This window comes from Scyliorhinus canicula, chromosome 11, assembly GCF_902713615.1.
Source record: "Scyliorhinus canicula chromosome 11, sScyCan1.1, whole genome shotgun sequence".
Classification (NCBI taxonomy): Eukaryota; Metazoa; Chordata; class Chondrichthyes; order Carcharhiniformes; family Scyliorhinidae; genus Scyliorhinus; species Scyliorhinus canicula.
This window is the reverse complement of record NC_052156.1, coordinates 108,090,554-108,667,269: the sequence shown is the minus strand read 5'-3', so window position 1 is coordinate 108,667,269 and position 576,716 is coordinate 108,090,554. Positions and strand designations below refer to the sequence as shown.

Genomic DNA, 576,716 nt, shown 5'->3' with positions numbered 1-576,716 from the left:
AAGGGGTGTCAGAATAATTGGCTCACTCTTTCAAAGAGGGCAAAATTGTCCAAAATAATCACCTCCTCTGCTGAGTCATTCTATGGTTCTATGTCAGTAATTTATATAAACAGCCGAATGTTTACTCATATAATAAAAATTAAGAGATTTTCTTGTTGACAGATGAAACATGAGTATTGTCTTAATACTCATAGCATCAAAGCATTAATAACTGATCTCCACTTTCAGTCTTCAAAATACAATGTGTCAAATCACATGAAATGTTTCCCATATTTTTACTTTTGTGCCTCATTGCATGTCTCATGCAAAATAAAATGATTAAAAAAGATAATCTCCTTCTCAGTAGGAGATAACTGAAGCATATGTTGCAGAATTCATGGAGGTGAGGGACAAAGATCTTCCCGCTGGTGGTAAAGACTGCATTCATGAGATGTGTTCTAAGTACCTTTAAAGATCTAGTCGTCTGTTAGCTCGTACATCTTTAGTGGGTGAAGAAATGTGACTGCATTCAAAATTAATGCTATCTAAAATGTTAACTGATTAGTATGACAAGCTGGGTTAAACCTGAAGCATTAATGTGTGCTTTCTGTAGCTGAGGTGGGTGCTCAGATGTTTTAGACTGGATTCCCGAGCAACGCATTGACTTTTTCCACAACTCTTTTTTTTGCCAGGGGTTCTACTTTTACCAGGGGCTGCATTTTAAAAACACGTTTGATGCACAAACCTAATTCAGTAGATTCAGGTGGATTATGTGCTTGTCAACATGTGACGTTAACAGTCTTGGGGAACCACTGAAGAATTGTACAGCACAGGATCCAGTGCCAACTCCTCGATCAGAGCAATTGGAAACAAAGCTCTGCTCTGCCCTCATCTACTTCATTTCGAGGATTTGCTCTGCCTGAGAGATTCTTGACCCACAGCCGGATTTCCACCCCCGACCTTGCCTGCAAACCCCCCCATTTAGCACAGGGCTAAATCGCTGGCTTTGAAAGCAGACCAAGCAGGCCAGCAGCACAGTTCGATTCCCGTAACAGCCTTCCCGAACAGGCGCCGGAATGTGGCGACTAGGGGCTTTTCACAGTAACTTAATTGAAGCCTACTCGTGACAATAAGTGATTTTCATTTAATTTCTTTTTTTTCTCATTTGCAGTCAGAATGCAATTTTAGGGATGAAGCTTGGAGTTTTCGGGAGGGACTCCAAGCTGAGCAATTGCCCTAATTTGCCATTTTCACTCCTGGAATGTGACTGGAGCAAGGAGCAGGAAGGCCAGCCATCTCTGTGTGCTTTATCTCATCGACGCTGCCAACATACAGTCCTGCTTAATGCTGAGTCACGGGCAGTCTTCTGCTGCGTGGACTTACATTCACTGGGAATTAGGCCGAGACTGTCCAATTCCATTTACTCTGGACTCTTTTAACAGCTGTCACAGAGAGGAGACTTTCTCTCCATCTGTCCAGGGCTGGACCCAGCCCCAGGTACCTGTGGTGAGTGGATCGCATTGTTCTCATTTGAAATTTAAATGGCTGCACATCAAACAGCAAAGTTTCGTGTTGTAAGTGTTTGGAGGACAGATGAAAAACGAAATCAACACAAATGCCGCGAAAGTGATAGAATCCCCATAGGTGTTCCCTATTATTCTATTTTACAAGGGAAATTAGGTTAAAAATGAGGGAACCACCATCTGAAATCATCCATCCAGATAAGTGTTATGTGTGCCTGCAGGGCTTGGGTTGGCAGTGCCAGGAGTGTCGCAAATTTGAAGCGAGTCAGGCTGAGACCGTTGGCTTCGTGTACCATCAGGCTTCCTTTGGAGACAGCTGCTGGCAAATGCGCACTTTCCATTTTGTAGGGGATGAACGTCTCGAAGAATGATTACAGGCTTCGGCTGAAATTTCCCCAGCCCTTCCTGCCGCTTGGGATCGTCCAGTTCTGCCAATGGCGGCAGATTAGACCCCGCCCATTAAGTCCACACTGCCTTCCCAAAACATGGTTTCGGCACTGAGACAGGAACCAGTAAAGGAGGAAAAAGCAGAATTTGCATCTCTGTGGCGCCTTTCACCGCCTCAGGGTGGTCCCAAAACACTTTGCCGCCAAATAAGAACTCTTGAAGTGCAGTCACTTGCCGCAATGGAGGGAAACGCAGCCGCCAATGTGTGCACAGGAAGATCCCGGAAACAGCAGTTAAATAAAAATGGGCAGATATCGATTGACCAGGCCAGGGAGTAACATTACACTTGCTCTTTTTGGAATATTGCTGTTGGATTTAATGTGTCGTTCGTAAGGCTGCATCTTCGATAGTGCAGCAACACTCTATGTCAGCATAGATAATGTGCTCAAGTTTTTGGAATGTGACTTCGGAATCTCAGAACTTTACGGTTTTGGCCAATTCAACATCCACAGCTCAGATTTCTTTCACACGTTCAACTTTCCGTCAAGGATTTTGGGATGCGCTGAGACTGAAGGTTTCTATACTAGCGCATGTTCGAGCTCTCTGGTTTCTTCGTGTTGAAGTTTTGGTACCGCTTAAAGTAAGCCTGTACTTCTCGGATTTGCATTTTGGCTGCAGCAGCTACTGGACGACTTACAGAGCTCACTCTGAACTGGGAGACATTGAACAATGGTGCAACATGGGGGAATGTGAGCTCCAAGCTTTTCCGACACTGCACAGCAGGGCTGGGTGGAGAAGGTCAGAGAGATGCCCTGTAACCAAATGGGCTTAATCTGTCCTCCGGACACACACTCAGATGGCAGTAGGAAAAGACAGTTGGAGATGCTGGCTCCCATAGTGAATACCAGAGGATCTGGATCTCCAGGACCATAGGAACATCTAAGTCGGCTATTCGGTCCCTCAAGCCTCCTCAGTCATTCAAATAGATCATAATTGATCATCTACCTCAACACCATTTTCCCGTGCTATCCCCATATTCCTTGATGTGATTAGTATTCTAGAAATCTTTTGATCTCTGTCTTGAACTTGCTCAATGATTGAGCTTCCACTGCCCTCTGGGGTAAGGAGTCCCAAGGATTCACCACCCTTTAAAGGAAGAAATTTCTCCTAATCTCAGTCCTAAATGGCCTACCCCTTATTCTGAACCCATGTCCCTTTCTAGCAAGGGGAAACATCCTATCTGCATCTACTGTGTCACACCCTGTAAGACTTCAATAAGTTTAAATGAGATCACCTCTCGTTCTTTTAAATTCCAGAGAATACAGGCCCAGTCTTCTCAATCTCTCCTCATTGAACAGTCCTGCGATCCCAGGAATCAGTCTGGCGCACTTCCGTTGCGCTCCCTCTATGGCAAGTATATCTTTCTTCAGGTAAGGAGACCACAAAAGTACACAATACTCTAGTTGCAGTCCAACCAGTGTTCTATACCTCACCAGCATTCTATACAATTGAAGCAAGCCATCTTTACTCCTGTATTCAAATACCCTTGTGATCAATGGCAATGTACTATTTGCTTCCTAATTGCTGCTGCAGCTGCATGTTGCCGTTAAGTCCAGGTCCCTCCCCAATTGCTCACCATTTAAGGAATACTGTGTACCTCAGTCCCTCCTATCAAAGGGGATAACCTCATATTTATCCACATTATATTCCATCTGCCATGTTTTTGTCAGCCCAAATCTCCTTGAAGACTCGTTGCATCATCCTCACAATTCATATTCCAGAATAGTTTTGTGTCATCCACAAAATTGGAAATATTACATTCAAGTCAGAGATTATGACAGATAAATTATAGATTGTGAGCAGCTGGGGCCCAAGTACCAATCCTTGCGATATGCTACCAGTCAGAAGCTGCCAAAATCAGACTAACCCTTTTCTTCCTACTTTCTGCTTCATGTCTGTAACCAATCTTCAATCCATGCCAGAATATTACTCCCTGTGCCATGTGCTCTAATTTTGTGAACTAACCTCCTTTACTACTAGTATTAGTGAGGAGGTGAGTTACTCACCGCAGAATTCCTAGCATCTGACCAGTTCTTGTAGCCACAGTATGTATATGGCTAATCCAATTCAGTTTCCGGTAGAATGGGGGAGGCCGGCAGGATTGCTTTGGGATTGTCAAGTCCAGAGGAATTCAGCAGCTGATCAGCTGAGAAGGGTTGAAGTCAGACGATGTTAAGGAGTTAGATATGGGCGGTCTTAGTGATGGCACGAATATGAAGTCGGAAGCTCAACTCGGGATCAAATGTGACACAATTGGTGCGAACAGACTGGCTTAATCTCAGACTGTTGCCAGGGAGAGGGATGGAGCCGGTAGCTAGGGAACACAATGTATTAATGCTTGCATAAGTTGCCCTTTTGTGGAGATTTGAACCACTTTCATTTTTGTCCTAAAAATCCGTGTCTCTGTACTTTGATGCACAATGCAAGGAAACTTAAAATTACAACGTCAACGTGGAACCCCATCAGTGGGTAAAACCAGAAGTATGCAAAACAACTGGAAGTCCATTCTCGGCTCTAACACACTCCCACCCTTTCATTCACTATGTGGTAACTGAGACAGGCCAAATAAGATAAGCTCAAGGCATGTTGTTTTGGTGCTATGCATTGATTCAGTATGTGTAGGCGGTGCTGATTGACTGTGCATTGTTAAGTACATGCAGATGGCAAGTACATAAAAAGTGAGGGAACAAAGAATAGATTGTGGAACGGAGCTGTCAGTAGCGATAGCAATCCCTGGTCAGAATGTGGCATATTAGAGTAACGCAAAAGTACAACTCTGTAACCTTATTATCAAATTAAACGGTGTCGCTTCTAAATAGTTGCAGTAATCTCTCAGTGACAAGTCATGTGCAAAGATGAAATACACAGTATCAATGAATAATCAGCACAAATATGACAGCTTGATGTACTGAAGGGATAATGATTGCTTCAGTCGCGATTTTTGTCTGAGAGGAATTGTCCAATAAGATAAAGTAAATGTATTTAATTATTTAACTGTGACTGAGTTGATTTGCGTCATCACGGCAGAACAGTAGTTGACAAAATATATGTAAACTTGGCTTTGGAAAATTTTGGTGAACGCAATTATGAAGGCATTGTAATGGGATTGGTGGAGTTTGTTAGCAGCGACAACAGTATAACACAAAGCTTCTGATCTCTGAATGCAGCCAGACAGGGGTCAAACCCATTCGCAGGAACCGAATGAAACAGTTAAAAAGTAGAAGGAAATGGAAGTTGTTAGTAGTCGCTGTTTACGTGTGAAAGGAATGTCAAAATCAATAAAGTATAAAGAGCTATAAAATAAATGCACTCGGTACTTTACAAGCAGATAAAAGATTTAAGCAAATTATCTTTTGGAGTCGTTTTGTGTTACCAACTCTAATGTATCATCTGTTCTGTTGCTTTTATGTATAATGGATTTCTACACTGTAATATTTCAAACCACTACATCCAATCAAATATAAGATCAAATTATTTTAATGATAGACCAACGTCTGTTGGCATACCAGGACAGACTGAGTTATTGTAACAAGCACATGACACCACTAATCCCTTGCTTATAGCCCACACTTGGGGTACTGTGTGTAATTCCGGTCTCCAAATGAAATAATCGAGGTGCCAGAGAAGATGCTAAAAATATTTACAAGTATGGTACCTGAACTGAGAGGTTATACCTGCCCATAAAGATTTCTCTAGAAAAGAAAAGATAAAGGGCTGACCTAATAGAGGTCATTAAGATTGTGAAAGGGTTACATTGGGAAGAGGTTCAAATGTTGGGATCAAAACGAGGGGTCATAAATATAAGATAATCAAGGAGTTGTTGAGGCAAAAAGTGAAGAAGGATTTAAGGGAAATCTAGATAAACATATAAGGGAGCAAAGGAATAGAAGCTTAGCTTGAGAGGATGAGACTTGAAGGGATACGAGGAGGCTTATGTAGAGCATAAACACCACATAGGCCAATTAAGACGAATGGCCTTCTTTGTGCTGTGCACTTTGTGTAATTCTATGTAATAAAACTGTCAGGTCCTGCCAAACTAGGCCCATAGGTGCAGGACTTGCACTGCTATAGGATATTTCTTGCCCAGAATACATCAAGGTAACAAAGGAAGAATTAAATTGATGTAGCGAGTTTCATGACCTCAATAATGTTGCAATACATTCCACCGCCAATGAAGACTTTCTTTGAACTAGTCTTGTTTTTGTAGATTGGGGAAATGTGGCAACCACATTTTAGCACAACAAGGTTCCATTGACTGCAACGAGATGAACAAGTCGACAATCTGCTAACTAGCAATCAGCCAGAGTGCTAAGATGTAAATCAAATAGGTTGTGTGATGATTTGCTCAGATTCCTAGTTGTTAGCCACCCCATGGAGGCAATGTCTCTTCAATTTAACAGAAAGTTGTGAACTGTGCTACCTGACCTAATATGGACAGGAGGCAAGGTGTTGTTCGGAAACCATTACCTGGTGCAAGAGCCCGTTTGAGGCAAATGGAATATTGATCAATACCTACAGGTGATCACACATCTTAAAACCTATCACTTTGACCAAGTAGGGCATCTGCCCTAATATTCCCTTATTCCTTGATAGAGTGCCACATCAAAGATTAGTTTGGAAAGTAAGAGTTCATGTATAGGGGGTAATATGGATAGATGATCAGCTGGCTAACAGGATGTAGAGAGTTGGCATAAATGAATTTTTCAGGTTGGCAAGATGTAGTGAGCGGTGTGTCATAGGGAATCAGTGCTGGGACCTCAACTTTTTACAATTTATGTAAATTACTTTTGCGGCATGGTCACCTGTAGTTAGCACTGCTGTCTATGGTGCTGAGGATCCAGGTTCGATCCTGGCCCCTGGGTCACTGTCCATGTGGAGTTTGCATATTCTCCCCGTGTCTGCGTGGGTTTCACCCCACACCCCAAAGATGTGCGGGTTTGACCACGCTAAATTGCCCTTTATTTGGAAAAAAATAATTTGGTACTCTAAATTTATAACAAAAGAAATGACTTGGATGACGGGGTTAGAACCAGAGAACCAGAGAATTTACAGTGCAGAAGGAGGCCATTCAGCCCATTGAGTCTGCACCGGCCCTTGGAAAGAGCACCCTATCCAACCCACCCAGAGGAAACCCACGTAGATATGGGGAGAAAGTGGAAACTCCACACAGACAATCAGCCGAAGTCGGATTTGAACCTGGGACCCTGGAGCTGTGAGGCAGCAGTGCTAACCACTGTGCCACTGTTAGATTATAAGCTGGAATTCTCCGGTCATCGGGATTCACTTTTCCCGCTTCCAGCGAACCCCCACCAGCGTGTTTCCCAGAGCATGGGTGGTTTCATTGGGATCCTCCACACTGCCCATGGCCTTGCAGCTTCCATCAGATCCAGGTACATTTTAAAAGAGTTCAGGGTCTCTATCTCTTCCACCAACTCTGGCAGTAAATTCCACACACTCCCCACCCTCTGCATAAAAAGGCTTTTCCTCATGTCCACTCTAATCCTTCTTCTACTTAGCCTGAATCTACGACCCTTGGTTTTTGAGCTCTCTACCAAGGGAAATAGGTTCCTCATGTCTAATCTATCTCTACCCCTCACAATCTGGAGTACCGTGTACAATATTGGTCAAATTATTTAAGGAAGGATGTAAACCTGTTGGAAGAGAAGGTTTACTAGACTAACACCAGGAATGGGTGGGTTGTCTTATGAGGAAAGATGGGACAAGTTAGTTTTATATCTACTGGAATGTAGAAGATTAAGAGACAACTTGATTGAAACATATAAGATCCTGAGGGATCTTGACAGGGTGAATGAGGAGAGGATGGGCTGGATTCTCCATCTGCTCATGGCAACAGGATCCTCCAGTCCCACTGTAATGAATGGGAGATTTGGCTGAGCACCAAATTCTCCGTCCTCGCACCAAATTCTCCGTCCTCGCTCGCAATAGTCGTGGGGGGGGGGGGGGAGAACGTGCAATGGTGGCGCAGTGGTTAGCACTGGGACTACAGCGCTGAGGATTCAAGTTCGAATCCCGACTCTCGGTCACTGTCACATGGAGTTTACACATTTTCCCCGTGTTTGCGTGGGTTTCACCCTCGCAACCCAAATATGTGCTGGTTAGGTGGATTGGCGACGCTAAATTGCCCCTTATTTGGAAAAAAAATAATTGGGTACTCAAAATGTATTAAAAATAAATAAATAACCGGTTGCCTATTTAAAATGAAGATTCGGCAAAAAACTTTCTCAGAGGGTCGTGTGTCTTTGGAGTTCTCTTCCTGAAAAGATGGTGGAAGCAGAATCTTTGAATATTTTAGGACAAAGGTGGATAGACTCTTGGTAAGCACGCGGGTGGGGTGGGTGGTGGGGGGGTGGTTATCAGAGTTAGGTGGGATGCGGGTTTGACATTCTTATAGATCAGCCATGATCTTATTGAATGGTGGGGCAGTCTCGAGGGGCTGAATGGCCTACTCTTGCCTTCTGTTTGTATGCAGTTCAGGGTTATATTTTGTTTTATTTTTTAAAATTATTTTTATTCTCCTTTTTCACATTTTCTCCCAAACTTACACCCACCAACAATAAACAATAATCAGCAACAAATATGTCAATTCCCATAACAATAACAACGGTCCCATCCTCCCATCAACCCCAAACATTAGCCCGCATGTTTACATAAACAAATGACAAAAAGGAATCAGGGATTACCCATAGTCACCCTTAATACACACAGCCCCCATCCCCACCCAACCCTCCAACCCCCCCCCCCAAACTAATGTTCGATGTTATCCAGTTCTTGAAAGTGCATAATGAATAATGCCCATGACTTGCAGAACCCCTCCGTCCTTCCCCGCAGCTCAAACTTAACCTTCTCAAGGGTCAAGTATTCCAACAAGTCCCCTCGCCATGCCAGGGCACAGGGTGGAGAGGCTGCTCTCCATCCCAACAGGATCCACTTTCGGGCGATCAACGAGGCGATGGCAACAACATCTGCCTCCGCACCCGTTTCCAACCCTGGCTGGTCCGACACCCCGAATATGGCCTCCCGGAGACCCGGGTCCAGTTTCACTTGCACCACCTTGGAAATTACCCTAAACACCTTCTTCCAGTAGTCCTCTAGCTTTGGACAGGACCAAACATATGAACGTGGTTAGCCCCCCCCCCCCCCCCCCCCCCCCCGCAACGTTCACACACATCTTCTACCCCTTCAAAGAATCGTCTCATCCTCGCCCTCATGAGGTGTGCTTTGTATACGATCTGCAGCTGTATCAGCCCCAACCTCGCGCACGAGGTGGAGGCATTTACTCTCACACCACCTCACACCAGACCCCCTCCTCAATAACCTCTCCCAACTCTTCCTCCCATTTTGCTTTCATATTTTGTTTTATAATGCCTCTGTGAAGTGCTTTGAGACATTTTATTACACTGAAGGTGTTGCATAAATGCAAGTTGTCGAGCAGAAGGGAGGAGTGTCGACCAGAAAAAAGGCGTAAATGTGAGTGGAAAATGCACAAGTATTAAAAGATGTTCGGTTGTGGCAATGAAATATAAGTATGTTCAAATTTACTGCCAAAATGGTTAAACGCAGCCATTGAGAATCTGCATTGTTTAGATTATTTCAGATAGATTTCTGGAGCGAAATGAAAGTAATTGTCCTTCGCTTACTTGTGTGGTCCAGACCCTCAACAGAGCAGCTGGTTAACAGCTTCATTATATAGACAGGAGGGGGAACACAGTCTTCCTGTTTCTCTTGCTTAATTTATTTGATGCTACTGACACAGTCTCATTGAGCAACCCCTTTTTAAACCAGTTTCGGGCCATTAAAAATAACAGTGTACAGGTTTTAATAAGAACCGCTTGGGTTACTGCCAGACATGTCCACATATCTTCTCAGCGATCAGAAGCTATTTTGATTCCACTGTGTACTTTATATATTAGGTAAGGCATTTCAGCTTTGAGGCTAAACAGCAAGAACAGGCTGGGTTTGCCAAATATGGTGCTGGTATCATTCGAATGATATGATTTGGTCCCACGAGTAAACAAAATAAAAGATTGGATGCATATTTCGCTACTAGTGCAGTTTGGTTGAAATTTGTTACTGAGTTTTATGTTTCTGTATGATGTGCTTTTGATATGTAGGTGTCTTGTCATTATACCTCTCTGAACTGTCATGTAGTCTCCATAAATTCTGCCTTGATTATTGTACACACACTGTTCCACTAAGTAAATAAAGTACTTCTTTCTGTATACACAGTGCCAACAAAAAGCAGATTTCTGCAGATGAACACCCTCATTGAAGTCTTTTAAGTATCTAATTTTAGACATCCGTACTTGAATAAATTTAAACCTGTGGTTTAATGAAATTTAAGTTCTAGTTTTCCGTATCTGGGTCCCAGGTTTTCGCTTAGAAGCCATAGTTTGTCCACAGGGAGGTCACTGGGGTCAGCTACACACTGGAGAGAACGATAGAGGAGAACCTCATCCCAATTGCTGACCACAGCAGCTGGTGGAATTTAAATTCAATTAATAAAATCCGGAATGTAAAGCTAGGCTCAGTGATGGTGACCACGAAACTATCGCTGATTGTTGTAAAAACTCATCAGGTTCACTAATGTTCCTCGAGGGAAGGAAATCTGCTGTCCTTACCCGGTCTGGCCTACATGTGGCTCCAGATCCACAGCAATGTGGGTGACTCTTAACTGCCCTCTGACCTAGTCTCGCCAGCTGCTCAAATGCACTCAAGAGCAGCAAATGCTGCCCTTGCCAGTGACGTCCACATCTCATGAAATAATTTTTTAAAAGTCAGCATTAGCTGGCACGTTCGCCCCCAACATTTACACTGGTCACTACACTCTGAGTGTAGTCGGATATACTAAGGTTACTAGAGTCACAGGGAAGTGGGGCACAATGGTATTTTCACTAGACTAGTAATGTAGAGACCCAGGATAATGCTGTGGGGACGCAGGTTCAAACCCTACCACGGCAGATGGTGAAATTTGAATTCAATAAAAATTTAGTTCACTAATGTCCTGAATAATAATAATCTTTATTATTGTCACAATTAGGGCAGCACGGTGGCGCAGAGGGTTAGCACTGCGGCCTCATGGCGCCGAGGTCCCAGGTTCGAACCCGGCTCTGGGACCTCCGGGACCTGTCCGTGTGGAGTTTACACATTCTCCCCGTGTTTGCGTGGGTTTCGCCCCCACAACCCAAAAAAATGTGCAAGCTAGGCTAAATTGCCCCTTCATTGGAAAAAAAATGAATTGGGTCCTCCAAAATAAAAAAAAAATTATTGCCACAATTAGGCTTACATTAACACTGCACTGAAGTTACTGTGAAAATCCCCTAGTCGCCACACTCCGGCGCCTGTTCGGGCACGTGGAGGGAGAATTCAGAATGTTCAATTCATCCAACAAGCACATCTTTCGGGACATGTGAGAGGAAACTCACGCAGACATAGGGAGAAAATGCAGACTCCGCACAGACAGTGACCCAAGCGGGAAGAAGGCCTGGGACCCTAGCGCTGTGAAGCAACAGTGCTAACTACTGTGCTACCGTGCCGCCCTAAGGGAAGGAAGTCTGGCCCTCACATGATTTCAGACCCACAGCAATATGGTTGACTCTTGAATGGTCTAGCATGCCACTCAGTTCAGGGGCAATCAGGGATGGGCAATAAATTCATGCCAGAGACACACACATCCTACGAATAAATAATACAAAAGTTCATAATTACTGTATAATTTCTCCAAGGTGTGAGTGCTACCTAAAGACTTGTCCCATTGAACCCAATTATTCTTTAACCAGCGTTGGCCTTATTCTTAAAACTGCTCTTTAACCTTTGGCTATCAGTCAGTTATTTCCTTGGTCATCGCAATACATTATCTGCAGCCAAACCATCTTTGGACTTGGTGCTTTTTCCTTTCCATTATTGAAAGTTTACACAATTCCAGTTTATACAATCACAGTTGATACTATAGCATTGTTGAACAAAAATGTTTCAGATTTTGGGTAGCTGAAAAGATTGCTCATAAACCAACAATTTGTTGGTGACGGTTTGGTGGATGTTTGAGGAAATCCTCGAGCGGGATTCTCCCGTACCCGGCGGGGGGTCCCGACGGGACGGAGTGGCGTGAACCACTCCGGCGTTGGGCCGCCCCAAAGGTGCGGAATCCTCTGCATCATCAGGGGCTAGACTGGCGCCGGAGTGGTTTGTGTCCCGCCAGCCGGCGTGGAAGGCCATTGGCACCACGCCAGCTGGGGCCGAAGGGACTCCGCCGGCCGGTACAGGTCCGCGCATGCGCAGGAGCGTCAGCGGGTACAGATGTCATCCCCACGCATGCGCGGGGGTGGGGGGGGGGGGGGAAGTGTTCACCTTCGTGCCGGCCATCTAGGAGGACCACACGGCCAGCGCGTAGGAAACGAGTGCCCCCACGGGGGGGGGGGGGGGGGGGGGGGGGAGTGTTCACCTTCGTGCCGGCCATCTGGGAGGACCACACGGCCAGCGCGTAGGAAACGAGTGCCCCCACGGCACAGGCCGGCCTGCCGATCGGTGGGCCCCGATCGCGGGCCAGGCCACCGTGGGGACACCCCCCGGGGCCAGATCGCCCCGCGCCCCCCCAGGACTCCGGAGCCCGCCCGTGCCGCCAGGTCCCGCCGGTACGGGACCTAGTCCAATTTATACCTCACTGCGCCCAGTGTGAATGTTGGGGGAGAACCTGCCAGCTCGTGCTGCTGTAATCTTTCAGATGATGGCCCTTTAATTAGCATGAGGCAGGACTTCTGTCTATCTCTAGTCGGATATCCCGCCTCATTGAACTACCGACCAATCAGAACATGGTGGCTCTGCACACGGGCAGTGCCAAGCAGGACCAGTTGTCACCGCCGGTACTGCAGCAAGACCAAGGAAATGGCATTCAGCAATAGACCAGGCATTCAAGTAAGGTTAGGATCTTGCTGTAGCCTGATAGCCTAGCTCCAGCGAAGGGGAGTTGGGGTGGTGGATGGGGGCCTTGCTGGATAGGTTAGTAGGAAGAGAGGATGTGGGAGGCAAAACAATAGAAAGGGGGCAGCACCGAGGGACAGTGGTTAGCACTGCTGCCTCACAGCGCCAGGGAGCCGGGTTGAATTCTGGCCTTGGGTGACTGTATGGAGTTTGCAGATTCTCCCTCTGTCTGCGTGGGTCTTGTCCGCATACTCCAGTTTCCTCCCACAAATGCACAGGTCAGGTGGATTGGCAATGCTAAATTGCCCCTTAGTGTCCAGGGGTTTGCAGGCTAGGTTACCGGGTTGGGAGGATAGGGCAAGGTGGGCGGGGCAATTGATCTGGGTAGGGTGCTCTTTCGGAGGATTGGTACAGATACAATGGGCCGAATAGCCTCCTCCTGCACTGTAGGGAATCTATGATTGGCACCTGGGGCCTATCAAGAGGAATTCCCCCCTTTAACTGACCAGCGGTCTGCCGGGGTAAACCTACCGGGCTACGTGTGCCTCTCCTGCTGCCCATTATATCAGAACGGTGGTGAAATGAGGTGCCTAATTGGCAGTAATTGCCCACGTAAGGGCTTCAATTAGACCGTGGGCGGGCGGTCCTCCCAACACCACCACGGGCTGCTCATAAGATTGTAGTTGGAGTATGTTTGGGCAGGCAGGCAGTGGGCATGCTGCCAATGATATGGTACACTAGTTTACAGCCTGGGAGTGCTGCCATTTGCAGGAGATGGTAAACTGTGTCATCTGGATGTAAAGAATTCCACTGGAATAAGTACAGAAGAACGAGTTCTCCCTAGAATTGGCCAAGACTAATCTTCCAACCATCAGCTAAAACAGGAGAGATTTGTGGGAGCTTGCTGTGCACATGTTGAGGGCTGCTTTTCCTACATTATAACCAATCTTTCCTTTTAGCTGTGCGGCCACAGTGCTGCGCTGCAATGTGAAAGTCCCCGCTCAGACTGAGCGCAAAAAAAGCTTTACAGGGAACCGGTATCTAAAGAAATCACCACGCATTTGAAAAATAAATTACGGGGTACATTGATTGTAACAGTAACTACACTCCAAAAAAGTAATTCATTGTTTGCGAAAGCCGTTTGACCTTCTGATGTTGTAAAAGGTGCTACAGAATTGCATGCTTGTCAAGTCTTTTGAAATTGCCCTCGAGTAGAGAGGGAAGAGGAGGAAATGAATTCCTTGTTGGGAATTTTGGATTTGTGAAGATGGGAGCTGGTTCACGGGATGTGGCTGTCACTGGCGAGGCCGACATCTATTGCCCGTCCCTAATTACCCCTCAGAAGGTGCTGGTGAGCTGCCTTCTTGAACCGCTGCAGTCCCTGTGGTGCAGGCACACCCACAGTGCTCTTATGATTAGGTCCATCCTTATAAAGATTGGACATTGTTTGAGATGCTGAGGTTGGGGGGGGGGGGGGGGAGGGGCGGCGGGATGGGTGGTGCAGGGGAAGATCATGTTTGGGCCCTAGAATGAGGCAGTTTCAGGGGAGAGGAAGAGAAAAACAAAACTGAGAAAAAAAGACTGGAATAACTCTTAACACATCGAGAAATAAAAGGAAACCCGCAGTGAAGGAATGGAAATAACTGAGAAAACAGATTGTGGGGAGTGATTACTCTGCAGGAGAGATCAATGACAGACATCAGACAAGCAAGCATCTATTGGGAAGGACAAGACAATTTATTCCATCTCCTTATCTATGATCGGGCATTAACACGTATGATAAATGAGAATTCATCCTTTTTATGGAGTCAACTAAGGGTCAGGGCTTGCACATGATACATTCAAATCTTTTTAATATACTTCACCAGCACAATGTTCATTTGACAGAAGTAAACTGAAAAGGGGAGTTGCTGGTTTCTGTAAAATTCATGTTCCACGTATGTTGTTTCATTCTGTGTATGTGTACACTCACTCGCGGAGTGAGTGGTGTCAGAATGGACAAAAAGCCTCTTCCATGCTGTGATCTTACTTCATCACTAGACGTAATGTTTACCGTGGCAAAGTTTTACAACTGTCCGAGTTTAAAAGCAGGCCTTCGCAAATACTTCTCTGGTATTTTAAATCGGTTGGCAGATTGAGCGCTGGGCAATTCCCACTTGAAAATACTGCGAGTACTTTTCGCCCTATCTGTCCTTTTGCCCATTATCCTCTGAAAAAGCACCCTGCCCAGGTGCACTAGCACCCAACCTCAACCCCTTTTTGATCTAGAGAACAAGCGACCTACAGGATACAGAGCCAAGCTATGACCATACGGCTCCTGCAGTTCAGCTCAAGCTTTTTGACTCATTCTTAGGTTTCCTTGGCCGGCCCATCCCTAGTGTGCCTTTTTCAGGGGGGCAGCTGAGAGTGAACCAGGCCGGTGTGAGATTGAAGCCCCATGTAGGTCAGATGCTCGCAGCTTTCCTTTCTCAAAAACATCCCAATTGTGTTTTCACACCCATTTTTTTTATAAATGTTTTTTTATTGAGTTTTCATATTTTATATATGACAAATTACAAGTTATTAGAGAGAGAGAAAAAAAAAGGAAAACACAAAAATTTTTTACATGAATATTTACAGGTAAGCATCTTCATAACAATAATTGTGGCCGCCCCCTTTAGCCAGCATACATATTTTACATTCCCCAATATGGCCGAGGCACATGTTTATAGGCATTTATTTATAGTTTGGTTTTGGGCCTTGGCTTGCCATCAAACCCCCATACCGAGCCCGTAGCCCCCCCCCCCTCCCCCCCTCCCCCCGGCTACCTTCCCCCGATTCCCGCCCATTTTCCCCTGGTTCTTGGCCACCCGACTATTCTTCCTCATGTACGTTGGCCACAAACAGGTCCCGGAACAGTTGCATGAATGGCTCCCACGTTCTGTGGAAGCCGTCGTCCGACCCTCGGATGGCGAATTTGATTTTCTCCATTTGGAGAGATTCCGAGAGGTCGGACAGCCAGTCTGCAGCTCTGGGTGGTGCTGCTGACCGCCAGCCAAACAGGATTCTACGGCGGGCAATCAGGGAGGCAAAGGCAAGGGCGTCCGCCCTCCTCCCCAGGAATAGATCTGGCTGGTCTGAAACCCCGAAGACCGCCACTATCGGGCATGGCTCCACCCTCACCCCCACCACTTTGGACATAGCCTCGAAGAAGGCTGTCCAGTACTCCACAAGTCTGGGGCAAGACCAGAACATGTGGGCGTGGTTGGCCGGGCCTCTCTGGCACCGCTCACATTTGTCCTCCACCTCCGGGAAGAACCTACTCATACGGTTTCTCGTTAAGTGGGCTCTATGTACCACTTTTAGTTGCGTCAGGCTGAGCCTTGCGCACGTGGAGGTGGAGTTGACCCTATGCAGTGCTTCGCTCCAGAGTCCCCACCCTATCTCCATCCCCAGGTCGTCCTCCCATTTCCTTCTTGTTGCGTCCAGTACGGTGTCGTCCCTGTCTACCAGTCGGTCATACATGTCACTACAGTTCCCTTTCTCTAGGATACTTGCGTCCAGTAGGTCTTCCAATAGTGTCTGTCGTGGCGGTTGTGGGTACGTCCTTGTCTCCTTTCGTAGGAAGTTTTTGAGCTGCAGGTACCGGAGCTCGTTCCCCCCAGCTAGCTGAAATTTCTCTGTCAGTTCGTCCAGTGTTGCGATCCTGTCGTCCGTGTATAGGTCCCTGACTGTCAGTGTCCCCCCGTCCTGCCTCCACCTTTTGAAGGTGGCGTCGGTCAGTGCTGGTTTGAACCTATGGTTGTTGCAGATGGGAGCCTTGTCCGACATTTTGTACAGGCCAAATTGCTGCCGCAGTTGGTTCCAGGGTTGGAGGGTGGCTGTCACCACTGGGCTGGTGGAGTGTTTTTTGGGTGGGGATGGGAGTGCTGCCGTGGCGAGGGCCCGGAGGGAGGTTCCCATGCAGGAGGCCTCCTCCGCACGCACCCACTCGGCTTCTGGCTCCTGGATCCATCCCCTTACTCGCTCGGCTGTTGCCGCCCAGTGGTAGAATTGTAGATTCGGGAGGGCTAGCCCCCCCCTGGATTTTGTTTTTTGTATGACCTTCTTTGGGATCCTAGCATTTTTACCCCCCCATACGAACGCCATGATATGTTTGTCCAGCGCTTTGAAATAGGCCTTGGGGATGTAGATCGGAATGGATCTAAACAGGAAAAGGAACCTGGGCAGTACGTTCATTTTGATCGTCTGGACTCTCCCCGCGAGGGAGAGCGGGAGTGTGTTCCATCTTTGCAGGTCCTTTTTAACTTCCTCCGTCAGGCTGGTGAGGTTCCATTTGTGGACCCCTTTCCAGTCATGGGCTATTTGGATCCCCAGGTAGCGGAATTTATTTCGGGCTTGTTTGAACGGCAGGCCCTTTAGCGCTGCCCCCCCCCCCTTGCGGGTGTACTGGGAAGATCTCACTTTTGCTCATGTTGAGTTTGTAGCCCGAGAAGGCTCCAAACTCTTTCAGGAGCGCTATGATTCCGTCCATGCTGCTTTGTGGGTCCGAGATATAGAGGAGCAGATCATCCGCATAGAGTGAGACTCTGTGCTCTCTACCTCCCCTTCGGATCCCCCTCCAATTTTTTGCTGCCCTGAGCGCGATTGCTAGCGGTTCGATTGCTAGTGCGAACAGCAGCGGGGACAGTGGGCATCCTTGTCTGGTGCCCCTGTGCAGCTGGAAGTATTGGGAGTTGGTATTGTTGGTCCGTACACTCGCCATGGGAGCGTTGTATAGGAGCTTTACCCAAGCGGTGAACCCTGTTCCAAGCCCGAACCGCTCCAGTACCTCTATGAGGTATTTCCATTCGACTCTGTCGAAGGCCTTTTCTGCGTCCAGGGAGACGATCACCTCTTGTGTTCTCTCCCCGGAGGGGGTCATTATCACTTTCAGCAGGCGCCTGATGTTCGCGGTAAGCTGTCTACCTTTGACGAAGCCCGTCTGGTCCTCTGTGACCACCTCAGGTACACAGTCTTCTAGCCTTTTGGCTAGGATTTTGGCCAGTATTTTGGCGTCTGCGTTCAGCAGGGATATGGGTCTGTATGACCCACATTCCGTTGGGTCTTTGTCTTTCTTAGGTATCAGCGAGATTGAGGCCTGTGCTAACGTGGGTGGCAGTGTGCCCCTAGCTAGCGAGTCTGTGAACATCTCCCGCAGGTGCGGGGCCAGCGCTGTCGCGAATTTTTTGTAGAAGTCCGCCGGGAATCCGTCCGGTCCCGGCGCCTTCCCCGTCTGCATGGAGCTAATGCTCTCCATGATCTCTCCCAGTGCTAGTGGTGCTTCCAGATCCCGTTTTCTGCCCTCTCCCACGACTGGTATGTCCAGTCCATCAAGAAACCGGTTCATCCCAGCCTTCCCCGTTGGGGGCTCCGAGGTGTATAGCTCTTGGTAGAAGGCCTTGAAGGTTTCGTTAATCCTCTCTGGTTCTGTTTTTTTCACACCCATTTGACAGTTGCATTTTTACTTTTACTGACACCGGCTCCTCATATGTATTTTTTAAAAACTGAATTAAAATTCTGCAGGGATTTTGAACTCGCAGCCTCTGGTTAATAACTCTACCCACTACCATGCCCTCTGACTGTCTGTCTCACTGTAGTTTACGCTCCATGTTGAGAGTCAGCATTAATTTGTTCCTTGTCAGTCACCTTTCTCTATTCTAGAACTTGCGCGCCATAATCTGCTGGGCCATTGTCCTTGATCTGGCACTGGGGAGTCTTGTTGCATCGAGAAAGCTTGGGTTGGTAGGCAGGTTGGCCTGCAGGATGAGGCCCATATCTCCACGAACAACACTTCCACTGACTGCCAATTGCCTCACATGTGGTCAGATCAGGTGGGCACAACTGTGGTGGATTCTCTGGGGAGAAATTTGTGTGGGTTTATAAGCATTAAATTAGGGGGGAAATGGAAGCAAAGGTTAGCTGAAGCTTGTAATCACTAACAAACAAATAGATAAGCCCTGGTTGCAGTGAGGGGATTATTTCCTTGTCCCATTTAACTTCTGCTATTGGGGAATTAGAGAAATCTGCTGTAAGATCAAATTTCCACTTGCTCCATCTTTTAATATCGGACACCACCTCTCCACATTCCACTAAATAAAGTGCTGAAGAAACCAGGTCAGATTTCTTTGGGTGGTACTTCTCTCTATTTTTGTGTGTTCTGGCAAGGATCAACCTTGTCAACTGGACATGCCCAGTTGTTATATGGATTATCCCATTTGAGACTCCTGTGTGAATAAAGTCTTGAGAGTGATAAATTACAACAGTGCTGAACACCGACACTTGATGTTAATTATGACACTCTCCCCGCACACGATGCAACTTGACTTAAATTTGAATAAACAAAATCTTCGGAAACTGGCCTGCTGATTGTTTGGCCTTTTGATTAATTGAATGACATCTCTTCAAAGTGTTCGAATTGCAGCTCAAGCTGTAAATTCTACATTTGTAAGGTTACATTTGCATTGCCAGACAAAACACATTAAAAAAAGATAAAGGGCAGTTCTATATTCTCACTTTGTGCCGTTTAGCCATTTATTGCTTCGCGAAGAAAAGAGATTATCTCCAGGAATGCTCACAGATGAGTGAGGATTAGACTCTCCGGGTCCAGCTGTTTAGCAATGTACATAAAATATTATCCATTATGGAGAGCCACATATCATCCAGTACAAACTTAAAGTGCATAAATGCTTTCAGTCGTGTCTTTATGTTTAATTGCATCAACTAATAGATGAGAAATGAGTCCGAAGATTAACGTGAAGAGGAGACAATTATTTGATGGTTTGAGACACAACCTATAAAAATGTATATTTCGGTTATTGGCTTCAACAATCAAACACAGTTCATTTACTCTTTTTCTGAGTCCCGTAGTCTGAATATAATATTTTTTATGGAGGCAATCAGATTGTTTCAACGTAATATTCCTGTCAGATTGTCTTAGCAAAATTACACCAGTTTGTACAAACAAGACTTCTGATATTTATTCCTTTTAATGTCTGGAATGCTGGTTCCCTACTTTTCTGGCATTAAATGCCAGGAATAGTTAGTTGATAGCGAAAAGTTTTTACCAAACAGTACTGTAATACTAAATTAATTTGTGATATTGTCAGGAATTTGTCTTGTTGACTAACTCCATTTCTTACTCCCAATTAATAGTTTAAAGTTGTTATTGGTTGATTGTAACGCTTCAGGGCTTATTACAGCCACATTGCAGGCAAATGGTCTTGATACCAGAGCCAAAGGGGTTAAGTTATGCGGACAGGTTGCAGAGATTCCTTCGAGTATAGAAGCTTAAGGAAGTGGCCTGAACAGAGTGTTTAAAATGATTAGGGATGTGTTAGAGATAGAGAAGCTATATTTTCTCTGATGGGGAGCTCATGAATGAAAGGGACAAATGAGACAGAGATCCTGGAACTCATCCCCCAAAAGACTATTGAGGCCAGTTGAAAAGTTCAAAAGGAGATTGATTTTGTCAAGTGAGGATATCTAAGGGTTATGGCACCAAGATAGGTGAATATGTTGAGGTGCATTTGAAATTGTTTGAGAAACTGAATGATCTCCTTCTGTCCCCTTATATGTTCCTTATATGGTGAGACTTGGCAACAGCCACCGTTAGTTCCACACTGGATGGCGATTATCACGATAGTCGAGAATGCCCACAAATTATTGCCTAATCTGCGACATCAGGTCGTTAAATATTTGACAAAATAACAAACGGAAGGGCGGACTTGCCAACATAAACTAATTTATCAGGCAGAAAAGATCGGACATGGCTGGAAGTTAGGCATGAGTGCACACTCCCCGAAGAGTGTGGCAGGTCGCCAAAACAATGCAATACTGCATCGCTGGAGCTGACCCGGGTGGTGCAAGGCGTCGCATGTGTGCATAACAACAGAACTTCAAATGCAGATGAAGGTGAAAAGGCTATATTTGTACCATGATTTATGAAAGAGGCTAAAGAAGGAAACTCCAGTTATCTTCACGTGACAAGGTGAATTTCTTTCCTTCTGCATCAACCTTTATGAGCCGGATAAAACACATGGATGGGCACACTATTAATAGCACAGCATTAATATTGTCCTAGTTATGTTTTCTTTTAAATAATTACCTGGATTAAAAATAGAATACTCAGTAAATTACCTCCCTTTTCTCAGCAAACAAGTATCGTTTCCTGAATGTTTGCCTGTAATCTTTAGTCTGATAAGAGTTGCAGTTAATTTTGACAATATTCTGTTTGATCTCCAGCCATAACTACGAAAGTGAAACCAGGAATTGACTTATTTTATCAATTGAGCCACGTAACTAGCAGACAACCCAGCACAACACAAGATGGAGTCACGCAAGCCATTGACCCCAGTCTCTTATTCAATCCAATTCAATTTAATGTTACTCTGTTTTTTCAGCATTGTTCCCTGCTCACTTTCTGTCTTATGCAACAGCTCTTCTGTGACATCGCTTCGATGCGTCTCTCCTGCTGCCTGGTGCTCTTGTAGTCTTGTGGGTTTTATGATGTCATCGAGAGTCCACACTGAGTTGTAAACTCAAATAAACTTGGGTTTATTTACAAGGCTATAATACACAGCTCCCGGTAGTTCCCATGCGGGTCCTGACAGGTTGGTGCTGAACTGGCCGACCTTATATACCCGAGGAAAGACCTTGGGCGGGAGTCTCCGACCCTGAGCCGGGTTGGAGAATCGCCGGGGGGCGGCGTGAATCCCGCCCCCGCTGGCTGTTGAATTCTTTGGCATTTTGGTGGGGGCGGGAATCGCACCGCGCCAGTCAGCGGCCTCTGGTAGTGGCCCCCCAGCCCGCGATGGGCCGAGTGGCTGCCCGTTTTCGGCCCGTCCCACCGGCGTATGCTACGACAGGTACTTACCGGTGGGTGGGACCTGGCTCCGCGGGTGGCCGCCGGGGTCCTGGGGGGGGGGGGGGGGGGGGGGGGGGCGCGGGCGTGGGGGGATCTGGCCATGGTGACCTGGCCCACGATCGGAGCCCACCAATCCGCAGGCGGACCTGTGCCGTGGGCGCACTCTATTCCTCTGCGCTGACTGGTGTAATGATCCGCGAAGGCTGGTGCGGATATGAACCCCCCTCCTGAGGATACGCTGGGATGATGCCAGCACACGCTGGCACGCCCGCGCATGCGCCAACTCGTGCCGGCCGGTGGAGGCCCTTCAGCGGCAGTTGGCGTGGCGCCAAGCCCCTTCCGCGCCGGCCGGCATGGCGCAAACCACTCCGGTGCCGGCTTAGCCCCTGAAGGTGCGGAGGTTTCCGCACCTTCGTGGCGGCCCGACGCCTGGTATTGTAGGACTTCTTACTGTGCTCACCCCAGTCCAATGCCGACATCTCCACACCATGACCTTATATACGACAGAGATTGAGTTTCCCCTGCTCCCTTTATCGAGGGAGCTGATACTCCGTAAGGGACACGGGGAAGACAATCATTCCCACCCCATAAATCCCACGTGGGTTATGAGAGTGAGGGTCTCAAAACCCATTCCCAAATTACTGGAGGCTATAAAGAAAGGAAGGAAAAAAAAGACATTATTAAAAAGCTATTTCTCTGCCAATAACACCCAGTTGATCTGGTTAGTACAATGTGAATATTCGACTGAGGTGCCTAGAAAGAAATGTAACTTAAAATAATATCATTCTGCTGTCTTAATATTCCGAAAAACAAGCTAGAAAGCAGAGCGAGTGAAACTTAATGAGTCAAAAGGGTCTGTCCAATTTAAACTGACACGGAAAGCTACTTAACAAGCCTTCCCACAGCCCGCATTACACCCACAAAGACTTGCAAACCCTATATTCAACCACATTTCAAAACACTGAGCGATCTAATCGACTGTAAAAACATCTCCCTCTCTTACTGCTTTCCTCCAGGCATTGGGCATGTCTCCTATACCGTCTCTGGCTCCTCAGAAAGACAGCTTCCTGCTTCAGGTTAACCTTAATGATGATTTCTCTGCTGTAGGCTTCTGTGATTTATGATCTAGATTCTCCAGGTAGACAGATCATGATTCACCAGTAATCCATGTCTTCATGATGAACGCCCCAGGTGGACTCTTCCTGCTCCTCTATGCTTGATGCTGCATTCCCTCCCAGTGGATATCACACGTTCTGTAGGACCGCAGTCTCAAGTAAATTTGGGATTTGCTAAAGTAATGTTTTGGCCGGCATCTTCACCACTGCTCCCTTCCCATTTATATGTGGGAACCTGCAATTAATTTACAAGTCTAAGTCATATTATGTCCCTTCCCCCATCTGTCTGGTTCATAGGATTTGTGTCACATTGTTAAGAGTAGGGTGACGTAAAGAGATATTGGGCTGGATGCCCTTCATGATCTTGCCTGAAATGTTAGAGCATGATGGAGGAGAGTAATGATGTGGACTGAGGAAAATGCCAATGATTGGAGGATAGCAAATGTTGTCCCCTTGTTCAAGAAGGGGAGTAGAGACAACCCTGGTAATTATAGACCTGTGAGCCTTACTCCGGTTGTGGGTAAAATGTTGGAAAAGGTTATAAGAGATAGGGTTTATAATCATCTTGAAAAGAACAAGTTGATTAGCGATAGTCAACACGGTTTTGTGAAGGGTAGGTCATGCCTCACAAACCTTATTGAGTTTTTTGAGAAGGTGACCAAACAGGTGGATCAGGGTAAAGCTGTTGATGTGGTGTATATGGATTTCAGTAAGGCGTTTGATAAGGTTCCCCACGGTAGGCTATTGCAGAAAATAAGGAAGTATGGAATTGAAGGTGATTTAGCGGTTTGGATCAGTAATTGGCTAGCTGAAAGAAGACAGAGGGTGGTGGTTGATGGCAAATGTTCATCCTGGAGTTCAGTTACTAGTGGTGTACCGCAAGGATCTGTTTTGGGGCCACTGCTGTTTGTCATTTTTATAAATGACCTGGAAGAGGGTGTAGAAGGATGGGTTAGTAAATTTGCAGATGACACGAAGGTCGGTGGAGTTGTGGATAGTGCTGAAGGATGTTATAGGATACAGAGGGACATAGATAAGCTGCAGAGCTGGGCTGAGAGGTGGCAGATGGAGTTTAATGCGGAAAAGTGTGAGGTGGTTCACTTTGGAAGGAGTAACAGGAATGCAGAATACTGGGCTAATGGCAAGATTCTTGGTAGTGTAGATGAACAGAGAGATCTCGGCATCCAGGTACATAAATCCCTGAAAGTTGCCACCCAGGTTAATAGGGCTGTTAAGAAAGCATATGGTGTGCTTGCCTTTATAAGCAGGGGGATTGAGTTTCGGAACCACAAGGTCATGCTGCAGCTGTACATAACTCTGGTGCGGCCGCACCTGGAGTACTGCGTGCAGTTCTGGTCACCACATTATAGGAAGGATGTGGAAGCTTTGGAAAGGGTTCAGAGGAGATTTAATAGGATGTTGCCTGGTATGGAGGGAAGGTCTTACGAGGAAAGGCTCAGGGAATTGAGGTTGTTTTCGTTAGAGAGGAGAAGGCTGAGAGGTGACTTAATAGAGACATATAAGATAGTCAGAGGGTTAGATAGGGTGGACAGTGAGAGTCTTTTTCCTCGGATGGTGATGACCAACACAAGGGGACATAGCTTTAAATTGAGGGGTGATAGATATAGGACAGATATCAGAGTCAGTTTCTTTACTCGGAGAGTAGTAGGGGTGTGGAACGCCCTGCCTGCAACAGTAGTGGACTCGCCAACTTTAAGGGCATTTAAGTGGTCACTGGATAGACATATGGATGAAAATGGAATAGTGTAGGTCAGATAGGCTTCAGATGGTTTCACAGGTCGGCGCAACATCGAGGGGCGAAGGGCCCGTACTGCGATTTTTTATGATTTTTTATTTTATTTAAAAAAATTTTTTTAGTGTACCCAATTAATTTTTCCAATTAAGGGGCAATTTAGTGTGGCCAATCCACCTAGCCTACACATCATTGGGTTGTGGGGGCGAAACCCACGCAAACATGGGGAGAATGTGTAAACTCCACACAGACAGTGACCCAGAGCCAGGATCGAACCTGGGACCTTGGCGCCATGAGGCTGAAGGTCTAACCCACTGCGCCACCATGCTGCCCCTGAAAATGCCAATGATGAGGCCTACTGCTGCATCGCCGCTACAGTTGCCAACTCTCCAGGATTGGCCTGGAGTCTCCAGGAATTGAAAATTCATCTCCAGAACAATCCTGTGGAAAGAGATCATAGGAATATGAAAAAAGATTGTTTTCCTTTATCATTTTCTTTGAACATTTATTTTTACCAGCTATAAAAAATATTGAACATGATTTGCTGACCATCAAATATCATCCAATTGGACAATGAATCTTTCTGCTTTCCAATTGGTGTGGGAAGTCAGTGCGTCACAAGGATGGATGTGTTGGCCAACTAATGGCTGGAGTGTGGGGGCAGGTTATGTGCTGAAACCTCCAGGAATCCATTCAATCACATGGAAAAGCTGCTGAACTGGGAACCCATGCATGTAAACCTAATGACCTTTGATTTGGAGAAATGAGTGGTGTCCGAGGGCTGGTCTGAAGTCCGGGTCATTGGGAACTTAGCACTGAAGAGGAGAATCCAACACTTTGGTTCAGTGTTTAAGACATGGTCATCATTTTATTGGAGTTTTGGAGGAGCCACATCATCATCTTCTCTGTGTGTTACATCTAGTAGTGATGTTCTCCTGATGGACAACCGTGAGTTATTGTCATTCAAGAAAATAATTTTTTTCAAGCACCTGAAGACATTACTCTTATTTAATTTGTGCTTTTCCTTCCTTACAATTGTCTTGATCGATTGAAGAAACATGTTCACTGCTCTGAGAGAGAAACAAGACTTGTATTTTTATAGAACCATTCATGCCCAAAGTACTTTGCAGCTAATTAAGTACTTTTGAAATGGAGTCACAATTCCAGTTCGGAACCAACCATGCTCTGGTACCTTATTTGATCTCCAATGGTTCAAAGAATAAACAGGATCAATCTGAAGTGACTCCACTCTGCCTGGTCAGCAGACAGGAAGTGAAGAGTAGGAATAAATGGGTCTTTCCCGAATGGCAGGCAGTGACTAGTGGGGTACTGCAGAGATTGGTGCTGGGACCCCAGCTATTAGCAATATGTATTAATGATTTAGATGAGGGAACTAAATGTAATATCTCCAATTTGTAGATGACACAAATCTGGGTGGGAGGGTGAGCTGTGAGGAGGATGTAGAGATGCTTCGGTTGCACAAGTTGAGCGAGTGGGCAAATGCATGGCAGATGCAGTACAATGTGGATAAATGTGAGGCACTTTGATAGCAAAAACAGGCAGGCAGATTATTATCTGAATGGCTATAAATTGAGAGAGGGGAATGTGTAATGAGACCTGGGTGTCTTTGTACACCAGTCGCTGAAGGCAAGTATGCAGGTACAGCAAGCGGTAAATAAGGTAAATAACATGTTGGCCTTTAGTGAGAGGATTTAAGCACAAGAGCAGGGATGTCTTGCTGCAATTATACAGGCCGTTGGTGAGACCACACATGGAATATTGTATAGAGTTTTGGTCCTTATCTGAGGAAGGGTGTTTTTGCTATAGATGGAGTGACTGAAGGCTGATTCCTGGGATAGCAGGGCTGACATATGAGGAGAGATTGAGTCGTTTAGGGTTAGATTCGCTGGAGTTCAGAAGAATAAGGGGGAATCTTATAGAAACCAATAAAATTCTTTCAGGGCTGGACAGTGCAGATGCAGTAAGGATATCCACGATGATGCAGGAGTCCAGAACCTGGGGCCACAGTCTGAGGATACAAGGTAAACCTTTTAGGACTGAGTTGAGGAGAAATTTCTTCATCCAGAGAGTGGTGAGGCTGTGGAATTCATTACCACAGAATGTAGTTGAGTCCAAACTTTGGACCTTGTATCCTGAGACTGTGGCCCCAGGTTCTTGTTTGGACTAGAAGAGAAGTAGCCAGCTATATCTAACTACTTCTAACGACAAGCAGTAGTTAGATATAGCTGTTGGGCAAAAGGGATCTACAAAGTCGCCGGAGCGAGGCGACTCTCTGTGAGCTCTCCCCAACAGACCACTTTTTACTTAACTTATACTCGTTCTAATCTTTTAAAATTTAATTCTAAGACTATTCTGCATTTTCTTTTATTTCTTTTCTTCCCATGTACTTAATGATCTGTTGAGCTGCTCGCAGAAAAATACCTTTCACTGCACCTCGGTATACATGACAATAAACAAATCCAATCCAATCCAAAATACCATAATTACGTAAACTAAAACTAGTGTTATGTGTGCATGTGACATTACCTGTCTGTCCTCAGGTTGATCAGGTCTGGTGTAAGGTGCTCTTTCGCCAACTCTTAACTTGGGGCTGTCTTATGGAGAGTAGGTTTCGCTCTCTCTCTCTTTGTGGGTTTTCCTGTCTTGAACGGTCATAAGTCTTCTTTTATACTCCTTTTTTCTCAGCTACGAGAATTTGATGTATCAGTCATTTATATTGTTAATCGATTCATTTTCTGGGCCCATCCTGCTGAATGGCCCGCAGTTAGTACCTTTACTCTCTTGTCCTATTCTACACAATAAGGCATGATGGATCCACCACCTCCTACTGAGGACATATTTGCCTCCAAATGTAATAAGTTCTGTTGTGGTGTTGGTACAGCACAACACTTCAGAAAATAATACCAGCGGGATTCTCCGTAGGCAGGATCCTCTGCTTCGCTGGCAGCGCACCCATGCCCCCCGGGTTTCCCGAATGGGAAACCCCTTTGGCCGGCTGCGGGAACGGAGAATCCAGCTGCTGGTGGGGGCCTGCTGCACCAGAAAATCCCGCCCTACATAGAATCATAGAATTTACAGTGCAGAAGGAGGCCATTTGGCCCATTGGGTCTGCACGGGCTCTTGGAAAGAGCACCCTACCCAAGCCCACACCTCCACCCTACCCCCATAAACCAGTAAGCCCACCTAACTTGAGGGCAATTTAACATGGCCAATCCGCCTAACCTGCACATCTTTGGACTGTGTGAGGAAACCGGAGCACCTAGTGGAAACCCACGCAGACACAGGGAGAACGTGCAGACTCTGCACAGAGTGTGACCCAAGCCAGGACTCAAACCTGGGACCCTGGCGCTGTGAAGCAACTGTGCTAACCACTGTGCTACCGTGCCTCCCTTGCAATTTGTTTCCAGTAAGCTCATTGCCCTTCAGGAATGTGATCAGCAGTGATGGGGTTAGTTCATTACCAGGTATCACACTCCCACTTTCACACAACTAGGATTCTGTGACGAAAGAGAAAATGCTGGAAAATCTCAGCTTTTCTGGCAGCATCTGTAGGGAGAGAAAAGAGCTAACGTTTCGAGTCCGATGACTCTGTCTCTGTGCTCAGCGCTCTCCCTTTTCCCGGACTCTCGTTTTCAAAAACTGCACTATCTCAATGTCTTGCATGCACATATTCTCAGCATTTAACGTGCACCCAGAATACAAGAGACAAACAGTGAAATTCATTGCAAGATATTAGAGAAAAAATTGTGAGTTTGTTCTCCATCCACAAAGGTTTCATGTCAGGAATTGGATTTTGTGTCATCTTATACAGGTAGGTTACCCATAATACGTGATGCTGGAGGATGAAAGCCTTGGGTGTGGTGGGATTGAGATGAATGAATTTCAACTGGGATCAGAATTTAGGTGGGTGGGAGGCAGGGAGAGCATCATATAACCACCACCCGTGCCACCATCAATTTGAGACTGTGCCAATTTTAATTCTTTGCCTCATTTACACCCTGCCAGTCAACTGTGCATCCTCAATGGGTGGAAAGATGCAGCCCAAAAGTCACACAGTTGCACTCATTTTGGACCACAGTGTTGACAAGGTCTGGTGGTTGTGTGAGATTGCCACTGATAACTTTGAGGGAAAATTGGGCTTAATAGAGCAGAAGGTTTTTAACACATACATCATACAAAGAATTGAGTTCAAAAGGGCGTGATGGAGAATGGCAATAATTGTGTCACAGGCTTTTCTGCTCTTTCTCTGTGACATCTTAATACTCTCAGCCTGTGAATTCCTAAGTGCTGAGAGATTAATAATGAATTTTACAGCATTGTAACTGAACATTTGGTCTGTGTTATTCAAATGCTTTCAGATAATTTGTGATTGTTAGGTTTGCAAAGGCATCTTCCTATACACATATAAATATGAAATACAATTTGAATGTTTATGGACAATTCTAATGGGTGACTTTTGTTCGGTAAGGTTCTAAGCACTGGGGAAAGTGGCCAGAGACATTTACCATTTTAACTCCACATGCCCCAATCAATGATTCTCCAATTATGCCTCAGATTTCAAATATTTAAACATATGAATTAAGAGCAGGAGTTTAACATTTAGCAATTCACAAAGCATCATTTGCAATATTGTACCTAAATTACTGTGACACACCCAAAGAGTGATTACAGGATAATATGTGCTAAAGTGATGCAAAAATAAACTGTGACTGCACAGGATCTAAAGGGGTCGTCGTTGATTTAGTCTTGCAAAGGTGCAAAAACTATATTAGCATTAGGTTTCTTTGCTCCCTGTTGAGAGTAGACTGCAGAATTAAGCGTATTTTTGAGCAATCACAAAGTGGCCCAGCCAGGCAGCAGAATACCACACAGCAGTGCTACACTATGGAGAACGGGGAGGGTGGTTCAGACCCAAGGTTCTCTCAGTGGGTGAGATCCCCAATTCAGCGCAGTCACCTCGGGAGATGCTGGATCGAGGCGTGGCACTTTATCTTGGCAACAAAGCAAACTGCAGGACGAGCCACTTGGCAACTGTTCAATTGACATCCAGTGGCTGGTGCTCCCACCTCATTTCCATGAGTGTATCACGAGGCTCAATGGGCCCCGCGCTGTCGTCCTCACTCTGGGCTGCTACGGGCTGCCTCTGCACTCAGCAGGGGACCAAGCAGCGTTGTGTCGGGAGTACGCGATGCAGCCAGCCTGTTCTTCTGAAGGGCAGTCTGTCCCTCTTAATGCACTGAATATTGCTGCAATTGCTGAAAAAGGGAACATGCTGTTGAACCTTTTCTTCCTGCACTCATCAGGACAGATCTGCAAGAATACCAAATTTCAAAGGGAGCAACAATTTATACTGCATGAGAAATGGGTGCTAATTGATTGGATGGCAAGTGGACTCTGATTGGTTGAAGTGCTGCTATGGAGACTGCACCGGGAAACAGTTATTTAATAGGACGGCCAGAGTCAATGAGCCTGCTTTGGATTTAAACAAATGCTTGGGTGATAACTGTGGTTCTAGCATATTCTGTAGTCCATTCCCCTTAAAACCTTAATCGGTCATGTCTGAGAACCCCCTCCCATAATTCCCCAATTATTCAACTGATTGGCGTTAAGATATTCTCATTATTGCTTGATGAGTTCATGTCTGGGGACCCCCTCTCAGCTTGGGTCCTATTGTCCAAGTGATTAAGCTTAATGGCTCATCTCCACCATTTGAATAGCTCAGGTAATTGCCTTTACTCTGTGCTAATGGTGACAAGATATCTGGTTCACTCATGTTCCCCAAGTCATTGTCCTTGATGGACCTTTGCAGACATGTTTCCATCCTGATGAATTGGAATATGGAATTCACAGTGATGCAGATTGGGATAGTAGCAATCTTTTGCTGCGAACTCGAGACACATTTAGGTTCTGTGTTTAAAAAGTCTCAATTTTTAAAAGTTCAATTCAGGTTCCCAGCTGATGGATTAAAAATCATTATCTGACCTAAAGCATGTTTTCATGACATGGTGCATATTTGTTTATGGAATCCTCAAGTAGACAAAATACAAAATGAAATTTTCAATGGTCGACATCCCTCTCTTCTTAGTAAATGAGAGACAAAGTGGGCTGGATTCTCTGTTTGAGGAACTACATGCTGACGTTGGGATTGAATCGCGGGACTTCCACTGTAATGAACTCCAATTGGCTTTATTGGTTGGCCAATTGGAGTATGAGCTCCCTCAATGATAGCTCATTGAGGGGGCCCATGTAATCACCTGTGTAGGCTTTGTGAGCCAGTCTTAAGTTGACTGGACTGCTAGCAGTACTGTTTGTAGCTGCTCCTGTAATATCGTTATTGTAAATAAATATTGGTGTGGTGACGGAACTCCTGCCTCCCGTGGATTACTACAGTGGCGACGATGTAAACTATGAATTTTGCGGAGACCAGCTGCCGCACTCGGAGGGTAAGCCTTGCCATTTTAAAAATGCCGTTTTTTGGGAGGTTAGAGGCATTCGACCCGGCTATTGAGGACTGGTCCCAGTATGTGGAGAGAATGTGTTACTTCTTCCGGGCAAATTATATACTGACGGACGAAAGGAGACGGCTTATCCTGCTGTCGGCGTGCGGACCCTCCGCTTTCGCCATTATACGTAGTCTGACTTATGCGCCGGACACAAAAACCTTCCAAGAAGTAATGGAATTGGTGAAAGAGCACTACGACCCAAAACCACCCCTCATTTGGCATAGGTACAGATTCTACACAGCGAAGCGGGAAGACAGGGAGTCAGTCACGAATTTCTTGACCCGCCTGAGAAGGCTGGCGGAAAAATGTGAGTTTGGCCCGACGCTAAATGAACTGCTTTGGGACCGGTTAGTGTGTGGTATAAACGACCTCACAATGCAGAAACGCCTGTTGGCGGAAATGGAGCTAGACTGCAGGCAGGAGTTACAGCTCGCACTGTCCCTAGAAAAGGCAGCAAGTGGGGCGCAGGAACTACAGGGCACGCCAATGGAGGTAGATACCTGTGAGAGGGACTACCACAACGGGTCCTGCTACCAGATAGCTGCTCTCAGGAAAAACCTGAGGAATAGAGGGAAAAAGGAAAACCCCCGTGCTGCCCATCTTAACTGAGGTACATCACGGACACCCAGGGGTGTCTAAAATGAAGATGCTAGCTCGAAGCTACGTTTGGTGGCCAGGTTTGGACAGAGACATAGCAGCCTTGGTATGTCGGTGCCAGGAGTGCCAACAGGGGCAAAGAGTGCCACCAGCGGCGCCATTGCACCCGTGGGAATGGCCAGGCAGACCGTGGACCCGCTTGCATATTGACTACGCCGGCCTTTTCATGGGCTCAATGTTTTTGGTGATAGTGGACGCCCACTCCAAATGGTTGGATGTCCACCGGGTAAACACGGCAAGCACAGCATCGACAATTGAAAAGCTCAGGGCCTCGTTTGCAACACATGGACTGCCGGAGGTATTGGTGTCGGACAACGGAACGGCATTCACAAGTGGGGAATTTGGAAAATTCCTGAAGGAAAACGGAGTCCGTTACATCAAAACGGCCCTTACCATCCAGCAACCAACGGCCTGGCAGAGAGAGCGATCCAGACACTTAAAGCGGGACTCAAGAAGCAGCCGGCAGCGTCAATAGACACAAAGCTCTCCCGCTGGCTGTTTGATTACAGGACTACACCGCATTCCACAACGGGCATACCACCAGCTGAACTCTTAATAGGAAGGCGGCTGCGAACGAGGCTGAGTCTCCTTTTCCCAAATTTAACGGGGAAAGTGGAGAAACATCAAGAGGCCCAACGCAGGGGACATGATAATAGTCGGCAGCAGAGACATTTCCAGGTGGGGGCACCGGTTTGGGTCAAGAATTATGGGAATGGACCAACGTGGGTCAAAGGCACGGTAGAGTTCATACGGCCTCCTGTGCCTGGCTTGGTCCCATGTCTAGCCCATCCTGACCATCCTCCACACCCTCATTGGATGAGGGATGCAATTCTACCACCTCCTCCTTCAGCATGTCGCCCCTCTGCAGTGCAATTTTGCAGCCAGCCACCACGATGCGGGTGATCCCTCCCAGAGCTGTATTGGAGGGACCCATTAGAGAGGTCCAGGCACCTGAAACGCATCTTGTGGACGCCGTTGCACCGCTCGATGACACCCCTGGTTACTGCATGGGCGTCATTGAAGCGGCCATCTGCATCTGCCTGAGCTCTCCGGATAGGCATCATCAGCTGCGACCGCAACGGTTTGCCCTGTTGCCCAAGAGCCAACCCCACACCTATGGCTTCGCCTCGATGCTTTCAGGAACTATCGTGTTCACCAAGACAAAAGCGTCGTGCATGCTGCCCGGGTGTTGTTACACACCAACTGCACATGAGGGAGTGGCAACCTTTCTAATTGATGAAGGGCACCCCCCCTTGCAACGCAATTTAGTCCCCCCACAATGCAATTCAGCCCCCCTCGGGAATTTCTGGGTCCCCCTCTACCCCTCCCAGTATGGGGGTGACCCTATCTGCCTCCCCCACACCAGAGATCGTCTACATAAAGGGACTCCATACAGACACCCCTAAATTAAGAGACCCCGCACGGACCCTTGAAATAAAGAGACCCCCCCCCCCCCCCACAGACCCGCTAAATAAAGAGACACCCCACAGAGATCCCTAAATAAAGATACCCCCACAGAGACCCTAGGACAGAAAATCCTGTCAGGAAACTCCCAGAAGAGAGACTCCTATCAGCAAGCACCCCAGAAGAGAGATCCTGTCTGGAAGCTTGAGAGCAGTCCAGGCAGAGGCAGTGAAAAATAATCATTACTTTAACACTCACCTGGGCATTACACCTTCTGGCTCAGACACAGGAAGCAGCACCTGTCAATTTCCATTCATCTCCCTTCATGGTTGAGTAACTTTGAAGTAGTCAGCTGTGAAACTAATCGCAATGTTTATGAACATTAAGCTTTGATTGACCGCTCCTGGACCATATTTAGATGAATACTTGAAATGCCATTGCATACAAGGCTACAGGCCAAATGTTGGAAAATGGGATTAGAGTAGTTAGGTGCTTGATGGTCAGTGCGGATGTGATGGGCCAAAGGGCCTCTTTCCGAGATGTAAAACTTTATGACAGTACCGTGTCTTTCTCATGATATGGCTTTGTTTGGTGATCACACATCGACGCAGATCCGAAACTGATTCTCACACCTGGGTTTTTTCATGAATTGTATGGGTGAGATCCAAGGGCTGGGCTCAGCCCAATTTCCTCGATAATGTTGAGGTTAAGTAGGCCTGAAGGTTTCTTTTCTCTCTGTTTTCCAGATTGAGATGGTATTTGTTACTGTTGATGTAATTAGCATGCAGCACCTTTCGGTTTGCCAAGCCACTGAAGTTTTTAAACACACAGTTCAGGAATGGTGCTAAGTGTAGGAATCATAGGTATTCTTGTAGTCACGTGCGTATCTGTTGCTGCGTGGAAACTGATATGCATGTCACATTCCAATTTATGACCTAAAATCGTTCTATTCTCTTTGAGTATGATTGACATTTCGTAAGTCCTGAGAACTTTCAGTGGACTGCCACTGTTGTGAGAAAACATTTTGTACTCCCTGGTTTGCGGAGAATGGAGTGATCCTGAAGTTGGTGAAACATTTTTGCCTCCCATGACGTTGACTGATGCTCTCATATTGTGGCATTCAACGTCCAAGCAACCAGTGGTCACTGGCACACTGGTCGCTTATCAAAAGAGAGCACAAAATTATATTCTTCCTTCCACTATGTTGGCTATACTCTCTCATGCTTTTGCTGTGGTATGCATCTGCGGCAACCTTCTGTTGGTATTGGTCTCAGTAGCTGTTTTTGGGACTGAGTGACCAACACGAGCAAAGCAGTTGAGTTTTCCATAAGACGCAGGAGCAGAAGTAGGCCATTCGGCCCATCAATTCTGCTCCGCCATTCAATGAGATCGTGGCTGATCTGATATAATCCTCAGGTCCACTTTCCCGCCGTAGCCCCATAACCCTTGATTCCCTTACTGATCTGTCTATCTCAGCCTTAAGTTTTACACTTTTGTTTGCCAGCAGCAGGACACCCTGTCCAGTGTGGTTTAGCACCACCACATTGTTAAGGCAAGTCACAGCGCAGACACACAAACGCCTGTTCTTGCTTTGCAGATGGCTTACTGGTACATGAGTGATGAATAGTGTTCACAGGAGTTGAACTTGGATTGTGATAGCTACTATTGACTGCCTCAACTTTAGTCAGTCTGGACCCTGAACGCAATAGTGAATTTGCTAACTCAAACAGCAGAGACAGCTTTCTGTCTTTTCCGAGTCCTTTTTGCCTTAGTTTGCTCGAGAGACAACTTCAATTATTTGTGTTTTGATTTCCCATTTGACATCACCAAAGTCACATTTGATTGCTAATTACCCTAATTGGAGTATTGATGAATTGTCTTGTTTGCTTCTTGCGAGTATGTCAGGAGATAATTGTTTCATACATCGTGTGAAATCGGACGCTGGCGCATGTGTAGACAATTCATAGTCATTTTTCTCAGGCATAAGCGTTTGAAGTATGTTTCCCAATTCTTCACCTCCATCGTAGAGAAGTAAGCCCCTTTTCCTATTGCCATCCGTGATTGCAAAAACCTGTCATTGCACCTGCGAAATATCACAGCCACTTTTGCCAATGTTGGAACATGGAGCCATGGGGGTATTAATGCTGTTAGCATAATCGTATCCCGAAGGAGGAATAGAAATATTGGATAGCGTGAAAATAGCAATAATGTACTAAATTGGTCATTATCACTCACCGTTAATGATTGCTCCGAATGCATATCATAAAGTGGTAGATTGGGCATGGACAATGTCATATTAATAAGCCATGCAGTGAAAGTGCATGAGGAAGGATCTGGGATTGCGTTCTTTTCAAAGACGTACTTCTCTGTAATGATCCGATCCAGCAGAGTACCTAACCCCTCAGAAGGCAGCAGAGTAGAATTAGCGGAGGACAAGCATGCCTTCATCTGCTGAACTCAGTGGAGGTGAAGGCTCTCAGCAATGTGGCTCATGTTGTAACGGAGCCCATGGCATTCAGGATTGGTGAGCACATTGAGGATGACAGCATGCTCTTTCTCAACTTAAAGTTCATCCTCAGTCTTCTGGAATCCTTGGTTCACAACCCCAACCCCTTGCCTCACTCCAGTCTTCTCCTTTGACGTGCTACTTTCCGGTAGATAAGAACCATTGCCTGCCCATGCACAGCCCAAAGGGGAAGAGTGAGCTCACAGCACAGCATTCATGAAAATACCCTGTTATTTGATCTGAAACTTTGCAGCCACCAGTTCAGATATTCCCATTTCCAATTCTCTCTCTGCTGGGTGCACTAAGCTATACTTTTGTCTGCTTCGTAACTAGTAATTCCAGGAGCAGGTCACTATCTGCCCCCAGGGGCTTACAGCTTGAGGGGCGCCACTCCACGTCAAGCATGACTGACCAGGAATCTCTCCTGCTCTGACCGCCAGCCATTGACATGTTTGGAAGGATTTGCAGGTTGACTCTCTCAACCTGTTTGACCATGGTATGAACGCATCTTCCTTGGCCATCAAGTCCTGGGGTGGGACTCGAGCCCAGAACATGTGGCTCAGAGGCAGGAATGTTACCCACTGCTCCACAAGACCACCGTAGCTCAGGTATTAAGTCGATGTAACTTGGAGGCTAGCAAAGGATTGAGATCAGCACGTGGTGAGTCACCGGGCGCAGGTGTGGCATCGTTAGTCCGGGAGAAAGGCTGCTTTGTTTACCAACTCACCGGAGGGCATGGTGAAGATGAGCAGAGGACCCAGATGAGGGGCTTACAGCAGAGCCGGTTTAGCTCAGTGGGCTAGACAGCCAGTTTGTGATGCAGAACAAGGTTAGCAGCGCGGGGTCAATTCCTGTACAGGCAGAGGTTATTCATGAAGGCCCCACCTTCTCAACCTTGCCCCTGGCCTGAGGTGTGTTGATCCTCAGGTTAAACCACCATCAGCCAGTTCTCCCCCTCAAAGGGGAAAGGAGTCTAAGGTCATATGGGACCATGGTGACTTTACCTTACCTTACAGAAGACCATTGATTGCCATGTACACTGAGATGGTGTGTGCATTGGTTGGTCATCCAGAGAGACTCCAGTTACTATCAAGGAACATAGAGGAGCCTGGCTCCAAGTTGGCAGAAGGCATGACCCAAAGCCTGCCCTCTTCACAGCCTCTTTGTCATCTCCTTGTTATGCTGCAGACCCAGAGGAACATGCCATTGCTGCCCCCAGGGCCAGGGAGAGAAATCATGGGCCATGGTGCTCCTCCTCTTTCCAGGCCCCTAATCTGTTGCCCCCAGCCGCCACCAACCTAACCCACTCCTCAATCATGCGTGATATGTTTTCCCCTTTAAAGATTCACTAATCAATTCAACAATCACAGAAAGGTCCTGACAAAATAATAATGCTCATTGTTTGCATCTGATTATAAATATCATCCGATATATACAGCATGGGCCACTAATACGAAGACTAGCAATGATATAATGCAGTGTTAGTTTGTGAGTGTCCTATAGGTGATCCCACCGTGACTATTAAACAAACCAGAGCGTACAAATTTAAATTTAATGCCATTGCACAATATTGTTAATTTAACAGGACAATATTGCTTTAGTTATTTTTAATACTGTACAAATAATAACCCTGATTTCGGTGACTGCATCATTAGCATGTTTCGCACATTGCATCATGTGAACATAGCAATAGTAAATTCATATTTGCGGGAAATATTCAAAACTTGCAACCCAGATAAACTGTGCATGCTCTTTTTCATTGTGTAGAAGCAAAAGAAGGATTTCTTCTGGCAGGGTGCATGATATTATTCATTATAATTATTTCATACAAGTGGTGTAATTGGATTCTATTTTATTTGGAATCTTACACGTAAAAAGATAAAATGGCTCCTGAGCAACAAAGTGAAATGATTGAACAACATAGGTCTTCACTGTCAGTGAGAAGCATCGTAGCCCTCAGGTGTCTCTGTGCAACACAACTTTTTAAAGACTGAGTGGTTCACAACTGCATGTGTTTTCCTATTTGGCAGATCTGAAGACTCTGCTAATTGCTGTTTCTCACCACAATATATTTTCCATATCTACTATGCAACACAAGTTTATCACAATATTTAATTCCTCAAAAAACCTCATAAAAGCACCAAGGTAAAGTGGGATAATAGGAAAGTAGACAAAAGGACAAAATTGAAGTCAATGGAAAAGTCTTGTGAGAATCATGTCCCATGTGTTACTGATTCATGATGAACTCATTACACACCCCTGTCCTGGCAATTTCACTCCACAAAGTCTGAAAACTTCCCTCAGCAACAAAATACACAGAACTCCAGCCATGATTCTGCCCAAATGCACACAAGAAAATCATGGAAGGCAAAGGCGATCTAACCCAGCTCATGCCATCCATCCAGAATGAAATACAAACATATATATTTGGAGCAGGAGTAAGCCATTTAGCCCCTTGAGCTTGCTCCGTGATATGATAACATTTCTTGCATGATACCAGTGACTACAACTCAATGGTATTTAATTGGTTGTGAAGCATTTTGAGACCTTGTGAAAGGTGCTGTATAATTGGAGTTTTGTCTTTCTTTCATTGCACCTGCATGCAGTAGACAGAGTGACTACAGCAATGTGAAACTGGAGGTCAAAAGCTGATTCACTAAGGATAATTAATCGCAGAGCAACCGCATGATGTTAAAAAGTGTCTATAAAGCCACTACATCTACAAAACAATTAACTCTGTAGCTAATACAACCTTATCATTCTGATTTATCTAGTGCCAGCCAACAATATACCATAAATGGCATCTCCCCTTTTATGCTAATTGCACTATCCCCAGGCTTTGTCAATCTGACATCTCGGGGAAAATGTAGATTGAATTGTTGATCGGAAATTTTCAGAGGAGAATGATACATGGTACAAACACTCAGTGGGCGCGATTCTCCGCTCCCGCGCGGCATCGGGAAGGCCGTCGTGAACTCGGCCGAGTTTCACGACGGCGTTGGAGGCCGCTCCTCGCACCCTATTCACCCCCCCCCCCCCAGGGGGCTAGGAGCGGCGTTGTGAGAAACTCGGCCGCCGGGCCTTGACGCTTGCGTCAAAGCAGCGCGCCGAGAATGACGCGACGGCGGCGCCTAAGTGACGTCAGCCGCGCACGCGCAGGTTGGCCGGCTCCAACCTACGCATGCGCGGTTGCCGTCTTGCCCTCCGATGCCCTGCAAGACGTGGCGGCTTGATCTTGCGGGGCGGCGGAGGGGAAAGAGTGCGTCTCTTGGAGACGCCGGCCCGACGATCGGTGGGCCCCGATCGCGGGCCACTCCCCTCCCATTGAGTACGGCCGTGGTCCTCAATCCCCTCTCCGCCCCCCACAGGCCCCAAACTTACCTTTCACGCTATGTTCACGTCGGCAGCGACCAGGTGTGGTTGCCGTCGGCGTGAACAGGTCAGGAACGTCAGGTCGCCCGGCCCATCCGGGGCGGAGAATCGCCGGTCGGTGTGAAAAACGGCGAGCGGCGATTCTCCGAGCGGGTGGTGGGAGAATCGCAGGGGGTGCCAGGGCGCCGTATCGTGATTCACCCGGCCCTCCTGCGATTCTCCCACCCGGCGTAGGGAGCGGAGAATCGCGCCCAGTGCGTCCTTAACTCAAGATCTGGATTGTACCTCCTTGCCCCAGAAGTTGTCATATGAATTGTGTTGAACATTGTGAATTTATAGTCTAAAATGGAAACATGTAATTGATAAATAAGAAGCTCAAACAGCAAAAACATTAGTTTATGGTAATATCCTGAGAGAAATCATTTCTAGAATCACTTAAGACATTGGATTGAGTTTCTATAAAGACTCTTTATGGTAAAATCCTTTACACTGTTTATCTGGGATTTCAATGGATTTTTTTTGCCAGAGTTACAATGGATGACTGTGAATCTACCACCAGAGAAACATTAGTCCCACTGTGTGACTACCTTCTCCAAGATTTTAACAGGATGGTGGAGGCAGAGTGAACCTCAGATGGAGTAGAAATTTGTAAAAACTTTCTTTAAGCAATCATCTAGTGACAAATAGGGATTTAATTCCCAGACTTTGCAACAGTAATAAAATGGCAATAGTGAATCAAATTCCTGTTTTGCATCACTCCAAGGTTTAGTTTCTTACATTTGTTTTGATGAGGCCCAAGATTCTCATGCCTCTGGTACATCGACATAGCATGTCATCATAATTGTGTCTAATATTAGGCATTAAGAAAATTTAGAGAACTATTTATATGCTGGTTTAAATTCAATAGAGAATATTGAGAAGTGCACAGTATTTTATTTTGTGGTAATAACTCTTAAAGGTGAAATCCCCATCCCACACCAACCTTCTCCCCCACCTTATGCCAACCCCTGACCTCCCACATCCAGACCCCCTAACCTCCCATCCCTTCCTCAACCACATCGCCAACCCCAACCTTCCTCAAACCTACCCCAACCACTCCACACTCCAAACCCTTCCTAACCTCTCACCCACTGCCCAACATCCTCACCCCTGCTCTCCTGCACCCCCTCCCTACCCTAGCATCTAGCATCAACCTGGCTCTGAAATAATTAGACATTTCACTGACCACTTTTTTAAAAATATAAATTTAGTGTACCCAATTCATTTTTTCCAATTAAGGGGTAAGTTAGCGTGGCCAATCCACCTAACCTGCACATCTTTGGGTTGTGGGGGCGAAACCCACGCAAGCACGGGGGGAATGTGCAAACTCCACACGGACAATGACCCAGAGCCAGGATCGAACCTGGGACCTCAGCGCCATGAGGCAGCAGTGCTAACCACTGTACCACCGTGTTGCGCCTACTTACCACTTTTTAACTGAAAATATTTGTAGTTGTTGCACTGTTGGTGCTGACCTTTGGGCAGAATTGTGATTTTCTCATGAACTTCTAAAAATAACAGAGTTCTGAAACTGCCCAATGGTTGGAAACACCAACGCAGCAACTCAGTTAAACTGATTTGACAAACCGGCTTTTAAAAAATGGAACTGTCACTTCCAGTGGTGGCTATGAAGGAGTAAGTCGGACATTTGGTGGCTTCCACTCGGGTCGGACTTTTGGACCTTTTCCCCCGATTTTTTTACCGGACTTGATTTGAAAAATCGATGACAGAGGCAATTGGGTACTGGATTCCCACATCGGTGCATAGAGAGGAGGACTAGAAGTGCTCGCAAATGCAGAAACAGACGGACAGAGAAGGCGTGGGCTGAAGCTGTAGGGGGAGAAAGCATGATGGATGACCGGACCTCTGGCTTGTCGACCCAGCGGTCAACGGAGCAACTGATCCAATTCATCCAGGAGGGCTTCGCCAAGCAGAAGCAGGACTGCTTGGACCCGATTAAAGAGTCAATTGCGTGGCTGGAGCTTAGATTACATGCCCAAGATCGGGCGATCCAGAAAGTAAAGAAGGCGCTGGCTGTCCAGGAGGAACATCAAACTGCGGTGGAGTTGGAGGTGGGGATTCTGAGAGACCAGCAGAAAAGGCTCCTGGAGAAGGTGGAGGACCTAGAGTATAGGTCCCGCCGGCAGAACTTGAGAATCGTTGGGCTCCCGGAGGGATGCTGGGGCATACATAGCGGACATGTTAGAGAAGCTGCTGGGGGATGGGGCATTCTCCCGACCCTTGGAGGTGGACAGGGCTCACAGCGCTTGCGAGGAAGCCGCGAATGGGAGACCCCCCAAGGGCAATGGTGGTGAGATTCCACAGGTATTTGGATAAGGAGTGTATTTTACAGTGGGCCAAGCAGACACGGAGCTGTAAATGGGAGAACAGTATCCTGCGGATCTATCAGGACCTGAGTGCGGAGGAGACCAGGAGAAGAGTGGGGTTTAACCAGATCAGGTCAACCCTTTTTAAGAAAAAGGTGAAGTTCGGGCTGTTGTATCCGGCCCGTCTCTGGGTCACGTACAAGGAGCAACATTTTTATTTTGAGTCACTTGAGGAAGTGCTGGACTTCGCGAAAAGGAAAGGACTGGTGGCAGATTGAGAACTTTTGAACTTTGCTGCAACATTCATGTTTAAAAAAGTTTCTCGTTTTTCGTTTTATGGACGCTATTTGTAATGCCTTCTGTATTCGTTTGGGGCCAGTTGCAGAGCTGAGTGAGTTAAAGTTTACATTTGCACTGTTGGGGGATGGAGGTGTGTTTGTTCAGATGCTGGATCTCTTGCTTGATCTTTTCCTTGTTTAGCGGATTTTTTTTCTGTCGGGCAATTGTGTTGGGATTGTTTGTCATTTGAATATGTGTGTATGAGTGGGGGAAAGGTGGGGAAGGAACTATAGATGGGAGAATGTCTGGTGCCAGGGGTGGGTGCCATCAAGCTAGCTGGGCGGGCTAGCTCTCGGAAGCGTATGGGGGGGGGGGGGGTGAGCACATATTAGGCTTATCAAAGGGGTTGATTTACATTGTGCTGTTACGGGGGGGAGGGGGAAAATGTTCTGCTGACGAGGGAGGGACTGTTGCTGAGGGACAGAGAGGAGGTCGGGGGCAGAGGCTGCCTGGGGGCGGGCCGGTGGAGGCGCGGGGCGCGGGCTGGAGACTGGACCAAGAAAGATGATGGCTGATCGGCAAAGGGGGGGAGCGATGAGCCCCCAACTAGGCTGATCACCTGGAATGTACGAGGACTAAATGGGCCGGTCAAGAGGGCATGCGTGTTCGCACATTTGAAAGGACTGAAGGCGGATGTGGTAATGCTGCAGGAGATGCACCTTAGAGTAGCTGACCAGATTAGATTAAGGAAAGCTTGGGTCAGACAGGTTTTTCACTCGGGACTGGACTCGAAGACTGGAGGGGTCGTGATCCTGATCAACAAGCGGGCGGTGTTTCAGGCGGGAAGAATAGTTTTGGATGTGGGAGGGTGGTACATTATGGTCAGTGGGAAATTGGAGGGGATGCAGGTGGTATTAGTAATTGTATATGTGCCAAACTGGGACGATGTGGAGTTTATAAAGAGGATGCTGGGGAAGATACCGGATCTGGATTCGCATAAGTTGGTCATGGGAGGGGACTTCAACACAGTTATTGACCCTGGTTTAGACCGGTCAAGCTCAAAAACGGGCAGGGTGCCAGCAATGGCAAATGAAATAAAAGGGTTCATGGAGTAGATGGGGGTGTGGACCCATGGAGATTTGGGCTGCCGAGGGTGAAGGAGTTCTCCTTCTACTCACACGTGCACAAAGTGTACTCCCGGATCGATTTCTTCGTTTTGAGCAGGGCCTTACTGGCAGGGGTGGTGGACACGGAGTACTCGGCGATCACAATCTCAGACCATGACCCGCACTGGATTTACCTACAGGTTAGTAAAGACAGTAACCAGCACCCGCACTGGAGGTTAGACGTGGGTCTTTTAGCTGACTAAGAGGTGTGCGGGCGGTTGAGGAAATGTATTCAGAACTACCTGGAAGTCAACGATACGGGGGACGTTTCAGCAGCGATGGACTAGGAAGCATTGAAGGCGGTGGTTAGAGGGGAGCTGATCTCGATACGGGCCCACAGAGAGAAGGTAGACAGGACAGAGACGGACCGACTGGTAAAGGAGATACTACAGGTCGACAGGAGGTATGCGGAGGTCCCAGAGGCAGGGCTTTTAAAGGAACTGCGGAGGCTACAGGCAGAGTCTGGCTTGTTAACCACAGGGAAGGCGGTGGAGCAGCTGAGAAAGGCGAGGGAGGCGATTTATGAGCATGGAGAGAAGGCCAGCAGAATGCTTACACAGAGGGAGGCAGCCAGGGAGATAGGGAAAGTAAAGGATGGAGACGGGAACCTGATTGGAGATACAGCAGGGGTGAAGTTGGAGGTGGGGATTCTGAGAGACCAGCAGAAAAGGCTCTTGGAGAAGGTGGAGGACCTAGAGTATAGGTCCCGCCGGCAGAATTTGAGAATCGTTGGTCTCCCGGAGGGATGCTGGGGCATACATAGCGGACATGTTAGAGAATTGTATATGTGCCAAACTGGTTTTACAGTAGGCTGTACGGGTCGGAACCCCCAACGGGGCCGGACGGGATGAGGCACTTCCTCGGGGGGGCTGAATTTCTCAAAGGTGGACGGGGATCTGGTAGAAGGGCTGGGGGCCCCGATCGGGATGGAAGAGATAGCGGAGGGTCTGAAGGCCATGCAGTCGGGTAAAGCCCCAGGGCCGGACGGGTACCCAGTGGAGTTCTATAAAATGTTCTCTGGGATATTGGGGCCGTTGTTAATGAGGACATTCAATGAGGCAAGGGAGAGAGGGGTGCTACCCAGACGATGTCACAGGCCACGATTACGTTGATCCTGAAGCGGGACAAGAACCCGGAGCTGTGTGGGTCCTACAGGCTGATATCCCTGTCGAATGTGGACGCCAAACTGCTGGCCAAACGTTTGTCCTCTAGGATTGAAGATTGTGTAGCAGACGTTATTGGGGAGGACTAGACGGGGTCTGTTAAGGGTAGACAGTTGGTGGCCAGTATAAGAAGGCTATTAAACATAATGATGATGCTCCCGGAAGGTAGGGAGGTAGAGGTAGTTGTCGCAATGGACGCAGAGAAGACCTTTGATCGGGTAGAATGGGACTATCTGTGGGAGGTACTGGGCCGGTTCGGATTTGGGCGGGGCTTTATTGACTGGGTCAGGTTGCTGTGGTGAGCATACAAACGAATAGTACAACATCGGACTACTTTAGGCTGCATCGGTGGACGAGACAGGGTACCCCCTCTCCCCACTGTTGTTTGCATTAGCTATAGAGCCGCTGGCAATTGCACTGAGAGCCTCAAGGGGCTGGAGGGGGCTGGTCTTGGGGGGGGGGGGAGGTGGAGCACAGAGTCTCGCTTTACGCAGACGACCTGCTCCTGTACGTATCGGACCCAGCAGAGGGATCGGAGAAATCATGAGGATTCTAGGGGAATTTGACCGGTTTTCGGGGTACAAACTAAATATGGGGAAAAGTGAGATGTTTGCGGTCCAGGCGAGGGGACAGGAGAAGCAACTGGGGGAACTGCCATTTAGAGTGGGAGGGGGAGTATGTCTCCCCATCTTTATTCCGCAGTCCTTTTTTAAACGGGTCAACAAAGTAATCCCTGGCTTTGTATGGGCGGGCAAGACCCCGCAAGTAAAGAGGTGGATGCTTGAGCGGAGTCGGGGCGAGGGCGGGCTGGCTCTGCCAAACTTCAGTAACTACTATTGGGCGGCGAATACCGCGATGATCAGGAAGTGGGTGGTGGGGGGAGGGTCGGCATGGGAGCGAATGGAGGCGGCTTCATGTAAGGGCACCAGCTTAGGGGCATTGATAATGGCACCTCTGCCATTCCCGCCAGCATAGAACTCCACCAGCTCCATGGTGGTGGCGGCCCTGAGAGTCTGGGAGCAATGGAGGAGGCATGTGGGAGCAGAGGGAGCATCGGTTTGGTCTCCAATTTGTAGTAATCACTGGTTTGTCCCAGGAAGGATGGGCGGGGGGGGGGGGTTTCGGGGATGGCAGAGAGCAGGGATTGAGAGGACGGGGGATATGTTTAGAGGGGAGCTTTCCTAGCTTGAGGGAGCTGGAGGAGAAATTTGGATTGGCGAGGGAAAACAAATTCAGGTACCTGCAGGTGCGGGACTTCCTACGCAGGCATGTTTCAACCTTCCCACTCCTACCACCAAGGGGGATACAGGACAGGATCATTTCCAGAGGGTGGGAGGGAGAAGGGACGGTCTCTGACATTTACAAGGAACTTATGGGGTCAGAGGAGACGCAGACTGGGGAGCTGAAGCGCAAGTGGGAAGAGGAGTTGGGAGGAGAGATAGAGGATGGTCTATGGGCGGACGCGTTGAGTAGAGTCAACGCGTCCACAACATGTGCCAGGCTCAGCCTGATACAATTCAAGGTCGTTCATCAGACTCACATAACAGTGGCTCGGATCAGCAGATTCTTTGGGGTGGAAGACAGGTGTGCAAAGTGTGCGGGAGGACCAGCGAACCATGTCCACATGTTCTGGGCATGTCCGAAGCTTAGGGGAGTCTGGCAGGGGTTTGTAGATGTCATGTCCATGGTGTTAAAAACAAGGGTGGCACCGAGTCCAGAGGTGGCGATTTTCGGGCTGTCGGAAGATCTGGGAATCCAGGAGGAGAAAGAGGCAGACGTTCTGGCCTTTGCTTCCCTGGTAGCCCGGAGACGGATATTATTAGCTTGGAGGGTCTCAAAGCCCCCAAAGTCGGAGACCCGGCTATCGGAAATAGCTAGCTTTCTCTGTTTGGAGAAAATCAAGTTCGCCTTGAGAGGGTCACTGTTAGGGTTCACCCGGAGGTGGCAACTGTTCGTCGACTTCTTTGCGGAAAATTAATCATCAGCAGAAAGGTGGGTGGGTGTTAGTTTAGCTTAGAGTAGGGGGTTAATAAAGGTGGGACCTGTAAGGGAGGAAGATGGCTTTTGCACTATGTTTATAGATTTATGTACATTGCTTATTTTGTTGTCGCTGTAAAACCAAAAAATACCTCAATAAAATGTTTATTAAAAGAAAATGGAACTGTCAGGTTGGCAGATTTTCCTTCTAAAGCTAGTCTTTCAGGTCTGAAGCTTATCAGAAAGACACGAGAAACTCCATTGAAAACACAGAGCCTGCCTGCCCATCCCCCCTCCCCTCCACCCCCAGCCCCACTATCCCTTGGGCTCGAGCTGCCCCAACACTTGTTGCAGTCTATGCAGGGACAGATATCACATACCCCTCCACCCTCCACCCTCACTATGAGGATGCAGAAACACTCATTGCCTAGTCCAGGAACTAACCACAACTCGTCCAGTGTATTTGCACGGACTTTGCGATCGCAAAATCTCTCTAAAGGTTTACTAACTGGGACGGCACGATTAGGATTAGCACTGCTGCCTCACCGGGGTCTGCGTGGATCTCACCCCCACAATCCAATGATGTGCAGGGTAGGTGGATTGGCCACGCTCATTTTTTAAATATATATATTTAGAGTATCAATTAACTTTTTTCCAATTAAGGGGCAGTTTAGCCAAACCACCTAGCTTGCACATCTTTTGGGTTGTCGGGCTGAAACCCACGCAAACACGGGGAGAGTGTGCGAACTCCACACGGACAGTGACCCAGATCCGGGATTGAAAATGGGACCTCAGTGCCCTGAGGCAGCAGGGCTAACCCACTGTGCCACCGTGCTTCCCTGGCCACGTTAAATTATTCCTTAATTTTAAAACAGGAAAAAAATATGTTTTCTAACTGCAATTTGGTTACCTGTCCTCTTAAGGAATATAAGTCGATCTTGCAACTTAGCACTTGGGATTTTCCGAGGTATGAGGAAATTTGTTGGCTGGACCTGCATGTCTATCCTGAGGCTGCATCAACCTGTCGGGCTGTGCAATGTCAGGTTATCACGCCTTCCTGGCGCATGTTGGGGTCGCCAGAGCAGTTACCCTTCTCAAGAGGGTGTACTACATCGGCAGCTTCATCAGCACCACTGTGAAGATATCATAGAATTTACAGTGCAGAAGGAGGCCATTCGGCCCATTGAGTCTGCACCGGATCTTGGAAAGAGCACCCTACCCAAGGTCAACACCTCCACCCTATCACCATAACCCAGTAACCCCACCCAACACTAAGGGCAATTTTGGACACTAAGGACAATTTATCATGGCCAATCCACCTAACCTGCACATCTTTGGACTGTGGGAGGAAACCGGAGCACCCGAGGAAACCCACGCACACACGGGGAGGATGTGCAGATTCCGCACAGACAGTGACCCAAGCCAGAATCGAACCTGGGACCCTGGAGCTGTGAAGCGATTGTGCTAACCACCATGCTACCGTGCTGCTGACATTGACTCCCCTATTTTCTTAGTCTGGTTTTGATGAAGGACTGTATGGATGGCACTCGCCATTCATCAGACTAGCATCTGCTTTCAGACCTTTTTGGGGCAGGCTTTTGAACAACAAGTTCCAGTTCTTGGTAATAATTTCCAGTAACTTACCCTCGACGGGGGAATCTATGGTGTGGGTGAGCAGACAAAACAACTGTATCACCCTTCAGCCATTCAGGCTGAAGAATCCACAGTCAAATATGCAGTATCTAAACCAGAAAGAATAAATTAGAATCCATTCATGGCAAAATCTTGTACAGAAGCTGGGTTGAGGAAATGGAAAAAAGAAGTAAATGAAAAATTATAAATAATTTAAATCTCCTGCAACACTAACATTCTATTGGAATTATTTCCACACTACTAAAATAAAATTTTGATAGCCAAGGTTTTTGTTTGGCAGTAATTATTTCTCATCCCACTGTTAAAAAAACACTTAGACCTTTTCACTTGTGCTCAGTGAGTGACTACCGGGGAAGTACTGCAACCTCATGCCTTTACAAGGATTTCAATGCCAAATCTCTCAGCAGGGATATGTCACAGCACATCCTGTGAATGAGTAGGGTAACTTGGACAGCAATCTTGGGGTTTTTGCATTTAACGGAACGTGTACGGACTCCAGTTTATTATCCAGTTTACTCTATGACAATGGTGAGGGCTGAATAACCTGGCCATCGTGCTTAATGCAAAACCTGGGCCTTCAATGTGATTGTCAGTTTTCCTGCTGTTGTCTATGCATTCAACTGGTGTTAGCAATTCAATGAATAAATTGTAAATTCACAAGTGTATCGTTCCAATACAACTTTCATGTGTTAGCTGTGGCTCAGGGGGTAGCACTCCTACTTCTAAAGTCAGAAGGCTGTGGCTCAAGTTTATCTCACAGAGGCTTAAGCACAATACTTTCTTAGTGCCATAGCGAAGGGAGAACCTTTTAGGTGAGATACTAAACTGAGGCCTTGCCGACCCTCTGGTGGTGTCCATATAAAGCCCCATAATGCTATTTCGATGAAGAGCAGGGGAATTCTTCCTGGTGCCCTGTCTAATCAACCACCAAACATCACGAAAACTGATTATTTGGTCTTTATCACGTTGCTGTTTATGGGACATATCTCTGTGGCAACTGGCTGTTGTATTTCCTACAGAGCTACCATTCATTAGCAGCAAAACACTTTGTGATTTTGCAAAAGGTGCTATGTAAATGCAGGTTCTTTTTTTTCCCTTCTTATAGTTGCTTCTCTGGTCAGTTTTATCCCGGCCCAATGGCACATGAACTTTGACATACACAATAAGAGTTCACTTGTTTTAGATGGGATTGGGAGAAAGAGCAGTGGATTTTTTTGTTACATGTTTGAAAGGTTATGCACACATTTCAAGTATCACTTTGGAACTCCCAAAATCGCCACAATGTTCAACAGGAGTGTTACCAGTGGGCAATGGGGGGGGGGGGGGGGGGGGGGGGGGGGGGGGGGGACGCGTAGGAGCAGCTGGAGGCGGCATTATGTAAAGGTACTAGTCTGGGAGCTTTGATAATGGCTCCTTTGCCGTTCTCGCCGACCCGTTACTCCACATGTCCGGTGGTGGTGGCGACACTGCGGATCTGGGGACAGTGGAGGAGGTACAAGAAGGCGGCGGGAGCGTCGGTCTGGACCCCGATATGCAACAATCACAGGTTTGTCCCGGGTAGGATGGATAGTGGGTTCCAGAGCTGGCAGAGGGCAGGCATCAGAAGGATGGGAGATCTGTTCATAGACGGAAGCTTTCCCAGTTTGAAGGCGCTAGAGGACAAATTTAATCTGCCGCCAGGAAACGCCTTTAAATATCTGCAAGTACGAGCCTTCCTGAAAAAACAGGAAGTGACCTTTCCGATGCTGTCGCCACTGAGGATACAGGACAGGGTGGTCTCCGGCACCTGGGTGGGGAGGGGAGGGTGTCGGATATCTACCAGGAACTACAGGAGACAGAGGAAACCCCATTGGAGGAGCTCAAGGGCAAGTGGGAGGAGTTCGAAGCAGGTCTGTGGGCAGATGTCCTGGGCAGGGTTAATTCCTCCTCATCATGTGCCAGGCTCAGTCTAATTCAATTTAAGGTGATCCACCGGGCACACATGACGGCAGCGAGAATGAGCAAGTTTTTTGGGGTAGAAGATAGTTGTATGAGGTGCAAGGGCAGCCCTGCAAACTATGTCCACATGTTTTGTGCATGCCCGGAGCTTAGAGAGTTCTGGCAAGGGTTCGCGAGGGCAATGTCCAAGGTGCTTAACACACGGGTGGTGCCGAGTCCAGAGATAGCGATCTTTGGAGTATCAGAAGACCCGGGAGTTCAGGGGGCGAAAGAGGCCGATGTCTTGGCCTTTGCCTCCCTAGTAGCCCAGAGACGGATTTTATTAATGTGGAGGGACTCGAAGCCCCCGAGTGTTCGAGATTTGAATTACCGCCATGGCTGGGTTTCTCAGCCTCGAAAAAATAAAGTTTGCCTTTAGAGGGTCTATGCTCGGGTTCTCTCGGGGGTGGCAGCCATTCGTCGACTTTCTCGGGGAAAATTAAAATTTTCAGTAGCAGCAGCAATCCATAGGGGGGGATTGGGGGGGATGAGTGCTTCATTGGGATGGCGTGGGAAGACTGGGTCCCGTGGGGTAATGTCTATTTAATTGTTATTGTATATTCTCTTTTTGCACTAAGTTAACGTTCACTTGAGTTTGTTTTGTTATTATGGTTACTACTGTTTTATTATGAAAAATTCTGCAAAACCTTAATAAAAATACTTTAATAAAAAACAGGAATGTTACCAACAGCTTTTTTTGAGAGAATGGCTGATCTCCATGTTGTAAAGAGGAAACAGAACCATCGAGTGGTTAGAGGATAGAGAGAGGCTGCTCTGCCTGTCAAGTCAGTGCTGGCTCTGCAGAAGAAATTTAGTCAATTGCAACCCCACACCCTTGGCACAGTAGCACAGTGGCCAGCCTGTGGCTTCACAACGCCAGGGTCCCAGGTTTGATTCCCAGCTTGGGTCACTGTTTGTGCAGAGTCTGCACATTCTCCCCGTATCTGCGTGGTTTTCCTCCTGGTATTCCGGTTTCTTCCCACAAGTCCTAAATGACATGCTGTTAGATAATTTGAACTTTGTGCATTCTCCCTCAATGTACCCGAACAGGCGCTGAGTGTGGCGACTAGGGGATTTTCGCATTAACTTCATTTTTTTTTTTAATAAACAATTTTATTGAGGTAGTTTTTGGCTTTATAAACAGTTACAGACATCATCAGAAAGGAAGCAAAAAAGGCAAAAATGTGCAAACATCCACGTTCTTTCAATACTTCCACCGTAACATATTGCACAAGCCCGCTCCCCTCCCACCGGTACTACCCGCCATATTTTCCCTCCTACTCTACTCTAACCCCCCCCCCCCCCCCCCCCCCCCCCCCCCTGCTGACGCTCACTCTCCCGCAAAGAAGTCAATAAATGGTTGCCACCTCCGGGTGAACCCCTGCACAGAACACCTCAAGGCGAACTTGATTTTTTCCATCCCCAGGAAACTCGACATGTCCGCTAGCCACCACTCCGTCTTCGGGGGCTTTGAGTCCCTCCACGCCAATAGTATTCGTCGCCGGGCTATCAGGGAAGCAAAGGCCAGCACATCGGCCTCTTTCTCCCCCTGGACGCCCGGATCTTCCGAAACCCCAAAAATTGCCACCCCTGGGCTCATCACCACCCTTGTTTTTAGCACCTGGGACATGACCCCCGCAAATCCCTCCCAGTACCCCCTCAGCTCAGGGCATGCCCAAAACATGTGAACATGGTTCGCTGGTCCTCCCGCACACCTAGCGCATTTGTCCTCTATCCCGAAAAATTTGCTCATCCGAGCCACCGTCATATGGGCCCGGTGAACGACCTTAAATTGGATCAGCCCGAGCCTAGCACATGTCGCGGTCGAGTTTACCCTACTCAGGGCCTCTGCCCACAGCCCATCCTCCATTTCCCCGCCTAGCTCCTCCTCCCATTTAAGTTTCAGTTCCTCTGTCTGGGACCCTTCCTCCCTCATGAGCACCTTATAAATACCCGAGACTCTACCCTCCCCTTCATCCCTCCCAGAGACTATTCTGTCTTGGATCCCCATTGGCGGGAGGCGCGGGAAAGATGGGACCTGTCTACGAACAAAGTCCCGCAACTGTAGGTATCTAAAATCATTTCCCCTTACCACCCCAAATTTCTCCTCCAAGCTCCTCAAACTCGCGAAGCTCCCTTCCAGGAACATATCACCCACCCTTCCCGCCCCTGCTCGCCGCCATACTCGGAACCCCCCATCCATACTGCCGGGGGCAAACCGATGGTTGTCGCAGATTGGCGCCCAGACAGACGCCCCCATCTCCCCCACATGCCTCCTCCACTGGCCCCATATCCGCAGGGTCGCCACCACTACCGGGCTGGTGGTGTACTTGGCCGGCGGCAGCGGTAGAGGAGCCGTGACCAGGGCTTCCAAACTGGAGCCCCTGCACGAAGCCGCCTCCACCCGCTCCCAAATAGACCCCGTACCCACCATCCACTTCCTTATCATAGCGATGTTGGCCGCCCAGTAATAATTGACCAGACTCGGCAAAGCCAGCCCTCCCTCGCTGCGGTTCCTCTCCAACATCGCCTTCTTTACCCGCGGAGACTTTCCCGCCCAGACAAAGCTCATGATCAGCCCGTTAACTCTTTTGAAGAAGGACTGTGGGATAAAGATCGGGAGGCACTGAAAAATAAACAAAAATCGAGGGAGGATTGTCATCTTTACAGTCTGCACCCTCCCTGCCAGCGACAGCGGGAGTGCATCCCATCTCCGAAACTCTCCCTTCATTTGCTCCACCACCCTGGCCAAATTTAACTTATGCAGCCTGCCCCAGTCTCGTGCCACCTGGATTCCCAAATACCGGAAATTTTCCTCAACCAGCCTAAACGGTAGCCCTCTCAATCTATTCTCCTGGCCCCTTGCCTGGACCACAAACATTTCACTCTTGACCGTATTTAATTTGTATCCTGAGAACTGGCCGAACTCCCTCAGCATTCCCAGTATAGTTCCCATCCCGGCCACTGGGTCCGACACGTACAGGAGCAGGTCGTCTGCATAAAGAGAAACCCTGTGTTCAACCCCGCCCCTCACCATCCCCTTCCAACCCTCTGCGGCTCTCAGCGCCATCGCCAGCGGCTCTATGGCCAGCGCAAACAGCAGCGGGGAGAGCGGGCAGCCCTGCCTGGTCCCTCGGTACAACCTAAAGTACTCCGACACTTCTCTGTTAGTCCTGACGCTGGCCCTCGGGGCCTGATATAATAATTTGATCCAATCCACCAATCCCTCCCCGAACCCAAACCGTCCGAGCACCTCCCATAGATAGTCCCACTCTACCCGATCAAAGGCCTTCTCGGCGTCCATTGCCACCACTACCTCCACATCTCTACCCGCCGGGGGCATCATTATCACGTTGAGCAATCTCCTCAGATTGGCCGCCAGCTGCCGACCTTTAACGAACCCAGTTTGATCCTCCCCAATCACCTCCGGTACACAGTCCTCCATTCTCCCCGCCAGTACCTTTGCCAGGAGCTTGGCGTCTACATTAATCAGGGAGATTGGCCTGTAGGACCCGCACACCTCCGGGTCTTTACCCCGCTTCAATATCAGAGATATGGTGGCTTGTGACATTGTCGGCGGCAGGGTCCCTCTGTCCCTTGCCTCATTGAAAACCCTCGCCAAGACCGGGCCCACCAGCTCAGAGAACTTCCTATAAAACTCTACTGGGTATCCATCCGGCCCCGGGGACTTCCCCGATTGCATGGCCTTTAGGCCCCCCAATACCTCCTCTACTCTAATCGGGGCGCCCAGCTCTTCCACTTGCCCCCCCCCAACTGTTGGGAATGTTAACCCGTCCAGAAACCTTTTCATCCCCTCCGGTTCTTCCGGCGGCTCCGAAGTATACAGCTTACGATAGAAGTCCCGGAATACCCTATTCAATTCTGCCGGATCCTCCACTTTGCGCCCCCCCTCGTCCCTCACTCTACCTATTTCCCTGGCCGCCTCCCTCCTCCTGAGTTGCTGCGCTAACAGCCTGCTAGCCTTTTCCCCATACTCGTACACCACTCCCCTCGCCTTCCTAAGCTGTTCCACGGCCCTGCTCGTGGATAGTGCCCCCAGTTCCGCCTGTAGCCTCCGCCTTTCCCTGAGTAAAACCTCCCCCGGGGACTCCGCGTGCTCTTCATCTATCCGGCCCATTTCCCTGACCAATCTATCCATCTCTGCCCGGTCTGCCTTGGCTTTGTGGGCCCCAATTGAAATCAGCTCCCCCCGAACTACTGCCTTTAGCGCCTCCCACACGGTCGCCGCTGAGACCTCCCCAGTGTCATTCACCTGCAGGTAATTTTTTATACATTTCCGAAGCCTCTCGCAGATCCCCTCCTCCGACAGCAGTCCCACATCTAGCCTCCATTGCGGGCGTTGATAACTCGCTCCCCCGAACTGCAGGTCCACCCAATGCGGGGCATGGTCTGAAATGGTAATTGCTGAGTATTCCGTGTTCTTTACCTCCCCCATACAGTCCCTGCTTATTACAAAGAAATCTATCCTGGAATATACTTTATGGACGTGCGAGTAAAACGAGTAGCCCCTTCCTGTTGGCTGTCCCTCTCTCCAGGGGTCCACTGCCCCCATTTGCCCCATAAACCCTTTCAGCTCCCTTGCCATTGCTGAGAGTCTACCCGTTCTGGGACCTGACCGATCCAAAGTCGGGTCAAGGACCATGTTAAAGTCCCCTCCCATTATTAGCTTGCGAGAATCCAAGTCCGGGATCTTCCCCAGCACTCTTTTAATAAAGTCCACGTCATCCCAGTTCGGGGCATATATATTCACCAGCACCACCCTTCTCCCCTCCAGTCTGCCCCGTACCATCAGGTATCTGCCCCCCCTGTCTGCAGATATGCCCTCTGCCTCAAATTGCACGCGCTTGTTGATCATGATTGCCACCCCTCTGGACTTCGAGTCCAAGTCCGAGTGGAAGACCTGGCTAATCCAGCCCTTCCTTAGCCTGGTCTGGTCTGACACTTTCAGATGTGTCTCCTGCAACATAATTACGTCCGCCCTCAGGGCCCGCAAGTGCGCGAACACCCGCGCCCTCTTAACCGGCCCATTCAGTCCCTTGACATTCCAGGTGATCAGCCTGGTCGGGGGGCACATCCCACCCCCCCCACCCCGCCGGTCAGCCATAGCCTTTCTCGGGCCGGCCCCTGGCCCGTGCGTCGCGCCATTCCTGGCCCGCCCTTCGGCTGCCTCCACCCTCGACCTCCTTTCCAGTGCCTATTTCAAGTCCCTCTCCCGTCAGCAGAACAACCCCCCCCCCCTCCCCTAACCCCATCCCCCGATACCCCCACCCCCGCCATCTACTGGCTGTTACTTCCCCCCCCATCTGACTTCCTTGACTAGCCAATCTGCTAGCCCGGTGACTCAACACTCCGGCGCCTTCCTGTCCCATTCCCCTTGTTTCCCCGCCCTCCTCCCCACCCACTGGGGCAAGCCGGTTCCAGTGTCTTCCACGAGCTGCACAAAAAGCCCAAACAGGAAAAAATAAAAATAAAAAAAAAATAAAAAAAACCCCATAAAAAGGGAAAAAAACCACAGAAAAACGAGAAAAAGCACATAAATGTCCATGAACAAAGGAAAGAGTCTCAAATGTTCCGCTTGGCCCCTTTGGCCCAGCAAACCGTTGAGCAGCGGTCCAGGCACATTCGGCGTTCCTTCCCACAGAAATCCTCGGGCCCTAACTCGCGTCCTTGGGGCCTCCTTTCGGGACCAGCCCCAGGTCCCTCACAAAATCCATCGCTTCTTCGGGCTCGGAGAAGTAGTGGTGTTGACCCTGGTGCGTGACCCATAACCGGGCTGGGAACAGCAGACCAAACTTCACGTGCTTCTTGAACAGCACCTCCTTGACATTCTTGAAGGCTGCTCGCCGCCGAGCCACCTCCTGGCTTAGATCCTGATAAATGCGGAGAACACTGTTGTTCCACGTGCTGCTCCTGACGCTCTTTGCCCACTGCAGCACCCGCTCCTTGTCCACGAACCTGTGGAACCTAATCACCATCGGGCGGGGGGGTCCGCCCGGCCGCCCCTGCCTTGCCTGCACTCTGTGTGCCCCCTCCAGCTCCAACGGTCGTGGAAAGGCTTCGGCTCCCATCAGCTGCTTCAGCAGGTCTGCTACAAACGCTGCAGCATCAGCTCCCTCCGCCCCCTCCGGGAGGCCGACCATCCTCAGATTGTTCCTGCGGATTCTATTCTCCAGCTCCTCCACTCTGTCCAGCAGTCTTCTCTGCCGCTCTTTCAGGCCGTCCACTTCTACCGCTGCAACCGTTTGCGCATCCGCCTGCTCCTCCACCGCCTCTCCCAGCTCCTTAACTTTCACATCCTGGGCGTCCATCCTCTGGTTCAGCTGATCCACCGCTTTCTGGATTGGGTCCAAGCTGTCCCGCTTCAGCGCTTCAAAACTGGACTTCATTACCTGGAGCATGTTATCCAGCGCCAACTGGATTGCTGAGTCCGGGGTCCGTGTGTCCGCCATCTTAGGTCCCAGGTAATTTTCTTCAGGTCCTTGTCTCTGTCCCTTTTTCTCCTTCTTCTTCTGCCTTCTGGAATCCCGCTGTTCCATATGCCGCAGCCCGCTCCTCAGCGCCTTCGCTGCCGCTTTCCTTTGCCCAGCACCTTAAATTTTTACCCCCTCCTGGGCATCTGAAGTGGGTCCAAGCTGTCCCTCCTCAGCAACTCCAAACTTTTTTTTCCCTTTGTCCTGGAGGAAGGAAGGTCCGTGGGTCCGCCATCTTACCCTGCAGGTCAGCTTCCTCCTTGCCTCCGTCTCTCTCTCTTTCTTCCTCACCTGCTGGCCTCCCACACTTTCATTTTCTGCAGCCCGCTCTCCTCTTCTGTTCCCGGCAGCCTTTCTGCCGCCTCCGTGGTCCCGCTATCGCGGGGAAACAGCTGTTCAGTCCCGCCGGAGTGAGAGCCCACCGAATGTGCGGCTCACTCGGACATCGCCGCCACCGGAAGTCCCCGCATTAACTTCATTGCAGCATTAATATAAGCCTACTTGTGACAATAATAAAGATTATTATTATTATTATCTTGTCAAAACCCTGCAAATCTCATGGGGTTGGAGATAGGGATTCTGGGAAAACAGAGAGGAAATGTGTCGGCATGTCTCCCTGCCACTGGGGAACTTTGCCTAGGTCCGTCTGCCAACAGGATTGATTGGCTGCTTCACGGAGGCAGGGAGCCAATTAGAATGGTTTAGTCCTCAATCAGCGGTGATTTTGTAACAACTTCAGAATTTTCCCATCGGTGGAGTGCGGCCCCCTCCCCTCAACAACCCCCCACCACCACCACCACCACCACCACACACACGCAGACTAGGTGCAGCGGGCTTCTGGAACCATTGGTAGGTGTGCCAAGGCTTCAGAGCTCCAATCTGACCTTGGTCCTCAGGAAACAGCCCCCTCTCAGTGGGAATGTGAGTGTAGAGGCAGCCACTGAAGAGGCCACCTCCTGCAGGATTATGTCGCTGGTCTGACTGTCAGTAAACGCGAGCTTGGGGGTCCCATTTGGTCCCAGCATCAGGGTCCTGAAGCCGAGATGAAAATCCAGCCTGATATTCCTGTTGAGGCAGAAACCATTGTCTTATGGAAGTTCATCATAGCTGTGTTGATTTTGTATTCTATGCCTCTTTTATAAAGTTCAGGATCCCAAATGCTTTTCTAGCCACTTTCTCAACCTGCCCTGCCATCTTCAATAACTTGTGCACATGTAACCCGTGGTCTCGTTGTTCCTGCACCCCCCGTGACAGTTGTTCCTTTGATGACATTGGCCTTTCTTGTTCTTCCTACCAAAATTCTTCCTACCACTTCACACATCTCTGCATCAAGCTTGATCTGCCACTCGCCCGCCCATTCCATCAACCTACCCCCTTCTGAAGTTATACATTATCCTTCATTACGTTCACAATTCTACCAAGCTTCGTGTTATCCACAAATTTGGAATATGTTCCCGGACACGCAGGTCTAGGCTATTAATGCGTAAGCTGGACCCTTGGGGAACCCCACTGTACATTGAATACATTCCTCCGGCTCAAAGAAAAACAACCGTCAACCATTATTCTGCTTTCTGCCATTCAAATAATTTTGTATCCATGCTGCAACTGTCTCTTTTATTTTGTGAGCTCGAACTTTGCTCACAAGTCTGTTGTACGCCACTTTATCAAATGCCTTTTGGAAGTCCATGTACACCATATCGATGGCATTACCTTCATCAACCCTCTCTGATACCTCATCAAAGAACTCAAGCAAGTTAGAGGCACTGGAGAAGAGGGTAAAAGAGTTAGAATGAGGATACCAGAACTGAGAGGTTATCCCCATCAGGAAAGATTAAACAGGCTGTGCCTCTCTTTGGAAAGAAGAAGGCTGAGTGGTGACTTAGTGGAAGCTGTTTTAAATTATGAAGCTGTTCAGTGAGGGAGATGCAAAGCTGTTCAACTTGTGGTGAAAACTAAACCTGGGGACCATAAATACATTCACCAACAAATCCAATAGGGATTTCAGGAGGAATATCATCACCCAAAGAATGGTTCGAATATAGAACCTCAGCGGCACGGTGGCACAGTGGGTAACACTGCTGCCTACGGCACTGAGGACCGGGGTTCGATCTCGGCCCCGGGTCGCTGTCTGTGTGGAGTTTGCACATTCTCCCCGTGTCTGCGTGGGTTTCAGCCTCGCAACCCAAAGATGTGCATGGTAGGTGGATTGGCCACGCTAAATTGCCCCTTAATTGGAATAATTGGGGACTCTAAATTTATTTAAAAAAGAATATGGACTCCACCAATGCATGGAGCATGTTGAATAGCAGAGATACATTTAAAATTAAGCTAGATAAAAACATGAGCAATAAAGGATTAGGAAGGATATGTTGATGGAATGGATGAAGGTGGGTTACAGGAGACCCTTGTGAGGCATAAACACACCAGCTGGGCTGAATGGCTGGTTACCGTGCTGTAAAATGAAATGTAATTCTACATAATTCAGGAAGGTGAGCGCAATTAGTGGCCTTTCTGAGAGGGGCAATTATCTGTATGATACCCGGACTCAATATGAAGGAATTCATCAGAGAAGTCTAGTATAATCTGGTTAGCATCCGCTTTATTTACGCATGTGGAGAAATATGCTGACTATACTGAGAACACAGCGAAAGAGTTAATTGGAAGCAACAGGAAGTGATATTCAGCTGCTGGACAACCACAGAGTCGAGGGTAAATTAATTTGTGAAAAATTGCGTTAAAGGAGTGCTGATGGATAAGCAGTCATGGGAAATCTGTCTGCAGGGAGGACAAATGAGAATAACTTGACTTTCATGTGACCCTTAATCTATTTATAGGAAGAAAAATCAGGAAATGAAGTACCTATCAACAGCAGTTTAAGTCAACAACTAAAATTAATTGCCTTTACTTTCAAACTCTTTTCCAGGCCACTGCAGACTTTCAATGAAGTTTCACACTCCCGCCGTTCAACCCAGCTCTTGAACTCAAACGCCTGCCTTCCCAATACCTCAGTCAATTGAATAAATAATTCCACATCAAGCATCTATGTTATACCGTCAATTCACTCTGAGACCGTGAGAACGAGTGAACATTAGGCTTTATTATCCATGAACTCGCCTGCCAGTTTCGGCTGTACAAATGAGTGCCACCCACAGGTGGCCGGTCTATATATGGCCCTGGTGAGGGCAGAGCCCACTGGGGTTCCAGTACAGTACCTGGAAGTAGACCGTATCATCGCTTCCAGGTCATAGGCCACATCATTATACAGACAGCTCATGCATTAGGTGAATACATTCACCACAATCTATTTGCTCATTGATTAACCATTTTTGGAGGCAGTAAGAGGAACCACCGATTTGGAGACAAGTTCTGAACTTCACAATGGGAACCGATGTTGTGGTATGTACTGTAAAATAACATACTGATCTTACCCGCTTGCCTGCAATTCATGCCTCATGGTTGTGAAGGAACCCAGTAAGCTGAGGAAGCATGAAGGAGATGTGGAAGGGTTTTCACCAGATATTTTACGTCAGTGGAGCTTTGTCAGCTGACAACAGATAAGAAACTGGTGACCCAGATGTCACCAAGAACTCTGCACAAAGAATGAAGAAAACAGTCCCCAAGATATTATTATGTGGGACCTGCATTGTGTCGCAATTGCAGCTTCTTGATTATGGGTTGTGGTGTACTGATTGTCTCTAAAGATACTGGATGTATGGGGCTGGACTTTCCAATTTTGCGGCTAAGTGCAGATGCGGTGTGAAAACTGTGACGTTTTACAATGCCAAAATCGGTGCCAAACCCTAACCAATTCCAGTACCGGTGAGGAGCTAGCAGCCGCGTGGGGTAAATCCCCAGCAGAAATGGTCGGAGAGTGGCCGTGCATGCGCATGGCGACGACCTGCAGTGGTTGCGCCATACAACATGGCACTGGCCGTACGCGGACCGGGCAAATATTGCCCCACAGGACAATCCCTGACCAGCCCCTGGCCAATCCCCATCAGTCCCCCAGACCTCATAGAAGCCCCCCAGCCAGCAGCACGGCTCCTGGATGACTGTGGCGGTGCTGGACACAGTTCGCGGCCGCCGCGCCAGGTTCCCGACTGTTCAGGCCGCACAATCGGGAACTCGGCCCATTGGGGGGCGGAGCATCGGGGGTGGGCCTTCCGATGAGTTGTCAACGCTGTTCCAACGGCATGTGGCGCGCAATGCGATGACGCCATTTTGGAGGGGGTGGAGACTAGAAAAACTACATCAAAGCAGCGCCGCCCCAATTTTGGTGTCGGAAGGGATTCTCCGCCCGATCGCTGATTACGATATCGGAGTCTACCAACAGAGAATCCAGCCAATTAAATCTCAGTTCTTTTGATTTCCACTTCAGTGTCAGTCCACGCAGGCCCGCATTTGTTGCCCATCCCGTGTTGTCCTTGAGACTTCTCTGTGAACTGTTCCAGGCCACTTGGTAAAGGTGATCTCACTGTGCTGTTAGTTAGGGAGTTCCAGGTATTTTACCCAGTGACAAAGAGCAGTTTTATATGTCCCAGGTCAGGATGGTGTGCGATTTGAAAGGGAAGCAGGAGTTGATGGCGTTCCCATGCATCTACTGCCCTGCTTTGTGCAGGGTGTTAGACGTTGCTGGTTTGGAGATGCTGTTGAAGAAACCTTGGTGAGCTGCTTTTGTGGATGGTACAGATTGCAGTCATATTATGGTTATTGTTACCAAACGCACTTACTGTGGCAGTAATTCTCCGCTCACTTCTCGTATTTGTCCTGATGAGTGCCAGGTGGAAAACCTCAGCAACATGTCTCTTTCTTCAGCAAGGTTTGAGGTACATAGATACATAGAACATACAGTGCAGAAGGAGGCCATTAGGCCCATCGAGTCTGCACAGACCCACTTAAGCTCTCACTTCCACCCTATCCCCATATCCCAGTACTCCCATCTAACATTTTTGGACACTAAGGGCAAATTAGCATGGCCAATCCACCTAACCTGCACGTCTTTGGACTGTGGGAGGAAACCGGAGCATCCGGAAGAAACCCACGCAGACACGGGGAGAACGTGCAGACTCCGCACAGACAGTGACCTAGCGGGGAATCAAACCTGGGACCCTGGCACTGTGAAGCCACAGTGCTAGCCACTTGTGCTTCCCAAATGTGAGGTAAATGTGAGATAGTACATATTTACTTTTTATTCATTCTTGGGTTGATGGTGGGGTTCAACATTTATTCCCAATGTCTAATTGTCCTTGAGATTGCGGTGGTGAGCTGCTTTCTTCAACTGCTGCAGTCCGTAAGGTGTTGGTGCACCCAGAGTGTTGTTAGGGAGAGTATTCCAGAATTTTGACCCAGCCACAGAGAAGGAACGGTGATATAATTACAAGTCAGGATGGTGAGTAGATTGGAGGGGAACTTGCAGATGGTGGCATTCCTAGGTATCTGCTACCCTTGTCCTTCTAGATGGAAGAGATAATGGGTTTGGAAGGTGCTGTCAAAGGAGGCTTGGCGAGTTGCTGCAGTGCTTGTGGACGGGGTGCTTTTTCCTGGATGGTGTCCAGTTTCTTGAGTGTTGCTGGAGCTGCCCTCATCCAGGCAAGCTTAGAATATTTCATTACACTCTTGACTTGGTGCCTTGTAGAACAGGTGGTAGGGAGACAGGAGCTGAGTTACGCACCGAAGAATTCCAGGACACTAACCTGCTCTTGTAGCCACACTATTAATATGGCTTTTCCAGTTCTGTTTTTGGTCTGAATCATCATAGAATCCCTACAGTGCAGAAGGAGGTCATTCGGCCCATCAAATCTGCACGACCCACTGAAAGAGCATCCTACCGAGGCCCAATCCCCCAGCCTTTCCCCTAACCCTACCTAGCGGCAATTTAGCATGGCCAATCCACCTAACCTGCACATCTTTGGACTGTGAGAGGAAACCGGAGCACCCGGAGGAAACCCACACAGACAGGGGGAAAATGTGCAAACTCCCGACTCCGTGGCTTTGTGAGGCAGCAGTGCTAACCACTGTGCCACCGTGCTGCCCCAAATAACCGTTGCCCTGACTCCGAATCGAACCAAGATTGCTTCAGCCACAATGCAGAGTGGTAACCACGATAGGATCACGGCGTCACACACAAACCGGTAAGCATTGAGTGATGATAGTGGGCTTTCAATGATGATAATGACGTTGAATGTCAAGAGGGAACGGTTAAATCATCTCTTCATGGAGGTGGCCGTTGCCTGGTATGGTGCAAATATTAGCTTCCACTTATCAGCTCAAGCCTGAATATTGTCTAGGTTCTGGCTGTATATGGACATGGACTGCTTCTGTATTGAGGAGTTGTGAATGATGTTGGACATTGTGAAATCATCAGCAAAAATCCCCACTTCTGATCTTATGATGGAGGGAAAGTTATTGATGAAGCATCTGAAGATGGATGAGTGTAGGACACTATCTTGCAGTTCTCCTGCAGTGATGTCCTGGGACTGAGATGATTGGCTTCCAACAACCACAAGCATCTTCCTTTGTGCCAGGTGTGACTACAGTGGAGGGTTTTTACCCTGGTTCCCAACTATTTAAATTTTTCTAGGGTTCCTTGATACCATAATCAATCAAATGCTGCCTTGATGTCATGAGCAGTCCCTCTCACCTCAACCTCTGGAGTCCATTCTTGAACCAAGTTTGTTATAAAGTCAGGAGTCATGTACCCTGGTGAAGTCCAAACTGACCGTCAGTGTGCAGGTTATTGCTGAGTACGTGTCGTTTGCTAGCACTGCCGACGACTCCTTCCATCACTTTGCTGATGATCGAGAACACACTTATGAGGTGATTATCAGTTGTATTGGATTTGTCCTGCTTTGTATGGTCAGGACATACCTGTACAACTTTCCACACTGTTGGATATATGCCAATGTTGTAGCTGTGCATGGAACAGCTTGTCTTGGGGCACAGCCAGTTCTGAAGCACAAGTCTTCAGTACTATTGCCAGGATGTTTTCAAGGCCCATAACCTTTGCAGACATCACGTGGAATGAATTGAATTGGCTCAAAACTGGATGGGGACCTCAGGTGGAGGCCAAAATGAATCATCTACTTGGCACTTCTGGTGGAAGATGGTTGCAAATGCTTCAGCCTCATCGTTTGCATTGATGTGCTCGGCTCCCCCATCATTGAGGATGGGGATAGTTGCGGAAGGTTCTCCTCCAGTTAGTTGTTTAATTTTCCACCACCATTCATGACTGGGTGTTACAGGCCGACAGAGCTTTGACCTCATCCATTGGTGGTGGAAATGCTTAGCTCTGCCTCTGCTGTTTGGTGTTCATGTCGTCCTGCCTTGTAACTTCATCAGGTTGATACCTCATGCCATGTGCCATGCCTGGGGCTGCTCTTGGCTTGTCGTCCTGCACTCTTCATTGAACTAGGGTTGATCCCTTGGTTTGATGGTGAAGCTAGAGTGAAGGATATACCAGGCCATGAAGTTACATATTATGGGTGAGTGCAATTCTGTTGCTGCTGATGGCACACTATGCCTCATAGATGTCCAGTCCTGAGTTGCTAGATTTGTTCTGAACCTATCCCATTTAGCAGGGTGGTAGTGTCATGCAACACTGTGGAGGATATTATTAATCTGAAGACAGGACTTCATCCCCCAAGGCCTGTACGGTGGCCACTCCTACCACTACTGTCAATGCCAGATGCATCTGTGACAGATAAATTTGTGAGGACAAGCTCTAGTAAGCTTTTTTTTCTTGTTGCTGCCCTCACCACCTGCTGCAGGCCCTGTTTGGCAGCATTGTCCTTCACGACTCAGCCAGCTTGGTCAGTCATGGTGCTACTTGATGTAATATGCCTTTAAGGGATTGCAGCATAACATCACTAGAAGGAAGTATGTCATGCGATCCAGTTTCACTTTTGCTTTTCAGCAGAACGCACACAGCTCTGCAGCTGTATTTCTGGTCACATGCCTAGAATTAGTAAATTAACCCACAAAGTTTTTACCCAATCCCTTATAAGTGATTGGTGCTTTAAAAAAAACTTTAGAGTATCCAATTCTTTTTTTCCAATTCAGGGGCAATTTAGTGTGGCCAATCCACCTACCCTGCACATCTTTGGGTTGTGGGAAGTAAGACCCATGCAGACATGGGGAGAATGAGCAAACTTCACAAGGACAGTGACCCGGGGCCAAACCTGGGTCCTCAGCAACGTGAAGCGTGCTAACCACTGCACCACCATGGCACTCGTGATTGGTACTTTATATCATTCTAAAAGTGACATGGCTCCCAAGCCATATTTGGTGATTGATCTCGAGGCCCTCCATCCAGAGTGCTTTCTGTGCCTTCGCTGGAGTACAAATACGTCAATCACTAAAAGTTGCACCACAAATTAGCAAACCATTAGAAAAAGCAAAGCAAGCACTAGGGTTAATTTTAAGGGGGTTTGCATTGAAAACTAGGGGGCAGGATTCTCCTGTCCGCCAGACGTATTTTCCAGCAAAGCGTGCCTCTGCCGGCAGTGGGATTCCCTGTTCCTGCAGCCAGCCAATGGAGTTTCCCATTGTGGCCACCCCATGCCGTCGGGAAACCCCCGGACATGGGTGCGCTGCCGGCAAAGCGGAGGATCCCGCCGACTGAGAATCCCGCAGAGGGAATTTATGTTAAACTGTATGGATCCAAAATTAGACCACACAGTGGTGTGTACAGTTTGGGCCATCATATTTTATATAGAGGCACTGGAGAGAATGCAGAAAAGATTCGGAAGGGTGATGCGTGAAATACAATGCAGGAAAGGATTGACTGGGTATGTCACCTTGTGTTTGAAATAAAGAGGCCAAGGGGGTGACCTTATTGGAGGTATTTAAAATTCTGAAAGGTTCTGACAGAGTGGATACAATGAGAATGTTTCTCTTGTGGTGGAAGAGCATAACTAGAGGTCGTCAATATAAAATAATCACCAAGAAATTGAATAGTGAATTCAGAAGGAACCTCTTCAACCAGAGAGTGGTGAGAATGTGGAACTCGCTGTCACAGGGAGTGGTTGAAGCCAATAGTGTGGACGGATTTAAAGGGAAACTCAACAAGCAAATTGGTGGGGTCAGGGGGAACAGAGGGGGTGACATAGATTTGAATGAGGAAAGATGGGAGGAGGCTGAACACCAGCATGTACTGGTTGGGCAGAATGGATTGTTTCTGTATCTCCTTTCTAATCCTATCTCTTTTCTATCACCACGTTTGAACCAATTTCAAATTGTTTTCTCCCACGTTATCCCGAATCACATCCAGAAGCTCCAATTTAACTTCCTTTTTGAAAAGACTTTTTGCATGACTGATCAAATTTTGGATAGGTGACTCATTGGGTGGAGTGGGTTCCATGAAGGTGGGCCAAGCCCATGGTTTCTAATACTGATGAACTCAAGTGTCTATGGTAAATGTTGAAGGAACTGGTTATGTTACAAGGTGAGTGGTGTTAGGGGTTGACAGCCTGTAATGAGATTTTCAGAGACTTCATTGGTGAACAAAAAGGGATTAATTTAAATGTTCTTCAAGAGCAGCAGCATGTTTGCAGCTAGTTCCAAAATACCTCTGCCTCGAAAAACTCCTTTCCCTGGGGTGATTCCCCACTCTGAGCCCCAATTCGTCACCCAGGCTAGGTGACCCTTATTCTGCTGTGTTGCCACTAATGGGACAATTATCACACTGTCCTATTGAATGTCAGATCTGCATTGACCACTCTATCATAAGTTCAAACAAGCCATGATCCATTGACCTGACTGGTGTAGCTCTGATAAACCCCAGGAAATTTTGCATGGCAATGATCCAGTCTGAAACAGCCTTGACCAAATCATGCGTTCTCTTCATGACAGCTTTTCAAAGTCTCGCTATGTCGTTAACTGTGTCATTGAAATATACCACAGCCCTGATGGACACTGGGTGATAAGGGATGTGAAGTTGCTTCACTCTAGCCAGATGTGTCATCAGTGTCAAATGAGATTTTTATCTATGGCCCATTTAGAAATCTTTATCTGGTAAAAACCGGTTCCTAATTGTGGTGGTGGCATCAAATTCCTAGCTGGAGAAGGTCCCTATCCATCTGATGAGCCTATCAACAACAAGCAAGATGGTCATATACCTGACTTAGATTGAGAACAAGCGTGCAGTATAATCAATTTGCAATGTTCCACAAAGGCCATTGTTTAAGTGGGAGGTGCCCATTGAGATCTTTTGCTTTGCAGGTGTTACATTCATGTGGGCATGGATAGGGCTTAAATTGTGACATTGCACATTTGGGCATATTACTCGCCATCAACATCAATCATGCACCATCGCCACAACACAAGAAGCAGAGACACATCCTCCAGTTTAGGTCAGAGCCATTAACTTGTGTATTGCAAAATCCCACAAACAACAGCTTGATATAACTGCATGTGTAACGTGGGCAACTTTCCTTTCATTGCTGCGACCTTTGAATCCACATTTCTATCTTCCTCTGGAAGTTGGGGCTGATCCTTACCATCAGGCCAACTGTTTCCTGGACTTTCCTCGCTACAGATATCTGTGCCAGCTTGCTCATCCTTGGTGCGTCAACATGTATAACCCCCCCCCCCCCCCCCCCCCCCCCCCCCGTGCTATCCTAACCATCCCTATCCACTTAACTCCTTTTCACAGCTCATTCATTACCATAGCTGAAGTGCCAATCATCGTACCAATGTGAACTGTCAGCCGTGCCTCATTGATAACACTTTTGCCTCTGAATCAGCAGGTTATGGGTTCAAGTCTCACCTAAGTCTATGTCCAGACCGACACGTCAGTTTGGTACTGAGGGAATTCTGCACAGAGTTGCTGTCTTTCAGATGAAATGTAAATGCCTCACGCCTGTCTTCGGAAGATTTATTTCAGAGAAGACCAAGAGTGCTTTTCCATTGTAGTGTTTCCGAAATACATTCCACAACAAACATCATCAAAAACAAAAGACCTCTGATACTCACAACTTTTCTGATAGTGGAATCTTACTGCTTCCAACAGGTCAACGGTGACTGTACACCTTGGTGTCCGGAAGATGCTATGTAAATGCAATTTCTTTCCCCTTTCTTAAAGCTGGAGCGCATGGTGATTCCTACTCTTAAGAATTGTCCTCCTCCAGGGCTTCCCATTTGGTGTGCTGTCAAGGAAGGAACCGGAGAAATGAGGAAAGAAATATAATTAGGCTGGTTTTGAAGGCTTGCCTGAGATTTATTCTTCCCATTTCTCCTTCTAGACATAACCAGATGGAAGAGCGTGCAACCCTCCTTTAAGGAGTGCGTTGCCCCTTTAAATAGGCACCTGGGGACCCAACAGAAGTTGCACTAAAAAGGTGAAAAAGCTTCCCATTGAGGAACAGACTGCAGTGGCTCTTAATTTCCTGCAGCGCAAACAAAAATAAGTGCATTTTATCTAAAACAGACAAAAATATTGTACTGTCCAAGGATATGAAGTGTGGCTTTAATTTGACTTACTATATTGGAGACAGAGTGTGACAGACAGGTCCTGGCTCTCCCTTTCTCTTCAATACTCGCAGTAAAGATTATGCTGGGGTTTTGAGGAAGAGGATTTATGGGATTTTCCATTTTCTGTGCCAATATTATCACAATTCCTGTTTATGGAAAAGCCAACCAAGCTTCTGCTGATAAAGTGTCAGGGAAAATGTTCAGACTGCTGGTAGTGTCAATGCCAGTTGCCACCAGGCGGAATATTCTATTCTGGTTATCAAAGGTACATATTAATGCGGTTCCACTCTTGCCCAACCAACACCGTCAAAAACACCAAATTACCCAGTTTTTGTGTTGACAATGGAATTTGACATAAAGGTGTTCAATGCTCGTGCAACAGAATTGCAGTCACCAATTCCTGAACTGTGCTTCACATCGGAGAGGGAGGGAGAGAAATTCAGGATTCTTAAGGCACTGTCAGAGGCCCAGAAGATTGTTAGAAGCCTGGACTATTGTCAGAGCTTTAGAGGCCTAGAGTATTGTAAGGGCCTCCATGTACTTTCAGAGGCCTGCAGCATAGCCTGAAGCCTGGTGGAGCATTGCTAAATATGGACGCCTCCTAATAGCTGAGTAATGTGAAAATATCACACCATTCCACAAATTCATCTCCAGTAAAGAATTCAGAAGAGTTGACACGACACTGGGTGATAATTAGTGAATTTCAATAGTCAGAAGTGTAAGCATTCAAATAGGAGGCTGGAATAATCCATTTAGGGTGTAAACAGGCACAGAAGGAAACCATATGACCTGTTGTGCTCTCGATAAGTTGCATGGCAGCAACTCTGCCAGGCTTCTTCAACAGCACCTCTCAAACCAATGGCCTAGAATGGCAAGCGCAACACCATCCTCAAAGATTATTTGGGAAAGATATTGGGCGGGATTCTCCACCCCGCCGCGTCACATTTCTGCCCCCACCAGCCGGTGGGATGCTCCGTTACACTGGCCGGTCAATGCGGTTTCCCATTGTGCGGCAGCCCCATGCCGTCGGGAAACCTCCAGGTGCCGGTATAATGGAGAATCACGGCAGCGGAGAATCCCGGCCATTGTTCCTTACCTGTTGCCTGATCAAAAACCTGGAGTAGCCTTCCAATTAGCACTGTGGCTGTAACATAAGTCACCACAACGAAATTATGTTACAACACCCTGGGCTAGTGCACTGTCAAATCTAGCCCCACTTGACCCTGAACAGCAAAACACAATTGAAATTAACTATTCATTTTAAGAAAATACCCAAAGTCTTTTGTCTTTCGCTGCCCAACAACTACAGTCACCAGGTTTGTAAATTTTGGTGCGCCACACTGGACAAGTGCGCGGTCAGTTCCCTCATCCGTGAATCACAACACAAGTGAATTCGCCAATAATTTTCATACAAATCCCTGGAGTTTTTGGCCCTTGGCTGCCCAATAATTACAGTCACCAGGTTTGTAAGTTTAAACATAATTCTGTTTATTTATAACGAGAACTATCATGAAACATGCAATAAATTCAAGTGGATAACAACAAGCTAATGCCTACTATTCCCTTTAACTGTCCCATCTCTCCAACACAAACGAGACAGGCAAACACAGAGGGGTGGAAAGGGTTAAAATAATAAGGATGAAGGTCAAAAGATAAGTGCCTTGGCTTCAAATGAAAGTTCTTTAGCGTACTTTCCTCACCGCACGCTTGCTGATTAAAGTCTCTGGTTTGCAGTCAGCAATGGCCTTCTTTGTATAGTCATTAATTCAGAATCCTGGTAGTTTAGGAAAATGCAGTACTCTGGAGAGATACATTATTTCACATCAAACCTTGCTTCCAGCTCATGGCTTGACTTCAGGCCTCTGCAGTTTCAAGAGAATGGCACTTGCTTGAGAGAGAGATATCCCTCATAGTGGCCTTCTGAAGAGGATTAGTTGAATTATTTTGGAGAGGGTTAGTTAGGTCCCTCCGTCCGTTTTCCAAAAGCAAAACTGAAACCAAATTGGAACACTTGTGACTCTGAAAACATTCCAGCGGGATCAGATCCAATCACCACCTGTTACCGGGCAAAGCACAGCCATTTGAGTCAATTCATTGGCTATCAGCCAAATCAATCAAACTGAGTCTCAACTAATCTCTGTCATGGGTGCCTGGCAGTCCATAGCTCTGGTTTGAACCAGGACAGACAAACACAGTGGTCTCTCCTGCTGCTGAAATCCATGCCTGAATTATAGACACAGGCCATTGCTTCTGATTTAAACAAAGATACCGACTGCCTTAAAGACACACCATAAATCATCCATGGATCAAAAATGTATCAGCAAAACTAAAAGAAAGGGGAAGAAGAGAATAAACAAGAAGGACCCTAACAATTTAAATACAATTTCTTTTATTAATAACAATGACTGTAATTAAGTAGGCAGCAAATAAAACTGATTAACTGTTATCTATTCCTACCCCATCTCTTTAACTTTCCCCACCCTCTACACTCAAGACAGACAAACACAGCAGGGAAGGAAGGGTGTACAAACAAATAATATGAAAATTAAAGGATAAAAGTCTGTTTCAGATCGACATCTTCCAGTTAGATTCCTTTAGAAATGAAAAATGAAAATCGCTTATTGTCACGAGTAGGCTTCAATTAAGTTACTGTGAAAAGCCCCTAGTCGCCACATTCCGGCGCCTGTCCGGGGAGGCTGGTACGGGAAGTCTAGGCCTTCAGTTGGGTGTTCTTGCTTTCAGCCTGTAATGGTTTTCCCTGTAGATTTAGCAGGATCACAAAATCGTCTCTACAGTCTCAGATACAGTAAGCAGGAAACATTGCAAGGACAATCAGAGGTAGGAAATCAGGCTCTTTTTTTCCAGTGCGGCCCACATCCTAAGAAACAAACAGCTCCCAAAATGTTTAAGAAACAAAAAGGGACAAACACATTGGCCCAGGTTTTGCAAAGGCAATAAAATGGTAATGTGCATCGGAGTAGTCCAGCAACATCCAGAGTGTGCATTAGTCACACAAAATCCAGAAGTTGCAATGGGCCAACCAATGCTACTCCTGGCACTTTGCAACATCTAGCACTCAGCTGTTGATTTAAATGACAGGTAGGGAACACTACAGAATTTGGGCTAATGATGAACCATACCCGCTGAAAATATTTACTTCAGGTGTTAATCAACCTTCTCATGTTTAAAAGCAAACGAGGTTGGTGAGTGGACCATATGGCCCCCGGAGCCCATGCCACCATTCAGTACCATCCCCTGCTGCAACTCCGCTTTTCTGCCCACTCTGTGACTGGAATTTTCTGCCCTCGGCTGGGCGGATGTCAGGGCGGGTGAGCGAGTTAAATCTCGCATGAAGCTTGAACACGGGATTTCTGGCAATGTAAAATGAGGATGCAATTGTGTGCGTCACTCATCCATAGTGGGCTGCATTTCCCGCCGCTGAATGTCGCGTATTCCATTAGCATACACTAACATCTCATTATGGCACCTACTGGTCGGAATCATGCCCTCACTTTGAATTTAATTCCAATGTTGGCATGTAATTCGAACGATGGGCGGGGTTCTCCGGCCTGCCAGCCACGTGTTTCTCGATGGCGTGTGCCATTCGCAGGCGGTTGGATTCTATGCTCTCGCCACTATCAATGGAATTCCCATTGAAGCCACTCCATGCTCCGGGGAAACCCACAGGTGTGAGTGCACTGCCAGTGGGAGCAGAGAATCAACAACCAGCAAAAGGCCTGAGAATTCCGGCCGATTTGTTTCACAACAGCCTCCAAGCGACGTATAGCTGGCGACCTGCATTTCGTTCAGAACTCCGAGTGAGTTCCCAAAATGTCCATCATGCAGCGCTCGCAGGATCAGGGTCAGTCTTCGCAGGCTGCCCTGCCTCAGTTTCAGGGAAGGGGGAGGGTCTCTCATGCAAGTCTGTGCAGCGACCACACCAGAGTGAAGGCAAAGGTGGTTTTAAATGTTCAGCCTGGCAATGGATCCATTCGAGAAAAGGCTGGACAAGACCGTGGAAAGGAAGGGGATGGAACTGAAGGGCAGGGGGAATGGGAGGGGAAGCTTGAACACAATTCATGACTGGAGAGGGGGTGGGAATTGAAAGGCCCAACTGAAATGTTAGTACCAAGATGAGGACACTGCCACAGCTGAGACAGGTTAGTAGCTGCTCAATTGTCTTGCAGGGAGTCAGACAAGTGAAGTAATTCTGCCCATTCAAGCAATGGTGATCTCGCAAAGTGGCAATGGATGTTCCCCTAGATTTAACCCCTCATTCACAGCCTTCAAAGTAACCAGAGTATTATGGAACTGCAGAATTATTGGGTGACTGGACAAGCTAGAGTACCCCTTTGGAAATGTGACCATGGAACACTTACAGAGGTGAAGATTCCGGACCCACGTAATCGCTGGAATGTGCACACTGAACCTTTGGCCTGGTGGTCAGAGTAAACTGCGCAGTATTGGAGTGAAGGCCCTGATGATCCTAGTGACATAGCTGAAATCAGAACATCCAGTCGCCTGGCCGAAGCTGTTGGCAGTCAGTCATGTAGGGTGAGCAGTGGGTTGGGGGAGAGGGTGGGGGGTATTGTGGTGAATGTTTAGGTACACCACACACTTGGCATATTTTCAGGGACCAGGACTCCGGCATGCACAGAGAGGCCTTGAGGCAGCAATTGCAGGCAATTCCTTGGCAAAAGTGGAGATTTGCAAACAAATGCGAACTCGCATCTCTGTTTTATACTGCAGTGAGGAGACTGTCAGGAAGGCATAGAGTATACTTGCCTTTCTTGGCTGAGTCAAAGAGTTTAGGAGCAGAAAGGCTATTCTGGAACTGTCTAAAATGTTGATTAGGCCACAGCTAGAGTATTGTGTGCAGTTCTGGAATCCACATTGTAGGTGGGATGTGTTGCACTGAAAAGCGTGCAGAGGAGATTTACCAGGATATTGCTTGGGTTGGGGAGCTTTAGCTATGAAGAGAGATTGGATAGACTTGGGTTGTTTTCCTTGGAGCAGAAGAGACTGAGGGGAGACATGATTGAGATGGATAAAATTATGAGGGGCATAGATAGAGTCGACAGGAAGAAACCTTTCCCCTTGGTGGAGGGATCAATGGCCAAGGGGCATAGATTTAAGGTAAGGGGCAGGAGATTTAGAGGAGATGTGAGGAAAAGCCTTTTCAACCAGAGGGTGGTGGGAGTCTGGTGCTGCCTGAAAGGGTAGTGGAGGCAGACACCCTCATAACATTTAAGAAGTATTTAGATGTGCACTTGTGATGCCAAGGCATATAAAGCTACGGGATAAGTGCTGGAAAATGGGATTAGAATAGCTAGGTGGTTGTTTTTCACTGGTGCAGGCGTGATGGGACTCAGGGCCCATCTGTGCTGTAAACCTCTATGACTCTACGATTCTATGGAGCCTGGCATTGTCACTGCTTGCATTATTGCTTATAGACAAGAAGGAAGGAGAATAATATGAAGGAGGCACTTCGCTCAGCGAAGTGATCGGCCAAACCCTCAAGACCAAAGGGCAGTAGGTATTACACCAGACTCAGAGGATGATCTTCAATGAATCATCCATTGTAGGTCCCTCATTAGAGCCCAGGTGTATAGATGTGCTATCTGTAGTTGAGCAAGTACCAGTGTCACTAATTCCTGTGCATGTCAAGGGATTTGGTCACTCACATTTGCCACATTTTGCTGGATTTGGCATCACAGGGATTGGGAGGACACCCATTGCCCTTGTCACTGAAAGGAACCACCCATATCTACAGCAGTGACTCCTTCCAGGGTTCCAATTGGAGATCTCTGCAGGGTCTCCCAACGGCGACCCACAAATGCATCCAGGAGGTAATTTTTACAAAGGCCCACAATTTTGTGAACTTCAACAGAGATTGAGCAACCAAGAACGCTGGGATTTGCTGAGATTTCTGGACTTTCACGGGTGCAGAGTGCCATCGACTGCACACATGTGGTTATAAAAGCTCCAGTATGTCAACCTCAAAGGCTTCCATTTACTCAATGTGAAGCTGTCCAGGGACATGCAAGTTAGGTGGGATTGGCCATGCTAAATTGCCCCTTAGTGTCCAAAGTTGTGCAGGTTAGGTGGAGTTACTGGGATAGGGTTGGGGATTGGGCCTATGTTGGAGTTCTCTTTCAGAGGATTGGTGCAGATTTGATGGGCCAAATGGCCTCCTTCGGCACTGTGTGGGGTTTTATGGTTCTATGGTTTGCAACCACAAAAAACGTTTCATGCAGGTTTTCACCAGTTATCCTGGCAGCATCATCCAATACTCATATTTTGAGACAATTGGAGCAAGACTACCTTATTCTTGACTTCCTCACTGCTTGGTGAGGGACCAGACCGGATCCAGGTTTTGTTCCTCAGGGACAAGGGACGTCCTGAGGGACTAAAGACATGGCTGACCGCACCCAATCACAATTGGTTACCTTGCTGGAAGATCTGAAGCCAGAGTGAGGGGGCAGAAGGCATCGCAACAGGCTTCGACTGTGTCCAACAGGTGCTCCAGTGAGACGCTACTGAATTTGGGAGCTGCGAGCTTCCTCCCTCTGGATGACATCTTCCATGTAGCTGTCCTAAGCTGCAGAGAGTTTGAATGATGCGCAGGGCCTTCAGTTAAATATGGTGCCCGCAGTTAAGGAGCACTGAGGTAATGGCAGGATGGGTGAATCAGAGGTTGCCTGCCAGCAATACGACATGTTCCCCGTGGATGAATATTTAATGCAGCCTGAAGCACACGATACAGCACGAACATCCACCATTGCTGCTGGCGGCTTCAATGTCTCTTTTTATGCCAATACTGCACTTCGATTTCAGGGAAAACCCACCCTGAGAGACCAGAAATCTGTCTTTCCCAGCCTCAACTATACTGAACAATGGAGCATCCACAACCTCACTGCAACCCCCATCCCACCCCGGGGTACAGAAAATTCCAAAGAGTTGCAACCCACTGGGTGAAAATAAACTCTCCTCATCTCAATCCTAAATGATGACCCCTTATTCCCAGACTGTACCCACATGTTTTAGGTTTCTCAGCTCAGGAAATCAACCAGTCTGTGTAAACCCCGTCAGGCTCTTCCACAAACTTGGATGTGTCAATGTGATCACCTCTCATTCTTCTAATTCCCAGAGTGTATAGGACCAGATTTACTCAGCCTCTAATTGTAGGACAACCCGCTCATCCCAGGAACCAAACTAATGAGCATTGCTGAACTGCCCCCACTACAAGTACATCCTTCCTTTGATATGGAGACCAGGACTGCATACAATTCTGCAGATGTGGTCTCACCAAGCGCTATACAATTGGAACAAGACTTCCTTATTCTTGTCCTCCAATAACCCTGCAATAAAGGTCAACATATTTATGTCTTCCTCACTGCTTGTTGAACCTGCATGCAAACTCTGTGCTCCTTTTATGAGTACACTGATATCTCTCTGTACATCAACATTTTGAAGCTCCAAAAGATCTAAAAAAAAATCTGCTTCTTTGTTCTTATGATCAAAGTGAATATCTTCACACTTGCCCACATTATATTCCATCTGCCACCTTGTTCCCAAATCACATAACCTCTATACCTTGTTGCAGCTTCTCTGTGTCCTCCTCACAGATTGCATTGCTACCTACCTTTGTTTTGTCAGCAAAATTGGATGCATAACTCTCAATCTCTTCATCTAAATCATTAGTGTACATTGTAAACAGCTGAGGCCCCAACATTGATCCTTGTGACACGCCACTAGTTACAGCCTGTCAACTTGAAACTATCCTATTTGTCACAACTTTCTGCTTCCTGTCTGTGAACCAATCCTCCATCCAAAGAAATATATCCCCCGAACCAATGTGCCCTTGTCTTGCATGGAAACCTTTTGTAAAATACCTTATTGAATGCCTTTTGAAAATCCAAGTATATTACATCTACTGGCTCCGCTTTATCTACCCTATAGGTTACATCCCCAGAATATTCAAATAAATTCAGCAAATGAGAATTCCCTTCGGTAAAACCATGCTATGATTTTTTAGTCCATTGTTAAAATTTCCTCAATAGTAGGTTTGCGTATTTTCCTAATGATTGACACAGGCTAACTGGTTTTTAGTTCTCGTTTTCTCTCCCCTCATTTCTTGAGTAGCGGTGGTTTAGCTGCCAACTTCCAATCACTGAGATGATTCTACTATCAGGAATTTTGGGAAATCAAAACGAGTACATTTGCGATCTCTGAATCTATTTCTTTTAGATGTAGGCCAGCAGGTCCTAGGAATTTGTCAATTTTTATTCCTTTAAATTTCTCTAATTCTTTGCCTCAGCTGATATTAATTACTTTAAGTTCCTCATTCTTATTAGCCCCATGGCTATACTTTATTCCCGTGAGTAATTTGTGTCTTCTGCTGTGAAGACAGATACAAAGTATTTGTTTAATAATTCTGCCATTTCCCCATGATAGATTCTCCTATCTCTGCCTCCAGGGATCCAAAGTTTAACTTTAGCTACTCTCCTGCTTTGATATACTTGTAATAGCTCTTACAATCTCTTTTCATATCAATGTCTAATATACTTTCAGGTTCTATTTTTCCCCTTTTTAATCAACTTTTCAGTCACCGTTGCTGATTTCTAATACTCTCTCATTCTTCCAGCTACCACTATACTTCACAACATTATAAGCCTCTTTTATGCTATTCCTATCCTTAGAAGCCACAGATAGATCTTTCTTGCTGAGTTTTTGGTTTTTAATGGAATGCGCTTTTGTTGAACATCTTGAATTGTTTCTTTTGAATATTTCCCATTTATTTATATACTGCTATACCTTTTAGTCCATTTATCCAATCAACCTTTGCCAGGTCTTCCCTTGCACTTACGTAATTAGCTCTGTTTATGATTCTTGGTTCGGGACTGGAGTATATTGCTTGCAAGCTCAATATGAAATTCAGCTGTATTATGATCACTTTTTCCCAGAGGATCTTTTGCTATGAGAATACCAATTAAACCTGCCTCATCGCACAATATTAGATCCAAAATAGTCTTCTCCTGAGTTGTTTTCACAAGCGATTGTTCCTGGAAATTGTAACTAAAGTATTCTATAACCTCAGGGATGCTCAACGAGGAGGCCTGCATGAGAAAAGATCATTTAAATGTTAAAGTGGGTTCAGTAAATCATTTTTCTTAGGACAGAAATCAATTTTAAATGTTTTAAAAATGAATCAGGTATTTTATTGTTTTCATGTAAATCACTTTTTAAAACAAGATTTTTCAGACTTTTCCATTGTTTAAAACAAATCATATAAATCTTGTTAAAAGGTCAACAGGAAACCTTTTAAAAGTCTGATAAATCTTGTTAAATTTGTGTAAACCAAGCTGTTCCAGTGAAAAGCACTGGAGCAGAGGATTAGATCAGATTATTTAATGAAATCTATGAATTTTTAGCATGATTTATCTGACTTTTTTTAATGCTTTGATATGCATCATATTTTGAGATGATTTATCCGATTTTCTCAAAGTATGATTACGATCAAAATTATTGCACCTTTTGAAAATGTGTTAAGAAGTTTAATTTTGTAAAATGATTCATATCGGGGAAAAATTTGATCTAATCGTTTGTTCCAAAGTCTGGAACAGCCTGGTTGGCACAGATTTTGCATTGCAGTGGCTGGAAGCCATGCCCACGACTGTCTGCTGTTTTCATCAGTGCTTCACTCCACTGCTGGGCCTCGCTGTGGTCCACACCAGAAGGATATCACCCCCCTTCCTTTAAGTTCAATTCATGAAATTTGGCTACCCGCTTTTCAACAGGTTTAAATCTGAGAATGTTGAGCTCTTTTACCACCCTCCCATTCCGTTTTCTCAACCCTTCTGAGTCTCGCCCCGACATTATGCTGCAAAACAAATTAACCTCATGCACATTATCTGAATCTCCTGTGGCCTCTATCGGAATGCAGCTGGAGCTACTGGAACTTATTGTCTTCCTGCCGTTGAGCTGTGAACTGTTCTATCAGACTCACACACAGCGTGAAGTCCAGATGCCACCAATCTACACCTGTCAATTTTAAACTAGGGAGAATTTTCCTCTTTTTTTCTTCAGTGGGAGACAGAATCACACAATCTTACTGCACAGGAAGAAGCCATTCAGCCCAAAATGTGGCTTCGTAAGCTTCTGTGATACAGGTTCTGTTTTGGTTCTAAAATGACATCCCTGTGGATTCCACTTTATGGAGTTCAGTAATACTAGCACTTGGAGTTTGTGCAAGAAGCATTGAAGAGCAGGCAACATGTGATGATGCTTTAACACCAGCGGGTACCATTTTGGCTTTGCCATTCTTAACCTCGCACAGCAGAACATGCATCAAGCAACAAAAAGGGTACGCTCCCCGCCAGTCTCATTTAACAAGACTATCACCCACTCTCGGGTTAGTTACTGATTCATTTCTACTGGTTCTGTTTGAGTTTGTGGAGGTGGCTTGGTGGTTTCCGGAGCTGGTTAACATTGATGATGCTGACAGGGGGCATGTGCAGAAGACCCTGGTTCTCTCTTGACTTCCTTGGCTTGCAGCATGATGCGGAGATTATGGAGCGAGGAGGATAGGGAGAAGGGGTCTCAGCAAGAGGCCATATCCACCCCTGGTTAATACCAGCTGAGTAGGATTGGGTGTGCATGCCATGCTGAGATGTGCTGTGACTAAAAAGAGTTCCACACCTTAAATTTGGAATTGGTGTGTAACTATGCTTGGCATATCATGCAGGTCAATACCCGCCAGCCACTCCGTTATTCTATGCCAACTTGCTCGGCCCTCAGTATTTGTGCCATTCCATCACAGCTGAGGGAGGCTACTGGATGCCAAGTGCTAAACATTTAATAACTGGATAATGACTCATCCACATGTGGCCAACATACATATAATGAGAACCATGCTTCTTCATGCAGCATCATGTACTAGACCATTGGCATGCTCAAACAATGTTCCCACTGCCCATACCACTCTGGAGGAGCCTGTAGTGGAGTGGGGATCCCTATTCCAATGGTCCTGTGTGCCTTGCAGGATCTCGCAATTGTGAGGATCCTTGTTCTCAAGTATACAGTGAGCAGATGAGAAAGAGAGAGATGAGGAAGAGGAGAAGGTGAAGGAACACGGGGAGGAGAAAGAGCAAGAGGATGAGCAGGAGAAAGGGGGAAGAGGAGAACGAGCAAGAGGATGAGTAGGGGAAGGGGAAGACCCAATCAATGCATCCCCTTTCTGGCTGGGCTCTGAGTCTCCATTCTACAACAGTCACATATCTTACCTTCCCTGTGTCAGTGACCATCACAGAGTCCTCTTGGACACAATGCAGAATACAATGCTGCCACAAAACAACCATTCCAAACCAACTTTAATAAACCGTCCAGTATTCCTTACATTTGCATTTTGCGTTAGTGCCTGTTAGTGATTTTACACAATGCTACCCTAATGGTTGCAGCATGGCTGGTGGACGATTGCTGATTAGGGGGGGACATGCGCATGGCCTTGAACGACACCCTAAAGGGACTGTCAAGGGTCCAGCTTTGGACTGCACCACCTTGCTCTGGGCAGCAGACTAGTCTGGCTGACAGGCAAGAGAGTGGCAGAGGCTGGAGGGTGTCTGCTGTCATCCTGTGTTATGACCAGGTAACAGTATCTTCATGTAAGTCTGCTTGTCACGCTAATAAAGATTATTATTATTATGCCAGGACTCGCTGCATAATATCCACTCATGTATATAATGAGATGCTGACAGGCAGTGATTGACACATAGGATGACCAATGAACACACAACACAGAACTACCAATCACCAGACAAGACACCACCACTATAAAGCCCACAGGGCATTAAGACTCCCGCTCTTTTTGGGACCCAGATACTGTGACAGTCAGAGTGCACAAGTCAGTGGACATTATTGCCATGTGGTAGCTAGTAGGTCTGGTCGAGCCAGTAAGAGGTCGTCAGTAGGATTAGTAGAGTGTCAACCCACAGCTGAACATGTAGAGCAGTTCATAGTTTAAATAAAACAGTGTTGGATCATCTCCGGTGTTAGACGTTTGTTTCGAGCTTCACTGCATCCAGTTGCAGTCAACGTCGAATCAACCTGCCTAACACATCACCCACCTTTCATTGATTTAAAAAATCATTTAAAAAATTTATCCGGGTGAAGGTATCAATTCCGTGTCTGTACTTAACCATTTACATGCTACTTGCCCGGGGCAGTGCCTCAGCCGTCCAAGTATACCCGCTGGAGCACAGATCACTGGGGTGTTGTGACTATTCATGCCTCTTTGCGCATTGGTATCTGCAGCTATGTTGGCAGCAGAGTTGACAACAAGCTGAGATTTCATGACTTCCGTCTGAGCTTCTACTGCAGCACTTAGGCATTGGGTAGCTTCTGCTTGTGTTGTGCTGGAGCTGAGACAGATACTGCATATGGTTGGGTTCCCAAGAGTCCTCAAGGAGTGTAGAGCACTGAGTGATATGAGTGCTTCATAAACAGAGTCCGACTTTTGGGAATTTGCTGCTTTTCATTCTATTTGTTTTACTTCTAATAGCTGGTGAATGTTTTTTCATTTGTTTCTATGCTAGTGAACTGTAACTTGCTGTTACTTTACTAATTAACTAATTAAATCGATAAATAAGGGTAAATAGACATGACCAGGCAGGTGGTGTGCCTTAACTGCAACATACGGAAAGCAGCATGACATCCACGGTATGTGTCCACAACGTAAGGAACTTCAGCCCAGAGTTATTGAGTTGGAGTCAAAGCTGCAGGCTTTGTGGGGTATCAGGGATCGAGTACCAGCTTCCGGGAAGTATTTACATTGCTTTTACATTTGTATTTACATAAATTGTATTTACATTTACATTGCTAAATAGAACATTCGAGTTGGCTAATAGTCAGGGACAGGAGGGTGGGACTGTGAGTCAGGGACAGGAGGGTGGGACTGCAAGCCAGGCAGCCGAGGGGAGGATTAAAATCAGAAATTGCTGGAAAAACTCAGCAGGTCTGGCAGCATCTGTGGAGAGAGAAACAGAGTCAACGTTTCGAGTCCAATATTTCTCTTGTTCAGAGGTAAAGAGAGGGAAAAATGTGATGGATTAAATAATGTACAAGAGGGGGTGGAGCAAAATTGAAGGTCAATGATTGGTGGGAGCTAGGAGATTGCAACAAAGGTGTGCAGGGCACAAAGCAGAGGAAGTGTTAATGGCAGTGTGAAGGACTATGGAAGGCACTGATAGTGGTATAAAGGTAAAATAGCAGAATGTGTTCATAGTAAACACATTCTGCCTTTATTATAGGTATGGGGAGGAACCTCAGCTGATGCCTTGATCAACAGGAAACTAGTCAAGCGGCAGGAGTGAAAAAGAATAAAGGAATATGGTAGTGAGGGGACAGGATAGTAAGGGGGATAAATACTGCTCTCTCTAGCTTGTATTGTCTGTCCAATGCCAGGGTCAAAGATATCCTTCTAGCTGGAGATGATCTTGAGATTGGGGGAAGCCAGTTGCATCAACATTACAACAATAACTACACTTCAAGAAGTACTTCATTGGCGGTAAAGCACTTTAAAATGCCTGGTGGCTGTAAATATTTATTTTTGAGGTCCATAAAGGAACTGAAAACTAAGAATTCTGGGAGAGCTTGAGGGGATTGGATCTGCATTAAAATGTAGAACTTAAAAGTTAATAATCTCTGGATTGTTACCTGAACCAAGTTCCAATTGGCCCCAGCTTTGACAAAGAGTGATCCAGACTCGAAACGTTAGCTCCCTCCTCTCTCTACAGATGCTGAGATTGTCCAGCATTTTCTGTTTCTGTTTCAGATTCCAGCATCTGCAGTATTTTGGATTGGATTGGATTTGTTTATTGTCACGTGCACCGAGGTACAGTGAAAAGTATTGTTCTGCGAGCAGCTCAACAAATCATTTGTAACCCAATCATTTGCTTTTACCAATTGGCATAGGGTCCAGTAGATTTGAGAATTGGCGTTGCTTAAAGAGTGATGTGGGAAGAATGGGTTTTGATCCATGTGGGTTAATGAGATTGTGAGTACAAGTGGGAATATGGAGGAGCGGATGGGTACGAGGGATGGATTTTTTGGGGAAGGCAGTTACCTCGAATGGGGACCACCATGTTAACGGATAGGCAAATTAACTGGTGTGAAGAGGGGGATAGATCTGTTGTGGGGGGTGGGGCAGGTGGCTTTTTTTCTCTTTTTCTTTGTTAGGGATGAGCACAATAAGAAGTCTTACAACACCAGATTAAAGTCCAGCAGGTTTGTCTCGAATCACTAGCTTTCGGAACACTGCTCCTTCCTCAGGTGAATGAAGAGGTGGGTTTCACAAACACATATATAGACAAAGTCAATGATGCAAGATGATACTTTGAATGGGAGTCTTTGCAGGTAATTAAGTCTTTACAGGTCCAGATGGAGCAACTGGAGAGAGGGATAATCACAGGTTAAAGAGGTGTGAATTGTCTCAAGCCAGGACAGTTGCTAGAATTTTGCAAGCCCAGGCCAAATGTGGAGGGTGAATGTAATGCAACATGAATCCAAGGTTCCGGTTGAGGCTGCACTCACGTGTGCGGAACTTGGCTATAAGTTTATGTTCGGCGATTCTGCGTTGTCGCGTGCCCTGAAGGCTGCCTTGGAGAACGCTTACCCGAAGATTAGAGGCTGAATATCCTTGACTGCTGAAGTACTCCCCGACTTGAAGGGAACCTTCCTGCCTGCCGATTATTGCGCGATATCCGTTCATCCGTTGTCGCAGCGTCTGCATGTTCTCACTAATGTACCACGCTTCAGGACACCCTTCCCTGCAGCATATGAGTTAGACAACGTTGGCCGAGTTGCACGAGTATCTACCATGTACCTGATGGGATCATCGACATGGGTACCACCATTATACATGAGAACACCACCCACCAGGTACGTGGTACATATTGTGCTACTCCGCCAACATTGTCTACCTCATACGCTGCAGAAAAGGATGCCCCGAAGCGTGGTACATTGGCAAAGGGGGGCTGGGAGAGCCTTGGAAGGCCTGGGAGGGCTGTCCCCCACTTCCCAATCTGTCTGATTTCATGGAATGTTCGGGGATTAAATGGCCCGGTTAAGATTGTCACGCATTTGAAGAGTTTGAAGGCCGACATTGTATTTTTGCAAGAGACCCATTTGAAGCGGTGGTTCAGATAAGGCTGAGGAAGGGATGGGTGGGACAGGTTTTTCATTCAGGGCTGGATATGAAGGCGCAGGAGGCGACAGTGTTGGTTAATAAGAGGGTGTCCATTGCGGTGGGGAGCATAGTGGCGGACCCTCTGGATATATTTGTGATGGTTAGCGGGAGGTTGGAGTCCGTGGTGCTGGTGAACATTTATGCCCCAAATTGGGACGCTATGGAGTTTATGAGGTGAGACTGGCAAAGCTCTAGGGTCTGGACAAGCACTGGATGATTATGGCGTGAGGGGGAATGGAGGAGTTTAATATGGTGCTGGATCTTAGGCTGAACCGGTTGTGCCCTATATCTACGAAAGGTGTCACCAATGGCAAAGGAGTCATTGGGATTTATAGAGTGAATGGGGGTAGTGGACACATGGTAATTTGAGAGGCCACGGGTGAAGTAATTATTATTCTTTTCGCCTGTCCACAGGGGTACTCCCGGATTGCTTTTTTTTTGTCCTGGACAAAGCACTGTTGGCAGGGGTGGTTGGGATACAAGTTTTCGGCGATTGTGCTGTCTGACTGCGTGCCACACTGGGTGGATTTGCAGGTCAAGGGGCAAGCTCCCAAAGGTAGCAATGGTGGTTGCATGTGGGGTTATTGGCGGACAGGGTGGCTAACCTGAACTGTGTGGAGCATAATAAGATGGGGGAGGTCTCTGCGGCTGCATTGTGGGAGGCATTGAAGGCAATGGTTAGAGGGGAGTTTATTTTTATTAATTTTTTAATTCATTCAAGGGATGTGGGCATCGCTGCCGGCATTTGTTGCCCATCCCAATGGCCCTCGAGGGGGCAGTTAAGAGTCAACCACATTGCTGTGGGGCTGGGGTCATGTGTAGGCCAGACTAGGTAAGGATGGCAGATTTCCTTCCCTCAAGGACATTAGCGAACTACATGGGGTTTTACGACAATGCTTTCATCTTATTCATTAGATTTTTACTTCCAGATTTTTTATAGAATTCAAATTTCACCATCTGCAATGGTGGGATTTGAAACTGGGTCCCCAGAGAATTACCCTGTGACTAGTCCAGTGACAATACCACTATGCCATCGTCTCCCCATAATGTGAGGGCGGAATGGGCAGAGAGGCTAAGGCTGGTGGAGGCCATTCTGGTAGTGGACCGGAGATTCTCGGTGGTGCCTGAGGAGGTGCTGCGGAAGCAAAGGCAAAAGCTCCAAAAGGAGTTTGAGCTAGTGTCAGTGGGGGAGGTGATGGGACAGCTGCACAGGGCCAGAGGGGCAGCATACAAGTATGGGAAGAAGGCGAGCAGGATGTTCACGCATCAACTGAGGAGGCAGGCGGTGGCGAGGGAGATTGGGCAGATGAGGGACAGGCGGAGCAAGCTGGTAATAGAACCGCGGGATGTAAATGGGGTGTTGCAGGCTTTTTATCGGAAACTGTACAGTTCGGAGCATCCGTCGGGGGTTGAGGGCATGAGACTGTTTCTGGATTGGCTGGTGTTCCGCGGGTGGATGAGGCAAGGGTACAGGGGCTGGGGGGTTGATTGGATGGGGGGGACGTGCTGAATTGTGTGGCTGTGATGTAGTCGGGGAAGGCCCCGGGTCCGGACGGGTTCCCAGTGGAGTTTTAAACGAGGTTTGGATTTGAGCTGGTTGAACAGGATCATCGGGATTTTAGGGGAGTTCAGTCGCTTTTCGGGCTATAAGCTCAACATGGGAAAAAGTGAGGTATTCCCCCCGATCAACGGCTGGGGACACGGAGGGAGTTTAATGGTGTTGCCATTTTGGTTGTGGTTTGCTTTTGTTATCTTGGGATACATGTGGCGCAGAGCTGGGCTCAGCTGCACAAGTTGAATCTGGGAAATCTGATGGAGGGAATGAAGAAGGACTTTAGGAGGTTGGATATGTTGCCTTTGTCATTGGCTGGAAGGATCCAGACAGTAAAGCTGACAGTGCTCTCGAAGTTTTTGTCCGTGTTTCAGAATCTCCTGATTTTCATGCCCAAGTCTGGATGAGTAGGATGAATAAGATGATACTGTGGTTTGTGTGGGCGGATAATGTTCCCAGGGTGTTTTTGGAAAGGGATAGACGGTGGTGGAGGCGGGGGGTGTGGGGGGGGCAGTGGGGTTGTCTGACGCTGACTAATCTGCAGAATTATTATTGGGCGGCGACCATAGTAATGCCTTGGTAATGGGTGCTGGAGGAGAGGTTGGTGTGGGGACAGGTGGAGGAGGCTTTGTGTAAAGGGACCAATCTGAGGGCACTATTGTTGGCGCCTCTTCCGTTCTCGCCGGCCAGGTACTCCACAGGCCCAGTGATGGTATCAGCATTGAGGGTGTGGAATCGATGATGGTAGCACTGTAGGATGGAAGACAGGTCCCTGTGGGCACCGATTTGTGTCCACTACAGGTTTGTTCTGTTGGGGCTGGATGTGAGGTTTCTCACATGAGTATTTTTGGGACCTGTTTGGGGGGGGGGGGGGGGGGGGGGGTGGGGGGGGTTGGAGTTTGCGGAGTGGGAGGAGGTGTACTTGTTGCTGAAGGGGAATGGGTTCATGTACCTGCAGGTGAGAGACTTCTTGAGGAAAGAGCTGGGTTCGTTCCCGCAGCTGCTACCTTCAGCGCTGCAGGTCAAGCTGCTCTCCGAGGATGAGATCGGCGAGGGCAAGGTGTCAGACATAAAAGGAGCTGATGGAGAGGGAGGGCACCCCAGTGGAGGAGATCCGGCAAGTGGGAGGAGTTGAGAAGGTCGATGCAAGCTGGGGTGTGGAGTGAGACTCTGTGGAGGATAAACCCGTCCTCGCTGTGTGCAAGACTGAGTCTCACACAGTTTAAGGTTGTACATAGGGCTCATATGACGGGGTCTAAGATGAGCCGGTTTTTCCCAGGGCAGGGAGATAGGTGTGGGCAGTGTGCAGGGAGCCCGGCAAACCATGTCCATATGTTTTCGTTGTGTCCGAGGTTGGAGGAGTTCTGGAAAGAGTTTGCGAATGTAATGGCGAAGACTTTAGTAGAGGTGGCGCCGAGCCTGTGGGTGGCGATATTTGGGGTGTTGGAGGATCCGGGAGTGCAGGTGGGGAGAGAGTCTGACATGATAGTCTTTGCCTCCCTGATAACCCGGAGGCGGATCGTGTTGTGTTGGCTGGGGTTGAAGCCGCCGAAAGTGGGGCCATGGGTGAGCAACTTGGCAGAGTTCCTCCACCTAGAAATTATCTAGTTTGCCATAAGAGGGGCGGAGGAGGCTGTTCATTGACTTCTTTAAGAGGCATTAACACGTTGTGGGGTGGGATGGTGTTTAGTGTTTTGTTTGGGTTTTAGGTGTGGGGGTTGAGTGTAAAAATAGGGTGTGGAGGTGGCATACTGTTAATTGCCTATGGTTTACTGTTACTGGTGTTGTTTTCTTGTTTCTGTTCTGCATATATTTGATAATACCTCCAATAAAATCTCTTTTTAAAAAAACAGCATCACAGCGCTGAGGATCCCGGTCGATTCCGGCCCTGGGTCACTGAGCGTGTGGAGGTTGCACCTTCTCACTGTGTTTGTGTGGGTTTGCCCCCACAACCCAAAGATGTGCAGGGGTAGGTGGATAGGCCACGCTAATTTGCCCATTAATTGTAAAAAAATAATTGGATACTTTAAATTTAAAGAAAAAAAAAGTCAGGATGCATAGTTAGGTCACCGGTGGGGCTGGTGGAGCTGGGGTGCTGTGGGGGGGGGTCTTTGAATATTTTAAGCCAGAAGAAGGTAGATTCTTGATGAGCGGGGGGCGGGTGAAAAGTTATTGGGATAGGCAGGAATGTGCAGTTGAGGTTAAAATTAAATCAGCCATGATCTTATTGAATGACAGAACAGATTTGAAGGAGTGAATAGCCTATTCCTGCTCCTAATTCATATGTTTGTATGTTCTGTACTCGTCCATCAGTTTTTTTCTGAACCTTGTCTTTGTCCCATCAAAGCCGTCATCTGAGTCCTCATCAGCAGATCTCAGGGAAGCTGTTACCAGTGTTGTCCTTTCCCCTTGCCTTGGCTGTTTACACACTCATCGCACCCAGTCATCTAGCATGTGCTGATTCCATCTCTGTGCTTCCCTCTAAAGTTCATGTAGTGTCAGTATCCGAGTTGGGTTAGCACGCTGCCGTTGTTTCAAATTGAAGGCTGCAGTCCGTTTACACCAGCTTCACAGCAACTGTGCATGGGTTAATCACACATTCTGATCCTACCTTCTACTTTCAGGCCTTATTCACTTTTCCTCCTGCACTTCCTCCATGGTATTGCACATCTACCTTCAACCATGTGTCAATTTTGCTCATATGCATGTGATCATGGAATCAGCTTGCACAATCCTTTCCATTAATGTATTCCAGGTCATAACAACTCAATGAGTAAAAGGTTTCACCTCGTTACCCCGCACCCAATCATCCCCCATTCTTTCGCCCATTATCATGCTTTGCTATCTCTCTGCTAGTGCAAACAGTTCATCCTCTTTGCGCGATTTACATTGGGCGGTTGGTAAGACACATGAACACGACAAATAAGCACTGGGGGAGGAATGTTGTGGAGGTGACCAGGGTCTCAGTAACAAGCTGGAGAGTCAGCAAGACCACCACATCGTTTTGTTTTGAGAAGGCCTGTTATAACTCATCCATTCAAGTACTTAACAGGCAGGGCAGCACGGTGGCGCACTGCTGCCTCAAACCCGAGGTCCCAGGTTCGATCCCGGCCCTGGGTCACTGTCCATGTGGAGTTTGAACATTCTCCTCGTGTCTGCATGGGTTTCGCCCCCACAACCCAAAGATGTGCAGGGTAGGTGGATTGGCCATGCTAAATTGCCCCTTAATTGGAAAAAATGAATTGGATACTCTAAATTTATTTTTTAAAAGTTCTTGACAGGCCGGTGGCAGTCCTGCCCCAGGATCAAAGACCCCAGGGGAAAAAGTCCCATCCACTGAGATTTGCCAGCCAATTAGATGCAAGCAGCTCTTCTGTACTCAGCAGCCATATTGAGGAGGTGGCTGCTGGCAATATGATGCCCACTTGAAGCCGAGGATCGAGGAGGATTGATGGCTGAAAGGGTGTTGCAGGGGAGCGGGAGGGGGTCAGCAGTGAGGACAGGGGATGTCTCCCAGAAGATACCCCCCTCCTCGCTATTTCCCCAGGTCCCTCAAGTATGCTGATTGCTTTGAAGGAGGGACCTCCTGTGAGCCCACAAGCAATCACACCAGGGTTTGTTGTCCTCCATGCATGGTGAGCCCTCCCATTTACCTCATGCATGGGCCTCCCAGCCACAAACTTAATCAGGGTGGAGGCAAGAAGCTGGTAGGATCCCCAACTTTCATGCCCCATTTCACCAAACCTACCACAGGAGAGGGCATGAGATTCCGCCCGTGAAGATTATCCGATTGAAAATTCCAACCAGCTTCTGGAACAAATATCAATACAAAGGTGCATCTGAATGAAAAGATAAAGATGAAAGATAAAGCCCTCTTTCAGGGCTTTGTGTTTGTCATGTCTCGGATGATACCGTCTGAAAGCACAACACCGTTATTTCTCATTAACCTCTAGCGAAACCCAGATCTGTCTCACCGTTAACTCGACTCCTCGGACATAATTCTCCCATGTCCCCACTGGCGGGTTCAATGGCGGGGAGTGGGGGGTGGGGGCAGAATTCAGCGGGAGTCCAAAAATCAGTTTTATGCCGGCATGAAATTGCGACGGGATCATCCGCTGGTACCTGCCACTGCAGATGGGAAACCTATTGGAGGCTGGCATATAACTGACTTGAACCCCCTGATGGTATGCAGGTGAAGGCCCAACCGGAATCTTCTCTCCACGCCAGATTCTCTGTGACACCAGCCAAGGGAAAATAGGCCTTCCCAGAACACGTATGGAACAACACGCTGTGCAGAAGTCGGGATGTTCCTGAAGAATGCCTGTGGCTGCCTCTGGAGATCAGGATATAGGCCACCAGTGACCCTCGACCCTAGAACATCACAGTGGTGGGTGGGATGAGCATCTATCAGTTGGATCTTCCAGCGCAGTGTCATCAAGGAAGTCGTCTTCCAGCCTCAGAGTGTTCCTGGTGATCCAACTTTCTCAGAAGGTCTGTTTTCCAGCCTCAGAGTGTTCCTAAAGATCCATCTTCTTTCTTCAACAGTGGCTCAGTGATGTTGGGTGCCTTTTCAATTTGGCATCCAGACATAAGGGTGGGACATGTGCAATCAAGTCCACTCCACCATGGATCGCAGCGCTAACTCCCCGGATGCATAATTAATAGGATGGGGGGAGGAAGATATGGCATGATGTCCCGTCAGCCTTCGAAGTGGGAAACGCCCCCATCCCCGCTCCCACCATGAGATCTAGTCCCAGATGGGAGGATTCCACCCCTCCATAATTGTCCGACTGCTAGTCTGATGTTAAGTACTGGATGAACACAGTTCCTCTAATAACATATAGTGAAGAAAGGAGCCAATGGATGTGATTCTCCGTTGCTCGACACCGATATCGTAATTGGCGATCGGGCGTAGAATCCCTTCTGACACTCAAATCGGGGGCGGCGCCGGTTTGACGCCTGTTTTCATGTCTTCGGCACCTCCAAAATAGCGTCATTGCATCGCCCGCCCTACGCTGCTGCAGCTGGTGTGTTATTGGCAGGCTCTCCCGCAATGCTCCACCCCTGATGGCCCGAGTTCCCAACTGCGCGGTTGACGTGTGGTCTGAACGGTTGGTAACCCGACGTGGCGGCTGCAGACTGTGTCCAGCGCCGCCACACTTGGCTGGGATTCCGCAAGGGCTAGGGGGACTGGTGGGGGGTGGCCAGGGGTGGCCTGTGGGGTCGCACTTGCCGGGTCGGGGCCGCACACGGCTGGCGCCATGTTGTACGGTGTGACTGCTGCAGGTCATCGCTGTGCACATGCTTGGCCACGGACCCGGCCATTCTCCAGTCGTTTTCCTATTGAATCCATCCCACATAGCCGGAAAACCCGTGAGCAGGGGTGCACTGCCAGCGGGAACAGGGAATCCTAACGGCTGGAGAATTCTGCTGTTAATATCTCCGATGTGACTTGCTCTCAAACTTTGCTTTATAATGCTCCTGCAAAACACTTTGGAATATTTTTGTAATTTCCCACACGAGACCTATGGGGTGGAAATGCTCGTCTTCCCCGTGCTTTTTGTGGGGGACGAGCTCTCCCGCTAGGGCGGGGGAACTCTCTATTACTCAGTGTATATAAGGTTGGCCATAAGGCACCGACCAAGAGGAATCCCGTAGGGGTCTGCAGCAAGTGTATATATATCTTTTGTAAATAAAACTTTGTTCTTATTTTTACTTGGTCTGGACTCCCCGTGTCCTTATTACAGTGTTTTTTTATTCATGGGACGTGGGTGTCGCTGGCTGGGACAGCATTTATTGCCCATATCTGAGCGGCATTTAAGAGTCAACCACATTGCTGTGAATCTGGAGTCACATGTAGGCCAGACCAGGTAAGGATGGCAGATTTTCTTCCCTAAAGCAGTGCTCTTCAAACTTTTTTTCCAGGGACCCATTTTTACCAACCGGCCAATCTTCGGGACCCAACCCGGCCAACCATCGGGATCCAACCCGGCCGATCTTCGCAACCCACGCCGGCCGACCTTCACGACCCACGCCGGCCGACCTGAGCGACCTACGCCGGCCGACATTCGGGACCCAACCTGGCCGACCTTTGGGATCCAACCCGGCCGACCTGAGCGACCCACGCCGGCCGACCTGAGCGACCTACGCCGGCCGACATTCGGGACCCAACCTGGCCGACCTTCGGGATCCAATCCGGCCAACCTTCCCGACCCACGCCGGCCGACCTTCCCGACCCACGCCGGCTGACCTGAGCGACCCACCATTTTCTCTTACCTTGTTTGCTGCTGATAAAAATGGAGCAAATGGTTTTGGGTCCAATGGAACCTGTTGGATGAAGGTGAAGCCTTCTGATGTCAGAAAGTATGGAGTCTCCATCTGTCCAAAGTTCTGCACTTTTTTCCTGTAAAGTTTTTTCAAATAAACCCCCCCCCCCCCCCCCCCCCCCCCGAACGTTAACAAAAAAAAATAAAAAAATAAAAATGAAAAAAAAATTAAATGAATAAAATAAATGAATAAAACCCACCCGAACTTGTACAATAAAAAGCTGTAACGTTTTTAAAAAATAGCAGCAGAACTGCGCCTGTGGGCCCGATCATCAGCGCGCATGCGCAATGCGGCCGAATGTTTCTTACATGTTCGCAGCCATTTTAAAGGCCGCTTGCAGCCGGCTTTATTAAACGTTGGCTGCTGCGTGGGGATTTGCGCGATCGGGAGCGCCGTGAAGGACGGCTCCCCGCCCCTCCCGACACACAGCCTTGACCCACCCGCGAGTCGAGCGCCCGAGTTTGAAGAACACTGCCCTAAAGGACATTAGTGAACCAGATGGGTTTTTACGAAAATCGCCAATGGTTTCATGGTTATCATTAGACTTTTTAAAATTCCAGATTTGATTTTATTGAATTCAAATTCCACCAACTGCCCTGGTGGGATTCGAACCTGGGTCCCCAGAGCATTATCCTGGATCTTATGGATTATTAATCCAGTGACAGTACCACTACGCCACTGCCTCCCCATGAAAGGTGTTGCAGAAATGAAAATTGTTGTATAATTGGAAAAGTTTCCACCATTGATTTTGTGGGAATTTAAATGACCTGATCTCAGGACACCGGGATTGATAATGCAGCTGCAATCTTAATTCAAACAGTTAAATAGCACTGGCATGACCATTATAATGAGGAGCTACTTTCATATTCTGATGAACATTTGTCCATTTTTGTTATCCTTTGATACGTTTACTGGGATTGAATAAACCCATTTAGCTGCATATAGGCCATGGGATCGCCTCGGATATTTATCACTGTTTTGGGGATTGCATTCCGCAATTATCCCCATTTGTTCTGTGAAAACGGTAAATCAGTGGCCTGATTTCTAAACTGTTATCATCCCAGTATTTATCTTTACCTTTTGTTAAAAGGCTCTAGATAGATGTGGCATTAACAGCTTTTGCCGAGAGCCTGCAGAAGCTGGCCATTATAATTTTACGATAAAATGCTGTTCTGATCCGTCATCTAACTCTCCCCATCAACATTAAACAGCTTCTATACATCAACATTATCCTCTCTCCTCAGCATCTTGTCCACGTTTAATACTTATTCCAATCAAAATGGATTTGGTATAGTTGACTGTTGTTTCATACAACTTTAATTCTCAGAATCAGCGTGCTGCTATTTTATTTTCTCAGTTGTTCACTTGTGAATACCCTTTCATGCCCAGACTAGAGGATCTTCCGAATATGACTTCCAACGTGAACTACTCAAAGTTGCAATTTTCTTGATGATCAGCTTCAGGGACCCACTAAGATTGTGAGGAGAAGATATTGCGACTCGGCACCACACCTCTGCAGAAGAATAGGAGACAAAGCAAGATGGTGACAGGGAAGATGGGAGAAAAGAGGAGGTTGGATTCCTTTTTTCCCCTTAAATTTAGAGTACCACATCTTTTTTTTCCATTTAAGGGGCCATGTAACACGGTCAACCTACCTGCATATCTTTGGGTTGTGGAGATGAGACCCACCCAGATACGGGGAGAATGTGCAAACTCCACTCAGACAGTGACCCAGGATCGGGATAGAGCCGAGGTTTTCAATGCCGTACAGTGACCCAGGATCGGGATAGAGCCCAGGTTCTCAACGCCATAGGCAGCAATGCTAACCACTGCGCCATGAGGTTGGACTTTAAAAAAAAAATTAGATTACCCAATTATTTTTTCCAATTAAGGGGCAATTTAGTGTGGTCAATCCACCTACTTTCCACATCTTTGGGTTGTGGGGGCGAAACCCACGCAGACACGGGGAGAATGTGCAAACTCCACACGGACAGTGACTCAGAGCCGGGATCGAACCTGGGACCTCAGCGCTGTGAGGCAGCTGTGCTAACCACTGCGCCACCGTGCTGCCCTTTGAGGTTGGATTCTGATGGAGTAGGAGGAAAGTAGGAGTATACAATGTAGTAGAAAGCCATGCAGCCCCTCAAACCTGCCCTGCTATTCAGGAAAATCCCTGGGGGGAGGCATGAATTCTCCACTGCCGGTTTTTGGGCGGGGGCAGGGATCACACCACACCGGTCGGGGGCCGTTGGCAGCGGCCACCCCCGGCAATTCTCCGTGCCCCGATGGGCTGAGCGGCCATCGGTTTCTGGCCGGTCCTACCGGCGTGGATTGGACATGGTCCCACATGGCGGGACCTGGCAGGTACGTTGGCTGGTGCGGTCCTTGGGGGAATGTGGGGGAATCTAACCCCGGCGGGGGTGGGAGCCCACGGTGGCCTGGCCCACGATCAGTGCCCACCGATCTGCGGGCGGGCCTGTGTCGCGGGGCCACTTCTTCCTTCCGCGCCGGCCCATGTAGGGGGTCTCCGCCATGGCTGGCATGGAGAAGACACCCCTGCGCATACGCCAGAATACGCCGGCCGTCCTGCGCATGCGCTGAACCACGGCGTGGTACTGCGCATGCGCTAACACGCACAGTCCCTTCGCGCCGGCTGGCATGGCGCCAATCTCTCCGCCGCCAGTCTAGATGTGCGGAGAATTCCGGAATTTCCGGTCGGCCCGACACCGGAGTGGTTTCCGCCGTTTTTTAAGCCGGTGTCGGGCCATCGCACCGGAATGGGAGAATCCCGCCTCATATGTTTAATCTTCATCATAATTTCACCCATCCACCGTGATTTCATATTTCTTTCTACTTTCTGATCCAAAAATCTATCATTGTCAGATTTTACATTAATTGAGTTAGCGTCTCTTGCTTTTTAATGGGAGAGAGTTCCACATGTCTCCAGCCAGGTGTGAAGAGCTATTTCCTAACTTCACTTCTGAACGGTTGGTAGTTGTACAGAGAGGATAGGGATAGAATGAAGCAAGTATAGACAGCAAGGCAGGGGGAATGATGGAACTGATGTAGGTGAAGGTTAGATACAATGTAGGGAGAATAGTTAAGTGTATGACGGAGCAGATATAGCTTCCTCTTAATTTCTCTCCAAACATCCCTCATGCCCTATCTGACCTCATCTTGTTCATGAAAGCTATCTCTAGCTCTCTCATCCCTATTCTCACCAAACTGCTAGCTACTCTGCTTCTGTTACTAGTTCCCTTGTTAGCTGATATTGTTAATGTTCCCCTCTCCTCAGGCAGTCTCCTCCCCTTCTGATCTGTCATTATTGGCCCTCTTTTTAAAAAATCCACACTGTACCCCTCTGTCCTTGCAAATTACCACCCTATTGTCAACATTCCCTTTCTCTCCCAGGTTCTTGGATTGGTTGCCACCCCATCAAATCCAAGCACACCTTTCCCACAATTTCACATTTGAAATCCTCCAATCAGGTTCCCACATGCCACTGTATTGAAACAGCTCTTATCAAAGCATAAATGACATGCAACGTGACAAAAGTACATTTTCCCTCCTTAACTTTCTCAAACAGCCTTCAGCCTTTGACCACACTACCCTCTGCCAATGACACTCCTCTGTTGTCCGGCTGGATGGGGAAGCATTTATCATGCTTCCATTCTTATCTATTCAGTCGGAGCCAGAGAATCACCAACAAAGGCTTCTCTTGCTGCTGCAGTATCGTTATCTCTGGTGTCTCCTAAGGATCTATCCTTGGCCCTTTCTATTTCTCATCTGCATGCTCCTTTCCGCAACAGCATGAGAAAACACAATGTCATGTTCTACAGCGACACTGATGACACCCAATTCTCCCTCAGCACCATCAAGGGCCTTGAGGCAGGAGTAGGCCACTCTGTCTATCGAAGCTGCTCTGCCTTTCAAACAGATCATAGTTAATCATCTAACTCTATGCCATTTTTCCCCACTTTCCCTGTCCCCCGTGATGTCATTAGCCTCCAGAAATCCTTCAATCTCTATCTTGAGCATGCTCAGTGATTGAGTTTCCACAGCCCTCTGGGATAGAGAAGTCCATGGATTCACCACTCTCTGAGTGAAGAAATTCCTTCTCATCTCAGTCCTAAATAGCCTGTTCCTTATCGTGAGACTGGGTCCTGCAGTTCTGGACTCATCCACCAGGGAAACCGTCCTGGCTATATTTACCCTGTGAGAATTTCAGAAGTTTATCTATCTCAATCCCTCCACTCTCTCTAACTTGTCACACTGCTTGCCTGGCACCCAGCCCGAGATGAGCAGAAACGTCCTTCAAATAAACATTGGGAAACCATTGACCACAGTCACTGTCAGATAATATTTTCCTTAGCCATTGACATCATCCCTCACCTTGGTCACTGGCTGAGGCTGAACTACATACTTTGCAAACTTGGTCTTATATTTGACCAAATACCTGCACCTTAGCCCTGCGTGCCTATTTCCATCTCTGTGTGATCGCTTGTCTCTGCTCCTGCCACAAAGTATCTGCTGCTGAAGCCCTAACCCGATACCTTTGACTAATTTAATACAATCCTGGCTGTCCTCTCTCCTCCCACCCTCCATAATCGTGAACCTGTCCAAAACTCTGCCACCCAAAACTTAACTCATGGCAGGTACTGTCCAGCCACCACCTATGTGCTCACTGACCTACTTCACCTTCTGGTAAACTCTCACCCTTGATTTCAAATCCCACCATGGCCTCTCCACAGCCTGGGTGGGATTCTCCGAACCTCCGCTGGGAGAATGGGCATCAGACCCGAAATCCGGCACGGCACCACTCCCACGATTTTCCGGTGCCCGGAGAATCGCCGTAAATCGCACGCACGATCTATGCGGCGCGGGTTGGGGGCCATTGACAGAGGCCCCCGCGGCGCTTCTCCAAGTTGGTCGAGTTCCCGATGGCGTGGGACTCTCGTGGCCCCATCTGTCGGGAACTCGGCGTGAGTCCACAACCGCCTTGGGGGGGGGGGGGGGGGGGGGGGATCCTTCACCAGGGAGGTGGGGCTGCACATGCGCAGACCCCCGATCGGAAGTGCAGGGTCCCGTATCTGCAGCTGGAGCTGCGAGGACTACTCCCGGGCCCTGCTAGCTCCCTTTTCTTCAGGAAAGTCCAGAATGATTCGCCTGCGATTTGACGTTAGACATAGCCCCATAACTGGAGAATCCAGTCCCCTGTCTCTATTACATCCTTGAGTTCCAATATCCTTGTGCTCCCTCCCATTCTGACCTCTTGCATATTCCTGAATTTCATCGCTTTGATGGTCATGCCTTCAGCTTCCTGACCTTTACTCCTTGAAATACCCTTCCTTAAACCATTCCACTTCTCTACCACTCTCTCCTGCTTTAAGACACTAGTTAAAACCTATCTCTTTGATCATGGTTGTGGGCATCTCTCTCCTTATGTGGCTGGTAATGCTCCTGTGGAGCACCTTGGGAATGTTTAAATATGCTGGAAGTGTAACATAAATGCACATTGTTGTTGTAAGGAGAGTAGGTATTGTTATGCTGAAGTAAATATTAGGGTTATGGTAGGCAGTGATATGATGGCAGGGATGCAGAGGATCCAGGTTGGAAGGTTTGGAGCGGTGAATGGGCAATATTGTGTGGGACAAGATGGAAGTAAAAGATCAAAGAGGGCTGTGATGAGGCAGCCATAGTAATTTTGAAACAAACGTAGCAGATGCCAACACAGAGGAGTAAAATAGCTCAGCTAATGTTGCGATGGAGCAAATTGGATACAGGCAAGAAACTGGAGAGAATCAGGATGGAACAATGGAAATTAAGATTAGATAGCACTGCACTCGAGTCGGTTGGGGTGAGCCCACATATGGCAATTAATTGAGGGGAAATTATTCAGAGTTCTGATAATTGAGTAGAAAAGGGGGAGAATGGGCAGAGAATGGGAGGTGGGGAGGGGTGGCAAGTATAAATACAGGGACACTGGAAATTATGCTTATTTGGGGCAACATTTCTTCAGGAAAGCAGCAACTTACTATTAATCATAATTGAATCGAAAACAGCATGGAACAAAGATGTGTAATGAGTAATGCTGTGGTAAACTGTGCATGTTATTCTGTTGTTGAATTAGCCTGGCCATGCACACAAACTCACTTTGTCCTAGATTTTGTATTCGGGCTAGTGAACTTACATTGAAGGTGGATGTCAGTTCCTAATTGATTTTGATTCTGCCTTAATCTCTATATTTGTTGTTCAAATGTGGAGGAAGGTACAACACAGGCTTCATCTTTCCTCTTAAAAAGGATCCCAAGACAGTATTTTATAAAGACCAGAGGAATTCTCCCTGGCCAATATAAGTGTATCGGCCAGTCAACATCATTGCAACAGAAGCTCTGGTCATTTATCTCATTTTGCTTGTGGGAACTTGCTGTGCGGAAATGAGCCACTGCCTCTCACTTCAAATTTACCTCATTGGCTGGGAAGCACTCGGCAGCATCCTGGACAGGTCATCGGAAGGGACTGAATAAACCTGTGGCCTTTTGCGCATTTTTCTTTTAAAAATGTTGCTGGCCCCGCTTGCGAAACATAAAATGGAATCTGTCTCAATTCAACTTTTTCAAAGAAGAAAATTTGCAAATGCTTGACAGAACGGAGGGATAAAGCAGGAACGGTAATCCCTCCAGACTGCGGGCGTGTGCGGCCATGAAGTTAACACGCAGGCCACTCGCAAGCTTGAAGGTGCCACGCACAAAAACGATTTAAGGATTCTGTGCACTGAAATATATGCAGGCCACGCAGAACAAAGAAAATTTGGAGGGCTCATTGAACACGAGGTTCTTTTTATTAGTGGCTGTAACTGCTAAAGGCTATAGGGGGTAAGAGAGAAGCAGCTGCTGTTAACACATGTCTGATTTTTTTTCAGAGTACAAGTACTCTTGCTTTTATTGTGGCATGAATGATAACATAAACAAAAACATGAAAATATACAACTTATATTACACTATGTGTTATGAACAAAATATAAATCTATAATTCTATGTTATATTTACATATCTTTCTTTAAATTTCAAGTGAGATGGTAGATTCAGTTTACTTTGTTTTAAGCTCCACTCGATTTGATTGTCTTCCTGAACACAATCTGTGTCTAATAATTTTTAGAGCCAATGATGGCCAATAAATACATTTATTTTTTTTTAAAAAACAGTACAGCATCAGTAGAACTGAGTAGTCTGAGATCGGGAATTATAGAATGCAAAATGCCAGCGAAAACGAGAGTTTCGAACGAAAAAAAACAGGATAAAAATTAAAAATAGCAACAAAAAAAAAAACAAACTCCGACACAGTTTCCATTGTTGGCATATAGATCACAAACGGCTCACTGCCATGAAATCATGGTGAAACCTTTCTGGAGCTAAAACAAAGTACTCTTGTAGTCTAGAGTCACATAAATAAACAGCGCGCCAAAAAAAGAAATGGTGGAAAAGGCCCAGCCAATGTGAGACTAAAGCCTCACACCAGTCAGAAATCTGTTCACACTGTTGAGAGAAAGAAAAAAAAAACTGGTTTCACATTTTACATAAAGTGATATAAAACACTGGGTTCTTTTTTTTATAAATTCGGCAATTTTTTTGTCTTTTTCATTACAGAATGCTTTAGCGAATCAATTCTAAATGACCATGACAATTAAATAGAAATGAGATTAAGAGAATGGTCTCATTTCAGTCCCAACAAACAGTCCAATTATTTTCACGCCTGCTGATTAAACATCATAACATGACATCACTAGGACTTAAAGAACAAAAAAAAAGAAAGAACTTTTATATCTAAATTACCAGGCTTAAATATCTACAGCTACAGAATGCTGCATTGCCAACCAATTAGATAGAACTGAGGAAATAAATTATACATAACTTACTAACCGGGGAATAGCTGACCATCATTGTACACTATTAAGAAGAGGCAGTTAAAATTGAAAAATACAGTCAAAAAATACAAATTAAACACTGACATGCAGTATATGATCAGCTAGCCCGCCTTTAACAACAAAAACATTTTCATTTTTATCCAAAATCATATCATTTGGGGTGAGGAGGAAGAAAATTTCGAACTCCCAAAATCATTGGAGGTATGGTATCCGTTTCACAAACCGCACAAACGCCAGATCTGCGCCATTTTTGGCAAGGGGCAAACTCTGGCAGGATTGAGCCTCGCGTCCGGGTTTGTATGTTCCTTTGTATGTTTCCCCCTTTCTTTTTAAGTGCTTCGAACGCAGACAACAAAAGACTTTGAGAATCAAAGAACGCGACCGCCTCAGCGAGGCCGCTGGGAAACGACGACGGGCAGTGGGGGGGGGGGGGGGGGGGGGGGGGGGAGAGAGAAATGGTGGCTTGGCGGCGGAGGGAGTCAGAGTGGACTTTGAGGACCTGGAATTTCACTCCCCCATGCTGCTTTGCTATCACTGTCTCTGACACCTTATAAAGTACCATAACACCCGCGCACACACGCACACACACACACACACATATATATATAGAATCCAAGTGATAAAAAGATTCACACGTCTTCAGTTATTCCCCCTTTCACCTGAGATCTGCACCTACAGTTTCCTACAGCTGCTGGTGTGGAACGGTGTCTGGGATTGTCTGAGACCCAACAATATCCCTAGCTTTAGTCTGTAGGAAAGAGCATGAACTAATTCCAACACTTACACATTTGGCACTTGCTAAGAGTTGCATTTTGAAATGGTGTGCAACAACGAACAAACAAAAAAGTACTCTATGAGGGTGCAACAGCGTGTTGATATTCAAGAAAATAGATTCCTTTGAAACAAAGGTAACTTGAGAGCAAAAAAAAACACTTTTTTTCCTTAATCCATCCAAAAACACGAACGAAAAGAAAAAAAAAACACCTTTTATTGTGGCACAAAAAATAAACAACAAAACACATTCACAAGCCACTTGTTGGCACTTTGTACCTGAGTGAGAATTTATAGAACCTTGTAGAATGACAGTCTAGACAAAGCTCAGGAGGGTAAGACTTCAGTGCTTGGGGATAGCAGCTGATTTTACTGGCATTGTTTTACCCATAGCTTATCATTTTTTTTCCCATGCCTGTACCATAGGCCGAGGTCTAGTAGCCAGTAGAGTTCTGACTATATCCTGTTTGTTAAGACTAAATAGTTTTAAGTAACAGTCAGTGTATCAGATAGTCAAAATGTGCTTGGCCCCTGGTAGGATGCACCAGTCAGGACTGATTTGAAGTCGCTAGAGGAGGCTCCTGGCCCCTCCCCCGTCAGTCAGCTTGTACTGCCACCTGACTTTCGTCATCGCTGCCATAGTCCGCATCCGGGTCCTCCTCATCCTCATCCTCATACTCATCGTACATCCCTCCATTCATGTCGTTGATCCTCAGCTCGTCTTTCACCTGGGTCTCCCCTGATTTGAGGCTGTAAGTGCTCTGGATGACAGGCATGCTGGGCTCCGGGCTGCTGGACATGCTCGAGTGCTCAGAGGGAATCCGAGGTGACGGCATCCCTGCCATTGCAATGGCACCAGGATACACCACTCCAGCCGTAGTAATGGGGATCTGACCTTGCTGCCTGTTGATGCAAAGACAAATGTGCATTAGTAATGGCGTGGGACCTTGTTGGTGAGGTTAGTTGTGCTTGCATTTTCTTCCTGTTCTATCAAAACTTCACTTTCTGCTGCCATACTTTTAATTTTTGTTAAATTTAGAGTACCTAATTCATTTTTTTTCCAATTTAGGGGCAATTAAGCATGGCCAATTTGCCTATGCTGCACATCTTTCAGTTTGTGGGGGTGAGACCCACGTGGACACAGGGAGAATGTGCAAACTTCACATTGACAGTGACCCGGAGCCGGGATCGAATCCGGCTCCTCGGTGCAGTGAGGCAGCAGTGCTAACCACTGTGCCACCCTGCCGCCCCACCCATACTTTAAAGTTGACGGTTGTCATCATGCATCCCTATTTTTTAAACATTATTTTACGGGATGTGGGTGTTGCTGGCAAGACCAGCATTTGCTGACCATTAATTTCTCTTGAACTGAGTGGTTTGTGAAGCCATATCAGTGGCAGGATTAGGTGGAGCTACACGAGGGTCAGACCAGGTAAGGATGGCAGATTTCCTTCCCTAAAGGACTTGGTGAACCAGGTGGGCTTTTCCCACAATGGTTACAGATTGTTCGACAATCGACAATGGTTTTGTGGTCACCATTAGGGATTCTAACTTTTAATTCCAGATTTATTAATTGAATTTAAATTCAAATTCCACCAGCTTTCTACCGCCACACCACCAGTCACCCTCCATATAGAATGTAAACTTCCTCTGCATATTCTTCGCACTGTAATTCCATCCTTCTATCTTTAGAGGTGCAGCCGAGCCCCTGTTTCCAGAGGCCATTCAACCTATCTTATTGGTGCCAGAGCTGTCCTTTTAGCCCAGACTACACCCATAGCCCTTTCAAGTACTGAATTCTCTTTTGAAAGTTAATTGCCTACTTGCTTCCACTGCCCTTTAAGGTTGTAGATTCAAGAGCATAATAACACATTATGATTCATAATCAAGGCAGGAAATTGGAGAACCTCAATATGGTGGTGAGAAAATCTGTTGGTATCCACTGGAGAACTTGGTGCTGTCACCAGATAAATAACATATTGGCCCAAACCATCCCTTCCCCCCACTAGGAGATCCTGACAGAAGTCAACTATTTATAAAGAAAACTAATATTCCCTCTCTCTCAGTGTTCGCATCCCAGCAGTGAGGAAGTATGTTGAAGTATGCATCTCCATTATACAAATTATATAAGGTCAGTGTTTCGCTGATGTATAACATTGTCAAATAAACAGCCTGAAAGGCAGATGGGCCTCAGTTAATTGTGGTATATTGGCAGCATTGCAGCTCCTTCAGCCAGAAGTGTCCTTGCGATGAGTCAGTGCAAGAACTGTCACAGCCCCTGTCTTTCATGGTGCAAATCTACTTCTAACAGGAATAGCTTTTCAACCACCAAGAAGGTCAAGGGCATCAAAAGCATGGAAACGCAATCACCTCCAAGTTCTCCTCCAAGTCATGTCAACTTGGGCATGTCTCGCTGTTGTTCCTTCAGGGTCAGTGGGTCAAAATCCTGGAGCTCCTGACTTAAAAACATGATGGGACAGCCTTCACTACACATGGTGCAGCAGCTCCAACATGGAGCTCCACTGTCACCTACACACAGTTCTGCAGCTCCAGGAGGGGCCCAACTGTCATTTGCACACAGTGCAGCAGCTCCAGGATGGAGCTCCACTGTCACCTACACACAGTGCAGCAGCTCCAGGATGGAGCTCCACTGTCACCTACACACAGGGCAACTAGGGGTGGGCAATTAAACGCTGGTCCTTCTCTCAAATGTCACTGTTTTTTTAAGAAGTAGAGAGAATAAGAATGGGTCAGGCAGCCCTCACTGCCCACTCATAACAAAATCACAAATCTGGGACATTTGAGTCTGTTCTACAGACAGCCAATGGAGGGAATCACCCCCCCCCCCCCCCCCCCCCCCCCCCCCCCCCCCCGGGCCATCACGTAGCTGAAAGCTGTGCAGATTATAATATTTAACTTTCCTTTTTTGCTTCTAAAATTTAATAAGAAAGGAAAGAAATCTGCCCAATGAGTAATGAAAGCCACTGCCCAATAATAAGGAAAGATTCCAAATTCAAACCCAGGCCTGTGGTCCTTGGCATTATCCCAGGATGATTCAGGGGGATAGTTTTTGCAGAGGTTCTCTCGATCTGCCAGATTCACCACAGTAGTAATAGGGTTTAAGGGGTTAAATCGGTGATGGGAAACCTAGGCTGGTGAGTGGGCCGCATGAGTGTCCCTCCTTCATCTCAGTGAGCCACAATATCGAAAGTGGGCATGTTTACTAACCATGAATAAGATTAAATACATTTAATACACACCAAATATTTCATAACAAGTTATGGAACATACTTAATCATTTATATAATTAATAGAACTATCATCAACTTCACATGATAAAAACAAAATAAATATTTACACTTTGGGCGCGGAGGGAGCGTCTGGCTCTCACAATCAGTATTGTGAACAATCAGCACGCACTTCACTTGCTCTTGCTTTACGTGCAAATCACTTCAGCCATACCGGTAGGAAAAAAACTATGCAGACGGAAGTCAGTGGACTGTGACAATCGTGCAGATGGGCAACGGTCAACAAAATGTCTCATGGGCCGCACTCAGAACCCAGATGGGTCGCAGGATGCCCAACATCAGGTTAAATTATGAGTTTATTTTCCTTTCATTTATTACATTGAGGGGTGTTCTAATTGAGATGTTTAAATAAAAAAGATTTTCGAGAGGGTAGATTTAGAGAACCTATTCCTCTGGAGGGGGAGAACAAGAAAAAGTGGATATAATCTTCAAATTCATTCGAAGTTCAATTTGGACTGAAATAATTTCACACCAAACCCGATCTCACTCCCCTAAAAGGCTGTGGGCGCTGGGGAATCCAGTGGGGAATCCTGAGGCCGGCACTCGGGTTCGATCTCAGCCCTGGGTCACTGTCCGTGTGGAGTTTGCACATTCTCCCCGTGTCTGCGTGGGTCTCACCCCCACAACACAAAAAGATGTGCAGAGTAGGTGGATTGGCTACCTAAATCGCCCTTTAATTGGAAAAAAAAATGGAGTCCTCTAAAGTTATTAAAAAAAAGTGGAGACTGCTGGTTGGACCCATACACTATACCTGGTTAACTAGCATTTGCTGCCTCAACGTTTCCATACACAACTTGAAAAACTGCTTGGGGAAAGCTTTGTGGACTGGTATAAAATCAATGAATGATAATTGCAGTATAATGTTTCTTACCCAACAGTAAAAAACTGTCGCATTTCTTGACGTCTGTTGCGCATCAATGCTTTGTACTCCCCGATCCTCAGCTTCTTGCCATCCACCACACAAGTACGCTTTGGTCGCGGTTTGTACTTGTAATCTGGATATCTCTCTAGGTGCTGCTTGCTGAGTCTGGCTTGTTCCTCATAGTACGGCTGTTTCTCTAGGTTCGTCATAGCCTTCCAACGCGAGCCTGTGGTAGCACAAGAGATTGGAAGGGGTCAGTCTCGGCAAAGACTCATAGCATCATGTGGTTGGGAAGACAGGCACAAGGAAAGCCTGGCTTCCTTAAACCATGAGTGTCGACCAATGTGAGTTATATGCACCCCCCAGGTGTCACCATTTTCTGACAATGTTCAGCTACTGATTGAACAGGACTATGTTGTTCAGAGGGTGTAGTAACTACACAAATATAATGGTATCAAACATTTTGCAGTACACTGAGCCACTTACTATGAATCAGGAGGTGGTGGGACTTGGGTCTATAATTTCAGATATTCTTGCAGCACAGCACTGAAGACAGTTTGCATTCCCCCAGGTGCTTTCTTCGGAAGAGGGCCAAGGTGGGTCCATGATCCCGAGGCACGCAGTCAGCATCTCCCGGGCCAACATTCATCCCTTACTCAACAGCACTCAAAATCTTTATCTTGTTGCTGTTTATTGTACCAAACCTGCTGCCATACAAACAGTAAGAAGACTTACAACACCAGGTTAAAGTCCAACAGGTTTCAAACACTAGCTTTCGGAGCACTGCTCCTTCCTCAGGTGAATACGAAAAGCTAGTGCTCCAAAAGCTAATGTTTGAAACAAACCTGTTGGACTTTAACCTGGTGTTGTAAGACTTCTTACTGTGCTCACCTCAGTCCAACGCCGGCATCTTCACATCATACAAACAACAGAAGAAGGATATCCCATCGTGACCCACCTTCATGCCAGAAATAGTTTGCTGAGGTCCCTGCCACCCACACTCATGCTTCCAGGTGGGTAGGGGGCAACACTCCAGAGTGTGGGTGAGGCCCAAGCCTCTTTTTAATGCTTACCCACCTCCCTCACAGCCTTTCATATGCTATATTCTCACCCAGAATTAAAATTGAGACCTATTTTACCAAACAGCTTGCATTTAAGCACTCACAAGACGAGTCAAAACTTTACACTGGAATATTAGGAGCGCGCACGAGGGTTTGATTTACTCATGCCTCTTTGTCCTCTTCCTATGTTCCACTATTTTATCAAGCCGGATTCCCAGCATGGAATGTTATCCACTGGGAGCCCACTAAATCAGGGATTTGTGCTCCCAACCCTCCACGATTTTAGCAGGCAGAAAACGAAACACTGAAAAATCCCAGGAGTGCTAGTTCCAAAAATGGTCTCTTTGATGTATTTCTAGTTGAAAAGAGGGCAATTCGTCATCACAACCCCTTCTATGTCAGCCCCTAAGAGTCAGGACTGAATTCCAAACATGCACTTTGGACTGTGGCCCACTTCTGTCTCTCTTTTGATATTAATATGAAAACATTGGGTTTTTTTTTGTACCATGGTTATTGAGCCTGACCCTGTGAAGGAGCTGAATTAATATTACTGGAGAATGGGGCTGGAGGATTGTCCAGTCGGCAGCTGTTGGATAATTTGAATAGTAAACATACATGTTAATTATACAGAGTTGCTACCCAACAATTACAAAGCCATTTATTGGTCACATTAACACTCCTATTGACAGTAAGTTATGCCATCCAATGCTGTAATAATGCAAATTAGCAGTTTAGAGACAAAATGAACTACATGACCTTTGTTAACTAATGTTACTAAACTGACAGGAAGTGAAGCAAAATGGCCCATTGAATCCCAAGAAAGACTCGCAATTCTGCAGAAATGTGTAGAGCCAAGCTGGATGTGGGCCTTAAAGGGAGATGGGGTTACAATTTTGGGGAGGGGATGGGGATAGGGGGGGATGGATCCATCCTGCAATGGGAACCAAGAGGATGATTTTTGTGGGGTTAGGATACACATCATCCTAGTCCCACACACGAAAAAATAAAATGAGTAGTAAAGTGGAGTTGAAACACCTGTGGAGAGGCGTGTGGAGGTGCCTTTAAGGGTTGTTGATCCAGCAGTTCCAATACCTATAGCACGCATTCCCACCCAATGGAAGACCAAACTTGTATTGCGGTCCCTAACAGAGAGAGATAGCCCAATTTAAATATTGTATTGAATATATCGCCCTCTTAAGGCAAAAGAGGCACTGAAAGCACGGGGTAGATTGACATAAAATGGTAACCTGTTGGTCCGTTGCAAAACCCAGGCCGTGATTTCCATTTTAAATAAAGACAGAACATGCTGGAAAAACTCAGCAGATCTGGCAGCACCTGTGGAGAGAGAAACAGTTAATGTTTCGGGTCCAATATCACTTCTTCAGAGCTCCATTTTCAATGTGATGAAACTTGCGTGAGTTCTGTGAAGGCCACACATGGGGGATTCTGATCTCGCATTGTGCCAGTCACTCTGGTCCCTAAATTGATGTCCACCTAAATCTTCAGGTCGACACGTTATCTTCACAGGAACATTTGCACGACACCAAGTCACATTAGGAGATCAGGTCAGATGCCTTAAAGCTTGGTCAAAGAAGTAGGTTTCAAGAAGTATCTTATCAAAGAATTTACAGTGCAGAAGGAGGCCATTCGGCCCATCGAGTCTGCACCAGCTCTTGGAAAGAGCACCCTACCCAACACCTCCACCTTATCCCCATAACCCAGTAACCCCACCCAACACTAAGGGCAATTTTGGACACTAAGGGCAATTTATCATGGCCAATCCACTTAACCTGCACATCTTTGCACACCTAACCTGCACATCTTGAAGGAGGAACGTGAGGTCAACAGGCAAAGAGAGAGAACTCGGAGTTGTCAGGGTACAAGTGAAACATGAGAGGAGAAATAATTGACTATATAAGATTCTAAAGGGGATTGACGGGTCAGACATAGAGCAGATGTTTCCCCATGTTGGACATTCTTTAACGAGAGGCCATAGTGTTAGGCTAAGGGGTGGCAGATTTAAAACAAAAATGAGCACTGAGGACCCGGGTTCGAATCCCGACCTTGGGTCACTGTCCGTGTGGAGTTTACACATTCTCCCCCTGTCTGCATGGGTTTCACCCCCACAAAACCCAAAGATGTGCAGGTTAGGTAGATTGGCCACACTAAACTGCCCTTAATGGGAAAAAAAATAATTGGGTTCTTGAAATTTATTTTTTAAAAATGAGGAGGAATTACTTCACTCAAAGGGTTGTGAATCTGTGGAATTCTTTACCGCAGAGCGCAACGGACGGAACATGAAACAAATGTAATGAGGAGATAGATAGGTTTATAATTAGTAGCGGAATGAAAGGTTATGGAGAATGGGCAGGAAAGTAGAGTTGATGCCGAGAGGGGATCAGCTGTGATCGTACTGAATGGCGGAGCGGGCTCAAGGGGCTGAATTGCCTACTCCTGCTCCTAGTTCTTATGTTATAGCTCTGGATGATATCCCCAAGGGACAGTATGTGGAGGAGAAATAGGTGGGGGCCAAAGATCCTTGGATGACGTGAGAGGAAGAGGAGCAAGGGAGCAGGAAGAGAAGTCTTTGCAAATCATTCTGATTCATTATAAATTACATTACTTCATACACTGTCGAAAATAGTCAAAGACAAACATTGGGGGCTAACATGACCTGGATGTATAGGGATGTGAAGCCAGGTGTGTGGCTCTTGTTGTCCCGTGTTACCTTGATTTTATTCAAGAATTTTTTGCAATCAGCTGCAATCTCAAAATCAGCTTCTGTAAAAGTTGTGGTGATGAAGACAGAAGGGATGACGAAGAGGAGAACTGTCAGATCCAACATTTGCCTGGCATGATCCAAGAGGAAGGGAAGTTTTGAAGAAGCCATCTTGATTTTTGCAAGCCCCAGGGCAGGGTTATTCGCAAAAGGAGTAAAAGTTATTTTTTAGTTGCCCTGGTACAAGGACAATACCAGAACCACTAAATTTAGGAGTTGCCCAGCAATCTCTTTGCTCATTTAAAAGTGCCTAACTACTTTATGTAGCTACTGGAGATGCCTTAAAATCTCTCCGACCAACCTGACGTTGGATGTGTGTCTAATACTGCAAGAGGTTGCCCATCTAAATAGGAGACCTGCACCCAAATTTCCACTCAGAAAACGAGTGTAATGAGGCCCTCCCCCCCACAACCTATCCAGCCCCCCAAGGTTATCTGTTAATTTCACCGAGTGAAGAGGAGGTGCATAAACCACTTAAGGATCTGGAATTTTCCCTCAGTCCACCCCCTGTCATATTTTAGTTGGCAGCAATGAGCAGGCAGTGTCCTAAGTGCGCAGGGCAGCAGAACTGTTTTTGAACACTGTGCTGGATCAGCTTTTAGCAGCTGCGCGGTGACATTCTTGCATCACACTATGCAACTTGGCTGCGCACCGTTAACAGAGCAGCCTGCCACATTAAACTGTTGATTGCACTCGTGCACCACCTGCTCCCACCTCCACAGTGCATCTCAGGGGTGTCACCAGGCAGACTTCCTTCGAGTTCTCTCTTGGCTACCCCAGTGGAATTCTCGAGGCAGCTTCAAGTGGCTGACCTTCTGACGATCTGTGCACCGATGCAGCCTTTCCCCACCCCGTCCTTACTTTAGCTTAAATGGCTTTTATTTTTAATCAGATAGCCAGCGTTAACCATTACCTTTTCACTATGATATTAGTTAGCATTTGCTTTTTGAACGAAGGCGTATGAAATATAAAGTCATTTCTCACCGCTGCCTAATAGCCACAGTTGTAAGGAATGGGTCCAGCCTTTGCTCCTTTACAAGGGTGGCATTCACTGCAGTAACCTCAGGATGTTCCCAAGAGATGGACAGCCAGATATGTCCTCCCGAAGTGTAGTCAATGTTATGTAGAAAACGCGACAGCAAATTTGCAGACAGCCAGAACACAATCAGCAATGTGATAATGACCAGATAATGGGCGCATCACAACCACCGGGGGTCAATGCCGGGAGAGCCCCAAATCGGTCTCCATGCCGGGCACCGGCCGATTGTGAGTCACCTGACTTGTTACAGCCTAGCGCGATCTGGATCTCACCTTCGCTGGACTCATCAGACTCACTTAAATAACTGGAAAAACGGGCAGCACGGTGGCACAGTGGTTAGCATTGCTGCCTACGGCGCTGAGGACCCGGGTTCGAATCCCGGCTCTGGGTCACTGTCCGTGTGGAGTTTGCACATTCTCCCCGTGTCTGCGTGGGTTTCACCCCCACAACCTAAAGATGTGCAGGATAGGTGGATTGGCCATGCTAAATTGCCCCTTAATTGGAAAAAATAATTGGGTACTCTAAATTTATAAAAAAAAAAAAAAAAAAAAATAACTGGAAAAACTTCACCTGGCATCCGGGAGTCAAAGGCCACGTCAGCGAGACCTCGACCAAACACCATTGAGCACTGATTTCCATAAATTTGGACCAGTGTGATAACACCTCAGGGCATGCCAAGGTGCCCAGCCCATTAGAGGGAGGTTTCAGGACCATAAGAAGGTTGGGAGGGGGGTGGAAGGGGATCCAGAAAGCATGGGGGGGGGGGGGGGGGGGTTCTGAAAGGGGGCATAGAGAATGGGGTTACAGGTCAGAATGGCACCCTGATCAATGAGGAGCCAGCTTTACTGGTGAGCCCAGCTTGCCAGTGCAGGAAATACAGTAAAGCATGGCCTCGGCTGGGAGAAACTTCCTGAGGCCCAAAAAACTGGCAAAGTGCTGGTGAGTAGCGGGGTGAATCTCGGCGCTGCAGCTGTCGAGAAACACTCTGCCAAATGTGCGTGAATGCGGACTTACATGTCTGCTGAATCGCTCTCAATATGTCATTGTGATGTTGGGTGAGGGAAAAATTGGGCGACTGTGACGACAATTTAGCAACAGCACCCTGCCCTTCTTCAAAATAAAGATTGCAGAATAACAGAACTGTGACAGTGTAGGAGGAGGCCATTTGGCCCATCATGTCTGCATCAGTTCTCTGATTGAGCAACTCATCTAGTTCCATTCCTCCCGCCTTTTCTCCATAACCCTGCACATTCTTCCTTTTCAGATAACAATAGTATGATGTAATCTTTTCCAACCTGCTTAGAGAGCACTTAGGGTAACAGGTTAGCATATAAACAGGAAGAGTGTAGCACCTCTGACATTGCAGCTCTCTCTCAGTCCTGCACCCAGGTCTCGGTCTAGATTGGTGTGGAACATGAATGTTCTGACTCAGAGGTGAGACTGCACGTCTGGGACACCACAAAATGTTTTGTACTTTGGGGAGGCAGTGTCAACACTGGACATTCCCAGATCATATGCGTCTGAGAAAAAAACTCTGACTGAAATACTTGTCACTCTACTCCAATAAGAAACATCACGTCTAATCTCAAAATCATGGGAAATCTGACACATTGGAGTCCTCCTTCAACAACCATTGCTCCTAAAAACAGCTTGCAAGATCTTCCTCTGCCCAAAGAGAGGCAACTGTCCCTAATACCCCCCACACTTCGTGTAGTGCTTTGCATGTTTCATAGAATTTACAGTGCAGAAGGAGGCCACTCGGCCCATCGAGTCTGCACTGGCTTTTGGAAAGAGCACCCTACCCGAGGTCAACACCTCCACCCTATCCCCATAACCCAGTAACCCCACCCAACACTAAGGGAAATTTTGAACACTACGGGCAATTTATCATGGCCAATCCACCTAACCTGCACATCTTTGGACTGTGGGAGGAAACCGGAGCACCCGGAGGAAACCCACGCACACACGGGGAGGATGTGCAGACTCCACACAGACATTGACTCAAGCCGGAATCGAACCTGGGACCCTGGAGCTGTGAAGTGATTGTGCTATCCACAATGCTACCGTGCTGCCAGTGTCTGCGTGGGTTTCCTCTAGGTGTTCCAGTGCCGGAGGACAGCACGGTAGCACAAGTGAATAGCACTGTGGCTTCACAATGCCAGGGTCCCAGGCTCGATTCTCCACTGGGTCACTGTCTGTGTAGAGTCTGCATGTTCTTTCTGTGTCTGCGTGGGTTTCCTCCAGGTGCTCCGGTTTCCTCCCACAGTCCAAAGACGTGTAGGTTAGAGGTTAGGTGGATTGGCCATGCTAAATTGCCCTTAGGTGGTGGTCTTAGGTGGTGTAGCTCTGTTATTTAAGGATGACATCCGGGCAATAGTAAGGGATGACATCGGTGCTATGGAGGATAAGGTTGAATCCATTTGGGTGGAAATCAGGAATAGTAAGGCAAAAAAGTCACTGATAGAGGAGTAGTCTATCGGCCACCAGATAGTAACGTTATGGTGGGGCAGGCAATAAACAAAGAAATAACTGATGCATGTAGAAATGGTACAGCAATTATCATGGGGCTGGTTTAGCTCACTGAGCTAAATCGCTGGCTTTTAAAGCAGACCAAGCAGGCCAGCAGCACGGTTCGATTCCCGTACCAACCTCCCCGGACAGGCGCCGGAATGTGGCGACTAGGGGCTTTTCACAGTAACTTCATTGAAGCCTACTCGTGACAATAAGCGATTTTCATTTCATTTCATTTCATTTCATGGGGGATTTTAATCTACATGTCGATTGGTTTAACCAGGTCGGTCAAGGCAACCTTGAGGAGGAGTTTATAGAATGTATCCGCGATAGTTTCCTAGAACAGTATGTAATGGAACCTACGAGGGAACAAGCGGTCCTAGATCTTGTCCTGTGTAATGAGACAGGATTGATTCATGATCTCATAGTTGGGGATCCTCTCGGAAGGAGAGATCACAATATGGTGGAATTTAAAATACAGATGGAGGGTGAGAAGGTAAAATCAAATACTAGTGTTTTGTGTTTAAACAAAGGAGATTACAATGGGATGAGAGAAGAATTAGCTACGGTAGACTGGGAACAAAGACTTTATGGTGGAACAGTTGAGGAACAGTGGAGAACCTTCCAAGCGATTTTTCACAGTGCTCAGCAAATGTTTATACCAACAAAAAGGAAGGACGGTAGAAAGAGGGAAAATCGACCGTGGATATCTAAGGAAATAAGGGAGAGTATCAAATTGAAGGAAAAAGCATACAAAGTGGCAAAGATTGGTGGGAGACTAGAGGCCTGGGAAATCTTTAGGGGGCAACAGAAAGCTACTAAAAAAGCTATAAAGAAGAGTAAGATAGAGTATGAGAGTAAACTTGCTCAGAATATAAAAACAGACAGTAAAAGTTTTTACAAATATATAAAACAAAAAAAGAGTGGCTAAGGTAAATATTGTTCCTTTAGAGGTTGAGAGTTTTAATAATGGGAGATGAGGAAATGGCTGAGGAACTGAACAGGTTTTTTGGGTCAGTCTTTACAGTGGAAGACACAAATAACATGCCAGTGACTGATAGAAATGAGGCTATGACAGGTGAGGACCTTGAGAGGATTGTTACCACTAAGGAGGTAGTGATGGGCAAGCTAATGGGGCTAAAGATAGACAAGTCTCCTGGCCCTGATGGAATGCGTCCAAGAGTGCTAAAAGAGATGGCTAGGGAAATTGCAGATGCACTAGTGATAATTTACCAAAATTCACTCGACTCTGGGGTGGTCCCGGTGGATTGGAAATTAGCAAACGTGACACCACTGTTTAAAAAAGGAGGTAGGCAGAGAGCAGGAAATTATAGGCCAGTGAGCTTAACTTCGGTAGCAGGGAAGATGCTGGAATCTATCATCAAGGAAGAAATAGCGAGGCATCTGGATAGAAATTGTCCCATTGGGCAGACGCAGCATGGGTTCATAAAGGGCAGGTCGTGCCTAACTAATTTAGTGGAATTTTTTGAGGACATTACCAGTGCAGTAGATAACGGGCAGCCAATGGATGCGGTATATATGGATTACCAGAAAGCCTTTGACAAGGTGTCACACAAAAGGTTGCTGCATAAGATAAAGATGCATGGCATTAAGGGTAAAGTAGTAGCATGGATAGAGGATTGGTTAATTAATAGAAAGCAAAGAGTGGGGATTAATGGGTGTTTCTCTGGTTGGCAATAAGTAGCTAGTGGTGTCCCTCAGGGATCCGTGTTGGGCCCACAATTGTTCACAATTTACATAGATGATTTGTAGTTGGGGACCAAGGGCAATGTGTCCAAGTTTGCAGATGACACTAAGATGAGTGGTAAAGCGAAAAGTGCAGAGGATACTGGAAGTCTGCAGAGGGATTTGGATAGGTTAAGTGAATGGGCTAGGGTCTGGCAGATGGAATACAATGTTGACAAATGTGAGGTTATCCATTTTGGTAGGAATAACAGCAAACGGGATTATTATTTAAACAATAAAATATTAAAGCATGCTGCTGTGCAGAGAGACCTGGGTGTGCTAGTGCATGAGTCGCAGAAAGTTGGTTTACAGGTGCAACAGGTGATTAAGAAGGCAAATGGAATGTTGTCCTTCATTGCTAGAGGGATGGAGTTTAAGACTAGGGAGGTTATGCTATAATTGTATAAGGTGTTAGTGAGGCCACACCTGGAGTATTGTGTTCAGTTTTGGTCTCCTTACTTGAGAAAGGACGTATTGGCACTGGAGGGTGTGCAGAGGAGATTCACTAGGTTAATCCCAGAGCTGAAAGGGTTGGATTACGAGGAGAGGTTGAGTAGACTGGGACTGTACTCGTTTGAATTTAGAAGGATGAGGGGGGATCTTATAGAAACATTTAAAATTATGAAGGGACTAGATAGGATAGATGCGGGCAGGTTGTTTCCACTGGCGGGTGAAAGCAGAACTAGGGGGCATAACCTCAAAATAAGGGGAAGTAAATTTAGGACTGAGTTTAGGAGGAACTTCTTCACCCAAAGGGTTGTGAATCTATGGAATTCCTTGCCCAGTGAAGCAGTTGAGGCACCTTCATTACATGTTTTTAAGGTAAAGATAGATAGTTTTTTGAAGAATAAAGGGATTAAGGGTTATGGTGTTCAGGCCGGAACACCGGAGCTGAGTCCACAAAAGATCAGCCATGATCGCGTTGAATGGCGGAGCAGGCTCGAGGGGCCAGATGGCCTACTCCTGCTCCTGCTCCTAGTTCTTATGTTCTTAGTGTCCAAAAAGGATAGGAGGGGTTATTGGGTTACAGGGATATGGTGGATGTGAGGGCTTAAGTGGGTTGGTGCAGACTCGATGGGCCGAATGGCCTCCTTCTGCACTGTATGTTCTATGTTCCCCCAGTCCAAAGATGTGTAGTTTAGGTGGATTTGGCCATGCTCAAAATTGCTTCTTAAGTGTCCAAAGATGTGCAGGTTATATGGGGTTACGGGGTATGGGCAGAGGAGTGGGCCTCGGGAGGGGTGCTCTTTCAGAGGGTTGGTGCAGACTCGATGGGCCGAATGGCTTCCTTTGCACTGTCTGGCTTTTATGAGTTTCATCTCCTTCACACAGTCAGTTCAGTGACTCCCTCAAATCTTGACCAGAATTTGACACTTGCATTGATATATTTATTATGGAGAATTATTAGTCACTTTTCTTCTGGCCAACATCCTCCTGATCTCTCTCATTCTGTGCTCCAATAATGAATACTTTCCTGGGGAAATCATCTGAGGATTAGAATCATGATGAGGGAAGTCTGGAATAATCGTGTCACATTCCTTCGGCACAGGAGACATTACACATGGACCACACGAGACGTGCTGGTTGTCAAGTGTCCAACGCAACCGTAAGAATGGAGTGAGAGCCGCACAGAAAATGCTCTTCAACCACTCGACAATACCTAACAGACGCATAATGGGTGTGAGGCAGCACTCGCCTCCCAGGTTTTGTATGATGCCTGTGAGCAGTATTCGAGCCCCTCAATGAGATCACTGCCTCACAGGGCCTGGTTCAATGAAGCCTACCTCTGTGAGCACACAGCTGCCCTCCTGCTGCCATCCAAATTGTCAGAGCTACAACAGTGACCCCTTTGTTCAACTCTGCTCGTTTCCTATTACACACTCACAAAGGAAAAGGAAATGAACAAGTGGACCAACGCTGAATTTTTTTTTATTTTTTAAAAAAGGACAACTCAACAACCTAAAATATCACGATTCACATTCACGCGGTTAAATTCAGAAGGCATTCCCCTTTTTGCACTGAGTGAATTTAACCTCTTTCGTTGTTTTCTTTTGGAATTGTTCCTTCAGTTTTGCCACAAGGTGGCTTCTATGAATCTCCAATGAATAAGGGTACATTTTATAATATTCTTTTCTGAACTACTGTTAACTCAGATCATTGATTCATCAATTTTTGTTCATCTCTCTTTTTGTTAATTATCTTTCCTCCCCGTTTTGGGGATAAACCTCATATAGTTGCCACATGACTATTACGTGGTATCAGTAACAACATACATTTATATAAAGCCTTTAACATAAGAAAAGTTGCTCGCCAAGAACGTAATCAGACAAACTTTTGACACTCAAGGGAGGTAATGCCAGAGTCTAGGTTCTAGACAGCTGAGGTCACGGCGGCCAATACTGGAGCGAGGGAAGAAGTCCAGGTTGGAGGAGCACAGAATTCTCAGAGGGTTGTAGGGCAGGAGGAGGTTGCAGAGATAGGGGGAGATGGAAAGAATGCAGCAAGCACACCAAACAGCAAAAGACAATGGAGAAAGAATAAAATGATAAAACACACAAATTGGTATTACTGTTCGCTGACTTGAAAAGGCCAATCTATAGATTGACATCAGCTCTCAAAGCACCTGTCACTCCATGAGCAAAAGCTTATCTACCCAGTATCGAATTTCCACTCCTATGTAGTCGCGGAAACCTTTGTAATTTTTGCATGCTAAAAGAAGCAGCAGAACATCAAATGTGTTCCTTTGGTCAGGAACCATCACAGAGTAACATATTTAAGACGGGATTTTGTTTGTATATTAAGAACTCCTTCGAAGATTTTTAAAATGTCAGCTGAAACCTCAAGAGTCTGTGCAAAATGTCAGTCTAACACATGCACTGCTTTGCACAATAAACCAGATTGCCACTCATTGTTCTATCCCTTTCTTGCCGACACTAGTTGCAGTTTGCCGCACTATAGTATTGCTTTCAGAATACGCTCAGTTGCCTCCTTGGACCCACATAATTCAGAACTATCTGATCTCACTGCTAACCTTCTGAAAACAGAGGCGATTCCTCTTGACTATTGCTGATCCTCTACACAGTGGTCTGCAGGGTATTCTATGAGTTCTCCCAAATTGAAATTATGCTTTTGGAAATCTACACAAAGGCTAAATGTATCGAGTCTAACAGATCCTGACTTTGCATGTTTGGGGCACCTATAAATGTTTTCCAACTGGAGGAATTTGACCGCAGAGTTGCAAAGCCTCACACCGGTCCATTACTGTGATTGACTGACTCGCTGAATGGATGGGCAGCATTTCCTGCCAGCTGCCCAGTGGGTGAAATCAGTGGTCAGTTAAACAGTGTTCCACGTCACAAAAATGCGCAAAGCTTGTGGAAGATTGGTGTCAAGGTTTCCTGAGGCACTGTGAGGTGCAGCTGGCTGTGTGAAGGTCTGAGCTGTCACATGTCTGAGAAAGAGGCTACTCGCTCTGTTCCTGGCAGAGCCATGGATACCTGGAAGCAGACTTTCCGGATTAAGGATGGGCAATTTTGGAACACTTTGGCCGCCTTCAGTGTAGGTGCGTGAGGTGGGTGTCCTGATCTTGGGGGCAGTGCCCCCACCCCCGCTTCCCCCAAGCAGGCCCAGAAAATTATTTGTAAGACCCTGCACCTCCCGGCCCTACAAAAACAACTCCAAAGGCTAGTGGTGGAGCTTGCCTGTTCGTCTGACCACCGATTCTGTTCAGTTCAGACTAAAAATAGCAATCGGGGTCTTCGGCATAACAAATGTAGCCTACTGCCTGAAACGGTGAGCTCTTTGGATGCTTGGTGGTAGGCCCCTTTTGAAACAGAACCAACCCCCCCCCCCCCCCCCCCCCCCATTTTGACTACTACCACTGCCGTCGCCAGCAGGAGAAATCGATCGCAGTGGCTTTCACTGCATGTAATGTGACTCGGGCTGGGATTTTCCAGACCATTGTGGTGGGGCGGCCAAGCCAAAGGTCCATCGACTTTTGGGTGGGACCGAATGATCCCTGTGGCGGAAAGGGGCTGGAAAATTCCGCCCTTGAGCTGGAACCTGCGACATTGGTCTACCAGACATTAGTGGAAAGCCCGCAAAATTGCTCACACACAAAAAGAACATGTGGGAGATATAGGGATAACACCAAGATTTACTCCTTTTAAACAAATATCATACAGGTCGAAAGAAAGGCTTCCTGTTTTTCACACAACACCAGCTCTGTAGCTAAATATATCTTCGAATATGAGAAAACAGTCTCCATGAGATCAAACAACACTTTGCTATTTGCTCAGAAGGAATAATACATCATCAGAAAGCCGCTACATTATTCAGTAATAATTCAACACTGATTTCTCACAACCTGTAATGTGATAATACACTCCGTTTCTTTCTTTCTTTTTCCTGTCTTGCTTACTTTTAACTGAATATCAATGTAAGAGAAACTAAACTGTGGGATAATTTTATACTGACTCAAAATTGGACAATGAAATATTGCTGCTTGGAGATAAGTGTCCAATAGGTAAGGTTCAATTCTGGGCATGAGATTGTCAGATGTCCTCATCAGGCTTAAGGCATTGCTGTGTTCCTCAGTCAACAGCCAACCAAATTCTTCCAGAGAATGAGGATTTACAGTTGTTTGTAAACATCCATTTCTCCCCCAACTCTCTCCTGAAGCTGGCACAGCACACCTCAGTCACGGGAACCAGAAGTTCCCGGTTCAAGTCCCACGCCAGGACTTGATGGCAGAGGAAGTTGCGTCCGTAACACGGCCAAGCAGGCCGAGTATCAACCTGAAAAATCCTTCCAACACGCCAATGACAGGCGGTAAGAGCGGAAGAGATTGCTAGTCAGCCATGTGATGGAAAGATAAGTTCGGAGCCTCTAACATCACTGTCCATAGCCCCAGACTACAACATGCATATAAGAGTGCGCATTGCCATGCAATCTGGACTCTCTGAATTAGAACACGCATTCACCACACCTTCATTAGGGTGAGGACCACAAGTGAGACTGACCCAGCCCTCAGCTGACACCCACACAACTCGCTGGTTCCCCTTCCTCCTCTGGAAGTGCTGAGGCCAATTCCCTCCCCTCTCACTTGGGTTGAGATGAGCACAAACTGGTAATGGATCAGCCACCCTCAGCACATCGAACCATCAAGGAAGCCATATCATCAATAACGTAGCATTGTGCATGAAGAAGAACCCCTGTCTTAAAAAATATATTCTCAATCAGTGGAGGACTATTGAAATTAGAAGCAGCCGGGTAGCAAAGGAGAGAAAGAGAGAGAGATAGGCGGTATGCCTGAGCTTGTAATCCACCATATGCTGTGCTCCTGCAGCCTCAGCTGTCCCAGTGTGCTGGGCTAAGGCCAATCACTTTCCACACAGTGAGGGTGGGAAAATCAGGAGGGAGAGTCAACCCGGCATCCTTCCTAGTAACCGCGTACATAATGGCAATGGCACAAGCCTGGGAGGAGATCAGCTGCCTGAGCCTTTGGATGTCGGGAAGTGCTACCCGCGCACACCCACAGAGAGACAGTAAGATTCCTTAAGAAGAGGGAGTGCAGCGCACAATAATGCCAGTTTTTGTTGAAAATCTTCATATATTGGATGATTTTCGATTATTTTAAACTGTGCGCAGAGATGATCACTCCACCCGTACACTCCCTTCCCCAACCCCAACTCCCCCCCGCGCCCCCACCCCAAATTGTTGGTAGGTTCAGACCTTCATTTCCCCTTTACATATAGCAATGAGCCAAAAAAAAAAATCCCAATTAAAACAAGCCTTTAAAAAAGCGAAGGAAAATAATTAAAACGAACATTACCTACAGATCTTCAGCGGCTGGGCAAGTTATCTCTATTTTGACATTAAGGAGGCTGTTTCTTACTGACAAAATGTAATTTAATTTAGCGAAGTCAAAGAATAAGTGACTCACAAAAAGAATTACATGGTTGTTATCTGTCAGACTGTCAGGAAGAATTACATGGACATTATCATCTTAACGATTCAGGCTGCCTTTTGTCTTCTCAGGGATGTTGTTTTTCTTCACACTTATTAATTAATCACATCTACACATAGCTAATATTCTTCTACCTGACAACGAAACTTCAGTCTCAGTGTTGCTAAGTACTGTATTTAATTACAAACTATTAAGCAAAAATGGTCATGATCTTTGGCATATTTCTGTCGTCCCAGTTTGATCAATTGTTTCTATGAGAAGAAATAATAAGACAATTACCCAAGACATGGAATCAGTCGAATTTTCTTTTATTCTTTCATGGAATGTGGGCACCACTGGCTGGGCCAGCCTAAAGGCCCTTGAACTAAATGGTTTGCTTGGCCAGGTCAGAGGGCATTTGAGAGCCAACCACATTGCTGTGGGTCTGGAGTCACGTGTAGGCCAGACCAGGTAAGGACGACAGATTTCCTTCCCTAAAGGGTATCAGTGGACCAAATGGGTTTTTATGACAATTGCTCTGTGGTCACCATTATGGAGACCAGCTTTCAATTAAACAATGTATTAATTGTATTCAATTCCTGCTATGGTGAGATTTGAACTCATGTCCCCAGAGCATTAGTCTGACCCAGTGACATTACCACTATCCCAATCGCCCCCATCGTCAGTGCTGGCTAAGCAAGGGTGCCACTTACCCAGAATCTTGCTGATGTTGGAGTTGTGCATGTCGGGGAAGGCTTGAAGAATCTTTCGCCGCTCGTCCTTGGCCCAGACCATGAATGCGTTCATTGGCCGCTTGATATGGGGCTCGTTACTGCTCCGACCTCGAGCTTCCCTGTAGATCCTAGGCTCGGACACACCTGCATTTCCTACCAGTAACAGTGGAAAAGGAATGGTTAACATTTTGCACTTGAGAGTTGTACCATGTATACCTTTCTCAGGCACTTCACAGGATATTCATCAAACAAAATTTGACAATAGACAACAGAAGGAGGTTTTAGAACTGGTTGGTAATGGGAGTTGGTTTTAAGGAATATCTCAAAGGAAGAGAGAGGGAGAGATTTCAGAATTTAGAGTCTGTACACCTGAATGCATTGACCATCAATGGTGGGGTCCAAAAAGTGGGGACGCACATGAGTTGGATGATCACAGAGTTCTCAGAGAATTGTGGGGCTGGAAGAGCTTACAGAGAAGGAAGGGAGAGGCTATGGTCAGATCTGAACCCCACAATTCGTTTTCTGTATGTACTAATATGACACAAACTAGACACCAATCACCTCTGTCCCATTAGGACTCACATATGAGAGCTGGATAGGTGGCACAGTGATTAGCACTGCTGCCTCACGGCGCCAAAGTCCCAGGTTCGATCCCGGCTCTGGGTCACTGTCCGTGTGGAGTTTGCACATTCTCCCCGTGTTTGCGTGGGTTTCGCCCCCACAAACCAAAGATGTGCAGGGTAGGTGGATTTGCCACGCTAAATTGCCCCTTAATTAGAAAAAATTAATTGGGTACTCGAAATTTTTAAAAAAAGAAAAACAGAAATAAAATAAATAAATGAGAGCTGGATCAATACTATGGAATTCATTGTTCAATATTTGTGGGAGCACATTCACCGCAAGGACTGCAGAGATCCAAGAGGAAGACACCACCAGCCTCTTTGGAAAACTAAGAATGGACACCGGCCTGGCCAGTGTTACCCATATTCCCAGAACAAAAATGATCCCATCAGTGCAAACTCCCCGAAGCTAATGCATGGAACTGCACTTCCTGGCACCCATCCAAGTTGTTGTGGGCTAATTGAGTTTAAGCCGTTAATTTGATGCAGTGTGTATACAGCCATATGAATCAGACAGATACTTCAGTTTTGCTGAAAATGCACATGCAAGTAGAGCGGAAATTTAGAAGAATTTCAATGTAACACTGACAGGGACTCTCCAATATGCTAACTTTACTTTGCTCTTTTCAAATGCGAATGATTCTGCTAACTCCTATGTCCTCAGTGGAAGAAATGGCAGCAAGAAGTCATTGAGCTACTTCTTGAATTGGCCACTAACACCCACAGCCTGCCAGTAATGGTGCTGCAGTACGGAACAAGTAAATGGCTAATCCCAAACACAATGTCACAGTTCAATCTCCTGCCATGAAGAGATATAAGGGTCAATCGACTCAGCTCTGATGGTAGTTAACCAGTGAAGATGTTGTTGACCGTTTCCCCCTTCTTCAGTCATGTACAGTACCCATCACATTAATGATTTCCAATTCTTCCCCTAATTCTACGTCTCACATAGAATTACTTAGAATGTAGAGGCCAGAAGCAGGCCATTTGACCCAACCGGTTTATGCTGCACTTGAGCCTCCCCCATTCTTCCTCATCTAACTCTATTTGCAGAACCCTCATTTCTCTTCACCTTTAGCCAACTCACTATTAAATTAATCTGTACTATTCAGCTCAACCATTCTCTATGGGAGTACATTCCACACTCTCACCACTTTCTGGGTGAAGATGTTTTTTCTGAATTCCTTATTGGATTTCTTGCAAGATGTCTTACATTGATGGCCTCCAGTTATGCTCCTCTCCACAAGAGAAGCTTTCTCCCCATGTCTGCGTGGGTTTCCTCTGGGTGCTCCAGTTCCTCCCACCGTCCAAAGATGTGGAAGTTGGGTGGATTGACCATGATAAATTGCCCTAGGTGGGGTTATAGGGATTGGGCCTAGCTGGAGTGCTCTTTTGAAGGGTTGTTGCAGACTCGATGGGCTGAATGGCTTCCTTCTACACTGGTCGGGATTCTATGATGTTCTATAAGAGGAAACTCTCCCCCGTGTCCAGCCTATCAAAGCATTTCAGAATTTTAAACATCTCTATTAGGTCTGCATTCTGTTTTGAAGAAGGGATGGCACGGTAGCACAGTGGTTAGCACTACTGCCTCACAAAGCCAGGGACCCAGGTTAAATTACACGCTTGGGCAACAGTCTGTGTGGAGTTTACTCATTCTCCCCGTGTCTGTATGGGTTTCATCTGGGTGCTCAAGTTCCTCCCACAGTCCAAAGATGTGCAGGTTAGGTGGATTGGACATGATCAATCTGTGGGGTTACAGGAATGGGGGCGGGAGTAGGTAGGGTGCTCTTTCGGAGGGTCGGTGCAGACTCAATGGGCCAAATGGCCTCCTTCTGCACTGTAGGGATTCTATGAAGAGAAAAGTGACGTAGCCTGTTCACCCTCTCCTGGTAGCTGTAACTCCTTTCCTGAGGGGGTCTTAGTTTCACTTATCTGTGTTCTCAGATGTACTTCTTCTATGTTGTCCACGTTTGATTTCACAGCCTGTGCAAAACTATTCAATTTCCTACAATATCCATTTAGAGCTGAGTCCCTGATGAATTCTGGTCATGTTCTGTAGTTGTCTTATGATCGGGGGGGTATTACATCTAAAGGGCAAAGGTACTTTTCACCTCCTGTTGAAATCTATCTCAAGTCACAGAGTCCACATTCTGGTCATCGCTATGCTGCTAATTGGTTTCTGCAAATCTCAATAACTGCTGAGCAATTATCATTTGTTTCCAGTTCAATAAATAAAAGATGCAGAATGCTTTTTTTTTCATTTCCACTTTACCTACGTCAAGCTGTTAGTCTGTAAATCTGTACTGCAGCAAGAAGCTGTACTTATGTTTTTATAAACTGTCCAGATCTCATTTCTTCTCCTTGGTACTGATATATGCGGATGTGTAATGAAGGTTTAAAACATCCCCTTTAAACAGCAATTTTGCCATCATACCTGATGGGAGGAATCTCACTATGAATTTCTAGAAAACCATATTTTCCATGGTGACGGAAAGCCCGCAGCATAAGATCAGCATCTTTCAGGCAAGAGCTTTGTAAACCGAAGCGATAGTGTCCTTAGATTGAATCAAACCATATTAAGAAAAGGGTACATACCATCTGATTCTCCACCCATGCTAAAATCCATCATTGCAGGTCCGAACTTCCCGTCATCTGGTCGCTTCTCAGTCAGATGCTGGGCGAGACTTTCCAATGAAGTTTTCTCGTGTACCTGTAAAATGAGATGTGCCCACTTATAAACAAAATAGGTGGTGTCTGAATCAAAGATGCAACAGTTTTCTCGCACATACTTAGAATGGAAATAATTTATTCTCCCTCCTTTTAGCTGCACTTTAACGAAGTGACGGCTTGAAGAATAAAACAGTTTGCGCCTTCATATATATTTTTTAACTTGTTTAATATTTCTTGGGATTTGGGCAGCAATTTCAAGGCTGCATTGTTGCCCTGATGACTGAGTGCCTTGCTGGGGCCTAAGCGGGAACTAAGGGTCAACCATCATCTCTGAGATCACAGCCATGGTTAAACTAAACCAGGTTAGGACAGCAGCTTGTCTTCACTGAAGGCCATTAGCAAACCAGCTTGATTTCTAAACAGTCCAGGAACCTTCATGGTCCTACTTAATTTTATTTTGAAGCTAAGGCACAAATGGTGTGTAGAAAAGACAAACAATTATACAAAAACATTGTTGTACAATCGTTTAGAAATTGTAACCAGTTTCTCCTAATATACAATGTTTTAATTTTTTGCATTACATTTTTTTCCATCGCTTAGGTCGCAAGAAACCAATTCTGCAAACAGGTCTGTGTTTGTTCAATGTCATATAACTTATTGTTGATAGTTTCAGGGTCTTATTACAACATATCATTTCAGCACAAAATTCAAAGGAACCCCACAGAAATGACAAGCACGTGCTGAATCGCAGTCCTCAGAGGCTCTTTGCTAAGATGTTAAGTTAAGTAATGCTGCATTAAACATTATGAACAATTTTGAAATGCTAACTGGAGACTCTAATGTTTGTCCAAAACTGCTCAGGGAGTTCGGCCAAGGCTTCCCTCTCAACACAGTCGATATAACTGTAGTCTTCAATAAAATATTTCTCTCTCTCACACCCTGACTGTTCCCCCCGGTACAGCCCTGATCTCCGCTTTCTTAAGTCCCAGTGAAACAGACTTGAGCAAAAATGCCAGATTTCGGTTCAGCCACTCACTGCCAGATCTGCTTACACTACATAATAAACGATTAGATTCTGCTCCTGTTTACCAGAACTGCAGGATCATCCCGGAATTCAAAGGGAAGCCACGGTTTCGGTTCTTCTAATACAAACTGCCTGCTCGGCCACGTGGCAGCATTCTATCATCCCACAATGGGATTTCCCATTGAAATCACCCAACGCTGCCAGGAAACCTGCTGGTGGCAGCAGGAAAATGAATCCCGACGATCGGGAATTCCGGCCCATGTTTGAATCCCTCCAACCAGCTTTCACCGCCACGATTCCAAAACAGCTCTCATCAAGATCACAATAAAATTCTCTGTGATGAAGTAAGCGTTCCCTCATCATCCTTCTCAAACAGTCTGCAGCCTTTGATGGTCTACCACGCCATCCTCCTCAAACGCCTCTCCACTGTCATCCAGTTGGGTAAGTGTGCACTCGTCTGGTTCCATTCTTAACCATCTTTCTAATGCCAGTCGTGGCCGTGTTGGTCTCTAGATCAAGTCCCACTCTAAGGCTTGAGCACATAAATCAGGGCGGGCACTCGAGTGTGGTGCCGCACACTGTTGGAGGTGCCGTTTTTCAGATAAGACATGGAAAGGAGAGCCCAACTGCCTGCTTGGGTGGCTGTAAAATATCCCATGACACTACTTCGAAGAGTAGGAAGACAGGTTGCCTGGTCGTCTGCACATTGCTTCCAGTGGGAGTTCGCAAATTGATTGTTGCATTTCCTACATTACAACAGTAATGACACTTCAAAAGTACCTAATTGGCTGCAAAATGTTTTGATACATCGACGATCATCAAAAGCACTTTGTAAATGTATGTCTTTTTTTTTTCTTTCTTTTAGTTGTTGGCAGGGCGTCACTTGCAATGTCTTCTCTTCCCATTCCCACACTATTATCTCTGGTGTCTCCCAAGGATCTGTCCTTGGCCTCTTCTTATTTCTCATCCACAAGCTGCCCCTCGTGATCAGCCAAACATGCAGTGTTAGTTTTCACATGTACACTGACGACCGAAACACCATCACTCTCAACTCTTGCACTCAATTATCACACTGCTGATCTGACATCCAGTAGTGGATGAGCAAAAATCTCCTTCAATTGAATGTGCGGAAGACTATTGCTTTCTAGTCCCTTTTGTCACCACTCCCTAGCTACGAACTCTAATCACTGTCTTAGCATTTGTCCAAGGCTGAAGCCGATCGTATATACCCCGGTGTTATATTTAACCCCAAGACGTTTTCCAAACACAAGGGAACACCTGGCGGCGGGGGGTCCCGGCGAGACAGAGTGGCGTGAACCACTCCGGCGTCGGCCGGCCCCAAAGGTGCGGAATCCTCCGCACCTTCAGGGGCTAGGCTGGTGCCGGAGTGGTTTGCACCCCGCCGGCTGGCGTGGAAGGCCTTTGGTGCCACGCCATCCGGGGCTGAAGGGACTCCGCCGGCCGGCGAGAGTCCGCGCATGCGCGGGAGCGTCAGTGGCTGCTGACGTCATCCCTGCGCATGCGCGGGGGGGGGGGGGGGGGGGGGGGTTTCACCTACGCGTCGGCCATCGTGGAGGCTGACACGGCCGACGTGTAGGAAAAGAGTGCCCCCACGGCACAGGCCCACCCACGGATCAATGGGCCCCGATCGCGGGCCAGACCACTGTGGGGGCACCCCCGGGGGCCAGATCGCCCCGCGCCCCCCGCCCCCCCCCCCAGGACCCTGCCCACACCACCAGGTCCCGCTAGTAAGGGACCTAGTCTGATCCACGCCGGCGGGACCGGCAAAAAACCAGCTGGACTTCGGCCCATCGTGGACCGGATAATTCGGGCAGCCCCGTGGCCCATTGAGTCGCGGCGGTCCCCGCTATTCTCCGAGGTGGGCGGCGTGATTCACGCCTCGCCGACTTTTAGAGGGCTGGAGAATTCGGAGGATCCCGCCCGTGTTTCCTGCTATCACTAAGACTGCCTATGTTCACCACCATAACATGGCCCAGTTCCCCCACCAATAATAATAATAATAATCTTTATTGTCACAAGTAGGCTTACAGTAACATTGCAACAAAGTTACTGTGAAAAGCCCTTAGTCGCGCTGCTCGGGTACACAGAGAATTCAGAATGTCCAATTCACCTAACAAGCACGTCTTTCGGGACTTGTGGGAGGAAACCATAGCACCTGGAGGAAACCCATGCAGACATGGGGAGAACGTGCAGACTCTGCACAGACAGTGACTCTAGCCGGGAATCGAACCTGGGACCCTGGCACTGGGAAGCAAAGGTGCTAAACACTGTGCTACCATGGGGGGGTGGTGGTGGGGGTGCTACCAATAGCATCCCCTTCCCCCAACACCGCCACCCCCCAACCCCCAAACAACACCCCCTGCTCATTCATACCTTTGTTGCTTCCTGGCCTCTCACGTTCTACCCTCCATAACCTTGAGGCGATCCAAAGTTCTGCTGCCTGTGTCCTTACTTACATTGATTGATTGATTGATATTTATTGTCACATGTACTGAAGTACAGTGAAAAGTATTTTTCTGCAGCCAAGGGAACATACACAGTATGTACATAGTAGACAAAAGAATAATCGACAGAGTACATTGACAAATCGTACATCAACAAATAGTGATTGGTTTGTGCGGGACAAGGGCCAAACAAGTAATACATGAGCAAGGATAGCATAGTCCATCGTGAATAGTGTTCCTACAGGGAACAGATCAGTCCAAGGGAGAGTTGTTGAGGAGCCTCGTAGCTATGGGGAAGAAGCTGTTCCTATGTCTGGATGTGTGGACCTTCAGACTTCTGTACCTTCTGCCTGATGGAAGAGTCTGGAAGAGGGCAAAACCTGGGTGTGAGGGGTCTCTGACAATGCTGTCTGCCCTTCCTAAGGCAACGGGAGGTGTAGACAGAATCAATGGTAGGGTGGCAAGCTTGTGTCCCATTCACCCATCACCCCAGCATTGTCTGGCCTACATTAGCTCCTGTTCAAACAACATTTTAAGTTTGAAATTCTCGTCCTTATTTTCAAACCCCTCCAGGGCCTCATTCCTCCCTATCCCTATAATCTCCTCCAGACCACAGCCCTCTGAGATACCTGCATTCATCTAATTCTGGTCCCTTGAGCGTCCATATTTGAATCATTCCACCACCCACCTCAGCACTGCCGTCAGCTGCTAGTCCTCAAGCTCTGGGATCCCCTCCCCACCTCTCGACCATACTTTCTTCCTTTAAGATGCTCCTGAATGCCTACCTCTTTGGTCAAGTTATTGACCATTTGCCCATAATGTCCCTTCATACTGCTCGGTGTTTTGTAACACTACTGTGAAGCTCATTACGTCAAAGATGGCACAGAACTACCCCTTTTTATTTTGTCGTCACACTATTCAGGATTTCTGCTCGTGCCAGGCAAGACACTGAACCAAAAGCCTTACCTCGAAAAGCAACCCTGGGATATTTCTCCAGGTCGATCAAACAAAAAACTCAAGCAACGGTAACTTGCATTATATAGCGCCTATATCAAAGTAAAACATACTAAGCACTTCCCAGGACCTTTATCAGACATGATTTGACACTGAGCCATCTAAGGAGATCTTAGGGCAGGTGGAATCGGTTTGAAGAACCATCGTAAAAGAGGAGAGAGGTTTAGAGAGCAATGGATTGTCTTGCTTTTACAAAAGAGTCTTTCACAGCCATAGAACTGTCCCAAAGCACTTGGCAGTTCATGAAGTCCTTTTGAAGTGTAGTCATTTTGATAATGTAGGAAATATGACAGTGAATTTGCAAGCTCCCTCAAACAACAATGGGATAGTGACCGAATAATCTGATTTGTGATGTTGATTTGAGTGATATTCCAGAGAACTATGGTGGGAAATTCCAGCCCTTTCTGCCGGCGGGACCTTCCGGCACTGTCAAAGTTGACCCCCCCGCCCCCCCTACGAGTTGACAGCCGGAGGGTTGGGGAAAGTCATGTAAGAGCCCGTAGATTTCAGCAGGGCTAGAAGATCCCGCCAGTGACTGATGGCTCACCACATCCGCCGTGGGATAACCCACCACAGTGGGGGGGGGGGGGCTGGAAAATCCTTGCTGCCTATGTTGGTGCGATGAAAATGGAGGGATGTGTGAAGACTCAGACTGAGCAGCCCCTTCCTTTGGGAGAATTTTTAATCAAAGTTACTTGTTGGGAAACAGATAGAATGGGGTGGATTGCTGGTCAATTTTAACCCCACTGAAGTGATCAAGCAGACTGAAAAATTCAACCTCTCGCCTGATCCTGCGGGCTGTCCGCCTGTCAGCTTCAATTAAAATTTACCCCGTGCACGATGTATTGTACGTACATCATGTCCTGGTCAGAATGACTGCATGTAGCAGAGGCTGCTGGTGAGAGTAAATACAAGAGGGAAAGATATCAAATAAGCATCAAGTGCCACTTTCAATTAAATCCTGTTACTGTTCTCCTTCACTGTTAGGTATTTAAGGAAACAATTACAGGCACAGGCTGTGCAACTGAAATTCAGATTCCGACAGTTGTATTCCTCTAATTGTTTGTAGGTTCAGAGGATGAAGGGAAATTAGCATTAATACCTGGGGAAAGAAAAATCCTGTTGCTGGATTGGAACTTACACATGCTTTTAGATAACACGCTTTCGACATGCTTTTAATGATCCCACCCTGGCAGATGGCAGGCAAATAAATGGAAAGACAAGAGCGATAAAAATAAATGTTTTCTTTTTTAATGGACAATACAAAATGATCTGTGCACACTGTAAGGGGAAGTGACAAGTGCTGTCAGAGCGTGGAAGATGATAAACATTTCATTAATATGCAGTTCATCGTGTTTTATTTATAAAGTCAGGTTATTTTTTTTTAAAACATAGATCGTTATCCGCATTATGCTGTGAAACTCAGAGTCCTAACGGCTAATGTTCAATCCTAACAGCATTCTCTTTAAGGTGTCTCACCCGTCATTTGCTAACTGGGATCGAGGTGGCCAGTCCATTCCAGTTAAAAATAATGACTTTTTCTGAAATCCTTTGCAAAGAAGGATTAAAGAAAATGACAGTAGTTTATGGTTGCATCAATAATTCAATTGCGTCTTAATTATTTAACACCTGAGATACAGGTTGCTTTTAAATATTTATAAGGCCAATAGTTTTTTAAAAATAAGTCATAGAAAATGTACCCCAAAATTGTCAAAAGCATGTAGGTTTTTCCACACAATATTGGTGCCATAAACACAAGGGCATGTAATAATGTAGAGGTGGGGAACAGTTCAATATCTCATTTGATATACGATTACTTTTGACACAAATAACAAAAGAATTTACAAATTTAATTAGCATCTGATCACAACATTGGGACTGCCCTGCGTACTTTACAACCAATCAGTTACTTTTGAAACGCAAGTGTGGCAGTCATTTTGCATTCAGCGTACTGGCACTTTAGTTGATAAATATTGGTCTGGATACTAGGCAGCTCTCCCTCGTCCTTCTTCAGAATAGGAACAGGAGATTATTTTTTTCCATTCTCTTTAGAGGACAGACAGGCCCTCATTTTGACGTCACATCCAAAAGACAGTACATCCGACAATACAGCATTCCCTCAGTTTACATTCTCTAATCTGTGGTACATAGAATCCCAGAATCATAGAATCAATACAGTGCAGCAGAAGAGGCCCACCCCCCGCCCTACCCCTCGTAACCCACCTAACCTGTACATCCTTGGATGCAAAGGAGCAATTTTTTCATGGCCAAGCTGGAGCACCCGGAGGAAACCCACAGACACAGGGAGAAAGTGCAAACTCCTCACAGCCAGTAACCCAAGGCCAGAATTGAACCCAGTCCATGGATCTGTGAGGCAACAGTGCTAACCACTGTGCCACCCTGCTGCCCCTACACAAAGACATATTTTGACAGTTTCTGATCTCGCACATCAGTAGCAAAATGCTTTACGCTTAGCGAATACTGTAGTAAATACTTGAGCATCAGCTAATTTTTAAATGCAATTTTTATTGTGCCTTTAATCAGAGATTTTCCAGAAATCATGGAAAGTCCACAGGGACTAAGTGCGATTTTTAAATTAATTTCCGGGATGTGAGCGTCGCTGGTTAGGTCAGCATTTATTGCCCATGCCTTGTTGCCCTTCAGAAGGTGGTGTTGAGTTGCCTTCTTGAACTGCTGCAGTCCTTCAGGTGTAGGTATACCCACTGTGCTGTTGTGGACGACGTTCCCGGATTTTGATCCATTACAGTGAAGGAACGGCGATATATGTCCAAGTCAGGGTGGTGAGTGACTTGGAGGGGGACCTCCAGGTGGTGGGGTTCCCAGATATCTGCTGCTCTTGCCTTCTCGAGGATATTGGTCATGGGTTTGGAAGGTGCTGTCTAAGGAACTGTGTTGAGTTACTGCAGTGCAACTTGTAGATGGTACACACGGCTGCCACTGTTCTTCGCTGGTGGAGTGTTTGAATGTTTGTGGAAGGGGGAGCAATCAAGCGGGCTGCTTTGTCCTGGATGGTGTGAAGCTTCTTGGGTGTTGTTGGAGCTGCACTCATCCAGGCAAGTGGAGAGTATTCCATTGCATCCTGACTTGTGCCTTGTAGATGGCGGACAGGCTTTGTGGGGGGGGGGGGGGGGGGGGGGGGGTTAGGGAGGTCAGGAGGGGAGTTACCTGCCATAGGATTCCTAGCCTTTGACCTGTCCTGGTAGTCACAGTATTAATATGGCTAGTCCAGTTCAGTTTCTGATCAATGGTAACCCCCAGGATGTTGATTTTGGGGGATTCAGCAATGGTAATGCCATTGAATGTCAAGGAGCGGTCATTAGATCCTCTCTTTCGGAGGTGGTCAATGCCTGGCACTTGTGTGGCGCAAATGTAACTTGCCACTTGTCAGCCCAAGCTTGCATGTTGTCCAGGTCTTGCTGCATGTGGACATCAACTGCTTCATTATCTGAGGAGTCGTGGATGGTTCTGAACATTGTGCAATCATCCGCAAACATCCCCACTTCTGATGGAAGGGAAGTAATTGATGAAGCAGCTGAAATGATGCCCGGGAGCTGAGATGATTGGCTTTCAACCACCACAACCATCTTCCTTTGTGCCAGGTATGACTCCAACCAGCAGAGAGTTTTCCCCCTGATTCCCATTGACTCCAGTTTTGCTAGGGATCCTTGATGCCATACTCGGTCAAATGCTGCCTTGATGTCAAGGGCAGTCACTCTCACTCAACCTCTGGCATTCAGTTCTTTTGTCCATGTTTAAACCAAGGCTGTAATGAGGTCAAGAGCTGAGTGATCCTGGCGGAACTGAAACTGGGAGCCTCCGTAAGCAGGTTATTGCTGAGTAAATGCCACCTTGATAGCATATTGATGACTCCTTCTATCTCTTTGTTGATGATAGGGAGTACACTGATAGGGCAGTAATTGATCATCCACTTGGCACTTCTGGCTGAAGATTGTTGCGAATGCCTCAGCCTTGTCTTTTGCACAAATGTGCTGGTTGCTCCATCATTGAGGATGGGGATATTTGTGGAGCCTCCTCCTCCAGTGAGTTGTTTAATTCACGGCGGGATATGGCAGGACTGCAGAGTTAAATCTGATGCATTTGTTTAAAAATCGCATAGCTCTGTCTATTACTTACTGCTTTTGCTGTTTGGCCCACAAGTAGTCCTGTGTTGCAGCTCCACCACGTTGACACCTCATTTTTCGGTATGCCTAGTGTTGCTCCTGGCATGCTCTCCTGCAATCTTCATTGAACCAGGGCTGATCCCCTGGCTTGGTGGTAATGGTAGAGTGGGGGATATGTCGGGCCATGAAGTTACAGGTTGCGGCTGAGTACAATTCTGCTGCTGCTGATGGCCCACAGAGCCTCATGGATGTCCAGTCTTGAGTTGCTACATCTGTTCGAAGTCTATTCCATTTAGCACGGTGGTAGTGCCATACAACATGATGGAGGGTATCCTCAATGTGAAGACTTGACTTTGTCTCCAGAAGGACGGTGCAGTGGTCATTTTTACTGATACTGTCATGGACAGATGCATCTGCAGCAGGCAGATTGGTCAGGATGAGGTCAAGTATGTTTTTCCCTCTTGTTGGTTCCCTCACCAACTGCTGCCATCCTAGTCTAGCAGCTATGTCCATTGGGACCTGGCCAGCTAGGTCTGTGGTGGTACTACTGAGCCACTTTTGGTGATGGGCATTGAAGTCCCCCCACCCAGAGCACATTCTGCACCCTTGCCACCTTCTGTGCTTCCGCCAAGTGTTCAACATGGAGGAGTACTGGTTCATCAGTTGATGGTGGACAGTACGTGGTAATCAGCAGGAGGTTTCCTTGCCCATGTTTAACCTAAAACCATGAGATTTCATAGAGTCCAGAGCCGATGTTGAGGACTCCCAGCGCAACTCCCTCCCGACTGTATACCACTGTGCCGCCACCTCTGCTGGGTCTGTCCTGCCAGTGAGACAGGACATTCCCAGGAATGGCGATAGTGGTATCTGAGACATGTCTGTAAGTATGATTCTGTAAGTATGACTACATGAGGCTGTTGCTTAACTAGTCTGTGAGTCTCTCCCAAATTTGGCACAAGACCTCAGATGTTAGTAAGGAGAACTTTGCATGGTCAACAGGGCTGAGTTTGCCGTTGTCGTTTCCGGTGCCTGGGTAGATGCCAGGTGGTCTGTCCGGTATCGTTCCCTTTTTGTGTCGGCCTGTTTTTTTGGGTAATATCCTTTTGGTCAATGCACAAAACCAGGAATCCTAACAAACATTGTAACGTGGTGCTCAGGCCACATCCTAATAGTTAGGATGAGCTGCCACATTTCCAGAGGCGCCTCCAGAAACATTTTAGAGCTGGAATGGTGCACCCCTTTCCTCCCCAGCTCCACGTCAAAGCCAAGTATGATGAAGACTTACTTTAGTTTGCTGGTAATGTCTTTAAGGACTGTTAGGCCACTTGTAGACCAGTCAACACTCAGAGGAGTCACGGCCAGGCACACCAGGTAGGCAGATTCCATGGCTGGGTCTTGCTCATTTCCATAGTAAATTGAGGCCTGCAGTCTTCAGAGGCATCTAAAAACTAAGGCCCCGTGATTTCAGTGTGATTTGGGCTCCTGTATTGTCGCTCAGCTAAAGCAGTCATCATTACCCCCATTTAATGCCAGTGAAAAGGCCAGGAGGATGTCGGATTTAAACCCTGATATGTTTTGAATATAAATCGTGACACAAATAATCAGGGATTAAAATATAATGTTGAAACATTGATTTGCAAAATTAATCAAGTGGAGATGTTGTATAAATAGTCTAAAGGTGACCAGTGAATAATTATTACTAGGGCAATTTTGACCTTCTGAGCCTCATACAAAATTGACGTTCTTTAATTTATTGCAGTGCCAGTTAATGTGGTGGCCCTCTTGATGATGTGTTAAGCTGTATTTAATGAAAGTTGAAAGGTGCAGATCTTAATGAACTCTTCACCTGCCTTCCCCCAAAAATCGACATCCCTAATAAAAATATCTGTGGAAATGTTGATAACAAGAGAGATGGTTCCATTACCTATCCTGTAGTGTTTTTTAAAATAAATTTAGAGTACCCCATTATTTTTTCCAATTAAGGGGCAATTTAGCGTGGCCTGCACATCTTTGGGTTGTGGGGGTGAAACCCACGCAGAGACGGGGAGAATGTGTAAACTCCACACGGACAGTGACCCAGGGGCAGGATTCGAACCCAGGTCCTCAGCACCGTAGGCAGCAATGCAAACCACTGTGCCACCGTGCTGCCCCACCTATCCTGTAGTGTTAATGTTGCTAACTCATGACAATGAAGTGCATGCTCTAGTTAGAAGTGAGAGCAGCTGTTACTAAGTGGGAAAGGTAAGGGCATTATTCTGAATATAGAAGAACCGGTTTACACCCATGTTGGGGAAGCAAAGGAAGTCTGTGCCTGTGTTCTCTGGGTTATGTAAATAAACCTGTGTTAAGGAAAGACGGGCTCCAGATTGCCCCTTTAATTAGTGAATGGGCACCGATTTGTAACCCATAACCTGGACTCAAGAACGTTACATTTTCAGCAAATCTGAGTCCAGTATAACTGAATGACATGCAAAGCAATTGCTTTCAACTCCAATCGGCTCATTCCACCAGTAGATATATCCCACTACTTCACAATCTCCCACTAATCGCCAACACAACAGGCAATGTTGCCAATATCCCAGACAAGCATTTGCAGCCCACCAAAGATTTTGACTCTGCGAATTACTTATGAAGAACTGCATGACAACATCGAACTGAGCAGTTCCTCTGTCATTGACACACAGTGGCTATAATATCTCCAGGAAGCACTGCAGTAGTGCGCCAAGGCATCGTCAGTAGCACCTTCCAAACCGGCAAGCTCGCCACCGTGGCGATCAAGGGCACCATGTACAGGGAGCATGATCACTTCCAAGTCATACCCAATGGAGTTCCTTCATCACTGGAACTCTCTACCTAACAGCACAGTGAGAGCACCTATGCCCCACACAGCACAGTGGCTCAAGAAAGCAGGGTCACCACCACCTTCTCAAAGACAACCAGGGGTGGAGCAATAAATGTTGATCTTGCTGGCTCACATGCTGAGAATAAATGGAAAATACACCCAGAAGACGTGGGCATGTCATTTCTTCATGCCTATGGAGCAAAGCTCTTCTATTTGCATATGTTACATATCATTTGGACATCAGTAAGAGAAAAGTCTGGCAGGCTCCATAATAGAACAATTTCTTACATGTCATACAAAGTGCATATATTGAAACAAAATTCCTATATATGCAAAATTAAGTGGGTGAATCCTTCTATAATTAAATATTTTGATTAAAGTGCCAGCAGCTTTCCCGAACAATTTGCTAATTCCAGGTCAATTTCAACCCTGTAATTTAACTTAGAAGTGGCACCCTTATGTGAATGGATCCCTTTAAGAAACAAACTAACAAGAAGGCAATCAGGATGTCATAATGACAGACTTTCAATCACCAGGCAATGTTTTATCATTGTTGCGATTTCCGCACTCAATCATAAACAGACCATATAAAAGAGAGGCTGCAACTTTCATCTTCACCAGTTAAAGGCTTTCTGATAATACTGAGAAAAAAAATTAAAAGAGACACCGTTCGATAGGAAACGCTCTTTGAAGAACGTCTGGGGCTATTTTGCTAAAATGCTTCATGTCTCGGTCTGTCCGTGAAGGAAGACGTCGCGAGAGAATCAGGTTGGAGAGGCAATTGCTGTTCCAAGTATTAACGATCCACATTGATCTGTCTATCTGCTCCATCTCCAGTGAGGTACTGTCCCTCAACCCCATATTGCAGATTACCACCAAGCGCCAAGCAAAGAAAATTCCATCCAACTGTTGTGTCTCAAGGTGGTGGGTTCAAGTCCCTCGCCTTATTATCTGGGCTGACTTTCTAATGCAGTACACCCTTGGAGAGAGGTGCTGTCCTTCAAATGAGGCTTGAAATTAAAGTCCTGCCCACCTGTGCAGTTGAAGACCCCGCAACGCTATTTTGAGAACAGCCGGGGAGTTCACCCTGGAGTCCACATGAATATTTATCCTTCAACCACTAGTTTATCTGGTCAGTGTTGTCTGTAGCTGTGTTTCTTTCTTCTGCTTTCTTCTGCTTAGTTTTTTCGGCATCACAGACTAATATCCGCAGCCCACCAACATTTCAAAGCGTAAAACTATTTTTAGTGGCATTTTGATTTGATTTGATTTATTATTGTCCCATGTATTAGTATACAGTGAAAAATATTGTTTCTTGCATTCTATACAAACAAGGAAGGAGAGACTACAGAATATACTGTTGCAGTTATAACTAGGTATAGAGAAAAGATCAACTTAATACGAGGTAGGTCCATTCAAACGTCTGATGGCAGCAGGGAAGAAGCTGTTCTTGAGTCGGTTGGTCCATGACCTCAAACTTTGGTATCTTTTTCCTGACGGAAGAAGGTGGAAGAGAGTATGGGGTCCTTAATTATGCTGGCTGCCTTTCCGAGGCAGCGGGAATTGTAGACAGAGTCAATGGATGGGAGGCTGGTTTGCGCAATGGATTGGGCTACATTCACGACCTTTTGTAGTTTCCTGCGGTCTTGGGCAGAGCAGGATCCATATCAAGCTGTGATACAACCAGAAAGAATTCTTTCAATGGTGCATCTATAAAAGTTTCTGAGAGTTGTAGCTGAAATGCCAAATTTCCTTAGTCTTCTGAGAAAGTAGCGTCGTTGGTGGGCTTTCTTAACTATAGTGTTGGCATGGGGGGGGTCAGGACAGGTTGTTGGTGATCTGTTTACCTAAAAACTTGAAGCTTTCGACCCTTTCTACTTTGTTCCTATTGATGTAGACAGGGGCATGTTCTCCACTACGCTTCCTGAAGTCGATGACAATCTCCTTCGTTTTTTTGACATTGAGGGAGAGATTATTGTTAACGCACCAGTTCGCCAGATTCTCTGTCTCATTCCTGTCCTCTGTCTCGTCATTGTTTCAAATCCGACCCACTACAGTGGTGTCATCAGCAAATTTGAAAATCGAGTTGGAGGGGAATATAGCCACACAGTCATAGGTGTATAAGGAGTATAGTAGGGGGCTCAGGACACAGCCTTGTGGGGCACAGCGTTGAGGATGACTGTGGAGGAGGTGTTGTTGCCTATCCTTACTGATTATGGTCTGTGGGTTAGGAAGTTCAGGATCCAGCCGCAGAGGGAGAAGCCGAGGCCCAAGCCACAAAGAAGCATGGCACTTCATGTCAAAACTTTGCAGAGGGGTGGCATGGTGGCACAATAGTTAGCATTGCTGCCACACATCACCGAGGACCTGGATTCGATCCTGGCCCCGGGTCACTGTCCGTGTGGAGTTTGAACATTCTCCCCGCGTCTGTGTGGATCTCACTCCCACAACCAAAGAAGTGCAGGGTAGGTGGATTGGCCACAAAAACCTTTAGGGCTCTTAACATTGTTTATAATCTATAATTACAGTTACACTTACGTTCATTTAGCTGGCAATGGAAATCCTGTACCCCCTCTAGTTCTCGGGGGAAGTTAGACAGGTCGTTCTCCTGGTTTGGCCCTTGTGGGAGGGATCTATATCCCCTCGTGTAAATGGCCTCCCTCCCGTTCCTCCTCCACTAGATGCAGGCTCCTTTTCATCTAGGCGGTGTCCCCTGCACCCACCCCTCCTCCCCCCGCACCCCATTCCTATCCATTCCCCCTGTACATTCGACTCCTCCCCGCCCAGTTTGTTGCTGGTTGTGAACAGGTTTGTAAAGAGGTTTGTGAACTTCTTCCACGTGTTGTGGAATCTCGCCTCGGACCACCTTATTGAGAATTTTATTTTTTCTAGTTGCAGGCATTGAGCCAGGTCTGAAAGCCACTCCAAGGCCCTGGGTGGCACTGCTGACTTCCAGCCTAGCAGAAGTCTCTGCCTGCCGATCAGTGAGGCAAAGGCCAGGGAATCCACCCCTTCCCTGTCCAGAGTTCAGGATGCAGCAACACCCCGAAGACCTCCACCAATGAGCATGGCTCCATCTTGACCTCCACCACCCTGGACATGGCCTCATAAAAGGCCGTCCAGAACTCCCCGAGTCTGGGGCAGTAGTAGAACATGTGAATGTGATTGGCCATCCCCCCAGAAATTGCTCGCACTTATCCTCCACCTCCGGGAAGAACCTCCTCATACGTGTCTTAGTAAGATGTGCTAAGCGCACCACCTTAAACTGCATTAGGCTTAGCCCGGTGCAGGAAGTGGTGAAGTTGATTCTGTGCATGCCCAGCTCCTCCTCCCATTTCTGCCTGGTCTCGTCCAGTGGAGTCCTGTCCTTTTCCATGAGTCATCTGTGGATGTTGCCACATTGGTCATCCCCGAGCGAATCCAGCCCTACCACTGTGTCCGGGTCTCTGGTGAAACATTTTTGTCCCCTTGCGGCGACAGGTATCTGACCTCATTCCCTTTCGGGAGTTGGAGCCTCTCCAAGAGTTCCTCAGGGTCGCCAGGCTGTCGTCCATGTGCATGTCCCTCACTTTCAGTGTCCCTCTGTCCTCCCTCCATGTCCCAAATGTGATGTCTATCCGCACCAGTGATTTTTGCAGATGGCGGCCTTTGTAGACATCTCGGCAAGTTTGAAATGGCACCTGAACTGGTTCCATGTTCTTAGTGTAGATAATACCACTGGGCTCCAAGAGTGTGTGTGTGTGTGTGTGTGTGTGAGTGAGTGTGTGTGTGTGTGGGTGGGTGGGGGGGGGGGGGGGGGGTAATGCAGTGGCCAGCGCTCAGAGAGATGTGCAGGGGGCCTCCTCTATTCAGACCCAGTCCGTCTTTAGTTCTCTTCGCCACCCCCTCACCCTCTAAGGATTTGGGGAAGAAGATCGGGTTAATTTTGACCAGCTGTACCCTTCTCGCGAGCGAAAGAGGGAGTGAGTCCCATTTTACAGGTCCCTCTTCACCTCCTCCATCAGGCTGGTGATGTTCCATTTGAGGAGTCTATTCCAGGTGTGGGCGACTTGGCTTCCCAGGTACCTGAACATAGTTTGGGTCACTTTAAATGGTAGTTCCTCCAGCGTCGCTCCTCCCTCTCAGGGGTTCACTGGGAAGATTTTGCCTTCTCAGGTTGGGTTTGTAACCTGAGAAGGCACTGAACTCCCTGAGCAGTCTTGTTATCTTTTCCATGCTGGCTGGGGGATTCGTCATGTAGAGGTGTAGGTCATCTGCATAAAGTGACACTCTATGCCCCCTCTCCGAATGCCCACCCACCACTCTGCCAATCTAAAGGTGATTGCCAGTGTTTCGATTGCCAGTGTGAACAGGAGCAGAGATAACGGGCATCTCTGCTTTGTTCCCCTGTGCAGCCAAAAGTATTCGGAGCTGGCGGCGCTCGTCCGTGCGCTCGCAATAGGAGCGTTGTACAGGAGATTCACCCACGCGGTGAACCCTGCTCCAAACCCAAACCGTTCAAGTAACTCCATGAGGTACCTACATTCTATTCAATCGAAGGCTTTCTCATGATCCAGGGAGACGATCACCTCTGGTGTCCTCTGCTGAGTAGGGTCATTCTTACATTCACCGTGCTGTTAGATGTCTGCCCTTGAGAAACCCAGTCTGATCTTATGTGGTCACATCTCGGCAGGCAGCTCTCCAGCCGCCTTGTCAGAGCTTTCACCAGGACTTCTGAATCAGTGTTTAAGAGACTGATGGGTTGTATGTTCCACATTCTGTCGGGTCTTTGTCCTTTTTGGGGATCAGTGAGATTGAGACCTGGGCCAGTGTGGGTGGCAGGGCCCCATCGACAATGAGTACTTGAACATCTCTCGGGAACTGAGCAGGTCCGGTGCTTTCCCTGACTGCACGGAATTAAATCATTCCATGATTTTGCCCAGCTCTAGCAGTGATTCCAGCTCTTGTGTCCTTTCCCACCACCAGTGTATCCAGTCTGTCATGGAACTGTTCCATCACCGAGTCCCCCTCCAGGGGTTCGGATGTTTATAGCCCTCAGTAGAAGCTTGCAAAGGCCTCATTTGGGTCCACAACTATCCTACCATTTCTGTCCCTAACTTGCGCTATCTCTTTCCAGCTGCCTGTTTTCTCAACTGGTGTGCCAGCATGCAACTGGCATTGTCTCCATGTTCGTAGCAGCCCCCCCCCCCATGCCTGGCAGAGCTGGTGGACTGCTCTTCTTGAGGAAAACAAATCAAATTCCATCTGCAACTTTTTCTTCTCTGCCTGCAGTTCCTTGGTTGGGGCTGTGGAGTACCACTGATCCACTTCCAGCCGCTGCTTGGCTGCCCTTTCTTTCCTGTCCCTAAGGGCCCTGTAACTTATCATTTTGCCCCTGATCATCGCCTTCAGTGCCTCCCAAAAGGTGGAGGGTGAGACCTCCCCATTCTGGTTGCAGGTTCTAGAACAATCAATGGCTCGGGATATCTTTGTGCAGAATTTCTTGTTGGTGATGAGAGCTGCATCCAGCCTCCATGTAGGGTGGCAGGCCCAGCCCTGCTCGCCAAGGTAATGTGGTGCATGGTCGGAGATTAGAATCGTGGCGTTTTCCGCCTTTGTTACCACTTGAAGCACCCTTTTCCCAAGACAAAGAAGTCTATGTGCAAGTAGGCATGGGAGAAAGGGGAGAATGATCTCTCTCTTACGTGCTTGAGCCTTCATGGGTCTACCCCTCCCCAATCTGCTCCATAAAGGCATTCAAATCTCATGCCATACCTGACACGGTTCCTGTCCTGGGTTGGATCTGTCCATTGTCGGGCCCTGTACGCAAGTAAATTACGCCCCCCCCCCCCCCCCCCCCCCCATGATAAATTGGTGGATGACTTGGTCCGGGATTTTGACGACCGTTTTCTTGACGAATTCTGCATCACCCCAGTTTGGGGAGTGTATATTTACCAAGACTACCAGGACCCCTTCCAGGGTCCCACCGGCCATCACAAATCGCAGCCCCTCCTGCCTATCCCCAGTCCATCACTCTGCCCGTACCTGTGAATGATATAGTCCTGTTAATTAGTGTGGCCACCCCCGTTGTCCTGGTGGTAAAACATGAATAAAATGTTTGTCCCACCCGCAGTTGGTCCCCCCTCTCTTAGTGCGTCTCCTGCAGGAAGGCTACCCCACCCTTAAACTCTTAAGATGGGCGAGGACTCACTGGCCCTTGGGGTCCCATACATTGCATGTTACAATTGGTTGGGGGAGGGGTGGAGTGGGGGGGGGGGGCATCCCCCCCACCACCACTCCTCCCCCAACCCCGCCACTCTTGTGGGGTCAACCATACTTGCCCTGTTCTGTCAGGCCTGCCCTTACTCCTTCATTTTCGCCGTTGCCATGTGCGACCTGTTGCAACCAGCACTCTACCCTTCCCCCTCCCCTCTCCCTATCCCCCTGTTTCATCTCCTTGTGCCCCCAACCCTTATTCTCCCCACACGCCCCTTAGCTTTCTCTGCCTTCCCTGACATTCTTTCCTCCCCATCTTTCACCCATAGATTCCCCTGAAGCTTTGCTTTTTCTTTCCCCTTTGCCAGGCGTTCCCTCTTGGGAGGCGCGCCGCATCCTCCTCATTTGCTGCACTCCATACACCAGCCTACTCGCTAACGTCGTGACTCCTCCAACAGTCGGTTTCCCCTATTTAACCCGAGACTACCTCCCTCCCTCCCTCCCCCTCCCCACCCCCCACACATACAAACTTTTGTAGAACCATCGAATTCTGCCTGGCGCTTGGCCAGGTCAGCACAAATGTCCTGGTACAAGCGGATGAAGTAACCGTACACTTGCACCCTCTCGCTCTCTTCACCCACCTCAGGACCCGCCCTTTGTCCTGGTACTTGTGCAGCCGCTGATTATCGCCCGCAGTGGCTCCCCAGCTCTAAGCCTCTGCCGAAGCAGCCTGTAGGCAAGGTCTACCTCTTGCCGATGCCCCCCCTCGCCGACCAGAATTGCTGTTATGTATGTGGGGTTTCTCCTCTCCATTCTCTCCGGCAGCCCAATGATTCTCAGATTCTCTGACGTGATTGGTTATTCTGGTCATCGATTTTGCCCTTCAGCCCTTTCTGGACTCTGACCAGGTTTGCTACCTCAAATGCCCCGATTTGGTCCCCTTAGTCCTTGACAGCTTTTATGAGGTTGTCGTCTCCTGGGCCTCTAGCCTTCCCTCCATATTGTCCATTGTCTCCTTTATGGGAGCCATCGTGATTTCCACTGTCGTCTCGATGGCTGCCAGGAGGTCTCTTCACATCTCCTATGTCTCTGGAGCTCAGGGGTGATGAAGCTCATCAATTTGTCCATCAGTATCTGGGTCTGCGCTGGGAGCTCTGCGAGGTCGGTCCTCGCCTGTTCTGTGCCTCCACGTGCAGCTTCCCTGCTCCGAGGCTGGGGTTTCCCTCCCCTCGTCTGTCCTGGCTTTTTGGCTGGGCAGTTGGCTCGTTCCCTTCCTACTTGGCAGTGGGGTCGAAAGTGGGGGGGGGGGGGGTTAAACTGGGGGATTAACGGTACTTTTGGTGTCTGTTTGTTGTGGTTAAAAGGACATAGTCAACGTTCTTAGACAAGAACCACCTTTTGTGCGACCGCTCAGCTCACAGCCACCACCGAAAGTTGAGTAACACTAGTTGAAACGGGTGTTAGCAGCCGAGATGACAGTCCTGATAATGAAAAACTATATATGGAAAACAATCTAAAGATGAGACTTGAAGATTTCAAGTGATGGGGGCTGTGACTCTCACCTTTGGCCACACTTTGTACACTGGTGTGTTACTCCACAATTCTGTCTGTCTGTGAGTGAGCATTTTCCTCTCCAATGGTATAATCAATAATCTCAGCACCCCCCACCCCCCCCCCCCCCACCCCTACCACCACCATAAACAGATTAACTGATCACTCGTTGTAATTGTGGGATCTTGCTCTGTACAATGTGTGACGTAAAGGCGGGCTCTTCTCTTTGTGTGGAGACAGGCCAGGTTGGGTGTCAGTTCAGCAGTAGAACAATAGCAGGAAAGCTTTTGTACCATGATGGGGGAGGGGGAGCAAGAGGCGGGAGGAGGGGTGGGAAGGAGAGACGGAAGAGGTTGTGGAGTGGGGAATAGCGGGATTTCCTGGCTAATTCGAACTAGCACTCTAAATGGGGGGGGGGGGGGGGGCAGGGGGGGAGTGATCTCTGCACATAGAGAACAGGGGGAGGGTTGGTTGGTGGCGAGGGTGTTTCCAGAATAGACCTGAGTGAGAGAAGAAACCATTTTCCTCGGAACTTTAAATGTTGGTTGGGGGGGGGGGGGGGTGATTGAGGGTGGGGGGTGGGGGAAGTAAAGGATCCACCCTGGACTGGGCATTTCCCCATTGTTGGGCAGATACTAGCTTCGCCGGGAACATCGTAGAAGGGTCTCGCCAGATGGGACTGGGATCGGGTCTCATGGATTTCGGAGGCTCCAGCCTAAAGCAACTTAGTCTAAAAAAAAACAGAACTTGGCTGCCATTCAGATCAGATCCTCTGAGGGAGTCATGTTGAGTTTGTTAGTATCATGTACAGTCAGATTTAGTTTTATTGTACTGAGATAGACACTGACTTAAATTAACCCCAAGTCACTGAGGGAATGTTTGTGCGTGCTTTTAATTACAATCTGCTCGGCAGACACACAGGTCAAGTAAACAGTGGATCAAAAATCCTCACCGCCTTACTGGAATTCTCTAGTCGATCATGGAAGGCGTTAGAGTGAATTCATTTTGGGTGGTGGGGGGAAAGGAGGGGGGGATGGAAGGTTACCAATACGGGATTTCCAGGGGCTGACACAAATCTTTTAAATACCAGAGCATTCAGACTAAAATGATAGCTAAATAGCAAAATTAGATTTATAAAAAAAGGCTCGATGCAAACAGAAAGGGAAGAAACAATTCTTATTATATTGTAAACATGGTGAACAAATTTTGATTATCAAACTTTTCTGGCATTCAATGATTCTTTAAGAAAGGAAGTCTTACAATTTTACAGTGTGCCTTTCACACTGAAGATCTCAAAACAGTTCATAGTCAATGAAGTATTTTTTAATTGTCGTCACTGTTAGCTGGTCAGAAATATGGCAGCTTATTTTCATTCTCAAGGATCCACAAACAAAAATCTATTTTTAGTGATGTTGTTTGAGTAATAAATGTTGGACATCAGGAGGACACCCTTTCTCTTCTTCAAATAGCTCTGTGGAATTTTTCATTTCCACTTGAGAGGACAGGCCTGACCCAGTTTTAACATCTCATTCAAGACACAGCACCATCAGACAGTTCAGCACACTCTTAGTACCGCACAGCAACGTCAGCCCAGGCGCAGCACAGTGCCGCAGTGGTTAGCACTGCTGCCTATGGCGCTGAGGACCCGGGTTCGAGACCGTGTGGAATTTACGCGTTCTCCCCGTGTCTGCGTGGATCTCACTCCCACAACACAAAAATGTGCAGGGTAGGTGAATTGATCATGCTAAGCTGCCCCTTAATTGGACAAAAAAAAAGAATTGGGTACTCTAAATTTATTTTAACAGAAGGAACATCAGCTCAGATTATGTGCACAAGCGTCTGAACTGGGACTCGAACCCTTGACCTTCTAACTCTGAGCTAAGAGCACTGAGCTATGGCAGGTTCCACTTAACGGAATGCACCGATGTCAAGGAATGAGATTATGAGCCACGTCTTCAAGCCCCGCCAAGGTGGGGAACTGATGGAGGCAGTGCACTAATAAAACCCGGAACCCACTTGCTGAAACTAAAGTGAACTGCTGTGGATACCGGGCATCTGAAATAAAATGTTTTGAGCCCAATATAACTTCCCTTCTTCGAAGAAATATTGCAGGCGATTCTCCGGCCGTGCTGTGCCTAGTGCAAATCCTACTATGTCGGAGAATGGGAGAGCCCTGAAACGGGATTTGCGTCGGGTGCAAAACACTTTACGATTCTCTCAGCCCACTCCAGCTGCCATGATTAGAAAGGGCGAGATACTGATCATAGCTCATTTCCATTCATTTTAATCTCAACTGTCAGATTAAAGTCAAATGCAGCGGCCCCCAGTATTTGCCCCCTCCTCTCTCTCTCTCCTCTCTCCCCCCCCCCCCCCCCCCCCCAGCAGGAAGTCACTTTAGTGCAAATCACTACTGGGCCTTAAAAGTGAGGAACAGCGCCATGGACTCCAAGGGGGAGCAAGGTGGTGTGTCGCCCTTTCCACTTACATCCAGGAAGCACAATGGCACAGCAGCAGCTGGCCAGTGTAGTGGGGGGTGAGGAAGTTGGTCCTTCAAGGGAGCTGTGGATTGGTGGGGGTGGGGCTCGGCTGGGCTAGAGGGGGCGAGGCCAGGTGGTCTCCCCCGGGATCGGGGTCTGTGAAACCTTGAGGCTTGATTTCTTCTATATTTACCACCCCAAAAGAGGGCAAAGCACACCAGCAGCCTGCAGGGCCTAAAATTCTCTCACAAGATAAAGCCATTCTGCAGCTTGTTTCTTGGAGTATATCACTCGCCTTGAAGTTTCAATATGCTCTGTGGTTTCACTGTTGCAATATGCCTTTTTAAAATCCCTTTGTACTTGGTTGTTGACATTGAATTTCACAGCCCATTGACTTTTACAAGCCTCTTGATTTACAGCTAAAGGCTATCTCAAATTAGGGTTAGCTTTGTTTGTTTTTAGAGCACTTCACAGTCTGTTAACTCTGAGGTGTTTCCTCTTATGAGCAGGTGTCCTGTCTGATCAGAGGGTGAAGGGAATCTGCACATTAGAATAAGGCTTACTGCCTCACTTAAATATGCTTATTTGCTATAAAGTGATCCCGCCCACGGTCTTGAATCTCGCGAGGTGTTGCGAGCCGGGTAGAATCCGGGGAGCGAGGTCTCCCAGCTTTCACTGGCCACGCTGCGCTGTGGCGAGTTGCTTTTCCGACGCAGCGTGGCCTGAGGACTACGCCGAGTCCTGTTTGGGAGAATTCCGCTCGTGAACTCTATTTCTCTCTCCACAGAGGCTGTGGGACCTGCTGGGTTTCTCCAGCATTTTTTTGTCCTTTTGCGCTGGTTTCCTGACCCGCCTCCGGTGCTGGCTGCTTATGCTGAGGTGGGTTTGGGGCCAGCACAGCTACCTGAGGCAGGCAGCTGATCAAGCTGATTCAGAGCCTTGTGCAGAATGAAAGGATTTTCCAGTCAGCCTCTGTGTCTCCGCGTGACAGGGAACAGTTTAACTGCCTGGCGAGTGGGGGAATGGGGAGGTGGGGCAGAGGTGGAGGAGTGAATACTTCAGACAGGCCTCTGCCTGGGCGTGCGTGCAACCAAAGGCTGCTCTTTGGAGGGTTTTCTCCCCCTGCCCTCTGCGAGCGAAGACCCATTCCCCGCACTGGCAGCCGTCTGCTTTTCTTTTGTGTTTTTATTTACATTGTTAAAACATGCCCCCCCCCCCCCCCCCCCCCCTTCCTCCGGTGTGGATTCAGAAGCCGGAAACAATCCTGGCTGCTCTTTCCCGCTCCTGAAGTGAACATTTGGCCCCAATTGTTTTTAGAGTGGCCTTGGCATGACTGTTTCTATGGAACACTGCTGTGTTTTTCCATTTTCCTTCTTAGTCCTAATGTCAATGAAGAAAAGACTCGATAATCAGCTACTACTTTGCCTTGCCTGCAGTGGCTTTATGAACTAGGGCACATCGCATACATCGAATGGAACTTCTGCAGAGCTGGGAGATGAATTGTCTCTCTGAGACTTTAGCTTAAATTCACTGAGACCATTAGGCTTGACTCAGTCTGACTGCGTGTCAAGAATGTATTGATACCATGGACATAATTTAATATTCCTTCATGCACAGTGGCATATTCATTTTGAATGCCAGTAATTTAGTAAAGCTCATCATGTAGTTAGCTTGCTAAAGCTGTCCCTTCAAATTTAGTTCTGAGGTGAAATCTTGCGGGGGGGGAGGGGGGGGGGGACCTGTTGAGCAATGGTGATTGACTTTTCAAGACATTGTTTGGTATGGGGATGCTGTGTTATCGCAGGGCTGTCATCCCATCTTGGACTGCAGTTCCTTTGGAAATGGAGTCGCTCTCTCTCTTTCTCTTGGCTCAGTTGGCAGCTATTCTGCCTCGGAAGTCAAAGAGGCTTTGGGTTTAAATCCCTCTCCAGGACCTCAGCTGGTGAATCTCGATGGTGCCTGAATGAGATAGTGAATTGCTTGAGTGAGGCTCTCTTGAGATTCATGGCATCTGAAGAAGAACAATGGAGTTTTCTCAGCGTCCTGGGCTATTTGGGGAATAGTAAACCAATTAGCCCATTGAGCTTGCTGTACTATTCAATGAGATCAAAGCTGTTTTGTATCCTAGCTCCAACTCCCAGACTTGGTTCTGTAACACTTAACTCTCTCTCTCTCTCTCTCTGTCTCCATGCAGCATCCTCATTGGACAACGATTGCTCATGCCATGATTTCACTATTGGGAAAGACAAAGAGGGAAACCCCAAGAGCGACTTGAGCCAGGACAGAGAAGGAACATATGCATTGGCATCGTTCCACACTAAAGTCTAGCTTTCTGAGCTAACCAACCCCCACTCTAACCCTTAATACCCTTGCCCAGCAAAAATCCACCAACCTTAGTTTTGAAAATTTCAATCCTTAACAACTTTTTGGAAGACTGAGTTCTATATGGTTCGATTCCCGCTTGGGTCACTGTCTGTGTGGAGTCTGCACATTCTCCCCATATCTGCGTGGGTTTATCCGGTTGTTCTGGTTTCCTCCCACAAGTCCCGAAAGACGTGCTGTGAGGTGAATTGGACATTCTAAATTCTCCTTCTGTGTATCCAAACAAGCGCCGGAATGTGATGGCTTTTCATAGTAACTACATTGCAGTGTTAATGTAAGCCAACTTGTGACAATATAGATTATTATTATTATATTTTCACTGCCATTTATGTGAGGACCTCCACGCCTTGCAAAAACAAACTAGAAACTATTAATCCTACTCCCTTCATCTCATCACTTTTGTGTGCAACTAATGTGGCTAGATTTTTTAAAAATGTATTCATTCATTGGATATGGGCATTTATTGTCCAATCCTAATTGCCCTTGAGAACGTGATGGTTAGCTGCCTTCTTGAACCCCTACAGTTAGACTTTGCAATGGTTTGATACAACGGAGTGGCTTGCTCGACCATTTCAAAGGACAGTAAGAGTCAGCCACAATGCTGTGGATCTGGAGTCACATGTAGGCCAGACCGGGTAAGGCCATTGACCGTGTACGGCTATTGAGTAATTTCAAGAGCTAAGCATGCGTGTGAACTTTCAACAATGTCTTCTCCAACATCTCCAAAGTGTCCATTCTAATGGAGTAGAGGAAAACTGGAAGAGCTGAAGACAGCCATCGTCTTAAACTATGAAAAAACCCATCGGCTATAAGTCCAGGAAAAGCCAAGACTGGGTCGACGAGAATGACCACACCATCCAAGACATCAAGAGACAAGGGGCGGGATTCTCCAACCCCTTGCTGGGCATAAGGATCGCCGGGGGGCAGCGTGAATCCCGCCCCACCGCCCCAACGTGGGCTGCTGGATTCTCCGTCGCCGTTTTTTTGGCAGGGTGGGAATCGCATCGCGCTGGTCGGGGGCCATTGGCAGCGGCCCCCCCCCCCCGGCGATTCTCCCCCCCGCGATGGGCCAAGTGGCCGCCTGTTTTCGGCCGGTCCCGCCGGCGTAAATCAAATCAGGTCCGTACCGGTGGGACCTGGCTCTGCGGGCAGCCTGTGGAGTCCTTGGGGGGGGGGGGGGGGGGCGCAGGGGGATCTGGCCCGGGAGGGTGGGGGCACGGTGGCATGGCCCGCAATCGGGGCCCACAGAACTGTGGGCGGGCCTGTGCCGTGGGGGCACTCTTTCCCTCCGCGCCGGCCGTTGTAACGGTCCGCCATGGCCGGCGCGAAGAAGAACCCCCCCTGCGCATGCGCTGGGATGACGCCAGTACACGCTGGCACTCCCGTGCATGCGCCAACTTACGCCGGCCGGCGGAGGCCCTTTGGCGCGGCGCCAACCCCACCAGCGTAGGCCCAGCCATTGAAGGCGCGGAAGATTCCGCACCTTCCGGGCGGCCCAACGCCGGAGTGGTTCACGCCACTCCTCGGCGCTGGTACAGCCCAGTTAGGGGAGAATCCTGCCCAAGAAGGGGAAATCTCTCCGCGCCAGGCAAACTGACAAAACCAGCTGTGCAAAGAGGGGAGCTCATCAATCAGCCAAAGTGGAGGTACAAAAAAGAACTAGGGAAATCAAGAACCGATGGTGGACTCGCCGACCAGCATGACAGCTGGGGCTTCTTCAGTGCTACCAAGGCATTATATGGCCTCAACACCCTAGGCCTCAAACAGATTAAGGATGGAACCCTCTTGAGAGACAGAGAACACACGGCCTTCGAAGGAGAGACACTTTAAAGAGTTCCTAAACTGTGATACAATCATAGATGACAAGGTGTTTGAGAAAATCGGGCAGCACGGTGGCACAGTGGTTAGTGCTGCTGCCTCACGGCGCTGAGGTCCCAGGTTTGATCCCGGCCCTGGGTCACTGTTCGTGTGGATTTTGCATATTTCTCTCCGTGTCTGCATGGGTCCCACCCCTACAACCTAAAAAGATGTGCAGGGTAGGTCAACTGGCCACGCTAAATTGCCCCTTAATTGGAAAAATCAATTGGGTACACTAAATTTATTTTTGAAAAAGTGTTTGAGGAAATCCCCCAACTCCCCATCAAAGATGACCTCGGACTCCCATCAAGCGTGGATGAAGTCGAAGCCATCATTAAACTCTTGAAGAATGGAAAAGCCACAGGAGTGGGCGAGATTCAAGCCGGGATTTTCAAACTTGGAGGAGAAGAGATCACCTGTTTTCTCCATCAGCTGTTTCTGAAAATCTGGGACAGAGAAGAAACTCCTGCTGACTGCGGGGATGCCACCATCGGCACCAACTTCAAGAAAGAAGACAAAGCGACTGTGGGAACTACCGAGGAACCTCCCTACTCTCCATTGCTGAGAAACTCCTCGCCCAAATCCTCGCCTGCTGTCTTCTCCCGTTCTCTGAGGAAATCCTTCGGGAAAACAGTGTGGCTTCCGACCAAGCCGTAGAACAGTGATCATGATTTTCACTGCTCTGCAACTGCACGAGGAATACCAAGAGTAACATCAATCACTCTACATGGTCTTCATCGATCTAACCAAGACTTTTGATTCAGTCAATCGGGAAGTGTTATGGAAGACCCTGTCAAAGGTCAGCTGTCCTTAGAAATTCACCAACATCCTCCAAATCCTCCACATCTAGATGTCGGTGACAGTCCTCATTGATGGAAATAAGACAGAAACCTTTGAGGTTAACACTTGAGTCAAGCAGAGATGTGTTTTCTACTTCTTTATTGCCACCATCCTTCACCTTGTCAAGAGCAGGCTTCCCAGTGGTGGACACGTCTACAGAATGGACGGAAAACTTTTCAATCCCAACCAGTTGAAATCCAAGAAGAAAACAATATTGACATTGTCCGTGGATCTTCAGTGTGTGGATGAATCACCATCTTCACTCTTTCAGACGAGGATCTCCAAGCCAAGCTTGGCACCTTTATATTACCTCTCTCTACATCACAAAACAGTTGTCCAGCCGACTGTGCTAAAACAAGGCAATCATCCTCCCAACCGTTCAACTCAGAAACTTGGGACTACGTACAGCTGCCACCTCAAGACCCTGGAGAGGTACCATCAATGCTGTCTGAGACAGATTCTCCGCATCAGCTGGGTGGACAGGTCTACTATCATCAGAGTTCTTGAGGGAGCCAAGAGCACCAGCATTGAGGCCATGATCTTCCAAAAGCAACTACGCTGGGTCGGCCATGTTCTTAGGATGTCAGAGTTCCACCTTCCAAAGCAAATCTTCTTCGCCCAGCTCAATGTTGTCCCCCGAACAAGAGGAGGATGAAGGAAGCACTTCAAACATACCCTGAAAGCTTACCTCTAGAAATGCAACGTAGATGTCAATGCTTGGGAGACCCTTGCTCAGAAAGAACTACTTGGTGGAATCACCTACTTGAAGGGTCACAATTCTTCGAGGACACCAGATGGCAAAAGGAGGCCCTGAAAAGGAGCCTGGGAAAGGAATGCCAGCGATCTAGAGTCCAACGGCCAATCCATCCTCCTGGAAACAGCTGGCAAGTGTGCAGTCGAAGATTCGGCTCGAGGATTGGGCTCAACAGCCATGCATGAACCCACTGTAACACAGAGTTTCTTAGGTAGACAATCATACTCAGCAGCAAATTATTTGGGCAGCACGGTAGCATGGTGGTTAGCATAAATGCTTCACAGCTCCAGGGTCCCAGGTTCGATTCCCGGCTGGGTCACTGTCTGTGCGGAGTCTGCACGTCCTCCCCGTGTGTGCGTGGGTTTCCTCCGGGTGCTCCGGTTTCCTCCCACAGTCCAAAGATGTGCGGGTTAGGTGGATTGGCCATGCTAGATTGCCCATAGTGTTCTAAAAAGTAAGGTTAGGGGGGGTTGTTGGGTTACGGGTAGAGGGTGGATACGTGGGTTTGAGTAGGGTGATCATTGCTCGGCACAACATCGAGGGCCGAAGGGCCTGTTCTGTGCTGTTCTATGTTCTATCACCGAAGAAGAAGGAGACCAGGTAAGGACAGCAGATTTCTTTCCCATTAGTGAACCAAATTGATTTTTTACGACAGTCAACAATGGTTTCATGCAGCCCATTACTGAGACTAGCTTTATATTCCAGATTTATTAATTGAATTTAAATTCCACCAACTGTCATGGTGGGATTGCCACCTATGTTCTTGGAGCATTAGTCCAGTATTGCCACTATATTATCTCCCCATTGTTATCTTTGCTGTTGGGTAACAATCTGGCGGAGCAGATTGCACACCCCTGTTCAATTCACACCCATATGATGGGAATGGAAGAGAAATCAAAGCGGTTTCTGGAAAGGGTGCGTGCTGTGTGCCAATAGATTACCACCCGATAGCAAAGATGGAAATCTACACCATTCACTGGCTGCTGAGGGCTCTGGGATATTCAAGGGTTGTGAAAGATACTTTATGAATGTCAGCTGCTCCACATTCTTTTGCTTTTGAAGTAAGATTTGAGGTTTCTGTCAGACCAGCATGATCGAGGGGCCGAATGGCCCATGACTGCCCCATGTTCATATGTAATGAAGCGGTGCAGTATTTGGATTTAACCCTCAGGTCTTTGAATTTGTGAAAATCTGTACTTGATTCCTTCAGCCCTGGCTTCAATTATATTTCAACCACGTACCAATATTTCCTTTGGTGTATTACCCACTGAAGAAACTTGCATTTATATAGTATCTTCCTCGATCTCAGAATGTCCCAATGCACTTTGCAGCCCCGCTTTGAATATTGGGTGATTTTCTCAGCAGGAGTTCAGTCCCGGCACCAGGAACATATGCAAGTCCCAAAACCACAAAGGCGGCAACAGCCTTCCCAGTGGTGGTCCCTTGATTAAGTATGGAGACCTGGGCCTTCACACTACCAGCTCAATCAGAGGGCCAGCAGCTCTGCAGCATATCCTCGCACACCCCCTCCCACACCCGGCAATGCCACAGAGAGATGTGGCTGTTGCTGAGGTTGTAAGGAAAGCAGCAGGGTGGCTCCATTTTGAAGCGCCCTCACAAGGGAGGCAGAGATTCTCTCTTTTTGCTGGGACTGGTACCAGATGTTGTGGTCTGTGATATAACCATTGTAATGATATACACAGAACATATAGTTGTTTAACTATAAACATGATTTATTACTGAGCTGCACGGTAGCAAAGTGGTTAGCACGATCGCTTCACAGCTCCAGGGCCCCAGGCTCGATTTCTAGCTTGGGTCACTGTCTGTGCGGAGTCTGCACGTTCTCCCTGTGTGTGCGTGGGTTTCTTCCGGGTGCACCGGTTTCCTCCCACAGTTCAAAGATATGCAGGTTAGGTGGATTGGCCACGCTAAATTGCCCTTAGTGTCCAAATTTGCCCTTCGTGTTAGGTGGGGTTACTAGGTTATGGGGGTAGGGTGGAGGTGTGGCTTGGTAGGGTGCTCTTTCCAAGTGCCGGTGCAGACTCGATGGGCTGAATGGCCTCCCTCATCACTGTAAATTCTATGATTCTATGATTAACAAGCACATGGTAAAGATAACTAATGGACTATAATTCAGACGATGGCTACTAAATGAATTCAGTGAATTCTTCTGGAGCTACTCCAAGTGTGACTGTCTTCTTGTACTTCTTACTACCAACTGCTGGGTGTCCCAAGTCACATGATAGATTTTTAATGCCACCTGCTGGTCGGAGGTCATACCGATAACTATGTGCACTGATAAATATCTTTAGACGTTGATGTGTAGATGCATATCACCACACCAGACAGGCCGACCTCAGCTATCTGAGGGGTAACCATCCAGCTGAGGTGCCGGGTCCGTGGAGTTTCCAAGGAGACATGGCCCACAATTGGCTGTCACCAATTGGCCGAGCCAGGATCGAATCTGGGACTTCGGTGCAGTGAGGCAGCAGTGCTAACCACTGTGCCACCATGCTGCCCACACCCCTAGTTATTATTGTAATGTTGACATCATTGTTTAGTTCAGTTGGCTAGGCAGCTAGTTCATGTTGCAGAGTGAGGCCAAAAGCACGGGTTCAATTCCCGTAATGGCTCATGAAGGCCTCGCCTTCTCAGCTTTACCCTCGTCTGAGGTGCGATGATCCTCAGGTTAAATCAGCACCAGTCAGCTCTTCCCCTCAAAGGGAGAGCAGCCTGTGGTCATCTGGGACTTTGGTGACCTTATTAGTTCTTGACCTTGCAATAGCGCAAAATGGGTGATAGTGAGCTGACAGCCTGTGCTACATCTCCCTGAATTTTTTGTTCCCATTGAATTTCATTCAACGAGAAACAGGTCCACCTGTCTGCCAATCTGTTTTACACCAGTGCATAGTCAGGGGGCTGGATTCTCCACTGTCGGGATTCTCTGTTGCGCCGGCAGCATAACCATGCCCGGGGATTTGCTGATGTCGTGGGGTTGCCCACAATTGGAAATGCCACTAGCCGGCTGGCAAGACGGACAATCCCGCCGGCGGGGGCGCGCCTCAGGATGGAGAATCCCGTCCAGGATCTACCTCTGTGTGTTCACACATGATGGAAAAGAGCAAGAAATTAGGATTGCACAATAGCTCTAAAAGGTTAAATTGCTCGCTAAGTGTTATACTGGCTGAGACTGGCACTCCTATATGTTGACCAATTGGTCACAGTTAATGCAATAAATTTTCAACTGATGAATGAAAATCATAGCTTGTGGAAAGGCAGTCACTGAAGTAACAACTATCCGAGACAGTTTGCGTTAAATTCAACCCATGTTAAAATGTACATCACAAGCCTTTATCAGGCCTGGGAAATGGCGTCTGCTGTGGACCGCTTGCGTCGGTGTGCGAATTGCACTGGATCAAGGCATTCTGGGAGTATGGAGGTGATGCGCTTCATGACCAACCTCTCGAAGCACTTACAAGTGAAGTCAGGGCTACCGGACAGTAGTCATTGAGGCACGTTGCCTGGTTCTTCTTTAGCACCGGTATTATGGTGGTCTTCTTGAAGGACATTTCTGCCCCGACCGGCCACCGGGATTCTCCGTTACGCCGGCCGATCAATGGGGTTTCCCATTGTGAGGCAGCCCCAAGCGGTCGGGAAACTCCCGGGCGCCGGCATAACGGAGAATCATGCCGGCGGAGAATCCCGGCCTATATCCCTCCACAGCCTTACCATTAAAAAAATGATCAATCTCAGTTTATGGAAGTTTCAATTGCCCTCTCTGCCCCCTCAGCCTTTTGTAGGGAGAAAGTTCCGCATTCGGACTGCACTTTGTTTAAAAAGGTGTTTGCAGATATCTATCTCAAGTGTTGTAGCTCTAACTTTAAGATTGTGGCACTTCACCAGATGGATTGTTTTCAATTCATATCTATACAAACAAATTATTGTCTCATTTTAAATATTTCATTCGATCACCCTCAATTTTCTCTATCCAAGCGAATGCAAGTCAGGTTTATACAACCTGTCCTTATAATTTAACCGGTTCAGCCCCATTATCATTCTGGTATATCCGCCAGACTGATTGAAGCCCAGCATAAATGGAAACTCACGGCTGAGATTCGCTGCAAGTAACATCATTCAGAACAATGCCCCCTGACCCCCCCCCCCCCCCCCCCACATCTCTCTGCCATTTTCCCCTCCCTCTTGGTTTTTAACACCCCCAGGAAGGGCCTATTATGTTGTGCTCAATGGGGCTTTATTATTACCCCTAATTCCTGACCTCACTTGTCACCTTCACATTGATAGAACTGACCTACTGACTGGAACCTTTACCCTCTGAAGTTTAAATGGGAAGTCAAGGGTTAAAAAGATTCAAGTTGTAAAAACTGATAATGGGACTGCTTGGAAATGTTGATTCGCTTTATCTGCAGATTCACGAATATTGACTTCGAGGCCACTCTGAACTATGGCCGGGTAGGGTTCTAAATCCCGTGATAAAATTATATTCAATCAATTTGGCAATCTGAGGGATAGTAACAAAATGGAAACCATGGAAACTGTTGGGTTAGTTTACTAATGGTGCGGTTGGTGGAAGGTAAAGACTGCCCAGAAGGACTCCCCTTTGAATGGGATATTTTACATTACCCTGAGAGAACAGCTTACCGCCTACACTTAAAGATACTGACAGTGCAGCGCTCCTTCAGTACGGCAGTGGCAGCATCAGCCTGGATCATGTGTGCAACTCTCTGGGAGTGCTGGTCTTTTGTCTCAATGGTGAGACTGCTGAGACACAGCTGACAATGAAGCTGCCGGGTGGGAGCAGGCAAAGCATTCGAGATAGCTGTCACCGACTGGGTAGCTGTGAGGATAGCTCCAAGCAGACAGGTGAGTCGATCAAGGAATTTGGCCAGATTTGATCTCAGCCAGCAAAGATGGGGGGGGGGGGGGGGGGGGGGGCGGAGACATGGGCCTTCTCATGGGCCACCTCTCTGGCAAACCTTTATTATTAAAACAACCTTGGGGTCCCGGGAATGCTATCAGATCCTGACTTTTCGACACTACAAGAGTGACTGTACTTCAAAAAAAACGTTCAGTACTTGGAGACATCCAGTGGTCATGAAGAGTGCTATATAAATGGAAGTTTTTCTTTCGCAAGCATGCGAATGTGGTCCTGGCCTGCCTAAAACTAGGGCTGCATATGTTGCCTGAAACGCTTCTGTTAAAATGGCGTGAGGTACAGGACCACTGTTAGTTGGTGAGCTGCACGTTGCTGCAATTTAATCCTCCCTCCCAATCCCCAGTCATTGTTATCGAACTTGAGGAGGTGCCGGCTAAAATCGGGCCTGGTTTTCCTGGAAATTTAAGGCCACCCAAACAGCCAGCCATGAGATTAAAGCTACCACATTCAGGTGGTGTAAGGTACTATCCTACAGTAATCACTATGCGCCACCCGGAATGACAGGCCATAAACTGCAGGGTTAATCCCAGCTGCCTCATCCGTCAGGAAGCTACCAGTGCATCAAGATGATGATGGATGTGAAATTATTACAGGGCTGTCACCGAGGTACTTACTGCCATTTGCAACTAGCTCTGAAACTGACATGCTTTTTATTAAACATCCACATTAAGTCAACCCTGGTCACTGTCAGTGACTGAATTCAGTGCTCGCGCTGAAATAAGGAGCTACATGAAATCTCACAGCCAACGCTGAAGTGAAACACCAAGGGGCCCCCGGCTCACGACACTGGAATAAATATTGTTACAAATAGATCCTTTGTTAAACCACAAGATGCAAATTCCTGCCACAGATCTTGAGGGGTGAAGAGAAGAAGGAAGTGCCTGATTGATTTAACAGTTTGAAGATATGAAGGCTGCAAACTGCTCGGAGCCAGAATTTTTTTTTTCCCAAGGGAAATACAGGCAACTTTCACAGTTACTGAATTTACAACTTCCCAACTGACAGTGTCAAACTAACCAGCTGCGGATAAAATAATTCAACTACCAACCCTAAAGCTGCTTTGTTTCGCCCAGTTTAGTTTGCCATTTATCCCCACAAAGGACAGTACATGTCAGCAGATGAAAGTTCGGAATGGTTGGCATGATGACAGTAGACTACAAGATACAGAACAGAATTATTTCTTAACCAAGTACACTTGCCATGTTTTACTGTGTCTGCATAAGGGAGGAAAAACCTATCCTTCATACCACAGGCTGTGGGCTGCTAAAAGCTGCTTCGTAGATGGACTCCAGTTTCACTTTGCGTAATTTTAATATTAGCTGTAATGAGGTAGCAATTTAGTATCCAATCTTAAACCAGGACAAAACCTTACTAACTGCGGTGAGATAAATTCTATTGCTGATCAGTTCTGAAAACAACATTCCCCCCCCACATTGAGAAATCCAACCTTAGCCCAAAGCATGCCATGGACGAAAAAGATAGAAGGGGTATATGCTTCTGAGATTCACTCCGAACTAAGTACAGACTGCCGCCACCACCACCCACCCCGCTTCCTTTGACTGGAGTTCCCCTTTAATCATCGCTAAAAACAGGAAACGCTGTGAGAGTTAGTGTCATCATCGAAATTAGCTGAACAGATTGTATTTTTAGCTGATATGCAAAAAGATCATTTTCCCTCATTCTTTACATGTGTCGCGGACAGGGACCCAGTCTCCATCAGTCCTCTTGTAATCCAAGTGCATTGTTGTCACATCAGCATGTCATAGGGTCATAGAGTTGTCACAGGCGCAAAAGGGGCCCATTCGACCCATTGGGTCTATGGCGGCCCTCCATGGAACACCCCTGTCAGTCCCACTCCCCTGCTTGATCGCCGTGGCCTTGCAGGTTTAGTTCCTTCAAGTGCCCAACCAATTTTCTTTTGAAGTCATCGACCACCTCTGCTTACACTGGCCTTTTAGGCAGTAAGTTCTCATAGGTCACAAAGTTGTTGCGTCAGAGTTCAAAACTTTCTCCCTTTTTATAAATTTCTACATAATCCCTTTTTAAGAAAAAATAGTCTTTTGTTATGTTGGACACTCATGTCTCCTTCATTTTATCTTTCAAGCTGGGTCCCTTCAGGTGCGCTTTGTCCTTGTCTGCACTTGAACAGCTTCTTACCTGAGCTTCTAACCTCATGCTGAAACTCCAGAATTTCTGCTAATTTTTTTAATGGCTTGCTTGCAATTTCATTCCCTCAAGAATCACTAATATCCACAACGCAGGAAACGAGTACTTCACAACATGGCATGGGGTCCCCTAATAATAATATTCAGTATTAAATCCCTCCACTGTGCTCGACTAACAAGCACCAGCCACAAGGTGCGACATACTTCCAGCTCCTACACTACCCACTCACCTATTTCACACAGTGTCCTGCTTCAATTCAGAAAAATGGTAGCAACATTAGCCAAACTGTAGACTGTATATTTTAAAGACTAATAACGGTCTGCCATTGTGTGGAAGGCTGTAATTGAACTCTTCTGTCTGTTGCTAAACTGACTGCAGAATAAAATGTCTGCCTTGCCAGTGATGTATGATACAAATTTGATGGAGTAAATGTTAAGACAGCCAGACTGGCCTATGTCAGAATTGATTGAGTCTCACAGACTGTGTAAGAAGAAATATTTAAATAGGTTAAAAGTCTGCTTCCATCAGAACTGCCAATATCAGTCTAATGGATGCGTGCATTTGTACTGGTAGTCACTGTATGAGTCTTGGTTTTAACCCTTTACATGGTGACAGTCTGGTCCTGCATCTTTATTTCATATTTATTCATGGGTAGACCAGATTTTACAGGCCAGCCTTAATTGCCCTTGAGAAGTTGGCAGTGAGCTATTTTCCTGAGTACAACTGAGTGGCTGGCCAGTCCTTTTCAGAGGGCAATTGCGAGTCAACCACAAGTGGGTCTGGAGCCACATGTAGGTCAGATTGGATAAGGATTGCACACCTCCTTTCCTTCAGGAAATTATTATTTTTTTGTTTGTTTTGCTTCTAAATTTAGAGTACCCAATTCATTTTTTTTTCAATTAAGCGGCAATTTAGCCTGGCCAATCCACCTACCCTGCACATTTTTGGGTTGTGGGGGTGAAACCCACGCAAACACAGGGAGAATGTGCAAACTCCACATGGACAGTGACCCAGAGCCGCGATCGAACCTGGGACCTCGGCGCCGTGAGGCAGCAGTGCTATCCACTGCGCCGCTGTGCTGCCCTCCTTAAGGAAAGTAGGTGGGTTAAGAATAAGACATCGGCAGATAATGATTGAAACTGGCCCTGTCTGGATACCAGAAGGTGTATTTCAGTTGAACAGGGAAAACTCAGAAAGCTAAAATATTGCAGCGTAGATCTGACCTGAGTTTGTCCATTCGACCCCTTCGCCAGCACTAATGCGCAAGCAAGACCCACCAAGGGAATAAATTCCTCACAGTAGCCAGAGTGAGGAGACCTGCAGCAAAACTTACAGTGAAGTGGATAGAAGGCGAACAAATCTAAAATAGTTAAACATTTGTTGAATAAAAACACTTTTCAAAAAAACAATCCACTGCTATTGCAGATAGTAGTGTTAAAGCATTACAGTGCAGCGTGAGAGGAGAGTGTTAAAGTACAGTCAGAGTCGAGAATTGCTGTGGAGTATTACAGTAGATTGTTCGAACTGTTACGGTGGAGTGTTACCAAACCACAACCAATAGGTGGAGCTTAAGAGGCTAGTGTGCTTTTATTGGCTGCAGTGTAATGATCAATCAGCTGGATAGATGTAGCAGTCATCTTTCATTCAATCCAAAAGGCAGACGGGGGCCTGGATAATTCTGCTGGCATACAACAAATTCTTTTTAATCCAGGGATTGAGAAAGGCATTCATAAAGAACAATATCTTGCTGGCCTTTCTTTCAAAACCATGGTTCCTCCTCCCAACAGGTTTGGTTTGTTCAGAGATGCCAACAGGCCATTATTACCATCCCGGCCTGAGCTGAAGATCACAGTCAGGTCCCATAAAATGCCATGGGCATTTTTTAAAGCAGGAGGCCACTGAACTCCAAGTCTGAGTGAAGGGGAAAAGCACGGCTGTTTGGGTTTGCCCACATTATGGATGAGGAGGAGCTTCTCGGACAAGGCCTCCTAGTGCTCTTGGTGGAGGAACACCTCAATGGTTACCGCCAAACGTTCTCTGCTGCTGGAAGGGATGATTTATTAATTCTGCATTGGCAAACGAGTCCCCTCATCACCTCCAGTCTTGTATCAGCGATAGAACATAGAACAGTACAGCACATAACAGGCCCTTCAGCCCTCAATGTTGTGCCGAGCCATGATCACCCTACTCAAACCACGTATCAACCCTATACCCATAACCCAACAACCCCCCCTTAACCTTACTTTTTGTAGGACACTACGGGCAATTTAGCATGGCCAATCCACCTAACCCGCACATCTTTGGACTGTGGGAGGAAACCGGAGCACCCGGAGGAAACCCACGCACACAGGGGGAGGATGTGCAGACTCCACACAGACAGTGACCCAGCTGGGAATCGAACCTGGGACCCTGGAGCTGTGAAGCATTTATGCTAACTACCATGCTACCCTGCTGCATCGGTCCAGAAACCGGGAAGTCAAATTAAAGTACAACATTTTAAATGCTAAATTACTTAAAGGAGGTAGCATAATTTAATAAAGCTGAAAAAAAATGCACGTGCGACCCTTGGTTACCGAAGTAGAGGCATCAAGAGTGAAAACAAGGTAGTGTTGCTAAACCTCTATAAATCACTGGTTAGGCCTCGGTTGGGATACTTACGTTTAAACTCCCCAAAGACAGGGTTTGGTTAAGGTGTTTAAAATGTTTAAGCCTCAAAATTCAGTTTTGCAATGCACATCTTTCTTTTTTTTCATAAATTTAGAGTACCCAATGATATTTTTTTTCCAATTAAGGGGCAATTTAGCATGGCCAATCCACCTAACCTGCGCATTTTCGGGTTTTGGGGGTGAAATCCTCACAGACATGGGGAGAATGTGCAAACTCCACAGAGACAGTGACCCGGGGCCGGGAGCCAACCCGGGTCCTCAGCGCCGTAGGCAGCAGCGCTAACCACTGTGCCGCAGTGCTGCTCTGATGCCCATCTCTCTAATGTTATTGGTGCCATGATGTGTTCAAAATGACGGCCGTGCCACACAAAGTCATTCACACTGAATGTAATTTTGATGAGGAGCTTAGCGTGAGCCAGAAGAGCTTAAGCCAGAAATATGCAGAGTGGGTCAATGGAGATGCCAATCAGCATGCAACTCTGACTTGATGGTAGGGAGGCCATTTTTCATCATAATGACCCACTCTTAATCGCACACAGCTGAACGTGCATTCACACAAACACACATATGCACACATGCTATTTAAAAGCGACATCCTCTACTTTCAGGTTAGTTCCTATGGCGCTGAGGTCCCAGGATCGATCACGGCCCCGGTCACTGTCTGTGTGGTGTTTTCACATTCTCCCCGTGTCTGTGTGGGTTTCACCATACAACCCAAAGATGTGCATGTTAGGTGGATTGGCCACACTAAATTGCCCCTTAATTGGAATTGGGTATTATTAATTATTCTGGACGTGGCGGAGTTTGCAGAAGATCTGTGAGTTTTCTGCTGCTGTTTAAAGTTGGTGAAGTCGGTTTGAAACCAGCTCAGGTCACTTGCTCTCAGTCATGGGTACTGCGGTTACCAACGCCACCCACTCTCTTTGGCTTCCAACATGAGAGAGAATGAGCTGGGGCAGCAGCACTGCGAGAGAGATTTGCAGAGGAGATCGGCCATACACTCTCAGAAAGAAGCCAAATCTTCCGAGGAGCTTCAAGCAGCAATTCTCTGACCTCACCTTCAGCAAGAAATGGTGGGCATAATTTTATCGGACTTATGGAAAGCTGCGACCTTTGCAGACGGAACTGCAACAGCAATCCAGCAGAATGTGAAGGTGGACATGGCGAACAGCTTCTCTGTATCAGGAACTTTCCAGGTTGAACCAGCAGCATCGCTAAAATCGTCCACTGGTGTATAACATCTAACAGCGTCCATTGCTGCTAACATCATCCACTGCTGTATAATAACTAACATCATCCACTGATGTATAACATCTAAAAATCATCCATTTCTGCTAACATCATCCTCTGCTGTATAATAACTAACAACATCCACTGCTGTATAACATCTAAAAATCATCCATTTCTGCTAACATCATCCACTGCTGTATAACAGCGAACATCATCCACTGCAGTATAACATCCAATATCATCCACTGCTGTATAACAGCGAACATCATCCACTGCTGTATAACATCCAATATCATCCACTGCTGTATAACATCGAACTTCGTCCACCACTGTATAACACCTAAGATCATCCATTGCTGCTAACATCATTCACTGCTGTATACCATCCAACATCGTCCATTGCTGCTGACATTATCCACTGCTTTATAAAATCTAACATTATCCACTGCTGTATAAAATCTGACATCATCCACTGCTGTAGAATATCTGACATCATCCACTGCTGTATAACATCCAACATCATCAACTGCTGTATAAAATCAAACATCATACACTGTTGTATAACATCCAACATAATCCACTGCTGCAATTATAATAATAATCTTTATTTTTGTCACAAGTTGGTTTGCATTAACAGCGCAAGTCACTCTGAAAAGCCCCTAGTTGCCACACTCCGGCACCTGTTTGGGTACACTGAGGGAGAATTAAGAATGTCCAAATTACCTAGCAGTACAACATTCGGAACTTCAGGGAGGAAAGATGAGCACCCGGAGGAAACCCACGCAGACGTGAGGAGAATGTGCAGACGACACTGCACAGACAGACCCAAATCGGGAATTGAACCTGGGAACCTGGCGCTGTGAAGAAACAGTGCTAACCACTGTGCCACCATGCTGCCCATATAACATCAAACATCATCATTTGCTGTATAACATCAAACATCATCCACTGCTGTAGAACATCTGACATCAGCCACTGTTGTAGAACATCTAACATCATCCACTGCTGTAGAACATCGAACATCATCCACTGCTGTATAACATCTAACATCATCCACTGCTGTATAACATCTAATAACATCCATTGCCGCTAACATCATCCACTGCTGTAGAACATCGAACATCATCCACTGCTGTATAACATCTAATAGCATCCATTGCCGCTAACATCATCCACTGCTCTATAACATCGAACAACATCCACTGCTGTATAACATCTAATAACATCCATTGCCGCTAACATCATCCACTGCTCTATAACATCGAACAACATCCACTGCTGTATAACATCTAATAGCATCCATTGCCGCTAACATCATCCACTGCTCTATAACATCGAACAACATGCATGGCTGTTTAACATCTAATATCATCCATTGCTGTACAAAGTCCAACATCATCCACTGCAGTATAAAATCAAACATCATACACTGTTGTACAACATCTAACATTGTCCACTGCTGTATAACATCGAACATCATCCACTGCTGCATAACATCGAACATCATCAACTGCTGTATAACATCCAACATCATCTACTGCTGTATAACATCTAACACCATCCACTGCTGTATAACATCGAACATCATCCACTGCTGCATAACATCGAACATCATCAACTGCTGTATAACATCCAACATCATCCACTGCTGTATAACATCTAACACCATCCACTGCTGTATAACATCTGACATAATCCACTGCTGTATAATATTGAACGCCATACACTGCTATATTACATTCAAGATAATGCACTGCTGTACATTGAATTTCATTCAATGCTATACAAAATCTGGCCTCATCAACTGATTTCAACATTTAGTATGCTCAACGTCTGTAAAATCTAACATCATTCACTGCTGTATTACATCTAACATCAGCACCCGCTGTGTAACATCTCACATTATGCATTGCTGTATAACATCTAACATCACCTAATGCTGTATAACATCAAACATCTAACACACTGGTGTATTACATCCAACATAATCCACTGCTATATAACAGCTAACATTATCCACTGCTGTATTTCATCTAACAACATCCACTGCGGTGGAACATCTGTCATCATCTACTGCTGTATAACATCTGATATCATAAACATCTGTACAACATCCAACATCATCCACTGCTGTACAACATCTAACATTATCACTGATAATAATAATATTAAAAATAATAATTATCTTTATTATTACTGTCAAAGTAGGCTTACATTAACACTGCAACAAAGTTACTGTGAAAATACCCTAGTCGCGCTGTTCGGATACACAGAGAGAGAATTCAGAATGTCCAATTCACCTAAAAAGCACATCTTTTGGGACTTATGGGATGAAACCGGAGCACCTGGAGGAAACCCGCACATACACAGTGAGAACGTACAATCCCCGCACAGACAATGACCAAAGCGACAGTGCCAACCACGATATCAAATCTAACATCATCCACTGCTGTATAACATTCAACGTCATCCACTGCTGAAAAACATCTGATATCATTGATTTCTGTATATCATCCACTGCTGTCTAACATCTAACATCGTCCATTGCTATATAGCATCTAACATCACCCACTGGTGCATTGCCTCCAACATAATTCACTGCTGTATAACATCAAATATTCTCCACTGCTGCACAACATTTAACATCACCCACTGATGTATTACCGTGAACATAATCCACTGCTGAATAACAGCTAACATCATCCACTGCTGGATAATATCTAACATCATCCACTGCTACATTACATCTAACATCTTGCGTTGCAGTAGAACATCTGACATCATCCACTGCTGCAGAACATCTGACATCTTCCACTGCTGTATAACATAAAACATCATCCACTGCTGCAGAATATCTAACATCTTCCACTGCTGTATAACATCGAACATCGTCCACTGTTGTATAACATCGAACATCATCCACTGCTGTATAACATTTGACATCATCCACTGCTGTATAACATTTGACATCATCCGCTGCTGTGCAACATCCAACATCATCCAGTGCTGAAAAACATCTGATATCATTGATTGCTGTATAACATCAAACATTATCCACTGCTGTCTAACATCTAACATCGTCCATTGCTGTATAGCATCTAACAACACCACTGCTGGATAACATCTAACATCACCCACTGGTGCATTGCCTCCAACATAATTCACTGCTGTATAACATCGAATATTATCCACTGCTGTACAACATCTAACATCACCCGCTTGTGTATTACCTCCAACATAATCCACTGCTGAACAACAGCTAACATCATCCACTGCTGAATAACATCTAATATCATCCATTGGTGTATAGCATCTAACATCACCCACTGCTCTATAACATCTAACATCAGGCCGGCACGGTGGCGCACTGGTTAGCCCTGTTGCCTCACTGTGTCGAGGACCCAGGTTCGATCCTGGCTCTGGTTCACTGTCCGTATGGAGTTTGCACATTTTCAACATGTCTGCATGGGTCTCATCCCCACAACTAAAGATGTGAGGATTGGTGGTCACTCTAAATTGCTCCATAAAAAGAAAAACAACATCTAACATCATCTACTGCTGCATAACATCTAAGATCATCCACAGCTGTAGGAAATTGAATATTCACGCACAGCTGTATAACATCTTGTATCATAAACATCTGTGTAAAATCTAATATCATCACTGCTGTACAACATTGAGTATCATCCACTGCTGTATATCAAAAATTATCCACTGCTTGGGTTAGCCCTGCAGCCTCACGGCGCCGAGGTCCCAGGTTCGATCCTGGCTCTGGGTCACTGTCCATGTGGAGTTTGCACATTCTCCCCGTGTTTGCGTAGGTTTCGCCCCCACAACCCAAAGATGTGCAGGGTAGGTGGATTGGTGTAGAAGTCAGGTATTTTAAATACACTTAATATAGGTAAGAAGACTGTTTAAGACAGAAATATTAAATCCCAGTTTTAAAATGAAAGAAATATACAACTTCCAAACTCAGACATGTGTTTGGGAAAAACAGAACCACTGATAAAAACATCACATTCTTTCAAGGGCAGCAGCGAAATCCCATGGGTTGTAAGGTGGTATAATTAAAGGTTCCATTGTTCTGATTTCTGGCCACTTGTGATAACAGCCTGAACCACATTCCACAACATATGCAAGCTGAAACATTTTAGACTGTGTCAAAATACAGTTTCATTTATATTTTCGGAATAATAGCATGATGAGATGACATAATGTCTTAATTGTTGCAGATAAGCAACAATTGGAAGTGGCGTTGCATTGGGAGGATGGATGGCTTGTTATCAAATCAAATGTGTTTTGAATATAGCTTAAACCAATTAGGATTATATTGGGGTGTGATCGGATCGCTTAAGACAGATATGAAAGAGTATATCCATGGATGATTTGGCCACCATTTTAGACAAGAAGACAGAAAGTCAGAAAGACAAGAAGAAAGAAAGACAAGAAGAAAGAAAGACGAGAAGAAAGCAAGAGACAGAGAGAAAGAGACAGGAAAGAGACAAAGAGAACAAGACAGAAAGAGAGAGAGAGAGAGAAAGTAAAGGAAGAGAATTAGAAAAGAGTTCTGTATTCCTATTTCATTTTCATACTTTGACTTCAGCCTTTGACTTTTAAAGTTGTGTTCAGGCTATTGTCTCAGAAGATAATTCCTGTGATTCTTTGAAGAAAATCAAATTGTCTACAAACTACCTTTTAAATCATTTTCAAGTTGTAACCAATGAACTTCAATAAAACAATTCTTATTTGCACCTGACAAGTTTTTAACTTGAATTTCTACTGAGTTTCAGCAATGTCTCAACAACAACCGGCAACCGTAAATTAAATAAAACTGGATTCAAATCCTAAGATACTACAATTGGCCATGATAAATTGCCCCTTAATTGGAAAAAAGGAATTGGGTATTCTAAATTTATAAAATTTTAAAAAAATTATCCACTGCTGTAGAACATCTGACATTATTCGCTGCTGTGTAACATCCAACATGATGCACTGCTGTCTGACATTTGACATCATCCACTGCTGTATAACATTTAACATCATCCACTGCTGTATAACATTTAACATCATCCACTGCTGTATAACATTTAACATCATCCACTGCTGTATAACATTTAACATCATCCACTGCTGTATAACATTTATCATCAATTGCTGTCTAACAGCGAACATAATTCACTGCTGTATAACACCCAACATCATCCACTGCTGTAAAACATTTAACATCATCCACTGCTGTATAGCGTCTCACATCATCCACTACTGTACAACATCAATAAGCATTCACTGTCGCAGAACATCCAACATCAGTCACAGCTCTATAACATCTGACATCAGCCACTGCTGTATAACATCCCACATCATCCACTGTATAACATCTGACATCATCCACTGCTCTATAACATCTGACATCATCCACTGCTCTATAACATCTGACATCATCCACTGCTCTATAACATCTGACATCATCCACTGCTGTATAACATCTGACATCATCCACTGCTCTATAACATCTGGCATCATCCACTGGTGTATTACATCAAACATCATCCACTGCTGTATGACACCTAACATCTTCCATTGCTGTCGAACATCTGACATCATTCACTGCTGTATAACATCCAACGTCATCCACTGCTGTGTAATATCTAACATCATCCACTGCTGTATAATATCAAACAACATCCACTGCTGTATAATATCCAACAACATCCACTGCTGCATAAAATTGAACATCATCCACTGCTGTATAACATCTAATATAAACCACTGCTGCAGAACTTCTGACATTAATCACTGCTGTATAACACCTAACATCTTCCATTGCTGTAGAACATCTAACATCATCCATTGCTGTATAGCATCTCATATAATCCATGTTAGTGTTACAAAGTAGGCTTATATTAATACTTCAAAGACTTAACTGTGAAACATCCAAGATTATTCTCAGCTGTGTAACATCCAACATCATCCACTCCACTGTATGACATACAACATCATCCACTGCTGTATAACATCTAACATTGTCCACTGCTGTGTAACATCTGACATCATACACCTCGGTATTACACCAAACATCATAAACTGCTGTATAACATCAAATGTCATCCATTACTGTATAACATCTAACATTGTCCACAGCTGTGTAACATCTGACAACATACACCTCGGTATTGCACCAAACATCATACGCTGTTGTATAATATCAAACGTCATCCACTGCTGTGCAACAACTGACAACACCCAATTCATTGTTTCCAATAAAAGCATAAAAAAGTGTGGCCAATCCACCTAGCCTGCACATCTTTCGGTGGTGGGGGCGAAACACACGGAAACACAGGGAAAATGTGCAAACTCTGCACAGTGACCCAGAGGCAGAATCGAACCTGGGACCTCGGTGCCGTGAGGCAGCAGTACTAACCATGGCACCACCATGCTGCCCCTACTGCTGTATAATATCTAACATGATCCACTGCTGAATAACATCTAACATCATCCACTGCTGTATAACATCTAGCAACATCCACTGCTGTAGATCATCTAACATCAGCCACTGCTGTATAACATCTAACATTATCCACTGCTGTATAACAATTCACATCATCCACTGCTGTATCTAACCCCTCATGTTTTCCATTGCTATAGAACATCGAACATCATTCACTGCTGTCAAACATCACACATCATTCACTGCTGTATAACATTCAACACCATCCAAATGCTGTATAACATCAACATCACCACTGCTGCAGAACATCTAACATCATCCAGTGCTGTATAATATCTAACATCATCCACTGCTATATTGCATCTAACACCTTCCATTGCTACAGAACATCTGATATAAGTAACTGCTGTAAAACATCTAACATCATCCACTGCTGTATAACATGTGACATCATCCACTGCTGTATAACATCCAACATCATCCACTGCTGTATAACATCCAACATCATCCACTGATGTATCACATCTGACATCAGCCACTGCTGTATAACATCAAACATCATCCACTGCTGCATTACATCTAACATCATCCACTACTGTATAACATCAAACATCAGCCACTGCTGTATAACATCCAACATCATCCACTGCTGCGTAACATCCAACATCATCCACTGCTGCATAACATCTAACATCATCCACTACTGTATAACATCTAACATCAAACATCATCCACTGCTGCGTAACATCCAACATCATCCACTGCTGCATAACATCTAACATCATCCACTACTGTATAACATCTAACATCAAACATCATCCACTGCTGCGTAACATCCAACATCATCCACTGCTGCATAACATCTAACATCATCCACTACTGTATAACATCAAACATCATCCACTGCTGTATAACATCCAACATCATCCACTGCTGTATCACATCTGACATCATTCACTGTTGTAGAACATCTAATATTGTTCACTGCTGTATAACATCTAACATCTTTCTGCTGGCTGATCGACTTCCACAGTTGGAGACAGGTTCGAAATATTCTTGCAAAAAATGGTTATTTTTGCAGGGGACCTGCTTCGGTCACTGTATCACACATCTATAGTGTGAAAAATCTTCATCTGCTTCTTTCTCATAACACACACACACAGACTAATAGACAAACACCAGCAGGCTACTAACCAGCAGGCTTTTAACCCCATCCCATGTATATTCCAAGTGCAGACCCCAAGTACACTCGTCTCGTCTCAGCCATTATACCCAGGGTATTTGGATGAGATGGCCATTAGGTTCCTTTGTGTTTACCAGAGATGGTAACCAGTCTTTAGATGCTGTACATTCTCAACGATCTTTGAAGTTTGTTTCCATTTTAAAACATCAAATTCAAGACTTTGTGAAAATTCAAATGGATATTTCTGTGTATAATTCCATGGATTTTTTCCCATTCATCATGACATTTCCCTTCCTCATGGAATGAAATGAGATTCATTCTCATTTTGTTACAAAAAGGAAGAACAAAACTTACAAAACACTTCCTCACACACACATTCATTGTCTTTGCAATGGTCAATTTTATCTCCTTTTAGTCCGAACTGGGCTTCTTTAGGTTCTGGACCCGGCATCCACAATCACGTTCGATTTCCAGGAATCAGGGTGATTATGGTGGGACGGTTGGAGGAATGAACTCCAGCGTAATAGTCTGGCATTCTGGGTCTTAAACTGTTCCACAAAAATGAACGGATTGTGGTCGGTATAAATTGTGGTCACCCTGTACCCATTTCGGACATATATCTCAAAGTGTTTTGAGAGCCAATAACAAGCCAATGGTTTCCTTCTCCATTGTGAAATATCATTTCAAATGCTTCTTGAGCTTTTTAAAGAAGTACCCGGGCTGGTGTCTCTATTCTGTATTTGTCCTGGATGTGACAGCTCCCACCCGATGTCACATGGATCAATGGCTACTTTCAATGCTTGGTTCAAATGTGGAGCTGCAAGCACAGTTTCACCAATTAAAATGGCCTTTAGCTTTTCGAAAGCTGTCTGGCATTTCTCAGTCCATGCTACCTTTGCTATTTTCTGTAGTAGGTCTGTCAGCAGGGCAGCTATGGTGCTAAAGTCTGTACGAACTGGCATAGAACTCACACATCCCCAATAACCTCATAATTTCCCATTTTGTGGTGGGAATGGGGAACTGGGTTACAGCTTGTACCTTGGCAGCCCTGGGCAGTATCTATCCTTGACCCATTATGTGTCCTGGATAGGTCTCTTTGGCTTTAGTGAACTTGCTCTTTGCAAGAGTGATCATTATGTCAATTGACTGTACTCTCAGGAAGAGAGCTTCCAGTTGTTCTACATGAGTTTCCCAGGTGTCCATAAGACCATAGGATGTAAGAGCTGAAGTAGGCCATTAGGCCCATCAAGTCTGCTCCACCATTCAATGAGATCATGACTGGTCTGATATGATAATTCTCAACTCCACTTTCTCGCCTTATCCCCATAAACCTTGATGCACTAACTAATTAAAAATCTGTCTACCTCATCCTTGAACATACATAACAACCCAGCCTCTACAGCTCTCTGTGGTAAAGAATTCCACAGATTCACTCCCCTCTGACAGAAGGAATTTTTCCTCATTTCTGTTTTAAATGGGCGACCCCTTAATCTGAGATTATGCCTTCTGGTCCTAGACACTCCCACAAGGCAGCACGGTAGCACAAGTGATTAGCACTGTGACTTCACAGCGCCAGGGTCCCAGGTTCGATTCCCTGCTGGGTCACTGTGCGGAGTCTGCACGTTCTCCCCGTGTCTGCGTGGGTTTCCTCCGGGTGTTCCGGTTTCCTCCCACAGTCCAAAGATGTGCAGGTTAGGTGGATTAGCCATGATGAATTGCCCTTAGTGACCAAAAGAAAGTTTAGATGGAGTTATTGGGTTGCTGGGATAGGGTGGAAGTGAGGGCTTAAGTAGGTCAGTGTAGACTCGATGGGCCGAATGGCCTCCTTCTGCACTGTATGTTCTAAAAAAAAGGGTAACAACCTCTCAGCATCTACCCTGCCAAGCCTACTGAGAATCCTATATGCCTCAATAAGGTTGCTTCTCATTCTTCTAAACTCCAACCAGTATAGACCCAACCTATTCAACCTCTCTTCATAAGAAAATCCCTCCATACTTGGGATCAATCTATTGAACCTTCTTTGGGCTGCCTCCAACGCCAATGTCACTTGGAGGTCGTCCAGGTACACTACGCAATTGGACAAGCCCATCATTATCTGTTTCAATTGCCTTTGGAAGGTAGCTGGAGCATTTTGGCGTCCCAACTGTCTGGAGTCACAAGTGGAGATGTTTCTTCATGCAGGTCATAAAGGGAACCTGCCAGTATCACTTGAGCTCCCATTGTGATACAGGCGGCTTTTGCTACCCTATCTGTGCAGCCAGGGTATCAGGTAGGAATCAGCTCAGGTCACTGCATTAACTTTTCAGTAGTCAGTGCAGAACCTTGTGGAGCCATTTAGCTTGGGCACGAGCACAACAGGGGAGCTCCAGCTACTGTTATTAGGCTCTATTAGTTGGTGCTCCAGCATGCAGTTAATCTCCTCCCGGACCTGGGGCAGCTTTGCTGGGCCAAGGCAGTAGGGATGTTGCCTTATGGGAGGAGCTCTCCAACCTCTACATCATGTGTGGCGATCTGCATCCAATTCATCCCCACTGCTACCTTCATCCTTCCGGTCAGTGACAATGGGACAGACCGTTACTTGCTTATCCCCTTCTCATACTCATAGAATTTACAGTGCAGAAGGAGGCCATTCGGCCCATCAAATCTGCACTGGCTCCTGGAAAGAGCACCCTACCCAAGGTTAACACCTCCACCCTATCCCCATAACCCAGTAACCCCACCCAACACTAAGGGACACGAAGGGCAATTTATCATGGCCAATCCGCATAACCTGCACATCTTTGGACTGTGGGAGGAAACCGGAGCACCCGGAGGAAACCCACGCACATGCAGGGAGGATGTGCAGACTCCGCACAGACAGTGACCCAAGCCGGAATTGAACCTGGGACCCTGGAGCTGTGAAGCGATTGTGCTATCCACAATGCCACCGTGCTGCTCTATCTCGACTGTGATATTGGTTTAACATGTTGACATGACACAGCCTTTGCTTTTTGCTTCGATCGGGGAAGTTCACTTTCCCAAGCTTCCTTACTACTTTGCACGGGCCTAGAACTGGGCTTGCAAGGGTTCACCTAGTATGACTCTCCATGCTGAAAGGTTCAGGCCCTGGCATGTTGTCTGCCCAGTCTTTCATAGCTGTCTGGGAGATTTTCAAGTGTTCTCAGGCCACCTCACAAGCTCTCATGCGCCATTCCCGGAACAGGGTTACATCATCTAACATGATGTCCTTCTGCTCCAGGAACTTTTCTTGATTAATTTCAGAGACCTTCGCATTCCGTGCCCATAAACTAATCCAAACACAGTAAGACTGATTGGGTAAGTCCCGGTTGGAAACAAAAGGAAACCTAGTCCTTTATCCCAGTCATGGGGGTACTCACGGCAGTATGCCCTGATCATTTTTTCAGGGTTAAGTGGTACCATTCTAGCACCCACTGCATCTGCAGGTGATATGTTGAAAGCTTCAGGTAGGTCACACCCAGGTTACCCTTGACCTACTGGAATCTCTTGGGCTTGAAATTTGACCCCTGATCCAACTGGATCTCAGTAGGAAGACCATGGGCGCAAGTCTCCCAAAGGGAGGCAAACAGCCAACGCCGGAGTGAAACTCGCCCCCTATTCCCCCCCTCCCGGGGGCTAGGAGCGGTGGCGCATGAATTTCGCGGCCGGCGGTGCCTAAGTGACGTCACCTGCGCATGCGCGGTTGCCGTCTTCCCCTCCGCTGCCTCGCAAGACATGGCGGCTTGATCTTGCGGGGCGGCAGAGGGAAAAGAGTGCGTCTTTTAGAGACGACGGCCTGACGATCGGTGGGCACCGATCGCGGGCCAGACACCTCCTGAGCACGTCCCTGGTGCTCGGTCCTTCCTCCGCTCCCCCACAGGCCCCACATGCAGCGGTCGCGCGATGTTCACCGCGGCAGCGGCCAGGTGTGGTTGGCGCCGGCGTGAACCGGTCGGGTTCGGCAGGCCGCTCGATCCGGGCCGGAGAATCGCTGGTCGCGGCGAGCGGCGATTCTCCGAGCGGCCTGTCGCAAATCGCGACATGCCATTTTGGGGGGGGGTGGGAGAATCGCGTGGGGGTGCCAGGGCGGTGTGGCGTGATTCGTCCGGCACTTACGCGATTCTCCCACCCGGCGTGGGGGTCGGAGAATCGTGCCCCATACCTGGTAAAGAATTGGTTCAGTTCCCTCACCACTGTTTTGGTAGATATGGTTCTCAGAGGAACAGCCTCTGGAAAATGGGCAGCCACATTCGTAATAGTCAGGATATACCCATGTTCCCTTTTTTTTTTGCATAGGGGTCCCACACAGTCCACTAGCTACTTGCTGAATGGTACCTCCAAGGTGGCACAGGAATGATAGATGCAGGTTGTACTGTTCAAAGAAAGGAGGCAACCAACATGTCTCCTTTCCGGCTGGGCTGTCTTTCATTGACTCAATCCACTCAATACCAGTGAACATAACTCCACTGCGTTTGATATCAAGGCAGCATTTGATCGAGTATGGCATCAAGGAGCCCTCGCAAAACTGAAGTCAATGGGAATCAGGGGAGAAATACTCTGCTGGTTGGAATCATATCTAGCACAAAGGAAGATGGTTGTGGTTGTTGGAGGTCAATCATCTCAGTTCCAGGACATCACTGGTGGAGTTCCTGAGGGTAGTGTCCAAGGCCCACCCGTCTTCAACTGCTTTATCAAAGATCTTCTTTCAACCTTAGGGTCAGAGTGGGGATGTTTGCTGATAATTGCACAATGTTCAGCACCATTTGCAACTCCTCCAATGCTGAAACAATCTTTTGTCCAAAGGTCTTGAACCATATTAAAGCTTGGACTGAAAAGTGGTAAGCAACATTCGCGCCACACAGGTGCTGGGCAATGATCATCTCCAACAAGAGAGAATTAATCATTGTCCCTTTACATTCCATACAATGGCATTACTATTACTGAATCCACCACTATTATCATTTACCAGAACCTGAATAGGACTAACCATATAAATATTGTGGCTACAAAAGCAAGTCAGAGAGGTTGGGAATCCTGTAGTGAGTAACTCACCCCCTGACTACACAAAGCCTGTCCAATATCTACCATGCACAGGTCAGCATTGTGATGGAATGCTCACCATTTTCCTCGATGACTGCAGCACCAACAATACGCAAGAAGCTCAAGGACAAAGTAGCTCGCTTGATTGGCACCTCATCCACAAACATTCACTCCTTCCACCACCAACACAGTGGCAGCCATGCGTACCATCTACAAGATGCACTGCAGGAACTCACCAAGGCTCCTTTGGCAGCGCCTTCCAAACACATAATGGCATTCATCAAGAAGAACAAGGGCAGCAGGTACATGGGAAACACCACCACCTAGATGTTGCCCTCCAAATCACTCCCCATCCTGACTGGGAAATATATTGGCACTCCTTCACTGTCGCTAGGTCAAAATCCTGGAATTCCCTCCCAAAAAGCACTGTGGCTGTACCTACAAGAAGGCAGCTCATCGCAAGGGCAATTAGGAATGGGCAATTAATGCTCTAGCCAGAGATGCCCACATCCCATGAATGGATTTTTAAAAACTTGCCCCTTCTGCAAACTTATCTTCTCCCTGTTAATGGCCATTACAGTTTCTTCTGGGCCACAATGTCTAATAAAGAAATCAAATCCAAACCGATTTACAATAGCCAGCTAATCACCTCTTATGCATTCCTATCGTGCATGCCTTTCACACTTCTGATGGTCAAGTGCACCAGAGCCGTGTTAGCAGATTGGCAACAATAGGATTTTCAAATGGCCTTGGAGGAAAAGCAAGCAGCATTGAGCATTGAAGGTGTAGCTTTGGAATGCACCAACGTCCTGCAGGCAGCAGTCTGTGATGGTGGACAGACAAGAACAAGAGAACTGGGCAATTGGCAATGGTGGGAGAGCAAAAGCTGTCATGCTGACAACACAACAGGCTGATGCTCCACAAAGCCACTGCCACTCCCCCCCCCCCCCCCCCCCGCAAGGTTGGCATCTCAGCAATCCGAGTAATCAGCTCAAACACAGATTGCCGGACTGCTGTGACCACCTACAAGGACCTACCTTTGAGCATGTTGGCCTCTGTCAGAGCTCACATGACAGCACATTGAAATTTCAGTCTGGGATTTCACTGTGGCAGTGAGGCAGTGGCTGGCTGCTGCTTGTGTTCCAATGGAAGCTGAGTCATCGGCCATCAGACACTGCATCATGGTTGATCCACAAGCCTTCTCACTGAGTTGGCCACCACATGCATGCTTGAAGGGATGGGCTCCATGCTCTGTATGCCAAGTTGGTGCTGACTTTGCTGTGCTTCTTGATAGTGACAACCAGCTTTCTGGCAGGCCTGTCAATAAACCAAGCATTTCTTTGTACATAACCTTTGCTTTGTTCTGTGTGTTGTCCCACTGATGTCCACTACCACATCCACAACAGCAGGTCTGATACCTGTAGAGCCCTTTCCCAGTGCTCTAGCACACATCACCTGCAGATCCTGCCCCTATACTACCCCCGAAGGCATCCTTCCTCAAACTAGTTCATCTGAAAAACCTTTAGGCAGGGCTCCTAGGGGCTGTTTAGCACAGGGCTAAATCGTTGGCTTTCAAGGCAGGCCAGCAGCACGGTTCAATTCCCGTACCAGCCTCCCTGAACAGGCGCCGGAAGGTGGCGACTAGGGGCTTTTCACAGTAACTTCATTTGAAGCCTACTTGTGACAATAAGTGATTTTCATTTCATTTCAAAGGCCCTTTGGACCGTCTCCTAATCCTACCCCACCGCTTCCACCTACCAAATCAAAAAAACTAATTGGAATTAATGAGAGCTGATGGAAACTATAAATATTTTGCTGACTTTCTGACGAAATGTAATAAATTTATGTGCATTAATTATTTTTATAAATGTAAGTAAATTATTGTCTGCGGCACCTCTCGCTTGAACCAGACTCCTCACCGCAACCCCACTCTTGTGTCTTTCTTCATTTAGATACCCCATAAAGTGCCACCCAAACGTAAGTAAATTCATGCAGAAACAAAAGTATAGACATTTTCACATTACAAACATCAATACTACAGAGAACACGGTGATTTGAAATATTCCGGTGCATTATAAAATCATCACAAACATTCTCTTCAGGGATATTGTTGTTGCTTGCTTATGATAACTTGTGCCACGCACACAAGAATCAACCTGATTGTATAGCGCCACCTGATTAGTGGGGTTGAGTATTCCAAACTGTTCTTTCTTATGACGTTGGCCACAATCTTGCCCGTCAGTGACTTACATTTTGGACTATACTATGAACCATCTGGACCACCCTCATGGGCTACACTTCAGAAACCCCTGCTCTAAAGTATGCACAGTACCAGTTTCTGGCTGCAAGCGAGAGGTCAAGTGAGGGTGTTTTATCTTCCCCTTGCACGTTATGGCCCTGCCCCACTGCCTGTCCGGATGGCACTTCCTGGGATATCTAAATGAAGAAAGACACAAGAGTGGGGTTGCGGTAAGGAGACTGGTTAAAGCGAGAGGTGCCGCTGACAATATGGGCTGCTGGTAAATCTGAAGAGATTATGAGATGGAGGGGCGGGGGGGGTGGGGGGGGGGGGGAATGTGAGAAGGAGGGTTAGATCGGAAGAGTCTTTCACCTTCAATTATTTCAGCATCGCCACTGGGCACAGTATCAGTCTTACCCCCTCCATTGGTGGCAAGCACCGTCTCCTCCATCAGGGTAAGGATGTGCAGCTGCGCCCAGCACCCACCAGTTGGTACGGCTGCCTGTGGCTACGTGCCACACTGTCCTAACTGTAAGAGAGAAGGTGTTGGATCAGTGAGTGTGTTGCAATGTGCTTGGCTGATGCCAATCATGGTTCAATAGCTGGCAGTGAGTGTAAGCTGTGAGATGTGGGTGTGAGGCTTACAGAAATGCTGAGTGTGTGAGGGTGGGATGAAGCTGTTGATGTGAGGTATGAGTCATGATTGACAGATTTTTGGTAGGAGAATGATGAGGGTGTGGTGAATTGAGCAGTGGCTGAGGCAAGTGGAGCAGTTGGTGGAATGTGCTGTTTGAAGATGCACTTGCTGAACTTAACCACCCGTGTCAGGTCATTGAACTTCTTTCGGAACTGTGTCCTGATCCGCGCACTGCACTGCTGGCTTTGTCCTGCCTGATGGCTACCTGCTCCCATTTCCTTTTCAGAGTTCGTCTGGAGGGCCTCCCGGCTCTCTGTGGACAGAGGGTCTCCCTCCTCCTGTCCACCTCCTGACTAAGCCGCCATTGCCGTGTTGGTGAACCTTGGAGCACACCCTCTACTATGTTATGTCATTCCACATCTTTCCCCGGCCAAATCGCTTCTGCAAAGAATTCCAGCACCTGATCCAACCAAAATATATCTCCCCTTTAAGAGGTGCAATGTTGCTCCGAGTAGTGCAGGCTAGCTTGAACTTGTGTTGGCCTCTCAAGAAGTTAACCGACTGTTCAGTCATGTAGCCATTCATCAGCGCGGTTACTGCAATCATGTAAATGAGCAGGCAGCACAAATTACCACATTGGAAGGAATGGTGCAGGTTAGTTGCACATCACGGCCATTTTATCCAATTTATCCCATTCAAAATCTCAAAGCCGACCCCAATCCACCTGTTTTTGGATTTAACAGGGGCACACAGCCAGCACGCTACCAGGAGGTAGGTCGGTCAATTGAGTATTTTAATGATGCTGACAGCCTCTGCTTTAATCAGTTTTACCTCAGGTTACCCCACAAAACCAGTAACCAGTTTGATATCCACAAGTCATTGTTATTTACAGATACAGATGGGTTTCCAGGGCATATCCGACGACCTGAACAATTTGAATTAGTCTCAACGAGCTTCATTGGCAATCTATTAAAACTATTTGTCCCAGGGTGACACAGTGGTGCAGTGGATAGGACTGTTGCCTCACGGTGCTGAGGACCTGGGTTCGATCCAGCCCCGGGTCACTGTCCATGTAGAGTTTGCACATTCTCTCTGTCACCCCCAAAGCCCACAAAGAAGTGCAGGGTAGGTGGATTGGCCAGGCTAAATTGCCCCTCAATTTAAAAAAAAGGAGTTGGATACTCTAAGTTTCTTTTTTTTAAAACTATTTGCCTCCCCATCTTTGCAATAGAAAAGACTATTTCCCAGTTGGAAAAGAGAAGTCCACTGTCCATGTGATAGTGGTACGAGGTAATTCCAAACGTCCTGGGCCGTTTCTTCTCATGCAGGAACTAACCTTCCTGCCGGTACACCCATGGTGTTGAATCGCCAACAAGTTTCCCCTCACTCTCATCAAACCATCCCCTCCCCAACCCTCAACACACACATCAAATCCACCCTGGTCAAAGATCAGATCCCTTCCAACACTCCCACTCGCAGCTGCACGTGGCCTACCTGTAGCTGCCGCCTCCTCCAGTGTGCTAACTACCTGACTGGAAGCCAGGCCTCTCGATCAGGCTGATCTCCAGGTGGGGAACCTGCCAAAGGAAAAACCACATGCACTGTGCAGTCGAAATGCCACATCTCGTGAATAAAAGTTAGGAGTTTCCTGACAGAGACTGCACCACTCCCCCTAAGTATCACCCGCCCCCTACAGTTCCTCTCCAGTTTCAGCCTATCGTGCTCAATTCTGGCACTCCACAAAGGCTGTGGAGAGAGCTCAGAGGAGAGCGAAGTGGATGATGCCACAGATGAGGGTGAAATGAGAGAAGCTGGGATTGTTCTCCTCAGAGCAGAGGCGCCGAATGAGAGATTTAATAGTGTGTTCAAAATTATAAGAGGTGTTGAGAATAAATAAGGAGAAACTGTTTCCATTGGCAGGAGGATCAAAAGCCAGAGGGAATAGATTTAACATAACTTGCAACAGGAGATGAGGAGGAACCAGTAGTCTGCACAGCAAAATGTTCTGATTAAGAATGCCCTTCCTAATGGGGGGTGGAAACCAATTCAAGTGTAACTTTCAAAAGAGAATTGGATAAATACTTGAAAAAGAAAATAAATTGCAGGGTTATGGGGAAAGAGAAGGGGAGTGGGACTCATCTCATAGCTCTTTCCATGAGCCAGCATAGATACAATAGGCCAAATGGCCTCCTTTGTGTTGTATGATCTTATGCTTCCATCTGCATGGAAACTCCAGTTTCAGCTGATCCCAAGTGAGTTTAACAGACAGTAAAATGGGCCGGGGCATCAAACAGGTGATGGTGGTGAAGTGGCGTGCTAAAAAGGTAAACATGTAAACTCGCCATAGTCCCGAATGACTATAGGCTGCTTTCCCCTTTTGAGGGGAAGAGCTGATTGGTGGTGATTTAACCTGAGGGTCACCAAACCTCAGATGAGGGGCAAGGTTGAGAAGGCGGGGCTTTCAGGAATAACGTCAGCCGGTACGGGAATTGAACCCACGTTGTTGGCCTCGCTGCGCATCACGAGCCAGCTGTCCAGCCAACTGAGCTAAATTGGCCACCATGTAGTGGTAATGGGCTGGATTCTCCGGTTTCTCAGCAGAACGTCGGTCGCTGGCGGCGGGATTCGCTCTTCCCATTTTTCCTATTGAAGCCACTCCACGCTGCCGGGGTGTACGGCTTGAAGAAAAAGAGAATCCCAGTGGCCGGCCAATGTCACTAGATGAGTCATCCACGGGCCCAGGCTAATCACTGGAAACATTTCGGACGGTGGAATAGAATTTAATTTAGAAAATCTGCAATTGAAAGTTAGTCTCGGTAATGATGACCATCATCAATTGTCGTAACAACCAATTTTTAAAATATAAATTTATAGAGTACCCAATTCCTTTTTTGTCCAATTAAGGGGCAATTTAGCGTGGCCAATCCACCTAGTCTGCACATCTTTGAGTTGTGGGGGTGAGACCCAAGCAAACACAGGAAGAATCTGGAAACTCCACACTGACAATGACCTGGGGCCGTGATTGAACAGGGGTCCTGTGAGGCAGCAGTGCTAACCACTGCGTCACCACGCCGCCCATAACAACCCATCAGGTTCTCTACTGCTCTTTAGGGAAGGAAATCTGCCATCCTTGCGCGGTCTGACCTACATGTGACTCCAGACCAAGAGAAACGTTATTGACTCTTAACTGCCCTCTGAAATGGTGTAGGAAGCCACTAAGTTCGGGGGCAATTAGGATTGGACAATAAATGCTGACCACTGACACCCACACCCCATGAAAGAATAAAACCAGTTCCCGTTAGATTAAAATTACAGCTTTGGAATCTGGGTAAATGTAAAATGAGGCTTCTCGACATCATGCAAGTACAGTCAGGAAATATGGGCCGTTTACTTAAGAAGCAGTTCTAAATTTCTAAAATGAAAATGGACACCACATTTAAAATAAAAGACCATCCAACCAAAAAGAAAAACAAAGTAGGACACTCCTAAAATAGCATAAAATCAGGAAAAATATTGGGGTCTATATACTTGCGTAGTTCTCAAAGAATTAAATCTATTTAAATGGGCAGTAAAGATGCCAAGCACAGCAGTCAGACAGGCATCGTTGCCATTGCAGGCATTAGTGCAATGTGTGTGTCCATCACCATGGTGAATCATAGAAAGTCCTACCAGCTATAAGTAGCACAAAGCATAATTGTTCTCAGTGCAGCTTGTACCATGTGTACCACAACAGCCATAGCAAGAGCATCTTAATAAGAAACACATATACACACGTATTAAAGTCTCGGGCAGCACGGTGGCACAGTGGTTAGCACTGCTGCCTCGATGCTCGAGGGACCCGGGTTCAATTCCGACCTCAGGTGACTGTCTGTGTGGGGTTTGCACTTTCTCCCCGTGTCTGCTTATGTTTCCTCCGGGTGCTCCGGTTTCCTCCCACAGTCCAAAGATGTGCAAAGGTGGATTGGTCATGATAAATTGCCCCTTAGGTGGGGTTACTGGATTACGGGAATAAGGTGGAGCATGGGCTTAAGTAGAGTGCTCTTTCAAAGGCCGGTGTAGACTGAATGGGCCGAATGGCCTCCTTCTGCACTGTAAATCCTATGATTCTGTGGCTGATTGAGGAGTAGGTGGTCAGGCATGGAGTATCAGAAGAATTGCCTCATTACTGTTCATGGCAAGAGGTACCAAATGTAGGAGGTGTATAGACTATTTGTCAGGAGACCAGAGAGGAGTCAATGAAAGATTGGCATTCGGGAAAAAGAGGGGGGGGGGCTCTGATGGGGTCTGGCCCGCGATCAGGGCCCACCAACCGACGGGCCGGCCTCTCCCCCTCGGGCCTACTTTGTTGCGCAGCCGGACCCTCCACCCCCACGTCATGTTGCATTGGGGCCGGTGCGCTGGAGAAGTCCCCCGCTCATGCGCAGGTTGGCACGGCCCAACTGCGCATGTGCAGGTTGGCACGGCGCCCATTTGGCGGCAGGAAGGGAGGCTGGAGCGGCGTGAACCGCTCCAGCGCCGTGCTGGCCCCCTGTGAGGGCCAGAATCGGTTGTCCCAGCGTTCGTTTTGCGCCTTCGTTCACGATGGCATGAACACTTTGTCTCCATTTCGGAGAATCGGACCCAGGGAGGGGCGAGGTCATAGAAGGATTTGAAAACAAGTACGAGAATTTTAAAATCAAGACGTAATTTGACCGGGAGCCAGTGTCATTTAGCAAGCACAGGGGTAATGGATCAATGGGATTTGTTGCCAGTTTAGTCTCGGGCAGCAGAGTTTGGATGACTTCACGTTTACGGAGGGTAGAATGTGGGAGACCAGCCAGAAGTGTGTTGGAATAGTCGAGTCTAAAGGAAATAGAGGCTTGAATGGGATAAATTGACTTGAAATGTTTATGTGTACTTGTTTTTATCCAAAGTTGCTCTGTGCCACCGTAGTGCCATATTCCATTGAGTGTGCAGGCCATGAGTTTACTGTGACTTTGTTCTCTGCAGTGATGAGGAAAGATAACGATTGAATCTGCATTTATAGAGTGTCTATCGTAATCTCAGGATATCCTAAAGTGCTTCAAGCCAGTGAAATGTAATCACTATTGTTCTACTGGGAAATGCGCCAGCCAATTTCCACACAGCAAGATTCCACAAACAGCAATGTGATGATGACTGGATAATGAGCCTGAAACCTCTCCCCGTTGCCACCTGGTCAGGAGACAGGTGTCTACTGCCCATGACACCCTGACTCCAACAACTTGCTTTTCTTCCACGGGCACATTCACATTACAGTCGAGAGACCAGGGCTCTGGGGTTAAAAAAGTCAAAGTCACATTCCACTAACCATCCTTCTGTGTGGCAGCCACTGTGTAAGAGAACTGACAGTGCAAACATGAGTTAAACAGCCACTCTTAATTAAGTTTGACTTCTGGCGTCAAAACTTTCAGGACAATCTTGAAAATAAGCGCAACAGAAACCAAGCTCTGAGCAGCAGAGAAGTGATTGAATGAGAAAGATGTGAAGGCAGATGGTTGTACTTTTGTAACTTAATCAAAAACACTGTGAATAGTCGCCTGGCTCTGCCTGAAGTCATGTGGGAGAGCAACAGCTGATCTGTATTAAAGAAGATTAACTCACAGTGCCAAGACTAAGGGTTGGATTATTTTAATGCAGTGTATTGCAATACAAGCAGTCAGGACAATTACTGCTATTAGTTTTGAATGACTGATCTGTAACTACAACTAACAGCGTATGCGAGCTGGAGACTTCATGAAGATGAATTTCCATACCATCAAAGACATTTTAATGGGCTCCAAATCAAAACCGCAGAGTCTGGTTCACGAGTATATAAAACTCCAAATGAAGGCTTCCTGTCCAAAAGTATTTTGTTGGTTGTCATTTGACGACTCCCAGCTGGTAGCGCAGGGGAATGCACCCACTGCCGCTTCTTTACAGAAACCAAGTACAGATGCTCGCTGAACTTGCCAACTGCTGTATCTACAGCTGACTTGAATATACTTAACAAATAACTGCAATTTACGAGAGCTTCGAAGGAACATTTTAGTCACTTTTTATTAGCGTCTCTCACCATCTCTTATTCCCCCTTTTCTACCACAGCTGGTGCGAGAAGAGCTTAAAACCCTTTTTCTGATTACAAGAGCTGTCTATAACAATTACGCGTGCTGCTCACTAATGGAGGGTTAATGTTGTGATTAAAGAGAAGACTTCCTTCTTGTAGATCTGTGGAGACCCAGGTTTCTTTTTTAAACCTTCTAAAAATAGAATCTGCAGCAGCATCCTTCTGTCTGTGCTTCAGTCCTCCCTCAAAGCTCTCAGGACATCTGCTAACCATTCCAATGACTATTAACAGCGTTAATACCACCAATAAGTTAGCACTGGTTAATCCTGTCCCAGCCAACATGGGCACTATCGGTAGCATGTTGCAATACATTGGTAATATAAATGAATGGGTCACAACGGATGAGTGTGTGGGATTGGTTCTTTGGTACTCTGCATGGAAAGTTCCTGGTTTCTGACTTCCGATTGGACTGCAGGGAAACTGCCTGACACACACCTGAAGAGAGCGAAGGAAAATTGGAACATGAACCGTACTGGGGTCGACAAACTCATCGACCCCAAACCATTGCCCCCGCAGATTGTAGTGGTTCAAGAAGGAGCCTTCCATTAACATTCCTTATACGCTGCACTTAAGTGAATCGGTCGCTCATGGAGGGGAGATTGCTTCCCACCACCTTCCCAAGGGCAACTAGGGATGGGCAATAAATGCTTGGGCCATGCCAGCCACACCAAATCTCATGAACAAATGAAAAAGATAGTTTTGATCGTGGCAATACCAGAGGGAAGACGGTTGAACTCAGTATCACCATGGGCAACGCAAATATCAAATTGATTTCCTGTTGATGATGGCTATCTACAAATCACTGTTGGAAAATACATGTCAGTGTGCCTCACCATATGGCCACATGATAAAGGAGAAGCATGGTTACTTGGGCAAGGCACTAATGTGGGGCTGCTGCAATGGTGAACCAGCAAGAGTCAGCACAGCGAGAAGAAGTGAAATGTCAAATTAAAAGGGATGAATTTATGAAAAGGACATGATCAGACATTTGACCGAACTGTGGGAGGACTGCTGGCCTTCTAAATCACTTAAAGAAACAGCTTTAACATTGGAAAACTGACAAGTGATGCATGAGCCCCCAGAATCCCACACTGTGAGATATCATCCTCAGGCATGCTGCTGTGACAGGTTCCACATACTGACCATCAGAGAATAGGAAGCACCTAGCTCCCTTCTCCCTCGATATTGGATGGGATCCTCCAACCCCTCCCCACCCACCCCACCAGCCCAGGGTGTGTTTTCTGGTGTATGATGTGGATCAGCATTGGTTGCCGGCAGGATTGTCCTGTAACGCTGATGTCTATGGCATTTTGTGTGGTCCGCCCATCCCGCCTACGGGGACCAGCCGTGGGGCAGGGGTCACCTTCTGGGGGACCGGAAGATCCACCCAGCGGGAAGGGCTGGAAATTCCCACCCATTGTCAAAATAAGTTGGAATAAAAACAGAAAATGCTGGAAATACTGAGCGGGTCTAGGCAGCATCAGAACCTGTCCAATGAAAGATCACCGACCCGAGACGTTAACACAGATGCTGCCAGACCTGTCGAGTATTTACAATATTTTCTGGTTTTATTTCAGATTTAAAGCATCTGCAATATTTTGCCGTAACAGGGAGAGAGCGTTTCGATTGACTTTGTGCCTGGCATGGGAAGGTTACGTGGAATTGCACAGAATGCATAAAGACAGAAACAGGCCGTTTGGCCCTTCTGGTCCATGCTCCCGAAAACATCAGACCATGCGATAACATGATCCAGATTCTCACTACTCGCTTGAATTCTTTATTGGATTTATTTTTTTAAATTTAGTGTACCTAATTATTTTTTCCAATTAAGGGGCCATTTAGCGTCGCCAATCCACCTACCCTGCACATCTTTTGGGTTGTGGGGCGAAACCCACGCAGACACGGGGGGATGTGCAAACTCCACACGGGCAGTGACCCAGGGCCGGGATTCGAACCCGGGTCCTCAGCGCCATAGGCAGCAATGCTATCCAAGTGCTGCCCTCTTTATTGGATTTATTAGTGACTCTTTCCTATCTAATGCCCGTGGAAATGACGAGGCCTGAGGGACATTAGGGTAACCTGTGTCTTGGCTGCATGTGGTGACTGAGGTGGGCGTAACCTGGTGAAGCACAAGGCCCACCTGGTATCAAATTCACTCCATTTGCATTCCTCCAATTACAGTGGAATGGAATTCAGTGATGAAGATAGAAATAAGCCCCAATTATCTTGCAGCAATCGTCTCTTGTGAGAGCATTTGTTCTTCCACATGGCCACCTGAACTTCAGTTTGTTGCAAATTTTCAGAACTGCAACTCTAGGAAAGTAACTTTATCAACAAAATTCAAGATCCAGTGATTCACTAATATCCTTTAGGGAAGGAGAATCCTTTGCAGAGGGTGGTGCAGGGGCTGGGAAAACAGTGGGAATAGTCAGGATGGTTCCCCGATGCAATCCCGGCATCAGGGGTATTTCCCAGCAGTCGGACATGGATCAGCTATGCACCAAACAGAGGCAGACAATCAATTTAAATAATTAAAGGCCCTATTCAGGCGATTTTCTCAGGCTGCAGGAATTCTGTCCCCGTGCCACGTGAGGAGGCCTCCAGCTTCATGATGGTCAACCTCTCTGCAGGCGTCAGGAGTAAGGCATTGGAGCTGGAGCCTCCAATTCACAAAGGGCCATGGTAGAGAAGGTCACCTCCTCAACCCCAATGGGTCATCCAAAGCAGCCTGCCTGCTTGGCCTCCCTGATTTTAAATTTTTGACTCATCTCCAATTTAAGGTGCCTTCTCGGTCTCCCAGCTGCCTTAGCAGCCCCCAGCTCGGTCTCCCGGTGGAGCTGCCAAAGTTGCAGAGCAGCGGGCCCTCTTTAGGTGCCAGCAGAATCTGCTTCCTGCCACCGCCCTGAGTAAAATAGCAAGCCCGGAAGTGGCCAAGTGGAGACAGCCTCTGGGGTGAATGTTGAGCCAGCAAATACAGGCGCCGGGCCCACATTTAGTCCCAAAGTGGGGCTCCCAACACTCTTGGTAAAATCCTGCTCTTTGTCCTAACTTGGTCTGGTCTATTGGTGACTCCAGTCCCACGCCAACTCTTAAATTCCCTCTGAAATGGCAACGTCCACAAAACTAAAGAGCTTGTCATTGACTTTAGGAAGCAAAGTATCGTGCGCACACCTGTCAGCATCAATGGTGCCAAGGTGGCGATGGTTGACAGCTTCAAGTTCCTAGGTGTGCACATCACCAACAATCTGTCCTGGTCCACCCACGTCGACGCTATGACAAAGAAGCTCAACAGTGCCTATAAAACTAAGGAAATTTGGCATGTCCACATTCACTCTCACCAATTTTTGCAGATGTGTGGTAAACCACTTACACCTGTATTAGGTGATGTATGGTAGGACCTGTACTACAGGTTTGCCAATAGCCCCTGCCTGCTATAAATATGCGTGTCCTCTATTCAGCAGCCATTTTGCCAGCTGCTGTGTGAGACCACACATCTTACTGCAATAAAGCCACAGTTGTATCCAACTGGATCGTCTGCAGCTGGATCCGCACTCAAGCGACGCCAGAAAGGACTTTAATCACTGGCTAGCTTGCTTCGAAGCCTATATCAACTCAGCGACCACCCCTCCGACAAAGGCTCAGAAGATACAGATCCTGTACTCAAGGTTGAGCTCCAACATGTTTCCGCTGATCCAGGACGCCCCGACCTACACAGACGCCATGGTGCTCCTCAAAGAAAATTACGCACAGAAAACGAACACACTCTTCGCCAGGCACGTACTCGCCACTCGCTCTCAACTCCCTGGTGAGTCCATAGAAGACTTCTGGCGGGCCCTAATCCCACTCGTCTGGGACTGTGACTGTCAGGCCGTTACGGCCACTGAACATTCAAACCTCCTTATGCGCGATGCATTTGTAACGGGCATTGGGTCGGACCTCATGCGCCAAAGACTGCTAGAAGGGTCCACGCTCGACCTAGCTGAGACTAAAAAGCTAGCACTCTCCATGACGGTCGCCTCACGTAATGCTGAGGCCTACCCCTCCGGCCCATGGCCCACCCCTCCTATCCCTCATGGACCCCACAGATGGCCGCCCCAGCTGGGGCTTTACCCAGCCAGTACGCCTGCGCCACATGCCAACCCGTGCACCCCAGAGGTCCCCGGTGTTACTTCTGCGACCAGCAGAAGCACACCCACCAATGCTGCCCAGCCCGCACTGCCATTTGCAAGGCTTGCGGCAAAAAGGGGCACTTCGCCGCGGTGCACCAGGCCCGCGCAGTCGCCGTTATCGCCCCCTCCCCCCACGTACACACAATAGGCTCCGCCATCTTCGTCCCCGACCACGCGCGGCCAGTGGGCGCCACCATCTTCACCTCCCGGGGCCGCGAGCGGCCAGTGGGCGCCGCCATCATCCCCCCTTCAGTCCACATGCGGCCCATGGCCGCCGCCATCTTGTTCAGCCCCCGCAACGTGCGGCCCATGGGCGCCGCCATTTAGTTCCCCGCAGGATCTTCAGGCGCCGCCATCTTGTCTTCCCCACGGGGCATGGACGCCAACAGCATTCCAAGACCTGGGCCCCCCCATGCTCTCCATCTTCTGACTCCAGCGACAACCGACCGCAGCTCGCCTCAGTGACGATTGACCAGTCACGTCCGCACAACCTGCCAACGCTTCGACCAGTGTGAGAATCAACGGTCACGTGACCTCTTGCCTGCTGGACTCCGGGAGCACCGAAAGCTTCATCCACCCGGATATGGCAAGGCCTGCTCCCTCGCGGTTAATCAATCAATCCGCCAATCAAAGAATCGCCCTGGCCTCCGGATCCCATTCCGTCGCGATCCGGGGGTTCTGCACGGCCACTCTCACGGTCCAAGGCGTAGAATTCAGTGGCTTCCGGCTCTACGTCCTTCCTAATCTCTGCGCTGCACTACTACTGGGCCTGGACGTCCAGTGCAATCTCCAGAGACTTACCCTCAAATTCAGCGGGCCCCTACAACCCCTCACCGTGTGCGGCCTCGGATCCTAAAGATCGACCCACCCGCCCTCTTTGCCAATCTAACTCCGGATTACAAACCCGTTGCCACCAGGAGCAGACGGTACAGCACCCAGGACAAGACCTTCATCAGGTCCGAGGTCCAGCGGTTGCTTCGGGAAGGCATCATTGAGGCCAGCAACAGCCCCTGGAGAGCCCAAGTGGTAGTCGTTAAAACTGGGGAGAAACACAGAATGGTCGTGGACTACAGCTAGACCATCAATCGGTACACGCAGCTCGACGCGTACATCCTTCCACGCATATCTGATATAGTCAATCAGATTGCGCAGTACCAAGTCTTCTCAACTATAGACCTCAAATCCGTCTACCACCAGCTCCCCATTCGTAAATCGGACTGTCCACACACTGCTTTCGAGGCGGACAGTCGTCTCTATCACTTCCTCAGGGTTCCCTTCAGCGTCACTAACGGGGGGGAGTCTCGATCTTCCAAAGGGAGATGGACCTAATGGTCGACCGGTACGGTTTGCGGGCCACCTTCCCGTACCTAGACAACGTCACCATCTGCGGCCACGATCAGCAGGACTACGACGTCAACCTTGCCAAATTCCTCCACACCGCCACTCTCCTCAACCTCACCGACAACAAGGAGAAGTGCGTGTTCAGCATAACCTGCTTAGCCATCCTCAGCTATGTCGTCCAGAACGGAGTTCTGGGGTCTGATCCCGACCGCATGCGTCGTTTTTGATCTTGCCCCACTGCGTGTTGTTAAACATGAAGGCTACCGACCATTGGTCAGTGAGGAGAGTGAATCTCCTGCCGACCAGGTAATGCTTCCAATGCCGCACAGCTTCAACGATAGCTTGGGCCTCTTTTTCAACGGATGAGCGAACTTCTGAGGCATCCCCTACTGCCCCAAGGCCCTCAAACGCTGCCTGGGGTTCTTCTCCTACTACGCCCAGTAGGTCCCAAACTATGCGGACAAGGCCCGCCGACTCATTCAGTCCATCCACTTTCCTCTTATGGCTGAGGCACAACAGGCCTTCGCCCGTATCAGAGCTGATATAGCCAAGGCCGGGATGCACACAGTAGACGAGACACTGCCCTTCCTAGTAGAAAGCGACACATCAGACGTCGCACTTGCCGCCACCTTCAATCAGGCAGGCAGACCCGTGGCATTCCTTTCCCGCGCCCTTCATGCCTCAGAAGTTCGCTCATCCGTTGAAAAAGAGGCTCAAGCTATCGTTGAAGCTGTGCGGCATTGGAAGCATTACCTGGTCGGCAGGAGATTCACTCTCCTCACTGACCAATGGTAGGTAGCCTTCATGTTTAACAACACGCAGCGGGGCAAGATCAAAAACGATAAAATCTTGCGGTGGAGAATCGAGCTCTCCACCTATAATTACGAGATTTTGTATCGCCCCAGCAAACTCAACGAACCCCCAGACGCCCTATCCTGAGGTACATGTGCCAGCGCACAAGTAGACCGACTCCGGTCACTACACGACAGCCATCGTCATCCTGGGGTCACACGATTGTACCATCTTGGCAAGGCTCACAATCTGCCCTACTCAGTCGAGGAAGTACGGACAGTCACCAGGCACTGCCAGGTCTGTGCGGAGTGCAAGCCGCACTTCTACCAGCCGGACCGTACATGCCTGGTGAAGGCCTCCCGCCCCTTTGAACGCATCAGCGGTAATTTCAAAGGGCCCCTCTCCTCCACCGACTGAAACATGTATATTCTCAGTGTGGTCGATGAGTACTCCAGATTCCCCTTCGCCATCTCATGCCGCGATATGACGTCTGCCATCGTCATCAAAGCCCTAAACACAATCTTCGCTCTGTTCGGTTTCCCCGCCTAGATCCACAGTGACAGGGGATCCTCATTCATGAGCGATGAGCTGCGTCAGTTCCTGCTCAGCAGGGGTATTGCCTCCAGCAGGACGACCAGCCATAACCCCTGGGGAAACGGACAGCTAGAGAGGGAGAACGGGACAGTATGGAGGGCCGTCCAACTGGCCCTACGGTCCAGGAACCTCCCAGCCTCTCGCTGGCAGGAGGTCCTCCCTGATGCACTACACTCCATCCGGTCACTACAGTGCACCACTACGAATAACACACCCCATGAACGTCTTTTTGCCTTCCCCAAGAAGTCCACATCCAGGGGGTCACTCCCGACTTGGCTCGCAGCTCCAGGACCGGCCCTGCTCCGTAGGCAAGTCCGACTCCACAAGGCGGACCCTTTGGTGGATAGGGTGCACTTGCTCCATGCCAACCCCAATATGCCTATGTGGCATACCCCAACGGCCACCAAGATACTGTCTCCCTCAGGGACCTGGCACCAGCAGGTTCCACCCAAACACACTTCTCCGGCCCGGCACCACCCTCCCCTCCCCCGGCGCTCCCAACATTCACCCCACCAGGACCATCCCTCCTTCCCCTGCCCATGCCAGAGGATGAAGAGGATTTCGGCACACTCCCGGAGTCATCCAACATCAGGCCAGCATCGACATCGCCAGCATCAACATCGTCGCTCCCAGCGGAACGTCAAGGCACCAGCCCTGTTGAATCTCTAACTGGCACCGGACTTTCAAAGGACATTTTTTTTTCCTTGATAAAACACTGTACATAAATTCACTACTGTGTATAGTTCTCCACCACCCCCGCCGGATTCATTTTTAACGGGGTGAATGTGGTAAACCACTGTTACACCTGTATTAGGTGATGTAAGGTAGGACCTGTACTACAGGTTCGCCGGTAGCCCCTGCCTGCTGGCTCCGCCCAGTAGGAGGAGCGTGTCCTCTATTCAGCAGCCATTTGGCCAGCTGTTGTGGGAGGCCACACATCTTACTGCAATAAAGCCATAGTTGTATCCAGCCTTAGTCTTTGTACAATTGATCGTGCATCAAGATGCACCAAAGAAAGCATCCTATCTGGCTGCGTCACATCCTGGTGTGGCAACTGCTCGGCCCAAGAGCGTAAGAAACTACAAAGTCATGAACACAGCCCAATCCATCATGTGAACCTGCCTCCCATCCATTGACTTTGTCTACACCTCCCGCTGCGAGAGCATAATCAAAGACCCTTCCCAACCGGGTTATTCTGTCTTCCAACCTCTTCCATCGGACAGGAGATACAAAAGTCTGAGAACACGCACTAGCAGATTCAAAAACAGCTTTTTCCTCCGCTGTTACCAGACTCCTAACAACCCTCTTATGGACTGAACTACTTCTCCACGCATCTTCTCTACTGTGTAGCACTACACTCCGTATGCTTCACCCGATGTCTATGCCTATGTATTTGCATAGTGGATTTCTTTTATAACAATCTTTATTCTCACAAGTCGGCTTACATTAACGCTGCAATGAAGTTACTATGAAAAGCCCCTAGTCGCCACATTCCGGCACCTGTTCGGGTACGCAGAGGCAGAATTCAGAATGTCCAAATTACCTAACAGCACATCTTTCGGGACTTGTGGGAGGAAACCGGAGCACCCGGAGGAAACCCACGCAGATACGGGGAGAACGTGCAGCCTCCGCACAGACAGTGACCCAAGCCGGGAATGGAACCTGGGCCCGAGTGCTGTGAAGCCATAGTGCTAACCATTGTGCTGCCGTGCTGCCCACATTTATTGTATTTATCGTATGTCCTATGTATTTTCAGGTATGAAAAGATCTGTCTGGACAGTACCCAGAACAAGATATTTCACTGTACCTCGGCACACGAGACAAAAAACCCAAATCCAAATGATCGAGCAAGTCACACAGCTGTAACAAACTTACAATTTTTACAATAATTTATTCCTTTCTCAGAGTTACGCGGACGATGCGAGGAGCCAATGGGCCAAGCCCCGAAACCATTTCCTTGCTTCCACCAAAAAAACAGTTCAATTCATGGTACCCACACATGGGGCATACCAGATCCAAGCTGACAAGAACAGGCATTGCACCTGTTCTCACGCTTGATCTTAGCAGGAAGCGATAAACCGCGACAAATATCCGAATAGTGGGAACGTCGGCTTTTCCCTTCAAGCCACACACCGCCCCAACCTGCACGTGGGTGACTTTTCTGTCATTGTCGGCAAGGCAAAATCCTGGAATTCCCGATTCAACAGCATTGGGGGCGTATCTACAGCGGTTCAAGATCAAGAAGGTGACTCACTGCCCTCTTGTCAAGGGCAATAAGAGGTGGGCAATAAATATTGGCATTGTCAGTGATGCCCACATTCTGGGAATACATTAAAAATCAACATGCAGAACTTAAATACATTTACAGAAATACAATTGAAGATTTGTCAGTCTTGACTTTTATTTAAATCTTTCCCAAAAAGTTTTCCTTCTTTGTGATGCCCAGACCTTAATTTTGCATTCCCTAAACCTCGCAAGTAGCATATAGTATCCTGTGTTTCGTGTGCTTCTTCTTTCACTGATTTTTTTTTTAATGGCTGCAAACAGTATTAAAACCCCAATCTGCGACAGGTCAATAATTATTTGAACAGAGCACTAATGTGCCATTTCTTGCATTCATGTGGGATATCAATACTGAGGACTGCTCCAGCATGGCGTGGCACTCAACGAGAATTATATTTGTTTGCCTCTGCTTAAAATACACACTATTTAAAAGAAAAGACCCAATGTTGCAAAAATAAAAGCAATAATATATAATATAGGCTGTTGTATGCTTTACAAAATCCCCGATCTGCACTGTAAATGATAATGCTGTTACTTGGTGCAAAGCGTGAACAAACTTAATTAAAAACTACAAGCTAAATTAGGCTATGCTTTCCTGCAAATAAGTAAACAAAGTTAATGCTGGCCCTTTCTGAACTCCCATCGGTTCTGATGCCTTTGTGCTAAAAATAGTGTCCCTTCATCTAAATCAGATGCTAAATTTCATTTAATGAGACTGAATAGGGAGGGGTTGTGAGCACTGAGACAGTGCCTGGCCCTCTCAATAAAAGGCATATTGTCCCTCTAAAGGCAGCCATCCTGCAATAAAATGAACAAGGCTCCCGATAAAAATGAATCACACAACTCGGAAATCCAGGCATGCAAACTGACCTTTTCCATCCTGCAGTTATTTATCCCCAGACTGTTGATGACGGCAACCTTCCCATCTAGCGCCTGCTGTTCCCTCCGAAGCTGTTCTTTCATTTGCCGGGCTTCTTGGATTGCTTTCGCCACCGCGTCGTGGTCGTTTAAGTAACCCGAGGATGTGATGGAGGAGAGGATGTCTGGATAGAAAGGAGGTGGGGGGTGGGGGGGGAGGGAAAATTAAAAACTGGCAAGTTCATGGAATCGACCTAAGATGATGAAGTGAAGCATCATGGGTTTGTGCTCAAATGCTTAAGGTTTGACAATAGATGAAGTCAAAATAGTTACCATTTTTTAAGGAACACCAGCTTTCTCCAAGTTAAGAAACATAAACCTTCGAGGCAAGTTAAGAAGAGTCAATAATTTCTTTTTTTAAAAGCGCTTTCAATTTCCTCCTTCACCTAAAAGTCTCAAGGTTCTCATGAATCGACTGTCTCATCTGCTCTTGCTATGTGGGCCCGGGCTTTGAGCTTTGACCTGCTATTCAACTACGAGGTACATCACAATTAACCAAGATCCTTGTGTTAACCTCATGCCCACATCTCGTCACTTCCCAGCAGATGTTGTTGGATAACAACAAGGATTTGGGAACCTGAACAAACTGCGCATCTCCTCCTAGTCCAGGAGCACTGAAGCCAATTACAGTCCCTAGCTGAAACCCAGTGCAGAGTGGCAAAGACATTTATGAACTTCCTGATCCAAATAGCTCAACATCCCATTAAGGTACTTGGTAGTCTTGAATTTTCACACGGGAGTTGGGGCAACACGGTAGCATGGTGGTTAGCATAAATGCTTCACAGCTCCAGGGTCCCAGGTTCGATTCCCGGCTGGGTCACTGTCTGTGCGGAGTCTGCATGTCCTCCCCGTGTGTGCGTGGGTTACCTCCGGGTGCTCCGGTTTCCTCCCACAGTCCAAAGATGTGCGGGTTAGGTGGATTGGCCATGCTAAATTGCCCGTAGTGTCCTATAAAGTAAGGTTAAGGGGGGGGTTGTTGGGTTACGGGTATAGGGTGGATACTTGGGTTTGAGTAGGGTGATCATGGCTCGGCACAACATTGAGGGCCGAAGGGCCTGTTCTGTGCTGTACTGTTCTATGTTCTATGAGTGCAAATTGAGTACAGTCAATGGGTTTTAAACTATCATGAATTTTAAAAACGTTCAACAGATGGGTGTTATTATAGAAAGAATATACATTTATTTTTGCAATCTCAGGATGCCCCAAACCACGTTATAGCCAATCAAGTACTTATAAAGTGTTGTCATTGTTGCAATGTAGGATGTACTGTGGGTAGATGGTGAGATAATGGAAATGTTTTCGGATTATAATAATCCAGAGGGTCAGGCTAATCTTCTGGGGGCATTGTTGTGTATTCATGTTTGTTCCTAGTTGGAACAAGGTCACTTTAAGAGTTTGATCATGTGACATACTGTTGACATCATTGGCGATTTGGGCAGGCTCACGGTTAGTCTAGTCTAGCAGCCTGTAGAGAAGAAAGCTCTTGTTTGTTTGTACCTTCGTGGTCAGCTAGCCTATCCTTTGAAAATACCACAAATAAACTGCCGACGAGGAGGTCCAAACTGCACTGGCAGACTTCCCCCCAAAAATGTTAAAAACCAGCAATCCGTGTGTAGACATCCTAAAAAGGATTCTGAGGCTAAAATCTTCGCTACACCAAAGCTAGTGACGGAAGGGTGCTAAATATTAGCAGCAATCATCGAAGGAACCGAACTTTAAACAAAGAATTTGGTGAAAATTGCATCAAAAAAAGCTTGCTATATGTTCTGCCCAGAAAGTCTGGAACAGTGCTCCTTCTGTCATAATATACATCCATGTATATAATGGAGTGCAGACAGGCAATGATTGACACACAGGATGACCAGTAAGCACACAGAACACAGCAGCCAATCACCAGACAGGACACGACTACTATAACGCCAGAGGGCACCAGTTTTCCCGCTCTCGGGATCCAGCCTCTGAGACAGCTCGTGAGGATAGCCAGTGCAAACACCATGTGGTAGTCAGTAAGTCTGGTCAGGCTAGTACATAGGTCTCCAGTCAAGTCAGCATAGTGTCAACCCACAGTTGAACATGTAAAATAGTTAGATGTTAAATAAAACCGTGTTGCATATCATCAAGTGTTGGAAGTTTGTCTTTTGCTACACTGCATTAAACGCAGTCCAAATAGACCCAGCCTGCCCAACACATCACCTTCTACTGTGAATAGCAGGTCAGGTCACAAATACCCTGCAATAATACATTAGAGCTGCAGGTGTTCCAAACTCGGGAGGAAAAAGGCTGAACTCAGGGGTATCTTAAAGTAGTAGTGCTAAAAAATTTGTGGCACAATTGTACTTACGCACGCCGTTCCCATAGTAAAATGGCAGGAGTTTTTGGCACCAAGGTATGATGAAAGCACTGAGCACTGGAGCTCAGACACTGAAAGATTTGAATACTTTGTTGAGGCGAAAAAAATTGCGGCGGACATAATAGTGCCGACGTTCCTTAGTATGATTGGGCGGAATATCTTTCAATGTCCTGTGAAATCTGGTGCAACCACAAAAACTAGGCTCAAGAACTTATGGTGAGAATGGAGAGAAAATTACAGGCTATCTCTCAGCAAAACCCTCAGGTTCCATACACATGAGCAACAAGGTTGTGAATCACACAATTCATAGCTACTTTGTAGAAATTAGCTCCATTCCGTGAATTTGGAGATGCCTTGGACAAGACCATCCGGGATAGACGTGGGTTAAGAAGCAAAGTTACCCAGGAAAAGCTGTTAACAGAAAGCTTGAGAAAGCTTTAGAAGTTGCAATCTGTCTGGAATTGGCAATGAAGAAAGCCCAAAAATTAGGTTAGAGCATTGAAATCCATAAAATTTCAGCTGAAACCCGAAGACAGACACAGGTTCGAAATTGCTCCCGATATGGGAAAACTGGGCACTCAGCAGCAGGCTGCTGGAGTAAATATGTTCGGAACGCATTTACTTTGTAAATTCAAAACCTCACAGGACCAAGAAATTGAGGCACATCTCGAAACGCCTGACCATAAGGAAACTCTCGGGTTCATTGGAGCGAACATTCAGTTTGGGAAAAGAGATGCTGACTTCCTTCAAGTGTCAATGTTCAACAAGTCAAAACGATTGCGGATCATGAACAATGGCAACAATAGGAGTAAAGGAGCCAGCACAGAGACTCATGAGGGATGTTAGGATGAGAGTTGCTACAGATGACCTAATGAAAAGAGTTGGAGCTGCTCCGGGTGCAGTCTGCAACACCAACATTCCTTTCCTATTTCACTCTGTACAGCAGCATCTGAAGTCCAATGAACATGCTGACAGAAAGAAGAATTACCATGACCTGACTTTGCTTAAAAACCCAACCCTAAATATATGTTCTTGAAAGGCGAGAACCCTTTTGGAAATCCTCAGGAGCAAGTTTAGAAGTTGTATTCCAGAAGCAAGACCTAAAACACAAGGGTGAGTGCAGTGAGAATGAAACCTCTTTGGGTGAGACGCAGGATCTGACTGAGGTATGCCATAGTTTGGAGAAGGCACTGCTGAGGCTGTGCCATGAGATTCTGGTAAAGGCTTTACAGCCTGGAGGGGAAGCTGTTGGCAACTAAAATACAGATTGATAGCCTGGGCATGAACTAAAGAACTAGCCTCTGAAGTGAAAGCTTTGAAAAAGTAGCCTAATCAGGTTTTGCGATGTGAGAACAGGGCTGAAGGTTGTGATTTTCAGAAAGGTCAGGAAGTATTGGCAAGGAACTCTGCCACCAGTGAGAAGTGGATCACTGCCATTGTGTTCGCACAGACAGGACCGGTCTCCGACACTATTCAAACTCGGGACAATGTTCTGTGGAGACGATATGCTGACCAACCTTTAGCAGCTGGAACAAGGTTGCCAGAGACAGAATTAACTGAGAGTTTGCAACAAACTGTGCCAAGTGATGACCTGTACATACCTGAGAACCTGACAATACCGGAAACAGTTGTGGAAAACAATACCTCAGCCAAAGACATTTCAGCACCGAGTAAATCTCCAAATCCTACATCAACTCCAGTTGAGACAACGATGGACAACGTCCAAACTACACCAAAATCACCATCTTGCAGTCAACACGAAAAAGCAGACACCTGAGGTTCTCTGACAACCACACATGAATCAACGTCCTCCGACAAACAGCAATGTGCTTAACTGCCCCTCTGAAATGGCTGGGCAAGCCAATCAGTTCAAGGGCAATTCGGATGGGCAGCAAATGTTGACCCAGCCAGTAACACCCACATTCCACGGAAGAATAAATGAAAAGAAGATAATAGGATGTAGCACAGATAGGGTGTGATAGCATAGTAGTTAAAGACCTGGTCTAATAATCCGAACACGAGTCAAAATCCTACTGCAGCACCTGGGGTATATAAATTCAGTTCATTAGCTCGGGAATAACGGTGGCCATGAAACTATGATTGATTGTTGTAAGAATGCATCTGGTTCACTAATGACCTTTAGGGAAGGAAATCTGCTGTCCTTGTATGACTCTAGACCCACTGCAATATGGTTAGCTCTTAACTGCCCTCTAAAATAGCTGTTGTATTGATGTAGGCAGCGCACCATCACCCTCTCAAGGGAAATGAATGCTGGTTTTTCCACTGACGCCCACACCCTGCGAATGAAGTGAAAGTGAAATACAGCCAACTTTACACAAAGCAAGATCACACAGACAGCAATGTGATAATAGCCGGATAATCTGCTTGTGGTGATGGCTGGTTGAGGGATAAATATTTTTTCAGGATATAAGGGAGAACTGGGTGGCAGATACCACCATCAGTATTACATTGTGAGCGATAGTCTGGTTTCCATGCCCAAAGCACTCCATCGGGACATGAACCCGTAACCTTCCAGCTCAGAGGCAAGAGTACAGCGAAGTGAGCCCATCGTGGAGGCCCTGAACTTCTTCCAAGTTCCAACAAAACTCCGGCAAATGAACAGACAAGCATCTCACTGGCTGGTCCCGTGAAACCAGGATACTAAATACAACAAGGAGTGATTCTTCCAGCAGGAATCAAATTCTAAAATTAGCAGGGAAGTGGATTCTTTCGAAATGAACTATGAATCAGAAGAAAAACAAGCAATCTCCCTGTCCCACTCCCATCCTGCAAACCTATTGGACCAATAACAATACGGGCAGGACAAAATGTTCAAGACATAATATAGTTTAGTCAGGGAGGATGAATCAGCCTTTTCTTTAATTGGTCAACAGTTATTTTGGACAATTAGCAGCCATGCCCCAGTGGGTAGTACCCATGCCTGTAAATCAGAAGGTTGTGGGTTCAAATTCAACTCCACAGATTTGAATCTGCAGTCCAGATTGACATAGGATAAAAGCAAATTACTGCGGATGCTGGAATCTGAAACAAAAGAGAAAATGCTGGAAAATCTCAGCAAGTCTGGCTGCATCTGTAGGGAGAGGAAAAAAACTAATGTTTTGAATCCAATGACTCTTTGTCAAAGCTCGAACTTTGACAAAGAGTCATTGGACTTGAAACATTAGCTCTTTCCTCTCCCTACAGATGCAACCAGAACCGCTGAGATTTTTCAGCATTTTCTCTTTCGGTCCAGGTTGACATCCCTTTATGACCAGGAGAAGAGGGTGTTGGAATAGTCTTTTGACGGCAGCAGGTTTTCTTTGTTTGTTTGCCACTTCAGTGTGTATTTAGCTGTTCGTTCTCATTTAAAAACAATAGAACATGCTTTCATGGGTTTAACGGGGAAAGAGGTTACCTTTGTTATACTTAAACCGATCTAAAGTAAAATAACAAAATACTTCCACAAACACACAAACACTCAAAGTCCCCACACACAGACACACACGCAACATGCAAACAGATTGCAGATTGGGGAATGATAGGTTGGTCAAATTAGAGTCTTTATAAGAATGAAAGGACATTCAGTTTGTAGATTGGTGACTCAGCTGGCATCAAGCTGACCAGTGGTCTGACTGCTTTCACTTGGTGGTTTTTTCCTTTCAGCATTGACGTGGTTTGAATCTACAGGTTGATGAGCTGCCTGTTCTTCTGGAGAGGCAGCTGTGGAGTTGGGTTGTGCCTCTGTCCGTCGCACACGGAGAGAGGGGCAAACAATAGCAGACAGGGCCCAGAAGCATGAAGGTTGGGTGGAGTTGTGCTGAGTAAACGTGTCTTCAAACATACAAAAAGTTGGCTTGCCAGGTGACCCCCCTCGGCAACTGACCAGTAATCCAAACATTGATTGCCCATTGATTTGTAGCTTGATTAGGTCTGATATGGAAATACCCTCTCTTCGCCAGGATCTAATTTTTCACGTGGTTAGGATTGACGGTTTGTATCCACCCAGGTGAATATCTGGATGCTGTGCTAATGAAATAGGAGACAGTGGCGTAGTGGTATTGTCACTGGACTTGTAATCCAGAGACCCAGGGTAATCATCGGGGGACCTGGATTTGAATCCTACCAGGATAGTTAGTGGAGGTCAAATTCAATAGAAATCTGGAATTAAAAGTCCAATGATGACCATGAACATTGGTAAATTGTCTTTGAATCCCATCTGGTTCACTGATGTCCTTTAGGAAAGGAAATCTGTAACATGTGACTACATTGACATATGACTCCAGGCCCACAGCAATGTGGTTGACTCTTAAATGCCTTTAAGGATGGGTAATAAATATTGGCCCAGCCAGCGACGCCTGCATACCATGAACAAAAAAAAAGTGATGATGTGGAGATGTCAGCGTTGGACTGGGGTGAGCACAGTAAGAAGTCTTACAACACCAGGTTAAAGTCCAACAGGTTTGTTTCAAACACGAGCTTTCGGAGCACTGCTCCTTCCTCAGGTGAATGAGGATTCCTCAGGTGAATGAGGAAGGAGCAGTGCTCCAAAAGCTCGTGTTTGAAACAAACCTGTTGGACTTTAACCTGGTGTTGTAAGACTTCTTACCAAAAAAAAAGTGGCTCATTCACATTCCTCTGCGGTCACTGTCTTTGATGGGCTTTTTTTGCAGGCACGCTGTCGCCATCTCAATGGCCGTTAGAATGTTGAGCATACAGAAATGCAAATTAGGCAGCCATCTTGTCTGTGAGTGCAAGCCAATTTGGTCTGTGCTTTAAAAAAATCTGTTTTTGAAGAGGTTCCACGAGGGTCTCACCAGATCTCTAGCTGGGGCCGAGATCCCTGCCACCTCCACAAGATTCCACCCAAAAGCTTTTCAGTCCATAGTTGTAAATAATACCACTGCGTAGGAATGTATCTTGATAAACCAGTGCCTGGTCTACTCTCAGAGCCAGCCGTGGCTCAGTTGGCACCACTCTTACCTTAACAGTCTGAATCACAAAGTTCTAATGTCAAGTCCTACTTGGGGCATCAAGGTTGACTCTCCAGCAGTACTCAGGGAGTGCTGCAGTGTTGGAAGTGCCAACTTTTAGATGAGATGTTAAACCAAGATTCCGTCTGCTTGTTGAGATGGTTGAATGATTCCATGGCACTGTTTTGATGAAGAGCAGAGGGGTAATCCCCGGGGGGGGGGGGGGGGGGGGGGGGGGGGGGGGGGTGGGGGGTCCTGTCCATTATTTATCCCTCTACCGACATTATTTAAAACAGATTGGCTGATGATTATCTCATTGTTGTTTGTAGGAACTTACTGTGTACAAATTGGCTGCTGGACTCCCTGCGTCACAACAACTCTGACACTTCTAAAGCACTTCAATCCCTTCGGGCATGTCCTACGGTTGTGAAAGGTGCAAGGTAAATGCACGTTCTTTATTTAAGTTTTTCGATTTATGTTGTGTAAAAATATCGGCGGCAGCTTAACTGGCTCTAAAACATCAATGATACTATCTACTCTGTGATCCTTTCCTTATGAAGATGTGACTCCTCTACCATACTCCAAGCATGCGGGGGAAAAAGTAACAACAGAACAATAACCACCTGCATTCTTTTACCTTTATCGTGGATGCTTCCCTGCAAGTTTTTACAGGTACACGAGCAGTTTGACAAGACGAATAAAAGCAAATAGCAGCTGCAGTGACATCGTAAGAAAAGAATTGATCTGCATTTTCTCCCAACGTGTTATTTCATGTCCAGCCTCCATTAAGGTCACGCCCAGGAATTTGGCCATATAATACAAGTTAATTGTCAGCGGAGATTTGCTGCTTTTCAAGCTTATTGTCAGGTTCACTGATGCAGTCCAGTGCTGTGACTGCAACGTGTTATCGGAAGCTAAATCTGGCATGATGTGGAGCCATGGCAGGTGGGAGGGGAAAGAGGAAGAGGGATGGAGAAGGGGGAGCAATAGGGCAGAGATGGCAGCAGAAGAGGTAGTTACTATTCGCACGCTAAACAACAGGGAGGGAGGGGAAGTGGGAGAGTGGGTGAGGGGAGGAGGAGGCAGTGAGGGAGGAGGGAATGCCATGTCGGAAGCAGTCATCGTTCGAACACTAAACAAGTCATTTCTCTGTCGTGCAGATCCCTACAACGGGTGCAGAGTTGATCAATTTTTGGAATGCAGAACATCTGGCTCATAAATCCATTCACCTGGTAACTGATGTTATGTTGGAAAAAAGACACACGCAAACAAACATACACACACACACACACACACACACACACTCAATCGCTCACTCATTCACTCACACAGATTTGGCACGAGAAACTAATGAGGAGGCGGCATCTTGGGCCGGTGCCATACCTATTGAAGTCATTCGACCGGGAGGGCCACTGAATGCGGCGGACATGGCAGGTTTGAGGTGGCTGGCTCCCGTGCTCGTTTTCAAGGAGGGAATCTGGGGCGAGGTTGGCGATGCGGGCGACTTTGTGGGGTCGAACGTTTTCGGCTTGGCTGAGAGGTTCAGTGGCTGTGTCACTTCGTCCTTAAAACAACAGAAACAGAAAACCCCACACAGTGAGTAAGGCAGAAACAGCCGGAGCTCATCGCAAAGAGTGCAAGTATTTATTAAATGCCGCGGTTCATGGCTCCAAAAACCAATAAACAAGAGGATTTGGCAGTCTTCTTTATAAATACTCATTTTGCCACTATCAGCGCACATAATGAGAATCAAAGAGGTACATTCAGTTGCAAAAACATGCTTTATAAATTAATCAGGCTGCTGATATCATCCCGTTGATGAAATAATTGCATCAAATTAAGATAGGACGTTCACATGACAGGGTGGCTGAATCAGATAATGTTCGTCTCGCAGCTGCGCCCACACACTCCTGGACTGATTAATAAGACAACAATTAGTTCATGGGGACACAGGGGTTGGGGGGGGGGGGGGGGGGGCTTTGACTCAAAACAACATTTTGTTCTTACACAGACACTGTCCCACTGTCTCGAGAAATCGTAGGAACACGAATAAGAGGAATAGACCAATCAGCCCAAGCCTTTCCCACCATTCAATTGGAGCATGGCTGGTCTGCATCTTAACTCCATTCAGCCCACCTCAGTTCTGTAAGGCCTGATGACTCTTGCCTAACAAGAACCTATCAATCTCAGTTTTAAAACCCCAAATCATTTTTGTAGCTTTTACCACACCTAGTCCAAAAGAGAGAACACATATTTTTCCAAATATGGAATATGGCTTCTCTATGGAATATGGCTTTAAAAGTTAAGTTCTAGGGCAATCTTTCAGCAGAGAGGTCGACTTCAGAAGGACATGGTGTGACAAAGCCCTTTCATCATCTTGCAGACGGGCTGTCGGGTCATTCATGTCAAATTGGTGTCTTTGTGATGAGGGTAATAGGGTGGGCCCTAAAGGTCGCCTGCATGCCAGATCAGAAGGTTTAGGCTTTAAATCATTTCCAATGGTCTCTTAGCATCTTTAGGAAAGAAACAAACAAGAGTAGCTGACCCCCATGAGCTCAGATTATAAGATGTGCTGATATAACCCAAAATGATCCATTTCCGACAGTACTGACATCTTTGCGTGAATCTACAGCAATCATTAAAATTCTCCATCGTTCGAACGAGACCATGGACAGAATTCTCCCAACCTGCCCGCAGGGTGGTGGGTGGGCACAGAAAATCCAGCGGGAGCGAAAAAGTCAGAAACCCGGCAGATAACATTACGTTGCAATTCTCCCAATGGCAGGTTATTGGCGGGTCGGTCGTCCACTGGCAGGTGGCGCGAACCCCGTTTGCATTCATTTGCATCCCATGATCATTAAAACAGCTGCCCAACGGTGTCCCATCAGGCCTTCCAATCTTGCATCACGCCAGTGGGAAATCATGTCAGCTGATTGTTCAAGACTGGCGTGCACAAGGCAGTCCACAGTTAGCCAAAGACTTAGAGGCAAGTGCAACAAAGTCTTTCTGCCATAGTGCTGCGCTGTTTTGATGCAGTGTACACCACTCTGCTGGGGAGGACTGGCCCCTGCCCTCCAGCTCCATGCTGGACAGGTCTTCATGGACAGCACCGTGCTGCTGGACCCATGGACCCTCTGAGTCAGATCAGTACAGGGGGTTGGGGAGCACAGGGGTCTCCTTCCCCCCTGGTGCCACATACCAGTGTCTATCTGGACAACACTGTGCTGCGGGACTCATGGGGACATCGCACCAAAGGTCCGAAGTTCGACCGTGGATGGAGTGCAAGGTGGGAGTGGAAGTTGACCTGATGAAGACTAGGGGACAATGCAGAAGGAAGACTGTGCAAGAGGGGGACGGTAAGTTTTTTTTTTCAATAAATTTAGAGTACCCAATTATTTTTTCCAATTAAGGGGCAATTTAGTGTGGCCAATCCACCTACCCTGCACATCTTTTGGGTTGTGGGGGTGAAACCCACGCAAACACGGGGAGAATGTGCAAACTCCTCACGGACAGTGACCCAGAGCCGGGATTCAAACCCGGGTCCTCAGCGCCGTAGGCAGAAATGCTAACCACTGTGCCACCATGCTGCCGTGGGGGACGGTAAGTTGAGGGATCATAATGGCAGGCAGAGGGAAAAGGAGGTGGATGAAGATAAACAATGGAAGGGATACCACATTGATAACTGGGAGGGAATGGGTAAAGACTCCAGGTGCAGTAGGTCTGTGGCATGGACGCCTCACAGTTGATGGACTTGGGAGGGAAGGTGCGTAAATCGAGGAAGAGACCTCTTCTTGAGGCTGCTAGCCGTTTCCCTCTGGGGTACTGACATCTTGCGCGGTCTGGTGAAGACAGATAGGCTGGAGAGTGATATGTGCGCGTGGACTGGTATTTAGATATAGCACTGGAACCATCGAACCGGTCATCTGAGGATGGGCGGACGATTCAGCTGCTGGCCTGCCAGGAGAGCCGGAGGGGAACTCACTTATGCATGACTACTGACATTCCAAGCACAGAGTCCAGTGTGGGATCCTGCCATTCAGGTCAGCGGGACGGGCGCCACTGGAGCCACCCGCTATCTCACTTTATCTCAATATCCACCCTATGCTTGACGCACAAGGATATCAAGAGGCAGCATCTTCCAAACCCACAACCACTACTATCGAGAAGGACAAGGGCAGCAGATTCATGGGAACACCACCATCTGGACATTCCCCTCCAAGTCACTCACCATCCTGATTTGGAAATATACCGCCGCCATTCCTTCACTGTGGCTGGGTCAAAATCCTGGAACTCCCTTCCCACAGGGCAAGCCCCAAAAACCACCAGCCAGTACAGGGGTTGTACCGGAACTCTTGCCTTTATTCTGCACCATGACTCTTAGCCAACTGAGCTCATGACCAACCTCCTTGAAGACCTTACTATGCTTTGTCTGTAACCTGCTCCAGCCCTACAGCCCTCCGAGATCAACTCTCTGATTCTGATCTCTCACGCAAACCTTGATTTTCATTGTTCTGCCATTGGTGAGAAAGCCTTCAGCTGTCTGAGCCGGAACCTTTAAAATTCCCTCCCTAAAAGGTTTGCGAGAATGGTTCGCGGAATGAGAAACTTCAGTTATGAAGGTAGATTGGAGACTCTTTTCCATTGAAAAAAAAACGGTGGCTAAGAGGAGATTTGATAGAGTGCTCAAAATCAGGAGGGGATCTGGTCAGGGTCGACAGGGGGAATCTATTCACAATCATGAAGGGATCAAGGAGAGGGCACAGGTTTAATCTAATTAGCAAAAGAAGCAAAAGCGACATAAGGAAAATCTTTTTCAAGCAGTGAGAAGTTAGGGTCGGGAATTTTTTTAAAATTCATTTTTACCAGATATGGGCATCATTAGCTAGGCCAGCATTTGTTGCCCATCCCTAATTGCCCTTGAGATGGTGGTGGTAAGCGGCCTTCTTGGACCGCTGCAGTCCATGTGGTGTCAGTACAACCACTGTGCAGTTAGGGAAGTTTAATTCAGTTGGTTAGACAGCTGGTTCGTGATGCAGAGTGAGGCCAGCAGCGCGGGTTCAATTCCCATACTGGCTGAGGTCATTCATGAAGGCCACCTTCTCAACCTTGCCTAAGGTGTAGTTAATCGCAGGTTAAATCCCCACCAGTCAGCTCTCCCCCTCAAAGAGGAAAACAGCCTATGGTCATCTAGGACAATGGTGACTTTACCTTTATTTACCTGGTAGGGAGGGAGTTCTAGAATTCTGACCCAGCGACAGTGAAGGAACAGTGATAAAGTTCCAAGGCAGGGTGATGAGTGACTTGGAAGGGAAAAGGTGCTGGTGTTCTCATGAACCTGAAGCTCTTATCCTTTGAGATGGTAGTGGTTGTGGGTTTGGAAGGTGCTACCTAAGGAGCCTTGGTGAGTTCCTGCAGTGTATCTTGTAGATGGTACACATGGCTGCACTGCCCGAGATTGTGGAGGAGGCATTCAAGAGGGAATTAGATGATTATTCGAAAAGAGACAATCTGGAGGGTTATGGGAAGAAGGCAGTAGAACGGCATTAGGTACATTACTCATTTGGAGAGACCGTGCAGACACGCTGGGCCAAATGGCCTCATTCTGTGCTGTAACAATTCTGTGTTTCTGCAAATATCTCTACATTCTCCATTAAGATGCACCTTAAAACCTACCTCATTGCGCAAGCTTTTGGTTATGTATCCTTATTTCTGCTTTTATCTTATTGTTTCATAATTACCCTGTGAAGCACCTTGAGGTGTTTTAATACATTAAAGGCTCTGTATAAATGTTTTTGTTGTTGTCTATTGCATCCATAGGCATATTTTAAGAACTTTAAACACAATTCTGTACATATTTTATCTTTCTAGATAAAAAAAAATCAATGGAGCACAGCATGCATCTCCTGCCGTCAATCTTCAAATTTTATTTTCTTCTCTGTTAAAACTGAACTCTGCCCTGTCTTCAGCAGTGATGCACAGTGGAATCAACTTTTGGCTGATCACAGTTTGCTCATACTGACAAATTTTCCAGCTCCCTCAAAAGCTACAAAAACAAGGAGCTCCACATTTCTTTCTCCACAAACGGTGCTCCCAGCTATGCCGGGGCTGTTTCCCTCAGAGCAGCGAAGGCTCGAGGGGGGACCTGATTGAGGTGCACAAAATTATGAGGGGCATAGATAGGGTGGATATGAAGGAGCTTTTCCCCGGAGCGGAGGGGTCAATTACCAGGGGACAGAGATTTACGGCAATGGGCAGAGGTTTGGAGGGGATTTGAAGAAAAGATTTTTCACCCAGAGGGTGGTGAGAATCTGGAACTCACTGCCTGAAAGAATGTTAGAGGCAGGAATCCTCATAGCATCAAGAAGGAAATGCCACAGAATGCAAGGCTAGAGACCAAATGCTGGAAAGGGGATTAGAATAGATAGGTGCTTGATGGCCAGCAAGCTGTACATCTGTACGAGTCTAACTTATGATTTAAAATAGTTCCACAGAAAAACAGGGCTCATCAATGTTGAAGCATCTAAGAAATTAACATCACGTAAAAGGGACTATTCTCTCTGGGCAAATCAATCATCTGATGTCCACAAGTTCCCATTTAAAAAAAAAAAATTTAGAGTGCCCAATTCATTTTTACCAATTAAGGGGCAATTTAGCGTGGCCAATCCACCTAGCCTGCACATCTTTGGGATGTGGGGACGAAACCCACGCAAACACGGGGAGAACGTGCAAACTCCACACGGACAGTGACCCAGAGCCGGAATCGAACCTGGGACCTCGGCGCCGTGAGACAGCAGTGTACAGTTCCCAATCTTGGCTGTGTTGTTTGGGAGGCATCGCTACGTGGGTCAGCTAGGCTAGCCTTGCAGCATGGGTCAGTGACAGATTCAGCAGCTACAACCACAAGCCTGGCATTTACATAACACCAATATAATAAAACTTCCAACTCTTCATAGGACCATTAATTAGATAGCAACCGACAACCAGCCAAAGAAAGGTAATCAAACATGAGATCAAAAGAGGTTGGCTTTAAAGATTGCCTTGGAGGAGGAGAGAAGGGTGCAGAAGCAAGAAGGTTAGGGAGAGAATTTCAGAACTCAGGCCAAAGAGAGCTGAAAACTCAGCCAGCCACACTGCAGTGAAGTTTATGGGGCATGCAGGCAGGTCAGATTTGGAGGAAAGCAGTGGAGAGCTGGAGGAGGTGAGAGGGACAGGAAAGGGCAAGAAGAGATTTGGACACGAGGATTCTAAAACTGAGGCGTTGGTGGACTGGAAGCCATTGCAGGTCAGCGAGCTCAGGGCTGATGGTTAAACAGGATTTGTGCATGTTAGGCAGCAGAAATTTGGTCAACAATCTTGGTAGAGGTAGGCGGCAGGGTGGCACAGTGGTTAGCACTGCTCCCTCACGGCACCGAGGACTCGGGTTCGATCATGGCACCGGGTCACTGTCCATGTGGAGTTTGCACATTCTCCCCGTGTCTGCGTGTGCCTCACCCCCACAACCCAAAGATGTGCAGTGTAGATGAAATGGCAACGTTAAATTGCCCCTTAATTGGAAAAACATTGAATTGGGAACTCTAAATATGTTTTAAAAAGCAGCCTCCATAGAGGCCCTGGATCAAACCAGCATATCTTATGAAAACTGTTTATGTGACAGAGGTGCATGTTGGGGAATGTAAAGGGGGCAGGTCATGCCATAAATGTCGAAATGTATCGGAGGCAAAGAGAAACAAGTTGACCACCCCGAGACCCCGGGAGAATCCTCGGTCCCTTCACATCTGGTACCAAAGCTTGAATCTAATCTGGCCGATTGAATAAAGCTCAATCCGCGCTTGAGGGTCCAAAATGAGCTGTGAGGCCAGGGCAGTCTGAACAGCAAAACAAAAATGGCTCGTTTTTCAGTCTTGTCAGTTGTGGCTCAGTGGGGAGCATACCTTCTTCTTGACTCAGAGTCTAAATATCGTCCCAGTGTGCACAAACATCTAATCTGACACACTAATCCAGTACCGAAAGAGTGCTGCACTGTCAGAGGTGTTGGGGAGAAGATTAAATTAAGGCCCTGTCTGCACATGGCATGATTCAGAAAAGAATGGGAGAGTTCTTCCAGCTTTCCTGGCTGTTATTTACCCCTCAGGCAATATTTGTGGGATCTTGATGTATGAAAATTGGCTGCTGTGTTTCTTTATATTGCAACAATATAAGTATAAGTCTGCAACCCTATGCAAAGGCCATTTGGCACAGTGGGGAGCGTCCCTGCCTCTCAGCCAGAAGCTCTGGGTTCGAGTCCCACCCCAGGACCTGATGGTCAAGGAAGGTGCGTTCAAGGCATGGCCAAACAGGCTGAGTATCAACCTGCAAAATCCTTCCAAACATGCCAATGGTTGGCGGTAAGAACGAGAGAGATTCCTGGTCAGCCACGCTTAATGTGGAGTGGTGCCGCATCAAGCTATATGCCGCTAGTGACAGACTAGCAACCTATTCCAGAATTACTTGCTTTGGAAACAAACAAAGGAACAATACAGCACAGGAACAGGCCCTTCGGCCCTCCAAACCTGCACTGGTCATGATGCTAACCTTGGCCAAAACCCTCAGCACTTCCTTGTGCCTTAGTGCACCCATTCGGTGTGGAAAGAGAATCGGATGGATGCAACCCTATTGCACAATACAAATTTGTCATCTCATTCAGAGGGACCGGTGCGGGGCTTGGGGGAGGGAGGATATTCTGAAACAGTGCATGGAAGGGTAGCTTTAAAACATAGAGAAAAAGCGAACTTGAATTTATGTTGCACCTTCACAAGGCCAGGGCATCCCAAAGTGCTTCATGGCCAATGAAGTACGCTTTGAAGTGCAGTTGCTATTCTAATGCAGCAGCTCCAAGACCCCACAAACTACAATGGGATGACCAGGGTCAAGTGATGAGCTACAGACATAACGGGCAGCTCAGAGAGAGACAGCATTGCTGCACACTTTTCTCCAACTCCCCCCTGCTGCAGATGACCTGAGAGTCGGAGACCGGCCAGTCAGAGCAACAGGTAAAAAAAATATTTAGCTTTCCCAGCAACAGCATTCCTCACACAAAAAAAATAAATGCAAAAGATAACGATGCAAGAGCACTTAGATAGCTACAGGCACATCCGTTGGAGGGGGTCAAAGGTTGCTATGTACAAAGTACAATAAATATTTTAATAGGCGGATAGTTGTGGTCTGAAGATTATCGCTGGAACTAGCAGCTAATGGCCTTGCAGGGGAGGTGGTGCCCAGATTATCTTGACAATAGTCAAAGTACACTGTCGGTGCTCAGTCACATTGTTAAGCAGAACGTTGATATGAACATTTAATCTGATTTGACGCATGGACACTGCCTGTTTTTGGCCATCTGTCAATAGGGCAACAGCCGTTCAGAATACCACAGCCAATCCAAGGTCTCGGTAAGATTCACATACAACCTGCTGATTTACTGTGAATTATCTGACTGGTTAGGGTGATCAGAGGGTCTTCCCCACCAAAACACAAATGATCAAAATGAATCTTCGCCCAATATGGTCTTACCTCTGAGCCCAGACAACAGGCTAAAGTTACTCAAAGCTAAATATTGACAATATTCCTCGTTGATGCAATTCAGATTCCTTTTAAAGAGCACTATTTTTAAAAAATGTTGATGATAAACAACAACTTCTAAAACAGCTGACCTTTCCTGGACTCTGCAAAGAAAACAGAGCCGGCATTTACACAGCACTTTTCATGTCCTCTGAATGTCCCGTGTGGCCTCGCAGCCAATGACTTCCATTTAATGTGCATTCACCATCACTTGGTAGGCAAACATGAAAGTCAATTTGTGTACAGCGAGGTCCAAAAAACAGCACATGAATTGAGTGCTTGGCGGGTGGTGGATGGGGAATGAATGTTAGCTGGGAGAATTCCTTGCTCCCCTATGAATCATGCCAGGAGATCTTGTACATTCACCAAAACAGGCAGGAGGACCCTCAATATCTCTTCAGAAAAAGAATGACATTTCTGTTTACGTTGCCGATAAAAGCGAGAAGTCTCCACTTTTAGAAGCTTTCCCATTGAGTTTAGTCCTCCCAGTCTCCCCCACACCATAGGTTTTGAATAACATTTAACCTTCGAACTTGCAGCAAAATTAAATCACAAGCCTGTAACAATTCGGAATAAACACAGCTATCTGAGAAGATCACAGTACCTTGCTTTTGGGTGGAGGGGTGTTTCTGCTTTTCTCTGTCTGGATGTTGTTGGGTGATAGAGTGTTGCTCAGGCTGGCCTGTGACATGCCATGTAACTTGGCTCCTGGAGACACCTGCATCGCAGCAAGTTGGGCCGCATACAACTGCTGTAACAGATCAATGGATATCATTTTATAAATACACACATCCCTCGCCACATAGAACATAGAACAGTACAGCACAGAACAGGCCCTTCGGCCCTCGATGTTGTGCCGAGCAATGATCACCCTACTCTACTCAAATCCACGTATCCACCCTATACCCGTAACCCGTAACCCAACAACTCCCCCCCCCCCCCCTTAACCTTACTATGACACTACGGGCAATTTAGCATGGCCAATCCACCTAACCCGCACATCTTTGGACTGTGGGAGGAAACCGGAGCACCTGGAGGAAACCCACGCACACACAGGGAGGACGTGCAGACTCTACACAGACAGTGACCCAGCCGGGAATCGAACCTGGGACCCTGGAGCTGTGAAGCATTGATGCTAACCACCATGCTACCATGCTGCCCTGCCACAGTTTCTGTTAACCCCACAACCTTGCATTGACCGGGATTATAAGTCCGGCACTGTTCACCTCGCATTGGTTGCGCCAAGAAGTTAGGAAGAATGAGAGGTGATCTTATTCAAGCAAATAAGATCCTGAGAGGATTGAATAGGATGGATACCCGGAGGGTGTTTCCATTTGTCAGGGAGACCAGAACCAAGGGATACAGTTTAAGAAGAAGAAGTCTACTGTTTAAGAAAAAATAAATTTGTCTCTCAAAGGGCCGATAGTGTGTGGCATTCTCTTCCCCATAAAACAGTGGAAGATGGGTTATTGTGCATATTCAAGGCAGGGTTGGACAGATTTTTTGATAGACAAATTAGTCAAGGGTTATGAGGTTCAGGGGGCCTAAAGAGGTTGAGGTTACAATCAGATAGGTTGAAAACCGATGTAAGAACAACCTTCCTTACAATGTTAGGGCTCGAACCAGAGCAACATTTTCCCTTCAGTATTACAGCATTTGAAATTTCAAACTATTTTGTAGACTTTTATTCAATCTTATTATGATCTTATTGAACGGCAGAGCAGGCTCAAAGGGCTGAATGGCCAACTACTGCTCTTAAATCCCATGTTTCTTTTGTTTATTTTATCACTTTATCAGAGTTACAAAGTCAGAGTTCAGAGCGTGGACAGGGGCAAACCCCTAATTCAGCTTCCTTGCCTGCGCCAAGAACCAATTTAAAAAAAAATTTTTTTTAAATAAATTTAGATTACCCAATTATTTTTTCCAATTAAGGGGCAATTTAGCGTGGCCAATCCACCTACTCTGCACATTTTTGGGTTGTGGGGGCGAAACCCACGCAGACACGGGGAGAATGTGCAAACTCCACACGGACAGCGACCCAGGGCCGGGATTGAACCTGGGACCTCAGCGCCGTGAGGCAGCTGTGCTAACCACTAGGCCACCGTGCTGCCCACCCAAGAGCCAATTTAAATTGAATCCAATTCATGGTCCCCACAAGACAGACATACCAGATCCAGGCATTACACCTGACCTCACGCTCATCTTAGCCAAAAGGCCAAGAAGTGATTAAATCCCATGTTTCTAAGCAAGTAAAGCATCGCTCGCATTCTCAAACTCAAAGGCAGGTCACTGATGGGTTGAAAACTGATGTAAGAACAACCTTCCTTACAATGTTAGGGCTCGAACCAGAGCAGCATTTTTCCTTCAGTATTACAGCATTTGAAATTTCAAACTATGTTTTAGACTTTTATTCAATTGGATTTTTACCAGCACTTCCACTTGGCTACACCAGGACCGGCCATTATCTATCCTCTGTGTTGTCACCTGGTCGATAAGGTACAAAAAGACTTGAGTTCATATAGCATCTTTTTTGACCTCTGTGAAAGCCAGAGTGATTCACAGCCAATCAAGTACATGTGAAGAGTAATCACTGTTGTAATGTATGAAACTCAGCAGCCCACTGAGGACAGAAAGATCCCACAAACAGCAATGAGATGAATGGCCGCGTTATCATAACGCTCCAGTGCTGTACTGGGGGAGTGCTGCACTGTTGGAGATACAGCGTTTTGGATGAGATGTAAAGTGGAGACCCTTTCTCAGGTAAAGCTGAAAGATCCCTTGACGCTAACCAAAGCAGAATAGGGAGAGATGTCCCTAGTTGATATTCACCTGTTAACCAACAACCTGGTTTCTGTGCTGAAGTGAAAACATGGGCCCGGGTTCTCCGTTGTGAGTCTGCCCTGCTTCCGCTGCTAGCGAGGTTGGAGAATTTGGCCATACTGCTCACTGGCAGCGGGATCTCTATTCCCGCTGCTTGTCAATGGGACTTCCCACTGAAACCACCCCACGTTGTCAGGAAACCCATGAGCAGCGGCGCACGGTCAGTGGGACCAGAGGATCCCAATGGCTGGAGAATTCCAGCTATTGGGCTGGATTCTCCGCTGGCGGGATTCTCCGTTGTGCCAACAACACACCCATGCCCGGGGATTTTCCCAACGCCGTGGGGCTGCCCGTTATGGGAAATCCCATTGGCCGGCTGGCGTGACGGAGAATCCCGTTGCTGGCAGGGGTGGGACGGAGAATCCCGCCCATGATCTTCTGCTTCAGAAGCAAGACTGCGACCATTTGTGTGTTGGGAGTTGTATGAGGATAATGTCAGGCGGATCAATGATTCCTCCTCCACCCCACATGCCAAATATTCTTCAGGAATTCACTGACGAAGCACAGGTATGAAAATTGCCCACTTAGTTCAGTTTCAGATGTTTCAATGTACCAAGTGTCAATGCCTATGGTCAATGTGCTTGTGCTCGTCAACCAAGAATTTTTTGGCTTACCAACACCCCGCAGAATGTATTTCATACGTAAACCTGGTGGAGATATGACAAGGCTTTGAACTACAAACTTGCCAAATTTAGTGGTTGATTGCTGTGTGGGCCTACACCTCATGAAGGACAATTAATAATGTGCCATAAAAATCCAAATAATGATTTTTAATCCACTGGCTAGAAATCCGAATCGAACTTTTAAAAAGACTTTTTAAAAACAGAGAGACTAAAGTGATTTGAACTCAGTCCAAGGTGGCGAACCCCAATTTGCATTACTATATGTTCCATGTTACAATTCTTTGAAGTGGAGTCAGTCTGTCTGCAAAATTCACAATGAGACGTTTTTTCTGGCCATTCCCGCTGATGGGTGTGATGATCATCATCATATGTATGTGTATTCTAAGTTATGTTTTACTGTTGTAGTTCTAGCATCCGACCAGCAGGTGGTGCGAGTATGCAGGCACGTGACCCGGATGCACCATGTGTTCCAGGACAAGGTGGTAGTAAGGAGTTGATAGCAGTCGCATATTAGAGTTGCTCTGTAGTATTTTAGTGTAAGTTAGTGTTAGACCATTATTTCCAACTGTATTAATCTTAGACATTATAATAAGGCCTTAGAGTAATGTTAGTAATAAATAGTTTCGTTGTAAAACAAATGTTCTTTGTTAATACCACCACGTCAAGATTCAACATCAGCATAATCAAAGAACATTACAGTGGGATCCTATAGCTGCGCTGAAGCTAATCCCCCGCTGTGCGTTCTCTGGTGGTGGGATGGACAAGCAAATTGCAATTGACTTCAGCAGGCGAAGAAGATCCTGCCAGCGGCCAATGGCATGCCATCTCTGTCGTGGGTAAACTTGTGTGGGGGTGGCTTGAAAATTATGGCCTATGATTTCAGGGGAGTGTGAAGGACTCACATCTCCTGTTTCATTAACAAGGCACCTGGGGTAATTACCTGAGTTATTCAACTATTAGAGATTAAGACTAACCGCTTTGGCAATGGGACCCTGGCTAAGTTAGCTTCCAGATCTGAGCTAATTTAGTCACGTAGAATACATTGATTATGGACTAACCTGTCCCATCAGTTCTCTTGTAATCATAGCATGTAAACAATTACGTAGTCACTGAATTGGCAATTAGATGCTTTTTTTAAATACCTGTTGCAGTCAAACGGGGAGGGCAGAAAGAGGAGAGCCATTCGACCAGCTTCACTCGATCATAACACATGTGACCCCACTCCCAGGACACTTGATCACGTTGCTCCATTCTGACATCCTGCCGTTGGCTCATGGTGTCAGGGTCAATAGCTTGCATTTTCAGGGTGCTGCTTCAGACTGCATGACAATAAGTACCCTCCTATCGCAGTCTTCGCACAATGAGGAACATCTCAGGGCACTTTACAGGGCATGGGCGCGATCCGATGGCCGTGCTGCACCAGAAAAACAGCTCGTCGCGGTGCACCGGGGCCAATAAAAGCAAGGAGGCCTCTGCTCCTGGGGCCTAACCGGCTCGCCAGACCCCATGTGATCCAACACGATCTCGCAAGACGTTTGCGATTTAAATCTAGCCCACAATGGGTGGGATCAATTTTTAACAAATCTGCATATTAGACGAGACAGCTAGCCTCACTCTAATGTGCAGATTCCCGAGGTGTCTGAGGCTTTGGGATTCATCCCCTTTGTCTCAGAGCCCTTGGCGAGTGCCATTCAGCACGTGTCCCTACAAGTGGGGACCAGATGGAATGGTACTCATAAGAACATAAGAACTAGGAGCAGGAGTAGGCCATCTGGCCCCTCGAGCCTGCTCCGCCATTCAATTAGATCATGGCTGATCTTTTGTGGACTCAGCTCCACTTTCCGGCCCGAACACCATAACCCTTAATCCCTTTATTCTTCAAAAAACTATCTATCTTTACCTTAAAAACATGTAATGAAGGAGCCTCAACTGCTTCACTGGGCAAGGAATTCCATAGATTCACAACCCTTTGGGTGAAGAAGTTCCTCCTAAACTCAGTTCTAAATCTACTTCCCCTTATTTTGAGGCTATGCCCCCTAGTTCTGCTGTCACCCGCCAGTGGAAACAACCTGCCCGCATCTATCCTATCTATTCCCTTCATAATTTTAAATGTTTCTATAAGATCCCCCCTCATCCTTCTAAATTCCAACGAGTACAGTCCCAGTCTACTCAACCTCTCCTCATAATCCAACCCCTTCAGCTCTGGGATTAACCTAGTGAATCTCCTCTGCACACCCTCCAGCGCCAGTATGTCCTTTCTCAAGTAAGGAGACCAAAACTGAACACAATACTCCAGGTGTGGCCGCACTAACACCTTATACAATTGCAACATAACCTCCCTAGTCTTAAACTCCATCCCTCTAGCAATGAAGGACAAAATTCCATTTGCCTTCTTAATCACCTGTTGCACTTGTAAACCAACCTTCTGTGACTCATGCACTAGCACACCCAAGTCTCTCTGAACAGCGGCATGCTTTAATATTTTATCGTTTAAATAATAATCCCGTTTGCTGTTATTCCTACCAAAATGGATAACCTCACATTTGTCAACATTGTATTCCATCTGCCAGACCCGAGCTCATTCACTTAACCTATCCAAATCCCTCTGCAGACTTCCAGTATCCTCTGCACTTTTCGCTTTACCACTCATCTTAGTGTCATCTGCAAACTTGGACACATTGCCCTTGGTCCCCAACTCCAGATCATCAATGTAAATTGTGAACAATTGTGGGCCCAACACGGATCCCTGAGGGACACCACTAGCTACTGATTGCCAACCAGAGAAACACCCATTTATCCCAACTCTTTGCTTTCTATTAATTAACCAATCCTCTATCCATGCTACTACTTTACCCTTAATGCCATGCATCTTTATCTTATGCAGCAACCTTTTGTGTGGCACCTTGTCAAAGGCTTTCTGGAAATCCAGATATACCACATCCATCGGCTCCCCGTTATCTACTGCACTGGTAATGTCCTCAAAAAATTCCACTAAATTAGTTAGGCACGACCTGCCTTTTACGAACCCATGCTGCGTCTGCCCAATGGGACAATTTCTATCCAGATGCCTCGCAATTTCTTCCTTGATGATAGATTCCAGCATCTTCCCTATTACCGAAGTTAAACTCACTGGCCTATAATTTCCTGCTTTCTGCCTACCTCCTTTTTTAAACAGTGGTGTCACGTTTGCTAATTTCCAATCCAACGGGACCACCCCAGAGTCTAGTGAATTTCGGTAAATTATCACTAGTGCATCTGCAATTTCCCTAGCCATCTCTTTTAGCACTCTGGGATGCATTCCATCAGGGCCAGGAGACTTGTCTACCTTTAGCCCCATTAGCTTGCCCATCACTCCCTCCTTAGTGATAACAATCCTCTCAAGGTCCTCACCTGTCATAGCCTCATTTCTATCAGTCGCTGGCATGTTATTTGTGTCTTCCACTGTGAAGACCGACCCAAAAAACCTGTTCAGTTCCTCAGCCATTTCCTCATTTCCCATTATTAAAACTCCCTTCTCATCCTCTAAAGGACCAATATTTACCTTAGCCACTCTTTTTTGTTTTATATATTTGTAAAAACTTTTACTGTCTGTTTTATATTCTGAGCAAGTTTACTCTCATACTCTATCTTACTCTTCTTTATAGCTTTTTTAGTAGCTTTCTGTTGCCCCCTAAAGATTTCCCAGTCCTCTAATCTCCCAGCAATCTTTGCCACTTTATATGCTTTTTCCTTCAATTTGATACTCTCCCTTATTTCCTTAGATATCCACGGTCGATTTTCCCTCTTTCTTCCGTCCTTCCTTTTTGTTGGTATAAACCTTTGCTGAGCACTGTGAAAAATCGCTTGGAAGGTTCTCCACTGTTCCTCAACTGTTCCACCATAAAGCCTTAGCTCCCAGTCTACCTTAGCTAGTTCTTCTCTCATCCCCTTGTAATCTCCTTTGTTTAAACACAAAACACTAGTATTTGATTTTACTTTCTCACCCTCCATCTGTATTTTAAATTCCACCATATTGTGATCGCTCCTTCCGAGAGGATCCCTAACTATGAGATCATGAATCAATCCTGTCTCATTACACAGGACAAGATCTAGGACCGCTTGTTCCCTCGTAGGTTCCATTACATACTGTTCTAGGAAACTATCGCGGATACATTCTATAAACTCCTCCTCACGGTTGCCTTGACCGACCTGGTTAAACCAATCGACATGTAGATTAAAATCCCCCATGATAACTGCTGTACCATTTCTACATGCATCAGTTATTTCTTTGTTTATTTCCTGCCCCACCATCTCTTTACTATTTGGTGGCCGATAGACTACTCCTATCAGTGACTTTTTCGCCTTACTATTCCTGATTTCCACCCAAATGGATTCAATCTTATCCTCCATAGCACCGATGTCATCCCTTACTATTGCCCGGATGTCATCCTTAAATAACAGAGCAACACCACCTCCCTTACCATCCACTCTGTCCTTCCGAATAGTTTGATACCCTCGGATATTTAACTCCCAGTCGTGACCATCCTTTAACCATGTTTCAGTAATGGCCACTAAATCATAGTCATTTACGATGATTTGTGCCACCAACTCATTTACTTTATTCCGAATACTACGAGCATTCAGGTAAAGTACACTTATGTTGGTTTTTTTACCTCTGTTTTGAATCTTAACATCTCCAGTTTTATTCCTTTTGTTATTACTGGGCCTATTCACTGTGCTCCCCTCAGTCACTGTACCTTGAACTGTCGCCCTCATGGGAGTCTCTCAGGAGATCAGAGGCCTCCAGGTCCTCTGGCACTGCTGGTGCCACCTGGGTGCCAGCCTGGCAGTGCCCAGGTAGTATTGCCAACTGGAATGCCCACTGCCATGGTGCTGGGTGGGTACTGCTAAGCTGGCATTTTTGTGCGTGCATGATCAGGCTGTGGGGGACCGTCCCCTTGTGCGTTTGGGCTGTGGGGTAGTTGGTAATCGCTTTGGGGGGGCCTTGGAGATCAGGACCATTTTACTCTTGTTACACTTGCACGTTCTGGCGCGTAGAGCTCCCCACTGTAAACAACGGGCCTTGGCTGCACATTCCCCATTCAGGCCCCTTATATAGTGCGAGTCACGTTGAATAGCCATGTGATTCTCGGTACTACGAGTGCCAGGGAACATGTGGCTAAATGTGCTCGCTAGGGGACTTTGTTCCCTTTTAGGAGAATTGCACCTCATTTATCACTTCATCAGCCTGAACGTGCATTGAAATTGACCTCCCACCTCAGTCAAAAGTGGTTCTCGGGACCCCAGAATCCGTTGCTGCCAACAGGCTCGAGGCGCCAGATGGTCTACTCCTGCTCCTAGTTCTTATGTTCTTATGTTCATTCTAATGTCATGCTTCCCAAACCTCGTCCCGGAATGGCCCCATTTTAATTCCTCACACTTTGTGTGAGCCCAGAGTAAATATTTTGGTGGTGTAAGAATTGCTGAGCTGTGGAGGGTGTGGAAAGACTTCACTTGTTGAGCAGGGTGGGCTGAGGACGCTTCCAGTTGATGAATGGAGGGTGTGGGGTCATGAGTAAAAAGAACACCTACCTATTCACTGGATTTCTTTTTGCAGCAGCAATCAGGCCTTGAAGAGCAGTCCATTAGGCCACACCCACCAACAAAGGCAAATTAGGTTAAGGGAGCCTCGCACCGGCAGGAATCAGTCTGAGCTTCAAGGTAGCCATTGCTACCTCAGAACCTGTGACTCCAAAATCTGATCGTGTGACTCCACTGGGGGTCACGACCCCGAGTTTTGTAAATCCTGTTCTCATGTCATAATAGTGGATGTGGGGAGGGTATCTGACTGAATGGGACCACTGGATAGTCTAGCCCAGCTGCCTGACACCAATGACACTCCGACACTTTGGCGGAGCCGTCACTGGATCAGACGTGGCTCTGGGAGTTGCCAACTCTCCCGGAGTGTCCAGGACACAGCGAGCAACACTCAGGACATAAATCACAATGTCTTTTTTATTCTTTCGACATGTTTGTTTGATAAGTATTAGAAATGGGGGGAGCAGGGGTTGGGGGGGGGGGGGGGGGGGGGGTGGCGGGGAGAAGGCTGTAGGCCCAAAAGGGACAGGTGGAGGTGGGTTCTGTGGGTCATTTATTTGCCCCCATGCCTTGCCTGGGGGGCATGAGATCCAATTCGTGAACAGCAGCTAGAGGCCGAGTACAGTTAATAATTCAGCGCAGATCAAACATCAAACCCGCTGATGCTCCTGACGCGATTTGCTTTGTTAACCAAAAGTCCCAATCAGCCACCACGGAGTTAATCGCCATATTTCACACCCATGGTTCGAATCAGAGTGGGATTTTTTTTCTTAACCTGCCGCTCTAATTTAGGGAAGCAAAATTTAACCACTGATTTTCATTGAAACGGTTTTTGTTTTTGCTATGTAATGAATTTTATATTTAAGCATGATTTAATAAAGGCTCGAACCGTTAATTATTTTCAGACAGCTTTTTTTTTGCTTCATCAATGAAACTCTGCAGCTGTACTTCTCTATTCTTCACTGTAATTTCCCCACCCAGTAATTCTTAATAGGGAGATGTGGTGGCGGGGAGGGAAGGGGGGGGGGGGAAATATCCCACATGAGGCACTTTCTTTCATGTTGCAATTCGCCATATCGTTCCCCAAACAATAGCAAATATAATGCTCGCAAGTAAGGAAGTTTGCTTGTAAATCGCAATGTGATTTTAGGTAATTTCAGTCCAATTACACCCAGTTTGTTCCTCTGATTGCTCCAGTGTGCGCGAAAGAATAAACATGCTCTTCAGTGAGCTGATGCATACTAAATTGCTGACATCTTGCTGTATACAGCCCACTGGTTCAAAGCTTATTTGCTGTTGAATTGAGTTCCATTACAGGGGCCAATAACTATCACTCAGCATTTTGAATGGAGGCATAGTCGACCTGACAGCCACTTACTACTGCACAGAGCATTCACCGGCAACAAAGCTCAGAAGTGACTGAGATAAAAAGGGAGAGCGCTTGGGTGAAAATAAAGGATGTGACACTTTTGCCCTCTGGGGCAGCTAGGGGTACGCACGGGGCAGGGAGAGGGAAAAAAACAGAAGGGGAAAGAGAAAGAAATTATGATCGAGAGAGGGACAACAATCACAACAGGAAAAAAAAAATCTGGGTCACGATGAGGTGGATGGATTTTTTTTTAATGTGTAATTTTCTAAAAGTAGGGCTGAGGGGTCAGTGTTTATTCTGGGGAGTGTTATGGCGGGAGGGGGGGGCGGGTCAGGCAGGGCTGCTTTACCAAACCAAACACAGAAGTGAATATTAATGCAGAGTGACAGATAACACCATTTCCTCATTGTGAAAGCACTTTGAGGTGAGGGGTTGGTGGGTGGGGGATGGGGTGGGAGCACTGGAGCCAGGTTCACCATTCCAGTCGATGCTTCCTCGGGAGGAAAAGATGGTGGGGGAAGATTGAAAAGAGAAGCCAGCTGTTTGCCCTCCTTCTTGGCTACTGTCTTCACTCGGGAGGAAATTGAGTATTAAATTCCCGACCTGGCTGAAACATCTGCACATTTACATTTTCCCTTGGAAACGGAAACACATGCGAGGGACCTGCATAACCTTTGTCACATTAAGCAAGGTAAAAAAAAATGGTGAGCTGGTCACCTGTAATAATGAAATTCGTACAGCTGTTCATTTAGTGCTGGTCTGAGGGGCTCAGCTGCCTGTTCACTGTCACGGGCAGTCACACAATAAAACAATTTGACAGGAGCGCCATTCAACATTTCTGATGAGCTACATGGATGGTCGGTGTGCAGTGAACTCAAATCCACTGTAACTACACTGAGAAAGGACCATCAGCAAAGGAGATACTTTCATCACTGATCCTGGGGCCTTGTGTTCATGTTAAGGTGTCAGCTGTGGGTCAGTGGACAGTGCTACAATTCCTCAGTTGTTTGGTTATGGATTCAAGTCGCACTCCAGAGACTCAAGTACAAAACATCGGTCACCACCCCAGTCAAGAACTGAGAAGCGGCATCTTCAGGATGTGTTAAACTGAGGCCACCATGGGACGGCACAGTTGCACAGTGGTTAGCACTGCTACTTCACAGCACCAGAGACCCAGGTTGAATTCCGGCCTTGGTGACTGTGTGGAACACAGAACATAGAACAGTACAGCACAGTACAGGCCCTTCAGCCGACCATTTATCCTAATCTAAGATCAACCTAACCTTCATCCCTTCAATTTACTGCTGCCCATGTGCCTGTCCTAGAGTTGCTTAAATGTCCCTAATGACTCCGACTCCACCACCTCTGCTGGCAGTGCATTCCACACACCCACCACTCTCTGTGTAAAGAACCTACCTCTGACATCTCTCCTATACCTTCCTCCAATCACCTTAAAATTATGTCCCCTCGTGACAGCCATTTCCACCCTGGGGAAAAGTCTCTGGCTACCCACGCTATCCATGTCTCTCATCACCTTGTACAACTCTATCAAGTCACCTCTCTGCCTTCTTGTTCCAGTGAGAAAAGCACAAGCTCCCTCAACCTTTCTTCATAAGACATGCCCTCCAGTTCAGGCAGCATCCTAGTAAATCTCCTCTGTACCCTCTCCAAAGCATCCACATCCTTCCTATAATGGGGCGACCAGAACTGGACACAATATTCCAAGTGTGGTCTAACTAGAGTTTTATAAAGCTGCAGTAAAACCTTGTGGCTCTTTAACACAATCCCCCTGTTAATGAAAGCCAACACACCATACGCCTTCTTAACAGCCCTATCAACCTGGGTGGCAATTTTGAGGGATCTATGTACAAGATCCCTCTGTTCATCCACACTCCCAAGAATCCTGACTTTAACCCTGTATTCAGCATTCAAATTCGACCTTCCAAAATAAATCACCACATTTATCAAGGTTGAACTCCATCTGCCACTTCTCAGCCCAGCACTGCACCCTGTCAATGTCCTATTGTAACCTGCAACAACCCTTAACACTATCTACAACTCCCCCAACTTTCGGGTCGTCAGCAAACTCTCCATTCCACTTCCTCATCCAAGTCATTTATAAAAACCACAAAGAGCAGAGGTCCCAGAACAGATCCCTGCGGGACACCACTGGCCACCGACTTCCAGGCGGAATACTTTCCATCCACCACCACTTGCTGTCTTCTTTCGGCCAGCCAATTCTATCCAGAGAGCCAGATTTCCCTGTATCTCATGCCCCCTAACTTTCTGAATGAGCCTACCATGGGGAACCTTATCAAAGGCCTTACTGAAATCCATATACACCACATCCACTGCCCGACCCTCATCAATGTGTCTCGTCACATCCTCAAAGAATTGAACGAGGCTTGTGAGGCATGACCTGCCCCTCACAAAGACACACTGACTATCTTTAATTAAACTATGTTTTTCTAAACAATCATAAATCCTATCTCTCAGAATCCTTTCCAATATTTTGCTCACCACAGACGTAAGACTGATGGATCTGTAATTCCCAGGGATTTCCCTATTCCCTTTCTTGAATAGGGGAACAACATTCGCCTCCCTCCAATCATCCGGTACTACTCCAGTGGAGAGTGAGGACGCAAAGATCATCGCCAACGGCGCAGCAATCTCCTCCCTCGTTCCCATAGTAACCTTGGGTATATCCCGGCAGGCCAAGGGGACTTATCTGTCCTGATGCTTTTCAAACTTTCCAGCACGTCCTCCTTCTTAATATCAACCTGTTCGATTCTGTGGAGTTTGCACTTTCTCCCTGTGTCTGCATCGGTTTCCTCCGGGTGCTCCGGTTTCCTCCCACAGTCCCAAGATGTGCGGGTTAGGTGAGTTGGCCATGCTAAATTGCCCCTTAGATTCCAGGGATGTACAGGTTAGGTTACGGGGATAGAGCTGGTGAGTGTGTTCTGCAGCAGTAGCCCCTGGAGGTTGCTCCACCATTCCATCTGGGCAAGTCCTGATCTTGTGAAGAAGCTCTGAATAAGTCACACCGAGACCCGAAACATTAAGGGCAGGATTTTCTGAGCCATGCGCCGTGGGTTTCATGGTGGTGGCAGACAGGCTGCCGGCAGGGTTGTCTGGTCCCGCTATTGTCAAAGGGGTCTCCATTAAATGAACCTCTTGCTGCTGGGAAACCAGCGGTGGGGCTGCGCTGTCAGCGGGGTAAGAAGATCCCCTCCCAGTGTGAACAGCCGGAAAATTCCGGCTTCTGTTTCTCTCTCCACAGATGCTTCCAGATCTGATGAGTTTATCCAGCATTTTCTGTTTCTATTTCAGGTTTCCAACATCCACAGTGTTTTACTTTTATTATATGGCTGATCGTCTCCTTCAGTTCCATTTATGTGTCCGTTCCCCATATCCCTTAATCTTTGAGAGAACAAGAATCTATCGATCTCCGTTTTGAATATACACAACGATGGAGCATCCACAACCCCTTGGGATAGGCAGCTACAAAGATATATCGGCACTCTCAAGGAGATGTTTTTTTTAAAGTGTCACTACTTTGGAGAGGAGAAGGGGAGTTCTCCCCTGTGTCCTGGCCAGTACTCATCCCTCAATCACACCTGTTAAAGTGACATCCGTCTGTGGGATCCTGCTGTGTGAAAATAGAATCATGGAATCATAGAATTGCTACAGTACAGAGGATCCATTTGCTGGATCCTGGGAACCTGGATTGTAGTTTTGGGGTACGGGAGATTGAGAGTATAGAGGTCAGGAGCACAGATTTGACTTCGCAGGAGGGTGCCAGTGTTCAGGTAGGTGGTTTGAAGTGTGTCTACTTCAATGCCAGGAGTATACGAAATAAGGTAGGGGAACTGGCAGCATGGGTTGGTACCTGGGACTTCGATGTTGTGGCCATTTCAGAGACATGGATAGAGCAGGGACAGGAATGGTTGTTGCAGGTTCTGGGGTTTAGGTGTTTTAGTAAGCTCAGAGAAGGGGGCAAAAGAAGGGGAGGTGTGGCGCTGCTAGTCAAGGACAGTATTACGGTGGCGGAAAGGATGCTAGATGGGGACTCTTCTTCCGAGGTAGTATGGGCTGAGGTTAGAAACAGGAAAGGAGAGGTCACCCTGTTGGGAGTTTTCTATAGGCCACCTAATAGTTCTAGGGATGTAGAGGAAAGGATGGCGAAGATGATTCTGCAAAAGAGCGAAAGTAACAGGGTAGTTGTTATGGGAGACTTTGGGCGCGATTCTCCCATATGGGGAGAAAGCGTAAGGCTGGTGTCAAATCCGGGCGGGTTTGACGCCAGCCCCCCCTTCCCGACCGGGAACCGATTCTGGTCCCCGGTCGGGGCTAGCATGCCGACGCCGTAAACTCCGGCATCGTGGGCTTAACGAATTTCGTTAAGCCCGCTTCCCAGAGTTAGCGCCGGCTGATGCGTCATATGACGTCAGCCGCGCATGCGCGGATTGGAAGACTCCAACCCGCGCATACGCGGATGACGTCATCGCGCATTTGCGCGAAACCCGCGCATGCACGGGCTGGGATGCCCCTCAGCCGCCCCGCGAAGTGATACAGCGGGGCGGCGGAGGGACAAAGAGTGCGCGGGCATCGGGCCCGCTGCCCGCGATCGGTGCCCACCGATCGCGGGCCCATGGCACCCTTGGCACGGCCGTGGTACTGCCGTGCCAATCGGTGCCATGGTTTTAAAGATCGAGAGTTTACGGCCGTTTTTACGAACGGCCAGACCAGGTGTGTTTGCCGTTCGTAAAAACAGCCGTAAAGGGCTGGGAACTCGGCCCATCGAACAGCTGAGAATCGCTGCCGGCCGTAAAAAAACGGCGGCAGCGATTCGTATCGGGAGTCGGGCGTGGGGGGGGGGGGAGAGAATAGCGGGAGGGCGTCGGAACAGCGTGGCCATAAAATTTTACGAGCCACGCTATTCTCCGCACCGTCGGGAGTGTGGAGAATCGCGCCCATAAACTTTCCAAATATTGACTGGAAAAGATATAGTTCGAGTACATTAGATGGGTCATTCTTTGTACAGTGTGTGCAGGAGGGTTTCCTGACACAATATGTTGACAGGCCAACAAGAGGCGAGGCCACATTGGATTTGGTTTTGGGTAATGAACCAGGCCAGGTGTTAGATCTGGATGTAGGTGAGCACTTTGGAAACAGTGACCACAATTCGGTGACCTTTACGTTAGTGATGGAAAGGGATAAGTATACCCCGCAGGGCAAGAGTTATAGCTGGGGGAAGGGCAATTATGATGCCATTAGACATGACTTAGGATGTGTAGGTTGGAGAAGTAGGCTGCAAGGGTTGGGCACACTGGATATGTGGAGCTTGTTCAAGGAACAGCTATTGCATGTTCTTGATAAGTACGTACCAGTCAGGCAGGGAGGAAGGGGTTGAGCGAGGGAACCGTGGTTTACCAAAGAAGTGGAATCTCTTGTTAAGAGGAAGAAGGAGGCCTATGTGAAGATGAGGCGTGAAGTTTCAGTTGGGGCGCTTGATAGTTACAAGGAAGCGAGGAAGGATCTAAAGAGAGAGCTAAGACGAGCAAGGAGGAGACATGAGAAGTCTTTGGCAGGTAGGATCAGGGAAAACCCAAAAGCTTTCTATAGGTATGTCAGGAATAAAAGAATGACTAGGGTAAGAGTAGGGCCAGTCAAGGACAGTGGTGGGAAGTTGTGTGTGGAGGCTGAGGAGATAAGCGAGATACTAAATGAATACTTTTCGTCAGTATTCACTCAGGAAAAATATAATGTTGTGGAGGAGAATGCTGAGACCCAGGCTATTAGAATAGATGGCATTGAGGTGCGTAGGGAAGAAGTGTTGGCAATTCTGGACAAGGTGAAAATAGATAAGTCCCCAGGGCCTGATGGGATTTATCCTAGGATTCTCTGGGAAGCCAGGGAAGAGATTGCTGAGCCTTTGGCTTTGATTTTTATGTCATCATTGGCTACAGGAATAGTGCCAGAGGACTGGAGGATAGCAAATGGGGCTAGGGGCTGGTTTATCTCACTTGGCTAAATCGCTGGCTTTTAAAGCAGACCAAGCAGGCCAGCAGCACGGTTCGATTCCCGTACCAGCCTCCCCGGACAGGCGTCGGAATGTGGCGACTAGGGACTTTTCACAGTAACTTCATTGAAGCCTACTTGTGACAATAAGCGATTTTCATTTCATTTCATTTCAAATGTGGTCCCTTTGTTCAAGAAGGGGAGTAGAGATAACCCCGGTAACTATAGGACGGTGAGCCTCACGTCTGTTGTGGGTAAAGTCTTGGAGAGGATTATAAGAGATACGATTTATAATCATCTAGGTAGGAATAATATTATTAGGGATAGTCAGCATGGTTTTGTGAAGGGTAGGTCATGCCTCACAAACCTTATCGAGTTCTTTGAGAAGGTGACTGAACAGGTAGACGAGGGTAGAGCAGTTGATGTGGTGTATATGGATTTCAGTAAAGCGTTTGATAAGGTTCCCCACGGTCGTCTATTGCAGAAAATACGGAGGCTGGGGATTGAGGGTAATTTAGAGATGTGGATCAGAAATTGGCTAGTTGAAAGAAGACAGAGGGTGGTGGTTGATGGCAAATGTTCAGAATGGAGTTCAGTTACGAGTGGCGTACCACAAGGATCTGTTCTGGGGCCGTTGCTGTTTGTCATTTTTATAAATGACCTAGAGGAGGGCACAGAAGGTTGGGTGAGTAAATTTGCAGACGACACTAAAGTCGGTGGAGTTGTAGACAGTGTGGAAGGATGTTGCAGGTTACAGAGGGACACAGGTAAGCTGCAGAGCTGGGCTGAGAGGTGGCAAATGGAGTTTAATGTAGAGAAGTGTGAGGTGATTCACTTTGGAAAGAATAACAGAAATGCGGAATATTTGGCTAATGGTAAAATTCTTAGCAGTGTGGATGAGCAGAGGGATCTCGGTGTCCATGTACATAGATCCCTGAAAGTTGCCACCCAGGTTGATAGGGTTGTGAAGAAGGCCTATGGTGTGTTGGCCTTTATTGGTAGAGGGATTGAGTTCCAGAACCATGAGGTCATGTTGCAGCTGTACAAAACTCTGGTACGGCCGCATTTGGAGTATTGTGTACAGTTCTGGTCGCCTCATTATAGGAAGGACGTGGAAGCTTTGGAACGGGTGCAGAGGAGATTTACCAGGATGTTGCCTGGTATGGAGGGAAAATCTTATGAGGAAAGGCTGATGGACTTGAGGTTGTTTTCGTTAGAGAGAAGAAGGTTAAGAGGTGACTTAATAGAGGCATACAAAATGATCAGAGGGTTAGATAGGGTGGACAGTGAGAGCCTTCTCCCGCGGATGGAGGTGGCTAGCACGAGGGGACATAGCCTTAAATTGAGGGGTAATAGATATAGGACAGACGTCAGAGGTAGGTTTTTTACGCAAAGAGTGGTGAGGTCGTGGAATGCCCTACCTGCAACAGGAGTAAACTCGCCAATATTGAGGGCATTTAAAAGTTTATTGGATAAGCATATGGATGATAATGGCATAGTGTAGGTTAGATGGCCTTTAGTTTTTGACTTCCCATGTCGGTGCAACATCGTGGGCCGAAGGGCCTGTACTGCGCTGTATCGTTCTATGTTCTATGTTCTATGCTCCATTGACTCTGTACCCACCCTCCAAAAGAGCACCCTACGAATGCCCACTTCCCTGCCCTGTGCCCGTAACCTGCACACCATTGGACACTAAGGGGTAATTGTAGCACGGCCAATCCACCTAACCTGCACATTCTTGGACTGTGGGATAAGACCCACGCAGACTCAGGGAGAATGTGCAAACTCCACCTGAATTGAACCTGCATCCCTGGAGCTGTGAGGAAGCAGTGCTAACTACTATGCCAGCCTCAAAACATAAATAGCGGAGAACCGGTTGCTGTGCTTCCTACACCACAACAACGACTAGATCCAAAGTGTTTTGAAATATGCTGGGGATGTGAAAGGCACTGTATAAATGCAATTGTGTTACAGTTAACCTCACAGTTCCACAGCCAACAGGCTGCCAGTTATACTGATGCCCGACTTCACAAGTTAAAACATTTTAACGGGAAACATTACTGACAATGGAAAGCTATTTTAGTTAACCAAATAAGTATTTTGGGTAAATCTGTTCAAACCATACAAGATTATAATAGATGTCAACTGACATCCTGAAAGATACAGATAATTATCTGATAAATCTTTTCATTCATGTGTACCTTGAGGCACAATGATATTAATAGATTCATTAAAGAATGTAAATGTGTTACCATCAGGGTATAATTTACTTTCATTGTTATATTCTTCTATGCATCAGCTGTAGTAAAAGAAAGTGGGGTTCCAAAATCATCACCCTACTACTGCCAATGCAGAGCCAAATTCCAGACCAATGCCCAGAATCTTCTGACAGCAATAACTAATTTGTTACTGCCACACCAGCTATTCCTTCTTGACATCAGGAATGAAGCGACTGAGATGTGTCAACCTTAGATTGACTCCATGTTCCCTAGTGAGAATACTGTCAACTGCTGGCATCTTCCTGGGACCAGGGGTTAGGGTGGAGATGATATTAAATAGTATATTCAGTTACACATCTTACACTCAAACACAATGAATAATTGAAAAGGAGGCTCCAGATTGTCTTGCTATTGGCAATAAGTGTGTCCAACCAGCCCTGCTTCACAGCTCCAGGGTATGGAGTCTGCACGTTCTCCCCGTGTGTGCGTGGGTTTGCTCCGGGTGCTCCGGTTTCCTCCCACAGTCCAAAGATGTGCAGGTTAGGTGGATTGGCCATGATAAATTGCCCATAGTGTCCAAAATTGCCCTTAGTGTTGGGTGGGGTTACTGGGTTATGGGGATAGGGTGGAGGTGTGGGCTTGGGTAGAGTGCTCTTTACAAGAGCCAGTGCAGACTCGATGGGCCGAATGGCCTCCTTCTGCACTGTAAATTCTATGATAATTCTATGATCCTCTCAATGGTAAAAGGTCGCTGGTGTCGCTTTCAAAAACCTCTGGGCGAGTGGTCACCGGTAGAAGGAGAGTGCAATCATTTAGATTTTTTTACTAAGACTGGGTGGCACAGTGATTAACACTGCTGCCTCACAGCTCCAGGGTCCCGGGTTCAATTCCGGCCTTGGGTGACTGTCTGTGTGGACTTTGCACTTCCTCCCCGTCTCTGCGTGGGTTTCCTCCGGGTGCGCCGGTTTCCTCCCACATTCCAAAGATGTGAGGGTTAGGTGGATTGGCCATGATAAATTGTCCCTTAGGTGGGGTTACTGGGTGACGGGGATAGGGTGGCAGCCTGGATTTAACTAGGGTGCTCTTTCCAAGGGCTGGTGCAGACTCGAATGGCATCCTCCTGCACTGTAAATTCTGTGATTGTCTCTATAATTTCATCAAAAACTGCATTTAGAGAGCACCTTTTCAATGTAATAAAGTGTTACAAGGCGATTCACAGGAGCATAACTGAGGCCAGGATTGGACTGTTCGGACATGTCTAAAGGGTAGATATTAAGGAGTATTCGAAGCAGAGGAGAGAAAATTGGATAGGTGGTGAGTATAAGGACAGGGGTTCCAGGGCTCAGCGACCGGAGTGCTGGAGGCATGGCTGACAATGGTCAATCAAGTCAGCTGCTTACATGATTGCAATGACACCAACCTCCGAAAGCGCCAGACTCTCTCTTGCCCCGACACAGCTTAACACAAACAAGGAGACAGCCCATGAGAAAAAAGGAAAGATGTGTTATAAAAATATGCCACTGAGTCCTGTACAGTGTTCGACACAGGCAGCTTGCTGAGTTAGACATGACAAAAATGGACTATGATGTAGAGCAATTTTCTATTCATCTGCACTTATAATCAGAATGGAGATGTTCTTTAATTAATGCGTCAAGTGCATACTGATGAACATTTGCTTAACTGAGGTGATCATGCTGAAAAACCCCAGCTCAGTCAGGCACCTAAAAAGGAAAGTCTACAATTGGCTAGATGAGGCAGCATTAACTATACTTTCTTTTCATAAATTTAGAGTACCCAATTCACTTTTTCCAATTAAGTGGCAATTTCGCATGGCCACTCCACCTACCCTGCACACCTTTTGGGCTGTGGGGGCGAAATCCACGCAAACACGGGAGAATGTGCAAACTCAACACCAGTGACCCAGAGCCGGGATCAAACCTGGGACCTCGGCGCCGTGAGGCAGCAGTGCTAACCACTTCACCACTGTGCTGCCACCACAGTGCATTTTCTTTAACATCCCCGAGACTGGCTGGTAGGATAAAGTCTCCTGTCTCTGCTGGCCCCACTGGTCGGAGGTGCAGACAGAGAAAATCTATATCAACTGAAAACTGATAAATGTTTGTCAGGCAAGTGAATTAAAGGTTAGGGAATCATGACTGATAAGATACAGATCAGCCATGATATAATTGAATAGTGAGTCAGAACGTAGTGCCCAGACAACTGATGGCAGAGCTGCCAAAGATGGGGCAAAGAACAGACAACTCATAGAAAAGATCAGGACACCACTGGATGAGGCCGGACAGAAATGGGAGAAGGAATTGGGCATGTAGATAGGGGGAGGAGTCCAGATCGAGACGCTACACAGGATCAACTCCACCTCCTCCTGCGCCGGGCTAAGCCTGATGCAGCTCAAGGTGGTGCACAGAATGTACCGTACTAAGACACATGAGCGGGTTCTTCTCGGAGGTGAAAGATCAATGTGATTGGTGTCAGGCGGCCCAGTTAACCACACCCACATGTTCTGGTCCTGCCCCAGACTCAGGTAGTCCTGGACTGCCTTTTTCGAGGCCATGTCCAGGATGGTAGGGGTGGGAATTGGGCTGTCCGATGGCAGCACGATGGCACAGTGGTTAGCACTGCTGCCTCAGGGCGCTGGGGACCTGGGTTCGATCCCAACCCGGGGTCACTGTCTGTGTGGAGTTTGCACATTCTCCCCCCTGTCTGCATGGGTCTCACCCCCACAACCCAAAGATATGCAGGGTAGGTGGATTGGCAATGCTAAACTGCCCCTTAATTGGAAACATTTTTTAAAAGACTTGGAGCAATGCCCATCTATCGCGGTCTTCGGAGTGTCAGAGCATCCAGAGCTCTGGACAGGCAAGGGGACGGACGCCCCTGGCTTTGCTTCACTGATTGCCAAGCGGAGACACCTGCTAGGCTGAAAGTCGGCAACACCACTCAGGGCCTCAGACCTGGCCGAGTTCCTGAAACTGAAAAAAACTAAATTCTCGATGAGGGGTTTTGAGGAGAGATTCCACGACAGGTGGAAGAAGTTCACAAACTTCTTTGCAAGCCTGTTCGCAACCAGCAACAAACTAGGTTGGGGGGTGGGGGGGGGGGGGGGGGGGGGAAGAGAAGATAGGAATGGGGGGTAGGGAGAATGGGCGGCAGGGAGCATCGCCAGGATGAAAGGGAGCGTATAGCGAAGGAGAAATAGGGATGAAGGTCACTTGCAGAAGGGGACCAGGATCGCTCCCACAAACCGGGAAGGCGGACCATCCTGGCCTCCCTCGAGAACTCAAAGGGGGGGGGGGGGGGGGACAGGACTCCGCTGACCCCCCCCACCCCCCCAGCAAAATAATTAAAAATATAAACAATGTAAATAATTCTGGTGCTAATTGTGAATACGAATGTAAAGTTATGTATAATTCTTATTACTAAACGTTAAAATTCCCAACAAGAACACTTAAAAAAACATGTTACACACTAATGTAAGGAAATGATATTTCTGGGACTACTGCCACAGACATGATGACAACCTATGATACTTGTGTGTTTTTGTTATTCGTTTGGTTACTGTTATTGTTTTTATATTGTCCTGCAAAGTTTTGATATTAAGCGCCAAAATTCCAATAAAAGTTTTTTTTTAAAATGGGGTGAAGAAAATTGGGGATGCTCAAAAGGCCAGAGCCTGCGGAACACCAGAGTCTGGGAACGTTATAGAACTGGAAGAGGTTACAGAGAGAGGGAGGGAAACATATTAGCCTCTTTACGAAGTAGAACTAGTTACTCAAGGTAACTAGTTCTACTTCATAAACTTGTACATCAGAAATGTTTCAAGTTATTTTCAAACTATCAGAAAGTGTTTTAATTCCTCGGTTCTTGCAGATTAAATGTTGTGTGTATAAACAGGATGAGGGTTTGTATTTGTATGCATTAAATATTAATTGTAGCTTCTTCACTTTGTGGTATTGCGCTTAGTGAATAAAGTTCAGTTTTGCTTATCTAATGAATGCTGTTTGAATTTCTCTATCACAGTCAAGACGCGGGGAAAATATAAAATACAACAACTTCTCATTATTAGTTGTGGAAGGTAGCATGGGTATGGGAGCTTTCAAAGCAAGCTAACCAGTGGTCGAAGGCCAATGTGGCGTTGGCTGCTTGCGGATGTAGCTGCAGGCGATCTAGCTTGATGCGTAGTTCCATCACTGTAATATCTCTGCTTAATAAATTGATGCACTATCAATTACGACGCGACGAGAGTAGAGGGTAATCAAGGCTTTATTAAGCAGAGATGTGTGGCCTCCTGCAGTTGCTACCAGTATGGCAGCAGCTCGGTGTGCACACACATTTATACTCCGCCAACGGGGCGGAGCCAGCAGGCTGAGATCTACCCCCGTACCTGTAGTACAGGGGCCTTACCGTATTACCTCTATTATACAATCACTGGTGACTACCACAGGAGGGTAGTGGTGATCACTGTCACTGGTTGTTCACACATTGAAATATTAAACTATAATCCTTGGGAACTAAGGGAAAGCTTTCCACTGGTTGGCGTGATCCCTAGAACAAAGGAAGATGCTTGTGGTTGTTAGAGGTCAGTCATCTCAGATCCAAGTCATCACTGCAGGAATTCCACAGGGTAGTGACCTAGGCTCAACCATCTCCAACACCTGCATCAATGATCTTCCTTCCATCATAAGGTGAGAAGTGGGATATTTGCTGATGATTGCACAATGTTCAGCACCATTTCTAACACCTCAGATACTAAAGTAGTCCTGGTTGATATGCGGCAAGACCTGGAAAACATTCTGGCTTGAGCTGATAAGTGGCAAGTAGCATTTACACTACTTAGGTGGCAGGAAATGACCACATCCAACAAGAAAAAATCTAATCATCTCCTCTTGACATTCATTGGCATTGCCATTGATGATTCTCCCACGATCAAGATTCTGGGGATTACCATTGACCGGAAACTGAACTGTACTAGCCATATAAACACTGCAGCTATAAGAGCAGGCCAGAGGTTGGGAATTCTGCAGTGAATAACTCACCTCCTGACTCACCAAAGCCTGTGCAATATCTAGAAAGTATAAGTCAGTGGTCTGATGGCATACTCTCCACTTGCCTGGATGAGCACAGCTTCAACAACACTCAAGAAGCTCACCACCATCCAGGCCAAAGCAGCCCGCTTGATTGGAACCCCATCCACTAACTTCCACATCCACACCCTTCAGCACCGATGAACAGTGGCAGCCGTGTGTACCATCTGCAAGATGCACTGCAGCAACTCACCAAGACCCATTTTTAAAATTTCGAGTACCCAATTAATTTTTTCCAATGAAGTGGCAATGTAGCGTGGCCAATCCATCTACCCTTACGTGACAATTGGAACAGGACATCTGCAGTGTAATACCTGGGGCGTAAGACTTTGACGTATATATTAGCAAAACTTTGATTGTGTTATTCACAATAAATCGCAGAATATGCCATTTAATAAGGCATGCAATGCATTGAGTCACCCTGCAGCAAACTGCCAATCATACTTGGGAAAGTAATTGAGGAAAGGACAGATGTTTCCCCAATGAAAGTGAAGAACATATGGGAGGAAAAATGACCAGTCAGTCTTGTTTGTTTCTTGGCAGCCATTTCACAACAGGATTGGTTTAGGCCTTGGTACAGGTGCCTAACTGCCATTTCAATTGGAGAATGGCATCGAGACTGGGTTTATAGGGGAAATAATAATAAGAAATATAAAGGGAAACTGGCCTTAATTTCAATCATACCTCATGGTTGTATTTTTCTCAGCTGACAAGTGCCGATTAAAATACTTCAGATTTTTTTTGAAGGAAGTAATGGAATGCTCCTAATTAAAAAAAATTGAACACCAAATTACTTTGATTTTAAAGGAAGATTTTTAAAATGTACAAATGCGTAAAGGATTGTTTTAAAGAAGTGGTCGGAAGGAAATGAGGTCACCAAAACCTTTGCCTTTAAAAACAAATTTAAATCTTAATTTTCTTGCACATTTGTGAGCAATCAGCATGGCACATTTACAATGCTTCAAAGGGCTGACCTTTGAACCTGGGTCGTTAAGTCAGTGCCGAGGCAACGTTTCTTCCTTTTCTTTGGCTTCGCCTTGCAGCAAAAGTGATTTATGCAGTGGCCTGATTGGCCAGGCAGAATAGTACCTCATTTTAAAAGAAAACTTGCGCAAAAGGTTGACATAAAAGTGACTTCACGCCTCACTTCCAAATCTACTGAGAATTTCAAGTCTTGTGCTAAAATCCCTGACTTTGGCAAAGACATCCCTCACCATGAGCTCCAGGGGCATGCGCCAAATTGAGGTTGACACACCAGTGCAGCGCTGGTTGAGTGCCACACTGTCATTGGTGTCATCATTCAGATAAGAGGTTCAACTCTCGGGTGGATGTAAAAGATCGTACTCATCTGAAAATAAGCAGGGGTCTTTCTCCCCCAGTGTCCTGGACAATAGTTATCACTAAAACATTGGGCTGGCTTTTAGTTCTGAGTCGGGACCTTGACGCCAAGTGCATTTCCGGGTCCCCATGCCATATTCCGATGGCTGATGTGAGTTTTTATGAACTGACCAATGAGCGACCATTGCGTGAGCTTTCTATTCAATTAAGGATAAAAGCAAATTACTGCGGATGCTGGAATCTGAAACCAAAAAGAAAATGCTGGAAAATCTCAGCAGGTCAGGCAGAATCTGTAGGGAGAGAAAAGAGCTAACGTTTCGAGACAAGGTGACCCTTTGTCAAAGCTATTAAGGGTTCAATTAAGGACTTCTGGCAGCCTCATAATGCTGGAGGAATGAAGGGCAGCAGCCATACCATCAGACATTGGAAACGGTGGTGCAGGTAAGGGAGGGGGAGGGGACACCTCAAGATGGAGGCGCATTGTCCACACATTTCAAAATAAGCAGTTAAAAATTAGCCACAGTTGCTAGATTGCTATTGTTAAGGGCAACATCTTCCAGGGACGTTGTGACCACAGCTGTGGTTATATCTCAGTCACTGCAGTGGGTGTGGTGAGGCGGGGGGGGGGGGGGGGGGGGGGGGGGGGGGTTTAAATGAAAATGGGGCTCTGGTCCACCAATCTGCCTCCATGCATTGGTCATGAATCAGCCTTGGTGTGCGAGCCAGATTACTAACTTGGGAATTTCAGCGGATTATGATCGAGGAATGGGTCTTTAAAGGCCATTAATGATGCCAAATTGGCTACTCATCCCTTGTGGGCAACCAGCTGTCTCCCCTTTGAATCGACATGTTTCAAAGTGGGCTATACTTGGGATATGTTGGCAGATCGGCCTGGTGTTGGGAAATTCTTTAGCGGGCGTGATTGGGGGGGGGGGGGGGGGGGGGTTAGACCCTTGCTGTGCACATCTTGGCTCTCATATTTCCTGCAAGACAACAGTGCCTAACACTTCAGAAAAGTAGGTCATTGGTTTTAAAGCGCCTCGGGGTGTCTGAGGTCATGAAAGGTGCTACATGAATGCAATTTGTTTCTACAGTAACACAGGCCAACGTGGATCGGAGCCATAGGATCAGATCAGTGCTCGATTTATTCAGTAAGTGTCAAGTCGGTCTGTAATTGGCTTCATTGCTCGCCGCACAGGAGGGGAGGAGGAATGAGAGTGGGCTTGATTTGCAAGACAAAAGAACACCCATGTAATATAAAATGCAATTATAAAATGCCTTCTATTTACTTGGCAAGGCGGCTGTGTTCTGCTGCTGTGCATTAGCCTCTGGCTTCAGTCTCTAAATAGTTAAGGCTGAGTTCCACGACACCAATTACAGGAGCTAGACATATAATTCCCGCTCACTATGCCTTGCAAAGAGCTCAGCTTTTGCTCTTACCCTTCAAAGATGCAACACATGCATTACAACTCACAGGAACAACAGCACATCCAGCTGAGGTAAATTCATTACATTCCTCAACTCGAGTGAAAGTATTAAGCGCTGGCTGATCTGCTCTCCACAAGCCAATCCTCGCACAGAAGAGTAATCCATTACAATATGTTCCAACATCTGCCTCCCCATATGATGCATGACCTATTCCATTGACCCTCTTTAAATAGTGCCAGCATTCCTGTTCATTACAGAAGGAGGATGAACAGGGTGCTCATCTCATCTTCAGGTCATCAACCAGTAAGTACATTTCCATTCAAAACTGGACTTGTACACGCGCAGCCTGAATCTCTTTCATTCCCAAGCATAATATTCTCATCATTTATTTTCCAGTAGCCAAACCACAAATTGGTCGGCTCCCCGCAACCCCCCCCCCCCCTCCCCACCTCCCCTTGGCTCTTTCGCATTTCTTTCTTTCTCTCTCACTTCTGTTTATGTGCTCAGCAACAGAGGACCTGTCATTCACCATAGCAGCGAGAGATGTATGGTACATGACAACGGTGACCTTCTCTCTGTATGTGACAAGATCCGCAGGTCAACTGCCTAAATGGCAGCCCTGTGACACTCAGTCAACATCCAATGCTTCCACTGAGGTAAATCTAAAGCTAATTTATTATCAATCACCTTTCCTTCAGACACCTGCGACAATAAACACTTATGGGCTTTTTGCAGGCAAAGACAATGAACGCTGAAGAGCGCTCTACTAACTACCAGCTATTTATACACAACATTGTCCTTTAAAGAGTCCTTAAACGATGAGGCATTTTTGTCTATGTGAAAGAAGAATTTTTATAACTGTTGCGTTAGTGCCATGCATTCTTCAATGTGTAGAATGCTGCCAAATTATAATTCTGTTTCTGTTTTCTCCCTTTTGCAGGCACGGTGACACAGTGGTTAGCACTGCTGCTTGCCAGGGACCAGGGTTCGATTCTGGCCTTGGGTGACTGTTTGCACTTTCTCCCTGTGTCTTTCCACCTGGTGCTCCGGTTTCCTCCCACAGTCCAAAGATGTGCAGGTTAGGCGGAGTGGCCATTCTAAAATTGCCCCTCAGTATCCAAAAATGTGCAGGTTAGGTGAGGTTGCCGGGACAGCACAGGGGATTGGGCCTAAGTAGGGAGTTCTTCTGGAGGGCTAGTGCAGACTCGATGGGCCGAAGAGCCTCCTTCTACATTGTAGGGACTCTATGGACCTGCTATGTGAATACATATATGCACATGGCATGGTGCTCTAGCAGCTGTGCAATACTAACTGTATGTGCCGTGCTGAATCGACCTGTCCCTGCAGGCTGGGAATGGAGAGTGTGGTCCTCCTCACCTATTGTAAAACACACTCACATGGATGCAAATGCGGGTTTAGAACAGAACGTGCTGGTTAGGATCGACTAGGGGGTGGGGGTAAATTATGGAATTCCGACAGTGCAAAGGAGGCCCTTCGGCCCATCGAGTTTGCACCGACCCTCTGAAAGAGCACTCTACCAATGCCTGCTCCCCTGTCCTATTCCCGTAACCCTACCTAACCTGCACATCTTTGTACACTAAGGGGCAATGAACTTGGTCAATCTACCTAACCTGCGCATCTTTGGACTATAGGAAGAAACCAGAGAACCCAGAGCAAACACACGCAGATATAGGGAGAACGTGTAGACACCGCAGACAATGACCCAAGGCCGGAATCGATCTCGGGCCCATGGCGCTGTGAGGCACCAGTGCTAACCACTGGGCCACCGTGCCCCGCAAACTTGCCGTCCATGGATTCAGAAACTGTGGAATAAATATATAGGCAGGATTTAAACATGCTCTGTTTGGAAACTAAAAGTAAAAAATGTTAAGTGTCCGCGGTTTTGGGTTGCCAGGAATTCTGATTGGGCATGTTGTACGATCAAGAGAGGAGTAGGCCATTCGGCCTCTGCGCCTTGTCCTCCATTCAATAAGATTGTGGCTGATCTGATTGTGGCCTTAACTCCACATTCCCCCCTGTCCTCCATCATCTTTATTCTTAGAGCTGTCATCACACCACCCCCCGCCACGTACAGTCTGTCCCTCGTTTCCCATCATTATTCAACTCGACACGTGCTTCCCCACAGCGCCCAGCCTTCCCAAACTTATCGAAACATGAAGAGATTTTATTTGGAGAATACTTGACTGGCAGCCCAACCTCAATTTCCCCCGTCAGACAGATTGAATAAAAGAATATTTAAATAACTATTTTTAAAAACACAAATTTTTAATGCTCAGGTAATTTTATTCTTAAATTGCTTTCAGGTGGGTTTTGGAAATTAATATTTAATTCCTGGAGACTCGAGAAGGATTGGCAACACTACCCTTGTTCCAAACTATAAACTCGCTGGCAAAAACCAATTGGTGGGAATCTCCAACCCCCCGGGGGGGCGTCAATCCCGCCCCTGCCGTGTCCCGAATTCTCCACCCCCCCCCCCCCCCGATATTCGGCAGGGGCGGGAATCGCACCACGTGGTCGGCGGGCCCCCCGCGGCGAAGACCCGCACCTGACAGACCTCTCCCGCCTGCGTGGATTAAACCACCTACCTGACCGGCGGGATTGGTGGCACGGGCGGGCTCCGGGGTCCTGGGGGAGTCTCGGGGGGGCGATCTGACCCCGGGGGGTGACCCCACGGTGGCCTGGCCCACGATCGGGGCCCATCGATTGGCGGGCGGGCCTGTGCCGTGGGGGCACTCTTTTTCTTCCGCCTCCGCCACGGCCTTCACCATGGCGGAGGCGGAAGAGACCCCCTCCCCTGCGCATGCGCCGGTATGACGTCAGCAGCCGCTGACGCTCCGGCGCATGCGCGGACTTACGCGTGCCACCGAAGTCCTTTCAGCCCCGGCTGGCGTGGCGCCAAACGCCGTTCACGCCAGCTGGCGGAGTGGGAACCATTCCGACGCAGGCCGAGCGCCTCACTGTGAGGGCTTGGGCTCCTAAAGGTGTGGAGAATTCTGCACCTTTGGGGCGGCCCGACGCCGGAGTGGTTCACGCCACTCCAACACGCTGGGACTCCCCGCCCCGCCGGGTAGCGGAGAATCCCGGCCCATATCTAAAGTAGGTCAGTCCATTGGGGGCATGATATTATAATTTTCTGATTCTAAGCAGCCACCATTCACGTTCTTGGCTCCTGGCTGCATTAATCCTGCCTTTCAACAATCATTAAACACAACCAAAGTTCTTCAGTGCTTGTCTTAGCCCAGTGGTGGGCAGCCTGTGGCCCAAATGCGCTCCGAGTGTGGCCCATGAGACATTTTGGGTGAGATTCCCCAGCTTCCCAGCCACGTGTTTCTCAATAGGGGGAGGTGGCGCTGTGTTCGCCGGCGACAAGATTCTTTAGGCCCGCCACTGTCAATGCAAATTCCCATTGAAGCCAGCCACGCCACTGACCAGAGAATCCCGCCGGCGTAAACGGTTGGAGAATTCTAGGCCTTATTGACCACATTCCGCTGATTTCCGTCACAGAATAATTCAGCGCAGAAGAGGCCCTTCGGCCCATTGAGTCCGTCCACGTAGTTTTATTCCTACCAGTATGACTTAAGTGGTAAGCACATAAAGCAAGGACAAGTGAACATTTTTTTCAATATAGATTTCGAGTACCCAATTCTTCTTTTTTCCAATTAAGGGGCAATTTAGCGTGTCCAATCGACCTACCTGCAAATCTTTGGGTTGTGGGGGTGAGATCCACGCAGACAAGGAGAGAATGTGCAAACTCCACATGGATAGTGACCCGGGACCGGGATCGAACCCGGGACCTCGGTGCCCTGAGGCAGCAGTGCTAACCACTGCATTGCCGTGCTGCCCTGATTGCTCACAACATTGACTGTGAGAGCCGTGCGCTCCCTGTGTGTCCAAAGTGTAAATATTTATTTTGGTTTTTCTATTTGAAGTTGATGACAGTTCTATTAATATATAAATGATTAAGGATTTTCTATAACTCATTGTGAAATATTCAGCATGTACTAGATGTATTTAATCTTACTCATGGGGTCATGGTTAGTGAACAAGCCTAATTTCAATAATGTGGCCTACTGAGATAAAGGGAGCCACTCACGCGGCTCACGAATTCACCTAGGTTGTCCATTACTGTTTTACTCGGATTCAAGGACACACTGAGCCATTTGGCCTTCTTCTGGTCCTACATCCTACCAGAGTAGAGATGCCCCTCTTTTAGCATCTTGATCTGCCCTGTGCACGTGGCCAAAATGTGTAGACAATGAGTAAACGTAACATTCTTGAAAGCAGACTCCGCAGAATGCCAAAACTCCCCTTGACGTGACTAGTAAATTTAGTTGGGGTAAATTTAACTTTGGACAAGGTGCAATGTGGACAGTATTAGATACAAGCAACAGTTCAAGTCCCCGCCGGGACTGTTCTGGAACTCCAGCTCCTACCTGGGCCAGGATTTACCCCCCTCAGCGGGAGCTATTGCCGCACTAGCTTTCAATAAGACATGCAATTGTACGAAGCAATAAATATTGACCTTATGATCACCATTAGCAAATATATTGGGGTGGCACAATGGTTAGCACTGCTGCCTCACAGATCCAGGGACACGGGTTCAAATCCAGCCTCAGCTGACTGTCCATGTGGACTTTGCACTTTCTCCCCGTATTTGCGTGGGTTTCCACCCGGTGCTCCGGTTTGCTCCGACAGTCCAAAGTTATGCAGGTGAGGTGGATTGGCCATGCTAAATTGCCCCTTAGTAGCCAAAAGATTAGTTCGGGTAACTGGGTTAGGAGTATAGGGTGGAGTCATGGGGTTAAGTAGGGTGCTCATTCCAAGAGCCGGTACAGGCTCGGTGGGCCGAATGGCCTCCTTTTGCACTGTAAATTCTATGATTCTCACAGCGTCTGACCTTGGATGACTGTCTGTGAGGTGTTTGTACGTTCTCCCTGTGTCTGCATGGACTTCCTCCGGGTGCTTCAGTTAATCCCGCAGTCCAAAGATGTGCAGGTTAGGTGGATTGGCCATGCTAAAAAAAATGCCCCTCAGTGTCCAGGGATGTGCAGGTTAGGTTACGAGGATGGGGTGGGTTTTTAATTGGTAATAGGTTGAAGGAGTATGGAGAACGTGCAAGATGGTGGAGTTAAGGCCAGGATGAGATCAGCCATGATCGAATGGCAGAGCAGACTCAAGGGGCCAAATGGCCTAATTCTCCTCCTATATCTTATGAACTTATGGGAGAGTAGACCTGGGTGGAGTGCCCTTTCGGAGGGTCAGTGCTGACTTGATGGGCCGAATGGTCGCTTTCTGCACTGCAGCGATTCTATGATTCTAAATTGCCCCCTAGTGTCCAAAGTTTAGTTAGGGTTATGTGGATAGGGCAGAGGAGTGGACCTGGGCAGTGTTTTCTTTCGGAGGGTCGGTGCAGATTCAATGGGCTGAATGGCCTCCTTCTGCACTGCAGGGATTCTATAATATCATGCATATTTCAGAACAACTTATCTCCCTTTCGATCTATCTATCTCACTTACCTTCTGCTGAAAGAAGGAACTTACATTTCTACACCCTGATGCATTTCACAGCTAATCTTTTTAAGGGCAATCACTGTTGCTGTGTAGGCAAGTGCAGCATCATACACACATAAATCGCTGGAACATTTGCCTTTTAGTGATATCTGGTTGCGGGTTAAATGATGACCAGGACACTGGAAGTATTCCTGTGCAATTCTTTGAATACTGCCATGGGCCTTTCTTGGCCATCTGAGCAGATAGAAAGAGCCTTGTTTCAATGTCACATCCAAAAAATGGTACCTCCTGTCAAAGTGTTATTCTGGATCAGGCATCCAAGTCTTTTAATCCACAACTTTCTGCCTCAAAAATTCCTCACGTGATTCAAAGATAAATCCCTTGGGCATGCCCAGGGTAGAGTATCAACGTGTAAAGTGAACAGACTCGAGTGGCAATAATTTATTTTTCTAATTTCTGCAAGTTGCTGATCTCAGCCATGCTGTACAGGGATATTCATCTCTTTATATCATAGAATTTACAGTGCAGAAGGAGGCCACTCGGCCCATCGAGTCTGCACCGGCTCTTGGATAGAGCACCCTACCCAAGGTCAACACCTCCACCCTATTCCCATAACCCAGTAACCCCACCCAACACTAAGGGCAATTTTGGACACGAAGGGCAATTTATCATGGCCAATCCACCTAACCTGCACATCTTTGGACTGTGGGAGGAAACCGGAGCACCCAGAGGAAACCCACGCACACACGGGGAGGATGTGCAGACTCCACACAGACAGTGACCCAAGCCGGAATCGAACCTGGGACCCTGGAGCTGTGAAGCAATTGTGCTATCCACAATGCTACCGTGCTGCCGGGCAAGGAAGTACAGGAGAAGGAAAATCAGAGGGTCTGTTGCTTCTGAGCCATGTCTGCGTACTTCCCAGTGACCAGAATAAAAGAGTTATTGGTGGAGGCCTTGGAACAACTTACGTGCTCCTTCGCTGCACTCCAACTATACAAGAGTTGTCACATATAAAGGTAGAAAGCAGGAGCAGGAGTAGTCCATTCAGCCCTTCGAGCCTGTTCTGCCTTTCAATATAATCATGGCTGATTGTCTATCTCAACACCATATCCCCCACACTTTCTCCATACCCCTTGACACAGGGCCCAGGGTGGGGAATAAAAATATGGCTCTGTTCAGGAAAAAAAAGAGGTACGTCTCAACCAATAAATGAGAAACAAATGCTATTCAATATGATACAGGACAGCTTAATAAATCTATCAGTGGGGATCTCATGACATTCAGTTTTTATTTCCCCCTCTGCTGGCTTTCAATATCAGTTCCTGAGTGCACCTCAGGGAGGCTCCAGATTCAATCCCGCATCAAGCTAGTTGACTCAACCAGGGCAGGGTTGGGTAAATTCACAAAGCCATTAGCAAACCGCAGACATGCATTTATTTGCCAACGGTTAGATTTTTATTGACCACTCTTCCCTGCTCTTGCCCGTCAGGCCACTGTGTGAACCATAATGCTAACATCTGTCTTACCTGCAGCTGGAGCTGGCCAAGCCCAGGTGTTGCTGCTGCTGCCATGGTGGTGGGGATAAGCTGAAGAGGGTAGGGCTCATCTGTGAAAGAGAACAACATTTGCCTTAGAATATATTGCACATTTTCCACTTACCATTCCCACCCCCCTTCCCAAAGGCCCTCCACTGTCTGGGAATATTGGTCCATCTGTGGCCTCTCACTCCTGGCTCTCAAAATGAAAACAGTCCATCGTGAGAATTACACACAATGACACTGCATCTTTGCTACTGATTTCAGGTTGCCATCTAGACAGGTCCCTTTGCAGTTTTATTGTTTTTTTTATAAATTTAGATTACCCAATTAAATTTTTTTCCAATTAAGGGGCCATTTAGCATGGCCAATCCACCTACCCTGCACATCTTTGGGTTGTGGGGGCGAAACCCATGCAAACACGGGGAGAGTGTGCAAATTCCACACGGACAGTGACCCAGAGCCAGGATCGAAGCTGGGACCTCAGCGCCATGAGACTGCAGTGCTACTTTACACAGCTTTAAACTTGCAACCGCTCTCCTTGGCTCCTTTGGCAGCTAACACCTCCCCACCGGGCTCCCCATGGGGCCATTACAACCTATCATGAGTGGAATATATTAATGAACTCCATTGCCTCAAATTGATGTGGTATGTATGGATAAATATTTGCTCTGAATCGAGTCTTTATTACACAAAGCCTGTGTCATTTTAATCCCCTGGTAACTGATTTAATAGCAGCATCCTAGGCCTAATAGTCAAAATTTCCAAAAAGTGTCAATAATGCAAGTTCCAATGATTTTGCAGCCGTTGATTCAAGACATCAGTAATGAATACAGGCTGCCTATTCAGCTGTGACATTGGTTAAGCTTGACTTTGTGCAATGCTGGCTTCAGTAGAAATAAGAATGAGGAGGGATGTAAAACAGGCTGCCAACTCACTATCACCCCAAGATCTACACCAGTCAGTTCAAACATCGATAACATCATGCCTCTGTTTAGGATGACAAGGTGAATGATCTTAATTTAAATTGAATTTAAAACATTTCTCTACACTTCACATTTGTTGTACACTTGGACTGAACTCGTTCAAGCAAGCAAAGGAATTCTGGCATCACCATAACCAGTCTGTTAATAATATGCAGTTCTTCGCTCTTCAAAGCCTTTAACTAAAAGACAATCCCCTCTATGAACCAGTATCTCTTCTGGCTAACTGCACTGTGTAATGTCAGGTTCAGCTGTTGCCCATTTAAGCGGTACTGGGGTGACACTGCAGTGAATTAGCCATAACGTTTCAAATGAATAAGCTATCAATGATTCCTGGATGTTCGAGAAGAGGCCATTTGGTCCATCTTGCCAGTGCTGTCTCTTTGAAAGAGCTATAATAGTAGACCAATTTCTCTGCTCTTACCTCATAGCCCTACAGTCTTTTTTCTTTTCATGGAATTATCCATTTCTTTTAAAGTTACCGTTGAACCCGCTTGCACCACCCCTTCAGGCAGTACATTCCAGGTCATTGCAACTCACCGTGTGAAAAAATTATCCTTATCTCTCTGTTTCCAGTCATTTTAAATCTCTGTTCTTTGGTTACTGACCCACACACTAGTTTATCTCATGGAAATCCAATTTTGTCTCTCTCGTGGGATTTACAGGCCATTCGGCCCATCAAGTCTGCACCAGCCCTTGGAAAGAGCACCGTACTTTAGCCCACGCCTCCACCCTATCCCCGTAACTCAGTAACTCCACCTAACCTTTTGGACACTAAGGGTAATTTAACATTACAAATCCACCTAACCTACAGATATTTGGACTTAGGGAGGAAACCGGAGTACCCGGAGGAAATTCGCGCAGACACGGAGAGAAAGTGCAAACTCCAGAGGCAGACAGTCACCTGAGGCTGGAATTGAACCCAGGGCTCAAGAGCTGTGATGCAGCAGTGCTAACCATTGTGCCACCATGCCGCCCCACTGCTGGATACAAGTTACCCTCATATACTCTGTCACAACACCTCATGATTTTGGACACCACCAGTGAATCTCAGCTGAACCTGCCCTGCTCTGAGAAAATCCATCTCGGCTTCTCTAGACTCTACTAAAATCCCTCACCCTTGGTGTCATTCTGGTAAGCTTCCTCTGCACTTTCTCTATGAAGCCCTGACATCCTCTCTAAAACTTGGTGCCCAGGATTGGACACAATGCTCATGCTGAGGTCAGGGCAGCCATTTATAATGGTTCACCAGAACTTCCTTCCTTCTGTATATCAACTCAGAATATATGAACAGACAAAACTGGGGTGCAGGAAATGCCCAGCTGGTCCATCATGCCAGACCGTTTTGAACACAATGAACATTTGTGGAGATACAACACGATCAGGCTTCTCAATGACCATGATACTCTTTTAGAGAGTTGGCATTCTCGGTCAATTAATGTACCACAGGCCAAGATGTAATTCTGCTCATGCAAACTGCAATGTGCAACATGGCTGATTCCAGTACATAAATTTACCACGGTGGCTTATCCAGATGCAGTTCAATACATGTTCCTCGACAATGATCTAGATTCATTAGCAGGGGGTAAATGGGCATATTGGAGATGTCATTTTATTAGCTCCAAATGAAAAATCACAATCATATTAATCAGTAACATTTACACAAACATTGACACAAAACCATTTCCAATAACTGCTGACTGTTGCAGATGAGCAGGATGATAAAGTGTCAATGTGCTGGAGTGGATTAACAACCATTCTGAATTCTTGAAGCTCTCATATTCCTGCTTGTCCAAAGTGGTTCAGTGCGGTCACGGATGATGCATGTGAGTTTTCACCCAGACCATGCGGAAAATATAAAACAGGGTGGGGGACTGCACCAAGAAGTTTTCACTCTTGCCCTCCCACTCCCTCAACCCCTGAATAACCAGCATGGGGAGCAGGTGGAATATCTATCCCTTGCTTTAGCTGGAGTTTGTTTAGCTTTACAATAAGTCCAAATCCAGTAAGACATCAGGATCGTTTGAGTCACATTCAGAATAAATGGATGCGTGCAGTTCCAACAACACTCAAGAAGCTCAACACTATCCAGAACAAAACAGCCCGCCTGACTGGCACCCCTTCCACAAATGTTCACTCCCTCCATCACTGGCACAATGACACTTAGTCACTTTTTTGGGCCCTGGGGAGTTTCTCACCGGTTTAGCCCACACTTCAAATTCTTTTTTAGCACTATGGAGCTGAACTCGGAGATCGGGCCGCCATTTTGAAAGGGTGCCCCGATCTCTAAGTGAGCTTGTGGGTCGTCGTCCCCCCCCCCCCCCCCCCCCCCTCCCCCCACCCATTGGCAATGTCACACCCCATACACATGGCCACCACCCCACATCCCCCAAGTGAGGACACTCGCTATGGAGTGCCTGGGGGGTCCCTCCTCTTCAGCTCCCCCAAAGCCTCCTGACAGCACCCCCTTCTTTCTAGGACTGCCACCCATCACCCACCCAACCTTCCGGAGGCTCCTGCTTACCTGCCCTGTACATCCCAATCCTTCAAACCCTTCCCCTCCACCCTCATTTCATGGGCATGGCCCCCCTTGCCTCCTGACCCTTGGCAGTGTCACCTGGCACTCAAACACGCTTGAACAGGCACCCAGGCAGTGCTCCTGCTGGCTGGCAATGCCAGGGTGCTAGCTGGGTAGTGCCAAGGTGCCCGCATTCCGGTGAAGGGCCAAGGAGCCACCGTGCACTTACCCTGACCACCCTGGTGTCTCTGGTAGACCGGACGACCCTCCCTGGTGCCATTCCACCTGGTCCACGTTTGTGTGGATTCGCCCTGAATGGGGCCCGGCTGCAGCCTCGCTGGGGAGTGCGAAGAATAGCAGGAGGCCGCTAGATCCCGCACAGATAGGTCGTAAGTAGATGGCCTCTCCCGGCATTCTATGGCCGCGTTGCACTCAAGCAAAAGCACAAAGCAGCCGGAGATTCGTGCCCACTATCTCTCAGCATTGGGGAAGTAATTCCATCATATGGACAACAACACTCATGAACACTCACTACCACCTCATAGGACAATTAGGACATCAAAGCTACTCAAATCCGTATCCCAGGAATCATTTAAACTCCCCTCGTCTATTCCAACCAGAATTCCTTTCCCCACCATCATTGTCAAATGCAATCACATCTTACGCAGGGATTATGTTGGGACTTGCCATTTCTATGCTATCCCTGTGGCGAGAAATACTGATGTTCTCTTTCATTTCTTCTAGTCTCTGGCTGGAGGGTAAAGCTTTTCAGCTGTAGATGCAGTTTTGACTCATACATTAAGCAATACGATTTTCTAACCATTAGGGACTCCCATTGTGGGTCTAATATTCTGCTGGAAGAATCATAGAATTTACAGTGCAGAAGGAGGCCATTCAGCCCATCGAGTCTGCACCGGCCCTTGGAAAGAGCACCCTACTTAAGCCCCAGACCTCCACCCTATCACCTTTATCCCCATAACCCCACCTATCCTTTTTGGACACTAAGTGCAATTTAGCATGGCCAATCCACCTAACCTGTACATCTTTGGACTGTGAGACGAAACCGGAGAACCCGGAGGAAACCCAAGCAGACACGGGGAAAACGTACAGACTCCACACAGTGACCCAAGCCGGGAATCGAACCTGGTACCCTGGAGCTGTGAAGTAACTGTGAAGGTTAAGTGAAGAACCTTTATACGGCAGAACCTGGGACCTCGGGACCATCAGGCAGCAATGCTAACCATTGCACCACTGTGCAGCCCTGTGCATCACTAATTTATGACACAGCTCTGCCAATTTTGATATAGCTCCCCAGATGTTGGTGAGAAGGTATTTGCAGGTCGGACTAGGCTGGTTGAAGCTTCTACATGTCTAGTTTGGTCAATGCCAACGGTCCACAGTATCATTTTAACTGATCCTCTTATAATGGTTTAAAACAGTGTGGCATAGTTCAATGCACCCGCCCCACCTCCACGAACCCCCAAGTGGAATGGGAGGTGGAGACACTCAAGATGGGCCATGAAGGTGCAGAGTGGAGAATTTACCACATTCACAACTACACCCAAATAAGTCCAGTTCAGTTCAGCAAGGGTCAAAGACGGCCTTCATGCCCGAGGCTGATTGAGGTCCTTTGGGGACTGCATGGTGGTACAGTTGTTAACATTGGTGCCGCACAGCTCCAGGGACCCGGGTTCAATTCCGAGGTCGGAATTGAACCCGGTGTGTGCAGTTTGCACATTCTCCCTGTGTGATGTGGGTTTCCTCCCACAGTCTAAAGATGTGTAGGTTAGGTGGTTTGGCCTAGCCAATTTGCCATTTAGTTTCCAACGGTTAGATGCGGTTACGGGGTTGCAGGGGAGTGTGCTTAGGTGGGGTGCTCTTTCACAGGGTCAGTGCAAACTCGATAGGCTGAATGGCCTATTTCTGCACTGTAGGGCAGCACGGTGGCCTAGTGGTTAGCACAACCGCCTCACGGCGCTGAGGTCCCAGGTTCGATCCCGGCTCTGGGTCACTGTCCGTGTGGAGTTTGCACATTCTCCCCGTGTCTGCGTGGGTTTCGCCCCCACAACCCAAAAATGTGCAGAGTACTGTAGGTGGATTGGCCACACTAAATTGCCCCTTAATTGGAAAAAATAATGGGGTAATCAAAATTTAAAAGAAAAAAAAAAATAAAAAATAAAAATTTCTGCACTGTAGAGACTCAATGATTACGTGGTCACACCATTTGGGTTGTCTGCCAGGCAACTCCAGCAGGCCTTCCAGCAGCCTGCGGAGAGGCCACCCAATACTAACAGAGAAACCTGCTGGCAGCAATATCCTCTTGCATAGGAAGAACTATACTTTCCCTTTAAACCAGCCACCTTCCCCCTCCCCATCTGATTGGCCTCGAAGTACATGGGGTCTGTGCTCCTTTGGCTGTTCCTCCTCCTGAGGACTCCTCCAGTACTGGCAGTGGTCAGCGGTCCTCGTGGCACTGCTGGTACTGAAGAGCTGCCAGTCTCTGATTGACCAGGAGCTCTCGGAGGCAGGACATGTGCATTGCAGGACCCGAGAATCCCGCACCAACCAAATTAGGTTTTAATCATGCTTTTAATCACGTCGGGGTACCCAGAAATGGCCACAGTGAGGCTGCCACAGGCTCTCCAACCAGTGCACAGACCCACCATCAAAACCATTAAACCACCCCAATGAGTGGTTTGCTCGGACACCTCTTAGGGCAGTTAAGAGCTAACCACATTGCTGAGGGCATCAAGTCATTCGTGAACCAGATGGGGTTTTTCCAACAATGAGCTCATCACTATTGACATGAAGGGTCAGATTTTGACAAGAGCTCCACAGACCAACTAGAGATGGGCAATAAATGCTGGCCTAACCAGTGACACCTATATTCCGTAAATGAATAAAACAAAAACCTTGAGTGGGATTTTCCGGTTCCTGTGGCATATTTTACAGCTAATGGGCAGACCTCAGGAGCCATATAGGGTATAAAAAAATGAGACTTTTACAATCTAATGCAGTCTTCACTCCTGCACACTTGCTGGTGCTGAAACTCCCATTCATAAAAGCCATTCAGAGCTTTTAAATCTCCTCGAGTGATTAGTCGGCAGTGGAATTATCTGGTCTCACAAATGTCTGGGGGGGTTTTGAGTGTCCCCACACTCTGCCATCAAGGAATGTACCACAAGGGGTTGCCATTGGCGAGACCAGAAGATCCCATCAGTGGAAAGGTCCAGAAAATTTTGGCTGTTATAAAATATTGAGGGTGTGTCCCAGATTCAGAATTCCTGCCCCCTTTCCAGCTTAAACCATTAAAAATGATCTCAACAGGGGTTCTGAATTCACAATTGGATTGATAGCTTAAATAGGCTATTAAAGGATCAGATGTCTTTGATGTAGTTAGTTTAATAAATATTTGTTTTTAAACAAGATTAATCACTCAAGGAGATTTAAAAGCTTTGAATGGCTTTCATGAATGGGAGTTTCGCTCCAGAGAGTGAACACCTCCACTTTGTGCATGAGATTGGGGCTGATACAGCTGAAGGTGGTATATAGAGCACATCTCACAAGGGCGAGGATGAGCCGATTCATGAGAAAATGTGAAAAAGGACAATAAAAATATATATTTTTAAATGAATGGGAGTTTCAGCACTACCAAGTGTGTAGGAGTGAAGACTGCATCAGATTGTTAGAGTCTTATTTTTTTCATCCCTACATGGCTCCTGAGCTCTGCCCATGGTGGATACTGGGTTACTGGCTATGGAAATGGCTTGAAGGTTGCATGAGGGAGCATGGTGCAGGGGTGTGAATCGTGAAGGCTAGAGTGCCTAACAACTTTTAAAATGACTGGGGGCAAAGTTCCGAGACCACTGAGGCAAGCCTTCTAACAAGCCTGCCTCGGGACTTCCCACTCCCGTGACCGCCTACACCACACTTCCGACACCAGGTCCATCTCGCACTGCACCAATCCACCCCCTGTCCCTGCCCCAGAACAAAACATGAATATATTGGAAGACTTTTTACTGAGCCGGGATCTGCAGTAGTCAAATCAGGCCCTCGCTCTTAATTCAAGATGTATTTCATTAATTAATTTAATTTAAGTTCCTCAGCTGCCACAGTGGGATTTGAACTAATTTCCATGCTCATTAGTCCAGACCACTTACTGGTCCAGAAAGACTAACCATTCTGTTACTATACCCCAGCGTGGCTGGCTGGGGGTATTTAATGAAAATGACCTCCTGCTTCAGAGAGGTTCAGGGCAGATGCAACCAAACGATGTATCCCAGCCACTCTCACGCTCCTGCTAACAGCTAGTAGCAGAGTGGGACTGCAGGAGACCGCACTCACAGCTCGACAATCGTGAAAAGCAGCAGGAAAAGGAGGGAGAAGACGGGAAGTCAAAATAAATAAAAATGGAGCAAAGATTTTTCTTCAGTAAATGAAAGGATGGGAAGAAAAGGTTTTCACTTTTAAATAATCGACTCCAACGAAAAGTTCATCGCTACATGTGTTCACAGAAATGCAAGCATACCCACAGCAGATGATGTGTAAAAATAACTCTTTGAATACTGATTGTCAGCCCAACATTCCATGTCGCAAAATCGCCATATTTTGCAATGATTAGAAAATAGGCATATTTTCTATTGTTGAACGGACAGACACAAGATATGCCGGGATTCTCCTTTGCAGGGACTAAGTCCCCACGCCGGTAGGAAAACCTGCTCCAATGACTCCGGCATCAACGGACCCCGAAGGTGAGGATTTCTCACCTGTCTCAGGGGCTAGATGGTCGCTGGAGGGGTCGGCGCCGCTCCAGCCGGCGCCGAAGGGACTACGCGAGTTCGCGCATGCGTCAAAGGGCCGGCGTGATCTTGCGCATGTGCAGAACCACTGGCGTGTTTTGGTGTCTGCGCGCAGGGTTCTCTTCTCTGCACCGGCCATGGCGGAGCCCTACAGGGGCTGGCGTGGAAGGAGGGACTGCCCCCATGGCACAGGCTCGCCCGCAGATCGGTGGGCCCCGATCACAGGCCAGGCCATCGTGGTTCATCCCCCCCCCCCCAACACCCAGTGTCGGATCTGCCCGTGCTCCCCCGAGGACTGCCACAGCCGAATTACCTGCCCAGTCCCGCCGTGTGGGACCATGCATAACACACGCAGGCGGGACTGGCCAAAAACGGACGGCCGCTCAACCCATCGGGGCCCAGAGAATTGCCGGGGGGGCCGCTGCCAACGGCCCCCGACCAGCGTGGTGGGAATCCCGTCCCCGCCTGGTAAACGGCGCCGGAGAATATGGCAGCCGGCGTCGGGGTGGCAGGGCTGGATTTGCGCCGCCCCCTGGGGATTCTCCGACCCGGTGGGTGGTTGGAGAGTCCCGCCAAAGAGATTCAGAAGTACAATTCTTTAAATGTGAGATCTCAAGTTCATGATGCGTTCGCTTCATAAACAGAAATTTGGAGTATTAAAGCTAAGAGACGATGATAAACCAATACAACTCACCAGCTGGACTACAATTAGAACACTGAGCTGGATTATCCATTTCAGCGGCTAAGTGCCGGCTCGAACGGAGAATTTGTGGGCGTTTTAAGACGCCACAATCGGCGCCGAACCCTCACTGATTCCAAGCCCAGTGAGGAGTTAGCAGCGGCACCGGCTGACACTCTCAGCTCCCGCGCTAAAAATGGTCGGAGAACGACCGGGTCCTTGGCCACTCATGCACACGGCTGATGACCTGCAGTGGTCGCGCCATACAACATGGCGTCGGCCGTACGCGGACCCAACCTGCCATTCGTGACCCCACAGACCACCCCCTGCCCACCAGTTCCCCCAGCCCTCACAGAAGCCCCCCTGACCAGTGGCATGAATCCCGGCCGAGTGTGGCAGCACTGGACACAGTCCATAGCCGCCACACCAGGTTCCTGACCGCTGAGACCGCACATGTCTCGTGCGGTAGGGAACTTGGCCCTTCGGCAGCAGAGCATCGCGGGAGGGCCTGCCAATGATGTGCCAATGCCGTTGCAACGGCGCACAACGCGATATCGGAAGGGTCGGAGCACGGCTGATCGGAATCAAACTGGCACCGCCCCAATTTGGTGGTCGGAGCCCATTCTCTGCCCGATCGTCAATTACGATATTGGCATCGAGCAACGGAGATTCCTGCCCATTATCTAACGTTTAGGACATCTTAAGTTACGAAGGATATAAATACCTCCATTTTCTGCCATCCCTACCTGGTCTGGCCCATGTGTGACTTCAGACCCACAGCAATATGGTTGGCTCTTAACTACCCTCTGAAATGGCCTGGCAAGCCATTCAGTTGTGTCGCTATGTAAAGGTCCAATAGGAGTAAAACTCAATAGGTCACTCAGGATCGACCTAGGCACCAGAAGCAACAAAGGCATACCTAAACCCAATTGACCCTGCAAAGTACCCCTCACGAATAACAGGACTTGTGCCCAAATTAGGAGAACTGTCTCACAAACTATCCAAACAATAGGCTGACAATAGTAATACTCACTGGTTCATAGTTTTCAGCTAACATCCTAGAACCCTCCATCACCATCCCTGGGCATGCCCTGTCCTATCAGCAAGACAGACATGCCAGAGATAGTGGATCAGTGGAACAGTTGGGAATGGGTGGCCCTCAACATCGCCTCTGGATTCCAAGAAGACTTGTGGCATCAGGTCATAAATGGACAAGGGAATTGCCAGTTGATCCCAGTTGCGATGTGGTGCTCATGATACTCCTCTGGCACTTGCTCCCCTTTGGAATATCTCAAAATGTTTCACTCCTTTCACCTCATTTAAAATCCTCATTCTCTACCACCCGCCCCAGTAGCAGCCCAATTTTCTCAAGAAGCTATCTTTGCTGCTATTCTCCATCAGCCAGATGGAGGGGAGATGGTGGCATCATGGTAGTGTCACTGGACTAGTAAACCAAAGACTTAGAGGAATGCTCTGGGGACCCAGGTTTAAATCCCGCCACTGCAGATGGTGAAATTTGAATTCAATAAAATGTCTGGAATTACAAGTCCAATGACAATCATGAAACCATAGCCAGTGGTCCGAAAAACCTATCTGGTTCACTAATGTCCTTTCGGGAAGGAAATCTGCTATCGTTACCTGGTCTGGCCTACATGTGAGTCCAGACCCATAGCAATGTGGTTGACTCTTAACTGCCGCTTCAAATTAGGGATGGGCAATAAATGCTGGCCCAGCCAGCGTCGCCAATGTCCCATGAACGAATAAAAAAATCCTCTGCACCAACAAGCTTTCCGTCCTAAGTGGTTTCATCCTCCATCTCAATTTGTCGTGTTCTCTTCTCTGAGTTCATTGCCCTCTTAATCTCTTCCCCCAAGCAAACTCTCCAATCCATGTTCATGGTGACTCCCTTGACCTCACCATCTCATGCGGCCTTGGTCGCTATTCCCAGAGTATCAAACAGAAATAAGGCCATCTCTGAACGCTTCCTTGTACTGTTCTCCACCCATATCCCATTTCCCTCTCCAATTCCTACTTTCTTCAGTATCTGCCCGGGAGGGAAAAAAACTCTTCCCCAATTCATTTCCAACTACATCCTCAAAATCCCAGTTGTCCTCCATCTACTGCAACATTTCTGCAGCTACCAATCTGCTGAAACACACCCTCACTTCAACCTGCGATGCCCGAGTACCAATCACACCATTATTCTCTCTCCTCATGGCCTTTCCTCCGATAATCCCCTCATCTCTCCTTCTTTAAGTCCAAGAGAAGTAGATTTGAACAGATATGCAAACAATTAGCTTAACCTCCTGCAGAATGTTTGAGGTGAGGGACGCCATCAGTGTCCCTGCTGATTTCACCTGTGGGAAGTGCACCCACCTCCAGCTCCTCAGAAACTGTGTTAGGGAACTGGAGCTGGAGTTGGATGAACTTCGGATCATTCGGGACGCAGAGTTGGTCATAGATAGAAGCTTCAGGGATGTAGTTACTCCGAAGAATGAAGATAGATGGGTGACGGTGAGAGGGGCTGGGAGGAAGCAGTCAGTACAGGGATCCCATGTGGTTGTTCCTCTTAGTAACAAGTATACCGCTTTGGATACTGGTGGGGGGATGACTTACCAGGGTTAAGCCATGGGGTACAGGTCTCTGGCACAGAGTCTGTCCCTATTGCTCAGAAGCGAAGGGGGGGGGGGGGAGGGAGAGGAATAGAGCATTAGTCATTGCAGACTCCATAGTTAGGGGGATAGATAGGAGATTCTGTGGGAATGAGAGAGACTCGCAGTTGGTGTGTTGCCTCCCATAGTTAGGGGGATAGATAGGAGATTCTGTGGGAACGAGAGAGACTCGCGGTTGGTGTGTTGCCTCCCAGGTGCCAGGGTCTGTGATGTCTCGGATCGTGTTTTTGGGATCCTTAAGAGGGAGGGGGAGCAGCCCCAAGTCGTGGTCCACATAGGCACCAACGATATAGGTAGGAAAAGGGATAGGGATGTAAGGCAGGAATTCAGGGTGCTAGGGTGGAAACATAGAGCTAGAACAAACAGTTATTATCTCTGGGTTGTTACCCGTGCCACGTGCTAGCAAGACGAGGAATAGGGAGAGAGAGCAGTTGAACACGTGGCTACAGGGATGGTGCAGGAGGGAGGGTTTCAGATACCTGGATAATTGGGGCTCATTCTAGGGTAGGTGGGACCTCTACAAACGGGATGGTCTGCACCTGGACCAGAGGGGTACCAATATCCTGGGGGGGAAATTTGCTAATGCTCTTCGGGAGGGTTTAAACTAATTCAGTAGGGGTTGGGAACCTGAATTGTAGCTCCAGCATACAGGAGGTTGGGAGTAGTGGGGTCATGAGTAAGGTTTCAAGGTTGCAGGAGTGTACCGGCAGGAGGGAAGGCAGTCTAAATAGTGGGCTTTATAGTGGTGGTGTCCTGTCTGGTGATTGGTTGTTCTGTGTCGTGTGTGTTCATTGGTTATCCTGTGTGTCAATCACTGCATGTCTGCATATCATGATATACATGAGTGGATATTAAGACAAGGCCAACAAGAGGTGAAGCCACATTGGATTTGGTACTGGGTAATGAACCAGGACAGGTGCGGGATTTGGAGGTAGGTCAGCACTTTGGTGATAGTGACCACAATTACGTTTACTTTTGGGATGGAAAGGGATAGGTATATACCGCAGGGCAAGAGTTATAGCTGGGGGAAAGGCAATTATGATGCGATGAGGCAAAACTTTGGATGCATAGGATGTGGAAGGAAACTGCAGGGGATGGGCACAATTGAAATGTGGAACTTGTTTAAGGAACAGCTACTGCGTGTCCTTGATAAGTATGTACCTGTCAGGTAGGGAGGAAGTGGTCGAGCGAGGGAACCATGGTTTACTAAAGTAGTTGAATCACTTGTCAAGAGGAAGAAGGAGGCTTATGTAAAGATGAGACGTGAAGGTTCAGTTAGGGCACTCAAGAGTTACAAGTTAGCAAGGAAGGACCTAAAGAGAGAGCTAAGAAGAGCCAGGAGGGGGCATGAGAAATCTTTGGCAGGTAGGATCAAGGATAACCCTACAGCTTTCTATAGGTATGTCAGGAATAAAAGAATGACTATGGTAAGAGTAGGGACAGTCAAGGACAGTAGTGGGAAGTTGTGCGTGGAGTCCGAGGAGGTAGGAGAGGCGCTAAATTAATATTTTTCGTCAGTATTCATGCAGGAAAAAGACAATGTTGTCGAGGAGAATACTGAGATACAGGCTACTAGACTAGAAGGGCTTGAGGTTCATACGGAGGAGGTGTTAGCAATTCTGGAAAGTGTGAAAATAGATAAGTCCCCTGGGCCGGATGGGATTTATCCTAGGATTCTCTGGGAAGCTAGGGAGGAGATTGCTGAGCCTTTGGCTTTGATCTTTAAGTCATCTTTGTCTACAGGAATAGTGCCAGAAGACTGGAGGATAGCAAATGTTGTCCCCTTGTTCAAGAAGGGGAGTAGAGATAACCCCGGTAACTATAGACCAGTGAGCCTTACTTCTGTTGTGGGAAAAGTCTTGGAAAGGTTTATAAGAGATAGGATGTATAATCATCTGGAAAGGAATAATTTGATTAGAGATAGTCAACACGGTTTTGTGAAGGGTAGGCCGTCGCTCACAAACCTTATCGAGTTCTTTGAGAAGGTGACCAAACAGGTGGACGAGGGTAAAGCAGTTGATGTGGTGTATATGGATTTTAGTAAAGCGTTTGATAAGGTTCCCCACGGTAGGCAATTGCAGAAAATACGGAGGCATGGGATTCAGGGTGATTTAGCAGTTTGGATCAGAAATTGGCTAGCTGAAAGAAGACAAAGGGTGGTGGTTGATGGGAAATGTTCAGCCTGGAGTCCAGTTACTAGTGGTGTACCACAAGGATCTGTTTTGGGGCCACTACTGTTTGTCATTTTTATAAATGACCTGGAGGAGGGCATAGAAGGATGGTTGAGTAAATTTGCAGATGACACTAAAGTCGGTGGAGTTGTGGACAGTGCGGAAGGATGTTACAAGTTACAGAGGGACATAGATAAGCTGCAGAGCTGGGCTGAGAGGTGGCAAATGGAGTTTAATGCAGAAAAGTGTGAGGTGATTCATTTTGGAAGGAATAACAGAAAGGCAGAGTACTGGGCTAATGGTAAGATTCTTGGTAGTGTGGATGAGCAGAGATATCTCGGTGTTCATGTACATAGATCCCTGAAAGTTGCCACCCAGATTGATAGGGTTGTTAAGAAGGCGTACGGTGTGTTCGCTTTTATTGGTAGAGGGATTGAGTTTCGGAGCCATGAGGTCATGTTGCAGCTGTACAAAACTCTGGTGTGGCCGCATTTGGAATATTGCGTGCAATTCTGGTCGCCGCATTATAGGAAGGATGTGGAAGCATTGGAAAGGGTGCAGAGGAGATTTACCAGGATGTTGCCTAGTGTGGAGGGAAGATCTTACGAGGGAAGACTGAGTGACTTGAGGCTGTTTTCGTTAGAGAGAAGGAGGTTAAGAGGTGACTTAACTGAGGCATACAAGATTATCAGAGGATTTGATAGGGTGGACAGTGAGAGCCTTTTTCCTCAGATGGTGATGTCTAGCACAAGGGGACATAGCTTTAAATTGAGGGGAGATAGATATAGGACAGATGTCAGAGGTAGGTTCTTTACTCAGAGAGTAGTAAGGGGGTGGAATGCCCTGCCTGCAACAGTATTGGACTCGCCAACATTAAGGGCATTTAAATGGTCATTGGATAAATATATGGATGTTAAGGGAATAGCGTAGATGGGATTTAGAGTGGTTTCACAGGTCGGCGCAACATCGAGGGCCGAAGGGCCTGTACTGCGCTGTAATGTTCTATGTTCAATAACATTGTTGATTCTGCCCCTGCCTGAACTCTTCGCCTGCTGAAATCCTCATTCACATTTTTGTTACCTCCGGACCTGACTGTCCTAACACATTCCTGGCGGAACCTCAGCATTCTAGAATCTATAAACTTGAGTCATCCAAATCTCTGCTTCTCTTGTGTGAATTCGCACCCAATACTTTTATCCTCCCCTTGCCTGTACTCATAGACCTAAATTGGCACCCAGTCAAGCAAAGCCCCAATTTTAAAATTCTCATGCTTGGTTTCAAATTCTTTCAAGGCCTGGCTCCTCCCTACCTCTCTAATGTCCTCCCCCCCCCCTAAAACCCTTCCCATTTGAGATATCTACACTCCTCTGATTCTGGTCTTCAATAGTAATAATCTTTATTATTGTCACAAGTAGGCTTACATTAACACTGCAATAAAGTTATTGTGAAAATCCCTTAGTCGCCAAACTCCGGCGCCTGTTCGGGTACACCGAGGGGGAATTCAGAATGTTCAAGTCGCCTAATAAGCATGTCTTTCGGGACTTGTGGGACGAAACCGGAGCACCCGGAGGAAACCCACACAGACACGGGGAGAACGTGCAGACTCCGCACAGACAGTGACCCAAGACGGGAATCGAACCCAGGTCCCTGCCGCTGTGAAGCAACAGTGCTAACCACTGTGCTACCGTGCCACCCTTGTGAGCATCCCGAATTTTAATCTCTCCACCATTGGCGGACATGACTTCAGCTGCCTCAGCCCTGAGATATGAAATTTCATCCATAAACCTTGCAGCCTCTCTATCTCACTTCCCTTAACAATGTTTGTTCATAGGATATGAGCATCACTGGCTAGGTCGTTTATTGCCCATTCCTAGAGAAAGTGGTGATGAGCTGCCTTCTTGAACCGCTGAAGTCCATATGTCAGAGGGAATGCCATTGAATGGTAATGCCATTGAATGTCAAAGGGAGATGGTTAGATTCTCCCAATTTGGAGATCATCTATGCCTGGCACTTGTGTGGCACATATGCTACTTGACACTTATCAGTCCAAGCCTGGATATTGTCCAGGTCTTGCTGCTTCTGGGTGCAGACTGCTTCAATATCCAAGGTATCGTGAATGTGCTGGACATTGTCAAATCATCAGCGAACATCTCCTTTACACTTTATAGAATACCAACATTGCAGGAAGAGGCCATTCAGCCTATCGAGTCTGCATCAACCCTGACTCGGCCACTCCCCCACCCTATCCCTGTAACCCCACCTAACCTACACAACTTTTGACACTAAGGGGCAATTTAGCATGGCCAATCTACCTAACCTGCACATCATTGGACTGTGGGAGGAAACCAGAGCACCTGGAGGAAACCCACACAGACAAGGGGATAAAACACAAGCGATCACCCAAAGTCAGATTTGAACGCAGGTCTCGGGCGCTGTGCGGCAGCAGTGCTAACCACTGTGGAGGGGAGGTCATTAATGAAGCATCTGATGATGGTGGGGCTAGGACACCAACTTGAGATAGTGAACTTGCACAAAGGAAGATGGCTGTGGTTGCTGGAGGCCAATCAACTCAATCCTAAGACATCTTTGCAGAAGTTCCTCAGGGTAGTGTCGTAGATGCATCCGTCTCCAGCTGTTTCACCTTCCCGCCACCACGTGGTCAGAAGTGGGTATGTTCGTGGATGGTATTTTCTGATGATTAAATAAAACCCAAAAGAATACCGTGTAATCTGAGACTCTTTGCATGTCACAAACACTGTGTTTTAAATATGCAGCTAATAAATAACAAATGGGTTTTCCTACCCTCTTGCCTCAAGGATAAGTTGCCATCAGGTCACACCCCAGCAGAATATCGCTGTTATGTCACATCATTTCATTATCCCTGTCTTATTTAGCGGAGAATCATCCAGCCTGCCTTGCTGTCAGACTTTAACATCATATCACCCTGTGGCCTTTGCCCCAAGTATCTCTAAGAACTTGCCCCTGTTCCAAACAGAACATTCACTACTTTCCGTCAAGCTTTCCAGGCACTTACTGCATCCACCAGGTTTGTAGGAGAACCCAGGAGGCAGGAGGAATCCTTGCTGGGCTGCTGCAGCTGCTAAGGTCCGCTGGTCTGGAGGAAACACCGGGATCATCAATGGAGGCAACTGACCTTGAACCTGCTGAATATTAGAAAGATAACGTCACAAAAAACAATTCTGCAGTCAGAAGAGAATGGACATTTAAAAAAAAAGAAATGGCATTGCGAATGAATGCATGCAGCACACAACACAACACCGCATGTCCCATATATGTGGTCAGATTTTCCCACATGTAATAAAGTGGATATGCTAGCTGTATGATTATGGGACTGCTATTGGGAACCCAAGAGGTTGGAGTGTAATTCCTACCAGTAAACTTGACATTAATAAATATTGAAGCTGTTGGGCCTTTTGTTAAAAACCCAACAGGGTCACTTGTATCTTTCAGGGCGGTAAACCTGTCACCCTGACCTGACCTGGTCTACATGTGACTTCAGGCTCATGCGATGAGACAGCAAGGAAATAAAAGCAGTTTTGAAAGACCATGGACTGGATTCTCCGTAGCCCGACGCCGAAATTGTGATGGACGATCGGGAGGAGAATGGATTCCGACTCCAGAATCAGGGCTGCCGCCGGTTAGACGCCGGTCCTCCATGCTCAGACCGGCGTCAGCGCGATGTGCGCTGCCCATCGTTCCAATGCCATGGGTGAGTCATCGGCTGGCCCACCCGCGATGCTCTGCCCCCGATGGGCCGGGTACCCGACGGCGCAGGCATGAACCCCGCATGTCGACTGCGGACAGTGTCCAGCGCCGTCACACTTGGTCGGGATGCATGCCGCTGGTCAAGGGGGGCTTCTGCTAGGGTTGGGGGACTGGTGGGGGATGGCCGGGGGTGGGTTGTGGGGTCACGGTTCGCAGGTTAGGGATAATGTATGGCCACGCCATATTTCACAACGCGACCAGTGCAGGCCGTCAGCCGTGCACATGCGCGGCCCGGGACCTGGCCATTCTCTGGCCATTTTCAGCGCGATCCGCAGGAGTTTCACGCAGCTCCAGTGCTAGCCCTTCACCGGTACTGGAATCGGTGAAGGGTGCGCACCGATTTTCCTGACATCAACCTCCGCTCACACCGACACTTAGCCTCAGAAGCGGAGAATCCAGCCCCTTGCTTTTATATAGCACCTTTCCCACCACAGCACATTGAGATCACATTACAGCCAATTAATCACTTTTGAAAAGTAGCCATTGTAGGGAAACCCAGGAATCAAAAAGGCACACAGCAAATCATCACACACAACAATGAGAAAATTCAAATAATTTGTATTCTTGATGTTAGATGAGACCAGGGAGAACTCCCCTGTCATAATATACACATCAGTATATAATGGTACAGAGACACACACTGACTGACACACTGCAAGACCAATCAACACACACAACACAGCAGCCAATCGCCAGTTAGGGCACGCTCACTATAAAGCCAGAGGGCACTAGTTTTCCCACTTTTTCGGGATGCAGCCTCTGAGACAGACAGAGCCCGCAGTCAGTAGCACAAACATCTACCATGTGCTAGCAGTATAGGTTGGTCAGGTTAGGCATAAGTCTTCAGTCAATCTAACATAGTGTCGACCCACAGTGCAAGTATGTTTAACAGCTCATAGTTAAATAAAATAGAGTTGTACTTCTACAAGTGTTGGTAGCCTGTCTATGTTACTGCTAAGGTAAACACAGTCTCCACAGATCCAGAGTACCCAACACATTATCCCCTTGCTCTTCTTCCCATAGACTCATTTAAGACAGGGATTAGGAAAGGTTTTTTTTCTCTCAAATGGTTGTAAGCCTTTAGGACTCGCCTCCCCAAAAGGTGCTGGAGGCAGATCTTTGAAAATATTTGAGGCAGAAGTAGATAGATTCTTGATAAGCAAGGGGGTGAAAGGGTATCGGAGGAGGCTGGAATGTGAAGTTGAGGTTAAAATTAGATGTGATCTTAATGAATGGAGGAGCAGGCTCGAGGGGCCGAGTGGCCTACTCCTGCTCATAATTCACATGTTTGTGTCTAGGATACACAAATTCACTTCATAAATAGTCTTTTAAAGCTCAAATGTCATCGAATGATACTGAAAAGTACTGTGGCATCCAATAAGAAACAGCCAAATAGGTCAAAAATAAAATTGTTGTGTCTTGTCTTTAATCCTAGACATTTGAATATATGTCCAAGGCAGTGCAATAATGATAACTATTTTTAGCAAATGGTGTTTAGTTACTTTTGTTATCATTCAGTTTGGGCACCCTATTTGTTGGAAATAGAAGATTTTCCACTTTATTCACCTGTAATGATGCTCAAATAGCTTAGTTATACTATGCTCACATACAGAACAAAGTTTCTTATAAACTACAGCAAACTACTGATGTAAATCTGAAATGAAGACAGAAAATGCTGGAAATTCTCAGCAGTTCTCAGCAATGCTGGAAACTCTCAGAGGGGCTGGTTTAGCACAGGGCTAAATCGCTGGCTTTGAAAGCAGACCAAGGCAGGCCAGCAGCACGGTTCGATTTCCGTACCAGCCTCCCCGAACAGGCGCCGGAATGTGGCGACTAGGGGCTTTTTGCAGTAACTTAATTGAAGCATACTTGTGATTTTTATTTTCATTTTAATTTTTCATTCAGTTCAGACCGTACTGTGGGGTGAGAGACAGGGGTTGGATTCTTCCGCCCTGCGCGGCACAAGAACGCCACGGGCGAGATGCCGACAATGGAAAATTCCACTGACCTCGGGCGGGGTTCTCCGGTCACCAAACGAACGCGGCCGGCGAATCCCACCCAGAGTTAACGTTTCAATGGCCTTTCATTACAATGCACCTGCCCTGGTGCAATGTCATTTGCCTGAAATGTGAACACTTGTTGCTCTCTCCACAGATGGCACCTAGCCTGCTGACTATTCTCCAGGGCCAGAGGTTCAGGTATAAAGTTCAGGCGCAGGACCGACCCGGAAGCGAGCAAAATCACCTGGGAATACATCGGATCGGGTCCTTGCGCAATATTCCACTCAGCGGGCACATGCATGAGTTGGAGGCGTGCCCGCCAATGATCTAGAACTTAATTTAAATTAATTAAACACCAATTGACTGAGATTTTTACACTGCCCTTCTGCATTTACAATTGACAGGAGGGCTGATTGGCCAGGTGGCCTTTACGTTTAAGCTGTTACCTCGATTCAGGGCTGGATGAAAGGTCAGACCGCAAACAATAATAATAATAATCTTTATTATTGTCACAAGTGGGCTGACATTAACACTGCAATGACGTTACTGTGAAAATCCCCCAGTCACAACATTCCGCCTGTTCGGGTACCCTGAGGGAGAATTCAGAATGTCCAATTCACCTAACAAGCACGTCTTTCGGGACTTGTAGGAAGAAACTGGAGCACCCGGAGGAAAACCACGCATACACAGGGAGAACATGCAGACTCCACACAGGCAGTGACCCGAACTGGGAATCGAACGTGGGACCCTGGCGCTGTGAAGCAACAGTGCTGGCCACTGTGCTACTATGCCGCCCATGTGAACAAATGTGTCTGGGGACTGAAGTCCACATACGATTGTGCAGCCTGGACACTGATGGCATAGCTTTAGCATCAATATTTATTTTGTCCCAGTCAGCAGTTCTCTGAGGGAGCACATTGGAAATGCCAGGCGGCACCCACCCTCTTCCTGCCCTTACTGGCAGCACTCAGCCTTTCACAGAGTGTGTTTCACAGTGGATGGCCGTTAATTGGCCAGCCAGCATGAAATCTTACTCCGAGGTCGACTGTTGTCGGGAACATGGTGGGCGCCTGCTTCTGTGTCTGCTGAGTGCGTGCATCCAATGGGCGGGAAATTCAGGGCCTGCATTTTCTGATTTTATTCCCGCTGAACAAGTCTGGCAATGTACTTTAATTCAACTGCACGATGTGCAAACATTTCCCTCTCCCATCCTGGCAATTCAAAATGCTATTCAGAGTAATGCGGCCACATTGGTGATAAATAGTGCAGGGCAATACCAATCAGAAAGTGGGCCGTGACAGTGTAAACTCATTTCACACCAGGACGAGATTCTCTGGCCTTCTCTGTGGCATTTTTCTGGACGGCGGAGAGGCGGCCTGCCATTGGCCGGCAGCGGGGTCTGCTGGTTCCACCACTGTCAACCGCATTTCCCATTGAACCCAGCCCTCGCCGCTGGAAAACCCGCAACAGGATGCGCCGTCAATGGGACCAGAAGATCCCACCATTGTGAAGAGCCAGAAGATTTTGCCCCTGAACTCCAAAGCAAACAGAATGGGAACACTCCTCCCATAGACATAAGGGGCTGGATTTTCCATTTCTGAGTCTAAGTGCAGACGATCTGTGGTGTTTTATGTGAAAGAAATCGGCGGCACCCCCTCACCGATTCTGCGATCGGTGAGGGGCCAGCAGCCGCGCCACGAAAAACTCCTGGCTCCCACGATATAAATGGCCGGGAAATGGTCGGAGAATGGCCGGGTCCATGGCCGCGCATGCGAACAGCGACGCCCTGCAGCGGTTGCAACATAAAACATGGCACCGGCCATGCGCAAACCCGACCTGCCATATAGTGCCCCTATGGCTGCCAACTCACCACCACTCCCCCCCCCCCCCCCATCCCTCGTGGAAGCCCCCCACCCCCCCCCCCCCCCACCCCCCCCCGGCCAGCAGCAAGGCTCCCACCTAACTGTAGACACAGTCCACAGCTGCCAGCCGGATTCCCGTCCGCTGAGAGCACACGTCAACCGCGCGGTCGGGAACTCGGCCCATCGGGGGCTGAGCATAGGGGGGAAGGCCTTCAGGTGACACACTGAGGCTCTCCCAACGGCCTGTGACGCGCGGCACAATTATGCCATTTTGGGAGAGGCGGAGCATACAAAATCTGCATCAAACAGACGGTTTCCCCAATTTCACCATCAAAAGTGTGTCTTCGCCCAATCACTGATTACGAAATCGGCTTTGGGGAACACAGAATCTCACCCAAGCCTTTACGAATCGAGTGCCCAGACGTGAAAGCTCTGCCCAGTAATTCAAATGTACTATTAATTGCCTGCTTCTTTTAGTTGTGACTTGACCACACTACATCCTCTCCCATCTTCTCGTAATTTTTTAAAAACTTTTCCAATTAAGGGGTAATTTAGTGTGGCCAATCCACCTACCCTGCACATCTTTGGGTTGTGGGGGTGAGGCCCACGCAGAAACGGGGAGAATGTGCAAACTCCGCACAGACAGTGACCCAGGGCCGGGATCAAACCTGGGGGATCAGCACCTCCTCTGGTAAATTCTTACTGGAAAAAAGGACGGAGTTGAATTTTTAAAAAAATATTTTTATTCTCTTCCTTTTTCACATTTTCTCCCAAATTTACACCCACCAACAATAAAAAATAATCAGTAACAAATATGTCAATCCTCATATCAATAACAATGATCCCATCCTCCCACCAAACGCCAAACATTAGCCTGCATGTTCACACAAACAAATGACAAAAAGGAATTAGGGATCACCCATAGTTGCCATTAACACACACCCACCCTCTCTCCCCAACCCTCCCCCCCACACGCCCCAACTAAGGTTCAATGTTATCCAGTTCTTGAAAGTGCATAATGAATAATGCCCATGAATTGTAGAATCCTTTCAGGATCCGCCTTCGGGCGATCAATGAGGTGAAGGCTACAACATCTGCCTCCGCACCCGTTTCCAACTCTGACTGGTCCGACATCCCGAATATGGCCTCCCGGGGTCCCGGGTCCAATTTCACGTGCACCACTTTAGAAATTACCCTAAAAACCACCTTCCAGTAATCCTCTAGCTTTGGAGAGGACCAAAACATATAAACGTGATTAGCCGGCGCCCCCCCCTCCCCCGACCCCGCAACATTCACACACATCTTCTACTCCTTCAAAGAATCGGCATCGGCTCATCCTCGCCCTCGTGAGGTGTGCTCTGTATACCACCTTCAGCTGTATCAGCCCCAACCTCGCGCACAAGGTGGAGGCATTCACTCCCCGGAGCACCTCACACCAGAACCCCTCCTCCATATCCTCTCCCAACTCTTCCTCTCACTTTGCGTTGTCACGCAGAATCGCCGAGCAGAAACTTATAGCCAAGTTCCGCACGCATGAGTGCGGTCTCAACCGGGACCTTGGATTCATGTCGCATCACATTCATCCCCCACCATCTGGCTTTGGCTTGCAAAATCCTACCAACTGTCCTGGTTTGAGACAATTCATACCTCTTTAATCTGGGGTTACCCCTATCTCTGGATCTGTAAAGATTTAATTACCTGCAAATGCTCGCATTCTAAGCATTGTCTGGCATTTTTGAATTTGTTTATATATATGTTTCTGGAACATACCACTTCATTCACCTGAGGAAGGAGCAGTGCTCCGAAAGCTGGTGTTTGAAACAAACATGTTGGACTTTAACCTGGTGTTGTAAGACTTCTTACTGTGCTCACCCCAATCCAACGCCGGCATCTCCACATTATGGAATGGCAGCACCCCTACCCCTGCCCCCACCCCCCGGCCGAGACAACACAAAATACTCACACTTGTCTAGATTTAATTTGTACCCCGAGAAAGACCCAAACACTCGAAGCAGCTCCAATATTCCCCTTATCGAAACCCTCTGTTTCGACACGTATAACAGCAAGTCATCGGCATACAAGGACACCGAAAGCTCTATTCCCCCCTCCCCCCTCCCCCCCACGCACTATTCCTTTCCATACCCCTGAACTTCTTAATGTGATGGCCAACGGCTCAATCACGAGTGCAAACAGCAGGGGGGACATAGGACATCCCCGCCTAGTCCCACGGTGGAGAGAAACGTATCTCGAGCTGATGTTATTTGTGCGGACACTCGCCCCCAGCTCCTTATATAGCAGCTTTACCCAGTTCACAAATCTTGGGCCAATCCCAAACCACTCCAGAACTGCCATCAAGTACCCCCATTCTACCCAGTCAAACGCCTTCTCAGCATCCAATGCCACATCCACCTCTGTTTCCTTCCCCTCTGCCGGTGCGATAACGACATTCAATACCCTTCTAACATTTGAAAAGAGCTCCCTCCCTCTCACGAACCCCATCCGATCTTCACCTATCACATTCGGGAGGCACTCCTCCAGCCTACCCATCAGTACCTTCGCCAATACTTTTGCATCCACGTTCAGAAGTGATTTGGGCCTCGACGACCCACACTCCGTCGGATCGTTATCTTTATTTAGCAACAGGGAAATCGATGCCTGCCCCAAAGTTTGTGGCAACACCCCCTTCCCTATCACCTCCTCAAACATCCCCACCATCAGGGGTGCCAGCTTATCCTTGAATTTTTTATAATATTCCACCGGAAGCCCATCCGGCCCTGCCACCTTCCCTGACTGCATCCTCCCAATTGCATCCTTTATCTCCTGCTCCACTATCGCTCCTTCTAATGTAGCCCTGTCCCCCTCCCCTCACCTCGGGTACTCCAACCCATCTAGAAATTCCTGCATCTCACGGTCTCCCCAGGTGGCTCTGACCTGTACAACCTCTCCTAAAATTCCTCAAAAACCTTGTTAATTAGATCCAGAGCCACCACCAACTTCCCTGCCCTATCCCTCACATGAACAGTTTCCCTTACCGCTGCCTCCCTCCGGAGCTGACCTCTATGTTCGTAAACTGCACCCCTTGCTCGTCTCAGTTGGCGCAACGCCTTCCTGGTAGATAGTTGGTCAAAGCTCGCCTGTAGTTCCTTCCTCTTCTCCAGCTTCGCTGGGTCCCCATCTTCTGCATAACTCCTATCTACCTCCAACATCTCATCTATTACCCTCTGCCACTCCAACCTCCTCTTTGTTCACCCTGGCCTTAAACAAAATCACCTCACCCCTCACTGCCTTTAGAGCCTCCCAAACAACTGCCTCCGACACCTCACCCGTACAGTTGAAACCTATATATTCCTCAATTACCTTTTCAATTTTGTCACAGAACCCTTAGTCCCCCAAAAGTCCCACATCTAATTTCCACCCCGGCCTCTGCGCTACCCCCTTCTCCAGCACCATATCCACCCAATGTGGTACATGATCTGACACTGCAATTGCCAAGTATTCCGGCCCCTTAACCCCAGCCAGCAAAGCCTTCCCCACCATGGAAAAGTCGATTTGCGAGTATACCTTATGGACTGCTGAGAAAAATGAGTACTCCCTTTCGCTCAGGTGCAGAAACCTCCAAGGGTTCCCCCCCTCCCATTTCCACCATTAGCCCAGCCAACGCCTTTGCAACCCCCCCTCCCCCCACTGATGTGAGCAGCGAGCTCGGCCGTGACCTGTCCAACCTTGGCTCCTGCACCAAGTTCCAGTCCCCCCCCCCCCCCCCCCCCCACATCACTATCAGTTCGTGTGTGTCCAAGTCGGGAAGGACCCAAACACCTTCTTTGCGAATCCCACATCAGCCCTGGGGCTGTACACACTTAACAGCGCCACTAATCTCCCCTCCAGCCTGTCACAATCACATATCTACTCCCCTGATTTGCCACCACCTTCTCCATCTGGAAGCGTTCTCTTTTGCTGACCATTACCACTACCTCTCGAGCCTTTCTGTCAAATCCAGAGTGAAACACCTGACTAACTCAGCCCTCTCTTAGTCTAACCTGGTCCTTCACCCTCAAGTGAGTCTCCTGCAGCAATGCTACATCGGCTTTCAAACTTTTAAGATGCGCAAGCACCCTTGACCTCTTGATCGGACCTCCTAACCCCCTCGCGTTCCACATGACCATCCTAACTGGAAGGTCTCTCACACCCCCGCCCACCCTTTTTATCCGCTATCATCATACCACCGGCCCCTCCCCATGAGCCTGACCCGCCCCTATCCATTATTGATGGAGTTGAATTTGTTCAGTTTTTCAAGAGTTTCTGCAAAGCCTCTGCTAAGATTATTGCTGCCGCTCTGTATAATTCCGCAACAGAAAAAAACAACCCCAAAGACGTTGATTATAGTCTACCAGAAGTGCCCTGGAGGATTTCAAACCTCCTGAATCCTTTACCCTGGTCAGTAAATGTTTCAATGATTCAAGCGATTGTTTGCTCATGTTGGGTTTTCATGATTGAAACCAGTATTTTTTTCCGACATTCTCCGCCACTCCTCACTAATAATATAAAATTGTAGTTAAATGCATATTTTGAATGCACAAAAATATGCCTTCAGTACTACCACTGAAATCAAGCCTCCCATCTACAGACAATATCCCTATTATATAAATGCGTCCTCACCTATCTTCACTCTCTCAGAAAAAAATTATTATTTATAGTGATGGGAATGTTCAGAATGTAAATGACACGTTAGTGCGGTGAGAGTGGAAGGCAATTATCCGAAGGTTGGGTTAAGCGCTATTATTGAGCCCGTGTGGGTGGAGCCATGTTTGCCTTGTTACATGATACCTGACCGAGGCACACTCGCACACTGCAACAAACAAAACAATTTCTCATTCCTGGTGCTGTGACTATTTACCAAAATCTTAAAGGGGTCTTTAAGATTAGAAAAGGGTTCATTTGAGACTTTGTGTCCATTTGTAAAGGAAACAAAAAACCAAGGGGCCATAAAATAAAAATAGTCACGAATAAATCTAATTTAGGATTCAGAATCAACTTCTTTATCCATAGCATGGTTAAGGTGTTGAATTTAGTGCCAAGACGTAGTTGAGGCAAATAGCATAGATGTATTCAAGGGGACGTTGGATAAACACAAGAGGGAGAAGGGAATAGGAGGATATGCTGATCCAATGAGTAAGGTGGGATTAAGCACGTGTGCAGTACGAGGGGAGGCAGTGGTGTAATGGCATTGTTGTTGGACTAGTGACCCAGAGTAATGTGTTGGGGACTGGGCTCGAACCCCGCCATAGCAGATGATTTAATTTGATTTAAAATCTGGGGCAGCATGGTGGCACAGTGGTTAGCAATGCTGCCTCACGACGCCGAGGTCCCAGGTTCGATCCCGGCTCTGGGTCACTGTCCGTGTGGAGTTTGCACGTTCTTCCCGTGTTTGCATGAGTTTCACCCCCAGAACCCAAAGATGTGCAGGGCAGGTGGATTGTCCACACTAAATTGCCCCTTAATTGGAAAAATTAATTGGGTACTCTAAATTTATTTTATTTTTTAAATTTGATTAAAAATCTGGAATTAAAAGTCACTTTTATCTCCAGAACCTTGTCATAAAACCCCATCTGGTTCACGCATGTCCTTTAGGGAAGGAAATCTGCCATCCTTACCCGGTCTGGCCTACATGTGACTCCAGATCCACAGCAATGTGGTTGACTTTTAAATGCCCTCAGAGATGGGCAATAAATGCTGTCCCAGCCAGCGATGCCCACATCCCATGAACGAACAAAAAAATATATTGGTATGGGCTAGTTGGGTTGAATGGCCTGTTTGGGTGCAGGACATTCTATGTTATCAGGTTGTGACTGGCTCTTTTTTGTCACATGTGTGTGTGTGTGTGTGTGTGTGTGTGTGTGGGAGGGGGGGGGGGGGGGGGGAGTCACATTAGGCTGCTCCATTGAATACAGACAAGATAAAAATCAGAGGCTGGATCTCCTGAGGAAAAATTATTCTTTCTCCCCTTCAAGTCTCCATTACCTCTTCACAAAGCTCAACTGTGTTGTCTTTCAAGCAGAGGCACACGGACTATATTTGGATTACGGATAATCTCAAATAAAATAAAACAAACAGCTGTGCAGAATATTTTACACAGGCGAGATCGGCAGGAAGCCCCAGAACTTCTAAAGGTTCTGGAGATAAAAGTGACTTTGCCAAGCATGAAGACTCAGAAAAACGCATTGAAAACAGAGTGACAGATGGTTCCTACCAGGGACTGCGCTGCCAAGAAAAAAAAAATTACAGAAAAAAAAAGTGATGTTATTGAAAATGACTAGAAAGTTCTCAGATGAATTCAACATTCCCATCCCTTTGCAAGTGCTAGTCTGCCTTAAGGGCTAATAAAGAAAAAACATAACCTGTCAATACAGAGATTACAATGTAACACAAGTCAGCACTTGATCCTGACTGTATACTCAACAGGGAGTACAGCATCTCAGAGAAGCATTTGCTAACAGACCCACCAGGAAAATTCCCTTTTGGACTAGAGAAGTTGTCAGATTATACCACCCAAGGTCATTTGACTTTAGCGAATAAAATGTGTGAGTTAAGGCATGGTGTTTGCTGCTGAACTTTGCTCAAAATCTTGGCAGCTGGGGTAAGTGGGTTCGGTGCGGGCAAGATACGGATTTGATTTGTTGCAATGCTGGCTAAACCCCTTGATCGCAACGCATTGGTGATATTTTTTTAAAGGCACTGCTTCCGCGTACTGTATCAATGATACTGTAGGAAATGGTCTATTTCTGCGTTTCCTTGTGGAATTAGTTAGTTAACCTGGGGGGGGGGAATCATCGAAAGCCTCACCACTAATTGTTAAGCTGAGGTGAGTCTTGCGGAAGGGCAGGAGGGTGGGTGAGGTATGACAGCTGGAATAATGGAATCAGGCAAATACATTTTTATTGAGACAGATGACACATGGAAAAAATAGTCCCTTTAAGACTTGATTTCTGAGTCACAATTTTTTTGAGTAACTGAGTACCTGTGTGTCAATGATCGGTGATGAGCTTAAATTCAGATAAACCACTGTAGCCCACTCACTCATGCAGGTCAGTGTTCAGCTGGGCTACTCAACACAGCATTATTGCTAAGATGTGGATATCTTCTTGGTACCAGGCACTTTGGCAAGTCTCTTTTCAAGGGATTGTCTCGCACTGCTCCTTTATTTTGGGCCTATGTCCTTGGGAGTTTAGAAGAATGAGAGATGAGCTTATTGAAGCATTTAAGATCCCTTTTTAAATAAATTTAGAGTACGCAATTATTTGTGTTCCAATTAAGGGGCAATCCACCTACCCTGCACATTTTTGGGTTGAGGGAGCAAAACCCATGCAAACACGGAGAATGTGCAAACTCCACACAGACAATGACCCAGGGCCGAGATCGAACCCGGGTCCTCAGTGCCGTAGGCAGCAGTGCTATCCACTGCACCACTGTGCTGCCTCCTCCTGCTTGCCATGACAATCTGGTGCTGATGGCAATGCTGGACAACAGTAGAGTTATTGGTCTGAAGCCCTGAGCCTCCTCCACTACTCCTGGCAGCCTTCAGGGAGCTGCTTCCTCTGCTTTTAACCCCCACCCCTGCTGGGCCCTCATTGGACTTGGTGCCCGACGTGGTACCCACCACCATCTGCACAGAGATCCAACTGGCAGATGTGTTACACACTAGGCGGGCCTTACCCACTTTGAATGTTTGAAAAATGGAAGGCGGAAGGGAAAGTTGGGTGGGCTAAGTGCCCCCCCCCCCCCCCCCCCCCCCCCCCGTTTTACAGATGAGTGCCTGTCTGTGCTGGTGCAGGAGGTCAGTGCCAGGTGAAACATTCTGATACCAAGGGACGGGAAGAGAAGGTCACCCCTCTTGACAAAGAAAGCCTGGACCAAGGTAGCTGCCAAGGTGGGTGGGCACGAGGTTAAGCGGCAGCACCTGCCTTTAGTGCTGCAAGAGTAAGTGCAGAGGTAGCATGAACCTGTGCCAAGACGTGTGGTCAGATGTCAGTTCCCCTGGGCTTTCAGGGATCAGAGTGTGTATGCCAACTGGCAATGAAACCTGCCCTGCCAAGGCTGGACTGTCAGCACAATAGGCCAAATTGCATTTGAGCGGGGAGGTGTGTCACAGTGAAATAGCCCACTAAATGCCCGTGTGGGGCGAGGGAGCATCTGGAATGGACATCAAGGAAGATGGACCCGAATTAAGCTTTCTATTATCCCCTGTCTATATAGAGTGGAGCACCGTTGAACTGGTGGGGAGCCCCTAATCTGCCGGACCTGACCAGGAGTGAGAGAAATGTTCTGGATTTGGATTGCCACTGGCCAGCTCACTCCTCCAGTCATGGTGAGATGGGTGTAGGTTCCAGATGTGTGTAGGTCCCAGGTGTGTGTGCCATTGGTATGGGAGAGTTCACAGGCCCCTCTTATCAGAAAGTGAGTTGTCCCAGTCAGAGTACCTGTTAAAGCTGTAATGCAGAATGCAGCTTCTCTCCATTGTCTCAGCAGGTCATCGAGCATATATAATGACGATGATGATTAACTTCAATTATTTTGTGCCTTTCTCCACAGATGAGCCAACCACACCAGCCACAGGTGACCCTGAGGACTCCCATCAGGCACCAGAGTACATCGTCTTGCACCTGCAATACGCTGTGACCTGCCCCTCTCTAAGTCCCACAGCAGAGTAGACCATCCCCATTGGAGAAGATGCAAAGGACCAGTGCTTTGCAAATGATGGAACACTGCCCCCCAAATCTCTGGAAACCCTTCCAGGAAAATCCTGAAGTGCTAAAGATCTTGCCTCAAATGCTAAACAATAACGAGAAAATTCAAGCTAAACTCTATACTCACATAGGTACGAGCTCTACCACAAAGAAACTGCTCTGGGGACCTTTTATCTTGCCCTTAGATGATGATATTTAATTTACGGCAAGCTACAAATCACATGGGCAGCATTAAAATGGCTGTTGTTTGGACTTTTAATGACCTTAATTGGCCATTTAATTATTGGTGGGCACGTATCTGATTCGTGTACCTGCCCACCGACCTCAAAATTAGGTACATGCACAAAGATGTCAGGCAAGGCTCCCAACGTCTTCTCATACAATTCAACACACTTCTGGGTCAGATGCATGCCCGCTCCGGCTATGTAAAGCACTGGCCCTGGTGTCCTGGTCAATATCAATTCCTCAATGAACACTACAAAAGATTATGTGGTTATTATCACATTGTCGATTGTGGGAGTTGCTGTGTGCAAATTGGCTGCCACATTTCCTACAACTGTAACCTAGAAGCGAAAAATCCATATCCGGTTTTGAGCATGTTCAGTGTGGTGTTTCTTGGCAGATGCAGCGCTGTTAAATTGCCCATTAGCGTCCGTTTAGGTGGGGTTACAGGGATTGGGTGAGGGTTTGGGCCTGGACAGTGTGTTCTTTCAGAGGGTTGGTGCAGACTTGATGGCCGAATGGCCTCCTTCTGCACTATAAGCATTCTATGATTCTAATATGACCATAAGACGTAGGAACAGAATTAGGCCACTCAGCCCATCGGGTCTGGTCATGGCTGATATTTTTCTCATCCCCATTCTCCTGCCTTCTCCCCGTAACCCCTGATCCCCTTATTATTCAAGAACCTATCTGTCTATGTCTTAAAGACACTCAGTGATTTGGCCTCCAGAGCCTTCTGTGGCAAAGAGTTCCACAGATTCACCACCCTCTGGCTGAAGAAATTCTTCCTCATCTCTGTTTTAAAGAATCATCCCTTTAGTCTGAGGCTGTGCCCTCTAGTTCTAGTTTTTCCTACTAGTGGATACATCCTCTCTGCGTCCACCCTCTCCAGGCCTCACAGTATCCTGGAAGTTTCAATAAGATCCCTCCTAATCCTTCTAAACTCCAATGAGTACAGATCCAGAGTTTTCAACTGTTCCTCATATGGCAAGCTCTTCATTCCAGGGATCATTCTTGTGAACTTCCTCTGGACCCTTACCAAAGCTAGCACATCCTTACTTAGGTACGGGGCCAGACTGCTCACAATACGGGGCAGCAGGGTAGCATGGTGGTTAGCATAAATGCTTCACAGCTCCAGGGTCCCAGGTTCGATTCCCGGCTGGGTCACTGTCTGTGTGGAGTCTGCACGTCCTCCCCCTGTTTGCGTGGGTTTCCTCCAGGTGCTCCGGTTTCCTCCCACAGTCCAAAGATGTGCGGGTTAGGTGGATTGGCCATGCTAAATTGCCCGTAGTGTCCTAATGAAAGTAAGGTTAAGGGGGGTGTTGGTGGGTTACGGGTATAGGGTGGATACGTGGGTTTGAGTAGGGTGATCATGGCTCGGCACAACATTGAGGGCCGAAGGGCCTGTTCTGTGCTGTACTGTTCTATGTTCTATGTTCTAATACTCCAAATAGGGTCTGACCAGAGCCTTATACAACCTCAGAAGTACATCCCTGATCTTGTATTCTAGCCCTCTCGACATGAATGCTGACATTGCATTTGCCTTCCTAACTGCCAACTGAACCTGCACATTATCCTTAAGAGAATCTTGAACAAGGACTCCTAAGTTCCTTTGTGCTTCTGATTTCCTAAGCATTTCCCCATTTAGAAAATAGTCTATGCTCCATTCCTCCTTCCAAAGTACATAACCTAACACTTTGCCACATTGTATTCCATCTGCCACTTCTTTGCCCACTCTCCTCGCCTGTCTGAGTCATTTTGCAGCCCCCCTGCTTCCGCAATATACCTGTCCCTCTGCATATCTTTGTATCATCTGCAGACTTAGCAACCGTGCCTTCAGTTCCTTCTTCTTGATCGTTAATGTATATTGTGAAATGTTGTGGTCCCAACGCCGACCCCTGAGGCACACCACTAGTCACCAGCTGCCATCCTGAAAAAGGCCCCTTCATCACCACTCTCTGCCTTCTGCCAATCAGCCAATCTTCTATCCATTCCAGGATCTTACTTTTAACACCATAGGCTCTTAATGTATTTAAGTCTCCTGTGTGGAACCTTGTTAAAGGCTTTCTGGAAATCTAAATAAATCACATCCACTGGTTCTCCTTTGTCTAATTTCCTTGCTCACTCCTCAAAGAACTCTTTTAAAAAATAAATTTGGAGTGCCAAATTATTATTTTTTTCCCCAATTAAGGGGCAATTTAGTGTGGCCAATCCACCTACCCTGCACATCTTTGGGTTGTGGGGGTGAAACCCACACAGACACTGGGAGAATGTGCAAACTCCACACGGACAGTGGCCCAGAGCCGGTATTCGAAACCGGGTCCTCAGCGCAGTAGGCAGCAGTGCTAACCACTATGCCGCCGTGACACCCCTCCGCAAAGAACTATAACAGATTTGTCAGACAAGACCTCCTCTTGACGAAGCCATGCTGACCCAGTCCTATTTTATCATACACTTCGAAGTAGTCCGCAATTATTCTATGATTCTATCTCACATTCTGCTTTATTTCTGGGCTAATTATAATCAGGGAAAGACCCCACAACATACTGAGTGTGAGGTGTTTGACTAATGTGCAGACAACCATTTAATTGCTTATTTCAAGTCTTTGAGGAAACCACAGCAATACAAATATTATCTTAACTGTTGTACATTTTCTTACTTGCAATATTACACTGAGCTTATAAAATACAAACTTACATTGATGTTTCTCCATTTATGCAATGAAATACCCACAAAGTGCCTCACAGATGCACCTTTATCCAAGATTTAACAACTAGCCAAAGAAAGGTACAGAAGCTTGGTCAAAGAGTTAGGTTTTTAAAAACTGACTTAAGGGAGAGTAAAGGGAGAGGCAGAGGGATTTAGGAAGGGAATTCTGGGGCCAAGGAATCTGAGGGTACAACCACCATTGGTGGGGTAATTAATACGAGAGGCACGACTCGCACTTTTTGGGGTCGCAGTGGAGCCGGGAGTGCAGGAGGCGGAAGAGGCCGGTGTTCTGGCCTTTGCGTCCCTGGTAGCCCGGCGGAGGATCTTGCTCCAATGGAAGGATGCGAGGCCCCCAAGCGTGGAGGCCTGGATCAATGATATGGCGGGGTTCATTAAATTGGAGAGGGTGAAATTTGCCCTGAGGGGATCAGTACAAGGGTTTTTCAGGCGGTGGCAGCCTTTCCTGGACTTCCTGGCGGAACGGTAGGGACATAGGCCGACAGCAGCAGCAACCCGGGGGGGGGGGGGGGGGGGAGGAAGGGGAGGGAGGGGGGGTTTGGATTGGGGGGAGGAAGAACTGTGTACATGGGTCTGTGGGATGTGGCGGGTGATATCTCTTTCCCGTTTGTTGTTTGGGTGCTCTTTTGTTTTTTTTTTCTTTTTCCTTTTGTTTGAAGTTGGGGGAGTATTGTTCTTGGGGTGTTACCGCGGTTGTTTGTTAATAGAGTTAGGATGTTTATTTTTGTAAAAATTTCAATAAAAATTATTTTTTTTTAAATTAAAAAATTGAAGAGGCACAAGGGACCAGAACTGAAAGAATGCAAATAGTTCAAAAGGTTTGTTGCCTGGAGAACGTTTCAAAATTATATAGAGATAAGCCCATGGAGGGATTTGAACACAAGGATGAGAATCTTCAAATTTAAAATGGAGGCGTTGTTTAACCTGAAGCTGTGACCACAGTTCACCATCTGCAAAGCACATGTCGGGAGTATGATGGAATAGTCTCCACTTGTCTGGGTAAGTGCAGCCCCAGAACACTCAAGAGGTTCGACACCATCCAAGACAAAACAGCCTGCTTGATCAGCAGCCCATCCAATGCCTTAAACTATCACTCACTCCAACACCAACAGACAGGGGCAGGAGTGTCAAACTCTACTGCCTTGAAGGAACAAAACAGTGGCCACATGGAAACACCACCATCAGGTTCCCCTCCAAGACACTCACCATCCTGACCTTTACCTATAAGGCTGCTCCTTCAACATCGCTGGGTCAAAATCCTGGAACACCTTTCCTAACAGCACCATGAATTGCAAAGATTCAAGAAGGGGGCTCACCACCACCTTCTCAGGGACAATTAGGAATGTATAAAAAGTGCTCACCTAGCCATGATGCTACTATCTTACGAAAGAATAAAGACTAGCAAGCAGAGGAGTTATCGATTGAGCAGAACTTGGTATCAGCTAAGATCTAGGCAGCAGAGTTTTAAATCCATAGAATCACAGAGAATCCCGAGAATGCAGAAGGAGGCTATTCGACCCATTGAGTCTGCATCGACCCTCTGAAAGACCACTCCAACTCGGCCCACTCCTCCAGTCTATCCCCGTAACCCCACCTAACCCGCACATCTTTGAACAGTGGGATGAAACTGGAGCACCCGGGGGAAACCAACACAATCACGGGGAGAAAGTCCAAACTCAACACAGTCACCCAAGGCGAGAATCGAACCCAGGTCCCTGGCGATGTGAGGCAGCAGTGCTAGGCACTTTGCCACCTTGAGCTTATGTTTGTGGAAGATGGGTGACCATCCAGGATGGCACAGTTGAGATTAGTGATAACAAAGATATGATAACAAAATTAAAGGTTATTCCATTTTGTTTCTCTTTTAATCCTCAGTGCACAAAATGCACAAAAGGAAATGTTATCTTGGTGTGAAAATATGAACTGATGTGGATGCTGGTGGAAGGTAACTCCATTTGCAGAGTTCTCCCACAATTAGCGATAGGAGGATTATCATGATGTGAAAGCTCAGGGATGGGGTTGGGGCGGAATATATCATGAAATGATTTTTTTGCTAAGAGTGCAATGTTTACATTAAAAGCCCAACCACATTACAGCCTTTGAGACACAAACAGGGAAAGATCTGACCTTTGCCATGTATGACTGGCCTGCATGTGGCCAACCTATGGATCAGTACCTGAGGTGCATGTTAATAAAAGACGCTGGAAATATATGAGAACATTTATTGAGTAAACATGTCGCACCTCATCTACATCTGGGTAAAATGATAGTTTTAACCTTTAGCCCAGTGCAAATCTGAAAGTCGATTTGAATCTTGTATGCAGATGCCTAAGGGTTAACACAGTGTCCTGAAGTCTAAGCTGCAACTTTCCATCAGCATTGTTGTCAGTGCACTGCTACTTCTGTAGTACCTGAGTGCACATCAATTTCAATATGTAATATATAATTAAGTAATTAGACACTTCCCCTCGCAGTTTTTTTTAAACATATACAGTTAGATAATAACTCAACCCAGAGGATTTGGTGCAGTGCAGGAATGCACGGTCTGCAGTGAGGGAAGATGTGATTCCTGGCTCACTGGGAGGGACAATTTGCTGTGTTTTCTGCTTGGCTTTGTTACCAGGGTGAGGTATAATGTGGAAACAGCTTGTCCATCCAGTTCAGTTTCCACCTACACTTTAGTGGTGGGCTGGGGCTGCTGTGGGCTTGTTGCATCTGATCACAGAAACAGTTGCAGGAGCCGAGGAAATAATAATAATGGGTTTGTTTAAGCCTTTAATGGCTTGGTCGAAAACACTGGAACAGCTGCAAGCCTTGTCCCAGCCTGTCCTGTTCTCACAATGACTGTGGCATGCCAAGTAATGCTCCAGCCTATTTTCACTTATTCAACATTGGACAATGTCAATCCGCAGAGTTTACTCAACAAGGGGATTTTTCAATCAGCCCTCAACTGTTCATCCTTCAAATTTAGCTCCCTTGCCTTGAAAATGCTCTGGACAATAGTACTGGGTCCATCTGTGCTCCACATTAAACCCTGCTAATCCCGGAAACAACAGCTGGATGCTCCAGCTCGGCGCGCACACACACACACACACACAAAAAAACCTCTCTGGCTCAGTGAGCGGTTTGGTGACATTGCAAGTGTTGTGATCAGGGAGCTAGTCATATCAGGCGGACAACATGTTCTTTCCGAATTCGGAAAGTCTGCTGGTCACACTTGCACATCTGCCAAACATCAGGACAAGTCCCGGGGGCGGGGGTCCAAAAAAAAAGAAACATCTTTGTAAAGTTGAACTATGGATTTTCTTTTTTCCAAAAAAAAAACCAGGTTGCAATTTAGCAGCCTGATTGTATAGTTTAGCAGTTGTGAGAACAAATCAGCTATTGGTGTAATTACTCCAATTACAGGTCAGTTTCATTATGGAGACCAAGTTGATACATTTTTGGGAGACGGTTTTGTGAATAAAACACAAAACTGCCAGTTATTGACATGTGGGCACATCTGTTCCTCCTCGAATTCTTCAGTCAGGTAAAACATCAAGCCTTTTAGCAGATAGAGACTTCAAAAAACTTTTTTGAAGTGTGTGTGTGCATTTGTGTGTGGGTGGAAAATAAGTTTGTTTTCTCTTTCAAAATTCCGGCTTTGTGAGTGTGTTTTTTTTCCCTCGGGATGTCACAGTCTTCCCGAGTGCACAAGGCGACTAGTCTCTTGTTTAGCCTTGCTATGTTTTGGCCGTTAATTCTTGAATGAGAATGGGCTTTTTGTTACTACTGCCGGAGTTCCTTCACACCCTCAGCTGTTGTGTCTGGTCACTTTGCTTCCTTGCTCATCAACGCCCTGTCTGATGTGATCATCGGAGCCTTCCACACGTTAAAAGCTCTTCATTATTACAAATTTTTTAAAAAACAGTGCTGACAACCTCCTGCCCCGAGAGTAATTCATCTTCTCAGAGACACACACAAAAAGAAACAACTGCGCAGAACACGTAACAGTCTGTGGCGCCCACCTTCAAAGGAACCAACCTGAAAATATTACTTCGTTGAGTCTCCAATAGGTGTCGAGGGATTCTCACCAGACCTCTCGACAGAAGCTTCAGAATACAGTCCCAGGATCATTGAGAACATAATTTACTCTGCCTCAGACACATTATTGTTAAGTGACCCCCTGATTCCCAATCAGGAATAACGTGTTCATTCAGTTAAAAAGCTACCATGAAGCTGTGGGATTTGTAAAAATCCAGTTGTTTCACTAATATCCTTTAGGGGAGGAAATCTGCCAACCTTATCTGGTCTGGCTTACATTTGACCCCAGACCCGGGTCAAAATTATCGACGCTTAATTGCCCTCCTGAAGTAGGTAGTAAGTCACTCCGTTGTATTAAAATGTGCTAGCGGCGGGTCAAGAAGGCAGCCCACCATCGCCATCTCAGGGCAGCCGGGAATGGGCAATAAATGTCAGCTTCGCCAACAATGCCCACACCCTGAAAACGTACTTTATAGAAGCTTGGCTGCTGGTGGGATGGTTTTGGTGGGCGGCCTGTTTTGTGGTCTGAAGCCCATCAGAATGGGGGGGGGGGGGGGGGGAATCAAAGTACGGTAATCAAGTAATTGTTGTTTCGTCATAAAAAGAGACATGCTGTTGAAGTTTGTCATCTTGCACTCATCAGGACAGATTCACAAGAATATCATATCTAAAAAGTGAACAACAATTTATCCTGCATGATACACCAATCAATTCCCTCTTTTCATGTATCAATTGTTGTTACCTTTGAGATTTGAGATTCTTGCGAATCTGTCCTGCTGGGCAGTACTCAAAGTATATTGAAAAGTGTAGGTCTCTCTCATGTGAAGACCAGTTATAATACATATTTCATGAAGGTGTCTCTCCGTTTGTCTGATTAGGTAGTCCTCATCTGCCTGCTGATAACTACTGTCAATTGCCTTCTGCCTTCTTAGGGGAGTCAGGCAAACATGGCTGCACAGTGGTTAGCACTGTTGTCTCATGGCGCCGAGGACCCGGGTTTGATCCCGGCTATGGGTTAAGGTTAGTAGGGTGAAAGGTTATAGGGGGTGGGCAGGAATTTAGGATTAAGGTTACAATCAGATCAGGCCATGATCAGTGCAGTGGTTAGCATGGCTGCCTCATGGAGCCGAGGACTGGGTTTGATCCCAGCCCCAGGTCACTGTCCATGTGGAGTTTGCACATTCTCCCCATGTCTGTGTGGATCCCACCCCCACAACCAAAACAAATGTGCAGGGTTGGTGAATTAGCCACTCTAAATTGCCCCTTAATTAGAAAAAAAAAAGAATTGGGGGAGTCAGGCTGCAAAATTTCAATGATCATCTTCGATTATGCTAATGTCAGTGATCCCCACCTCAAACTGGGTGAGATAGAGTCACCACAGCATGGCAGCACTTCCCAGCCTTTTGAGCCACTGTGAGGTTAGAATGTGAGACGTGCATTTAAGTGAGAGTTAGGTATGTAAGAGAGAGAAGGGAATAGAAAGAGATGTGGTAGGGTGAATGAGGCAAGATGGGAGGAGGTTCATTTGGAACATAAATATCAACATGGGCCATATGGGCCAAATTAACTCTTTGTGTGCTGCAAAACAATGTGTAATTCTATGTAACCCCCGTGAAGAGGAAAAGGAGCAATATTACGGGCCATTTTCAAGTTACACAAGATCCATATTTTTGAATCTATATCCTTCTTTCTTTATTGCCAATGGGTTAAATCCTAGAACCTGTTACCTAACAGTATCATAGAAAAACCATTACCACAATGGACTGCAACATGCTCAAGGAAACGGCTCCCCGCTGCAATCTCAGGCTATCCAGCAATGGGTAGTATATGTGGCTTTTCCAGTATCACCACCCACCAAGATCGTCAGAGGAAACAAAATGCTTCTGGCAATCTGATAGAGGATGGATGACGATTCCCCAATCTGAGTTGGGAAGATTTATATCAGAAGATGTGGGCTCATGTCCCAGACACTTGGGTACATAAGCCAGCCAAGCTGACACTCCAGTGTAGCACTGGAGGAATGCTGCACACTCTGAGGTGCTGCCTTTCAGACATGAGGTCATTTAAACAAAGGCCACTCAGTTCAATATTGGATCGGATTGGATTGGATTTGTTTATTGTCACGTGTACCGAGGTACAGTGAAAAGTATTTTTCTGCAAGCAGCTCAACAGATCATTCCGTACATGGAAGAAAAGGGAATTAAACAAAATTCAAGAAAATACATGAGAATACATAATAGGGCAACACAAGATATACAATGTAACTACATAAGCATTGGCATCGGTTGAAGCATACAGGGTGTAGTGTTAATGAGGTCAGTCAATAAGAGGGTCATTTAGGAATATGAGAAATCCCATTCCGTTATTTGAAGAAGACTGGGAGTGGGGGGCTCCCAATGTCCTGGTCAATACTTATCCCGAAATGAAAATCGCTAAAGCAGCAACAACTGACATTTATATAGCACTTTTAATGTGATAAAATGCCCAAGATACTTCGCGAGGCATTATGAAACCACATAAGAAAATATTGGGGCAAATGGGGTCAAAGAGGTAGGATTTATAAAGTGTCTTAAAGGAGATAAAGGGAGGGAGGGAGATTTAGGGATTGGATTCCAGAGTTCAGGGTCTAGGCAGCTTCAAGGGTGGACTGATTAATAGTCACGATTCCCAAGAGGTCAGAAGTGGAGTGGAGGAGTGGCAATATCTCTGCGGGTCGTAGGGCTGGAGGAGATTACAGAGAGTGGGAGCGGAGGGGGGGGGGGGGGGGGGGGGGGCAGGTTTTGAAGAGATTGAAAAACAAGGATGGGAATTTTTAAAATGAAGCACTGCTTAACTGGGGGATAGCGTAGATCAGCAGCCGGGTGGGATGATAGGTGAACAGCAGTTGTCGAGAGGACCCAGACAGCAGAGTTTTGGATGGCCTCGAGTTTACAGAGGATAGAATGTGACGGATCAGCCAGGAGGGCATTTGTGTAGCTAAGTGTGGAGGTAATTAATGCATGAATGAGGCTCTCAGCAGCAGAATTGCTGAGGAATGGGCTGGGGGCAAGTGATGGTCTGGAGGTGGAAATGGGCAGTCTTAGACATGGCAAAGATGTATGATTGAAAGTTCAGCCTAGAGTCAAAGATGAGGGAAAGGAGTTTGTGGCCGGACAGAAGACACCCATTTTCCAATATTTAACTGGAGGAAAAATGGATTATCTGGTTCGTATCTCATTGTTCTTTGCGAGACCTTGCTGTGCACAGACTAGTTTCTGTATTTCCAAAATGACAGCCCAGTGACTGTACGTCAAAGCTACTTGATTGATTGCAAGGTGCTTCAGGAGGTCCTTTTTTTTCTTTATTCATTTATGGGATGTAGACATAGCTGGCTGGGCCAGCATTTTTTTGCCATTTAAGAGTCAACCACATTTCTGTGAGCCACATAGGCCAGGCCAGGTAAGGATCACAGATTTCCTAAAGGACATTAGTGAACCAGATGGGTTTTTAACGACAATCGATAATGGTTCCATTGTCAACATTAGACTTTTATTTCCAGATTTTGTTTTTCATTGAATTCAAATTCCACCATCTGCTCTGGCGGGATTCGAACCCAGGTCCCCAGAGCATTACCCTGGGTTTCTAGTTTACTAGTCCAGTGACAATATCACTATGCCACTGCCTCCCCCTCAACCTGAGAATGTGCAAGGTGTTTGACACATTCAAGTCTTTCTTTCTGTCCTTTAAGATTCAGTATATAAAACACAGCAACTTAATCTAACAGCCTGGCCAAAATGTATGATAGCAATTGCTTAAAAAAAAATCTAATCATTTATTTATTATTTTAAAAAAATACAGGACACGTCATCCTATTTAAAGATAGGATGGTCGGCGCAACATCGAGGGCCGAAGGGCCCGTACTGCGCTGTAGTGTTCTATGTTCTATGTTCTATATTTGCCCACTTACATTCTATTGTACTTTATTCAACAGAATCAATATTTGTGTCACTGCGGTTTCCACATTAAAAGACTTCGACAATGCAAAATCATTACTGGAAATTTAGATCAGTGAACACAGTACTGCAGGCTTGCTAATGGAGAGCTAATTTCAAATTGATCTGCTCCAGAATCCTGGATGGGATTCTCCATTTCTGAGATCTCGGGCGGGATTCTCTGTTCCCCGACGCCGATTTCGTAATCAGCGATCGGGCGGAGAATCCCTTTTTACGATGGAATCGGGTGCGGTGCCTGTTTTCGCATGCTCCGCCCTCTCCAAAACGCTGACATGGTGGCACACACCGCACGCCATTGGGACGTCCTCAGGACATCACCTGAAGGCCCTCCCCCGATGTTCCGCCCCCGATGGGCCAAGTTCCCGACCGCGCACTTGATTCATGGTCTCCGCGATCGGGAACCTGGCGTGGCGGCTGCGGACTGTATCCAGCACCGCCAACAGTTGGGCGGGTGCCGTGCTGCTGGCCGGGGGAGCTTTGGCAAGGGCTGAGGAGACTGGTGAGGGGTGGCCAGGGGTTGGTGAGGTGGTGCCCAGTGGGGCACTATCTGGCAGGTCGGGTCCGCGCACGGCCGGCGCCACATTGTACCGCACGACCGCCGCAGGTCGCTGCCGTGCGCATGGACGGCCACGGACCGGCAATTCTCCGGGGCCTTTATATTGTGGTGGCCGGATGTTTTATGTGGCGTGGCTGCTATCCCTCACTGGTCGGAGGATCAGTGCAGGGCGCCGCCGATTGTTTTGACATAAAACGCCACGGATCCTCTGGACATAGCTTGAAAATCAGAGAATCCAGCCCTAATTTTTCAAGCCAACGGAGAATCTGTGGACTTTCACGACAGAAACATCGGCGCCACACCTGCAACGATTCCGTTACTATTAAGTGGTTAGCATCAGTGCCGCATGGAACACAATCGATTCTAATGAAAAATGGGGTGGGATTCGCCGGGTCCGTGATTGACAATCAGGAGGCTGACAAGCTGCAGCCGCACATACGCATTACGCTCCCCACACACACTTACACCAGCCAACAAGATGGCACTGGTTGTGCTGGAGCGTGCCCATGTCACTGATGGGTCAGCTCGGGCGAGAGGGGCATACCTATATGACCTGTGGCGCCAGGTTCAAAGTGTTAGCGGTGTGTGCAGCTGCATGGCTGCCTTGTAGGCTGCAGCAATGGTGCTCTGTACCTGTCCACCCCGACCCCACAGCCCACCTCCACCCCCCCCCCCCCCCCCCCCCACACTACTCCCCCGGCCCTGGCAGAAGCCCTTTGGCCGGCGGCATAACTGACAGCAAACTATGGCGATGTTGGATGCTTTCTGCACCCTCTCTCTTTCCCACAGCAGCCGCCACAACGGTTTCACAATTTTTAAAATACAAGTGAACGGCACTGTCGGGAACATGACCCATCGGAGGCGGAGAATGGCGAAGGCCCCGGAGAACACCAGGTCGGGCTCGCTAATGATATGCAAATGGTGTCTAATGTACGTGCGGAGTGAAATGTATTGATGCCGTTTTGAAGGTGACGGAGAATCGTGATTTGGCATCAAATTGGCACCTCCCGCGATTTTGGGGTCGGAAGCTATTTATTCTCCGCCCAATCGCATTTCCCGATTTTGGCGTCGGCTAACGGAGAATCTCAACCACTAACTGTCATTCACCTGTCTTACAGAACACATCTGCATGTAAGGAAGCAGAGTCTTTGAATATTTTAATAATAATCGCTTATTGTCACAAGTAGGCTTCAATGAAGTTACTGTGAAAAGCCCCTAGTCGCCACATTCTGGCGCCTGTTCGGGGAGGCTGCTATGGGAATTGAATGCGTGCTGCTGGCCTTGTTCTGCATTACAAGCCAGCTGTTTAGCCCACTGTGCTAAACCAGCCCCTAAACCAGCCTTTTTAAGACAGAGCTTGATAGATTCTTGATTAATGAGGGGGTGAAAGGTTATCGGGGTGAAAGGTTATGGGGTGTGGGTAGGAATGTGGGTGGGGTTAATGTGACAATCAGATCAGGCCATGATCAGTGCAGTGGTTACATGGCGACCTCACGGCGCCATGGAATCAGGTTCGATCCCAGCACCAGGTCACTGTCTGTGTGGAGTTTGCACATTCTCCCCGTGTCTGCGTGGGTCTCACCCCCAGAAAACCAAACAATGGGCGGCATGGTAGCACAGTGGGTAGCACTGTTGCTTCACAGCTCCAGGGTCCCAGGTTCGATTCCCGGCTGGGTTACTGTCTGTGCAGAGTGTGTACCTTCTCCCCGTGTCTGTGTGGGTTTCCTCCGGTGCTCCGGTTTCCTCCCACAGTCCAAAGATGTGCAGGTTCGGTGGATTGGCCGTGCTAAATTGCCCCTTTGTGTCCAAAAAGGTTTGGTGGGGTTACTGGGATAGGGTGGCGGCTTAAGTAGGGCGCTCTTTTCAAGGTTCCGGTGCAGACTCGATGGGATGAATAGCCTCCTTCTGCACTGTAAATTCCATGAAATCTATGTGCAGAGTAGGTACATTGGTCATGCTAAATTGCCCCTCAATTGGAAAAAAAATGTCTTGGGTATTCTAAAAAAAATTTTAAATCAGGCCATGATCTTTTTGAATGGTGGGGTAGGCTCGAGGGGCTGAGTGGCCTCCTCCTGAATTCGTACTTATGGAACTTGATTACCACCTCAGGTGCAAAGCACCTTTCACCCAATGTAACACTTTTGAAGGTAGTCACTGAGGGGGGCAACAGTGAGTGCTGCAGAGAACTCCCAGAAACAGCCATGTGATAGTGACTGGACAATCCGTTTCAGTGCTGCCGACTGAAGGCTGAGCATTCGGGGGAAAGAGTAAGGCGGCAGAGGAGTAGAGGGTGAATGCTGGTCTCTCACACACAAATGAAATGAATGGGTGATCCGCTCGTGCTCTGGTGCCAGCACAGAAAAGGGGCTGTGCAGTGGCAAACATAACAATCGGAGCGTGTGAAAAGTTAGAAAAGGGAAGCGCCTGGACTAATTGAGTTTGGCACGATTTTCAAACGCGAGAATAATGGGAGTGAAAAATAAATGGCTTTGTCCCATCCGCTCACTTTCTTTTTGAAAGCTTGTCCAAAACAAAAACAATGCCGACAATAAACAGACCTGGGTGCTGCTGTCACTGAGGTTACAGCATTAAAAAACCCCGCTTCTCTCTCAGCACTGACCTCACTCAATGTGGCCCAAACAAAGAGAGATTCTCCACTTTGCAAGCTGCTTGATGACATGAGCTGGACCGTCCCGAGTGTCTGGTTTCAGCACTCCCTCCATTCCTAACCCGTGGATAATTCTCCTGAACTTCTCCTTCAATACAGGATGGGAGGGTGGGGGGGAAAAAAACGCCCCCACGGACAGTAATCCTCTTTCTCACGTCAGCCATTTGACAGAACAAAAAGCACCCTTTTTGTCTCTATTTCATTAGCAGCTATTCTGCAAAGGTGGCAACCCTGCTGCATCCCTTTCTGTTGTTGCTGTTCGCAGTCTATGGCGCGGAGATCAGCCTTTGCGTCAAGACTACCTGTGGGTGGGCATATCTTTGTGGCCATATGTTGGAGTGTGAATTTCCTGAAATAGCTGCTATTAAATGGGAAGCATAAGCTGTTGCCGAGCCATTGCTTCCGTGTGTTGTCAAGTGTTGTGTGGGCTCTGCAACCAGGCTCGAAAGCAGGTTCCTCACATGTTTGGAGGGGAGGGGGGGAGAGTCAATGCATTAGCAGCTGGAACTGCATAGCTCCATGTATCGGCTCCTGTGTAGGTGTGTTTCCTGCTGACATTTAGCAGGGCCTCAGGCACAACCCTAATTAAATAAACTTGATTTGAGAGAGAGAGAGAAAACAAGGAAGAATTAAGCCCCCCCCCCCCCCCCCCCCCCCCCCCCCCCCTCCTCATCTCTGGAATTTAAAAGGAATAGCTACCCCAGAGAGGAAAGTGGCATTTTGCTCCCCCAATGATCAACCTTCCTCCTTCCTTCAGATTTGCAGGCAGGTAACACTAACACCCACTGCCTCGGATCTTTTAGTATTTTGCCATTTAACATTGCCTTGAAATTTTTTAAAATATAAATTTAAAGTACCCAATTCTTTTTTTCTAATTAAAGGGCAATTTAGCGTGGCCAATCCCCCTGCCCTGCACATCTTTGGCTTGTGGGGGATAAGCAGACATGTGGAGAATGTGCAAACTCCACACGGACAGTGACCTGGGGCTGGGATCGAACCCGGGTCCTCTGTGCTGTGAGGTAGCAGTGCTAACCACTGCGCCACAGTGCCACTCCTAACACTGCCCTGCTGCGTGTGCACACACGCACACTTATAATAAAGGAGAAGCTTGCCTTTAGCTCGCGTTTTCCCCGCAACTCAGTGTTTCCCAGCACTTTACAACCATTGAAGTGTTTTTTGAAGTTTCAGTCACCGTTTAAATAGCGAACCTGGCTCGGAGTGTGTACGCCCAGCAAACTTCTACAAACAGTCAGATGACAACCATCAGAGCACTGTTTTTGTTGTGTGTATGTGATGTTGATTGAGGGATAAATGTTGTCCAGGCCCACGCCTTCTTCAATATAGCACTGTGGGATCTTTAACATCCACCCGATCAGGCAGAAAGTTTAACATCAGGGGCGGATCCTCCGTTGGCTGATGCCAAATGGGGAAACGCGATTGGAAGGAGAATAGGTTCCGACGACAAAATCACGGTAGGAAGCCAAATCGCAATTCTCCGTCACCTTGACTGCGGTGCCAATGCGGTCCGGAACGCTGGTACCCGTAGCATATCATTACCGGGTCTGACCTGATATTCTCCAGGGCCTCCACGATTCTGCGCCTCCGATGGGCTGAGTTCCCAATGGCGCAGTTCACATGTGTTTTTAAAACTCGTGAAATCGGTGTTGTGACTGCTGAGGGAGAGAGAGGGGGTACGGAAAGTGCCCGTAGTGTGCTGACAATCGTGCCGCTGGCTGGGGAGCTTCTGCCAGGGCTGGGGGGAGTAGGAGGGTGACCAGGAGGTGGGCTGTGGGTCGGGGTGGGCAGGCACGGAACAACATTGCCACAGCCGGACAGGCAGCCTTGCAGCTGCGCACACTGCTAACATCCCACTGTGAACTTCGGGCCATGGGTTGTATAGGTATCCCCCCAGGCTAGCCCCCCCTCAGGTGCCATTAGCTGGATGGGCATGCTCCAGCACACCAAGTGCCATCTTGTTGACTGGGATGAGTGTGTGTGGGGAGTGAAATGTGTATATGAGTCTCCTGAGTGTCAATGACGGACCCGGCGAATCCTGCACTGTGTTTCATTGGAATCGATTGTATGGAGATTGTGCTAGCACCTCGACAGTCACCTCGATAGCACCTCTACAGTCGCTGAATCGATCAAGGTTCAGCACCAGTTTTGCTGTGTTGAAAGTCCACAAATTCTGCACTGGCGTCAAAACTTTGTCTCAGAAACGGAGAATCCTGCCCCAGAGATCCCAAAGACTGCACACCCCTCAGTACAGCAGCATGAGCCTTGATTCTAGTCCTCAAGCCCCTGAAGTGGGACGTAAACCAAGAAACCTGAGATTCAGAGGCAGATGTGCTACCAATTGAGCCATGGCTAACATACACAAGTGCTCTGGTCACCATACCCAATGAACAGAATGTCTGTCTGCAATCCATTTGGCTTCAGTAGATTAACCCTTGCACCTTCCACTCTCTGATGTTGCAACTCCAGAACATAAAACATGTGCGAAACCCAAAATGTGGCGTCTCCATAAAAATAAGTCTTAGTTCCTGGGACTGACATGTGAGGCTCGATTTTCTTGACATTAAAGGGTCATTGTCAGTCAGCAGACAGAACAGGACAAGTTTAAAGGGAGGGTGAAGAAAGAATCACTGTTAGAGTTGATGGTGACCTGAGATGTGGTACATGCACAATGGGGTGAATGACCCCCTTCTGTGCTGTAAAATTAAATAGGATTCTACAGGATCTCAACCATACATCAAGAGTTCTGAGCCTGTGCGAAGATAGCATTATGGCAGCACTAATGCAAAAGATGTAGAAATAGGACAAAACAATTCAGCCCTGCTGGCTTGTTCCACTATTTAATTCTTCCACGCGCTGGAAGACATGGAGCGTGATTTAACCACTGTGTTGCGCCCAGCACAGCTCTGGGTGTGCCGGTTAAATAGCGGGAAAGCCAAAATAAATAAATAAATTGCCCCTTAATTGGAAAAAATCAATTGGGTCCTCTAATTTATATTAAAAAAACAATTTGGAATAGAGACATTTCCTGTTTGATTAATGGTTAGTGTGATATGTGGAATGTTACGCAGTTGATTTTCAAATCTTTGTTAATATTCACTGTTTTTGCCAATAAAATATTACTCAAGTGGCTTCCTGTGGGTACACATGCCATGTCTCAGATGATGATTATTGCATTGAATTTCATTCAAACTTCGAAGCCTGAACAGTTTGCCTGACCTCGAGAAGTGTCAGCATCATAGAGGCAGCAGCCAACAATCGAACACTCAACAACTGGCTGCAGCACTGGGGAAATCCTCGCGACCAATGGGTAAGTGTGTGGATCAGGGAAGGGCACCTGGGCACGGTCTCCCTAATGTTCCTTATAGAGGTCTGAGGTCTGGGGTCTAGCGACTACTGCTGTGGATTGAGGCGAGTTTGCAGAGCGAGGTTTTCCAGCAAAACTGGCTGGGTGGATGGAACTCTGAGGGAAGGCGGGTCACGTGCCTTGGGGATTTGAGGGTTCTAGGGTAGAAGCCCTAATTCATTGTCTCTCTCCTTCTCCAATTCATTACAGATATAACAATATGGTTGGTTTTGTTGGTCCCACAGAGGCTGTCCTCGTGGTGCTGGTGGCAACCCAGGCGGCCAGATGCCGGAGAAAGCAGCAGCATCAACGCAGGCTAGAGGGGGCACCCAACATGCAGGGGGCCCAGTCACCCATCAGGCTGAGTAGGAACCCAGAGGGGGGACGCCAGTGACAGCACAAGGTGAACACGGCGTAGTGGTCGTGGGTTTGGAAGGTGCTGTCTAAGGATCCTTGGTGAGTTAATGCAGTGCATCTTGCCGATGGTACACACACCTGCCACTGTTTGTCGGTGGTGGAGGGTTTGCATGTTTTGTGGAGGAGTTAAGCAATCAAAGCTATGGGCCAAGTGCTGCCAAGTGTGATTAGGTGTGCAGGTCAAGGTCTTTCATGTGTTCGTGCAGACTCAATGGGCCGAAGGGCCTCTTCTGCACTGTAGGATTCTACGATTCCGTGATTCTGTGAATTTAAACCTCCTCTGGCTGGGCACACCAAAATATGTTCTCAACAGAAATTGGTTAATCAGGATCGGGAGCTCTTTGGTTCCCTGAGTAGAGTCCAATGTGTACATTAAAATAAGCAAAGTACAGGGAATAGTGGACTCTGAAACTGACAGAGGATGCTGGAGATACTCAGCAGGTCTGTTCTCTCCCCCTACAGTTACTGCCAGACCTGCTGAGTTTTTCCAGGACCCTGTTGTTTCACATTCCAATTTGTAGCTTCTGTACTGCTGGGCTGGGTTAGTTCACATAAGTTCAGCAGAGAGCCGGATGTAACCTTTAAGGAGCATTTAGATGAACACTTGAAACACCATAGCATGCAGTGCTTCGGACCAAGTGCTGGAAAATGGGATCTGGGTAGCTAGGTGTTTGATGGCCGGCGCAAACACGATGGGCCGAAGGGCCTCTTTCTGTGCTGTAAAACTCTCTGACTCTGTGACTCTATGTGGAGTCCTGACACACTCTTGTACGGATTTGTTGCTTTTCAATGGGAGCCCCCTTACGTCAGTCACTGAGCATAGTGTGGGCATTCTTTACATTGGTCGTACGCGAGGCAGAAGCAGAGAGCAGTAGAATTTCCCAGTTCCCTCTTTTCCCAATCAGACAATGTGATTTCTACAGGGGAGGGTCACAATTTCTAGGCCTTAAATCAAAAGGAGGGCAGCATGGTGGCGCAGTGGTTAGCAATGCTGCCTTCGGCTCGGAGGACTGGGGTTCGAACCCAGCCCTGGGTCACTGTCCGTGTGGAGTTTGCACATTCTCCCGTGTCTGCGTGGGTTCACCCCCACAACCCAAAGATATGCAGGGTAGGTGGATTGGCCACACTAAATTGCCCCCAAATTGGAGAAAAAAAAAATAATTGGGTACTCTAAATTTATTTTTAAAAATCAGAAGGAATTTCCTTGTCCAGACTTTCAGGAGCAAGTTGGTCAGGAAAAAGGGTTGTTTGAACCCCTCAGGGCTGAGGATTCACTCTCCGACTGTATTATGCCTCGTAGTTCATCAAAACAGCAGCCTAGACTAATGTTGACAACCCTCAGGATTGGCCCAGAATTCCAGAAATTGAAGATGAGGTTCATGTAAAGTCATGTAATGGGATACATCCAACTAGAGGTGCAGCCACTCACCTAGAAAGTGGTCATTGTTGCGTTCTACAGATGGTCTCAAAGTTCAGTTTGAATACAGGCGTCACCTGTTTAAAACCCGTTATGTAAGTGCCTTCTCATTTGAGTAAGGTTGGTAAATTAGAGACATTCCCCAATAACAATGCCGTCATTTTCATTTTAGCATACTACTGGCAGTAGGATGCGGCATTAGAGAGGAAGTGGCAGAGAGAAAAGATAAGCAGGTGAGTCGGCAAGCGTGAGAGACAGAAAGCATGATGGACTTGGCAAGCGGGAGAGGTGGCAAATGGGAGGAATGGCGAGCAGAAGAGGCAGCAAGTGTGAGAGGGTCCAGGAGGGAAGCAGCGAGCAATGGAAATAGGGAGTCTGGAGAGGTGGCAAGTTGAAGAAAAGTTGAAAATGGCTGTGCTGTAAGTTATTAATAAATGAATAGGAGCGAATAAGAGGATTTGTGGGCTAGGTATATTCAAGGCATCCAATAGGTTTTTAATGTGAAAATCACAGGCCAGTAAAGTACCCCATCCTTCTTACATATTTTATGAGCAATCACTTTTCATTTAGCACATTTTTTGTTTAGCATGCCATTTTATCAGGAACACATTGGGAGTGCTAAACGAGGGATGGCTGGATTTAACTGAGGCAAGGGACCTTAATTACTTATTTTTGGAATTTCACAAACATAGAAGCAACAGTTATCCCAATATTCAGAATAAAAGAACAGTATTGTGAAATGAGGACATTTGACCGGGTAGCTTAAGATTCATTGTGAGGGCATAAGCACTGATGGATTATTGTCAGGTGAAGTGAAAATGTGTAGTCAGCATAGATTCAGATATAACAGGCTGCACCTATCAAATCCAGGGGGATTCTTAGAGGAGGCAACGGACAAGGTTAATCCAATGGATATCTAATCTGCTTGAATTTTCAGAATGCATTTGGTAAACGTCCACATATGAGATTTATGGAGATTAATGCTCGTGGAATTAATGGCAAATTAGTTAATTGCATCGAAAACTGATTTGGCAATTGAAAAGGCAAGGTGATAAATGGAGCAAATTGCTGACTGAGGCAATAGTTACAGGAAATTTCTGACAGCTTTTGTTCTGAATACTCTCCCGTTGTTTACAAATGACAAAGAGGATGCATTCAATAACATAAAACTTGTTGATGGCACCAAGTTACAAGCCAATGGGAGGTTGAAACATTGAACGGTATCTGTACAGAATAGACAGATGACCGGAAAATGGCTATTAAATTATAATGCACAAGAAATATTCACACTGGAACAGCTTTCCACAAGGAAGGCTCTCCACCAGCAAAGGACAATGTCCAACTACTGGCCATAAATTCATTTGATGAGTAACTGTTATCTATAAGGCCCATCAAGTATTGGGATGCAATGCTCCACTGGCAACTCGGGATCTTTCCTGTTGTGCGCAGTTTTAGCCACCCTTCTTCAAATATACATTAATGCGCTAGAGAGTGTTCAGAAAAGAGCAACAAAGACAATTCCGGCACTTAGGATTGATTCAAAGCTATCGTTGAGAGCCACAAAGGTATATATATTTTAGAATCCTGAATAGGCCAAGTCTCTTACCAACTATGTGTGTGACATCAGACAAAAGCAGGCACTTTACTTGTAATTTTCAATTAAGTGTTCACAGCAGGTAAGGATTCTGAAAATCATTCCCGAAAAGATGAAAAGACCGAGAGGAAAAATATTTCAGCTTTGTAAAGCATAGAGGGGACAGACAATATAGGTAGAAACAGATAATTTCACTTTGGCTGTGAGTGCAGAATTGTACAAAATTGACAAATTAGCTGGAATTTTATTCCATAGAATTTTATAATAGTCTTGTATGTAACAGTTATGACAATGTTAACATTTCTTCGACAACACCTCGCAAACCTGCAGTCTCTACCACTTTGAAGAATGAGGCGCATGAGAGCACCTGCAAGTTCAAGTCCCTGTTCAAGTCATACACCATGCTAACAAGATAATATATCGCTCCTTCACTGTAGCTGGATCAAAATCCTAGAACTGCCTCCCTGACAGCACTGTGGGTGTACCTGCACCACATGGACTGCAGCGGTTCAAGAAGGCAGCTCACCATCACCTTCTCAAGGGCAATTAGGGATGGGCACTGAATACTGGCCTTGCAGGGATGTGCACATCCCAGGAACTAATGTTTTAACAAACCTTAATAAAGACCTGGCTGAATGTCTGGTTCAGAATGGAATCGGAGGATTTAGATTTAACTTTGGATTGATTGTCACGTGCACAGAGGTACAATGAAAAGTATTCTTCTGCGTACAAACCAGGCAGATTGTTCCATAAATGAAAAACATAGGACATACGATAAATACACAATGTAAATACATAGATATAAACATAGGGTGAAGCATACGGAGTGTACTGCTACTCAGTAGAGAAGATGCGTGGAGAGATCAGTTCAGTCCATATGCAGACAGAGAAGATTTAATTGTGAATGGAGCAAGGCCGGTCCATTGTTTGGATGTTCCCTCCAAGGAGAACAAATAGAAAAGGATAGGCAATAATGTTGGATGGCTGGATAGAACTTTACAACATAGAAAGAGGCCTTTTGAATCATTGTGCCTCTGCAAGCTTCCCAAGTAGCTGGACTATCAAATTCTCTTTCAGTGACTTTAGTTGCCTTGGCCAAAGCTCTGGAATTCCATTCCTACACCTCTCCACTACTATATCACCCTTTCTTTTTTTAAGATACTTCTGAAAATCAAGCTCCTTGACAAAGATTGTAGGCAACTGTCCTAATATCTCCTTATGTAGTTTGATGTCATACTTTGTTTTATAATGCTTCTCAGAAGCGCTCTGGGACATTTCATTGGTTGTCAGGTGAATTTCATTTATTAAATGTAAGCTGTAATTGTTGAAAATTATAATTAAATCTACTTCCACCACCATTTCCGGTAAGTCAATATGTTTTGTATGATTTACCTGCAGGACCTAGGAAGAGTCCTACAAACCTTGCCTCTGAAGATCAAAAGGTTTATTATAGGGGCTTTAACAGAATGGAATACGAGGGGTTTATAGAATCATAGAAATACAGAATGTAATGGCACAGATGGAGGCCATTCAGGCCATTGTCTTTGTGTCGGCTCTTTGAGAGAAAGAAATCTCTAATAATATAGTAATATAATAATCTTTATTGTCACAAGTAGGCATAGATTAACACTGCAATGAGGTTACTGTGAAAATCCCCTAGTCGCCACATTCCGGCGCCTGTTCGGGTACACAGAGGGAGAATTCAGAATATCCAATTCACTTGACAGCATCTTTCGGGACTTGTGGGAGGAAACTAGAGCACCCAGAAGAAACCCATGTTGACACAGGGAGAACATGCAGATTCCACACAGACAGTGATCCAAGCCAGGAATCGAACCTGGGACCCTGAAGATGTGAATCAACAGTGCTACCCACTGTGCTACTCACCTATCTGGTCCCTCCTACTTTTTTCCTGTGGTCCAGCAATTTTTAAAAATCTCTTTAAGTATGTGCCCAATTCTTCACACCTTGCTGCAAACTATTTATTATTAATGATTTGTTCAATCAACAAGTTTGGCTGGGCTAGATGGTCTTTATTTGTGCCTTCTATCATTTTCAGCAACTCACATCCAATAACGATTTCAAACTAGAAGCCAACAACTTATTTTCATATATATATTTGAATACATTCATTCATTTGCTGAAACCCTCAATCATGCCTTAGTTACCTCAAGACTGGATTCTTCCAAAAGGCTCCTGAATGGTCTCCTATAGTCTACCATCCGTCAACTTGAGGTCATCCAAAACTGGGCTGTCCTGTTCATCGATTACCCTTGTGCTCGCTGGCCTGCCATTGGCTCACAGTCCTGATTTTAAATTCTCATCCTTCTTTCCCAATCTCCCCTCTATCTCTGTAATCTCCTCCAGCCCTGCAGCTCTCTAAGATATCTGCACTCACATAATTCTTGCCTCTTGGGGATCCCCATTTTAATCTTTCTATTATCGGGGGCTGCACCTTCACGTACCTGGGCTCGAAGCTATGGAATACCCTTCATATCCCTCTCTGTCTCACTTTCCCCCTTCAAGAAACTCCTTAAAGCCTATTGGGTTTCTTTGACCACACTGTTGACCTAATTTCTCCTCATGTGGGTTAATGCCATATTTTGTTTTAGAATGCTGCTGTGAGATTTCAGTGGAAGAGGTGAAGGCCAGGTGAAGGAGGAGGAGCTGGGACCCATCTTGGAGGAAGAGGTGTGGACTGAGTCCCTCCACAGGGTGAATGCTATATCATCCTGTGCGAGGTTGACCTTGATCCAGCTCAAAATGGTGTCTGGGTAGCACCTCACCAAGGCCAGGGTGGGTTGATTTTTTTTGCAGGGTTGAGGATAAATGTGAACGGTGTTCGAGACGACCTGTGAACCACATGCACATATTCTGGGTTCTGACCCAAATTGGTGGGTTTTTGGGGGGTCTTTTTTCAGCACCATACTGGCAATCCTGAATGTTGGTTTAGAGCCCTGTCCGTCAGTAGCTACATTTGGGGTGTCGCAGCAGCCTGAACAGATGTCCTGGCATTCACCTCGTTAATTGATTGGTGGTGGATTCTGTTGAGTTAGGGAAGGACGTCACCACGTCGTGCCTCAGCGTGGCTAGGTGACTTGATGGAGATTTTGTATCTCAGGCGGGAAGGTCCGGTTGTTGGGTTCTACCCTAGATGGCGTCCGTTCATATTGCACTTTAAAGAACTGGCCACTTTAAAGTGGGGAAGATGGGGTGGGTTGTTTGGGTTATATTTTCGTTCAGTGAGGGGGGGACTGTTACTGTTATTGGCTGTAATTTTATCTGTAATGTTGAGACGTGTGTTAGCTTTGTTTTGCTTTGCAAATTTTTGGATACAAAATATTAAAAGTTCCCCAAAAAAATTTTTTTAAAGGAATGTTCCTGCGAAGCACCTTGGCCACTTTTATTATGTTTAGAGGCACTTTAAAAGTAGAGGCAGTAGCATAGCGGTATTGTCAGTGGACTAGTATTCCAGAGATCCGGCGTATTCCTCGGGAGCAAATGTTCGAATCCCAACATGGCAGGTGGTGAAATTTGAATTGAATTTAAAAAACCTTGGATTAAAAGTCTAATGATGACAATGTCGTTGATTGTCGTAAGAACCCATCTGGTTCACTGATGTCCTTTAGGGAAGGACGTCTGCCGTCCTTACCTGGCCTGGTTTACACGTGACTCCAGATTCACAGAAATGTGTTTGGCGCTTAAATTGCTCAAAGGCAATTAATATTGGCAATAATATTGGCCCAGCCAACGGTGTTCACATTCCATGAAAGAATAAAAAAATAGATAAATTGTTCTCACCATAATGCCTTAACATTGTCATAAAACATCCCAAGGTGCTTCAGAGGAGAAATTAAGAAATAAAATCTGACCCTAAGGTGTTAGGCCCGAGGTGACCAAAAACAGGTAGGATTTGAGGTGTGTCTTAGAATGAGGAAAGTGAGGTTGAGGTTTTCAAGAGGAATATTCAGAGAATGGGGGCCCAGAAGCTGAAAGCTTCAAAGTCAGAACTGCAGGAGTGCAGAGATATTTCAGGATTGTAGGGCTGAAGGAGGTTACATAGTTTGGGAGGGGCAAGGAAATAAAGTCCTTTGGGTTCAAGCCAGGTGCTTTTCAGCTTCCATACATTTCAGGTGTACACTATTCATAAGTTTTCTTGCTCGTGCTGCTACAGGCTTTGAGTTATTGTTTAATGGTTGCGCAATAATCTCTGCTCGTCTTAGTATTTGCAAACCAGTGAAAAATTGGAGTAATAACTGACTCTGTCTTTGCAATCACTGTCAACGAATCCACAATCTTTTTTCTTTGGTGCAACACAGTTTAACTGTTGATTAACAGTCGCGTAACTCTGAAAATGCAGAACTGAAATCACATTTCTGCAACAACAATCTCACAATATCTCACTGATGTCATTCATTTCCTGATTAAAATAGTTTCAGGAACAAATAAAATAAGGAATAACAGGCGCCTCCTTACAAACCAAAGACCACAAAGTCTCGCGACCTCAAAAAAAATCATAGAATCATAAAAATCATAGAATCCCTACAGCGCAGAAGGAGGCCATTCGGCCCATCGAATTTGAACCGACCCTCAGAAAGAGCACCCAACCTAGGCCCATTCCCCCACCCTATTCCCATAACCCTACCTAATATTTTTGGTTTCCTGATTAAAAATTGTTGTAAGAACAGATTAAATAAGGAATGACAGGCACCTCATTTCGAACCAAAGGACACAACACCTTGAAAAATACACCGATGTCTTATGAACTATTATGTGAGCCTGTTACCTTGCTGTCTCAGGCTAGTCTGTGCTCAAGCTTAATTACTCAACAAAATGAATGAGGAGAATATCTCCACGCACTGTCTTACATAAACACCATTTTACTGTGTTAATGACATTGTATAAATACAAGTTTTTATGGTGTGATGAAAGGCACTGGGACTTGTCTCTCAGTTGACATAAGATATTATACAAATCCTAAGTTGTGTCCCTGAAGAGGTAAGTCGTCTGTCCAAAATTCAGCTCCTGAGGGACTGGCTCCCAAAATATAATGGAAGTTATAATCAGAATATCAAAAGCTGAATTTGCAGAGGGGGAAAAAAAATAAGGAACTTGCATTGTTGTAGTGCCTCACACATCCATAGGACATTCCAGGCAATGAAGTGCTTTTCAAGTGCTGTTCGATAGACATCATTAAAAACACGACCTGGCCATTTATCTCTGCCATTTGTGGGAGCTCACAGTACACAACTTGGCTGTCATACATTCTGCCTTACAATGGTGAGCACCCGGGAAAAAGTACTTTGTTGGTCAAGTGCCTCAAATGCCTGACGAAAGAGCACATGCAAATGAAAGATCTTTCTTTCACACATGAACATGCAGAAGATTGCTCACACATCTGTGTGTGCTCATGCACAAACGTAACACACAACAGATTGCATTACTGTAGCACCTTAATGTACGAAAACATCCCAAGGAGCATTATCAAATAAAAGTTGACACCAAGCCACAAAAGGAGATACTAAGCCAGACGATCAAAAACTTGGCTGAAGGGATAAGTGTTAAGGAGCACCTTAAAGAAGAGAGAGATAGAGAGGCAGAGAAGTTTGCGGAATGAATTTCAGAGCCAAGGCGGCACGGTGACGCAGTGGCTAGCACTGCTGCCTATGGCACTGAGAACCCAGGCTCCATCCCGGCCCCGGGTCAGTGTGTGGAGTTTGCACTTTCTCCCTGTGATTGCGTGGGTTTCACCCTCGTGAAATGAAAATCGCTTATTGTCACAAGTAGGCTTCAATGAAGTTACTGTGAAAAGCCCCTAGTCACCACATTCTGGCGCTTGTTCGGGGAAGCTGTTACGGGAATCGAACCGTGCTGCTGGCCTGCTTTCAAAGCCAGCAATTTAGCCCTGTGCTAAACAGCAGGTGAGGTGGACTGGCCACGCTAAATTGCCCATTGGGAAAAAAATAATTGGGTACTGAATTTTTAAAAAGGAATTTCAGAGCTTATGGTTTTGGCAGGTGAAGGCATAGCCTTCAAATGATGGAAAGATTAAAATCAAGGGTGTGCAAGAGAGGGCACCATGTGGCACAGTGGTTAGCACTGGGACTGCGGCACTGAGGATTTGGGTTAGAATTCCGGCCCTGGGTCACTGTCTGTGTGGAGCTTGCCCATTCTCTTCACGTTTGCATGGGTTTCACCCCCACAACCCAAAGATGTGCAGGTTAGGTGGATTGGCGGTGCTCAATTGCCCCTTAATTGGAAAAGAAATAATTGGGTACTCTAAAATGTTTTTAAAAGGATGTGCAAGAGGTCAGAATTGGAGGATTGCAAGTATCTCAGAAGGTTATAGGACTGGAGGAGAGTAGAAAGAGAAGAATGTGCATGAGGGTATTTGAAAACACGAATTGTCTCCAAAGTTGAGAACCGTCTGGGTGAGCCTCAGACAGTTTTTAAAAAAAAAAATTTTTTAATTCTCCATTTTCCTTCAAAGTTTACACCCCACCCACAGACTAAAACAAAATCAATCTCCTTAACAATACCAACAATACCATCCTCCCACCACCCCAAACAACGGGCCATCTGTCAATATATGCATCCAATATAACAACCCCCCACGGTGGCAACACAACACTAAGGCGACAAAGCACCATGGGGCCGGCCGGCCGGCCGGACGCACGCAAACACACACGCGCGCGCACACACACGCGCGCACACACGCGCACACACACACGCGCGCACACACACGCGCACACACACGCGCACACACACGCGCACACACACGCGCACACACACCCTGGGTGAAGAGGGCACTGTACATTAGCAAGGTGACCCCCAACTTTCCACCCCGGCTAGACCACTCTGACCCTGTTCTGCCAGGCTCCGATGGCTGCAGCCCCTCCCCCCCCACCTCACTCCCGTTCACTGGCCGGCTTAGACCGGCCAGCGTGGAGGCCCCCGCCCGGGTCCCTTTCCCCCTTGCCCAGCTCTAGGAAAGCCAAGAAATCCCTTTTAGCACACAAACCCCGCATATCCACCTACACCCCAAAGAGCACTCACGTCCCATTACTTCCCTTGTCCAAATATATACAACATTGGCTCCTTTAGCCCATACACCTGCACGCAGTGAAACAAAAAAAGAAAAAGAAAATACAGTCATGAGGTTACATCGGCACATGGCCATTTCTCAATTTATCAGTTCTGCCACAATCCTTCTGCCTTTGCAAACTCCTCCGCTGCTTCCGCCGTTCCAAAATAAAAGTCCTTGAGCTTTGCTGGATATACAATGCCGCACTGCACCTTGCTAATGTACAGGGCCCTCTTCACCCAGTTGAAAGCAGCCCGCTTCCCCGCCAGTTCCACCATAAAGTCCTGGTATACATGTATACCAGCTCCAGCCCACTGCACCACCCGCTTCTGCTTGGCCCAGCACAGGACCTTCTCCTTCACACTGCACCTACGGAAGCACAGAGTCACTACTCTTGGCGGCTCACTCGCCTTTGGTACAGGCCTCCACGACCGATGAGCCCAATCCAGTTCATATCGGGAGGGATCCTCCCCCCTCCCCCAATAGTTTTGCCAGCATCGCAGCAAAATACTCAGTCGGCCTCGGCCCTTCAACTCCTTCGGGCAGCCCCACAATCCTCAAATTCTGTCGCCTGGATCTGTTTTCCAGGTCTTCCATTTTTCTTCGCAGATCCTTGTTAATCTTCATCACCTTCCGCATCTCCTTCTCCATCAAGGTAAGTTGATCACCGTGCTGCAATAATGTCTCCCCCACTTCCTTCAGCGCCTCCCCTTGCTTCCGCACCTCCGCCACTGCGTTCGCCACCGCCGTAGTCACCGGGGAAATCGCCTCCTCCACCAGCACACTCAAAACCTCCCTCATCTCCTTCCTCATTGTCTCCATGTATTTTGTAAACTGCCTTTCGAATTCCGCAGCCATCACCTTGGTTATTTCTTCAGCCGTAAGCAATGCGGCCTCCCCTGGTGCTCCAGCCTCCATTTTCTTTACAGACCCCGCGGTGACCTTTCTACTCCCCGACGGACTTTCAGCTGTTTTCACGGCCGTTTCTTTACTGATTCTCGACATATGCCTTCCCTGTGCTTTCTCCTGGCTGTTATTGCCTTCACTGCCCCTAGGACCAGGTGTTAACCCCCGACAATGCCATTCCCAAACGGGAGCCCTCCAATGTGCGGCTGCCTCCCACCCACCGTCACCGGAAGTCTGAGCCTCAGACAGTTGATAAGGAGAGGGCTTGAGTCAGTGGCAAATTCAAGGAGTTTGTGGCAGGATTTTACAAAGTCAGTCATGGTGACATGTACGAGGTTCCCTTTTTTTTATTCATTCAAAAGGATGTGGGTACCACCAGCAAGGCCAGCATCTATTGCCACCCTAATTGTCCTTGAGAAGGTGGTGCCTTCTTGAACCGTTGCAGTCCACGTGGCATAGCTATACCCATGGGGAGGGAGTTCCAGGATTTTGACCTAACAATGCTACCAGGCATCTGCTTTCTTTGTCCTTCTAGGGGATAGAGTTCATGGGTTTGGAAGGTGCCATCCAAATAGCCTTGGTGAGTTGCTGCAGTGCATCATGCAGATGGCAAACACGGCTGCCATTGTGTGTTGGTGGTGGAGAGAGCTGGTGAATGGGATGTCTACCAAGTGAGCTGCTTTCCCCAGCTTCTTGCACATTGTTGGTGCTGCACTCATCCAGGCAAGTGGAGAGTATTCCGTCACACTCCTCACTTGTTCCTTGTGGATGCTGAACAGGCTTTGGCGTGGGTCAGTAGAGGAGATACCGGCCAAAATCCCTAGCCTCTGACCTGCTCTTATATCCACAGTATTTAAAAGGCTGGTTCAGTTCAGTTTCTGGTCAATGGTAATCATCATGGTTGTCTCTTAAATGTCCTCAGGGATGGGCAATAAATGCTGGCCCAGCCAGCAATGCCAATATCCCATGAACGAATAAAAAAATAAGTCCAAGCCGGAACAATATGCAGGTTTTCCTGCATATGGACATGGTCTGCTTCAGTATCTGACAAGGTATGAATGGTACAGAGTTGTGTGCAGTCAGCAGTGAACATATGTGCCTGACCTTATGATGGGGGAAAAGTCTTTGAAGAATCAGCTGAAGATGGTTGTGCCTAAGCCACTACCTCCAACAATCACAACCATCTCTCTTTGTATAAAATATGGCTACAACGAGTGGACATTTTTCTCTGATTGTCATTGACTTCATTTTTGCTCAGTCTCCTGGATACCACACCCGGTCAAATGTGCCCTGATGTCAAAGACAGTCACCCACACCTCACCTCTTTAGTTTTGTTCTTTTGTTCATGTTCTGATCAAGGATAAGAACGGAAGATGGGTATTCCTCACGGAGGGAAAGCTACTGTTAAGTAAGTGCTGCTTTATGGAACTGGCAAAGATACCTTCCATCACTTTGATTGAATGCTGGATAAAGGGCCAGTAAATGGCTGGATTGGATTTTTATTGCTTTTTGTTGAAATTGGGGTAGTGTATCCGCTTCCAGATAGTGCAATTTTGCGCATAAATCCAAAATTGTGAAGAACAAATGAACATTATCCCGAGGCATCACAACTCCATTCATTTAGGTGTAGGTTTAAACGGCAGTTTGGGAACAAGAGTGAATTTGGGATAACTGGCTGCTGATTGAGAATTACTCACACCAAAAAGACTGAAGATTTGGTATTTTTAGGCATAGGGAACCCCTCTCAATTTATGAATACGCAACGTGGAGGCCCACACCAGAAAAGATCTCGTCAATGTTATAATGGTACATGACTTTTGAGATGATTTATCAGACCTTTATGTTGTTTTAATGTACCGTATATAAACATAGAACATAGAACAGTACAGCACAGAACAGGCCCTTCGGCCCTCGATGTTGTGCCGAGCAATGATCACCCTACTCAAACCCAAGTATCCACCCTATACCCGTAACCCAACAACCCCCCCTTAACCTTACTTTTTTAGGACACTATGGGCAATTTAGCATGGCCAATCCACCTAACCCACACATCTTTGGACTGTGGGAGGAAACCGGAGCACCCGGAGGAAACCCACGCACACACGGGGAGGACGTGCAGACTCCGCACAGACAGTGACCCAGCCGGGAATCGAACCTGGGACCCTGGAGCTGTGAAGCATTTATGCTAACCACCATGCTACCGTGCGTATCATGCGATCTCGCGTATCATGCGACCCCTAAATTTTAGACCCCAAAACATGATTTTATGCTATACCTCATGTATCATGCGAGTCACTTTTTTGAGACACCAAATTACGCCGTTACCAACCGCCGTAAACAACCAGCTGTTTTGCGGTTTCTAATCACGGTAATAAGCAGTTAACTAACGCGTAACACATAACGGTCGAATACATTCTACCATTAGCCACTATGGAGAAAAGATCTGCCAAGAAATATATTGCCAAATTGAAGCTGCAAGTCGTTGCCGAAGCGGAACACAGCAACAACGTTAAAGCTGCAAAGCTGTTTGGTGTCGGACAAAGCTGTGTCCGCAACTGGAGAAAACAGAAAGAGAAATTTATGGAAAGTCCTTCCTATAAATGCGCTAATCGCGGGTCGAAATGTCATTGGCCGCAATTAGAAGATAACGTCTCAAAGTGGGTGTCCGAAAATCGGGAAAATGGTTATATTATAACTCGATCTAAAATTAGACTTTATGCTTTACGAGAAGCAAGAAACATGGGCATTCGTGAGTTTACTGCAAGTCCTGGATGGTGTACGCGGTTCATGAAAAGACATGACTTTGTGTTAAGAAGAAAAACAAAAATTGCACAGAGACTCCCAAAAGAATTAGAAGAAAAAGTGACTAGTTTTCAAACATTTGTAATCAAACATCGCAAAGCTAACAGCTATCAGTTATCGTGCATTGGAAACATGGATGAAACACCCGTGAATTTTGATATGCCATCAAACTCAACCGTTAATAAAGTTGGTGAGAAAAGTATTTTTATCAAAACTACAGGGCATGAAAAGACACATTTTACGGTTGTACCAACGTGTATGGCAGATGGGACGAAACTTCCTCCAATGGTTATCTTTAAACGGAAATTAATGCCCAAAGTAAAATTTCCAAATGGTATCGTTGTCCATGTCCATGAAAAAGGTTGGATGAACGATAATGGTTGCAAGATTTGGCTGAAGAGAGTTTGGGAATCAAGAGCAGGTGGTTTACGACGCCCAAAAAGTTTACTTGTGTGGGATATGTTTAGGTCACATCGCGTGGATTCTGTTGTGAAAGCTGTTCGCGAATCAAACACCGATATAGCGATCGTTCCAGCTGGCTTGACTAGCGTCGTTCAGCCACTTGACATATCCATTAATAAGCCATTTAAAGACAATATAAGAAAGAAATGGAATGACTGGATGATGGAAGGAAAGAAATCATTTACGAAGGGAGGGAATATGAAGGCTCCGGATTTGCCTCTACTGTGTTTGTGGGTAAAAGAAGCATGGGCTGAGATAGATGCAGATTTGATTGTTAAAGCATTTTAAAAATGTGGAATAGCAAATGCTTTGGATGGAAGTGAAGATGATGCTATATTCGAAGATGCAGGAGAAGAGGATGAAAATATTGAAGACCTGGAAGATGATCAGTATGACGACTGCCTCGATGAAGAAGAATTCCAAGCTTTATTTGATGAGGACACTGATAGCAATGAAAGCGAATTTGACGGATTTTAGTTAACCTGCAAAAGTTTGTTTTAATAGTTTTTTTATTAAAGTTTTATTAAAGTTTGTTAATTAACCTACATATGTATTCCTGTTTTATATCTCATTATGTCCATAATAATGTCCATTTGACTTTCCGTTAATGGATACGGTCTGCTTAACAGCCTAAAAGCCTAATCTTGACCAGTACTTCACACCCGAAATTTTGTATCTCGCGCATCATGCGACCACCCCCCCAAATTCAGGTCAAAATTTAGGTCTTCAAAGGTCACATGTTACGCGAGTATATACGGTAATTGACTTTGAAAACAATTCACCAAACCTTATTCATTATTGCAAATGACTTTTTGAGCAAATCTGATCAATTTTGGTAGAAAGTCAACCGAAAAACTTATTGAAGGCCTGATGACTCTTGCTAATCAATTACATTTATAACTTCTTAAACACGATTTATCAGTCTTTTAAATGTTCCAAGGTATGCTAACTTTTCAAAAGTAATTTATCTGACTGTCCCAAAAGGTGCATAAAAATAGTTCTGATCAAAATTAACATATTAAAAATGTTAGAACTCATCAATTTTCAAAAATGTTTTATGGTACATAAATCTGATCTGGAACAAACAACAAAGAAAAGTGCAGCACAGGAACAGGACCTTCGGCCCTCCAAGCCAGCGCCAACCATGCTGCCCACCTAAACGAAAATCTTCTACACTTCCGGGGTCCGTATCCCACTATTCCAGGGGTGGGCAAACTTTTCCGTGCAAGGGCCACATTCAGAAATTCACAATTTTAAAGGGCCGCATAGTATATCAAGTAAAATAATTACTTCACCCGGTTATGATTCTGGGCGCCTCATATAGAATATAGAACAGTATAGCACAGAACAGGCCCTTCGGCCCTCGACGTTATGCCGAGCAATGATCACCCTACTCAAGTCAACGTATCCACCCTATACCAGTAAGTAACCCAACAGCCCCCCCTCATTAACCTTAAAAAAAAAATTTAAAATTAAAAAAAAAAATTTTTTTTTTAATTTTTTTTTAATGACTTGGTGGGCCGCATAAAGACCTTTGGCGGGCCGCATGCGGCCCGCGGGCCGTAGTTTGCCCACCCCTGCACTATTCCCATCCTATTCATGTATTTGTCACGATGCCCCTTAAACGTCACTATCGTCCCTGCTTCCACCACCTCCTTCGGCAGCGAGTTCCAGGCACCCACTACCCTCTTGTGTAGAAAACTTGCCTCGTACATCTCCTCCAAACCTTGCCCCTCGCACCTTAAACCTATGCCCCCTAGTAATTGACCCCTCTACCCTGGGGAAAAGCCTCTGACTATCCACTCTGTCTATGCCCCTCATAATGTTGTAGACCTCTATCACGTTGCCCCTCAACCTCCTTCATTCCAGTGAAAACAAACCACGTTTATTCAACCTCTCCTCATAGTTAATGCCCTCCATACCAGGCAACATCCTGGTAAATCTCTTCTGCACCCTCTCTAAAGCCCCCACATCCTTGTGGTAGTATGGTGACCAGAATTGAACACTATACTCCAAGTGTGGCCTAACTAAGGTTCAATACAGCTGCAACATGACTTTTTTTGATACTCAATGCCCCGGCCAATGAAGGCAATCATAGAATGTACAGTGCAGAAGGAGGCCATTTGGCCCATCGAGTCTGCACCTGCTCTTGGAAAGGGCACCCTACCCAAGGTCAACACCTCCACCCTATCCCCATAACCCAGTAACCCCACCCAACACTATGGGCAATTTTGGACACTAGGGGCAATTTATCATGGCCAATCCACCTAACCTGCACATCTTTGGACTGTGGGAGGAAACCGGAGCACCCGGAGGAAACCCACGCACACAGGGAGAATTTGCAGACTCCGCACAGACAATGACCCAAGCCGGAATCAAACCTGGGACCCTGGAGCTGTAAAGCAATTGTGCTATCCACAATGCTACCGTGCTGCCCATTCCTTCTTACCATATACCTTCTTGACTACCTTCTCCACCTGTGTTGGCCCTTTCAGTGACCTCTGAACCTGTGCACCAAGATCTCTCTGACTGTCAATACTCTTGACGGTTCTACTATTCACTGTATATTCCCTACCTGTATTAGACCTTCCAAAATGCATTTCAAAAGTGCATTTGACCGGTTTGAACTCCATCTGCCAACTCGCTGCCCAAGTCTCCAAACAATCTAAATCCCGCTGTATCCTCTGACAGTCCTCATCACTATCTGCAATTCCACCAATCTTTGTGTCATCTGCAAACTTTCTAATCAGACCAGTAACATTTTCTTCCAAATCATTTATATATACTATGAACAGCAAAGGTCCCACCACTGATCCCTGCGGAACACCACGAGTCACAGTCCTCCAATCAGAAAAGCACCCTTCCATTGCCACTCTCTGCCTTCTATGACCTAGCCAGTTCTGTATCCACCTTGTCAGCTCACCTCTGATCCCGTGTGACTTCACCTTTTGTACAAGTCTGCCATGAGGGACCTTATCAAAGGCCTTACTGAAGTCCATGTAGACAACATCCATGCCCTACCTGCATCAATCATCTTTGTGGCCCCCTCGAAAAACTCTTATCAAGTTCGTGAGACACGACCTCCCCTTCACAAACCATGCTGCCTCTCGCTAATACGACCCTTGCTTCCAAATGGGAGTAGATCCTGTCTTGAAGAATTCTCTCCAGTAATTTCCCTACCACTGATGTAAGGCTGACCGGCCTGTAGTTCCCTGGATTATTCTTGCTACCCTTCTTAAACAAAGAAACAACATTGGCTATTCTCCTGTCCTCTGGGACATCACCTGAAGACAGTGAGGGTCCAAAGATTTCTGTCAAAGCCTCAGCAATTTCCTCTCGTATCCTTCAGTATTCTGGGGTAGATCCCATCAGGCCCTGGGGACTTATCCACCTTAATATTTTTCAAGACGCCCAACACCTCGTCTTTTTTGGATCTCAATATGACCCAGGCTATCTACGCACATTTCTCCAGACTCAACATCCACCAATTCCTTCTCTTTGGTGAATACTGATGCAAAGTATTCATTTAGTACCTCACCCATTTCCTCCGACTCCACACATAGATTCCCTCCCCTGTCCTTCAGTGGGCCAATCCTTTCCCTGGCTACCCTCTTGCTTTTTATGCAAGTGTAAAAAGCCTTGGGATTTTCCTTAACACTATTTGCCAATGACATTTCGTGACCCATTTTCACCCTCCTGACTTCTTGCTTAAGTTCCTTCCTACTTTCCTTATATTCCACACAGGCTTCGTCTGTTCCCTGACAAATGCCTTCTTTTTCTTTTTGACTAGGCTTACAATATGCCTCGTTATCAAAGGATCACAAAATTTGCCATATTTATCCTTCTTCCTCACAGGAACATGCCAGACCTGAATTCCTTTCAACTGACATTTGAAAGCCTCCTACATGTCAGATGTTGATTTACCCTCAAACATTCGCCCCCAATCTATGTTCTTCAGTTCCCGCCTAATATTGTTATAATTAGCCTTTCCACAATTTAGCACATTTACCCTAGGACCACTTTTATCCTTGTCCACCAGCACTTTAAAACTTACTGAATTGTGGTCACTGTTCCCGAAATGCTCCCCTACTGAAACTTCTACCGCCTGGCCTGCCTCATTCCCCAATACCAGCTCCAGTACAGCCCTTTCCCTAGTTGGACTACATCCTTATTGTTTTAAGAAGCCCTCCTGGATGCTGCTTACAAACTCTGCCCCGTCCAAGCTCCTAGCACTAAGTGTGTCCCAGTCAATATTGGGGAAGTTAAAGTCTCCCATCACAACAACATCTAATCCTGTTTCATTGCAGCAGCCTGGTTTATAATGTTTGTTTTCTGGTGTAGGAACTGGAATTCACTGCTAGAAGTGCCTGCTGTATTTGCCTGGGCTGCTCAGCAGGCTGGGCTGCACTGAAGCCAATGCTGGGAGGGAATCTCCCTCCCTCTGAATCTTGTGCCACAGGGACAGAGGTACATTTGATCATTGTTTGATTCGAGGTCATCAACGGGCCGCATCACTGTGCCACTGACTGTGAAATCTAGCCCACTGACTTTCCGCGGGTCTCCACAATATTTAACTGGGAAAAATTCTCCTCATCATGTACTCGGTGTTGGATAAGCCATTTGACAAGTTAAGAGACATTGGAGAAGTTGGAAGAGGTAGAGATTGAATAGAGCTGGGCGTCATCAGCGTACATGTGGAAACATACAATTTTTTGGATGATGTCAGCAAAGGACAGCAAGCAGATAAGAACTTCAGGAGGGGCTTTATGCTTGGGTGCTTGCAAGAGGAACGATGCCGGTGACAAGTGGGCAGATCAGAATTGAAACAGGTGAGAGCTTTCCCACTCAACTGAACTATGGTAGAGAGATGTTAGAGAATGACGGTGCAGCCAACAATGTCAAAGGTTGCAATCTGGTTGAGAAGGACAAGGAACGGTGGGTGGAGGGTAAGTGGCGAGTAGTCATTATCATGTCTTATTTAACTTTTGATAAGAGCCATTTTGGTACTGTGGCAGAGAAAGCGACCAGGTTTGGGGGGGTGGGGGATTTGAAGATGAAATTTAATTACTGCGGATGCTGGAATCTGAAACAAAAACAGCAAGTACAGCAGGTCTGACAGCATCTGTGGAGAGGAAAGGGAGCGGACATATCTAGTCTGGGTGACTCTTTGAATATGGCTTTATGAGGAAGGTGGGCACAGATTTGGGAGGAGACAACACGTTAATCGACTTGAGTGGAAATGGAGGTGAGGTAGGATATGGGGCAGTTTTGCAAACACAAGAGAGGATGCATTTATTTTTAAAGGAGAGAAGTAATGATGACAGATAATAATATAGTGGTGAATGTATTATGCCAATAATCCACCATTGTATTTGTATCTGTGCTGTTGCCCTTGTATTTGTATCTGTATCTGTGCTATGCTGTTGCCCTTGTGGGCTTCTCCTATGGACCACTGTATGGCATTATCCATAGGGGAACATGTTGGGGCATGTACGGGCTCCGCCCATGGCTCCTCCCCTTGAAAGGAGGTATAAAGAGCAGTCGACCTGTAGGCGGTTCTCAGTATTGGATCAGTCGCAGGCAGGCACTGTTCTAAGTTGATTAAAACCACGGTTTACTTCTACTCTTGTCTCGAGTGAATTGATGGTCGCATCAATTATCACTTATAGTCACAAGTAGGCTTCAGTGAAGTTACTGGGAAAAGGCCCTAGTCGCTACATTCCGATGCCTGTTCGGGGACGCCAGTACAGGAATTGAACCCGCGCTGCTGACCTTGTTCTGCATTACAAGTCAGCTGTTTAGCCCGCTGGACTAAACCAGCCCCTTTATTGAAGGGGCTAATTTGAAGAGAAGAGGGGCAGTGCACGAGGAGAGTGAACAGATAGCATAGGGCTAGGAAGGGAAATTGGGGGGGGGGGTGGAAATCAGCAATCTACTGACCCCCCCCCCCCCCCCACACACACACAAATTTGCTAGGGGAGCAGGAGGTGGATCTTATGGAAAATATAGTCTTGGGGAGAGCACGAAGGAAGATCGGAGAGAAATTAGAGAAAGATGCAAATTCACGGCAAGGGTGGGAGAGGAACATTAGAGGCATCTTGGGAAAGCGGGGGGTGGGAAGCTGAACAGATGGTCTCAACTTCAATGACAAAGAAGTCCATTAACCTTGTGTGTCAGCCATGGCTCAGTTGCTAGCATACTCACCTGTAAATCACACGGTTCTGGGTTCAAATCCTACTCCATGATTTGAGTACAACAATCAATACGGACAATCCAGTGCAGTACCAAAGGTAAATTTCTCTGATGGAGCTGTTGCCTTTTGGTTAAGAGATTAAACGGAGACCCCCGCCCCCTCCTCCCACCGCCCCATGAACCTGCTTGGATGGATATGAAAAATTCCATTGATGATTTTGAAGAACAGCGACAGAGTTAACGTTGGTATCCTGGAGAATAATTATTTCTCAACTAACACCACAGGAAAATAAACAGATGATCTGGATCACATTGCTGTTTTTGAGAGTTTGCTGAATGCAAATTAGCTGCCATGTTTCACACATTACAACAAGGACCACACTTCAAAAAGTACTTCATTGATCTTTAAAAAGCTTCGAGATGTCCAGTGGTTGTGAAAAATTCCGTATAAATGCAAGAATTTAATTGTCCTTATTGTTGGGGGTCGAAAGCACACAGACACAAACACTGATTTGCAAACTCAATGTCTGTACACAAGCATTCTAAATTCTTTGCATTAAAACTATGGAAACACAACATAGGAAACAAACCCAAACATACCAAAACATACAAAAGCTCAGTGATTAACTGTTTATGAGGTGTGTAGAGGGAATGTTTTGATGCACTAGGACAGCATGGTGGCACAGTGGTTCGCACTGCTGCCTGACAGCGCCAGGGGCCCGGGTTCAATTCCGGCCTTGGGTGACTATGTGGAATTTGCACACTCTCCCAGTGTCTGCATGGGTTTCGTTCCCCAGTCCAAAGATGCGCAGATTAGGTGGATAGGTCATGCTAAATTGCCCCTTAGTGTCCAGGGCTGAGTGGATAGGGTTGCAGAGTTAGGGCGGGTGTCAGCTTAGGGTGCTCTTTTGGAGGGTCAGGGCTAACTCAATGGGCTGAACGGCTCCTACTGCACTGGACTGATCCTATTCTATTGCAACAAAAAAAAACAATGCAGGATATGACACATCACCCCCATAACGTGTTTCACAGGGGCAGAGATGGCCCACCATTCACCAGCAGAGGGATACTCTGATCTCGCCACTGTCAGTGGGGTTTCCCATTCTATGCACCCCTCGCCGTTGGGAAACCCGCGGGGTGGTGCAAAGTTAGCGGCACCAAAAGATCCCACCGGCGAGAACAGCCAGAAAATTCCAGCCATTAAGTTGATTCTTTCCTTTCGGAGCTTGGCTAGCTGGGGAGGAGGGAGAGGATTGGCCGGTGGGGATATTCTATTCTCAGTAACAGTCCTCTTTCTGCAGCCTCCTGATAAAACAGTACGGCAACCCAAACTGGTCAGTTTATAAAACAGCATAAATGCTTCACAGCTCCAGGGTCCCAGGTTCAGCTCCCGGCTGGGTCACTGTCTGTGTGGAGCCTGCACGTCCTCCCCGTGTGTGCGTGGGTTTCCTCCGGGTGCTCCGGTTTCCTCCCACAGTCCAAAGATGTGCGGGTTAGGTGGATTGGCCATGTTAAATTGCCCGTAGTGTCCTAAAAAGTAAGGTTAAGGGGGGGGGGTTGTTGGGTTACGGGTATAGGGTGGATACGTGGGTTTGAGTAGGGTGATCATTGCTCGGCACAACATCGAGGGCCGAAGGGCCTGTTCTGTGCTGTACTGTTCTATGTTCTATGTTCCAGCAGGGTTTAGGTAACGGTCGGCATTTGCAGCTAAAGCAGGGCACACATTTGTGCTTGGAGTTCCCAGGGGTTTATCGCAGACGCTGGGCGGGGTCCCACTCTGGTAAACGATAGGACATCAGCTGTGATGGCTTCTGTGAGAAGCAATTGTTGTGTCGCAGGCCCGAGATCTCAGTTGTTTGGGAAAAGGTTGCAAAGTCATGGGAAACACTTGATTTCTTTTTTTTTTTTCTGAGCTGGTGCTGCTTCAGTGAATAATGTGAGTCAACATTTAAAATTTTATGGAAACAGCTGCTGCTGACACACAATGATTTACCGCAGAAAGGTTTCAAGCCAAAAAAAAGGTCCAGTACTGCAGTCTCCATTTCAGTGCTCCTTACAGTAGCATATCCAAAAGCAAGCAGTGAAAGACGCAAGGATTCCCGAGTTGTAACATAAACTGCTTTACTTTAGTTGTACTGTAATAGATTAAGTTATCAGGAAATGGGGACAATTTATTATCTCGGATGACATTTGCGGTCGCATTGTGGTAATGTCACCGGCCTAGTAGTCCAGAGGCCCAGGCAATGCTCTGGGGATGTGGGTTCAAATCCCATCAAGGAGGCTAGTAGAATTTAAATTAAACTAATAGAATCTGGATTTAAAAGCTACTCTCAGTAACGGTGAGTATGAAACTATTGCCGATTGTTGTAAAAACCTATCTGGTTTACTAATGCCCTTTTAGGGAAGGAACGTGTGTGCGTGGGTTTCCTCCGGGTACTCCGGTTTCCTCCCACAGTCCAAAGATGTGCAGGTTAGGTGGATTGGCCATGCTAAATTGCCCTTAGTGTCCAAAATTGCATTTAGTGTTGGGTGGGGTTGCTGAGTTATGGGGATAGGGTGGAGATGTGGTGTTGGGTAGGGTGCTCTTTCCAAGAGCCGGTGCAGACTCGATGGGCCAAATGGCGTCCTGCACTGTAAATTCTATGAGAAATCTGCTGACCTTACCTTATCTGACCCACATGGTGACTCCAGACCCACATCAATGTGATTGACTCTTAATTGCCCTCTGAAATGGCCTAACACCACTTTGTTCAAGGCAATTAACGACAGGCAACAAGTGCTGACCCGGGAAAGAATAATCAAAAGAAAAAGCACTGAAGGGGTGCTATAGCCAATTGAAATAAAAGATATACAATGCTGAAAAGCTTAGAGGTAGGGCAGAAGGTGGGGAAAGTTTTAGAAACCAGCAACAAAAAAAAAAAGAGTAATTGGAGTACGAGTGAAAACTAGTAAGAAATATTAGAACAGACAAACTTCTACAAGTATATAAAAGGAAGGGAGTAGCTAAAGTGAGCATTGGTCCCTTAGAGATTAAGATTGGGGAATAATGGGAAACAAGGAAATGGCAGAGGCTTTGAAGAAGTATTTTGCATTAGTCTTTAGAGTGGAAGATGCAAAAAGCATTCTAAAAGGAAGAGAAAATTACAGGGATGGAGGAACAATCATAATTATTACAGAAACAGTAATGGGAATACTAATGGGCTGGAAGGCTGAAAGTTCCTTGGTTCTGATGGGCTAGTCCCAAGGTCTCAAAGGAGTGGCTGCAGAGATAGAGTTGCATTGGTTGTAATCTTCCAAAATTCCCTAGATTCTGGTAAAATCCCAGTGGATTGGAAAATCTCAAATTAAACAACACTCTGTTCATGAAAGTAGGAAACAGAAAGTAGGGAACTACAGGCTGATCAGCCGAACATTTGTGATTGAGGAAATACCAGAATCCATTATTAAAGAGTTAGTAGCAGGAAATTTATAAAATCCCAGGCAGAGTCAACAAGGTTCTGTGAAAAGGAAATAGTGTTCCACAAATTTATGCGCATGAGCTTTCTGAGACTATAACAAGCAGCGTGGATAATGAGGAACCGGTGGATGTAGTGTTTTTAGATTTCCAAAGGCATTTGATAAGGTGCTAGGTCAGGTCACTGCACAAGATATGAGCTTATGGTGGTCAGATTTGATTAGAATGGAAAGAAGACGGGAAGCAGAGAGTTGGGAAAAATATTGTCATTCTGGAAAGGTCCCAGTGGATTGGAAAACCCCAAATGTAACAACACCCCTGTTAAAAGAAAGTAGGAGACAGAAATCAGGGAACTACCAGCTAGTTAGCTCAGCATCGGACTTTGGGCGGCACAGTGGCACAGTGGTTAGCACCACTGCCTCACAGCATCAGGGACCTGGGTTCGATTCTGGCCTCAGATGACTGTGGAGTTTACATGTTTTCTCCGTGTTCGCGTGGGTTTTCTCCTGGTGATCCGATTTCCTCCCACAGTCCCCCAGGCTAGGGCTGAGGAGGGCAGGCGGGTCACCGACCATAAAGAACAAAGGCCACCAGGTCAGATAGCCAGCAATCGTCAAGGCTTGAGACCAGGCCCACGCAGGGACGGGGAGAATGCACATGCTCCGTTCTTGGCATTTCTCCTGGCGCTGCTGTACAAGTGCAAACGCCACTTCAGTTCTTCCTCAACATTTGATAAAACTGCATCAACTTTCCAACAGCAAGGGCAGCACAGTGGGTTAGCCTTGTTGCCTCATGGCGCCGAGGTCCCAGGTTCAATCCCGGCTCTGGGTCACTGTCCATGTGGAGTTTGCACATTCTCCCTGTGTTTGTGTGGTTTCGCCCCCACAATTCAAAGATGTGCAGGCTAGGTGGATTGGCCACGCTAAATTGTCCCATAATTGGGAAAAATTAATTGGTATTTCTAATTTTATAAAAAAAAGAAGAAAAAAAACTTTCCAACAGCAGAGATTTTTTGTGGCAGAGATATTGCACTAAGCCAGGGGTGGGCAAACTTTTCCGTGCAAGGGCCACATTCAGAAATTCACAATTTTAAAGAGCCGCATAGTATATTAAGTAAAATAATTACTTCACCCGGTTATGATTCTGGGCGCCTCATATAGAACATAGAACAGTACAGCACAGAACAGGCCCTTCGGCCCTCGATGTTGTGCCGAGCAATGATCACCCTACTCAAGTCAACGTATCCGCCCTATACCAGTAAGTAAACCAACAGCCCCCCCCCCCCCCCCCCCATTAACCTTAAAAAAAAATTCTTTTTAAATTTTTTTTTTTTTTAATGACTTGGTGGGCCGCATAATGACCTTTGGCGGGCCGCATGCGGCCCACGGGCCATAGTTTGCCCACCCCTGCACTAAGCCATTCAGAAAGATTCTAGCGAAGATTTTGCCAGTGATGGAGAGGAGTGAAACTCCTCTCAGATTGTCGGGTTTGTTTCCATTAATATAGGTGGGAAATGCGGAGGATGATTCCTGGAAGTGCCTCTGGGCCCTAGCCACAGTGACACTCCCATCCCCACCCAAGAAGCACTCAAACAGCCCAGTGGTGGTGGCAACCCTCCAGTCGTGGAACCAGCTGTGACAACATTACGGCCTAACCAAAATGTCCTATGGGGCCCCCATCTGCAACAACAACCACAGGCTCACGCCGGCACTCCCAGATGCCTCCTTTAAAAGGTGGAGACAGGATGGGGGGCCTTTAGAGGCCTATACACCAGCGGTAGGGTCACAACACTGGACGAAGCGATGGAAAGATTTCATCCAGCAGGGGGCAACGAATACAGGTACTTGTAGCTTAAAAACATCCTATGGAAGGAAACAAGGTCATACCCATGACCACCACGACAGTCACGACTAGAGGAACTATTCCTGTACCAGTCTTCCCAAAGAAGCGATGGTATGTGGCGACTAGGGGCTTTTCACAGTAGCTTCATTTGAAGCCTTCTTGTGGCAATAAGCGATTATTATTATTACTAGTTGCAGATATCTTAGACAAAGGGAACTGTAGTGACATGTACGGATGACTGACAGAGAGGGCCGACGCCAAACTGGACAGAGCAAGGAAGAAGTGAGAGGAGGACTTGGGTTCGAAATAGGGTGGGAATTCTGGAGCGACGCACTGCAAAGGGTCAACTCCACCTCCACATGTGCAAGGCTCAACCTAACGCAACTAAAAGTGGTACATAGAGCCCACTTGACCAGAACCCGAATTAACAGGTTATTCCTGGAGGTGGAGGATGGATGTGAACGGTGCCAAGATGGCCCGGCCAAACAAGCCCACATGTTCTGGTCTTGCCGTGTAATGGACAGCCTTCTTTGAGGCAATGTCTAAAGTGGTGGGGATGAGGGTGGAGCCATGCCCGAAAGTGGCTGTCTTCAGGGTATTAGATCAGCCAGATCTCTTCATGGGGAGGATGGCCGACAGCTTTGCCGTTTCCTCCCGGATCACCCGCTGTAGAATCCAACTCGGCTAGCAGTCATCAGCACCACCGAAAGCTATCGGAATTTCTCCCAATGGAGAAAATCAAATTTGCCATCCATGGGTTGGAAGATGGCATCCACAAAACATGGGAGCCATTCACCCAGGACCTGTTTGTGGCCAGCATCTAGGTAGCCAGGTATGAAGAGAAAGTAGTCAAGACACAAAAGGAAAGAGGGGGAGGGCCCAGGGAAACAAGAAAACAAAACCGAACCTAGTGGGAGAGCCAGGGGGGGGGGGGGGGGGGGGGGGGGGAGGAGAGAAGAGAAGAGAACCAGGAGGGAGAAAAGAAAGGGGAGCACAGGCAGGAAAGGAGACACAGGGACCAAATGGCCACAACAAAGGCAGCAAGGATGAAAGAAAACAAAAAAACTAAAAGAAAAAACTATCTAAACTCATGTAAATAACAAAAAACGACCGGAATGTAAATAACATTAGGGGCACCACTCAGCACCACCCCCCCCCCCCCCCCAACCCCTGCCCCAACCTGGCAAAAGTCTTAACTTTGTGTGTATTTGTATTGTGCTATGTATAACAAAGAAAAAAAATGGAGGAATCTGGTGTTCCTGCGGGATGGTTCCTTGCTTCCACATAGACTGAAAGAGTTCAGTGAATCTTTTGACCTCCAACCTTGTAGAATAGGATCAGCACTTGGCGCGATGGCCCGACGCCAAGAGCGGCACGAACCACTCCGGCATTGGGCTGCCCGGAAGTTGCGAACTCCTCCGCACTTCCGGGGGCTAGGCCAGCGCTGGAGGGATTGACGCCGCGCCAACCAGGGCCGAAGGTTCGCCATGGGCCGGCGCGAGCGCAAAACAACCAGCGTGGGCCGGCGTGAGTTGGTGCATGCGCAGAACAGCCGGCGTGTTCTGGCCCATTCACAGAACCGCCGGCGTGTTTCCTGCGCATGCGCAGGGGGTTTCTTCTCCACGCCGGCCATGGTGGAGCCTTACAGAGTTCCGCCCCGATCGGTGGACCCCACCTCTCAGGGCGGGATCCCTATATCTCCCCCACCCCCGCCACCGACGACCCCGCTGGACAGCCGACAAGCCAGGTCCCGCCGTGATGGACCATGTCTTTTTTAGAATTTCAGCTTTTTCTGTGAGCATGCTGACCTGTCGGCATAGAGGGTTGGTGTTGAACCAAAAGGGCCCGTAGACAAGACTTCAGAGCATTGTAGACTCTTTCAATCCGGCACCCAAGCATCCACACCATATTGAAATCGTCACGACAGAGTTTTAAAAAATAAATTCAGAGTACCCAATTATGTTTTTCCAATTAAGAGGCAATTTAGCGTGGCTAATCCACCTAACCTGCGCATCTTTGGGTAGTGGGGGCGTGACCCATGCAAACACGGGGAGAATGTGCAAACTCCACATGGACAGTGACCCAGGGCCGGGATTCAAATCCAGGTCCTCAGCGCCGTAGTCCCAGTGCTAACCACTGCGCCACCGTGCTGCCCATCCGTCACGCCAGAGTTGAACTTGTCATGTCACCAGAATGCTTGACACTCGCTTACTAAAGTAAATCTTCTCTGGAGAGCTCGAGCCCGGGGTGCACTTTCACACTGGTTAAAGGAAGTGCTACAAGGACACTCTGAAGGCTTCACTTTGGAGTTTTGATATTTACTTCAAGACCTGGGAGATGCTCGCCAGTCCTTCAAAAACAAGTACAAATCAGAGGCTCATAACACAAGGAAAGGAAATCCTGAGCCAACAGTTCACCCAAAAGTCAATCGTCTGTACCATTTGCAGTGGAACCTTCTGGTGCAGTTCGACCTTAGCAGTCGCCTACCCACCTGAGTACTGTACTAGCAAACACTCCGGGTGGTCATCTTCGCCTTGAAGGATGAGGGAAAGGAACAAAAAGGCTGGTGACTGGTATACATCGATTGAAAATGAAGGGAAGAATGTTCCCACAGCCAAGTTGGTGAAGTGAGCTTGTCTCTGTGGAACACACCTGGATCCAGGGTTTGATTATCTAGGCCGTGCTGACTTTATGGATTGCTGGGGGTTGGAGCACTGAGGCAGTAGAACTGCTCCTAGCTGGGGGTAGGGCGAGAATAGGAATGGATTTGACGGGAGCAGCATGGTGGCGCAGTGGTTAGCACTGCTGATTCATGCTGCCGAGGTCCCAGGCTCAATCCCGGCTCTGGGTCACTGTTTGTGTGGAGTTTGCAAATTCTCTCCCTGTGTCTGCGTGGGTTTTGCCCCCACAACCCAAAGATGTGCAGGGTAGGTGGATCGGCCATGCTAAATTGCCCCTTAATTGGACAAAATGAATTGGGTGCTCTAAATGTATATTAAAAAATATCCCACCATCAGCACTCATTGTCTAGATTCACAGCTAGAATTTGAAGGAGTGCCTGAAGGAGTCAGAGATTCAGGGAATCACCCAACACTGGGGGGTGGGGAAGATAGGAGAAAGAGCAACCTTGCGAGGCTGGGTGGACTTGCAAGGACAACCTGACAGAGATTCACAGGTCCGAGCCCATTTTCAAAGCACAAATCCCTGGTGAGTTGGCTGGCTGCTCTGCCTGTATTGAGAGCGAATGCAAAACAGCAGGTTTTTGCATGTCCTGAGCACACAAAATATGTTCTGGCTTCCTGTTAAACTCGCTGGGAGTGTTTGCATCAATCTCTCCGCTCTTCACACCACTTCCAACCTCTACAGCGATCAGCCTTCAGGAATCCTCCCTCTCCAGCTCTGACATGAGATAAAACATCAATAACAATATCACCCAAAGAGGTTGAACTCTGACCTGGATTTGTTGCTGAAGGAGGTTAATCTTGTGCTGTTGTTGTAGTAGTTGCTGCTGTTGCCTTGCAATCTGTAAGAAAGGGCAAGGAATTATATTGCTTTGGTATCAATTTAAAGTCACTCCATCATTATTTCAATCTTATTTTGACATTTGCGACCATTATCGCCCCTCTTTTGTCATCTGCAACCATACCTTGTTGTTCATTCCTGCCATCCACCCTATCACAGAGTCTCTCGATTTCTTTACCTGACCCCTGTCCCCACCCACCCCCTCACTTCCAACCACTTGATGAAAAGCTATTTGTTTAACATTTTCCACTTCTGAGGGTGCTGAGGGGGTGCTGAGGTTGCCCAAGTCTGCAGGGGTGGACTTGGGCGGCTAGACACTGGGCAGCATTTTACTGGCAGCACCCAATAAAGAGATCCCTGCTCGGCACAATCGGGGTTGGCACCCTGCCATCTGGGCTGCCAGCCCAATCAGATGGGCAGCAGCATCACCACCCATAGATGGCAGCCACTACTGAGGTTGCAGGAAGGGGGAAAGAGGGCACCGCCATGCTGAGGCGCCTTTGAAAACAAGGCATTAACTGTGCTGGGGCAAGCTGGCTCGCTGATTGGGAGGGGTGAACCCACCATCAGCAGGGCTGTAGCCGCAGGGTGGTGACCATTGATGCTGGGATGCCGCCAGGGTTTATTGTGGTTCTCGCCATGCTGTCATGGTACCTCCCAGTCCTGATAAATACTGGTGGTGGAGGGGAAGTGATCCTTCGCTGGGTGCTTAACAGGGTTAATTAGCTGACTGGTGGACGGCCAAGACACTGACATTCCCGCTGCTGGTAATATCCCGTGGTGACGGGAGCACAATGATTCCCCTCCCGTTGCTTCCCGCCACCATGTTACCAGGCCTCTCACCACCTGGTCACTCAGGAAAAATCTAGTACATTAAACTATCTTCCTCTCCCCCCAGATCTGACCCTAGTATTTTCCAGCATTTTAATATCATTTTATTGTTCTTTCAAAGAGACAGCTCAGACTCGATGGGTCAAGTGGTCTCCGACTGTTCTGCTCTATTCCAGGTTCCCTGCATCTACAATATCTTTCAACGGTTTCCATAATTCAACATGGTACACACTGACCGGGATTTTCCACTTCTTGATTCAATGCCCGCATCTGACTTTCTGCATGTTAAAGGGGTCGAATGGGAAATCAGGTTCTCCTGGCTAAGGGTAGGGGTGGGGGTTCTCACAGTCTCCATCTATTTACAATAGATTGTGCAAATGGAGAGAACACATCCATGAATTAAACTCTGCCGTCTCACACCTGGAATGCAGCTGGAGACCCAATGGCCTCCTTCTGCACTGAAGGGATTCTTCCCCACCTGCCTGTCTAGATAAGACAAGGTCAGGGGAGCTTCTCGACCACGTTGGGGGAAGGCCTCCACCGGACATCCACGTTCCAGCATGAGACACTGGTGAGGATTTAGGGAAACAACAGTTAAGAGCTTGCATTTATATAGCACCTTTCACTATCTCAGGAGGACCCACAGCACTTCAAAGCTAATGCAGTACTTTCAAAGTGATGGAGGGCAGGTGGCAGCTAATATGCACATGGCACATTCCCCCAAACAGCAATGCGAGTGTGAACAGATAGTAGGCAACAAGAAATATTTTCCAGGTTGGAGGCAACATGGGTGGCACAGTGGCTAGCACTGCTGCCTCACAGCACCAGGGATCCGGATTCGACTCCGGCCTTGGGTGACTGTCTGTGTGGAGTTTGTACGTTCGCCCAGTGTCTGTGTGAGTTTCCTCCAGGTACTCCAGTTTGCTCCCACAGGCCAAAGATGTGGGGTTCGGTTGCGAGGGAGTGGGACTAGGTAGGGTGCACTTTCGGAGGGTCGCTGCAGACTCAAATAGGCCGATTGGCCTCCTTCTGCACTGTATTCTATGATTCTATGACACTAGGGAGAACTCCCCCATTTTCCTTCAAAATAGTGCCCATCCAAGAGGGCAGACTCAAGTTTAGTGTCTCGACCCGGAATGCGGCATTCCCTCAAAATGTTACACTAGAGTGCCAACCTGGGATGTGCGCTCAAGCCTCTGCAGTGAGATTTGAATCTACGACCTGCCGACTCAGAAGAACCAGGGGCTTTGGGCCTGTTTTGACAAGCCAGCAAAGATCACTTTTCAAAACTCTCCGTTGAATTCTCTCTTATTGAACATCTAAGGCAAATGGATTTGTTTTGGAGTACGTGGCCAGGGAGGGATGTTTAAAGGCACCATATAACAAATTCAACCGGAAATGCAACTTAATAAGACAAACAAAAGCATTGCATTCTGCATTGAAAGACAAGTCACAGTGCACAATCTCGACTTGCTGACAGATTGCAATTCAGAAGTTGATTGCTACTTCATCAAAAACAAAAGCTGCCAACCCGATCAAAGGATACACAGCGAAGTGACACAATACTAATTAAATGAAGTGATTTGATTGTTTACCAGGAACAGTTGCTACATTCATTGCAAATTTTTGCTTTGTTGCAGATCGCAACAGATTGTTTCAAGGTAAGGCTAGCTTTTAATTACAGTACAATTAAAATTGAAACAGGCAAATGAGCCAACTCGTAAAACGTGAAGTCTGCTCACCTCTCATTAATAACAAACCTTTGACATTTGCAAATCCACAATGCACAGGAGATACGCGATAGGAAACTGAGGTTTTTATTATTAGGTCAAAGACTTAATCATGCAAACTGAAACAATAGACTACTTACACTTTGGACTTTGACCATTTTAAACAAACTACCTGCTGTGTATTTCATCATTTTGAGAAATTGTTTGTCTTTTATCAGAATTGAGGCAAGTGCAGTTTATAATGTTCGCAAGAACTCTATTGTCTCAATTTGCATGATAAAAGTCTTTGACCTAATAATAAAAATCTAGTTTCCTGTCTCGTATTCCCTGTCCATCCTACATATGCAAATATGAAATGTTTTTTTTTTATAAAAGTCTTAGTCAGAAGGTTTGGGTCCAAGTCTCACTCCAGACACTTGGGGAGGAATTCTCCGCTCTTCACGCCGGGTGGGTGAATCGCGGGAGGCCCACACTCCCACCTCCCGTGATTCTCCCACCCCCCCCCCCCCCCAAAATGGCGTGTCGCGTTTTGCGACATGCCGCTCGGAGAATCGCGAGCCACCGTTTTTCACGGCGGCCCGCGATTCTCCGACCCGGATGGGCCGAGCGACCTGCCTTTCGCGACTGTTACACAACGGCGACAATCACACCTGGTCGCTGCCGTCGTGAACACGGCGTGAGATGCCCGTTTGGGGCTTGGGGGGGGCATAGAGGGGACTGAGCACCACGACCGTGATTGTGAGGTGACTGGCCCACGATCGGTGCCCCCCGATCGTCGGGCCGGCGTCTCAATGGGACGTTCTCTTTCCCCTCCGCCGCCCCGCAAGATCAAGCCGCCACGTCTTGCGGGGCGGCGGAGGGGAAGACGGCAACCGCGCATGCGCGGGTTGGCGTCGGCCAACCTGCGCATGCACGGCTGACGTCATTAGACGCATTGGCTGCGTCATTCCCGGTGCACCGGGCCTTGACGCCAGCGACAAGGCCCGGCGGCCGAGTCTCCCGGCACGGCCCTCCTAGCCCCCCGGCGGGGGGGGGAGAATAGGGGGCCAGGAGAGGCCTCCAACGCCGTCGTGAACCTCTCCGGGTTTCACGACGGCGTTGGGCCTTTGGGAGAATTCCGCCGTTGAACTCAGATTCCAGGTTCACAATCCAGTGCAGTACTGAGGGAGATCTACACTGGTGGACACACTGTCTTTCGGATGGGATATTGAACAGAGATCCTGCCAGCCCTTTTAGGTGCATGTTAAATATCCCACAGCATTTAGGATAAAGCACTTAAAAGTACCAACCAATGGGAAGTGTACGTAATGCAGCTTTTAACATGACAACTGGGTTTAATGGAGGAAAATATTCCATGCCATGGAACCATATAATGGTTACGGTGCAGAAAGAGGCCATTGAGCCCATCGTGTCGACTCCAGCCAAGAGAAAAAAGAAACAAGATGCTCATTTTCATCCCACTTCAATTCCAAAGTGCTTCACCATGGCATAACCCGACAAAAATGGCCTCTGGCCCAAGCGAGGAGATATTTGTAGGGGTTGTCAGCTTCTGGGTCACAGAGGCGGTTTTAATGAGGGTCTTAAAAGGATGAGAAGAAGCCGAAAAGTTGCCGATTAATTTCAACATCTTAGAAGCTAGATAACAATGCAATCAATGATGGGGAGGTGGGAGACGGTCAAGAAGCCAGAGTTGGTTGAAACCCAATATTCTCACCGGGTTGAGGTGACAGAGACAGGGAGGAGTGAGGAGCGATTTAAACGCAAGGATGAGAAGGTTATATTAGGAGGAGTCAATGTAGGTGAGTGAGGACATGAATTACAGCGGAGTTGGTCTTTCTGCAGAGTTAGGTAGCAATCTTAGATGAAGTTTACAGATTGCGAAGGATGGGAAGATTCAGATTTTTCTGTCCCAAAAGTTTTTCACGTCTTATAGTCAGAACTCTTGTGTTTTCAAAGTTTAGACAGTGTGGCAGGGTGCATCATGTTGTCTAAAACTTTAAATTCATTAACGGTAGCTTTAAAGAGTGCCCAGGGATATCCAAGGATTGAAAAAAAGAAAGCAGTACGCGGCAACCAACTCTGGGCAGTCTTCATCACTTTGCTTTGAGTGACATTGGGCCAGGACTCATTCGAGACTTGCAGCATAAAATGGAGGCAAAAGCTACCCGAATGTACATTACATCAGAATGAATCGCTCCAAAGAGAGTAAGTGTCTGGATTAGTCTGCAGGCTGCAAGGTGTTTGTCTTTTTTGTTAAGCTGCAATAGTGACCTCCGACTTGCTCATTGTCATTTACCACTTGATGTCACTCTGTATCTGTCCAGATCATTGGCTCAGAAAAAGAGCTTTGCTTCACACTTCTGAACAGTCAGCGTTCTAGCAAATGGCACACATCAGTCATGTTACTAAATCAAGTGCACATTTCTCTTTTTTAATTCATTCAAGAGATGCAAGTATCACTGGCTAGTCCAGCATTTACTGCCCATCCCTAATTTCCCTTGAGAAGGTGGTGCTAATCTGTCTTCTTCAACTGCTGCAGTCCATGTGGTGTAGGTACACCCACAGTGCTATTAGGGAGGGAGTTCAAAGAACAGTGACGGAATAGCGATATAGTTCCACGTCAGGATGGTGAGTGACTTGAAGGGGAAATTCCAAGTTGTACATCAGGAGCCTTGGTGAGCTCCTGCAGTGCATCTTGTAGATGGAATACATGGCTGCTACTGTGCGTCAGTGGTGGATGGAGTGAACGTTTGTGGAAGGGGTGCCAATCAAGTGGGCTGCTTTGTCCTGGATGGTGTTGAGTTTCTTTAGTGTTGTTGGAGCTGCACTCATCCAGGCAAGAGGAGAGGACTCCTGACCTGCGCCTTGTAGGTGGTGGACAAGGTTTGGGGAGTCAGGACGGGAATTACTCACTGCAGGATTCCAAGCCTCTGACCTGCTCTTGTAGCCACAATATTTATATGGCTGGTCCAGTTGAGTTTCTGGACAATGGCAAATCTGATCACATGACTAACAGAAGCACGGTAGCATGGTGGTTAGCATAAATGCTTCACAGCTCCAGGGTCCCAGGTTCGATTCCCGGCTGGGTCACTGTCTGTGCGGAGTCTGCACGTCCTCCCCGTGTGTGCGTGGGTTTCCTCCGGGTGCTCCGGTTTCCTCCCACAGTCCAAAGATGTGCGGGTTAGGTGGATTGGCCATGCTAAATTGCCCGTACTGTCCTAAAAAGTAGGGGGGGGGTGTTGTTGGGTTACGGGTATAGGGTGGATACGTGGGTTTGAGTAGGGTGATCATTGCTCGGCTCAACATCGAGGGCCGAAGGGCCTGATCTGTGCTGTACTGTTCTATATCTATAAGACCAATTTCCTTGAGACAAGAAATTGGAGAACTGTTTTGCAAACTGCAGAAGCAGGAATTTCTGGAAGCTGAATCAGATTCTTCACTGGTACTAATTCATATGTTGTGAGATCAAGCCAGGAACAATCCCCAAATCTGTCCTGAGCTAACCTGCCTCAAACACACAGATGGGATTATTACAATTGGCTTCCAGGCTAGAAAGGGAAAGGTAGGTGAGGACTGCTATTCACTATCCAATGATCCTTTATGGAGGTCTGTGTGACAGAATCTGGTACTCACTGAACAGATTGCCAGATTAATGCCCCCTACCTGCGAAAAGCTTCCGCAGCACACAGCCAGGAGAAGAGGGATAAAGAGAGAACTGCAGGAAGGGAAAATTTGAGGGAAGATGGAAAAAGCAGATGAGAGGCCTCCGTCACATGGAGAGAGACCAGATAAGATGGGGTTGTTCACCCTCAAAGTAGAGACGGTTACAGAGAGATTGAATAGACAATAAGACATAGGAGCAGAAGTAGGCCATTCAGCCCATCGGGTCTTCTCCAGCATTCATTGAGATCATGGTTGATCTGATAGAAATTGGCAAATCCACGTTCCCACCTTGTCCCCATGACCCTTGATCTCTTCCCGAGTAAAAATCTGTCTCTCTCAGCCTTGAACATACTTCATGACCCAGCCTCTACGGCTCTCTGCAGTAAAGAACTCCACAGATTCACAACCCTCTGAGGGAAGAAATTCCTCCTCATCTGACTTAAAATGGGGGGCTCCTTAAAATGGGTGACTCCTTACTCGAGACTATACCCTCTGGTCCTAGAATCATAGAATCTATAGTGCAGAAGGAGGCCATTTGGCTCATCGAGTCTGCACCAGCCCTTGGAAAGAGCACCCTACTTAAGCCCCACCTCCACCCAATCCCTGTGAAAGAGCGCGAGGAGAGTGGTGGGGGCACAGTAAAAGAACACAAGGAGAGCGGCGGGGACACAGGATAAAAGAGCGTGAGGAGAGCGGCGGGGGCACAGTGAAAGAGCGCAAAGCGAGCGGCAATGTTGTTGTGGTGCATATAGGCATCAACGATATAGGTACAAACTGGGATGAGATCCTACAAGCTGAATTCAGGGAGTTAGGAGCTAAACAAAAAAGTTGGACCTCAAAAGATAGTAATCTCAGGATTGCTACCAGTGCCACGAGGTAGTTGGAGTAGGAATGTCAGGATAGATAGGATGAATGTGTGGCTGGAGAGATGGTGCAAGAGGGAGGGATTCAAATTCCTGGGGCATTGGATCCAGTTCTGGGGGAGGTGGGACCAGTGCAAACCGTAGGTCTGCACCTGGGCAGGACTGGAACCAATGTCCTGGTGTTTGCTAGTGCTGTTGGGGAGGGTTTAAACTAATGTGGCAGGAGGATGGGAACCAGTGCAGGACGTCAGAGGGAAATAAAATGGGGTCAGAAACAAAAGGAAGTAAGGGGCAAAGTGTAAGGCAGAGAAGCCCGAGTCAAAAATCAAAAAAGGGCCACAATACATGGTACAGTGACTGAGGAGAGCTCAGTGAATAGGCCCAGTAATACTAAAAGGAATAAAACAGGAAGTAAAAACAGAAATGGAAAGCAAAGCAGCAAGTTGTTACATGAAGTCATGGGTTCAACGATAAAGAAAATTAGGAGAAAAGTTAAAAAGAAAAATAACTCCGGTGAGGTTACTGATAGAGGTGCTAAGATTCAAAACAGAGGTATAAAAGCCAACATAAGTTATCTGAATGCTCGTCGTATTCCCAATAAGGTAAATGAGTTGATGGTGCAAATATCGTGAATGACTATGATTTAGTGGCCATTACTGAAACATAGTTAAAGTATGGTCACGACTGGGAGTTAAATATCCGAGGGTACCAAACTATTCGGAAGGACAGAGTGGATGGTAAGGCAGAGTGGATGGTGGTGTAGCTCTGTTATTTAAGGATGACATCCAGGCAGCAGTGAGGGATGACATCGGTGCTATGGAGGATAAGGTTGAATCCATTTGGGTGGAAATCAGGAATAGTAAGGCGAAAAGGTCACTGAAAGGAGTAGTATATAGGCCATCAACTTTTAACATTACAGAGAGACGGGCAATAAACAAAGAAATAACTTTGTTTATTGAAACAAAGAAATGGTACAGCAGTTATCATGGGGGATTTTAATCTACATGTCAATTGGTTTAAACAGGCAGCGGAGGAGCTTATAGAATGTGCCTGCGATAGTTTCCTAGAACGGTATGTAATGGAACCTATGAGGGAATAATTGATCCTACATCTGGTCCTGTGTAATGAGACAGGATTGATTAATGATCTCATAGTTAGGAATCCTCTCAGAAGGAGCGATCACAATATGGTGGAATTTAAAATATAGATGGAGGGTGAGAAGGTAAAATTAAACACTTGTGTTTTGTGCTTAAACAAAGGAGATTACAATGAGATGAGAGAAGGGCTGGCTACGGTAGAGTGGGACAAAGCCTTTATGGTAGAACAGTTGAGCAACATTGGAGAACCTTCCAAGCAATTTTTCACACTGCTCAGCAAAGGTTTATACCAACAAAAAGGAAAGGTGGTAGAAAGAGGGAAAATCGACCATGGATATCTGAGGAAATAAGGGAGAGAATCAAATTGAAGGGAAAAGCATACAAAGTGGCAAAGATTAGTGAGAGACTAGAGGATTGGGAAATCTTTAGGAGGCAACAGAAAGCTACAAAAAAAGCTATAAAGAGGAAGATAGATTATGAGGATAAACTTGCTCAGAATATGAAAACGGATAGTAAAACCTTCTACAAATATATAAAACAAGAAAGAGTGACTAAGGTAAATAATGGTCCTTCAGAGGATGAGAAGGGAGATTTAATAATGGGAGATGAGGAAATGGCTGAAGAACTGAACAGGTTTTTTGGGTCGGTCTTCACAGTGGAAGACACAAATAACATGCCAGTGACTGATAGAAATGAGGCTATGACAGGTGAGGACCTTGAGACGATTGTTATCACTAAGCAGGTAGTGATAGGCAAGCTAATGGGGCGAAAGGTAGACAAGTCTCCTGGCTGTGAGGTGATGGAATGCATCCCAGGAGTACGAAAAGAGATGGCTAGGGAAATCACAAATACACTCATGATAATTTACCAAAATTTACTGGACTCTGGGGTGGTCCAGACGGATTGAAAATTATTTTTTGAGAGGATGAGGATACTGGAAGTCGCAGAGGGATTTGGATAGTTTGAGTGAATGGGCTAGGGTCTGGCATATGGAATACAATGTTGACAAATGTGAGGTTATCCATTTTGGTAGGAATAACAGCAAAAGGGGTTATTATTTAAATGACAAAATATTAAAACATGCTGCTGTACAGAGGGACCTGGGTGTCCTAGTGCTTGAGTCGCAAAAACGATGATTTACAGGTGATTAAGAAGGCGAATGGAGTTTTGTCCTGCATTGCTAGAGGGATGGAGTTTAAGACTAGAGAGGTTATGCTGCAATTGTATAAGGTGTTAGTGAGGCCACAACTGGGAGTGTTGTGTTCAGTTTTGGTCTCCTTACCGGAGAAAAGATGTACTGGCGCTCGAGGGTGTGCAGAGGAGATTCACTTGGTTAATCCTACATTAGAGGGGGTTGGATTAAGAGGAGAGGTCGAGTAGACTGGGGCTGTGCTCGTTGGAATTTAGAAGGATGAGGGGGGATCTTATAGAAACATATAAAATTATGGAGACTTCCGGTGACGGCGGGCGGGAGGCAGCCGCGTGTTGGGAGGGTTCCCGTTTGGGAACGGCATTGTCGGGGGTAACGGCATTGTCGGGGGGTAACACCCGGTCCTAAGGGCAGCGAAGGCAGCAAAAGTCGGGAGATAGCACAGGGAGGGGAAATGTCGAAGATCAGCAAAAAAAGGCCGAGTAAAAAGCAGCTGAAAGTCCGTCGGGGAGTGGAAAGGTCACCGCAGGGTCAGTAAAGAAAATGGAGGCTGGAGCACCAGGTGAGGCCGCATTGCTTATGGCTGAAGAAATAACTAAGGTGATGGCCGTGGAAGTCGAAAGGCAGTTTACAAAACACATGGAGGCAATTAGGAAGGAGATGGGGGAGGTTTTGAAAGTGCTGGTGGAGGAGGTGATTATCCCGGTGAGGACGGCGGTGGCGAGCGCAGTGGCGGAGGTGCGGGAGCAAGGCGAGGCGCTGAAGGAAGTGGAAGAGACATTAGTGCAGCACAGTGATCAACTTACCTCATGGAGGAGGATATGCGGAAGGTGATAGAGATCAACAAGGATCTGCGAGGCAAAATGGAAGACCTGGAAAACAGATCCAGGCGACAGAATTTCAGGATTGTGGGGCTGCCCAAAGGAGTGGAAGGACCGAGGCCGAATGAGTATTTTGCCATGATGTTGGTGAAACTATTGGGGGAGGGGGAGGATCCCTCCCAATATGAACTGGATTGGGCTCATCGGTCGTGGAGGCCTGCACCAAAGGCGAGTGAGCCGCCAAGAGTAGTGACTCTGTGCTTCCATAGGTACAGTGTAAAGGAGAAGGTCCTGTGCTGGGCTACGCAGAAGCGGGTGGTGCAGTGGGCTGGAGCTGGTATACGCGTATACCAGGACTTTACGGTGGAGCTGGCGAGGAGGCGGGCTGCCTTCAACCGGGTGAAGAGGGAACTGTACATTAGCAAGGTGCAGTGCAACATTGTATATCCAGCGAAGCGGAGGGTGACCTACAAGTTCAAGGACTTTTATTTTGGGACGACGGAAGCAGCGGAGGAGTTTGCGAAGGCAGAAAGACTGTGGCAGAATTGAGAAATGATCATGTACCGATGTAGCCTCATGACTGTATTTTTTCTTTTTTTTTTGTTTCACGGTGTGTTGGTGTATGGGCTGTAGGAGCCAACGTTGTATATATTTAGACAAGGGGAGAAATGGGACGGGGGGGGGGGGAGGACTTTTACAAGAGGAAGTAGAGGGGAGGTGTTGGGGGGGGGGGGTTTACAACTCTTGGGTGTCATTTACGGTACTCTTTCGGAGCTTGGATGGCATTGAGTGTCGGGGGGGCGGGAGGGGGGACGACACTCTATAGGTTAATGGTGACGGTGACCATCGGTGATTCCGGACTCCTTTCTCTTTTTCGCCTTTGTTTTCTTTTCCACCGTGGGAGGGTTTGTTTTATTTGATGCATATATTGACAGGTGGGCCGTTGGTTGGGGTGGTGGGAGGATGGGATCGTTGTTGTTGTTAAGGGTATTGACATTTTATCTGTTACCGTTTACTGCTTGTTGGTGGGGTGTAAATTTTGAAGGAAAATGTGAAAATGGAGAATAAAAACATTTTTAAAAACATATAAAATTATGAAGGGAACAGGTAGGATAAATGCGGGCAGGTTGTTTCCACTGGCGGGTGAAAGCAGAACTAGGGGGCATAGTCTCAAAATAAGGGGAAGTAGATTTAGGAGGAACTTCTTCACCCAAAGGGTTGTGAATCTATGGAATTCCCTGCCCAGTGAAGCAGCTGAAGCTCCCTCATTAAAGAGAGATAGTTTTTTGAAGAATAAAGGAATAAAGGGTATGGTGTTTGGGCGGGAAAGTGGAACTGAGTCCACAAAAGATCAGCCATGATCTTATTGAATGGCGGAGCAGGCTCGAAGGGCCAGATAGCCTACTCCTGCTCCTAGTTCTTATGTTCTTATGTAACCCGGTAACTCCACCTAACATAGGCCCTCCCGGGCAGCACGGTGTCGCAGTGGGTTAGCTCTGCAGCCTCACAGCGCCGAGGTCCCAGGTTTGATCCTGACTCTGGGTCACTGTGCAAGTCCGTGTGGAGTTTGCACATTCTCACCGTGTTTGCGTGTGTTTCGCCCAGAACCCAAAGATGTGCAGGCTAGGTGGATTAGCCACGCTAAATTGCCCCTTAATTGGAAAGAATGAACTGGGTACTCTAAATTTAGAAGGAACCTCTCAGCATCTACTCTGTCACACCCCCCTGAGAATCATTATGTCTCAATAAGGTCACCTCTCATTCTTCTGATCTCCGATGAGTATAGGCCCACCTACTCAACCACTCCTCATAAGAAAATCCCTTGGGTAAAATGAAGAGAGACCATTTTCGCTGGTGGGAGGACCAGTAAAGAGGGGACAGGGATTTAAGATAATTGGCGGAAACAGAAGAGGGGAAGAAGAAGAGGAGAATTTGTTTTAAATTACATAGTGAGTTATTATGCCTGAAACGGCAGTCGGATCAGATTCAATAGAAACACTCAAACAGGGAGTTGGATATATGATTTAAAAGGTAACGTTTGTAGGACTTGGGTCAAGAATGGAATGTTTTGGATAGCTCTTTCCAAGATCAGCACAGGGACAATGATCGGAATGCCTTTCTTTTATTCTGTACTATTCTATAATTTTCCGCAGCCCTGATAGATGGCCAGTGATTTACACATAGAATTTGATACATAAGTCACAGCATGGCTTAAGTGTACTTACCTTAAACAACTCCCAAGGCAATCTTTTATTATATTGTTTCAGCCATAAAGATCCAGACTATTAAGAATATGTCACCAGGGTTATAGGTCATGGTGCAAAAGTCAACTGATGCCCACATAATTTTAGAGTAAGAGGCACCAAGCAACCCCCTGTAAAAACCAAGGGTTTTTCATGAAGTTTTGAATTATAGCCTCTTAATTCAGCAGCTCTAGCACCAAAATGCTGAACTTTGCCTGACTCCCCGTAAACTGGATTGCTCCATTTGAGCTGGACTCACTTGTTCCTGCTGCTGTTTGGCTAGCTCCATTTGCTGCCGCTGCTTCTCAATCTGCGAGGCCGCTAGCTTTTTCTGTTCATCGTGGGCCGCCAGCAACTGCTCACGCAAGCTCGTCAACTGATTAATCATCGCCATGAGCTGCCGTTCCTTCTCCGCTAGACTCTCTGGCGTCCCTGCAATGGCACGGGGAGAGAGGGAAAAGAAGGTTAAATTTCTCTTGAATTTAGCAGGTTGTTGTTGTATGATTGGGGGGGGGGGGGGGGAGGAGGAGGAGGAGAATTGTGGAAGAAAAGTCAGCAGAGTTTTTAAAAAAGCATGATTTTTAAAAATTAGGTCATGGGATATGAACATTAGTGGCTGGTCCAGCATGGATTGCCCATCCCTAATTACCCTTGAACGGAGTGGCCATTTCAGAGGGCATTTAAGAATCAAAGGAAGCAGATATGACTCGACCATTCATAACAATGTCTATGACCACATCTCTCCACAACATCCTTGCATGGCATTATTCATTCATCTCAGCACTCCGAAGAGCACTCAACACTAGAATTGCTAAAGATCTATCTCACTTCATTGTTCCTTTGGTTGACATGACTGGGTGCAAAGAGACTTTGCCATAGCAAATTTAATGCACTCTGTGCATTTCTTTTCAAGCTGTTGTAAGAGTATCCAATTTTATTTTCCAATTAAAGGGCAATTTAGTGTGGCCAATCCACCTACCCTGCACATCTTTGGGTTTGTAATAATATAATAATCACTTATTGTCACAAGTAGGCTTCAATTAAATTACTGTGAAAAGCCCCTAGTCGCCACATCCCGGCATCTGTTTGGGGAGGCCGGAATTGAACCTGCGCTGCTGGCATTGTTTGGCATTACAAGCCAGCTGTTTAGCCCACTGTGCTAAACCAGCCCATAGTTTGGGAAGAACGTGAAAACTCCATATGGATAGTAACCCGGGACCGGGATTGAACCTGGGTCCTCAGTGCCATGAGGCAGCAATGCTAACCACTGTGCCACCGTGCTGCCCAAGTTGTTTTTAAACCAGTGGATGCTCGAGAAAATGCCACACCCCCCTGCACTCAGACCTGTTTGAAGAATATTAGTTGGAATGCAGAGCAATCCTTTCAGCATTTGCAATTTTCTTACTTATTCCAACACATTCAGAATTAACGTGTTCCATAACCTGCATACTTTGGTAATGGTACTAATCAGCATTCTGCACTGGGAAGTCACAGTAAACTATTTTTGAATTTGCGTTGCGCAAGGGAAATGCACGTGCTGAAATCCAAATAAGCTTGCAGTACTCAAAAGGTTAATGGAGAATAATTAAAACATCATGAGAAATTTCATTTTACATTCAACCCAAGCGACACCAATCACCTCTAGTCATATTATTATCGCGCATCACTACTGGAGCACATGTAGTTGTTTAGCTATCTATTTAATTATGATCAGCTTAAAGGGGACACTGTCATAACGAGTTTTCGAGTTTCTGATTGACAAGCCAGGCCATAATTTAGTGCTAATGTTTGAACATGCAAATCAGAAAGTGCATCACATGTTGGAGAGCGAGGTCTTGCTTTTATATCATAACCTCCACATGCCCAGGACGTTGCTAAGCACTTCAGCCAAAGGGGTATTTTTAAAGTGCTGTCATTGTTGTAATGCAGGAAGCAGGGTTGCCGACATATACACAGAACGATCCCACAAACACCAGTGTGAAATATTTTTTTTAAAGATTTAGAGCACCCGATTATTTTTTCTCCAATCAAGGGGCAATTTGGCTTGGCCAATCCACCTACCCTACACATCTTCGGGTTGTGGGGGAGAAACCCACACAATCATGGTGAGAATGTGCAAAATTCATACGGACAGTGACCCGGGGCCAGAGTCGAACCCAGGTCCTCAGCTCCATAGTCAGCAGTGCTAACCACTGCCCGCACCAGTGAGAAACACGATAACCTGGATAACGTGGCTTTATCTGTTCTTTCTTCCAAAGTTACGACAGGAGGAATCTCTGTGGAAGTTCATCACCCCCCAAGCCCCAAGTCTGGTTTTGTTGTTGTTTTGGGGGATAAATGATGGCTGGGACATGAGGTACTCCCCTGCTCTTTTTTGAGCAGTGCAAAGAGCTATTTTAGATGAATCAGAGAAAGCAGACAGCACAGCAACATTTTTTGAAAACAGCACTTCCAGCAATGCAACAGTAAAGCACCAAAACACTATGGATGCCCAGGCCTGATGTTAAAAGTTCCAGGCCTGGTTCATAAGAAGGTTCTTAACTCTTTATCTCTCCACATATACTGCCAGACCTGCTAGTTTTGACAGCACTTTCTGTATGGAAGCTCCACTGTGCCAAATCTCTGGAGTGGGGCTTCACTCCACAGACAACCTATACAGAGTCTGGGGGGTCACCACTAAACCAAGGCAGACCCCTAAAGAAGACATCCACTTCCTAATCAGCAGGGCCCCAAACACTGAAACTAAGAGTTAATTGTAATCGGTCAATAATACTATAAGAAAGGAATATGCATTTTGTCATAATATTTTTAATGGAGTGAACTACTGCGCACTTCACAGAGGGTAATTTAGAGAAAACAAAACTTGACAACAAACCAAAGAGAACACTTCAAGACGAGTGATTATACAAACATATGATTTCGGAGGAGGCCACTTGGCACTTCGAATCTGCCGCCTGCCCCTGACATATTTTCACCCCCTTGTTAATCAAGATGGTAGCATTGTGGATGGCACAATCGCTTCACAGCTCCAGGGTCCCAGGTTCGATTCCGGGTTGGGTCACTGTCTGTGCGGAGTCTGCACATCCTCCCCGTGTGTGCGTGGGTTTCCTCCGGGTGCTCCGGTTTCCTCCCACAGTCCAAAGATGTACGGGTTAGGTGGATTGGACATGATAAATTGCCCTTAGTGTCCAAAATTGCCCTTAGTGTTGGGTGGGGTTTCTGGGTTATGGGGATAGGGTAGAGGTGTTAACCTTGGGTAGGGTGCTCTTTCCAGGAGCCGGTGCAGACTCGATGGGTCGAATGGCCTCCTTCTGCACTGTAAAATTCTATGACCTCTGCGTTAAAAATGTGCAAGGACTCTGCTTCCACTGCCTTTTGGAGGAAGAGAATTCCAAAGGCTCATTACCCTCCGAGAGAAACAAATTCTCCTCATCCCGGTTTGAAATGGGTGACCGTTTATTTTATATCCTTAGTCAAAGCGTCTCGAAGGGAAAGAGAGAGGGGGAGAGAGTCAGCGGCATTGGGAGCATGTTTCAGAGCTAAGACATGACCAACAATGGTGGATCAATTAAAATGAAAGGATGCTCAAGAGACCAGAACAGGAGGTATCTTAAAGTCGGGAAGATGAAGGAAGAGACTCATTTTAAAGGGAGAAATGTTTGGGAAAAATCAGTGCTCTCTAAGGTAGGATTTTTGAATGTTTTCCATTCATCTAAAAGGGATTCCGCAAAAAAATAACCAAGGTGCATTTATCCACTGAACAGCAGAGTCTTCAAGATTAGCAAGATCCCGAATAGGGCAACACAGTAGTACAGTGGTTAGCACAGTTGCTTCACAGCTCCAGGTTCCCAGGTTCGATTTGCGGCTTGGGTCACTGTCTGTGCGGAGTCTTCATGTTCTCCCCGAGTGTGCGTGGGTTTCCTCCGGATGCTCCGGTTTCCTCCCAAAGTCCAAAGACATGCAAGTTAGGTGGATTGGCCATGCTAAATTGCTCTTAGTGTCCAAAAAGGTTCGGTGGGGTTACTTAGTTACAGGGATAGGGTGGAGGTGCTCTTTCCAGGGGCCGGTGCAGACTCGATGGGCCAAATGACCTCCTTCTGCACTGTAAATTCTATGATTCTATGATTTAATAAGGTGATTGACCCCAGCCAAGGTTGCAAGAACAGTAGACTAGATGAGAGCGGCCAAAAATCAGGCACAGCCGCCCTCAGCTAATTGCCCTCCAGTGATCCCTGCTGATGCCTGGTTAGGAGAAGATCTAGTCATGATGCATGCCACAGTCGAATAACCTGGCAGCAGTTGGCAAGGCAAAGTCCAGTTGTGAAATTATCTTGGGGGCAGTAATTCGTTTATAAATAAATTGGTGGCCTCCTTCTGCACTGTAAATTGTATGTATGAATATTGATGTCTCTACAGTAAAATCACAACAGATTCAAGTGATTGCTGTGATTTTTATTTTTCGAAACCTCAGTTCGGGGCCTGTTGGCACACTTTTTTGAAAAAAGGTGCATATTGCAAAGCCAGAAATTCCTGACGACAATAGCCTTTTGTGATGGCTTTACATTTAGTTTACATTCTTGTGCGTTCCTGCTTAACGTGCAGCAGCATATCAATCCATCCCTGCTCATTTTCACCCCACCCCCCCCCCCCCCCCCTTCCCCTCGGGGCTGTGGCATTTGGTGCTACATTCTTAGCCACAAAGCAAGGCTGACCTCACAAGAAGGTGCGAGCGAGAACCATTTGCCCCTGGAGGGCAACTTCTTCAACAATAGACAATAATTGTAACTGTCACGGCAGTCTGCAGTGGAAATAAATCGGTGGCTCGCTGTGGAAAATATATATATTTTTTTTAAATGTGCTTGAAGCGGGACTGCTCGGAAAAAAAATACAGAAAAGACTTTCTGTTGAAATGTCAGAGCAGAAAAGAAGACCTCCTTTCACGGCAGCTCGAAGCAGGCTGGCAGAAATGCCCATTGTCTGCCTTTTTTGCTAATGCACATGGAAGTTTGGCCTCCACGCAAAGTGTTTGCAGCCCCGCCCAGATCAGCAGGGACAAGTGAATGACTTCCAGCAGGACGTTAGTGAAGATGCAAAGGGATTTATTTCTTGCCATTGCGTACAGGTTCTCGAACTAGCTGAACCCACAGCACTCAGCCACAAAAAAGTTTCCCGGCTGAGCTTGGGAGGGGATGGAACATCCGAGGAGCTCTCTTTAATATGCAGCTGCCCCGCGTTTGGCAGGGATGCATGGAGGATGTGATTTAGGCTCTTGACAGCTCTCGTACTTCAGATAACAGCTCTGTGTGCGCAAGGCTCACATGTGAAATCAAAGTAGAGTTATTATTAGATATTGAAAACGGTCTCGAGCACTGAGCTGCGGAGAGGGGGGTAATCAATGGGCGTTTTAGCTTTAATTGGAAGTGCAGGTTATATTTAAAGGAGCTGTTTGGTCTAGACTGGAGCACTCATTGCCTTTTCGCGCAACTGAGATGGTTGTCGAGGGCAGAACAAACAGGGAGACGCAATCTGGAAATTGTACATTATTGAACATATTTATAAACAGTAACTGTGCCTCTTTTAGAGGCCATTACTGGAATTACCACTTACTGGAGCCCAATGAGTGATGACTGGCAGAGATCAGGTCTCAGACTCTATAAAAAAAACTAACTTGTCATCAAAACTGCGGTACAAGGACTAAAAACTTCCCCACAAAAGGACATGACGCAGCCCTTGCATCGTGTGTAAAATAGAAGGTACGGATTAGGAAGCTTGACAGAAATATCTTGCTATTAAAAGATATTTTTTTTCCAGCAGACTGCGTGCACCCTGACAAGTGGGCTTTTTTTTCTTCAAAACACAACACAAGCAAATCGTTCCCCAGAATCATTTACGCCAACGCAGGGGAGCATGCAAGTGATACAATTCAATTGATACAAAATGTACCCAACCTTTAATCTCTCCGACGTTCCCCGGACCCATGGCGAGGAGCTTGTCCTTCCAGTCTTTTGATAGAAGTTTCTCGATGCTGGGAGTTTCTGAGCAAAGGCACACAACGCAAAATTAACACACACACACAAAAAAGAGAAAACTTAGAAACGATTAATCTGCCAGCACAATATATACAAAGTCCGTGTGCATCTTTTCCCGTTCTCGCTACTTTGGCCGTGTGTTTAGTAGTCACGCAGATAAGAATGGATTTAATCGCCTGGTTTTTTTTTGGTCGGCTCAATTATTTATCCTTACCGCAAAGGAAAGTGATTGTTGTCAAGTAGAAAAGTGCATGATACAATTATTTGACTACTGGAGTTACACTTAGCCAGCGAGAGAGAGAGAACAAAAACATACACCACAACATTTCAACACATTTCAGGGCGCGCTCAGGACAATTAAGCAAGGATGTAACACAAAGGGCCCCCGAGGTAGATAAGAAGCAAAGCTATTCAGTTTTATTGCCGTGGATCAAACAGTTAAAGGGCGACGGGAGTGTGTTTACACGCAGGGACAAGTCCAGTGAGATCACAAGTCATGTTTTGAAAAAAAAAATCAAAAACAATCTGATCAACAGAGCAAAAACAGTCGAGAAATCTAGGTAACACAAAGCAAAGTTCCTCACATGTCAGTTACAGAGTAGATCGGTTTCACTGCTTGTCAGCAGAGGGTTTTACACTTGCCAATTGCGGGGCTGCTACTGTTAAGAGAGGTTAACTGCTTGATTCTCCGAGAACAACTTTCTCATTTCATTGCATGCACCCCCACCCCCACCACGTTAAATCCTTAAATGGTTTCTGCCCTAGGCGGCAACACCGAGGCAGGGTCTTATAGGAGATTCGAACTCGAGGGAAAGTGAAGCCTCCTGCCATTTCCTGGGACCGCTGGTGCAGCTGTACTCGGCCAGATACTGTTGAAGCAGCCACGAGTGCTCTTTAACAGCTGCCCTGTGTCCACCCTGCTATCATCTCAACAGGTGCTATTGGGCATCGAACAATGGGCCAGGCTTTTAAAGACGATGCTCTGACATTGAAATGAAACAACAAATGGCTCGGCAATGCATTTCTCCTCAGATCACTCAGTGTGTGCATAGCAATAGGAATTGCTTTTATTTATTAACATGTTACATTGTCCCCAGTGACAGCTAGGGCATTTTAACGTTTGAATACAAGTCTTGAGTGCAGCTCTCCACATTTGACAGATTCTAGCTCCCCAAAGTTCGACATTAGTGGAGTGTTTCCGGTCTTTTTTTTTGCTCTCTGGAAAGTTATACCGCCGAGAGAGGGATTGAAAAAGTAAACTAAAAGGGCTTGATAAAGTAAACGTAGACCAGATGTTCCCCCTTGTGGGGCAACCTAGAATGAGAGGTCACGGATATAGGTTGAGAGGCAGTAGATTGAGAACTGAGATGAGGAGGAACTACTTCTCGCAGAGGGTGGTGAATTTGTGGAACTCGCTGCATAGAGCGATGGAATCAGAGTCATTAAATGGTTTCAAAAAGGAGACAGATAATTTTTAATAAGGGTTAAACGGAAATGGGGAACAGGTAGCGAGGTGGATTTGAGACCAGGAAGAGATCAGCCATGATCTGATAAAATTACAGAGCAGGCTCAAAGGGCTAAATTGCCTACTTCTGTTTCTAATTCCTATGTTCCTATGAGAGGAGGAAAAGCAAAGGTGTTCTCCCTCCAGCCTGCTCAGGAAAGCACTTCTGAAATCCTATTTTTTCTGACAGCACCAGTCCTTGACTTAAATAGAAAAGGATGAATTAAACTTGAGCTGCTCCCTGGTCACCAAAGAACTGTGATCCCAACAAGTCAGAAAATTGAATTGCAATACAAGCCCATAATTTATACACGAGGGCTTTTTTCCCCAACTCCCCCCCCCCCCCCCCCCCAAAACAAAAACGACTGCAGCTCCATCTTAGATACATCAGGGTGGGAAATTTAAAGATGCGTCTGCAAATCGTGAGCAGCACAATGGTGCAGTGGTTAGCACTGCTGCATCACAGGGACCCAGGTTCAATTCTGGCCTTGGGTGACTGCGTGGGGTTTACACTTTCTGCCCGTGTCTGTGTGGGTGCTCCGGTTTCCTACATTTGGGTGACTGTGTGGAGTCTGCACTTTCTCCCCATGTCTGCATGGGTTTCCCCCGGGTGCTCCGGTTTCCTCCCACAGTCCAAAGATGTTAGGTGGATTGGCCATGCTAATATTGCCCAAAAAGGTTAGGTGGGGTTATAGGGATAGGGGCAGGGGACCGAGCCTAGGTAGGGTGCTCGATCGGAGCACGGTGCAGACCCGATGGTCCAAATGGCCTTTATCTGCACTGTAGGTATTCAACAGTGCAAAGATGTGTATGTTAGGTGGATTGGCCATGCTAAAATTGCCCCTTAGTGTCCAAAAGGTTCGATGGGATTACGAGGTTCTGAGGATAGGGCGGGACGTGTGCTTATGTTAGGGTGCTCTTTCGGAGGGTCGGTGTAGACTCAGTGGGCCAAATGGCCTCCTTCTGCACTGTTGGGATTCTATAATTTCTAAAAGTCAGTAAATATCATCCTGCATTCTGGTCAATGCTACCAAAAAACACTTCACACAATAATTAAAGCACACTTCAAAAACGTAATTACTTGGAAGGTCAATTTTTACACAATCGGAGCAAGGTTGATAAAAGGAACAGTTATGTCATTTTAAGAAAAAAGTCAACGAGGCCAGTCCTTGGCCACGTTGTTTGGATTGGTATCACAAGGGTAAGCATTCCACATAAGCAGAAATTTAAAGTGTTCCTAGGAGGTTTTTAAATTAAAATGTTTATTATTGTCACAAGTAAGCTTATATTAACACAGCAACAAAGTTACTGTGAAAATCTCCCAGTCGCCACACTCCGGCACAAGTTCAGGTATACTGAGGGAGAATTCAGACTGTCCAATTCACCTAAGAGCGCGTCTTTCGGGACTTGTGGGAGGAAACCCACGCAGATGCAGGGAGAATGTACAGACTCCGCACAGACAGTGTCCCAAGCCGGGAATCGAACCCTGGGATCCTGGTGCTGTGAAGCAACAGTGCCAACCACTGTGCTGCCGTGCCACCCTTGAGGGAACGAATGAATGTTTTTTTTAAAAATAAAGATCTATAGAACATAGAACAGTACAGAACAGGCCCTTCGGCCCTCAATGTTGTGCTGAGCAATGATCACCCTACTTAAACCCACGTAACCCGTATACCCGTAACCCAACAATCCCCCCATTAACCTTACACTACGGGCAATTTAGTATGGCCAATCCACCTAACCCGCACATCTTTGGACTGTGGGAGGAAACCGGAGCACCCGGAGGAAACCCACGCACACACGGGGAGGACGTGCAGACTCCACACAGACAGTGACCCAGCCGGGAATCGAACCTGGGACCCTGGAGCTGTGAAGCATTGATGCTAACCACCATGCTACCGTGAGGCCCCTCATCTGGGGTTAATTTCAGCTGGAGCTAAATGGTAGGTAGCATATGAAGGTGAACAATTTCCAAAGCTCCATTTAAAACACACATATGGATTTAAGCATTTTCCGTTATCCAGGGTTGAGGTTGTTTTCCTTCACTTCTTCATCTTCACCTGACTGCTTTCCTGACCCAATCAAAATGTTTAAAAAGCAGTGGCTTGGGGCTCCTTGTCCCCCCCCCCCCCCCCCCCCCCCCCCCCCCCCCCGCCCCTCCTCATCCCTTGCCACACTATTATCTCATATTTGTGGAGTTGGTGGTAGGCATTTCTACAGATCAGGACAAAGTCAGCCCCCTTTGTAACAAAAGGGCTACTGTCACACAGCCAGTCTCAGACATGGTGAAAGGGAACCTACAGGAAAAAGGCAGGCTCCAGTTTTGAAAGGTTTTTTTCTCTCTCTCCGCTGAGCACAGTCGCTACATTCACTCCACTTGGCAAACTCAACTCACTCTTCCTGGCTTGAGCTGTGAACAGGGCTCGGGATTGAATAACCAATTATACAACCACTGACTGAGTTTATCCAAGGTTTCGCAAATTGTAATAATAGTACTGTATTCCCAAAACGTTTCATCCTCTTCCAGACATGGTGTCATATCCCATCACGCTTAATTTACATTTTACAATATAATATACGTTGAATATCTCTCAGCAAAATAATACAATCACTTATTTTTGTTGAACGGGTTTAAGTAACAGTGAGGTTTAGTCTTGGGTCCATTTAAGACCGCATTAATTCAATATTATATTTCCTGTCCATTCCCTTGTTAGTTTAAACTGTAACCTGTGTTAACTGAGGGAAATACATCACCAGCTCTAATTCCTGTTCTTTTCCATCAGCGGTCACTCTTGGATGATTTGCATTATTGCAAAAATAGTGCTCCAACCACTTATTAGTGACAATCAACGTTTTATATCTTTTTTTTAAACTTGGGAGCTTAACAAATGTCACTAGTCAACAAAAATAAACATTGATAATTGCCAATGTGCTGCCCTCACACATGCTTTTGCAAGGCTGAAGGAAAATTTTTTCACTCAGAAGAATTCTCAAAGTCTTAACTGCCAGTTGCAGATCGCAATCTACACAGATCATAGCCCATCGTGGCAAATATAACTGCTTTGCCTGAGGTGGGACACTTTCAACATGTGCCAATATGCCACTGCAATGGACATCATCACCAAACAACTTAGAATCATACAGCATAGTTGGGGGGAGGGGTCTTATGAAACAGTTGTCCAATTTAGTCTCACTCCCCAGCTTTCTCCCCATAACTCTGCAAATGACTTGTCTCCGAGAACCTATCCAGCACAGCGACACAGTGGTTAGCACTGCTGCCTCACAGCATCAAGGAGTTGGGTACAATTCAGATCTTGGGTCACTGTCTGTGTGGAGTTTGCACTTTCTCCAGTTTCCTCTAGTTTTCTCCCACAGTCCAAAGGTGTTGAGGTTACGTGGATTGGGTGTGGGGGTGGGCTTGGTAGGGTGGTCTTTCAGAGGGTTGGTACTGGCTTGATGAGCCAAATGGCCTCCTTCTGCACTGTAGGTATTCTATAATTTGAACATTATGATTAGCCTTTTAATAGCTCCAGATCGTGACAACCCATATGTGGAGATATTTTTCCTTGGCTGTCCTTTCGCTCTTTTGCCAATTATTTAAATCTCTGGACTGTGGTTACTGGCCCAGGGTAAAGAGCTACTCATTCTAGCGATGCCCTTATCAATAGTAATATCTCTATTCATCCTCCCCTTCCCTTTCTCTGCTCGAAGGAGAACAATCCCAGTTTCTCCACATAACTTAAGTGTATCAACCCACAAATCATCCTGGTGAATCTCCAGGCCATTCTGAGACCTTGGCCTTCTTGCTGAAGGGGTGTCCAGAATTGAAACAATAGTGTTGCCTAACCAGCGGTTTGTAGAAGTTTGCTATGACTTTCTAGTTTTTATATTTAATGCCCCTCTCTTCATAAACACATGAATGTCATATACTCTCTTGTGGCACGTTAGGTAGCATCCCTGCCTCTGAGCCCAAAGCTGTTGGTTCAAGTCTCATCTCAGGACTTGATGGCCAAGGAAGATACATTCATAACAAGGCTGAGAAGGTAGGGCAGCACGGTGGCACAGTGATTAGCATTGCTGTCTACGGCTGAGTACCCGGGTTCGAATCCCGGCCCTGTCCATGTGGAGTTTGCACATTCTCCCCGTTATTGCGTGGGTTTCATTCCCACAACCCAAAAATGTGCCGGATAGGTGGATGGGCCACACTAAATTGTCCCTTAATTGGAAAAAATAATTGGTACTCTAAATTATACTCTTTCACTCACCTTGTTAATTTGTCCTGCGACCTGTCAAAGATTTGTGAATAGGAATCCCAGATTCATTTGCTCTTGCACCCCATCAAAATAGTACCATTCAAACTATGTTGCCTCCCCATGTTGTTCCTCCCAAAGTGCATCATTTCGCTCTTATCTGCATTAAGGTTCTGAATATTTTAAGGCCTCATTAATGAAACACAAGGCTTATAGTTTGTTTCAGCTTTCCACTTCAATGTCAATGGCAATATGACAAAAAGGAAATAAACTTGGATTTACATAGCGCCCTTCGTGTGATGGGATATCAAGACATCCCAAAGGACCTTATGACCAATCTTCTGAAGTGTAAGTCACTATTGTGATGTGGGAAATGATGCAGCCAATGCACACAGCAAGCTCTCGCACACACAAGGTGAGAATGATTCTCCAGGACAGCAGTGGAGCTCAGCAGCTTGTCTTTCACAGATTGCCACAGGATTGCCACCTGAGTGGAGGGATGGGGCCTCGGTTTAATGTCTCATCTGGAAGATAGCACCTCTGACAGTGCAGCACGCCGCGTACTGCACAGCAGAGTCCAGCTAGATTTCGTGCCCATGTCCCTGTGTGGCAAGGGTGCTACCAACTGAGCAAAAGCTGGCAGAGCAAAGGATACAGAATATTGCAGAAGGCAATCGCAGATCTTCCCCCAAGTGCAATGTTTACTGCCCACTTTTTGACCTTGTTGAGCGTGTATTGGTCCTTTGCTGGAAAAGTGGAACTTAGATAGCATACACTGCAGCTTTTTTAGAGATAGTTGTGAAATCCAGAGTCCCCTCAGTTGCTCAGTAGAATCTCTGCCACTCCTACCATCACCAGTGGCAGCAGTGTTTCTGTCCCAAGCACTCGAGATAAAGATTGAAATGCAAATTAAACCAAGCAAATCTACCAGCAACCATAACCGTTATAGCAATAGTCAGGAGGAACATTGTGGTGACTTAGGCCAGGTCTTTGAGATTGGCCAATTAGAATATGAGTTCCCTGATTAGTGGCCAAATCAGGGAACCTCTTTCTCTGTCTATAACAGGGTGTCAGATCCTCTGCACTCCCAGTGTAAGCAGCAAGCTAAATGCACCTGGTTGTTCAGCTGTGGATTTTGTAAATAAAAGGACTTCTGCCTCCGTGAACGTTTTTTAAAAATTTAGAATACCCAATTTTTTTTTTCAATTAAGGGGCAATTTAGTGTGTGGCCAATCCACCTACCCTCACATCTTTTGGGTTGTGGGGGTGAAACCCACGCAGACACGGGGAGAATGTGCAAACTCCACACGGACAGTGACCCAGAGCCGGGATCGAACCTGGGACCTCGGCGCCGAGAGATAGCAGTGCTAACCACTGCGCCGCCTGTCTCCATGAACTTATTACAAACACGTACTCATGAGTACATGCATCCAACTCTTAGTCTGTATGGTAGTGGTGTCACAATTCACTCGGGTTGCTGCGGCAACACACACTCTTACATATATGTTGCGCTCTGGGTAGTAACAGTAGAAGCTCCAATGTTCCTTCCATTACATGACTGACCAGGAATCGCTTCTCGGCCTTTTGGCTAAGATCAAGCGGCGGATCAAGCCCAAGGTCAGGTGTAATGCCTATTCTTGTCAGCTTGAATCTAGTGTGTCTCTCCTGTAGAGACCATGAATTGGATTCAATTTGAATTTCAATTGTTTTTTGGAGCCAGCAAGGAGATGGATTAAGGGCTTATGTCCATTCTGCATATTGGCTTCATAACTTTGAGAAAGGAATAATACTTCTTTAAAAATCTCCCCACTCTTACAGCCTGCCACTGTTGTGTGATGGAAGAACGTTGCAGATTGATCATCAACCTGTTTGGCTGTGTTATGAATGCATCTTTCTTGGCCATCAAGTCCTGGAGTGGGACTTGAACCCTGAGCTTCTGGATCAGAGGTTGGGGCAGTACCTACTGCGCCACAGAACCAAGAGGGTTTATGGGATACTTTTTTTTTGTAAAATATTCTCCATTTTCACATTTACTTCAGAATTTACACCCCACCAACAAGCAGTAGACGGTAGCAAATACAAAGTCAGTTCCCTTATCAACAACAACCATCCCATCCTCCCAGGACCCCAAACAACAACCTACCTGACAATATAAGCATCAAATTAAACAAACCCTCCCACGGTGGGACAAACAAAGGAGAAAAAAGAAAAAGGAATCAGGAATCGCCTATGGTCACCATTGACCTATCAAGTCTACCCCCCCTCCCCCTATCATTAACTGCCATCCAATCCTCGAAAGAGTATCGTAAATGATACCCATGCATTGCAAGCCCCTCCCCCCTCCCTGACCACTCCCCTCCACGTCCTCTTACAAAATTCCTCCCCCCCACCCTCTGTTCCTTCACCCAACTTTCCAACCCGGCTAGACTAATCGGAACCTGTTCTGCCAGGCTCCGATGGCTGCAGCCCCTCCCCCCACCTCACCCCCGTTCACTGGCTGGCTTAAACCGGCCAGCGTGGAGGCCCCCGCCCGGGCCTCTCTCCCCCTTGCCCGGTCCCAGGAAAACCAAGAAATCCCCATTAGCACACAAACCCCACATACACACCCAAGCCCCAAAGAACCATCATTGCAAGTGAAAGTCCCATCTTTTCCCTTGTCCAAGTATATACAACGTCAGCTCATTTAGTACATACACCAGCTGCAGTGAAAAAATACAGTTACATGAGGCTACATCGGTACATGACATTTCTCAATTCAGCCACAGTCCTTCTGCCTTCGCTAGCACCTCCGCTGCTTCCGCCTTCCCAAAATAGAAGTCCTTGGATTTGTAGGTCACCCTCAACTTAGCTGGGTATATTATGCCGCACTGCACCTTACTGATGTACAGTGCCTTCTTCACCCAGCTGAAGGGAGCCCGCCTCCTCGCCAGCTCCACCTTAAAGTCCTGATATATGTGTATACCAGCTCCAGCCCACTGCACCACCCGGTTCTGCTTTGCTCAGCACAGGACCTTCTCCTTCACACTGTACCTACGAAAACACAGAGTCACTACTCTTGGCGGCTCACTCTCCTTTGATACAGGCCTCCACGACTGATGAACCCAATCCAGTTCATATTGGGAGGGATCATCCCCCTCCCCCAATAGCTTCTCCAACATGGTGGCAAAATACTCAGTCGGCCTCGGGCCTTCCACTCCTTCGGGCAGACCCACAATCCTCAGATTCTGTCGCCTGGATCTGTTTTCCAAGTCGTCCATTCTGGCTCGCAGCTCCTTGTTGAACTCGATCACCTTCCGCATCTCCTTCCCCATCGAGGTAAGTTGATCACTGTGCTGCAAGAATGTCTCTTCCACTTCCTCAGTGCCTCTGCAACTGTGCTCAGTACCGCCGCCCTCACTGGGGCAATCGCCTCCTCTACCAGCACATTCAATACTGTTCCCATCTCCTTCCTCGCTTTCAATATCACCCCCATCTCCTTCCTCATTGCCTCCATGTGTTTGGTGAACTGCCTTTCGAGTTCCACAGCCATTACCTTAGTCATTTCTTCAGCCGTGGGCAATGCGGCCTCCCCTGGTGCCCCAGCCTCCACTTTTCTTGCCGTCCCCACGGTGACCTTTACACTCCCCGACGGACTTTCAGCTTATTTTTTCACGGCCGTTTTTTTTTACTTGTTTTCGACATTTCCCTTCACTGTGCCTTCTCCCTGCTTTTCCCGCCTCTGTTGCCTGGGCAATGCCGTTCCCAAACGGGAGCCCTCCAATGTGCGACAGCCTCCCGCCCGCCGTCACCGGAAGTCCCCTAGGGGATACTTTTATATTGTTAAAATAGAAAAATGCACACTGCTGCCTCATGGTGTCGAGGTCCCAGGTTCGATCCCAGCTTTGGGTCGCTGTCCTGTGGAGTTTGCACATTCTCCCTGTGTTTGCGTGGGTTTCTCCCCCACAACCCAAAGATGTGCAAGGTAGGTGGATTGGCCACGCCAAATTTCCCCTTAATTAGAAAAAATGAATTGAGTACTCTAAATGTTTTTTTAAAATAGAACAATGCACATCAGACAGTCATACACTGAGCCAAAGAAGGAGACAAAACGGGGGATTCAGAGAACTGTTTTTTTTTCCAATTAAGGGGCAATTTAGCATAACCAATCCATCTACCCTGCACGTCTTTATGTTGTGAGGATGAGACCCACGGAGACACGGGGAGAATGGGCAAGCTCCACTCGGAAAGTGACCCAGGCCGGGATCGAACCTGAGTCCTCGGCACTGTGAGGCAGCAGTGCTAATCACTGCGCCACTGTCCCGTCCGAGAGAGGTGGGTTTTGAGGCGGGTGCTGAAGAGACTGAATTAGAGAAACGGAGAGGTGAAAGGATTGAGCAAGGGAATTCCAGAGGCCTAGGTGGCTAACAGGTAGGTGATTGCATAAGAGGCAAGAACGGGAGATGAGAGCACAAAATAAACAGCAGTGCGATAATGAGCACTGTAAAAAGGTTGTGAAAGCTCAAAGGAAGCTCGCAGAGGGCAGAATTTCAAATACAATGCAACAACTGGAACAAGTGGAGACGTGGCGAATTAGAAACAGGGAAAATATTGGAACCCCAGGAGACGTTTGTTTCTGTGACTGTTAAGTACATCATGTGACTTAAAGGGCACACACCTCTCCCGAAGTAATATTCAAGCTTAACCGTTATATTAAGAAAGCATCTGTCCAACTGCACAGTGAGGAAAATATCACTTCTATTAAAAGCCAAAAAAGGCAGCAAAGACAATTGTACTTGTGTAGCTAGCTGCCTTATGTATCATACTGTTTTAAATTGGCTTTATATTGCTGGTGATTATGTGTTTCTCTTTTCCTGTTGCTTTTGTCAAGGAATTTTGACAGAAAATTGCAGATTCATTTAATCAGTATTCACAAAGTAAGCCCTGTGTGTATCAACAGAACAGTCTAATACAGAGAATTTATTTCCCTTTAAGAAATTTGAACATATGCAAATAAAACAACAGAATGAGATCAAGGGGAGTGAGTTATTCCTGCCTTATGTCCAGGATTCCACCTCAGTAAGACATCCTGACTCCCCAACCGTGATCACTTCTTTCCCTCAGGTCACAGGGTTAGTGTCAAACCCACTGGGTTCAATACCACATCAGACATTGTGTCTGACCCTAACTGTCAATGATTGCCACAAAGCCAGCAGCTTTGAGGGATTTCTGCTCTAAACAAGTTTTTATTGAATTAAAAGGATATTTTGAAGGCCTCTTTACATCAATTCAATTAAACAAGGCTGACTTGAGTTTGACTGCTAATCTGCAGGTTTTATTTTCCTCTTCCACTCGCAATAAAGCAGAGTCCATCTGCAGAACACAAGCCAGTGTTTGAGACTGTTGCACATGCCTCTGATGGATAAACAACCAGGTTTCCTAATGCTCTTTAGTGTCGCAGAACAAAGCACTTCACAGGAAGGTAATCAGAAAACAATTGACGCTGAGCCAATCATTTGGACAGGTGACCAAAAGTATGGTCACTGAAGGAGGCTTGAACTCCCTTCTTGAAGGAGGGAGAGAGGAGAGGTGGAGATGTTTGGGGAAGGAATCCCAGAACCTCGAGCCTCAGGAGCTGATGACCTGACTACCAATGATGGCATGGTTAACAATAGTGGAGAAAGGGGAATGGAGGATGCAGATGTGGTCAGAGCTGGAAGAACTCACAGATGCCAACAGGAAGATCATTGATATATTATTTTGAATATGCCGCATTTTCAGGCAATGTATACTCATTAGCAGTGACGCTTTAGCTGATCCACATGTGGTGCATCTGCAGTAATAATAATAATCTTTATTAGTGTCACGAGTAGGCTTACATTAACAGTGCGATGAAGTTACTGTGAAAAACCCCTCGTCACTACATTACTGCCCTGTTCGGGTACACCGAGGGAGAATTCTGAATGTCCAATTCACCTAACTAGCGCGTCTTTCAGAACTTGTGGATGGAAACTGGAGCACGCGGAGGAAACCCACGCAGACTTGGGGAGAACTTGCAGACTCAGCACAGACAGTGACCCAAGCTGGGAATCGAACCTGGGTCCCTGGCACTGTGAAGCAACAGTGCTAACCACTATGCTACCATGCCAACCCAAGGAGATACCAACGTTTTCACTGGACTCTATGTGGCACTTGAGCAGTTGGTGTCTTCTACAAAGCCACAGTGATTCCATTCCATTGCTATTGATTTTCTTAATCATTGGTCTGTCCATTTTGGGCCTGGAGATTTGACAGTCTCTGTTCTCATCACTATTGCCTCATTGGTGAACAAATTCTAAGTTATTTCAGGGCTGCACAGTGATGCAGTGGTTAGCACTGCTGCCTCACAGTGCTGAGGACCCAGGTTTGAACCCGGCCCCGGATCACTGTCCGTGTGGAGTTTGCACATCACCAGGTCTCTACATCACAACCAAAAAGATGTGCAGGGTAGGTGAATTGACCACGCTAAATTTCCCTTTTATTGGAAAAAAAAGTACTGGGTACTCTAAATATAAAAATAAATTCTAAGTTATCACTAAAATCTTTGAGTAGCCATGGCTGGATGTATATGGAAATGACGTTTTGTATGTCTGCATGTGCATATGTGCACCCTTTTATTCTTTAAGTCACACAACTGGTCGGACAATGGACAAATGGTGTGAGTGGAGGTGTGGAATGGTTTGTGGTGGGAGATTAGATGATGAAACCTCAAGGAACACACCAAAACAGAAATGGCAACCTGAGCCTGATGAGGTTTAAATTTAAACTAATCTGTCAAAACAATATTTCACTGAGCAAGTGATCAATTGATGGAACAAGGCCCCTTGTGAGATGACTGAAGAAGTTAGAAATAATTAATTCAAATGTAAATCAGATATATTGCTTTCAAAAAGTAACATAGAATTCATAGATAAATTCAGGAAATCCCTACAGTGCAGAAGGAGACCATTCGGCCCAGCGAGTCTGCGCCATCCCTCTGAATCCCCATTCAGTCCCTGTAACCCCACCTAACTTAACTTGTGGACACTAAGGGGCAATTTAGTATGGCCGATTCACTGAACCTGCACATCTTTGGAATGTGGGAGGAAACTGGAGGACCCGGAGATACAGGGAGAATGTGCAAACTCCACAAAGACAGTCACCTGAGGTTGGAATCAAACCCGGGTCCATTGCGCTGTGAGGCAGCAGTGCTAACCACTGTCTCACTGTGCCGCCCCTTTGGGATTTTGGGATTTAGTATTTGTATAATTTGTGATATAACAGGTAGTCAGTGTAACATGCATGGGAGAAACAGGTGACTTTGGATCTTACAGTTCCTAAACCTCTTCACCACTTGGGTTTTCCTCGCCTCATGTTTGCAACTGTTGTAGACAAATTAATAGAAATTGATTGCTATGATTAGTCTACAACTTAATTATCGTTGTATCATGTGACTACCAGGATGGTAGAACATGAACAATAGGGAGCTTGAACATTTTTTAACATCTTGCAATTCCTGCAAATCTTGGACAATATGACCCAAGCTTTATATCTTTCAGTCTACTAATAGGGCCTGTTTTGACAAATTTGTTCATCTAGTAGGAAGAAGAAGAAGCATAAACTTCACGGGAGACTCTCTAAAATGTCGGAGAATAGTGGAAACCCCATTGGTTAAACTGGGTGCTCCAGTTTTGAATATTCTTTTCAACTGAAATGAGGAAAAGTAAAGGACAAAGTCATGTTTGCTACAACAAAATAAACTAATGCATTGTTTCTTTTTTTTTTTTTTTTTTCTTTTTTTTTTAAAAAAATAAATTTAGAGTACCCAATCATTTTTCCAATTAAGGGGCAATTTAGAGTGGCCAATCCACCTAGCTTGCACATTTTTGGGTTGTGGGGGCGAAACCCACGCAAACACGGGGAGAATGTGCAAACTCCACACGGACAGTGACCCAGAGCCGGGATCGAACCTGGGACCTCAGCGCCGTGAGGCCGCAGTGCTAACCCACTGCGCCACCGTGCTGCCCCTAATGCATTGTTTCTTGATGCGTCTTTTATCTCTTACAGTCAGGCCACACCTACTTCCCTTTTTGCCACAAGCCACCCTTCCGAAAATAAGAAAATAAATATAACCCAAAGTCTCGGCACCTGCAGTTCAGTAAATCTGGTCATTTTCAGCAGCTTTCATATTGATCTTTCCACTTGAATTTTGGTAGTTTGGTATTTGGTGTAAGCACCCAACATTTATGTTTCCATGGGACCCAGTTTAACAAGCCTGGCGCCTGTCCATTAAGAATACAGTGAGCTGGATGCAGACTAGGAACTGGCTTGCAAAAAGCACAAATCCCCAAAAGACCCAATGTAACAGGCCCTTGTGTTGGGTTACAAGAATTTCATTAGCCTAGGTTGGATGGCTACCATGGAAAGAACTATATGAGTATCCAGAAAGGAAATTTATTAGAAGATAGGAACAATAAGACAAGCCACTCAGTCTCTTGTGTCTGTTCCACCATTCAATTAAACCATGGTTGGCCCATGCTTTGAAATGTAGCTGCTGTAGCAATGTAACAAATCATAGCTGTCAATTTGCTCACAGCAAGCCCCAAGAAACAACAATGAGATAAAAAGAACAGGTTTTTTTTTGGTGACCTGCATTGAGGGGTAACTATTGGCCAGGACATCAACAGAACTTCACTCCTCTTCTTTAAGTACCATATTTTGCAGCACTAGGCTTGATGGCTCAGGCAAAAGATTGCACTCCCTCAATACTGCACTGAGGTGCCAGCCTAGAATATGTGATGTGCCCATATCTCTGGAATGAGGTTGAACCCATGACCTGACTCACCAATGAGATTGCTACCACTGAGCCAAGACTAACAGCAGTTTTTCATTGACTTTTCTCCTATTGTAGAGCCAGACACTGTTATTGTACTTTGAGATTTACACCACAGCACTAATTAAACCAAAGTTGGCAAAAAAAAGATCGGCATATGGTACTTAAAATGGCATGCCTCAGGTTTAGTTCTATGTGTGATTATTTGACATCCTTATAGACACTATCCCTGCTGCCAAAACAAAGCGGCTTCTGAATCGGGTAGTCCAAGAAGATAGATTGTTGAGGGCAGTGACACCCTGGCCAACAGTGGACGACTGTGTCGCTAGAATAGACTGACAAATATTTCCGATCTCTATTACACTCGATGAAATCTTTATGTTAAACGCATTGCTGTCAGAAAATATAAATTCCCTGAGCATACCATGAAAATGTAAACTGCATTGACGGACAGCTTTCAGTGTTACTTGACTCGGAGGCCAGCGTTTTGACTGGTTAAAAATATCAAGACCAGGTGGCAGTAAACTTTTTTAAAACCCAGATAAATACTTCTAATTATCATTTTGAAATGTTCAGCTTTCTTCAGGTGTATTTCTTATGTCGGTACAAATCTTTACTTTTAATTTCAATTAACAGTTTGTTGATGTAATTCTGGTTCTTAACTCGATTGTTTAATGTTTACCTTTATGTTTAATTGTCTCCAAAGCCCTTTACTCCCTTCAAGTGCCTTGGTATATAGCATTAGTATCAAAATAAGTTGAAAATTGCTTTGTTATTATTTCTAAACGGTGCGTTAAAATTTCAATTAGCCTCAGGTACAGACAGAAGTCTGGCATCAGTTAGAAAATTAAAATGGAGACCACTGACTTCTTTATTTGAGTCACTCTGGTGAAGTCATCATGACTACACAAGGGCTCTTTGTTCGAGCCTTTGCCCCTCATAGATACAGTTTCCTTTTTTCTCCCTGCAGGGGAAGGTCCCGAAGAAGCACATGAAGAGACTGGTGGTGACAGTGCATGTGTGAGGCTTCCCACATCCTGGCTTTCAGGAAAATAGTCAATATGTTGCAACAACAACAACAAAAAAAAGCACAGTAAATTCCAACCCTTGGATCAAACAGCACAAGCCGGTTGAGGAATCGCCTCTCCTCATACTTCCAGAGTTCCTGAAACTTCCAATAAGCTTGTAGACTTAAGGAAGTTGAGCTGCCTACAACCAGAATGCTCTCAATACTCTCTTGGAGGAGATGCGACAATATGAGCAGTCAAGATTTATGACACTGTCAGTTCAATCTGTTAGCATTAACTGGTTGTGCCACATTCTCCCTGTGTCTGCATGGTTCTCACCCCCACAACCCAAAGATGTGCAGGGCGGGTCGATTGGCCACGCTACATTACCCCTTAATTAGAATTTTTTTAAAACTAAAAAGATTCACTGGCTGTGGATTAAAATAAGATGTGAAACCGGGTTATAAGCAGTGAGAGCTCATGGGGGTGAGGGAGGGGGGTGGTTAAGCGTTCCTGGAACTAAAGTAATGCAGTGCAAAAAGGGGAGAGAAAATATACAGTGCATTTCACCTCCCTGGATGTCCGAAAACACTTTACAATCAATACATATTTTATGAAGTGTAATGCAGGACACATGGGAGCCAGTTGGTGCCCAGCAAGATCCCAAAACAGCGATGAATAAATGATCAGGTTGATGTACAGGAGGTGGACTCCACTGCTCTATTTCACCTGAGCACCCCTTGGTTTTGGAACAGGATTTGCCCCAGCATTTCTTATTCAGTGGCTCCCCCCACCTGGACATGTGTTCATCTGAACGATGGGGAGTTCAGTACAAACAAAATACAATTTTAACCAGGCTCATCCGTTTGAATGATGATGGCTGAGGTGTAAGTAGCAGTTGGGGCTTTGGGAAAACACTCCTCTTCTTCATGAAAATGTCGTCAGATTTTTCACCTCAACAAATTGCACTTGTCCTGATTAGTGCACAGAAGCACCCCAAGGTGCTTTACAAAGAGTGACCCAACAGAATTCGCCACTGAGTCACGTCAGGAGACGTTAAGACGAACGAGCAAAAACTTTATCACTAGAGGTTTTTTTTGAAGGAAGTTTTTAAAGGATGGAGAGAGTCGGGAAGGCAGCAGCCAGGGCTTCAGTTGTGTTGCACAGGTCTCTCTGGAATGAGACCTGAACCCACAATCTGGTTGACACTGTACAAAGGCGCCAAAAACAATGGAGCTTCCTCTTGCATTTCAACAGTGGGGGGGAGGGGGGATGGTGCACATTTGCCCACCCTTCTCATGAACTGCAGGGGCTGGCCAGTTTAACATTTTTTAAAAAGCAATGAATTTTTGAAGAAAGATTCCTGGGCACATCTCGGGCTAAGTCCTTCCAAATGTCGAAAGTGCTCGCTGTTTTTACTGACATGTATAGTTTTCCAATGGAGTTTTGTTGGGTCTTCGCAACAACAAAATAAAAACTTGTGACCTTGTTAACTAGCTTCCACAGCCAATGTTTTGTGCAGCTCATTTGTGGCACATTTGACTTCAGAACAGCCCCCCCCCCCCCCCCCCCCCCCCCTCCCCCGGACACACAAACACATACTGCTGCGGCACTGTTGGGCTTTGATGTTTGCTATCTGTAATTAGCAATGGAGCTGGGAGCTCCTGGAAGTGAAAAAGAAATAGCTTTTGAGTGGAAAAGAACTGTCTGGCTATTGCTTCCATTACACTGCATTTAATTCCAAACTTTATGAACTGGCAGAAACAAAATAAACGCCAATTCGTTTGTTATTAAATAGCGACCTATTTCATTTGTTAATAGAAAGGCAGACAGGGCAGCCATTGTAGCTAGCCGTGTCCAGACTCTGACATCTGGGGAGGTTGTACTGGACGGAAAAGAAAACAATTAAATGTGCATTTATATGGCACCTTTCATGACTTCAGGACATCCCAAACTGCTTTACAGCCAAATAAGTACTTTTTGAAGTGTTGTCCCCACTTTTATTTGGAGCAATTGAGCATTTGCAGTGCAAAATGATCATTGCCCATTTGTGATAGCTGTCCCTTCCTCTACCTTCAGTCTTTGCAGGTATTTCATTCAATTTAATGCCAGCGAGCAACTCAGTAGAGCAATTTAATACCCTTTACTGGCCTTGCTGTCATCTAACTGCTACAATTATACTGGATCCATGCCCCCAGCTGTCATGTACTGCATGCTAGAATCTAAACCCTGGCAGTAACTGTCACTCACCCCTCCGTAACATGAATGGCCAACATCAGCAAGACAGGGGGTTTTAATCTAAACAACCATTAAAGGCTCATTGTCAGCCTTTGTGTTATCTCATAGGATTAACTGTTATCTCCAATCTCTACCATCTCTAACATCTCTAACTCTTTGCAGCGACACTAAAAGCATCTTGCATACTAATCCCTGTAATAATACAGTACTGCTGATCCCAACAGATCAACGCGGAATGACGAGAAGGGTGGGCTTGCAGAAGAGCTTGGGGTTGAATAGCTTGTTGTTTGGGGAAGGGCACTTAATATTCACAGAGAACTTGTGGGGGCTCAAATTTAAACAGTTACGAGTAAATGCTATTTGAAGTAATCCGATATAACACTTAGGAGTGAAAATTTTCACCTTTTGCATACAGGCGCTCCTTTAATAACAGTCTTTTTCACTCCATGACTGCACTCAGTATTGCAAGTGTCAACTTGGCTCAGCTAGTAGGTATGTTCGACTCCACAAGTCGTGAGTATTGTGGGTTATAGCCTCACTTCAGGGTTTACACATATCATCTAGGCTGATATATAGTAAGGAGCATTATATATTTCCAAAGGTGCTACATTTTGGATGAGGCCCTGTCTATTCGGGTGGCTTAAAAAGGACCCAAGGCACAGCGGCACGGTGGCGCAGTGGTTAGCACTGCTGCCTCACGGCGCCGCGGGCTCAGGTTCAATCCCGGCCCTGGGTCACTATCTGTGTGTAGTTTGCACATTCTTCCCGTGTCTGTGTGGGTCTCACCCCCATAACCCAAAGATGTGCAGGTTAGGTGGATCGGTCACACTAAATTGCCCCTGAACTAGAAAAAAATGAATTGGGCACTTTAAATGTGTATAAAAATAAAAAAAAGTCACAAGGTCCCATCGAGATGTTCTGGTCCATCATTCTCCTTCATCTCATTTAACATTTGTGGGTAAAATGTTGTGCACCAACTGGCTACGGTGTTTGCATTCATACCCACAATTGCACTTCAAGAGTAATCCATTGGTTATGAAATGTTTGAGATGCCCAGAGGGCACAATAAAGTATTCTTTCTCTTTACAGAAGTGACGATTCCAGAACAAGGTATTCCTGAAGGAACCTTTATGTCTATATAAATACACAAAAAAAATGGGTCAGAGAATAACCTTAAATATATCTTGCTCAGCTGGGGAAGAGGAACAGTTGTTCTCCATGTGAATCTTTCAAAACGTACATGCAAGAATGCAATTATCATAGAATAGAAGCACTACAGTGCAGAAGGGGGCCATTTGGATCATCGTCTCTGCATTGACTCTCTGAAAGAGCACTCTACCTAGGCGCAATTCACCACCCTACCCTCATGACCCTACCTAGAGTAATTTAGCATGGCCAATCCATCTAGTCTTTGGACTGTGGGAGGAATCTGGAATACCCGGTGGAAACCCGCGCAGATGCAGTAAGAATGTTCAAACTGCACATAGTCACCCGAGGTCGGAGACGAACCTGGGGTCCCTGGCGTTGTGAGGCAGCAGTGCTAATCACCGTGCCACCACCCCTGCCATTTCCTTCAAAGCGCAGCCATTTTCTATTAGGATTCCAGGACCAGTTAAGGGATGTCGGAAATGTGTGATCCAAGTGATGAATAGATCCAACTCGGCTATGCTGTCGCTCGTGATGGATTGATGCCCATCAAAAGACATTGGTCACTAAGTTGAGAGCTGTTACCAGAACTAAACCTCAGTAAGTCTGCCCAAGAGAGGCCTGAGTACATAATCCAGGCCAACGCTCCAGTATAGTGCTGAGAGAGTGCTGCTCTGTTGGAGGTACCACCTTCCAGATGAGACATTAAATTGAGGGTCAGTCTGCCGTCTGAGGTCGATGTGAAAATAATCCGCAGCACTATTTCAAAGAAGTGGACTTCATGGCACCCTGGCCAATATTTATCCCAGAATCAGCATCGCCAAAAGCAGATCATCTGTTTATTATCTTCCTGCTGTTTTTGGGAGCTTACTGTGCATAAATTGGCTTCCATTACAACAGTGACTGCACTTGGCTGTATGGTGCCATTGGGACGTCCTGTGATTGTAAAAGGCACTCTGTAAATGCAAATTCTATTTTTTCTTTTTTCTTCAGGAGAGAAGCGTTGGAAGTTTGTTTTTCAAGATGATAGAGTAGCAGAAGGCAAAGTGTTAGCAACCAGAGTAACATCCTTTTCATTTTCTGTATAAAACAGTCAACAATCTGCCATCAAACAACACAAAAACTCACACACAGCATGTGGAGTCATGTTCTTTAGGCTTCACCTTTCTTCAGTTTACTTGGCTATAGTTATTTGAATGAATCATAAAATCTTACAGCACAGAAGGAGGCCATTTGGCCCTTTGCGCGTGTGCCAGCAATTTGAAAGAGTTACCCAATTAGTTTTAAACCTCTGCTCTGTCCTGATAGCTTCCTGTTCAAATATATATCCAATTCCCTTATGAGCGTTAATATTGAATCAGCTTCCACCACCAATTCAGGTAGCTCATTCCAGATAACAACTCACTGCATAGCAAAGAGTGCTAAATGATTAACTGGTAGCCCGCAATTTTATAAACTTACCAGGGTTAGACTTCGGGAGATTCCACATAACGGATCTCTGTAGTTTATCAGACAGAACAGTTGGGAAAAATGCTGTTTTACATTTGCAACAGCACATTGCAGCTTACATATGCTCAACTGTAAATAGATGGATAATTAACAGATCACCATTTACAATGGAGCTTATGGGCACGTGGATTGCAAAAAGCGTACACATAACAGAAAATTATCAATGTGATTTTGCCATGAACAGAACACATTTTCATGAAAATAAATGGAGACAATATTGGCTTTAGAAATAAACTCTACCTAACAGGTGTATACTTCAATGGATTATACTATATTAGGAAACACATATAATTACACAAATGAGCACGATTAAATAGGAATAAGTAGGAGTGAATTATCTAACAATGGTTGTAGTTATACCTGTTGGTCTTATACATTTACAACGATACTGCTGTGACGACCAGAGAGGAGCAATCCATTAGTAATAATTAAATTCCCAATTCCCTTCCTGCACCTAATGGGTGCACTAAGGCAGACCTTCGTCAGTTACCATAGCTAGTGATTTCTGGAATAGGTCACTAGTCTGACACCAGGGCTTTATAGCTTGAGGCGGCATCACTCAACATCAAGTGTGGGTGACCAGGAGTCTCTCCCACTCTTACCGTCAGCCATTGGCGTGTTGGATGGATTTTGCAGGTTGACTCTCAATCTGTTTCATAGAATCATAGAATCTACAGTACAGTGCAATGTTTGGCCGTGTTATGAATGCAACTTCCTTGACCAATCAAGTCCTGGGTGAGACTAAAACCCAGTGTTTCTGGCTCAGACTAAGGGACGCTCCCCACTGTGCCACAAGGCCTCTTACATAATAATGAATTAATTAACAGGCCCTGTCCCTCTAACACCCTCATTGGAATTCGAAGATTTTTCGAATTATCTTCACTGACAGAAAGAAACAGCTCACATACAAACTGCAAGGAAAACAAGACATGCATTTGTATAGTAACCTTCACACCTCAGGGTGGCTCAAAGGCTTTACGGCCAGTGAAGTACAGTAGCAAGCACAGTAGACAATTTGCATAGCAAGGTCCAATAAACATCACTGTGATGATGACCAGGTCATTTGTTTTAAAGATTTTGATTGAGGAATAATAGTTGGCCAGGATGTGGTGGAAATATGAAACAAAAATAAAAAATGCTGGAAATGCACAGCAGGTCGGACAGCATCTGTGGAGGGAACCGTCATCTACCTGGAAGGTTAATTCTGTTTCTCCCTTCACAGATAAAGCCTGATCTGCTGAACAGTTCAGCATTTTTTAGTTTTATTTCAGATTTCCAGTAACTGTAGTATTTTGCCGAAAGCTCCCTTACCCTTCTTAAAAGTAGGGCCATAGGATTTTTCACACCCACCTGGGAGAGCTGGCAATGCCTCCTGCTGGTGGCACAGTGGTTAGCAGTGCTGCCTCACATTGCCTGGGACCTGGGTTCAATTCCGGGCTGGGGTGACTGTCCGTCTGGAGTCTGCACGTTTTCCCCGTGTCAGCATGGTTTTCCTCCGGGTTCTCCGGTTTCCTCCCACAGTCCAAAGATGTGCAGGTTAGGTGGATTGGCCATGATAAATTGCCCCTTAGTATCCAAAAGGATAGGTGAGGTGACTGGGTTACGGTGATAGGGTGGGGGAGCGTGCCTAGGTAGGGTGCTCTTTCAGAGGGTTGGTACAGACGGAATGGGTCGAATGGCCTCCTTCTGCACTGTAGGGATTCTATGATTCTAAATGCCACCTCAGACTGCAGATTTTATCCTCAAACTCAGAGTGGGGCCTGAATCCACTAATGTCTGACTCTGATGCAAGTGTGCTACCATTGAGCTAAAGCTGAAACAATGGCCCCCTCACCTCCCTCCTGTAACATCCTCAAGACAGCCCAGTGAAGTACTTTATGAAGATTTAATCACTGTTGCAATGTAGACAAACACTGCAGCTAATTTGCACACAAAGAGTAATGAGATAATTGGCAAAAAAAAAAGCAGACAGGATGAGGAGAATTTCCTTTACACAACAAGCTGTTCTGATTTGGAATGTATTGCCTGACGAGTGTTGGTTAGTTCATTCAATAATATGAGGAAAGCAATCAAATGGATTGTTCTTTCAAAGAGCCAGTATAGGCGTGATAAATGGACTGGTCTTCTTCACTGCTGTATCATTCTTTAATTCTATGATTTCATGATGAATGACCAATTAATCAGTTTTAGTGATGTTGGTTGGGGGAATTAAGTATTAGGTATTGACAGCAGGATAATTCCCCTGCTCTTGTTTGATAGTGTCGTGCAATATCCACCTTGTACTCAACGGTGCAGCAGGCTTAAAGGGCTGAATGGCCTACTCCTGCTCCTAATTTCTTATGAACATGTAGAAGAGGCCCTGGTTAAATGTCCACTGCCAAATTAAACAGCACCAATAGCAAAGCCTCAACCAAGAATCTGAGCTCCTATCTCTTAAATGTGACTTATAATCTACAGTGTCAGAGGCAGGGTTGCTACCACTAATGTACAGGGCCTCATAACTCTTCCTCAAGAAGGGCGGCATGGTGGCGGAGTGGTTAGCACTGCTGCCTCACGGCGCCGAGGACCCAAGCTCGATCCCGGCCCCTGGTCACTGTCCATATGGAGTTTGCACATTCTCCCTGTGTCTGCGAAGGCCTCATCCCCACAACCCAAAGATGTGCAGAATAGGTGGATTGGCCACGCTAAATTGCCCCTTGAATTGAAAAAAAAAAGAATTGGGTTCTCTAAAATAATTTTTTTTAAACTCTTCCTCAAGGATTTTACTTGAGAATGTGAGACCACCAGGAGCTGCTTTTGGGACCACCCAGATTTGGGTTGGGTTACTATGAGATCCTTGACTGAGAAAGTAGACTGGCTCATCAGCCTGTGTCATAAACCTCAGATGCGGAAGATAAAAGGCTAATCTGCAGCTGGATTAAGTCCCCTATTTGAACCATTCCTGCATCCGATGACACTTAACCAATCATTTAAATTAGTTAAGATTCTGCATTAAATTTAATTTCAGCATTCTATTAGACTGTCGTCATAGTTGTGTGGAACTGGAGTCATTGGCATTGAGTTCAACCTTCATGGTCTCACATCCTGGGGGAGGAAGATTAGGCTCCACATGATGCCAACCCAGCTGAATAGTTTATAGAACAGTACAGCACAGAACAGGCCCTTCGGCCCTCGATGTTGTGCCGAGCAATGATTACCCTACTCAAACCCACGTATCCACCCTATACCCGTAACCCAACAACCCCCCCTTTAACCTTACTTTTTAGGACACTACGGGCAATTTAGCATGGCCAATCCACCTAACCCGCACTGACAGTTTTGTCAGTGTCGTCAGCATATCGAGCCTCACACGTCCTGAATAGCCGCTTGGGTAAGGCACCAGTAGAGGGGCAGTTGTTCAAAAGAATCATGGGCTGGATTCTCTGGTCGGCGACGCCGAAATCACGTTCGGCGACTGGTCGGAGAATCCAAGTTTATGACAGAATCGGGGGCGGCACCGCTCTTGTGATGCTCCGCCCGCTACAAAGCGGCATACTCAGAGAGTACAGAGAATCGGAGAATCCAGCCCCACATTTCTGAGTTGTAGTTGTATCAACATTTCTTTGGGAAATCCCAATTCCTAGGAAATAGCACTGCTCGGGATTATATTGGTGGCCTGACTGCCGTCAAATTCTGTCTGTCCCTCACCTTCAGGAGGAAGATACTATTCCCCGCAGACAGCAAGACAAAGCCTGGCCAGTGAAAGCAAGCTGGAGCTTGCCCATGAGGCCATGCTCATGCACTCAATGCCAAAATGGTTTAATGACCTACGCAGGGTAGGGGAGGGAAGTACAGGGATACATACAGCTACATCCTGAGGAGCACACCATGTCCAACCCCTCAGTCTACCTTATCAAGCTGACTCCAGCATATCACTCCTGGCACAACTTGTAAAAAAAAATTCAAGGGAATGCGGGGACCATTGGCAAAGTGGTCAGAAAGAACAATCCCAGGGCAGCACAGTGGCCTAGTGGTTAGCACAACTGCCTCACGGCGCTGAGGTCCCAGGTTCGATATTGGCTCTGGGTCACTGTCCGTGTGGAGTTTGCACATTCTCCCCGTGTCTGTGTGGGTTTCGCCCCCACAACCCAAAAATGTGCGGATTAGGTGGATTGGCCACGCTAAATTGCCCCTTAATTGGAAAAAATAATTGGGTAATCTAAATTTATAAAAAAAAGAAAGAACAATCCCGAATGTTCCCTGATGGTGGGGGAGCCCAGAATTAGGGGTCATAGTTTGAGGATAAGGGGTAAACTTTTAGGACTGAGGAGAGGAAGGGCAGCACGGTGGCATAGTGGTTAGCATTGCTGCCTCACGGCACCGAGGTCCCAGGTTCGATCCCCACCCTGGGTCACTGTCCGTGAGGAGTTTGCACATTCCCCCCGTGTTTGTGTGGGTTTCGCCCCCACAACCCAAAGATGTGCAGGGTAGGTGGATTGGCCACACTAAATTGCCCATAATTGGAAAAAACTAATTGGGTGCACTAAATTTTTTTTAAAAGGTCTGAGAGGAGACATTTTGTCACCCAGAGAGTGGTGAATTTGCGGACTTTGCTACCACAGAAATTAGTTGAGCCAAAACTTTGTGTAATTTCTAGAAGAAATTAGATATAGCTCTTGGGGTTAAAGGGATCAGGGTATTAAACTTGATGATCAGCCATGATCACAATGAATGCTGGAGCAGGCTCAAAGGGCCAAATGGCCTCCTCCTGCTTCTATTTTATATGTGTGTTTTTATGTAAATCCAGCATTTATTGCTCATCAATAATTATCCTCCAGAAGGTGATGATAAGCCGCCATCTTGAACCACCGCAGTCCAAGTGGATTTTCGATTTTCAAAGCAGTTCTTAGACAATTGGGTGGCTTGCCAGAAAATTTTAGAGCGCAGCTAAGAGGGCAGCCAGTGGGTTTGAGGACCAGGAAGACTGATATGTCGCTGAAAGGCTTTAGCAAACCAGTTGTTGAACAATCCGGTAGTTTCATGGTCATCATTATTTGCGCTATCTTCTTTTTCCAGATTTATTTAATTAACTGAAGTTAAATTCCCCAGCTGCCATAATGAGATATAAACCAACATCTGCAGATTATTAGTCCAGGCCTCTGGATTACTATCCAGCAACATAATCATGATGCTACCATACCCACAAAATTGCTTTGCAGGTACACTTATCCTTCTCTGCAGACTCAGAGGCATTTCCTTTCACCCCCAGCTGCCCATCCACCACTGATAGCCTCATCCTTCTGCGATATCATGCCTCTTCCTGGGTCACTCACACGTGTCTTTCATGTCTTGCCAGGGGAACACAAAACTCGGGAGGAGAGGCAGAGAACCACGAAGTGAACTTCACAATAATCAGGACACTTCACAATAATCAGGACAATAATGTGCACCACTGCATCATGCCCCCATCCCCCCACCTCCACAGAATTGTCTGGCATGATTCTTTGGTCTGCACTTTGCTCTTGCTGCAAGTCCAAACCCTTTGCAGTTGTGCAATGGTGGGCATAGGGTGCACTAGGACCATTCTGAATACCCTGAGCTGGTATCCATTGGCGAGCATCTCCAGATCTGTGCAGGCACCTGAAGCACATCTTCAGCATTGCTGAAAATTCCTCAGTGACTGATCTGGTTGACATATGGCTTTCATTGTATCAGCTCTGGGCCTTATTGGTTGGGTTCCTCGCGGGTGTCGTCAGTCATGTTTTAACAGGTACCCTTGGTCTCCAAGCAGTCAGCATGGAATGTCTCATTCAAAGTGCAAAGAGATCTGGGAGGGTGGACTGTCACAGAGCGAAAGCAGCATGTCAGCAGTTTGGGAATCTTTCACACATCTACAGAAAGATCTTTCATTGGTTGTACACCAGCTGCACATTGATGAAGTGAAAGACCTTGAGACAGATGAACATTCCTGGGTGATCTGAGAGTGTCCTAATTACCAGAAGTGTGCAGTCAGTGACACCCTGCTGCAGTGTCATTGTCAGTGACACAGCTGACATTATTTTGGGCCCTGGAAAACAAACCATCAGTCACCTGTCAAAGATGTTGGTGTGTAGTCGACTGGGAGATCCTGGGTATGACTCCAGCAGAGCATGCTTGTGAAGGATGGTGGTGACTATTTTAAAAATTGTTTTAAAAACATTGTTTCCAATTAAGGGGCAAATTTAGCATGTCTGTTTCACCTACCCTGCACACCTTTAAGTTGTGGGGGTGAGACCCATGCAGACACAGGGAGAATGTGCAAACTCCACACGGATAGTGACCCAGGGTCAGGATCAAGCCCGGGTCCTTGGCACTGCACCACTGTGCCGCCCGGATGGTGGTGACTTTGACAGGCCCCGATAAAGTGCGGTCTCCATTGTTTCCTCTAAGTGGTGCACCCAACAGTTCCCGTGCAGGCCATGCAGCTGATATTCTGTCTGTACACAGTGCATTCAGAGCATGGCCTCCTGTGGAGCTGCATCGCTCTTCTCGGCCCCTCTGTCTCTCCTGTAGAGCAGCATCTCTGTTCCTGCTGTGGGTTTCCTGCTGTTCTTGATGCTCTCTTTCCTGTGGTAATCTTAGACTTCTCCGGAGATCCACAGTAAATCAGCATAAATTGCACCACGCCGATTCTATAGATCAGAGCTCCAAAGTGGAGATCTGGGGCTGGATACTCTGTTTTTGGGACTAAGTCCCCACGCCATCGTAAAAGATGTGGGGCGCGATTCTCCGCTCCCCACGCTGGGTGGGAGAATCGCGGAAGGGCCGGGCGACTCGCGACACGCCCCCCTCGCGCCCCCCCCCCTGCGATTCTCCCACCCCCCCGCTCGGAAGAATCGCCGCTCGCTGTTTTTCACAGCGACCGCCGATTCTCCGACCCGGATGGGCCGAGCGGCCTGCCGTTCACGACCAGTTCATGATGGCGGCAACCGCACCTGGTCGCTGCCGTCGTGAACATGGCGCCAAAAGCTGGTTTGAAGCTTGTGGGGGCGGAGAGGGGAGTGAGCACCACGGCCGTGCTCGGGAGGGGACTGGCCCGTGATCGGTGCCCACCGATCGTCGGGCCGGCGTCTCAAAGGGACGCAATCTTTCCCCTCCGACGCCCCGCAAGATCAAGCCGCCACATCTTGCGGGGCAGCGGAGGGGAAGACGGCAACCACGCATGCACAGGTTGGAGCCGGGCAACATGCGCATGCGCGACCGATGTCACTTAGGCGCGCCGGCCACGTCATTCTCGGCGCAAGCGTTAAGGCCTGGCAGCCGAGAATTATGGAGGGCCGCTCCAGGCCCCCCGGGTGGGGGTGAATAAGGTGAGAGGAGCGGGCTCCGAGGCCGTCGTGAACTCAGCCCACTTCCCGATTTTTTGCGGGAGCGGAGAATTCCGCCCGTGGCCTTTCACGGCAATGGCCGCGCCGTGCTCCATGGCATACTCAGAACATGGAGCTGGATCTCCCAAATAGTGCCACTGATCGGCTGCACGATCCTGACCGCCCGCCCAAAAATTGCCCGTTCCCATATGAGGCCCCCCTGGCCTCCAATTGGCCCGCGCCCGACCATGGCGGCCGCATTTGATCCACGCCGTTGGGACTTCGGCTGGTTGGGGGCAGAGAATAGCAGGGCAGACCTCCAGCAATTGCCGCAGTAGGGAACATCTCCGAGTACGTCGCTTTTCGGCGCCCGGAAAATCGGGGAACCGGCACCGGTCCTGATTTTGTGCGCGGAAATGGATTCTCTGCCCCGGCACCGGACACGATTTCGTAGTCGTGATGTGGCGAATCTAGCACCAGTCTTGCAAAACTCCTAGACTGTGAAAGACACCACGGAAGTTGAAAAAGATCTCAGAAATATTTTTAAAGTTATTATGGATGTTGCTCCCAGCACTATTTCTCAAAGGACATCTCATGTTCTAGCATCCCATTATATTTTTAAAAATCCTAACTTCTTCTTTTGTTGTTTTTGATGATGAGTTTAAATTTATACTCTCATGTGTCAATTTCATTCAGTGGTAGCACTCTTGTCCTTTAGTTAGAAGGCTGTTGGTTCAAACCTCATTCCAGGATTTATGCATTTGATCTCGCCCTGATACTGAGGGGACAATATAATCGGCAGAGGTGTCCTCTTCTGGATGAAATGTTAAAAGATGCCCTCCTCTCCTCTCTCAGATGAATGTAAAAGACGCCATGGCATTATTACGAAGAGGAGCGGTGAAACGTTCCCTGGTCAACATGTATCTCTCAAGCAGTATCCCCAAAAATAAATTATCTGGTGACTGCTATTTGTGGGAACTTGGTTTGTGCAACACCAGTAATTATACTTCAAAAATAAGCCATTGGCTGTAAAGTGCTTCAAGGTGTCTCAAGACTGTGAAAGGTACTTTAACAAATGCCAATCATTCTTTACACGGCAGTGGGAACATTCTGAAAATCGGGCATAATTTGAGCACCTAATCAGATCTCTGGTTAATCTTTTTCATGACTAATGGACAGAGGCTCAGTTTCTCTTGTTTGTCTTTCTCATCATTGTCTCTCATCCATTGAACACCGTTTCTGATTGGCTCCTCCGAGCAGGGAAGGGGAAGGTTAAGGTTACTTTTATCTTTGTTTTTTTGTTCTTCTTCCTGCATAAATATCCAACTGATCCCCACTTAGCAAATCATCAACAACGCACTGGTATCTGAAGCATGCCTGTCTAAGCTACATAGAAATGTCAGACTGATCAGCCCAAAGACCTCACAATTTGCTGTTGCTTTATAATTACAAGCAGAATGGATAGTGCATTGAACACCAGCAGTTTAAGCAGGCTCGAATAATACTAGTTGACAGATTAATTTTCAGTTTACCCATGTTTATATTTTCTACAATTAAAGACGTAGTATTGCTCTTAATTGACTTACTTAGGCTGGATTTCATGTATATGAAAAACTGCAAAACCTTCCTTTGAAAATCCTATAGGTTGCACACACACACACACACACGTAAGCTCACACAAGCACACACACTCACACATATGTACACTCACAGACACACACACATGCACTCACACACATGCTCTCACATGCACTCATACACACACATGCACGTACACTCATACATGTAAGCACACTCATACACACACGCACACTCACACATGCACTCATATACACACATGCATGCACACTCATACGCACACTCACGCATACACACACATGCACACTCATACCTACACATGCATGCACACTCCTACACACACACACACACACACTGCCACACACAGACACGCATTCCTACACAGTCATGTACCACACGGGGACACACATACACATACGCAATCACACCAAAAAAACATGATCAAAATGACTGCTATTTAAAGGAATATTTACTCTTCTCCCCAACCTTTCATTTGCACAGTGAGTGTGTTTCATAAAAGCTTATTGATGTTTATATGTAACAGGATCATGTTTAGTCGAGTACAATTTCCTGAAGATTGTTCTTTGTCAGTGAGAACACAAGTTAACTTTGAGAGAACATCGACAAACAGAATTGGAAGCCTGAAAGGGTTCTTTTACTGCAATCCCATTGCCATTAGTTAATCAACAGAAGTTATTTTAACACATTCTGACCTCTGGGAAATATGCCAGAGACACAAAATGGCCATTCACTTCAGAAAACCAGCTCCCAGGATTAGAAAAAGTCTCACCCTAAAAGGGTTTCAAATAAGGAGGAGGAGACGCTTTGATGATTCTAAAGAATAAAAGGGTTTCATTTAAAAAAAAACAATTTCTAACATCAGAAATACAGTTGCATTTCTCCACAAATATTTTTTAAATATAAAAAAAAATTTGATGACAAGAGTCAAGGGATTCAGTTATGTGGAGGGACAAGAGAAGCTGGGATTGTTCTCCTGGAGCACAGAAGGTCAAGAGGAGATTCAAGAGGAGACTTAGTAGAAGTGTTCAAAATGATAAGGGGCTTTGATAGAGCAAATAAGGCTAAACTGTTTCCACTGGCAGGAGGGTCAGTAACCAGAGAACAGAGATTTAAGATCATTGGCAAATGAAACAGCAGGAAAAACTCATTTTTAGGCAACGTGTTGTTATGATCTTGACTGTGTTGTCGGAAAGGGTTGTGGATGTATATTTAATACTTAAAGTGTAAAATGTAAAAGTGAATTGGATAAATACTTGAGTCGGAAACGTTTTCAGAGCAAAGGACAAAATGTGGGCAGCTTTTCAGGTGCTACCACAGGCACGATGGGCCAAATGGGCTCCCCCTGCCCTGCATTATTCTTTCCCCGTTTTTCTTAAGTTTTGACTTCCAGTTTGACACATTTGTTCACCTCTGTCTTGCAAACCTTACACAAGACCTGTACCTCAAGATATGTAATACTTGAACCACTTTTAGGATTGCAGAGGGCACTCAGAGGGTTAAAGAAGACCGTCCCTGCTTGCATGCTGTCGGGCCATGATAAACCTGAAGCAACAGCTTTCCTTATGTGCAGCACTTTCTTAAAGGAACAATTTTGGCCGAAATTTGGAGTAAGAATTTCATTTCACAAAGCTAGCTAGCCCCCACTGAATCTTCTGACCTGGATTCCTGTACCTGACGACTGTTTGTGTCTGTTTGTGTCTTGGGGGAGGCTGTTTGCAAATTCTCTCTTCTGTTTTAGCTAGGTGACATCCTTTGTTAATAATGATACGGTACACTGTTCTTTGTCATTTATAAATTATACGGTCGACCCTTAAATTAAATCTGTACAGTTTGCTGCACCAGCTTAAATCTTGCAAGCCCAATTAAGTTTTCCTTCCCATGAATAATAAAGTTCTATGCAGCACTCTTGATTAGGAGATATGTGTGTGTTTAATGCGGGGATCACATGAAATAGGAGGCCCTTAGGCCGGTTCCAGTCCATAGACTGTAATCAAGTCGCAGTCAAAGTATAATTGTTTCACAAACAACTTTAGGAAGCGGGGTCACGGGGTGAGGTGGGATTGTACTTTTTCATATTTATAAACAGAATTATTGCTTTTTAATTGCTCCAAATTTGATGACAGGATTTCTGGTATGAAATTCTTCCTTAAATTGATATTTCTTTTATTAACCCTCCGAGTACAGGTTGTATAATTAATTACAATGCATGTGCTAGCAGGGCAGGAACACACAAATTAATCTTTATTAGTGTCCCATCAAGGAACTTGGCAGCAGCAATCCAAGTGGGGGAGAGGAATGTACAAACCTAACTAGAATAACTAGCACAAGATTATATATATATATATATAGATGTAAAAGAATATATATATATATATAAAGAAACGCAGGCCTAAATAAAAAGACAAGCACCCCTTTCTCCACCTTTGCGAGGGCCATAATTCACTTCTGTCAGAAAACAAACTGCCTTGTCTGACAGTTTCGCCAGTGCTCTTAAACACTGCTTTAAATAGGTGCTATTCATTTTAATATAGCTCCTGATTTTGAATCGTAGATTCTCATGGCACAAAAGGAAGCCATTCACTTCACTGGAACTTTGTGTTCTCTGCTCCATCCACTCACCCCATTTTTACCCTATAGTCCTGCAATAGTTTTCCATTTTCCAGCCATATATTTTCCCTCCAAGATAAATTCTATTTTTAATCTGCTGCAGCAGCCACAGACCAGTATTCTAGAATCCCAACAGTGCAGAAGGAGACCATTCAGCCCATCAAGTCTGCACTGAGCCTCTGAAAGAGCTACCCACCTTAGGCCCACTCTGCCCCCCCCCCCCTCGCCCCCTCACCCCCCTTATACACCCTATACCTGTAACCAACCCCACCTAACCTTTAGACACTAAGGGGCAATTTAGCATGGCCAATCCACCTAACCTGCACATCTTTGGGCTGTGGGAGGAAACCAGAACACCCAGAGGAGACCCACACAGACACTGGGAGAATGTGCAAACTCCCCACAGTCACCCAAGGGTGGAATTGAACCCGGGTCCCATATTGTGCAGTACAGCACAATGATGGATGACTAGATGCAAGCACAGTCGCACCATGATCATTGAGGATACAAAAGGTAATATTTTGTTTGAGGTTGCATTGGCGTTCAACTGCTGAGCCAGTTCACAGAGAGATGGACTTCACTCCAAGTGCCCCACGTACAGATTTTATTTACAAGTAAAATACTGCTGGTATTTGTTTTATTACTGAGATCCAATACTGAAGGGCCGAAATCAAAGCACATTTTAATCGATCAACAATAGGTTATGGCTCTTTCCTCTCAGCAATGATCTTATTGAATGGTGGGAGCAGGCTTGAGGGGCCGAGTGGCCTACTCCTGCTCCTAATTTGTAGGTTCTCTATTGTTAGAGGAAAAGGGGATGAAGACAAATATATTGGGTCTCGTCTGCTGCCCTCTAATAGCCAAGGTGTCCCCAGAAATTCAAACTAGCCCTTGTGCAAGGAAAGTGTATACATTTTGAGAAGTTCCTGAAGGCTCCATACCTGTGGACCCCCTTTTCCCTCTGATCCTCAGAGCAGAGGGTCTGAAACATTAAGGTAAGCAAAGCCCAAGGAGGTAAGCCTCCTCCAGATGGTCAGACCCAGCAAAAGCTAATCTAAATGTTGTTCTCTGACAATGGTGGGAAAAGTCCAGAGGGCAAACAGTGAGTCCAGCAGTTCCAAGTTGAATTGGAGATTCTCAAGCAACCCGGAAAGAAAAATCGGAATTTACCTTTCTGCAATTTGTCAGTTACAAACATATTCAAGACCAGGAGGAAGGGTTGTGTCCTTTACAATTAAAATGAGTCCAATTGGCTACCAAAGAGTCTGTTCCTTTCTAACTGGAAGGCAGCACACCGGGGTGGGGCTGGGGGGTTCCTTGGCATGAGGTCAGGGAACGGTACATGTTCGAGGCAGGAGGACATGTGGTAAAATCTCCAAGCCTATGCACAACTGGTGGTGGTGACCCTAGACCTGAGGACTGGACTGAGCCATGTTCTTCAGCTGCACTGCACCTCGGCACAGCAGGAGGAGAGGCAGGCTTGAGCTACGCCACAATGCATTCGCCCTCCCATGGTCTTGATTTGACACCGCTGGCACAGGTGGCAAGTAGCGATCAAACACGGCATGCGCCATGCCAGCTTGGAGATCATCAAATCAAATACTCTTGGCTCATGGTCAACAGTGGACGATGAGGGTCTTTCTGCATATCATGGTGATGGTGTAAGAACTACCATGGAGTCAGAAACCAAACTGGTTCTAATCTGTACAACTAGAGGAACTATTCAGTGGCGCTGATCAAGGAACTACATTTTGTGAAAATGTTTTAAAACTAAAATATCAATTGAGGGCACGATAAAAGAGATTCATATTAAATGGATCCTCTTGTATTGCTTATAGCAGACTGATGGCAGGAAGGGAAATTGCAGCAGATGAAGTCTGTTTTCAGGAATGAAGAGATCTTTCAGTGTCTCTTACTGCAACAATGATAACTTGCATCCATCTGGCCCTCTTGATAGAGTAAAACATCACAAAGCGCTTTGCAGGGGCCGGATCAGACAAAATTCGACACTGAGCTGCTTAAAGAGGCAAGGGGATTTGATCAAAAACCTAGCGAAAGGGGTAAGTTTAAAGGAGCACCCTAAAGGTGGAGAGAAGAGAAGGAGAGGTTTAGGCCAGGAAACCCGGAGCAAGGGCAGCATGGCGGCGGAGTGGGTTAGCCCTATTGCCTCACGGCGCTGAGGTCCCAGGTTCGATCCCAGCACTGGGTCATTGTCCGTGTGGAGTTTCCACATTCTCCCCGTGTATGCATGGGTTTTGCCCCCACAACCCAAAGATGTGCAAGGTAGGTAGACTGGCCATGCTAAGTTGCCCCTTAATTGGAAAAAATTATTTGGGTACACTAAATTTATTTTAAAAAAGGAATCTCTGAGCTTAGACCTGGGCAGCTAATGTCCCAGGAATAGAGGAGTTCAGAGGGTTTGGAGCTGGAGGAGATTGCAGGGGTAGGGAGGGGGAAAGGTTAGCGTGGGGGGGGGGGGGGGGGGGAGGGGGGGGGGGGCGTGATTGGAACACAAAATAAGAATTTTAAATGTGACAAGGAGTCAATGTGGGTCAGCGAGCAGTACATAAAATATATATAACAGTACAGTACAGTACATTCCACGCACCCACCACTCTCTGTGTAAAGAACCTACCTCTGACATCTCTCCTATACCTTCCTCCAATCACCTTAAAATTATGTCCCCTCGTGACAGGCATTTCCACCCTGGGGAAAAGTCTCTGGCTATCCACTCTATCCATGTCTATCAAGTCATCTCCCTTCCTTTTTCGCTCCAGTGAGAAAAGCCCTAGCCCCCTCAACCTTTCTTCATAAGACATGCTCTCCAGTCCAGGCAGCATCCTGGTAAATCTCCTCTGCACCCTCTCCAAAGCATCCACATCCTTCCTATAATGAGGCGACCAGAATTGGACATAATATTCCAAGTGTGGTCCAAGAAGGGTGAAAGGGACGGTGTGTGTGTGTGTAGGCAGCGGAGTTTTGGATGTGTTCAGGTTTACAGAGGGCGGAAGAAGGTGAAATAAGAATGATGGCGCGTGAATTTAAGCAATTTAACATGGAGTTCCTCTAACCACTCTGGTCTGCATGTTAAATGGTTCTTTTGGATCACAAAGCAGCAATTTCCTTCCGTGTGATTTTCATTGAACAGAAATAAAGGGAAAACAAAATCAGCTCGCCATAATAACACATTCAAATCCCGCACTACAAAATCTTATGCTCGTCACTTCAGAACACAAAGTATGTTTAAAACCCAGCAACCTGTACAGGATCCAGTAGAAAATTACAAACAGCTGGAGATGACAGTTGTTTTAACAGCTGAACTGACAGGATTAATTGGAAGGCACTGAAATCAAAAGTAGGTAACACCTGTTTAGTCTTGGAGGGCCATCCAGCGAGGTATAGTCTGTGTATGTGATGTGGAGACTGTGTGATATCAGAGCCAGAATTACTGAATAAAAAACGATCCCCTGGGTCCGAGGACCTGGTGCCTTCAGTAACAGATGTTGCATTTTAGGGGCTTGGTCACCTTCTCTCTCTGAACATCTGGCTCGCAGACAAGTCACTTTCTTTTTCATGAAGGAAAGGTCCCTGGCTCAAACCTAACACGGCACAGAGATCAGTACATTTCAAAGCTCTGATACTCGAATCCTACATGCACCCAATCCTCTTGGGCAAAATAATGCATTCTCTTTGTATTTTGGAGACCGGCGCACATTTCTCTGTTTTTTTTTTGCCTCTTGTCAGCTTGCCAAGACTCACATCTAATAAATCAAAATACCTGAATGCAACCAACATTTCAGCAAACAACTTCAACAGGCTTTTTTAAAAAAAAGGAGTTTACAAAGCCAGGGGTGGAGGCGGCAAGATCTCGGTACCTTAAGCCTGCACATCAGAAAAACAGCAACAAGGAATGGCATTCACATATCACCTTTGACGTCGTAAACTGATTTGAGGTGTTTTGCGGGACTGTAATCAAACAAAACATGACACCAGGCCACAGAGAGAGCTGTTGTGGAACATGGATCAAGGTGGAAAGGTAGAGGGGCTTAGGGAGGGACTTTCAATCTTGGCAGCTGAGGACATGGCCACTAATCGTGGAGTGGTATAACCGCTGGGGGATGTGCAAGGATCAGAGCAACAAGGATCCGTAAGATGCTATAGTATCGAGAAGGCAGTGATTCCAATGTTGCTGTCAAGACATCGGGCTGGCTGGCTTAGGGGTGAACTTGCTCTTCCCCCTGCATCTTCCCAACATTCCTGCGCTTCTTTTTAAAAATAAATTTAGAGTGCCAAATTATTATTTTTTCCAATTAAAGGGCAATTTAACATGGCCAATTCAACTCCCGTGCAGATCTTTGGGTTGTGAGGGGGAGACCCACACAGACATGGGAAGAATGTGTAAACTCTACATGGACAGTGACCCGGGGCTGGGATCGAACCCGGGTACTCGGCGCCGTGAGGCAGCAGTGCTAACCACTGCGCCACCGTGCTGCCCCATTCCTCCACTGTTAACAGAAATGTAGGAGTGCCTCGGAGCCCCCGAAGTCAGGTGTGTGGGTCAGCGAGATGGCAGGGTTTCTCAGCCTGGAAAAAATCAAGTTCGCCTTGAGAGGATCAACTAGGGGTTCGCCCAAAGATGGCAACCATTCATCGACTTCTTCAAAGAAAATTGAACGTCAGCAGTAAGGGGGATGGGGAAGAAAATATGAGGCATGGCAGTGTTAAATAAGGACAGTGAACTCAGTATACGGGTAGCTAGGAAATAGGGTGCGGGCTAGCTGGGGACATTGTTTTTTTTTTGTTTTTTTATATATATACACGTCGGCCCACGCGACTGTTTTAAAAAATGTTAATGTGTTAAACTGTGAAAATTTTAAATGCTTCAATAAAATATTTTCTAAAAAAAAAGAAATGTAGGAATGCATGTTTCTATAATGCATAATTTCTGGAGTTCTTTTCTATTAGCAGTAGCAAACAATTCTATCCCTGACACACATGCAATCGTGATGACCCAAAGCATCTCATGCAGCCAAGGTGAGGTACCCAATTGGTCTAAGTAATGGCAGGATGGCAACTGTATAGAACTAGGCACAACCTGCCATACCCATTACCAAATATGACTCAGACATTCAAGAGTGGAAGGCAGACATTCTCCCAGTGTTTGCGTGGGTTTCGCCCCCACAACCCAAATGATGTGCAGGGTAGGTGGATTGGCCACACTAAATTGCCCCTTGATGGGAAAAAATGAATTGGGTACTCTAAATTTATTTTTAAAAAGAGTGGAAGGCAGAGCTGGCACATTAGCCTGGACTAGTTTTGATCGCCCAAGCGGATCGTAGAGGAATTTTCCACATTTTTCACTTCTTTTTGACCGTTGGATATAATTTTCCACGTTTGCCTCTCCCAGGAGATTATATGGCTGTGGGGTGATTGTGACAGTGGTGGAGGCTGGAGGATGTGTAATCATGACCCTGCAGGCATCATGGGTATAGGACAGCTAAACAGAACAGTACAGTAAATCAGCTATTCAGACAAACTTCTCTATTCCAGTTGTTTATACTCCACACAAGCTGCCATTTCACTCTATTCACAAATGCTTCTATTCCTTTCTCCCTCACATACTTATCTAGCTGTCCCGTAAATGCCATTCGTCTCATCTATTCTCTGTGGTAGCAAGTTCCATATTTATTCCTGGAGTAAAATTGTTTCTGCTGAATTCCTCATTTGCTTTATTGGTTGCAATTTTCCATTTAAGACTCCTATGTTTTGTTCTCTATGTCCACCCTATCGAAGCACTACAATTTTAATGGCAATCTTTTCCTGCCTGTGATTTGTATTTAGCAAGATTGACCATGACTACAAGATGGCACTTTGGTCCATTTGTCAAGTCCCAATGTCCATCTCTCATGTCTCACAATCACTTTTTCTGCCTAATGTCTTTCCAGTTCCATCTCAGGGTTATCTACGTTGGCCCCCTCTACTGTTTTCCAAAGGAGTCAAATTCCAAACATATTGCCACTCTCGATGTGAAGGGATTTAGTCTAATCTAAACTTCTGAGCTAGAGTCTATGGACAGGATTCTGTTTCTAATGGTGGCGCAACACTCTGGTTGCATGAGAACCTCCCCTGACCAACCTGACCACACCATAACATGGATTCTTTTCCAACTTCCTGGGTTTGGTCCATCCTCCATGCTGGCTGTGGTTACTGCTTCCTAGAGAGAGAATGTGCTGTCCTGACGAAGGAGAGTTTGCTTGTCCTGCAATAAGACTGCAAGGTCGGGATAGGTACACAGGCCTCAGTTGCAAAGGGGTAGATTCTGCTTCAAGACCCTTTTCTTCTTTGGGGACAAGTCAGGGCTCCTCCACCCAAACTCAGTTTCCTTCCCTCCATCCACAAGATTACTGGCTGCTCTCAGCTTGCCTGATCATCTTTGGGTTGTGGGGGCGAAACCACGCAAACACGGGAGAATGCGCAAACTCCACACGGTCAGTGACCCAGAGCCGGGATTGAACCTGGGACCTCGGCGCCGTGAGGCAGCAGGGCTAACCACTGCACCACCGTGCTGCCCCACCCCTTGACACTATTAACTAACAAATGTCCATCAATCACAACCTTGGAAGGAATAGACCTCGAACATTCACAAACGTTTTGGGGAGTGTGTTCCAGATTTCCATCACGCTTGGTGTGAAGAAGTGCTCCTGAATAGTCTAGCTCTAATTTTAAGATTATGCTCTCGTGTTCTGGACCTCCCCCACCAGAAGAAATCATTCCTCTCTATCCAGCCGACAAAATCCTTTAATCATCTTAAATACCACACACTGAGAAATATTAATGTGAATACATATTCGAACTGTGGTATGTTATGATGATGCTGACAATATTCCGCAGCAATGAATTTCTATTGTCCAAATCACCATGCCTCTTATGTTTAAAGGAAAATGACTAGCTTTTAACTACAGGGCGCAAACTACAGCAGAAGGCTGAACGCAACAACAGAGGACACCTCATGCGGGGGTCATCAGGAGCTTTTCTGGCAGAAGAGTTTGCAAGGTGTGAGGTCTTTGGAGGTTGCAGAACTCTACAGAATGCATGGTGTGTAGCATATTTTCCAGGTATCTTATTCACACTGCATGTTCCATGACTGTGTCCGCACACAGTGCAGGATACAGCACGTAGTGGCAGTGCAGCACCCATTAGGATGAGTGTGCTGACCTACTCATAACACACCATCTGCTCTCTTAAAATAGTGACGGAAAAGGCAGTCTCTCGTCAACAGAACCAAAGGAGCCATCATTATCTCAGCTCCTACCATCAACACACTTACTTTCACCAAGTGGAAGTATTGGATACTGATGTTGGAGGAGAATCGTAGGGCAAAGCACAGAGCACTGAATATATTGGCGGTTCAGGAGAAATCAGGTGGTTCAAGATGTTGTACAATGAGTTCCTTCTGATGTGCAAAACAGCAGAGATGATAGCCAGCCTGGTTTGAGGAGAATTTGATACAGTCGCAGAAGTAGCCTGAGTAATCATTTGACTCCTGTTATACATGAGTGGAAGGTTCTCTGTGTGGGATAAGACCATAAGACCATAAGACATAGGAGTGGAAGTAAGGCCATTCGGCCCATCGAGTCCACTCCGCCATTCAATCATGGCTGATGGGCATTTCAACTCCACCTACCAGCATTCTCCCCGTAGCCCTTAATTCCTCGCGACATCAAGAATTTAACTATCTCTGCCTTGAAGCCATTTAGTGTCCCGGCCTCCACTGCACTCCGCGGCAATGAATTCCACATGCCCACCACTCTCTGGCTGAAGAAATGTCTCCGCATTTCTGTTCTGAATTTACCCCCTCTAATTCTAAGGCTGTGCCCACGGGTCCTCGTCTCCTCGCCTAACGGAAACAGTTTCTTTGCGTCCACCCTTTCTAAGCCACGTATGGAGGAGTCCAACACTCACGTGGACTGCAATTTCCCATTTGAGTAATGTCGTGATTCAGTGGTTACCTACCCTGCCATTGAGCATGTGGCACATAGGGAATGCAGACCAAAAACACTGTCAGACTACCTTTCGTGAATGTACCTGCTGCTGCTCTTGGAGCTTCATTCATTCATTCATTGGTAACCACCAACATTGGGGACATCCAGACTGACTGAACCTTTTTCAACACTTATATATGGGGCTAGAAAGCACGATGCACGAACGTAGTATACCACTCCAATTCTACAGCCTTCCTCCACACATATTGTAAAGTATTACTCACCCCCAATTGGTTCAAATCTGCAAAGAAGTGCCCCTTTACCTGGCGTCAGTGACACAGCACTCACAAATTGAGGGAATAATATTCCTTTCCTACTTAGATTGCCAAAGGATTATTACTGGTTATACAAATGGCAAGATCGGGATCCGGATGATTTGAGGTTGCTAAAGTACACACTGTCGGGTAGGGATAGAAGAGGGGGGGGGTGCCAACCAAAGGTGGCAGCAAAAGCTCAGTGATAATTCTGAGTAGAATATGGTAGAAAGACAGTCTCACTGCAGAGGCTTGAGCATATGATCTCGGCTCTCACTCCAGTGCAGCACAGAGGGAGCACTGCATTGTTGGTGGTGCTATTTGTTAGGATGAGGTATGAAAGTGAGGCCTTCTCTGTCCTCTCAGATTGGCTAATATGTCTCCTACTTCATTGGTTGTACAGGGACATATTAAGGTCATGGAGGTAATTATATAAATGCCGGTCTTCCTTCTTTTCAGTCCATTGATCCATATTTAGACAACTAAAAACAATCCGAATGAAAAATCCATCAGTGGGCAGTATGGTGGCTCAGTGGTTACCGCTGCTGCCTCATGGCGCCGAGGACCCAGGTTTGATCCCGTTCCCAGGTTACTGTTCGTGTAGTGTTTTCACATTCTCTCCGCGTCTGCGTGCGTCTCACCCCCACAACTCAAAAGATGTGCTGGATAGGTGAATTGGCCATGCTAAATTGCCCCTTAATTGGAAAAGAGAATTGGGCACTCTAATTTTTTTTTAATCCATCAGTGATTTCTCCCTTATTCCACCACTTTAATATACATGGAGGTTGGCACGGTGGTAAGCACTGCCGCCTCACTGTGCCAGGGACCTGGGTTCAATTCCTCGGATGACTGTGTGAAGTTTGCACTTTCTCCCCATGCCTGCATGGGTTTCCTCCGGGTGCTCCAGTTTCCTCCCGCAGTCCAAAGATGCGCAGGTTAGGTAGATTGGCCATTGCCATGATCAATTGCCCCTTAGTGTCCAGAACGTTAGGTGGGGTTACAGGGATAGGGTGGGGGAGGGGGGAGTGTGCCTAGGTAAGGTGCTCTCTTTCCAAGGGTCGGTGCAGATTCGACGGGCCGATTGGCCTCCTTCTGCACGGACGGGATTCTATGATTTTCTATGATCTATTTTGATAATCCAATCCCCAAGTCTTTTCAAAGCCTCCAAACAATTCCATTACTTTCCTCTTTATGCAATGTTAGTCATGATATAGGGCGGTCACAAAGAAAGTTGATCAGCAGAAGTTACAAAACAAAAGCAGCTTTCAGAAGATCTGTACCATTTGCAGTTGTTCGGCGAAGGCTCCTTAAACTGGGCACAAGAGCATGAGGTGCAACACGTGTCTTTCCTGTCATCTCTCTTACTCCAAGTGCATGTCAGCACAGCAGCAAAAAATATTTTTGAAAGACAGGCTACCCTTGCAGCAAATTCAACCCCTTACATTTTTCACTCCTACAGTTGGTCTTTTGTACATTTCTTATTTTGCTGTGCTTGCCAATTTTTAAGTGCTTAAGGTAAAAAAAAAAATCAAACGTGCTTTTTTGTTTCTTCAAAAAGATTGTCTGATTCTTTCTTTCCTTCAGAAGTATTTGGGACTTGGGGAAGATAATTACAAATAATGCCTTAAGTATACTCTACTTGATGTTAATTTATTCAATAAACTAATTACTACCAAATGGTGAAAATCACATGTGGAAGTCTCCCACGCTAACATTGGATCAACAAACCATCTGTTTCCACATCAGGATTGTTGAAGTGACAATTGTTTCAGTTTCTGCAGGTTATAAACCTCCGGTAGTTGTGTGGCCAACCCCAATTTCAAAGTCCTTTTGCTCCAAGCCGAATGAATCCGGTCTCTCTTCTGTCTGGACCTCGACTGCGTAACTTCCCGTCAAACAAACACATATTTTTATTCATGATTCAGCCAACTTCCAACTTGCTGTGGCAGATCGAACCTGCTCAATAAAGGGTTTCAATTTTTTTTTACATGTGGAAAATTCTACAGCACATTTCAAAATTCTTACGTTAAAATTTACTGCCTCCTATAGCACTTTGACAGGCTCCAAACAAATGCGTGTTTTTCATATGTGTTTAGTGCAGAACAGGTTCCAAGGAGTCCTGCCAAATGGGTGGGGGGTTTGGTGGGCAGTAGGGGTTGGGGGACGATCCCACTGACATACACAGCACAACCACAGGATGGAATTCTCAAATATGACAGGGACATTTCCATCTTGGGTCAGGATACTAGTATTATTTGCCTACACTGCTCCATATTTGCATTCTGTATTGCTGGCTGATCATAGAGTAACGCTAATGCCCATTCTGAAATAGCTCACAGCATAAGGTCATCTGGGAAAGAAGTGCACATGTATCTGGTGCCTTTATTGTATGTAGTGTATGATTGATGTTGTGCGAGTGCGTGCATCTGTGGTATGTTGAATAGGTCGTGTATAAATGTGTGCTTATAGAGGTATATGTTCATCGTTTTAACATGCAGCATGCATGCAGCTGTTGCATGTTGTGTTTAAATGTCTTTGTGTATAAACATTTCTGTGCGTAGGGGGGAGGGGGTTGTTATGAACATGCATGCCCATATCGATTAATGTCTAAGTTATGGGTTTAAACGTGTGTGTTTTTAAGCATATCTTTTGCACACACTTTTTATTCCCCTGGATTTCCTATTGTTCACACCCAAGGGGCAGTCCGAATGTGTCTCACCCTGCTGGCCATCAGAAACCCCGAGAACTCTTCGCTCGTAAAAGGTGTGCCGTTGTCCGTGACTAACACCTCAGGTATGCCATGGGTACAAAAGGAAAGCTTTTCGATCGTAGCCCTGGAGGTAGTCACCCCATCTTGTGGACCTCCAGCCATTTCGAATAAAGAACATAAGAACATAAGAAATAGGAGCAGGAGTAGGCCATCTGGCCCCTCGAGCCTGCTCCGCCATTCAATTAGATCATGGCTGATCTTTTGTGGACTCAGCTCCACTTTCCGGCCCGAACACCATAACCCTTAATCCCTTTATTCTTCAAAAAACTATCTATCTTTACCTTAAAAACATGTAATGAAGGAGCCTCAACTGCTTCACTGGGCAAGGAATTCCATAGATTCACAACCCTTTGGGTGAAGAAGTTCCTCCTAAACTCAGTTCTAAATCTACTTCCCCTTATTTTGAGGCTATGCCCCCTAGTTCTGCTGTCACCCGCCAGTGGAAACAACCTGCCCGCATCTATCCTATCTATTCCCTTCATAATTTTAAATGTTTCTATAAGATCCCCCCTCATCCTTCTAAATTCCAACGAGTACAGTCCCAGTCTACTCAACCTCTCCTCATAATCCAACCCCTTCAGCTCTGGGATTAACCTAGTGAATCTCCTCTGCACACCCTCCAGCGCCAGTACGTCCTTTCTCAAGTAAGGAGACCAAAACTGAACACAATACTCCAGGTGTGGCCGCACTAACACCTTATACAATTGCAACATAACCTCCCTAGTCTTAAACTCCATCCCTCTAGCAATGAAGGACAAAATTCCATTTGCCTTCTTAATCATCTGTTGCACTTGTAAACCAACCTTCTGTGACTCATGCACTAGCACACCCAAGTCTCTCTGAACAGCGGCATGCTTTAATATTTTATCGTTTAAATAATAATCCCGTTTGCTGTTATTCCTACCAAAATGGATAACCTCACATTTGTCAACATTGTATTCCATCTGCCAGACCCGAGCCCATTCACTTAACCTATCCAAATCCCTCTGCAGACTTCCAGTATCCTCTGCATTTTTCGCTTTACCACTCATCTTAGTGTCATCTGCAAACTTGGACACATTGCCCTTGGTCCCCAACTCCAAATCATCAATGTAAATTGTGAACAATTGTGGGCCCAACACGGATCCCTGAGGGACACCACTAGCTACTGATTGCCAACCAGAGAAACACCCATTTATCCCAACTCTTTGCTTTCTATTAATTAACCAATCCTCTATCCATGCTACTACTTTACCCTTAATGCCATGCATCTTTATCTTATGCAGCAACCTTTTGTGTGGCACCTTGTCAAAGGCTTTCTGGAAATCCAGATATACCACATCCATCGGCTCCCCGTTATCTACTGCACTGGTAATGTCCTCAAAAAATTCCACTAAATTAGTTAGGCACGACCTGCCTTTTACGAACCCATGCTGCGTCTGCCCAATGGGACAATTTCTATCCAGATGCCTCGCAATTTCTTCCTTGATGATAGATTCCAGCATCTTCCCTATTACCGAAGTTAAACTCACTGGCCTATAATTTCCTGCTTTCTGCCTACCTCCTTTTTTAAACAGTGGTGTCACGTTTGCTAATTTCCAATCCACCGGGACCACCCCAGAGTCTAGTGAATTTCGGTAAATTATCACTAGTGCATCTGCAATTTCCCTAGCCATCTCTTTTAGCACTCTGGGATGCATTCCATCAGGGCCAGGAGACTTGTCTACCTTTAGCCCCATTAGCTTGCCCATCACTCCCTCCTTAGTGATAACAATCGTCTCAAGGTCCTCACCTGTCATAGCCTCATTTCTATCAGTCACTGGCATGTTATTTGTGTCTTCCACTGTGAAGACCGACCCAAAAAACCTGTTCAGTTCCTCAGCCATTTCCTCATTTCCCATTATTAAAACTCCCTTCTCATCCTCTAAAGGACCAATATTTACCTTAGCCACTCTTTTTTGTCTTATATATTTGTAAAACCTTTTACTGTCTGTTTTTATATTCTGAGCAAGTTTACTCTCATACTCTATCTTACTCTTCTTTATAGCTTTTTTAGTAGCTTTCTGTTGCCCCCTAAAGATTTCCCAGTCCTCTAATCTCCCAGCAATCTTTGCCACTTTATATGCTTTTTCCTTCAATTTGATACTCTCCCTTATTTCCTTAGATATCCACGGTCGATTTTCCCTCTTTCTTCCGTCCTTCCTTTTTGTTGGTATAAACCTTTGCTGAGCACTGTGAAAAATCGCTTGGAAGGTTCTCCACTGTTCCTCAACTGTTCCACTATAAAGTCTTAGCTCCCAGTCTACCTTAGCTAGTTCTTCTCTCATCCCCTTGTAATCTCCCTTGTTTAAACACAAAACACTAGTATTTGATTTTACTTTCTCACCCTCCATCTGTATTTTAAATTCCACCATATTGTGATCGCTCCTTCCGAGAGGATCCCTAACTATGAGATCATGAATCAATCCTGTCTCATTACACAGGACAAGATCCAGGACCGCTTGTTCCCTCGTAGGTTCCATCACATACTGTTCTAGGAAACTATCGCGGATACATTCTATAAACTCCTCCTCACGGTTGCCCTGACCGACCTGGTTAAACCAATCGACATGTAGATTAAAATCCCCCATGATAACTGCTGTACCATTTCTACATGCATCAGTTATTTCTTTGTTTATTGCCTGCCCCACCATCTCTTTACTATTTGGTGGCCGATAGACTACTCCTATCAGTGACTTTTTCGCCTTAATATTCCTGATTTCCACCCAAATGGATTCAACCTTATCCTCCATAGCACCGATGTCATCCCTTACTATTGCCCGGATGTCATCCTTAAATAACAGAGCAACACCACCTCCCTTACCATCCACTCTGTCCTTCCGAATAGTTTGATACCCTCGGATATTTAACTCCCAGTCGTGACCATCCTTTAACCATGTTTCAGTAATGGCCACTAAATCATAGTCCTTCACGATGATTTGTGCCACCAACTCATTTACTTTATTCCGAATACTACGAGCATTCAGGTAAAGTACACTTATGTTGGTTTTTTTACCTCTGTTTTGAATCTTAACATCTCCAGTTTTATTCCTTTTGTTATTACTGGGCCTATTCACTGTGCTCCCCTCAGTCACTGTACCTTGTACTGTCGCCCTTATGGATTTCTGACTATGTCTTCTCTGCCTTGCCCTTTTCCCCTTACTTCCTTTTGTTTCTGTCCCTGTTTTACTACCTTCCAACTTCCAGCATTGGTTCCCATCCCCCTGCCACATTAGTTTAAACCCTCCCCAACAGCTCTAGAAAACACCCCCCCTAGGACATCGGTTCCAGTCCTGCCCAAGTGCAGACCGTCCGGTTTGTACTGGTCCCACCTCCCCCAGAACCGGTCCCAATGCCCCAGGAATAGGCGTCAATTAGGAGGACGAACCCCTGAAACGACCCAGCAAAATCAGCTTGCAACCACGCCCAAGGCCGCCCAAGGCCGCCCAGGCCAGGTTGGAGGGGGCACAGCCAGCAGGAGTTTCTGATGCTACTGACAGACGGAACACTGTTGGGCTAATCGATCAATATCAGCATCTAGGCCCGGCCACCAGACATAGCTGCGCGCTAACATTTTCACTTTCAACACCACCGGGTGTCCGTTGTGGAGGTCCTGCAGGATTAAACTGTGGTCCTTTTCCAGGACAACAACACCTCCACTCCAAAGTAGGACACCATCCTCCACTAAATTCGGACACCTTGGGTGAATAAACCTATAATTCACCTGGGAATTGTTGATAGTGTCCACCATATAACATGAGATGACAAACCTTGGAAAGAACGGGGTCCGTTTGGGCCCACTCACTGATCCTAGATGCAGTGACCATCAACCAATCCATGAAGTTCTGGGCGGTGACAATTTCACCCGCCCTGGGACGAGATGGAGGACTAGTCGGCAAGGGAGCTGGCTCAATGCATCAGCGCGCGCAATTGGAGTGCCCGGCTTATGTTCGAAAGAGTATTCGTAAGTGGCCAATCAAAGGGCCCACTGCTGGATCCTCACGGAAGAGATAGGCGATGGCCCTGTCCTCCTTGAATAAACCAACCAGGGGTTTGTGGTCGGTGATGAGGGTGAAATGCAAGCTATACACGTAGCGGTGGAATTTCTTGACTATGAAAACCAGCGACAGGCCCTCTTTCTCTATCTGCGCATATTTGTGTTCGGCCACAGCCAACGTCCGAGAGGCGAAAGCAATCGGCTGCTCCCTGCCATCTGCCATCCTGTGAGAGAGAACGGCCCCAATGCCATACGGCGACATGTTGCACGTGATGTTCAGAGGCTTGGCGGGATCATAGAGAGTCAATAACTCGGAAGGTGAAAGCTGTTTCTTCACCTGTTTGAAAGCCGTTTCCTGCGGCCTGTGCCATATCCACTCTTACTCTTTCTCAATAGTAGATGCGGGGAGAGCCAGATTCGGGATGAACTTGCCATAATAGTTCACTAATCCTAAAAATGATCAAAGCTCGTAGGGACAGGGAGCTGCTGAATGGCGTCCACATTCCGTGTGACCGGGTGTAAGACCCCGCAGTGAACCCAATAACCCAAATACACCATTTCTTTAGTGCAGTGTTCTTCAAACCTGGGGGAGCGATCCGCGGGTGGGTCCGTGATCCGCGGGTGGGTCGCAGAAGGGTCGCGGAACCGTCCTTGGCGGCGCTCCCAATCGCGCAAATCCCCGCGCAGCAGCCGGCTTTTAATAACACCGGCTGCAAATGGCCTTTAAAATGGCCGCGAACATGTAAATAAAAATTCAGCCGCATTGCGCATTTGCGCGCATGATCATCGGCGCGCATGCACAGTGCGGCCGCTATTGTTTTTAACGGTCGCAGCTTTTTGTTTTACAAGTTCAAGGGGTTTTATTAATTCTTCTCATTTATTTTATTAATTTAATTTTTATTTTTTACATTAATTTTATTCGGGTGGGTTTTGTTTGATAAAATTTTACAGGAAAAAAATGCAGAACTTTGGACAGATGGAGACTCCATATTTTCCAACAATGGAAGGCTTCACCTTCATCCAACAGGTTCTATTGGAGGAGCGTGTACGAGGGCCAAAGGGACCCAAAACCGTTCCCTCCATTTAAAAAAATATATATTTTTATTCTCCTTTTTCAAATTTTCTCCCGTATTTGCACCCACCAACAATAATCAATAATCAGCAACAAATATGTCAATCCCATAACAATAACAACGATCCCATCCTCCCACTAACCCCCAAACATCAGCCCGCATATTTACATAAACAAATGACAAAAAGGAATCAGGGATTAACCATAGTCACCCTTAATATACACAGCCACCCTCCCCCCCCAACCCTCCAGCCCATCCCCCCCCCAACTAATGTTCAATGTTATCCAGTTCTTGAAAGTGCAAGAAACTCCGTCCTTCCCCTCAGTTCAAACTTAACCTTCTCAAGGTCAAGTATTCCAACAGGTCCCCCCACCACGCCAGGGCACAGGGTGGAGAGGCTGCTCTCCATCCCAGCAGGATCCGCCTTCAGGCGATCAATGAGGCGAAGGCTACGATATCTGCCTCCGCACCCCTTTCCAACCCTGGCTGATCCGACACCCCGAATATTGCCTCCCGGGGACCCGGGTCCAGTTTCACGTGCACCACCTTGGAAAACCTCCTTCCAGTACTCCCCCAGCTTTGGACAGGACCAAAACATATGAACGTGATTAGTGGGGCCCCACCCGCAACGCTCACACACCTCTTCTACTCCTTCAAAGAATCGGCTCATCCTCACCCTCGTGAGGTGTGCTGTGCATATCACCTTCAGCTGTATCAGCCCCAACCTCTCACATGAGGTGGAGGCATTTACTCTCCGGAGCACCTCATACCAGACCCCCTCCTCTATAACCCCTCCCAACTCTTCCTCCACTTTGCTTTGACCCATTCCAGTGGTGCCTTATCCTCTTCCAAAATAGCTCCATACACCGCTGCCACTATCCCCTTCTTCAGTCCCCTTGTCATCAGCACCTCCTCCAGCAATGTGGAGGCCAGTTCCTCCAGCTCCCTCAATCCTGCAAACTGACCCCCAAGAAACAAATTTTTTAGAGTCTTAATCCCCTTCTCTTCCCATTTCCGAAAACTTCGATCCCACCTCCCTGGCTCAAATCTGTGGTTCCCTTGAATCGGCATTTCCCTTGACCCTGCCCCCAACCTGAATTGTTAGCGAAACTGCCTCCAGATTTTCAATGAAGCTATTATAACCGGACTCCCCGAGTATTTCATTTCGTCCATTTTTATCAGCAGCAAACAAGGTAAGAAAAAACGGTGGGTCGCGAAGGTGGGCCGGCGTGGGTCGCAAAGGTGGGCCGGCGTGGGTCGCGAAGGTGGGCTGGCGTGGGTCGTGAAGGTCGGCTGGTTGGTAAAAATGGGTCCATGGAAAAAAAGTTTGAAGAACACTGCTTTAGTGTGAAAAACACACTCGGTCCTTTGCAGGCGGGCGCCAGCCTCCACAAAATACTGGAGAACTTCCGCCAGATGTTACTGTTCAGTTGCTCCCGTCACCAGCACATTGTCTAAATATTCGGCTATACACGGTAACCTATGCAGGATGTTCTCCATTACCGGCGGTGTACTCGTAAAGACGCAGTGTGTGTTGGTCATGACACAACGATGGGAAGCCGAGACCAATTCGAGTTGCAAATATGCATCAAGTTTAGTAAATGAAAGTCCACCTGCTTATTCAGCATAAAGGTCCTCAACACGGGGCATCGGGTAGCGGTCCAAACACAAAGGCGTATTTACCATCAGTTTGCAATCGCCACATAACTGGACCATCCTGTCCAGCTTCAACACCAGAACCACCGATGCTGCCCAGTCTGCAAAGCCCACAGATCGGATGATCTCTAATTCTTCAAGCCAGATGAGCTTGATCGCCAGCAATGCATAAGGGACTGGACGGGCCCTGAAATATCTCAGCTGCATCAACATGGATTTTGGCCTCAGCACCCTTAATCTTCCCCAATCCGGGCTGAAAGACTTCAGGATAATTTTCCAGTACTTGACTCAGGACCCCTCATTCCATTTGGAAAATATGTTGCCAATCAAGGTGCAGGTGGTTCAACCAGCTACGGCCCAGCAAACTAAGGCCATGCCTATTGACGACAATTAGCGGGTGGTGCACTGACTGCCGTCCACAAATCACCGTGGGGGGGGGGGTGTCGATCGACACTTCCATTCCCTGGATTTCCTGCACCCCTCGCTCAGCAGCTTCCACTTGATAGGGAAATTTGCACAGCTTGCTGCAGGTTGAAGAACGGTTCAACCAACAATTTATTTTGAGTGGCTGCATATTGATGCTGCATACCAAGCGATCCCGCAGCATTTCTGCCATGTTCATCGAATTCGGCCATCTTTTGTAATCTTTTTTTTTTATAAATTTAGATTAGCCAATTATTTTTTCCAATTAAGGGGCAATTTAGCGTGGCCAATCCACCTACTCTGCACATTTTTGGGTTGTGGGGGCGAAACCCACGCAGACAGTGACCCAGAGCCGGGATCGAACCTGGGACCTCAGCGCCGTGAGGCGGTTGTGCTAACCACTAGGCCACCGTGCTGCCCTATCTTTTGTAATCTTGACAAAAACAGTGTGGCGGACTTACCCAGGATCCTTTCCATTGTATTAAAGCAATGTCTCTGCACAATTACAGATGGTGTGGGGTTAACATGTTGCCCCACTTGCATTACTAATTGTTCAAAGGTATTAGTGTCTGACGCCACAGGGTCGGTGAGGCTCCGTATCACACCGTAGGTATATTTTGTTAACAGATAGTTAACAAAATGACTGTCTGCCAACCATTTTCCATGATACTATTGGCACTGAAAAAGTAGCGCATTCTTGCCTCATACTGAATCCAGTCCTCTACATAGGTGTCAAACACATCTAATCTTCCAAAAGGCAGCATGGTAAATGAAAAGAGTTGGACCTGTATCCAGTAGGGTTAGTGAGGTGGCTTAACTGACAAGAGTAGCAGCATTGAAAGAAAACCAGTTGAACGCTCGTTGCTGGTTTAGTAGATCATGAAGGGAGTCTACACTGAGTTGTGGAAAGTAGTAAGGTATTATTACAATAGCTACTATTTACACAGCACAGAAGATCCCAGCCAAGTCTCTCTTCTATGGCCGACGTTATACAGATGTTTAGCTATACATGGTTTAGGGTTCCTCACGCCCTTTAATGGGGGAGCTCATATTCAGCAGGGCTCACAGAGAGTTTAATTATTGCAACATCGTAAGTCCCATGAGGGTTATGACACTTCCCCATCTCCATCTCACCATTCATTACTTTGGAGGTCTGTTCATCGGAGTGTGGAGTTTGGTGGTAACATTGTGCGGTTCATGGGACAAAGCTCAATGGTTACTTTCTCACCCTTAAAAATACGATTTTGATCATTATTTGTCGAAGGTATTAACTACCAAATCAAAAGTCACAATTATACACTCGACATTTCATGATTCTTGTTGAAGATGCTTTGAACCAAAGTGCAATTATTTACTCAGTCCTTCTCTCTGATGGAGAGCTGCCCCTGTTGGTACAGTTCAATGGGGAAGCCAGTGAGTGACTTGACTCCTGACAGCCAGAGCTCGAAATTGGTCTCAGCCAATGGTGTAAAATTTACGCTAACCAGGGTAGCATGGTGGCGCAGTGGTTAGCACTTCTGCCTCACGGCACCGAGGTCCCAGGTTTGATCCCGGCTCTGGGTCACTGTCCGTGTGGAGGTTGTACATTCTCCTCGTGTTTGCGTGGGTTTCACCCCCACAACCCAAAGATGTGCAGGTTAGGTGGATTGGCCATGCTAAATTGCCCCTTAATTGGAAAAAATGAATCGAGTACTCAATGTTGGGGCTGGTCTAGCTCACTCGGCTAAATCGCTGGCTTTTAAAGCAGACCAAGCAGGCCAGCAGCATGGTTCGATTCCCGTACCAGCCTCCCCGGACAGGCGCCGGAATGTGGCGACTAGGGGCTTTTCACAGTAACTTCATTGAAGCCTACTCGTGACAATAAGCGATTTTCATTTCATTTTCATGTATATTTTAAAATATTTCCGCTAACAAATCAGCCACTTTCCACCCGAAGGTCTGTAAAGTGGACAGGAAAGACAATTGGTCGTAATGCAAAATGGGTGACCAGGCTGTTGCCGCATATCTTGCGCTACCTATTGAAATGAATAAATTCAAATCCCCACCCACCCCTGTCCCGCTCTCTTGGCATTTACAGACTATCACCCAGGAAGGAATTACAGCCAGGCCAAGGCCTGACTGCTCAAATATACCTGTGCACACTTTAAACTAGGGTCAACAGATTGTGAAATCTCTTGACTGATTTTCCTTTTAATCCCCTTACTCAATCCCAGGGAGACCGGGTTCAATAATGACAACTGACTGTCTCTCTGATTTAGGCGAACTAACCTAACGCTGTTTGGGTTTTGAGCTTTGAACCCTTCACTCCCTGCACAGAGATTCCATCCATTAAGATAGCAGCAGCTTCTCTAACTACCTCATCTTCAGCATACCAAGCCTTAAGAACAAAGAAACGTACAGCACAGGAACAGGCCCTTCGGCCCTCCTCCAAGCCTGCGCCGACCATGCTGACCATCTAAACTAAAATCTTCTACACTTCCAGAGTCCGTATCCCTCTATTCCCATCCTATTCATGTATTTGTCCAGATACCCCTTAAACGTCACCATCGTCCCTGCTTCCACCCTAAGAGGGTGTTGGCGACCACTGATTTCCATTGCATTGGTCCATGACTATGCTTGGCAAAGTACTGCAGTGGTTTGCTGTTGCCTTATAGAATAGAATAGAATAGAATAGAACATTACAGCGCAGTACGGGCCGTTCGGCCCTCGATGTTGCGCCGACCTGTGAAACCATCTGAAGCCTATCTGACCTACACTATTCCATTTTCATCCATATGTCTATCCAGTGACCACTTAAATGCCCCTAAAGTTGGTGAGTTATGCAGTCTGGCTGACAAGGAAACTTTCCCACTCTTACTACCTGCCATCAAACGTATTGGAAATGTTTACAGGCCTATAATCAACCTCTTTGGCCTCATTATGATCGCACTCTCTATGACCAGAACCCAGAGATTATGGCCCAGAGGTAGGGACACTATCTTCTGCATCACAAGATCGCCGCACAAACTACAGTTGTGCACAGTTTACACTGACCGACAAGAAGCATTGTGAACAGAAAGTTCATGAAATGTGGAAGATTCGTCAGATGCTTAAACGCCCTATAGGCAGAACTGTGGTGCAGTGGTGAGCACTGCTGCCTCATAGCTCTGAGGACCCTCACGGTGCCGAGGTCCAGGGTTCGATCCCAGCCCCGGGTCACTGTCTGTGTGGAGTTTGCACATTCTCCCCGTGTCTGCATGGATCTCACCCTCACAACCCAAAGATGTGCAGGGTAGGCGGATTGGCCATGCTAAATTGCCCCTTATTTGCAAAATAAAGAATTTAGTCGTTTAAATTTATGTTTAAAAAAAACATTTCTTTGAATTATTTTGCGAACCTCTAGATTGGTACTGTAATGGTGCGAGAAAATGCTTAAACAGCTTTATTTCTTTTCCCAATTAGTCCTGACACAAGACTCTCCCTTCCCCTCCCCACTTCCCCATAAGCATCACCTGTCTTCCTCCCCTTCCCCAATGTAAAACAGAAAACTTTGCTTTCCCCCCAACCCCTGGACACACACAGTAGGAAGAGTATCAAGGGGTGCAGAGATTTCTTGTAATGGTACCAGAGATGGATTTTGGTTATGTAGAGCAGCTGGGATTGTTGTCCTCAGAGAATAGGGAAGGTTCAGTCGAGAGGTTCAAAGTCTTTAAAGGGATTTGCTGGAGTGAAGGAGGAGAAATTGTTTCCACTGGCAGAACCCGACAATGCAGTTTGAAGACAATTGGCAAAAGAGCTAGAAGTGGGATGAGGAGAAATGTTTTTTAGTCAGCAGGTTAATATGATCTGGAAGGCGATGCCTGAGAGTCTGGTGGAAACAGATGCAATGGTAACTTTCAAAGGGGAATTGGATGAATATTTGAATCAATCCCTGGTGTGCCAAACAAGTAACTTGAGAGAGAACAGAGGATGGGAGCAGTGGAGTTTCAAACAAAGGCTGGAATAGTCAGGAAATGCACATCGTTGTACAGCAGATCATTGGCGAGGCGAAGTGCGACCCCATCGTATTCCATCTGGAAAGTGTGAGTAATTGAGTAATTTTTCCACATTATTAAGCTATGTCCTCGCTCAAACTGAAATAAACAATGCTCCACATTTGCCTCAACAATCAAACCAGTCAGGCTGAAGCAGATTAAAGCCAAATTGATTACAAGCAAAATGGATGGAAGAGGGTGAGGATGTAATAATTGACACCTAAAGTGAATACAACCCACGGCTGCCTTAATGTCACGGATACGGTGCACAAACAAAATCTGTATCCAAAAAACAATAGTCGAGCGACCTGTACCGCTTGCTTCCAAAATAAATCAATAGCCTCGATACGTGGTTTATTAACAGGACCAGAACTAAGCAGAAATTTCACGGGGAACTGGGCCTTCAATTGCCTTCCATTTCCAACTGCGGTGACAGTCAGTAATTACACTGTGATGCATTTTACATTGACACCACATTAGTCTGTTGGGCTTTAAGCTGACATACAAATTAACACGAGGCTAAACATCTCATTGCACCTTAATAGGGGAAGAATGTCACAGGCATTTTTCCCACCCCCTCCCCTCCAAAGCTATTAAAATCGCAAAATTTCCAAGGTGAACTTTTCTCTCTGCTGTCTTTCCAAACTTAAAAGTGGCCCATTTCATTTTACTTTCCCAACTTATTTCATATTGGGTAAAAATACTTTTCCTGTCTTTTCCATGACAGTTGTCATGATATGCAAACATGCAGCTAATGAACACATAGAATAGGACACGACCAATGAGCAGTCAGGACACTGGAGTGGTATCTCGCTATAAAAGGGATGAGGCACTCACACCCCGCCTCTTTCCTCAGACCAACATCTACAGAGTGAGACAGGGTGTATCATCAGCATCACACCCCAGCACGTGGCTTAGAGCAAGGCTTGTTCAGTTAGACTGAGTTACTACAATTAGATTAGCAGAGAGTTGAACTCATTGAGAATTGTACTAATAGTTCAATAAAACACATTGAACTCACTTCAAAGTCTGGAGCATCTTTTACTCAAAACTGCATCAAGTGGCAGCTTGTGTTATTCCAAATTACATAACACAACATGATACCAGGAGTCTGTTCAATCTAGTTAGTTCAACTCAACAAGATCTGTGACGACCAGCGAACGTATACCGGCACAATGGAAAAGATTCCGGCTCCTCACCAGCTCGGGTCCTCTGGCAATCCCAGTGCCAACTGGCGAACGTTCAAGCAGAAATTTCAGCTTTACATCAAAGCATCAGACCTCAATGGTGCGTCTGCTGCACGGAAGATAGCTCTTTTCCTCACCATAGCGGGTGATCACGCCTTGGAAATATTCAACTCCTTTCACTTCGTCGAAGACCAGAACCAGACAAAGTTTCAGACCATCCTGGACAAGTTTGACAGCCACTGTGAGGTGGACACCAACAAAATGTGCGGGTTAGGTGGATTAGATGTGCGGGTTAGGTGGATTGGCCATGCTAAATTTCCCGTAGTGTCCTAATAAAAGTAAGGTTAAGGCGGGGGTTGTTGGGGTACGGGTATAGGGTGGATACGTGGGTTTGAGTAGGGTGATCATGGCTCGGCACACCATTGAGGGCCGAAGGGCCTGTTCTGTGCTGTACTGTTCTAAAAAATAAAAAAAAATCTTCGAGTGCTACATATTCAACCAGCGATTGGAAGGTAAAGACGAATCCTTCACCTCATATTTAACTAACCTTAGACTGCTAGCGCAATCTTGCAACTTCAGTGATATCGCTTACTCCATGACCAGAGACCAAATCATTTTTGGAGTTCACTCTAATCCTCAGAGAGCAGTTGCTGAAGATCAAGCATATGACCCTGCCAGTCGCGATTGAAACATGCAGTGCATGAGCACGCTAAAAATCACTATTCCCAGTACAAAATGGCAGAAAATGATAGACTAGCGTCCCACGAGACGGAGAGTGTAGAAGAAATCTCCCGGATGCAGCGCCTCAATATTGATGAAAGCGGCCATTTGCGTGCTCTTCCCGGGGCCCGACGCATGCGCGATGCGAACGGGATAACGAAGCGGCCGAAACCTGCACTGCGCAGGTGCAGACATCTGAGAACCGCACTGCGCATGTGGAACGACGCACGGAGCGTCAGGACACCGACGTCATGACGTGTTCGAACTGTGGCACCGCCCATTTGAAGAAACACTGCTCTGCAAGAGGCAGACACTGTTTAAACTGCGGGAAGCCAGGCCACTATGCAACCCTGTGCCGATCTGCACCACCAGTCAAGAGCCAGCACTTCCAATTCTGACAACGGCGTATCCGGAGTGTGCAACAACGCCTACAGGATTCTGATCAGTGCAACGGATCCAGATGATGAATGATTGGACAATGCCTACCGTGTGGGCATTATTACAACTTGTGAATATGCCACACCATACACATCGCAAGTCCAATCCAGCCTAGCTGTGGATTCCGAGGACAAATGGCGAGCAGTGATGAAGGTCAACCACTGCCCCATCCAGTTCAAGCTGGACACAGGTGCCTCTGCCAACCTCCTCTCACAGGCAGACTTCAGACGCATTAAGAAGCACCCCACGGTCCTTCCAGCTGCCTGCAAGCTCCTGGATTACAAAAGGAATGCCATCATGGCACTGCGATCCTGCTATCTGCACGTATCCAACCGACACACACAAACTTGGTTACGCTTCAAAATTGTTAAGCCGAACAGGGCATCCCTACTAGGTGCGCACGCGTGCAAGTAGCTGAACATCATTCAAAGCATTTACACCACAACATCCTCCCATGTGGATCTTCAGGCTGGCATCGACGACATCCTCGCCCAGTATCCAGATGTGTTCAACGGGATGGACACGCTGCTGTATTGATGCAAGATTCTGCTACGACATGATGCCAAGCCAATGGTCCACACACCACGACACGTCCCTGTTCCACTGAGAGGGTGCCTGAAGGCACAGCTCAAGGATCTTCAGCAAAAATACATCATATCCAAGGTCACCGAACCGACTGACTGGGTCAGCTCGATGGTGTGCATAAAGAAGCCTTCGGGAGACCTGCGCATCTGCATTGATCCCAAGGATCTCAATAAGAATATCATGTGGGAACACTACCCCATCCCAAAGTGGGAGGAGTTCACGAATGAGATGGCACACATGTGCTTCTTCACTAAATTGGATGCATCACAGGGACTTTGGCAAATCCAGATGGAAGAGTCCAGTAGAAGGCTCTGCACCTTCAACACGCTTTTTGGCAGATACTGCTACAATCGCAGCCGTTTGGCATCATCTCGGCATCAGAGATATTCCATCGCATCATGGAGAGATGATGGAAGGCATTGAAGGGGCTCATGTGTAGGTGGACGACATCGCCACTGCTAGCCCCTCACTGTCGTTGAATCGGTCCAGGTGAGACACCAGTTTTGCTGTCGTGGAAGTCCATGAATCTTGCCCCAGTGTTAACACTTAGTCTCAGGATTTCTCCGACTGAGTTTGTGATGTATTAGATCTGATAACTTTGTGTGAATTCAGACAGAGGACGGTCTATGGGCGGACGCGTTGAGTAGAGTCAGCGCGTCCGCAGCATATGCCAGGCTCAGGCGGATACAATTCAAGATTGTTCATCGGGCTCACATGACAGTGGCCCGGATGAGCAGATTCTTTGGGGTGAAAGACAGGTGTGCAAAATGTGCGGGAGGACCAGCGAACCATGTCCACATGTTCTGGGCATGTCCAAAGCTTCGGGGATTTTGGCAGGGGTTTGCAGATGTCATTTCCACAGTGTTAAAAACAAGGGTGGTACTGAGTCCAGAGGTGGTGATTTTCGGGGTGTCGGAAGACCTGGGAATCCAGGAGGAGAAAGAGACGTTCTGTCCTTTGCTTCCCTGGTAGCCTGGAGACGGATACTATTAGCTTGGAGGGACTCAAAACTCCCGATTTCGGAGACCTGGCTATCGGACATGGCGAGCTTTCTCTGTTTGGAGAAAATCAAGTTCGCCTTGAGAGGTTCACTCTTAGGGTTCGCCCGGAGGTGGCAACCGTTGTTGACTTCTTCGTGGAAAATTAATCGTCTATTTCACGCTGGCGGGACTGGCCAGGAAACGATGGTTGCTTGGCCCATCGGGGCCTGGAGAATTGCCGGGGGGCCGCTGCCAACGGCCCCCAACCGGCATGGCGTAAACCCCGGACCCGCCCGAAAACCAGCACCGGAGAATATAGCAGCCGGTGTCGGAGAGGGATTTGTGCCCCCCCACCCCCCTCCTCCCCTCGTGGACTTTCCGCCCCATCGGCAGGTTGGAGAATCCTGCCCCTCATGTCTGGTCCAGAGTGCAAGCATCGGAAAACTTTTGACTATAGAAGGCTTCACAGCTTGGTCCTGTCCTTAGCGTACTTTCCGAATGGGATAGCTTAGCAGCGATTTATACATTTTAAAATAAATTTAGTGTACCCAATTCTTTTTATCCAATTAAAGGGCAATTTAGTGTGGCCAATTGACCTACCCTGCACAATATTTTGGGTTGTAGGGATGTGACCCATGCAGACACGGAGAGAATGTGCAAACACCACACAGACAGTGTTCCGGGCTTGGATCGGACCCGGATCCTCGGTGCCGTGAGACAGCAGTGCTAACCACTGTGCCAATGTGCTGCCCCTCACGGTGATTAATATTGATGGGCCTTCACATACTGAAGGAAACAGGGCCAATTGTAACATTTCCTTCTGCCATGTTAGCTGACACCAGCTGAGCCAGCTGACACCAGCAGGGGCACAGTACAGTGGTGAGCACAGTTGCTCCACAGCTCCAGGGTCCCAGGGTCAATTCCCGGCTTGGGTCACTGTCTGTGCGGAATTTGCACTTTCTCCCTGTGACTGTGTGGGTTTCCTCCGGGTGCTCCGGTTTCCGCCCAGAGTCCAAAGTTGTGCAGGTTAGGTGGATTGACCATGCTAAATTGCCCTTAGTGTCCAAAAACGTTGGGTGGGGTTACTGAGTTACGAGGATAGGGTGGAGGTGTGGGCTTAGGTAGGGTGCTCTTTCCAAGGGCCGGTGCAGACTCGATGGGCCGAATGGCATTGTAAATTCTATGATTCTATGATAAATCAGGAACGTAAAAGCTGTATGAATTGTTTCTAAATTCAGTAGTTCCTTTACTCAGGGATACATGTTTTTCCTCAGGTTTGGATATTTATTTCCAACTACTCCCTCTTCCTCTAAAAGCAAGGTCTCATGCTGAGGTGTGGCTGCATGATTTGTCCAAGAAACTATTCTTTTGGAATGGGGAAGTGAGGTCAAGTCAAGGCTCGGGTGGGCAGTGAGGTAGGAGACGATCATGATTGCCGAAACGCTCCATCATTGTTAGCTCACAGATAATGGGCTCCCGAGCAAGGCAGGGGCACATCTGGCCAGGAGGCAGACCCTGGCCAGGAGACAACAGCGTCGGCAACAGGGGAGACAATAATAACCAACGAGGACAAAACAAAGTACAAGCTGTACTGGGGCTGAATCTTTTCTCACTGAATGCCCCACACATGGGTTAGCAGGTAGCGGGGGGAGGGGCACACACACAGGATAGGGATGTCAGTGGATAGAGATGAGGGATGAGAACCCTGGCAGGTTTTCCTCTTCCTGAACAAAGCACCAACTGTAGTGGTCCTCCCATTCCTTTTGGCCAAGGCCACAATCTAGAATTGACCTTGGAGCATCCCTGGCTGATAACGTCAGCCGTGGCTCTGTGGGTAGTGCTCTTGTCTTTGAGGTAAGGAGGTTGTGGGTTCAAGCCCCACTCCAGTGGTTGACACTTCTGTGCAGGACCAAGGGAGCTGCACTGTCGGAGGGGTTTCCTTTCACTCAGAGTGGCATTGGCGGCAGCATGGCCAATGAGAGTGTGAGGAGAAAATGAAACTAAAGATGTTAGGGTGCAAAGAATCTGGTTTAAATTTGACAAAATCACAACCTACTTTTCTCTTACTTTTTGTGTTTTGTTAATTGTCAGACTTACATATGTTAGTGTTTAGTCCCCATGCTACTTGAAGTAAATTGCGGCCTGGAGCAGCTCAAGCAACCATTGTACCCATCAATAACTCCATTCACTAAACCTCCTGATCCTTGGAGCATCAGGTATAGGAAAATAAATTACAGAAGCCGGTTTGTATTCAGAAGCTCCAAGCTTGACCCAGCCGCGACCAGCATACCAATCGGGTTGCCCGATATAAGTGAGCTTGTTTTCCTCCAGACCAACTAGACTAAGGGTCTTACGCCAATGGGGTGATTCATTGTGGAGGGGATCAGTTGGGTGAGCTCAGATAGATACTGTAAAATAGAAACATATGCAATACAATATTGCGTCTGCTTTGAGTGCCTTTGCTCCTGTCTGCGTTTCAGATGAATTAAAGTGAGGCACCGTGCACAGTGATTTAAATATGACAAATAAAGTCTTACTGGCAATGAATTTGAGATAGCCAATTGCCCGCTCCACACTTGGAAGTGTTTTCTTTCTTTGCTAACAATTACTTTCAGCACTCATTTTGTAAGACGTTATCTCCATTGAGAGTTCACATTCTGATTGACTCCCCGATCACTTTTCTGGTTTTAGCTATCATTATTTTGTTATAAATATATTTCAATTTTTGATTTTTAAACAGGCAACTAGAGATGGCTGCAAAAGAAACTTGTGTTCAATTAATTAGCCAGTAGCAGCAAAGGCTCTTTCCTAATTCTATGACAATCAAATCTTTCATATGTGGGCCTTAATTCGCTGAAGCCTTTTCTGTTTTGTTTAAATAAATTTAGAGTACCCAATTCATTTTTTTTCCACTTAAGGGGCAATTCAGTGTAGCCAATCCATCTCCCCTGCCCACCTTTGGGTTGTGGGGGTAAAACCCACGCAAACTCGGGAGAATGTGCAAACTCCACACAGACAATGACCCAGAGCCGAGATCAAACTTGAGACCTCGACACTGTGAGGCAGCAGTGCTAACCACTGCACCATTGTGCTGCCCAGCCTGTGGCCTTTTCTACGGGTCTGGATTCAATGGGGTTAGTCGGCTACCTGCTGTGGAGGTACTTTATTGTTCTCATCCTCTTGCTGACTAGGTCAATACCTAATCTTTCGACAAGCTATCCAAAAATCTATTGCTGTCGGTTTACTCAGGTTAAAATGTCTGTAGATACTGAGCCGGTTTAATGGTGTTGTTGAGTGCTGGAATAAATAATGACAAATAGCATCTTGTACCTCGCGTCTCAGCCTTTTGACTAAGATCAAGTGGAGTATCTGTTTAGGGCAGCACAGTAGTACAAATGGATAGCGCTGTGGGTCCCAGGTTCGATTGCCCGCTGGCTCACTGTCTGCGCGGAGTCTGCACGTTCTCCCCATGTCTGCGTGGGTTTCCACTGGGTGCTCCGGTTTCCTCCCACAGTCCAAAGACGTGCAGGTTAGGTGGATTGGCCATGATAAATTTCCCTTAGTGACGAAAAAAGGTGAGGAGGGGTTATTGGGTTACGGGGATAGGGTGGAAGTGAGGGCTTGGGTCGGTGCAGACATGATGGGCCAAATAGCCTCCTTCTGCACTGTATGTTCTATGTTCTATTTACATAGCGCCTATGGCATAGTAAAATGTCCAAGGTTTTCACAAGGGAGTTATATATTTTTAAAAATTGACACCAATCCATATAAGGAAATATTGGGGCAAATGTTGGTCACAAGTCCTGAAAGACATGCTGTGAGGTAATTTGGACATTCTGAATTCTCCCTCTGTGTACCTGAACAGGCGCCGGAAAGTGGCGACTAGGCGCTTTTCACAGTAACTTCATTGCAGTGTTAATGTTAGCCGACTTGTGACAATAAAGATTATTATTATTGCGATTGAAGAGGTGGGGTTAAAGAGGATGAGAGAGGGGTTCGGAGGGTAGAGGGATGTATGGAGGATAGAGGGAGGTATGGAGGGTGAGATGAGTATGGAGAGTGAGAGGTGGAGGCAGGATATTCCAAAACTGAGGAACTGGGTAGCCAAAAGCACAACCAACAACAGTGGAGGGGGGCAGCATGGTGGCGCAGTGGGTTAGCCCTGTCGCCTCACGTCATCGAGGTCCCAGGTTCGATCCCGGCTCTGGGTCACTGTCCGTGTGGAGTTTGCACTTTCTCCCCATGTTTGAGTGGGTTTTGTCCCCACAACCCAAAAATGTGCAAGGTAGGTGGATTGAACATGCTAAATTGCCCCTTAATTGGAAAAAATTGAATTGGGTACTCTAAATTTATAACAAAAAAAAACAACGGGGGAGGGAACCAAATCTAGAATGCTCAAGAGACCAGAATCAGAGGGGGCGGGGCAGATATCTCAGAGGATTTTGCTACCGGTGGAGATTATAGGGAAAAGGGGGGGTGAGGTTGTGGAAAATTCCGAAAGGAGAATTTTAGGCATTGCTTCACTGGGAGTCAACGTGGGTCAGTAAGCACAAGGGTGATAGGTGAACAGAACTTGATGTGAGTTAGAAATTGCTTTTGGGAGACCTCCAGTTTACAGTGGTAGGATAGCCGGGGTGGGATGTTCCAACAGTCAAGTCTAGAGGTAACAAAGGCAGGGGTGAGGGTTTCTGCAGCAGATGCGCTGAGGCGGGTGTGGAGTTGGGCAGTGTTGCAGAGGTGGAAATAAATGGTTTTCGTGATGACATGGATGTGTAGTTGGAAGCTCAGCTCGGGGTCATGATCGCAAACAACCCAGCTCTGTCTCCGACAGTTGCCAAGGGGAGGGATGAACTCAGTGACTGGGAAACGGAATTTGAGATGGGGACTGAAGACAACGGGCCAAATTCTCATTCCAAAAGTGGTTCTTTAAATTGGGAGATTTGTGGGATTGACACACCCTCCTCAGGAAAGTGCAGCCGGCAGTATGATTTGCACTCCAGGGGGATGTGGTGCGGGATAGAGTTGGGCCCACCGTCCCCAAAAGCTAGTGATTGTCGAGTGCCGAGGCAGGATATTGGGTTGTTTAAAAAGTCCGCCATGGCAACACGGTGGTTAGCACTGCTGCCTCACAGCACCAGGGACCTGGGTTCAATCCCAGCCTTGGGTAACTGTCTGTGTGGAGTTTGTACGTTCTCCCAGTGTCTGCGTGGGGTTCCTCCAGGTGCCCCGGTTTCCTCCCACAATCCAAAGATGCGCAGGTTAGGTGGATTGGCCGCATTAAATTGCCCCTTAGTGTCCAAAAATTAAAAATAAAAGGCCCACCAGGTTCTCTGGAACATTTGTTAAATGTTAGGTCCTCCAGCCCTCACCCCTCATACCCACTTAGCCCCCCCCACTTCAACTCCCAAACTCCACCACACCAATGCAAATTCCCGCCAAATCCCTCATGGTCCCTCATACCCTTCATGCTTACTTAATTTTGATTCAGGCCAACCATACCTCCCACTCACCACCCTTTACCATTACAACCTCCATGCTAGCTCACCCAGTGTCAATTTAATAGTTGAGATTAAATGAAATAAAGATCGAAAAATATATTACAGCTTTCACTATATTAAAAAAATCCCATTCATGACAGCTCAAAGCCTCTCAAGTACTTACTCCTGTATCAAAACAAACAGACTTATAGTCATAACACCACATTAAAGACAGCTAATCCTTTAATAACCTCTTTTAGCCATCAATAAAACTGTGAATTTACAACACTATACTGGAATATTTGTAGTTCATGGATAGCAGCCAACCATTAATAATGATATAAAGCAACTAACAACAAATGACAACAAACAGCTATTGGAACTGCTAGAACAAATGTTTTTCAACCCATTGACACAGCCAGGCTGTATACCCAAATTATTAAAGAGCTAGGGTTTTAAATAACTTCACAAGTTTCTTCAACTCTCACTGGCACAAGCAAACTGATTTTTCATTTTTTTAGGGTGGGGATTTTTTTTTTTTTTTTTATAAATTTAGAGTACCCAATTATTTTTTCCAATTAAGGGGCAATTTAGCGTGACCAATCCACCTACTCTGCACATTTTTGGGTTGTGGGGGTGAAACCCACGCAGACACGGGGAGAATGTGCAAACTCCACACAGACAGTGACCCAGAGCCGGGATCGAACCTGGGACCTCAGCGCCGTGAGGCGGTTGTGCTAACCACTAGGCCACCGTGCTGCCCTTAGGGTGGGGATTTAAATAACTTGATAGCTTGACTGCTCTACAAATCTGATGCATCCTTCATGAGCACTTGCACCTGCTCCACAAAATGGCCCACACTGCGGGTTAAGGCCTTTGCTACAGTGAAAATGGGGTCTGTTTGAACTCAGCACTGAATTCAAATGGCCCTGCCGAGTTCAGGTTTCCTTCATTTGTAAGCCAAATCTCACCTTCTTTTGGCGAAAATGGGACTTGTAAATAGAGTGGGACTTCTGAATCCAGGTCCTGCCACCATTATTAAAGGTGTGTACAGCAGGGTGGCACAGTGGTTAGCACTGCAGCCTCACGGCACCGAGGTCCCTAATTCAATCCCGGCTCTGGGTCACTTTCCGTGTGGGGTTTGCTCATTCTCCCCATGTGGGTTTCGTCCCCCACAACCCAAAGATGTGCAGGGTAGGTGGATTGGCCACATTAAATTGCTCCTTAATTGGAAAAAATTAATTGGGTTCTCTAAATTTATGGGGGGAAAAAATTAAAGGTGTGTGGAGTCTCCACAACTCCATCAAAATCCAATTAAATTTGGTCGTCCTAATATTGAATTCAAACACAATTCTGTTCATCTGGCACTGGAGAAGGAGGCCATTCGGCCCATCAGATCTGGACCCACCCTCCGAAAGAGCGCCTCACCAGGCCTACTACCCCTCGCTATCCCCATAACCCTGTAGCTCCAAATAACCGGTTCAACAAACAGTTTTCCAATTTAGAGACAATGGGGGAGTTAAGAGAAAAATAAAGATACACACCTTCAGGAAAGCAGAAAAAAACCTACTTTCTTTCTATTTTATACTCCTTAGTGGAATTCTGGAAATCACTTCCTCAAAAAACTGTTGAGATCGGACGTCAATTGAAAATGTAAATACTGAGATTGTTGTCATGTTAGAGTACAAAAGCAAGGTCAGTGAATTAAGTTAAGATATAGATAAACCAAGATTTAACTGAATGGTGTCACAGGCTCAAGGGGCTGAATGACCTATTCTTGTTCCCATGGTCCAAACATTTGTATAGTAGATGTATCTTCAGGACATCCCAAAGGGCACTGCAACCAAGGAATTACCTTTGTAGTGTAGTTACAGTTGTTTTGTGTGCCAAATGGTACCTCATGTTTGTTCAACAAAATCCTCGAAACAGTTATTGAACAAATGACAGTTAATCTGTTATTTCTGATGCCTGCTTGTAGGGGATGAATGTTGGTCAGGACACTGGAGGGCTCAGTGCTCCTCATCAAACCATGGGATCGTCTATGCCTTCCTTAGCAGACAAAAAAGGACCTAGAAAAATGGGCATCTCCAACAGTGTAGCACTGCCCCGGTACTGCACCAAAGTGGCAGCCTGGATTATTAGTTCATATTCTGGAGTGGGGTTGAAACAACCTTCATAATACAGAGTTAAGAGTGTTACCAACTATCGCTTCTCGGGATTTTGGCTAAGGTGAGAGTGAAGTCAGGTGCAATGCCTGGATCTTGTATATCTGTCTTGTGGGGACCATGAATTGGATTCAATTTGCATTGGTTTTTGGAGCAGGCATGGAGCTGGATTAGGGGTTTGGCCCTGTCCACACTCTGAGCTCTAGCTTTGTAACTCTGATAAAGTAATAACAAATGAGTGTTACCAACTGAGTCAAGCTGACACACAGCTAGAGGAGAACTTGTACATGAAGCCTTTTGTTATTAATACTCCACAGTGTTGTTGCAACTCCATTGTTCATGAACACAATCAGTGTTAAGCAGCGTTCCAATAGAAGCATGTTCATCTCAACAATTCCCTGTTCACTATTAATATTGTATATAGAATTATATTGTTCTTGAGCCATCTTCTATTTAGAAAGAAAACCTGCAGAAATGCATTTCAGCCACAAAAGAATGGAAGTTATATTAGACAAAGTGCCCTTACTGAATAAACGTTAACTGAGATTGAACAAAAGGTTTTTTTTTGAAGAGGAATAGGTCTGAACAGGAATTCAGCTCTGCAGAAAAGACTGAGGAATGGAACCCAGTATGAAGAGGAGAGTTGTACTTTATTAGGTTTCTCTTAAGTGCAGTACATTGCACTGATCCAAAGCCACTCTATTGTTGTCAAACTAAAAAAGAATATTGATAGGGAATTAAAGGAAAATTTTAAGCTATTATTCCCTTTGCCATCTTTTGCCCATCCATGAATACAGTGCCTCATGCATTTTCATACTGTAAGTCGTTCAGTCTTGAGTAGGCCTTCATCGATAAGTCCGACTAGCCATCTTAATTAAAGCTCTAAGAGAGAGCCCAGTCGCTGCCCATCACCATTTGAGACCCGCTCTCCTTAATAAACTCACAAGCCCTCCCTGGAGTACACTAATAAAAGAGAGTTTGAAGCAACAACAGCAGATCTTGAGGTTCTGGTTCCCTGGCCTCAGGTGGTAAAGATGACTTCGAGTAAGCTCTCCAAAAATATGCTAGACGAAAGCGTGTCTGTTGTGCTTGTTCTTGTCATTAAAAATAGACATGAATACACATTAGAACAACTCCCCTGTTCCCACCCACCACCCTCCAACCAGGATCTCTTTAATTATAGTGAATCCTCGAGGCAAAGCTCTTCCGCAACAGTATGGAGGAACCATAATATGGGGTGGAGGGGTGGGTTTGTTGATTAAATTTAATATGCACAGTCATGACAAGGTTCTTATGCATGAAATTACTGAGCATCCAATATCTGTTACCATTGATAAAACCCTGTACATTCAGTTAATTTGAACTTTGCTCAGAAGTAGTCAAGGTGGTCATCTCACAAAATCAGGATCAAGAGCCCCAGAATTTGCGGCCTATAAGCAATTGGACTGAGTGAAGCCTATCATTCAGTGTCCTCTGTAATCTCCTGTGCAGCAATGATACTGCTAAAGCATTAGCACACTTGAAAGCCCTAAAAGCATGAGGAACAATAGCAACAGAGTTAGCTGAATGGTACAGGAGTAAATAATGCAACGGTAACAATCCCTCCAGTTTCATTTAACAATCCGTTTCCTCCTACATCAAGACACAAGACAAGAGTAATGTGACTCTTCAACTACATTGCTTTGTTTTGTCCAATTGTACAATCCAGTTTAAGGTATCAAAAGATAAATTCCACAATGTCATTTATGAATGAGACTCTCTACGAGGGAGAGATCAGTTCTGGCATACAATGAGATATGATGAATAAGACTCTACGAGAGAGGGAGATCAGTTCTGGTATACGATGAGATATGATGAACAAGATTCTCTATGAGGAAGACACGAGTTCTGGTGTATGATGGTGTCGCCGAACAATTCTGACAAACCCAAATTTCATTCTATTCTGAACAAATTGATGGAGGTTTCAAATGTAGTTTTTGGAGGTCAGTGAAAGTTGAGACAGGCTTTATAAGTTTCCAAGAGTGCAGCTGACTCCAGTTCTACTTTAACTTGAATTGTACTGGTTTAGTGATTCATCCACCTCGTTATAGCTTTATGTCCTTTTATGAAGACAAAAAGATAAGATATTGGGCAGTATTTCAACCCCCCCCCCCCCCCCCCCCCACACACACACACACAACCCACCCTAGTGGTGTTTTCAGGCAGCTGAGGTGGGTTTTCATTGGCGACTGGAGGGATCTTCCGGTCCTGTTGATGTCTACGGCATTTTGCATGGCTTGCCTGTCCGGCCGCTGGGGCTCCCACTACAGTGATGGTGTGTTGGGGTTGGGGGGAGGGGGGGGGGGGGGGGGGGGGGCCGTCAGCGGGACCGGAAGATCCCACCGGGGGAAGGGCTGAAAACTGCCCCCCATTGTTTAAGCAACAGGAAAAATAAAGGACTGATGCATCAGAATGACCCATCATGATCTGTGTTCCTCTAACCCTGGTCTCTTGCGTTTCACAAATGATCATCACCCCACCACTGCAAATAAACCTAAGATCTGCAATTTCTCCCCTAAATCGTTTGCCCCTCCCCCCCCCCCAACCCCCTCCTCCGCACTCTCTTCCTTTAGATATTTCTTCAAACCCACCTCTTTCACCTGTCTGAGATGTTTTGCAATATTAAAAGCGCAGGATAAATAGAGCTGCTGTTGTCATATGCATTCTGAAATATAGTGAAGGGGTACAGTGCAACGTCATCTAACATTAACTGAGCAACTCTAGAGTTTTACTGAGATAGCACAGACTGCAAGATTCAGGAAAAGCTGCAACCAACATTTTTGGACCATTTCGTATAGTATTTTAATTTGACCAGTGATTTATTGTCTGCATTTCATTTCATGGACAACTCAAGCTGCAAGACCAGCATTCAGTTTCACACTAATCTGAAAGGTTCTCAATTCAAAATCACAGAGGTTATCAACCCCACCAGCCTTTACTTCTATGTTCTGGCTGAATGTCAATCATTAGTGTCAAACCAGGGCTTCAGTGTTTTGATGTGCCAAATCCAGGCCATTTTTTTTTTTTTTTTTAATTTAGATTAGCCAATTATTTTTTCTAATTAAGGGGTAATTTAGCGTGGCCAATCCACCTACTCTGCACATTTTTGGGTTGTGGGGGCGAAACCCACGCAGACACGGGGAGAATGTGCAAACTCCACACGGACAGTGACCCAGAGCCGGGATCGAACCTGGGACCTCAGCGCCGTGAGGCGGTTGTGCTAACCACTAGGCCACCGTGCTGCCCCTAGGCCATTTTTTATTGTTCTTACCATTGCTCATACTTTCGTGGAATCACATTGATGAGATGTAAAAGCGCATGTTGTCTGCTTATTACAAATTTTGCAAAATGAATATTAAAACCATTGCAAAGAAAAATTCACTTGAGTTTGATTAAGTGTTTGATTAAGACATAAGCTGTCTCGTGTAATTTGAGTTTCAGTTTTCTTCCACAACTTATACCTCTCTTTGACGTCTTTTTGCACATCTTCATTCAAATAAAATGTTGAAAACGTTAGGACAGTTTACAATTTGTAAAGGATGTTGCTGATGATACTCATTCTTCAGGTATTAGTCGCCAGTCAGCCCGTCATAATTATGCTCCTGTCTGCTTTGTTTTGACAACTTAAAAAGGAACGGGTGAGAAGGATAGAATTAAAAGAATACAAGCAGGCCATTCAGCCCCTCAAGCTTGAGTCACCATTCAATTAGATTCCTGTCATCAGTACTTTCAATGCATCTGAATTTTGAGAACCTATTGGGGGCAAGGATGGAGGCAGATGAGGCCCTAAATTACCAGCATTGGTGTGCAGGTTTCCCGACATCTTTCCCTGCGCGACCATTTTTGCATAGGCAGGTTCAGATCCACAGTGGCTCTCCACCATGTGGGTAGCTGATTAAACTCAATCAGAGCCTGGTTAACTGCAACTAAAGGAGGCAACCGATTGACCATCCAGCAACAAGAGCCTGCCTGCTGCCATTAACGGAACAGAGGATCTGTCTCCAATGCCAATTAAGGTGACGCCTCCATTAAATCCTCAAAGACTGACTGTTTTCCTCCCAGTTTGGAACACAGAAACAATCCCAAAAATCATCATCCATGGTCCTTATGGCACTTACCTTTTTTAAAATAAATTTAGAGTACCCAATTATTTTTTTCTCCAATTAAGCAGCAATTTAGTGTGGCCAATCCACCTAATCTATTCAACTTTGGGCTGTGGGGGTGAAACCCATACAGACATGGGGAGAATGTGTAAACTCCACACGAACAGTGACCCAGTCCTGGGATTCGAACCAGGGTCCTCTGTGCCACAGTTCTAGTGCTAACCACTATGCCACATGCCGCCCCTTACAGCACCAATTACCTAACCAAATTCTATTGATCTCAGTCTTGTAAACTCCAGTTGTGTCCCAGCGTGGACAGCCTTTGGGGAGAAGATGAGACTTCCTTTGTGCAAAAGGTATCTTCCTGATTTCAGTCACAAATAGCTTGGCTCCAATTTTAAGATTATGCCCTCTGGTCGGGGTTTCCACCAACAGACAAGAGAGCTAATCTGTATCTACCCCACTAAATTTCTTGTTAGAATTTGAAACATCTCAATTGGATCACCATTTGATCTTCTAAACTCAAGACGTGTACACGTAAAGTACAATCAAGGCTCAAAGAATAGAATAATCTACTAGTTGCAAAACAATCTATCAGATTATTCATAGCTCAACTAAACACTATGATGGGCAGCACGGTGGCGCAGTGGTTAGCATTTCTGCCTCACAGCACCAAAGTTCCAGGTTCAATCCCGGCTCTGGGTCATTGTCCGTGTGGAGTTTGCACATTCTCCCCGTGTTTGCGTGGGTGTGGCCCCCAGAGCCCAAAAGATGTGCAGGCCAGGTGAATTGGCCACACGGTAGCATTGTGGATAGCACAATCGCTTCACAGCTCCAGGGTCCCAGGATCGATTCCGGCTTGGGTCACTGTCTGTGCGGAGTCTGCACATCCTCCCCGTGTGTGCGTGGGTTTCCTCCGGGTGCTCCGGTTTCCTCCCACAGTCCAAAAGATGTGCAGGTTAGGTGGATTGGCCATGATAAATTGCCCTTAGTGTCCAAAATTGCCCTTAGTGTTGGGTGGGGTTACTGGGTTATGGGGATAGGGTGGAGGTGTTAACCTTGGGTAGGGTGCTCTTTCCAGGAGCCGGTGCAGACTCGATGGGCCGAATGGCCTCCTTCTGCACTGTAAATTCTATGTAATCTAAATTGCCCCTTAATTGGAAGAAATGAATTGGGTACACTAAATTTATAAAAGAAAAACTAAAACACAATGATGGGAGAGGTAGTGCATCATAGGAATGATCAATGAATGAATGCTCCTTCTCCAGCCCTGCCTTTCCCTTTGATTTGTTTTGTGCTGATCCATTCTCAAGGTGGTGGGCATGCAACAGTGAAAAGAAGTGCTCCAGAGTCTGTACAAAAGTACCCATATACATCTTCAGTGCAAGCTTCTTGCAAAATATTAAAAGCAGAATTTATTATAATACATTAGCCGTCTTGTCACTTTAATAATGATTCTATGCGGGCTGCACGAGACTTAGCAAACCAGTTTAAAGCATCCACTTGGAACCATAGAACCCCAACAGTGCAGAAGGAGGCCATTTGGCCCACCTACTCTGCATTGACCCTTTGAAACAGCATCCTATCAAGCCACCTCACCTAACCTTTTGGGCACTAAGGAGAAATTTAGCACAGCCAATCCACCTGACCTGCACATCTTTGAACTCTGGGAGGAAACCAGAGCACCCGGAGGAAACCCATGCAGACAACATGCAAACGCCACACAGTCACCCAAGGTCAGAATCAAACCCGGGTCACTGTCCATGTGGCGCTGGCACATTCTCCCCGTGTCTGCGTGGATCTCACCCCCACAACCCAAAAAGATGTGCAGGGTAAGTGGCTTGGCCATGCTAAATTGCCCCTTAATTGGAAAAAAATAATTGAGGACTCTAAAATTATTTATAAAAGTATTAAGAATAATTCCGTCCATTGGATCCATTGAGCGTCTTCTCTTTTTAATCCTAAATTAGTCAGTTCTGTCAGCCCGACAGTGTATAATTGAAGAGGTGTGGTGGTGAATAAAGAGGGAAATGAGCTCCAACCGGTGGAAAAATGAGTTCAGAGCTCTTACTCTTTCCCAAACTACCAGGATGCACAGCACCCATGGGTGTTTGGTACCTACTTTGCCACTTTGACTCACGGTCTATGCATTAGCTTTCAACTTATTAATTCTTCCCGAAACGCAAATGAAGGAAAAGAGCCAAGATGTACCACTTCAGTGTGATTTAACTATGCCTTAATTAAATTTTCATCACAACCTGCCATTCGATTTAATGGCCTTTGAAGAAACAAAAGAACAATGACTGGGGGGATAAAGGATTTTCTGCTATATACATCAATGTAAGCTTTGCTCGCTCTCACTTGAGAAGCTTGCTGCCTTTTGTTTGTACATTTAACAGCAAAGATAATGTGCAGATTCTGTATCTATTCTAATGTATAACTGCAGCCTTCACTAATGCAGCCTCAAGAGCATGCTCGCTCCGCACTACAGACGCAATATCATTCAGCGTTTGCATGTTCTTCTCAATGTGGAGTGACACGCTGAAAACATTAACAGTTATTTGTGTAATCATTTGTGGCAAACTCGCACAAAACACAAATACACTGTGAAGGGCATTTAACAATCAATTCACTGAGGAGTGAGAGAGAAACAAAAAAAAGAGCAGAATAAAATCTCCAACACTGTAATAACACAACAGAATGTGTAACAAATATGCAAAATACAAGGCCTGGAAAACATGAGATACAATGGAGCTGAGGAGCGATTTTATCAGTATTATGAGGTGGTAATTTTACCACAGAGCTGCTCAACCCATTAGTGAGATTAGGACCAACTGCCTAGCTCAAAGCTGCTGAAATAAAAACTACATATACCCAGGCTCTTTTAAAACACCACACAACCCATTCTCACATTCTGGATGGATCTGTGCTGTCATTCCTAGGTGCTGTATTTAGACCGAGGTTCACTGATGCTCTGTTTAATTTGCTCTCTCCAGTCCTAGATGCTTCTTCGACTATATGTTCCTCCAATTCTGGCCTCTTGGTGTGTCCTCCTTTCATTTTTGCCCCCACCACTGGGGGCTGTGCCTCCTTCTTCTGCACAGGCTCTAAGTACCTGGAATTGCCCCACTAAAGATCTCCACCTCTCTCTCACCTTTTAAGACATTCCTCAAAACCTGCTCCTTTAACCAAGCTTTTTGGTCACTTGCCTGAATGTTTCCTTCTTTAGTCTGGTCTTTTTTTAAAAATTTGTTTCAATAAGTTTAGAGTACCCAATTATTTTTTTCCAATTAAGGGGCAAATTAGCGTGGCCAATCCACCTACCCTGCATATGTTTGGGTTGTGGGGGTGAGACCCACGCAGAGATGGGGAGAATGTGTAAACTCCACAGGGTCAGTGACCCAGGGTCCAAATTGAACCCGGGTCCTCAGCACCGTGAGGCAACAGTGCTAACCATTGCGCCACCATAGAACATAGAACAGTACAGCACAGAACAGGCCCTTCGGCCCTCGATGTTGTGCCGAGCAATGATCATCCCACTTAAACCCACATACCCCTAACCCAACAATCCCCCCATTAACCTTTACACTACGGGCAATTTAGCATGGCCAATCCACCTAACCCGCACATTTTTGGACTGTGGGAGGAAACCGGAGCACCCGGAGGAAACCCACGCACACACGGGGAGGACGTGCAGACTCCACACAGACAGTGACCCAGCCGGGAATCGAACCTGGGACCCTGGAGCTGTGAAGCATTGATGCTAACCACCATGCTACCGCATGCCGCCCTTTAACTTTCATTTTATAGAACTGACTAGGGTTTCTTCACTGAGATCAGCTCAATGAGAGCTTAATATTAGAATTAGAAAGAGAGAACTTGCATTTTTCTTCAGTGCCTTTCACAACCTCAGGACTTTCTCAAAACACTTTACGGTCAATGATGTATCGCTGCTTTAATGTAGGATAGCTCTTGTGCTAAAAACTGTTTCTCGATATTCTTTCATCCTCCCTGGAAGGGCCACATTGTGAGATTGCAGAGTCACCAATTGGGATACTATAGTAAAGCGCAGCATCCCTGGGCTCAGGAAGGGGAAAATTCAGCCCCATCGGTCCAGGGATGAGGGACTTCAGTTATGTAGAGAGCATTTCACCTTAGGCTGTTTAGCTCACTGGGCTAATCGCTGGCTTTGAAAGCAGACCAAGGCAAGCCAGCAGCACAGTTCGATTCCCGTAACAGCCTCCCCGAACAGGCGCCGGAATGTGGCGACTAGGGGCTTTTCACAGTAACTTCATTTGAAGGGGCTTTTCACAGTAACTTCATTCGAAGCCTACTCGTGACAATAAGCGATTTACATTTCATAGAGAAGAGAAGATGAAGGACGGATATAAAGGAAGCATTCAAAAATGCTGAGGTGTTTTGAAATAGCAAATAGGTTGAAGCTATTTCCAAAAGCAGGAAAGTCAGTAATCAAATGAGACAGCCTTAACCCAAGAGGCAACATCAGAACAAAGAACAAAGAAAAGTACAGCACAGGAACAGGCCCTTCGGCCCTCCAAGCCTGCGCAGACCATGCTGCCCGTCTAAACTAAAATCTCCTGCATTTCCAGGGTCCAGATCCCTCTATTCACATCCTATTCATGTATTTAAACATGTGGAAACATTTGTTTTGTACAGTGAGTTGTGATCTGAAAGAATGGTGAAAGCAGATTCAGTTGGTAACTTTCAAAACTGGAATTTACTTTTTATTAAATAAATTTAAAGTACCCAATTCATTTTTATTTCCAACTAAAGGGCAATTTAGCATGACCAATCTACCTACCTTGCACATAGAACATAGAACATAGAACAGTACAGCACAGAACAGGCCCTTCGGCCCTCGATGTTGTGCCGAGCCATGATCACCCTACTCAAACCCACGTATCCACCCTATACCTGTAACCTAACAACTCCCCACCCCTTAACCTTACTTTTTAGGACACTATGGGCAATTTAGCATGGCCAATCCACCTAACCCGCACATCTTTGGACTGTGGGAGGAAACCGGAGCACCCGGAGGAAACCCACGCACACACAGGGAGGATGTGCAGACTCCACACAGACAGTGACCCAGCCGGGAACCGAACCTGGGACCCTGGAGCTGTGAAGCATTTATGCTAACCACCATGCTACCATGCTGCCCCCTTCGTGTTGTGGGGGTAAGACCCATGTAGACATGGGGAGAGTGTAAAAACTCCACCTGGACAGTGACCCGGGGCCGTGTTCGAACTCTGGTCCTCGGCACCGTGTGGCAGCAGTGCTAACCACTGTGTCACCGTGCCACCCTTAAACTGGAAGCAACTTAAAGGGGAAATTGCAGTGTTATACGTTAGGGGCAGGACAGTGGTACTAATTAAGCTAGCTCACTCAAAGCTATCAGAGGCGCAGACACAATGGCTGAAATGAAGTTATGGCTATCATTCTAAGATTCTTGGGGGCCCTAAAAGAATTTGCAGACATTGGGTGATCAGGGCTTGATAAGTGGTGTACAAACATAAGACCATGAGATGCAGGAGCAGAAGTAGGCCATTTGGCCCATCGAGTCTGCTCTGCTATTCAATGAGATCATGCCTAATCCAATATAATCCTCAACTCCACTTTCCCGTCTTACCCCCATAACCCTTGGTTCCCCTACTGATGAGACTCTGTCAAATGGTGCCAAGCTTCACTGACATACAGGAAGAATTACCACCCAAGTGGGATAAGCTGTCATGGAGCTGATTTCAAGAATTAAAAAACCCTTGTTGGTTCTTTAAAATAGAAGTTAAGAACAGTTTTTATGTAACTTTAATGGTCTCATGTTCTCCATTATTTGTTTGATGGCTTTAAAAAAAATAAAGCAGAGACTTCATTTTGCAATAACTGAAAAACCATTCAGCATAAGAACCTGCACAGATTGGATAGAAGAACAAAAAGATTGAAGATAGCCTAAACTGCCCAGTGGAGACTGATGGGATTAGGTCAAATGTGGGTTGTACTCCCTCCCATTTTTACCCTCCACTTCTGATTTTAGACAACCGGCACAGACAGACAGGGCTGAATGGCCTCCTTCTGTGCTATAACCATTTTATGGTTCCATTGTCTTGGATCAAGTGGGCTTTGACCTGATACCACCAGTTTCTGGTTGGGTGTTTAATTTGAATTAGCTACCAAAGTAATAAACAGGTTGGAGCTGGCATGGTTAACTCGCTCAATAACCTGTCAGTGACAATAATTATCGCACATTGCGCACTTTCCATCTGCATAATCAGAGCAATAAATATGCTAATCCATTTACCCAGTATGCCCAAGTCAGACCAGATAACTTTCAACTGCTCCAACCTTTGCAACAGGCTTCAAGTTTAATCATTGTAAATTGGCGTTCAACCCGTGAAAGTCAGCTTCAGGAATCAGCTTAGATACATTTTGCACAAATCAATGCATCAACGTCTGCTTTCAAAGCATAGTCCAGTACTCTTGACTGAATTCAACTTTTGGTTGAGTTCTGTGGAGTTCGTTTGACCAGTTTTCAAATACAGGCAAATCAGAGTTCCCAAAGTTGATTCCAATTGTTAGAGACTCACATGTTAATAAGTTCACTTCTCAGAGACTGTTTGACAAAACCCAGGATTAGCAGTTGCATTTGCAGATGCTATGTGATCTTTCTCTTGATACCTTATGAACTAATAACAGTCCACTGCCGCGAGTTAATAAGCTTATTCCCTGGTTATGTTCCAGCTCCTTCCAAAAGCAGCTAATAGCACTCCGCTGCCCCACAACAACCCTTGAAACAAGACACATAGTCCCTTTTTGCTTACCCTCAGGTTCGCTCTTGATGAGCTCCTCCATTTTCTTCTGTTTCAGTGTGTCCACAACATCAGCCAGGCTGCCTTTGCGCCTCTCCGGGGTGCCCAGCGCTGTGCCAGACCCTGACTCACTGCTCTGTCGAGCCCCTTCTTCAGTCTTCAGAGGTGAGGTAGATGAGTTGTGTGTAGAGAATAGGGAGGCTGCTTTATTGCCATCATGATCCTAGTTGAAATATTAGGCATGGGGGAGAAAACAGAAATATTTGTATTATTTTCGGGAAACATGCTCCGGATGTCTGTCGCCAGAGTTAGTTTCACTGGTACTTTAGTCAATAATCTTCCTTTGTTAATTGTTGTTAATCCGTACCTAATCCCGTGCCATTATCACTTCTTTGCCATTAAAAGTCAAATTACTCTGTGGGCTGATCAATACCCACCAAGCAATGTTGAGAGAAATACAAGTTGTTCAGCGAATCAAATTAAAATCACAGCAAACTAGATCTTTTACTTTCCACTGTCCTGGATGGTGCTGCTCCAACACAACACCATGCAGGACAAAGCAGTTTACTTGATCAACAGGCCGGTCCCACTGCTTCCAACATTAATGCAGTGTGGCTGTGGTATGTGCTATCTATAGAATCCCTACAGTGCACAAAGAGGCCATTTGGCTCACAAGACTCACCACAGAAAGTCACCAAGGCTTCTTTGGTAGCTACCCCCGAAAGTTATGCTCTGCACCACCTGGAAAGACAAAGGGAGCTGGTGCATACGTTCCCCAAGTCACGTATCATCCCAACTTGGATACATACTACTGTTCATTCATTAGTGCCCGGCCAGAATCCTAGAACTCCTTGCCTAGCACCTTCTCAAGGGCAAATAAAGATGGGCAATAAATACACGCCATGCAGAAATGCTCACATCTCAAAAATAAATATAAAAATAATAAAAGGACTGTAGCACTGAAAGGGGGCATATACGCCCACTTACATGCGTCATCTTAAATACCTCGATGTACAAACAGGAATAGTGCAGGTGGAACAGTCCTCTCCAAGTACTCAGTTATTTTTTAGGATACAATTGAAAACATATTACAGTCAAGTATTCTTTTGCCACAGGTACTTTTGCCAGCTCCTTGGCACAATCAGGTCAAACAAGGCACCCAAAATGCTAGGATACCGATCACCCCCCCCCCCCCCCCCCCCCCCCCCCCCCCCGGCCCGTGGCACTCCCAGCAGAGTGAGGTGACTTCAATGGGAATCCCATTGACAGCGGGGGAGCAGAGAATCCCACCGGCAGCGGACGGCGCGCTGCCTCCCGCCACCGGGAAACATCTAGCTGGGAGGCTGGAGAATCCAGTCCGAGTTGTTGAGAATAATTGAGGGGAAGTTAGTTGAGCACGTGAGGGAGAGAGGATGAGAACAATATGATGGTAGTTCTCGATAAAGATGGATGTGAGGAGGTTTAGGTGGAGAATAAAGACCTGAGCAGATCTACTCGGCTGAATGTTCTGTTTCTGTGCCGGACGTCCTATACAATTGTCTGTAACCTGCCAAATGGTTGGCTGGCAACGGGGTTGCGCCTTGGTCATTTACCTTTGGGGTACAGGACGTGGTTCATTTCCAGCCTGGAGTAAATCTGATCGGTGTCTCCATTACCCTCCATTGGAGGAGGAGTTTTTGTTCCAATTGGATATGAGTCCATTGTACACAAGTATCTTAACTCTGCATTAATTGGCATTAAATTAGTGACCTGACTGAATGATCTCTGATTTAGAGTTCAGCAACTCACAATCAAACAGCTTAAATTAGGGAATTAGTGCCAGAGTCAGGAAGATTCAAGCCTCCAGTGAAAGAAATGCCACCTGAAATAAAGAAATATGTCAGGTCGAATCAAATGTGGCTGGTATGAGATCCCGGGTAAGAGCCTCGAGGGCCTTGTTGAGATGCATATTTTTTTCCTTTTTCCACTTGAGGGTTTTTTTAAAAAAGAGACTGGAAACTCCATTTCTGAGACTAAGGGCTGGATTTTCAGATTGTGAGGCTATGTCCGCAGGATCCATCTGGTCTTACAACCAAAAAGTCACCGGCGCCCCCACCCCGATCCTCCGCCCGGTGGGGGAGCTATTGGCTTTACATGTGGATACGGCCACAGAATGGCTGGGTCCATGGCCGCGCAGGCGCACGGCAGCGACCTGCAGCAGCCGCGCCGTACAGCATGGCACCGGCCATGCCCAGACCCGGCCTGCCAAACAATGCGTCCTCTACCCCCCACCCCCCCTCCCGTCACCCCCTGACCTCCCCCAACCAGCCCCCCAGCCCCGCCAAAGCCAGCGGAACGACTCCCCCACCGACTATGGCGGTGCTGGACATAGTCTGCAGTCGCCACGTGAGGTCCCCGAAAGTTGTGAGGACACATGTCCCACACTGTCGGGAACTTGGCCCATCGGAGGCGGAGAATTGCGGAGGCCCTGAAGAATCCCGGTTTGAGCCCGCTCATGATATGCAAATGGTGTCCACTGTACATGCGGAGTGAAACGCATTGACACAGTTATTGAGGTAACGGAGAATTGCGATTTGGCATCAAATCGGCGCCTGCCGTGATTTTGGCATTGGAAGCTATTCTCCGCCCAATCGCATTTCCCGATTTAGGTGCTGGCTAACGGAGAATCCCGCCCAATTTTCCTCCTGTGTCAGTCTTGGCATTGTTTCTTCTTTTATAAATTTTGATTCATTTTTTCAAATTAAGGGGCAATTTAGCGTGGCCAATCCATCTACCTTGGACACCTTTGGGTTGTGGGGGCGAAACCCACGCAAGCACGGGGAGAATGTGTAAACTCCACATGGACAGTGACTCAGAGTCGGGATTGAACCTCGGACCTTCGCGCTGTGAGGCAGCAATGCTTTTTTTAAATTTAGAGTACCCAATTCATTTTTTCCAATTAAGGCGTGTTCAATCCACCTACGCCGCACAGCTTTGGGTTGTGGGGGCGAAACCCATTCAAACACGGGGAGAATGTGCAAACCCCACACGGACAGTGACCCAGAGGCAGGATCGAACCTGGGACCTCGGCACCGTGAGGCTGCAGTGCTAACCCACTGCGCCACCGTGCTGCCGTGAGGCAGCAATGCTAAGCACTGCGCTGCCGTGCTGCGCTTAGTCCCGGCACTCTTTTTTTTTCATAAATTTAGAGTACCCAATTATTTTTCCCAATTAAGGGACAATTTAGCGTGGCCAATCCATCTACCCTGCACATCTTTGGGTTGTGCGGGTGAAACCCACGGAGACACAGGGAGAATGTGCAAACTCCACATGGACCATGACCCAGGGCCGGGATTCGAACCCGGGTCCTCAGCGCTGTAGGCAGCAATGCTAACAACTGTGCCATCGTGCTGCCCTCAGTCCTGGCACTCTTGCCTCGAAATCACAAGTTTCTGAGTTCAAGTTAAACTTGAGCACAGGAATTAAGGCTGACATTGCAGTCCCATACTGAGGGAGAACTGCACTTCCGGAGGTACTGCCTTTGGGCTAGATGTTAAATCGAGCCCCATCTGGCTGCTTGGATGGATGTAAATCACCCCGTGGTCAGTAGCACAGTGGTTAGCACTGTTGCTTCACAGCGCCAGGGACACGGGTTCGATTCCCGGCTTGGGTCACTGTCTGTGCGGAGTCTGCACGTTCTCCCCGCGTCTGCGTGGGTTTCCTCCGGGTGCTCTGGTTTCTCCCACAAGTCCCGAAAGACGTGCTGTTAGATGAATTGGACATTCTGAATTCTCCCTCAGTGTACCCGAACAGGCGCCAGAGTGTGGCGACTAGGGGATTTTCACAGTAACCTCATTGCAGTGTTAATGTAAGCCTACTTGTGACAATAATAAAGATTATTATTATTTCCATCAATCAAAATATCAAAAATGTTGGCCGTTATCACATTGCAGCTTGTCGGATCTTGCTGAGTGAAAATTAGTTTCTTACATTACAACAGTGACTACCCTCAAAATATACTGGCTATAAAGCGCTTTGTTGGTCATGAAAAGTGCGATATAAATCCAAATCTTTCTTTTTCTGGCAGCGCCTGGTAACAACAACTTACAGTGAACCTTTCTGGCTTGTGCCAGCTTGGTTCGAATTCCCTGCCCAATTGCCCATGCCAGTAGCTGAGCTGCAAGTCCAGTTCTGAGTGCTTGTGTGACATTGTCAGATGTCCGCAATTTTCAGTGAGGAAGGCTGCGGTCGCATTTTTTAGAAGGAGAAGGTGGTTGAACCCTTCACAAACTGCCAGTGCCCAGTCCAGCCTGGGTGACCTGAGGCGGTGGGGTGGGATGGGAGTGGATTATCCAAAGCTCCAGCATCCTACCACTGTTCCATCAAAAGACAAGGAACTGTGTGGTCCCTTTAAAGCGAAAAATCGTTCAAATCCTAAAGCCCGCTATAAATTATAAAAGGGAATATTTGCGTTGCATTAATGTTTTATAGCCTATCCAATAAAAAAGGCAATTCCTAGCAAATCCTCAGGAACACAAAGAAAAAAAAAAGCGTAACTATCAAAACACATTATTTTTAATAGCCTACATAATAAAGCTGTTCCATTTAGTAATTAGGTGCCAAAAAGTGACTTGGAGGCTAAAAGGGGATTAGGCCCTTTACTAATTTCATATTATGGCTATAAATGTGAATTGCCTTATCCCAGGTCTTTCAAGAATAACTTATTTGTCTGCATTTCTTTATAATTATACTAAATTTCCTATTCTGTTTCTATTTCTTCTGCGTTCCAATTAATTTCCACTTACTCTGTCCTGAATAGCCTCCTGCAACTAGTCTAATGCAACAGACGTCCCTGAATATATTTGCTTTTATCTTTTTTTGTTTAATGTATGAGTTTAATATGTAATGGAAATTGTTGCTTCTTTCTCCTGTGCTACATTTGTATGAAAGGGAGAATATGTATAGATCCAAAGAGAATTTTTTTATGTCTCTTGTTACACATTTGAAACAAGTGACCTCTAAGTCTGACTGAGTGATTTTTTTTTGTTCTTGTTTAGGAGGGTAGGTGAGGGGGTTATAAGACTGCCCTGCCCTCCCCCCGATCTCACTCCTCTGCACTCTCTCTCTCTCCACCTCCCCCCTCCGCCCCCGCCGCAAGACTGGTCTGCAATGTTCAGCGTGAGCTCATCGCACTGAATTGAATGGCAGACTAAACTCCTCGGCACACAGCGAGAAGCTCAGGCAGGTAGTTATAATGAAGATGAAAGAGGCCGCTGTTCATATAGCTGGTGGCATTCAACGTTAATTTAATTAATGAAGAAAAGATCTGTAAGTAGTGTCAAATTGTTAAAATGATGGGCCTAATTTCCAGAAGTGCTTCAAGAGAGAAATCTCACAGCGAGCGCATCTCCCATTTTCAGCGCAAATCCTGCCGAGAAAAGGTTGCAAGGATGCTATTTTCTGGCTTTCTTGTGCCAGAATAGCAACGAATAAGGATTGTGGGGCAGGGGTGGGCGCAGGCTGGTGGAAAAGGGGAGAAATCCAAGGCAGATGCCTCTTTTGCCAAGTCTTAAAGCAGGGTGACTATCTGGCCCTCTTTCTCGGATTGGGGCGGGGATGTTGCGCAACTGAAAGTCAATGCTTGCCTATGGCAGTCATGTTCAATCCACTTTTCTTTAGGTGTTGCACTAACTCCATGGATAGGTGCCAGCAAAAAAGTCAAGACACAGGCTGGCATCAAAATCCTCTCTCGAAAATGACATAGCTGGAATTCCCCGGCCGTTGGGATTCTCTGTTCCATCTGCAGTGCACCCCCGTCCGCAGGTTCCCCAAGGTCGTGAGGTGGCTTCAATGGGAAATCCCATTGACAAGCGGCAGGAATAAAGATTTCCACCACGAGCAAACGGTGCACCGCCAGGAAATACACGGTTGGATGACCGGAGAATCCAGCCCCAGATGACCTCCTGAGGTCCGTCAACAGCGTGGATGGACAGAGGATGTTTCCCCTTGTGGGAGAATCTATAACTGGAGGCCACTGCTTAAAAATAACGGGTCGCCCATCTAAAACGGAAATTAGGTGAATTTCTTTCTCTTAGAAGGTTGTGCGTCTTTGGCACTCTCTTCCTGAAAACGCTGTGGAAGCAGAAACTTTGAATATTTTTAAAGCAGAGGTGGATAGATTCTGAGTGAGCAAGGTGGGGGGGGGGGGGGGGTGATAGGTTATCGGGGGTAGGTGGGATGCAGATTTGAGATTACTATCAGATCAGCCATGATCGTACTGAAGGCCGGTGCAGTCACGAGGGGCTGAGTGGCCTACTCCTGCGCTTGTTTGTTTGTTTGTCTCTCTTTCAATACTGCAGTTGCCTTCCAATTGCCTTGTGACAGGTCAAAGCTGGGGAAGGTTTAATATCATTACTTATGGAGGTGACTTCCTCATCCTAACCCTGTGACAAACCCCAAATACAAGCCGAATTTTAAACCTGACTCAAACCCTGGGTCTTGTGGCACAGTGGCTAGGATCCTTGCCTTTGAGCCAGAAGCTCCGAGTTTGAATCCCACCGAGGACTTGATGGCCAAGGAAGGTGCATTCATAACACGTTCAGGAGTGCAGATAGCTTGGGTCACATTGAGATCCAAAAAGACGAGGTGTTGGGTGTCTTGAAAAATATTAAGGTAGTTAAGACCCCAGAGCCTGATGGGATCAACCCCAGATTACAGAAGGAGGCAAGAGAGGATATTGCTGAGGCCTTGACAGAAATCTTTGGATCCTCACTATCTTCAGGTGATGTCCCGGAGGACTGGAGAATAGCCAATGTTGTTGCTTTCTTTAAGAAGGGTAGCAAGGATAATCCAGGGAACTACAGGCTGGTGAGCTTTATGTCAGTGGTAGAGAAATTATTAGATCAAGACAGGATCTACTCCCATTTGGAAGCAAGTGGACAAGTGGACATATTAGCGAGAGGCAGCACAGTTTTGAGAAGGGGAGGTTGTGTCTCATTAACTTGATAGAGTTTTTTGAGGAGGTCACAAAAATGATTGATGCAGGTAGGGCAGTGGATGTTGTCTATATGGACTTCAGTAAGGCCTTTAGCAAGGTCCCTCATGGCAGACTGGTACAAAAGGTGACATCACATGGGATCAGGGGTGAGCTGGCAAGATGGATACAGAACTGGCTAGGTCATAGAAGGCAGAGAGTAGCAATGGAAGGGTGCTTTTCTGATTGGAGGGCTGTGACTAGTGGTGTTACGCAGGGATCAGTGCTGGGACCTTTGCTGTTCATAGTATATATAAATGATTTGAAGGAAATTGTAACTGGTCTGATTAGTAAGTTTGCAGACGACACAAAGGTTGGTGGAATTGCGGATAGCGATGAGGACTGTCAGAGGATACAGCAGGATTTAGATCATCTGGAGACTTGGGCGGAGAGATGGCAGATGGAGTTTAATCTGGACAAATGTGAGGTAATGCATTTTGGAAGGTCTAATACAGGTAGGGAATATACAGTGAATGGTAGAACCCTCGAGTGTTTTTTAAATACATTTTGAGTACCCAATTATTTTGTCCAATTATGGGTCAATTTGCACATCTTTGGGTTGTGGGAGCGAAACCCACGCAGACATGGGAAGAATGTGCAAACTCCACACAGACAGTGACCCAGGGCCGGGATTCGAACCTGGGTCCTCAGTGCCGTAGACAACCCTCAAGATTATTATTTTTTTTTAGAAATTTAGATTACCCAATTATTTTTTCCAATTAAGGGGCAATTTAGTATGGCCAATCCACCTACTCTGCACATTTTTGGGTTGTGGGGGCGAAACCCACGCAGACACGGGGAGAATGTGCAAACTCCTCACGGACAGTGACCCAGAGCCGGGATCGAACCTGGGACCTCAGCGCTGTGAGGCGGTTGTGCTAACCACTAGGCCACCGTGCTGCCCAACCCTCAAGATTATTGACAGTCAGAGAGATCTCTGCGTACAAGTCCACAGGTCACTGAAAGGGGCAACACAGGTGGAGGAGGTAGTCAAGAAGACATACGGCATGCTTGCCTTCATTGGCTGGGGCCAATTGGCAAGTCATGTTGCAGCTGTATAGAACCTTAGTTAGGCCACACTTGGAGTATAGTGTTCAATTCTGGTCGCCACACTACCAGAAGGATGTGGAGGCTTTAGAGAGGGTACAGAAGAGATTTACCAGGATGTTGCCTGGTATAGAGGGCATTAGCTATGAGGAGAAGTTGAATAAACTCGGTTTGTTCTCACTGGAACGACGGAGATTGAGGGGCAACCTGATAGAGATTTACAAAATTATGAGGGGCATAGACAGGGTGGATAGTCAGAGACTTTTTCCCAGGGTAGAGGGGTCAATTACTAGGGGGGATAGGTTTAAGGTACAAGGGGCAAGGTTTAGAGGAAATGTACAAGGCAAGTTTTTTACACAGAGCTGGAACTCGCTGCCGAAGGAGGTGGTGGAAGCAGGGACGATAGTGACAATTAAGGGGCATCTTGACAAATACATGAAAAGGATGGGAATACAGGGATACAGACCCCAGAAGTGTAGAAGATTTTAATTTAAACCGGCAGCATGGTCGGCGCAGGCTTGGAGGGCCGAAGGGTCTGTTCCCGTGCTGTACTTTTCTTTGTTCCTTGATCAAACCGGTTGAGTGTCAATCTGTGAATCTTACGGAACATGCCAATTGGTGGTGGTAAGAGCAAGGGAGGCTCCTGGTCAGCAACGCTTGATGTGAAGTGGCACCCTTCAAGCTATAAAGCCCTGGCAACAGATAGTGACATGTTCCAGGGATAACTAGCTATGAAAATAGACAAACGTCTGCCTTACTGCACCACTAGGTGTGGGAAGAGAATTGGGATTGCAATCCAAACCCTGACTTTGAAGCAAATTTTCCCTCATTCAAGATGATGCCAAAACCAACTCCCAACACTCAAATTAACTGCACACCCCCCCCCCCCCCCCCCCCCCCCGCCATATCCCCCATGCAAACAATTCAAATATAAGACAGCCATATCCTGAGGGAAATCAGGATCAATCCAATGACCATAACCCCAGCCGAGGTTAGAAAAGGCAGCACGGTAGCATTGTGGATAGCACAATTGCTTCACAGCTCCAGGGTCCCAGGTTTGATTCCCGGCTTGGGTCACTGTCTGTGCGGAGTCTACACATCCTCCCCGTGTGTGCGTGGGTTTCCTCCGGGTGCTCCGGTTTCCTCCCACAGTCCAAAGACGTGCAGGTTAGGTGGATTGGCCATGATAAATTGCTCTTAGTGTCCAAAATTGCCCTTAGTGTTGGGTGGGGTTACTGGGTTATGGGGATAGGGTGGAGGTGTTGACCTCGGGTAGGGATGCTCTCTCCAAGAGCCGGTGCAGACTCGATGGGCCAAGTGGCCTCCTTCGGCGCTGTAAATTCTATGAAAAGATGAACTGGTATTGGCACAAAAAAAAAACCCGAATTAGGGAAAAGCCAAATCGAAGTGGTAGGCCCCATTCTAACAGAAACTCCAGCAAAAAATTAGAATACAAATTCAAACATGGGCAACAACCCCTTCTGCCCCTAACCTGAGCCCTAAATGTGTGGAAATGTCATAAAGTGGGGAAAATAACTGAAATTAAGAGACCATCTGGAGGCCAATTGATAAAAGAAGGAACGGGTTCAGAATGACTCTGACAACAAGAACTGGTTAGAAGGTGGCCCTTTTGGTTTGCAGGATTCAACAAACAACTCCACAACTAAACTTCACTTTAAGACAAGAATGAGAGGTTCCATTGGGAATTTTCATATAACGCAACAATTGGCCGTGTAGTGTATGGTACAGAGGATAGCTGTGAGCTCCAAAATTATATAGATGGTTCGGTGGAATGGGCAGGAAAGTGGCAGATGGAGCTCAACTCGGATAAGTATGAGGTTATGCATTTGGAGTGGTCAAACAGTAAAAGGGAATACACAATACACAGGAATATACTGAGAGGGGTAGATGAAATGAGAGATCCTGGCATGGAAGTGCACAGGTCCCTAAAAGTAGCCGTGCAGGTAGATATGGCAGAGGTGTGGAATAGGGATGTAATGATGAAACTGTACAATACAATAGTGATACCATAGCTGGAGTATTGTGCACAGATCTGGTCACCACATTATAGGAAGGACGTAGTTGCTCTGGAGAGAGTGCAGAGAAGATTTATTAGAATGTTGCCAGGGCTGGAGATTTGTAGCTGTGAGGAGAGATTGGAGAGGCTAGTGTTGTTTTCTTTGGAACAGAGAAGGCTGAGGGGTGACATGATTGGGATGTACCAAATTGTGAGGGGTAGAGATAGACAGGAACAACCTGTTTGCCTTGGCAGAGAATTCAAAAACGGGGTTTCACAGATTCAACCTAAGTGGCAGAAGGATTAGAGGGGACATGAAGGTAAACGGGCGGTATTCTACCCCCCCACGTCAGGTGAGAGAATCGCCGGGGCGCAGCGCGGGCCGCGCCTTGCCGCCCCGACACCCGCATGCGATTCTCCCACCCCCCGAAACCAGTGCCGCGTGAATCGCTCCGGGCCGCTCAGAGAATCACCGTAAACAGCGAGCGGCGATTCTCTGGCCCGGATGGCCGGCGAAAAAAATGACAGTCCTGCCGGTGCAGTTCACTCCTGGCTACTGTCGGCGGGAACTGTGCGGGAATGCTGGGGGGGGGCGGGGGGAGGTGGCCTGGTGGGGGGCTCCTTCACCGGGGGTGGGGGCCTCCGATGGGGTCAGGCCCGCGATCGGGGCCCGCCAATTGGCGGGCCGGCCTCTGCCCCCCCCCCCGGGCCTATCTCCTTCCGCGGCCAGCCCCAGAACCCCGGCGCCATGTTGGTGAGGGGCCGGCACGCTCAAGAAGTTCCCCGCGCATGCCCAACTGCACATGCACAGGAATGACCTCCCCCAACTGTTCATGCGTGGGTTGGTACGGCACCCATCGCCACATAAGGAGGCTGGAGCGGAGTGAACCGCTCCAGCGCTGTGCTGGCCCCCTGTGGGGGCCAGAATAGGTCGTGCCCAAGCCCTGTTCGCGCTGTCGTGAAATGCGACAGCGTTCACAACGGCGCAGGCACTTAGTCCCAGGAGCGGAGAATCCCGCCCAAATTTTTACATAGATGGTGGTGGTGTCTGGAATTTGCTGCATAAGTTGGTGGTGGAGGAATAGACCCTAAAATTAAGTACCTGGATCTGCACCTTAAGTGCAGTAAACTGCAGGGCTATGGGCCATGTGCAGGGAGAAGGGATTAGAAAGGGCACCTGGGTGTCTTTGGGTCAGCATGGACAAAATGGGCCAAATGGCCCCTTTCTGCACTGTACCTTTTCTATGGTTCCATGGTGCTAATTTAAATTCAGTTATCAAACATGGGTTTGGCTTTTCCTGTTGAACAATGCGCCAACAATAGGTTTGTTGAAAACAAAAAAAATCTTCTTTCAAATTCCCCGAACTGCACAAACTTTTAAGGTTTCAAATTAGAATCTTTTTAACTTAATGCAGAAGACACTCACTTCGCTTACATGGTCCCTCTCTCGAACAATTCCCTTTGGTCAATGAGCCAATTTACCATTTGTATTTGCATTGAAAAGGCTATCTGGGTACTCACTGAATTTACTTTTTTTTGTACCACAGAGTTAATGTTTAATTTTACATTTCAAATGAATGAAATGATATAGAATGTATAGCAGAGACACAGACTATTCACCCAACTGGACTGTGCTGCCGTGAGACTCCTCGCTCTCCTTTCCATCTAACTCCTTCAGAATAACCTCAAATTCCTTTCTCCCTCATGTACTTAACTAGCCTCCTCTTAAATGTATCTGTGCTATTTTTCTCAACTGCTCCTCAATGGTAAATGCCTTCCAAGTTTCCACCAGTCTCTGAGCAGAAAGTAACTTCTTCCGAATGAACATATTGATGACTTTCTTAAATTATAGCCCCTTATTTTGGTAAATATGCCGACAATCAAGCCGATTAAGTCAGAGTCTCACTGCCGATGATTTCCTCTCGCCTGCTCTTGTGGATACTGCTGTGATGGAACTCAGAAACAACCCACTGTTAAGGAAAGATTTAAACACCATCGCTACATCATCTCCTCGCTGCTGCAATTCTCAAAGATGAACAGGTCACCACTGTTTAACGGTGTTCCAGAGCGTTAATTCAGTATGACAAGATAAAACAGTAATCTGTGCTCTGAGAGGCTGTAAGCCTCTGCACTATCTAGGGACACACCAGTAGATTTACACTACATATCACTTTATACAATTGCTGCAACAAAGCCCTCGAGTTCTCTCAATTCTCTCATGTAAATCCCTCTAAACTTCTCTGCCAGTCAGAATGGATTTGGTCGTAGGGTAATCTATGCAAACTTAATATCTTACATATGTGAATGAGTACAATCCTTAGAGAGGATGTTTTAGATCTGAAATAATCCACTGATCCTGCCTCTATCTCAGTTTTTTTTATCTCTGTAACTTGACATTAAACAAGCTGCTGGGTAGACGTCATTCCATCCAGAGTGAATGATTAAGCCACATTTTATGTTCCGAGATTTACTTCTCAAGTAATGAAAGCTTGTTCACAGCCTGATTGGTGAGTGTTCAAAGATCATCCAGAACAAAATGATGCGTCTATTCCGACTCTGCAAGGGAAATTAATAAACAAACAAACAGGAATTTTACATTGTCTGGGTGGCACGGTGGCGCACTGCCACACTCTTACGTGTCTGTGTGCATTTCACACCCCCCAACCCAAAGATGTGCAGGGTAGGTGGATTGACCATGCTAAATTGCCCCTTAATTGGAATAAAAAATAATTGGATACTCTAAATTTATTTTAAAAAAAGAGAATTTCACGTTGTCATAACTAACACAACGACTTATTTTTTAATTCATCTACGGGGTGTGGGCAATGATGGCTAGGCCGGCATTTGCCATCCATCCCAAATTGGGCTCAGCCATTTCGGAGCGCAGTTGAGAGTCACCCACAATGCTGTTGGTCTGGAGTCGCAAGTAGACCAGGCCAGGTAAGGACGGCTGATTTCCTTCCCGAAAGGACATCAATAAAACAGATGGATGGATTTTTTTAGGGCACTCCTCTCGTGGTCACCATTAAATCTTTAATTCCAAACTTTTATTGGTTTCAAATTGCACCATCTGCCGAGGCGAGATTCAAACCTGGGTGCCCAAAACGTTACCATCAGTTACTGGATTACTAATCCAGTGACAATGCCACTATGCTACCGACTGCCCCAACCTACAAGCTCCCTTTGGGTTTTTTCTTTCTGTTTTCTTTCAACACTTCTTAATTATAAAACTATTGGTGATGGCCCAGTGGTTAGCACTGCTGCCTCACTGTGCTGAGGCTCCCAGCTCCAGGTCACTGTCCGTGTGGAGTTTGCACATTCTCCCAGTGTTTGCATGGGTCTCAACCCCACACCCCAAAGATGTGCAGGGTAGGTGGATAGGCCATGCTAAATTGCCCCTTAATTGGAAAAAAATAATTGGGTACTCTGAATTTATTTATTTATTTTTAATAAATTTTGAGTACCCAAAATTCTTTTCCAATTAAGGGGCAATTTTTTAGTGTGGCCAATCCATCTATCATGCACATCTTTGGGTTATGGGGGTGAAACCCACGCAGACACAGGGAGAACGTGCAAACTCTTCACAGACAGTGACCCAGGGCCGGGATTCGAACCCCGGTCCTCAGGACCGTAGGCAGCAATGCAAACCACTGTGCCACCATGCTGCCCTCTCTAAATTTATTTTTTTTAATTTAAAAAAAATAAAATAAAATAATTGGAGAAAGGTGATGTTAAATTGGCAAGTCATCCCATCTGCAACAACCATAGGTTCAAACCAGCACTGACCGACGCCACCTTCAAAAGGTGGAGGCAGGACGGGGGGACACTGACAGTCAGGGACCTATACACGGACGACAGGATCGCAACACTGGACGAACTGACAGAGAAATTTCAGCTAGCTGGGGGGAACGAGCTACGGTACCTGCAGCTCAAAAACTTCCTACGAAAGGAGACAAGGACGTACCCACAACCGCCACGACAGACACTACTGGAAGACCTACTGGACGCAAGTATCCTAGAGAAAGGGAACTGTAGTGACATGTATGACCGACTGGTAGATAGGGACGACACCGTACTGGACGCAACAAGAAGGAAATGGGAGGACGACCTGGGGATGGAGATAGGGTGGGGACTCTGGAGCGAAGCACTGCATAGGGTCAACTCCACCTCCACGTGCGCAAGGCTCAGCCTGACGCAACTAAAAGTGGTACATAGAGCCCACTTAACGAGAAACCGTATGAGTAGGTTCTTCCCGGAGGTGGAAGACAGATGTGAACGGTGCCAAAGAGGCCCGGCCAACCACGCCCACATGTTCTGGTCTTGCCCCAGACTCGTGGAGTACTGGACAGCCTTCTTCGAGGTTATGTCCAAAGTGGTGGGAGTGAGGGTGGAGCCATGCCCGATAGTGGCGGTCTTCGGGGTTTCAGAACAGCCAGATCTATTCCTGGGGAGGAGGGCGGACGCCCTTGCCTTTGCCTCCCTGATCGCCCGCCGTAGAATCCTGTTTGGCTGGCGGTCAGCAGCACCGCCCAGAGCTGCGGACTGGCTGTCCGACCTCTCGGAATCTCTCCAAATGGAGAAAATCAAATTTGCCATCCGAGGGTCGGACGACGGCTTCCACAGAACGTGGGAGCCATTCATGCAACTGTTCCGGGACCTATTTGTGGCCAATGTACAAGAGGAAGAATAGTCGGGGGAAGGTAGCGGGAGGGGGGGGGGGGGCTACAGGTTCGTTACGGGGGTTCGATGGCTAGCTAAGGCCCAAAACCAAACTAAATAAACATGTTGAAGGGGGGGGGGGGGGGGGGGGGGGCGCAGTTACTACTACGAAGATGCTTACCTGTAAATATGTATGTTAATTTTTGCGTGTTTGTTTTTTTTTCTTTTTTCTTTCTCCTAACAATTTGTAATTTGTTCAATATAAAATATGAAAACTGAATAAAAACATTTATAAAAAAAAAAAAATTGGCAAGTCAAGTCAGATTTGAAGAAAATGCACCAGTTTGAAGTGTTTTGTTTCTCACCACAAAAGCTGCCTGGCCTGCTGAATATTTCCAACATTGGGCGGGATTCTCCGACCCCCCGCCGGGTCGGAGAATCGCCGGGGGCCGGTGTCAATCCTGCCCCCGCCGTGTCCCGAATTCTCCGGCACCGGAGATTCGGCGGGGGTGGGAATCGCGCGCGCCTGTCGGCAGCCCCCCCCCCGGCGATTCACCGGCCCGCGATGGGCCGAAGTCCCGCTGCCGTCATGCTGGTCCCGCCGGCGTGGATCAAACCACCTACCTTACCGGCGGGACCAGGCGGTGTGAGCGGGCTCCGGGGGGGGGAGTGCGGGGCGATCTGGCCCCGGGGGGTGCCCCCACGGTGGCCTGGCCCGCGATCGGGGCCCACCGATCGGCGGACGGCCTGTGCCGTGGGGGCACTCTTTTCCTTCTGCCTTCGCCATGGTCTTCACCATGGCGGAGGCGGAAGTGACTCCCTCCCCTGCGCATGCGCGGGGATGACGTCAGCAGCCGCTGACGTTCCGGCGCATGTGCGGACTTCCGCCGGCCGGTGAAGTCCCTTGGCCCCGGCTGGCGTGGCGCAAAGGCCGGCGCAAACCACTCCGGCGCGGGCCTAGCCCCTCAATGTTAGGGCTTGGCCCCTAAAGGTGCGGAGACTTCCGCACCTCTGGGGCGGCCCGACGTCAGAGTGGTTCATGCCACTCCATCACGCCAGGACCCCCCACCCCGCCAGGTAGGGGAGAATCCCGGCCATTGTCTCTTTTTATTTCATGTTTTCAGCATCCCCCCCAGGACCCTGGAGCTCGCCCGCACCGCCTGCTCCCGCCGGTAAGGTAGGTGATCCAGGCCGGCGGGAGAGGGTTGACAGCGGCGGGACTTCGGCCCATCAAGGGCCGGAGAATCGCCGGGGGGGGGGTGCCCGCCAACCGGCGCGGCGCGATGCCCGCCCCCGCCAAATCTCTGGTGGCGGAGAATTCGGGACACGGCGGTGGCGGGATTGACGCCGGCCCCCGGAGATTCTCCGACCAGAGTATTTTGCTTTTGTATTAGGATAAAACTACTTGCTAATTCTCAGATTTCCCTTGGTGCTGAGCTCCACATGGTCTTCCACATGTTTTTTTTTAAGCATCTTATACCACTATCTTTTTATAAATATAAATTTAGAGTACCCAATTATTTTTTCCAATTAATGGGCAATTTAGCGTGGCCAATCCACTTAACCTGCACATCTTTGGGTTGTGGGGGTGAGACCCTTGAAGACACAGGGAGAATGTGCAAACTCCACACAGGCAGTGACCCGGAGCTGGGATGGAACCCAGTGCCATAGGCAGCAGTGCTAACCACTGCGCCACCATGGCGCTCCTTGTACCACTATCTTATCCTCCGCTCCACCCCTTCTTCTCAGACCCAAAGCTTATGTGGGTCTTCAGACTCAGAGTTTCTGGGTATGCGAACTCTAGTCAGATGCAATTCAGGAGGTTTCCCCATTTGACCTTCCACCTCCGACAACGCTGCTCCACTAACCCACTCCTTCACTTTCACCATTGGTTGCTCAACAAATAAACCCTTATGGTGCACGCGCTTCCCACACCAACTGGAAAGCAAACTGATTCTTCATAGGATGAGATTAAGTTCAGCCATGACTGTTCCTGTATTCCATTTCACAGTCAATATTCCAGCCTGCATATCGGGCATTCAATGCTCTTTAATAGAAGAATAATGATGGTAATTTATTCAACCCACCTTCCATCTCAGTATCCCCTAGTGCGACATGGTGGCACAGTGGTTAGCACTGCTGCCTCACGGCGCCAGGGACCCGGGCTCATTTCCAATCACTGCGTGTGTGGAGTTTGTACTTTCTCCCCATGTCTATGTGGGTTTCCTCCAGGTGCTTCGATTTCCTCCCACAGTCCAAAGACATGCGGGTTAGGCGGACTGGCCATGATAAATTGCCCCTTAAGAGTCCAGGGATATGCAGGTTATGTTATGGGGTTATGTGGATAGGGTGGGGTGGACGTGAGTGGACATGCACTGAGTGCTCTTTCGAAGGATCGACCCAAACTCGATGGGCTGATAGTCCTCCTTCTGCACGGAAGAGATTCTATATGAGCAACCTTCCTGAGCAAGATCTACCAAGCAGACATCCTCTGGAACAAGGAATGGGGAACACAGGAAGTCACAAACAAATTTCCGATGTGTCAAATGGCTTTGAACCACTACAACAACAGTGGTCCTTGCTGAGCAGGTTTAGGGCAGGCCACAAACCCCTGTACAGCCAACTCACACTGTTGGGGCCTCAGAACAAACCCCTGATGCACTTGTGGAGATACACAAACAATGCTGCACATTACAATGGAGTGCCCCCTCCACAGACTAAATGATTGGACTAACCATCTTCAACTCAGCAAATGATGAGACTATCACTTGACTTTGGGGACTTACATTTGCTAAATAAATAATAATGGTTGCATCAAAATAATAACATTTTCTCCATTAAAGCCTTCAGCAAGGGGTTCAAACATTTTTCTTGCCTGATGCTTTTCCCCCTATAAATGTGACAAGCTGGACATGCTGCGGTGTAACGCTGCTTTTTCAAGCTGTACCATGTATGGATCAAGTCCCGACTGAGCAGATGAAAACTGCCACCTCGGCGAAGTCGAAAGATATTGGAGGTTCTACAGAATCTCTACAATGTAGATGGGGGCCATTTGGCCCATTGAGTCTCCACCGATCCTCTGAAAGTGCACTCTACCTAGGCCCAACCCCGCGCCCTATCCCACACATTAATCATGGCCAATCCACCTAACCTGCACATCTTTGGACTGTGGGAAGAACCAGAGCAGCCGGAGGAAACCCACGCACACACGGGGAGAATGTGAAAACTCCACATAGCCAGTCACCCATGGCCAGAATCGAACCCGGGTCTCGGGCGCTGCGAGGCAGCAGTGCTGACTATTGTGCCACTGAGCCATGTTTAAATGCTTGGGAAACCGAATGCTCCTTCCAACTAAGCGTGAGGCAAACACCGGTGAAAAAATGTTCTCACAATGAATTGCAAATTTTCTAGGGTAAAATGGAGAGGGTGCAGCTTTTTCAGTGGGCACTAGCATGTGACTGGAAGAGGATAGAGGGTGCTCTGTCCTGTATTAAACCCGGGTTCTACGTGACAATGAAGATAGCAAAACAGAAAAATAATATCTAGTTCCCTACTTTTATCTGGGTAAATGCAAATTAAGTGAGAAATTTAAAAAGAAACAATAGGATTGAAGTTCATTTTGAATATTCTCTAATTTAAAATGTTCTATAATTGGAACACAGAAATAATGTTGTTTGTATTGCTAGCCTCTCTTCCTCTTAGACATTTATCATATTTAACTTGTCTCTTGTTTTCTGAAGCCTTCTTTCTTTCAAGTCTGTGTCCATCGTTCATTGATGTCTGAAGCAGGCACAAGCGACAAAGTTATTTTTACTCAAGAGTTACTCCTTTCATTTTAACCCTTGCCAATTATAGACTGCCTCTGTTTCATTATTATTTTAAGCAAATTCAGCCATAATTGTCCAACATAACATCCAGCATTTAAACAGACTAGAGACACATTTCTCCGTCAGTCGCTTTTTGGTCAAGGTGAACATGACTAGAAATTTATTTTAGACAGAGAAATTACCCCAAAGCATTGGAGGAGGAGGTCGTAGGGGAAGGGAGAGTCATGGGAGGGGGGGAAGTACGGGGTAGGGACACTGAATATCAAAACAGAGGCTGGGATCTCCAAGTTCTGTTTTAATCATTACTTCGGACCTCGGGTTGTAAACTCTCTAGGACTGTCCTCAAAATACACATTAAACTTATCCACCTTGTTGTGAGCATGCAGAAGAAAAAACATAATGTAATTAAAAATTGAGGTGATATTTTTTAATATAAATTTAGAGGACCCAATTATTTGTTTTTCCATTTAAGGGGCAGTTTAACATGGCCACTCCACCTAACATCTTTGGGTTGTGGGGGTGAGACCCACACTGAAAGGGGGAGAATGTGGAAACTCCACACAGACAGGGGTGATATTTTTGATTTCCTTTGAACATTTGTTTGTTAGTTGTAAAAAATAATTCAAAGTTTGGGGATAAATGCACTTTAACTGGCAGAATGCTTGGCGCCGGGGGCACACTGACAGCCTTGCTGGACCCACGTAGAAGATAAACTTGTTCTTCTATATTTAAGTTATAGCAATTGTAAATCCTTGAAGTAGACCTTCACTGAAAACTTTGTCAAGATAGGGCAGCACGGTGGCACAGTGGTTAGCATTGCTGCCTACGGCGCTGAGGACCCGGGTTCGAATCCCAGCCCTGGGTCACTGTCCGTGTGAAGTTTGCACATTCTCACCGTGTCTGCGTGGGTTTCACCCGCCCCCGGAAAACCCAAAATATGTGCAGGGTAGGTGGATTGGCCGTGCTAAATTTCCCCTTAATTGGAAAAAATAATTGGGTACTCTAAATTTTTTTTTTAAAACTTTGTCAAGATGAGCGACGGTGACATTTCTTGACAAGCTGCATGTACAGAACAGAAAGGATTAACATACCACTGTGTCTGGCAGAGATGTTGGACTTTCACAAGATAAAGTCTCTCTGGTCAACGCGGATGGTGTGTGTAGCTCTTCTGTGTGAAGGCTGTTGGAAAAGCTTGGAGGAAGAGGCAAGTGAAAAGCAGAGTGTCCGTCACTTTCTCCCTCTTCTACTTTCTGTCTGTTCGTCGCCATGGCTACCTCTCCATCTGTTTCACCATACGGAGAGGCCGGTCTCTTGGAAGACATCCTACAGGAACACAACAACAAAAAAAGAAAAGTAATATGTTCATAAATACTAATCAACGTGACATGGCTTGATCCATTCATAGATACCATGAAATAAAATCACACGGCCCAGTGAGACCTTGGTTTACTGATCCATTCAGACATATTGAAGATCAAATGTACAATTTCTGTGGAAAAAAACAGAGTGCTTCCAAAGTTCAGTGAGACTAATGGTTACTCAAATGCAGTGACTCTACCTTCTATTAAAGTGTTTCTTATTCAATACATTTTCACAATGTGGGCATCACTGGCAAAGTTGTCATTTATCTTCACCCTCTAGTTACCCCCGAGAAGGTGGCCGTGGGTCATTTTCTTGAATCGCTATTGAATAGTTCACTGGGCCACTTCAGTGGGCATTTAAGACCCATGTTGGTGTGGGGATGGAGTCACGTAGAGGCCTGACTGGGTAAGGATTTTTTTAAATTTAAAGTACCCAATTTTTTTTTCCAATTATGGGGCAATTTAACGTGGCCAATCCACCTACCCTGCACGCCTTTGGGTTGTGGGGGTGAGAGCCATGCAGACAAGGGGAGAATGTGCAAACTCCACATGGACAGTGACCCGGGGCTGGGATCGAACCTGGGTCCTCGGCACCGTAAGGCAGCAGTGTTAGCCACTGCACCACTGTGCCACCCTCCTGACTGGGTAAGGATAACACATTCTCTTCCCTAATGGGCACTGGTGAACCAGATTAATGACAATCCAACAGCTCCATTGTCACTTTTTTGCCTGATACCAACATTTTATTTATTAACTTTTAACTGAATTCAAATTCACAAACTTATGGGAGGGGGATTTGAACTCATGCACTCTATTATTCATCCAGTACCATAACCACTGCATGACTGCACCCTGACAAATAGGTTAAAGTCACAAACATAATGATACTGTTACACTACACATATATGATTGAGATCCAGTGGCTGTTAAAAATGGTGCATATTTAAACGGCAAAGCCAGCTCCATATTCAGTCAAGATCAACATTCAGTTACTGTTACCGTACTGCCAGCCATTTTGTTTATCCTCTGTCAATTATCTCCCCTCTCTTGAAGCATCTAATCCTTTGCTAAGATAGGCTTCCACTGATACCATTCAACATTCATTACCTGATCCAAGCCATCATTATACATGTATAAGACTTTACACTGGGTGTTGTTTAACTATGGTGCCATCACCCTGACTTCATATGACCCCCACACAACTATACTTGTAGCAGCCATATGCACCATCTACAAGACACTCTGTAGTAATCCGCCAAGGATTCTTGGGCAGCACCTTCCAAACCCATGACCACTGTCATCTGGAAGGACAAGAGCTGCAGATACCTGGGAACCCTGGGGTGGCATGGTGACACAGTGGGCGTTGCTGCCTCATGGCGCCGAGGACCCGGTTTTGATTCCGGCCTCAGGTCACTTTCCACGTGGAGTTTGCACATTCTCCCCGTGTCTGCTTGGGTCTCACCCCCACAACCCAAAGACGTGCAGGGAGCATCTGGAGGTTCCCCTCCAAGTCACTCACCACCCCGTCTTGGATATATATATATAGCTGTTCCTTCACTGTTGCTGGGTCAAAATCTTGACACACCCTCCCTAACAACACTGTGAGTGCACCTGCACCCCAGGGACTGTAGCGGTTCACAAAGGCAACTCACCAAAACCTTCTGAAGGGCAACATCCCATAAATTAATTTTTAAAAACTTCAGGCCAAGGAATGTTGACGAGAGATCAAGGGTTGGAACTCAGAATAATTTCTCCTCCTCCTCGGCCCAGGGTACCTTCCACCCAGGAAAGCATTTCTATTTGTCCCTTGCATAATTCCAGGACATGCTGATTCTAAAGTGGGATAAGACAAAGTTTCAGCCTCAGCTCACTGCGCATGCTCCTTCCTTTCAGTTAGAGGGTCACGTGTTCAAGTTCCACCTGGGTTTGAGCAGATGCCCACAGCTCATAGTTTGTTGCAGTCCCTAAGGTGTGCTAGAGGTACCATTGTTCAGGTGGTATTAAGCTAATCTGTCCACGTGGGACTCTTGAATGAGAGCAGAATGCTCTCCCTGATGTGTGGGACACCATGTATCTGTCAGTCAACATCATTAAAATACCTTATCTGGTTATTAATATGGGCAGGACGGTGGTGTAGTGGTTAGCACTTCTGCCTCATGGAGCTGGGGTCCGGGGTTCGATCCCGGTCCTGGGTCACTGTCCGTGTGGATTTTGCACATTCTCCCCGAATTTGGTACTCTAATTTTTTTTAAAAATCAGGTTATTAATATTATTCCAGCTCGTGGGATCACAATATGTTATGTGGTCCTGACAATGCAATAGTGACTGTCTATCATTTTTTTAAATGTTAAGAGTACCCAATTGTTTTTTTTTCCCAATTAAGGAGCAATTTAGCGTGGCCAATCCACCTACCCTGCACGTCTTTGGGTTCTGCGGTGGAGACCCACACAGACATGGGGAGACTGTGAAAACTCCAGATAGACAATGCCCCAGGACCGGGATCAAATCCAGGTCCTCGGTGCCGTGAGATAGCTGTGCTAGCCACTGTGCCACCCTTGCTTTGAGGTGTCCTAAGGTCATTAAAGACACTGCAAAAAAGAAATTTCTTTCTTTATTTCGATCAGTTTGACTTTGCTCCAGTGTTAGCTACATCCTTTGTATTGACACAAAGCTTGTTAAATCAGTACACGATTTACACCCTGCTCAATATTACTTTCATTTGAAGTCAATGGAGAGTAAAATTAGACAAGGTGTAAACAAAGGCGTCCAATCTGATTGCGTCAGTATTCCACTGGGTGAATTGGGTTAAAGTTGTCCCTAAAATATCCAGTGTAACTAGTCTGGCCTAGGAGCATCAACAAAAGGGACCCTGTGCCTTTAAAGTGTTAATACTGAAGCCTATATTAACAGAACTAAAACTCCATTGACATTCATGCCTGTGGGTATAAACTAGCATTAGTGCACATTTCACTGGAACCAAAGCCTGACCAACAGTAGGGGGGAATAGTATTCCAGCACCGAATTAAAAATGCTGCTATGCATGACATGCTGACTGACCACTGAGATTGGGATCTGCTGTGATATTCCTGCTCTGGAATATAACTCAATCAAGTTATTGTTTAATTAGGGCTGATGGTAATGATGGTTCCACACGCTGTCTGCATCTAAAACAGATGCAAACTCTCCATCTAGACGGTGATGTTTACTGGTCCTGTGGTCAAACTGACCGTCTCCATTCATTTCAGCACTGGAATCCATGAAGCGCAACAGGATGATGGTATTTGTCAATGTTACCCTGGGAATTTGATCCCGGCCCCGGGTCACTGTCCATGTGGAGTTTGCACATTCTCCCCATGTCTGCGTGGGTCTCACCCCCACACCCAAAGATGTGCAGGGTCGGTGAATTGGCCATGCTAAATTGCCCCTGAATTGGGAAAAAAGGAATTGGGTGCTCTAAATTCAAATTTAAAAAATGTTACCCTGAGGGCGCACTCATGGTGGGGGAAAGATCTTTGTACATCTGGAATAGTGACAGATTAAGCGTGGTCAAAAGGAATGTGTTTATGATGTAACTACAGACAGTTACTGCAGTCATTCTGTCCCCATTGCCTATCATTGAGTAATGACTTTTGTCAAATTACCTTAGCAGGGGATAATAGGACCTTTCTCATACTCTCATATAACAATGTATCAGTTTTCTGTGCTGATTGTAAATATGAGGTGTACCATACTAATGTTATCCTAAACCTTTCTAAGCCACAGTTAGATCTCAATGGGAGCACAGTATCCACTTCTGGACACCGAACTTTAAGAAGGATGTCCGAGCCTTGGGGAGGGTGCAACGGAAATTTACCGGAATGACAGGATGGATAAGGGACTTCAGTAATGTGGAGAAACTCTCTAAGCTAAGACTGTTCTCCTTCGAAAAGAGAAGGTTAAAGGAGGATTTAATAGTGGTGTTCAAAACGGTGAGAAATGTTTTTGAGGGAAAATGAAGATGTTTCCACAGGCAGGAAGGAAGATAGATCACAGGGCACGGTTTGAAGATCATTGGTCAAGGAAAGAAGAGCAGAAAAGGAGAATTTGTTCCATGCAGTGTGTTGTTATTGATCATGGTGTACATGGTGAAAGCAGGTTCAATGGTAACGTTCAGAAAGGGAACTTTGTAGGGCAATGGTGAAAGACTGAGGGAATTAAATTCATTGGACAGCTTGGAAGATTTGGCATGGACATGATGGGCCGCGTAGTCTCCTGTCTTGTAAACATCCAAGGTTATAATTCAGCTGCTCATAAAAGGTGTCCAATCACCTTACGGATTGTACAATTACGTTTATGCATAGAATGTTACAGCACAGAGACATACCATTCAGCCCAATGATCTGTGCTAGTGTTTATGCTCCATATAAGTATCTACCCACCCAGGGTGGTGCAGTGGTTAGCACTGCTGCCTCACGGCACCGAGTACCCGGGTTCAATCCCAGCCCTGGGTCACTTGCACATTCTCCCCTTGTTTGCATGCGTCTTACCCCAACACCCTAAAGATGTGCAGGCTAGGTGGTGTGGCCATGCTAAATTGCTCCTTAATTGGAAAAAAAATTAGATACTGTAAATTTATGAAAAGAAAATTAAAGTTATCCAACCACCCTAACCCATCGCACGTATCGATCAGCATATCCTTTTTTTTGCCTTCATATACCTATCTAGCTTCCACTTAAATACTGGCAAACGTTTCTTTAAGAAAACCCGCTGGACTCCTCCAGTGGCTTTGAAGTAAAGTCTCCATCACTGAACTATGCAGACTGCACGTCTGTGCAAAGTCCATCTGTTCTAAGCTGTGCCAACATTAGGAGTGTTTCAGTCGGGCACAGCATCTCCGGCATCGTTAGGGTAAAATCAGCCAGCTTTTCCACCATTCTGGATGTGTGTGGACACTGGGTGAGATGGACATTGGAACCATGATGCCCTCCCCAGCCAGATAGGTCAGCGGCACCCACTATCAAGGAGTTCACATGAATTTATTTATTTATTTTAAAATAAATTTAGTGTACCCAATTTATTTTTTCCAATTAAGGGGCAATTTAGCGTGGCCAATCCACCTAGCCTGCACATCTTTGGGTTGTGGGGCCAAAACCCATGCAAACAAGGGGAGAATGTGCAAACTCCACACGGACAGTGACCCAGAGCCAGGATCGAATCTGGGACCTCGGCGCCATGAGGCTGCAGGGCTAACCCACTGCGCCACCCTGCTGTCCTAGTTCCCATGAATAACAGCAATTTGTACGAGGTACTCAATGGGCATCGATGGCCCATATTACTGGAACAAAGTGAGTCAACACTTGTGGAAGAGGCAAGGAGATCAAGAGGAGTAGCAGGAGAAAGGAAAGGAAGGGGAGAAGGCAAGGAGATGAAGCGGAGGAAAAGGAAGGGGAGAGGATGCAAAAGAAGAAGAGAGAAGGATGAAGGAAATAGAAAGCAGAACAGAGATAAGAGGATAGAAAAGGAGAGGATGAGAAAGAGGGGTGGAAGAAAGGAGCTGATGAGGAGAGAGTGGAAAGTTAGAGATGGAAAAATGGAGGGGCAAAACCTTGTCGAAACTGATTACAAACTATCCGGCAGGAATATGGAAACTGAGTTTTAGGAACAGGCTTTTTCTTAAACCCAGCTTTGCCTGAAAACTCCAAGACTGTCCCTTCAAGGAGAGGTGAGGGGTGGGGATGGAAGGAATACCTATTAGATGACAAGTCCCTTCCACGATTATTCAAGTGTCTCTCCTTTTTTTTTAAATGTTTCCAATTAAGGGGCAATTTAGCATGCCCAATCCATCTACCCTGTACATCTTTGGCTTGTGGGGGTGAGACCACGCAAACATGGGGAAATGGGCAAACTCCATGCGGATAGTGACCCGGCGCCAGAATCGAATCTAGGTCCTTAGCACTGTGAGGCAAGCAGTGCTAACCACTGCGCCACCATGCCGCCCCTTCAAGTGTCTCTCCTGATGGCTCAAGAAAGAAAGGGTGTTTGATGCCAAGGTTCGGTTCTATCAATCACCCAATCAGGGAGAACAGTTTTGAGAATAATGATGGCAAAAAAAATTATTTCAAAATTGAAGTTTGCACAATGCAAAACCACAAAGATTGAAACTTGCAAAAAATAAGTCCATGAGACTTTAAGACATAGGAGCAGAATTAGCCACTCGGGACTTATTAATCAAAAACCTATCTATCTCTGTCTTAAAGACACTCATTGATTTGGCCTCCACAGCCTTCTGCGGCAAAGAGTTCCACAGATTCACCATCCTCTGGCTGAATCTCTGTTTTAAAGGATCATCCCTTTAGTCTGAGATTGTGTCCTCTGCTTCTAGTTTTTCCTACTAGTGGAAACATCCTCTCCACATTCACTTTATCCAGGCCACACAATATCCTGTAAGTTTCAATAAGATCCCCCCTCATCCTTCTAAATTCCAACGAGTACAGATCCAGAGTCCTCAACCGTTGCTCATCCGACAAGCTGTTCATTCCAGGGATGATGTGGAGATGCCGGCGTTGGACTGGGGTGAGCACAGTAAGAAGTCTTACAACACCAGGTTAAAGTCTAACATGTTTGTTTCAAACACGAGCTTTTGGAGCACTGCTCCTTACCCGAGGAAGGAGCAGTGCTCCGAAAGCTCGTGTTTGAAACAAGCCTGTTGGACTTTAACCTAGTGTTGTAAGACTTCTTACTGTGCCCATTCCAGGGGTCATTCTTGTGAATCTCCTCTGGACCCTTTTCATGGCCAATACATCCTTCCTTAGATACGGGGCCCAAAACTGCTTCAAATACTCCAAATGGGGTCTGACCAAAGCCTTATATAGCTTCAGAAGTACATTTCTGGTATTGTATTCTAGCCCTCTCGACAGAATAGAAGCTCTGTCTGGTGTGTTAGCATTATTCATCTAGAAAGACCTTGTGTAATACACAAATGGGATTAGTGCACAGGTTAGCAGTAAAATAAATAGAAATTGTTCACACAGAGTTGGGTCATCAGCCTCTCCTCAACATTTACTATCATTACTTTCCTTTTCCTCTTTGCAAACAGATCCAGCCTACCGTGCAACAGTTTCATTGCTTGCTCTCCATACCGTTCCTTACACAGTCTTGTATGGCCAATTGTGGAATTCAGTTGAGACTCTGCTCATGATCTGCTGTAGGTATTGTGCACCAAAGAACACTCAGCTGCCCAATTTGTTTTAGGGCCCATGCTGTCCACTGGATTTCTATGTTTGGGCTTCACTGAAGCTTTTATGAAAATGCTTAACCCACTATGAAAACAGTGAGAATATTCATACAAAGGGCAGCATGGTGGCGCAGTGGTCAGCACTGCTGCCTCACGGCAGTGAGGTCCCAGTTTCAGTGTAATCTTTATTGTCACAAATAGGCTTACACTAACACTGCAATGAAGTTACTGTGAAAAGCGCCTAGTTGCCACATTCCGGCGCCTGTTCGGGTACACAGAGGGAGAATTCAGAATATCCAAATGACCTAACAGCACGTCTTTTGGGACTTGTGGGAGGAAACTGGTGCACCCAGGGGAAACTCACGCAGACATGGGAAGAATGTGCAGACTCCACACAGACAGTGATCCAAGCCAGGAATTGAATCTTTAACCCTGGTGCTGTGAAACCATAGTGCTAACCACTATGCTATCGTGCTCGGGTCACTGTCCATGTGGAGTTTGCACATTCTCCTTGTGTCTGCGTGGGTTTTGCCCCCACAACCCAAAGATGTGCAGGGTAGGTGGATTGGACACACTACATTGTCCCTTAATTGGTAGAAAACTAATCAGGTACACTAAATTTATTTTTAAAAAGAGAATATTCATATACACACACACAGGCACACACATAAGCACAAGCACACGCACAGACACGGACATGCAGACACACACACAAGACACACACACAGACATGGACACTCACAGACATGTACACGCACACATATACACAGACACAGCACAGACACACACAACACAGGTACACACATGAACACGCACACAGACATGGACTCTACACACACACCGACACAGAAACACACAACACACACACACATGGACACACACAGACATGCACATGGACAGATACACACATACATATGGACACACATACAGACACATGCACAGACACAGTAAATAGACACAAACATACAGGCACACACACAGGCGTACACATGCACACACAGACACACACACACACACACACACACAGAGGGATGCAGAAATACGGGAACACACATTCACACACAGATACAGGCACACACAGATACGGACATACACATACACACACATGAACACTGTATTCGGGCGGGTGCCCGACAATATTTTCGTATGGCATTACAAATTAAGGTAACTCTGATGTCGGTGGCCCCTGAACAACTTCAGTTTCATCCAATATCAGAGCTTCCCTTTAGTTTCAAGAACCTTGTGTGGCGGGAAGAGCCAGTTCTTATCTCTTTAGTTTATCTATGACAAGATTTAGAAAATCATCCCTGCACCGACAGTATTGGACGGAGCTTCAGGAATGTCGAGCGCCCAGTTTAAACGATGAACGCAGAGATGCCTGGCGGAAACTTTTAACTTTATTTCCAACCTCCTCGGCGATATTAAGCCTGGCCGTTACATATATCTGAACTGTTTCGAGGATGAAATAAAAAAGCGATTCACGTGTTTAAAATCCCAAAGGACAGGCAGTACCCAAAGAGCTAAATAGCAGTCAATTACTTGGATTTAATAATTTCACAGAGCTTTTGCAAATATTTGGTCTGAAACTCCTTCTTCGAGGTACACGCACTGGAATTATATTAAATTATTTCTAATCACTTACTTCTCGCAATTGTCACGTCATTGATACCCCTGACACAGCAATCTGAGTGCAACCCATTCAATTGGCTTCATTTGAAAATAGGGACTCTTTTTTTTGGAACACTCTTTTGGTTCTATGAAAGGTGGACCGTGATTTTTGACACCCAGTTGCTTGTGCCTCGTTTCCTAGGGGGTTATATATATATGCTTTTAAGGTATTAAAATTCAGCGAGAGTCCAGCTGAATAAACTGTTGTTCTCCTAACGCGCCGAGATCATGCCAATAGCCAATGACTCAGTGACGGGGGGGGGGGGGGGGGGGGCGGTCTACATGGAGATATGCAATCGCCCATTACATTTCTGTTTATTTTACTTAAACATAATAGGAACTTTTGTTTCTGTCCCTGCCAATAAAAAAACTGTGAAAGGTCTTTGTAGGTGTAAAGAAAACTGTTGCTTCTGTGCATTCTCAATTTCTAGGTAAAGACCAGTGGACAATGTGCACATTCAAGGCAAGAATATTTTTTTTTCCCTCTTAAAAAACCCAATAGCACTGATTTTAATCAGAACTCCCGGCTTTTCTCTATTAAGTGCGACCTCCCTCTTTTTTTGCATTACATTTAGAAATCGCTTCATAAAGATCAGAAAACAAATATCAGAGTGTTAGAAAGAAGGAGAAAGAAAAACGAGGTGCTAAGTTACCATGCACACGTTCACTTATTTTGGGGGGGGGGGGGGGGGGGGGGGGGGGGGGGATGTTTGTCACAGATCTATTGAAAAGTTCTCTAAACGTTGTTGCTCTCGACCCCCGGTTCAAAGTGAAATGAAACGAAACAGATAGTTTCTGAAAAGTGTGCTTTTGGCAAAAAGGAACCCAGAAGCAAATTTGGAGGGGGGGGGGGGGCGCTACAGATGTGGGCTTAATTATATTAGGTTAAACAAGGGACTAGAGAGAAAATAGAAACTCCTCTTGATGATAATATAACCCATCACCCGTCCAGCCCTGTTCTCCTCAAGACAAACCAAAGCAAGCTTTGTGTTGCCTCTGCCTCCCAGCTGAGATTGCCAGCACAGCTTCCTGTCCACAAGGAGGACAAGAACAAAGTCCTCAATGTCACACTGCCATCAATTATCAATAAGGCATTGGGAACACACACACGGGAAGATGAAGAACTTATTCCTAGCTTTGAGGCTTTCTGACCAATGTTAATTTCTCAAACGTGGTGTGGCCAACGTTGCCCCAAGATTGCCTCGTCATGTGACAGCGCCACAGGAGGTCGAGAAAAAAAGGCAACCGCGCACCCCGACCATCTCGTCCTGTTCCTTTGGGCCAGGGGGTGTGTGTGGTCACCAAGACGCCCCGTCCCTCCCCAGTGAAGCTGTTGGGAGTACGGTAGTGCAACGTTATAAGGAGCGCCCATGGCTGGCGCTGCACTCGCAGCCGATAGTAGCAACAGGAGCAACCCCGAAAATAAAGGGCCACTGGGGCACGAGTAAGGGGTACGTGGTGGTGGGACGAAACTGGACAGCTCTCTCAAAAAGGGCTGGCAGAAGCCCGATTGGCCGAATGGCCTCCCCCCTTTTTTTTCTCCTGTGCGGCATCATTCTATGGACTGTTGGCTGAAGGAAAAATGAAACACAAACGAAACACGCGTCAAATACCCGTCTCAGGCAATCAATGAGAATGTTGACATATACATACAAAAGGTTATCGTCAACTTCGCCCATCCTCCCTCCGGTTCCCTTCAACGACGTTTTAAAAACACTGAAAGTTAGCCAGAGTTAAAAGGGAATCGGTGCAAACTAGCCCTTGTGGGGGGGAAAAAGTTATTTCGCTTGCCCGAGTTTAACTCACCTTTTGAATTCCTGAGGTAATTCAGGGCCACTGAGCATACTGGAAGCAGGACTTGCTGCTGTCAAAACAAGCACCAACAAATTGTTTCAAACTAAATCTAGCAATTTTTGCATACCGCTGGTGCAGCTGATCACGTGCCTGAAATGTCTGTTGGCAAATGAAAACAAAAAAAGCAAAGGCAAACAATAACTAAAAACACCAGAGAGAGAGAGAACGAGTCGCCAAACTGCCTGAACAGAGGAACCCCTCTTGCTGACTTTTTTAAAAAAACTGCTCCGAGTCCCTAGATGTGATGAGACTGCCGGTCGATCGAGAGCCACTTCCCTTGCTCGCCACTGCCACCGTGACTGACTAGCTGGCTGGATGGCTGCTTCTTCATTGTCCAAAAATGCTTATTTGCCAAGCAACAGAGGAGCTTTGTGGCACCCCCCAAAAAAAAAGCTCACAGTTGATGTTAAGTTATGGCTCCTTTGTCAGCGCTGTGCAAAGAAGACAAGAGAGATAGGAATTTGGCAGGAAAAATATAGCACCGCATTCTCTTGCGTTTGGAACCTGTATTCTCCGCAAAAACAATCGGGCATTGTTAAAGGGAAGAAAAGGCAACTTTAACAGATGAAATATAGCAGAGGCCCCTTCTAGGAAATCTGTAAACAACATGTCACTCACCCGATCGCTCTCGTTATTTTTTTTTCTCTGGAGGACTAGATTCAGCAGAGTGGGTGAAAATTCACTGGCAACAATTTTTTAAGTCATCAGGATCAAGTTTAAACCCGACCTCCATGGAAACGTGAGGAGTCCCCGTGCCAAATTGAACAGTTAACTATAGCACGAGAGAAAGAGAGAGAGAGAAAACAAGAGGACCCCCCCCCCCCCCCCCCCCCGCGTCTTGAGTCGCTTTAATCTCTCCTAAACATGCGGCTGCAACTAGTGAAAGAATAGCAAGAAAGAGAGAGAGAGAGAGAGATTCCACTTTCAACGTAGAGGAGTCATAATATCAGGACTTATCTAGATCCAATCTGACTGGGGAACTGAGGTAATCAGGTAATGGAACCTGACATCAGATGATATACACACTGAGGCTAAACTAGCCAATGTAATCCAGCATCTGGTTAGAAGTGCACACAAGGCTGTACACATAACACGCACACACAACACACAGACCCAACTATCCACTCCTACTGAGAAGCTTTACCCTGCACAAAAGGCTACAGTATACAGCCCGCCCAAAATAAAAAGGCCCTTTTATTGTTGGATTCTACAGGTCAGTTGATTAGATTTTTTTTCTGGAGAGAATTCCATGAGGAAATTCCCTTTAAAGCCAAAATGATTAACTGGGCTATTCTGGGAAGTCGAACAGACAATGCTTCAATAGTCTCTGTAACCCATGTCCATGCTGGCACTGAGTACGCTAAAAAAAAAAAATTTTTTAATCCAGACTTTTTGCCTTGCAGCTGGGCAACATTAAGGGTCTTTGAGAGCACAGGGCCAACACCGCAGCGCATTGCCTCGGCTAACTTGTGGCAATAACCAGACAAGACTTCCAGTTTCCATCTTGCTCGGCAGCAGTCATCACTTGTATACCCGCTGCCCCCATGTTTATCAGGAAAATATTTATTATGTCAAAGTCAAAACATTCCTTTCCCTTTCGTTTGTGCTCCATGAAGTCAAGCCAGCCATTACAAAGTGTATGAGTGAAATCTTTTCCAATTACGGGGAAGAGATTCGACAGACATTTGACTATTCTTGGTCAGTGGGGCTACGGTTACTGCTGCCAGTGGAGATAAAAGCGTTCATTGTCCATCGACAACATTCTCCGGGAAAACTGAAATGTCCAAAAAAAACGTAAATGCACACCCGTGTTCGCATATACACATGCGGACACACAAACATGCACTCAAATGTACATACACGCATGCACAAGAAAACACACACATCAGCCCAGACAGTTTTTTGCATTTAACCTTCCTACCCAATAAATATACAATTGTTTAAAAACGGACTATTTAATAGTCCCGCTCCCGGTCAAATCTGTCCGTGCACCCGTGGAACAAATCTGTTTGTTTCACAACTGAGAGATTATTAATATTAGCAAATTGCATTCTCTCCTTGTGCCGGTCAAATGTATTACTGGACAGAAAGTGCAGCCAAAGTTGATCTGCACCCAGTCGAACCGATGAAAGTGATGACAGTGTTAAACTGAAACATTTAACACACAAGAAGCTACCAGTGTCTTATTGTTTACAGAAAATACTGTGGCTGAAACTCAGTTTGCCTTTGCGTTTGGACGGCCAACTCTGATGTATTGTATTTAAATTCCACCGCGGGAGGAACAGGAACTAGACAGACCAGGATAAATCCTGCCTGCTTCTCGCTATACTAACGGAGGAGGAGGTGGTGTACCCCCCAACCGGTGCAGGTAGGAGGAAGTGAAGACAATAGCTGCATGAAGTTTACCCAGCTGTTCCCGTGAGCCGTTTGCCTTTGGGACTGACGGAGTGGAGCTTTGAAAGAATTTTTTTTAAAAACGAAGTCGCACTATTTTGGATGGCGAACGAAACAAGCGAAAAAATAATCGTTGCATTTGGCAACAAAATGCGCGTGCACGGCGTCCGAGGCGAATCCCAGTTTCTTAACAAACCGGGTCCCTGTACCGCACAGCGCTGAAATTGACCAAGCCTCTCCATGCATCGGGAGGTGGGTGCGCAACTGGCAAGGGAATGGTTAAGGCCACCTAGGCAGCCTGTCAAAGGATGGCACCAGTGGGGCTCTAAGCCGGTGGCTGACAGGTTGTGAGGGAACCGGTGGCACAATCAGCTGTTGCCCTGAAATTGAACCACGTTCACATTTCAGGTAACCCTCCGCTCGACTCAACTCCGTGGGTTCGTCGAGTCTTAAAGGAAAACATTCACGCGCCGGATGAAGTAGGAAATTACTTTAAAAGTGAAAGTTTACCAGATTCAAAACTAATCCCACTGTAAAGATCTCAGCCTGACTGAACGAAGGCACAATGGGGGGGGGGGGGGGGGGGAACTTAATTCAAAACGTCGAGTCCTTGTTATATAATAAAGACGACAAGGTGTTCAAATCCATAGTATATTATTTCATTAAGAGCTTTTCAGGAGAAGGGATTTGGGAGTAAAACTGGTGGCTTTGTGCAGCAAGGTCACGACCTTTGACAGCGCTCAAACTCTTGCCTTTCATCTTTCTATTCCCTCCAGATCCTAACTTACAGAGAAACTGCACCCAGTAAAGCCAGGCAGACAGAATTCAGCATTGTTACAGAGGCCACGTTTTTTTCCTAAACAAAACAGATTTGAACTGAACCAAGGAAACAAAAATGTATTGTTCTTCACAGATGGAAGCGAGGGTTGCCAAGGTAACCAGATTAATCTCCTTTTTCTACTCCTTCCTCTCTTGTAATGTGGTAATCTGTGTGTTCCTTTCAAAAAAAAAGCGAGGCTCAAAGCCCTTGCTCTAGCTGGGTTCCTAATTAGCTGCAATTTACAATGAAGACAACATGATGAGATAATAGAAATTTGCAAAATAATGACATACCTCAGCAAAATATTCCTCCTCCTGAGATCCATTTTTTGTACCAAAAAAAACAATAAAGAGGGCCCTTCTGAAGCGGAGCTTGCAAATGGTGGTCTATTATGTGACACAGAAGTTTATTGTTCGGCTCCTGTCCCTCCAATCAACAGCCTATTGTTTGACATCTTAAATAAAAATGACTCAAATACAGGAGGACATAATGATCTCCATTCTGCTTATGGTGTACAGAGTAGTCAGAAATGTATCAGCGCCGAACCCTGCACTCCTGATGGAGCAGTTCAAGCCCCCCTCCTGCCCCCCCCCCCCCCCCAAAAAAGGTAATTTTCAATACAAGTGAAGGTGGGCAATGGCATTGTCTTGGGCCTAATTGCCCTGCTTCCATTGAATGGGGCTTGGAGCACTTTGTAATTAAGGGCCAAGCTAAGCAGGATTGCTGATGAAATATGATGCACCGCATTTGTTTTCACCTGGTTAGCGCAAATTAACCAGCCTTCCGAGTGTTAGACAACACTTTTCTCTTTTATCACATCAAACAGCACCACTGGGAATGGTAAAAGAGCTTGTGGCGGGTGTGTGTGTGGGGGAGGGCGGGGGTGTGTGTGTGGGGAGGGCGTGTGTGTGTGTGGGGAGGGGGGGGGAGGGCTGTGGAGGAAACATTCCTCGTTCCCCCCTCCACCCCACCACATCTAATAAACGACAGAGGCCTCAAAATGTACTGACCTCTAAAGCCATCAGAAGCAATGGACTGAATTGCTGTCCTTGATCAGGCTGTGCCACAGCCTAGAATTAACATGTTCACTCACAGCCTTATTAAAAGAGAGAGAGAAGGAGAGGGGGGGGGGGGGGGGGGGGGGGGGGGGGGGGGGGGGGGGGGGGGGGGAGAAACAATTAAGTGGAACCTTGGACTAATCTCATCCTGCCCATTTAGCCTTTCCCTCCTGTGATGAGCAAGGAAGGCTCCAACATCAGCATGCTATCATTTCTGCTTTAATTAAAAACGACACAAACAGTCGGGGCTGTGAATTTAGAGATTGTAACTGCGCATTACCCTGATTTAATTCGATGCCTCATGCTTGGATTAATAACTGTAACAAAGAACAAAGGGAAATTGTTATGTGAATTGCAACCTCTCAGGCCAGGCAAAGGTCAAATCAAAGGATTTGAATTTCATCCGGACTCACTTAATCAATTCCTCAGAAGGAGGACCATATGTACGTTTTGAAAGCTACCCATTGTAGCATGGTGATGAAACCTGGAAGACTGCACAGTGTTAATTTCTAACAGATTCTACCTTACTTCAAGTAGAAACTTAATTAGTGCAGATGACTAACGGATAATGGAAGATATTCCCCGCAGATTTGCAAGCAAAAAAAAATGTTTTTAAATAATGATGTGAAAATGATTTCTCTATCCAAAATGTTTGCATAGTTTTAGAGCTTGCGGTCGTAGTTCAAACTGTCAGGGGAGATTGGTGTGCTGGGATGGGTTGAAACACCTCACAACATTTAAGGAGCATTCAGGTGAATGCTTGAGATGCCACAGCATACAAGGCCACGACCAAGTACTGGAACATGGGGTTCCAATAGATAGGTGTTTGATCGCCGCCACAGACACGATGGGCCGAAGGGGTCTCTTTCAGAGCTGTAAAGACTCTTTGACAAGAAGGGAAAGTTTTTGCTTTGGGAAATGGCACAAGCACTTGTCGATGCAAACATCCATCATCCTCGGTGTTGTCAACATTTGACTGGGGAATTCCACAGCTTTAGGTCTAGTCACCTGAACTAATTGCCTCCGACTACAAATGGCTCGGCTACCCAGGATGCTAGGAAGAGTCACATGGACTCGAAATGTTAACTCTTGTCTCTCTCTCCTTAGGCGCTGCCTGACCCACTGAGTTTTTCCAATATTTGCTCCCCCACTACGCCACACCGACCCTCCCCCACCGATCCACCCTCTCACAAACCCCCTATCACATCCCCTCCGTACCTGCCTACTACACCCCTACAACCTCCCACAGCCCCCACCTTGCACACCCCTTCCCCCTCCCACACCACCTCCCACATCCCTCCACCCGCCCCCACACCCCTCCACCCTCCCACACCCACCTCCCAAAGCCCTGCAGCCTCCCACAACTCTTCCACACCCCACAACCTCTCTACCCACCACAACCCCTCCACCTCCCACAAACCCTCCACTTCCGGACACCCAACTCCAGCCTTACCCACCCCTCCACCTTCCCACACCATCCACCCTCCACAACCCCTCCACCCTCCCACCCTTCCGCATCCCTCACCCTTCCCCCACCTCTTGTACCCTTCCCCATCCCTCCCACACCGCCTTCACCCACCCTCCCACACACTTCCCCACCCCATCCCACACCCTTCCCCACCCCTCCCACACCTTCCCCACCCCTTCACCCTTCCCCACCCCTCCATCCTTCCCCACCCCTCCACCCTTCCCCACTCCTCCACCTTGCCCATCCCCTCCACCATCCCACACCCCTCAGCCTCCCACACCCTCCACCCTCCCACACCCCGCCACCCTCCCACACCCCTCCACCCTCGCACAACCCCTTCACCCTCGCACAACCCTTACACTCTTCACACCTCCTCCACCCTCGCACAACCCCTCCACCCTCGCACAACCCCTCCACCCTCGCACAACCCCTCCACCCTCCCACATCCCTCCACAACCTCTCTGTCCTCCACACCCCCTCCCACACCCCTCCCCCACCATCCCCCAACCCCCACCCCCCCCCCCCCCAACATCCCCTCCACCTCCCACCCCCCCTTCCACACCCCTTCCCACATCCCTCCACCCCACCCCCCCACCCTCCACCCCTCCCACACCCCCTCCACCTCCCACACCCCCACCCCCACCCCTCCACCTCCAACCCCCTCCACCTCCCACACCCCCTCCACCTGCCCACACCCCCTCCCGCACATACTCTCGACACTCCCGCAACCCTCCTCACCTCCTACAGACCCTGCCCACCTCCCACACCCCCCTCCCGAGACCCCTCCTCCCCACCTCCCCCCTTCCTCCTCCACCTCCCGCACCCCCCCCCCACATCCTACATCCCCTCCACCTCCCACATCGCCCTCCACCTGCCACACCCCCTCCACCTCCCACACCCCCCGCACTTCCTACACCCCCTCCACCTCCCACACCCCCTCCACCTCCCACATCCCGTCCACCTCCCACACCCCCTCCACCTCCCACATCCTCTGCACACCTCCCACACCCCCTCCACCTCCCACATCCCCTCCACCTCCCACATCCCGTCCACCTCCCACACCCCCTCCACCTCCCACATCCTCTGCACCTCCCACACCCCCTTCCCCTCCCACACCCCCTCCACCTCCCACACCCCCTCCACCTCCCGCACCCCCTCCACATCCTACATCCTCTCCACCTCCCACATCCCCTCCACCTCCCACACCCCCTGCACCTCCCACATCCTCTGCACCTCCCACACCCCCTCCCACATCCCCTCCACCTCCCACATCCCTTCCACCTCCCACACCCCCTCCACCTCCCCACACCCCCTCCAACTCCCACACCCCTCCACCTCCCACATCCTCTGCACCTCCCACACCCCCTCCACCTCTCATACCCCCACCACCTCCCACATCCCCTCCACCTCCCACACCCCCTCCACCTCCCATACCCCCGCCACCTCCCACATCCCCTGCACCCCCACACCCCCTCCCGCCCCCCCCCACGCCCCCTCCCGCACCCCCTCCACCTCCCACATCCCCTGCATCTCCCTCACCCCCTCCCGCATCCCCCCCACCTCCCACATCCCCTCCCGCACCCCCTCCACCTGCCACATCCCCTCCCGCACCCCCTCCACCTCCCACACCCCCCCCCCCCCCCCCACCCCCTCCACCTCCCACATCCCCTCCCGCACCCCCTCCACCTCCCACATCCCCTCCACCTCCCACATCCCCTCCCGCATCCCCCCCACCTCACACACCCCCTTCCCCCCCGCACCCCCTCCACCTCCCACATCCCCTGCACCCTGGCACAGCTAGCCTCTTGACTGCCTCAAACGTTCTGCAAAGCAGAGGCAAAAAGGTGGCTAATCACAATTTCATATTGCTGAAGATTGAGTCACATTTTAATTTTTAATTTGATCTGTTTCGTTGTCTCGGGGGATGACATAATTACTATTTAAAATGTAGATTAATTAACATTATCTATCTTCTTCCCTGTGTTTAATGGGTCCGGGCTGATATATATATAAATATATGTTTCTTTTTTTTTGATCTTCATCCACGCAACTGCAAATGAAAAGTAAGATTTGAAAATGATTGCGGGCTAATGGGAGCTGGAGGTTCAGCGATGGGAGTGCAGACATCCTTCGAAATCGGCAGCCCCACAGCCAATCTTTTAAAACAATATCAGCCAAACAAAGGCAGATTATTACCTACACTCTACTCAATTCATCCTTTCTGGGCACATCTGGCCAGCACGTGTGGGAAGCGCTAATGAAGAGTTTCCTGACTGAACTGGGTTTCCGACTGATGTTCAGGCTTGTCCCATGCAGCCTCCGAAAACAAATACTCCCTTTTATTTCGCGGTACAATTCCCACCAGTTCGTAAAATGCAGCCTCCCCCCCCCCCCCCCCCCCCCCCCCTACCCCTACCCCATACCTCCCCACAACCAACATGTTTATTTATTGAACTTGTTGCTGGGGGGCGGGTCTTTCTGCAATAGAATTCCCCTACTGAAAGAGATGGGAGAAAATATTCAGCAGCAGTGAGGTAGCGTGCATGTTTTTAAACATTTAGCACAATAACTGGTCCCCTCCTCCCCGCCAAAAAAAAGTGAATACAATTGGTAGCATTGGCATCCGATGAATTTGGTTTGGTTTGCATGCATTAAATAAAGTAAGGCTTAAATAGATACTTATCAGTTGGCCGATTGGTATATATGCGCCAAGTATTATGAGATACCATCAAATGTTAAGCATGATCAAATTAAGTCACTACAGAATGAATAATAGCGCTCCGAACTAAACAAAGAGGTCAAGTTAATTCAAGTTGATGTGATCTAAATTGACTAGAGAATGATGCAGAATCCTGCCTCTCGCGGTTGCAAATTAATTTTATTTTGTTTTACATATTCGAGGAAGCAAGTCATGATTTCCCACTTAACAGCTGTACATTAAACACACGTCTACACTTAACTTTGCAATTGCGACGTAACGGGAGGAGCGCAGTGTGCTCTCTGAAAAAAACAGCCACGAATGTGTGATAAAGTTTCATCACCCGCCACTCAATCCATTGTCCCCTTCAACCACATTTCCAGGAATGACACGGGTTTGAACCTCAGAATTTTATAATCATTGAAGGAACTATGGACTATTCAAACCCAAATTGCTTTGTAATTTAGGATGTGTCTGAATTAAAAAGCAGTGCGTGAATAGTATTTCAAATCAATTACAAAAAGACTGACTTTCCTCACAAAGTCAATTGTGTGGGCCTTGCACTTTACAAGAAGCTAGAGTCACTTAAGAGTAATTATACCAACTTGGCACACCAATCATCACCTCATGGGTTTATGGTGACTGCTAACTTTCATCCGCAGAGAGCAGTGAGGCACAGACCACAGTTCGAATTGCAAATTGCTTTACAACGGAGCTGAAGAATGCTACTGTGCTTGGCAATCCATTCCCATTCTGCAGTTAGAAGCCCCTAGTGCTGTGGTTCAGTGGTAACACTCTTTCCTCTGAATCAGAAACTTGTGACTTCAAGTCTCTCTTCCATGCCACCCCCCCCCCCCCCCACCAGAGATGTGAGCATAAAATATATGATGACACCACAGTACTAAGTGAGGCCCTGATTTTCAACTGAAATGTTAAACTGAGGCCATGTCAGTTCTTGTAAAAGACTCCAAGGTTTAATGGAGAGCAAGTTCTCCTCCTTGAGCAGGCCATCATCAACCTACTCCATTGATAGAGATTATCTGTTCATATGTCTTATTGCTCTTTGTGGGGCCCTGCTGTGCACAAATTGCTTGATGTATTTCCTACATTACAACAGTAACATCACCTCACAAGTACTCCATTCGCTGTAAAGAGCTTTGTGACAGCCCAAAATTGTGAAAGGTGTTAAAAAATGAAATTCTTCCTTTTCTTGTTGCTTTTTTTTTGCACGCTAGATTGGATTGGATGCAAATTCAGAATGCTCGCTACTGAATGGGCAGTGATCTAGCTCAGGCTGATCCAGCTCGGGTTGATCTTGTTCAGACTCATCAAGCTCATGCCGGTCTATCCCGGAGGGGCATACCCTCCCGATCAAGGTATGCGTCTGATGGCATCAGATTACAGTCCACTGCTCATTCAAAAGAGCAAAAAGAAAAAGGAATTTGAATCAGGCTATTAGTGGCCGACTAGACTTTGGTTAGCTCAGTTGGCTAGATGGCTTGAGCGTGAAGCCGAATGAGACCAATGACATGGGCTCACTTCCTGTATTGGTTGCAGTGGTTGATGGCGGTCTGTCTCCTTGCCTTGCCCCATGCTTGTGGAGTAGCGTGCTTCAGGCTAAATATAACCAGTTGTCTCTCTCTCTCACAGAGAGAGATTCCTGTGGTCCCAAGTGGACTACAGCTAATTACTTATTACTTGAGGTCACAAGCTACTGTACTGAGATATTCAGGGGCACATTAACAAAACAGAGGGAGGATTATGCAATCCTGAAGACATGACATTAACATTATCAGCCTTTATTTGTAAGTTAAATCATCTACCGGTGTGTAATTTTGTTGAAATGTATAGGCTGAAATGGAAAGTAGCAAGAGGACTTCGGGACTGGTGAGGGAGATTAGGAAATATGATACAATCTCAGTTCGGTGCCAATTTTAAACATGTGCCAGGTTGGGGCAAGTTTTTAACAGCAGAAGTATGACACGACTAGGACAGTTACACTATTTTAAGTTTTAAACTTGCAACAGCAGGAAAATCAGAACAACCCAGAATCCGCAACTGCAGTGTGAATGGGACTTGGAGAGACAGTGTCAAACAGGCAGAATCTATCACCCAAACAGCAAGTCCGCTGGAAATGTTTTGAGTGGGCTTTAATGAAAAGTTTGTTCCCGTTAACTCCAGACCACATTTGTTTTCAGGAAAAGAGTGAGATTGCAGAGACTGGAAACTTTGGATATGAAATGTACTGTGGTATGATTTTGTAAATTTATGTGCTGACAGGACAAGTTGTGATGGTGATGTATCCGTAAAGGACAAACGGTATTTGCATTCATCAGTACGGGTAGAGTAAAGAGTGCAGTGACTGCCCAGACAAGACTTTAAATAGGATATAGTGGAACACTAAACAAACACGCTGAAACACCAAATCTGTTGTTCTTTTGTCCCAGTCAACTAACGCCTTCTAATCCTGTCATACAAACCTTCCTGTGGCATCCAAAGGACCTAATCAATGTCGTCACACAAGACAAATTCTTTAGCTGTTATCAAATGGTTACATAAACTACACGTGGTGCCCAATTTACCTGTCCAAGGAAGGTTTGATTGTGATCTATAAATGCCAATAGCTTTTAAGTGTCAGTGACTAGATTGTGCTATTGTTGTTCAATTAGCCAATTCTATAAATCTTGGATTATGCTAATCCTGTGTGTTTTGGTCAAATTGCAAACATGGGTAGAGGCTTCAAGTAGAGGCAGGAAAAGGGGCCCTAGCTCCATCCCCAAATAAAAAGCGACTGCACAACGAGAACAAAGGTATAAACTTGACATATAACTATACTGTACAATGCATTTTGTTTACACATGTACGGTGATTTTAAATATAATCATTCATTTTAGTTTATTTCCTTCATTTAATTGGGCACTCATGAAAGGAGTTATTACTAAGATGTCCATTATGTCTGGCACTCCATCTGTTACTAGTTTCAAATGCTTTAAGTAAACAATTTGCTTGAAAGCTTACCTTATGAAAGCTGACTCAAGGCACAATGCTGCTATTGATCTGGAGAGTACTCAGTTAATTTCTAACAATTACAATTAAGTTTTATGTCAAACAACAGCATGCAGAATATCAATAGCTGTTGGACAGCTGACTAATGGCTGGAGGACACATGTGGGGCTGCAGTCAAGAGGTACAGAGGATCCAGTGAGATAGAACAAGAGGGCCAGTAAACAAAACAGAAGCTATATAAAAGAATATCAATCTAACAAACAGATCATTGGAACAAATGAAAGAGGTCAAGAAACAGCGACAGCTAAAAAGGCGAATATGCAGGGTAAAATACAAAACTCTGTGCCGCAGGAAGAAATATCTGCTCTGTAGCCTGGCATTTGCACGTCAACATGAGAGGCTGGCAAAGTGCACTAACGTCAGTGAGTGCAAATTGCATAATCTGAACATGCACAGACGAAAGCGGCAGTAGACTGAGAAAAGGCCATGTAACCTATTCAGCTTACCCTGTCACTTAGGTTCACAGAAAGGAGCCAGCTCTTCAGTGATTGGATCCTGCACACACACAGCATTTAAAAAAAATAATTTACAGGATGGAGGCGTTGCTGGCTGGGCCAACATTGATTGCCCATCCCTAGTTGCCCTTGAGAAGGTGGTGGTGAGCTGCCTTCTTGAACTTCTGAATTTCCTGGGGCGTAGGTACACCCGCAATGCTGTTAGGGAGGGGAGTTCCAAGTTTTTGAGTTCAGAGACAGTGAAGATGAGGGAGTCAGCATGGAAACCATGAGGAAATATCCCTTGTTCAGATGTGAATAAAAGTACATCAGGAGGAGGTAGTGTAACTTTGCTGGTAACTTAGGGAACCACCTGTTAGGATTTGATGTTATTAATTCGAAGGGATGGTGCCAAAGTGCACTCTTCTCAACTTCAGTTTTACACACACCAAAGTTGTACACAACTGTGTGTCTTTTCAGCCACTTATCAGTCACCAGGCATAATCTCTCCTTTCCAAGGCAATGGCATGGTGGCACAATGGTTAGCGCTGCTGCCTCCCAGCGCCGAGGACTCGGGTTCAATGTTGGCCTCGGGTCACTGTCCATGTGGAGTTTGCACATTCTCCCCGTGTTTGCATGGGTCTCACCCCCACAACCCAAAGATGTGTAGGGTAGGTGAATTGGCCACGCTAAATTGCCCCTTAATTGGTTAAAAAAAAGAATTGGGTACTTTTAAAAAAACATAAATTTAGAGTACACAATTCATTTTTTCCAATTAAGGAGCAATTTAACATGGGCAATCCACCTAGCCTGCATATTTTTGGGTTGTGGGGGCGAAACCCACACAAACACGGGGAGAATTTGCAAACTCCACACGGACAGTGACCCAGGGCCGGGATCAAACCTGGGACCTCGGCGCCATGAGGCTGCAGTGCTAACCCACTGCACCACCGTGCTGCCCTAAGAATTGGGTACTTTAAATTTGTTTTAAAAAGTGGGGTTGGAGGGTGGGCCTAGGTAGGGTGCTCTTTCAGAGGGTCGGTGCAGACCCGATGCGCCAAATGGCCTCCTTCTGCACTGTAGGAATTCTATGACTCACGCTGGGCTTTGACCCCTTGGAGGAAAATAACTCTTCAATATTTCACGAAGTGGTATGTCATCACTGTTCAACCCAGATTTATTCATCATGACCTGCATCGTATTTATTTAGCAACTTGACTACGCCTATTTGACAACCAAATCCAATGATGTTCTCATCTGATATTCAAAGACATGCATCTTGAGAAGAAAATTGAATAGTAATCAAGAACCCTGGTCAGTTTCACATCCCTGACCCAGTAACTCTGAACCCAACTGCAATTACCCCACGTCACCCTGGTTGATATCAGATGTGCACCAATGAATAAGCTAGGGACTCTTATCATCTACACAGCCCAGTACCATACCATATTGAATCAACCAGTGAAACTCCAAGGTTTTCAGTCAGTCATTAAACCGTTTCTGCTGCTCCCAGTATGAGCCTTGTTGCTGCTAATACCAACATGTTTTAGACTTTATACTAACTGTATTAGGAATGATGAAGTACCTATAAAACACCTACGGGGATGCTAGTGGTAATGTTACTTGACTAGTGATCCAGAGGCCCAAGCTAATGTCCTGGGGGATGTGGTTTCGAATCCCACTGGTGGAGTATAAATTCAATTTATAAATCTGCAATATAAAGCTACTCTCAGTCCCGGGCCCATCTGGTTCACTATGTGCCCTTTATAGGAGGAAATCTGCTATCCTCACCTGCTTTGGCCTATAATTGACTCTCAATACATCATCATCATGGCCTAGCAAGCCATTTTGTTCAAGGAGAACTAGGGAAGGGCAACAAATATTGGCCTCACCAATGACATCAACGTACTGTGAAGGAATAGAAAAAATGCCACAGACAATGGGTCACATTTTACAGACAGCAAAGACAGACAGTGGGCACACTTTCCCACAGATTTTCTGTGGACTTTTTGCATCGCAACCTGCAGAAATTAGAGAGTCAAAAAGGCACAGTACTACCTACATAGGATTAGAGACTTGTCTAAACAGATTGAAGAATCCTTAGTGAGCCACGCAGAGTCTAAACCTGGAACTATGAGTGAGACTATTTAATTCAATATAAAATCACTTATGGAACTTAAGAGGAAAATAAAAATGAGATCAAGGAAAAAGAGATGTAAGAGTCAGAAAGAAAACATTTACATTTTTAAATTTTTTAACGTCTCTAATACACATGTTCTGAAGAAATGAGACCATGTCTTCAAAATAAAATTTCAAGAGCAGCACGGTGGCACAGTGGTTAACATTGCTGCCTCATGGTGCCGAGGTCCCAGGTCAAATCCCGGCTCTGGGTCACTGTCCGTGTGGAGTTTGCACATTCTCCCTGTGTTTGCATGGGTTTCGCCCCCACAACCCAAAGATGTGCAGGGTCGGTGGATTGGCCACGTTAAACTTCTCCTTAATTGGAAAAACTGAATTGGGTACACTAAATTTATTTATAAAATAAAATTTCAGCGCTGGAGCAGTTGCTTGGCAGTAATTAAGGTTAATCACACTGTTAAAACTCACTTACACATGAGTGGACAAGTGTTAACTTTGCTGGCATGTTAATGGGTATCCAGTTTGTAAGTACCTTTAATACATTTGATCATTGAGTCTCTTGGTGAGAAACCATCATAGCAAAGCTTTAACTGCATATGTGTAGATGTCAGTAGCTTCCATCCAATTTGCTCCTTAATACCGGGAATACTGATTACCTTTCCATTACTTTTACTGCAAAATCTGGACCCATAATAGGAACGTAGGAATTAGGAGCAGAAGTAGGCAGTTCAGCCCTTTGAGCCTGCTCCGCCATTCAATCAGATCATGGCTGATCTCAAATCCAGCTCCCTATCCCTTTAACCAGTTTTTAAAATCAGAAATATATCTATCTCCTTCTTGAAACCATTTAATTATTCAGACTCCATCGCTCTATGGGGCAGCGAGTTCCACAAATTCACCACTCTCTGCGAGAAGTAGTTCCTCCTCATCTCAGTTCTAAATCTACCACCTCTCAACCTATATCTGTGATTATATAATGCCAGTCCTTAAAATACCTTGATTATTCAATAGCTTCTAATTGCAAATCCCTCATGGGCGGCATGGTGGTGCAGTGGTTAGCACTGCTGGCTCTTGGTGAGAAACTGGCGCTAAGGACCTTGGTTTGATCCCAGCCCCGGGTCACTGTCTGTGTGGAATTTGTATATCCTCCCTGTGTCAGCTTGGGTTTCACCCTCACACTCAAAGATGTGCAAGTTAGGTGGATTGGCCACACTAAATTGCCCCATTAATTGGAAAAAAAAAGAATTGGTACTCTAAATTTAAAAAATATATATAATTGCAAACTCCTCTTCCCTTCTGATTCGAGAGAATAAAACCTCTGAATATTTGTCCTACTGTTGCTTATTGTGGTTGTAAACACATGCGTCTTATTTGGAGTTCTTTAGTCCTTATTATATAATAAATGACCCCCTTGCCACTCATGGCAAATTATTTTTAGACCTTCCAAAGTTTTCCAATGGCTCTGAGGCTCTTCATGCAGCTGTACCTCTTGGTCAGTTCATTATGGGTCAATCCAACCCTGCCTTCAGTAGATATTGGAAAAATCTTCATCCTTACCTTGCCAGCGCAAAGCAGGATTTCTGAGTACATTGTTCTTATTGCCAAAGCCTTATACATTAAGTCATGTTTATAAAACAGGGAGGGTCAGTCTACTTTGTTAGGTTATGCGACTAACAGAAATTCAATGATCTGCATAGTCAAGTATTCTGTACCTTAATCTCTTCTGAGAGACCACAGGTTTAAACAAACATAGAAACACGAGTACAGTATTCGATCGCAGCTCAGCCCCATTTTTATACCTTTTCTCCATATCTCTATATCTGCTTACCTAGCATAGTTTTGTGAATCTCAGTCATCGAAGAGAAACCATTCCATGATCCAGTGTGTTTAATGAACTGTGTACAAACTCACCCATTGTCCAAACTTGACCATTGGCAATGTGAACATATACACTTATGTGAGTCTTGTTTGTTTATTCATTAATGGGATGTGGGTGTCGCTGGCTAGGCCAGCATTTGTTGCCCATCCTTAATTGCCCTTGAGGAGGTGAGCTGTCTTCTTGAACCGCTGCAGTCCATGTGGTGTAAGTACACCCACAGTGCTTTTAGGGAGGGAGCTCCAGAGTTCTGATGCAGCGACAGTAAAGGACCGATGATGCAGTTCCAATCATTTCCTGTTGTATCTAATCAGCAATAATGGCATAAATGTTAGAACTAAATTCAAGCTTATGATATTTGATGATCCTCCACAAAATGTTGAGAGCAATGGGGAAAGAGGCTGATGCAAAAAGGTTACAGAAGACGTTCAGTCAGTTATGTAGCTGGGATGATACTTGATAAATTAAATTCAACACAGATGAAGATATGAACAGACGCACATATGAATTAATAATAATAATAATCATTGTCACAAGTAGGCTTATATTACCACTCCAATGAAGTTACTGTGAAAAGCCCCTTGTCGCCACATTCCGGTACACAGAGGGAGAATTCAGATAATCTCATTCACCTAACAAGTACATCTTTCTGGACTTGTGGGAGGAAACCAGAGCACCTGGAGGAAACCCACACAGACACGGGGAGAACATATGGACTCCACACATACAGTGACCCAAGCCGGGAATCGAACTTCGGACCCTGGAGCTGTGAAGCAACAGAGCTACCCACTGTGCTACCGTGCCGCCCATTAGTAGCAGAATTAGGCCACTCAGCCCCTCCTGCCTGCATTGCCATTCAATAAGATCATGGCTGATCTGATTGTAACTTCAACCCCACATTCCTGCCTAGCCCAATAACTATTCATCCCCTTGTTGATACAGCACTGTACATTGGATGGAAAATCGGCTGTGGATGGCACAGACAAAGAGAGCACTGTGGGAATTTGTGAGTGCTGAGCAGAGTTGTCTCAAATATTCCTTAGCTGTACATAGCCTGTTTGTCCCATGCACTGCGGGTGACCACCCAGCTTAGAGGGAACATAGGCTCCAAGTCTTTGATTTTCCATCTATAGCAACAGTTTCCTGTGGTGAGCTCTCCAGTTCCCTCCTGGGGGAAACTCCATTTCCCATTGAATAGAATTGAAGCAATGGAGATAGAAACTGGAAGTGACTTGCCACCTTCAACATCTGGGAAGCATGGACAAAGTTTAGTGGTGATAAATACATGCCCCCTGGCTCTCAGTACATATTGGAACATTGTGGGCATCAAAGAGAAAGGATGGTTCCCAGAAAAGAAAGAACTTGTGTTGCACAGGAAACCCACAGGTCACTTCATAGTCAATTTTAAAGTGCAGTTACTGGCATAACATAGGGAAATGCGATAGTTGAAATGCATATAGCAAGATCCCACAAATCCCACAAACAGGATTGGGTTGAATTATTTTAAAAATAAATTTAGAGTACCAAATTATTTATTTTTTCCAAATTAAGGGGCAATTTAGCGTGGCCAATCCAACTAGCCTGCACAACTTTGGGTTGTGGGGGTGAGACCTATGCCAACACGGGGAGAATGTGCAAACTCCACATGAACAGTGACCCAAGGCCGGGATTGAACCCGGGTCCTCCTCGGCACCGTGAGGCAGCAGTGCTAACCACTGTGCCACCGTGCCGTCATGAATGGGTTAAATAATGGATGAAACACTTTTAGTGTTGCTGGATGATAGTGAAATCTCCCCCCCCCCCCCCACCCCCCCCCCCCCCCCCCCCCCCCCCCGGAACATTTATTGTGAATAGTACCTGAGAGGGAGGACAGAGTCTCAGTTCTAATGTCTCATCTGAAAAATGGTAACTACACTACTACAGCACTCACTCAGTACTGCATTGAGATGGGCAGCACGGTGGCACAGTGGTTAGTACATGCTAAAATTGCCCCTTAAGTGAAAAAAAGAATTGAGTACTCTAAATTTTTTTTTAAATTACGGCACTGAGGTACTGAAGTGTCAGCCAAGATTAGTTACTCCAGTCCACGATGTGGGAATTGAACTCACAACCATCTCATCCAAACATGCTGGAACTGAACTAAGTTTGCAAAAGAGCCATATCCCAGTCACAAACTCTGGAAAGGCATGTTCGGTTAGTCAGTCTCACGTGAACGAGCAGCATTGTGGCCCAATTAGTCACGACCCCCTCGTTGCCGAACCCACTCCCCCCCCCACACCGAGGTTAGGGTAGGGAAAATTGGGAAGGGCTCCAACTCCCGGCTTACACCTGCTCTTAATTCATCTGTTCATATCACTATGTTGCGATCACGCATGAATGGACATTGGCTACGGAGAGATTATACTTGGCTGCCCTGTCCCTCATTGTTGGATAGTCTGCTGGTGCTTGCTGTCAGCAGGTTAACAATGAACTTCTTACAATAACGAACACAGGAATTTCACCCAACCATTTTAGCCCATTTTTTTACAGCAAAAAACAGAGTAATTTCCATCCATTACATATAATGTTTAGAGCAAATTTGCCACGCGGGTGGTTGAAGCAAAAGCATTAGTAATGTTCAAAATGATGCTGTTTGCTCGATGGAACAGTAGGGATGCTCGAGGAATATGCTTTGACATGCAAAATGGCCTTTTCCCATCTTCTGGCTTTTCTTAAATAAAAGTAATAATATTTGCATTTATGCAGTACCTCATCACGTCAAAACAACTCAAAGCTCTCCAAACAATGAATTACTTTTAAATTGGCAGGTCCGCTGTTAAGCAAAATGTGGCACCATTTGAAGGAGCAATATCACACAAACATTCAGGAGGTGAAAAACCTTCGGAATACAGGAACAGGAGTAGGTCATTTAGCCCACTCAGCCTGTCCCATCATTCAATTAAAGCAAGGTTGATCAGTAATTCCTGCATTTTTAATGTCACTTGCTGAAAGGACAATTTCAGCAAGAATATTGGGAAGACTCTGCTCTTTCAAGGACATGGCATCCATTTGAACAAACTAGATTGAATAGGCAGGACATTGGTTTTAAATTTCACCTCCATGATGGATCGGAACACCTCTAGTTTTGCAAGGGCCTTTTGGTCTATATTAAATGGGTTGGGTCTTTGTTTGCAGCTTAAACTCACAGGCACGCGAGAGAGGCAGGAATGTTACTCAATGGATCGAGCAGCTTTTAACATGCTAGGGCAGTACGGTGGCTCAGTGGTTAGCCCTGCTGTCCCACCGCGCCAAGGTCCCAGGTTCGATCCCGGCACTGGGTCACTGTCCATGTGGAGTTTGCACATTCTCCCCATGTTTGCGTGGGTTTCGCCCCCACAACACATAGATGTGCAGGCTAGGTGGATTGGACACGCTAAATTGCCCATTCATTGTAAAAAATGAATTGGGTACTCTAAATGTTTTTTAAAAGCTTTTAACATACTAAAGAGACTAGAAAAAAGGAAGCACGGTGGCACAGTAGTTAGCACTGTTGCTTCACAGCAACAGGGTTCTGGGTTCGATTCCGGCCTTGGTTGACTGTGGACTTTGCCCGTTCTTCCTGTGTCTGTGTGGGTTTTCTCCAGGTACTCCGGCTTGCTCCCACAGTCCAAAGATGTGCAGGTTAGATGCATTGGCCATGGTAAATTACCCCTTAGTCTCCAAAATATGTGCAGGTTAGGTGAGGGAGAGGAGCTAGGTAGGGTGCTCTGTTGGGGGGTTGTGCAGACTCGATGGGCCAAATGGCCTCCTTCTGCACTGTAGAGATTCTGTGAACAAATGATTGCATGAACAGGAGAACCAATGCCTGTGCTTGAGGTGAAGGTGAAGGGGTAGAAGGGTGGGGTGATGGTAGGCATAACATCATAACTTCAAAAGGTGAGCAGGTTCAGTGGATTGGCCATGCTAAATTGCCCTTAGTGTTTAAAAAGGTTGGGTGGGGTTACGGGGATAGGGTAGAGGTGTGGGCTTTGTGCTCTGTCCAAGGGGCGGTGCAGGCTCGCTGGGCCAAATGGCCTCCTTCTTCATTGTAAATTCTATGATTCTATGAAAACAAACCTACGGCAACAATTTTCAAGGTGTGAGTGGTCAAACGATGGAACAGGTTTCATACAGAGATGGTGGGAACAGTTTATATTGATTGATTCAAAAGTAAATTATGTAGATTTCTTTGCATTAGTGGCACAGTAGCACAGTGGTTAGCACTGCTGCCTCACGGCACCGAAGACGCGGGGTGGATCCCGGCCCTGGGTCACTGTTCATATGGAGTTTGCACATTCTCCTCGTGTCTACGTGGGTCTCACCCCCACAACCCAAAGATGTGCAGGTAGGTGGATTGACCACGCAAAATTGCCCCTTAATTTAAAAAAAAGAATTGGGCACTATAAATTTATAAAAACAAATATAGATTTATTTGATAAAGTAACCTTTTGCGATAGAACATATGGGTAATTTGACATATGATATGTGATACGTGTAGCAGGTGCCATTGGATCTATGACTTCAAATGATTTCCACCAATGGGGTTTTCTTCATCTCATGCCTGGGTCAGTTATAGATTAATTGGTAGATATTGTTGCTGTGATTAGTCAACAACTTCATTCTCAACGTATCATGCAAGTAGCAGGGTGTTAGAACGTGAGCTAAATGCACCTTGGTCTTCTATCATCTACCAGTTCCTAACCATTGTTTAATTTTTTTCCCAATTAAGGGGCAATTTAGCGTGGCCAATCCACCTACCCTGCACATCTTTGGGTTGCAGGGATGAGACCCACACAGACACGGGGAGAATGTGCAAATTCCACATGTACAGTGACCTAGGGTTGGGATTGAACCCGGGTCCTCGGCGCTGTGAAGCAACAGTGCTAACCACCATGCCATTCCTCCCCCCCCCCTCCCTAGTTGCTAACCTAACAAATCTAATAGCTTCTCCCTGAAAGAGGTGCTCTTAACTTGGTGTTTGAAGTGTGGATCTCACATAGCCATCGACTAACTCTACTTAGAATTGCAGACTTGCATTAAAAGAAAGGCCTGCTTTTACCAGGACATTCTGAACGACCCATGGCTCAGTTTGCACCACCCTCTCCTGTGAATCACATGCCTGTGGGTTTGCCTCCGAGTCCAGAGACCTGAACACAAAGTATCGCCTGATATCTCAGTGCAGTATTGAGGGAATACTGCATTGTCAGTGGTGCTGTCTTCACAATGGGAAACTGTTGTCCTATCTGTCCTCATTGATGCTGGGAATAAATGAAGAAGAGCTAAGAGATTTCCCTGGTGGCCTAACCAACACTAATCTCTTAACCAACATTGACGAACAATACCACAACAGATTTATGGCTGTTTATCTCATTGTTGTCTGTGGGATATTGCTGTTTGCAAATTGCCTTTTGGGTTCCTTACATTGAAACAGTTATTGAGCTGTACGGGTATTTTACGAAGTGCAAAGCATTTTGGGCATGCATGCAAGTTAGCTCCTTCTTTCCACTCTATCTGTTTCAAGCTGGTTGGGTGAGGCCTGCACCTCAGCAACTCGTGGTTCTCATGTCCCACTGGCACCTCTATAAAAAGCTCCTCTAGTGTTTACAGACAGTGTCAAAGTGGGAACAGCCCCACAAAAATACGTGTACTAATTATCAGACAGACCTGTCATTCGCGACTGCATTGTTTCCTCCACGATATGCTTCAGAATACACTGAGGTTTTTTTTATCACTGACTCATTTCTAATCAGTATCTATAATAATTATTGTTTTTAGATAAGTGCATCTACTCCTTTCGACTGTCTGGAGTTAAAACAGTCAAAATGAAACAGAACAGAAAGAGATGTGATTGACAGTTCTGTCACCTGAACCGTCCCCCTAACCTTGATTGAAACTTTCTGGGTGACATCTGTTACATTGCAAACCAAGTGTTTGCAATTTTCTCCTCTCAAAAAAAGGTAAAGTAATCCCTGACACCATTGTAATGATTAAGTGGGAGCCATAGAATGGCCATTTGCATACAGAATAATCAGCTCTGAACAAGCACATTGTAACATAAATGCACACTTGCCAACCTTTTCATTATAAAAATAAGTAGGAGTATTTCTGCCACTCTAAAAGGTCTGCATATACAGTACATGACATCTATGCATCTAGAGCCCTATTTCCAGAGGTCTTAAAGAGACAGAATTGCACTAAGGAAGAACTGGCATTTATACAGCATATTTCACATCCTCAGGTGTACCACTTTATAGCCAAAGTAAGTTATTTTGAGTGTAGCCATCATTATAAAGAAATAGCTAATTTGCTCTCTCATTGCCCTTTAAATAGTAACATAGGATCCTTGAAAATCCAATCTCAGGATGTAGGTATTGTTGGCACGACCAACATTTATTGTCAGTCCCTTGAAAAGCCGATGGCCGTGCCTTATTCAATGTCGCCGTTTGATACAACTGAGTGGCTCACCAAGTCATTGAAGAGGGCAATTAAGAGTCAACTACATTGGTATGGGCTGGAGTCACATACCGTGTGGGCCAGATGAGATGAGGACAGCAAGTTTCCTTCCCTAGAGGATGTCAGTTGAACCAGTGGGTTTTACACAACAAACCAAAAGCTTTCTTCCAGAAAGTTATTTTATTTCCAGATTCTGGCAACTTGGTTTAAAAATCTTTGGCCTTATTTTCAAGTCTCGCCGTTGTCTTATGAACAAATTAAATTGAAGGACAGCTAAAAACCAGCTGGTCCATCAAGCCTACAGCACACAACTGTGACACCTTACCCCTCTTTGTTTAAGAAATCTTTTTCAACATTGACTCTCAGTATGTGTCTCCCCTGCCCCCATCCCCACTCTCCACTACCTTTACACCTCTGGTCCAATCGCCATCCAACCAGTGCTCTGATCAACAATGAAACCTTACGGCAGCAGTGTGGCACAGTGGGCTAGCCCTGCTGCCTCACGGCGCTGAGGTCCCAGGTTTGACCTCAACTCTGGGTCACTGTCTGTGTGGAGTTTGCACATTCTCCCCGTGTTTACATGGGTTTCACCCCCACAACCCAAAGATACGCAAGGTAGGTGGATTGAACACGCTAAATTGCCCCTTAATTGGAGAAAAAAATGAATTGGGCACACTAAATTTATAAAACAAAACAATGAAAGCCTTCAACCAATTTGTGATGGAATTCACTCTGTAGGTCTCATCATAGGAATATAGAATTTACAGTGCAGAAGGAGGCCATTCAGCCCATCGCGTCTGCACCAGCCTTGGAAAGAGCACCCTACTTAAGCCCACACCTCCACTTTATCCCCATAACCCAGTAAACCTAGCTAATATTTTTGGACACTAAGGGCAATTTAGCATGGCGAATCCACCTAACCTGGATATCTTTGGACTGTGGGAGGAAACCGGAGCACGCAGAGGAAACCCACGCAGGTGACACAAAGGTTGGTGGAATTGCGGATAGCGATGAGGACTGTCAGAGCACACAGCAGGATTTAGATTGTTTTGAGACTTGGGTTGAGAGATGGCAGATGGAGTTTAATCCGGACAAATGTGAGGTAATGCATTTTGGAAGGTCTCATACAGGTAGGGAATATACAGTGAATGGTAGAACCCTCAAGAGTATTGACAGTCAGAGAGATCTAGGTGTACAGGTCCACAGGTCACTGAAAGGGGCAACACAGATGGAGAAGGTAGTCAAGAAGGCATACGGCATGCTTGCCTTCATTGGCCGGGGCATTGAATATAAGAATTGGCAAGTCATGTTGCAGCTGTATAGAACAGCACGGGTAGCACGGTAGCATGGTGGTTAGCATAAATGCTTCACAGCTCCAGGGTCCCAGGTTCGATTTCCGGCTTGGGTCACTGTCTGTGTGGAGTCTGCACGTCCTCCCCATGCGTGCGTGGGTTTCCTCCGGGTGCTCCGGTTTCCTCCCACAGTCCAAAGATGTGCGGGTTAGGTGGATTGGCCATGCTAAATTGCCCGTAGTGTCCTAAAAAGTAAGGTTAAGGGGGGGGGTTGTTGGGTTATGGGTATAGGGTGGATACGTGGGTTTGAGTAGGATGACCATGGCTCGGGGAGGACAACATCGAGGGCCGAAGGGCCTGTTCTGTGCTGTACTGTTCTATGTTCTAACCTACGTTCGGCCACACTTGGAGTATAGTGTTCAATTCTGGTCACCACACTACCAGAAGGATGTGGAGGCTTTAGAGAGGGTGCAGAAGAGATTTACCAGGATGTTGCCTGGTATGGAGCTCATGAGCTATGAGGAGCGGTTGAATAAACTTGGTTTGTTCTCACTGGAATGACGGAGGTTGAGGGGCGACCTGATAGGGGTCTACAAAATTATGAGGGGCATAGAGTGGATAGTCAGAGGCTTTTTCCCAGGGTAGAGGGGTCAATTACTAGGGGGCATAGCTTTAAGGTGCAAGGGGCAAGGTTTAGAGGAGATATACGAGGCAAGTTTTTTACACAGAGGGTAGTGGTAATCTGGAACTCGCTGCCGGAGGAGGTGGTGGAAGCAGGGACGATAGTGATGTTTAAGGGGCATCTTGACAAATACATGAATAGGATGGGAATAGAGGGATATGGACCCTGGAAGTGGAGAAGATTTTAGTTAAGACGGGCAGCATGGTTGGCACAGGCTTGGAGGGCCGAAGGGCCTGTCCTTGTGCTGTACTTTTCTTTGTTCTTTGTTTTAACGTGCAGACTCCGCACAGACAGTGATCCAAGCCGGGAATCGAGCATTGCACCCTGGAGCTGTGAAGCAACAATGCTGACCACTGTGCTACCGTGCCGCCTTACACAAGCCTGAGTCTCTCCCCAACTTTGAAAGCTTCCTCAAGATTTTGGCTTTTTTGGCAATTTCACCCAGTCCTTTCCTCTTCCTGTTTGAGTCGTCCAAAATGTTGTTACTTGGAACATGCACTTAAATAATAATTATTGTGTACAAAACTATCAGAAGAGCTGGCTCGCCTCTATCTGCTACTGTTACCGTGTTGAGTTAGGAGGTTTTCTTTCTTAATTTTCTTTTCTCCAAGGCTTCTCCTCTTCCCTAGTCCCTTTCTTGACGGCGCTGACTCCTTGCTGGGATGCAGTTGCTACCCTATCCTCGCCTCCAAAGAAATCCCTTACCAGGGACAGTCAATTAGCTGGTTGTTCTGACAAGATGAGACATTGTGTCCCGCACACTGCCGAAAAGTGGTCGCCCTTGCTTTTGGGCTGGTTGCTGGGTCCTCGGCTGTGAAGACTAAATCCTGCCCACTGTTCAAATTCTGGAGGAAAGGAAGCATGGGAGTGAGCTCCTATTGGCCAAAACATCAAATTTGAAGCACAGTGTCTTCCAACTCCAACATTTTTTTTCATTGATATAATATATAATGTTGAAAAATATCCCAAAAAGCAACGCAGGAGCATAGTCAGGCTGAAGGCGACACCGAACCAAATAAGGAGACATTAGGAGAAGTGACTGAAGTTTTAAGGAGAATCTTAATGAAGGAGAGGGCAGCTAAAAGCGAGGGAAATTTACAGCTTAGGGCCCAGATGACCGGCAGTGGGCAGATGATGGACGTTAGGGTGCACAGGAGGTCAGAATTGAGGAACGCCGTGTTCTTGGTGAATTGTAAGACTGGAAGAATTTACTGCAAAAGGGTGGATTGTGTCCATGAAGGGATTTGAAACACATGGATGAGAAATTTAAAATTTCAACTTCATTTACAGACTCCATTAAGAACTGTTGCATGCAAGGCCCGCCACCAGAGCAGTTAACACCAGGCATCTACTACGAGTGGGACTTGACGGCCCCTCCAACTGGTGGGATTTTCCAGGCTCGCTAAAGTCAAAGGACTTTTCAACGCATTTTCCGGTCTTGCTCCCCTGCAACGGGGCGGTAAAAACATAAATCAAACCCTGTCTACCTGCTCTGTGTTTGAGGTGGATTGTTTAAAATCCCAATGTAGTATTCAAGGAGAACTTAGATTAACTGGTCATTCTTCTGTTGGAGCGGGTTTTGTCACTGGCAGGGGCGGAGAAGGAGACATGACGGGGATTGGCTGGATAATGGCAGAACAGGCAGTGTCTGTGCAAGGGGTGAAGGCTACGTGGGAAGAGGAGTTGGGGGTGGAGCTGGAGGATAGGGTGTGAGGCGCTGCTTTTAAAAAGATTTAGTGCATCCAATTCATTTTTTCCAATTAAGGATGAATTTAGCGTAGCCAGCGCACCTACTGTGCACATCTTTGGGTTGTGGGGGCGAAACCCACGCAAACACGGAGAGAATGTGCAAACTCCACATGGAGAGTGACCCAGAGCCGGGATCGAACCTGGAACCTCGGAGCTGTGACGCAGCAGTGCTACCCACTGCGCCACCTTGCTGCCAATGATACAGTTGAAGGTAGTGTATAGGGCCCATTTGACCAAATCCAGGATGAGCAGGTTATTTTTGGGTGTGGAGGATGAGTGTGAACATTATGGGAGGGGCCTGGCTAATCATGTGCACATGTTCTGATCGTGGGGTTCTGAGCTTGTGGAGTCTGGGTCCCCTTCTTCAGCACCATGTCAGCGATTCACAAATTGAATTGAAGCCCTGGGCGGGATTCTCTAATCCCGCGGCAGAGTGTTCACGTCGTCGTAAACACCGTTGCGCTTTACGACGGCATGAACGGGCCAACCCAATGACTAATTCTGGCCTGCAAAAGGGGCCAGCACGGCATTCTAGCGGACCACGTTGCTCCAGCTGCTGATCCCGGTGCGAAATAGGTGCCGCGGTGTCCACGCGTGTGCAGTGGCACTGGAGCCAATGGGTGCATGTGCAGTGCCTTCCTTCAACGCGTCGGCCCCAACGCAACATGGCGCACAACTACAGGGGCCGGAACGGACGAAACGAGGCCCCCAGCCAGAGAGGCTGGCCCGACGATTGGTGGGTCCCAATCGCGGGCCAGGCCACATCATAGGCCCCCCCTGATGTCGGACCCCCCTCCCCCACCACAGGCCGCCCCCGACCCTTCAACGCTGCGGTCCCGCTGGCTGAGAGCAGGTGTGGATGGCGCTGGCGGGACTTGGCGTTTTACCTCAGCCGCTCGGCCTATCCTGGGCCGAGAATTGGTGGGCCGGCCGCATTGAGCGGCCCCCGACCGGCGCCGCGCCAACCACGCCAACCACGCCGGTGCCAATGCTGGCGTCGGGGCGGCGTGGCGTGATACGTGCCGATCGCGGGGATTCTCCGGCCCAGCCCCGGCCTGAGAGAATCCCACCCTCTGTCTCTTAGGGCCATATTTAGGGGGTTGGGCCTGATGGAGCTGCAGATTAGGGTGGGAGCAGATGATCTGCCCTTTGCCTCACTGACTGTTCGAAGGCAGATGCTGCTGGGATGGAGATCAGCTTCTCCACCCAGCGCCTCGGTATCGCTGGGGCATCTTATGTAATTTTTAATATCTCGAGAAAGTTAAGTACACCGTGACGAGGGAAATTGAAGAGTTCTACCGGAGATGGCAGACGTTTATTCTGTACTTTAAAGAGCTGGGAACCATCAGTTGTTTGATAGTGGGTGAGAGGATTAGTGAAGGAGGGGTTGTTTTTTGTCTTATTGTTTAAGTATAAAATTTGAAAAGTGTGAATAAAAATACTTTAAAAAATACTTTCATCTGACCACTGTTTATGGGACAGAGCTCGGAGCAGGATAGCTGTCCTATGTAACAACTGCACTTCAAAGCAGCTCCACACATGCAAAGCTCTGGGGTGGTTTTGAGATCAAATTAGACCCGGATTTGGGCAGAGCATAATCAGACTGTAAGCAGACTCCTCATCCACATAAATGCAGTGGGCAGTTAAAATGGTGGTCAGTGCGATTACAGCGGGAATCAAAGAATCCCTACAGTGCAGAAGGATGTCATTCAGCCCACCAAGTCTACACTGACTCTCCGAAGGATCATTCTATCTAGGTTCGCTCCCCCACCCTATCCCCATTACCTTGTGTACCGATCATGCTCAATCAAACTAACCTGAGGGCGGCACAATGGCACTGTGGTTAGCACACCTGCCTCACAGCGCCGAGGTCCCAGGTTCGATCCCGGCTCTGGGTCACTGTCCGTGTGGAGCTTGCACATTCCCCCCATGTTTGCATGGGATTCACCCCCACAACCCAAAGATGTGCAGGGTTGATTGATTGCTAAATTGCCCCTTAATTGCAAAAAATTAATTGGGTACCCTAAATTTAAAAAATATATACACCTAACCTGCACATCTTTGGATTGTGGGAGGAAACCGGAGCACCCGGAGGAAAACCATGCAGACACGGGGAGAAAGTGCAAACTCCACACAGACAGTTGCCCAAGGCCAGAATTGAAACCGGGGCCGGGATTCACCCCTACCCAGCGGGGCGGGGGGTCCCAGTGTGTCGGAGTGGCGGGAACTACTCTGGTGTCGGGCCGCCCCAAAGGAATTCTCCGCACCTTTAGGGGCCAAGGCCTCACATTGAGGGGCTAGGCCCGCGCCGGAGTGGTTCCCACTCCGCCCGCTGACGAGAACGGCTTTTGGCGCTATGCCAGCCGGGGCCAAAAGGACTTCGCGGCCGGCGTAAGTCCGCGTATGCGCCGGAGCATCAGCGGCTGCTGACGTCATACCGGCGCATGCACAGGGGAGGGGGTCTCTTCCACCTCCGCCATGGTGAAGACCATGGTGAAGGCGGAAGAAAAAGTGTGTCCCCACGGCACAGGCCCGCCTGCCGATCGGTGGGCCCCAATCGCGGGCCAAGCCACCGTGGGGGCACCCCCCGGGGTCAGATCGCCCCCCCAGGACCCCGGAGCACGTCCGCGCCACCAATCCCGCTGGTCAGGTAGGTGGTTTAAACCACGCCGGTGGGAGAGGCCTGCCAGCGGCGGGACTTCGGCCCATCGCGGGCCGCAGAATCGCCACCGGGGGGGGGGCGCCAACCGGCGCGGGGGCCTGCCGCCGCGCAATTTCCGCCGCCGCCGAATCTCGGGGGGCGGAGAATTCGGGACACAGCGGGGGTGGGATAGACGCCGGCCACGGGCGATTCTCCGACCCCCCGGGGGGTTGGAAAATTCCGCCCCAGGTCTTTGTCACTGTGAGGCAGCAGTGCTCATCGCTGTACCAGTGCCACCCTTGGGTGAACGTTGAACGGTCTGGATTAAAATGGACTTAATTATTAAAAATGGAAAAGAGTGTTCACATGCCTCACATTAGAGAGTCAACAAGAATTCATGAAAAACTTGAATATTCACTCTCAATCTCGTCCTCTTCCTCATTGCTTTCTTTTCACAACCTGCCTGAGTATGAGAGCCGTCAGCACTTTCTGCTGTAGCTGCAATTAAAGACATTGAAGCCACACGCTCTGGAATAGCCCACGTGTTCAACTTTCTCTCGCCCTCCAGCAAGAAAAGCAGGGTAAATAATCGGAACAGGTGAGGTCCGGATTCAGACACCCAGGCAGTTGAGTGAGAGATCAGAATCTCAGAAGAATCTCCTATTAACAACACCTTGCATTACACAGAGGCTTAAGAAAAGGAAAATGTCCCAAAACACTTCACAATTGGTAGCGTGACCCTAACAGCAATTATTTTCCGCTGCTAGTATTCCATTCTAGGAAGAATGGACGAGGCCAGTGTTATGCTGGATTTCTTGCCAGATTAATGCCCAATTCCCTGCTCCATCTGTTAGTTGTGGCTCAGTCAAGAGCACACATGCTTGAGTTTCTAATATCATGAGTTCAAGTGTCACTCCTGAGCACAAAATAAGGCTGACACTCCAGTGCAGTTGTGAGGGAGTACTTTGCTATTGAAGGCCATAGGCAGAATTTTCCCTTTCTTCTGCAGAGTGTGGCAGTGGGCGGGAAAGGCGGTGTTTATGCCTTCGCCCAATATGGTGGCTTTCTCCACCATATTGCTCGGGACTCAGCTAAAATGAACTTGAAGGGGCAGGTCCGCCGATGTGGTGGGTGAGCTCTGATTGAGTCCACCCTGCCAGCAAATTCATTTTGTAAAGATTGGGGAGCCATTTTATAAAAATAATGAAAATGAAATGAAAATTGCTTATTGTCGCAAGTAGGCTTCAAATGTTACTAAATTTTCCAAGTAAGGAGAAATTTAGCATGCCCAATCCACCTACCCTGAATATCTTTTGCTTGTGGGGATGAGACACACGCAGAAACAGGAAGAATGTGCAAACTCCACACGGACAGTGACTGGGTCCTCGGTGGCATGGAGCAGCAATGCCAACCACTGTGCCACCCTCGGTCACCATTTTTAAAGGCTGCCCCGTTACACATATATTAGAATGGAACGCCCCCCCCCAGAAACTCCAAACCCCCATCTGCAACACCGCCCTGGCACTGTCTCCTGGCACTGACCCCTGGCACTGCCCAGGCACGACCCTCTGCCCCTGAACGTTGCCCTCAGCTGTGCCCCTCTAGTCGGTCTGCCCGCCAGGTGCATACCATGAGCGACCAGTTGCAATTCACACCAGCGTGCCTTCATGCCAACGTGGCTTTGAAGGCAGACCAAGGCAGGCCAGCAGCACGGTTCGATTCCCGTAACAGCCTCCCCGAACAGGCGCTGGAATGTGGCGACTAGGGGCTTTTCACAGTAACTTCATTGAAGCCTACTCGTGACAATAAGCGATTTTCTTTTTTTTTCATAATGGGGTGGGGGGAGGGGACACGGGGGGCAACAGGCTTAGGGGCCAGATAATGACATGCAATTTTACTACAATGGGGTTCTTGACATTGAATATCAGGATTCCCCTTGCATCACTGGCGGAAGGCGGGGACAATTGTGATGAGAATTCATGCCGACAGGGCCACCTGTGAGATTTTGTGCTCCCATCACTAAACCCAGCTGAGAAGAATAGGAACGGAAAGTCCCAGCTGATGTCTTTTGGATGTGATATTCAGCCGGAGAGCATAACTGCCCTGAGAAGTTCACTAATGCCCTCTAGAGAATAAATTCTGTCGCCTTACCTGGTCTGGCCTAAACGTGACTCCCGACCCACAGTAAAGTGGTTGACTGAACTACGTTAAGAAACCACCTCTGAAATGGCCGAGCAAGCCACTTAGTTCAAGAGCAGTTAGGGATGGGTGATTAATGCTGGCCTTGCTATCAACACCTGCCTCCCATGATCTAATAAATTAAGTGGACTTAAAAGATCCCATGGCGCCATTTTGAAGAGCAAAATAGTATTCTTGCCAATATTTATCTCACAAACAAAGAGCGGGATTCTCCAAACGGGCGGCTAAGTGCCGACGCTGGAGTAAAAACGTTCCTGGACCCCATTCTGCGGCCCACAAGGGGCTAGGACGGTGCTGGAGCAGCCTACGCCGCTCCAGCTGCCGATCCAGGACTGAACCCGGCGCTGCGGGGTCCGCGCATGCGCAGTTGGGCTTGCTGGCGTGGAGGAAAGAAGGCCGGAGGCAGAGAGGCCGGTCTGCCGATCGGTGTGCCCCGATTGTGGCAGGCCACTACGGAGGCCCCCCCCCGGGTCAGACCCCCCCCCCGCGTCCCACAGGCTGCCCCCGGACCCTTCAACGCCGAGGTCCCGCCGGCTCAGAGGATATTAGAACGGCGTTGGCGTGACTCGGCTTTTTGTTGACGGCTGCTCGGCCCATTTGGGCCGGAGAATTGGCACGCCGACCTGAGCCAGAGGGTCGGCGCATACCCTGACCGGTGACGTGCCGACCACGCCGGCGCTATTGGTGCTGATTCTCTGCACTGCGGAAAATTGCGTCCCAGCGTTGGGGTGGCATGGCGCGATTTTGCGGTGCTGCACCGACTCTCCGACCCGGCCCGGGGGGGGGTGGGGGGGGGGGGCGGTCGGACACGTCCGCCCTAAGATTGTACAACTCAGGCAGCATGGTGGCGCAAATGGTTAGCACGTTTTTCTCACGGCGCCAAGGCCTCAGGTTCGATCCCGGCTCTGGGTCACTGTCCGTGTGGAGTTTGCACATTCTCCTCGTGTTTGCATGGGTTTTGCCCCCATAATCCAAAAGATGTGCAGTGTAGGTGGATTGGCCACGCTGAATTGCCCCTTAATTGGAAAAAAATGAATTGGATACTCTAAATTTATAAAAAAAACGATTGTACAATTCATAAGACCATAAGTCATAGGAGCAGAATTAGGCCATTCAGCCCATCAAGTTTGTTCTGCCATTCAATCATAGCTGATATATTTGTCATCCCCAGTCATTTGTGTTCTCCCCATAACCCTGATTCCCTGATTAAACAAGAACGTATCTATCTCTGTTTTAAAGACACTCAGTGACTTGGCCTCCACAGCCTTCTGCGGCAAAGAGTTCCACAGATTCACCACCCTCTGGTTGAAGAAATTCCTCCTCATCTCAGTTTTAGAGGATTGTCCCTTCAGTCTGATGCTATGCCCTTGGGTTCTAGCTTCTCCTACAAGTCTAAACATCCCTCCACATCCACTCTATCTAGGCCTCTCAGTATTCTGTAAATTTAAATTAGATCCCCCTCATTGTTCTGAACTCCGAAGAGTACAGACACAGAGTCCTCAACTGAAGATACGGGCAGCACAGTAGCACAGTGGTTAGCACTGTAGCTTCACAGCGACATGGTCCCACGTTCGATTCACTGTTTGTGCAGAGTCTGCAAGTTCTCCCCGTGTCTGTGTGGGTTTCCTTCAGGTGCTCCAGTTTGCTCCCACTAGTCCCAAAAGATGTGCTGTAATTTGGACATACTGAATTCTCCCTCTTTGTACCCGAACAGGTACTGGAATGTGGCGTGGCGACTAGGGGTTTTTCACAGTAACTTTATTACAATGTAAGCCTTCTTGTGACAATAAAAATTATGTTAAAAATTATTAACTGCTCCTCATATGACAAGCCCTTCATTCCAATGATCATTCTTGTGAACCTCCTCTGGACTCTCTCCAAAACCAGCACATCCTTCCTTAGATACGGGGCCCATAACTGCTCACAATACTCCAAATGGGGTCTGACCAGAGCCTTATACAGCCTCAACAGTACATGCCTGCTCTTGTATCCTAGCCCTCTCAACATGAATGCGAACATTGCACTTGTCTTCTTAACTGCTAACTGAACCTTCATGTTAATATTAAGGGAATCCTGAACTAAGACTCCAAAGTCTCTGTGTGCATCTGATTTCCAAAGCATTTCCCCATTTAGAAAATAGTCTTCCCTCTATTCTCCCTAACCAAATGCATAACCTCAAAACTTTCCACATTGTATTCCATCTGTCACTTCTTTGCCCACTCTCCTAGCCTGTCCTAGTCATTCTGCAGCCCCCGTGCTTCCTCAATACACCCGTCCCTCTGCATATCTTTGTATCATCTGCAAACTTAGCAACCGTGCCTTCAGTTCCTTCTTTCAGATCGTTAATGTACATTGCGAATAGTTGTGGTCCCAACTCTAACCCTGGCGGAACACCACTAGTCACTGGCTGCCATCCTGAAAAGGACCCCTTTATCCCCACTCTGCCTTCTGCCAGTCAGCCAATCCTCTATCCATGCTAGTACCGTTTTTTAAAAATAGATTTTTGAGTAACCAATTATTTTTTTCCAATTAAGGGGCAATTTAGCGTGGCCAATCCACCTAACCTGCACATCTTTGGGCTGTGGGGGTGAAACCCACGCAGACACGGGGAGAATGTGCAAACTCCACACGGTCACTGACCCGGGGCGGGATTCAAACCCGGGTCCTCAGCGCCGTAGTCCCAGTGCTAACCACTGCGCTACATGCCCCCCCCCCCCCATGCCAGTACCTTGCTCCTAACACCATGGGCTCTTATCATATTTAGCAGCCTCCTGTATGGCACCTTGTCAAAGGCCTTCCGGAAATCCAAATATTCCGGAAGTCCACTGGTTCTCCTTTGTCTAACTTCCTCATTACCTCCTCAAAGAATTTTAACAGTTTTGTCAGGCATGACAAAATCCATGGTGACTCACTCCTATTTTACCATGCCCTTCTTTTAAAAAAAAAAATTTTCAATTAAGGGGCATTTTAGCTTGGCAAATCCATCTACCCTGCACATCTTTGGGTTTTGGGGGTAAGACACACGCAGGCACGGGGAGAATATGCAAACTCCATATGGACAGTGGCCAAGGGCCGGAATCGATCCTGGGTCCATAGCGTCGTGAGGCAGCAGTGCCACCCATTGCTCCGCTGTGCCGCCCATTACAATTCACTTCTAAATACTCTGCAATCTCATCGCTAACAGTTGATTCGAAAATCTTACCAACAACCTAAGTCAGGCTAACTGGCCTATAATTTCCTGTCTTCTGCCTCAATCCCTTCTTAAACAGCGGTGTTACATTAGCCATTTTCCAATCCTTTGGACCTCCCTACCCCCAGTGATACCTTTTAAAAAAATTTACAAATTTAGAGTACCCAATTTTTTTTTTTCCAATTAAGGGGCAATTTAGCGTGACCAAGCCACCTACCCTGCACATCTTTGGGTTGTGGGGGTGAAACCCACGCAGACACAGGGAGAATATGCAAACTCCACACAGACATGACCCAGGGCCTGGTTCGAACCCGGGTCCTCAGCGCTGTAGGCAGCAGTGCTAACCACTGCGCTACCGTGCCGCTCACCTCCCGTGATTCCTGAAAGATCCCCACTAATGCTTCCACAATCTCCTCAGCTATCTCCTTCAGAACCCTCAGGTTAATCCATCCGGTCCAGGTGGTTTATCCACCTTCAGTTTCCCCAGCACCTCCTCCTGCGTCATGGCCACTACACTTATCTCTGCCTGCTGACTCTCCTGAAGTTCTGGTATGCCTTGCATTGTTACGGGGAAAGGGCAAGGAAGCAGGGGCTAGGTGAGTTGTTCTTGCAGACAGCCAGCATGGACATGATGGGTCGAATAACCTCCTTCTGTGCTGTAACCATTCTATAATTGCATGAAATCACATGCTAGCAACAAATTGCATTTCTATGGCACCTTTAACCTAGTAACAATCCTGAGACATATCACTGGAATGCAATCAGATGGAAATTGACAGCAGGTCAAAGGAGCAGGTCAAGTGACCAAAAGCTCCATCAAACAGGTTTGTTAAAAGGAGACAGAGGTAGGGCAGCATGGCGGCGCAGTGGGTTAGCACTGTGGCCTCACGGCGCCGAGGTCCCAGGTTTGATTCTGGGTCACTGTCCATGTGGAGTTTGCACATTCTCCCTGGGTTTCGCCCCCACAACCCAAAAATGTGCAAGCTAGGTGGATTGGCCACGCTAAATTTCCCCTTCATTGGAAAAAATGAATTGAGTACGCTAATTTTTTTTTAATGGAGAGAGAGATGTAGTGGCAGAGAGTTTAAGAAAGGTAATTCCAGTGATTAAGACTTAGACTACTATAGGCATCGCAATTGTGGGGTGATGAAGAAATGGGATACACAAGAGAACAGAATTGGAGGATTGTAGGGCTGGTGGAGGCTACAGAAATAGAGTTAAAGCAAGATCATACAAGGGGCTGAGCACAGGAATGACAGAATTTTTAAATCAAGACCTTGATTTAGTGTCCACAAATCAATTGGACAGGACCGGTGTCAGACCTCTGCATAACCAGAGCTGCAGCCCTTGCAATCTGGACCGATAGCGATGGTCACATGTGGTTGTTCCTTTGTACAGTTCTTTCAGTACATTTGGGAACAGTGTGTTTAGTGTTATCTTATTTCTGCACTTTGAACAGCAAAAAACAGAATCATCATAAACAGAATGTCAAATTCAGAAAAACATTCGCCTGTATTTTAAATGTGGATTTCAGCATCTAAACCCCAACACCTGCTGCTATAATTACACAAGACAAATCCTGCAAACTGCGCTACAAAGCATGCATATAATTTCACCCACCGGTCTAGCTGGGGAAATCTGGTGCTTTGTCTTCAAACCAGACACAATTCTAAAACCAGTCTGAATATCATTTGAAGGTTTAATACCTGCCATTTGTGGCTTATTAACTCGTTCACTACAAGCTACCACTGTGATGTTACTTCCCATAGCTCCCCTGCCACATTAAGATGCCATCTGGTGCCCACTGTGACTGAGAACCTTACCGATCCAGAGAATATCCCCAATGCCCTCTTCAACCGTGATCAGTCGGGGGTACTTTGGGTTCAAACTTTTGCTTCAAGAAAGAAGTGCAGAGTGTAACTTATGTCTGTCTGTGCATTATATTCAACACACTTCCAGGACATCAAGAATTGTCACATATGTGCAAAGTGATTCCGCTTAAACGAAGTTAATCCCATCATTTCCATTGTTGCTTCGGCATTCCTTTTTTTGTCTTCAATTTTGTCAGTAGCGGGAGCCCTTTGGGATCTCCATACTGTAGCTGAAGAGTTTACTAAGCAAAGGGCATTGTACGAGTGGTGGGCATCCTGCAGCCCAGGGGCACATACAGCCCATCTGGGTTCTGAGTGCGGCCCATGAGGCAAATTGTTGACCGTTGCCCATGCAAAGGGTTGCCACATTCCACTGATTTCCATCTGCATAGTTTTTTTCCTCGCGGTATGACTGAAGTGATTCGCGCGTAGAGCAAGAGCAAATGAAGTGAGGTGCGTGCTGATTGTTCACAACGCTGACTGCGAGAGCCGTGCTCTGTGTCCAAACTGTAAATATTTCTTTTGTTTTTATCATTTGAAGGTGGTGATAGTTCTATAAATACATAAATGATTAAACATTTTCTATAACTCTTTGTGATATATTTGGCATGTTTTGAATGCGTTTAATCATATCCATGGCATCATGGTTAGTGAACAAGCCTGATTTCAATCTTGTGGCCCATTGAGAACAAGGAGGGCCACTCAAGTGGCCCACTCACTAGCCTAGGTTGCCACTCACCGCGCTATACAAATGCAGGTTGTTGCAGTTCACAAAGGGCAGGAATTGTGTCACCATTGGCTGCCTAACCAACATCAACCACATTTCTCCAGCACAAAATTGATCAATCTAGACATTTTCCTTTTGTTCACTGTGAATAAGTAGAAAAACAAAGCCCACCGACTCACATTCCAGACTTCGGTTTATTTTCCCTTTCTACATCTGAAAGCCCGATATATCGATTGGCTATACTTTATATCTGAAATCCTGGCATGAAAGGTTTAACCCTTTATTCATTCAACACTGCCACAGTATTATTAGGAGATGAGAATTCTATGATTGAATTTTTATGAAGTTTAAATCTGTTTTCTGATGATTAAAAAAATAATTATCTCTAAAATTGTTTCGCAGGAGTGTACAGGTAAGCTCACTTATCTGTGTTCCATTTCAATAGGCTATCCTTTGCTTGTCTGAAGTGGAGAAGGGCACAGAGGGCTACCAGCTGCAAATGGCTTGTTAGGATGAAGTCAGCGTTGTTCCCCCAGATTGGACTCCGTTCCTCTTTAACGGTCAGCCTCGTCTCAGTAGTGGTACATTTGCATTTGCATGCAAAAAGTTATGAGATCGGCCCAAGCCTCTTTCAAGTGACTTGAGCAGAAAAATCTAAGCTGACACTCTAGTGCTTCACCTCCAAGAGTTGTCATTTTGTGTATGACCCATTAAACCAAGGTCCCCGTCCTTCCCTCTCAGGTGGATGAACAATGATCACATGGTGCTATTTTGGGGAATAACAGAGTTTATGCGAGTGTTCTGGTCAACATCTGTCCCTGAAATAATATCACAAATGAGCAGGTTACAAGCTCATTATCACAGTGCTGTTTGTGGGAGCTTCTGATATGCAGAATGGTTGTTACTTTTATTCTATTACAACAGTAACTATACTTCATATAGAATTTACAGTGCAGAGGGAGGCCATTCGACCCATCAAGTCTGCACCGGCTCTTGGAAAGCGCACCCTACCCATGGTCAACACCGCCACCCTATCCCCATAACCCAGTAACCACCCCCAACACTAAGGGCAATTTTGGACACTAAGGGGCAATTTATCAGGGCCAATCCACCTAACCTGCACATCTTTAGACTGTGGGAGGAAACCAGAGCACCCGGAGGAAACCCACGCACACACGGGGAGGATGTGCAGACTCCGCACAGACAGTGATCCAAGCCGGAATCGAACCTGGGACCCTGGAGCTATGAAGCAGTTGTGCTATCCACAATGCTACCGTGCTGCCCTTGTACTGCATTTGCTTTAAAACACTTTGGGGCACCATAAAAGGCAATGTATAAACTTTTTTAAAAATTACTTTATCAGAGTTGCTAAGCCAGAGCTCAGAATGTGGACAGGGGCAAACTCCTAATCCAGCTCCTTGCCTGCTCCAAAAACCAATTCAAATTGAATCCAATTCATGGTCTCCACAAGAGAAACAGACCAGATCCAGACATTGCACCTGATCCCACGCTCATTTAGCCAAAAGGCCGAGAAGCAATGACAATGTATAAACAAGTTATTTATTTTCTTCACTTTTTCCTCTCCCTGGTGGAAAAGCCCTCATTCTTCATTCCGATATTCAATTCGGATCAGGTCCTCCAGTTTGGAATTGAATGGAAGTGGGATTCGATCCTGCATCCATTCCCACTCCTTGAACATGCAGCTGTATACATGCAGCATTCTGTGAATAGAATCACCCACATAGTATCCCCCTGACTTGCTTCCACGCCTTTTACAGTTTGGGCTGCTGACAAAGTTTGATAAGCTCATGAAGGTCAGGCTCTGTTAAATGACCCGAGAAATGTTGTGCAATGGAGTTAAACTAAGTCATCAGAAGAGGAGCCTTTTCACCATGGTTAACACTTCAGGGAATTTACATCATCTTATTTCTGTTTTCATGGACGAACCTGCGAATGTGCCAGGGGTAATCTCATCACGACAAAACATATATTCCATAAACATCTGGAATATAAATTCTCATTCAGATCCAGTGTAGCTACATTTGGGACAGAGCAGAATACTGCTAGTTTCCCGTTGTTTTATTGTGGAAACAGTTCTGAAAGATAGATTACAAACTTTTGTCGATTTTGAAGCCATTCGGATCTTATCAAGTAGCTTTCTTGCCAGCTTATTTATTTTCTCCCTTTAGTCTTACACAGCAGTGGTGCCAGAGGTAGAGTTGCCATTCCTCCAGGATTGTCCTAGAGATTCCAGGAATCAATGAGTAATCGCCTGGGCCACTGCTGTGAGCAACCCAGGCGAAAAATAATTTTTTTATTCAGTCCCGGGATGTGGGTGTCTGTGACAAGGCCCTCATTTATTGCTTATCGCTGGGTACCCTGAGAAGATAGTGGTGAATCTGAATGGCTTCAGTGGGCAGTTAAATGTGGGATTGGAGTCAGATGCAGGGCAGACAGCAGGTTTCATTCAGTTGAGGATATTAGTGAACCAGTTGGATTCTTTTTATGACAACCTTGCAGCTTTCATGGTCGCTTCGACTGAAACCAGCTATTTATTTCCAGATTTAATTGTTTCTAAACTGACTTTGGTTAAAATTCAGATTTTACACAGGCTTAATTAAATGGTACAGAACCCCTGGATTATTAGTCCAGTAACATTTTTTTTGTTTATTTGTTTAAAATTTACAGTACCCAATTGATTTTTCCAATTAAGGGGTAATTTAGCGTGGCCAATCTACCTACCCTGCACATCTTTGGGTTGTGGGGTCGAACCCTCGCAAACACGGGGAGAATGTGCAAACTCCGCACAGACAGTGACCCAGAGCCAGGATCGAACCTGGGGACCTCGGCGTCATGAGGCTGCAGTGCTACCCACTGCGCCACCGTGCTGCCCCTTAGTCCAGTAACAACAATAATTCTATCATGGCCCTCACTCAGTAAACTAGAAAAAGGGCGACTCAGTGGTGCAGTGGTTAGCACTGCTGCCTCATGGCGCTAAGGACCTAGGTTCGATCCTGGCTCCGGGTCATTGTCCATATGGAGTTTCCATTTCTTCCCATGTCTGCATGGATCTCACCCCAACAACCCAAAAAGATATGCAGGATAGGTGAATTGGCCACGCTAAATTGCCCCTTAATTCAAAAAATAAAGAATTAGATACTTTAAATTTTTTTAAAAGTAAAGTAGAAAAAAAACTCTCGGCCACACTTGGCTTCATAATTTCTTTTTTTATATATAAATTTAGCGTACACAATTCATTTTTTCCAATAAGGGGAAATTTAGCATGGTCAATCGACCTACCCTGCACATCTTTGGGTTGTGGGGGTGAAACCCACACAGACACGGGGAGAATGTGCAAACTTCACACGAACAGTGACCCAGAGCCGGGATTGAACCTGGGACCTCGGCGCCCTGAGGCAGCAGAGCTAACCCATTGCACTACCTTGCTGCCCTTGGCTTCATAATTTCAATAATCCCTCTCCCCCCCCCCCCCAACCCCACCCACCGCCCCATCATGCCTCACTGAAGCACTTGAGAAGTTTTTTTTAATTAAAAGTGCCAAATGAATGAAAATTGTTATGATGTACCATTGCATAAAAGATTTGAATTAATAATAAAAAAGTGACCTCATCATTCTGATTGAAAGGGAACACATAATTGAAATCCAGCTAAATGCCTGCAGTGCGCATAATCCCTAGGAAGGATCTAACATGAATCGTAAAGGTTTTTCAAGTTGTTTCCTTGCAACCCCAGACAGTGTTATTAGAAAGGGCCATACAGTACCAAAACGGGATCAACAGGGGACAATGGGCAACATCCTTGCCCATTCAAACTGCCCACACAACTCTATCAAATGTCTCTTTCTCTCTTTCCCTCATGTTCGAGGTTGCCGAACAATAGCTGGAGACTTAAAGCAGATTTACGTGCGCCGTATTTGCACAGGACAAACTATTCTTTTATCCCGCTGAAATGGGTGTGAGGGAGGGGGGGGGGGGGGGGCATTTCAGCTCCCAGTGCAAGAATACTTTGAAAGGAGATTGTCAGATCACTACGTCTCCCTATTAGAGTTAACCGCTTTAATTAAACAGGAAGGACACCCCACAAAAATAACAATAAAATGATGAGTATCCAGCTTGGATGAGGAAAGAGGGGTTAGGGTTTAAAAGCGGGAACAATTAAGTGTGGATGCATTGAGATAGAAAATCTAGCACCCAGCCCCTTCCATTGAAGTTTACCCCCAGCACTTGTTAAAAGTAACCCCTCAAGTCTATCATGCTGCAGTGCATGGTGCACTATTCTACAATGCAGTTTTTCAAACTTTTATCTCGTTTAAATGTTTCAGTCCGCGGTATCCAAAGAGTGTCGTGGGGTTGGTATGAGAAACAGTAGACAAGGCAGCGTTTTGCTGGTTTAATTAGCATGGAAGACGGGCCCTTTCATGTGTAATTCAGAACATGAGCACCTGGTGTGCGGCACATCAAAGCACAGGAAAAAACATGGAACAATATAACAAAGGCCGAGGACAACAGAATGAGATAAGACAAAATGTTTACGTCTGACCTCCAAATCTGCTACAAATAAACCTATGGACTGGATCACCCTGCAGTAGTGGGGGGGGGGGGGGGGGGGGGTGGAGCTAACATTGTTTCACTCCTTAAAGAGGGGGCTTCTGTAAAAAATTCGATCTGATTGTTTAAACAAAACCTCAAAAAACTAAAAAAAAAAATTAAGGTGAAAGTATTACTTTCTCTGTAGTGACAGGAGTTCGCAGCCTTTTTCAGATGCTCACTGCTAATTTGCAGTGGGGAATGTGTCACATATTATAAACCCTCCAATACACAAACATCTCCATCCCCCCCCCCCCCCCCCCCCCACCACCACCCCTTTCACAGAAACCAACACCAGACAACAGCCTCACAAACTGCTCAGCTGCAAATGTTCCAAGTCGAATAATTACAACTTGTCAAAAAGAATTAATTTTCCCATTTCTCATAAAGATGTGTAAAAATTACCATGTTATTATACACTGACACTCTCCGGAGGCGAGTACAGAATTTAATTTTGAATTCTTTCCGCACATTAAATTAAATCCATAAATAAGAGTTTAGGCATTCAGTTGGAAGCATATGTTCGTTAGGAGAACGACATCAAGACACACGCTGTAATGGCTGTTGTAATGTTTTAATAGCTCCGTTCTTCTAAGCACCAATAAATTTACATGATCATAACAATTCCAGGCATAAGGGAAGCCCATTACTGTCTGTGCAAAAAGCAACAATGTTAACAGGGGGAGAAGAAGGGGAAATGCTTTTTAAATAAGATTAGGCCAGCGTGTCTCTCAGTCAACTTGCTGTTTCGGCGGGATCAATGCGAATCCTGAAGAGAGACCCACATCGGAGAACGTTTCTCCCCAAACGGGTGTCCTATTGTGTTAAACGAGGGGCTCAATGATCGAAACTTGTGTTCTGGAAGGGAAAATGGGACTATTTAGCAGCCAAATATCTCATTGCAACCAAGGTGCTTTGCAGTTCAGCAAGAAAAGTTGGCAAGATGTTTTTGTTTAAATTTGCCTTGAAAGGGGTTTACTTTATTTGTGATCACTTGGGGGAGGGGGGCGTCAAGGGGGGTGGGTGGGTCTGGGAAAACTCACCCCAATTGTATTCCATTCCCAGTCAGGATGGAGTCACTTCATGAAAAATGATTGGGTTTCAAAAGAATGTCTAATTCGTTTCTTTCTCGACAGTGGACCACTTCTGCTGCCAGGAGGCTTGTGGATATATGTTGCTTGGTTACCTTTGTTTTATCAGTGAGCTAACGCCTTGTATATATTATGGGGTGTCTAACATACTTGAGGTATTTAATGAGTTAAAGCGCGCGCGTGTGTGTATAAAGTGTTCCCTGCCTCACACGCAGCGTGAAGTGAAACCTGACGAGGAATGACTGTTCTCACCAGATGTCCAGACTATCAGTGGGATTGTGCAGCTCATTGCAACAGCGGGCTATCATTTCAACCTTTGTTGCCGCGGCGGCAGTCTCTCCTGTGCTAGCGAGTTAACAACAGAAACAAGGAGATACATACACACACAAAAAAAATGCACAGTAAGTTCTCCCCCATTCTAACGCTGTAGTTTTCTCTTCTTTAAAAAAAAGTAACTTACTCCCTCTAAGTAGTTCATCATGCTATGTTGCATATTGCTCAGATAGGCCAGTATTAATCCCAGTGATGATATATTACATATCGCCCGGTAAAAATCACCAGTCTAAGGTCACCAGTCTAAATCACGTTGGAAGTCACATTTAAGCAGTGGTTATGTGCACACAGTTGTCACACGGCTAAGTTTACCTGGCAGGGCTAAAATGACTCGACAGACAGGGGGAGATTCACTGCAATGATGCCAGTTATGTGGAGAGCTAGACAAACTGGGGTTGTTCTCCCTCGAGCCCAGAAGGTTATAGGGGAGTTTCGGTAGAAGGTTCCAACATTATGTGGGGCTTTCATTTGGAGCAGTGAAGGGCCGGGGGCGGATTGTTTTCAGTGTCACAGGAGAGGCAGGGATTTCAAATGTCCGGCAAAATGAAAACAAAGATGACATTTAAGGAAGTTGGCTAATTGCTATGATCTCGGATGCGCTGTCGAAAAGGTGGTGGAATTTTACATTTCGAAAGTTTATTGAAAAGTTGGGCTAGCTGTGGGGAGTGAGGGGGTGTTGGAGGGATAGTAGCGCAGCATGGTAGCATAGTGGTTAGCAGAATTGCTTCACGGCTCCAGGGTCCCAGGTTTGAATCCCGGCTTGGTTCACTGTCTGTGTGGAGTTTGCACGTTCTCCCCGTGTGTGTGTGGGTTTCCTCTGGTTTCCTCCCACAGTCCAAAGATGTTCAGGTTAGGTGGATTGATCATGTTAAATTGCCCTTAGTGTCCAAAATTGCCCTTAGTGTTGGTCGGGTTACTGGGTTATGGGGGATAGGGTGGAGGTGTGGGCCTGGATAGGGTGCTCTTTCAAAGAGCTGGTGCAGACTCGATGGGCCGAATGGCCTCCTTCTGCACTGTAAATTCTATGATCTATGACACTGGAGGCTCATTGGGGTTGGGAAAAGGGGACAGCTCTTTCAGAGGGGCTGACTGGCCTCCTTCGGTGCTAAATAGTGCTTTGATTCTATGGTTCTCAGTAAGAAGTCTTACAACACCAGGTTAAAGTCCAACAATGCCTACATTCCAAGCATTTTCCAGCATCTCTGACTTTGTCTATATAAATGTTTCTGGAACATACCTCGCCATTCACCTGAGGAAGCTCGTGTTTGAATCAAACCTGTTGGACTTTAAGACTTCTTACTGTGCTCACCCCAGTCCAATGCCGGCATCTCCACATCTATGGTTCTCAGCAATTTGGAGCAGTTCGGGCAAGTTTGAAGCCCCATTTAACCTGTGGTTCTAGACTGTTGCTGGGATGATTGCTTTGCATCCAGTCTCATGAGGCCAGTTCTATTCCATTCTAGAATAATTGGGAGTGAAATGCCTTATGGTGTAAACTCATGTAATCTAGATGTGAACCCATATTGGTGCTGAGTAATTGTTTATGGTAAAATCATCATGATGGCAGGTATCGAATTGTGATGATGATGCAAAATCAAAAAGGCATTCATAATTCATAATGTAGTGATGGATAATCGTTAACATAGACTATAAAGTAATAAAAAGATTGAACAATTATGGACATTTCAGGATACGAATAATTACAGTACAATTGCTGGTGATAAATCATTCCACACCACCACATTTTCTTACAAGCTGCCATACTATCACACACCTCTCAACCAACTACCAGGTTTCCACAACACGGACTTGGGAGGATGACCCTTATCTCAATCTCATGGATTGTAGGCATGAGACCACGGCTGTGGCAGAGTGGGAAGCTGCTAATGGTGGCAATGGTTCAGTTCAGGTCAGGTACAAAATGTTGATCATTCAGATTGATCCCATCTTAAAGAAGCAGTGATTTGTACAAGGTGTGACGCCAGATCGAGAAGGGATGACAATCAGGAAAGATTAACTAGGCTGAGGTTCTTTTTTGCAATTAAAAAGAAGGCTGGGGCTGTGGGGGTGGTGACCGAGAAGTCACAGAATCTACAGTGCAGAAGGAGGGTACCCGGCACATTGAGTCTACACCGGCCCCCGAAAGGGCATCCCACCTAAACCCACACCTCCACCCCATTCCCGCAACCCAATTTGGACACTAAGGGGCAACTTAGTGTAACCATCGACCTAACCCGCACATCTTTGGACTGTGGGAGGAAACCGGAGCACCCGAAGGAAACCCACGCAGACACGGGGAGAACATCCAGACTCCACACAGACAGTTACCCAAGTCGGGAATCGAACCCAGGCCCCTGGCACTGTGAAATAACAGTGCTAACTATTGTGCTACCTTGCCATCCAAGATCGTTGGGATTGTGAAATAGTTTGGTCGGGTAAACATGGAGAAGATGTTTCGCTTGGTGGGAGAAATGGAAATAGCTGATGATAAATAGAAGGTATTCACCTATTAGTCCAGTCGGGAGTTCAGGAAATATTTCTTTACCCAGAGGATACATAGAATGTGAAATATGAAGGCATTGATGAGACTGGACCTGGAGTACTGTGTACAGTTTTGGTCCCCTTATTTAAGGAGGGATGTAGTAGCATTGGAGGCAGTTCAGAGGAGGCTCACTAGGTTGATTCCAGAGATGAGGGGAGAATGAGCAGTTGAAGAGAGAATGAGCAGTTTAGACCGATACTCTCAAGAGTTCAGAAGAATGAGAGGAGAACTAATTGAGGTTTGCATGATGATAAAACGTATTGACAAAGTAGACATGGAGCAGATGCTTCCTCCTGTGGTGCATTCTAGAACAAGAGATTATAGTCTCAGGATAAGTAGTAGCAAATTTAAAACAGAGATGAGGAGAAACGTCTTCTCCCAAAGGATCGTGAATTTGTGGAATTCTCTACCCAGATGTTGGGAAATTAGTAAATTTAAGGAGGAGTTAGACAGATTTTTAATAAGTAATGGGCTGAAGGGTTATGGAGAACCGGCAGGACAGTAGAGTTGAGGACAGGGTGAGATCAGCCATGATCGTATTGAATGGTGGAGCAGGCTCGAGAGGCTAAATTGCCTACTCCAGCTCCTAGTTCTTATGTTCTAAGAAACAACTATTCTGTCTAATTCCACCTCCAGCTCTTGGTCTGTAGCCCTGTAGGTAATAATAATAATCTTTGTCACAAGTAGGCTTACATTAACACTGCAATGAAGTTACTATGAAAAGTCCCTAGTTGCCACATTCCAGCACCTGTTCGGGTACACAGAAAGAGAATTCAGAATGTCCAATTCACCTAACAGCACATCTTAAGGACTTGTGGTAGGAAAGCGGAGCACCCGGAAGAAACCCATGCTGACTCAGGGAGAACATGCAGACTGCACACAGACAGTGACCCAGCCAGGAATCGAACCTGGGACCTTGGCGCTGTGGAGCAACAGTGCTAACCACTGTGCTACCATGCCGGCCTTAACAGCACCTCAAACACACATCTGGTGTTCTTGATTAATAAGAGGATTTCTTGATTAATAAGGGGATCAAGGGTTATGGGGAGAAGGCAGGAGAATGGGGATAAGAAACATAGCAGCCTTGGGTCGAATGGCAGAGCAGACTCGATGGGCCGAATGGCCTAATTCTTCTTGAATATATTATGGTCTTATGGAAATGTGCTCTTTCACGGGCAACACGGTGGCGCAGTGGTTAGCACTTCAGCCTCATGGTGCCGAGGTCCCAGGTTCGACCCCAGCTCTGGGTGGAGTTTGCACATTCTCCCCGTGTTTGTGTGGGTTTCTCCCTCACAACCCATAATGATGTGCAGATAGGTGGATTGGCCACGCTAAATTATGTGGACTCAAACCCTTAATTGGAAAAAAACAAAAGAAATGAATTGGGTCCTCTAAATTTATTTTTAAAAAAGGAAATGTGCTGTCTCACACGAGTAGTTGTAGCAAAGAGCAGAGGTGCATTTAAGGGGAGACTAGATAACCACACGAAGGAGAAAGGAATGGAATAGTATATTTATGGGGTTTAATGAAAAGGGATGGAAGAGGGCTCGCCCAGAGTATAAGCCATGGCATAGACTAGTTGGGCCAGACAGCCTGTTTCTGTGCTTTAAATCCTGTGTTAATTCTATGTAAGAGGTAGAAACTCATTGGAAGTTGGAGCCTCAGCTGGGAGCAAGGACCCCACTGCTGCTCTATTCTAGGAGGCGCTTTGGGTTTAATTACCTGTCAGGAGGATGTCTTCAATGACAATGCCACAGGGTTAGGCCAAGCAATACTGAGTCAAATTCAATTCACAAAAAATAGAGATTCAAAGAAAAGCTAATGGGCTGGCTGAGGATTTCAGAATAGTAGCACGAGCGTCATCAATACAAAATTATTTCAACGCAATACCCAGTGAGTGATTGGGTATACTATTTAGACTGGATAGCAATATTCATAATAAATTGACATTGTTTGCACATTGAAGTTAGAATCGTAGAGTGGTTCCAGTATAGAAGGAGATAATTTAGTCCCTCATGTCTGTGCTGGACCTCTGAGGAAGCAGTTCCCCTATTGCCACCCCCCTGCCTTTTTCCTGAAGCTCTGCAATATTTATTTCCTTTTTCAGATAATGGTCCAATTCCCATTTGGAAGTCTCAATTGACCTGGCCTCCTCCAGACTCTCAGGCAGTGAATTCCAGGTCCTAACCACTCACTGCATGAAAAAGTTCCTGCTTTTGTCTCCATCACTGCTTTCACCAATTAAACTAAAATAAATCAGTGCCCTCTCGATCCTTCCACCAATAGGAACCCTTTCCCCCTATCTACTCTGCCCAGCCCCCTCATGATTTGAACACCTCTCCCAAATCTCCTCTTAGCCTTTCTTCTCCAAGGAGAACAGTCCCAACCTCTCCAATCTTTCGATATAACTAAAGTTCCTCACCCCGGAACGATTCACATGAATCCTTTCAGAACTCTCTCTAATGCTTTTGCATCCATCTTAAAGTGGAGTGCCCAGAATTGGACACACTACTCCAGTTGAGGCTAACCAGAGTTTTATTCAAGTTGCTTTTGTATTCTATGCCTCTATTGATAACGTCCAGGATCCCAGATACTTTATTTTTATATATTATAAATCTAAAGTGCCCAATTCATATATCTGTTCCAATTAAGGGGCAATTTAGCGTGGCCAATCCACCTACCCCGTGCACCTTTGGGTTGTGAGGGTGAGACCCACGCAGACCCAGGGAGAATGTGCAAACTCCACACGGACAGTGACCTGGGACCGGGAACGAACCCGGTTCCTCGGCACTGTGAGGCAGCGGTGCTAACCCAGATACATTATTAACCATGCTCTCAAATTTCCTGCTATATTCACTGCTCTATGCACACATGCACCCAGGTGCCTCTACACCCCCTTTATTTTAAAATTATACCCTTCACTTAATCTTGTCTCCACATTCTTTCTATCAAAGTGAATCATTGCACACTTTTCTGCATGAAATTTCACCTGCCACATGTCTGCCCAGTCCACCTTTCCATAAATATTGAAATGGTACCCAGTATACCAGCTTCTAGGTCATTAATGTAAATCAGGAAAAGAAGGGGTTCTAACTCCAACACTTGAGAAACTCCACGCCTTCCTCCAACCTGAAAAACAATTGTTCGCCACTACCCTTTGATTCCTGCCACTCAATCAATTTTATATCCATGTTGCCATTGTCCCCTTTATCACATGAGCTCCAACTTTTCAAATGGGTCTGTTGTGCGGCACTTTACCAAATGCATTTTGGGAGTCCATGTACACCACATCAACAACATTACCCATACCAAACCTTTCTGTTGTCTCATTAAAAGACTCCAGCAAATTAGTTAAACACAAATTTCCCTTAACGAATCCATTCAGTGACATCCTTAACCATGGCACCAGGGAGGCAACATGCCATCCTGGATTCATGTCTGCGACTGCAGTGCTGCCTGTCCATTCTCCTGGCTGTTGGACTTCACACCTTCCTGTACAGCTGAGCCAGCTGTGGTGCCATGGACTTGGATCTGGCTGCACTCCCAGATGAACCACACTTCCATCCGTATTTTGAACTACACACGAGTTGGAGAATGAAGTAAACTGGGAGGATGCCTGCATTAACTGTTCGGTCCTTGTTGACTGCCTGACAGTCACCCATTCCCTCACTCCATGCACACCCTTAAGCTGTGGGGTAGCCACGTCTAAAAATAAGCTACCCACAAAGCTCTCAATCTCACAGATACCCGTACTGGCTCATCAGCCGAACAGGCGCTGGAATGTGGTGACTAGGGGTTTTTCACAGTAACTTCATTGCAGTGTTAATGTAAGCCTACTTGTGACAATAAAACTTTATTATTATTATATGGCAGTGATGCCAGCTACTGCTGAGGCTTTGAAAACCAGAGCTCAAGCTGCTTCAGTCAATGACATTTTCTGCACATATGATTATCCAGAACACAGGAAATACCCTGGAGTTCCCACATGGATCAGGATTTGCACTCCAAGGGTCAAAGCTGCCCTGCCATTCCTCTATATATGAGATAATGAAATTTAATACTTTAAAAAAGACTTACCGGCTACTCACTTCCTTCTTCGGTTGTTACTTAAATATAGTGAAGTTAATTTAAATGTTTTACTTTACCGTTATATCCAAAAGAATTACGCATTTTCATTTTCCAGCTCCTAACTTTGGAGAAATGGAAATAAAGCTACAATATTCACCAGCTCACGACTTTCCGTGATGTCTCAGTTTGATGTTTTTCTCTCTCACTTCAGTGATCCTGACCTGCTGAACACTCCCGGTCTCTTCACAGTGATCCTATCTGCTTCACACTCCCGGTCTGCTTCACAGTGACCCTGACCTGCTTCGCTCTCCTCCCGGTCTCTTCACAGTGATGCTGAATTGCTTCACTCTCCTCCCGGTCTCTTCACAGTGATGCTGACCTGCTTCACTCTCCTCCCGGTCTCTTCACAGTGATCCTGACCTGCTTCACTCTCCTCCCGGTCTGCTTCACAGTGATCCTGACCTGCTTCACTCCCCTCCTGGTCTGCTTCACAGTGATCCTGACCTGCTTCACTCTCCTCCCGGTCTGCTTCACAGTGATGCTGACCTGCTTCACTCTCCTCCAGGTCTGCTTCACAGTGATGCTGACCTGCTTCACTCTCCACCCGGTCTGCTTCACAGTGATCCTGACCTGCTTCACTCTCCTCCCGGTCTCTTCATAGTGATGCAGACCTGCTTCACTCTCCTCCCGGTCTCTTCACAGTGATGCAGACCTGCTTCACTCTCCTCCCGGTCTGCTTCACAGTGATCCTGACCTGCTTCACTCTCCTCCCGGTCTCTTCACAGTGATGCAGACCTGCTTCACTCTCCTCCCGGTCTCTTCACTGTGATTCTGACCTGCTTCACTCTCCTCCCGGTCTGCTTCACAGTGATCCTGACCTGCTTCACTCTCCTCCCGGTCTCTTCACTGTGATCCTTTCCTGATTCACTCTCCTCCAGGTCTGCTTCACAGTGATCCTGACCTGCTTCACTCTCCACCCGGTCTGCTTCACAGTGATCCTGACCTGCTTCACTCTCCTCCCGGTCTGCTTCACAGTGATCCTGACCTGCTTCACTCTCCTCCCGGTCTCTTCACTGTGATCCTGACCTGCTTGACCTATCTACCTGCTGTTGGTTTCTCTTTATCTCTTACATTTGTGAGTTTTGCTTCTATATGCTTCATTTCAAATTAAATAAATGTGAATTTTCACACCTAACTCCGAATTGACACCGATTAACTACATTCCAGTAACATTTCTTTCTTTGTCAGCTTCAGGTGGGTTTCTAAAAAAAACCCTGCATCTCTATAGCACCTGTCACAATCTCAGTATATCCCAAAGAGCTTCACAGCCAATATTCCAGCTGGGGCCAAAGCAGTGTTTTGTAAATGTTCACACCTTCCTTTTATATATTAGCCCTGGATGCAGTCCTGATGCCTGATTAAACAGTTTCTCAAACTGCCCCACCATCAACAATGATTTATGTACATTTACCCCCGTCACTCTGCTCCTGCACCCCCTTTTCAGTCACTGTTATAATACAGGAAATGCTGTCAACTCTTAACAAGTGGCTGAATGGGTGATATTTGACTTAGCCGTTTATATTATTCATGTTAATTGAAGGATGGAGGAAGGACCCCACATTTCCACCCTACCCCTGATATTTCTGCCTTTCAGAGCAACACACCATTGCTTGTCTCCTCTCTCGCTGAGAGAGAGCAGCCTGTAGCTTCTGCAGACCGGTGCTACCATGGTGAATAAACTGACATGGGTTACAGCCATGCCTTATTGTGGACTGAGATGCCCAATTAAGCCCTCCCACCCCCACCCCACCCTAGTTGCCACTGTCCCCACTGCCCAGCTATCTCTGGACTCTCCTCTCTTGCACATATGGTTGGTCACTGAGAACAGCAGCCCCTGCCAAAGGGGGGGAAGATGTGCAGTAATTTGTGCGCACTTCTAGGTATAAAGCCATGCTGCTGTACAGCTGTGATTCCATATGGTTCATTAGGGAGATTATAAACTGAGCTCAGAATGATTATTAGTTTTGCGCTGGCCCTGATGTTTGGTTCATTTTTTGATACATTACGCAGAGTTGTAAAATCGGGTTCAGCAGCAGTGTGTTTGGAGAGGGAGGAAGGGGCACCTTTAGATGCAGACAGGTAAATGGGGCATCCCCAATCCCTTGCGGCAATTTAACACATCAGGTTCAGTATCTCCTTCCTAACACATGGCTTTTGACTGCCAGATTGTGCTCAGAGTTACTGGGGGCTGGATTGGTCAGCTGGGCGAGTGCAGGTTACAAGATGTGGACAAATGTATGTTATTAATCGCTTGATCAGCGCAGATACCACCCCCCAACCCCCCAGAACCTTGATTGCATATAAACCCCAGACTCAACACAATACAATTCCCATGCTATGTACAAACACATATAAAGAATGGCACTCGCATATAGGATTGCAGATGCCATTAGAACACAAACTGCATTTTGCATAGAATTCAATTAATGGAAACCTCAACACATTCATGTGTGTTTGTTACTGGTCTGGTGCACCAAATGAAACTAAATTACTTACTGTACAATCTCAGTTATACTTGATTCCCTGTGATCCTATATCTACATATAAGCTGTCTCCCTTGGGCCCTGCTGGCTCTTTTTGTGCTTTATTTAAAAAAAAGAAAAATCAATATAACCTTTAACATTTGCAGGGTGATCCATTTACATTTGCCTGATCAATATAAAGGTAAACGAACAGCACGAGGCCATGTAGGGATAGAGCCGGGTGTAAAGTTCACTCGGACACAGTTCCTCTGACCTCCCTCCCTCCCCCTTGTCTCCTGCCGCACTCCCCGGGCCCCTCAGCTCTAACTCCTGACAGCAGCGAGAAAAAAAACCTGAAAGTCTTATAACTTGATGAGGTATCTACAAACAAGATGGTTTCAGCCACATTCACTGACCCTGAGCAAATCGGGTCCTGTTTCCTTTATAAGCAAGTCCTTCGCCTTCAATCAATTAACCATTGGAATTGAAGGCAACACCGGGTTCCTTGGATTGACCGAGGGATGAGACCAGCTATCCTGAGTCCAACCCCTCGGTCCCACCCCTGGGCCCCAGACCTGGGCCTCAACCTTGTGCGCATCCGAGTCTCAGCCCTGGGCCTTAGCCCTAGGTGACAAACCTGGGCCTCAGCTCTGGATCTCATCCTTGGGTCTCACCCCGAGGTCTCAGCCCTGGGTCTCAGCCCTTGGCCTCCCCTCTGGGCCTCAACCCTAGGTCACACCCTCAGTCCCAGACCTGCGTCTCACCTTTGGGTCTCGGAACTGGGTCTCACCCGTGGGTCTCAGCCCTGGGTCCCAGCCCAGGGTCCCACCCCAAGTCCCAGACCTGGATCGTGGCCCTTGATCGCACACCTGGGTCTCACCCCTGGTCCAAGGCCTGGGCCTTACCCCTGTGTCTCAGACCTGGGTTACAGCCAGCTCACTGTCCCCTTCTGTAACACAGGCAGCTCTCGCAGGTATTGTCTGCTGTGGTTTTGTGTGTGTGTCTGTGTGCTCATTTGCTTAATAAATGCCATTCATTAAAAGAGAGATGGTGGGGCGGGGGAACAAACTTGCATTTATATAGCGCTGATCACCACCTATGAAGGTCCCAAATTCCTTTTTTTTAATAAAGTTTTTATTGGGTTTTTTTTGAGCAAGGTATAATTACCGTTATGTACACAGAATAAGAAACACATATATATATATACACACATTTAGAGGAGAAGGGCACACCCCAACATAAAAAAAAATACAATAACATATGCAATGGAATAACTGGTGGGGTATTGTGCACCAGCTCGACAGCGGCATCTCTGTACATCTGGCAAAATGACCCACACCACAGAAGTAGGCGACTACCTGCGGGGGGGGGGGGGGGGGGGGCAATCACACCTTTGGGTGCCGGGGAGGAAACCACAGCGTGCGATATTTGGCTGTGCTGTGTGCTGCTGTCGCCCACCCTTCCCGGACGAGTCTCGCTGCTGTCCCCCGTTCGCCCCCGCTTCTGGCGCTCCTCCCGTCTTCCATCTCCAGTTTCCACATTCCCCGCTCCTGGAGATGTCATGTATGTTTTGGCATCCCGTGTCCTCCCTCCGGCTCCTGCTTCCTTGCCCCACCCCCTCCACGGTTCGCCTCCCTCTCCCCAGGTTTAGCTGTCTTCCCCCCCCCCCCCCCCCCCCCCCGTGGTTCGCCCCTCCCTCCTCAGGTTTAGCCGTCCCCCCCCTCCCTCCCAGTCCATCTCTCCCCTCCATGCCCCGGCTACCTTCTCCCGACTCCCGACCATTTTCCCCTGATTCTTGGCCACCCGGCTATTCTTCCTCTTGTTCATTGGCCACAAACAGGTCCCGGAACAGTTGCATGAATGGTTCCCACGTTCTGTGGAAGCCGTCGTCTGACCCTCGGATGGCGAATTTGATTTTCTCCATTTGGAGAGATTCCGAGAGGTCGGACAGCCAGTCTGCAGCTCTGGGTGGTGCTGCTGACCGCCAGCCGAACAGGATTCTACGGCGGGTGATCAGGGAGGCAAAGGCCCTCCTCCCCAGGAATAGATCTGGCTGGTCTGAAACCCCAAAGACCGCCACTATTGGGCATGGCTCCATCCTCACCCCCACCACTTTGGACATGGCCTCGAAGAAGGCTGTCCAGTACTCCACAAGTCTGGGGCAAGACCAGAACATGTGAGCGTGGTTGGCCGGGACTCTTTGGCACCGTTCACATCTGTCCTCCACCTCCGGGAAGAACCTACTCATATGCGTTCTTGTTAAGTAGGCTCTATGTACCACTTTTAGTTACGTCAGGCTGAGCCTTGCGCACGTGGAGGTGGAGTTGACCCTATGCAGTGCCTCACTCCAGAGTCCCCACCCTATCTCAATCCCCAGGTCCTCCTCCCATTTATTTCTTGTTGCGCCCAGTACGGTGTCGACCCTTTCTACCAGTTGGTCATACATGTCACTACAGTTCCCTTTATCTAGGATGCTTGCATCCAGTAGGTCTTCCAGTAGTGTCTATCGTGGCGGTTGTGGGTACGTCCCTGTCTCCTTTCGTAAGAAGTTTTTGAGCTGCAGATACCGTAGCTCGTTCCCCCTGGCTAGCCGAAATTTCTCTGTCAGTTCATCCAGTGTTGCGATCCTGCCGTCCGTGTATAGGTCCCTGACTGTCAGTGTCCCTCCGTCCTGCCTCCACCGTTTGAAGGTGGCATCAGTCTGTGCTGGTGTGAACCTATGGTTGTTGCAGATGGGAGCCTTGTCCGACATTTTGGTCAGGCCAAATTGCTGCTGCAGTTGGTTCCAGGATTGGAGGGTGGCTGTCACCACTGGGCTGCTGGAGTGTTTTTTGGGTGGGGATGGGAGTGCTGCCATGGCGAGGGCCCGGAGGGAGGTCCCCACGCAGGAAACCTCCTCCGCGCGCACCCACTCGGCCTCTGGCTCCTGGATCCATCCCCTTACTCGCTCGGCTGTTGCCGCCCAGTGGTAGAATTGTAGGTTTAGGAGGGCTAGCCCCCCCCCCTGGATTTTGTTTTTTATAGGACCTTCTTTGGGATCCTAGCATTGGGATCCCCCATACGAACGCCATGATTAGTTTGTCCAGCGCTTTGAAAAAGGCCTTGGGGATGTAGATCGGAATGGATCTAAACAGGAAGAGGAACCTGGGCAGTACGTTCAGGTCCCAAATTCCTAATAATTTTTTTAATTTGAAGTGCCAAATTCTTTTTTTTTTTAAATGAAGGGGAATTTAGCGTGGCCAATCCACCTACCCTGCCCATCTTTGGATCGTGGGGGTGAGGCCCTCGCAAACACAGAGAGAATGTGCAATCTCCACACGGCCAATGACCCAGGGAGCTTGATCGAACCCGAGTCCTCAGCACCGTGAGGCAGCAGTGCTAACCACTGTGCCACCATGCCACCCTACAAATTCATAAACAGCCCCTGGCGCATTCTGAAGTGTGGTTACTGCTGCTACCAATGCATGAACAGTAAGATCCCAGCAGCAGCAGCACGGTCATGACCACCCCGAGTCATGTTGACTGAGAGGGTGGATCACAGCCCGGGAGTGCTTGCGGGGTGGAGACGTTTTGGCAGAGAGAGTTGTGCTGACGATATTGCCTGGGAGTTAATAACATTCCTGGCTCAGGGAAGGAATGAGACCAGCAGCAATCATTTCAGAAACAGAGAGATAGAAAAGAAATCAACAAATGGGGTAAACGCTGGTTGATGTTCATAGAATCAAAGAACCAACCCTCTGAAAGAGCACCCACCTAGGCCCAAACCCCACACTATGCCCGTAACTCCGCCTTGGGCCAATTTTAGCACGGCCAATCCACCTAACCTGCACATCTTTGGACTGTGGGAGGAAACCGGAGCACCCGGAGGAATCCCACGCAGACACGGGGAGAACATGCAAATTCCACACAGTCACCTGAGATCGGAATCGAAACCGGGACCCTGGCGCTGTGAGGCAGCAATGCTAATCAGTGTGCCACCATGCCAGCGTCCATGTTAGGGTGGGTTAAGCTGCCCCATTTTCACACTAAGCCCCTGTGCAGTGACAGGGGATCACTTGGTAGCCGAGAGCCCAACTAACAATTGGGTAGAAGTTTATATCTGGAGCACTCACATGGAGATCAGCCTAGTGCACGAGACTGGCAGTTCAGTTGTCACATACAAGGTGTAAAATGAGCATTTCATTTATACTCGAATGCACGAAGCATTTCTGGGTGAATAACAGCCACGTTTTTCTTTTTAAGCCTTTCTTGAATGTGCTGGGAGCATTGCTCCGTCAGATTTGATTTTTCCCTATTCTTTCAATCGCATGTGGGTGTCACCGGCTGGGTCAGTATTTGTCATCCATCCCTCATTGCTCCTGAACTGGGTGGCTCGCTCGGCCCTATCAGAGGGTGCTTGTGACATGTGCATGATAGGAGCAGGAGGAGAACTTTCAGCCCCTTGAGCCCGTTGGGCCAATTGATGAGATCATGGCAGATCTTCTTGACAATCGATAATGGTTTCCACAGAATCTCTACGGTGCAGAAGGAGGCCATTCGGCCCATCAACCCTCAAAAATGGCACCCTACCTAGGCCCACTCCTGCATCCTATCCTCGTAACCCCATCCAACCTGCACATCTTTGGACTGCGGGAGGAAACCGGAGCAACCAGAGGAAACCCACACAGACACGGGGAGAACATGCAAACTCCACACGGTCACCCAAGGCCAGAAACAAACCGGGTTCAGTGTCCTGCGAGGCAGCAGTGCTAACCACTGTGCCACTCTTTTATGGTCACCATTACTGACACTAGCTTTATGTTCCAGATTCATTAATTGAATTTAAATTCCACCAGTTGCAGGGTGGGATTTGAACCTGTGTCGCCTGAGCATTAGCCCTGGGGCCCTGGATTGCTAGACCAGGGACATTACCCACCACACCACCATCTCCCCAATAGTTTCTTATTTCAGCAGTTTTAAAGTAGAATTAAAGGAGATTGTGGGTGCTCTGTGCTCGCTGAGTATTGGAGATGTGTGCAAAAAAAATGGTTCCCCATAAGAAAGGGACACACGTGGAAGCAAAAAAGTGAGAGGGATCTACTGCCCACGGAGGGTTCAACAATCCATTAAAATCAAGATACAGGAAGATGTGGAGGGGAAGAGAGTTAACAAATGAAAGGTCACCGACTGAAAACGTTAACTCTGTTTCTCTCTACATAGCTGCTGCCCGACCTGCTCAGCGTTTACAGCTTCTAATTTTGTTCTTACTTCAGATTTCCAGCATCTAGGGGCAGCACGGTGGCCTAGTGGTTAGCACAACCGCCTCACGGCGCTGAGATCCCAGGTTCGATCCCGGCTCTGGGTCACTGTCCGTGTGGAGTTTGCACATTCTCCCCGTGTCTGCGTGGGTTTCGCCCCCACAACCCAAAAATGTGCAGGCTAGGTGGATTGGCCACGCTAAATTGCCCCTTAATTGGAAAAAATAATTGGCTAATCTAAATTTATAAAAAAAAAAAGATTTCCAGCATCTGCAGTATTTTGCTTTCGTACAGCAAGAGATTAAAGTCAGCAGGGAGTGAAATGCAGACATTTTAGAAGGATAGGCAACACCTCAACAGGAGGAATTGAAACAAACCTGGTTGCTGCGTTCGGGCTGAAGGACTAAATATTCTGCTGTAATTCTCCAGTGGCATGGGAATGACGCACGATTTTGCAGCAATATGTTGGACCACGGTGGCACAGTGGTGAGCACTGCTGCCTCACAGCGCTAGGGATCCGGGTTTGATTCCGGCCTTGGGTGACCATGTGGAATTTGCACTTTCTCCCCGTGTCTGCACGGGTTTACTCCGGTTTCCTCCCACAGTCCAAAGATGTGCAGGTTAGGTAGATTGGCGGTGCTAAATTACCCCTTTGTGTCCAAAGGTTAGGTGGGGTTACGGGCAAAAGGGCGGGGCAGTGGGCCTAGGTTAGGGTGTTCTTTCGGGAGTTAAGAACATAAGAACTAGGAGCAGGAGTAGGCCATCTGGCCCCTCGAGCCTGCTCCACCATTCAATGAGATCATGGCTGATCTTTTGTGGACCCAGCTCCACTTTCCGGCCCGAACACCATAACCTTTAATCCCTTTATTCTTCAAAAAACTATCTATCTTTGTCTTAAAAATATTTAATGAAGGAGCCTCAACTGCTTCACTGGGCAAGGAATTCCATAGATTCACAACCCTTTGGGTGAAGAAGTTCCTCCTAAACTCAGTCCTAAATCTACTTCCCCTTATTTTGAGGTTATGCCCCCTAGTTCTGCTTTCACCCGCCAGTGGAAACAACCTGCCCGCATCTATCCTATCAATTCCCTTCATAATTTTATATGTTTCTATAAGATCGCCCCGCATCCCTCTAAATTCCAATGAGTACAGTCCCAGTCTACTCAACCTCTCCTCGTAATCCAACCCTTTCAGCTCTGGGATTAACCTAGTGAATCTCCTCTGCACACCCTCCAGCCCCAGTACGTTCTTTCTCAGGGAAGGAGACATAAACTGAACACAATACTCCAGGTGTGGCCTCACTAACACCTTATACAATTGCAGCATAACCTCCCTAGTCTTAAACTCCATCCCTCTAGTAATGAATCAACTGTTGCACCTGTAAACCAACTTTTTGCGACTTGTGCACTAGCACACCCAGGTCTCTCTGCACAGCAGCATATTTTAATACTTTATAATTTAAATAATAATCCCTTTTGCTGTTATTCCTACCAAAATAGATAACCTCACATTTGTCAACATTGTATTCCATCTGCCAGACCCTAGCCCATTCACTTCACCTATCCAAATCCCTCTGCAGAATTCCAGTCCTCTGCACTTTTTGCTTGACCACTCATCATAGTGTCGTCTGCAAACTTGGACACATTACACTTGGTCCCGAACTCCAAATCATCTGTGTAAATTGTGAACAATTGTGGGCCCAACACTGATCCCTGAGGGACACCACTAGCTACTGATTGCCAACCAGAGAAACACACATTAATCCCCACTCTTTGCTTTCTATTAATTAACCAATCCTCTATCCATGCTACTATTTTACCCTTAATGCCATGCATCTTTATCTTATGCAGCAACCTTTTGTGTGGCACCTTGTCAAAAGCTTTGATGGTGCAGACTCAATGGGCCAAATGGCCTCCTGCACTGTAGGGATTCTCTGCTTCTTCTATGAAATGCTTGGAAAATCAAAATTGAAAGTTAAAATAAAATAATACTGAAATAAACTTTTTAAAAACCCAAAATAATCTCACTAGAGATGTGTGGGAACATCAAATCGTCAAACGGTTGGGGGGGGGGGGGGGGGGGGGGGGCATGGTGCCTTAGCATGCTGAGGCCCCAGGTTCAATCCTGCTCTGGGCCACTGTCAGTGTGGAGTTTGCACATTCTCCCTCATGTCTGCGTGGGTCTCACCCCTACAACCCAAAGGTGTGCAGGGTAGGTGGATTGGCCTCGCTAAAGTTGCCCCTCAATTAAAATTGAAAAAATGATGCTCAAGCTGGAAATCTCGCAAAGTTGTATTGTTATTTCTCAGGTGACCAGGAGAGAAGTGGAACAACCAAATCAGATTTTAAGCCATGCTCCCATTCAAACCACAGGTGTAATTCTCAAATGTCAGTGATTTGCTTGCATTTTCCTTTTGTGGAATATCTCACGGGTATATTTTGGTGCAGAGGGAGGCATCTCTGCCTTCGAGACCCACCTCAATACTTGTTGGTCAAACAGGTTTGAGGATTAACCTACAAATTCTTCCAACATATACAAATGTGCGAGTGATAAGAGTGCCAAAGATTCCTAGCCAACCATGTGATTTGGAGCCCTTCCCGTCGCTATCTGTAGCTCTAGGCTACAACATGTTGTGTAAGTGTGTACTGTCACAGTTAACATGGGACTCCTTGGGGCGACTGGGTGGCTGGGCCGGATCAGATTGGTGCCAACAGCATGGAGTTCGGCATGGCTAGGATGGATTTGGGGCCTACCCTTCTCTCTTTGCCCATGGTGCTGTGGTTTGGAACTCGGGCCAATAACTCCGGAAGGGAAATCTAATTGGCTCTAACATCAGCACATATGGCTTGATTTTGACTGGCCTAAGGAGGTGTTTCCTTGTTTTTGAATAATTGCCGTCCTCACATCATTGTTTAGCTCATATTTTTTTTAAATAAATCATCGTCATACTGAGAAGGGAGGGGAGGATGAGACCCAAATGCAAACGCATACTAACCGCCTGCGTGTTAACCCGTGTAGCAAATAATCCCCCAGTCCAAGGCAGACAAGAACTAAACCTGTTTTTCGGATGCGAAGTTGAACGTTGGACTGCGAGTCAACCTTCTGAGGTACACAGAAAAGATCCCATGGCAAGAGGTTCCGAGGGGATGTGAGGAAAAGCTTTCCCACCCAGAGGGGGTGGCAGTCTGGAACCCGCTGCCTGAAGGGGTGGTGGAGGCAGAGACCCTCATAACATGGAAGAAGTATTTAGAAGTGCATTTGCAAAATCAAGGCATACATGACTATGGGTGAAGTGGCAAAAATTGGGATTAGAATAATTGGGTGGTTGTTTTTGACTGGCGCAAACGCGATAGGCTGAAGGGCCTTTTCTGTGCTGTTTATCTCTCTGATTCTATGGCACTGTTTCCAAGAAGAGCAGGAGAGTGGAAAGTTCACCCTCATGTCCTGGCCAATATTCATCTCTCAATGTCATTGAATAAAAAACATATGATCGCATTGCTGCATGTGGAATCTTGCTGTGCAGAAATTGGCAGCTACATTCCTTTTGTTACAGTAGCGAATACACTTCAAAAAAGTACTCCATTAACTGTAAAGAGCTTTGGAATGTCTTAAGTCATGAAAGGTGCTATATAAATGCAAGTCCATTCTTTATGTGGAACCAAGATGGTTAAATGAAGTCAAAGGTACAGATCGGCCATGATCAAATTAAATGGTGAAACAAGCTCGATGGGCTAAATAGCCGACTCTTGCTCTTATGTTCTGGAAATGAACAACAATATTTGGAAAAGCCTATTCTCTGCCTGGGAGCATTTGTCAGCCTTGTAGCCTTGTATCATTATCCTCAGGCCTCCTTTATACTTTCAGACGAGTGCAAGTAAATGGGGGATCTGTTAATTAGCTACAGCAATAATCTCACTGTGGGGATCAAACAGTAGATGTGTCCAGAAACTCCTGTTGAGAAGATGAAATGCAGGGCAAACTTTAAAGACTTCCTGTCATTAGCTGAAACCTTGGCCTGCTCCTTGTCCAGACCCCCTCTGATAAACAGAACAATGAAGAACAATGGTGGGCAGAAATGAAATTGTGCTGAGTGGCACAAAGGAATTAGCTATTTACCAGTAAAATGATCTGCTTTTCACTATGGATCACTTCAACTTTTTTTATATAAATTTAGAGTACCCAATTAATTTTTTCCAATTAAGGGGCAATTTAGTGTGGCCAATCCACTTAGCTTGCACATCTTTGGGTTGTGGGGACGAAACCCACGCAAACACGGGGAGAATGTGCAAACTCCACATGGATAGTGACCCAGAGCCGGGATCGAACCTGGGACCTCGGCGCCGTGAGGCCGCAGTGCTAACCCACTGTGCCACCGTGCTGCCCAATCACTTCAACGTTTAATTAATTTATGATTGACAGGGACTCACAGATACCATATGTGAGTTGTCACAGCGCTCGTAAAACCAGCTTGTTTTCTTCATCCATTTTCACCCAGAACTGTGCAAGAGAAATTCAGTTGTACTCCATCAAAACCTCCTTAACCAGAGATGCACCTCGATCTGCGTACTTACATTCAACCTAGAATGGATAAGGTTAATTGTGGGAGATAACACTTAAAACGAGGAAGAAAGAACTTGCATTTATTTAGCACCTTTCATGAACACAGGACATCACAAATCATTTTACAGCCAAATAAGTTGTTGCTGCTGCGCTGAAGGGGGTCACAGCGTTCAGTTTGCGCACAGTAAGATTCCTCAGCAATCAGATGATGATCAGATAGTCCGGTTCTTTTTAGAAAACTGGTTGAGAGGTAAGTATTGGTCAGGTAGCAGGGAGAACCGCCTTGCTCATCCGCATGCTGCCGACCTGCGAGGGAAGCCAGGGCCTAGGTTTTAACATTTTATCTAAAAGACACTGACAGTGCAACACTCTCTCAGTTCTGCACTGGCGTGACAGCCAGATTATTTGCTCAAATCATTGGGCACAAAATTTGCAAGAGAGTTGCTCGGCAAATGTTGTCCATCAACTGCAATATTGCTGTCTGTGTGAGGTACTTTCCTTGCTTGGCACTGAAGGACTATGTCCACCACAAGTTATGTAAGGGACAATGGTTGTCACAGTGAATGTGTCATGGTAACAGTATTTGCATTATAAGCAGACACGAAGAAAAGGTACTTTATTCCCGTTGTTAAGACTTTTACCCAAGTGCCTCTCCTACAATCAACTAGTTAAGTTTTAACATTTACAATTAAGCCTGATTTTTTTCAGCAGAAACTGTGTTTTGAGCAGGCTTCCTTTTCCTCCCCAGTTTTTTGGGTGTTTTGTATCAGAGAGCGGTGATTCCTGTGTTTAGAAACAGAAAGCTAGTGCTGTCACTCACAATCATGTCAATCACACAATATGACCTCCTGATTATCTGCAATGGACTAATGGCACTATTACCTATAAAGTTTGGGCGTGTGCCCAATTTGAAACTGCGTAAAATCACTCAAGACGCGGGCGCACATCCCGATGTCTTTGTGCCCTTGCACAGTATTTTGCTCAGTGGGTGCATGCACAAGTCGAAAGCATGCCTGCCAACAATCAAGACGCCAATTTAAATGAATTAAACACCAATTGACCATGATTTTACGTTGCCCACCTGCCTTTACTGTTGGCGGGAGGGCTGATCGGCCAGTAAGCCTGGATGAAAGGTCAAGGTTCAAACAAAATTAACAAATGTATCTGGGAACCTCGATCTCCATATGATTGTGTTGCTTGGACACTCGTGACCAAGCTTTGCCACTAATATTTATTTTGCCCTGGTCAGCAGCTCCCTTGGACAGCTCCGCAGTGGCAGTTCCCCTGAGTGAGCACATAGGGAACGCCAGCCCACACCCTGCCTTTAGAATCATAGAATCCCTACAGTGCAGAAGGAGGCTATTCAGCCTATCAAGCTTGCACCAACCATCTGAAAGACTACTCTACCTAGGCGCACTCCCCCACCCTATCCCCTTCATTCCACCTAATCTGCACAGTTTTGGGCCCAAAGGGGTAATTTTAGCATGGCCAATCCACCTAACCTGCACATCTTCAGACTGTGGGAGGAATCCGGAGCTCCCGGAGGAAACCCACACAGACACGGGAAGTGCAAATTCCACACAGACAGTCACCCAAAGGCCGGAATTGAACCCGGGTCCCTGGCGCTGTGAGGCAGCAGTGCTAACCACTGTGCCAGCGCACGCCCTCTTCCCGCCCTCACCGGCAGTGCTTAGCCTTTCCCTGAGTCTCTTTCACTCAGGATCACCATTAATTGGCAGGCCAGCCTAATATCGCAGGAACAGTGCGATCTCGGACCGGAGTGGGTTTCACATCCGCTCCCGCCCATGTCCGCTTTGGGTGCACCCGGAAGATAAAATTCAGATCACGGTCACCTGAATCCGCACGTTAATCCCAATTTCCCCCTCCTCTTGTACCCATATCTCAGTCTGAGCAAAGCGTAAAACATGATGAAGGCAGAGATCACACAAACCAAGGTTGTATTCCCTGGAATCTAGAAAATGAAGGGATTATATCATCAAAAGTTTTTTTTAAATTTTAGAGTACCCAATTCATTTTTTTCCAATTAAGGAGCAATTTAGTGGCCAACCCACCTAGCTTGCACATTTTTGGGTTGTAGGGGCAAAACCCATGCAAACACGGGGAGAATGTGCAAACTCCACACGGACAGTGACCCAGAGCCAGGATCGAACCTGGGACCTCAGCACTGTGAGGCCACAGTACTAACCCACCACACCATCGTGCTGCCCTTACCATCAAAAGTTTAAGACATAAGAGGAACTAGTTGGTTAAAAGGAGAGAGACCATTTCTGCTGGTTGAGGTGTGAAAGATTACGGTACAGAGTCCAAATATTAGAACCAAGCCTTCTGGGACTGTAATTGGAAACATTAGTTCACACAATGTGTGATAGAAGTTTAGAACTCCCTTCTGCAAATGACAGTTGATGCTAGCTCAATTGTTAATTTCAAACCTGAGACTGATGGAGTTTTTAGCTGTTAAATAATATGGATCAAAGGCAGGTATTTGGAGTTTGGTCACATATGAGCCACAGTTCTACTGAATGCAGGAAGGTGCTTGAGGAGGTAAATTGTCAACTCCTGTTCCAATATCCCTGGAACCCAGACAGGATGCTGTCTGCAGTTGTGGACTGAGAGCTATTCTCTCGATTTCATTCATTCATCTTGTTTCGATACAGTTTTTAAATATTTCATACTCCTTTGCAGTATTGTTCTCTCACAAATAATAGTGGAGACCCTCTCTTTTCCTTTCAATGAGTTTTGGAAGAATCAGAACCTACGAATCAGGTCCTAACCAAGGCCCTCTGATTATATCTGAGGAAGCTATAGAAAACTGCCATGCCAGCACCACCAGAGGAAGCCAGATCTAAGACCATAAAAAACAAATTGAAGTCAGCTCAAAGTCACGGACTGAGGTGCTTTAAACAGATGATGCTATGCTGCCAGGTTTCCTTCCCTAAAGGGCACTAGTGAAGCAAGGTAAGGAGTTCATGACAATCCAATAGTTTCATGGTCGCTTTTATTGGTGACAACTTCTTATTCCCATAGTTTTGTACTGGTGAAGCTGTCATGGTGAATTTGAACGCATGTTCTAATTGGGTTTATCAGCGCAGTAACATAACCATGGCACTGCCCCTTCTGTGCCTGTTTATTTGTATTCACTGATTGGCATTATTTCAGTCAGGAGAATAAATTAATGAGCAAGTGAGTGGCATGGTGGCACAGGATTAGAATTGCGGCCTCACAATGCCAGGGACCCGGATTCAATCCCGGCTTTGGGTGACTGTGTGGAGTTTGCACATTCTCCCCATGTATGCGTGGGTTTCCTCCGGGTGCTCCGGCTTCCTCCCAAAAGTCCAAAGATGTGCAGGTTAGGTGGATTGGGCATGCTAAATTGCCCCTTAGTGTCCAAAAAGGTTAGATGTGGTTACTAGGTTACGAGGATAGGGTGGAGGTGTGGGCTTAGGTAGGGTGCTCTTTATAAGGGCTGGTGCAGACTGGATGGGCCAAATGGCCGCCTTCTGCACTGTAAATTCTATGATCTATGATATATGACCGGGTTCAAATCCCATCATGGCAGATGGAGGAACTTGAATTCAATAAATATCCAGAATTAAAATGATTGCTTTGCGTAAAAGCCCATCTGGTTCACTGATGTCCCTTTAGCGGAGGAAATCTGCCGTCCTTACTCGGGTCTGGCCTACATGTGACCCCCCCCCCCACATATCCACAGCAGTTTAGTTGACTCTTAAATGCCCTGAGTTGAAGGACAATTCGGCAATCAATGCTGGCCCAGCCAGCGATGCCCACATCCCAAAAATGAATTTTTAACAAGTGGAGCAGTTTTGTTTTATCCGGACGGGGGAAACAACAATTGTGTGGCTGAGGTAAATCATAAATCATACGTTTAATAGCAATTGAGAGCGCAAAGCTGAAACCTTACTCATTCTTTCTGCATCAACCCTGATGATCATGGTGAGGTGAAGTTAAAAAAAACCCAAGGATCTGATCAATCGAAACGTGAGGTGAGATTTCTGCCCCCAAAGTTTGCCTCAATGATATTGCACACCGTTGCATCGAAAAAGGATTTCTTCCCTCATGTTTCTGTGCTGATAGTACAAAATAAAAGTAAAAATACAGACAAATGGCAATCTGCACCATAAATCCTGTTGTTACCGTATCATATGGCAACACAGACTGTCACAATACAATGTGTGGCAGCTGTTCCTTCCTGTAATTGTTGCAAATCTATGGTCTACCTGATGAGGTCCTATTCAGCAAAGAAGCCTTTGTCATTGGATTATTCGCTAATGAGGCCAAATTTATATACAGGGCGAGGAGTTTTGTTGTCCGAATGGGGAGACTGGTACAGTTCCTTGTCCAAAAGCGGCGCTTTCTGTTCAGCAGCGCGCAGCTGATTTTAACACTGTCTAATGAACTTTTAAATTCTGATTTACGTGACCGCCAAGTCGTACTCTTCCAGCGCTGATTTGCAGCAGCACCACAATAGCCACCTGCAGCGATGGGTTTTTTTTTAACAGAAAAAGCTTTCCTGTGGTGCAATACCGAGGGGTTGCTGCACTGTCGGAGGTGCCGTCTGTCACCTCAGGTGTCAATCCAAAGCCCCATCTGCCCCCTTTCGTGGGCATAAAAGATCCCGTGGCATTATTTCAAAAAAGTGCAGGGGAGTTCTCCCCGCTGGTCTGGTTTCCTTTCCACCAACAGCACCAAAAGTAGATTATCTGGTCATTAGCACATTGCCGTCGGTGCAACTTCGCCGGACACAAATTGGCTAGCCGGGTTTCCTATGTCACAATAGCGATTACACTTCGAAAGTAGCTGTGAAGCACTTTGGGACATCTAGAAATTGTGAAAGGTGCTATAGAGATGCAAATTTTTCTTTACAGGAGCCGTATGGTGCTGTGCTGAACAGTTCAAAGTCCACTGGCACAACCTGTCCTGTTAGATTTGCATTGATTGGCTGCAACAGGACTAAATAGAGCTGGGTTAAAATGTACTTTGGTTGGTTGCAACTAAGTGCCGATGGAACCATTTGTGATAAAGATTATGCTGTTCAGTACTGCAAATAAAAATGTGCTCATGAGAAGCATAGAATCCCTACAGTGCAGAAAGAGGCCATTTGGCCCATTGAGTCTGCACAAAGCTAGATGAGCACTCTACCATCCACTCCCTCATCCACCCCCCCATCCTCTTAACCTAACCTGCACATTCCTCCCTGGACACTAAGGGACAATTTAGCAAGGCTAACCCACCCAATCTGCACATCTTTGGAATGTGAGGGGAAACCGTAGCACCTGGAGGAAACCCAGGCAGACACCGGGATAAAGTGCTAATTCCGCATAGACAGTCGTCCATTGACTCCCATTGGACCAACAGAGACTAGCCCTTCTCATTGGCCTATCAGAAACCAAAGATATTATCTCCCATGACAACAGCTGTGATCACCTTTCCTTCCCTCACTCGACTATCTGCATCAAGTTGGTCTCTGGACAACCAGAGACCAACCTGCCATCTCACTGCATTAGCAGAGGCCATACTCCACCCTTCCCACAAGCCCACAGGTCAGGCACATTCCTACTCTATAACAGCAGAACTCCAGTGTGCCTTCACCCTCCCTCCTTCGGCAGTGAGCAAGAATTGGCTTTTAACCAAATGCTCTCAAATGCAAATGGGTGGGACAGCTGACCAGCTGTTACTCTCCATTGCTGTGGAGTAAAACTGGTGGGTAAGCTGATTCAATCAGTCTTATGCTAGGTTGCAGGATTAAAATTAACGATACGATCTCAATTGGGCGGCATGATGGCATAGTGCTTTGCACTGCTGCCTCACAGCGCCAGCGACCCGGATTCCATTCCAACCTTGGGTGACTACCTGTGTGGAGTTTGCACTTTCTCCCTGTGTCTGCGTGGGTTTCCTCCGGGTGCTCCAGTTTCTCCCACAGTCCAAAGACCTGCAGGTTAGGTGGATTGGTCATGATCAATTGCCCTGTGCTGTCCAAAGGTTAGTTGGGGTTACGGGGATAGGGTGGGGGAGTGGGTCTAGGTTAGGGTGCTCTTTCCAAGGATCAGTGCAGACCCGATGGACCAAATGGCCTCCTTCTGCACTGTAGGGATTCTAAGGATTCTATAAGTCAGGATGAGCTCAGTTTATGTCGAAGGGAGACGGATCACTGGCAGTCTTATGGGGGCTACAGGGTGCAATCTCTAATACTCTGTAGAGGAGGAATGAGCCTAGGCTACAGTTCTGAAGTTTTGCATTTCTTGACACAAATGCTCTTCCCAAATTGAGTCCCCCATAATGTCAGAATCCTGTTGTATAAAAAAGATATGCATTTATATAACACCTTGTATGACCTCACACTGTCCCAAACCATCTTACAGCCAATGAAGTCTTTTTGAAGTGTTGTAATGTAGGAAACGTGGCTGTTAATTTGCAGACAGCTAGCAACCATAAAAAGCAATTTGATAATGACTAGATGATCTGTTTTATTAATACCGGTTAATGCAAAATATTAACCAGGCACTGGGTAACTCCCACAGTCTTCTTCAAATTGGTCCCACGGGGTCTTTTATACCACCTGAAGAAACAGACTGGGCCTCGGCTTAATGACTCATCTGAAAGGCAGTACCTCTGACAATGCAACAACCCCTCAGAACTACACTGGTGGTTCAGCCCAGATTTTGTGCTCAAATCTCTGGAGTGGGAGCAGATCTTCTCGCCCCACACCTGCAGGAACCCTGTGCTTATTTTAGGAACCCTGTGTTAATCCAATCATTGATGTGAAAACATGATTGAGAACGAACGCCAAGCCTTCTACCTGTTCAACCAGATCCAAAAAGAAGATAAATCATTGTATTTAAAAATAAATTTAGAGTACCCAATTGTTTTATTTATTTATTTTTTGTCCAATTAAGGGGCAATTTAGCGTGGCCAATCCACCTATCCTGCACATCGTTTTGGTTGTGGGGGCAAAACCATCACAGACACGGGGAGAATGTGCAAACTCCACACGACAGTGACCCAGGGCTGGGATTCGAACCTGGGTCCTCAGTGCCATAGGCAGCAATGCAATCTTATGGGCAGCACCGTGCTGCCCTTAAAATAAATGATTGTTGATCCTTAGGTCGCCAATGTTACAGACTGGATGTGTACCAACTTAAATTAGACATAAGTACTATCCCCACAAGTTTTAGAACTGTTTGCATCTTACTCTGTTTTCAAAGCAGCTCTCTTATTATAAGCCAAACTAATGCAAGATTGGAAAGTTGAGCGGCTTTTATAAACAAGCAGTTTAAAAATCAGGATATGAGGTCAGATATTTAGAACTGAGACGAGGAAACATTTCTTCACTGAGGGTGTTGTGAGTCTTTGGAATTCTCTAACCCAGAGGGGTGCTGATGCTCAGATGTTCAGTATATTCAAGATTGAGATCAATAGATGTTAGGGTTCACTAAGGGAATTAATGGATACGGGATAGTGCAGGAAAGCAAAGTTGGTGTAGAAATTCAGCTATACTTTTATTGAAAGGAGGAGCAGACTTGAAGAACCATATGGCCAATTCCCGCTCCTATTTTTTTTCACTTATTGTTTCAAAGGGATGTGGGCGTCGCTGGCTAATCCAGCATTTGTTGCCAATCCCAAATTGCCCTTGTGAAGGTGTTGTTGAGCTGCCTTATCGAACCTCTACAGTAGATGTGATGTAGGTACACCCTAGTGCTGTTACGTTCGGAGTTCTAGGATTTTGACCCAGTGACAGTGAAGGAATGGTGATATGGTTCAAGGTCCAGATTGGGGGGGTGGCTTGGAGGGGAACATGCAATTGATGGTTTCCCTGGCATGTGCCACCTTTATCCTTCTAGTAGCAGACGTCATGGCTTTCAATGGGCTGTCAAAGATCCTTAGTGAGCTGTTGCAGTGTAGGGGAGGGAGTGGATGTTGGAGGTGGTGGATCAAGGCCCAATCAAGTGGCGTGCTTTGTCTGGGGTGGTGTTGGGCTCCTTTAGTGTTGTTGGTCGGCACTTATCCAGGCAAGTGGAGCACATTCACACTCCTGACTTGTACTTTGCATTCCTTATATTATTAAAATTGGCCACAGGAATTCAAAGCGGGCTCATATTCCTTCAGCGTTTACAATTATTATGAGAGACAGCAAATTTCCCTCTCAGCGTCTGTGCTGAGCTGGCTAATCTCAGCAGGAGTGTGAGGGGGAATTTAGTTGGGGTGACAACAATGACCTCAGAACTTTTACTTATGAGGGGCATAGACAGGGTGGATAGTCAGGTACTTTTTCCCAGGGTAGAGGGGTCAATTACTAGAGGGCATAGGTTTAAGGTGCAAGGGGCAAGGTTTAGAGGAGATGTACGAGGCAAGTTTTTTTACACAGAGGGTAGTGGATGCCTGGGACTCGCTGCCGGAGGAGGTGGTGGAAGCAGGGACGATGGTGACGTTTAAGGGGCATCTTGACAAATACATGAATAGGATGGGAATAGAGGGGTACGGACCCTGGAAGTGTAGAAGATTTTAGTTTAGATGGGCAGCATGGTCAGCACAGGCTTGGAAGGCTGAAGGGCCTGTTCCTGTGCTGTACTTTTCTTTGTTCTTTGTTCTTAAAGGCAGGGAGAAATTGGCCAAAGTTGGCTGCCTGAAGCCCAATTTCAAGGAAAAATGTAAGTGTAGGAAAAAACTACTGCCAACTGGATCTGGGCTTCCCATAAATAGGTATGGTTTACAAATCAATATATCTTGTGGTGAAATGGATGGATAAGCCTAATTAAAGTAGAAAGCCATAGATGAGTACATAACTGGCTTGAGCTGGACGACAGGGCGGCGCAGTGGTTAGCACTGCTGCCTCACGGCATCAAGGACCCGGGTTCAATTCTGGCCCTGGGTCACTGTCCATGTGAGTCTGCACATTCTCCCCGTGTCTTCATGGGTCTCATCCCCACAACACAAAGATGTGTAGGGTAGGTGGTATGACCACACTAAATTACCCCTTAATTGGAAAAAATAATTGGGTACAGAAAATTTATTTTTTTTAAAAAGCAAACTGTCAATTGGCTGTGCACTCAAATGGCCAGACAAAGCACCCGGATGTAGCTTTGAATTCAGTTGCATATTAAAGAACAAATTTATAATGAAAGTTTTAAAACCGCCAGTAATAGGTTGAAGCTTTCTACTGTCACTTCAGTACAGATTTGTACGCCACAGAATGCATTAAACCTGCTTACACATCACCCGTTCTTGAGGCCACGTGTTTAAAATCAGCAATTTCAAAGAAATAAAATCAAGTGGATTTGCATATGTGTTTGACAAAAAGGTGGGACATTATCTATTATGGGTTGCAAGCTGGTCCTTTATGGAACCGACAACTGAAACCTGATATTCCAGATTGATATGAATATAAAAACATCTCTTTATACAGCTTCTTGACCTGTGACTACCTGAAAAGCAGTCTTTTATTCACCACCCTCCTGCTGTAATAGGTCGGTGCGACTAATGGATATCTCACTCTGCTCGCTCCTTGTATTATACACCAAGGAATCATCCATGCCCGGGATCTCTGAGCTCACAGAACAAGCAATATGCAGTTAAAACATCCACCAAATCCAATTCCTCAGCCTCTCCAAATTCGTCCTTAATTTGAACATTATCTGATTTTTTTTTAATGCCGCATAAATATTTAGTTCTCTTCTACAAGGTACTATTCTTGTTTAACTGACTAAAGATAGACAGATTTGCTGCATTTTTGACATAACAATGCAAGTGACCTTTGACAAACTTGTTTGTCATGGTTTATTTTGTCCAATTATGGAAATAAATAGAATCATTTGAACCAAGTGCTGTGCCCTTTCCTTCGAAACAAAATGCCCCCCAGAAACTCCTGTACAAATGGGAGAAAGGTCACATACAAAGGCATCAGAAACTGCATTCCAACCCCAAATTTAGTTGGTAGAATGAAGTGCATGTTCAGACAAAGCCCATTAAGTTCAGCATATGCAGCAAAGTGATATTTAATCTCTTTATAGGAATACTTGTATCCTACTGAATACCGAGACATGAGGGAGTAATTTTGACTTTGGGTAACCCATTTTACATCTTCCACGATTTTGGTTTCCATTGAAGCCGGTCACATGGATGCAAATCAGGTTGGCGACTTGCTATCATACCTTTTACACTCTCAAGAATTACCCCCTAGGGATCATGTATTATAATAGGTTCACATGTGAAGCTGTACATGATAAATGTGATAGGGATTCACTTTGTACTGAGTTTTGGGCCAAAATACATAGTGCATTGATCCACCGTCCACTCTTGATTATCAGAGCTGGAGTGGTCATTTGTGTCATATCTGGGCAAGAGGGCTACCTCCGATTGACTCCTTCACCCCTTGAATCATTGGCACTAAAAGTGCAAAACTTACACCCAAGAGAAATCTCATTTAAATTGTTTGTGTCAGAAATAAGAATGAAATATTTTATTGATATGGTCCAAAGGTGTGCAGGTTAGGTGGATTGGCCACGCTAAATTGCCCCTTAATGTCCAAAACATTAGGTAGGGTTACTGGATTATGAGGATAGGGTGGAGGTTGGGCTCTTTCCAAGAGGTGGTGCAGACTTGATGGGCTGAATGGCCTCCTTCTGCACTGTCGGGATTCTATGATTGAAATATATATTTTATGTATATATCTATATGTCAAATGTAAATGGCCTGCAGTGTAGATTAGTATATTTTGTAAAGCAGAAAAGGTACACAGGAAAAATTGGTGAGTTATGGAGGACAACTGCTTCATTTCATTTTATATCTCTTCTGAGAATATAAATGGTTGTGTTTTTTGGTCATCCTTGGCTGCACTAAGCCAGTTGTACTTTCTAAGCGCTGTTGGTTGGTTTTCTTCAGAGGACGTAAAGGACAATCCCATAACATTGACTATGAGCCAAATCAGGTAAGTGTGGCAGTCTCTGAAGGACAGTCGTGAACATGTTCGGTTTTTACAACAGCTCAAAAGTATTCGTTGTTGTCCGGGGGTGGGTGGAGCACAGAGTCTCGCTCTATGCAGACGACCTACTTCTGTATGTATCGGACCCAATAGAGGGGATGGAAGAAATTATGAGGGGAATTTGGACAGTTTTCGGGGTATAAGCTAAATATGGGGAAAAGTGAGATGTTTGCGGTCCAGGCGAGGGGACAGGAGAGGCGATTGGGGGAGCTGCCGTTTAGATTAGTAGGGGGAAGCTTTAGGTATCTCGGCATTCAAGTGGCGTGGGAATGAGAGCAGCTGCATAAATTAAATCGGGCCCGACTAATAGACCAAATGAAGGATGATTTTCAGAGATGGGACGCGCTTCCGTTGTCACTGGTTGGGAGGGTGCAGACGGTGAAGATGACGGTCCTCCCGAGATTCCTGTTTGCATTTCAGTGTCTCCCCAGCTTTATTCTGTGGTCATTTTTTAAACAGGTCAACAAAGTGATCGCTGGCTTCGTTTGGGCGGGCAAGACCCCGTGAGTAATGAAGGTCATGCTTGAGCGGAGTCGGGGAGAGGGCGGGCTGGGCTGCAAAATTTTAGTAACTACTATTGGGCGACGAATATAGCCATGATCAGGAAGTGGGTGGTGGGGGAGAGGTCGGCATGGGAGTGTATAGAGGTGGCTTCATGCAAGGGCACCAGTTTCAGGGCGTTGGTAACTGTGCCTCTGCCGTTCCTGACGGCACGGTACTCCACCAGCCCCATGGTGGTGGCGGCCCCGAGAGTCTGGGGGCAATGGAGGAGACATGTGGGAGCAGAGGGAGCATCGGTCTGGTCCCCAATCTGTAATAATCACCGGTTTGCCCCGGGAAGTATGGATAGGGGGTTCCGGATATGGCGGAGAGCAGGGATTGAGAGGATGGGGGATATGTTTATAGAGGTGAGCTTTCTGAGTATGAGGGCGCTGGAGGAGAAGTTTGGGTTGGCGAGGGGCAACAAATTCAGGTATCTGCAGGTGCGGGACTTCCTACGTAAACAGGTGTCAACCTTCCCGCTCCTACAGACAAGGGAGATTCAGGACAGGGTAGTTTCCAGAGGGTGGGTAGGAGAAGGGAGCGTCTCTGACATTTACAAGGAACTTATGGGGTCAGAGGAGACGCAGACCAAGGAGCTGAAGCTCGAACGGGAGGAGGAGCTGGGAGAAGAGATAGAGGATGGTCTATCGGCGGATGCGTTGAGTAGAGTCAATGCGTCCGCAACATGTGCCACGCTCAAGGTCGTTCATCGGGCTCATATGACAGTGGCCCGGATGAGCAGGTTTTTTGAGGTGGAAGACAGGTGTGCAAAATGTGCGGGAGGACTTGCGAACCATGACCACATGTTCTGGACATGTCCAAAGCTTAGGGGATTTTGGCAGGGGTTTGCAGATGTCATGTCCACGGTTTTAAAAACAAGGTGGCACTGAGTCCAGAGGTGGCGATTTTCGGGGTGTCGGAAGACCCGGGAATCCAGGAGGAAAAAGGCAGACGTTCTGGCCTTTGCTTCCCTGGTAGCCCGGAGATGGATATTATTAGCTTGGAGGGACTCAAGCCCCTGAAGTCGGAGACCCGGCTATCGGACATGGCTAGCTTTCTCTGCTTGGAGAAAATCAAGTTCGCTTTGAGAGGGTCAATGTTAGGGTTCACCCGGAGGTGGCAACCGTTCGTCGGCTTCTTCGCGGAAAATTAATCGTCAGCAGAAGGGGGGGGGGTTAGTTTAGCTTAGAGTAGGGGGTTAATAAAGGTGGGACCTGTAAGTTTCATGTACATGTTTATTTTGTTGTTGTTGTTCCGATACCAAAAATACCTCAATAAAATGTTTATTAAAAAAAAAGTAGTCATTGTTTAACTTGAATTATTGTTGAATTCCATTGTGATACTAGCCCTGGTGTGATTCAGCTCCTGACCCCTGGATTATTACTCTGGTCCAATAACTATTTCACAACAAATCTGGAGTATTTATAACCTTTTTTAAAAAATGTTTTATTGGCGTTTCATTATTTACATTAGTACATGGAAAATAATGGGAAAACCATAGTAATAAAGCAAAAGTAAAAAAAGAAATACACCGACATAACAATAAATAACAGAAAATGAAAAATACGTGAAATGAGCTCACAAGCTAAGACATAAATACCAATTTAAATACTACAGCACAGAAGTAGCCGGTAGTCTATTTATATTGCATTGATTGGCTTCAGTGCCAATGTCGGCAGATGGCTTTATTCTCTGAGCCCGCTTTCATTTCTTTGTGTTTCTTGGGCCTACTACCCACAATTTACATGTTGTCCGAGTCTTCCGTGAGTAGTTACAATCTTACGAACAATCTTACAAAGTCATTCTCAGGATGTTGGCTTTACTGCCAAGGCCAGCAATTATTGTCCATTCCCACCAGCTTTTTAAAATCCTGATTTGTAGGCTATGGACTGAACCATGGATCCTCAGCTTCTGTGTTAGATGGAGCTTTTACTCCAAAAAAAACACACAAACAGCTTTACCCTTGGCATGATTTTGGAACAATATGTATTTGTTTTTTTTTATCTGCTTCTCTCATGAGATAACATGGCTGTTTTGGAGTTGGTTGGGATGGGAGGGGTAGTTTGGAAAGGACATGATGTTCCAGGCACCATGAGCATCAGGTAGTTTTGATGGACCAGCTGGTCTTTCTGCCGATCAGTTATGCGTGTTTGAGGGCAGCACGGTGGCGCAGTGGGTAAGGCCTGTTGCCTCACGGCGCCGAGGTCCCTGGTTCGATCCCGGCTCTGGGTCACTGTTTGTGTGGAGTTTGCACATTCTCCCCGTTTTGCGTGAGTTTCGCCCTCACAACCCAAAGATGTGCAAGGGTAGGTGGATTGGCCAGACTAAATTGCCCCTTAATTGGAAAAAATGAATTGGGTAATCTAAATTTTTTTTAAAATGTGTGCTCGTAACAATGCATTCCTCATCACCTGGGGATTTGACTCCTTGATGGGGTTGTGACCTCATGAGGATAGGGTAAGGGTGGGGGCGGACTTCAGTCAACCACAGGTGTGTGGTGAGTGTCACGGGATGATAGGAATAAAAGGTGCAGATTCTTATAAATAAAAGTGCCCATGCTTCAGGACAACTGCTGTTGGCTAATGCTGTCCATCTTGTTTATTAATGGCTGATCAAATCCTTAAAGATGGCACTCCATAGCTCAAGGAAGAGAACGCAACATTGAATAATCAGAATAATTAAGGAAATAAAACTTCACAGCAGTCAGAAAACAGCACAGATGTAGGATGCAGTCTGCTTCCCCTCAACAGTTGAAATAAGCGATCGAGAGCATTACACGGATTTCTTAAATATGCCAATATAAGGGCAGCAAGGTGGCGCAGTGGGTTAGCTCTGCTGCTTCACAGCGCTGACGTCCTAGGTTCGATCCCAGCTCTGGGCCACTGTCTGTATGGAGTTTACACATTCTCCTCGTGTTTGTGTGGGTTTCGCCCCCACAACCCAAAGATGTGCAGGCTAGGTGGATTGGCCACACTAAATTGCCCCTTAATTAGAAACAATGAATTGGGTACTCTAAATTTATTTTTTTAAATGCCAATATACATGGACGGTCGCTTCTGTCTTTTATGTTTCTCACGCACATAAGAGCAAATATTTCTCCAACTTTTGTGCATTATTAAATATATACAATATGCCTGGGTTCAGTCGTGTTGTGGTTATGTAACTGGACTAATAACCAGACAACAGGAATTAAAATCCCATCAACAGCTTGAGAATTTGAACTCCAGTTTCGTTGGTATCAACAAAAGTGACCACAAAGCTGCTGCATTATGAATCCAACTGGTTCTTCACACCCTTTAAAAAGGAAGGAAACCTGAAAACTGAGCAATTCACTCAGTTGAATCACATCTTTATCTGCAGGGCAAGGACAGGGCTCAGCACCACCTTCTCGGGGCAACTAGTGATGGACATTAAATGCTGACCTTACCAGCAACATTCGCACCCTGAGAAGGAAGCACTTTTTAAAAACCAATTAGTTAACTGGAGAAATGGCAGCGTCAAGAATCAGAGGCACTGCCCTCCGATTCAAGTCAGGGCCCTGGCTGAGGGAACTCGTGAAATTTCCCCCAGCTCTGTTCATCTAATCTTAACAGGTCGCGGGAGGATGTGGCTGCCTTGAAAAACATTTGGCACATGCATTTTCCACATAGCTTTTATTTACTGTACAGGAATGATGGATAAACACAGCAATGAAATGAAGCCTGGAGTTCCAGGAGTTGGATCACATGCCGCTAGTGATTTTAACAATCAGTTAATTCATTCTCAGGATGTGGGTATATGCTGGCAAGGCCAGCAGTTATTGGTCACCTTCAGTTGCTCTTGAGACGATGGTGGTGGCCAGCCTTCTTTCAACTAAGTGGTGTGCTAGGCCACTTTGGAGGGCAATTAAGAGTCAACGACGTTGGTACAAGACTGGAGTCACATATAGGCCAGATCAGATGAGGACGGAGGATTTCTTTCGCTGAAGGACATGAGTGAACCAGTTGGATTTTTCTGACCCCAATGGGACACATTTCCTAACTCCAGCTTTTGGTCAGATATTGTTTTAACTGAATCCAAGTCACACGATAGAGTTTAAACTCCCAGATTATTAGTCCAGGATCACTAATAGTAATGATCATTGTTAGTGTCACAAGTGGGCTTATATTAACCCTGCAATGAAGTGACTGTGAAAATCACCTTGTCGCCACATTCCGGCGCCTATTCAGGTCCACTGAGGGAGAATTCAGAATGTCCAATTCACTTAACAGCACGTCTTTCGGGATTTGTGGGAGGAAACCAGAGCACTCGGAGGAAACCCACACAGACACGGGAAGAACGTGCAGACTCCGCAAAGACATAGATCCAAGCGAGGAATCGAACCCGGGTCCCTGGCGCTGTGAAGCAACAGTGCTAACCACTGTGCTACCGTGCCACCCATGCCATCTCATAATATTACTGCAATGCTATTCTCCAGAAGCAGTGAGATTTTGTGACGGTAGCAGCAGGTCCATCTGTCTCTACACGTATACAAAAGGTAGCAGCTCAATAAAAACCCCAAAATGACAAACACTGTTTGTCTGGCAGAAATAGTGTGGGCCGGTGGTTAAAATAGCCCTGACCAACTAGCTGAGAATTAAAATCTCAGTTCCACTGTCTTTAACATTTACCTTCCCTCCTTCAGAAAAGTTTAAACTGCTCCAGAGCCGATTCCAATTTTTTGATGTGTAAAATAAATGAAAGCATTTGCATTCCCGCAGCACCTTCCATGATCTCAGAACATCCTAAAGAGCTTTGACTCTTAACTGCCCTTCGAAGTGGTCTAGCAAGCCCACCGACATGTTCTGAAGAGTGACTCGGGGTGGTTAAATAGCAGAGGTGAATACTGTCGCATTCTTATGCATTCCCACCTGCCAGCATCTTTATGGTGCAGACAAGCAGCAATCTCATGAATTCATTAGATTCAGAGTAATACAAACCAATTATGACCCTGCCAGCATTTAACCAATTATCCCACCGTTAACTGGACAGAATAACAGATCCCGGGCCAGAGGAGGCCGAGAGACTTAAGTAACGTCTAACTTTCATTAGTTTCCTTGTAAGGCAGAATGGGCCTCCAGGAGCCACGTGGAATCATTGGCCTTCCACCATCCCCAGTCTTCCTGTTCCTGATCCAACATAGAATTCATACAATTTACAGTGCAGAAGGAGGCCATTCAACCCATCGAGTCTGCACCGGCTCTTGGAAAGAGCTCCCTACCCAAGGTCAACATCTCCACCCTATCCCCATAACCCCATAACCCAGTAACCCCACCCAACACTAAATGCAATTTTGGACACTAAGAACAATTTATCATGGCCAATTCACCTAACCTGCACATCTTTGGACTGTGGGAGGAAACCGGAGCACCCGGAGGAAACCCACGCACACACGGGGAGGATGTGCAGCCTCCGCACAGACAGTGGCCCAAGCCGGAATTGAACATGTGACCCTGGAGCTGTGAAGCGATTGTGCTATCCACAATATTACATATTACTGATCCATTCCTAACCACGTACCCGAGTAGCCGTTGGCTGCTCCACCGGCTCCCCTCTGGTGCCACTCTGCTGTCGGAATTCCTCCCACTCCCACTGGCTGCTCCCTGGGAGGCTCAGGCAGGAGTTAAAATTTCCCGGGCCTTGCACTGAGAATTAAAATCTCAGTTCCAGTGTCTTCAACATTTACCTTCCCTCCATCAGAAAAGTCTAAACTGCTCCAGAGGTGATTCCGATTCTTTTGATATGTACGAAAAATGAAAGCGTTTGCATTCACGCAGTACCTTTCATGATCTCAGAACATCCTAAAGAGCTTTGCACTTCTTTTGAAGTGTGGTCACTGTTGTAATGCAGAAAATGTGGCAGTCAATCTATGCACAGCAAGCTCCCACAAGCAGCAGTGAAATAAATGGCAGCAGTGAAATAAATGGCCAGATAGTCTATTTCCAGATGTCTATTCAGGGCTATATATTGGCCAGGACACTGCGGAGAATTCTCCAGCTCTTCTTCAAAATAGTGCCAATGGTTTTATGTCCACTTGAGGGTAGACAGGCCTCGATTTAACATCTCATCAGAAAGATAGCACCTGTGTCAGCACAGCATTCCTTCAATACAGTACTGAAGCATCAGCCTAGATTTTTTTGGTCTTTGGTGTGGGACACGAACCTACAACCTTTTGACTCAATGGCGAGTGCACTCTTAAAGGTGGAAAATAGAGCAGTGGTTAGCATTGCTGCCTCATGGCGCCAAGGAAACAGGTTCAATCCCAGCTCTGGGTCACTGTCCGTGTGGAGTTTGCACATTCTCCCCGTGTCTGCCCTGGGTTTCACCCCCACAACCCAAAGATGTGCAGGCTAGGGGGACTGGACACACTAGACTGTCCCTTAATTTGAAAAAATGAATTGGGTGCTCTAAATTTAAAAAAAAATAAAGGTGGAAAATAATGGTGACTGCATTTCGGTCAGGAAATGGCTGGATCAGCCTCTGATGGAATTTATTATCTAATGTGCCACGATTAGGTCAATGGATAACATATCTTCTGCCTTCCAGATTATTTTCATAGCTAGCCGAGTTAAACAATTAAGCAGTAGAGTGCCTTAAAACAGTATACACAAAAGTTATTTTCCACATTTTTGAGCAGGTATCTTTAAGTTCCCATCCTTTTCTATGTAATAGGTTAGGAATGAGTATTTTTCAGCTTTTGTACATTTAAGCCTTTCATGAAATTTTTCTCCCTGGTGAAAAGGATTGGAAATATATATTTCTATCCAAACCAAATCCACTCTGAAACCTGTTTACGGGCATTATTGTCATTTTTAGGAAGGTTACAGCAGATTCCAATCCTGTATTTCACTTGTTTTGCACTTTGCCCTAATGTTGGTAGAAGCACCACGAAGACGAATTTCATCAGCAGAGATCATCAATCATGCCATTCTCTGGAGCTCCGAATACTGAGTAAATACAACGTACTGAAACATGTCCCTTTAATGCTGCCTTTACACCTTGGAACTGGTTGATCCTGAATGAATGTTGCCTCTCATGATTTACATTTGTGTGTGCACCCATACACCAACATTACCAGCCCAATGGATGCGCTGACCACTTTCTTATCATAAACCTGTCAAAAATGCGAGGCATTTAGACTAATCTGAGGTCAATCACTCCCTCTCTCCACATCGAGAACCCTTGCGAGGGAGCTTTACTGTGTAGCTTGCTTGGAAGGAACAGATGAATTTGGGCATGTGATTCGCAAGTGTCTCTAGCAGAGCGGGGAGGGGTGTTTGGGTCTGTTGTTGGTTAATTGATAGAGATTGATTGCCATGATTAGTCAACCCAATTATCGTGCTGTGTAACGACCAAGATTGTAGAAGGTTAACGAAATTTCTTTTACCTTCTGCCGATTCTTCTGCTCCTATTTGTTAACTGAATGATGGACACATATTGTTCGATTGCAGCATTTGCCTCGCTGTCAAATGGAATGATTGACATTGTAATTAGAGTCCCATAGAATGAATAGCACTAGTCCAAATTAGACACTCACTGGAATTTGCCCCCATAATAGGTATGAAGTCAGTGGACTGAAAACCCCACAAGGTGGTCAGAGGCCTGAGTAGCCAGATTCAGCTTCAGGTCCCAGTTAAACGCTGTTGCCAAATGTTGGGTGCCAAAAAAAAACTTTGCAGTTCACTGGTCACTTGGTTGGGGATGGGGGGTTGGGAGGAAATAGGCTTCCACTCCCATTGAGTCATATGGCATGACAAGTATGGTTGGGTTTGTGGAGGGAGGGGCTTCAGGAGTGGAGTGCACCTGTGTTTATTTTTGGGAGGAGGCAGAGGATCCTGAGGCCACAAAAAAAAAGACAGAAAACGTCTTGGCCCTTTCTGAAACATAGAAAACAGAAGGAGGAATAGGTAGACCGTTTGACCCCTTGGGTCTGTTCCACCATTCAATAAAAGGAAAGTCGCCATAGCTTCACTTTTCTCTTTGAGGGGGAGAGCTGACTGGTGGTGATTTAACCTGAGGGGCACAGGTGAGGGGCAAAGTTGAGAAGATGGGGCCTTCATGAATAACCTCAGCCGGTTCAGGAATTAAACCCATGCTGTTGGCTTCACTTGCATCACGAACCAGCTGTCCCATCAATTGAGTTAATTAATATTTTTTTTCTTTTTTTCCAATTAAAGGGCAATTTAGCGTGGCCCTGCACATCTTTGGGTTATGGGTGTGAAACCCACGCAGACAGGGGGAGAATGTGTAAACCACACGGACAGTGATGCGGGGCCGGGATTGAATACTAATCCTCGGTGCCGTGAGGCAGCAAGTGCTAACCACTGCGCCACCGTGCAGCCCTAAGCTAACTAATATAATCATGACCAATGCTCGATCTCAGCACCACACTCCAGCGCTCTTCCCATACCTCTTGATGCCTTTAGAGTCTAGAAATCTATCTATTTCCTTTTTGAATATATTCAGTGACTTGGCCTCCGCAGCCTTTTGTAGTGGATAATTCCACAGGTCCACCACCTTCTGAGTGAAGAGATTTCTCTTCATCTCAGTCCTAAATAGTCTACTCCATATCCTGAGACTGTGACCCTTTGTTTTAGACCTCCACAGGCAGTGGAAACAACATCCCTGCATTCGATCTGTCCAGCACTGCTAGAATTTTATATGTTCCAATGAAAGTCCCTTCATTCTTCGTGGGCTCTTAATGGTTCCTTTTGAAGGTTACTGATTAGGGCACAACACCACCTAGCAGAAGTCAGAAGAGCAAACAAGCTCTGTCCATTGGTATCAGACTGTGACACAGGGTGTCCTGGAATTTGAACGCCCCTCCAATTGACACAGCTAAGAAAAGTTGCATTTTTACATGTAGTCATCCCTCTTATACCACCCCTTTGAATCAACAGAAGGACCCTGTAGTTTAGGCAGTCGCATTTGGGGACTGTTGCATAAATCTGAATAAATCTTCAACAACAGACGATTGAGGGGGTCATCTGATTGAGGTGTTTGTGACATCAAAAAGCTTCCATAGGGTGGTGAGAGAGAAACCCTCCCTCTGGTCATTTGGCAATGGAAGCATTTCTTCACACTATGACAGTGGAAAGCTGGAACTTTCTCTCAAACAATAAGGGTTGGGAATTCTAGGCATCAATTGGATTTTTAAAAAAATAATTAAGGGCCAATTTAATGTGGCCAATCCACTTAATGATACCAACAAGAATCCAATTGATTTCACCGCCACAACCCAAAGATGTGCAGGGTAGGTGAATTGGCCAACCTTTTTTTTTTAAATTTAGATTACCCAATTATTTTTTCCATTAAGGGGCAATTTAGCATGGCCAATCCACCTACTCTGCACATTTTTGGGTTGTGGGGGCGAAACCCACGCAGACACGGGGAGAATGTGCAAACTCCACACAGACAGTGACCCAGAGCCGGGATCGAACCTGGGACCTCAGCGCCGTGAGGCGGTTGTGCTAACCACTAGGCCACCGTGCTGCCCTTGGCCAACCTTTTAAGGTCCACCAACAAAACAGAAGAAAGGAAACAAACTGAGGGACAAAGCAAAAACGGGCCGCTCCTGTTAGAGGCACTGCCTGAACATAACAAAGATCAATGGAAACTTAAAAACATCAAATAAGAGTGAAATTAAAGGGGCCAGTAAAGCACCCTAACCCCTGCAGTGCCCAACGGGCATGGAAGGCTAGGTGGATTCGCCACCCTAAATTGCCCCTTAATTGGAAAAAAAAATTGGGTTCTCTAAATTTATAAGAAAAAAAGGATTATATTCATTGGAGTTTAGAAGAGTCCGAGGGGATCTCAAAAAACCTACAAAATTCTAACAGGATTAGACAGAGTAGATTCAGAAAGAATGTTCCAGATTCGGGGGGCGGGCGGGCAGGCGGGCGGGGCGGGGGGGGGGCAGAACTAGGGGTTATAGTTTTGAGAATAAGGGGTAAACCTTTTAGGAGTAAGGTGAGGAGAAATTAATTCACCCAGAGAGTGGTAAATCTGTGGAATTATTTTAATCTTTATTAGTGTCACAAGTAGGCTTACATTAATGCTGCAATGAAGTTACTGTGAAAATCCCCTAGCTGCCACACCCCGACGCCTGTTCAGGTACAGAGGGAGAATTCAGAATGTCCAATTGACCTAACAAGCACGTCTTTTGGGACTTGTGTGAGGAAACCGGAGCGCCTGAAGGAAACCCATGCAGGCATGGAGAAAACGTGCAGACTCCGCACAGACAGTGACCCAAGCCAGGAATCGAACCTGTGCCCCTGGTGCTGTGAAACAACATCTTACTGCCATTCACTACCACAGAACGTAGTTGAGGTGTAAACGTTGTGTAATTTCAAGAAGGAATTAGATATAGCGCTTGGGGTTAAAGGGAGATAATAATTGAAAGTTCGTACATGGCCTAAAATGTTGGGCTAAAAGCTCAAATCTCACCATTTCTGTGGGAGTGATTGGGACTGCATTGTATCACGACAACACCCAACAGCCTTTCAGTTGATTTCAGGGACAGCGGAGCTGTGGGATCAGGGACTTGCTCACCTCACATGTGTGTAGACGCCACTACATTTTGAAAGATCTGGAGCAGAACTGTCCGAACATGCACAAAAGATGTTTTTGAAGCAGGGATTCAAACAATCTGTTTTGACCAACTTGCGATGCTGAGCGTACACGATGGACTGGGGGAGGGGGGGGGGGGGGGGGCACTCGTTTACACGGCTTTGGGAGCTTCATGTTATGTGGAAATGTACAGCAGAGCTGGAGCGAAATAAATGTCACGCAAATAATTTCAACTGATCCAATCAATCTTTGGCTGCACAATGCGGGCCAGGGAGTATTACAGCTGTTATTCCAAGCTCCTGGAATTTAAATCTTTAAAAAAATTAAAAGACAAAGACAGAAAATAAAATGAAATTTAAAAAAAAACCAAAGAGAGCAGAATATTGAACTCGAAATATTAACTTTGCTCCTCTCTCCGCAGATGCTGCCAGACCTGCTGACTTCCCCCAGCACTTTCTGTTGTTTTATTTCAGATTTCTAGCACCCGCAGTAGTTTGCTTTTGTTTGAGAGAAAATAAAAACAAAACAAAGCTTGTGTGTCAGTCAAAAACTGACCACTCTCGATAAACGAGGGGAAGGAGGGATGTTTTCAACGTCGCCCGGAAAGTAAGATGTTTTTAAAATATAAATGTTGAACATGCAGACCAAACCTGGGGCAGTATAATTATATATCTGGCCTTTGATATGGAAATACCACCTCAGCTCTCTGCAACCTCTCACTTTTAGTTCCCCCTCCTCCAATCTAAAACATGAATATTAAATAGTCTTGTCAACACCTGATTGTGAGAGGTAAACAAGGCTGGCTGGCTGGGGACCGGGGGGGTGGTGGGGGGTTGCTGCTGCAGGATGTCCACAGTTACACAGAGTGACCAGATTATAGGCGCTTTGTTCTCTTCCCCTCCCTCTCTCTCAGAGTGGCCCTGTGTGCCAGAGAGCTCACTTCGGTTCGAAACGGATGAAAGCTGTCATGTACAGTTACCCCAGCCATTGTCATCTGCTTATTGCATTGACTCCCAGCTCTGCTTTAATTATTAATTGCCCTTGTCAACTGTCATTAATTCCTCTTTAGCTTCCCTATCTCGAAGTAATTAGACAGGATGGCCCCGGTGCACTCAGTTGTTTTGAGAGTCCCCCCCACCCTCTCCAAAATAGCCCGCCAGATACTGCTGAGGCCAAACACACACAAAAAAAAATCAGCACTGACGAGAGAGATCTCCCACTTTACCCCAATTTTATGAGCTATATCAGGATCATCTGGCGCAAAAAAAATCTACCACCCTGAAATCCGTTCATTGAGCACTAAAGGCTTATTTCTGTTTATTGAACTAAAAAGGTCACCGTTTTCTCTGGATATACAGCCTGTGGTGCTGATAATTTTATGCATAAACAAATGGCAAATTTGTGCCCCATAAATATGTATTAGCAATTATTCTCCTTGGGTGATGCTGGCCGCATGCAAATCCACCGATCGCAGGCACAGGTCCGTCTTTGTCTCCAGTCGAGCAGGAAACAAAGAGCACAATAAAACAGTTTAAAGATCAGCTATCAATAGGTGATGCAAATGCACGAGAAATTGTGCGTTAAAAGAAACCTGCTGGCAAATGGATTGTGCTCCAGAGAGGAGGAGAGAGAGAGAGAGAGAGAACTGGAAAGGCTTTATTCCTTTCACCTCTGAGGTTTGAAGTACTCTTGATCAGCTAGGCTGGTGCTAAAACTCGCTGCCAGATAGGATGTTACGGTTACCCAGGTTGTGTCAACATCGAGTCAGAATAGTTCGCGCAAAAGTGCTGCTGCGTCCAAGGCCAATGGCCATCCGTACAAGGTCAGCAGCCCCTTCTCAATACTTCCATCCACATTGTTGATCGATCACCTTCAGAACCCACACATGGAATCAAATTAAATATGCAACAAGGCCTTTTTGTTTTTCGGAGGTGGTAAACTTTTCATATATGCCACCCCTCCCGGCACTTTATTTTTAAAAATAATTGATATGGGCGATTCGTTAAAGGCCATCCAGCCCTCTCTGCTTTCAAACAGCCTGTTCTATGAATCCTCATCTCCCCTCCAATCACCGGCTTTTTGAATTCAGAATCCACGGCTTATAATACTTTTTTAAAAAAACCAAGTGTACACAATTTGAGTTTACACACTGCCTTTAAACGTACTGTAAGACAAAAGTTCCATTCGGGGTTTCGGAGCAGCCAAGCAAAGGAAAATGATACGAGAAGACCTTAGAGCAGTGGCAACCCCCCCCCCCCCCCCCCTCCACCCAAGTCTAGAGGTAGGGGGTTTAAAAGTATCCTGCAGACACTAGGATAGACATGTCTTGCCTTTTGGTTTAAGGATTAAAGTGTTTGCTAACGGGGGGGATACAAACCTGTTAACATCTTGAGTTCGTCTCTTATAACAATAAAAAAAGGATAAAATGTCACATCCTAATTCACACACATGTGGTTAAACTACTAGTCCGCACTTCCTCTGCTGGTGTCTGAGAGTGGGCGGTTCAATGAAGCTGAGATGTAAATCGAATCGTTGCCATTGTTTTCTGAATCCCAGTACAGTCGAGGCAGATCGCAGGTTCAACTGGTTCAACTTTGACCCTTTTCTGTTATAGGCACCCGAATGATCTATCCTCAATCCATGTGGCCCTCGCAAAGTTCAGAGTCCACCTCCTTGTCAAAATCCCAAATTCAGGAGAAGCTACACCATAATTCACAATAAGGGCGCCTGCTTATCGGGGATTAAATATATATATATAGAACATAGAACAATACAGCACAGAACAGGCCCTTCGGCCCTCGATGTTGTGCCGAGCAATGATCACCCTACTCAAACCCACGTATCCACCCTATACCCGTAACCCAACAACCCCCCCTTAACCTTACTTTTTAGGACACTACGGGCAATTTAGCATGGCCAATCCACCTAACCCGCACATCTTTGGACTGTGGGAGGAAACCGGAGCACCCGGAGGAAACCCACGCACACAGGGGGAGGACGTGCAGACTCCACACAGACAGTGACCCAAGCCGGAATCGAACCTGGGACCCTGGAGCTGTGAAGCATTTATGCTAACCACCATGCTACCGTGCTGCCCCCATATATATATATATATTATATTTTGAGGGGGGTTTTCAGGAGGGATGGGAGCATAAATTAAACCAATGGAGTATCTACCTGGGTCAATTTAGATGATGGCAATGCACATTGCCACCCTGTCGTGCATCATCTGTAACTCAACTCAAGGTTCTACAACGAGAATGCACAGCAGATCCTGACAGGAAAGACATGTGATCGCATTTTCTTTCATATTTGTGCAGCCTTGTATTTACTTGTCAGTAATTACATTTTTTAAAAATGTGGCTCCACCACAGCGGCCCAGGGTGCTGAACGAACAGATTAAAAGGTTGTCATTTTGGGAGTTAAATTTTAAGCAAAAGGTTTTGTTTTGGTTTGAAGGGGAGAGGGTGGAAAATAAAGGTAAACACGTAATTTGAATCAATTATAAATATTTTCAGAGCATTTAAAGAAAAACAAGAAACACTCAAGTCACCGTATGTTTGGTCAGTTTAAACAGTCCCTTGTGCTGTTAGTGCACCGTGCTTGTGTGTGTCATTGTCTCCCTGTCTCCCAAGCTCAGACCCATATTTCAGCATGTATCTAATTTAATAAACTGCGCAATTTCTGTTGCTTTCAAATTAAGTGGCCACCACAACAACCCCTCTCTTCAAAATCCTTTTCACAGGCTTCCCATTCTTGCATTCAGGCTTTGCTGTCTCGGCGGCCATTAGCCTACTTTTGACAGCTTGACAGGCTAGAATAAGGGAATAAAACACGTAAACACGGATTCCTGATGTATGCATTCATCTCTGCTGCCAAACACAGATATTGAGGAGATATTTCACTCCCACTTTCAGCTCTGTAAATTATACCCTGCCCACAGGAGGATGTAACTCTTCATGTCTTCAAATAGCCTCAATCATTTTAACTTCCCTTTAACAGCACATCACACCCATCATCCCACTAACCTCCCCTCCACTCATCCTGAATATCTCCCCCCCCCCCCCCCCCCCACACCCACACTCGCGGCGAAAGAAAGCTTTTAGGCATTTTCGGTTGCAACAAAAACAGTGTTGCGCTAACAAAATGATTCATTGTAATGACATTCATATCTATTATTACTGACTGATTCAATCTTCACTTTTTTAAAGAGCATTTTGGTGCTACGTGGTAACTGTCTTTCAGTTTCAATAGGAGCAGCACCCTAACTCATCTCCTCTCATTCTAACCCATTTGAACAATGCAGACTTTTAGTCAAGTCGGCCAACTACGCTTAAGGACGGGTCCCTTCTGCTGTTTTAGTCCATCGCAGGAAGAACTGATTGCATGGCCTTGCATTTGCAAGTCGGCACCCGAATTGGGATAGACAAGTCGCCTGAAAGTATGATTTGCTGAGACATCATTATGAATTTATTCAGAGATGTTCAAGACAATTAAAAAAAACGCTCCTAATTAGTCCAGCGTGTAAAAACAGTTAATATGCTGCCATTTATCTGAGACAGCGTCGAGCTGATTTTACAGAGGCAACTTCACATTATACTGTAATCAAGGCCGAGAGATTAGTATGTGAAGTGACGGCTGCAGATTAAGGGCAGCAGGGACCTGCACTTTTACTGATCTGTCACTCTCTTAAATCCAGATGTTTTTCTTTCTTAAATCATCGTAATCTTGTCACCATTCTGCCTTCCCTTTTTCCTAGCTGTGTCCACCTCTATCCTCTTTGCTCAGTCCTCACCAGTTGCTGGGAGCACGGTAGTCACAAGATAAAGTGCATCCTCTATGTTAAGACTCCCACGTCCTGTTGAACAGCTATTGCGAGTGGACCCAGATCATTCCCGATGTGTATTAGCAGTGGATTTCCCAAAATCCAGCCTCGCATCCACAGTCAGGACGATGGAGCTGGACAATGTTTATCAACGAAGAAATGGAAACTTGGATCAAAGCCATGCTTTCACGTTACCCTTGAACTGCAGGAGGAAATTGTACATTTAATGGTTTGGTTTTTTGCTTGGATTTAGCAGGACCTGTTTACTCGTCCCCAGTAAACATCCTGACTTGGCAGGATTCTGGCCTGCCACTGGGGAAATGCAAAGCACAAGTCTCAAAGGGCCTGTGCTGGAGACCTCAAACACAGTCTTCCCCCAGCCACCTCACGTTGCTGTTGGATCCGTCAGCCCAGGCAATTTCACAGATGCCTTGCCTACACTGAACAGCTGGTCTGATGGTACTTGGGCTCTGAGCACTTCACTACTAGAATCCTTCACTGAAGCACTAAGTGGAGCTCACATCCCTGTCAGCATGATCCAAAAGTGCAATATAGCAGTCGACCCAACACCACAGTAATTACAGCTGGTCTGTTCCCTATAGAGCACCAAGCATTTGAAGTCCACAAACATACCCGTAGAACCTACAACAGCACAAATTTAATTTACTCTTAAAGAAAAAGAGCTTATATCTACACAGAGCATTCCACAATCCTGAGTGCTTTACAACCAATGAACTAAGTGATGTTGGTGAGGACTACAGGAATAACTCCCTTGCTCTTCCTCAAACTGCTGCTGTGGGATCTTTTGTATTCACCTGAGATGGAAGCTAGGAATTCAGTTGTACAGCACTGTGTAGCAATGGTTATTAAAGGGTAGTTCACGGACCATATAATCCTTACAGGTAGAAGGAGGCCATTCAGCACATCAAGTCTGCACCAACCCTCTGAAGGAGATGCACTCCCTCGCCCTATCCCCGCAACCCTTTAACCCCAGCTAACATCTTTGGACTGTGGGAGGAAACCAAAGCACCCGGCAGAAACCCACGCAGACACGGGGAGAACATACAAACTCCACACAGTCATCCAAGGCCAGAATCAAACCCAGGTCACTGCTGTTGTGTGGCAGCGGTGCTAACCACTGCTTCACTGTGCACTGGTAGCCTGTGTGAGGGTGGTCCTTGGCCTGGTCCAAAATGCAAATTACTGATACACAATATCACGGGTAATGCCATCCGAGAGAACAGGCCAGAATCCTCATCCCCACTCTTCTCTTTTCCTGGGCAGTCCCTCAGGGTCGAGGATGACTTGCTTCCACTCTAGGAATATGGGTTCTGCGGTGGCTGAATAGTCCAATCCTGGATTCGCAGACTCTGCTACAGGTTTGGCAGGTTGTGTTTGATGAGATGGGTGGGTAGGATGCTCTGGATTCTGAACTCTCTTTCCGCTGTTTATGCTTGGCCTCCACGTGCTCCACCCTGCACCACTCAAGGTGACAGGAGTCTTTGGGGATGCTTCTTCTCCTGTTTGTGTGTTCCCAAGCGATTCCCACGTGTCGATGGGGGTGTTGCATTTATTTAGGGAGGCTTTCAGAGTGTCCTTGTTGTGTTTCCTCTGCCCTCCTATTGACCGCTTGCCATTGCAGAGCTCGGAGTAGAGCACTCGTTTCAGGAGTGGCCCGACTGTGGCTCACCCATCGCAGCTGGTCGAGAATCACCAGTACTCAATACTGCCTCAATACTGGGGATATTGGCCTGGGAGGGAATGCTCACTATTCTGCCAGTGGACTTGCAGGATTTTGCGGGAGGTTCGTGTCATCACTCCAGGGATTTGAGGTATCTGCTGTACATGTTCATGCAAGGCACTGATGCACAATGCCATGGGTAACACCATCGGAGAGAACAGGCCAGAATCCTCATCACGATTAATCGTGTGGCATCACACAACCAGACCTTCTCCCATGCACATGGCATCAGCTGTCATAAACAGGAGCAGCAACTATGTAGTTTTACAAGCAAGATTTATGTCATTGCTGATTTTGTTTGATTAACATAGATAAGTATTAGTTTCTCAGAAGAAGACGGTTGTGATGATTTTATGACACAGATGGGAATATTTCAAATAAATGTGTTCTCTTGTAGTATTAATGTTTATGATATGAAAATCTATACTTTTGTTTCTGGCATGAATTCATAATTTACTTATGATATTTAACAACAAAAGTAATGCACATAAAGTTATTAAAACGTAATGGCAAAAAAGAATGAAATCTTTATAGCTTCCATAAGTTCCCAGTAATTCTGCTAAGTTTTTTAATGACAGCAATTGAACATGGGTGGGGTAGGTGATTTGCAGGGTCTGTTGCCCCCATTCAAATGATCTGCAGACAAAGGGATTTGGAACCACTGCCTTATTGTAGTGTTTGCCTTGATTCATTGCTCAAGTTTCCAGAATGGGAATTGAACCTACAGTCTTCTGACTCTAAGGTATGGCAGTGGTTGGCCCTTTGACTTCTGGGCCTGGATGATGCCCTTGTCACAGCAGCCAGGACTATACATAATATCCTCGGTGCAACCTTTTAAAAAAAATAAATTTAGAGTATCCAACTCTTTTTACAGTTAAGGGGCAATTTTGTGTGGCCAATCCACCTACCCTGGGTTGTGGGGGTGAGACCCAGGCAGACATGGGGAGAATGTGCAAACTCCACACAGACAGTAATCCGGGGCTGGGGTTGAACCTGGGACCTCAGCGCTGTGAGGCAGCAGTGTTTTTTAAAATAAATTTAGAGTACCCAATTATTTTTTCCAATTAAGGGGCAATTTAGAATGGCCAATCTGCCTATCCTGCACATCTTTGGGTTGTGGGGGTGAAACCCACGCAGACACGGGGAGAATGTGCAAACTCCACACGGACAGTGACCCAGGGCCGGGATTCGAACCCGGATCCTCAGCGCCGTAGGCAGCAATGCTAGCCACTGTGCCATCGCGCTGCCCAGAGGCAACAGTGTCAACCACTGCGCCACCGTGCCGCTCCTCGGTGCAACCTAACCACACCATTGGATAGTTCAGCATGATTCTGAGCCCAAATGATTTAATAATATAACCTCAGTCCTATTTGTGTCGTTTATTGCTGCCTCATGAGAATTCAAAGTCTGGGTTTGCTTTATCTATAGTGAATATTAATTTACATATTTCTCAATTCCCTTTATTCTATATCAACTTCGCTCCACCATTGGTTGCCCTGCCTTCAGTCATGCACCAACATGCTCTACAGTTCCTTCCCACGAACCCATTCACCTTTCCACCCTTGTCTCTCATCCTTTGATCCTCATTAAAATTCACCTTTTTTGCCAAGTTTTTGATCACCTCTTCTAATCTCTCCTTTTATTTGACTTTTTTTTTAGACACACCACCATGAAGCCCTTTGGTTCATTTTTCTGTCTTGAAGTTGCAGAGCTGTTATATTGGTTGTAAAGCTGAAGTTTTTCCAATCGTTCTTGACAGCTCACCCCTCTTGCATTTGGGATATGTAAGTTGCTCTTTTATCTGTGCATGTTCTAATGCATGTATATGTTTTATGGCATAGAGACTAAAATGGAACAGTTTTCAAAGTGTAACTTTGGGCGATGTATTCTACAGTTTGGCAATAATACCAGCATTCTATTAAGCCGTGCTCATTCTACAGAATCCCTATAGTGCAGAAGAAGGCCATTCGGTCCATCGACTCTGCACCGACCCTCTGAAGGAACACCCTACCTAGGCCCACTCCCCTGCCCTATCCCCGCAACCTCACCTAACCTGCGCATCTTTGGACACTAAGGGGACCGTTTAGCATGGCCAATCCACCTAAACTGCACTTCTTAGTCTAGTCTTTGATATCAGTGGCTCAGTCGTAGCAGACGTGCCTCCGAGTCAGAAGGTTGTGGATTCGCCTCGACTAATGTTAGAGGCTAGTTTGAAGAGCTATCTTTCAGACGTATTGTGAAAATCAAGACCGCCTGCCCTCTCAGGTGAATATAAAAGATCCCACGCAATATGTTGTAGAGATGCAGGGGAGTTCTCTCCTGCATCCTTGTCAATTCAATCTCCTGACCAATGTCACTAAAACAGATTATTTGATCGTTCAACTCATTGCTGTGTGTGAGGCCTTGCTGTGTGTAAAATTGCCATATTGTGTACATTATAGCAGTAGCTACACTTCAAAACCACTTAATTAACTGTAAAGCACTTTGGGATATCCTGAAGTCAAAAGGCGCTACATAAATGCCTGTCAACTGTTACTTCCAGGTCCCTGTGTGCTAATGCAGTCATCAAGTCATAAGCCTTACAGTTTGTTAGTTCTATGCCGGATTCACCACAGCACAAATGAATCTAAACTTAACTGCTGCTTAAGTGCAGAAATATAGGGAGTTGTACATTGCTGGGAACTGGATTAAAACTGCCCACTTAGGAGCCTTAATAACAAAGACTCTATTATCGAGTCAGTCTGGTCTGGAAGCAAAGCCAGGTCCCAGAGGAAAGGACAATGTGTTAATCCAGTGCTCCACCAAGCTCCCTCAGGTATTGATTCATAACAAGTTTTCTTCTGACTTCCTGTCAAGTATGAACTGTGTCTCGTCAATGTTTTCTTAAAACTGTTTTTGTTTAAAAGTGAATTAAAGCTGAATGTTTGGATATTTCTGAGTGTATATTAAATACATACTGGACAGATGGTAACAAAGCCAGGTTCAAAATCAGACCACAAATCTGACGTAATGAAACACTGCAGTGGGAGGATTTTCAAAGACAACTGGTCAAGTGACACTGTGCTACAATATCTGTATATACATTCTGAATATCTCTGTATTTAATTCTACCGCCTGCTGTTTGAACAAGCTTAAATGTGGTTAAAGGAGCAGACAAAGGCATTCTATACAAGCATGTTCAATGTTCTTGCATGTTATCACCCATAGGTGTGGGAGTGTAGAAAGGACTGGGGCTTAAATGTCCCATTTTACTCAATAGTTTGTTCTCCATTTTTGAATGAGGCCTTAAACTGAAACTCCATCTGCTCACGGGTGGAAGCAAAAGATCCCACAGCACAATTTTGAAAGAGAACAGGGAGCTCTTCCCAGGGTCCTGGATGATATTTATCCCTCGATCGAAATCACCGAGAAGATTATCTAGCCTCTAATCTCCTCACTGGCTGTGGGACCTTGCTGTGTGCAAATTGGCTGCTGTGTTTCCCACAATACCAGAGTGAAAACACATAAACGGAAAAAAAACAGTGCCTCGCTGGCTGTGAAGTATTTTCGACACATCCTGAAATTGTGACAGGCCCTAAATAAATGCAAGTCTGTCTTTCCTTCTGTCTGAAAAACTTTTCGATCCACAAGTTAGCGGATGAAGAGTGTGGCTCAAGACAGAAATAAAGGTAAGGGCATCTACAACAAGGCACACTTTGTGCCATGTTATTGTATTCTCAGCATAAACAAAGAACAGCTGTGTTGTTCTTACAGTGTTCTACATCATCCATTTCTTTTGACTAATGATACAACTGTATCCATGGTCACTAACAACTGACAGTGGGTATGAAACCAAACACTCACATCATGGCTGCAGTGCGGAGAATTTCTGCTTGTTACATTTATAAGCCGGACCCAGTTTCATTGAAAAGAAAACGGCAGTGTAAGTTTATCAACACCAGTAAATCGTTAAACATGACAGTTTTAATGGCCTCAAACAAATGGTTAAATTAAATTATATGAATATTTAATTTGCCAGCTCAATTACCTACTTCAATTAACAATGCAAAACATTAGCCATTATGTGTGCTGTCAACATCATATATTCTACTAAACGTCACCTCGTTTACATTAAGTGCACCATACATGGACACTTTCAATTTTCACTAACTCTGTTCAAAGTGCTTCAGGTAAGGAGGGAAGTGTTCATAATGGGCCATGACTCAACTAATTTATTCATGTTCCAGTTAACAATCCATTTTCTATTCTATTCAGATTTGCTAACGGCTAACAATCTAATCTAAACTCAGAATATTGTATTCGAGCAGGTGGGCTAGTGATTCAATGTTCTTTTCTTGCTGTAATTTGCATTGGTGGATCTTGTAGTGCAATGGGTTTTGTCCTGGCGTTTGAGTCAGAGGCGGGAGTTAAGTGGTGGAGTAGTGGTTAATGCATTGGGAGACCAACTGTTCAGCTACAATGATTCCAATCTGGCTTGTGGCAGATGTTTGGTCCATGTGTCAACGAGTGAAGTATGCTGAGTGATCAGCTTTCTTTCCCAAGGTCTCTGCCAGTTCACCAATATTCCCTTTGAGTCAGATGCTCTGGGTTTGGATCCCACCTATCAGGAATTGACGGTCAAGGAAGGTTCGTTCATAACAAACAGCCTGATTATCAACCTCCAAATCCATTATCCAACACACAAATTGCAGGCTGGAAGCGGGGGAGAGATACCTGGTCAGCCATGTGATGGAGAGAAATTGAAGCCTCTATCATCACTATCCATTGGCTTCAGGCTACAACATGTTGTAAAAGAGTATGCTGCCACAGCAACCAGAAGTCCCTGAGTGACCTATAACACACCACCAGCACATTGCACGTAAGCCCACAGCAGCAAATGAAGGATGGAAGCTGCCTTTGTATGGCATCTTCAGGACGTCTCAGCCAACTAAGTACTTTTTGAAGTGTAATTCTGGAAATGCAACAGCCAATCTATGCAGAGCAAGCCCCAATGTGATAAATGGTTAGATAATCTGGGTTTTTTGGTGATGATATTTGGATTAACATCAAGTAACTGGGGGGAAATGCTTTGCCCTTCTCCAACATAGTGCCGTAGAATCTTTTCAGTCCAGCTGAAAGGTTAGATGAGGTTTTGATTTAACGTCTCCCCTGAAAGATAGTATGCTGCATGCCAGCACTTTACTCAGAGTCAAACACAAAATGAGGGTAATGTGTGGCAGGCAGGACAATAGGATCTGGTGGTGCCAGTCTTAAAGCCAGTCTAGAGTCTTTGAATCATTACCTATGCGACCCTTGGCAGCCTATATCATGAACAAATTTACGTGCACTGCTTTGGAAGGTGAGACTTCGGCTGATTCAAGAATTACTCTAAAAGGCAGTGCAATTGTTATTTCACTGCAACTGGCTATGTCTTCAGACGCTATTTGTTCAAATCCCTCCATGGCCCCATTCTCCTTAATTCTGAAACCTATACCAGACCCACAATCCTCCGAGATCTCTGTGCTCCTCCAAATCCAACCTCTTGTCCATCCTCAATTTCCTTAACTCCACCATTCATGCTTCAGACATCTAGCTGCTCGCTCTGGAATATCCCCTGCTGACCTCTACACAGCTCTCCCCCCCCTTTAAGTAAAGATCCCTTTGACGAAATGTTGGGACACCTGTCCTAATGTCTCCTTTAATGGCCTAGTGTGTATTTTCCTCTAATAATCCTCCATGGAACATTTTACTATGCCAAAGGTGCTACAGCAATGCAAGTTGTTAGTGGGGAACCAGTTAAACTGGACACTCCCAGTTGGCTGGAATTCTGACCTTCTTGTAGCCGGCATTCCTGAGTGAATCAAGTACAGCATATTCCAGGCACCACTGCGAGCAGGCCTGAGCTTTGCAGCACTTAGACTCACAGAGTCATAGAGATGTACAGAACAGAAAGAGGCCCTTCAGTCCATTGTGTGTGTGCTTACCATCAAGCACCTATCTATTCTAACCCCATTTACCAGCAGTTGGCCCATATCCTTGAATGCCATGGTATTTAAATGCTTCTTAAATGTTGTGAGGGGGGCAGCACGGTGGCCTAGTGGTTAGCACAACCGCCTTACGGCGCTGAGGTCCCAGGTTCGATCCCGGCTCTGGGTCACTGTCCGTGTGGAGTTTGCACATTCTCCCCGTGTCTGCGTGGGTTTCGCCCCCACAACCCAAAAATGTGCAGAGCAGGTGGATTGGCCACGCTAAATTGCCCCTTAATTGGAAAAAATAATTGGCTAATCTAAATTTAAAAAAAAAATGTTGTGAGGGTCCTGGCCTCTACTACCCTTTCAGGCAGTGAGTTCTGGATTCCCCGCACCCTCTGGGTGAAAATGTTTTTCCTCAAATCATCTTCAAATCTCCTGGCCCATATCATAAATCTATGCCCCTGGTTATTGACCCCTCGACTGAGGGGAACAGTTTCTTCCTATCTACTCTATCTATGTCCCTCATAATTTTGTACATCAATCAGGTAGCCCCTTCAGCCTTCTCTGCCCTAAGCAAAACAACCGTGGGCAGCATGGTAGCACAGTGGTTCACACTGTTACTTCACAGCACCAGGGTCCCAGGTTCAATTCCTGGCTTGGGTCACTTACTGTGTGGAGTCTGCATGTTCTCCCTGTGTCTGCGTGGGTTTCCTCCGGGTTCTCCGGTTTCCTCCCACAAGTCCTGAAAGACGTGCTGTTGGGTAATTTGGACATTCCGAATTCTCCCTCTGTGTACCCAAACAGGTGCCGGAATGTGACGACTAGGGGATTTTCACAGTCACTTCATTCCAGTGTTAATGTAAGCCTACTTGTAACAATAAAGATTATTATTATTATGAAACAACCCCAGCCTATCCAGCCTCTCTTCATAGCTGAAACGCTCCAGCCCAAGTAACATCCTGGTAAACCTCTTCTGCACCCACTCCAGTGCAATCACTTCCTTTCTATAATGCGGTGACCAGAACTGCACACAATACTCTAGCTGTGGCCTAATACACGTTTTATACAGCTCCATCATAACCTCCCTGCTCCTATATTCCATACCCCAGGTAATAAAACAAGTATCCCATATGCCTTCTGGACCATCTTATCTACCTGTCCTGCTGTCTTCAGGGACCTACGGACATGCACCCCAAGGTCCCTCTGGTCCTCTGTACTTCCTAGCTTCCAACTGTTCTTTGCCAATTCCCTTGTCTGTTTAGTCCCCCCAAAATGCATGACCTCACACTTTTCAGGGTTAAATTCCATTTGCTACTGTTCTGCCCATCTGGCCTATTTCATCCTGTAATCTAAGGCTTTCTCCTTACTTGCCACACTACACACCTCAGACCAAAAGATCCAGCTGTACAGGTGCCAGATGGGTGGCAGTTCAGGAATGACACACCATCCACTGTAGTGCCAACAGATTCCTACAGGCAAGTCAAAACCTGGTGTCATTCCAACTCACTTACATCCTGTGTTAACTGTACAACAGGACTGAGCTTCGGAAACACAAAGGGCCCAATAAGAAGAGAAGATCTTTACAGTCTTCTGTATAATCCACATCAGGCTAACTCAGCAGCAAAAATGTTCCTCTTAGTGTAGCCGATCAGTGTACATCTGGCATAAGAACACAACAAGAGCGGAGGAGGATATTCAACCCCTCGAGCCTGCTCCACTATTCAATAAGATCATGGCTGATCTGCCTGTGTTTCAAATTCCAGATTCCCTACCAACTCCCGATAACCCTTGATCCCCTTGACCAACAAGAATCTATCTACTCCTGCCGTCAAAATATTCAGTGACAGGGTAGCACAGTGGCGCAGTGGGTTAGCATTGCTGCCTCACGGCGCCGAGGTCCCAGGTTCGATCCTGGCTCTGGGTCACTGTGTGGAGTTTGCACATTCTCCCCGTGTTTGTGTGGGTTTCACCCCCACAACCCAAAGATGAGCAGGATAGGTGGATTGGCCACACTAAATTGCCCCTTATTTGGAAAAAATGAATTGGATACGCTAAATTAAAAAAAGAATATTCAGTGACCCCGGGCTCCACCGCCTCCTGAGGTAGAGAGTTCCAAAGTTGTTTAACTCTCTGAGGAAAATGGGTTCAATCCCGGCCCCGGGACGCTGTCCATGTGGAGTTTGCACATTCTCCCTGTGTCTGCCTGGGTCTCACCCGCGCAACCCAAAAAGATGTGCAGGTAGGTGGATTGGTCACACTAAATTGCCCCATAATTGGGGGAAAAAAATTGGATGCTCTACGTTTATTTTTTTAAAAACCTCTGCGAGAAAAAAATTCTCCTCATCCCTGTCCTATAAGGGGATCCCCTAATCTTAAAACAGTGCCTCGTAGCTCTGACCTATATGTGATCCAGACTCGAAACGCTGGCTCCATTCTGTCTCTACTGATGCTGTCAGACCTGTTGAGATTGGCTGTTTCAGATCCCAGCCTCACCCGAGCTCTGGAGTTACCCTTTCCATGCCAACCTCGCCAATACTGTTCGGGATCTTGTATACATCGATCCAGTCACCCCTCACTCTTCTAAACTCCAGTGGAAACAGGCCCAACCTGTGCAACCTTTCCTCATAAGACAAACCATTCATTCCAGGGGTCCTCCAGGCTTCCCATTTCATCTTGAGCAGAAACTGCATGTACCACGGAAGTTGTTAACTTAATATTCCATGTGAATAAAGCTTTGTTGAAGAATCTAACATTCTGTGCAGCACAGGGCGTATTTAGTTAATATTTTGTTCAAACAAAATGTGATTTGTTCCAAACTGACTTCCATACAAATTCGAGATAAACCCATGAAGACATTCGTAACTTCTAAGGAATTTATTTTGCAGGCGATGCCTTACAAACGCTCAGCTGCAGTTATATCGCAAGTCAAGGAGTTTACATGTGGAGGAAACACAGAGGCACAGCTTTACTCCTTATATCTAAATCAACCATTCCTTGTGTGAATGAACGCTAAACAGAGTTGTATTCAGCTGTCCTGAGCAGGTTGATTTTGAACCACAAAAGACAAACTAATTTTAATTGCCCCAGTGTTAGAACTGCGGGAGAGTTGATCAGATCCTCCCATCTGCAGATTGAAATCTATTTGTTGCAAAGCTAGTCTAGGTTTTCACCGCTCCCAGGAGATTACGTGGCTCTGTGTGAGTTGGGAATATCTGTATTGTGATACACAAGGCATCACAACTGTTTGGGTGAGGCTAACTGATCTTCTCCTGTTTTTGTACGTTTGAGCGTTTTCCTTTGATTGTTTTTCTTTTCTTTTCCATCTACTCAGTTCTTCCTGTGCCCACGTGTTCCCCTCGCCTTTGTCGATTGTTGCTTTTCAGCCAACCACTAGGGGTGCGGTTTAATGGGAGCAAAAACAGAGTCACATGTCAAGCGCCTTTAGTGAGGTGTTTCCCGGCACTGGCAGCGCTGAGATCAACCCAGCTATTAAACAGGATTCTGTTCTTTTTTCAAGCCACGGTGAGGAAGGCACCACCAAGGATGCACTTACCTTAATTTCCTGCACTGAGCAGCTCTGCTCATCAGTGCAGGAAGAGAGTGGAGCGGCATTTTCCGTTCTCCCACTCAACCTCAGACCCCACGAATGCACCGATTAAGGGGTCTTCAAGTCCACCTCACCAGGGCAGGGCACCCCCAGGCCCAATCCGCAGGCCCAATCCCCATCCCCATCATGGGCAAGGTGCCACCTGGGCACTGTCAGCCAGGTGGCATCTGAGTGGCACTGCCAGAATGCCAGGCTGGCGATGCCACGGTGCACATGGGGCATCAGCAGTGCCAGCCTACCACCCTGACCCAGAGGTCGACCATCTGGATGACCCCACCAAGTGCAGTTCCATCTGGTCCACGTTTGTGGAGACCAGTACTAAACGGTGCCTATCCAGGGTCTCCGAGATGAGGGGATTCGATCCCAGGTGCAGGGTAGATCCGGTGTAGACATATTCAAGTGAGGCTAACTACCCATTTGAATATGCAATCTGGGACCCACCCAATGTGGGTGGGATCCAGATTGTGACGCCTCTTGAGGTTCCATTACATCTTGCGAGAACGAACAAGCGGCCTCTCATGAGATTTACCGGCCGCCTCACATCCCAAGTTGGGAGTAGCAGCCATTAGGTCACATTGGACTCCTTTCAAACCCAATATTCTCTCCCTGTGCATAGATGTAATTAGCCTCTTATCCATGGTGCTCCCATTGACAAAGTCATGGTGAATGGTAGTGAAAACCTGTACTCTGCCACCCTAGGCACATCATGTTATACGGCATTCTCCCACATTCACTACTCTCACACAAAGCTTTCCTTTACAATCAAAACAGAAATCAAGATCTGTGATGATTGTAGCCTGCATGGATCCAGAAACAGAATGTAGTTAGTTAACAGCCATTACCTATCAACAACTAACCAAACTGACCTTCTATCATGTGGGCATCATGGATAGATGTAATTCATAGACGGGTATCACTCAATTACATAAAATTGCATAGAATTAACATCGTGGTAACTGTCCATTCAGGCCAACACGTCTGGGCTGGTGTTTATTGTACACATGACCAACTCGCACCCTGCAACATCTCACCCTGCCAACAGATCATTCTATATCTTCCTTCCTCATGTACATATCTAACTTCCCCTGAAGCAAACTCTACATTCTCACCGGTCTCGGAGTAAAGACGTTTCTCCGGAGTTTCTTAATGGCTTTTTAGTGACAGTCCAAAGATGTGCAGGTAAGGTGGATTGGCCATGATAAAACTGCCCCTTGGTGTCCAGGGTTGTGCAGGTTATGTGGCCGAAGAGGGTTGGTGCAGATGCAATGGGCCGAATGGCCTCCTCCTGCAATGGAGAGGTTCTATAATCCTCTATTTAATTTTGGGTTCCCCACAATTGGAAACGGCTTCTCTCCTGCTCTCCTGTTCTGGGATCCAGCATCGTCTCACATTTGTACTGTCGTCGAAGCAGATTTGTTCCTTCAAGCCTAATTAACTGGAAGATAGCACCCCCCACCCTCATAGAGGGCTTGTGTTTATCACATACTGCGAACCATAATGATATATGGAGAGTATCATAAAAATTATACTAAATGAATCAACCTGCAACAATGTGGATCCTACAGGAGTGCTTTGAAATGTGATATATTGATGCTTGAATAAAAGATAAATCTAGAATTTATGGGAAATTTCTGAGTCAACAAAGATCCCAAAATAATGTAGATGTAGCAATTTAGAATTGTGATATCCTACACTGTGGCAATAGGACACAGGCTTGAAGCAGAGTTAATACTCGAGCTAAGTGTTCAAATGAAATAAATACAACTCAGGAGGTGCTGAGCAAGCGTTAGAGATTTTCTCTAGTGGGTAGGAGGAGGGATTATAAATCCAATTCGACTTGAGGTGCAGGAGCACCGCCCTCTCCCAGCAATGATGGGTCTGTCACTCTGAGACAGAGGTGCAGAGTGGTATATTCCAGAGGGCGGAGCACATGCAGCCAACCAGGAATGAAAAATGTTCAGGATTTGGGGGTAGAAATTATTTGGGGTTGGATCTACTTTCGAAGTAGAAAATAGGGATTAATCTGAGCCAAAAGGATATCTGAAATACGTCTGGCTTCATATTTAGTCAGACAGTTTCTCAGACACCCCTAATAGTTGCTTCTCACGCACATTGGGCCCCTTGCATAAGTTAATGAGCACCCCGGGTTTCAGGAGCTCTCTCTGTGTCGAACATCTGGAATCAGCCTAACAAACAGCTGCCAGTGATAAGATGAACCAAAATTGTTTTACAGCTAAATGTAGAGTTAGGACAAGCATCTATGTTCCTCTTGCCAAGACAACAAAATTAAAGGCCTCAGCCAAGCCACAATCATCCTCTCTTCCCCACCTCACATTGCTCTCCTTACCACTACAGAAGACTGAACTGAGGCCTGCTGCTGGTGAGGCAGGCCTGCTCTGAATTGCTCTTTTTGGAATGTTTGAGCTACCCCTGGAGTATTCAACTCATGCGCAAGGTCCAACTTAAAGACATACCTTGAGCCTTCTGGTTCAAGCTGCCTGTGCACGAGTCAGACCAATGTTTCTTAAATCAGACACTGCAGAGATTGTCCAGGTCTCCACAGTATGAGGATTAATCTTGGTACATGTGCACTTCATGCTGCTGTTAAACAGACGAGTGCTTATCCATACGTGCATCATGAGGGCTGGATCACATTAGTGCTGCGAGGTAACAGGACTACCCTGAAGCATGTTTGGAGGCAAAATATTTCACCAATTAAATTGTGGTGATTTTCAAAGTGAAGGGAGCAGAGAGGGGTTATAGTCTGTTTCCGGACTCTGAGCCCAGTGATTTTCAACCTTTTCTGGTTGAAGGCCCTTTCCCAAATGGATTCGATGGAGCAGTGTGCGAATGAGCAGCGGCCTGAGGCAAGCCTGCTGCAAGTGGAGGGGTGGAAATGGAGAGGTGACCGCCATACATGCAGTGCAGAGTGGGCTGGCTGTCAAACCTCAGAAGAAAACCCGCCTTGAGGAACTTTAAGAGCAGCAGGAAAATCGACAGGCAAACTGAGGTAAGAAGGTTGGTGGTGGGTGCCAAGTGAGTTCATCCTTATTCAAGAGGAGGGAGTTTTAAGCATATTGAAGTACAATTTAAACTCAAAGAGAGGGTATAGTGAGTGCTATATTGTATTATAATTTAGGTGGGGAATTAATGGGTCTGAATGTCCCTTACCCCAATGACAGGATGGCACTGAATTGGTGCCATGGCAGCAGTGCTGTGCCCTTCACCTGCCTTCCCATGAATTAAAAAGAAAATTTAGAGTACCCAATTATTTTTTTCCAATAAAGGGATAATTTAGCGTGGCCAGTCCACCTACCCTGCACATCTTTGGGTTGAGGGGGCGAAACCCACATAAACATGGGGCGAATGTGCAAACTCCACACGGACAGTGACCCAGGACCAGGATCGAACCTGGGACCTCGGTGCCGTGAGGCAGCAGAGCTAACCACTGCGCCACTGTGCTGCCCTCCCCCCCCACATATAGTTTTTACCCGCATCAAGGAGGCACGGATGGCCTGCTCCCTCATTTGCCTTCTGAGGCCCTTAAGTGGTCAGTTAGTGGACACTCAAGGGCCTCCTCCCACACCACTGCTGGCTCCAGAGAAAGATGCCAGTCATAGGTCCACTCCCTAAAAGGTATATCCTTCCTCCTGCGGTTCCCCTCCGACCCCACCCTATCGACCCCAGCCCCCTTAATCCCACACCAGAGTTGCTGGACAAGAGAGCTAGCTGAAATTTGATTGGTTGGCAGCTCTCAGCGGAGGTGGTGTGGGTGGTTGTGGGGAGGACAATTCCTCTCTGATGGGGGCGGTTCTCCCTCCTCCAGGCATTTAAAGTCCCGACAAGTCGACGGAGCGAATCGGTCCAGTGCAGGCAGGCTCGGCCAAGTCAGATTGGCCCATCGGAGGGTTGGTGGCCTCTGGCCCCTGTGCAAAATTCAGCCCATGGTTAGAAATCAAGTTGAAATGGAGTTCTTCAACCAAAAAAGATCAAGAATCATTGGGTTAGGGCCTCGGGACCTGGATATAACCTCTGCTCCCTTCACTTTGAAATTCACTTTGATTTAATTGATGAAATATTTTGCCTCCAAACATCCTCCTGGATAGTCCTGATTCTTCATAGCACTAACGTGATTCAGTCCTCACTATGTATAGCACATATTGCATAAGCACTCATCTATTCAACAGTGGCATGATGTGCACATGCACCAGGGTTAATCCTCATAAAATCCTCTCTGCAACAGTGTTCTCCTGTAATAAATTATATTACAGATGTTGCTTCACTAGACCGCTGATAAGAAAAGGAGATCATCTGTGCATTGAAGCTTATGTGGTGCCTTCACTAAATGAAGTGTGTAAGACGGTAGGATTTTCTGAAGTCTTCCAGATACTCTTTGCAAAATAACAACTTGTTTCCCAAACGTATTTCAGCTGAAATTTAGTCTTAATTTATTGCATTTTCACCATTAACAAGCAAAGTCATAGAATTGTGCAGCACAGAAGAGGGCCATTCAGCCTCTCATACCTGTGCTGGCCTATGCAGTCTAGTTGGTCCAACACCACACCTCCCCCCCCCCCCCCCCCCCCCCCCCCGCCCCCGGCCCTTTCACTGCAGCCTCGCAAATTTGCCCGTTCCAAGTATTTATCCAATCCCTTTTGGAAGTTAACGGCATAATTGAATCTTCAGGCAGTTTGTTCCAGAACAAAATTCGCATCTCACCAGCCAAGTTGTTTTGTGCATTGTGTCGCTACATCAGATGTATGAGCAAAGTAGAAATTGGTCTGTCGTCAGCATTATGGTGGGTCGTGTAAAACCCTTCTGAGGAAGAATATTAATGTGTCAAATAACAAAGAATCATGAAAGTCAACGTAGTTACTGGAGGCTACTGAGCGCTTCATCTATCACAGCCAGACTGCCATCTGCAACAGACAATATTGATTCCATAAGACATAAAAGAGGGTCTTAAAAGCCAATACTCTGTGTTATTTACAACTTGGAAAGTGTTTGATGTAAACATGAAACTGCAGCCTGACATAAATTATTTACTGATGCATATATTTTAGAACTAATGTTAATTGATGGACAAGTCAGAAAGTAGTTCAGCAAAGGATTCGCTACTTGGTCACTTTCCTCAAATAATGATTCAAAAGAGGGCCCAGTTTACAAGTGATCGGGCTGGAATGTGAAGCTGATGAGGTTCACCAAGGCAGGCAACAGATTTCACATTGAGGTCGAGAGAGACAGCTTAAGAAATCATGGGTTCCTGGGGGAGTACAAACTGAATGTCGGTGAGCAGGTCATTGGTAAATGCCACTGCTGATGATTCCTTTCAACATTTTTCTGATGACTGAGAGTTGGCTGATAGAGCAATCAATGACTGTTTTTTGCTGTTACGTGGAGTGATTCAATTTGAAAGGAGACTGGCACCTATGATTTGGGGGGATCTCAGGGTGAGGCCAAGATAGATCATCCACTCGGCACTTCTGGCTGAAGATGGTTGCATACTCTTCAGCCTTAACTTTTGCAATCACACGCTGAGCTCTGTCATCATTAAGGATCAGTTGCCCATAAAGCCTCCTCCTCTTGTTATTGCTTAATTGCCCACAACCGTGCTCAACAAGATGAGGCAGAGCGTGATGCGTTGGTAATGGGATCTTGTAGCTTCAGCAAGATGGTATTTCATTTTCAGGTAGACCCTTTGTAGCCCAGGGTTCTTCTAGCAAAGTGGCACAGTGGTTAACAATACTGTCTCACAACGCCAGGAATCTCGGTTCAATTCCAGCCTTGGGTGACTGTCTGTGTGGGGTTTGTACTTTTTCCCGATGCCTGCCTTGGTTTCCTCCGGGTACTCCGGTTTCCTCCCACAGTCCAAAGATGTGAAGAGTAGTTGGATTGACCATGCTAAATTGCCCCTTAGTGTCCAAAGATGTGAAGGTTAGGTGAGGTAATGGGGATAAAGCAGGGGAGTGGACTTGGGTAGGGTGCTCTTTCAGAGAGTCGGTGCAGACTGGATGGGCTGAATGGCCTCCTGCTGTACTGTGGAATTCTATGATTCTATGGTTCTTCATTGACCAAGCCAGTTAGCCTGGTGATCAATGAATGAGGAATATGCCAGTTCATGTGGTCGCAGATTCTGGGAGTATTCGTTTCTGCTGCTAATGACCTCAACACGCCTCTTGGACGACGGTTTTGAGCTGCTAGATTAACCTATCTCACTTCTCCGAAAACAGAGCAATTGGGATTATTCCCCTTAGAGCAGATGAAGGTTCATTGGAGATTTGAAAGAGACATTCAAAACTGTGAGGAGTTTTGAAAGAGTTCATCAGGAGAATCTTTCCATGGGAGGAGGATCAGTAACCAGGGGAAACATTTTAGAGAATTTACTAAAGAGCCAGAATGAAGTTAAGGATTTTTGTCTCCACACAGGGAGTTATTGTGACCTGGAAGGCACAGCCTGTAAGGGCAGTGGAAGCAGATTCAAGGGCAACTTTCAAAAGGGAATTGGGACATACTTGTAAAGGAGACATTTGCAGGGGTATGGGGAAAGGGGAGTGAATTAATTGAATAGATATTTTTACGAGCTGCCACAGGTAAAATGGACCAAGCAACCTTCTGCGCTTTATGATTTTATGATTCTGTTTACCATAGTGTGAACTGACATCAACAGTACCTGACTGCATTTAGTTTCTTCTCTCTTTCAAATCAAATATTTTAAACAACGAGAAATGACCCTACAAAGGCTGGCCATGCAAGCACTGAGGAGTGAGGGAGGGTTTGTGATCCTTAAATATGGTGTTATGGACTATGTAACTGTGCACAGACTTGCTTCTCCATCCCATTCAACACCCTGTTTCAATACCACAAAAGTATTTATACCTTGCGCGGGATTTTCCCGTCCCCCAGCCGTGTGCTTCTCAGAGGCACAACGTTCGCCGGTGGCAGGATTCTCTCTTTCCACCGCTTGTCAACAAGTTTTCCTATTGAAGTCACTCCACACTGTCGGGAAAACCGTGGGCGGGGGTGCGGTAGCGGTGGGAATAGGGAATCCCAATGGCTGGAGAATTCTGGCCCTTATCACCCCTGTACCGTCTTGTGGGAAGCAGCACAAAGCAATCTGTTATCAAGGCACAGAGACACCCCACTACATGGATTCAAAATCTAGGTTGACACCCCTTGTTGTGTATTGAGTGAGTGCTGCCCTGCAGGAGATGCTGGGCGTGATTCTCCGCCGGCATGATTCTCCGTTATGCAGGCGCCTCGGGGTTTCCTGACGGCGTGGGGCTGCTCCACAATGGAAAGCCCCATTGACCGTCCGGCGTAATGGAGAATCCTGCCGGCCAGTCGGGGCAGAGAATCCCGCCCGCTGTATTTCACACGGGAGGTTAAACCAAAGCCTGATCTGCCACCTCGGGATGACGTAAGAAATTCCGCAGCACTATTTCGAAGAAGCGCTGGGGAGATTGCCCCGAAGCCCTGGCCAATATATATTTTTTTAAATTTAGAATACCCAATTAATTTTTTCCAATTAAGGGGCAATTTATCATGGCCAATCCACCTGGCCTGCACATCTTTGAGTTGTGGGGGTGAAACCCACGCAAACATGGAGAGAATGTGCAAACTCCACACGGACAGTGACCCAGAACTGAACCTGGGACCTCAACGCCATGAGGCAGCAGTGCTAATCCCTGGCCAATATTTATGCCTGAAGCAACATCGCTGAAAATTCAATGCTCTGGTCATTACCACGTGGCTGTTATAGGGATCTTACCGTGCGCACACTGGCTGCTGTGCTTCCTAGATTGTAACAGTGACCACACTTCAAAATCATACTTAATTGATTGCAGAGTACTTTGGACATCCTGAAGTCTTGAAAACGTGCTGCCGAAGTACAAAACCCTTGCATTGTTCAAGTCTGGCCGCACATGTCTAACGACACCATTAATGAATGTCAAAATCGAGAAGCATAAAAAGAAGACAAGTGAGGTTAGTACCAATGCTCTGTAACTTCCCTACCTATTCATCTACAGGCTCATAATCTGATTGAACGGTGCTCTAAAATTCTTGTTTTTAAAGTTACTTCTCTTTATGAACCAAAGTTTGTCTGTCAGCCAGGAGATCCAGAACTCAATTATTTTCCAATTAAGCCATCCAATGGCAGGATAGTGGATGAACTTCTGAGGTGCTATTGTTCACTTGATCAAAGCAAGTAACTTAACATATTTTTGTTAAGCATTGACAATTCTAATTTGAAAGCCTTCTGACTGCACCACACCATTTCTCAAACGACACAGGAGTTGGTTCACAGACTAAACACTCCACCAGTCCATCTCTTTAACATTTTTTACAACCCCTGACAGCATCAATGAAGCTTAATCAATGGCATTTAACTGGCATTTTGGAGTAAATCAAATTAAATGGAAACAAGTGTAAATGTGAAGAGAAGGAAGCTGCTGAGTTAACGTGCTGGATAGTCACGTGGTCTCAGAGATCTTTAGTAACTAAATGCATTGAATGTACGTAGTAAACTTTTAACCACACTCCCCCCCCCCCCCCCCCATTAATTCTCAGGAAGTTGGCATCACCTGCAAGGCCAGCATTTACTGTCCCCTGACCTACTACCCTGAATGGCTTGCTGGGCTAATTCAGCTGGTGTGGACGTGGAGAGGATGGGGTGAATTTTCCACCTCTCCAGCCATGTATTCCTTGGCAGCCGTGCTGTTCGCTGCTGCCCATTTAAGACAGAGATGAGATTTGTTTTCTCTCAGAGGATTGTGAATCTCTGGAACTCTCTTCCTCAAAAGGCTGTCAATGCAGAATCTGTGAATATTTTTAAGGCAGAGCCAGATAGATTCGTGATTAACAAGGAGAATGAAAGGTTATCTGGGGTGGGCAGGAATGTGGGGTTCATGTTACAATCAGGTCAGCCGTGATCTTATTGAATGGTGGAGCAGGCTCGAGGGGCCGAGTGGCCTACTCCTGCTCCTAATTCGTTTGTTTGGCATTGCATATAGGCTGGCCCTGAAAAGAGCATCAGATTTCCTTCCCTAAATTCGTGAAGAACTTTGTTTTTTTCACAATCATCTGATACCTTTGAATCATAGAATTCCCACAGTTCAGAAGTAGGCCATTCGGCCCATCGAGTCTGCATGACCCCTCTGAAAGAACACCCAACCTGGACCCACTCCCCCGCCCTAATCCTGTAACCCCACCTAGCATTTCATAGAATTTACAGTGCAGAAGGCCATTCGGGCCATCGAGTCTGCACCGGCCCTTACAAAGCCCACACTACTGAAGCCCACGTATCTACCCTCTCACCGTAACGCAGTAACTCCCACTTAACATTTTTTGGACACTAAGGGCAATTTAGCATGGCCACCTAACCAACACATCTTTGGACTGTGGGAGGAAACCGGAGCGCCCGGAGGAAACCCACGCAGACATGGGGAGAACGCTCAGACTCCGCACAGACAGTGACCCAGCCAGGAATCGAACCTGGGATCCTGGAGCTGTGAAGCAACTGTGCTAACCACTGGCTGCTCTTGTAGAAGAGAGACATATGACATGTGTCATAACTGACACATTTAAAAAAAAAACACATTTGATTCAAACTTGTATCAAAGTAGGTTACAGCAAATAATCACCCCAGGAAATATTCTTCCCAACAATCAACGGTACAGTTTGTACAGATTTTTCTCCTTTTTCACCCCCCCACCCCCCTGCGACGAACAGCTCCTCAAACATGGTCACAAACATCCCCCACCTTTTCTCAATTCCCCTACTGAGCCCCTTAACTCATACTTTATCTTCTCTAACCGCAGGAAGTCATACAGGTCACCCAACCAAGCTGCTACCCCAGGTGGCGATGCCGACCGCCACTCCAGCAAAATTAGTCGCCGTGCAATCAGAGAGGTGAAGGCCAAGATATCGGCCTTCCACCTCTCCATGAGCTCCGGCTTTTCTGAAACCCCAAATATCGCCACCAAAGGGTCCAGGACCACTCCCTCCTCCACTGTCCTGGCTAAGACCGTGAACACTCCCGCCCAGAACCTTCCCAATTTTTCACAACCCCAAAACATGTGCGCATGCTTCGCTGGCCCCTGTCCACTCCTCTCACACTCATCTGCTACACCCTGAAAGAACCCACTCATTTTCGCCCGAGTTGTATGCACCCTGTGCACCACCTTAAACTGTATAAGGCCCATCCTTGCACAAGAGTAGCTCCCGTTTACACTTTGCAGTGACTCACTCCATACTCCCCAGTTGATCTCCATTCCCAACTCCGCTTCCCATTTCTGCTTGATCTTCACCACCCGCTCGCCTCCCTGCTCCCCCAGCCACTTATATATATCCCCAATTCTTCCCTCCCCTTTCACATCCGGAAGCAGCAGTTGCTCCAGCAGGGTGTATCCTGGCAATCTAGGGAACCCCTTCCAGACCTATTGTGCAAAGTCCCTAACCTGCAGATACCTGAATTCACTACCCCTCGGCAACTCTACCCTCTCCCTTAGCTCCTCCAGACTGGCGAATCCTTCCTCCAGATTCAAATCCCTCACCTTGACCAGCCCCACTTCCCTCCACCTCCTGTATACACTATCCACCCCCCCCCCCCCCCCCCCCCCCCCCCGCCCACCCCCCGGCTCAAAGCAATGATTCTCGCACAGCGGCGTTAGCACCGACATCCCTTCCACCCTAAAATGACTCCTCAGCTGATTCCATATCTTCACTGTGGACTGCACCACCAGGCTCCCTGAATACCTACTCAGAGCCATTGGCAATGCTGCCGTCACCATAGCCCTCAAACTAGACCCCTTACAAGAATCCTCCTCCATCTGAACCCACTCTACCCCTTCTCCTTCCCACCACCGCCGTGCCTTGTCCACATTCGCCGCCCAATAATAATGAAGCAAGTCTGGCGACGCCAACCCCCATGCTGCCTCTCCCTCTGTAGCAGGGTCCTCCCCACCCTAGGCACCTTCCCCGCCCATTCAAAGTCAGAGATGATTGTGTCCACTTTCCGAAAAAGACCGTTGGTATAAAGATCGGGAGAGCCTGAAAGATAAACAAGAACCTTGACAGCGTTAAGTGCCGTGTATCCCATCTTTTAAGATCCTCCCTAGACTCTTCCACCAGCTTTGTTCGGTTCCACTTATGGAGCCCCGCCCATTCCCTCGTTATCTGAATCCCCAAGTACCAAAACCTATCCCTCGCTACCGTAAATGGCATCCCCCTAAATTAGCCCGCTGTGCCAGCTCATTCACCGGGAATACCACGCTTTTCCCTACATTCGGCTGGTATCCCGAGAACCCTCCAAACCTCCCCAACAGGCCCATAATCCTTCCCATACTCTCAACGGATCCGAAACATACAGCAAGAGGTCATCGGCATAGAGCGACACCCGATGTTCCCTCTGTCCCCTCATTATCCCCTGCCACTCTGCCGACCCGCTGAGAGCCATCGCCAGTGGCTCTATGGCCAGCGCAAACAGCAGCGGCGACAGCAGGCACCCCTGCCTCATACCCCTGTGTAAGTCAAAGCTTTGTGAGCTCACATCATTCGCCCTCACCCTCGCTCTTGGCGCCACATACAACAACCGCACCCATGCCACAAATCTGGGCCCAAACCCAACCCTTCCTAAAATTTCGAACAAGTACCGCCACTCCACCCGATCAAATGCTTTCTCCACTTCCATGGACACTCCACCTCCAGTACCAGAGCTCGCGATGGATTCATCACTACATTCAACAGCCGTTTTATATTACTCGTGAGCTGCCTGCCTTTCACGAAGCCTCTTTGATCTTCTGCAACCACCCCTGGGACACAGTCTTCCATCCACCCCTCCAATAACTTAGCCAATACTTTCACATCCATGTTCAATAGTGATATGGGTCTATACAACCCACGTTCCACCGGATCCTTTGCTTTTTTGGGATCAGTATGATTACTGCCTGCTTCATCGTTTCCATCAACTCCCCCTTCTCCAATGCTTCATTAAACGTCCCCCACAGATGTGGTGCCAGGTCTGCCGCAAATTTCTTATAAAATTCTGCCGGGTACCCATCCGGCCCAGGGGCCTTCCCCGACTTCATACCCCTGATACTATCCAGCATCTCCCTCAGCCCCAGGGGCTCCTCCAATGCCTGCCTCTTTGCTTCCTCCACCTGGGGAAATTCCAGCTCATCCAGGCACCCCCCCCCCCCCCCCCCCCCCCCTCCCCCTGCCATGTCCCCAACCTCTCCTCCTGGGTCTGCCTCATAAAGTTCCTGGTAATACTCCCTAAATGCCTCATTTATCTACCCTGGCTCTGACATCACATCCCCAGCCCCAGTCCGGATCTTCAATATTTCCCTGGACACCGCCTACATCCACGGCTGGTGCACCAGCATGCAGCTCGCCTTCTCCCCATACTCTTTTTTTTCTAAAAAAAAATTTTAGAGTAGCCAATTCATTATTTCCAATTAAGGGTCAATTTAGCACAGGCAATCCACCTACCCTGCACATCTTTGGCTTGTGGGGGCGAAACCCACGCAAACACGGGGAGAATGTGCAAACTCCACACGGACAGTGACCCAGAGCCGGGATCGAACCTGGCACCTCGGCACCATGAGGCAGCAGGGCTAACCCACTGCGCCACCGTGCTGCCCATTCTCCCCATACTCATATTGCACCCCTCTTGCCCTACGTAGTTGCCCTACTGCCCTCTCCGTTGTCAGCCTGTCAAATTGCCCCTGCAACTTTTTCCTCCTTGCCAATCCCTCCAGGCGGGGCACCCTCGAATATTCCCTGTCCACCTCCACTCTCTCGCTCACTGGACGGTCATGTTCCGCCCTCCTTTCCTTATTCGCACGAACCGTAAATGAGATAATTTCTCCCCGGAGCACTGCCTTCAGTGCTTCCCAAAAATTGTCCGCCGACAACTCCCTATTCTGATTGAACTCCACATAATCCCTAATCGCCAACCGCACCTTATCACAAAAACCTCCATCCGCCAACAAACCCCGAGTCAAACCTCCACCCCGGCCTCTGCTCTCATCCCGTACTGAACCGAATATCCAGCCACTGGGGTGCATGGTCTGAGATAACTATCCCCACATAAACTGACACATTTTTGGCCACTGAAGGGCATTTGATCATGGTCAATTCACCAACCTGCACATCTTTGGACTGTGAGAGGAAACCGGAGCACCCGGAGGAAACCCACACAGGCACGGGGAGAAAGTGCAAACTCCACAAAGACAGTCACCCGAGGCCAGAATTGAACCCCAGTCCCTGTCGCTGGTGAGGCAGCAGTGCTGACCATTGTGCCACTCTGCCATCTTCATGGACACTTTTACTGGTACCAGATTTTTTTTTTAATTGAATTAAAATTCGCATAAGTGCCATGATGGGATTTTTGATGGACAGTCTCCAGATCATTGGTCAAGGCCATAGGGTAAACGCAACCTGTAACATAAGTACGAAACTACCATGCCACCAGGAGAGAACTGTAATTTGTGTACAATCTATTCCTGTTAATTTGAAGTCAAATTATCCAGTGGTTCAAATTACCCAATTTTAATAAAACAACTCAGCAGGTGTTTTTTTTGTATGATTTCACTTCAAATTACGAAACAATTCACGTTAAGTAATTTTGAATTAAGGAAAGTAGACTGTGAGGAGCACTGAGTCAAACTGACACTAGAATATTACAAGCTCCAAATTGGAAATTATCCATCAGTGGCGTATTGTTATAAATGGAACAAACCTGCCCAGTCTTGGCTTCGAGGTGGAAGTCTTCTTCCCAATGAAAAGGTCAATCTCTACTCCACTGACCAACTATGTTAGCTCAGTTGGCTGGATGGCTGGTTTGTGATGTGGAGCGATGCCAACAGCGTGGATTCAATTCCCGTACTTGCAGAGGTTGGTCATAAAGGCCCTGTCTCAACTTTGCCCTTTGCCTGAGGTGTGGTGATCTTCAGGTTAAATCACCACCAGTCAGCTCTCTCTCTCTCTCTCTCTCTCTCTCAACAGGGAGAGAGTCCTTTGGGACTGTGGCGACATTTATCCTTGAATGGCATTTTGGGGAAACACTGAGACAGCGTTACACTGCTGGAGGAGTCATCTTCCAGATGTCCCATCCTCCTTCTCAGATGAACTTAAAAATATCGCATGGCCGGGCAGCATGGTGGCACAGTGGATAGCACTGCTGCCTCACGGCGCCGAGGTGCCAGGTTGTATCCCGGCTCTGGGTCACTGTCCGTGTGGAGTTTGCACAATACCCCGTGATTGCGTGAGTCTCACCCCCACAATCCAAAGATGTGCAGGGTAGTTGGATTGGCCATGCTAAATTGCCCCTTAATTGGAAAAAATGAATTGGGTACTCTAAATTTATATTTTAAAAATCCTCTGGCCGTCCATTTGATGAAGAGCTCCAGGTAAGCTCTCCCAGCGTCTGATCTGACATTTATCACTGGATCAACAGCAGGAAAATAGTTCATTGGATCATTTAGCCCTTTGTGGGAGATTGCTGTATCTCAATTGTCTACTGTGTTCTCAGGCACTGCCCTCCTGGTCCTAAGGTTGTGAAAGGTGCTATATAAATGCAAGTTTGTTCATTCTTTGCAAAGTGTGAAAAGATTAATCAGACCTCACTCCCTTGACTCAAGCATTGGCAGCTGCCTTCAAATGGCAAGAAATTCCAAAATTCTTCCCTCAATCTGTGTCTCTCCAACTCTAGGATCCTTCTCTGCGCCCAGTTCTTTAACCACAGGGTTAGCCAGCCTGCCTAATGTGCCATTCTTTGGGTCCAATGTCAATTTTTGTTGCACCAAGTTCCAAGGGGACATTCCACCCCCCCCCCCCCCTCCCCCCCTTCCCGGTTAAACGGTGTATAAATGCAAGTTGTTGCCTTAGTCATCTGCCTGATTGAATGCTGAAACATCCGATCTGTCGTTCCTCTGTGGAGCAGAGCTCAGGCTTCTGCAGCTCCGCCACTTGAGAAGCTGTCTCAGTGATAAGCAAACTGAGACAGCTGGGAATCGCTTGTGTATGAGGAATGGTCCCATTTCAATTTACACCAGCAGTGCAGAGCACGGCAAGGTAAACGGTATGCAAACAAACTTTGAGCACAGAATGTCTTTGCACCTTTCAATTTGCAACGATCGTTTTCTAACACGAACCATCTGCTGAACGAAGTTTCTAAAAACTGAAAGAAAGCTCGATAATTCGAGACATTACATGACTCAATTGTGGGGGGTGATGGGGGGCAGGAATCGCACAGGTTACCCACTATTTGCTGTATTGCAGTCTGTCTGCCTATATTGATCACGCAACTCTATATAAGTACAGTGGAGCAGGCTCCAAGGCCCAACCGGCCTCCTCCCGTTCCAATATGCCTGTCCAAGCCAAAAGCATCTTTATAATCTCAAAGCAAATTACTGAGGGTGCTGGAATTTGAAACAAAACATAAACTGCCGGACAATTTCAGCAGGTTTATAGCATCTGTGGAGAGAGAACGAGGCTAACATTTCGAGGCTTTATCCCAGCCTTGACTTTGAATCATTTTTTAAGAAGTCATAGAATCCCTACAGTGCAGAAGGAGGCCATTCAACCCATCGAGTCTGCACCAACCCGCTCTAGGCCCAGTCCCCTGCCCTAACCCTGTAATCCCACCTAACCTGCACGTCTTTGGACACTAAGGGGCAATTGATCACGGCCAATCCACCTAACCTGCACACCTCTGGACTGTGGGAGGAAACCGGAGCTACCGGAGGAAAGCAGACACGGGGAGAAAGTGAAATCTCCACACAGACAGTCATCCCAGGCTGGAATTGAACCCGGGTCCCTGGCGCTGTAAGGCGGCAGTGCTGACCACTGGGTCACCGTGCCGCCATTCCTTTCATTCAGGGTGGTTAAGACAAAGGAGTTGAAATACACAACGGTCATGATCTGACTGAATGGGATAACAGGCTGGACTGCGTGACTGGCCTCCTCCGTTTTCTCTAATACCGAAGTGACTTTCTTGAATTGAGGCACCGAAAAAGAACTGGAATCAGCGGCATAAGCGGACCATTTTCACACTGGAGTTCAAAGAGCTGACAGTACACAGCTGTGCATTTCAAAGTGAAAGCATTCTCTGCAATCCCTTAGTTAACAGCGATGAAATGCTACTGACAGTCACCACTCAGTGTACCTCTCACACTTTATGGAGAAGGGCATTTAATAAAGATGGAGCCGATAACATTGACTCTACCACGGCAGCATCATGAAACGACATCCATAAAAGCACGGGTATCCCGAGCAGACAGTCGCACGTCTGGGTCCCTGCGCTGAATGTCACTTTGAAACGTTGGAGCTTTTGGGATGTCGAATCTGGGTTGGATCAATGTCAAGATTGGATCAGATCTAGTTAAAGATGAGGGAATATATTCCGCTAGCTGCAGACTGACTTTCTATATCAAGGATTTCTGACGGCTGCCAACTGGGTCTGAAGTGTCAGCACCATTGTCTCGCAGTCGGAAGGTGGTGTGTTCAAAGTCCCTTTCCAGAGACAGTGACACTTTACTGCAGGAATGCTGCACTGTCGAGGGTGCTGCCTCTCAGATGAATCGTTAAACTCAACCGCTCAACCGTGCCCTCTCTGTTATCTAACTCTCTGTTAGATATTAAAGATTCCACAACACTACTCGAAAAAGGGTTCTCCCCTGTGTCCTGCCAAATCGGTATCCCTCAAGCACTGTTATTAAAATGCACGGTGGGAACATTTAAACAAGAGAAAGCCATTCAGCCCCCTGAGCCTGTTCTGCCATTCAATTAGATTGATCTCTATCTTAACTCAATTTCTGTGTCCTTGGTTGCGTAACCCTTTCCTTTCAAAAATGCTCATTTTTTTTTCCTGCATTACAACATTAATTATATTTCAAAAAAGGACTGCATTAGCTATAAGGCATTTTGGGACATTCTGAAATCACAAGAGGCGCTACAGAAGTGGAAACCTTTCTTTCATGATCACCCTCGAGGTCAATCATGCTACATTTAACCAGGATGCCAATTCTCAAAGGGACAACAATTGCCTTTGAGATTTGATCTTCATGTGAATCTGTCCTGATAAGTACAAGATGAAAAGCTTTGACAGTCTGTCTATTTTGGCAGCGTTACACAAGTTCTGTGCTGCAAAGTGACTAAATGCTACATTTACTCATTTCCTTCATGATCTCACAGCATCTATGTAACAGAATGTCTTAGCAGCATTCTCCCTGACAATATATCCCCTGCTCTGGGATCCGGGAGCCATTAAATTCATGCCGAGTCTTAGGTTCACTTCAGTGGCAGTCCAAATAATGCATGACTTAGTCTGGTGCTCCTCTGCCACACTGAGGTCAAAGTGACCGATCTGACCACTACAGTTCAAAGCCCCCTGTCACCGAGGGGCTGGTTTAGCACAGGGCTAAATCGCTGGCTTTGAAAGCAGACCAAGGCAGACCAGCAGCACGGTTCAATTCCCGTACCAGCCTCCCTGAACAGGCGCTGGAATGTGGCAACTAGTGGCTTTTCACAGTAACTTCATTTCATTTCAACTAGATTTTTTGATGAGGTAGCTCAGAAGGTTGGTGAAGACCATGCTGTTGACCTGGTGTGCGTGGCCTTCTAAAAGGGAGCAAGGTTGTAGCTCTTGGAATAAAAGGACAGGAGCAACATGGATACAAAATTGGCCGATTGACGGGAAACAGCTGTCAATGGATGTTTTGCGGACAGAAGGAAGGATTGTAATGATGTTCCTCATGGGATTGTATTGGGACCCTTGCCCTTCCTGATACATATTAATGATCTGGACCCTGATGTGCGGGGCATAGTTTCAAAAGATGACATGAAACTTGGAAGCATTGTGAACGGTGAGTAGGATAGTGTAGAAGTTCAAAAGGACGTGATGAGGTTGATGGAATGGGCAGACAAGTGGCAGATGAAATTTAATACAGAGAAGGATGAAGTGATTCATATTGATAGGAAGAATGCGGAGAGACAATACAAATTAGCGGCTACAATTCTAAAAAGGGGTTCAGAAGCAGAGGGATATGGGTGTCTGTGTGCACAACATTTTGAGTGACGGAGTCCCTCTCAGTCCTAAATGGCTGATTCCTTAGTCTGAGACTGTGAACCCGTGTGCTGTCAGAGGGCCATGTTCTCAAATCCCTCGCCAGAGATTTGAGCACATTATTGCGGCTGACACTTCAGTGCTTCTCTATCACAGGTGCCGTCTTTCAGATGAGACATTACACTGAGGCCCCATCTGTCCTCTCAGGTGGAGGTAAAAGACCCCTTGGCACAATTCTGAAGAGGAGGCGTGATGTTCCAGCTAATATTTATCCTTCAACCAACCTGGTTAAAACGGGGGATATGGTCCTTATCACATTGCCATTTTTGTGGGGCCTTAACACACACTGTGCTCAAACATTCCCTACATTACGGCAGTTAGGATCACCATTAAAAAGCAATTCATTCACCACAACGTGCTTTGGGATTCCCTATCACCAGCATCATTCATGCCAACAAGTCCCACAGAAGGGCCAGCAATTACTGAGAAATCCCTCCTGTCTCACACTCCTCCCAAACAGAGGACTTGCCTCACCAGAAAGATCTGTCAGGCTGGGTGGGAGCTGGCCAGCATGTGCACAGATTATCTAACTGCCGCGTCGGACTCTGTGAGTTTCCATTGTGTAAACTGTGAAAGTAAAATAAATTCCAAAAACTAAGCTACAAAAATGTTGCCCATTTGAAGTGGAAACAGACACTGGTGAAATTTCGCAGCGGGTCAGTGACCATCTGTAAACCAGTTTCTGCTGAAAGATCCATGTGTTATATTGTATTTTTATATATATATTACATATATATTTCTGCTCACAGGTTTTGTCTGCATCATTAAAGTGCACTTGAGATGAGTGATCATCTCCTGTTTTTTGTGTGCACCCAGTTAACACTGTCAGCTCATGTCCCTCTAGAACCGGTCCGAGGGATCATTCCAAGTTGGCTTCCTTGAGGTTTGTTCTCGTCTTCCCTGTGCCATTCCTGAGGCAGGCTGCAACCAAAGCTAAAGAGCTCCCACCTAATATTGAGGATTTGGACACATGTATAAAATTATAAGGGGCATAGATCAGGTGGACGGGAAGGAGCTTTACCCCTCAGCGGAGGGGTCAATATGCAGGGGGCAGAGATTTAAGGTAAAGGGGATTAGAGGAGATGTGGGGGGAACCTTTTTCACCTGGAGAGTGGTTGGAATCTGGAACTCACTGCCTGAAAGGGTGGGAGAGACGGGAAACCTCACAACATTTTAAAAGAATTTAGATGAGCACTTGAAAAGTGCTGGTAAAAAGGGATTAGAATAAATGGGTGCTTGATGGCCAATGCAGCCACTCTGGGACGAAGGCGCTCGTTCTGTGCTGTGAAACTCTCTATGACTCTATGTCCCCTCCTATCAACACTGCATTTAAAATGATCTTCCTGAGACCCCCCAGGGCTGTCGAGAGTGAGGTTCAACCCAACACATCTCCCACAGATGCCAGTACTGCCCCCTAACACTGCCACTCCATCCAAGAGGTGCCAGTCGATCCCAATATTTTTGCCCCACTTCCGGACTCCCCGGGCAGGGGTGGTTGCCCCAGAGCTGGGCTCGAACACCACCGCCCCACCCCACCCCCTTCACCTTTCGGGACTCAGAGGGAGGTAATGCTGATCCTGAGCCAACAATCACACCGGCACAGATTCAGAAGGCAACAAAGCCTCTTCTTCTGGCAATGCTGGAGGGGACGGAAGGAGGAAAGACAGAGAGCTTGATCCTGAAAACTTTAGCAATAAAAGGCACAGTTTGTTTCTCTAACGAGCGAGCCGGGTTGCAAACAGAAGTGGCATCGAATTACAATGTGTGTCATGTAAAGTCCCCACAAAGCAATCAGCCCAGGTCTACATGGGAGAGTTTTTTTTGATCACGCTAATTAACAGGCATTTTGTTTTAAACAAACAGATACAACTCTAATTGCCTTTTTTACATAATAAAGGCGAGATCTTAAAAGTGAAAGCATGCAGAGGGAGATCAGACAGATGCCTATCAGGCAGAGGACTCATTCTCTGTGTGAAGTGTCCCAAACGAAGCACCACAAACACTCCTAGCAGGCTGCAGAAAGGTGGGATCGTGGAGACTTAAAACAACAGGGCAAATAAACGGATCAGTTAACTTTTTCATCAGAGACAGAATAGGGGTGGGCGGGACTCCCATCCGAGCTTCAAATACTTTTCTCTCCTGATCAAAGGTACCAGCACAGACCATCCAGGCTCGCGGTGGCGAGGAGTCGAGGGGAATAGCAGCAAATGCTACTTTTAACAACTTGCTTCAATGCAAATCCCCCCCAAAAGTATTCTGAAGACTCTCACTCCACGTTTTAGCACAAGGCAGAGAGGCGAGGACTCCCTCCAGTCACGTTTTATTCAAGGAAAAACAACAATCCTTTCCTCGGTGCTTTGACGCCCCCCCCCCCTCAAAAAAAAACAAGTAGATACACGACAGGAATTTTGTTTACCCGCCGTGTGTGTGTTACAATAAGTGGAAAAGGAGCGAGTGTCCCCCTCTCTATTCCTCACCCCCTCCACCTCCCTCTTCCCCCATTTACCAACCCCTTGTTCTTGCTACCAGCCCCGAAGGTAGAAAGTCAATCGGCACAAGGGGAGCTGGAATTCGAGGTGACAGGGAAAAGTAAAGGAAAGTTGTGGGGGAGGAGGAGGAGGGGGGAGACTTCACAGACAATGCTAAAAGTCTTGAGAGTTGGAAAAGAGAGAGGTGGGGGGGGGGGGGGGGGGGGACTAAAATAAAAGAAGTGCTGCTGCATAATAAGCTCTTGTGTGGAGCTAGACGCTGACCTTTCATTACGTCCTGAACACGATGTGATAATTCCCTTTCTTCAATACTTCATTTCTGCGCTTGCTTTCTGCCCATTCCAACTCCATTGTTAACCCTGAATTCACTCGGCGCTGTCCCATTGTAGGTGTCAGCAAAAGCAGGATTGAGGCAAATAGTTTTTTTGTTGTGTGTGTGAATGTGAAGCTCCCCCCCAAAAAAGAACTATTTAAACACACACAGCCACCCCTCTGCACCCCCCCCCCCCACCCTGTACAAATCAAGAGTCCAAGCAACGACTAGGATTTAAATGAAATGTTTTTTTAAAAAATGCCCCCCATCAAATCCGCACAATGAACTATTTCATTAGAATGGCAAAGTACAGACATCCACACGTGAATACAACTCTCACCCACCCTCCCATCCCACAAGGAAAGAGGAAGATAAATCACAACATGTTAACTCTTAAAAGGAATCAATGAGAGCCCGCAAGCTCCCACACGGCTAACCTTTGGTCTCGTCTCTGCAAAGCCACCAGGCGGCAAAAGCGGCGATTTAGTTCCTCTTTCGAGCCGGGGGAGTGAGTGAGAACCGGCCGAGCGCAGGTCGCGGGGGCACTTTCCGCTTACCCAGCGAAACCCACTCACTGGCAGGAGAGGGAGGGGAGAGGGAGAGAGGGGAGGGGGAGAGAGGGAGCGGGGGGGGGGGGGGGGGGGTAGATCCAAGTCCAGCAGCAACAACAACAGCAGCAGCAGCAAAATATTTCAAAGCTGGAGCTCAAAGCACAAGAATCAGAGAGAGAGAGAGAAATGTGCAGAGTGCAGCTTGAAATGCATGTTTAACAGTAGATACTTGTCAAAAAGGAACTCTCTGTGTGTGTCCCAGTGATTGGATTAAGGAGAGGAGGGAGGGCTCTGCAAACAAGGCAAGATTTTGGGAGGGGGGCAAACAACAGAGTTTTTTTTCTCTAAACAACAAGGAACACGATAAACAAAAGTCACATGCAGTTTGCAGAGACTGTACCTGGTGCTGTTGGTGCTCTGGTCTCCGACGTGGCGCATGCACACAGAGTGAGAGACGGAGAGAGAGGGAGATAGAGGGAGGGAGAGAGAGAGAGAGAGAGATGTGCTGCCTGCTGCTGTCAAAGGCGATGTGAGATCCCCGGGCTGGTCAAAAGGCGGCTGGAGACGAACAACAAAAGGCATCAACAGGGCGAGGACAATGAGCTGTGTGTGTGTGTGTGAGAGAGAGAGAGGGGGGGACTGGTACACTCCTGGATGACCTCACAGTCCACAGCACCCCCCACCCCTCACACACACTGACTCACACCTCCCTCCCTCCTCCTTCTCCCCACTCACTTTAAAGAACACTTGGGCTCTCCCTGTGCAACCCCTTCACCACCACCTTCTGTCTGTCTCTCTCCATCTTTCCAACTCCCAGGAAACAGGGGGCTCTGGGTTGGACAGGGGGATAAGACAGGGTACAAAGGAGGGCCAGTGCCAGCCGGAGAGCAGTGGGAGCACCTCCCGGACTCTCTGATCTCTCTCTCCCCCCCCCCCCCCCCACCCATTCCTCCTCTCCAGGGCTGTCATTCTCCAGCCAGCAATTGACAGCGGCCATGCCGCAGACGTTTCAAACATTTCCCAGCGTGCAGCATCGGGAGCTGGAGATCAATGATCAGCTCAGGGTGGAGAGCAGGATCTGTCTCTGTGTGTGTGTCAGTATATGTGTGTCACTGTGTGTGTGTGTCACTGGGTCACTGTGTGTCAGTGTGTGTGTGTCACTGGGTCACTGTGTGTCAGTGTGTGTGGTCACTGTGTGTGTCAGTGTTTGGGTGTCACTGTGTATGTCAATGTGTCAGTGTGTGTATGTCAATGTGTGTGGTCACTGTGTGTGTGTGTCACTGGGTCACTGTGTGTCAGTGTGTGTGGTCACTGTGTGTGTCACTGTATGTCAGTGTGTGTCTGTGACAGTGTTTGTGTGTCACTGTGTGTGTCATTGTGTGTGTCAGTGTATGTATGTGTCAGTGTGTATGTCACAATGTGCGTGTGTCACTAAGTCACTGTGTGCCAGTGTTTGTCAATGTGTCATTGTGTGTGTCAGTGTTTGTGTGTCAGTGTGTGTGATCACTGTGTGTGTCAGTGTGTGTATGTGTCAGTGTGTATGTCAATGTGTGTGGTCACTTTGTGCCTTAGTGTTTGTGTGTCAGTGTGTATGTATGTGTCAGTGTATGCATGTCACTGTGTGTGTCATTGTATACGTGTCACTGTGTGTGTCAGTGTGTGTGTGTGTGTGTGTCATTGCGTGTGTCACCATGAGTTCCGGTGTGTGTGTCACTTTGTGTATGTATGTGTCAGTATGTGTGGGCAGCAGGGTGGCGCAGTGGTAGCCCTGCAGCCTCACGGCGCTGAGGTCCCAGGTTCGATCCCGGCTCTGGGTCACTGTCCGTGTGGAGTTCACACATTCCCCCTGTGTCTGCGTGGGTTTCGCCCCCACAACCCAAAGATGTGCAGGGTAGGTGGATTGGCCACGCTAAATTGCCCCTTAATTGGAAAAATGAATTGGGTACTCTAAATTTATTTTTTAAAACTTTAAAAATGTGTCAGTATGTCCATATCACTGTGTGTGTCAGTTTTGTGGCAATGTGTTTGTGTGTCACTATGTATATGTGTGTCACCCTGTGTCACTGAGTCACTATGTGCATGTCTCTGTCACTCTGTGTGTCACTGAGTATGTGTCTCACTGTGTGTATCATCGTGAATGTGTATGTTACACTGTATGTCACTGTGTGTGGGTCAATGTGCGCATCACTGTGTGTTACTTTGCATCACCGTGTGTTTGTGTGTCAACTATATGTATGTGTGTGTCACCCTGTGACAGTCACTATATGTATGTGTGTGTCACTCTGTGTCACTGTATATGTCATTGAGTATGTGTCTCACTGTGTGTGTCACAGTGTGTGTGTCACTATGTGTCACTGTTTATGTCGCTGTGTTTCAGTTTGTGTGTCACTGTGTGTCTGTGTGACTGTGTGTGTGCCATTGTGTATGTCAGGGTGCGTGCGTGTGTCAGTGTGTTTGTCACTGTGTCTATTAGTATGTCCTGCCTGTGTGTGTCAGTTTGTGTGTCAGGATGTGTGCATGTGTCAGTGTGCGTGTCACTGTGTGTGTGTGTCCGTGTCCATTGTGTGTGTGTGTCACTGTGTGTCACTATGTGCAGCATTCTGTGTGTCACTATTTGTGAAACAATGTGTGGGACATTATGTGTGTGTATCACTATGTGTCACTGTGTGTGTGTCACTGTGTATGTGTATGTGTGTATCACTATGTGTCACTGTGTGTGTGTCACTGTGTATGTGAGTGACTGTGTGCATGTCACTGCATGTGAGTCAGTGCATGTCTCTGTGTGTCACCATGTGTGTCAGTGTGTCTACATGTCACTGTGTGTGTCAGCATGTGTGTGCCAGTGTGCGTACAGGTCACTGTATGTGGCCTGTGTGTGGGTGTCAGAGTGTGTGTGTCACTGTATGTCAGTGCATGTTACTGTGTGTCACGGTGTGTGTTTCACTGTGTGTGTGAGTCACTGTGGGCATGTCACTGTGTGTGTGTGTGTCACTATGTGCGTTAGTACATGTCACTGTGTGTCACGGTGTGTGTGTGAGTCACTGTGTGCATTTAACTGTATGTGTGCCACTATGTATGTCAGTGCATGTTGCTGTGTCCTCGTGTGTGTTTCAGTGTGTGCATTAGTTACTGTGTGCATGTCACTGTGTGTGTGTCACTATGTGTAACCATGCATGTCGCTGTGTGTCACAGCGTGTGTTTCAATGTGTGTGTGTCACTGTGTTACTCTGTGTGACTGTCTGTGTGTCACTGTATAATACTCTGTGTGACAGTGTGTGTGTCATTGGGTGCCTGACACTGTGTGTCACTGTGTGTGGCATTCTGTGTGTTACTGTGTGAAACTGTGTGTGTCACTGTGTGTATCACTGTGTGTGTGTGTATCACTTTATGTACTGTGCATCAATTTGTGTGTGTCACTTTGTATGCGTCATTGTATGCCACTGTCAGTATGTCACTGTCTGTGTCACTGTGTGCCACTGTGTGTATCATCGTGTGTCAGTGTGCATGTCATTGTATGTCACTGTGTGTGAATGTCACTGTTTCACTGTGTCAGTGTGTCACTGTGTGTATGTCACTGTGTGTTTGTCTCTATGTATGTGTATCCTATCTATCACTCACTATGTGTCTCAGTATGTCACTGTGTGTGTCATTGTGTGCTACTGTGTGTATGCCACTCTGTGTCACTATGCGTCTCACTGTGTGTGTGTGTCACCGTGTGTGACACATATGTGTGATTGCGTGTGTGTCACTGGTGTCACTCTATGTATGTCAGTATGTCACTGTGTGTGGCACTCTTTGTGTGTAACTGTTTGTGTGTGTGTGTCATTGTGTGTATGTCACTGCATGTGTGTGTCAGTTTGCCACTGTGTGTGTCACTGTGTGCATGTCATTGTGTGTCAGTGTGTGTGTTTCACTGTCAATTTATGTGTGTTGCTGTGTGTCACTATGTTTGTGTATGTCTGTGGCAATGGGAGTGTGTCGCTGTGTATGTGGCATTGCATGTGTGTCACTGCATTCTATCAGTGTATGCATGTGCCATAGTGTGTCACTGTGCATAATGGTGTGTGTGTCACTCTGTGTGTGGTACTGTGTGTGTCACCGAGTGTCACTGTGTGTCACTGTGTGTGACATTGTGTGTGCCACTTTGTGTCATGGTGTGTGTGCCACTCTATGTGTGTGTGTTACTGTGTGAGTCACTGTGCGCCACTTTGCAAGTGCATGTGCCACAATCTGTGTAAGTATGTGTGAGTCACTGCCTGTGTGTGTCACGTTGTGTCACTGTGTGAGTGTCACTGCTTGTGCGTATCACTCTGTGTCATTGTCTGTGTGTGTCACTGGGTATGTCAATGTGTGTCAATATGTGTATGTCACAGTGTGCCAGTATGTCACTGTGTGTGTGTCACTGTGTGTGTCACTATATATCACTGTGTGTGTCACTCTAAAAATTACTGTGTATCCCTGTGTGTTTGTCACTGTGTTTGTCTCACCATGTGTATGTGCAACTGTGTGTGATTGTGTATGGCTGTGTGTGTGTCACTGTGTGCCCATGTGTGTCACTGTATCTGTCACTGTGCAAGTCACTGTTTGTGCCTGTGTTATTGTGTATGTGAGTCACTGTGTCTCACAGTGCATGAGTAACAATGTGCCACTGTGTGTGTATCACTGCACGTATGTCTGTGTGTGTGTCACTGAATGTCACTGTGTATGTGCCACTGAGTGTCACTGTGTATGCGTGTCACTGTGTGTGTCACTGTGTATGTGTGTCACTGTGTGTCTGGCGTTGAATGTCACTTTGTATGTGTCACTGTGTTTGTGTGTCACTGTATGTGTCTGTCACTGTATGTGTGTCACTGCGTGTCTGTGTATCACTGTGTGTGTGTGTCACTGTGTGTATCACTGTGTGTGTGTACATGTGTTTGTGACAGTACGTGTATCTGTGTCACATATATCTGTGTGTGTGTGTGTGTGTGTGTGTGTGGCTGTTTGTATGTAGCTGTCATTGTATCTGTGACAGACTGTTTACCTAAATGTATATCTATACTGCGTCACTGTCCCTGTATCTGTGTGTCATTGTGTGTGTTTCGGTCTGAGTGTGTGTCACTGTGTGTGCGTGTCCCTGTATCTGCTTGTCACTGTATCTGTGTGTCACTGTGTCTACTTTGGTCTGTGTGTACGTGTCACTATGTATGTCACTCTGTGTGTGTCATTGAGTGTCACTGTTTATGTGTGTCACTGTATCATGGAGTGTCTGTGTTTCACTATGTTGTGTCACTGTGTGAATATCACTGTGTGTCACTCTGTGTGTCTGTGTGTGTGTCAATGAGTGTCACTGTGTGTGTGTAATTCTGTATGTGTCACTGTATGTATGTCACTGTGTTTTACTGTGTGTATATCCTTTTGTATCACTGTGTGTGGTGAAGTCTCTGTGTTACTGTCTATATGGGTCATGTGTAATTAACTCTGCATGTTCCGGGCAGCATGGTGGCACAGTGGTTAGCACTGCAGTCTCACGGCGCTGAGGTCCCAGGTTCGATCCTGGCTCTGGGTCACTGTCCGTGTGGAGTTTGCACATTCTCCCTGTGTTTGCGTGGGTTTCACCCTCACAACCCAAAGATGTGCAGGGTAGGTGGATTGGCCACGCTACATTGCCCCTTAATTGGAAAAAAATAATTGGGTACTCTAAATTTATATTTTTTTAAAAACTCTGCATGTTTGCATGTTTCCAGCAATATACCTATGTGTGTGTGGCTGTTTGTATGTAGTGTCATTGTGTCTGTGACAGACTGTTTACCTAAATGTATATCTATACTGCGTCACTGTCCCTGTATCTGTGTGTCACTGTGTCTGTTTCGGTCTGAGTGTGTCACTGAGTCTGTGTGTCCCTGTATCTGCTTGTCACTGTATCTGTGTGTCACTGTGTCTACTTTGGTCTGTGTGTGTGTCATTGTGTTTCTTTCTGTCTGTGTGGTTCTGTGTCTGTCTCTGTGTCAGTCTGGATGCCCCTGAGTCTGTGTGTGTGTTCCTGGGTCTGTGTGGTGCTATATCTGTCTGTGCGTTCCTGTGTCTGTCTGCTTCTCCCTGTGTCAGTCTGTGTGTCCCTGGGTCTATCTGTGTGTCACTGTTTCTGTCTGAGTGTCCCTGTGTCTGTCTGTGTGTCACTGTTTCTGTCTGTGTGTCCCTATGTCTGTCTGTGTGTCACTGTTCCTTTCTGTATGTCCCTGTGTATGTCACTGTTTCTGTCTGCCTGGCTCTGTGTCTGTCTGTCTGTGTGTCACATCAAAACAGCGGGCTGGACAGAGAAGGGCACAGACAAGTTCCAAGAACCGGCCTTCCACAGACAGTCCCAGGGGACACACTATCCCCCCCCCCCCCCCCCCCCCCAACCTCCCTCCTCTCATTGGATCCTTCCCTCCAGCTATCCTAACCTCCATGTCTCTTTAACCCTGGGGGCTGTGGCATTTGCGCATCAGCACTGCCATTGGGTTCAAACCCTCAGTCGTCAAATGAAGTAATGTTCCACAGCCCCGGTAACAGCTGACTGCCGGTAAACTTCCACATTCCGAAAGACTCGACACTGTCCATCGCTGACCTGTAATGAAATCAGACACTGGGAGGGAGACGACACACAGGGATACAAGTTTATAGTGGCATCGACCAATCGAGCTGTCTGATACTTTCTGTTGCACATATGAATGCTAGTTAAACTGATTTTACTTATGAATCTTTATGCCATTCCCCCTAAATCAATCAATCAATCTATTGTTTTTGTGACACATTTCAGTGTAAATATGTATTGTTCCACTTGCCTGGACTTCCCGTTTGTTTAACGAAATCAATACAGCTGCTTTCACATCCCTCTCGCTCTCTCTGTGTCGGAGATTCTTTCTCACTGGCTCTCTGCCTCTCTATGTACAAGTCTCATTCTCCTTCTCTCCATCTTCCCCCCTGCCTCCACACTCCCTCTCTCCCTCTCTCTGTGTGTCAGAGATTCATTCTCACTATCTTGCTGCCTCTTGTGACAAATGTATGATTTTAGATACATGGGATTATAAACATTTGGCAGTTTAAGGGTTAAAAACCTGGGTTAGAGTGTGTTTGACTGCAGTAGTTATGTTTTTAAAATGTTTGCAAGAGCAGAAAGCTTTTAGGAGCCAGAGGTGAAATTGACCAGAGTACAAAGCTTGAGCGAATGCACTGTTGTTTGACTGGTGATATCCCTGGGAAGTTAATGTGTCTCCAGCCTGGGGAGTTAATTTGTTTTTGTCTTAGGGAGATGATATCATTGCTGGGTGGAGCTAAGTTGTTCAGGCATTTTGAGAAAGCTTTTCAGTTGAGTTCTGATCTGACTACCCTTTAGACCACAATTAAGGCATTTTGCTCTTCGGTGACACGGTGGCGCAGTGATTAGCACTACTATCTCACGGCGCTGAGGAGCCGGGTTTGATCCCAGTCCCAGGTCACTGTTCGTGTAGAGTTTGCACATTCTCCCCGTGTCTGTGTGCGTCTCACCCCTACAACCCAAAGGTGTGCAGGGTAGGTGGATAGGCCACGCTAAATTGCCCCTTGATTGGAAAAAAGTAATTGGCTAATATAAATTGAAAAAAAAGGTAATTTGCTCTCACAGTTGCATCGGTAAAAAAAAACTAGTATTTAAAGCAGTGCAGATTTGTCTGAGGACAAGGGGGAAGCTGAAACAAACCAGTTGAAACAGCTTTTTGAAGACATCCAGCCAGAGCCTGCAGGGGCTCCAACAGGAGTCAAATCTGTTCTGGAAAGCAAGTATTACTCTGTGCCATTGGGATGTAGACTGGATTGGGAGCTGAATGTGTTTCTTTCTTTCTTGTTGCTTAATTGGGAATAGAATAGTAATTAAGGATATTGTATGGATTGCTTTGAGTAGTACTGTTCAAAGGGTAATTATAAGCTATTTTCAGGTTTGATGTTAAAGAGTTTAATACTGTGTTAATAATAAAGCTCTCTTTTAAATATAACAACCCTCTATTTTTATTTGTGCAATCACTCCTGGAGCAAAGTACTCTTTCCACACAGACTTACAATCTAAACTAAAATATTGGGGTTTTGGTCCAGAATCCTAGCCACTGTTAGAGTCTGGTCTGGGATCGTAATACTGTCTTTGTCCAGGTCTCTATCTCACCCCCTTTCTTTCCCCCTGCATAAGACTCTTTCTCACTGCTTCTCTACCTCTCTTTGTACAGATCTCCATCTCCCTTTCTCTCTGTGTCTGAGATTCTTTCTTATTGCCTCCGTGCCTCTCTTTGTAGAGGTGTAAGTATGAACAGGAGACCTCAGACTTTTCAGCAC

General features: G+C 46.7%; 1 protein-coding gene and 1 long non-coding RNA gene across 11 annotated transcripts; one reads left to right on the top strand and one right to left on the bottom strand.

Moving 5' to 3' along the window:
* Nucleotides 1-97,671: 97,671 nt before the first annotated feature.
* sox5 (SRY-box transcription factor 5) lies at nucleotides 97,672-569,049 on the bottom strand. Of its 10 annotated transcripts, XM_038811022.1 has the most exons (18): nucleotides 568,795-569,049; nucleotides 527,609-527,683; nucleotides 508,514-508,664; nucleotides 446,865-446,922; nucleotides 435,908-436,139; nucleotides 416,267-416,477; nucleotides 339,398-339,484; nucleotides 333,709-333,881; nucleotides 320,984-321,052; nucleotides 260,456-260,585; nucleotides 243,591-243,670; nucleotides 210,578-210,724; nucleotides 201,763-201,943; nucleotides 193,012-193,184; nucleotides 122,661-122,775; nucleotides 119,425-119,598; nucleotides 103,638-103,854; nucleotides 97,672-100,361 (listed from the first exon to the last, which is right to left on the bottom strand). In XM_038811022.1, the coding sequence occupies exons 4-18, from the start codon at nucleotides 446,900-446,902 to the stop codon at nucleotides 100,055-100,057; spliced, it is 2,334 nt and encodes a 777-aa protein (XP_038666950.1). In that variant the 5' UTR covers nucleotides 446,903-446,922; nucleotides 508,514-508,664; nucleotides 527,609-527,683; nucleotides 568,795-569,049; the 3' UTR covers nucleotides 97,672-100,054. The 10 variants fall into 10 exon arrangements, with proteins under 10 accessions (XP_038666950.1, XP_038666951.1, XP_038666952.1 ...); XM_038811023.1 differs by lacking the exons at nucleotides 508,514-508,664; nucleotides 527,609-527,683; nucleotides 568,795-569,049 and adding an exon at nucleotides 447,531-447,704; XM_038811024.1 differs by lacking the exons at nucleotides 508,514-508,664; nucleotides 527,609-527,683; nucleotides 568,795-569,049 and adding an exon at nucleotides 447,531-447,704 and having other exon boundaries at nucleotides 446,865-446,919.
* On the top strand, nucleotides 449,044-472,837 carry LOC119973270. Its single transcript, XR_005462265.1, has 3 exons — nucleotides 449,044-449,280; nucleotides 450,083-450,240; nucleotides 472,601-472,837. It is a non-coding gene; the product is annotated as an uncharacterized LOC119973270 (long non-coding RNA).
* Nucleotides 569,050-576,716: the final 7,667 nt, after the last annotated feature.

Bases quoted from the DNA above. Each gene is read 5' to 3' on its own strand.
- sox5 (XM_038811020.1), bottom strand. From the start codon at position 568,976: ATGCCTTTTGTTGTTCGTCTCCAGCCGCCTTTTGACCAGCCCGGGGAT. The intron at 321,053-333,708 runs GTGAGTCCAGCT...CCTTTCTTACAG, and splicing joins CCAAACAGCAGCAGGAACAA to ATTGCAAGGCAACAGCAGCA. The intron at 210,725-243,590 runs GTAAGACAGATG...GATCTGTTACAG, and splicing joins TTGGCCAGCTCCAGCTGCAG to CAGTTGTATGCGGCCCAACT.